Genomic DNA, 576,716 nt, shown 5'->3' with positions numbered 1-576,716 from the left:
ATGCCCCATAATACACTGTGACATCGCAGTGCATTGCTGTCTGATGAGTGGCCAAGCATGCACTATGACCCTCATTGTTTGGCCAATCACAGCACCATTAGCAAAGAGAGCAATAATTGGGCAAAGGCAGGGTGCCTTTGGCCAATTATGGCTCCGGGGGTTAAGTCCATACCTCACACTATATAAGGCCGCCTGCACGTCGGCCCTGTGTAGTGCGTTGCTGGTGTTGACTGAGAGAGAGTGTCAATTCATTTAGATTGAGCAGGCAGGCGATTCAGTTAGCTGTGTATTTAGTATATATATATATATATATATATATATATATATATATATCCAGGCTTGTGTAGGTGTATATATATATACTGTATCCAGTTTAGCTAGAACTGACTGGAGGCCTTTCCTAGTGTACTGTTTATAATTCAGGCAGGCAGGTGATTCAGTTAGTGTATTTAATAGATATATATATACAGTCAGTCACATATAGATATATATATATATATATATATATATATATATATATATATATATATATATATCTATCTACATTGTGTCCAGTTTACCTAGATCTGACTGCAGTCCGTTCCTGGTGTACTGTTTGCAATATACTTCAGGCAGGCAGGTGATTCCGTTAGCTGCAGTGTATTTAATATATATATATATATATATATATATATATATATTTATATATATATACACACAGTCAGTCTTGACACAGTCAGTCTTGTATATATATATATATATATATATATATATATATATATATATATATATATATATACACTATATCCAGTTTAGCTAGATCTGACTGCAGTCTGTTTTTGGTGTACTGTTTCTAATATACTTCAGGCAGGCAGGTGATTCAGTTAGCTGCAGTGTATTTAATATATATATATATATATATACACAGTCAGTCTTGTGTGTGTGTGTGTATATATATATATATATATATATATATATATATATATATATATATATATATATCCACTGTATCCAGTTTAGCTAGATCTGACTGCAGTCCATTCCTAGTGTACTATTTCTAATATACTTCAGGCAGGCAGGTGATTCAGTTAGCTGCAGTATTTAATATGTATTTAAAATGCATGTTTTCAAATATACTTTCAGGCAGGTAGGCAAGCAGGTAATTCAGTGATCTGCAGTGCAAAAAATACATATACAGTCTCCTACATATATATGTATATATATATGTATATATATATATATATATATATATATATATATATATCCACTGCATTCCAGTCTAGCCAAGCCTATATCTGACTGCAGGCCATTCCTGGTGTACGTTTTCAAATACACTTTCAGGCAGGCAGACAGGTGATTCAGTGATCTGCAGTTCATTAAATATATATACAGTCTCCTACATATATATATCCACTGCATTCTAGTCTAGCCAAGCCTATACTGCAGGCCATTCTTGGTCTATGTTTTCAAATAAACTTTCAGGTAGGCAGGCAGGTGATTCAGTGATCTGCAGTGCATAAAATATATATACAGTCTCCTACATATATACCCACTGTATTCTAGTCTAGCCAAGCTTATATCGGACTGCAGGCCATTCCTGGTGTACGTTTTCAAATACACTTTCAGGCAGGCAGACAGGTGATTCAGTGATCTGCAGTGAATAAATATATATACAGTCTCCTACATATATTTATCCACTGCATTCCAGTCTAGCCAAGCCTATATTTGACTGCAGGCCATCCCTGGTGTAAGTTTTCAAATATACATTCAGGCAGGCGATTCAGTGATCTGCAGTGCATTAAATATATATACAGTCTCCTACATATATATATATATACACTGCATTTCAGTCAAACCAAGCCTATATCTGACTGCAGGCCATTCCTGGTGTACGTTTTCAAATACACTTTCGGCAGGCAGGTGATTCAGTGATCTGCAGTGCGTAAAATATATATACAGTCTTCTACATATATATCCACTGCATTCTAGTCTAGCCAAGCCTATATCTGACTGCAGGCCATTCCTGGTGTACGTTTTCAAATACACTTTCAGGCAAGCAGGCAGGTGATTCACTGATCTGCAGTGCGTTAAATATATATACAGTCTCCTACATGTATATATCCACTGCATTCTAGTCTAGCCAAGCCTATATCTGACTGCAGGCCATTCCTGGTGTACTTTTTCTAGTAAACTTCAGGCGGTGTTTTGCTAATAAAAATTTACAGCATGTCTGGAAGGCCACCAAGGAGAGGCAGACACTCACAGGCCACTAAAAGAGGGCAAGCAGGCTCTGTGTCTACAGCCAACAGTGCTGGTCGTGGACACGGTTTATCCTCAGCACATGGCCGTGGGGCACGATTGTCCTTTTTTTCTGGCCATGTTATTGAGCCACAACATGCAGTAGAGTTGGTGGAATGGATTACAAAGCCCTCCTCATCCTCTGTCACCCAGGTTCAGAGTAGTTTGCCTGCCAATGCAACTGCCAAAGTAGCCTATTCCATCAGCTCAATGTCATCAGTCATTCCTTCCCTAGCCCCACCATCATGCACGGAGGAGTCCCCCAAACTATTCGACCACAGTGTCGGGTACATGCTGCAGGAGGATGCGCAGGGTTTTGAAGGCGATAAAAGAGTTTTGTCACACAAAGGCCAATCCCCAGACGATGTCCCTTCATGGCAAAACGCGTAGGGTGGGGCCAGTGACGCGGACGTCATTACGCTTGTGGAAGATTGATGGACAGCAAAACAACAGCGGGAAGCCTGTGAAGACACTACGATCTCCATCTTTGATATTGCAACGCTTAAGTCTGATGCTCCTCTTGTAAGTGCATCTTTTATCGCTTAATAAATTTATTGTTTGAACGATTACACTATGGGGGCAATCTCTGTTTCTGTTTTTCGAGTGGTGCGCTTGTAGTGTCAATCAAAGGAGCTGCCGTTTTAGGTGCTGGGGATACCTGGAAATTTTCCTGTGCTTGGTGAGACCATTGCATTGTGGTCACCTGGAGTCGGTAAGGGGCATTATTATTTACCTGTGGTGTATGACTGCCTTGGATACAGTCACTGCTTTGGATAGAAGATTTGGTTTTCATCCACCTCCGATTGGATTGTTTTTTGCACTTTATGTGGACTCCTGCTTCCTTTCCTTTGTGCACTTTAATATTTTTTCATGGAATTGGACTTTCTTTATAAATTATTTTTTGATACATAATTAACATTATCTATATGGTGTTTTTTGGTGTTTTTGGGTCTCTAATACTTATATTAATTAACATGATTTTTTTCTGGTGTCTGCCTTAGTTTTATATAATGAGTATTTTTTCACCAATGACTTTATATCTGATTATAAATATTTTTTTTATTTATATATTATTCAATATCACTGATTTGTTCACTCACAGGAACTGCGGTGAAATAACTATCTTAGTTTCTCTTTTTGAGAATTTTTTGGTATCATTTATTATCGCTGCACTTTTTGCACTTTAGTAACTTTGAGCTTTTGTATTAGACTCCAGTGCTAGCTGCTTTTATTTATAGTAATCATTATTATATTGTTTTAGCGCAGCATTAACCCTTTTTGGGGTTTTTCTGCTACTTCTTGACCAGACATCTGTCGACCTCCCATGCAGTCCATTGGCAACAGTACTTAAAAGACCCACACCAAAGAACAAGGCGGACCTCTCCTTGCTCCTTATCAGCTGGGATCTCCAACCCCACTATACCTTCAGTCCTCTCAGAAACGTGCATTGAGAGGAATGAAGGTGTAGAATTAGGTGTGCCAAGTACTTGCGGGCAATCTGCTATTGCTACACCAACATCTGATTGTAGCAGGCAAATTTCCCTACCCCAGTTGCTAAACTGTCAAAATAAATTTGGTCCCAGCAATCCACATGCTCAGTGACTGAATGCTAGCTTGGCTAAATTGCTAGCACTCCAACTGCTGCCTTTTCAGCTGGTAGACTCTGTATCACGTACTTGGTAGAAGAGCCTGAATGGACGAGCAAGGCCTCTCTTGCCACTCTGACTCAGGGCCCCTGATAGCGCAAACAGAAGGCGCCAGAGTGCACAGTCCCACGACCACCAAGAAGTCTTTGGTGTCAGGAGGGCGGCTAGTCCCAATAGTGCTGGTGAAGACACAGGAAAGCTTCAACAGAAGACCAACAGGTGGCAGCAGGTGCAGATGACAGCAGTAAGTAGCAAGGTCAGGCAGGCAGGGTCATACACTGCAGGTAGAATCAGGTACTGGATTCAGGCAGGATCGTAGTCAGGAAACAAGCCAGGTCAAGCTTGATCAGTGGTGCAGGTGCCAGGGAGAAGACAGGAGATTGGTCACAGGAAAAGCTGAGGTCGGTGCAGGCAGGGTTCAAGGGGTGGTCAAGACGAGACAGGTAGCAGGAATCAGGACACGGGTTCACAGGAGACAGGATACTCAGGAGCTGACGACAAAGCAGCACCGGGCAAAGTACTGGCTGAACTGCGATGGCTTCTGTTTGCGCTCCCATTCGCGCACGCGCACATCCATGCGCCATAGTCCGGTTTCTGTGCACAACAGGAATGCGCATTCTTCTGCACCTCAGGAGTCTTCTGGGGGGACGAGACTGTCCGCTGGTGGGTGCATCCTGACACTCTGCCCCTTTCGTCAATTTGTGGAATGTGCGGTACCTCAGTGGCAGGTTCCCAAACTCCATCTCTTTTCACGGGGAAGGCAATTTCGGCTCTCTACCAGCATGTGGAAGGCAATGTCTTGGCCTCGTTGGACAGGGCGGTCAGCGGTAAGGTGCATATTACTGCTGAATCATGGTCCAGCAAGCATGGACAGGGACGTTACCTTTCTTTCACGGCACACTGGGTAATTCTGCTGGCAGCTGGGAAGGATGCAGGACAGATTACAGTATTGTTGGAGCTTGTTCCGCGACCGTGCCACCAAAATGCTAGTAGTGGTGATTCTGACACACCTCTCTCCTCCACCCCCTCCTATTCTTCTTCTATGGCTTCTTCCTCTGCAGATTTGTCCTCTGAACCAGTGGTGCTCTGTAGGCGTTCAAGGAGCTACACAAGCACTCAGGCAAAAATATGCCATGCGGTGCTTGAGTTGGTCTGCTTAGGGGACAGGAGCCACACTGGGGCAGAGATTCTGTCAGCTCTGCAGGGGCAGACTCAGAGGTGGTTGATGCCATGCCAGCTTCAGCCAGGAATGGTGGTTTGCGACAATGGCACCAACCTCCTCTCCGCCCTCTGACAGCAGTCTCGTGGCGGTTCCTCTCGGTCCTCACGCCGGCCATCGTGGGGGGGACTGCCCGTCCACCCACTTCTCTCTGGCTCACCCCGGCAACATCGAGGGGGACTGCCTGCCCATCCACCCATTTCTCCTGGTGCTCAATCCGGCATCATTGCCTGCTTCTCCTGGTGCTCACACTTTGTAACCGATCGCATGCTTTGTAACCGACCGCACGCCCGCCCGTCCACCTACTTCTCCCGGGCTCACACTGGCATCATCAGGGGGACGCCCATCCATCCGCATCTTCCGGGCTCACACCAGCATCATCGGGGGGGTGCCCGACCATCCACTCACTTCTCCCGGGATCACACTGGCATCATCAGGGGGGGCGCCCGCCCACCCACTTCTCCAGGGCTCATGACGGCATCATCGGGGGGCGCCCATCCACCCACTTCTCCCGGGCACAAACTGGCATCATCGGGGGGGCGCCCATCCACCCACTTCTCCCGGGCTCACACCGGCATAATTGGGGGGGTGCCTGCTCACCCACCAGGAGGTAGCTGGATTGTATGCATTTCATGGCAGTTTTCAAAAGAGATCCTTGTAAAATACTGCAGACGTGTGATGTTGGCTGGGAATCAAAGGTGGGAAGCAGTGTCTTGCACAGTGTGCTGGCCATGCTACTGACTAGCAATGGGCAAGTCATTGGTCACCTTTGTCCAATCTGCAGAGAACAATCAAATTCATGGAAAGAACATGATTGCTTAAAGGGGTAGTCTTTTAAGAATACTTCAGATATAAAACTCGAGTAACGATCTTTTTATCAAATTGCCCAGTCACAGCATTTTCAGTCACAGCATGTGCCTATCACAGAGTGTTCCAGTCATAGCGTGTTCCAATCTTAGCATGTTCCAATCACAGCGTCTTCAGTCATAGTGTGTTCAGTCACAACATGTTTCAGTCAACAGTGTGTTCAGTCATAGCATGTTCAGTCACAGCATGTTCCAGTCATAGCACGTTCCAGTCATAGCACGTTCCAGTCATAGTGTGTTTCAGTCAGGGCATGTTTCAGTCAGGGCATGTTTCAGTCAGTGCGTGTTTCAGTCGAGCCATGTTCAGTCATAACATGTTCAGTCAGAGCGGTTCGGTCATACCGTATTTTGGTTCTAGCAGGTGCTGTCATAGCAGGTCCGTCATAGCGGGGGGCGTCATATCAGTTCTGTTATGTGGGTGCTGTCATAGTGTGTTCAGTCATAGCAGGTGCTGTCATTGCATATTCAGTCATAACGTGTTCAGTCATAGCATGTTTCAGTCATAGCAGGTTCAGTCAGAGCGGGTTCTGTCATAGCGGTTCTGCCATAGTGTGTTCAGTCAGAGTGGTTTCTGTCATAGCGGGTGCTGTCATAGCGGGTGCTGTCATAGCACGTTTCTGTTCTGTTCTGTCTTAGTGATTTCTGTCTTAGCGGTTTCTGTCATATCGTATTTCTGTCATAGCGTGTTTCTGTCATAGCAGTTATGTCGCAGCATGTTCTGTGGTAGCATGTGGGTGCCATGCAGTTACGGCATACATCAATAGCCATTTCATCTTTGTTTGTTTCCATGTCTCATCATAACTTTTGTTCAGGTTTCTTTGTATACCTGGGTTTAGTTAGCTAGTGCTCACATCTCAGGATCTGTTATGTCTACAGATCCATATGGGCTGAGGTTTCATTTTTAAATGATTATTGACCACAATCTTCTCGCCCATATACTATACGTCACACGATGCATGTTTCATTTCATTATACCTGTACGACTACCCACCATGGTCTGTGGGTACACTAGTCCTGAATGTTCAGTTTTTAATTACCTGTACCTGCAGGTTACTTGGGCTCACTTACTACATACACTAGGATGGGGGGAATGTCATCAGGTTCATTCATGCGTTATGGTCTTGTCATTACTGCTTTCTCATGTTTGGTTGTCTGTTGTCACTTTCTCTAGTTTGTGTTTCCTTGGGTTTAGGCAATGTCGCATGTTTCAGAAGCAACTAATTCCCATTCATCCCTTCAACCCCATGTGGGAGTTCAGAGCATGGTAGCACTCCATCAATTAAGGAGTTGGTCCATACTAAAGCACACAGCAAAGCTTTGTCACAGGGGTTTTCCTTTCCCATCCACAGTTAAAAAGGCGGTACACTGCGGCTTGCTTCCAATTCCATCCCAGCTACTCTCATCTACCAGCATGGAACATGTTCTAGGCATTATTCTTTAATGCAGATTCATGTGGGCTAAATATGCTCTCCATGACCTGTTATGGTTGCAAGACAGGATGGAGGTGATTGAAGCTTGCTCTGTCAGAGGCGGGGTGTCGGCGCACCTCCAGATGCTGCTCTTCCTACAATCCTACAGGCAAGATCAGCATCCCCTTAGTCCACCGGTCTTATCAAGCCTTCTGGTTCAATATGTCTGAGCCACGTAATGTTCCTCGTCAGGGGCTGTGTTGGAATCTCCCATCCCCGGTCTCCAGCCCCTGCTGGAAGAATTTTTCAGGCCTGTGTGCGGGCCTCATCACTATCTCATCTAAGTCTTTCGTATGAAATGTCTTGGCTTCAGCAGACAGTCATGCTTTCATTGTCAATCAAGTTACTGGAGGCAGTAATTTCCAAGGGGTGCTTGGTCTGGTTCTTCACCTTTGTTCTGAAGGTGGTGGGTTGGCCCACCGTGGTGTCCAGAGGCAAGTTTCTGATATAGTTTGTTACATTTTGGCTGCTCTAACCTCTTGATTGCGAGGTTTCCTGGAGAACTGCTCAGGTACTTCAGACCATTCATGTTTTGTCCGATCCCCAGTCTGTTCCAAAAAAGGGGGCTTACAGTCACTTTGGGTATGCTGAATGATGCCATGAGATATTCCCCAGGATGGAGTCTGGCCCTCCATCCCCTGTTTAGGACACAGACTCAGTTGTCAGGTTACAAGCAGAAGCATGACCTGACTTATATCATGTGGGACCAGTTTCTGTGTGTCTGGTATGGTTTCTTCATGTTTAACGATGCATATTGCCACAGCGTATTGGCCTTATCCGCCAACACTATCAAACACATCCATCAGGTATCCAACATTTCAGACCCCTGCAAACTCCTGTCAGTTTGTCCATTTTTGTGGCTCGCCCTCTCAAACTTCCCCATACCAAGTATAGACAGGCCAGGAGTTAGTTGAAATTTCACAGCGCTACTTAACTGGTGTCCGTTTGAAGCATTCGATCTTCTCTGCTATTATTTCACAGGGGCTCCTTGGGTCAGCCCTTACTCCTTTTCCCCCATGTATCCTCTCACTACAAGCAGTTCGTTCTCATGTCTGTGTTTTCTCTGAAATCAGGCTTAATCCTAATAATTTACGGAAGATTTATTTGGGTTCGGGGCAGTTTTGCAGGTTCCAAACAGGGGGTCCCTTCTTATCATCAATTCATGGGACTTTGGTTTTTCATCCCGTTATAGCTAATGCATACCGGATGCGTATACTGAAGTCATCTGGGCGTGCGCTGCTCTACTAGATGGATTGTTACCTACATCAAGCTTTCTTATCACACCTACTTTAGTGTCTTATTGTCCTCTTTAACCACTTGAGGACCGCCGTATTGCCATTGTACGTCAGCACAATGGCACAGGCAGGCACAATCACGTACATCTACGTGATTGCCTTCCAGCGGGTGGGGGGTCCGATCGGACCCCCTCCCGCTGGTTACGGCGGTCCGATTCGGTCCAGGAGCGCTCCGTGATGAGGGGATGGCCGTTGGTTTTCGGCCACCCCCTCTGGATCGCTCCTGGCCAATGAGAAGCTTCCTCCCCTGTGTATTGTTTACACAGGAAGGAGGAAGTGATGTCATTCTCCTCGGGGCGGTCTTTTTGACCGGACTACGAGGAGAACAGTAAAAGTAAGTGTGCACCAACACTACACTGACATGTAGGTACACACAGGCACACAAACCCCCCCCGATCCCCCCCCCCGATCGCCCCCCGATCCCCCCCCCCCGCCCCCCCTCCCCCCCCAGTCACAGTGTCACTGATTGCATTGATCATTTCTTTACTGATCAATGCATTCAGTGTCAGTTGTGACAGTAAAAACTGTCAGGACAGTTAGTGTTAGGTCCAGGGTAGCCCCCTATCACCCCCCAATAAAGATTTAACCCCCTGATTGCCCCTAGAGTTAACCCTTTCACCCCCTTTTGCCAGTGTCACTAAGCGATCATTTTTCTGATCGCTGCATGTGTCGCTAGTGTCGCTAGGTAGCTAGTTATTTTTTTAGGTTCACCGCCAGGTTTTTATATCGCTAGGTACCCCGATATACTACCCAATAATGTTTTTAACCCCCTGATTGCCGCTAGTTAACCCTTTCACCCCCTTTTGCCAGTGTCACTAAGCGATCGTTTTTCTGATCGCTGCATTAGTGTCGCTACAGTCGCTAGGTAGCTAGTTATTTTTTTAGGTTCACCGCCAGGTTTTTATAGCGCTAGGTACCCCGATATACTACCCAATAATGTTTTTAACCCCCTGATTGCCGCTAGTTAACCCTTTCACCCCCTTTTGCCAGTGTCACTAAGCGATCATTTTTCTGATCGCTGCATGTGTCGCTAGGTAGCTAGTTATTTTTTTAGGTTCACCGCCAGGTTTTTATATCGCTAGGTACCCCGATATACTACCCAATAATGTTTTTAACCCCCTGATTGCCGCTAGTTAACCCTTTCACCCCCTTTTGCCAGTGTCACTAAGCGATCGTTTTTCTGATCGCTGCATTAGTGTCGCTACAGTCGCTAGGTAGCTAGTTATTTTTTTAGGTTCACCGCCAGGTTTTTATAGCGCTAGGTACCCCGATATACTACCCAATAATGGTTTTAACCCCCTGATTTCCGCTAGTTAACCCTTTCACCCCCTTTTGCCAGTGTCACTAAGCGATCATTTTTCTGAACGCTGCATCAGTGTCGCTAGTGTCGCTAGGTAGCTAGTTATTTTTTTAGGTTCACCGCCAGGTTTTTATAGCGCTAGGTACCCCGATATACTACCCAATAATGGTTTTAACCCCCTGATTGCTGCTAGTTAACCCTTTCACCCCCTTTCACCAGCGATCACAGTATAAGTGTCACTGGTGACGCTGGTTAGCCAGTTAGTTATTTAGGTTCCCCGTCAGGTTTTTATATAGCGCCAGGGACCCCCATATACTACCTAATAAAAATTTGAACCACCTGATTGCCCCTAGTTAACCCTTTCACCACTGATCACCGTATAAGTGTTACGGTGACTCTGGTTAGTTTGTTTTTTATAGCATTTTATATTCAAATCCGGAAGGCAGTGCTTGGTTTTCGGGGTCCCGTACGTGGCTAGGCTCCCAAAAAGTCCCCCACATGTGGTATCCCCGTACTCGGGAGAAGCAGCAGAATTTATTTTGGGGTGTAATTTGACTTCTGCCCATAGCATGTGTGAGCAATATATCATTTAGTGACAACTTTGTGCAAAAAAAAAAAAGTTTGTAATATTCCCGCAACTTTTGGCAAAATATAAAATATTCCATGGACTCAACATGCCTCTCAGTAAATAGCTTGGGGTGTCTACTTTCCAAAATGGGGTCATTTGGGGGGGTTTTGTGCTATTTTGGCATTTTATGGCCTTCGAAACTGTGATAGGTAGTGAGGAGTTAAATCAAAAATTTGCACCCTTAGAAATCCTGAAGGTGGTGATTGGTTTTCGGGGTGCCGTGCGCGACTAGACTCCCAAAAAGTCCCACACATGTGGTATCCCCGTACTCGGGAGAAGCAGCAGAATGTATTTTGGGGTGCAATTCCACATATAACCATGGCATGTGTGAGCAATATATCATTTAGTGACAACTTTTTGTAAAAAAAATTTTTTTTTTTTTTTTTTGTCATTATTCAATCCCTTAGGACAAAAAAAATAAATATTCAATGGGCTCAACATACCCATCAGCAATTTCCTTGGGGTGTCTACTTTCCAAAATGGGGTCATTTGGGGGGGATTTGTACTGCCCTGCCATTTTAGCACCTCAAGAAATGAGATCGGCAGTCATAAATTAAAAGCTGTGTAAATTCCAGAAAATGTACTCTAGTTTGTAGACGCTATAACTTTTGCGCAAACCAAAAAATATTCGCTTATTGACATTTTTTTTACTAAAGACATGTGGCTGAATAAATTTTGCCCTCAATGTATGACTAAAATTTAGTTTATTCGATTTTTCTTATAACAAAAAGAAGAAAATATCTTTTTTTTTCAAAATTTTCGCTCTTTTTCCATTTATATCGCAAAAAAAAAAAATCGCAGAGGCAATCAAATACCATCAAAAGAAAGCTCTATTTGTGGGAAGAAAAGGACGCAAATTTCGTTTGGGTGCAATATTGCATGACCGCGCAATTACCAGTTAAAGCAGCGCAGTGCGAAATTGCAAAAAGACCTCTGGTCCTTAAGGTATTTATTGGTCCGAGGCTGAAGTGGTTAAGGCTTACTGACCAGCTAGGTCAAAGCACACCTCAGGCCTTGGTAGTTAGGGTATCGCATTTCCAAGTGAAGACTCTGACTACAAAGAAACAATAAAACACTGCAATTTAGTGTAAATGTGCCTAATACACAGATTGCTCCATAAGGATAATGATAGCGTTTTTATTAGATATTATGTGATGAGACTGAAGCTCCTCTTTATGTTGGGAGTACATTATGCTATGTTTCTGTAATCTTGTTTGAGTTTAAAAATAAAGGATTATTATTATTATACATAATTTATATAGCGCCAATAGTTTGCACAGCATTTTACAACATAAAGGCAGACAGTACAGGTACAATATAAGTCAATAAAGGAGGAATCAGAGGACCCTGCTCGTTAGAGCTTACAATCTAAAAGGTTAAAAAAAAAGTGAAGACCCTGGAAATCCTGTCCACCACAAGGTCCCAAGGAGATATAGGAATTTGTCAGATACTGTAGCTTAACTCCAGCAGCTACCCTTGAAATATTTTTTTTTGGTGGGCCAACTCTAGCTATTAAGAGGATCAAGTAGATGCTATTGTGTTGTTAATGTATAAAATTCCATTAACCACAGGTATTTGACACCCACCATCCATTGATCAAAACCATACCACTCCTTATATTTTAGTATTTGCGTGGTTGAATTAATTCCTTTTAACTGGATACTTCCTGGATCATCATGGGCGGACCCTTTTTGTAGCTTGATGAAAGACGACAGCTAAAAAAGACTGTCAAATAGCCGACTCTGTGACAAATGGGTGCGTTACTGCTGACTTGGCAGTTGTGCCTCGTAGGCAGACCGGGACCGGCAGTTATTTAGAAAGCCCTAGAAAAAAAGAAAAAGCTAGCTTTTAGAAGGTAAAAAATAAAATAAAAAATACCCGCTATGCAAATATTTCTCTGTCCAAATGAAGCTCATACCACAGAGCTGGCAGGGAGAGATCTGGAAAATATTAGAGGGTAGGATTTGACAAACCACTCTGGACGTTGGTGGGAAATTAGATACATCAGGAATGAAAGGGTATTTTAGGCCTATTTTTACAAATGAAACAGCTTAGACTAACTGGGCCATTGAGTGCATGCAAAACAGGCTGTAGTATAAATAGGAGCTGGTTCAGCTTTACAGTCAATATATGCTGAATACCAGGAGAGTATATGTCCCATACTAGAGATATTCAGTAGACTCATTTCCAATACAAGGTTATAGAGCCTGATATATTAAAGTGATTGTAAATGATCACCTTGTAAAACAACAAATTCAGTTTGATATACAAATGAAAGGCAAATTTTTTTGTATAGGTATAAAAAAAACATTATAAATACCCTTTTCCCCTTTTTATAAGTTATCACATTCCCTCTGTTCTCAGCTGCATAAGAGCTGGAGGCAGAAGAAGTAACAGTACACTGATCTTTCCAGTGAATGGCTGTGCAGCTGGGGCATGGCAAGTCTGATCATTGGAGGAGAGTATTGATGTGCTCTTCTACTTATTGTGGTCAGTTTTTAACAGAAAAGCAAGAGGACTAACAGGAACACCAGGGATTTCACATAAAGCAAACAATACAAAGAGAATAGGATACTTTCTCATACAAGTACATGGTACAGCAGGCACATTTCAGGAATATGAAGTGTTGGGGTGACAAATGCTTTAAATAAGACCTTAACTTTAAAGAGAGGGTGTCAATATAGAACATTGGAAGATGCCAGGTCCTGATTGTTGCTGAACCACTGTATAATTATAAATTACCCACTCTTGAACTGTACACCTAGACCAAAGCTGCAAGCAAACTAGGGTGACAATTTGTCAGTTAAGTGGGCACTGGCACAGAGTGCACAAACTGTCCCTTTTAGCCTCTTTGGCCTTGCCTTTGGTATGCTTTGGTGCCTTCTAAACTTGATAGTGTGATGCTAGGTTCACACTTGTGCGTGTCATGCAGCTCATGTTTTGGGTACCTGCAGGAAATGTGGGGGAAAAGTGGTCGGGACGGTACCCTATGGTGCCACAGCACCATGCAGTTTCCCGCAAACGAAAACACACAACGGTTCCCAAAGAGTGGGGCTGCCATTAACAATTTTTGGACCAACTAGAGAGCAGCACTAGCAATGCTCGCCTCCACCAGTGTGCTCTGGTCACTCACCTCACAATCTGACCCCTGTTTCACCAGTGGGTCAGAATAATCAGGTATTTTTGAGGGTAATCAAGAGATCGCTCTGGAGTCCTGCTGGCTTTACACTCCTCTATGTGTTTCACCCCTTCCTAAAGGTTCGCTCTGCCTCGAGTCTCCACCAGGGATATCGGGTGTATAGAGGAACAAAATACAAGATCTAGTGCTCTCTGTTTAACATTGTATTTCTTCCACAAAACAAAATCCGAACTACTTACAATCATAGCACTTAAGCAGTGCGGGCTATCAGGACAAAACAATTACATTTTCCATGCAAATTAGATGACTACAGGATGATGTCATCAAAGGCTCCTTCCCCTATATACGTTGTCAATAAGCGTGACTTCTTCAGTAGTGGTGGGGCCAGGACGTTTCTCCACCTCTAATATCGGCTCCCTTGTCAAATACTGAGCAACGCCTCCGTCCCCTCTCTCATCCTGATCAGCTGACTGCCACTACAGGTGTTCAGCTAATCAATATAGATTATCCAGAAGGGATGTGGTAGTCACCGCTCAAAATAAAACGGGGACATCTTACCATAAAGATGCCTAACCACATAATCATAACAACCAATCCCTTCAGTACATATTCCCACTTTACTAAATTGCACATAGATAATAAATACATAATATATTTATAACATGCAATTAATTCATAAAGAACCTAAAAATCAGATCAAATTAATCAAATAAGTGTGGCAAACCTCTTCATGGCATGCTGGGAGGATGAAGAGATTTTAGGTCAATGTCCAGATGAGCTCATTCTGTACAAAAGGTTTATTGATGACCTTTTGCTCAATTGGAAGTGATTGCTCTGGTGTCCTACTGGCTTCACACTCCTCTATGTTCCCCACTCCTTCCATATGTCTGGTACAAAAGGTGGGCAGGAGGAAAGGCTGCCCTGGGTGTGGTGGTATTATGTAAGGTGGTGGGGCGCTCCGACACTACAAGCTGACAGGAGTAGTGACAGCTGTGTCTCACTACTCCAGTAAGCTTGAAGTGACGCTTCAAATCTGAAGTTGTAGATAGAGCCGGGAGGAGGTATGGGCTATTCTTTTCCCTACCCTGCCGTTCTTCACTCCTGGATTGGAAGTATGCAGTGTTTGCTTACACGCCTCCTATTTCCTCTCTCTTGTCTCGGCAACAAAGAATGTTGTTAGGGGGCGGGTTAGCAAACACTACAAAGTTCCGATCTGACAATGCCATACCTGAGCTGTGGCAGCCGGCATGCCTCTCAAAAGTGTTAGAAGTCAAACCCAGTGGAAGCCTGCCCTAGGCTCCTCCTCAACTGACGTGTCAAGATAGGGGAAGTCTGGAGGGAAAGAGATCCCATTGCTATTTGCTTATATTGTAACATGTTTCTGTCAACTTCACTTGCTGCCCCTTTATCTGTAAAGGGAATGGGGTAGAGTGGAATTAATGCTGGAAGAGAGGATTGGGGGGAGGAATTGGTTCTAGAGGGGGGATTTTGGGGGAAAAATTAGTGCTAGAAGGTGGAATTTCATCAGGGATCATTTGTACTTGGGGGGGGGGGGGGGGGGAAGCTTTGTTTGGTGAGAGTTTGTGCTTGCTAAAGGTAGGGGGAGAGATTTGTGCTAGGTGTGGAAACTTTAGGGGCCTAAAGGATTGCTGTTAGCGGTAGTGGCTGGCCGTCCATATGGAGTGCAGGGACACCCCTTACAATCCATGAGCCCAGCCCCTAATCTACATGCAGGGCTTCGGACTCATGGTTTCCAATGAGTTCTTTTTTTAGCACAAGATTGGAGCCTGAGGCCAGGTAGCCTTTGAACTCCCAATCATGTCTCAAGACACACTTGCGAATCGTGTCTCAGGACACAATTCCTGTTCAGCCCAGAGGAGAAATGGAAAGGAGAATGGCCCAGCTCTTCATTCCCCCTGCCTCCTATGTTAAGGTTAGTCTCAGCTGCCGCTTTGTCATCCGTCTAACGCCCAGGGGGTATTGGTGTGCTTGGGGCGATTGCTGCCTTCCCATCCGCCATTTGTCTCCCGTGGGAGGGGGGTTTGCTTGCGGTGATTGCCGCCATCCCCTCTGTCCGGGGGAGTAGATGGCATTTGTTTGCTGCCCCCCCCCCCACCGAAACAATTAGCACCAGTTTGAGGGTGATATGGTGGAGTGTGCTAGGAGGGGTTATTTGGGGAATGGGGGGTTTGTGAGAGTAAGGGTGAATGGGGGGAGAGGATAGTGCCAAGAGGGGGGATTTGTGCTAATGGTGGTAATTGGGGGGGGATTTGTGCTAGGACATGAATTTAGAAGGGAAAGGATTTGTGTGTGTAGTTGTGAATTGGCGGGGGATTTGTGCTAGGAGGTGAGGAGGTGGCATTCGTGCTAGTAGTTGTGATTTGCTGGGGGGATTTGTGCTAGGAGGGGGGATTTGGAGGGGGATATGTGCTCATAGTGGTATAGGATTTGTGCTAGGAGAGATTTTTGGGGGGGGGATTTGGGTGGAGAGACAATTTGAGTTGGGAGATAAAAAATGAGGGGGGGGGAATTTGTGCTCAGAGGGGGGGTTTCGGCAGGGGGAATTCATACTGAGAGCAGGGGGAATGTTAGCTCGGTGAGAATTTTTGCTTGTAAAGGGGAATTTATGCTTATGATTGGTGCACAATTTTCTGGGGGGAGGAGTATTGCTCACACATGATGCTCATGATCATGGTGGTGGGTGCAATTTGATATATTTTCCCTGGGCATTGGATGACCTTTTCCCGCCACTGGTGGTGGCATCTCTGCACATGCTCAGTTTTCAGTGAATTTCTATGCTGAGCATTTCCTCCCTATCACATCTGAACAGCCCATGTGGCTATAGAGTCACACATGTGGGTGTATACACAGTGATAAATGACAGCCCACTCCATTCTTTTTCCTCCATGCCTACTAACCAGCTAAACATAATGGGGGCTGGATATTGCATGTAGTGTGATGGAGGCTTCACCTGCCTCTTATTCAGACTGGAGGGGCATGACTAGGGTTGTCACCTCATCCCTTTAAAACTGAACACATATTAACCACTAGCCGACCAGCTGCTGCAGTTATACTGCAGCAGGTTGGCACAGCTGCACAAATCGCCATAGCTATATGTCGTTCCTTTAAGATGTCATAGCAGGCGTGTCCCCATAGACGATGCTCGTGCCCGGCGGGTGCGATGTCTGCCAGCAGGTGCGATGTCTGCACCAGCGATCACTCTTGACAGAACAAGAATGGGGATGTGTGTGTGTAAACACACAAATCTTGGTTCTCTCAGGGGAGAGGAGACCGATCGTGTGCTCCTACTAAGTAGGAACACTGATCGGTCTCCTCCCCCAGTCAGTCCCATCACCCCTACAGTTAGAACACACTTAGGGAACACAGTTAACCCCTTGAACGCCCCCTAGTGTAAACCCCTTCCCCGACAGTGACATTTATACAGTAATCAGTGGCTATTTTTAGCTCTGATCGCTGTATACATGTCAATGGTCCCAAAACAGTGTGAAAAATATCCGATCTGTCTGCATGTCCACAATGTCACAGTCCTGATAAAAATCACAGATCGCTGCCATTACTAGTAAAAAAATAATAATAATAAAAATGACGTAAATCTATCCCCTATTTTGTATACACTATAACTTTTGAGCAAACTAATCAATATACGCTTATTGCATTTTTTTTTTTTTTTACCAACAATATTTTGAAGAATATATATATTGGTCTAAACTGATGAAGACATTTTTACATTTTCTTTGATATTTATTATAGCAAAATATTACATTTTTTTTTTCTAAACTGTCCCTCTTTTTTTTTTATAGAGCAAAAAATAAAAACCGCAGAGATGATCAAATACCACCAAAAGAAAGCTCTATTTATGGTGGAAAGGGGACATAAATTTTGTTTGGGCACAGAGCTGTACGACCGTGCAATTGTCAGTTAAAACTACGCGGTGTCGTATCGCAAAAAATGGCCTGGTCAGGAAGGGGGCAAATTCTTCCAAGGCTCAAGTGGTTAATTACACAGGTTCTGTGGCTAATTAAGGTGGTATTTAAACTCGCTTAGTGCCTTTTCTGCAATAAATTAGCCTCAGAACCTGTGTAATTAATATGTGTTCGGTTTTAAAGTGATCAGGTGGCAGCAGCCTGTGACTGGTAGAAATCCGCCCACATCATGTTATTATCAAAAAATGATAAAGATTAGATTTCAAATTTATATTTGTGTGCCAGTTTAAAACTTTTTTTGATATTATTTATTTTTACTCTATATTCCAAAGGCTGTTTTTTTTTGGGGGGGGGGTTTGAATGTGTGACCAACAGCAGAGGACTAGCAGCTCCTGTTTCCCTGCAGACAGGCTGGGAAAGAGCTGGGTCATGTAACAACTGCATATCGATTAGGACATTTATTATTTGTCATGTTACAACCAAAAACATAAATATATTTTATTGGGATTTTATGTGATAGACCAACACAAAGTGGCACATAATTGTGAAATGGAAGGAAAATGATAAATTGTTTTTAAAATGTTTTACAAATACATTTGTGAAAAGTGTGGCATGCATTTGTATTCAGCCCCCCGTGTCAATACTTTGTTGAACCACCTTTTGCTGCAATTACATTTGTTTGTGACAAATGGCTAGCAGAACCTTCCACGGCTGTGGATAGTTAATGCCAGCTTGTACTAGATATGATAAATCTCTCCTGTTCAGGGCGTGAACTAGGATACCCCCGAGTCTTTTTGATATTGCAATGGCCAGAGCGGTCGAATGTACACAGGTCCTTTTATTTGTTTATGTTATAAGATGCCACAGTTCCCAAGGCTTCCTTACATTACATATGTTGTATTGTTATCTTTTGCGCCCATGCGTTGGCTCCGTGCCTGTACCTGGAAGCGTTGTTTGAGGTTTATGTATGTTTTATGTTGAAAATGCGATAAAAAAGATAAAAAAAAATACATTTACGTTTTTGCTTGTAACATAACAAAATGTGGAAAATTTTAAGGGGTGTGAATACTTTTTCAAGGCACTGTAGATGTTTATTTTTTAATTAAAGTAATTACAGTGCCATCATCCACATACAGAAGTAGACGGGACAATGTAAATTAAACAGTGTGTGTTTAGTATCACTTTAAGTCTTCTAATGCCGCGTACACACGATCGAATTGTCCGGCGGACCACAGTTCGCAGGACAATTCGATCGTGTGTGGGCTCCAGCGCACTTTTTCATTGTAAAGTCTGGCGGACTTAAAAAGTAGTTTTGACTCAAAATTTGTCCGCCGGACTTGGCTTTCAGCGGACAATCCGTTTGTCAGTGTGCTAGTCCAGCGTTAGAAATCGCCGAACTTTCGGAGCGTCCGTGTGTGGCCAAGTCCGTTCGTTATAAAGTCCGGCGGATTGTTTGCCGGACCAATTCCGCCGGACAATTCGATTGTGTGTACGCTGCATTAGTCTGCAAAAAGAAGATGGGGGTGGAATGGACAAGGGACATATTTTGTACTAAAGGTGTTCCTCTTTCACATCTCTGAAAGTTGTAAGGTATGAATCTTGTCTTACAATATTGGCAATTTGCATTCATTTACCACCATTTACAATATCTGCATGACATTTGTAAATGTTAGCATGTGTTTTCTCCCACTTTCCAATGCATACCTGTTGACTTACAGGCTTCTGACCTTGGAGTGTTTTATATTGTCAGAAATATGAGATTGTAAGCTCCTCCACAGCAGGAACTGGTACTGGTGCAAAAAAGGTTTTATATACTCTGTACAGAATTTTATATAGCAACTACCGTACATAAAAACAGGAAATATATAGCCTTTGTTGTGCTTTTGAAAATATGAATAAAGATTCACATTACAAAACAGCCAAGCTTTCTCCTATTTTACATGCAATGAAAGAAAACTAATTGTAAATTTTCTATGGCTATCCCGTCAGCTCCAGCCTAACAGCGACAGGCTTTTTTTCTCATTTGCTTCATTTTTCAAATTTTTGTCTTATCTTGTGATAAATCTTGGCTGGAGATTTATTTATAATCTCGTCAAATATTATAACTTGTAAGATAATGAGGTGTTTAACGTGTCTGGTCTTCTTCCTGCTTCTCTCTGTGACCGAGGTTGAAAAGCACTTGGCAGCTTACGAGATTCTTTGGAATTAAATTGTAAATGCAAGTCAATGGAGTTTCAGTAAGGATGTAGACAAAATGGTTTTATTATATTGAACAGGACTGGCATCTCTAAAACCTCAAAAACTGAAAGCCACACATAGTAGTTGCTGTTGTGTCCTAGGTTTTCTCATTCAAGGATGGCTTTGGGTAGGTTGGATGTGATTTTTCTCACCCACAAGGCCAATGTCTTGAGTTGCTCTTGTGTTGCTATCCTAGCCCACTGGCTAGGCTTAGTATCAGACATTATGGCAGTGGAAGACTATGACTATGTTGGGATGGTGGCCCTGGTTGGAGATACTTCTCCATTCATGCATCAATTATGGCAGGACCCACCGTATGTAGCACTAAGCATTACTTGGCCATCTGCTCCTTGTTCAGACCTGTGATCACAGCCCATGGCAGAGACCTCTTACTTCTCTTAGTTTTGAAATATCGGTAGTAAACTTCAGCCACTCTAATGCCCTGTACATATGGTCGGACATTCCGACCACAAAATCTGTCTGATTTTTTCCAACGGATTTTGTCCAAAACTTGTGCTGCATACACACAGTCGCACAAAGTTGTCGGAAAATTCCATTGTCCTGAACAAGGTGACGTACAACACGTACGTCTGGACTATAAATCGACTAGTAGCCAATAGCTTTCGTCTCTTCGTTTATTCTGAGCATGCGTGGCACTTTGTCCGTCGGAATTGTCTACACACGATCGGAATTTATGCGATCTGATTTTGTCGTCGGAAAATTTTAGATCCTGCTCTCAAACTTTGTGCATCAGAAAATCCGACAGAAAAAGTCCGATAGAGCCCACACACGGTCGGATTTTCCGACAACATAATCCGATCGTGTGTACAGGGCATAAGTGTCAGTATTATTAAAGGCAGCATGTCATAGCTTTCTAAAACAATTCACATTAATATTTCTCCCCCTAGGATGCTTCTTACTTGTTTTGTGGCTTATTGTCTTTTTCATCTATCCAAAGAAGGTGTTGTGTTATTTATTGACTTCCGCCCCATAAGTGTGTTTTCCTTCGTTCTTTCATTCTTTCCATCATGGCTGTAATCTCACGCATGCGCAAAATGTATCCGTAGCCGAGCCTCATTTTTGTTTTGGGATTACTATGGCAACCATCCCGCATATCTCAGAGGTCCGTGTGCCAATGTTTATACCTCCTGTGACATTGCAAGTCACATGGGGTGTTTCAGGAAGTTGAAAATACACCTGTAGTCTTGCGGTATTGTAAGGCAATGCCGCATAGCAGTGATGACAGGGGCACAGCATCTGCATAAATTAACTGACGGCACATGCATGCTGTAAATGGGGCCAAATCTGCACATGCGTTCATGATGTCATACATTGCTCGATTTCTACTTATCAGGGAGAGGTTAGTGTAACTCTGACCACATACATATTGTCAGATACCTGGTATAAGAGCCAGACATGATGAGGAAGGCCTCTCTTACATCTCCAATTTAGGACCCCTGATAGAGCAGACAGGAAGTGCAGGAGTACAGAGTAGCTTGCTAGCCACATGACTGGCTGGACTCTCTGGATCAAGCATGAGAAGACCATCAGTAGACCAGAACAGAGCTGGAGTGCCAGATAAATGCATGTGAGCAGAAGACAAGAGCAGGCTGGCACTGGCAACAGCAGACAGGTACAAACTGAAAGGAGACAGGCAGTGAGCAGGCACCAGAGGAATATCGGCAGAGGCAGCAGCGATGGGAACAGGGCAGAGTCAGACAAACAAGGTCATACACAGGCAGAAGGATCAGGTGCAGATTTGTAGCAAGAGCACAGTCAGGATACAGGCCAATTAGATAACAGATCTGTGGAGCAGCAGCAAGGTACACAGGTAGAAATGCGGCCATAAGCAGGCCGGGGTCAGTGCAGGTGGGGTTCAGGAGTAGTAAAGAAAAGATGGCCAAACAGTAGCCAGATACAGAGTAACCGGAATGCTGTAGACAAGACAGCATTGAAGCATAGCACAGGCTCAGTTGAAATAACCCACTCGGCGCCAATGCGAGCATGTTCTGCATGCATCGCATACAGGAGCATAGAGACCTATTGTTGATGTCACTGGGTGTAAAACAGAGTTTTTTTTGTTTTGTTTTTTGTATTCCATTAGCATGTTGGGTGGGGGGGAGAGACCAGACAAAATATACGCAGATTAAAATTTTGATTTTAGGCTCCATGCACGCTGAAGCTCATAAATGGCTGTTTTTGGGAATTTGGGCATTTTTTTTAACAGCCCATAAACTCCCCTCTATGTTATCCTATGTGTCCATGAACACATGGAAGTTTTTTGGACGTTTATCAGCAGTGGACTTTATGGGCTGTTTTCTGAATGCCATAAAATCGCGTTCAGGAGTCCATGTGTGCATGGACACATAGGATAACAAGTTTATGGGCTGTTAAAAAAAAACGCCCAAAAATGCCCGTTTATGAGCTGCAGTGTGCATGGAGCCTTAGAATAGGACTTCTTTGGTTCCTGTGGCTTTCACTTATTGTGATCTTAGGAGAATGAGGGTACAGAAAACATAAGAAATTAGATGGGGCTTGTGTTAGTTTTTAGTTTCCAGCAAAAAATTTATTGTAGTCTAAATTGTTGTCTTAGCTCCAGCATTGTCCAATGAAGGACATGCTTGCTTGAGGGAACTTCCCTCCACATTTTTTCCTGTAATAACAATCATTTCATGTCACAGGCCACTTGCTTTTGCCCCTTGGGCGAGAAGATTCCAATATTCCAGTCAGAACTCCACAAACACTCCAAAAATTTAGGGAAAAAATGTCAATTATGAGCAGAAGCAATCATCATATGTTCTTAAAGGATGATATTTTTGACCTAATTGTAGTTCCATTTTATATACATCCCCGGGCTCTCTGTTTTTGCATGTTATTTTTTGGAATTTTTGTGCTGATATTAATACATGTTTTAGAACCATTTGATAGGAGGGCTATACGAAATGGATAATCCATGAAGGCCAGCACTATTCAGTATTTACACTTTTCACCACAAACTATAGCTAAATCAAGCTACAAAAATTTGTGATGATGTTTGGCCCCTCCTGACATAGCAAAATCTTCTTGACCTCTAGGCTTTGCTAGAAAAACACATAGGTAAATCGCCTATTTACAACAGCCATTACTGAGTTTTTATTGCCAGGACACTCTCTAAGGCATGGATGCCCAACCTGTGGCTCAGAAGCTGTTGCGGAACTCCAAGTCCCAGTAGACATTGCAAAGCTAATAGTTACAAGCATGACTTCCAAAGATAGGGCCATGATGGGAATTGTAGTTCAGCAACATCTGGAGGGCAACAGGTTCAGCACCTATGCTCTAAGGTTAGGGTCACAAGGGAATTAAGACTAGAATGCCTATAGTGTTAAGCTGGTCATACATAGAGCAAATTGTGGCCGGTCTCTGATGAACCAGTTGAAACTTGCTCAGTAGGCACTTCTGTGACCCTGTTAAACACCCACCCAACATTGCCTAATAAACATTTTACAGCGAAAAGCAGCTGCATCCAATCAAATGCAGTTCAAGCATTTTGACAGCTATAGAGACTGGCTGCCAAAATACAATAGCTGCAGTAGAAGATTCATCCATCTGTGCTGTGTAGTGTGGATGGAGGAATCTGTTAGATTTTCTTCTATACAGTAAAAAACATATGTGTTTAAGGACAACTTTATTTTTTGAGTCTAGCTGATATTTATTGTATGTCTCACAGCATGTGGAGAGCGAAATTGCGTGGAAGAGGGGGAAGAGGGGGTCCAAGAAAATGTTTGCCCAGGGTCTAGTCAATATTAAAGACGGCCCTGCCTTAGTGTCAGAAAATACGTACAGTACTACAGGGGAAATCTGTGGATTAAAACTCAACATTGCAGCAAAAGCTGGTTTTGTTATTTTATTCTGTAATGGGCTATTCATTTTTATCTTGTTATTTTTGGCTAGATTTTTGTGCTTTAAATGTAAATCCAGCGCTTGCATTTTTCTTGCTTGACAGTTACAAATTCTTTTTCATAGATTGAAGTGAATTATCTCTTACTGGGCACAAATAACTAGCTGTTGTACAGACAATTATTAAAGGCTTTTTCAGCAATATCTTTCCCTCTTGGCAGCAGGTTAAGCATAACCATTTTTAAACCTCTTGGCCTTTTTGATTTTGGTGGTTTTATGCCCCACCGAACAGTAGATGCAAAAACACAGCTGCAATTATCAGTGTCGCTCAAACCGAAAATATCTATGTCTGGATTCATGTCCAAGGAAGACCACAAATTGTGTATTGTCCATTCGTTCTGCATCAGATAATCCTGGTCTTACTCTGGTTGTCAAGACTTGGACAAGGAAGATTAATAGAAGCCCAAGTTAAATGGCTCAGTTGGCATGTGCAATGAAATCAAACCACTAGTTTAAAGGGAGATGGACACATTGGATTGCACAAGAAATTCAGGCTTACTAACCCTACATGGTCCAACGTTTGTGGACACCTGACCGTCACACTTATATATGTTGGACATCCTGTTCTAAAACCATGGCAATTAATATGGAGTTGTACACACCCCCTTGTGGCTTTAACAGTCTCCACTGATCTGGAAAGGCTTTCCACAAGATTTTGGAGTGTGCCTATGAAAATTTCGCCTTTGTTATGTTCAGATTTTTCAGTAAAAGGTATTTGAAAAAAAAAGTCTGTGTATACTGTAGCATTCACAGTATCCTTGCATGGCTATGTGCTTGATTTATGTACCTGTAACAAGAGGTGTAGATTCACACATAATTGTTGGCCTATAGGGGTTGATTTACTAAAGGCAAATAGGCCATTCACTTTGCAAGGGAAGTTGCCCTTGGCAAGAGAATTTTCCCCAGTGCTTAGTGAATGCGGCGAGATTTCACTTTGAATAGCCAAAAACATGCAAGGAAAACAAAAAAAATAATTTTTGCTTGCACGCGATTGGACGATGAAGGTCATCATAGCCTTACCTCATTCACTAAGCTCTGGGGAAAATTCCTTTGCTAAGTGCAACTTCCTTGCAAAGTGAACAGCCTATTTTCCCTTTGTAAATCATACCTATAAACAGCATAATCCAACAAAGACTCATTGTAAGTTTTTTCTTGCTTTGGGTCTAATGTCCCCGGCGAGGAATAGATTATTCAACAGTTGCTTCTCTTTCAACTGCCTGTCTCACAGCTTTTGAGTTTCCATAACATTGTTGGATAGAAGAGTTCTTTAGTGAAGGATGCCATCACTTTATGTGCTTCTCTATGCAGTGCAGGCACATCATGGGACCGGAAGGGTGCTATACATACCTTCCTGAAAACTTCAAAGCACCCTGCGTCAGTACTCCTTTCAGAAGTCCTTAGCTCTGATGCAAGCAGTGGGCTGACTCTTGAGATTGGTTTGCATGCAGACTGCCATGGGTAATACCCACGTGTGATGCTGAGCTTTCAGGATTCAAAATAATTTAAATCCAAATAATGAAAAGGGTGGGCCAGGGACAGTCAGACTGGATGATGGTGGATGTCCTCCAGCCAATAAATGAGATGGGCTCTTCCTGTCTTGTTGTATCTTCCAATGCACGGTATGAGATGCTCAAAAAGTGCAGTGGAGTAAGTAATAACAGTACAGCAAAGAAGCTTGTACAGCTGCAAGACTGACACTAAAGCTGGAATTCAGCTTTAACCTTTATTATAACCTATAAGTAGAAAACATAAACTTTTCATATCATGAAGCCGATTTAGTAAAATATCTAAATTATCTTATATAATAAGAGCCACTTATTCTCCCCTATGTTGTCTTAAGCTGCACAGTTGATTGCATTTTAGAAATATGTACCTTGATTGCATGTAGATAACCACCCTGCGCTCAATATTCCGTAAATAATCAGCACTTCATTAAAATGACAGCATTGCCCTTATCTGATGCTGAGAGGCAGTGCAGTGTGAGGAAGCGGAATTCCTCAACTCGCCCTAACCATGGCTTCCTGCACCATTTGTATTTCACAGGAACTTCACATTGTGGAATTATACTGCAAAACACATACTTTAAAATAGATCTAGCTCCAAACACTAAAATCTCATATAACCCTAACAAATTATATTCATTGCAAAAGTTGCTTCTGTATTTGCAGCTTTCCTGATGATCCTGCTGTGAAGGCCCTTGTTCAGGCACTTCCTGTTATAGAGTGGCAACTGTGTCTTAAAGCCCAACCCTGAAAACAACCTTCTTGATCCCTTACAGTCTGGCTTTCGCTCGCAGCACTCCACAGAAACTGCCCTACTAAAACTCACTAACGTTTGACTAACTGCCAAAACCAATGGCCACTACTCCGTACTCCAACTACTAGACCTGTCTGCGGCCTTTCATATTGTTGACCATCCACTCCTTCTCAATAAACTCCACTCCCTTGTCATCCAAGATTCTGCTCATCCCTGGTTCTCCCCTTACCTATCACAGCGCTCCTTCAGAGTTAAGCGCTGTCAAAAGCCTGTAGACTTCACCTCTGTAACTACTCTAAAATTCGCCCTATTTTAACTAAGGAAATTCCCAAGATACTCATTCATTCGTTTGTTATCTCTTGCCTTGACTAGGGGCTATCCCCCTTCAGTCTATCATGAATGCTGCTGCCAGACTCAGCCACACTACCAACCACTCAGTGTCTGCCACTTCACTCTGCCAATCCCTCCACTGGCTTCCAATTGCCTAGTGAGTTAAATTCAAAATACTAAAAACAACATAAGGGTGAAGCTTAGAGTATGTTTTCACGCCACCACATTGGAGCTCCGAGTAGCGGTGGTTCATGTAAGTGTCAGCAGCTTATTACAGGCATACCCCACTTTTAAGTACACAATGGGGTTTATTTACTAAAGCTGGAAAGTGCAAAATCAGGCTCACTTCTGCATAGAAACCAATCAGCTTCCAGGTTTTATTACCAAAGCTAAATTGAACAAGCTGAGGTTAGAAGCTCATTGGTTTCTATGAAGAAGTGAGCCTGATTTTACACTTTCCAACTTTAGTAAATAAACCCCATTGTGTACTTAAAAGTGGGGTATGCCTTTATTTTTTTTTCGTATGCATTTGGATTTTTCCTTTATTTGTATATTCGTGCTGCAGTTCATAAGTGTAGCACTGTCTAGTTTGTGCTACTAGTAGTGGCAGCGTAGTAAAATTTAGCTTGCTCATGTTAAATCCTGTGAGTCTTAATTGGGTCAGGGTTCACTAGAGTTCAGGGCTGGGTGACTCATCCTGGCAGCTCTCTGGTGCCTCCCCGTTGTGTATGAAAGCTTGGGGAACCTTCTAGAACTAGAGGGCGGGGGTTAGGAGGAGCTGCCATTAATATTCATGGAGCCTCAGCCAATCCCCAGATGTGGGCTGGCAGGGGGCAGAGACAAACCCATAAAAAGACACGGGCCGTTCCAGCAAGGGAATTGGGTGGAAGATGGAGAAGCAGTGCTGAGGAGAGGCTGTCATGGCCTTTGATGGAACCCCTACCTGGGGGGGGTTCTACCTTGGGCCAGGTGCTCAGGAAATCTGGTCTGGAAGGATCCTAACACAGGAGGCAGTAGAAGGATTCATGCTGGGGAGGCAGCGGGAAAGAGCAAGGAGAGAGTGTGAGTAGATCAGCACGGTACAGGGACAGACAAGGGGAGAGACTGCCATCTGCAGCAGGTCTCTCTTGGAGGCTTCATAGTGCCAAGTCTTCATCCAACCTTGCCCTGGGAGGTCTTCATGGTGTGTGCCAGTTGGGCTGGGGCAAACAGTCAGTTAGGAAACCAGGGTGGAAGATCAGCCAGGCATGGCTGGTGGCAGCCAAGTGGGCTAGCATTTTTGAAAGCAAGTGGGACTGGGATCAGTGGCCACAGAAAGGCAGAAGGAAGTGTGTTTGCCGTTCACTCCATTTTTGCTACTGTGTCAAAAAAGAGGGGTTGTAATGGGCCTTTGCTGACCTAGCAAGAGCTGTTCATTTCCTAGGAGTGACCAGGGGAAGCTATGCTGAAGGAAATCAGGCGTGTGTAGGAGAGTGTTCTGAGCTCTGGACATTTCCAAGTTGAGAATCCCCTAATTCCCTATCCTAGCCAAGTTATTAACCCCTAATAAAACATCAAAAACAAGCCTAGGACTGTTTTCTGCGTTGGAGTGTATGAAAGAAATGCTGTGTGACTGACTGTGCAGCAGTGGGGACCAAAGCCCCTTGCGACTCCTACGGTGTAATGCTACATAAATGTAATAAATACATTTATGTAAATACATTTATAAATACCCCCCCCCCCCCCCCCCCCCCGATGGATGTAGGAAGGAAAGCCAGGAATCTGCATCTGTTATTACCGCTAAGCTTTTTGCTGCACACTCACCTGGCAGCATCATTTGGCGGAGTTCCAGTTATAGAAAGGACGTTTTTGATCATGTGACTGGCTGGAGGAGATGGAAGTTTTTTCCCCAGTGGTTGTGATCTTGCGCATGTGTTTATGCTGCACCTGATAGGGCAGCCTGGATCTTCGGTGAGTTGACAATTCATCAAATTAGGACGTAGGAAGATTGCTATCCCTATCATCCAATTTTATGAACCACATGAACTTTGCTATCAATTTTTATATTGATATGTGAACTTTACAACACTATGAATTTTATGTTTTTTATTTAGAGCGCTGCAATTTATATTTATTTGTAAAACAACATAAAAAGTCATCCACAACTCTGCCCCAAGCTACATAACCAATCTTGTCTCTAAATATCACCCAAACCGTCCTCTCCGCTCCTCTCAAGACCTCCTACTCTCTAGTTCCCTTGTCTCCTCCTCCCATCATCATCTCAAGGACTTCCCCAGAGCCTCCCCCATCTTCTGGAACTCTCTATCTTAATCTGTCCAGCTGTCTCCTACTCTGGCTGCCTTTAGGCGATTCCTGAAAACAAATCTCTTCGGAGAAGAACCTTCAACGAACTGAACGTTTATAACGTCCATCAGTGCCCACAGTGTCTTGTGTGAATCCCAGATAGGAGGCAACCCTAAGGTCCAGAGCAATGATGTTCAGAGAATGCTGGAAAAGTGAATGTAGAGAAGAAGTAGCTGAAAAGGCTGAAGGAGATCAGCAGCATAACGATGTAAGTGGATGGAAAAAAGGTGAAAACAAATAGTTTATGGAAAAAATGGTGATTATTTATGATACAGTGCTTCAACAAAGTAAGGGCTCCTGCACACAACTGCATGGCTGGCTGTACAGAATTTACAGGCACACACATATGGACCTATTTTTCAAAACTTAACACTTTAAGTTTGGAAAAATATTCCCATATGCGTGTGCGTGTAAATGCAAGTGATGGCAGTTACAATCGTATAGCCATGCCAATGCATAGCAATGGGCAAACATATGCTACAGCTGTGGCCCCCAGGTTCCATAATAACAAGTGTATTATACTCTGTATGGCGATACGCCTAATGTACAGCTGTGTACAGGATCCCTAAGGCCCTCATTCATATCAGTGCAGTGTGGTTTTCCCATGTAGTCTTAATGCAAGTTTTACATGCGTTTTTAGGTGTGCTGCCATTAAAATGTATTAGAACGTGTGTGGCGCCCTGCTCCTGATGGGCAGACGCTATTGTTTTTTTTTTCAAATGTAATTGTCTGAAGCTGTAGTTTGGCTCAGACTAATTTCTCTAAAAGTTCTGGTTTCTGTGCCAGTCCAGCTGGGTTGCACTGTTTCCCACCTGGCCATGGGTGTCGCTGTCGCCATCAGTGGGTGTGGAACAGCAGCAGGCTGGATGCATTGAATGGCACCTCTTGCTCAGAAATAGTTCAGTGGGTGTGGTTTCCCTGCTGTGCATTCTGGGAGAGGGTATTTAAGGTACTGACACCATTTTTTCTGGGTCTGTCTGTCTGGCTGTTCCTGGGTCCCTGTCTTGGGATCCGCTATCCCGACCCCATGGCCCTCCTGGCCTGGGGTCTCTGTCGCATGGATCTGCGCCTTGGGGCTGGCTTCCCCTGAGGCCTCGCAACTGAGAGTGTAGGCCCAGGAATGTCTTGGGGCCTACTGATCCAGGGGTGGTCTGTGCTGTCTCACCTGCGGGGAGAAGCCAAGAGAACTGGAGAATCCAGAGGAGGACTTCTCAGGTGGAGGACCGAGCGCAAGGCTGGTGTCTCTGAAGGAGCCTGGAAACTCAGTTGAAGGACGCAACCCAGATCAATATCCTTACAGTATCGCCGAGTTGACTGAAAGAATCTGGTAATGTATGGTAGTTCTTCCTAAAACTCTCAAAACCACTAAGTTCAATTGACAAGTCTGTGGCAGAGACTTTGTTTAGCATTTCATTGGGTGCTAGGTCAAGTGAGAGGGGCCTATCCGGTGACTGCTGGATCCAGTCTGTGGAGCTGTTTGTCCTCTGGATCTGACTAATACCTCTAACCCCGCGATTATTAGGTGCCTGAGCTCCCCCTTATCCTTTAACCCTCTATTGAAGGACTGTGTCTTTTGTCTTTCTTTGGTGTTATCCCTAAATAAATCTTCAAAAAAGGACTAAGTATCGGATTTATCATCATTTGGGCTACTTTCCACAGGACCCCCCTAGGATGAAGAGGCGAGCAGGTGAGGTAATGGTAAGCCTGAATAAAACCAGCAGCTCCTTCGGGGGTTAGTGCTACATGTGTTTTATGAAAGCGCAAAAAAAAAATGGGGTAAGCAGGACTTTGAAGCAGAAATTATAACAGAGTTTAAGGGCAGCACACCTAAAAACGTGCAAAAAACACACATTGCAATTAATTGTGGGAAAACTGCAACACACTGATGTAAACAGGGCCTGAAGATCATTAAAGTGGTTGTAAAGGCTGAAGGTTTTTTACCTTCATACATTTGCATGAAAGTAAAAAAACCTTCTTTGTGCTGCTCCTCCTACAGTCTCTCTAATACTCACCTGAACCCCCTCTTGATCCAGCAATGTGCACGGAAGCTTTGGCTGTCCTTGTTCTCTCTAGAGGTGCAAGATTACTCATTAAAGAATCAAAATCGTGATTCTACCCCCCTTCCAGTCTTAAAAGGCAGAGATAACAAAGTCAAATTTCTTTCTTGGATCAAAGGGATGAACTTCGGTCTGTAGATGAGGTCAGTTCAGCCACCTAAAGGCTAAACCTTTTTCTACTGTTGCTTACAAGTTAAAATCAGTATTTTTTGCTAGAAAATTACTTAGAAACATTATGTATATATATTTTTAGCAGAGACCCTAGAGAATAAAATGATGGTTGTTGCAATATTTTATGTCACACTGTATTTGCACAGCGGTCTTTCAAAGGCAATTTATTTTTTTTTTTAAATACACTATAATGAATTATAAAAAAATGAAACAGTAAAGTTAGCCCAAGCTTTTTGTATAATGTGAAAGATGATGTTACGCCGCAAGAATCGTGATCTTTATTCTAAGAGAGACAGAGCAGTGGAAGCTATTGGTTCCCAGTGCTGCAAATCACAGTCAGTGAGCCAATGAGTGGAAAGTGGAGGCGGGGGCAACTCTTACGGCCCGTTTAAACCAGATACTGCACATAACTGCGCGTTTTTGACTGGATGTTTACATGCTTTTAAAGCACGGTTGACGCTCGTTTGCTGAGTGTTTCACGTGCATTTAAATGCGTTTTGCATGCGTTTTGTGCTTCGCTTAGCACTACATTTGCAGTGCATTTTTCTATACGTTTTTGGGCTGGGCTTTCTTGACTTAAAGGGGTGCGGTGCAGTGCATTCGAAGTGCGTTTGTAGCGCGTTACCTGCATTTGCAGTGCAGAAAAATGCAGCATGCTCTATTTTTTTTTAATTGCACTGCAATAATATGAACAATGCCCATAGGATTACCTTTAATTTGGGCTGTCTATACCGTTGGAGTGCAGTTCAAAATGCATCCAACTGCATTCGATGTGAAAGGCCCCATTCATACCAGAAACTGCAAGTAACTGTGTGTTTTTTCCTTGCACCTATGCATGCATTTTATGCTTGTTTTACATGCATTTGGCATGCATTTATATATCTGCATTTGTCTTGTGAGGTCACTTCCTTCCTCCTTCTTTCCTTGGGCTTCTATGTGCACTGCGATGCGTTGCAATGCGTTTGCATTTGTGTGCTAAAAAATGCAGCATTCTGTACTTTTCTGCACTGCGCTGTGGTGCACTGCAATGGTGGGAACTATGTCTATAGGATAACCTGGATTTTGGACTGTCTTTTCAGTTGGAGTGTAGTCCAAAATACATCCAACTAAAGCCAACTGCACCCCACTGTGTTAGGTGTGAATGGGCCTTAAGGGGTTGATTAATAAAGGCTAATAGACTGTTCACTGTGCAAAGTGCAATTGCTCCAGAGCTTAGTAAATCAGGTAAACCTTCACATTACAAAGTAAACCAAATTTTTTTTTTTAAAGTTGCATTTTTTGCTTGCACGTGATTGGATGATGGAAGTCAGCAGAGCTTGTGCTCATTTACTAAGCTCTGGAGCAACTGCACTTGCAGAATGCAACTGCATTTTGCAAAGTACATAGTCTATTTGCTTTTAGTAAATCAACTCCTATGTATCTTATGGACGCATTAGGAGTGAGCATGCACCAGTGCCCCCATGGCAGGCGGCTTGCTATTGGGGGCACTGGCCAAGGGGGAAGAGCCAGGAGCACCAGTGAGGGACCCCGAGAAGAAAAGGATCAGGGCTGCTCCGTGCAAAACCATTACACAGAGAAAGTAAGTATAACTTGTTTGTTATTTAAAAAACCTTTAATATCTCTTTAAGTTAGGCTTAAGATCCACTTCAAGGAACTTCAGTATATTTACTGAAAATTTTCAAAACGTATTTTAAAGCGTAACTCCAGGCAAAGGCAAATTTAAAAGACACAAATTATTGCAGCTCTGTATTCAATAATACATTCTTATGTGTATTTATTTTTAAAATAAGAGCAGTAAATGCCGGAATTCAACTTGATATCAGCCTCTTGCCATTCCATATACAGCAGAGCATAGACTGGGAGAGGGAGAAGCAGCACAAGGAGCCATGAGCTGTACTTCAGTGATCATGTGCTAACAAGTAGGATGCTGATAGGAGGAAAGAGCAGAGTGACAGAACAGCAAGCTCATCAGCCCTGTACCTGTTAACTGCAACAGAGAAAAATCAGCTCACGTGAGAAAATTTGGAGAGGACATTTGATAAGCTAGTAATTATTTCCTATTGGGTCCCCCCCCCCCCCCCAAAACAAATGCCTGAAAACTGCCCATTGACTAAATACCACCCCACACTTCCTAGCACCTGGAACACAGGGAGACTAATTTACCAAGACTATAGCAGCTGTGCATGGCAACCAATTAGCATCTATCTTTCATCTTCAAAGCGTAACTGAACAAACGGAAGCTAGAAGCTGATTGGTTACAATGCTAAGCTGTTCCATTATTTATGATCCAGTTTTTAGTAAATTCCACCTAGGATATTGTCTGTGTTCATATAACTCTCATCTTCACTTTTTTTTCATGAGCCAGTCCAATAAACTTTATTTTGTCAGTGGGTGTACAGACAATGGCTGGGGTGTAACAAAGAATGATCCTGAAAAATACTGTACCTCAAGGCAAATGACTAATTACATAGATGAATGGGAGCGGTTTTACCTGCCAAAGGATTGGAGTTCTCTCCATCCAGTCCTGAGATTTGCTCTGCCACACAACACAACCCTGCTTGGAAGAGAAAGGGACCTGGGCTTTCTCTGCTGCAATTCACTTTCACTTACATGTGACTGGACAGTGCAAAGAAAAGTGGCCCACTAATTAGCTCATCTCTGTCATTCTACTCTCCCCTCCAGTCAGCATGCTTCTTCACTGAAGCATACCTGATTGGTTTCTTGTGCTGCTTTGCTGTCACCCTCTCTGAGCTCTGATGCACACTAGTTTGCATAAGTCTTATACCAAGTCAAACTGAGGTTCTCACACTGCTTGTATTAAAAAAAGAATGTATTGATTACAAAAATTCATTGGTTTGGCCCTTTTATATCTGCCTGAAGTTCAACTTTAACCACTTCCTGACCAGCGCACGACGATGTACGTCGACAGAATGGCACGGGCAGGCATAATGGCGTACAGGTACGTCCAATATTCAATGCCGCCCTGCCATCGGGAGCGCGCCGCCGGCGGCGCGCTCCCGCGCTGGTCGGGTCACCCGTGAGTCCGGTCGCGGGACCAGTGGACTCGATCGCCGCGGGCATCCCCGCGATCGTCTCACGGAGCGGCCGAATGGAGGAAATGCAGAGTAAACAGCATTTCTCCATTCTGCCTAGCAACTAGTGACGCTGATCTCTGCTCCATGTGATTGGAGCAGAGATCAGTGTTCACTAAATGAAAGCCCAACCCCCCCACAGTTAGTAACATACCCCTAGGAACACTTAAACCCTACACTGCCACCCACTGGTTAACCCCTTCACTGCCAGTGTCATTTACACAGGAATCACTGCATTTATATAGCAGTGATTACTGTATAAATGACAATGGTCCCAAAAATGTGTCAAAAATGTCTGATGGGTCCCCCACAATGTCGCAGTCACAATAAAAATCGCTGATCGCCGCCATTACTAGTAAAAAAAAAAATAATAAAAAATTATTACTAAAAATGCTATAAAACTATCCCTATTTTGTAAACGCTATAACTTTTGCGCAAACCAATCAATAATCGCTTATTGCGATTTTTTTTACCAAAAATATGTAGAAGAATACGTATTGGCCTAAACTGAGGGAAAAAAATGTTTTTTTATATATTTTTGGGGGATATTTATTATAACAAAAAGTAAAAAATAATGCGTTTTTTTCAAAATTGTCGCTCTATTTTTGTTTATAGCGCAAAAAATAAAAACCGCAGGGGTGATCAAATACCACCAAAAGAAAGCTCTATTTGTGGGAAAAAAAGGACGTCAATTTTGTTTGAGAGCCACGTCGCGCGACCGCGCAATTATCAGTTAACCACTTTCAGACCGGACCAATTTGCTGGTCAAAAGACCAGACCACTTTTTGCGATTCGGCACTGCGTCGCTTTAACTGACATTTTTTTCCCTCAGTTTAGGCCGATACGTATTCTTCTACATATTTTTGGTAAAAAAAATCGCAATAAGCGATTATTGATTGGTTTGCGCAAAAGTTATAGCGTTTACAAAATAGGGATAGTTTTATAGCATTTTTATTAATAATTTTTTATTATTTTTTTTTTTACTAGTAATGGCGGAGATCTGCGATTTTTATTGTGACTATGACATTGTGGGGGACCCATCGGACATTTTTGACACATTTTTGGGACCATTGTCATTTATACAGTAATCACTGCTATATAAATGCAGTGATTCCTGTGTAAATGACACTGGCAGTGAAAGGGTTAACCAGTGGGTGGCAGTGTAGGGGTTAAGTGTTCCTAGGGGTGTGTTACTAACTGTGGGGGGGTTGGGCTGTCATTTAGTGTACACTGATCTCGGCTCCAATCACATGGAGCAGAGATCAGCGTCACTAGTTGCTAGGCAGAATGGGAAAATGTTGTTTATACAGCATTTCCTCCATTCGGCCGCTCCGTGAGACGATCGCGGGGATGCCCGCGGCGATCGAGTCCGCGGGTCCCGCGACCGGACTCACGGGGGTCCCAACCAGCGCGGGAGCGCGCCGCCGGCAGCGCGCTCCCGATGGCACGGCGGCAACGAATATTGGACGTACATGTATGCCAATATGCCTGCCCGTGCCATTCTGTCGACGTACATCGTCGTGCGCTGGTCGGGAAGTGGTTAAAGCGACGCAGTGCCGAATCGCAAAAAGTGGTCTGGTCTTTGACCAGCAAAATGGTCCGGTCTGCAAGTGGTTAAAGTGTTACTAAACCCAGTCCCGTGCATTCACTTTATATATATGGCCTCCCACAGTACACAGGGCATGGAAATACAATTATTTTAGTAAATATAAACTGCTAAATACCTTTTCTTATCTGCAGTAGAAAGCAAGCTTGTGACTTCTATCTAGGGTTGCCACCTGTCCGGGATTCACCCGGACAGTTCGGGTTTGGAATCATGCGGTTTCAGACTGCTTGAAACCGGGACACATTATTCAGACTGGACTATGGCTTCCCAGCATGCTTGCTGGCTGCAGTTGGCTAAGCTGAGAGTGTCTGTTACACTCCTTTTTACACTGCCCAAAGCTAGAACTAACAAAACGGACAATCCCCCACCCTCCTCACCCCCACACTGACGGGAAAGGAGAGTGGGCTCGATCTGCACCTCTTTCTCCCACCCCTCCCCCTCTGTGTCTGCCCACACTCCAATCCCCGGCGCTGTGCCTCAGAAAAGGAAAATTGAAATCCAGCAGCCCCAGATATATTTGGATGAGAGGTGCTGACTGCCAAGGGGTGAGCTCACCATCCATCCCTGTCTGTGACTGAAGTCCCCCCTTCTCTCACCTGCCTCTGAGTGAGTACACTGAGGTAAATCAGGGTTCTCAGAGCACCCCTTACATCAGAGTTCCTCTTTACACCAGAGGCCACAGTGTTCCCTGTTACAGCAGTCTTCTCCATATATCAGTGTAATCAGTGTGCCCCTTTAAATCAGGGTTTTCATAGCATCCCTTAGAGTCCCCAGAGTTCTCCCTTACATCAGAGTCTGCCGAGCCCCCCCTAAGAGCCGGTTCACACAGCGGGCGATGCGAGGTGACACGACTCGCCTCGCTCTCGCAAGTCGCCACCGTTCTGTACAATGGAACCGTTCTGAGAGGAGCGACTCGAGTCGCTTCGACTCAGAAAAAAGGTTCCTGTACTACTTTTGGGCGACCTCGGGGCGACTTGCATTGACTTCTATACAGAAGTCATTTGCAAGTCGCCGCCGAGGCCGCTGCAGGTCGCGGCGAGGCAAGTCGGAGTCGCCTCTCCTCGCCTGCAGTGTGAACCGGCCCTTACAGTGGAAGGGAACTCTGTGGACTCTGATTTAAAGGGGAACTCTTGTTATTAACATCATATGATTAGAAATGTTATTTAATAGCAAAATATATGTATAGTTTATACTATTAAAAAAAAAATGCTCTGCAAACCGCTAAAGTGTTCGGGTTTGATTTGAAGACAAGGTGGCAACCCTACTTCTATCAGTGCCTGGTTAAAGCTTGTAGGAGGAGTTTTCATACTGCATTTGCTGTCCTATCAGCATGCAGGACCCCTGGCTCTCTCTGGATAGTGCTGATTGGTCCTGTGCTGATCACATGCACTCTCTCTCTCTAGGAATACACACCAAACTGAGCATGTGCAGAGTGACTCCAATACTCTGTCTTATCTGGACATGTTTTGGAGACAATGCAAGAAGGGGAGGATCAGAAAAGACAGAAATAAAACAGCCTTTTTACACAATGCAGAGGTTTAACCGTTTAAGTTCCACAGCGAGTATAACAAGCATGCTTTACTGCGTATACACAATGATTTTATTGTTGTGGGTTTAGTAACACTTTAAAGCTGAACTACAGCCTTATCTTCAGTCTTGCAGAGTTGTACAGGCTCCTCTTCTGGACTGAGATTGCTTGCTCTGGAAGCGGTTAAAGGAGTACTGAGGAAGGGTGCTGTGACGTTTTTAGGAAGGTGTATACAGCTGTCCCCTCCCACCAGCCACGATCTGCCTACATTGCATAGAGAAACACAGAGACCCGGTGATAACATCACTGGGTGTTAAATTAGTTATGTAATGAAAATGGAAAGGTTTTATGTAAAAATTTATTTAGCGTGTTGAGATTAGAGGGAGAAACATCAGCAATAAAACATCAGCGGATTAAACTTCAGCTTTAAATGACAGTTTACGTAGAATCGCTTACAAAGAAGTGGAGTTTTCTTTAAGTCTGATGCTCTAAGATTCCCCATTCCTCTTCCATCTGACTTACATTCACACAGCAATAATGAGCAGGACTTGGCCGGGGTCCAGGCTCAGCATGCACAGACATCAGATGTAGGCTCGGAGTTGGGCTCTACTGACCAAGCGCTACCAGTGGGAGAGGCGGACCGAGGAACGAGGAGAAAATCCTGGGACTCTCCATACCATACTCTTCTCACAGACCTAAACAAATAACCTTTCCCTTAACCATGAACAGGAGGCAGACTACACAAAGAAAACATGTCACAAGCTGATATAGGAATGCAGCTCTTTAACTTTCCCCCTATACAACATGAAGCCATTTTCATATCAATATGCAGCCTCATTTCCTTAAGTATTTTTATTGGGAAGAATATTTGGATGCTCTATCATCTTAAATGCCTTTACATACACTATATTGTCAAAAGTATTGGGACACCTGCATTTACACGTACATAAAATTTAATGTCATCCCAGTTTCAGTCCGTAGGGTTCAATATTGAGTTGGCGCACCCTTTGCAGTTATAACAGCTTCAACTCTTCTGGGAAGGCTGTCCACAAGGTTTAGGAGTGTGTCTATGGGAATGTTTGACCGTTCTTCCAGAATCGCACTTGTGAGGTCAGGCACTGATGTGGATGAGGAGGCCTGGCCCGCAGCCTCCACTCTAATTCATCCCAAAGGTGTTCTGTTGGATTGAGATCAGGACTCTGTACAGACCAGTCAAGTTCCTCCACCCCAAACTCACTCATCCATGTCTTTATGGACCTTGCTTTGTGTACTGGTGCGCAGTCATGTTGGAACAGGAAGGGGCCATCCCCAAACTATTTCCACAAAGTTGTCAGCATGAAATTTCCAAAATGTCTTGGTATGCTGACACCTAAACCAGTTGCCGACCGCCGCACGACGATGTACGTCGACAGAATGGCACGGGCAGGCATATGGGCGTACCTGTACGTCCCTGCCTTCCCACGGGTGGGGGGCCCGATCGGGCCCCCCCCCCCGGTGCCAGCGGCGGTCGGAATCCGTTCAGGAGCGATCCGGGATGAGGGGGCGGCCATTCATTCATGGCCACCCCCTCGCGATCGCTCCTGACGAATGGAAGTGCAGCATGACATCACTTCCTCTCCTGTAATGTAAACACAGGCAGAGGAAGTGATGTAATCTCTCCTCCGTGTCGGTATTTTTCGTTCCGGCACCGAGGAGAGAGGATCGGTGAGTTGCACCAACACTACACTACACAGTAGAACATGCCAGGCACACTCTCACCCCCCCTTTACCCCCTGATCACCCCCCCAATCACCCCTGCACCCCCAGTCACAGTGACACCAATTGCATTTTTTTTTGCATTGGTGTCATTTGTGACTGTAATAACTGTTAGGGCAGTTAGGGTTAGCCCCCTTTAGTTCTAAGGTACCCCCTAACCCCCCCAATAAAGGTTTAACCCCGTGATCACCCCCGTCGCAAGTGTCACTAAGGCTGGGTTCACATTGCAGCGGTTTATGAGAACGGATGTGATTCGCACCGCACTGCAGTGCAAATCACATCCGATCTCTGTGCGATTCGAGTTCAGCCATACAGATAGTATGGCTGAATTCGCGTCGCACCCGCCGCAAACTCGCACGGGACCCTTTTTTTGGTCCGCAGCAGAATCGGATCGCATGGGTGTTCACACCATGCGATCCGATTCCTGTCCGAGTTTGCAGATCGCACTGCGATATGCGAACTGATCTGGGGGTGTCATTAACATTTCACTGACACTCCCAGCAGTTCGCATAGGGCAGTGTGATGCGGGAACCCGCCGCAGATTCGTGGCATTCCCGCATCGCTCCAGTGTGAACCCAGCCTAATAAGCGATCGTTTTTCTGATCGCTGTATTAGTGTCACAGGTGATGCTAGTTAGGCAGGTAGGTATTTAGGTTCGCCGCAGCTTTTTATAGCGCCAGGGACCCCCATATACTACAGCATAAAGCCCCCTGATTGCCCCCTAGTTAACCCTTTCACCGGTGATCACCATATAACTGTTACAGGTGACGCTGGTTGGTTAGTTATTTTTTTATAGTTTCAGGGCACCCGCCATTTATTACCTAATAAAGGTTTAACCCCCTGATCACCCGGCGGGTGATATAAGTTTGAGGATCAGATAAGGTCTGCGTCGCCCCAGGCAGCGTCAGGTTAGTGCCAGTACCGCTAACACCCACGCACAAAGCATACACCTCCCTTAGTAATATAGTATCTGATCAGATCTATATTAGCGTCACCAGCAGTTTAGGTTTCCCAAAACGCATTGTTAGCGGGATCAGCCCAGATACCTGCTAGCACCTGCGTTTAGCCCCTCCGCCAAGCCCAGACCAGCCCACCCAAGTGCAGTATCAATCGATCACTGTCACTTACAAAACACAACACACATAACTGCAGCGTTCGCAGAGTCAGGCCTGATCCCTGCGATCGCTAACAGTTTTTTTTGTAGCGTTTTGATACAGTCGCTGACAGCCTAGGTGCTTTTTTACCTGTGAGTCTCACTAGTGTACCCCTAAATTTAGGGGTGTCTACTTTCCAAAATGGGGTCATTTGGGGGGGGGGGTTTGTGCCATCTTGGCATTTTATGGCCTTCAAAACTGCAATAGGTAGTGAGGAGTAAAATCAAAAATTTACACCCTTAGAAATCCTGAAGGCAGTGCTTGGTTTTCGGGGCCCAGTACGCGGCTAGGCTCCCAAAAAATCCCCACATGTGGTATCCCCGTACTCAGGAGAAGCAGCAAAATTTATTTTGGGGTGTCATTTCACATATGCCCATGGCATGTGTGAGCAATATATCATTTAGTGACAACTTTGTGAAAAAAAAAAAAAAAGTTTGTAATATTCCCGCAACTTGTGGCAAAATATAAAATATTCCATGGACTCAACATGCCTCTCAGCAAATAGCTTGGGGTGTCTACTTTCTAAAATGGGGTCATTTGTGGGGGTTTTGTGCCATCTTGGCATTTTATGGCCTTCAAAACTGTAATAGGTAGTGAGGAGTGAAGTCAAAAATTTACGCCCTTAGAAAGCCTGAAGGCGGTTCTTGGCTTTCGGGGCCCCGTACACGGCTAGGCTCCCAAAAAATCCCACACATGTGGTATCCCCGTACTCAGGAGAAGCAGCAAAATTTATTTTGGTGTGTCATTTCACATATGCCCATAGCATGTGTGAGCAATATATCATTTAGTGACAACTTTGTGAAAAAAAAAAAAAAAAAAAAAAGTTTGTAATTTTCCCGCAACTTGTGGCAAAATATAAAATATTCCATGGACTTAACATGCCTCTCAGCAAATAGCTTGGGGTGTCTACTTTCTAAAATGGGGTAATTTGTGGGGGTTTTGTGCCATCTTGGCATTTTATGGCCTTCAAAACTGTAATAGGTAGTGAGGAGTGAAGTCAAAAATTTACGCCCTTAGAAAGCCTGAAGGCGGTGCTTGGTTTTCGGGGCCCCGTACGCGGCTAGGCTCCCAAAAAGTCCCACATATGTGGTATCCCCGTACTCAGGAGAAGCAGCAGAATTTATTTTGGGGTGTCATTTCACATATGCCCATAGCATGTGTGAGCAATATATCATTTAGTGACAACTTTGTGAAAAAAATAAATAAATAAATAAAAGTTTGTAATTTTCCCGCAACTTGTGGCAAAATATAAAATATTCCATGGACTCAACATGCCTCTCAGCAAATAGCTTGGGGTGTCTACTTTCTAAAATGGGGTCATTTGTGGGTGTTTTGTGCCATCTTGGCATTTTATGGCCTTCAAAACTGTGATAGGTAGTGAGGAGTGAAATTACAAATGTATGCCCTTAGAAATCCTGAAGGCGGTGCTTGGTTTTCGGGGCCCCGTACGAGGCTAGGCTTCCAAAAAGTCGACCACATGTGGTATCCCCGTACTCAGGAGAAGCAGCAGAATGTATTTTGGGGTACAATTCCACATATAACCATGGCATGTGTGAGCAATATATCATTTAGTGACAACTTTGTGTAAAAAAAAAAAAATTTATTCAGTCATTATTCAATCGCTTGAGGCAAAAAAATAAAATATTCAATGGGCTCAACATGCCTCTTATCAATTTCCTTAGGGTGTCTACTTTCCAAAATGGGGTCATTTGGGGGGATTTTGTACTGCCCTGCCATTTTAGCACCTCAAGAAATGAGATAGGCAGTCATAAACTAAAAGCTGCGTAAATTCCAGAAAACGTACCTTAGTTTGTAGATGTGACAACTTTTGCGCAAACCAATAAATATACAGTTATTGACTTTTTTTTTACCAAAGACATGTGGCTGAATACATTTTGGCCTAAATGTATGACTAAAATTGAGTTTATTAGATTTTTCTAATAACAAAAAGTAGAAAATATCATTTTTTTTCAAAATTTGCGGTCTTTTTACGTTTATATCACAAAAAATAAAAATCGCAGAGTCAGTCAAATACCTTTAAAAGAAAGCTCTATTTGTGGGAAAAAAAGGACGCAAATTTTGTTTGGGTACAACATTGCATGACCACGCAATTACCAGTTAAAGCAGCGCAGTGCCAAATTGTAAAAAGACCTCTGGTCATTGACCAGCAAAATGGTCCGGTCTGAAAGTGGTTAAAGCAGAACATCGGATTTAAAAAAACAAAAAAACATTAGTACACTCCCCCCCCCCAAAAAAAACACATTCTTACCAAGAAAAAAAGAAATGTCTGGTTTAATGTTCAGGAAGTCAGCTCTCTGATTCAAAAAATGAATCATCTTTTCTGGCAGGGAACAGTGATTGCATCATATCCTCTTCTCTCTCTCTCTATCTGTAACCAGCCTACATTTCCCATGAATACTTGGGATTGGAGTGAATGTGGGAGGTACACTAGGCTTGTACATGTAAATGCAGCCAGAAAGCCATACATAACACACAGTAAGATAGGTTACAGCCTTTTAAATACAAAGCATTTAATTCAAATGCAAACCAGTGCTCAATGTCAGGGACCAAATGTCAGGGACCACCAGAGCCAAATGTCAGGGACCACCACCAGTGCCGCATATCAGGGACCACCCGTGCCGAATGTAAGGGATCACCAGTGCTGCATGTCAGGGACCACCAGTGCCGAATGTCAGGGACCACCAGTGCCATAAGTCAGGGACCACCAGTGCCTAGGGTTGCCACCTTTTCTTCAAGTCAAACCCGAACACTTTAGCGGCACACTTTTTTTAGCGGTGCACTTTTTTTATAGTATAAACTATACATTTATTTTGCAATTAAATAACATTTCTAATCATATGAATTTAATCACAAGAGTCCCCCTTTACATCAGAGTCCACAGAGTTCCGCTTTTGCATCTGAATCCGCAGAGTTCCCCTTTTACATCTGAACTCACAGAGTTCCCTTACACTGTAAGGTGGGACTCTGTAGACTCTGATGTAAGGGAGAACTATGGGGAGTCTAACATAAGGAATGCTCTGGGAACCCTGATTTAAGGGGAACACTGAGTACTATGATGGACAGTGAGGACTATGATGTAAGGGGGAACACTGTGGCCTCTGATGTAAAGGGGAACTGTGTTATAAAGGGTGCTCTGAGAACCCTGATTTACCTTAGTGTACTCACTCAGAGGCAGAAGATAGAAGGGGGAGACTTCAGTCACAGACAGGGATGGATGGTGAGCTCACTCACCCCTTGGCAGTCAGAACCTCTCATCCAGATGTATCTGAGGCTGCTGGACTTCAAATTTCCAGCCTCACACTTCCCTTTTCTGAGGCACAGCACTGGGGATTGGAGTGTGGGCAGACACAGAGGGGTAGGGGAGGGAGGAAAGGGAGTAGATCAAGCCCTTTCTCCTCTCCCGTCTGTATGTAGGGGGAACTGTTAGTGCTGGCTTTGGGCAGTGTGAAAGAGAGTGTAACAGACACTCTCAGCTTAGACAACTGCAGCCAGCAACCTTGCTGGGAGACCATAGTCCAATCTGAATAATGTGCCGGGTTTCAGGCAGTCTGAAACCTGGACGCATGGTTCCAAACCCGAACTGTCCGGGTGAATCCTGGACAGGTGGCAACCGTACAATTGCCGTATGTCAGGGACCACCAGTGCCGTATGTCAGGGACCACCAGTGCCAAATGTCAGGGACCACCAGTGCCAAATGTCAGGGACCACCAGTGCCAAATGTCGGGGACCAACAGAGTCAAATGTCAGGGACTACCAGAGCCAAATGTCAGGGACCAGTGCTGAATGTCAGGGACCACCACCAGGGCCACATGTCAGGGACCACGAGTGCGGATTATCAGTGCCCCTCAGTGCGGTGTCACCAGTGCAGAATATCATTGCCCATCAGTGCCAATCAGTGCGGTGTCACCAGTGCAGATTATCAGTGCCCATCAGTGCTGTGACAGCAGTGCCTTATCAGTGCCCATCAGTGCGGTATCACCAGTGTTTTATCAGTGCCCATCAGTGCAGTGACACCAGTGCCTTATCAGTGCCCATCAGTGCAGTGACAGCAATGCAGATTATCAGTGCCCATGAGTGCGGTGACACCAGTGCCCATCAGTGCGGTGACAGAAGTGCTTTATCAGTGCCCATCATTGCAGAGCGGGGAGAATTACAGATAATCGGGATGACAGAACGCATCTTGGGCTGATAGGTCTGTATGTGGGAACATCGCTCATCGTACAGTCCCACCTCCCTGCACCGGAATTGTGATAGTGCAGAGCGCATTGTTCCAATGTACAGGCAGGCAGGGCTGTAGCACGATCGGTGTTCTCACATACAGACCTATCAGCCCGAGATGCGCTCTGTCATCCCGATGATCTGTAACTCTCCCCACACTGGAGACAGATGTTGGGTGGGCAGTGGTGGCGGTGAGGACGGGGGCAGTGCTGGCAGGGAGGAGGAGGGAGCAGAGGAGGAGGACACCACCTCTATGGGCGGCACAGACCAGGGGGTGTGAGACCCCCTCTGCCCGCTACAGCGAGCCAGGTGGAAATAGAAATCCCTGCTCACCTTTAAAGGACTAGAAGGGGGCATGTCAGACTGCCGGATGAGGTTACTGGAGGGATAGCAGCCAGTGGTCTTACAAACAGGAAATCACCAGGCAATAAAGGTTTTTCAGCAAATTCCGCAGGCTATTGCAGAGGAACTACAGAGCTCAGAAAAACATGGCTGACATAGTTGCCCAGAGTTCTGCTTTAAGAGTTTCCTTCACTGGAACTAAGGGGCCAAGCCTAACCCCTGAAAAACATCCCCAAACCATAATCCCCCCTCTACCAAATGATTTGGACCACTGCACAAAGCAAGGTCCATAAAGACATGGATGAGCGAGTTTGGGGTGGAGGAACTTGACATGCCTGCAGGATCGTTGCTATGTCTACAAAAGATCTGGGGCTAGAGCCCATAGCAGCGAAGTAAACAAAGTCATACGCATGTATATAATATATGTGTGTGTGTATATATAGGCTGTGGACATGGTGCAGGAGGAGATGGTGAAAGGCTGCGGACATGGTGCAGGAGAAGATAGTCAGAGGCTGTGGGCATGGTACAGGAGGAGATAGTCAGAGGCTGTGGACATGGTGCAGGAGGTGATATCAGAAGCTGCGGACATGGTGGAGGACGAGATAGTCAGAGGCAGCGGACATGGTGCAGGAGGTGATGTCAGAGGCTGCAGACATGGTGCAGAAGGGGATAGTCAGAGGCTGCGGACATGGTGCAGGAGGTGATGTCAGAGGCTGCGGACATGGTTCAGGAGGAGATAGTCAGAGGCTGTGGAAATGGTGCAGGGAGAGATAGTCAGAGGCTGCGGACATGGTGCAGGGGAGATGTCAGAGGCTGCAGACATGGTGCAGGAGGTGATGTCAGAGGCTGCAGACATGGTGCAGGAGGAGATAGTCAGAGGCTGCGGAAGTGGTGCAGGAGGGGATAGTCAGAGGCTGCGGACATGGTGCAGGAGTAGATACAGTGGTGTGAAAAAGTGTTTGCCCCCTTCCTCATTTCCTGTTCCTTTGCATGTTTGTCACACTTAAGTGTTTCGGAACATCAAACCAATTTAAACAATATGAGATGTGAAATAAAAAAGGTATGGCGCTAAACCCTATCAGTGATAAAATAAATTATCAAGCCCTAGTGTTTGTTTTTTATATATAAAAAAGGGAAGAGAAAAGAAAAAACTGTTAGTGCTACCGTGCAAAGATATCCTAAAGCAATTTTGTCCAAAGCAAACTATGTGTAGATAATGTGTAAATAATGTGAAATCAACATTCACATTTCATTATAATAAAACAACAAATGAGTGTTAATTGTCCTGTGCGTATCAGGTTATTAAAAACATTCATTAAATGTGCAAAAAGGTGAAATTGTTATTAGTATTCGATGATATATTAGTTGAAAACAGATTGTGCAAACATGTGCAAAAAATTGTGCAAAAAGACAACTACAGATCAGAGCAACCAAGGATCAGAAATCATTCAACCAAAAAACCGCATAAAGGCGTTAAATGTGCAGATCAACAATGTTTTCAACCAATAATCGCATGAAGACGCTTCTGAGTCCAATATAAGTCCAAAATTAATATTTGGCTTGATAGTGCTGCCTCTTCGGATTATTGTTGTAATGATTACAAAAAATCAATGGGGGGTATTTGATTCACTTGTGCAAATAGTGTGGACTTTCACTTAGAAAACTTCATCCCCGGTATCTGTTTTCAACTAATATATCATCGAATACTAATAACAATTTCACCTTTTTGCACATTTAATGAATGTTTTTAATAACCTGATACGCACAGGACAATTAACACTCATTTGTTGTTTTATTATAATGAAATGTGAATGTTGATTTCACATTATTTACACATTATCTACACATAGTTTGCTTTGGACAAAATTGCTTTAGGATATCTTTGCACGGTAGCACTAACAGTTTTTTCTTTTCTCTTCCCTTTTTTATATATAAAAAACAAACACTAGGGCTTGATAATTTATTTTATCACTGATAGGGTTTAGCGCCATACCTTTTTTATTTCACATTTCATTTCCCTCTCCTCCCCAACAAGGAAGTGAGGGCTTCAGGCACAGGCAGCTCTAACCCAGCATATTTCTTTTCCTTCTTTTAATTTTACCACATATTCCTATCACAGCGGAGATTTGTTTGTCCATAGCGCGACTTTATTTATTCATCAATTTAAACAATAGTCAAGGACAACACAAGTAAACACAAAATGCAATTTGTAAATGAAGGTGTTTATTATTAAAGGTGAAAAAAAATCCAAACCATCATGGCCCTGTGTGAAAAAGTGATTGCCCCCTAAACCTAATAACTGGTTGGGCCACCCTTAGCAGCAACAACTGCAACCAAGCATTTGCGATAACGTGCAATGAGGCTTTTACAGCGTCCTGGAGGAATTTTGGCCCACTCATCTTTGCAGAATTGTCCTAATTCAGTTACATTAGAGGGTTTTCGAGCATGAACGGCCTTTTTAAGGTCATACCACAACATCTCAATAGGATTCAGGTCAGGACTTTGGCTAGGCCACTCCAAAGTCTTCATTTTGTTTTTCTTCAGCCATTCGGTGGTGGACTTGCTGGTGTGTTTAGGATCATTGTCCTGCTGCAGAACCCAAGTTCGTTTCAGCTTGAGTACACGAACAGATGGTCGGACATTCTCCTTCAGGATCTCTTGGTAGACAGCAGAATTCATAGTTCCTTTTATCACGGCAAGTCTTCCAGGTCCTGAAGCAGCAAAACAGCCCCAGACCATCACACTACCACCACCATATTTTACTGTTGGTATAATGTTCTTTTTATGAAATGCAGTGTTCCTTCTACGCCAGATATACTTGGACACGTACCTTCCAAAGAGTTCCACTTTTGTCTCATCGGTCCACAGAATGTTGTCCCAAAAGTCTTGGGGATCATCAAGATGTGTTGTGGAGAAATTGAGACGAGCTTTGATGTTCTTTTTGCTCAGCAGTGGTTTTCTCCTTGGAACTCTGCCATGCAGGCCATTTTTGCCCAGTCTTTTCCTGATGGTGGAGGCATGAACGCTGACCTTAACTGAGGCAAGTGAGGCCTGCAGTTCCTTGGACGTTGTTGTGGGGTCTTTTGTGACCTCTTGGATGAGTCGTCGCTGCGCTCTTGGGGTAATTTTGGTCGGCCGGCCACTCCTGTGAAGGTTCACCACTGTTCCATGTCTTCGCCATTTGTGGATAATGACTCTCACTGTGGTTCGCTGGATTCCCAAAGCTTTGGAAATGGCTTTATAACCCTTTCCAGACTGATAGATCTCAATTACTTTCTTTCTCAATTGTTCCTGAATTTCTTTGGGTCTCGGCATGATGTGTAGCTTTTAAGGATCTTCTGGTGGACCTTACTGTGTCAAGCAGCTCCTATTTAACCACTTCCCACCCGGCCAATGCATATATACGGCCGGGTGGGAGCCGTCTCCTCCTGATAGGACGTTCAGGAACGTCCTCCAGGAGTAGCGGGATCGCCCGCGCAGCAGCGCGATCCCGATGTGCTCGTGATACCCGGACACGGCACATCTCAGATCGGCAGGAGGGCTCTGTGATTGGCCCTCCTGATCACATGACGGCCGTGTCCAATCACGGCCGTCATGTGATGTAAACAAACAGCCGGTTGCTAGGCAATCGGCTCTCCTCTCCTCACACGGAAGTCACCGCTGAGGAGAGGAGAGCAGAACGCTGCAGCCGGCTGATGATCAGTGAGTATGGGCTGCTTTTTACAGCTTTTTACTCACTGATCATCAGTGTAGTGTAAACACACAACACACCACACAGTACAAACACAGTCCCCACATATGTCCCCAAAACACACATGTCCCCAAAACATACATGTCCCCAAATAATAAAAACACATGTCCCTAATAATAAAAACATGTCCCCCACATATGTCCCACTAAAATCACATGTCCCAATGATTATCTGCACACATATGTACGTGATCACCTGCACACATATGTACATGATCATTTGCGTACATATGTCCGTGATCACACAAACCAATTATTATACACTTAACGGAATTTTTTTTACCAAAAACATGTAGCAGAATACATTTTGGCTTAAATTTATGACAAAATTTGATTTTATTGGATTTCTTTTCAAATAGAAAAAAGAAAATATTGTTTTTTTTCCAAATTTCCACTATTTTTGCGCTTATATCGCAAAAAAAAAAAAACGGAGTCGTGAATAAATAACACCAAAATAAAGCTCTATTTGTGCGAACAAAATGATAACAATTTCATTTGGGTACAGTGTAGCACGACCGCGCAATTGTCACTGAAAGCAATAGAGCGCTGAAAGCTGAAAATTGGGCTGGGAAGGAAGGGGGTGAAAGTGCCCTGTATTGTAGTGGTTAAGTGATGCCTTGATTGTGAACAGGTGTGGCAATAATCAGGCCTGGGCGTGGCTAGAGAAATTGAACTCAGGTGTGGACAACCACAGTTATAGTATGTTTTAACAAGGGGGGCAATCACTTTTTCACACAGGGCCATGATGGTTTGGATTTTTTTTCACCTTTAATAATAAACACCTTCATTTACAAATTGCATTTTGTGTTTACTTGTGTTGTCCTTGACTATTGTTTAAATTGGTTTGATGTTCCGAAACACTTAAGTGTGACAAACATGCAAAGGAACAGGAAATGAGGAAGGGGGCAAACACTTTTTCACACCACTGTAGTTGAAGGCTGCGGACATGGTACAGGAGCAGATAGCCAGAGGCTGGGTACATGGTGCAGGAGGAGATGTCAGAGGCTGCAGACATGGTGCAAGGGAGATGTCAGAGGCTGCGGACGTGGTGCAGGAGAGCAATAAGAAGAGGTAGTCAGAGGCTGCAGATGGGTCTAATCTGGCCGTTATGAGAGGCGGCTGCCACCGCTGAGACTTCACAGAGATGACACTGCTGCTTTACATTGGCTGCTGCTTTACCTGGCACCATTACGTCACTGCGCACACGCCCGCCTGCCCGCAAAGGGTCAAGCACGTACGGGCTTTCCCGAGCAGCGGCAGCAAATGCACAGTTGACATGTCAGCCTGGACCTGCAACCAATTTCCCAGTATCCTAGTAGGCTATAGCCCCAAAATCCACAACCTAGCGATGCCAATGCTGGCCTGCACAGAGTCCTGACCTCAACCCAATAGAACACCTTTGGGATGAATGAGAGTGGAGACTGTAAACCAGGCCTTCATGGCCAACATCAGTGCCTGACCTCACAAATGCGCTTCTGGAAGAATGGTCAAACATTCCTATACACACACTCCTAAACTTTGTAGACAGCCTTCCCAGAAGATTTTAAGCTGTTATAGCTGCAAAGGGTGGGCCAACTCAATACTGAACCCTACGGACTAAGACTGGGATGCCATTAAAGTTCATGTACGTGTAAAGGCAGGTGTCCCAATACTTTTGACAATATAGTGTATCTCCTTACCCTCTAGCACATTTATTGTGCTTAAAGAAGAAATCCCCTTAAGTCTTACTCAGTTGTACAGACTCCTCTCCTGTACTGAAATTGCTTACTCTGATTTGGCTGCACACTGTGAGCTTCTCACAGTATGCATTGTAAGCTGCAGCAAGTTTGGTAACTAGCCCTGCCTCATTTCCTGGATGGAGGACATCATTCTTAAGGCCCGTACACACGGTCGGACTTTTTGACAACAAACATGCAAATTAGCTGTTTTGGAGCAACATCCGACTGTGTGTACGCTCCATCGGACAAACTTTTTCTGTTTTCATCGGACTTTTGTTGGCTGTGCGAACGGACAAACTTTCTGGCAACAAAAGTCCGATGGAGCAAAGTCCTACCGTGTGTACGCAAAAGCATCGGACTTTTGTACAAGGTACAAACACGCATGCTCAGAACCATTGCAAACGATCAGACTACAATACAGAAGTTGACCAAAGGTGGCGCTGGAGTCATTGAACGTCCTCTTTTGAAGCGGCGTCAGTACGTTGTGACGTCATTACGTTCGTGTTTGTTGTCAAAAAGTCCGACCGTGTGTATGCAATACAAACTTGTGGACAACACACTTTGTACAAAAGTCCACGGAAAAGTTTGTACAAGTCCGACCGTGTGTATGGGGCTTTAGACTTTGAATTGGATTTTAGTTTTTTAAATAATGGAGGCTTAAGCCCCATACACACGGTCGGACTTGTACAAACTTTTCCGTGGACTTTTGTACAAAGTGTGTTGTCCACAAGTTTGTATTGCATACACACGGTCGGACTTTTTGACAACAAACACGAACGTAATGACGTCACAACGTACTGACGCCGCTTCAAAAGAGGACGTTCAATGACTCCAGCGCCACCTTTGGTCAACTTCTGTATTGTAGTCTGATCGTTTGCAATGGTTCTGAGCATGCGTGTTTGTACCTTGTACAAAAGTCCGATGCTTTTGCGTACACACGGTAGGACTTTGCTCCATCGGACTTTTGTTGCCAGAAAGTTTGTCCGTTCGCACAGCCAACAAAAGTCCGATGAAAACAGAAAAAGTTTGTCCGATGGAGCGTACACACAGTCGGATGTTGCTCCAAAACAGCTAATTTGCATGTTTGTTGTCAAAAAGTCAGACCGTCTGTACGGGCCTTTAGCATTACATGAGGCCATTACCGAAGGTGATCTACATGCAGTACAGCCTGCCTAGGAAAGCCTTATCCACCAAACTGACCTCCACCATTCAAGGCATTTTGATATTTGGACAACTCCTCCCAAGGGCCAGCCACTGTAAAAGGCCTGAGAAGCGGTGCTGTGAAGCCAGGAGACTAAAGCCCCATACACACGATCAGAAATTCTGCCAGCAAAAGTCAGATGTGAGCTTTTGCTCAGAAATTCCAACCGTGTGAAAATCGGACTTGAAGATTGAGAGCAGGTTCTCTATTTTTCGGTTGGAAAAAGTTCAGATCGGAAATTGCGATCGTCTGTACAAATTCCAAAGCGCACAATTCCTACGCATGCTGTGCTGGACTTTTTGTTTGAATAAAAGTGGGCCATCAAGCCTTGAAACACAGTTCTGACTATTATGGACTTACTTTCTATGCTGGGTCAGCACAGAAAGTAAGTACTTTCGGAAAAGGAAAGAGCTATGACGTGAAAAGAAGGAAAGGGAATTGACTCTTCGCGGTTCAGTTTTCTACAGTGAGGGAAAAAAGTATTTGATCCCCTGCTGATTATGTACATTTGCCCATTGACAAAGAAATGATTAGTCTAATGGTAGGTTTATTTTAAAAGTGAGACACAAAATAACAACCAAAAAATCCAGAAAAATGCATTTCAAAAAGTTATAAATTGATTTGCATTTTAATGCATGAAATAATTATTTGACCCCTTCGCAAAACATGACTTAGTAATTGGTGGCAAAACTCTTGTTGGCAATCACATAGGTCAGATGTTTCTTGCAGTTGGCCACAAGGTTTGCACACATCTCATGAGGGATTTTGTCCCACTCCTCTTTGCAGATTCTCTCCAAGTCTTTAAGGTTTTGAGGCTAACGTTTGGTAACTTAAACCTTTAGCTCCTGCCACATATTTTCTATGGGATTAAGGTCTGAAGACTGGCTAGGCCACCCAGAACCTTAATGTGCTTCTTCTTGAGGCTCAGCCACTCCTTTGTTGCCTTGGCCGTGTGTTTTGGGTCACTGTCATGCTGGAATACCTATCTGCAACCCATTTTCAATGTCCTGGCTTAGGGAAGGAGGTTCTCACCCAAAATTCAACGGTATATGGCCCGGTCCATCGTCCCTTTGATGCTGTCAAGTTGTCCTGTCCCCTTAGGAGAAAAACACCCACATGTTTGATGGTGTTCTTGGGGTCAAAGGCAGCATTCCTCTTTCTCCAAACACAGCGAATTGAGTTGATGCCAAAGAGCTAAATTCTGGTCTCATCTGACCACAACACTTTCACCCAGTTCTCTGAATCATTCAGATGTTCATTAGCAAACTTCAGACAGGCCTGTACATGTGCTTTCTTGAGCAGGGGGTTCTTGTGGGTGCTACAGGATTTCAGTCCTTCATGGCATAGTGTGTTACCAATTGTTTTCTTGGTGACTACGGTCCCAGCTTCCTTGAGATCATTGACAAGATTCTCCCGTGTAGTTCTGGGCTGATTCCTCACCCTTCTCATGATCATTGAAACTCCACAAGGTAAGATCTTGCATGGAGCCCCAGACCAAGCGAGATTGACAGTTATTTTGTGTTTCTTCCATTTGCGAATAATCGCACCAACTGTTGTCACCCTCTTACTAAGCTGCTTGGCGATGGTCTTGTAGCCCATTCCAGCCTTGTGTAAGTCTACAATCTTGTTCCTGACATCCTTGGACTGCTCTTTGGTCTTGGCCATGGTGGAGAGACTGGAATCTGATTGATTGCTGCTGTCGACAGGTGTCTTTTATACAGGTAACAAGCTGAAATTAGTTGCACTCCCTTTTAAATAAACATGTGCATCCGTTTTCATCCGAATGCATTTTCGTCCGAATTTTGGGTATTTTCGTTATCGTTTTAACAAATGATAACGAACGTGCAGAACCCAAAAACCGAAAGATCCGACATAAACAAATGTTTTATTCTTATTTTCTTTGCAACAGTTTGATATAGATAGGAGATTCGACATGACGCTGACAATAGCGATCTGTGTCCATCTAACCTGTGGTCGAATGTGCCTAACCTTAGCTCTATTAGTTCAAGATTATTCTACATAGAGAGGAAAGATTTGACATAGAGAGAAAAGATTCAACATTATAGAGGCAATAGCAAAAAAGGTTGAATGTGCCTAACCTAACTAGAAGATTATTCGACATAGAGAGAAAAGATTTGATATGAAGATTCGACGAAGCAGTCGCCGCTAGTGGACATTTATGGTCAAATGCTCCGCCTATAGGCTATAGAAGAATTCTAATGTTGGTTGACTAGTAATAATAATTTATAAATATATTTATTACTTGTGTCATACAAAATTAGAATTCTTCTATAGCTTGTTGGCGGAACATTCGACCGGAAGTTTAGCTGCTCCATCGAATCTTCTTAAGCCTCATACACACGATCGAAGTTTGTACAAACTTTCCTGTGAATTTTTGTACAAAAGGCGTCGGCCGAGAACTTGTATTGCATACACACAGCAGGACTTTTTCAGCCAACTTTCACCAAATCACATGCTTTTTCTGCTCTTTACCGCCACCTTTGGTCAACTTCTGTATTGTTGACTGATCTTTTGCATTGGTTCTGAGCATGTGTGTTTGTACTTTGTACAAAAGTCCTATGGTTTTCTGTACACACGATCGGACTTTGCTCCATCGGACTTTTGTTGCCAGAAAGTTTGTCCGCTCGCACAGCCAACAAAAGTCAGATGAAAACTGAAAAAGTTTGTTGGATGGAATGTACACACGGTCGGATGTTGCTCCAAAACAGCTAATTTGCATGTGTGTTGTCAAAAAGTTTGATCGTGTGTATGGGCCTTTAGAGCATTCAACAGACACCATAAGCCTTCAATGACAGATTCAACCTTAATTATTTCGGATTTTCGGACACATGCATTTTTTAACTAAATAAAATAAATAAAAAGGAATTTCAGGAGTAACTAAATAAATCTATTTTTCGGACGAAAACTAAATTCCAAAACAAAATATTTCAGTCTGCACATGTCTACTTTTAAAAGAGTGCTCCTAAACTCAACTCGTTACCTGTATAGAAGACACCTGGGAGCCAGAAATCTTGCTGACTGATAGGGGATCAAATATTTACTTCACTCATTAAAATGCAAATCAATTTATAACTTTTTTGAAATGCATTTTTCTGTCTTGATATTTTGTCTCTCACTGTTAAAATTAACCTACCATTAAAATTATAGACTCATAATTATTTTTTTGTCAGCAGATGATTAAATACTTTTTTCCCTCACTGTAGCAGGTTTAACCACTTGCCGCCCGCCCTATAGGCAATTGACGGTGGCAAAGTGGTTTCATAATCCTGATCGGACGTCATATGACGTGATCAGGATTTTGAGCCGTTGTGCGCCCCCGGGGGCACGCATCGCGGCAATCGTTGTTGCGGGGTGTCAGTCTGACACCCGGCAACTACGATCTCGGTAAAGAGTCTCCGACGGAGACTCTTTACCACGTGATCAGCCGTGTCCAATCACGGCTGATCACAGTGTAAATAGGAAAAGCCGGTGATCGACTTTTCCGCACTCGCGTCTGTCAGACGTGAGTAGAGGAGAGCCGATCGGCTGCTTCTCTGACAGGGGGGGTCTGTGCTGATCGATTATCAGCGCAGCCCCCCCCCCCCGAGGATGCCCACACTGGACCACCAGGGACGCCACCAGACCACCAGGAATGCCCAGGACAAGGTAATCCTCCCTAGACCACCAGGGATGCCAGTCAGTGCCCACAATGGATGCCAATCAGTGCCCATAATGGATGCCAATCAGTGCCCACAATGGGCATCACTGATTGGCATGCATTATTGTTTGACACTGATTGGCATCCATTAGTACAGTACAACATAATACAATGCCGCCTATGAGTGCCCACCTGTGCCGCCTATCAGTGCCCATCCGTGCCACCTATCAGTGCCCATCCATGCCATCTGTGCTGCCTGTCCATGCCCATCTGTGCTGCCCATCCATGCCCATCTGTGCCGCCCATCCATGCCAATCCGTGCCAGCTATCAGTGCCAATTTGTGCCACCTATCAGTGCCCATCCGTGTCGCCCATCAGTGCCACCGATCAGTGCCGCCTATCAGTGCCCATCAGTGCCGCCTATCAGTGGCACATATCAGTGTCCATCAATGCCACCTCATCAGTGGCACTTCATTGGTGCCGCATCATTGGTGCCTATCAGTGCCGCCTTATCAGTGCCCATCAGTGAAGGAGAAAACTTACTTATTTACAAAGTTTTGAAACTGAAACAAAAAAAACCTTTTTTTTTCAAGATTTTCGGTATTTTTTTATTTGTTTAGCAAAAAATAAAAACCGTAGAGGTGATCAAATACCACCAAAAGAAAGCTCTATTTGTGGGGAAAAAAAGATAAAAATTTCATTTGAGTACAGTGTAGCATGACCGCCCAATTGTCATTCAAAGTGCGACAGCGATGAAAGCTCGAAATTGGTCTGGGCAGGAAGGTGTTTAAGTGCCCGGTATTGAAGTGGTTAAAGGCACATCGCAAGAGGAGAAACAACTATTTCTGAAAAAGAATAAGCATTTAAAACACTTGACTTGTTTGTACTTTGACCTATATTTTTGATGACAGGGTCTTTTTATACTTTTTTTTGCAGGTTACATGGTATTTAACTTTTTAAAGGCTAAGTTTGACTTTTTTCTAAAGTACTGCCTCCCTATGTACCAATATACCACTAGGGTACCTCTGTTGTACAAAAGAAAAAGCTGTCCCTATGTTCTGGAGCAGGAATCACCTCCCCTGCTTTCTTTTATATAAAACTCCTCGATGTCTTCCTGGGATCCATCCTGCAGGAGGCCAAAGCTGTTAGTAGATAAAGGAAGTACTTCAGCAGCTGACCTCTTTAACCACTTGCTTACTGGGCACTTAAACCCCCCTCAGTCCCAGACCAATTTTCAGCTTTCAGCGCTGATGCACTTTGAATGACAATTGCGCGGGCATACAACACTGTACCCAAATGAAATTTTTATCATTTTTTTCCCACAAATAGAGCTTTCTTTTGGTGGTATTTAGTTACAGCTCGGAGTTTTATTTTTTGCTAAACAAACAAAAAAAGATGCAAAAAAAAAAAAAAAAATCATGTTTTAATAGTTTGTTATAAAATTTTGCAAACGGGTCATTTTTCTCCTTCATTGAAGTGCGCTGATAAGGCGGCACTGATAGGCTGCATTGGTGGGCACTGATGGGCTGCATTGGTGGGCACTGATAGGCTGCATTGGTGGGCACTGATAGGCTGCACTGGTGGGCACTGATAGGCATAGTTAAGGCGGCACTAATAGGCACAGATAAGGCGGCACCGATGGGCACAGATAAGGCGGCACTGATGGGCAAAGATGGGCACAGATAAGATGGCACGGATGGGTGGCACGGATAAGTGGCACGGATGGGTGGCACGGATGGGCACTGATAGGTACCACAGATAGATGGGACTGATGGGCACTGATAGGTGGCACTGATAGGTGGCTCTGATAGGTGGCACTGCTGGGCACTGATGGGCGGCACTGCTGGGCACTGATGGGCGGCACTGCTGGGCACTGATGGGCGGCACTGGGGTGCAGCACCTTTGAGGCAGATTGGGTGGCACTGTGGGTGGCACTGTGGGTGGCACTGTGGGTGGCACTGTGGGGTGGCACTGTGGGTGGCACTGTGGGTGGCACTGTGGGTGGCACTGTGGGCACTATGGGCACAGACGGGGGGCACTTACTTTTACTTTTAGTTAAACTTCAGGATGGCACTGCGGGAGGCAGGTGGGCACTGGCAGGTGGCATGTGGTGCCTTGCATTGCTGGCCGTGATCGGGACTGATGTCCCGATCACTGCCGCCGGTGATCGGCTTTTTTTTTTTCTCCTCGCGCTGTCAGCGTGAGGAGGAATAATAGCCGATTACCGGCTCCGTTCTATCACATGATCAGCTGTCATTGGCTGACAGCTGATCACGTGATAAGGGGTCGGGATCGACCCCTTACACGGATCGGTGATCAGGCGAGTCTCACGGACTCGCCGATCACAGAGCGCGCCGCGCGCGCCCCTCAGGGGGCGCGCAGGCCGCTCGTAACCGGGACGACGTCAATAGACGTAGTCCCGGAAATCTAGGTCCGCGCTAATGCCGTCATTCGGCAATAGCGCGGTACCCAAGTGGTTAAAGCACACCCTGCTGCTGCCCTCCTCCTCCAGGAGATTGCTCCTGTCTAACTTTTCACTACCATAGTAGTAGTATTATTGTATTATTTAGGGGTTTTCATTTATTTAGAGGTATAGTGGGTTTTATTATACGTTGATAGGGCTTTTTTTGTTTTTTGGTAAGGCAAATAAAGGGGGGGGAAGGGCGGAAGAGAGCACCACTGTTTAAGTGTAGTATACGTGAAGATGCAGGTAAAAAAATGTTAGAAAGATAGGTATAGCACTCACCTACAAAGATGAGCACAGCATGTCAATATGTATAATGATGTTGGCTGGCAGCGGCTTATAAATGGTAGGCGTATATGGCATCTCAATAGGTCTCCTGTGAAGACCTTGTCAGGTTTAAACTCTTCATTGTGCTACTTCAGTATTCAACCGTATCAATGCACACAATTTCTTGGGTTCTCATATGGATATAAAATGATAAAAACAAAAAAAGGAGGACAACCAACTTTCAGTGTAGTATTAGTGAAAATGGTGGTGTGAACAGGAGAGTATAAATGCACTTACATTTTGGAGCTGAAGCAACAGCATTACTCAAAAAATCCCACAGATGGTGCCCTCTTAGCCCTTGTACACACGGTCGGAGAATCCGTTGGAATGTGTCCTATCAGACCGTGTTGTCGGATAATCCATGTGTGTGGTATGCATCGGACTGATTCCGTCCGAATATCCGTCGGACCCAATTTTCCAACATGTTGGAAATATTTCCCGACCAACTGGGCCGATCGGACATACTCCGATCATGTGTCGCGGATTTTGATCGGACCAAGTGCCACGCATGCTCAGGTCAAATTTCTACATCAAAGCTATTGGCTACTAGCCTAAATCTAGTCCCATCGTAACGAAATTACGTCATCACGTTCTGAAACATCAGATTTTTCGACAACTTAGTCCGACCGTGTGTATGCAACAGTTTCGGACACAATCCGTCGGACTAAATCCGACGGACAAAATCCGACGGATTTGATTGGCAGAATCTCCGACCGTATGTACAGGGGCTTATCCATCCATGATGTTGATAGTAAGCACAGCGAAGTTCCTTGTAAATATCCTCATCAGCCAGTGGGAATACACTGTTTCCCATGTATAAAATAATTGTAGACAGAGAGAGTTTTTCTGGGGTGAAATTTTCAAAATTTCATTTAATTTTATCTATTTTTTTATTTTATGTAGTTAGGTCTTTTTTAAGGTTGGAATGCTTAGAGAACAACATTTATGTGTTACCGATTATCTGTTCTCGAAAACCTCTCATCCTTCATTAAAAATAACCTGCTGCTGGCTATTTTCACCCTTCTGCATCATCTGCAGTTTCTTTTGTAACATGTTACACCCATATTCAAGGTGTAACATGTAACATGTTACGAACGGAACGGATAAAAAAATTGCATTTATCATTTTTTTTGTTAAAAGGTGAAATTATTGTTTAATTCTTAATGAGAGTTTGATAGCAATTGACCAGTGATAGGACAGTTTTGCATCAGTAAGAACAGGGGCAGCCTCCGCAAACTACTAACCAATTTCTTTCTGCTGGTCAAAGTTGATCTATTACCATATGATGAAAACATATATGTTGCTGTTAAAGCATTCCATGATTGAAGGAGTCAGACCTTTTCTTTTATCAACCTGTCCTCCAATCTCACAACACTTCACATTGTGGGGACTGATCCTAGGTTCAGATCTCTGCATGTGGCTGTGGGTGCAGGAATCGCAGTGATTCCTGTACCCGCAACCAACTGCAGTGAAAATGCAGCGCTCTGCAGAAACGCGTAGGTTCATGCATTCTGAATGGCACCCCCAGGAATGTAAAGTTGCAGTGCAGGTGTGGGAACCACAGAGAAATGACATGGTCAACAAAAGACCATTCGATTTCCCTGCGGCTGCCTTTTTGAAAAGATGCATGCACCTTTTTTTTGCAGGTGGATGTTGGAGCAGGTGGAAGTATTGTGAACTGTATTTTAAGCCCTCATTCACATCGGCGCAATTTTGAAAGGTGCTCAGAAAGTGGGACTGCCCAACTACTGACCCCAACCCCTGCCAGAACACACTGATCAGTGCTTGCAGCCATTGGCTGCAAGCTCTGATTGGCTGCTGGTTTTCCCAGAAAGACCAATTGACACAAGCCGGTCATGACAACACCTTCTGTCAGGCAGGCAGCTGTGCACACTGTCTGAATGTTAGCCGGTTTTTGATAAAATGTTGATATTCAGGTCATGTGTACCCAGCATAAAGGCAGAGTCCCTACAATGCCTTTATAGAACTGGCTTTGTAAACAGGGGCACAATAATCCTGGAATAGAAAAGGACCTTCCTAAAACTGTTGCTGCGAGCTTGGAAGTGCATCATTTTTAAAACGTCTTTGTATGTTGTAGCATGAATAGTAGCCTTCAGTGGAAACACCTGAACTCAGTAGTTTGGAGAAGAGCCCACATACTTTTGGTCATATAGTGCATTTTGCAATGGTTTATTAACGTCCCCGGTACGAATCATACAGACTGAACCTTTTAGTCACAGGCTCATCATATTCCAACAAGATGTCACAGCTTTAGGGTAATATTGTTCCTTGTATTATTTAGAGCGCTGAACTGCCTGTGATTTTGGGCCAAGACATCTTGTCATCGCATAATACATCCTGAAAGGTTGTTTCACACTGCTATTCACTGAAGTACATTTATGTCAGCAAATGGTATCTATTTTGTCTGGACCCTGTCCAACTAGTAAACCTTTATTTTCTGTAATATACAACTAGCAGGGCCATGTGGAGCTTGCCCCCAAATGGCTCCTATGAGCCATTGCTTATTACTTAAAATCAACACATTAAATAAGCCCATTATTAGGTGATTAAGTATTATTATTGCTAGATAAAACTGTGCCCATCAAATTCAGCCTCACTGTGCCCATCAATTGCAGCCTCACTGTGCCCATCAATTGCAGCCTCACTGTGCCCATCAACTGCAGCCTCACTGTGCCCATCAACTGCAGCCTCGCTGCAACAATCAACTTTAGCCTCACTGTGCCCATCAATTGCAGCCTCACTGTGCCCATCATATGCAGCCTCACTGTGCCCGTCACAGTAGGCCAATCACATCCACATTTCAAGTAAAATAAAATAAAACCACTTAACATAAGGTGTCCCCATCATCGTCCCCTTTTACATCAGATGTCCCAATCAGAGTCCCCCTATACATTAGGTGTCCCAATTAGACATGTGCATGATGAAAACATTTGTTTTGTTTTGATTCGTTAATCTAATTATTTTGTTTAGTTCAATTCGGTTGATTCATTCAATTCATATTTGGAATTCATATTCAGAATTTTTTAATTTTCTTTGAATTTAACAATTTTTTTCGACTCAAATGCCTTGTACATACGGTCGGAATTTCTGACGGAAAACGTGCGATCGGATCATGTTGTCGGAAAATCCGACCGTGTGTTTGCTCCATTGGACTTTTTCTGTCAGAATTTCCGACGCACAAAGTTTGAGAGCTGGATCTTAAATTTTCCGACAACATGATTCGATCGCGTCAATTCCGATCGTGTGTAGACTAGACCGACGGACAAAGTGCCACGCATGCTCAGAATAAATTCTGAGATGGAAGCACTCGGTCAGGTAAAACTAGCGTTCGTAATGAATATAGCACATTCGTCACGCTGCAATGTTAAAAATTGTTTAATGCAGCGCATTCTCTTTTTCTTTATAATGCTAGAAGAATGAAGAGTTATTTTGCTGCTCATATTCACACAGACTTCTCCAAAACTTATTTCTTTATTCTTTTTCCTGATTTCATGAATAGAATATTTTTATTCGTCAGATATCCCAAATCATTTTGTATTTTTATCTTTTATTTATTTTTTCATTTTGTGGTTGCTTTTTTAATCCAGATCTCCTTTTTTTTACATTTTGCTCATCTTCGGAATTTATTCCATGTATCGGTTTCTGACCTTGCGGGTGCTTTGGGGGGGGGGGGGGGGGTTGCAAGCCAGGACGACCAGCTTCAAGAGCTGACAGGTTAGCATGTTCTGGTAAGTCTGCGTCAGGCCCAACTAAGACCACATAGTTCGGAGAGTACTTTTTTAAAAAATTGTGCAGAATGCAGCAGGAAAGCACTGTATGGTTCAGTTTATATTCCGCCATGTGGATGGGTGTCAAAAATAGGCGGAACCGGCTGGCCATTATCCCAAAAGTGTTCTCCACTACTCTTCTCTGGTCCGGGGTGAGGGTCCTCATTGGGAATGGCCACATAAGATGGTCCCCAGCGCAATCGCCTCATCCGTGACGAAGATGAAGAGGAGTCCTTCCACATTCTCCTCTGGAGGTGGCAAGCCCAAACTGCCACTCTGGAGACGCCAGTAGAACTCTGTCTGCGCAATCACTCCACCATCCGACATCCGGCCATTTTTCCCCACGTCCACATACAGAAAGTCGTATGTCGCTGACACCACCACCAACATCACGATACTATTATTATACCCCTTGCAATTATAATAGTAGGACCCCGAGTTGGGGGGTGGGATGATGCGGATGTGTTTCCCATTAATTGCATCTCCACAATTGGGAAAGTCCCAACGGGTGGCAAAGTGGGAGGCCACAGTCTGCCATTCCTGTGGCGTTGAAGGAAACTTTGGAGTCAAATAAGAAAAGAAAAATTAGTCATTTTGCACATCAATATTGCAACCAGATTAGACACAAACATTTTTGGCCACGATCAATATAACATTTTTGGAACTGAGTATTTAAAGCCAAAAGTATAAGGTCCCCTTATCAGATTCCTCACCTTATCTGATGCCCCATTGCAAAAAATTAGGGGGGGGGATGTTTTGGACAGGTAACCCTCTCCACTTCATTGAGAGCTGAATGCATAAATAATGTGTGATACGTTGGCCAGCACCTCCTTACTTACACTATTGGCAGCCCACTGGACAGGTAAGAAGTGTCATAATACAAAAAAAAAAAACAATGAACAAATGGAAGCACATTTTTACATCCTGCTATTACCTATCAAGATAATAATAGGAGAAAAAAACTTAAAACAGTAGCATTTGAAAGTATTGAGGCAGGCCCTTGCATTACATGCTTGGTGAATTCATTCCTAAATCTGACCACAAAAGAGGTAGGTATTGGGTTTGGCAAAGTCAGCAGATAGAGGATTGGTATCAACTGGCTTAGCAGTTGGGGGAGGGGGGTTCCTAATGAGTTTGGCCCACCAAAAAAAAAAAGCCTCTAGCACTCTGCATGAATTTAAGAACACACATAACATTTGTACACATTTTAGGGGGTGTTTAGGGGAAAGCACTACTATGGAGCTGAGAAAATACATTGCTAAGTGACTAGGCTAGAGGTGTTATGGGCCCAGAAGAGCATGCTGGGGAAAGGCAAATATGCATGAAGGACAAAAATAGGATTTTTTGTACTCACCGTAAAATCCTTTTCTCTGTAGTTCACAGACTGACACGGCTCCTTTCTTAGACCATCGGGTTCTTACACCACCTTCAGGAGAGGACTAGGCAGAACATGTTAATATGTTATAACAAAACTAGAACCAATACAAACACTCACGTGATAACAAAAACTTGCCCCCAACCTCATCTATAGCTGGCTATCGCAGTAAGCGGCATTGGAAGGCTAAAAACAGGTAACAACAATGTCTGGGGAATGCCCAGGAAAAAATTTGGTCCAGCAGTGCACCAATACCTTTGCTGCCTTTGTGCTCTCGCTGGGTGTTTGGTGTGCTCCTGTACCTTTAAGGAGGGGTGGGCTCCCCTTCAGTCCACCTGCTCTCATCTAACCATCAGAATGCATGTGCCTCCACTGCGGAGACACTTATATTTTAGTGTTAAGACCACAGATACCAGGGTGCCTTGACGTGGCTCTGTGGCTCACGCATGCGTTTGCAAATGCGTGCAGACTAAACCCCTGTTTTTAATGCATACTGTTAGACAGGTCAATTTGGTTGTCTGCGAGCTGGTGGTAAGTAGGCTTTGGTTTTTTCCTGGGCATTCCCAAGACATTGTTGTTACCTCTTGATGGTCCAGTAGTCCAAGATTGAAGCCACTCAGACGCGTCGGAAGAGATGCAGATGCGCCCCCCATCCGATCCGCCTAGGAGGGCCCAATCTGAAAATAACAAAGCCTGCTCTCTTCCACTGGATGCCTGGCTTCTAGCAGACTTTTGGAAGGATGTCCAACCTCTGCTCCAATTCATTCTGAAATCTCAGCCGGGTCTGTAAGAGAGTGCTTCCCTTGAATACTCAGTACTGCGTCTTCTGCGCTGAGGCTTCTTTTGAGCAAATAGACGCTTAACCTGGGGCAGGAAACCCGATTTCCCACCCGTGGCTGGGGCTATGGCGCTATCCAATGAGGGCCCTTCAAAGGGGATCCTACACCAGGCCTGCTTAAATGCTGGATCAGCGAGCCAAGGGCACAACCATAGGACCCGCTTAGCCATGAGTTATCAGATTTTTCATCGATAAAATCGACAACATCCGGAAAACAATTCACGAGAGAAAAACAACCAACCTCATTCAACCAAAGCAAAAAGAAGATATCAACATGAACATCCCACAGCCACTGAAGTTTTCTCTGACCCCATTCACCACAGACACAACTAAAAGACAGCACATCACCAATTGACATAATCCCCACAAAACTCCTGAAAGAATGTTCCGACATCTTGGCTCCCACCATAATTCACCTCATAAATCAGTCATTTAAAGAAGGGATTGTTCCGCATGCCCTCAAACAAGGCATTGTCAAACCCCTGCTAAAGAAACCCAACCCGACCCTCAGGACTCTAACCAACGCAGACCGATAATACCATCTCCAAGACTATGGAGAAAGCGGTAGTACAACAGCTACAATGCCACCTGGACACACACAAACTCCTGGACCCTCTGCAATCAGGCTTCCGCCCAGGCCATGGAACAGAAACGGCACTCCTCAAGATATGGGACGATGCACCCAGGGAGAGAAGGAAGAGAAAATACGCAACGAGTGGTGAATACAATTTACCTGGTACAAAAATTGCATAAGTCAACGGTGATAGTATCTGCGGATGCAGAAAAAGCGTTTGATCGGGTGGATTGGATATTCTTAAAAGCAGTATTACAACATATAGGCCTGGGGGAGGGGATGCTGAGATGGATCCTAAACTTATATTCAAAACCAAGTGCTAGGGTGAAAGTGAATGACAGATTATCAGAGCCATGCTCCATTTTAAATGGAACACGCCAGGGATGCCCCCTTTCACCCCTGATATTCATTTTGACAATAGAACCTTTTTTAAGGAAAATACGTGCCAATGTGGATATCAGGGGGGTAAAAATAAAAAATGAAGATCAGAAGTTGGCAGCTTATGCAGATGATTTGATCTTTTTTGTAACGTCCCCAATTACATCTCTCCCATCTTTACTAATGGAGCTACGAGAATATGGGAAAATATCCAACTTTAGAATAAATTATGGAAAATCAGAAGCAATGGGGGTAGAAATAGATTCGTCTCAGCTACAAGCAATATCCACGCAATTTGATTTTAGATGGACGAATTCATATATAAGTTACTTAGGAACAAAAATGTCAAAAAATCTAAATGAGCTGTTCGAACTTAACTATATCCCATTGGTAAGACAGATCAAAAGTGATCTTAAAAAATGGGACAAAGAGATTTTTACATGGTTCGGGAGAACCAATATTATTAAGATGAATGTGATGCCCAGACTGTTATACATAATCCAAACTATACCGATCAAGATCCCTCCAAGTTTGTTTAAGGATCTTAGATCAAGATTTATGAAGTTCATCTGGGCTGGGAAACCAGCAAGAGTACGTCGAGATATTCTAGTACTCCCCAAAGGAAAAGGAGGGATAGGACTTCCAGACCCAATAAAATATCAGGAAGCTTTACATTTAACTAGAGCAGTGGAATGGTGTAGGCTTAAAAACGAAAAACCATGGATACAGACAGAACAAGCAGCGATAGATATCCCATTGGAAGGATTAGTGTGGATTCCAGATACAGAAATACCAATAGGAATGAGAAAACATCCAATACTTGGGGAGACATTACGAATAACTAAAAGAGTATTCAAGAAAACATCTATTTCAAGAATTCCCAGTCCGCTCCTTCCTATCCTTGGTACCCCAGCATTTCTACCGGGAATGACAGATCCAAAATTTAAAACAATACGAGACAGAGGCGTGAGCAGAATTTGTCATTTCTTGGTAGGCAATCGGTTAATGACTAAAAAAGATATTGAAAAAGGAATGACATTAGGGCTAGATCCTTTCAGAATGAGGCAATTAGAAGCCTTTATTAGATCTAAATCAAAGGTATACATAGAAATAAGGGCATTGACTGAGTTTGAAGAGATCTGTTTGAAAGGAGAGGAACTGAGACATCTGATGTCTTATTTTTATAGTATGTTAATAGAACAGGAGACTTCACAAGATTTGCCCTTTCTGCAGGCCTGGGAAAGAGACTTAGGGACTATGTTTTCCCCAGAACAAAAGGATAAGATGTTGTTGTTTAATCAAAAGGCCTCGATGGCAAGCAGATATCAAGAAGGGGGATATAAGATCCTTACTAGGTGGTATAGAACACCAAAAGTGTTACATCAAATGTACCCCCAGATATCAGAGACATGTTGGAGATGTCATGGAGCAGAGGGAACATTATTACATATACCGTATATACTCGAGTATAGGCCGACCCGAATATAAGCCGAGGCCCCCAATTTACCCCCAAAAAACTGGAAAAAATTATTGACTCGTGTATAAGCCGAGGGTGAGACATGCCTGTCCATCCCTGTGTGTCCGTCCATCCCTGTGGGTCCATCCATCCCTGTGTGTGTGTCCATGCATCCGTGTGTGTGTGTGTGTGTGTCCATGCATCCGTGTGTGTGTGTGTGTGTGTGTGTGTGTGTCCATGCATCCGTGTGTGTGTGTGTGTGTGTGTGTGTGTGTGTGTGTCCGTGCAGCCTACCTGTGTCCAGCCTGCCTGTGTCCGTCCAGCCTGTGTCCGTCCAGCCTGCATCCCGTCCAGCCTGCGTCCCGTCCAGCCTGCGTCCCGTCCAGCCTGCGTCCCGTCCAGCCTGCGTCCCGGCCCGGCCCGTCCCGTCCCGGCCCGGCCCGTCCCGTCCCGAGCCGAGCCTCCGTCCTTCAGCTCTTCGTCGGCGGCCATTCTAGGATTCAAAAGCCGTGCCTCCGTCGGTGATAGGCGGAACACTCAATTTCCCACTGACTGCTGTTCCGCCTATCGGATGTCCGTGATAGGCGGAACACTCAATTTCCCAGCAGCCTGTGTTCCGCCTATCACGGGCATCGTCTCATCCTCGTCCGTAGTACGAGGATGAGACGATGTCCGTGATAGGCGGAACACAGGCTGCTGGGAAATTCAGTGTTCCGCCTATCACAGGCGAAGGCGGAGGCGGAGGCGCGGCGTTTGAATGTTAGAATGGCCGCTGTCTGTCTGCTCGATACGCTGATCGAGCAGGCAGACAGCGATGACTCGAGTATAAGCCGAGGGGGGCACTTTCAGCCTCAAAAAAGAGGCTGAAAATCTCGGCTTATACTCGAGTATATACGGTATTTTGGGAATGTCCAAAAATTAGAGTGTTCTGGGAGATGGTAGCCGATACTATTGTAAGGATTACAGGAATTGACCTGGGAGATAAACCGGCAACTTTTCTGTTGCTGGACATCCCAATGGCAATAGAAAGATTCAAAAATTCTTTGCTGAGACATTTATTGATAGCAGCAAGGGCATGTATTCCGGTTCTGTGGAAAAAAAGCAGCCCTCCAGCTAGAGCACAGTGGTTTCAGAGAATTGCAGAAATCCAACAAATGGAAAATTTAACAATGACAATGAGAGATCAAGATGAGAAATATCAGAAGATTTGGGCTCCATATCTAAATTATAGAGAAAGTATGATGTAAAATATTTTGAAATATGATAGAGCAGGCGGGTTGTGGTGGGGGGGGGGGGGGAGTGAGGGGGGGGGGGTTTATTTTTTTTATTTTTTAGTTTGTATATTTATTTATTTATTTTTCTGGGAGGGAAGGGTGAGGGAGGGGGGAGGATGACGTGGAATTGAGGTATGGATTGAAATATTATAAGATTGTTATAGTTGTTAAAGAAGTTGTAGATGTATAACGAAATGTAATGTGAAATCTATGGAAAGAAAAGATGAAAAAATAAAGAATTAAAAAAAAAAAAAGATATGGGACGATGCCCTCGAAGCAGCAGATGACGGAGAATCATGTCTCCTGGTACTGTTGGACCTCAGTGCAGCATTCGATACAGTGGACCACAATACTCTACTCATCCGCCTCACAGAAGTAGCAGGAGTCACAGATTCAGATCTACAATGGTTCGCATTCTTCTTAGGAAATCGTTCTCAGACAGTGAAACTAGCAGCATTCACCTCTGAAACCCAGGCAATCTCTTGCAGAGTCTCTCAAGGATCACCCTTGTCACCAGTGCTCTTCAACATATACATCCGCCCACTCCTCAAAATTATCAGAATATCAGACCTCTGCTTTCACTCATACACTGACGACACGCAACTCTACTTTCGTATCACCGAACAAAAAGACCATCATCAGCAACTAGAAAAATGCCTCACTTTGATAGACGACTGGATGACCACTAGCTCCCTCAAACTCAACGAATCGAAAACAGAGCTTGTTATCCTACACGCAAACCAAGCTTCCCAAACCAAGACCCCTTGGACACCACCCACCATCTTTGGACAGACCATCTCTCCAAGGACCACGGCCAAGAGTCTCGGAGTCATTTTTGACTCAGAAATGTCAGTGGATGCACAAATAGGATCAGTAGTCAGTGGATCCCACCATCTCCTCTGCCTGCTACATAGACTCATCCCCTTCATTCTAAAAGAGGATAAAGCAGCGGTAGTTGGAACAGTCATTAATTCACGACTCAACTACGCAAACTCCCTCTACACAGGACTACCCCAATATCAACTTGCGTGCTTACAACTCATCCAAAACAAGGCGGCAAGACTGATAACAGGAAAAAAAACCTGGGAATCCATCTCCCCTTCCTTGAGGAGCCTACATTGGCTAGCCATAAAGAATCGGATCACATTCAAGACCCTCTGCCTCACACACAAATGCACACATGGAGATGCTCCTCAATACCAAAAATAAAACACTATGCACCCTATCGCAGCTTTCGATCATCTAACCAAAACCTTCTCCACATTCCTAAATCCCGTTACAAATCAAAGGGAGAATGGAGATTCGCAGTCCAAGGATCATGGCTATGGAACGCTCTACCAACTTACATCCGCGTGGAAGAAAACCATCTGGCCTTCAGGAAAAAACTCAAAACCTACCTCTTCTAAGAAGCTTGGCAACACTGAACGAATCCAGTGCCTTGAGGCGATTAAGTTTGCATTGTAGCTCTTTACAAGTTATTCATTCATTCATTCATTCATTTGTGACCAAGGATAGCAAAGTCCGGGCCAATAGGCAGATCTGAATCAATAGAAGCTTCCCCCAGGAAGGCCACAGCTAGCTTCAATTCCTGGACTGCCGAGCCCTTGGCCAGATCTACATTTTCTGTCCAGGCTTCCATAGCCTTGGATGTAGCCGCGAGGGCCATGGCAGGTTTGCAAGCCACACCAGCTAGCCCATGAATTCTCTTGAGGTCTTGTTCTATTCTCCTCTCAAGCCCGTCCTTGAAGGACACAGTGTCCTCTAAAGGAAGACTGACGTGTTTGACCAGTCGCATCAATTCTGCATCTACAAGAGGGGCATTTTCCAGATATTTCACTTCCTCTGCCTTGAAGGGGTATAATCTGGAGGTTTGGCTTGACATAGAAGTCTGCTTGTCTTTCATGCTCCATTCCTCGTCAATGATATCCTTCAATTTGGAAAGGAGCAGGAAGTTGGAACATTCCTTCCTCAGGTGCTTAAAGAACTTTCTTTGCTTAGTCGGAGGAGTGGAAGGATCTTCCCACTTAAGGGCCTCTTTGCCCACCTTAATTAGTAGGGAAACAAGGGTGAAGCCAAAGCCACCGACAAAATCATCTCTCTCCTATTCGTTATCTGAAGAGCCGGGGAGTTATTGTAAGGATGTAATGGGCCCGGATCCTCCTGGGCATCGTCAGCCAGGGAGCCCGATAGAGTGGTGGACTGGCTCCACGTGCAGGTTGTATCCCACTCCTTTAGGGATTGCTGCACCACACGCTTAACAAGAGACTCTGTTGATTTTCCATCTCTTTTTCTCACATGAATCACACAGTGAGTGGGTGCAGTGACTGGAGGAGGAATGGGAACATCTCCTCTGTCCCTCACCCTGCACCATAGCCCTAGGCTGGAGCTTAACTTCACCTGGAAGCCTGGTGCATGGCGGAGCTGTAGCAAGTTGCCCACAGGAATCCCCAATATGACAGGAGCTGACAGGGATTTAAATTCCCCACTGTAATGACATCACCATCATGCCCCATCCGTGCCTGCGCAATGGCGACCTGCCGTAGAGCTCCTGTGATACAACTGGCCCCCCGGCCATACTGTGCATGCGCGAAAACCAAAAGCAAAACAAAACAAAAAAATTTGGGAAAGAGGTGAGGGGGAGACAGACGATCACATACAAAAACTTTCTGCCCTGGAGGAAAGATAAATCTTCAGATCTATTGTATGTGTGTATATATATATATATATATATATATATATAATATTGTTATCTTCACTTATTTGAATATATGTGCTTTAGGTAGGCAGTGTGAGTTTAATTATTCACATATTTAGCGCTACGTGTCACATTTTTTCTTGATTTAAAAGAAAAAAATTTTGCACCTATTTGATATAAATCTTCAGATCTGCCAGCCGATCCACCTCTTCCTTGCCTGGGCATACAAAAGGCTGTCCACACCACTGGACACAGGGGCCTGGAGCCGCGCACCCACCCATGGCTGGGCCCTCGGCTATCTTCACACTGCTAGGACATATGCCCGGCAACAACCATGATCGATTTGGACGTCCGAAAAACATAAGTACATTGTTTGTAGGTCCAAAGAGGAGGACAAAAAAGGAATGCAGTCTCTAGTGGTGAGCTTAAATTTATGGGAGTGGGGTCCTATAGCATTAGAGAGGAGGTGGGGTTAACCCACATGTAGTCTGCCATGGAGTCTCTCAGGAAATACACTTTTTTGAATTAAAAAATAAGACAACAGTAAAGTTAGCCCAATTTATATTGTAAAAGATAATGTTATGCTGAGTAAATTGGTACCTAACATGTCATGCTTCAAAATTGCGCCCGTTCGTGGAATGGCGACAAACTTTGGCAATTAAAAATCTCCATTAGCGACATTTAAAAATGTCTACAGGTTACCAGTTTTGAGTTATGGAGGAGGTCTAGTGCTAGAATTATTGCTCTCACTCTAACGATTGGGCAATACCTCACATCTGTGGTTTGAATGCTGTTTTCATATGCGGGCGTGACTTACGTATGCGTTGGTTTCTGCGCGCGAGCTTGGCGGGATAGGGCACTTACATTTTTTTTTATGTTTTTCTTATTTATTTTACCTTTTTTTTTTTCTTTTACACTGTCCTTTTTAAAAAAATAAATAAATTTGGGTCACTTTTATTCCTATTACAAGGAATGTAAACACCCCTTGTAATAGAAAAAAAAACACGACAGGATCTCTTAAATGTGAGATCTGGGGTCAAAAAGACCCCAGTATGTACTAAAATAAATAAATGTCATTTTTTTTACAAAAAAATTATTTTTCTTTTAAGAGTATTGTGTGGAAGAAACGCTTGACATCGCTTTCGCCCTCCAATTCTATGGAGCGGGGGCCATCTTTCCCTCACTCGGCGTCCAGGCTGTGAGGGGAGCAGACGCGATCGTCTTCACTGCTACCAGTGGCTCCAGTAAGAGACTACCTCTCCCGCGCCCATCCCCCCCCCCCCCATAAAAGTGATCTCATGGTGAATCCACCGCCGAGATCACTTTTATCTGAAAAAGGACCGCCGGCTGTTTTTAAAAATACCCGGGTTATGGCAGCTAGCATAACAGACCCCTGACATCTCCCTTTTGAGACAGGGAAAGGGACCGAGGACAGAGATTCCCCAGTTCCTTTCTCTGCAGCCTCAGCTGCACTAAAGATGAATGGACAGGAAATAGCGGCTCCTCTCCATTCATAAACGGAAGAATTGTAAACACAGTTTACGATGCTCAGTGACAGTTATGAATGGACGCTGACTATGTGCATTCGTAAAAGGAAGGAGCCGGAAAATTACATATTTACGGGCTCCTTCCTCCACTCTCCATCCTGACAGATCACGGACAGAGGGGACAGAGGAGCATGAAGGAGGACTGGAGCACGAAGGGGGACTGGAGGGGGATATGGGGGACAGTCGGGCATGATCGGTGCAGTGCTGGGAAGGAGTTACAATCATCGATCTTCCTATATAGATTTCTATAACGCAGTTGAAAGCCACACGAGGGAGAGGTTGAGAAGCCACTGTCAGCTGCTTTATTGAAATCTATACAGGGAGATCGGTGATTGTAACTCCTCCGCAGCACCGCACCGATCACCCCTGACTGTCCAGGTATCGAAATTAAGCATCAGAGCATTTGCCAGAGTACAAGTAGCGTAGATTAGTGTTTCTCAACCTTTTTTCAGTCAAGCATTTTGGACAGCCTCGAGGCACCCCATTCTAAAATTTAAAAACTATTCTAATAGTTTTACATAATGCAACAACATCTACAAGTCCAAGTAGGACACCCAACGTTATTTTTCCAAAGCAAATACACTTTTGCAAACTGGTACTGTTTCCCCATCACTGAGCTAATATGACCCCATCACTGATAGAAAGAGGCAGTGGTCGTTAAGATGCTGGCAGCTAGAAGGTTGTTCTGGTTCACAATGAAAACCTGTGACTATACAATTTTTGGGCAATTTTTAGGCATTTTGCCAAGGTACCCCAAGGTGCCTGGGCACCCTGGTTGAAAAATACTGGTGTAGATGGAGGAACCTGCTACATTTTTTTTGTTCAGCCCACAGCCTGAATAAAAAAGATCAAATAGGGCATTGTGGGCTTTAATCCAGTTCAGTGACTTAGCAAGTATGGACGCTGAGAGACCATAGCCAGGCAACTAGCATTCATAAGACACACAGGAGGGTGCAAGCACCTCATGCATTACCATAGACACATTTATTGAATCCACAAAGAGAAATGGATACTCACAAGCAGATAAAAACAGCAAGCATATAATTGGTGTACTTCAGCCAAACACTGTGTAACCCATCCTGGAACTAAACGATTGGAAGGCTGATGCGTTTTGAGGGACAGGCCCCCTTCCTGCTTCCTCAGAACTAAATCGACCTATTAGTCAGTAGCCATTTAAATAGTCTTGGGTCAATGGGGCCTTCCTATCAGGAAACAGGCCTATGGGCAAAGCCTAAACCACTACAATTGATAACCCAGCAACCTATCCATCAAATTGAAGGTGGCCTTTCATTAAATACCCATGCCATACGACACTCATACAGAAACAATGGAAATAATAATGATAATAAGATTATACCAATCTTAAAAACATGAAAGTCAGCCAAAACTACTCTTCACATATGGAAAAAGCGCTGTTTGGACTGCAAAACACTTTGACCTCTTCCCTTCTACATAACACAGGGGTGGAATTTTGTAGTTCACAGAGAGATTTGAACATTGATATAAAGATGGTGGAGAGCACAAGAAGCTATCAATTCACAAAGATTTTAGCAAATTGAACTGGTATTTTCTGCTCGTATTGAACATATACTGTATAATAAAACACTTTCATTGGTAAATGAAAGACTAAAGGGAGAAAATAATAGAGGTACACTATAGTGGGTTTCTATACATTGTAAAATGTCTCCAAGTATGTTTGGAAAAAAAAATGCTTCCAAGTAGTAATTAGTATTTAATAGAAATGACTGAATGGGTACATGAAATTTGGAGTTAACAGCTGCAAGTTGTCAACTACACAAGACGGATTCCACTGGTTATCGTTGATCTGATAGGTATAAATATGTATAACAATAAAACTGACATCTAATGGGACCATGGGTTATATCTTTATTTTAATGGATTTATTATATTAGAGGTTAAAGTAATTATTATATAAATTTTTCACTACTATCTGCCCCTGCTTTGACCTCCTTCAGAATATGTGTCAAGATAACTTCCATGGGAAGGTTTATTGCGAATGGGGTTTTTATAGCAATTACATCGAGCCAATGGGGGTTCCAGGCAAGTAGTAGAAGTCCCAGTCAAAGCAATAAGAGGTGCAATTAATTGCGGCCATTTGCATGTAGTCTTTTAAGCAGAGGTTACCCGCGAATAATCACCCCTGGATGTAGCGAGTACATGCAAGCTGCCACAATTAGGTGGGGGAACTGTCAGCCTCCTTTGTTTTTGATGGGGCTTGCGCCTGCAGGTACTTGCCAAGAACCCCTGCTGGTTCTCCTGCATGCAATGTCTAAAGGCTCAAATTAGCAAGTGTGTAGTATGTGGGACTACCTGGCTGAATGTAATTTTAATGGATTGTTTAGGCAGACCCCTGCACATGTAGTTGTTTGTATATCCAAAGGAGGTTGTACAGAGACTGGCAAAATCACGAATAAAGGCACTGTAATGTCGCGTACACACGACCAAACTTTCCAGCAGAATATTATGATCGTGTGTGGGCTTCATCTGACTTTTTTCTTCAAAAATTCAGACGGCCTAGAAATAGAACATGTTTCAAATCGCGGTCCGCCGGACCAAGTTCCTATCGGGAAGCCCGTTCATCTGTATGTTGGTCCAACAGACCAAATATGATGCAAGGGCAGCTACAGCACCTGCCTGCGAGAATGTTTCCAGCGCGATCCTATTGCGCTGGTTCTCGGCTGCAGGATACTGTACATCTCGCGCTCGCTGCAATAGGAAAAACAAATTTTCCTATTGCAGTGAGAGATAGGCGGCAATGTCCCTTGGGCCTGGTATGGATTTTAAGGGGAACCCCCTACGCTGAAAAAACATCACAGTCCCAGGGCATGCTGGGACTGTGACGTCATAAAGGGCGGGGTCACCGGGTGACATCACCCGGTGACCCTGCCCCTTATGCCTATATAAGTCGTCACACACCATGTCCACGGCATTACAGCGGGAGAGAGCGTTGTGACACTTTTTCCCCCAGGTGAATGGTTGGGGGTACGATGTACCCCATACTTATTCACATAGGGTGGTGGGCCGGGATCTGGGGGCCCCCTTATTAAAGGGGGCTCCCGGATTCCGATAAGCCCCCCGCCCGCAGACCCGACAACCAACGGCCAGGGTTGTCAGGAAGAGGCCCTTGTTCTCATCAACATGAGGGCAAGGTGCTTTCAAGTGGGAGGCCGCAGGGCCCCCCCTCCCCAAAGCCCCCACCCCCCTATGTTGAGGGCATGTGGCCTGGTACGGTTCAGGAGGGGGGGCGCTCACTAGTCCCCAACCCCTTTCCTGACTGGCCGAGCTGCGTGCAAGGATAAGGGTCTAGTATGGACTTTGGGGGGACCCCATGCCGTTTTTTCTGCGTAGGGGTTCCCCTTAAAATCCATACCAGGTGACGGGGCTCACAAGGTGTCAATCTCGTCGATGAAAGCTGCGAGATTGACTTCCCTTTCTAGTCCCGTTCAAAATTAACAGACTTTAGTCCGTGAGTGGACAAGTCCGTTCATTTTGAAAGTCTGTCGGTAAGTCCGTCAGACCTAGTCTGTGGGAAATTCTGTTCATGTGTGCGCAAGTCCGCTCATTCTAAAGTCCGTCGGACCTCCGCCAAAAGTCATTCGAGAAGACCGTCAGACCTAGTCCATTGAAAACTCCGGTCGTGTGTATGCGCCATTACCCTAACACCTACTGTACCTTCCTTGCAGCCTTAAAAGTAACAATAAACCCAACACTAAGCTTTCCTATAATGCTAATTCTTGTAACCATTCCTGATGTAAAACTCAGAGACTAGAGGGGTACCACCAGGCCTCCTGTGGAGGCCTGAGCACACAGGGGGACCCGGGCAGCAGGGAGATCAGTGCAGCAGGACAATTGCAGAACAATGCACTGTGTCTGTGTCTCTCTGTCCAACAGCTGAAAGCCAGATTCTCCCCCTATCCCTCCCACTGGCTTTCAGCCACTGAAGGGAGAGACACAGACACAAGCCATTGTTCTGTAATTGTCCTCCCGTCCTGCTGCACTGATCCCTCTCCCTGTGCTGCCCACATCTGATTTCCCCCGTGTGCCCGTGAACTCCGGCCCCCCCAGCATCCCACCCTGCACGGCGGTTGGAAAATGGGGGGAAGGAGAAAAAAAAAGAATTACATTTTCTGAATTGGATACAGTGAGCGATCGGTACGAATCGCTCCAGTGTCCATTGATAACTTCATTCATCTTCAATGCAACTGTCTCCTCAATTCCTTTGTCTCTCTCAAAGATGAGATGTTAGGAGTCTGTTTAGACCCCTGATATTTCAACAGCGTTTCAAAAAATAAAAAATAAATTAAAATTGTAATATTTTTTTTAAAGAAATTGTAAAAAATTATTTAAAAATATTTTCATTTTTATAATTTGGGGAGGGGAGGTCAGTAAGGTAGGCTGTAGGGCTCCATGATTTCTAACGGCAGCCCTGGTAAAACCTGTTGTTTGGATAATTGCCTCTCCTGCATCAGTGTCCTCTAAATAGAAGGGCAATGTTTCCTACTGGCTAGGTAAAGCTAAGTTATGATGTGATGAATATCTTAGAACTATGTTATTTTTCACCTTTCTTGTTACTGTCTGTTCAGCAGTGAGTGTATGTGAATCCCCTCTTCTATTTTATCATCTCCTCTTCTACATTTAAAGGATTGTTTCCACCACCTATAAAAATTCATAGACTCTCTTGAAAAAAAAAAAGTTCTAAGAAGAAAAGCAAAGGAGGAAAGCAGACATGATTTTTAAATTACAGCTGTAAAAAGCCCACAGCTATAGGAATCTGGAAGTCATGAATACCTAGAGTTACACTGGCCAAAGACAAAGTAACATCTCGGAAAGCTTAACTAGCTATAGATTATAAAGGTATGTGGTTAATAGCGTGGCCTGACACATCTTGTTCTGGTTACTATCAGTATGTGTTTTATACATCTCTGCAGCTTACACTTCATAGAGTAGAGTGTTCATTGCTAGGGTGTAAATGGTAAAGGCCAACTCCATCCAAAAGTGAAGTATATATAATGTATATATATATATATATATATATACAGTATCTGACAAAAGTATGTACACCCCTCACATTTTTGTAAATATTTCATTATATCTTTTCATGTGACAACCATGGGCGTCCGCAGAACTTTTTCCAAGGGGGGGCATCATTTTAAGGTTGCCCCTTTTCGACAATCTCATGAAAATCTTTCCACTGGAAATACATATGTGTTATATAACAGATAATTCATCTTCACTTTGTATTGGAAGTTACTCTGGCGGCTGTGTTCCATGCCCATATAGCCTAGAGAATGTACATCTTTTTACATTGCAATACATCTGTTGTGGCCATATTTTGATCTCATACTGTCACTGTATAGGCTGTTTTCATCAAGATAAAAATATGGCAAAAACAGATGTATTGCAATGTAAAAAGATGTACATTCTCTAGGCTATATGGGCATGGTACATAGCCACCTGAGTAACCTTGCGGACGCCCATGCTTTCAAAAACCAGCCCTGGAAAAAATTTCATACCAGCCTCACAGCATTATTATACCAGCCCAACAGCATAACGTCATTATTTTCTTGTTCATGAAAGGGAAAACCATACATTTTAAAGCATATTTGATGAAGAGCGTATTATATATAGATATGAAATCACATAGGGCTTATATTATATATATATATATATATATATATATATATATATATATATATATATATATATATATATTCAAATTCCAGTTAATAGTGGTAAGTGATCAATCATCAAGGGGGACCCCAGGAACTCAGAACGTGGGGGGGGGGACCAACTTCTGCAGAAAGAATGCTCTAAGGTAAGGGGGGTGGGTTACTAACATAAGGAGGAAACCCTTTATATCAGTGCCCCTTACATTATCATATTCACTCCCCCCTTACATCAGCAACCCCCCCCCCCCCCCCCCGACTGGCCTGGCGGTGCTTTCACTGACCTCCTCTCAGGTGCACTGTGCATGGCTCAGTCAGTCGGCTCCAGCTTGGTGGCTCTGGTTTTATCCTATAGTCTCCTGTCTACAGTCCACACAAGTCTGACTTCTCCCATGACCCCCATCCTGGCGGCGCTCCCACTCTTGACTCCTCTCCAGACTCCCTCAGTGACTGCAGACATGCTACAGGAGATGATCAGAGACTGCAGACTTGATGCAAGAGCTCAATGCAGACTCACCAGTCCCATCAAATGCAGCCTCACTGTGCCCACCAATGCAGCCTCACTGTGCCCACCAAATGCAGCCTCACTGTGCCCACCAAATGCAGCCTCACTGTGTCCATCAAATGCAGCTTTACTGTGCCCATCATTGCAGCCCCTCCTGTGCCCCATGTCCCAGTCTGCAGTCCCTGTCTGTGGGAAGGTGTGTTGTTGATGCTTGGTACGGTACCTTGCATGCCAGCAGGTTACGGGCAGCAGCAGGCAGGGTCTGTTCTCGTTTTGGATGGGGACGGTGCTCCTTCCAGAGGATCTGTCTGCTGTGAGATGGAGTGGTCCCTGGCCACCTGCACCTTCAGGCATCCTCATTTTCCAGCCCCAGTCAGCCTGTCCTCTGGTCCTGGGGAAGTGGAGAGCACTGGGTGGGAGTTGGAGAGAAGGGAGAGTGTACTAGAGAGTCGAGAGTACTGGCGGGGTTGGAGAACACATGGGTGGGGGCAAAGAGCGAGGGAGAGTGGAGATCACAGGGGTGGGGAGCGGAGAGCGCTGGGGGGGTCAATAAGAACAGGGGTAGAGAGCATGGTAGGCTGAGAGCACTGGGGGGGGGCTAAGAGTGTGGGGTGGTGAAGAGCACTGGGGGGGCAGAAAAACAGGGGTGGAGAGCACGGGGGCTGGAGAGTACTGGGGGGTACAAAGAGCAGGGGGAGTGGAGAGCATCAGTGGGGGCCAGAAAGAACAAGGGTGGAAAGCACGGGGGACTGGAGAGCACTATGGAGGGTAGAGAGCACTGAGGGGGCTGGAGAGCACCAGGGGGGCAGAAAAGACAGGGGTGGGGAGAATGGGGGGCTGGAGAGCACTGGGGTGGGGGCTGGAGAGTGATGGGGAGAGCTGAAGAGCACTGGGGAGGGAAAGAACAGGGGGGAGAGCACGGGGAGCACTGGGGGGAGTGGAGAGCACTGGGGGGGAGAACAGGGGGGAGAGCACTGGGGGGAGTGGAGAGCACAGGGGGGAGAAAGAACAGGGGGGAGAGCACTGGGGGGAGTGAAGGGCACTGAGGGGGAGAACAGGGGGGAGAGCACTGGAGGGAGTGGAGAGCACTGGGGGGGGGGAGAACAGGGGGGAGAGCACTGGGGGGAGAACAGGGGGAAGAGCACTGGGGGGAGAGCACTGGGGAGGAGAACGGGGGGAGAGCATGGAGGGGAGAGGGCTGGGGGGAGTGGAGAGCACTGTGGGGGGGAGCACTGGGGGTGAACAGGGGGGAGAGCACTGGGATGGTGGCTAGAGAAGAATGGGGAGAGCTGGAGAGCAGGGGGGGAGCAAGAATAGGGGAGGAGAAAACTGTGGGGAGGCAGGAGAGTGTGGTGGTGGAGGAGAGCATGGGGGGCAGGAGAGTGTGGTGCGGTGAAGAGCACTGGGGGAGCAGAAAAACAGGGGTGGAGAGCACGGGGAGCTGGAGAGTACTGGGGGGGTACAAAGAGCAGGGGGGAGTGGAGAGCACCAGTGGGGGCCAGAAAGAACAGGGGTGGAAAGCACTATGGTGGGTGAGCACTGGTAGGGTTGGAAACCACATGGGTGGGGGCAGAATGCAGGGGGAGTGGAGTACAAGGGTGGGGAGTGGAGAGTGCTGGGGGGAGCCAAAAAGAACAGGGGTGGAGAGCACTGGGGGGGGGGGGTTGGAGAGCACCAGAGGGGCAGAAAGAACAGGGGTGGGGAGAATGGGGGGCTGGAGAGCACTGGGGTGGGGGCTGGAGAGTGATGGGGAGAGCTGAAGAGCACGGGGGGGAAGCACTGGAGGGAGTGGAAAGAACGGAGGGGGAGAAAGAACAGGGGGGAGAGCACTGGAGGGAGTGGAGAGCCCTGGGGGGGAAAGAACAGGGGGGAGAGCACGGGGGGAAGAACAGGGGGGAGAGCACTGAGGAGGAGAACGGGGGAGAGGACTGGGGGGAGCGGAGAGTACTGTGGGGGGGAGAACGGGGGGAGCACTGGGGGGGGGGACAGGGGGAGCACTGGGGGGGAGTGGAGAGCACTTGGATGGTGGCTAGAGAAGGATGGGGAGAGCTGGAGAGCAGGGGGGCAGCAAAAACAGGGGAGGAGAAAACTGTGAGGGGGGCAGGAGAGTGTGGTGGTGGAGAAGGGGGGGGGCAGGGAGCACAAGGTGAACTGGGGACAGTAAAATAAGTTGGATAGGAGAATCGGCAGGGGGGGGATCCTCCTATCCAGGCAGTGTGGCACACAGGGCGGGCTGTACCTGCAGCATCTCCTTCTCTTGATCACCGCGCTGGCTGGCTCTGTGTTCGGCGGCTGCTCTGTAACATGGCCCCGCCCCCCAGACCGGCTCGTGTGATAGGGGGAACGTTGATTCTCTTTACTCTCACACGAGCTGGTCTGGGGGGGCGGGACTGTGTTACAGAGAGGCAGCCGAACACAGAGCCAGCCAGCGCTCTGATCCATAGGAGAGGGCGGAGGATGCAGCTGCCAGCGGACAACAAAATTAAAAAAAAAGTGAAAAAAAAATGCAGCATACGGCAGACACTTTGGGGATTTCAGGGGGGGGGGGGCACTAGACCTCCCTTGCCCCCTGCTGCGGACGCCCATGGTGACAACACTCAAGAAATTACACTTTGCTACAAAGTAGTGAGTGTACAGCTTGTATAACAGTGTAAATTTGCTGTCCCCTAAAAATAACTCACACACCCATTAATGTCTAAACCGCTAGTAACAAAAGTGAGTACACCCCTAACTGAAAATGTCCAAATTAGGCCCAATTAGCCATTTTCCCTCCCCTGTGTCATGTGACTCATTAGTGTTACAAGGTCTCAGGTGTGAATGGGGAGCAGGTGTGTTAACATAGCACCTCATGGCAAAGAACTCTCTGAGGATCTGAAAAAAAGAATTGTTGCTCTACATAAAGATGGCCTAGGCTATAAGACGATTGCCAGGACCCTGAAACTGAGCTGCAGCTCGGTGGCAAAGACCATACAGCGGTTTAACAGGACATGTTCACTCAGAACAGGGCTCGCCATGGTCGACCAAAGAAGTTGAGTGCACATGCTCAGAGTCATATCCAGAGGTTGTCTTTGGGAAATAAATGTATGAGTGCTGCCAGCATTGATGTAGAGGTTGAAGGGGTGGGGGGGTTAGCCTGTCAGTGCTCAGACCATACACTGCGCACTGCATTAACCACTTCCCGACCAGCGCACGACGATGTACGTCGACAGAAGGGCACGGGCAGGCATATTGGCGTACAGGTACGTCCAATATTCGATGCCGCCCTGCCATCGGGAGCGCGCCGCCGGCGGCGCGCTCCCGCGCTGTTCGGGACCCCCGTGAGTCCGGTCGCGGGACCCGCGGACTCGATCGTCGCGGGCATCCCCGCGATCGTCTCACAGAGCGGCCGAATGGAGGAAATGCTGTGTAAACAAAATTTTTCCATTCTGCCTAGCAACTAGTGACGCTGATCTCTGCTCCATGTGATTGGAGCAGAGATCAGTGTACACTAAATGAAAGCCCAACCCCCCCACAGTTAGTAACACACCCCTAGGAACACTTAACCCCTACACTGCCACCCACTGGTTAACCCTTTCACTGCCAGTGCCAGTGTCATTTACACAGGAATCTTCCGACTTCGGGGGTCTTGTCCCCCTCTTCGGTTCTTCTGCCGGGCCACCGCGCCTTCTTCTAGCTCTTTTACAGGCGGTGGCCCGGTCTTCTGTCTTCTGTCGTCGCTGTCGCCGCCGTCGCCCCCTTCCACAAGGCACCCCCCATGTTGAGGGCACGCGGCCTGGTACGGCTCAGGAGGGGGGGTGCTCGCTCGTCCCCCCCCCTTTCCTGGCCGGACGGGTAGCGTGCTCGGACAAGGGTCTGATGTGGACCTGGGGGGAACCCCCACGCCGATTTTTTCGGTGTTGGGGTTCCCCTTTAAGTCCATACCAGGCGGCGGGGCCAACAACGTCTCCTTCGTGGGCCCCGCCTACCTGGAGACCCGCTCGAAATTAGCGGACTTTTCTCCGGGCGGGAAAAGTCCTCTCATTTCAAAAGTACGGCGGGAAGATTGGAGTGCAAAACTACTTTATAAGTCCGCCGTACTTTCGGGTCAAAAAAGTATGCCGGAGGCTACACACGGGGGGATTGTCCGGCGGACTTGAGTTTGCCGGACTTTTCCACCCGCTTATTTGATCGTGTGTACGCGGCATTAGGGGTTTTTTTTTGTTTTTTAAATAACAAACATATCATACTTACCTCCACTGTGCAGCTTGTTTTGCACAAGGTGGCCCCGAACCTCATTTTCTGGGGTCCCCGGCGGCTCTTACGGCTCCTCCCCACATCAGATAACCCACTAGGAGAAGCACTCTCCCGATGGGGTTACCTTGCGGGCGCACTCCCGAGTCCAGCATTCGGTGCCCATAGCCGCCGAATGTATGACTCTGCCATGCCCTCCGCGTCATTGGATTTGATTGACAGCAGGAGGAGCCAATGGCTGTGCTGCTATCAATCTATCCAATCAGGAGCCGAGAACCCTGGGCAGAGAGACAGCGTATCCCCGCCAGGTCAAGTTCCAGGCTTAGGTAAGTAAAACGAGGGGGGCGGTCACTGCCAGGTGTTTTTTCACCTTAATGCATGGGATGCATTAACCACTTCAGCCCCGGAAGGATTTACTCCCTTCCTGACCAGAGTACTTTTTGCAATTAGGCACTGCGTCACTTTAACTGACAATTGCGTGGTTGTGCGATGTGGCTCCCAAACAAAATTGACGTCCTTTTTTTTCCCCACAAATAGAGCTTTCTTTTTGCGGTATTTGATCACATCTGCGTTTTTTTTTTTTTGCGCTATGAACAAAAAAAGCGGCAATTTTAAAAAAAAATTTTTTTTACTTTTTTGCTATAATAAATATCCCCCAAGAATATATAAAAAAACTTTTTTTTTTCCTCAGTTTAGGCTTATATGTATTCTTCTACATATTTTTGTTAAAAAAAAAAATCACAATAAGTGTATATTGATTGGTTTGCACAAAAGTTATAGCGTCCACAAAATAGGGGATAGCTTTTTGACATGCTCACAGAGCTTGCGGCAGGCTTGCGCGTGTGCAGGGTGGGAAATTCAAAGTAACGTACGGGTACATTACTTTGCTCAGCCGTGCCATTCTGCTGACGTATATGTGCTGACAACGGTCGGCAAGTGGCTAAGGTGAAAAAACTTGAATGTTTACAGCCCCTTTAAGCTAGAAACACTAGGGACACTAGCTAGGGTGTGGTCCTTATATTAAATAACCAGCCAAATCAAGTAAGTTTACCTATATAACCTTTCACCAAATGGCAAAAGGGTTTTTGTAAATATGGGGGTGTTGGACTCTCACTAGCCAAAACATGCTCTTAGACTTTTGGATAGGTTGAAAACTCCTGTCAGGATTTTACTGCTGTCTGCGTTCCCACTAGGAAGATTCACTCTCTATTTGTCCTGGTGAACAATACCCAGCTTTTGGGCTTTTACCAATACCGAAAGAGGTAGAGTCAGTACAGTAATCACTGCTTACAGGCAGCAAGGTACCATGGGATATGTAGTCCTTAGAAATTGAAAGTAAACAACAGAGGAGAAGCTGGAAAGCATGCTGGGATTCCAGGAAGTTGTGGAAAGAGATGGCCAGCAGACAGGCAACACTAGAAACATGAAAGGAGATTTTTCAAATAATCTCATACTGGATTGTCAAATATAATTATTGGTTGTATTGTTGTTACAATGCTGATGTTATACAACAGAAGTGTAAACTGTGACCTTAGATTTTCTTTAATGCGGATGTAAACAATGTAACCCAATGTAACAATGAACTAATCGGTTTGCCCTTTTTTGGTCCAGGGTTTATAATGCCTTTAAAGAAATGTTGATGATGTTGTGTTCAGAAAAGTGCAAAAAAAATCTTGCTTTGCTGCCAAAAATCTTGTTAGCCAATAACTTCCTGTGCTGAGCTCTGCTCTGCATTGTTCCCAGCTATGTCTGAGGATGACATAACCCTCCCCTCTGCATTATGGATAAGAGGATAGCAAAAAGTATTTTGTAGTCTTGTCCTACAGTGACAACAGGGATCCCCCTTAGATACACTACCATGAGTCCCTGTTTTTACCCTAGGACAGGAAGCATGTTACTGGCAGGATCACCAGGTGAAAATAAAAGGTAAGAATCCTTCATTTAAAAAATAAAAAAAATACAATCACCTCATTTATAGACTGGAAAGCAGCAATAGATGGCATTTTCGTTCCTGGGTTTATTTACACTTTAAATACAATTTTATTGATTTTGGTCATTTTTGAAACCAGTTTTCTTGGTCTTTGTAGATAACTTTGTAGCTTATAATATAATACAAAGACATCCTATACTTTTGAACGTATAAACTGTGTCCCCCCCCCCCCCTTCTCTTTTAATGGTGTGAATAACTTATAGCAGTCTATACCTGACAGGATAATTCAGCTCCAGAGCAATAAAGTGCAAGTGTAAATCTTCTTGATCCTCTCATAAATGTACACAGAGGCTGTGCCTGCTTTTTGTCTCTCAAAATTAAATATGGCAGGTTAGTGAGATAAAATATGGCTCATGTAATGTCTAGATGGTGCAAGTGTGCGGCTCCCCTGCACTTCGCAGAATTGGCTGAGTTCATTTTTTTTAAACGTAACTTGAAGAAATATAAAATGACTAAGATTTCATCTTTCATGAGTAACTGCTGTCTCGGTCAAAGGCCTTGAAATACAGGGAGGTGCCAGGGGCACTTTAATCATGATAAAAATGGGGCAGTTGCTCCAAGCCACCAGCAGAAACCCCAACAGTCCTTGTGTCCTGATGCCCATCACTGTTATCGGCACAGTGGGATGCTTCTACTTAAATCAGTATAGTGACAGAAGAAGGAAAGAAGGGTCCTTTTGCTATGATTACATTGAAAGTCACTTAGCCATATTCCCAAAATTCAGTACTAAATCTGTCATTTAAAAAAAAAATGGGGTTCCATCCATGAGTAATTTCCCCACCCATGAGCAATTTGCACCCATGACACCAAATACTCCTCTCTGTACCTTAAAGAGGAAGTAAACTTCCATCTTTAAGTTTTACCTATAGGTATGCCTATAATAAGGCTTACCTATAGGCATGGGCATCCAGAGGTAGGGGCAAGGGTGATCATGTGCACCCGCAGAATCATTGTTATGGGGGTGCCGGTAGCTAGCAGGGTGACACCATCAAGGTGCTGTCAAGCCCCCCATCAGTGTAGTGTGACTGCGGGCTCTTTTCACTGCTCTGTCCAGCAGAGAACTCGGCGGCGATGTGTCAAGAGAAAGGCTAGCTGTGGGCTGTCAGAGGTTTTACCCAGGTTCCCCGCCCAGCTTCCTGCTGCTCCGTTCCTTCCCCATTGGCCATAACTGAGGGCCAATCAAAGGGGACTAGGAGAGGAGAGCATCATGGGACCTGTAGTCCCGAAGATTAGCGGCCCCATTTTCTACAGGAAGGAGTCTACAGTTCGATCAAGAGAGTGAGATTGAGAGACTGCAGCCCGGAAAAAAGCTGAGAGAGTGCTACAGGACAAAAAAGGAGACGTGTGCTGGGCGGAAGCCAGAGAGCAACGCTGCCCAGCGCCACCAGAGAGAGCCACACTACCCAGTGCCACCAGTGAGAGAGCCACACTACCCAGCACCAGAGAGAGAGCCACGCTTCCCAGCACCAACAGAAAGACTGATCCACTGCCAGGGTACAGACAGGCTACACTACTGACCAAGATCACCCACGGGGTGCCCAGAGTGAGAGATTGTCCAGCCGGAGGGATCACTGCTGTAGTTTTGCTGGGTCTGTTAAGAGGGCCTGTCAGACTTTATCCATTACTTATCCTAGGGACTGTACTATGTCTGCTGTCTCGGACAATGACAATGTGATAATGACATTGTCGAAAATGGGCGGCACATGGGCGGCACATGGGTGACCAAATGATGCCCCCCCCCCACAAAAAAATTCCATAGATAGTGTAAATATCTCCTAAAAATGTACAGTTTAGGAGCTATTTACTGTGCATGCAGCCAGTGACATCACTGGCGCATGCTCTCTGAAGGATCGTCCACTCATGCCCTTTCTTCAGGACCCTGTGCCGTGACCAGCGGCTCCCATGTGCATGCACAGGAGTGACGTCACAGAGACAACACAGAGCCGGAGTCTGCGAACCCAGAAGGAAGACCGGGTGAAGATGGATGCAGTCTCCAGCGTCATTTGGAGGTAAGTTTCACATAATGTGCTAGTATGCGATGCACATTATGCCTTTGCCTTGCAGGTAAGAAGAAAAAAAAAGTGTAGCGGTTTACAACCTCTTTACTTGAAAAACAGTAGCTGGCACGAATGATGAAATTTTCTTCTGAATAACATACACTAATTATTTAATGGCTGCTCTTAGTACTTTTAACAAGCTGAAGATGCTACTGTCCCAAATCCTGCTAGTCTTTAATCACTCTTTATATTGTATTATCCCCTTCACATAGGTCAGACTAAAGGCCCATACACATCATACGAAAATCGGATGGAAAAATTTGTACGACGAGCCGTCTGACAAGTACTGTGCTTTCGACAGCCGATTTTGCTTTTTCATCAGACAAAAGCTGGATGTGCAGACTATGACATTTTCGTTGGATGTGTCACTCAATGTCTGATTTTCATTTCATCAGTACAGTTTTCGTTACGAAAAAAAATCATAAGAGCAAGACTACGCATGCGCAGAAACGAAAGAATACATACAAAACTAGTCAACACATTACGTCACTTTTGACGTTGTATTCTGTAACCTCTTCACTAACATGCCACAAAAAACGGTCCTCCGAAAATCTAAGTGTGTGTACAAGGCTTTAGAATTTGAGCAAGTGCACTGTTGATTAGGCTCAACTGCATTTGCAAAATTCTCCCAATCTAACATGTTTTCAGGTACTGGGGCCTACAAGGGGATCGTTCGTTAAAGTGGTTGTACACCCTATAAACAAGGCATTTCCCTGTTCTGCCTAGTGACATGACAGGGATCTACTGCTCCCTGTTATTGGTGCGTCGTACAACCGCTCAATTGTCAGTTAAAGTGACGGAGTGCCATATCGCAAAAAGTGCTCTGGTCAGAAAGGAGTTAAATCCTTCCGGGGCTGAAGTGGTTAAGGCTTACCTGTAGGTGCTGGAAATATCTCCTAAACCTCCACGGTTTAGGAGATATTTACAATAAAGCCGTGCGCCAATGTCTACTGTGCATGCACACTAGAAAGGGCAGATCATGACGTAACGTCACGCGACTCCGGCCAGTCACAGAGCCAGAGTTTGCGGTTTAGGAGATATTTACAATAAAGCCGTGTGCCAATGTCTACTGTGCATGTACACTAGAAAGGGATCATGACGTTTCTAAAGGGGGCGTGGGAGTGACGTCACGCAACTCCGGCCAGTCACAGAGCCAGAGTTTGCGGGCTCCAGAAGGAAGAGGGGTAAAGATGGATGCTCGCTGCTAGTGGGGACAGCGGTGACATTGCAGGCTTCGGTTTCAGATAAGTGACACATAATGGTATGCTTTACCTTTGCAGGGAAATAAAGAGGACATAAAACCCATCAGGGTTTACTTCCTCTTTAAAGTATATGTATAGCCCAAAATTTTTTATTTTGTTTTGTATACCATAGGGCAGGGTTAAAAACCCTCACCTTTTTATTTTTTGTTACCTGTGTCCTGCTGGGAAGATTTTCCCCTTATTTCCTGTCCTGGAGATGCAACAGGAAATGAGAGGAAATTTCCTCCAAATTAAGGGAATTACCATCTTAGGCAGTTGTCACAGCAACATGTTATTTAAAAATTTCCCCTCACCTCACGCTCTCATGACAACTCTAAAATATAGGATTTTCCTTTCTGTCTCGGTGACAGTGGTCACGAGTGTTAGGTGTGACCTCAACAAGTCACCTATTTGTCAGGTTATGTTACCGTTTCCCAATTGTTAGTTAGAGTTCTTATCTAAGCAAAGAGACACGGAGGTACTCAGTATTTCTGCTCAGAAGTCCGTGCTTAACTCTGACTCTGAGCTTCTTTATTACATCTCTTTTATAGACAGAAAAAGGCAAGCATCAGCAATGTAAAAAAACAACAATTTGCAAAGAAAAGGCAATTCTCCGGGTGTTATCAGCTGATAAGACAATCTTCTGGGCGTAGACTGCTTTTTAGGGCTGATGTGGCCTCTTCTTATGCGTACGTGACTAAAGATGATGAGTCCTTATATTACTGAGAAGGATAAAGATAGACAAGTATTTTAGTAAAACATACTGTCAACCATTTTGTTTCCACATACCTTGATCCTTACATTTCCCCCTTTGACATCACCCCTCCCTCTTGCCCTGGGTCCACCTGAACAAGTTCTAGTCGGCCTATATCCAGAGTACTCTCCCTGACCGCGAGTTGTCAGAGGGGTATACACCCATCCCCCTGGACAGTACCAACATCTAAAATTCAGGAAGAGTGGCTTTTCTGCAAGATGGGTGATGTCAAGAAACTAAATCCACCTATCTTATCCAACTTATCAACTTACAAAAGTTCCATCTTTTCTACAGCATTTACCTTGGCTTTCTTGCAAAAGCACATAAACAACTTAAAGCATGCATAAAAGAAAAATACGAATAAGAGCACCACTATAATCGTCATTGCTGCCTTCTTAACCCAAGAGAATAACCCTGAGAAACTAAAAGTTTCATCAAACGGATCCCAGTCGCGACCAATATTTCGGGCCTTCTCTTGTAAATTCTTTACTTCCGTACGGTGTTGTGCAATGATGTCATAATAGTCAGGTACCTCAATGCTGGTGTTATGTATCCAAGTACAGCACTCATAGTCCTCAGTAGTTTCACAGAGTCCTGTCAGTGCTGCACTCATACTTTCAATTGCTAATTCATGTAATTCTAATTGTTGTCTGATGGCTCTGGTCTCCAGATTTAACTTAGTAATGTCATCAGAGTTTTTCTCCAAAACATCATTAATAATTCCTGTATAGTTATTTAGTCGTTTCATTAAGTCTATACCCCATCCTGTCCAGGACGGGAACCAAGCCCATGCCATGTCCTTCTTCAGGAATATTTCTCTTTTACTACGATACCTGAGGGGATACCTAGGGTGCATGCTAGCTTCTAATAGGTGATCACCTCGTTCATCACCTACTACTCCCATTACTGGTACTAAACTTGCGAGGTAGCACCATCCCTGAGCTCTTCTAGGTATCCAAGTATAACATTTATCCTCACAACAGATATATATATTATTTCCCAGTGCTACTGATCTACTACCGATATTATTTCTATAAAGGGAGGTGTATCCATAAAGAGATAGGTTACTCACTAACCACCTGGTGTTGTTGTCTGAAATATTACCGAGGAACTCAGCTAACGATTGGTGTGTGTGGGTTATACTAGGGTAGAAGACCGTGTTTTTCCCAGGAGTAGCTTCTGGTATGAAAATGGACAAGTTAAATTTGCTGTCTTGGCATTCTCCATTTCCTCCCGTTGTGTTCCCTAGGTTGAAACACCAATCAGGGGAAAAGGCGAGGCCATTTGACTTAAACATTACTGTCTCGCTGGTATTTGTAATGCTACTGTTAGCAAGATCAGTATAGTTTATAGGAACTGCCATCAGTGGTATACTTGCTGTACTGGGGTGTAATTTGCTACAAATCCAACATTTCTCATATCCTGACTTCTGGGCATAAGCATATTTAAACTTCAGTAATAACATTTTTTTTAGAAAATCCTTCATCCTTGTGTATTTTATTCTGTGAGGTAACCAAACTATTAGCCAGGATTACTGAAACAAAAAGAATAAAAAGATACATGTTGTCATTTGCCAACTGGCTCCTTTTTACAATGAGAAGCGTGGATCCAGGTAGGTTTCCCTTCCAATTTCACTGAGGTTGCTGTAATCAATAGCACCTGGAAAGGACCTTCAAACCTTGGTTCCAGTGTCTTCCTGGTATGTTTCTTTACATACACATAGTCTCCTGGTTGTAAGTCGTGAGTACCTGTGACAGAATTAGGGTCTGGAAGAGAAGAATACACACTCTTGTGGATTTTAGTCAGACGCTGTTGCAACTGTATTACATACGTAGTTAAACTATCACATTGCAATTGCATACTTTGAGGAAAATATAAACCTAATCTAGGTGCACTTCCAAACAGTATTTCATATGGGGATAACCCGGTTTTTCCTGTTGGGGTGTACCTAATAGAGAACAAAGCTAAGGGTAGGCACTCTGGCCATGGTTTGTTCAACTCCTGCATGGCCTTTTGTATTTTCAGCTTGATTGTACCATTTACTCTTTCTACTGATCCTGAACTCTGTAGGTGGTAAGGGGTATGAAAACTTTGTTGAACCCCTAACATTGCCATCACATTTTGCATTATTTCTCCCGTGAAATGTGTCCCCCTATCTGATTCTATTGTTTCTGGGAGACCAAACCTAGGTATCAGCTCAGTAATCAGTTTCTTGGCGGTGGCTTTTGCCGTAGCTGATTTTACAGGATAACTTTCGGGCCAGCCTGAAAATAGGCAGATGCACACGAGAACAAATTCAAAGGGGCCGCTCTTAGGCATTTGTATGTAGTCAATCTGCAGTCTCTGAAAGGGATATTGGGCCCGGACCTGATGTTTACGTGGGGTTTTCACTCTCTGTCCTGGGTTATTAATCAGACAGATTTGGCATGCAGCACAGTAGTTCCTTGCAGTACTACTGAATCCAGGGGCTAGCCATCCTTGGCTTACAATCCTATACATAGAATTGGAGCTGACATGAGTGGGTAAGTGGACAGCCGCTGCCATTGCGGGGTATAGAGAAGCGGGTAGACATATTTTGTCTCCTTCTCTCCATACATTGTCAAGGCCTGGTGCAGCTCCCTCCTTAACCCAACGGTCCTTCTCAATAGCCCCTGCTTGTTCCTGTAGTTCGATTAGCTGCTGCCATGTGGTTTCGGGCATACTCACCTGTACCGTGGCTAAGGTCTCAGGGCTTACTTCCCCTAGAGCTGCCTTCTTTGCAGTTAAATCTGCAAATGCGTTTCCTTTTGCCTCAGTTGTTTTTGCGCTCGTGTGTGCCGCTATCTTCATGATGGCTACTCTTTTAACCTTTTGAAGATTGTTCAGGACTCTTTTGATTCCTTCACCATGTTTAACAGGTGTGCCTGCTGCTGTAAGGTAACCTCTAGCTTTCCATATTTGGCCATAATCATGTGCCACACCGTAGGCGTATGCGGAATCAGTGTAAACGTTCCCTTCTTGTCCCTCCAAGTGTTCTAAGGCTTTCTCCAGAGCGGTTAGTTCCGCTTCTTGTGCCGACATGTGTGCTGGTAGTGACTTTGCCTCAATTACCTGTGTGTCCGTTACCACAGCATAACCTGTGTGATATTTACCTTTGTCATTGGCAAATCTACTACCATCTATGTACAGTGTGTGTTCTGCATTTGCAATGGGTATGTCTGTGACATGTGGGAACCCCGTGGTTTCTTGTTCCATAAGTTGGAAACAATCGTGTTCATCAGATGTTATGTCCTGAAACGAAAGTGTGTCAGAATCCTGAGTATCTTGTGCTGTGTCTACACCATTATCATCATTACTCCCCCCTGTCAAATCTGTCTGTAATGGTAAAAGCTGTGCTAAGTTAAAAGAAGTGCATCGCTGAAAGGTAACATTGGGGGGTAGGAGCAAGGTGCATTGTAGACGCAGCTGCCTTGCCATTGATATGTGTTTTGGCTGGACCTGTGACAAGATGGCGTGTATGTCATGTGTGGTATGTACCACTACAGGATTGTCTAAGACAATTTCTGAGGATTTGTCAATGATAATTGACACTGCTGCAACTGCTCGTACACAGGACGGTGATCCTCTAGAGACAGGATCGAGAGCCGCCGAGAAGTATGCTACCGGCCTTTGTTTGATGTGTTGTTGTGTCAACACCCCTGTTGCGTGTCCCGTGATTTCAGCAATGTACAAATGAAATGTTTTGGTATAATCAGGGATCCCGATCGCAGGTGCCGAAATTAGTAACCTTTTTAAGGTGCTAAAAGATTCATGACCTGCTTCTGTGAGTACATAGGGTACTATTTTCAAGCAATCATATAATGGCTGCATCAGAGAACTGGCATGTGGTATCCATTGTCTACAATATGACACCATTCCCAGAAACATACGAAGTTGCTTAAAGTTGCGTGGGACATTCATTTGTCTTATGGCCTGGACTCGTTCTTCAGTGAGGTGTCGAGTACCCTGGGATATACAGTGGCCCAAAAAGACAACCTTTTTCTGACATACCTGTAACTTAGTTCTATTCACCTTGCACCCTTTTTCAGCCAGGAATTGTAACAATGATAGAACAAACACAATTTAGTAAATGCACCTTTTTAGTTCATTAGTACAAGTCTTGGCTCAGGTCATTTGCATGTCAATACAGTTTGCTTTACATTCTCACTGACCTGGTCAGAAAGAAGGGGGGGTCATTTGAATGGGCTGTCAGCAGCTGTGAACAAACTTCACAGGACACATCAGTATTGCATACTCCACACCCCCCACACTCACAAAATTAGGTCAAAGATGACCTCTAGATATGACACCTACTAACATGTTTTCTATCAGAACCTGTACTTCTTGTTAAACCCATAACGTCTGTTTGGTAAGTTTGAAATTCTTTCCGAGATCCATCCCTCCTCTTTAGCCCTGTTGGAAACCTTAATTAAACATTGTATTTGTGATACCCATCTGTTCTGTAGGACCTCTCCCTGTCTGTCTCTCCTTATTTCTTCCCAACCTTCTACACTTAATCCATTTTCTCCATCCATCCCCAATTTCTTGAGAATCCTATTTGTGCCTTGTGCCTTATCCTTCCCATACAACATTATAATTATATCTTTAACAGTATAACATTTCTGAGATTCCCCCTGGGGTATACCATGTGTCTGGCCCATTTTGACAGTCTTGCCTAGGTGGCGTTTGGATCACTTACTAAGTGTCTCGTTGCCTTCTCCTCCTAGGGTGCCAAAATACTAAAAACCTCTCCTAGATGAGATTTCTGAAATCGAATTACTTTATATGCTAGCCAACTGACAAATATTATGACCAGACTGACGGCTACAACATATACAAGCATTCCCTTTTGGTGGCCAAACACATATGACTAGGTCTCGGGGACTTTGTGGAGACCTTATTCCCTTCCCATTACCATGGAATCTCTCAGCATTCGTTTCTTATTCCTGCTTTATCGAGGCAGTCAGAACTTATACTTTCAACCCGTTTTCAGGCTCATGAGTCAAAAGGCATATATCAAACGTAAGTGTCAGACCCCCAAAGTACTCTCACGAGTTAAGGGCGCATTCCGTTACCCATTGGGATGATATATGTTTCAATTCACACCATACAAACAGGGCTTATTTCATTCACAACAGACAGATGACAAGTAGACAGACAAGAAACAACGGTAACATAAGCCAAAATATTAAGTTCAAGACCCGCTTACTACAGAGGTTGGTGTTTACCTGAAGAACAATTCAGACAGATCAGGTGGGCACAAATCTAAGAAGCACAGAGTTTATAAGAAAATAAAGCTTTTCTTACCTGCGCAGGTTTTTTGTCTGTGGTTCTTGATGTGCCCGACCTCTTTGTTCCGTCCTTATGTTCGTTCGCCTCTTGTAGTTTCTTTCTGCGGGTCCCTGTTCGCGGCGCCAGAAATGTTAGGTGTGACCTCAACAAGTCACCTATTTGTCAGGTTATGTTACCGTTTCCCAATTGTTAGTTAGAGTTCTTATCTAAGCAAAGAGACACGGAGGTACTCAGTATTTCTGCTCAGAAGTCCGCGCTTAACTCTGACTCTGAGCTTCTTTATTACATCTCTTTTATAGACAGAAAAAGGCAAGCATCAGCAATGTAAAAAAACAACAATTTGCAAAGAAAAGGCAATTCTCCGGGTGTTATCAGCTGATAAGACAATCTTCTGGGCGTAGACTGCTTTTTAGGGCTGATGTGGCCTCTTCTTATGCGTACGTGACTAAAGATGATGAGTCCTTATATTACTGAGAAGGATAAAGATAGACAAGTATTTTAGTAAAACATACTGTCAACCATTTTGTTTCCACATACCTTGATCCTTACACGAGGACAAATAGAAGAATGATTTTCCCCATCAGGGACACCGACAGCAATAACTTGAGAGAGGATCTAACCCCTTTCTACTTTCAAAACTAGAAGAAAAAAAAAGTTATGCCTTCACATACAGGCAGATTACATGAGGTAGGAGCACAGGTAATGATGTTTTTCCAGTGACACAGGAAGCTGGCAATCTGCATTATAGAACATTGGTGTCACCCTCCCTGCTATGCATTGTGTTAGGCCCAGGGCCGCTGTTATAAATCATGGGGCCCCGTACAGCCTACCTGAAAGGGCCACAGTGCAGCCACACACACAATGCACACAGCTGTGGCATGGCAGTCTGGCATTTAGGTGGGTAAAACAGGCAGTGAGAAGGCAATACAATGCCTAAACTGGAGCTGTTTAGTGTTCAGCTGCAGTGAACTAGCAGTAGGGGTGGTGTGATGCATAGTTTCTTGCATCACATGGTTCTTTTTTTTTGTCACCGAATTGGAGCACAGTGCATTGTGCTGTTGTGTGTTGACATGCGGTACCTTCCTGTGAGCTGCGATAAAATGCAGTATGTGTGCATTTTATTGCAGATCACTGCACTGTACCTCCAGGCCGTATTGCAGTGAGCATAAGGCACATAGAAAACACTTTTGTTTTCTACGTGCCCTAGCACTGACTGACATTCTTCCAGTGCAGAAAAACACCAGTCACTGCGCTAGTGTGAATGGGCCATGTAGAGCGATCCAAACACGGATTGCTCTTCAGAGAGCACCACAAGTGAAAAAGGGGTCCTAAATTAAAAACTCAGCCAAGAAAAGTCAGGAGTGTGTAGTGTGATGCTGGGAATCTCTATACTTGCTAGACACTGCGGAGTAAGAAAAGGCCGCTCAGCTCTCCCTCTCCCTAGAGCCTGCTTCTGTCCCAAAAAGCAGAAATACATGGAGAGGCGGAGTGAGGCTGCGAATCACTCCACCGGGGACTGTCATTGATTGGCTGGAACTACAGAAGCAATGTAGGAACATGCGCTCGCCTGCTTACTCCGCTGCAGCCGCTACTCCAGATCATATTCCAGTTTAAAAACAGTTTCCCTGGCTGCCTGTCTCTATCAGCGGAGGTGGCAGAACGGAGTTCTGGAAACCAAGGAAAACTCTCACAAAAAAAAAAAAAGGAAGAAAGAAGAAAATAAGATTTAAAGATTACATTATCAATTAAAAAAGTTAATGAATTAGTCAAAAATAAATTCAAATATAGATTGAGATTAAATTATTAAAATAATAAATCCATATGTAATCTGTCACAGCATATGCTGAGGTTTTCAGGACAGGGGAACAAAGGAACCAAATTTCAGTGCAGGAAACCAACGTTCCAAATTGTTTATGTACAGTATAAGTCACTTTGAAGTTACTTTGTAATAAATCACTTGGTTAAAATCATGATGAATAAATGACATGATCATGTTGTTCTTATGTGTGTAGAAGGATCCCAGGGTGGATAGCTCGATCGATCTCCAGGACAGGGAGGTAGAGAGCCACTGCACACACCAGAGGATGCCAGGGGCATTTGAATTTTTAGAGTACCTGTCAGCAGTGACAAGCTGCCAGGTCCCATGCCCCCCTTGTGAACTGATGGTGCCTGCCTGGGCCCGGTACAGGAGGGCCGGCTGGACATGTGCGGTTTGTTTCATTCCGAATTGATATTCAGACAATTTTTTCATTATTTTTTCATTATTCAGATATATACGAATACCCGAATTACAATATAAACAAATTTTACCGAATGCTTAGAATAACGTAACGAATATCGTCTGAATTCAGGAAAATCAGACTGAAATTCAAATCAAATTTCAGTCGAATTCTCGCTACACATATTGCTGAAATCAAAGACTGTGTGTATTATTAGAGTACCGTTTCGAAATAATGCTGTTTTTGTTAAGCCAAAGGTGATTTAAAGATTCGTTGTAATCATTTCATGAAAATTTTTCTTTTGTTGGTTCATTTTGCTGCATTTGAAAACAATATAACATTTTTGTTTCGCCCGACCCGAAAGCTTATCGATTCGATTGATTTGAAACAAAAAAAAAAAAATCGGTAAATGAGAAGAAAATTCCAAATACGAATTCCGAATGCGAATTCCAAAAATGAATTGACTAAATCAACTGCATTTAACTAAACTAAATAACTAGAAAATACAAAGGAGGATGAAGGACCCATAGGATCCACTTAAATACATAAATACACTAAAGTAAGGACACACATGGAATAAAATCACGTAATTATGATTGAACACAGTATATACATACGAGGATGGTTAAGGGAAAATATATTCGCCCACAACTTAACCATCAGATTTTTTTTTTTTATAAAATCTTTTTACTGGTTTAAACAAAACACATACAATCAAACAAACATTGGTCTTACATAGTAGCATTGGAAACCCCGAAGGGACTCCATATGGTTATGTCCTACACGAGTAGCAGGCATATAACTAACAGTATGATTGTTGTATAGCACCACTGGGTCTTGGGTCGTCGGGTAGTATCATTAACCTTTATGTACATTGGCATTCCAACATCCTAACATAATGCGCTCAGTTGGTACTCGTGCATGAGCAATTTGAAGCAGGGACACCTAAGGGACCTCCGAAGCAGAGGAGGGATCTGCCAACCATTTAGACCAGATTTTGCCATACTTGTTGGGACAGCCTCTATTGGCGTAAGTGTCTTTGTAGAGAGGCAGGCTATTGTTGATTCGTTGTTTCCACAGAGAGAGAGGAGGAGGGGTCGGTTTGCGCCAGCTGAGGGTTATTGGTTTGCGGGCGTAGAACAGCAGGAGTCCCACAAGCGTGTGACCCACTGCTGTAGGGATTAGTTGCTCAATCAGACCTAATATGCAACTTGCCATGGTCGGTTGTAGTGGTACTGAGGTAACCCGTCTAATAAAGGCTAGTATCTCTTTCCAGTAACAGGAAATTGCTGGGCAGGTCCAGAAGACATGGGTGAAATCCGCAGGAATCCCACCCCATCTCCAGCACCTGGGAGGGGAGTCAGGGTTCATTTTATGTAACCTGTAGGGGGTAAAGTATGCCCAGTGGACGATCTTGAACTGGATCAGGCGATCTCTCAGGGAGACCAGAGATTTAAAGAGGGAGTCCCAAATGTCGTCCCAATCGTGATGGTCAAGCTCAGGAATGCCACGGGACCATTTATTTCTTAGCGCTGCCAGCGCCGAGAGAGGGGCGATGATCAGGTGTGAATACAGTTGAGAGGTGAGTTTTGTTGCACAGTCTGACCTAAGGAGGTCCTCTAGTGTAGACTGGAAGCATCATATTTTTATTTTTATTTTTTAATTGTAGTTCACTAACAATAAAGCATGGAAAATCACAAGGGTATAATAAAAGCACCTAAAGAAGGGATACCGTATATACTCGAGTATAAGCCGAGATTTTCAGCCTCTTTTTTGAGGCTGAAAGTGCCCCCCTCGGCTTATACTCGAGTCATCGCTGTCTGCCCGCTCGATCAGCGTGTCGAGCAGACAGACAGCGGCCATTCTATGATTCAAAAGCCGCGCCTCCGGCTCCGCCTTCGCCTGTGATAGGCGGAACACTGAATTTCCCAGCAGCCTGTGTTCCGCCTATCACGGGCAGAGTCTCATCCTCGTACTACGGACGAGGATGATACGACGTCCGTGATAGGCGGAACACAGGCTGCTGGGAAATTCAGTGTTCCGCCTATCACAGGCGAAGGAGGAGGCGCGGCTTTTGAATTTTACAATGGCCGCCGACGAAGAGGGCACGGGACGGAGGCAAGGCAAGGCACGGCACGGGACAGGACGGGACGGGACGGGACGGGACGGGACGAAGGCAAGGCACGACACGGGACGGAGGCTCGGGACAAAGGCTCGGGACACAGGTAGGCTGGACACACACACACACACACACACACACACACACACACACACACACACACACACACACACACACACGGATGGAGACACACACACACGGATGGATGGATGGATGGAGACACACACACACACAGGGATGGATGGATACACACACACACAGGGATGGATGGATGGATGGAGACACACACACACAGGGATGGATGGATGGATGGATGGAGACACACACACACAGGGATGGATGGATGGATGGATGGAGACACACACACACAGGGATGGATGGATGGATGGACACACACACACACAGGGATGGATGGACGGACACACAGGGATGGACGGACACACAGGGATGGACGGACACACAGGGATGGACGGACACACACACAGGGATGGACAGGCATGTCTCACCCTCGGCTTATACACGAGTCAATAAGTTTGCCAGTTTTTTTGGGGGTAAATTGGGGGCCTCGGCTTATATTCGGGTCGGCCTATACTCGAGTATATACGGTATAACACTTGGGGAAAATTAAGGACAACACAGTGTCTCTCTCCTCCTCTAATAACTTCCTGGCCACCTTCCAGTACCATCATATAGTAGCGATGGATATGTATGTAAATGTGAAGGATTCGCTTATGCTTTGATTTCTTATATTTGTTTGTTATTTGTTTGCCACCTTTTTATAAGGGGAAAAAATAAAATAAAAATTAATTACTGTAATGCAAAAAAATAACTAGATTAACAAATCAAAATTAAACAAACAAAACAATTTTTTCATCATGCACATGTCTAGGGCCAGCTGTACTGCCTTATCAGAGGCCCTGGTTAGAATTGTGTAGCTCACTGGGGTGGATTGACAGAAAAACAAATGAATAGCATTTCGATCTTAGCTGCTTCCAAGCAAACCTTTTAGGAGACACCAATGCCATGCCTGGTTGGTGGGGAAAAAAGTCTATAAGTAAATGAATGCTTTGGGCGAAGATCAAATTGTAAATATTAATCAGGAGTATTTACAGTGTACAGATGTCCTGCCTGCTGTCAGTATTACATTACTCATAACTCGTTCCTTACAAAGATAGTAAATACAAATACTCCAACCCCAGGGGGCTTCAGGAAAGAAGGGGCCACCAGGGATTTCCATGCAAAAACCATTAGTGAAGGTAAACTTTAATTCCACATGTACAACATATGGCTCTGCCAGTTGGAGACCTGTTGTCTGTGAGCAAGGAGAAGCTGGGGTCATTGTTTGGTAATGTAGAATATTGTAACTTTTTATCAAATTCATTTGACATGTTTTTGTAGCACACTGAGCATTTGTCCAATTCTTCTGAACCCCTATGCTCCTGGCAGGAAAAAAAGCAGCCTAAAAAATGTGCATAAAGCCACATTTGTAAATTTAGGACGCTTTCACACCGAATGCAGTTTGAAATACACTCCAACAGGATAGACGGCCCAAAATCAAGGTCATTTTATGGACATTGTTGCAGTGATTTTCAGCGCAGTTAAAAAAGTAGAGCACGCTGCATTTTTCTGCACTGCAAATGCGAACGTGCTACAAATGCACCTCAAATGCACTGTGCCCCTTTAAGCCAAGAAAGCCAAGCCCAAAAATGTATAGAAAAATGCAATGCAGACAAAGTGCTGAGTGCAACGCAAAGCGCATGCAAAACACATTTATTCAAACGCGCTTCAAATGCATGCATACATGCAAGGGGCCTAATTCACACCAGAAACTGTACATACTGTAACCACGCGTTTTTGACTGCATGTATTTTAAGTTGGCTTGAAGTGCGTTTGACAGGCGCATGAATGCGTTTTGTGCTTCGTTTAGCACTGCATTTGCAGTGCATTTTTCTATACATTTACATTATTTTCTATACATTCTGTAAACCTAATGGCGAGATTTTCTTTTACTTCTTGTCCCTGTAATTTCTATACAAGAATGAGAGATGGGGGTTTCTGGGACAGCAATAAACATTTTTGGATATTCTAACCCTTCCTCATTATTTTGCCTGTGTCTCCGCTGTAGAGTTTTCCTATGTCTTCCTGTCCTGAGGCAGAGAGCAACAATAAAGAGGATGGCAGCAGAGATTCCAACTCACGCTACACAAAATGAAATGACACATTTTGGCTGGAGCTGGGCTTTAATACCCATGTCCTGTGATACAGCTCCAGCTCTAACCAGCTGTGATCACTGAACTGCACCCTGGCGAGTAAACAAATACCATAAAACAGTGTATATACCCTATATATATACAAATGGTGCCTATTGGTATCTTTATATGGACTTTTGGTTCACAGCATATCAGTTCATAGTGAAAGATTCAGCTATGAATTCCTAAGACCGCAATGAAATGATTTAGGATCCTAAGTAAATAAGAGCTGTCTGTCTGTGGGATTTATTGTGGAAACAGTCCCATATGTTATCTTGGATACATTTGTTCTCTCGTAATAAAGGAATCCTTGATGTGGTCATCTCATTCTGTCTCTTCGCCCTTACTCATCTCTTGTTCTGCTTCAGCAACGTTTCATGACACGAGAACAAGGTCGATACTACATAAAAATAAAGTTCAAAGTGTGTTCATTAATTACAAATTCAAAATTGTGAAAACAAATACACCTAGCCAGAGCTTTTTTTTTTCTCAGAGAATAAGTGCAGGAACTCCCTCCTTCTGAGTCAACCTTTGTCTCTGTCCCCTAGCAACCTCTGAGCATCGTCCCTTAGTTCCACCTCCCAGTAGCACCCCTTTTTAGAGAATACAGAACCAAGTATCATTTTGGCTCCTGAAGCCTAGTATCCTTGGTTGCTAGAACTCAGACGGCTTTTGGTGCCTAGTGTCCTTGGTTGCTGGAGCGTCAGCGGCTCCTGATGTAGTAAGCTGCTAGGACACAAGCAGCCTCTGCTGCCTAGCATCAGTGGTTGCTATGATGCAGACGGCTTCTGCTGCTTAGTGTCCTAGGTTGATAGGATGTCCCATTTGCCCCATGTCACCTAGTATTTTTGGCTGTTAGGAAGAAAGCAGCCTCTGTCGCCTAGTATTCTTGGTTGCTAGGATGCAGACAGCCTCTACCACCTAGAATCATTGGTTGCTAGGATGCAGGCAGCCAGTACCACCTAGAATCCTTGGTTGCTAGGATGCAAGCGCCTCCTGCTGTCTTGCATCCTATGTTGCTAGGATGCAACTGGCCAGCAGAGGCTGATAGGCTGCATTAACATTGTATACTTGTACACATTACACAAATGTATACTTTTGTATAGTGTAAATAACGCTAAAATAAACAGCCCTTGACACTGAGCTGTGTCCTGATTTATTTTTACACTGCTAAGCACAGCACAACAATACTGCTCCAGATACAGCTGTTTGAATTGACTGTTCCACTTTTATACTGCTGGGTACAAAAGTATATGCTGTATGCATCTGTATGCATCATTTTATTACCCATGTGAATGAGCCCTATGGGAAAACTACACTCTTAGTTAAAGTGTACCTATACTGGACATAAACAGCATGTATATACCTTCTACTTGCACCCCAGATTCTCCAGCCTGTCTTCAGGCTGCCTTGTATTCCTTTGAATGTTTCAAATTGATCAGCAAGTCGAAACCTAGACATGGACTGTGCACACTCCACCTGCTGCCATGGGATGGCAATCAGACAGGGCCCTCTTTAATATTAATTGGACCCTGTGCGACAATTTTCTTTGGGCCCTCCTGCATGCAATTTCACTCTACACCTGCTTTGAGACTTACAGTAAACAGCAGCTAAACTCCTCGTTTAGTGTCGAAGATCAGGCAGCAATTGTGATGTGGTTGGTAGAGGTTACAGCACACCAGTACCACTCACTGATAAGTTGCTAAAGGTTATAGCACATCATTTCTGCATGCTGACTGGTTGCTAGAGGTTACTGCACATCATCACCGCTCACCCATTGGTTACTGGTGCTAGAGGTGGTGTGATCAGTGGATGTGATGGGAGGGGGTGAATGGTATTAGTAGTGCTGGGGGGGAGGGAAGTGTGATTATTGGCAGTAATAGAGGAGAGATAGGATCAGTGGCAGTTCTTGGGGGGGGGGGAGAATCAGTAGCAGTGCTTGGAATGGGGGGTGGGATCAGTAGCAGTACTTTGGGGGGGGGGGGCGAATCATTGACAGCGCGTGGGGTGGATGTGATCAGTGGCATTGCTGGGTGCAGATGGAATCAGTGACAGTCACTTGTCCACTCAGTTCAGTTCCCCCTGCCTACATGTTGGAGAGAGAGAGAGAGGGAGAGAGGGGGGTCCCAGAGAGAGGTGGGTGAGAGAGAAAGAGGGGTCAAAGAGAAGGGGTGAGATAGAGAAGGGTCAGAGGGGGATGAGAGAGAGAGAGGGTGCAGGGGGTGAGAGGGAGAGGGGTCAGAGGAGGTGAGAGAGGGGCCAGAGAGGTGGGGGAGAGAGAGAGAGGGATGTGAGAGAGAGAGAGAGAGAGAGAGGGATGTGAGAGAGAGGGGTCAGAGAGAGGGGGTGTGAGAGGGGCCATAGAGGTGGGTGAGAGAGGGGTGTGAGAGAGAGAGGGGTCAGAGAGGGGGGTGAGAGAGAGAGGGTCAAGGAGAGGTCAGAGAAGGGGGTAAGAGAGAGAGGGGTGGGGGAGGGAGAGAGGGGTCAGGGGGGTGAGAAAGAGGTGTCAGAGGGGGGGTGAGAGAGAGAGGGGTGAGATAGAGAGGGGGTGAGAGCAAGGGGTAGGGGGGTTGAGAGAAAGGGGGGTCAGAGAGGAGGATGAGAGAGAGGGGTCAGAAGGGGGGGGGGTAAGAGAGATGCCAGTACCTTCCATACATCTGGGTGAAGTGATCTGCTCCTTCCAGCAGATTCATAGACCGCTGACTGTCCCGGGCGGATAGCAGTGCCTGACTGCATGAACCTACCACCGGTCCTGGGGGGCTCCTGATCCGCCTATCCTCTGGAGTGTTGTCAGTGCTGGAAGTGGAGAGTGCTGGAAGTGGGTCCTCGGGGGGCCCTGATCAGCCTGTCCTCCAGCCGCTGTCAGAGCTGAGAGTGGAGACAAAGGCTGATAGCAGTCCCTGGCTGCCTGCGCTTCCCACAGGTCCCCAATCTGCCTGTTCTCCAGCCTGCTGTCAGTGCTGGAAGTGGAGAGGAGGGTGGACAGCAGTCCCTGGCCGCCTGCGTCTCCCTCAAGTCCCTGATCAGCCTGTCCTCCAGCCGGCTGTCAGAGCTGGGAGTAAAGAGGAAGGTGGAGGAATCCAGGCTCTGGGTGGCGCCGCTGTGTCAGGTATGCTGTGCCTTCTGTTCTTCACTCCTCAGGTGGTCAGGGAGCTTTTCTCCCTCTTTGTGTCTCTTTACCCTGCTCCTGCCGCCACCATGACAAGGGGCTCAAGGGGCAAATGCTTTGGGGCCCTCAACAATGATTGGGCCCCCCTGGGCAGCTGCCCCTTTTGCTCTGTGTTAAAGATGGCCCTGCAATCAGACTTGGCAATTGGTCACCCACTGTGCCAGGATAAGGTCCTCTGTGAGATGTCAAGGTGCACCTTCCCCGAAGGGAACTTGTACCTTGAAGTATTGGAACTGCATGTCTAAAAGTGCAGGGGCGTGCAGGGTGCTACCGCTGCATACCAGCCCTAGGTTTGCCACCTTTTGGTCTATGGAAAAGCAAACAGAATATGTAGTTTGTGCAACGCAACTAAATTTATGTTATTTATTCATAATAAGCACAGTGAAGCAGATCCAAGTTTTCATTATCGTAACCAAAATTTGTTCTTCCTTCTGGAAACTCAGATAGCTTATAACTCATAAAACATGCACATTTCATTCTGCATTTTGTCCCTTTTTAAAGGCACTAAAATCATGTTTCTGGTATACAGCATTTTGTGGTGCTACAAAAGGTAATACATAAATTTTAGAATTGTTTATATGTAAAAGGTAGCACCCATCAAGGCTTTAGCAGCTGCAAGTGCTTAGGCATCATCAACAGTACATCTTATCTTGATACTGAATTAAAAAGCGTATAGGCCACACTGCCACTTAGATTGGTGCTTCCATAAAAAACTTTGTTCCATGTATTGCACAACACCTGCTTAACTTACCTATTCCTCTAAGCCCTTGTACACACGGTTGGAGATTCCGACAACCAAATTCGTCGGAGTAATTCCGACGGATTAATTCCGGAAGAGGTCCGGATGTGATGTTGCATACACACGGTCGGACTAAGTTGTCGGAAAATCCGATTGTACATAACGTGATGACGTTATTTCGTTACGACGGGACTACGTTCAGGCTAGTAGCCAATAGCTTTGGTCTAGGAATTAGATCTGAGCATGCGTGGCACTTTGTCCGTCGGAGTAGCCTACACATGATCGGAGTATGTCCGATTGGAGCATTTTGTCGGAAAATTTTATCGGCAAATTGGAAGAGTTGGTCCGTCGGATATTCCGACGGAAACAGTCCGATGGAGACCACACACAGTCGGAATATCCGACAAAACGGTCCGATAGGACACATTCCGTCGGAATCTCCGACTGTGTGTACAAGGGCTAACACCTTTTACCATGTGATAGTGTTTAATTATAGAAGCATTTACAATTAAGCCCCAGGGCAAAATAAGCATGTGTTTAGAGCACCAAAGAGAGGGGGCACCACAGAATATTCCCATTATCTTTTTGGGGACTTACAGCAGTGGACTCCAAACTGTTGCCCTTTGCTTGCCTTTATTGGGGCCTTTGATGCACTTTCCTCCCACTACTGAGGCACTACACCTCCCACTGACACCAACTATGAGGCACCATTCCTCCCACTGACACAGACGGGGCATTACTCCTTCTCCTTACACCAACAAAGGTGCATAATTTCTCCCACTGAAATAAACAACATCAATGAAGGACCACTATTCCGCCCACTATTACCAATGATTGTGCACTATTTCTCCCCCTACTAACCACAGGCACAATGTGGGGGTGGTTTGTTTGCCATCCCCGGCTGGAGCACCAGTGCCACTGCCGCCAGCACTCCTGGCCCCTTTATCCTGTCTAGTGCCCCAGAGCAAGCAACTTGCTATGTGGTACCCAAGCAGGCTCGCTTGGGTACACACAGAGCTGCGGCTCCGCCCCACCCCTTCTCTCTCCTCGATGGCTCCCGCTGCTTTCACAGCCATTGAGGAGAGAGTCCCAGAGTGCCCAGGCTCTCGTGCACATCGCTGGATTGAGATAGGGGGTCAGGCAAGTGGGGGCTGCTGCACAGAGAATTTTTACCTTCATGCGTAGGACTTTAGAACCACTTTAACTACAAAGCTTGTGATATTTGGTACTGTTACAAAAGACAGCATAAATCGGTCAGTTGACAGGGTGGCAAATGGCCGATCTCAGAGGTCTATGAGCTCTGACTACCAGCTCTCAGGTCATAATAAGCAGCCAATAAAAAAATATTTCAGAAGTAAATATAGTTTTAAAAATTATAGGAGAATATTCAAATTCTTGCCAAAAATTAGCTATGACTATTTGTCTTTAAGTTGAAGACCATCTGTACCCACAAACTTGGCCTCTTTTTTTAAAACATAGAGAGCCAACATAATTTTGGCTAAAAAAATTGAACTATTTTCTGGTTTTGTCCACTCTTTGCCAAGATTTCCCTAATCATCTCTCACCATGTACTTCCTTCCTACTATTTTTGGACTGTTATTATCCTTTTTTTTCCAAAGACTTTGTTAACACATGTTCATCGTCTTATAGTTACATGCTTTAATTAGAGGAATATTTCCTTTTTTGCACGCTCAGCGGAAAAGCGGCACGACATGAATGTTCATATTTGCTCTGTCTGTAAGCATAGCCTTTCCTGTGGACCCTGACACTTTTCAGAAGGGCCAGAAAGAGTCATTATCTTTTTGGCCCTTCTGAAATGTTTTCCTTTATATGTCAGTCATTTGTTAAACTGAATGCCTTCCAACTTCCTGGATAGGTTTTATTTTTTTTTAAAGCGAAACTATAGTCTTTTAACAGTTTTTTATTACATATACTGTGTGTATGTTTGTATATACTGTATACAGTGCATCCGGAAAGTATTCACAGTGCTTCACTTCTTCCACATTTTGTTATGTTACAGCCTTATTCCAAAATTGATTAAATTAATTATTTTCCTCAAAATTCTACAAATAATACCCCAAAATGACAACGTGAAAAAAGTTTGTTTGAAATCTTTGCAAATTCATTAAAAATAAAAGAACAAAAAAATCCCATGTGCATAAGTATTCACAGCTTGTGCCATGAAACTGAAAATTGAGTTTAGGTGCATCCTGTTTCCACTGATCATCCTTAAAGAGAAGCTGCACCTTTTAAAAAAAATATTAAAAGCCAGCAGCTACAAATATTGCAGCTGCTGACTTTTAATAAATTGACACTTACCTGTCCCAGGGTCCAGCGATGTCGGAGGCAGATGACGAGCAGTCGCTCGTCTCTCTGCTGCCCCCGCCGCCATCCTCTATCAGGGAATCGGGAAGTGAAGCATTGCGGCTTCACTGCCCGGTTCCCTACTGTGCATGCTCGAGTCGCGCTGCGCGTCTCTACTGGTCCCCGCTGTGTCCTGGGAACTGTGTGTTTCCCAGAACACAACGGGGGGCGGGGCATCTGCGGCGGTCTGCGGCGATCTTGTCCCAGAAGTGGGTGCAGATACCTGGATTATCCAGGTATCTGCACCCCCTCCCCCCTGAAAGGTGCCGATTGTGGCACCGGAGGGGGGGGGGGATCAGATGAGCGGAACTTCCACTTCAAGGTGGAGGTCCGCTTTAAGATGGTTCTACAACTTGACTGGAGTCCACCTGTGGTAAACTCCATTGATTGGACATGATTTGGAAAGGCACACACCTGTCTATATAAGGTCCATATAAGTTAACAGTGCATGTCTGAGCACAAACCAAGCCATGAAGTCCAAGGAAGTGTCTGTACACTTCTGAGACAGGATTGTATTGAGGCACAGATCTGGGGAAGGGTATAGAAAATTTTCTGCAGCATTGAAGGTCGGGCCGCCTGGCAATCGGAGGAGAAGGGAGGTGATCACAAAACTGATGTTCACTCTGACAGAGCTCCTGCATTTCTCTGTTGAGACAGGAGAACCTTCCAGAAGATCAACCATCTCTGCAGCACTCCACCAATCAGGCCTGTATGCAGGGGCGTAACTAGAAATCACAGGGCCCCATAGCAAAAGGTTGTATGGGCCCCCCCCCCGCGCAAACAGCCCCTCCCCCCACAAAAAAACGAACTAATGCCATTGAAAAACAGATTACCACATTCATGTAGCACAGTACTCAGGCAACAGCTTAGTGTGTAGAGTGTATGCAGCAAACTAACTTTGGAGGGCTGGAGGATGGATGTTATCTATGTGCACCTGTATGCCTTGGGTTTTTCCAATATTTCCCACAATACAGTATCCAATATTTGTCCATATTATAATAAATACGAATATGATGCCATTATTCTCTACACTGTGAAGTCTGAGTATGATTGCTGCAGCTACAGACTGTGTATAAAACTGTCTGTCTACAGCTTGAGCCAGACAGCAATTATTGAATGACACACTGTGCTACACACATAAGATTATACCAACTACAGGCCACACTGACACTGTTACACATCACACTGTCTGTACCTTCTTCTCAGCTCTAGCCTGAGCCTCCATTCAACACTGCCGATCGTGTGGGACAGGCAGCCAAAGCACTGCGCGGGCTCCTCTGCTCCATTGTGGGTGGGACTGGACGAGGGAACACTGTCACGATAAGGTGGGCGGCGCACCGCGCCTGCACTCAGCACCCATTTTACTGTCACGGCACCTTTCAATGGGCACACAGGAAGCAGCCTAATTATAATCGTGATGGACATTGGCAGGTTCTGGCGGGCGCTGCAGTGTCACCTCAAATTCAATTGGCAGACACAGACAGCGCTGTTCGGACGGACCGTGAAGTTTGCACACTGCACGGTCAGCAGCAATGCAGGGTCATAACACACAGAGGTATAACTATGCCAGCGGAGCCGTGGCCGCCACCGGGCCCCGCAGAATGACATGCCCCACTCACATGATGATCCATCTGGGTCGGCCTGCATCCTTCCAGCTAGGCTAGGCAGCAGTAGGTGGCTGCCTAGCGGGAGATTACCCTGCACTCGCTGGTGAGATGTCTGCATTTCTCATCGTCACTGGGCCCCTCTCAGCTGCGGGCCCCATAGCGCCTGCGTGGGTCGCTATGGTGGTAGTTCCGCCACTGCCTGTATGGTAGAGTGGCAGATGGAAGCCACTCCTCAGTGAAAGGCAGATGACAGCCTGCCTGGCACCTGAAGGACTCTCAGATCATGAGAAACAAAATTCTCTGGTCTGATAAAACAAAGATTGAACTCTTTGGCCTGAAGGGCACGTGTCATGTCTTGAGGAAACCAGGCACCGCTCATCACCTGGCCAATACCATCAGTACAGTGAAGCATGGTGGTGGCAGCATCATGCTCTGGGGGTGTTTTTCAGTGACAGGAACTGGGAGACTAGTCGGGGTTGAGGGAAAGATGAATGCAGTAATGTACAGACACATCCTTGATGTAAACTCCCTCCAGAGCTCTCTGGATTCCCGACTGGGGAGAAGGTTCCTCTTCCAACAGGACAATGACCCTAAGCACACAGCCACGATAACAAAGTAATGGCTATGGCAGAACTCTGCGACTGTACATGAGTGGCCCAGCCAGAGCCCAGACTTGAATCCAACTGAACATTTCTGGAGAGATCTGAAAATGGCTGTGCACTGACACCCCCCATCCAACCTGATGGAGCTTACACATACAAACGCAAGCGTGCATGTCAAGTCTACGTGTCATACATCTACAAAAACAAAGATTGCCTCACACATATCAGGTATCGGCACACATGCTGCATTGAGAACAGCTTTTTTAGGGCCATCTTTCACTGTTAACTTAGTTACTCAGTTCTGAGGATTGACATATTGGATATCTATTCATCTTTTTAGATTTTACTGCAAAATTAAGCATAATATTGTGGTTGTATGCCTAAAACAAATTTAGGTATATTCATAACTAAAAATATAGATTTCAGGAGCAGTAGTTCTTGTGTAACATTACAAAGTGCAACTGCCACTTCATTCTACAGGGTCTCTGCTTTTATAAAAATACATAGAGAGGAATGTACTAAGGCTGTTTTCACACTGCCATGCTGCAGTTTCGCTGCAATGTGGATGCAGCATAGTGTACCCACTGTTTTCATGCAGGTTGCCCGTGGTTTTGCATGCATACCAGTGGCTACCCCCCTTCAGGCTCGATTCACATCTATGCGTGTTGCTTTCAAGCATTTCTGCTGTGCTTCTTGCTGTGGTATCTCCTTTTTTACAAAACGCAAATCATGGCAAAAATCGCTGTAAAAATGCGCTACATGCTTATCTACAGCTTCTCCATTGAAATCTATTGAACCAAAAGAAAAAGCAACATTTTGCATTTAAAAAAGTCCCTGACCCTTTCCAAAAACGCAGAGCCACAAAAATGCATTGATGTGTACCTGTTCCATACTAACCCATGTTAAAAAAATGTCCTGCATTTCTGCAAAAAGTATGAAAAAACGCATTAGTGTGAATGGAGCCTCACACAGCACCCAGGAACAGAGCAAAGGCTGTCAATTATAAGCTGTGTGTTTGAGCTCCCTCCCTTGTCACCTTTTATCTCTCGGTGTCAGGAAAGCCTGTCAGAAGTGACTCATGCAGATAACAAATAAATGAGAGAGCAGGCAGAAATAACACTTATGCCGCATGCACACGATCGAATTGTCTGGCGGAATTGGTCCGGCAAACAATCCGGCAAACAATCCGCCCGAAAGTCCGGACTCTCCGAAAGTTTGGCGATTTCTACCACGATGACGTACAGCACGTACGACGGGACTAGAAAAAGGAAGTTCAATAGCCAGTAGCCAATAGCTTCCTTCTTGTACTTGCTTCAGAGCATGCGTTATTCTTAGTCCGCCAGACTGTCACACTGACTAACCGATTGTCCGCTGAAAGCCAAGTCCGGCTGACAAATTTTGAGTCAAAACTACTTTCTAAGTCCGCCAGAGTTTACGATGAAAAAGTCTGCTGGAGCCCACACACGATCGAACTGTGGTAAGGCGGACCTAGTCCGCCGGACAATTCAATCGTTTGTACGTGGCATTAGTGCTCTAGATTGAAACAATCACACATTAGACATGTGCAATTTGTTTCTGCCTGAATTTGTTTTTTAACAAATGTCAACAGATTTGTCTATTCAGAAATATCCGAATTAACAAAGACCAGTTGAATTCATTTTTCCGAATATTTGTAAATTGAAATAATCGAAAATTTGTAAATTTGAATATTAGAAAATACGTAACTTCGGATAAATTCATATTTGTTACGTTGGCTAACAGCCAAATTTGAAAGGAGATTCCAATGCCTATAATTTAATAGTTATTATTAGTCAGTTATTATTTGAAATTTTCGGCTTTTCGTTCTTTTGAATTTTTTAGCTTTCGAATTTGCGAATTTTCAAATTTATGAATTTCCGCATTTTTGAATTTAAGAAATTATCGAATTTTCAAATTAACAAATTCATGAATTTCGAACATAACGAATGGCCCAAAAGTTTTGGCTTTAGATACACTTTATAAATAGTTTCCAGTAATTGCTAACACAATAAATAAAAAGTCCCTTTATTTTCCATTTTGATATTTTTGTATCAAGCCTTTTCTATACCCAGCTTCTATCGTGAACTAAACCTACTTTATTGTTTATTTCCTCATTAACATTTTTTTTCAATTTTCTATGTAATGGAAAAAAAATCTATCTTGTGAAGCCGATATGCGTGAAACCAAAATCTCTTTTTCTCTTCTTTCTCAGATTGCTTTCCATGTGCGCACTTTGTATATTTAGGAGTGTTTACAGGAGACCGCCAGGCAAAAGACAACATTTAGTCACAAACATGCAAAGTAAAAAGATATTTACCTCTCCCTGACTTGTCTGCATGTGTACTGCCTGGAAGAAATATGGGAAGCTTTGGGCCAGTGGCAGCTGGTGGGATTTTTTGGGGGGGCAGCAAACAATCCCCCCCTCCCACATTGCTAACATAGCCCTCCACCACCCGCTGTACTTACCTTGGATGCAGGCGGTGAGAGCGTGGCGGGCTTCTCCGGGATCAGCTTCCCCGGTGTCTCCTCTCTCCTCCTCCCAGCACTAGGCATTTAATTAGCATATTGTATTTTATATCTTCTTGTTTATAGTAGCTACTATAATTTTGTACATCTTGGAATTTTACCATAAGCATTGGGAGTGGGTCATTCTGGTTACCTTGATACACTTCCACTTCGACATTTTTTTCCGTACAATAGAATCGCCTGATGTTTTGGCGAATTGGGAAACAAGTTTCATACCTGCTTCCCGGTTGGCTGGGAGGAGGATCAGTGTTGAGACAGCAAATTTGAATTTACTGTTGCAAAACACCTGGGTGGGTTCCAGACGCAATGCTCTCTGTCCCAAGTCCACCCTATTTTGAAGCCTATTAGAGGCTATGGATCTAATCAGGTTCTTAAAAAAAAAACCCTGGCCGCTCTAATTCATATGCCCGGTGACCCGAAAGGGGCTGGACACATGAATAGGGGGCGGCTGTGGATAGATTCATGCTATGGACCGGCCGCCCCTAATGGACGGGCCCGCCCCTGCCTTGGGCCTATGGCAGATCCCTAAAGTTTTTCATTTTGGATAGAGTGGCATTACAATGCCCATTAGGTCTATTTTTTGTGGTTTTCCTGTACATCCTGTCCTGTAGAGATACCAGGAAATTAGCAGAAATCTCTATCACGTAAGGCAAATCTTCTCTTAAAGCGTAACTGAAGTTCTGCTGTTATTCACTGTGAGCAGACAGACTCTTTATTGCAGATGAGATGCAAATTCTCTTCTCCAATAGAATACACCTACCAGCTTACAGTGCTGGCCTGATCCCTGTGTGCCAGGATAACTGGCATGGGCAGGATTGATGCCATCCTACCCTGGCCATTGATAACCGTCAAAGACTGGCACACAGAAGAATATGCTGGAAACAGCAACGGATGGAGACCATTGGAAGAAAGGCAAATAAAGCTCCCTTTAGTCCTGGTTCACACTTGTGCGGCCTGTCAACCCACGTTTGCACCGGCATGGTAGCCCATACCTTGGAATGGGCGTCTGTGCCTGTGTTACTTGCATAGAGCTTTTAACCATGTAATTTCCCATCTGTTGCTGTACCCGCAAGCCGGTTGCGGGTTGAGATGCATTAGGAATGAATGGCAGCCCTGCGCATCTCTGCAGCTCAGCGCGATTTGGCTGTGGGTGCGGGAACAGGTGCAATTCCCGCACCCGCAACCACCCACTCACATGCAGGCAAGTGTGAACCTAGCCTTAATTCTGCTTTAACCTGGTTGCAAAGGCTGAAGCTTTATTTTCTATGCATGAAGGTAAAAAACCTTGTGTGTTGCTCCCCCCACAGCCCCCCAATACGCACCTGAGCATCCTCTCAATTCAGCGATGTGCACAAGAGCCACAGCTATCCCAGGACTCCCTATTTTCATAGGCTGAGTCAATCACAGCCAGTGAGCCAAAATTTTCCTTGAATGTACAAATTTTTAACAGTGTTTGTGGTTTCCGTTCTGTAAAGTCCATTCATTCCAAATTCGAAGGTGTAAAACAAAGGAAATGTTGATCAGACAATATTTTAATGTTCTGAGATTTTTTTGTACAAATTTTCCTAAGAATTTTATGCATTTTTATTCAAAATTGTACTAGTGTGTTAGTGTATACACAGCTTTAAACAGTTGTCCCCAGAGTAAATTTCCCTATTTGAAGATTTCTTCTCTATCCCTGTTCTGGTGACAACTCAGTAATTTGTATTTCATATCATCTTCTAGCCTCCCCCTCTCTGCCAATCCTTCCGTTGGCTGCCACTCACCCAACAAATTAAATTTAAAATACTTACAATAACTTACAAAGCCATCTACAACTTGTCCCCCAGCTACATCACTGACCTAGTTCCAAAATATCAACCCTACCGACCTAGTTCCAAGATATCAACCTTACCGCTCTCTTCGTTCCTTCCAAAACCTCCTGCTCTAGAGTTCCCTTGTCATCTCCTCCCATGCTCACCTCTATTGCCGTGTACACACGGTCGGACTTTCCAGCAGAAAAAGTCAGACTGAATAATTTCATCAGATATTCCGATCGTGTGTGGCCTTCAGCTGACTTTTTTTTCCCGAAAATTCAGACGGACCTAGAAATAGAACATGTTTTAAATCTTTCCGACGGAATCAATTCCTATCGGGAAAACCGTTCGTCTGTTTGCTGTTCTAACGGACCAAAAACTACGCAAGGGTAGCTATTGGCTACTGGCTATTTAACATCTTTTTTATAGTCCCATCGTATGTGTTGTACGTCACCGCGTTCTAAACGTTCGGAATTTGGTGTGATCGTGTGTAGGCAAGTCCGTTTCAGCAGAACTCCGTCGGAACTCCGTTGGAAAAACCGTCAGAGTTTATTCTGACGGAAAAAATGATCGTGTGTACGTAGCATAAGACTTCTCCCGAGCCTCTCCCATTCTTCGGAATTTTCTACCCCAATCTGTCTGACTATTCTATCCACTTTTAGGCAATCCCTGAAAACTTCTCTTCACAGAAGTCTATCCTTCCTCCACCCGACAACTGTAAAATGGTGGCCACTAATTTAGGGTCACAGGGGCGCCGCCCCACTAATCCATGCGCCCGGCCCCTAATCAACATGCAGGGTGTCGGACGGATTCTCAACCAAAACACTGCGCTATTCTTATATATATATATAAAAAAAAAAAAATTGAAATCAGCTGCTAACACACCACCAGGGTATAAAGTGTGACGTGATAAATATTATGTAAAAGTGTAGCCCTTCAAGAATATGGCGTATTTTATGCCAACCTTACAAAAATATATATATATTCAGTAAATTTTACCAATGTGAAATAGTGCACACACCATACAAAGTCACATGTAAATGTTACTTGCTATACATAAATATATAGCTATAAATAAATTCCTTAAAGAAAAAGACACAAAAGAGTAAAAAAATGAAAGAATCCAAACATGGAAATGTCAGTCTCTTATATGTAGTATCCGTGTATAATCCACAAACGTGTAGAGAAAATCACACACCCTCCTTCCTAAGAAATCGTGTAGTCACCACGTGATATTCCCTTCACCAAGCGAAATGGACGCTTACCAGATTCAGTGGATCCACTCAAATTTATATTTGGAGGATCACATAGGCTCATATATATATGCAGGCTCCTTCAACAGTGCGTTTTCCAGAGGGATTTCAGATATAATAACTCCACTCATGTATTAAGAGGTGACTTATCTCCAGCCATATAAATCCACAGGGATGATTGAGCACATATAAGGAAAAGCAGGGACCAAAATAGTGTAATTCCGTTTCATATAAAAAAAATTAATAAAAGTATTAAACTCACATGTGTACAGAAGATTTAAGCGCTTTTCGGTAAAAAACAAGGCTGCAGTGAAGTCCCGATGCATTTCGTCATAGAAGACGTCATCTGGGGTACTACTCCACCGCAGCCCATAACCCGGAAGTAGTTTTCTTATCTTCCGGATAGAACGTGGGTGCGTGTGGCATTTTGATGTGATTTATGCCTGATTAGGCAGAACGGTTAAGTTTTTAGAAGTGGTCCAGTAACATAATCTATTAGTGACCAATATATATTATATTATTAGCTGGATTACCCCCCCTTTATTCAAATTAGCTATAATGAGGTGTGGAACGCACGCCGGCGGCCATGTTGTGATACCGGAAGTAAGATGCGGTGACAGGGATGGACTGAGTCTATGTGTAATTGGGGGTCCAGCTATATTAACAAGTGGGCTGCGGTGGAGTAGTACCCCAGATGACGTATTCTATGACGAAACGCGTCAGACTTCACTGCAGTCCCTGCTTTTCCTTATATGTGCTCAATCATCCCTGTGGATTTATATGGCTGGAGATAAGTCACCTCTTAATACATGAGTGGAGTTATTATATCTGAAATCCCTCTGGAAAACGCACTGTTGAAGGAGCCTGCATATATATATGAGCCTATGTGATCCTCCAAATATAAATTTGAGTGGATCCACTGAATCTGGTAAGCGTCCATTTCGCTTGGTGAAGGGAATATCACGTGGTGACTACACAATTTCTTAGGAAGGAGGGTGTATGATTTTCTCTACACGTTTGTGGATTATACACGGATACTACATATAAGAGACTCTGGCATTTCCATGTTTGGATTCTTTAATTTTTTTACTCTTTTGTGTCTTTTTCTTTAAGGAATTTATTTATAGCTATATATTTATGTATAGCAAGTAACATTTACATGTGACTTTGTATGTTGTCGGACGGATTGACTTCAATGTTTTTAGTTTTTTTTTAAGTACAAGATTATAGCCTGAGGCTCTAATTGGCTCCAAAACAGGGTGGGCTCGGGGTGAAAAGCACTGTGCCCTGAGCCCACCCAGTTGTGTGACATCAGCAAATTAACATTCGCTAATGTCTTACTGCTTCTCCTCCCAGCCAATCAGGAAGTGGGTCCTGAGACCCGATTGGCCGGGAGTCTTAGGATTCCTGGCCAATCAGTTTTCAGGACCCACTTCCTGTCTGGCCAGGATGAGAAGCAAAGCGTGTTCAGCCGGGAGGAGAAGCAACAGCCCCAGCTCTTCCCTTGGCAAGCTGGGGCAAGGAGCAGCAGGTGAAGGGGCAGAGGCTCAGCAACAAATTCTTTAAGCTTCCAGGAGCCCTACCCCGGTTCCAGCACCACCTTGTCATCGGTCTCCTAAGGTAAGGCCACTGATCTCCGTCTTCCCGTCCGTCTCCCGCTCGTGGGGGGGGGGGGGTGGATTACAGCAGTGCGAGTGAGGGGGCCAGGTTTGTTTGCCGCCCCCCCAAAATATTGAGCACCAGCCGCCACTGCAACTATACTTTTATTCTGTCCATCAGATCATCCCCCATACTTATTACCTTTTGTATCACTTGACTCTCCCTTTTAGATTGTAATCTCTAACGAACAGGGCCCTTTGATTCCTCCTCTCTTGAATTGTATTGCGACTGCAGTTTGCCCTAACGTTGTGTATCGGCCATAACCCTTTACAGGGCATCCTTAACTTATTGGCAGGGCCGTCTTTAATATTGATTGGACCCTGGGCAAAAATGTTCTTAGGGCCCTCCTCCCCCCCATGCAATTTCGCTCTCCACCTTCTCTGAGACATACAATAAATAGCAGCTAGATTTAAAATCAGTTTACTGTATCAGATCAGGCAGCGATTGCGACTGGTTGCCAGAGGTTACAGCATATCATTACTGCTTACTGACTGGTTGCTAGAGGTTACAGCACTCCTTAAGGCTGACTGATTAATTGCTAGAGGTTATAGCACATTTCTGCTTGTTGATTGGCTGCTAGAGATTGCTGTACAGTAATACTGCTCACTGGTTGCTATAGGTTACAGCACATCTTCTCCTCACTGCAGGGGGGCATGATAAACCTATGAATGCTGCCTTTATTTACATATCAATGCAGTTGGCCTCAGCTATTTACATATGGATGTCACTGCTATTTACATATGAATGCCAGTATTTACATGCTAACACAGGTCTGCAGGTGAGTCATCTGTACACAACAATAGGGCAGAGCTAGGCAGCATTAGTAGCAGCACAGGACTAAAACTTCAAGGGACAAGGGAATGTAAACTGGGATAGTAGGCAAGTATGAGGCAGCTGCTTTGGGCCCCACAACAATGACAGGGCCCAGGGCAGCTGCCCCTTTTGCCCTGCCTTAAAGACGGCCCTGCTTATTGGGCTTACCGGTTACCTCTGCTTGGCTTGTTCTTCCACGCCTAGGGGTTCCCAGGGTTGATACCCAACAACTTGGAAGCTGACACCAATAAAGTCCTTTTGAAAGGTTTTAATTTGCAGAGGTAACATCCAACAACACAGTCTCATATGAGAACATAGGGCAAGGGTGAAAGAACTCAGGCACCTTGAACTGCAAATATCACAAAGTCTCTAGTACCACCCAGAGAGTATCCACTCGCAGCTGGGCTCTTCAAGGCTGAACAAATCTCTAGCCAGAGATTATGGCAGTCAGCACTTTGATTCAGAACTTGTAAAATCTCTGACCTTGAACAAGTTGTAACTGAAAGTGAACAGGAACCCTTTTCCTCAGTACCTAGAACGTTCTCTGTCTCCTTGATAGTACTGGAAAAAACATGAATTGGTCAATGTCCTTCCCAACTCAGTAACCAGGCACTTCTCAGGATGCCAGCTTGTTGGCCCTCCTCAGAAGAGTCCTCCCCCAGTCACTTTCACGAGCTGTGGTGTCCCTCCAAGCCAAGAGCACACCTGGACACCTTGAATCCTCCCTCAGTTACTGTGCCTCGGACCAGCCGGTTCCAAGACTCGGGAACAGACGGATCCCTCCCCCAGACCAAAAGGGTCTATTGGGGGTAATCAACAGAAGCATGTTGCGGGATGTCAAACACCCCGTGACCGGGACCCCTAGCGGGGCTACCCCGGTCCAGGAAACAAGAACAGACCACCCGGGCCTCACAAACTCCTACTGAATACGTGACTTCAACATCTTAAGTACCCCTCCCCAGACTCTTCAGCAGGGCCCGGCACACCCATTGATTGGTTCTGAGGAAGCTGATGCCCAAAAACGTCCAAACAGGCCTAGTTCTGGCTTGTCATGTGCATCTCACTGTACACATGACCAAGCAGAACTTCTAACACAGCCCAGCCAAACTGATGTCAAAATTAACCTACATAATTAACCCTCAGAACCCCACTACTGTTCTGAGTCAAAAACTAAATTTACACATGAATGACACTTTGTCCAAAATGTCATCCGCTACAGTTGTAAAGAGCTGCACAAACTGTTAGCTCATTACCACACACATAGATTTTCCATTGACAAATGAGCAGGCACCAATCGGTCTTTTCTACAGAAAAACAGAACACACTACACAACATTTATTATGCACATTCACCCATTAACAAAGTCAGAAAGAAAAAGACGCGGGGGGCACGAGATGGGCAGATGCCTCATTTTCTGTAATTTTCACCAGCCTAGAATTTACAGGCGTTTGATCCTGATTGTCAGTTCTCCTTTAATTCCAAAATAACAAGCTTTGTTTGTGTGCCCTCCTGCTTCGAATTTGGCGTCAAACGACAGCGCACTCAGATAAGAGCAAGTGAATCATCAGATCATGACAATGGAAGAGGATTGATGGTTCTTTTCAGCGCAGAGAAAGAGTGTCTAGGGTGACAACATAGAGCTTTTGATCCAAGCAGAGCTTTGGCAAGCTCTGAAAGGTCAGAACTTCTGATCTAGACGCAGTGGTCGGCTCTCCGGCACGGTGACACACCCCAGTAAAAGGGCTTTTATTCTTCTGGGGACAAATATCCCGGACAAAGAAAAAGTGTAATGGTATCTACGGACCCTGTGGACTTTTACAGAGCAATCCTTAAATGCATGAATTCTAAAAACAAGTATGTCATTGGCACACCTCCTGTTTCCTTAAAGGGAGTCTATTGTTTTCAAAATGTTTTTGTTTTTTGGTTCTAAAATAACAAAATTTGTACAACTGTTGATGTTTCTTTGGAAGATCTTCCAAATACTAATTGCATTAACACTTCTCGACTTATAATGGAGATTCTTTCCGGAGGGAAAGGCTGGCTTCATACTAATGCGTTGCAGTAACTTGCGATAAAACATGCTTTAAACCACATGTTACCACAACACACAATCATGGGGTAAGTGTGTATTTTATGTGGTATTATTCATTTAAAATGGACACAGCAACACACATATACAGTACATGTTCACGCACCTAGGCTATAGCTTTGGTTGCCACGTCATCCCTTTAAACGTGAACACATATTAATTACACAGGTTCTGTGGCTGATTAAGGTGGTAATTCGTGCCTTTTCTGCATTTCATTAGCCTCAGAACCTGTGTAATTCATATGTGTTCGGGGGGAATAGGAGCAGATCGAGCAGTCTCTCCTCTCCCGTGTGTGTGTGTGTGTGTGTGTGTGTGTGTGTGAGTGCGTGTGGGGGGGGGGGGGGTGTTAATGCTGGCTTTAGGCAGTGTAAAAGAGAGTGTAACAGACACTCTTGGCTTAGAGAACTGCAGCCAACAACCTTGCTGGGAAGCCATAGTCCAGTGTGAATAATGTGTCCGGGTTTCAGGCAATTTGAAACCCGGACGCATGATTCCAAACCCAAACTGTCCGGGTGAATCCTGGACAGGTGGCAAGCCCTAGGTGCACTGCCAAACGTGGTGTTAGTATCGTTTTTCATGAATCCCTTGCCACTGGGCCTTTAAGAATTGTGAACAACAGGAGGCGGGTGTGAAGTTCCTGATCATGTGAACAATGCAATTGGCTGTTGCAACGGTCACATGATCAGAAGCCACTCCCACCAACTCCCAATTCTAAACGGCAACCAGGATGTGTCAGTAGCAGCCGGTCAGTGTGTTGGGGAATGCTTAGCATCAGCAGCAATGTATGTTTTAGGTGGGCGGCAAGAGAATAAAAATGTTTAAAGTAATGGACCGGCTTTAAAGTGTATATACACCCAAAACCCTTTTTTAAGTTTTAGGTAGGAAATCTTTGAACCTCTGTTAAAGTGACAGTAAACACACACTGTTTAATTGACTATAATTATTTTAATTAAAAAAAAATCTAAGTACCTTTTTCCTACTCGATATACAGCTGTCACATGACCCAGCTTCTTCCCAGCCTGCCTGCAGGGAAACATAAGCAGGAGGAGCTTCTAGTCTTCTGCTGCTGGTCACATGTTCAAAATGAAAAAAATAAATAAAAAAACAGCCTTTGGATTACAGAGTAAAAATAAATAAATAATATCATTAAACCGTTTTGAATTATCATACCAATATACAGGGCTTTTTTTCTCAGAAAATAGATGCAAGGACTCCCCGCTTCACCCCTGGTTTCCATCCCCTACCCACCTCTGAGCACAATCTTCTGCAGCCAGGAAAAACAGATCACCCCAGCAACAATAGATTCACTCCAGCAACAACAGATTCCCTAAAGCAACAATAAATCCACTTCCAGCAACAACAGATTCCCTAAAGCAATAATAGATCCACTCCAGCAACAACAGATTCTCTCCAGCAATAACAGCAATGTTGAGCACAGTGAGGCTGCAATGTTGGGCATGGTGAGGCTGCAATGACAGTGAGGCTGCAATGTTGGGCACGGTGAGGCTGCAATGTTGGGCACGGTGAGGCTGCAATGTTGGGCACAGTGAGGCTGCAATGTTGGGCACGGTGAGGCTGCAATGTTGGGCAGGGTGAGGATGCAATGTTGGCACAGTGAGGCTGCAATGTTGGGTACAGTAAGGCTGCAATATTGGGCACACTAAGGCTGCAATGTTGGGCACGGTGAGGCTGGAGTGACAGTGAGGCTACTATGCTGGGCACAGTGAGGCTGCGATGTTGGGCACAGTGAGGCTGCGATGTTGGGCACAGTGAGGCTGCTATGTTGGGCACAGTGAGGCTGCAATGTTGGGCACAGTGAGGCTGCAATGTTGGGCACAGTGAGGCTGCAAGGTTGGGCACAGTGAGGCAGTAAAGTTGGGCACAGGGAGGCTGCAATGTTGGGCACAGGGAGGCTGCAATGTTAGGCACAGTGAGGCTGCAATGTTGGGCATGGTAAGGCTGCAATGACAGTGAGGCTGCAATGTTGGGCACAGTGAGCTGCAATGTTGGGCACAGTGAGCTGCAATGTTGGGCACAGTGAGCTACAGTGTTGGGCACAGTGAGGCTACAATGTTGGGCACAGTCAGGCTGCAATATTGGGCATGGTGAGGCTGCAATGACAGTGAGGCTACAATGTTGGGCACAGTGAGGCTGCAATGTTGGCACAGTGAGGCTGCAATGTTGGGCGCAGTGAGGCTGCAATGTTGGGCGCAGTGAGGAATTGTACTTTAATTCTTGAATAGGTGCGGAAATTGGGGCAGGCTTGTAGGGGCTCCAGTGCATTACTTTGCCCAGGGGCCCATGATGCTCTTAAAGTGGAAGTAAACCCTTCTATCATTTTTAGTCAAGGAAGCTGCCATCTTGGCCTCTAAGAATTCTTCAACTGCCATAATGCCGCACATGTGATCAGTTTTGAAACCAGACATTGGATGGTTTGAAAGTTTGGTTGAGAGCACAACCAATGTGAAAGTTAGCATTTCCGGCATGCCGGGAATGTAAGTGTTTTTTGAAACTGGGTTTACTCCCGCTTTAAGATGGCCCTGAGTATATATTCTTATGGAGCAGCCTTTATCAGGCTATTTACTCCAGGGGAATCCTTGGAAAAAAAATGCAGGTCTTTGGGAACCCCTGCTAAAATTCATTGGAGATCAAAGGGAAAAATGTCCCTTACATTTTTGGCCAGTGAGAAGAACGCCACCCTTCCAGTACTGAAGTGTTGATCAGAATGCCACCCTTACAGTGTTGATCAGAATGCCATCCTTACAGTGTTGAAGTTTTGATCAGAATGCCACCCTCACAGTGTTCAATTGTTCATCAGAATTCCATCTTTACAGTGTTGATCAGAATGCCACCCAGTGTTGAAATGTTTATCAGAATGCCTCCCTTACAGTGTTGAATGGTTGATTAGAATGCCATCCTTACAGTGTTGATCAGAATGCCAGCCAGCATTGAAAAATTGATCAGAATGCCACCCTTACAAAGTTGAAGTGTTGATCGGCATGCCACCATTACAGACAACTAAAAAGATCATTAGTGTCCTGCAGCTGGCTGTGCCAAGTGGTATAGACCCTGGAATTATGCAGGCACCAGAAAATACATAGTAACCTCCGGAGGAACCGTAGGGTTTCTTGGAAACCTGGCTGAGAATGGCTCCTATGGAGAAACCCCTAGGGGTGTAATGATGGTAGCATTAGTTAGTGAAGGATCCCCTAGTGGACTATATGAATAATGCACTCTAGGAAAAGACACTTGATGTTCAGATTACAGCATAGGCCTGGATGGCACAGTAGCACTGGAGGTGGGGCAGTACTAAAGACCCTTTGGGGTATTAAACATTTTCTCACTCCAACCAAACCTGTAATAAAGAAACTGTTTTCAATAGATCTCTGTTTTAATGATGCCACTGTTGCTCATTATAAAACCTTTTTTTTCCTCCTCAGGCCGATTCGCTCTCAGTATGTAACTCATCTTGAGAATTTGGCAGAGATACATTATGGTTGAATCAACGTAGCGGAGCATTCCAATAAAATTGCATGTTCTCTATGTAAAACAACACTGTACAAGCAACAAAAGAAGCCCCATGTCTTATCATGTCACGTTCCTTGGAAACAAGCCACATTCAATGTAAACAAGACCAGAGGAACACGCTTCTCTATCTGTTTATGAGTAATTATATAAAGGAAGAGGAACGTTAAATACAAGTTGCGTGATATCTGAAAGTTTATGATTAGTCAAGACTCTTTTTTTCTTAGTTTTGGATAGCATAGGGAAGGATTAGATCCTCTGTACATTTTCTTGCTAAGTAGCTTCACCCTTTTTATTTATAACCCAAAACCGAGAAATGGTAACAATGGAATGGCAACAAAGTAAAACAAAGTTTATTGTTGTATTTCATAGTGCATCAAAAGAATATGTGGAAAAACCCTCAATAATCACATTGTGATATTTTGGTTAAATTAAAACAACACTGTTGAGATTTTGCATGTGTTCATGAAACAGGCAAAAAAAAGTTGTTGTGGTGCCATTGGCACCCTAAACACGGTTAAAAAAGACTAAAGCTTGACGCTCTAAAAAGGTGCTTGAGCTACTTTTCCAACTTTGTCACGCATTGGGCAGCCCATGGAAATGAACTGGCTGCCCTAATCGTGTAGTGCAGTAGCATACAGAAAAGGTGAATATGTGCAACATTACATATATGTCATAGTGTATATAGGGCCAGAAAGCTCAAAGTACTTTTTGCATGGACAGGCAGTAAAGTTGGTTCAAAATTATAACCTATACTATAAAGCCCCAGACACACGATCAGAAATCCAGCCAGCAAAATTCCAATGAGAGCTTTTGGTTGGAAATTCAGACCGTGTGTATGCTCCATCGGACTTCGGAATCGGAATATCCGCCAGCAAAAAGATTGAGAGCAGGTTCTCTATTTTACAGACAGAAAAAAAAGTTCAGATCGTAAATTTCGATTGTCTGTAGCAATTTAGACCCAAAATTCCTATGCATGCTCGGAAACAATTGGACGCATGCTCGGAGGCATTGAACTTAATTTTCTCAGCTCGTCATAGAGTTGTATGTCACCGTGTTCTTGACGATCGAAAGTTCAGAGAACTTTTGTGTGACCGTGTATATGCAAGCCAAGCTTGAGCAGAATTCTGTCAGAAAAACCATCCAGGATTTTTCCGACGAAAACTCCAATCGTGTGTACGCGGCATAAGGCTAGGTTCACATCTATGCGGTTTATGCAGTTTCTGGCACGTTTTGGTTTTAGAACACCAGAGTTGGACAAGACCCCAGAAGTTGGAAGAAGACCCCCGGGCGGCGACGAAGAAAAAAGCTGGGCTCCTCCGCTAGTAAAAGAGCTAGCAAAAGAGCAGAAGATAGCGGAGTAGTCCGGCGAGAAGACCCCCCAAGACGGAAGAAGACCACCGGAGCTGTGTAATAAATTATTTGTGTTGTGTTTTATTTACATTTTTTTCACCAGGTGAATGGGTAGGGGTACATTGTACCCCATACTCATTCACATAGGGCGGGGGGCCGGTATCTGGGGGCTCCCTTATTAAAGGGGTCTCCCGGATTCCGATGAGCCCCCCCCCTCAGACCCCGACAACCAATGGCCAGGGTTGTCGGGAAGAGGCCCTTGTCCTCATCAACATGGGGACAAAGTGCTTTGGGGTGGGGGGCCGCAGGGCCCCCCCCTTCCCCAAAGACCCCCCATGTTGAGGGCACACGGCCTGGTATGGCTCGGGGGGGCGTTCACTCGTCCCCACCCCCTTTCCTGACCGGCCGGGTTGCGTGCTCGGATAAGGGTCCTATATGGACCTTGGGGGGGACCTCCACGCTGTTTGTTCAGCGTAGGGCTTCCCCTTTAAGTCCATACCAGGTGACGGGGCCAGCGAGGTGTTATTGACTTCCTTTGCTAGTCCCGGCTACCTGGAGCCGCGTTCAAAATGAATGGACTTTCCTCCATGTGGGAAAGTACATTCATTTCAAAAGTCCGGCAGACTAGCACACAGACGGCCGGATTGTTTTTGAATCAAAACTACTTTCCAAGTCCGCCGGACAGTCTGATCTGTGTACACGGCATAAGTCACAGGTTTTCATTGTGCACTATTACAACCTTCTACCTGCTGGTGTCCTAACATCCAATGGCATCATCAGTTGCTAAGGAGGATGTCAGTCGCCTACATAGCATCCTTGTTTGACCCTCCCTGGCCTCTCTCCATCCACTTTGGGGTCACATTAGCTGAGTGATGGAAAAAAACTGAGGGAGAAGAGAAATATTGGAATACTAGTCCGTAAAAGTGCATGCAAAAAATTTGATTTGGAAGAATAAATCACCTATAACAAGTCTACTACTTGTTATAACTACACCTACTTGGACTTGTGGATGTTGCTGCATTACTGTGCATTCAGAAAGTATTCACAGTGCCTCACTTTTTCCAAATTTTGTTATGTTACAGCTTTATTCCAAAATGGATTCAATCCATTATTTTACTCAAAATTCTACAAACAATGCCCCATAATGACAATGTGAAAGAAGTTTATTTGAAATCTTTGCAAATTTATTAAACTTAAAAAAATGAAAAAAATCACATGTACATAAGTATTCAGAGTCTTTACCATGACACTCAAAATTGAGCTCAGGTCCATCCTGTTTCCACTGATCATCCTTGAGATGTTTCTACAACTTGATTGGAGTCCACCTGTAGTAAATTCAGTTGATTGGACATGATTTGGAAAGGCACACACTTGTCTATATAAGGTCCATATAAGTTAACAGTGCATGTCATAGCACAAACCAAGCCATGAAGTCCAAGGAATTGTCTGTAGGCTTCCGAGAAAGGATTGTATCAAGGCATAGATCTGGGGAAGGGTACAGAAAAATTTCTGCAGCATTGAAGGTCACAATGAGCACAGTGGCCTCCGTCATCTGTAGATGGAAGAAGTTTGGAACCAGCAGGACTCTTCAAAGTGTGGGCTGCCTGGTCAAATTGAGCTATCGAGGGAAAAGGACCTTAGTCAGGGAGGTGACCAAGAACCCGATGGTCACTCTGACACAGCTCCAGCATTTCTCTGTAGAGAAAGGAGAATCTTCCAGAAGAACAACCATCTCTGCAGCACTCCCCCAATCAGACCTGTATGGTAGTGTAGCCAGACGGAAGCAACTCCTCAGTAAAAGGCACATGACAGCCTGCCTGGAGATTGCCAAAAGGCATCTGAAGGACTCTCAGGCCATGAGAAACAAAATTCTCTGGTCTGATGAAACAAAGATTGAACTCTTTTGCCCTGTACACACGGTCGGACATTCTGACGACAAATTTCATGGATTTTTTCAGAACGATTTTGGCCCAAACTCATCTTCCAAACGTTCAGAACGAGGTGACGTAAACCACGTACAATGGGACTATAAAGAGGCCAGTATCCAATAGCTTTCGTCTCGTAATTTATTCTGAGCATGCGTGGCACTTTGTGCGTCGGAATTGTATACACAAGATCGGAAATTTAAACGATCGGATTTTGTTGTCGGAAAAGTTTAGATTTAGATCCAGATCTCAAACTTTGTGTGTTGGAAAAAGTCCAATGGAGCCCACACATGATCGGAATTTCCGACAACACGGTCCGATTGTACATTTTCTGACGGAAAGTCCGACCATGTGTACAGGGCATGAGACCTAAATGTCAAGCGTCATGTCTTTAGGAAACCAGGTACCACTCATCACCTGGCCAATATCATCCCTACAGCATGGTGCCACTGTGGTGGCATCATGCTGTAGGGATGTTTTTCAGCGGCAGGAACTGGGAGACCAGTCAGGGTCAAGGAAAAGATAAATGCAGCAGTGTACAGAGAGATCCTTGATTAAAACCTGCTCCAAAGCGTTCAGGACCTCAGACTGGGGCAAAGGTTCATCTTCCAACAGGACAACGACCCTAAGCACACAGCCAAGATAACAAAGAAGTGGCTGCAGGACAACTTTGTCAATGTCCTTCAGTGGCCCAGCCAGAGCCCAGACCTGAACCTGATTGAACATCTCTGGAGATATCTGAAAATGGCTGTGCACCGATGCTCCCCATCCAACCTGATGGAGCTTGAGAGGAACAGACAAAATAATTAAAGGGTTAATATGGCACGCTCTGGATGTGGCTGTATACGTATAACTTAAAGGGGAGTTCCAGGCTTTTTATGTTTATTAAAAGTCAGCAGCTACAAAAAGTGTAGTTGCTGACTTTTAATAAACAGACACTTACCTGTTCCATGGTCCAGCGATGCGGGCGAACGGAGCGTTGCTCCTCTCCCCCTCCGCTCCGCTGTCGCCTCCATTGCCACTCTGGGCACCCACAGCTTTCGGCTTCACGGCTGGGCATGCACGGCGCATGTGTGAGTCGTACTGCACTCCCGGAGTGGACAGGCGATCTCCTGGGACCTGTCTCGTGTCCCAGGAGATCCTAAGGCAAAAGGAGGAGTCGCCTTGGCGGTCCCTGGGCGGAAGGAGGAAGTGAAACAGGAAGTCCCCCCTCCTAACGATGCCCCCACTCCCCCCCCCCAATAAAAATTACATGCAAAATGTGACATGTAAGGGGGCCAGGAGTGCATAAATCAGAAGTCCCATTTTTTGGTGGAACTCCGCTTTAAAGGGCAAGTGAGGGGGGAGGGGAAGGGGAAAAGGGAAGGGGGAGGATGGGAATAAAACAAGGAGGGAGAATAGGAGAACTTGGTGGTATATATTAGTGTTTCACAACTAGTTTAAAACATTAGTCCATGTTTGGATGCTGAGATGCTGAATATTTACAAGGCAGCCAGTCCAAAAAAGCTAGAAGGAGCTTTGCAACATGATAAGAGGAAGAAAGACGGCCCCTCTAAGTGCAGCATGTATTATAATACATTTATTACAGATGGATTAAAAACGCTCACATTTGAGAAGAAAAATTCAGGCATATTTAGCAGTAAATAGGTTCATCTGCATATTTCTGGGTGATGTGGTCTGTGCACTGAGTCCAGTAACTCTCTGGTGGTGCTGTGGGTGCTCAGCGTTTCCAAGTGGCTGAGACGCAGACAGTGGATGCTCCACTTAGTCGTGGTGTATTCACTTCTGGGAGTCAGGCGGGCGGCGCTTCATGTTTAGAGCATGCACGCTCCTATATCAGGCTATGCCGGTGTCCATCTTTGTTAAGGGATATTATACTCTGAGGAGAGGGCAGGACTTGGTATGGTGCGATACATAGGTAACCATGGGGACGGGGATAGCACACTGAGGCAATGTGTTTGTATACCAGGGAAAGTATGGATGGCGTAAGGGGACAGTGTGTCTGCCACATCTCCCTCCAGCCCCTTCCCTTTCTCCATCTGCTACTTGTCCCCTTACACCATCCATACTTTCCCTGGGATACAAACACATTGCCTCACATTGAGACGTCTTTCTTCCTCTTATGGAGCTTGAGAGATCTTGAGAGGTCCTGCAAAGAAGAATGGGAGAAACTACCCAAAAATAGGTGTGCCAAGCTTGTAGCATCATACTCAAAAAGACTTGAGGCTGTAATTGGTGCCAAAGGGGCTTCACCAAAGTATTGAGCAAAGGCTGTGAATACTTAAAGCGGTGTTCCACCCGCAATTTTTTAAATTTTTTTTTTAAAGTCAGCTTTTAATAATAAGTAATAAGGACACTTACCTGTCCAGGGAGCCCACGATGTCATCCGATTGGGTGCAAGCGCCGCCATTCTGAGGGGAACCAACAGTGGAGCCTTGCGGCTTAACTGCCCATTTCCTACTGCGCATGCGTGAATCGCATGGCACTTTGTGAGTGGCCAGCTGTCTTCTGGGACACACACAGCTCCCAGTAGACGGCAGGGGGCTCGCCGCACAAAAAGGAAATTACGTACTGCTCCGTGGACCGGATTGGATCGGAAGTACACTATGGAATTCATAAAAAGGTACGTTACAAGAAGACATTTTTTTTTATATCCAAAAACGAGGGGTGGAGAGGTGGGCTTTCATTTAAGAGCACCTCTCAAAAGTGGGTGGATCTCAACTTGTGATTTTAAAGGTTTTTTTTTTTTTCTTTTTAACAACTTCAGCCCCGACCTATAGACACATGATGCTCACAGATGGGATCTCCCATCCTGGGTGGGCATCATATGACGTCCTCTGATTCCCGGCCGTCTAGGCGGTGCGTGTGCCCAGCGGCCGCAATGCCCGCCGGGCACCCGAGATTGCCTGGGAACACAGCAGGACCATGGATCTGTGTATGTAAATGTTTCAAAAGTGTCCGACGTGTCCGCCATGTCGCAGTCACAAAAAAAAAATCGCAGATCGCCGCCATTACTAGTAAAAAAAAAAGCCATAAATCTATCCCCTATTTTGTAGATGCTATAACTTTTGCACAAACCAATCAATAATCGCTAATTGTGATTTTTTTTTTTTTTTTACCAAAAATACGTAGAAGAATACGTATTGGCCTAAACTGAGGAAAAAAAAACATTTTTTTTTTTTAATAATTGGATATTTATTATAGCAAAAAGTAAAAAATTGTGTTTTTTTTCAAAATAGTCGCTCTTTTTTTGTTTATAGCGCAAAAAAAAAAAACCGCAGAGGTGATCAAATACCACCAAAATAAAGCTCTATTTGTGGGAAAAAAGTATGTAAATTTTGTTTGGGTGCCATATCGCACGACCATGCAATTGTCAGTTAAAACAACGCAGCGCCAAATCGCAAAAAGTGCTCTGGTAAGGAAGGGGGTAAAATCCTCCGGGGCTGAAGTGGTTAAATAACAAACATGTTATACTTACCTCCCCTGTGCAAGGGATTTGCACAGAACGGCCCCGATCCTCCTTTTTAGGAGTCCCCCCTTGGCGCTCCTGGCTCCTCCTCTTCTGGAGTGCCCCCTTGGAGAGCCGCTTTCCAAGGAGGCACTCATGCGGCTGCGTCCATTGACAGAAAGCAGGACTCGGCCCCTCCCCCCAGGCTTCCACATCACTGGATTTAATTGACAACAGTGGGAGCCAATGGCTTCTGCTGCTATAAATCTATCCAATGATAACCCGAGACAGCTACTGGAGCTGCTGTGCTCGTCCCCTTCGCTGAAATGATCAGCTCAGGTAAGAATAAGGGGGGTCTGGGTGGGTGCTGAAGCACAAAAGGTTTTTTAACCTTAATGCATAGAATGCCTTCAGGTGAAAAACCCAGAGGGTTTACAACCCCTTTGTATACATGTGTCTTTTTCCTTTTTTATTTTTAATAAATTTGCAAAGATTTCAAACAAACTTCTTTCACGTTGTCATTATGGGGTATTGTTTGTAGAATTTTGAGGAAAATAACTAATTTAATCCACTTTGGAATAAGGCTGTAACATAACAAAATGTGGAAAAAGTGAAGCACTGTGAATACTTTCCAGATGCACTGTTTGTAGAACTATTAGACTAGTTTTTACATTTTAGAATGGGGTGTCTCGATACTGTTTATAATTTCTAAAGGGTGCCTCAAGATTGTTCGTCATTTTTAAAGGGTGCCTTGACAAAAAAAAGGTTGAGAAACAATCTACTGTACAATACATTGGGGTGCCATGCACAATGAATGGCACCACGGTGCACCATATATAAATTTGGCTATATATATTGTATACTTTGGAGCAATTTTTTGTATGAATGTATTGTTTTTTTTTTAACTGCTTAGTAATTGTGTTTTTTTTTTTTGTTTGTTTTTACTTGCCTTTTCCAGGTGTCTTCAGACCATTCACATGATGGCCATGATTGTCTTTTGTGTCTTGTCTGGCAGAACACAGACAGCCCTCAATGATGCATCATTGTAGGTGACTGCAGGGCACTGATGGGGGAGCCAGTCCGTGATGCCCTGCACTGACAGGAGGTTCTTAAGGCCCATACACACGATCAGACTTTGACAACAAACATGCAAATTAGCTGTTTTAAGGCAACATCTGACCGTGTGTACGCACCATCCGACAAACTTTTTCGGTTTTTATCGGACTTTTGTTGGCTGTGCGAACGGACAAACTTTCTGGCAACAAAAGTCCGATGGAGCAAAGTCTGGTTGTGTGTACAGAAAACCATAGGAGTTTTGTACAAAGTAAAAACACACATGCTCAGAACCAATGCAAAAGATCAGACAACAATACAGAAGTTGACCAAAGGTGGCGGTAAAGAGCAGAAAAACCACGTGATTTGGTGAAAGTTGGCTGAAAAAGTCCTGCCATGTGTATGCAATACAAGTTCTCGGCCGACGCCCTTTGTACAAAAATCCACGGGAAAGTTTGTACAAAGTCAGATCGTGTGTATGAGGCTTTAGTCATAGACATCATACAACCTGGAACACTGAGGACATCTAATGGTGGATAGGAATTATTGCAGGGGACAGCACCGAGAAAAGGTAAGTATTGCAGCCAGACTTGCATTTATTTTTTTGTTTGATTTAAACAGCACCGTCTGTTTTAATAAATATTTGGCATGGAGATTGGGTTTCGTGCCCAGATCACACTGGTGCTACATGCGCTCCGACTTTGAGAGCACATGTCCCATGACATTTCAAAATCAATGTTTCCCTATGAGAGCCGTCTTAACTAATCCGACTTATGTCACTCCGACTTTAGAAAAGGTTCCTACACTACTTTGGTCTGATTTGGGTGCGATTTCAGCCCATAGAAAATAATTGAAGTCGCATCCAAGTCGGATCACCATCTTAATGTATACGACTTGTGACATGCGACATGTGCTCAAAGGTCAAATTTCCCCACAAAGACCCCCTGCTCCTGTAGCCCCTTCTGTTGTGTGTTGTGGTGTGTGCAATGTTAGCAATGCAAATTGTATTTTAAAAAAATGGCGTTGGGTCCCCCCAAAAAGAAAAACCAGAGACCCCGCCCCCTTGTGACATCACCGCATTGGCATAATGGGTCCGGGACGTCACAAGGGAGCTCACTTCACGTCACTTGATGGCCACGCCCCATAGTTATATAAGAACTGTCAGACACCGGAGCTGCCAAAATGGCATGAGCCTTCGTCAGGGGAGGAGTGTTTTTTTTCTTTACAAATCAGTTTGCAGCAGCAGCGGCAGACATCACGATTGATGTTTGTGCTACCACGGGGGACATTTTTTATTTTTAATAAAGAACTTTACTTACACTCCACTGTTTTTTTTTTTTGGGGATAATTGGGTAGGAGTACTATGTACCCCATACTCATTCATGGGGGGGGGCTGGATCTGGAGGCACCTTTCTTAAAGCGGTTGTATACTCATTTTTTTTCCTTTTACCCTCAGGAAAGCCTATAATAAGGCTTACCTGTAGGTACAAAAAATATCTCCTAAACCTGTACGGTTTAGGAGATATTCCCCTCGGCATGCGCCACTGACTGCAGCGGTGCATGCGCACAAGGGGATTCTCGGCTGAAAGTCCGGCAGTGGCCGGACTTGGCCGGGATGAAATCGCACGCATGCGCGGGAGAGACGATATCGCGGCTCCAGCCACTCACAGCGCTGGAGCCCCGATACCCGGAAGAAACGCAGAGGGAGCATGTCAGCTCCCTCGGCGTGGATCGGGCCAGATGTCGGGGGCCTCGTTCTAAGGTAAGTATTTCATAATGAGCTAGTATGCGGTGCATACTAGCTCATTATGCCTTTTCCTTTGCAGGTGGCAAAAAAAAACTACATCTGTGGGTTTACTCCCGCTTTAATGGGGGCTTCCAGATTTTCATAAGCCCCGGCCCACAGACCCTCACAACCACAGCCCCCCTGCCTAAAAGCACGATCCCCATGTTGAGGGCATGTAGCTTGGTATGGTTCAGGAGGGTCGCTCATCCCCCCCCCCCCCTTCCTGCATGCTCCGATAAGGGTCTGGTATGGATTCTGGGGGGACCCCACACCGTTTTTTTTTTTTTTTTTTTTTTGTTATTTAGGCATGGGGTTTCCCCTCAAAATCCATACCAGAACTGGATTTTGGGAGGGGACCTCAAGCTGTTTTTTTTATTTTGGCATGGGGTTTCCCCTTAAAATCCATACCAGACCCAAGTCGCATTCATCTCAAAGTCAGATCCAGTTCATTAAATTCAAATGGAAGTCGGATTGATGTCTGACTGAAGTCGCAAGGCAATGTCGGATCAACAAGCGCATGACTTTCGCGTCGCACCAGCGTGAACCGGCCCTAAGCCCAGGTTCACATTTCTGCGATTTGGCATACGATTTGACATGTTTGACATTTTGACAAATCTGTGGCTATTGCCAGAAATAGCACCGTTCGAACCCCGAAAGTAGTTTCTGTACTATTTTTGACAGCTTTAGGTGTGATTTCCATAGACATCTGTGCAGGAACCCACACAAATGTCTCTGAAATCTCCCCCAAAGTCGGACTGACATGCAGCTGAACTCATTTCATTCTTGCAGCAGGGTGAACCTAGGCTCGAGGTACTGTAAAATCGAGTGAACTCTCTGACTTCGACACAGCTGCAGCATTTGCTCATTATCATTAAGGTTTTACTGATTATTTTATTTTTTATTTTGTTTCTGTTTATTTTTTATGTTTTTATTTTACTGACTATTGCCTACAGCTATTGCCTGCAGTTGCTCTTACTCCACTTGGCGAAAATTGTTGGCGAAATTTGTCTGACATTTGAATTGCTAATAAAAATCAGCAGATGCAATATGAACAATCCTATGACACTGTATAACTATGACGCTCAGTACAGATTTTTTTTTTTATTGCTTTTGAATTGAAACTATCATGTTGTGTTTATATACATTCAGGGATACTCCGCCGCACTACTAAACTTTACAGCGACACAAGTGGAGGGATTTTCCTTCTGCTCTACCTCCCCATAACTCTAATAGCTTTTCCATGTATAATTTCACTACACCAGAACTATTGTTTCACATCTTACACTGACAAGCGCTAATGAGCTCTGAGCAGTATGTATGGACCTTTAATAAATGGCTCAAGATTTAAGTTATATCTGTACTATAAACCATCGGATCTGGATGCACAGTTGGCCGCAGGGGTATAAAGGAATGATGTGAATGTTTCTGCCCACGATGTTTAAATGAGAAACAGACCTCTGGTTATTTTTTGGATTTGTATCAGAATAATGATATTGGAATACTTTCTGTTTTAGGAAGGTGATGATGTACTTTTTTTAGAGCCTTGAAGTTTTTACATAGACTGTAGCATAAAATTAGAACTCGGCTTGTTCTAAAATATCACCAAAACATACAACAATATAAAAAATAATTCACCTCTTTCTATGAAAAGGCAAAAGTATCTACAGGAATGCAAGAATGTTCATAGTTATAGTACACCCATCAATTTATATTCAGGGGAAAGTGGCAGATTCATTAGATAGCCCTTTCCATCTATACTACTTAGGGCCCATTCACATCAATGGATGTGTGTTATGCTCTGTATAATTCATGTCTGCTGATGTACTTTGTATAGGGACAATGTTATGCCTTAGTAGGGAAAAGGGATATGTATTGGAATTGGGGCGTTACATGGTCTCCTCCAGACAAATAACAAATATGTAAATATTGAATTATTTATTGAAAAATAGAAAAACACATAAAGCATAACAAATAGGGTGAATTGTATAAAAACACTGGTATGCATACAGCATGTCAATCAGAGATGTTATATTAAAGTAGCCAACATGTTTTGCGTTTTATATATCTGCTTCTTCAGGGCTTGCTTGCTTGGGAGCTAACTCGTAACCCAGAGACGATGACAATGTTTTTTCATACTCTAGGGATGGGGAGCTATAAGCTTATAATGTATAGAATTGTTGACATGCATGTTTATGATCTGATTTAAACACAGATTACGAGTTAGCTCCCAAGCAAGCAAGCCCTGAAGAAGCGGATATATAAACCACGAAAGATATTGGCTACTTTAATATAACATCTCTGTTTGACATGCTGTATACATACCATTGTTTTTATACGTAGGGGTGTGTATGTTATTCCCATATTTGTTATGCTTTATGTCTTTATGTGTTTTTCCATTTTTCAATAAATAATTCAATGTTAGAGCCCATTCACACAGGGGCAACACGACTTGTAGGCGACTTGAGTCAGGCAACTTGGACACGACTTGAGTTAAGATCACAGCGCGACTTGGGACGACTTCAAAACGACTTGTGATGACTTCAAGCCCGACTTGGGACGACTTACAAGTCGCCCCAGGCCAGGCGACTTTTGCCGAGGCCAAGCAGAGAATGAGCTCAAGGGGGAACTCCACGGCAAATTTCTGAAAAAAATTTGGCGTGGGTTCCCCCTCCGAGAGCATACCAGGCCCTTAGGTCTGGTATGGATTCCAAGGGGAACCCCCTACGCCAAAAAAACGGCGTGGGGGTCCCCCCAGATCCACACCAGACCCTTATCCGAGCACGCTACCCGGCCGGCCAGGAAAGGGGGTGGGGACGAGCGGGCGCCCCCCCCCCCTCCTGAGCCGTACCAGGCCGCGTGCCGTCAACATGGGGGGGTGCCTTGGGGGAGGGGGGCGTGCGGCCCCCCCACCCCAAAGCACCTTGTCCCCATGTCGATGAGGACAAGGGCCTCTTCCCGACAACCCTGGCCGTTGGTTGTCGGGGTCTGCGGGCGGGGGGCTTATCGGAATCTGGGAGCCCCCTTTAATAAGGGGGCCCCCGGATACCGGCCCCCCACCCTATGTGAATGAGTATGGGGTACAATGTACCCCTACCCATTCACCTGTGGAAAAAAAGTACAAAAAAAAAACACAACACAGGGAAAAAATATTTTATTGCACAGCTCCGGGGGTCTTCCGTCTTCGGGGGTCTTCTCGCCGGACTCCTCCGCTATCTTCTTGTAGCTCTTTTACTAGCGGAGGAGTCCGGCTTTCTTCCTCCCCGCCGCCGGCCTCTTCTCCCGACTTCGGGGGTCTTGTCCCCCTCTTCGGTTCTTCTGCCGGGCCACCGCGCCTTCTTATAGCTCTTTTGCAGGCGGTGGCCTGGTCTTCTGTCGCTCTCCGGCCACAATGCCAGGGACGCGCTCCGCTGCCACTTATATAGGGACAATGGGGCGGTGTCACATGGGTTGATGTCACATGGTAAGGGGGCGGGGTCACCATGTGACATCAACCCATGTGACCAACCCATGTGACACCGCCCCATTGTCCCTATATAAGTGGCAGCGGAGCGCGTCCCTGGCATTGTGGCCGGAGAGAAGAAGAAGAAGAAGAAGAAGAAGAAGAAGACGACCGGGCCACCGCCTGCAAAAGAGCTATAAGAAGGCGCGGTGGCCCGGCAGAAGAACCGAAGAGGGGGGACAAGACCCCCGAAGTCGGGAGAAGAGGCCGGCGGCGGGGAGGAAGAAAGCCGGACTCCTCCGCTAGTAAAAGAGCTACAAGAAGATAGCGGAGGAGTCCGGCGAGAAGACCCCCGAAGACGGAAGACCCCCGGAGCTGTGCAATAAAATATTTTTTCCCTGTGTTGTGTTTTTTTTTTTTGTACTTTTTTTTTCCACAGGTGAATGGGTAGGGGTACATTGTACCCCATACTCATTCACATAGGGTGGGGGGCCGGTATCCGGGGGCCCCCTTATTAAAGGGGGCTCCCGGATTCCGATAAGCCCCCCGCCCGCAGACCCCGACAACCAACGGCCAGGGTTGTCGGGAAGAGGCCCTTGTCCTCATCGACATGGGGACAAGGTGCTTTGGGGTGGGGGGGCCGCACGCCCCCCCTCCCCCAAGGCACCCCCCCCATGTTGAGGGCACGCGGCCTGGTACGGCTCAGGAGGGGGGGGCCGCCCGCTCGTCCCCACCCCCTTTCCTGGCCGGCCGGGTAGCGTGCTCTGATAAGGGTCTGGTGTGGATCTGGGGGGACCCCCACGCCGTTTTTTCGGCGTAGGGGGTTCCCCTTGGAATCCATACCAGACCTAAGGGCCTGGTATGCTCTCGGAGGGGGAACCCACGCCAAATTTTTTTCAGAAATTTGCCGTGGAGTTCCCCCTTGAGCTCATTCTCTGCTTGGCCTCGGCAAAAGTCGCCTGGCCTGGGGCGACTTGTAAGTTGTCCCAAGTCGGGCTTGAAGTCATCACAAGTCGTTTTGAAGTCGTCCCAAGTCGCGCTGTGATCTTAACTCGTCGTGTCCAAGTTGCCTGACTCAAGTCGCCTACAAGTCGTGTTGCCCCTGTGTGAATGGGCTCTAAGACGGCTCTCATTCACTTACATTGCTTTTTAAATGTTGTCCGACCTGAGGCGACCTGAGGCGACTAGGGGCGACCTGAAGTCGGATCAGGAGTTGCCCCTGTGTGAATGGGCTCTTAACATGTTTGTTATTTGTCTGGAGGAGACCATTTAAGGCCCAAATCCAATACATAGCCCTTTTCCCTACTATTTTTTATCAAGGGTTGGCACTCCATGACAATAGTATATGTGGGTCTAGTACTATATATTCTCACTACATTTATGGCAATGTTATAAGCCTTGTTACAATGCATGTTTACTTTTTTCAGTGTTACTGAAAGTTCACAAAATGACATTTCTTTCAACGTTGTGCTCTGCAGCATCTTTAAAGTGCATGTCAGCCCAAAAACAACAATGTTATATGTATGTTGTTTTAGCCTTTCTTTCCTTTTTTCACCATGTGATCCTGCCAACAACAAACTTCTTGTCTCTGGGTGACAGTGCACCACATTGTCATCCTAGGAAAGAAAGTTTTATGACAACAGAAAACCTCCCCTCTCCTCATTTCCATAGCATAGGGAGAAGGTGTTTTGTAGTTTACGGAGATCATCTGGGAAGGAATGACAGGACTCCTTAAAGTAGAATTATAGGCAAAAGCTTTTTTTTTTTTTTTTTTTTTATTTGGATTGAGTAAGGGAGGGTTATAATCCCTGTTGTTTTTTTGCCATCTGGGGAGATTTACCTTCACTTCTTGTCACATCGCCAAAACAGGAAGTTAGAGGAAATCCCTGCAAATTAAAGAGCAACTGCAGTCTGCTCACATAATTTGTGAAAAAAACATCTTTGCCAAGAAAAACCTTCGGAGTTTATTCCGACGGGAAAACCAGTTGCGGCATTAGGCTACTTTCACACTGAGGCGCTTTGCATGCGCTAGTGCTAAAAATAGAGCCTGCAAAGCGCCCTGAAAGAGCCGTTCAATTCACTCCAATGTGAAAACCCCGAGGGCTTTCACACTGGGGTGGTGCACTTGCAGGATGGTCAAAAAAGTCCTGCAAGCCGCTCCTAAAGCGCCCCTACCGCCCCTTCCTTCCCCTCCTTCCCATTAAAAACAATGGGGCGGTGCTGTAAAACCGCCCTGCAGCGGTGCTTTGAGGGTGGTTTTAACCCTTTTTTGGCCACTAGCGGGGGTTAAAACCGCCCTGCTAGCGGCCAAATACCGCCACTAAAACGACAGTAAAGCGGCGCTAAATATAGCGCCGCTTTACCGCTGGTGTCCACCCACCCCAGTGTAGAAGTAGCCTTACTGAAGGAAATGCCAGGTCAGAGACAAAGCCCTGTAAATCCTGGTGCCTCTGCATTTCCTGGGTATGATCACAAATGTCTGACTCAGGTCAGCCCCTGCTGCAGCCTCTCACCTTTGTGATTTAGACCCCTTTTACACTGCAGGACTTTTCAGGCGCTTTCACGCTAAAAAAAAAAGCACCTGAAAAGTTTATGAAAACCTATTTCTATTAAAATCAATGAATGCTTTCACACCGGGGCAATGGGCTGGCAGGGCTGTGAAAAAATGCCCCTCTCCATTGAAATTAATGGAAATCTGTTCAAAAGCGCCTGAAAAGCTCTTCAAAAGCTCTCAAATGTTTTACTGGCAGTTTAGAAGCGCCTCAGTGTGAAAGGGGCCTTACATAAAAGTTTCAATGTACAATCTGATCACTGCGGGAGAGGAGGCTGAATAAATGATTCCTCCGGCCTGATGGCATCATCTCACCATCATCTTTTAAAAAATTGATTCTGTATCTATATATCGTGACATGTCAAGGACTTATGCATGCGGACTTGTAAAGTTACTAAAAAAGTTTACTTTTATTTACAAGTAAACAGTATATGGTGTATTCATGGAAATTGCTCAGAGAGATATCTTCCCCATTGTATCATGCAGTTCCTAATCTGTGCAAAGTCTACTTTTTTCGTTGTCAGATTTTATTAGCTATTGGCACTTTATAAATACTAAATAATATGGTGCAAGTTCCAGCAAAGTATACTTTCACTGATTGCAGATGAGATTTCCTTCATATTGCCTAGGGCTAGTGTGGTCAGGATATTTGACCCTTGCCATTCTCAGCTATGGAGTGCAACTCTGAATGACCAACTCAACTCCACTCCACACAGCTGGATACAGCTGATATGTGCCCAAGGGTGACAGGTCAGAAACAGGCACGGCTAATGTCCACTCTGACCCCTGACCCTTTGAAAATTTCCTGAAATTCCTTCTAAACTTTTTTGTTCTACACTCACAGCCATCCAACAGATACAAAAATTGTGGGTTATTCTCAGTGTTGGTCATCTTACTTTAAAAAAGTAATTAGTTAAGTTACAAATGACTTCTCCCAAAAAGCAATTGTGTTAGTAACTCAGTTACTACATTGGAAAAGTAATTAGTTACTCAGCAAAGTAACTGTGACTTTTTTTTAAATATTCTAAGGGGCGGACCTAGTATTACTGTAAGCAAGGGGCGCGTTCCCCCCTGCATGTCTATTTCCCCTCTGTACCCCCCTGCACGTCTATTTCCCCTCTGTACCCCTCTGCACGCCTGCCCCCCCACACATATATTGTCCCCCCTCTGTACCCCACTACACGTCTGTCATCCCCCTCCACACACATATATCTGTCTCCCCTCTGTACATCTGTCCCCCCCCAAACTCACGGATAGGATCGTTCCTTGGATCAGAGTAACGGATCGGATCATTTTTCGGATCAGCAAATAATAATTGAATTTGCAAAAACCTGTGAAAATTCCACCACCGTATAGTCCCCACTGCAATATCCGCAATCTCCCCCACTGTAATATACATCTCCCCCCACTGTAATATCCACGTCATCTCCCCCACTGTAATATCCACATCATCTCCCCCACTGTAATATCTATGTCACCTCCCCCGCTGTAATATCTATGAGTATGGCTGGGTACGGCTGAGCATGGCTGGGTATCGCCAAATATGGCTGGGTATTACCGAGTATTGCAGAGTATGGCAGAGTATGGATGGGTATTACCGAGTATGGCAGAGTATTGTCAGGGTATTACAGAGTATTGTCAGGGTATTGCAGGGTATGGAGGGTTGGCTGTGACTGCAATTGTCACAGAGCAGTGGTGTGGGCACTACAGATCCAGCCCACAGCGTTGCTGCCATCCGATCTCTCCCCTCCACTGTACAGATATGTACACAGAGGGGAGAGAGAAACCGGCGTCATCATGACGCCGGTTTGTTTACAAGTGATCACTCCGTCATTTGACGGAGCAATCACATTGAAAACGGCCGTCGGGTGCACCAAGATGGCCGCCACTCCGGAGCTAGGCCAAAGCCATGGCCTTTTCTAAGGCCGAGGCTGCAGATCGCGACGGGTGACGATCCGTTGCACCCCTAGTGGCGGTAGGTGTAATTGTGGTAACACCGCCCAAGTAATGGGAATGGCGTTACCATGAGGGGAAGAGTAAACAGTTAGATTACTCATTACCCTCTAAAGTAACGGCGTTAAGTAACGCTTACTTTAACTCAGTTAGTTACATCACTGGTTATTCTATACAGCAACAATCAACCATAGATGAAATATCAGTTTTTGGTGGATGGACCCCTTTATAACACCAGCAAGGAATGCATAAAATTTTACACACAAAAGCCACAAAAGCCCGAAAGCTTCTAAAATTATTTGCTGCAGCACTTAAGGACCGAGCATCTTTCTGAGATTTGGTGTTTACAAGTTAAAAACATATTTTTTTGCTAGAAAAGTACTTATAACCCCCAAACATTATATATCTATTTTTCTAACACCCTAGAGAACAAAATGTCACACCGTATTTGTACAGTGGTCTTACAAGCGTACTTTTTTTGGAAAAAATACACTTTTTTTGAATTAAAAAATAAGACAACAGTAAAGTTACCCCATTTTTTTTTTAATTGTGAAAGATAATGTTACGCCGAATAAATTGATACTCAACATGTCACGCTTAAAAATTGCACCCGCTCGTGGAATGGCGACAAACTTTTACCCTTAAAAATCTCCATAGGCGATGTTTAAAAAATTCTACAGGTTGCATGTTTTGAGTTTCAGAGGAGGTCTAGGGCTAGAATTGCTCTCGCTCTAACGATCGCGGTGATACCTCACATGTGTCGTTTAAACACCGTTTTCATATGCGGGCGCTGCTCACGTATGCGTTCGCTTCTGTACGATAGCTCGGCGGGAAGGGGCCGGTTTAAAAAAAATATTTTTTTCTTATTTATATTACCTTTTACTTTTTATTTTTACACTGTTCTTTTAAAAAATATATATGTGTTCACTTGTATTCCTATCAAAAAGACCTCAGATCTCATATTTACACTAAAATGCAATACAAAAAAATAAAAAATTCAATGTCATTAAAAAAATATAAATAAAAATGTCTCTTTAAGAGCTATGGGCGAAAGTGACATTTTGACTTCGCTTCTGCCCTGCAATGGTATGGAGACGGGTGGAGACACCCGTCTCCATACCAAGCCAGGGAGAGGACCCGATCACCTCCACCACTTCGTTAAGCGTCGGAGGGCACCAGAGAGCAGCGGGAGGGGGCGGCCCTCTCCCGCCCTCGATAAAAGTGATCTTGCGGCGAATCTGCCACAGAGACCACTTTTATCTGAAACTGGACCGCTCCCTGAAGAAGAGGATATGGGGGTTATGGTAGCTAGCTGCTTGATGTGAGGACATCTGGAACAGTCCACCGCAGGATTGTGCGGAGCGCTGTTTGAGGGTGGAGCAGAGGATCAGGTGAGCCTTCTCCAATCCCCTAGACAAAAATGAGCAGTTGACTTGTGCAGTGTGGACACAGCCCCACTGCATGGAAAATGTTTTTTTTTTTCACAGAGCTGGGCTATAATTAGGTATTAGTATAGTTTTTGTCTCTGTGTTGTTTGCCTTACTTTGTAATAATGGGCTCAAATATTGCTTCTGCAGTTGGTAGTGTCATGGCTGATTAATTCCCTCATGTTCTTGTATTCTCTTACCGAGCTTGTCCCAATTTGTTAAAGAGACAGGCAACTTTGGATTGCATGGCGTCCAATCCATGCCTCACCATTTCTTCTGTGTTGTATCACAAATGTGGGAGTGCTAATGTGATGAAAGACTGTATGGTGTTCTCTCTGTTAATTTCTCTGCCTGCTTGTGTCTGTGTCAGATCTAATTAATATTTACCTCTCACCGCAGAGCACTCCAGGGATTGTGGGATATGTAGTTTATTCACAGGAAGTGTCAGTTCTTAGACTACAGACAGAGGTCATGCATTAACTTGTGCAGCCTCATGTTTGAAAGCAAGCTGAAACATCTGATGCCAGAATGTGACAATTTATTTGACTAGGCTGTGAGTACAGGGCAACAAATGACACTATAAAACTACATGATCAATGCACATCAACACAAGATGCAGGTTGGAAGGTTTATAATGCCTTTATAAACCCACTCTCACATCATAATGGTGTACAGATTATCTACTAAAACTGAAGAGTGCACAATCTAGTGCAACTCTGCATAGTAACCAATCAGCTTCCAGGTTTTATTGTCAAAGTTCAATTTAACAACCTGCAGTTAGAAGCTGATGGCTACCATGCTCAGCTGCGCCAGATTCAGAGTGCACCAATTTTAGGAAATCTACCCCATAGTAACCAGTAACTGTAAAACATACACAGGTGAACACAATTTTGTTCACTGGCATCTGTAGAAGAATACAAAGTAATTTCAAAAATGATAAATAAATGATAAATAAACCAATGCTCACTTTCAGGACCGTACTGTGCAATAGTGTTTAGCTGAGAAAGCCGCTCCTTCCCTCCTGAAGACTCCTGGGATATATGACTATTTGCCTAGGCCTGAAAACCAGGAAGTTACTGAAGAAATGTAAAAAAAAAAAAGTTTAAAACAAGTAACTATAACATACAATACCTTCCTATTTATTTAAAGCTGACCTTCAGTCATTTTTTCAGCTTTTCATTAAATCTTCTGCCCTTGTTGTTTTAACTTTGGATAGTAAAACATTTTTTTTTCTGCCAGTAAATACCTTATACAGGCCACTTCTTGATTCTTGTCTGGTAAAAAGCCTAGGCTTATGACATCATTCACAGCTCTCTCTCTAACTCTCATGAGAGTTTGCCAGGAAGGGAGGGGGATGAGTCAGAGGGCCAATTGGAGCTGCAGAGCTGGAGGTGTGCCTTTGTGTGTCTGTGTAAATCCAGGAAGTGAACAGGCAGCATCTTCAGCTGCCCACAGTTAAAATGGCTGCAGCCAGACTTAGTAGAGGGAGATTTCTGCAGCATATTTGGCAAGTACAGAATGACAGTATACATAAAATAATATGCAAAGTGGTTGGAGAGAAGATGTTTTATTATTGCAAATTAAGTGAGCAGACTGCAGTTCCTCTTTAATAATGTTAGAAACAAGGATTTCAAATAGTCAATGCTAACTGAGAGAGTGAAGTTCTGCTTTAAATATTTGGATTGCAATGACAAACCTGCTCAGCTTTGGCTGGGGAGAATAGCAAGCTAAACTCTCCTAATTAGCCAAATTAATGTTTTCCAGCTTAGTCCAGGGAGGCCGGTTGGCTGCCAGATACGTAGGATCTCTGTGATTAACAGGCAATCAATCAATTAACTTCCCGGCATATGAGCAAGTGCTTTGGCCCAATCTCCAAAAAATTCTGGCATGTAAGTGGCCCTCAGTTGGACTACTCTTAGCTGGAAAGGAGTGCGCTTACAGCTAATCGTCTCTCGTGCAGGATTTGTTCTGATCCCATCATTGGGTCTAGTCAGGTGAATACTGGCTGAAAAAAGACAAAACATAAAGCATACCTGTCAGTAGGACCTTTATATGTGTGGAAAAAGTATACACTTTCAAAAAAGCCCTGATCCTTTTTAATATATAAACCTCAAGCTCCAATTGACATTAGCCCAAGCTTCCCAGAATGCAATGCAGGTAACATTGCAACCAGTAGAGGGGCATAGTAATGGGTATGCAGTATCAGGATCTGTTAGCTGCTGCACTGCCTCTAAGAATAGATTACAAGGAAAGCTTTAGTCAAGAAATATGAGAACTAAAATTGCTGACTAGCATGTGGAAAAAGTGCCAGGGTTTTCTTCCTAACCCCTACTTTACTGCCTGGAAAGTCAATAGCCTAGAACAAGCCTGTGCATATCTGATACCAGGACACCTGATATCGATGGTGAACAATATTCATATCGCAATTGTTCTTGTGGTAGGCTATGAGGTAAGTGGATGCTGCAGCTGGAAACTGCTGCCATTGAACATTTTGGGGCCACGTAGGACACCTTCGTGAGGCATGCCTGACAAAGAGGTCCTGCGTGGCCCCGAAACAATGGATTCTTCCTCTGTGATGTGATGACTAAAACATTTTAGACATTGTTCGAAGATCCCTGGTGTGCTGGCAATATGTACGTTTTTCCAGACACCTGATGGATCCCATCTTGTTTTGAGTCAGTAGCTCAATAAGCACTCAGACCAGGATGACAGCCTACGAGCTTGCACCTTGAAAATCAAGTCAACATTAGCTTATTTCTATAATTAGAGCTCCAATGCAACCTTTGTGATGAGAAGACAGGAGGGGTGAATAAACCCCAGGATCATTACATATGCCAGAGTCTGAACTCTAAATATGAGTGACCAAAAGCTCATGGACGACACTAGTACCCAGAAAAATAAAGTTACCATTTAAAGCATTCCCAGTCACCATCCGGATGTAGTCGGCAAACATTAGACATCAATTCTCTGGATAAATTATAGTTAAAAAAGGAATCTTTTCCTGAAGGTACACTTGAATTGTAGGTTGAAGCCAATCTTTTTGAAAGTCTTAATTTTGTGTCCAGAGAGTATTTTGGATCTGCCATGTTTAGGTATACATAGACATTAAAGACAGAGCACACATCATGGTTTCATCCTACTTTCATGGCTTCTATCTTATGCCACATGTTATATAGCCCGAAGTCCCATAAGCCTGGGCTGTCTTGCCACTTTGGAATTGTTTCAGTGCCAGTTTGAAATCTACATGCAGTTGGCACGGCAAGGCTCTTTAAAGCACTTATTCATTGCACATACTTTACAAACTTGAAGAAGCAGCATAGATTGTATTGTCAGGCCTTGTTCACACAAGTACCCCCAACTCCCCATAATTGCTACGCTTGGAATGGGGAGCTTAGTGCCATGCAAAATTGAGACTCAGCTCCTTCGCGACACGAGGTGGCATACTGTCCTGCATATACCACTTCAAAGCTAGGTTTGGGCCTTGTTTATACCATTAGACTGTATCGGGAAACTCCTCCCAATGCAGTCCCAAAGGCATTTTGACTTATGCCCTATGGCTTCAGTTCTCGCCGATGTGCTAAAAAAAAGGTTTTGTTGCATATGTTGCACAGCGCAGAGCATTCCGATGGGCAGTAATGCTTTTTTGCATTGATGCTTGCGTAGTGTGACTTGAGATGGAGCCTGTGCACTGCATTCCACCATGGTGTCCAAATCCTGGGGACCATCCTGGACAGCTGTGGGTGACTAGGAAACAGAAGGCAGCCCCCCCCCCCCCCCCAAAAAAAAGTGCCAAATGTGGAAGAGGAGCAAGGGAGAAGTTCCGCTTTAACTACAGATTTCCTGACCTGCCAGACAAGGCTGTGCTGTGTGGCAGAGCTGTGTAAATCTCAGGACAGTCAGGACAGAAATCCAAATCCTTTGGCAGGTAAAGCAGCTCCTTTATATGTATTATATCTATCTATTTAGATGTTTGTCTGGAGTTCAGTTTAAAAGCTAATATCAAAACCAGCACTGTACTCCTCACTGTCAACACAACGCAAAGCAATCTACATTAAAATCTGTTTAAAAATCCAGGCGTATTAGAGCTGCTTATGTGTTTAAACATAAATAGAATTCTACAACATGTTGATGATTGTTTTTCTTTAGACCCAGTAATCCCTGGGAGCATTGAAAGAATGTCTTAAATTGTTTGTTATGGCTCTTAGTAGGCTCTAAAAATGTGTGTGATTTCCTTGACTGCGAAGCTCTTCTGATAAAAAGATACAAACATCAAAACTGGAGAAAAGAAAGGAGCACAGAATTGAAGTGTTTTCTCCAGTGACCAATCAGGATTCACCTTTCATTTGATAAAAAGTAAAACAAAAATCGTGATTGGTCACTATAGTCAAGTGATCAAATATTGTGCTTATTTTCATTATTTTGATGAATCAGCACCATTCTGTGCAATTGTTCCTTGTATAAGAATGCACAACATAACAAGTTTAAATGGTATTACAGGTTTGGCTTTTCTTTTTTTTTTTTAAATAACAAACATGTCTGTTTTGCACAGAGCAGCCCTCCTCTTCTCAGGTCCCCTGCCGGCGCTGCTGGCACCTCCCCCACGATCTGTGCCTCCAATAGCAAGCCGCTTGCTATGGGGTCACTGGTGCGTGCTCGCTCCTGAGCCCTGCTCTATGCATCCATAAGACACACGGAGCAATGGCTGGTTGCACTGTTGTCCCCTTGATCTAAATGGCGATGCTGCCTGTGAAATCTCACATGCCATGATAAAGTGATTGTAAAGCCTAGAATTATTTTTTTATGTAGCACGTCCCCCTAGAGAAGGGGTCTCCAAACTTTCAAAAGAAAGAACCGGTTTATTGTCCTTTAGACTTTAGGGGGGCCAGAGTTTGGCGATCAGGAGTGGAAATCTTCCTGTCATTAGTGGGAGTAAACATCATCACATTTGGTAGGAATAGAATAGAGGGAGGAATAGAGTCCCATCATTGGTATCATAGGGAGGAATAGTGCCCCATTATTGGTGTCAGTGAGAGAAATGATGCCGCATTGTTGGTGTCAGATGGCAGAATAGTGTCTCGTATCAATGGGAAAAATAGTGCCCTATTATTAGTGTCAATGAGAGAAATGATGCCCCATTGTTGGCGTCAGATTACAAATTAGTGTCTCGTATCAGTGGGAGGAATAGTGCCCCATTGTTGGTGTCAGATGGCAGAATACTGTCTTGTACCAGTGGGAGGAATAGTGCGCCAAGGGCAAGGGCAAAGATAAAGGCAAAGAGAGGGCAGCATTTGGCCCCCAAGCCACAGTTTGGAGAATACTGCCCTAGAGGACTGCTTAGAATTACCTGCTCATCTGCACGGCCGTTCAGACAACCTTGTATGCTGTCAAGTAATAAATCAGACCCTTTGTGTATTTAGGTTCTAAGACTGGAACCAATAATGAAGAAGGTTGTTACCAAAGGGAGGGGAAGGTAATAGATCTGCTGAGTTTTGGCAACAGCGCCAACTCAGGAAAGAATTCCTCCAAAAAGGCACAAGACAATATTAATAAAGACAATAATGTATAAACACTTCCTTGAGAAATAGGGTTACCTCCTAAAAGGATGTTACAGCTAACTCACTGTACTGACACTGAAAGAGATGGAATCTGGCCAGCCAATACAGCTATCATAAGGAGGGAGAGCAGTTTTAAGAATGATACTATAAGGGGCCCTTTTATCAGTAATGACAATAAAGTCCACGTTGCAGATCTGATGTTCCTCACCGGTATGTAGGAACTCGTTAACTGTAATATGATTAGGTGTAGTGGTAAACAGTGGATTTCTTGTAGTGTGGAAGGCTAGGGTTGTCTTAAGCACAATATTCAAATTAATTCAGTAAAGTATTCCTGGCGTGAAGGTGTCTGTGCAAGGTGTCCTAGTGTAACCATGACAAAGGATGGATAAAGGTTGTCCTCTCTTCAACGACCAGACCGCTCTGATGTCTTCCAGACAAGAACTTGGGTAGCGAAACTCGTGCAGTGGATCCGCTGTCTCGATCTCCAGATGTGAAGCTTGACACACACCGAAAAGGCAGGCGACCGGAGTGATGCTGGAAGGATGTCCGACAGCAAACGAAAGAGCTCGGCTCCTCAGGTTACGGGTTGGAGGGTGGAACTCCATGTGGTAGGCCATGACTGTTCCCTCCCATGTTTCACGGAGAGGTTCATCTTGCATCAGGGAGGAAGAGAGCGCCTCGCTTCTTTTATAGCTACTCCCAGCAATCTTCCTAACAGCAGGAAAGATCCCTGGGATATGTAGTATGGACACATATTCAGGTATAACAATTATCTGGCAGGAGAACTTCTCATCCCGCAATCCTTTCTGCTGGGCACACAAATATGTTGTCACCTGATACACTGAGAACTATAGGGACAGGTGAGGCATAGAAAGACCCAGGATACCGTGCTTTACAGTTGTAGTCCATTTGCTACATCTATAATTAAAAACAATCATACTTACCTGCTCTGTGCAATGGTTTTGCACAGAACAGACCCAAACTTCTTCTTCTAGGGTCCCCCTGCCAGCGCTTCAGGGGGTCCTCCTCTTCTCGGTGCCCCATAGCAAGCTGCTTGCACATCTGCAGGCTCGCTCTGGGGGTACTGCCCACTGAATGCAGCGGCGGGGATACTTTTTGTTGTTGTGCTGTGATGCAAAGCAAAATGTGTATGCTCCTAGCTGCTGCCTTTGCAGCATGAGGGGGAGTGGGGGGGGGGGGGGTGCTAGGGCAGCAAAACCATGGCTCAACCACATGGTTTTACCACCCTAACAGCAAGTGTAAACAAGGCCTGAGACAGTTGTCACCCCAAGTGCCCCCAGTGGAAAATGTTTATTCCTCTCCTGTATGTGTGAAAACAATAACATTTTTGGAGCAATTGTAATTGCTGAGCTGTATGTATGTATAACTAAATTGTTTTGTGTATAGTATGATTGTTCGGGCCATACTCTGTACTTTGTACACATGATATTTTTCTGTGTCTATAGCAATAGTAATAGCAGCTGCACTGTTCTGATTTGTTTGACAACAGTCACTACGAGAAATAATGGTGACCCTCCCCAGCGGAGACACAGACAGCTAAACTCCAGCCAAGAGCTTTAATATTTCCTCACTCAGTCCAAAAATGTAAAAAGGAAATTTGAGTTTTTACAAATATTTTACAAAGCCGTTCTGAAGCTCTAGTCCAGTGACTTTGCCTAGACTGAAATTACGTCATCAGTCTGCTGCAGACACAAGGAAGCATTTCCTCCATCACCACTCTCCAATTCATTGAACTGTTGCAACACTGTAACTTTCTAGCTAGTAACATAGACAGAGTCTGCAGCAGGGGCTGATCTGCATCAGACTTTTATGAACACAGCCAAGAACTGTACAGACACCAGGATTTACAATTGTGTTATCTCTGGCACCTCAGTGCAGGAAGCAGAGGGGGACCCTGAATCATGCCTGAATAAAGATGGCGTCCTCCTTCCGCAGCGAAAAGCAGTTGAAAGCAAGGACAGGGGTAGTGCTGTAGTCTCTGTCATAAGTAATAAATACCTGGAAGTGTTATACCTACACATTACTGAAAGAATATGTTACCCCAACATTTCATGTTACTGATATGTGTCTGCTGTACCATGTTCTTGTATGAAAAAGTATTCTGTTCTCTTTGTATTATTTCTTTTGTGTGAAATCCCTGGTGTTCCTGTCAGTCCCTCTTCTTTCCTATTAAAAATTAACACTAGAACTCAGCCTGCTCTCCTCCTTGTCCTGATAAGCCTCCTCCTCTTGCACAGTCATTCACTAGGAAGACCAGCGTGCTGCTGCCCCCCCCCCCTTATGCAGCTGAGAACAATTAACAGTGAGTGATCACTTATATTAAAAAAGGGGAAAAAAGTATTTATAATTCTTTTTATATACAACAATGTTTGCCATTCATTTCTATTTTAACCTGAATGGGTTGTTTTACAATGTGAGGATTCACATCTAAAGCAGAGGGCCACCCTAAGAAAAAAAAAAAAAAACTAGCATTAATATTCTTAAAACAATATAAAAAATATATATATTTTTTAACTTACCAGAAACCCTTGTTGCTAGGCAGTCTTCCTAATCAGCCTCTTCCTATTCCGCGGCACTTCCTCTTCTTTGGCGAGCAGCCCTGTTGCCTTCTGGGACATGTGTGTGTCCCAGAACACAACGGGGCGTTCACAAGCGACTCGCGCATGTGCAGTAGGAAACCGGCAGTGAAGCCGCAAGGCTCCACTGACTGTTTCCCTTCGTTAAGATGGTGGCGCCGACAGCCGATCTGATGGATGGATTGGCCTTTAGGGCAACATTGCGGGCTCGCTGGACATGTAAGTGCCCTTATTAAAAGTAAGCAGCTACAGTACATTTACTGTGAGCCGGTGGCAGCTGCAGGCATCACAACGTACTGGTACATTGCGGTGCATATGTGAGCCCCCTGGGGGTGCAGAGACTTGATTCTCTGACCGCTGTGTCAGATCAAGGTGGCCAGGGTATCATGTGATCACAGCAATCACATGGTTGTATGTAAACAAAATAGTCATGAATGGCTTCTATTCATAATTGCTTGCTATAGTGATGCTGTGACTGGCCCACAGCTATCACATGGTACCTGCCACCCTATACCATGTGATTATCTGTAGCCAATCACAGGTCAAACTAATAAGCAAGCTTATCAGTGCCCATAAGTGCAGCCTCATCAGTGCCACCTCAGTACCCATCAGTGCAGATTATCAGTGCAGCCTCATCAGTACCCATCAGTGCAGCTTATCAGTGCCGCTGCAGTGCCCATCAGTGCAGCTTATCTGTGCCCATCAGTGCAGCTTATCTGTGCCCATCAGTGCTGGCTCATCAGTGCCCATCAGTGCAACTTCATCAGTGCCCATTAGCACCACCTTAGTGGAGCCTCATCAGTGCAGCTTCATCAGTATCGCCTCATCAGTGCAACTTATCAGTGCCCATAAGTGCAGCCTTATCAGTGCCCCCTCAGTGCAGCTTATTAGTGCAGCTTATCAGTGCAACCTATCTGTGCCCATAAGTACAGTCTCATCTGTGCCCATCAGTGCAGCCTCATCAGTGACCATCAGTGCAGCTTCATCAGTGACCATCAGTGCCACCGTAGTGCAGCCTCATCAGTGCGCATCAGTGCAGCTTCATCAGTGCCGCCTCATCAGTGCCTAGAAGTGCAGCTTATCTGTGCAGCCTATCTGCGCCCATCAATGCAGCTTATCTGTGCCCATCCATGCACATAAGTGCAGTCTCATCTGTGTCCATCAGTGCAGCCTCATCAGTGCCGCTTTAGTGCCCATCAGTGCAGCTTCATCAGTGCCGCCTCATCAGTGCAGCTTATCAGTGCCCATAAGTGCAGCCTTATCAGTGCCCCCTCAGTGCCCATCATTGCAGCCTATCTGTGCCCATCAGTGCAGCTTATCAGTGCCCACCAGTGCAGCTTATCAGTGCTCATCAGTGTAGCCTATCAGTGCCCATAAGTCCAGTCTCATCTATATGTGCAGCAGGGATCATTAGGGGAGGCGGCCAGATGACAGAGCGGAGATCTCCCGCTGTGACAGATTTTATATGTGAAACAGTGGTTTACCATAAAGTCCCGCCTCCTGGACCAGCTTTGTGATAGACAGCACCCTGGTCCAAAGCTGTTCCTGGAAGAGAGACTTTATGGCGACCGGTGTTTTACATACAAGAGCTGTCACAGCGGGAGATCTCCGCTCTGTCATCCAGCTGGCTGGTATCTTCTAAACGATCCCTGCTGTACTGACAAATGATGGGTGGGCAGGCTGGGGTGGGGGACGGGGGTGTTGAGGGTGGTAAGTGCTGGCAGGGAGCAGAGGAGGAGGACCATCTCCATGGGCGGTACAGATCGGGGTCTGTGAGATCCCTCCGCCCACTACAGCAAGCAGGGCAGAAGTGCAAGTCCCTGCTTTCTGTAGATAGAACTACAAATGGGAAGTGCCAAGACCGGTTGCTGAGGGTACAGGAGGAATGGCAGCCACTGTTCTTACAAACAGGAAATCACAGGGCAGTAATAATGGTTTTACTTCAAATTCAGCATGCTATTCCAGAGGAACTACAGAGCTCAGAAGATGGATGGCATAGTCAGTGAAGGTAGGAGATTAGCAACAAGGACTTGGAAAAAAGTTTTTGCCCAGAGTTCTACTTTAAAGTCTTTCATGTCAGTTACCATTATTCCTTTTAACAATGATCACCACTACTCCGGATCTTAAGTGGTTAAGTAAGGCCCCTTTCACACAGGCTTTCCAATCAGGTCTGCTTGTCAGTTTTTCAGGCGGACTTGATTGGAGCCTCCTTTCATCCCTATGGGGCAGCCGATGTCAGTGGTGACATGTCCGCTGACAACGCTGCGATTAATCTTGTCTGTGAAATCCAGATGGATGGTGACCCTATTTTCCATCCGTCTGGCGGATCGGATGGGCTCAGATGAAAACAGATAGGCGGTCAGTTTTCATCCGATCTCCCATAGAGGAGAGCGGGACTCCGACAGATCCGTCACAGCACAGTGAGTGGAGACAAACCTGTCATCCACCTGCTCAGCGGGGATCAGTGGAGCGATGCCCCGATGAGCAAAGCCGAGTCCGCCAGGCGGACCGCCCGTGTGAAAGGATCCTAAAGAGCAAATGAAAGATCACTAAGACTTTTACATGATCTGAAATCGTTTTTTTATCAACTTCACTGGAAAATATATAATAAAATTTGATACCCTACCTATGATCGCTATATGAATATAAAGAGAGAGATATGAATATGTTTGGTTTGAGTTATAGAAGTTCTATAGTCACAGCATACACTTTCATTTTATAACACAGCATAACAATACAAACATTAGTTATATTTGACAATCCAATATCAGCTTAAAAAAACTCTCATTTCATGTTGTGAGTTCTGCCATTCTGATGGCCTTGTCTTTTCACAACTTCCTGGACTCCCAGCATGCTTTGCAGCTTCTCCTCTGTTGTTTACTTTCAATTTCAAAGGACTACATATCCCATGGTACCTTGCTGCCTGCAAGCAGTGATTCCTGTACTGACTCCGCCTCTTGAAGACAGGTTCTGTGACATGTGTGACACAGCAGTGCCTACTCACAGGACATAGTGATTACGCTTCACAGAATTAAAAAAAGAATAAAAGCAGCAAATGTGTGGGATCTCCACAAAGTACGTTTGGAAACATTGAGATTATTCAGATTAATAGGAGTAGGCTAGAAATAATAGGCTTGGGCACCTGATTTTACTATCCCGTGGCTACCCATGTGAACGAGCCCTAGATTTAGCCCCAGTTAACATTAGAACCCAGTGTGGGAAACCATGCTCCAAGTGCATTTCCCACACCGTGTTAAAAACGCACTACCCTTGTGATCCGCAGCGAGTGTCAGTGCAATGCTAAGGTCACACCAAACGCAGTTTGCAAATTCTGTGCGTTTACCTGCACCGGACTGCACAGTACAAAACAACTGTGCAATCCAGTTGCCGCGTTTTTCTAAAATTGGTGCCTGTACTACTTTGGTGCGATGCTGAGCGATTTGAGCCCATTCAAAATGAATAGGCTAATTCGGCATTGCATTGAATCGAATGTGAATTACACAGGAATGTGATGTGATTCATAGTGTGAGCCAGGGCTTATCTTGCTAAACCACTTAGATTTACTAAAACTGATGCACATAGAATCTGGTGCAGCTGTGCATAGTAACCAATCAGCTTCTAGCTTTAAGCCCTCACAGTCCATGCGACTTCGAGTGAGACTTGAAAGACATCTGTGCGGCTTTATGCACAGATGTCTACTGAAGTCACACCCAAAATCGGCAAAAGTAGTATAGGAACTACGATTTGCGAATCGATGAGGTGCTCCAAAGTCGGCATCTCAGCGATTGAGACGCTGCCATTGCTGGCAATAGGCTGCGACTTTTGGACCTGTCAAATCGCATGACAAATCGCTTCAATGTGAACGAGGGCTTATTGTCAAAGTTTAAAGCGGTTTGGTACCTAAAAATGAAACTTCATATTATTAAAATCACCAGATCGAATACTTACCTAAAAAATATTCTTTACTTACCTTTTATTTCAGATGTTTCTGCTGATTTCCGGGTTGTCCTCCCGTGGGAGTAGGCGTGGTTATCGTCCTCGCAATGGTCCCTGGGAAATTTCTAAGCTATTTCCCAAGAATCCATGGGGGGACAATGAAATTGCGAAATCTCGTGAGATTTCGTTAGGACGCCGGTCACGTGACGAGGGCGTGTCCGAATTTGCCATTTTTAAAGTGGGCAGGCAGCTGTATCTGCCATTACCACTGCTATCACTGAGCATGCGCAAGATGGAGCGGAGCATGCTGGGAGCCGAGTGTCATCGATATACAGGAAGTAAATGCCTGTGGGCTTCAGACGCCCACACTTAAAATGTAAAACGCCAGAGCACTTTTTTAAAAGTCATCCCGAGGAAAAGAATCGTCGCGCCGGGGGTCAAAAAAACGCCGGACGTGGATGCTAAGCGAAGGTAGCAGTTGCCCACCTGTGACACAGGTAAGAAAAAAAAAAAAAAGAGCGGAATCCCGCTTTAATTGAACAAGCTGAAGTTAGAGTAAAAAAATTGGGAAGGCTCCCAGAGAAAAAAGCAGGTACCACGGGTAATACTAATAGTATGAATAATTGCAAAAATAACTTTTTTACTAATGACACAGTTGTCACTTTTTAATACTGTGGTGGGAGGGGTAACAATTTCTATTCATTTTGATACTGATTGATGTCCATTAATAAAGTTATTTTTTGCATTTACTTATATTACTTGTGATACCTGCTTTTTTCTCTGGGAGTCTTTTCGATTGTTTAGTTATGGTGGAATAGTGGACTATATATTATTGGCCCCTCCCCTAAGGGGACATCTTTATGATAGAAGTTAGAAGCTGATTGGTTACCCTGCACAGCTGCACCAGATTCTGAGTGCACTAGTTTTAGTAAATCCCCCTCCTGTGTTTTATAGACAGCTAAGATTTATTGCAAAATAATATATGGTTAAACTTTATTTTCATCATTTGATGCGTCTCAGAGCGTCTGCTCTCCTGCAGCCTCTTTGCATTCACTTCCTGTCCACATGCATTCTAGAGATGGCTGCGTGGAATTTGTCAGGTTTTTATGATGGTGACCACAGCGTACCATACCTATGCAATGTGCTACAGCAAGGTCTCCAATGGGAGAATGCGTGACAGGGTGACAACACAGGAGCACAATTGAGAAACAAGGAGAGAGCGTTGTCATACTATTAGTGCCTGAACAAGTACCTGCAGGGCAGGGTCACCAGGTATTATTTTACTGAAATCTGCAGATTTAAAAAACAAGTTGAAGTGGTTCTAAAGGTAGATGTTTTTTTTACCTTAATGCATTCTATGCTTTAAAGTGTTACTAAACCCAGGCCCCTGCATTCACTATGTCTGGTCTCCTACGGTACATAGAACATGGAAATACAATAATTTTATTAAACATAACTGCTAAAATACCTTTTCTCATCAGCAGTATATAACAGTCTTGTGATGTCTATCAGTGTTTGGTTAAAGCTTGTAGGAGGAGATTATATTCCACTCTGACTGTCCTATGAGGCTTCAGGAACACTAACCCTCTGTCTGTATGGTGCTGGTTGGCCCTGTGCTGATCACATGCACCCTCCCAAGAAAAAAACAAAACTCTGTAGCAATACCCTTCAAACTGAGCATGTGCAGAGAGACTCCAAGGCTCTGTTCTATCAGAAGATGGATTGGGGTCAATGGAGAAAGGGGAGGAGCAGAGAAGACAGGATCAAACAGCCTTTTTACACAATGTAGAGGATTAATCTCTTAGGCTCCACAGTGAGTATAAGAAGCATGCTTTACTGCATATACACACTGATTTTACAGTTGTGGGTTTAGTAATACTTTAAAGCGGAGTTCCACCCAAAAATGGAACTTCCGCTTTAAGGGAGGTGACCCCATGATATGCCACATTTGGCATGTCATTTTTTTGGGGGGGAGAGTCGGTACCCTCTTTTCAGAGGGTCCCAGCTCCCACTTCTTCCCAGCACACCGCGTCACCGGAAGGGAGATCACCTCTCCCCCCTCCCTCTCGGCAATCATCTGGGACACATTATAGGTCCCAGACGATTGCCCGGCCACTCACTGCGCACGGCTGGCACATGCGCAGTGGGTGCCCGGCTGTGAAGCCACAGCCAGGTGCCCACAGTTACAATGCTGGCGCTGCAGAGAGGAGGAGGAGACGAACGGGGCTTTGCTCCCTCGCATCGCTGGACCCTGAGACAGGTAAGTGTCTGATTATTAAAAGTCAGCAGCTGCAGTATTTGTAGCTGGTGACTTTCAATTTGTTTTTTTTGTTTTTTAGCAGAACTCCGCTTTAACCACTTCCCGACCAGCGCACAACGATGTACGTCGACAGAATGGCACGGGCAGGCATATTGGCGTACAGGTACGTCCAATATTCAATGCCGCCCCACAATGTCGCAGTCACAATAAAAATCACTGATCGCCGCCATTACTAGTAAAAAAAAAATAATAAGAAATTATTAATAAAAATGCTATAAAACTATCCCTATTTTGTAAACGCTATAACTTTTGCGCAAACCAATCAATAATTGCTTATTGCGATTTTTTTTACCAAAAATATGTAGAAGAATACATATCGGCTTAAACTAAGGGAAAAAAATGTTTTTTTATATATTTTTGGGGGATATTTATTATAACAAAAAGTAAAAAATAATGCCTTTTTTTCAAAATTGTCGCTCTATTTTTGTTTATAGCGCAAAAAATAAAAACCGCAGGGGTGATCAAATACCACCAAAAGAAAGCTCTATTTGTGGGAAAAAAAGGACGTCAATTTTGTTTGGGAGCCACGTCGCACGACCGCGCAATTGTCAGTTAAAGCGACGCAGTGCCGAATCGCAAAAAGTGGTCTGGTCTTTGACCAGCAAAATGGTCCGGTCTGCAAGTGGTTAAGATAAAAAAACGTTTGGGAGCAGCTCCCCCCCAGCCTCTCCTTATACTTACAGTGCCGTGAAAAAGTATTCATACCCCCGGAAATGTTCCACATTTTATCATGTTACAATAGGGTTGCCGCCTCATTCCTTTAAACCCAAACATAAATTAATTACACAGGTTCTGAGGCTAATTTAATGCAGATGAGTCATCAAGTGAGTTTAATTACCACCTTAATCAGCCACAGAACCTGTGTAATTAATATGTGTTCAGTTTTAAAAGGATGAGGTGGCAACCCTATGTTACAACCAAAAACGTAAATGTATTTTATAGGGATTTTATATGATAGACCAACACAAAGTGGCACATACCGTATTTATCGGTGTATAACATGCACTTTTTCCCCCTTAAAATCGGGGGAAAGTCGTGGGTGCGTGTTATATGCCGATCCCCACTGTCTGTGAGTCTAAAATACTGAGCGCCGCCGAAAAAGACAGAGCGCCGCCGAAAAAGACCGAGCGCCGCTGAAAAAGGCCGAGCCGTCTGCTCGGCTCCGCTCGTAGTCCCGTCTCCCTGCTGTTTCTGGAGCGAGCGCTGCCGAAAAAGACCGAGCCTACTGTACTGTGTACTCGGCTCGGCTCGGCATACTGGGTGGGACTGCGAGCCGAGCCAAGCCGAATACACAGTAGAGTCGGCTCAGTCTTTTTCGGCAGCTCTCGCTCCAGAAACAGCAGGGTAGCGGGACTACGAGCGGAGCCGAGCAGACGGCTCGGTCTTTTTTGGTGGCGCTCGGTCTTTTTCGGCGGCTCTCGCTTGGTCTGTCTCGGCCGGAGGATATTTAAACATGGGCAAGGCTGCAAACGGCGCTGGGCAAACTGGAAATGACACTGGCAAGCTGCAAATGACACTGATCATTCTGCAATGATGGACAAAGCTGCAGATGCACACTGATAAGGCTGCATTGACGGGCATTTAAATGTAAGTTTTTTTTTCCTTAAACTTTCCTCCTAAAACTTTTTTCCTTAAAATGCCCTCCTAAACTTGGGGTGCGTGTTATACGCCGGTGCGTGTTATACCACGATAAATACGGTAATTGTAAAGTGGAAGGTAAATGATAAATGACTTTCAACATTTTTTACAAATAAACATCTGAAAAGTGTGGCATGCATTTGTATTCAGCCTCCTTTAGATCCCATACACACTATTCTATTTTCTGCAGATTTTTATCTTCAGATATACCAAAACCATGTAATGAAATTGCCTGCCTGATTGCATACAAATTGAAACTCTTAAGATTTGACCCCATATTATATGGTTTTGGTAAATCTGGAGACACAAATCTGCAAAAAATCTAATAGTGTGTATGGGGTCTTACTCTGATACCCCTAACTAAAATCTAGTGGAACCAATTGCCTTCAGAAGTCACCTAATTAGTAAATAGATTCCATTTGTGTGTAATTTAATCTCAGTATAAATACAGCTGTTCTGTGAAGCCCTCAGAGAGTTGTTAGAGAACCTTAGTGAACAAACAGCATCATGAAGGCCTAGGAGCACACCAGACAGGTCAGGGATAAAGTTGTGGCAAAGTTTAAAGCAGGTTTAAGTTATAAAAAAAAAATCCCAAGCTTTAAACATCTCACAGAGCACTGCTCAATCCACCATCCACAAATGGAAAGAGTATGGCACAAACTCCTAAGACATGACCGTCCACCTAAAACAACAGGCATGGCAAGGGGAGCATTAATCAGAGAAGCAGCCAAGAGGTCCATGGTAACCCTGGAGAGGCTACAGAGATCCACAGATCAGGTAGGAGAATCTGTCTATAGGACACCTGTTAGTCGTGCATTTCACAAATCTGGTTAGATAGAAAGTGAGCTGCGAACTCAAAGTGACATATTAACCAAATACAGTATGTATACAAAAAAAAAAAAAGAATAAATTAAAAAATAATGGTAATAAGTCCCAAACAATGAATTGTGAAGCATATATAAAGTCCTCCAGTGGACAGTGAAACCTTGAAAATTCCTCCAATTGAAAATGGACAGACAGCAAAAGTTTGGTGAGAATCTTGTGACTTTATAGGACGGACAGAGTGAATCCACCACTGCACAGAGTGCATGCTTACCGAATGCACAAGTTTTGACACTTGTGGCTAATACCCAGCCTTGTCCTCCAGGGACTTCAGATGTCTGGTCAAGCCGGTGCCTAAGGCTGGATTCACACCTATGCATTTTTAGTGCTTTTTGCATTTTGCAGATTTTGCAGATTTGCACTACAGTCCATTTAACATGGTTTCCTATGAAACACGTTCTGTAGTGCAAATCTGCAAAATGAAAAAAGCACTAAAAATGCATAGGTGTGAATCCAGCCTAATACTGATACTGCTGCACTCTGCCTGTCAGTGCCTCTTCTGCTTTCATAGGATAGGAGTGCTGGCTCCAGTGATATTCCTGGCTTTGTCTCTGAATGCCTTTGGAGGTATATGTTTGACCTTTACATCTTTAACAACATCTCCTTTACATTGTGTGTGGATCCACAAGCTGTGCCTTCAACCATCTTTTGGATCAACTGCTTACTGCGTCATATGGCTTGACCAGACATCTGAAGTCCCTGGAGGACAAGGCTGGGTATTAGCTATAAGTGTCAAAACTTGTGCAGTGGTGGATTCACTCTGTCCGTCCTATAAAGTCTCAAGATTCTTACCAAACTTTTGCTGTCTGTCCATTTTCCATTGGAGGAATTTTCAAGGTTTCACTGTCCACTGGAGGACTTTATATATGTTACACGTTTCATTGTTTGAGACTTATTACCATTATTTTTTAATTTATTAATTTTTTTTTGTTTGTATACATATTTGGTTAATATGTAACTTTGAGAGCGCAGCTCACTTTCTATCTATCTTTATTTGTGTGTATTTCACTTTGAGTTTCAGCTAGAATTATTAGGTTTGCATACAGCGCAGTTTTCTTTTTTACACTCCACAAATCTGGACTTTATGGAAGAGTAATTCAAAGAGTTACGAGTATTGCCTCTGGTAAATATGCAAATACCAAGTACCATCATCCACAAATCTTAGATATCAAGAGATTTGGTATGGGGGTATTGGCTACCCCAATACCCCCATACCAAATCTCTTGATATCTTTATGGAAGAGTGATAAGAAGAGAGCCATTGTTGAAAGAAAACCATAAGAAGTCCAAATTTCAGTTTGTGAGAAGCCATGTGGGGGACACAGCAAACATGTGGAAGAAGGTGCTCTGGTCAGATGAGACCAAAATATAACTTTTTCACCTAAAAGTACTCTATGTGTGGCGGAAAACTAACACTGAACATCACCCTGAACACACTGTCCCCACCGTGAAACATGGTGGTGGCAGCATCATGTTGTGGGGATGCTTTTCTTCAGCAGGGACAGGGAAGCTGGTCAGAGTTGATGGGAAGATGGATGAAGCCAAATACAGGGCAATCTTAGAAGAAAACCTGTTATGCCGCGTACACATGACCGGACTTTTCGAGGGACTAGGTTCGACGGTCTTTCCGACGGACTTTCCGAATGAACGGACTTGGACACACACAATCACACCAAAGTCTGATGGATTCGAACGTGATGACGTACGACCGAACTAGAATAAGGAAGTTCATAGCCAGTAGCCAATAGCTGCCCTAGCGTCGGTTTTTGTCCGTCGGACTAGCACACACACGAACGGATTTCTCGGTCCGGTGGAGTTCCGGTGGGAAAATTTAAAACATGTTCTATTTCTAAAGTCTGCCGGAATTCTGGCAAGCAAAGATCCGATGGAGCCCACACACGATCGAATTGTCCGACTGACTCGTTCCGTCAGACCTTTGCTGTCAAAAAGTCTGGTCGTGTGCACGCGGCATTAGAGTCTACAAAAGACTTGAGACTGCAGTGGCGGTTCACCTTCCAGCGGGACAACAACCTTAAAAATACAGCCAGAGGACAGTTTCCACTCAAAACCGACCTCGCAATGGTCGACCAAAGAAATTGAGTGCACGTGCTCAGCGTCATATCCAGAGGTTGTCTTTGGGAAATAGACGTATGAGTGCTGCCAACATTGTGCAGAGATTGAAGGGATGGGGAGTGAGCCTGTCAGTGCTCAGACCATACGCTGCACACTGCATAAAATTGGTCTGCATGGCTTTTGTCCCAGAAGGAAGCCTCTAAAGATGATGCGCAAGAAAGCCTGTAAACAGTTTGCTGAAGACAAGAAGACTAAGAACATGGATTACTGGAATCATGTCCTGTGGTCTGATGAGACCAACATAAATGTATTTGATTCAGATATTTTGATTCAAGCATGTGTGGAGGCAACCGGGTGAGGAGCACAAAGACAAGTGTGTCATACCTATAGTCAAGCATGGTTGTGGGAGTGTCATGGTCTGGGACTGCATGAGTGCTGCTGGCACTGTGGAGCTACAGTTCATTGAGGGAACAATGAATGCCAACATGTACTGTGACATATTGAAGCAGAGAATGATCACCTCCCTTCAGAGACTGGGCCACAGGGCAGTATTCCAACATGATAACAACCCCAAAAACACCTCCACAACCACTGCCTTGCTAAAGAAGCTGAAGGTAAAGGTGATGGACTGGCCAAGCATGTCTCCACACCTAAACCCTATTGAGCATCTGTGGGGCATCCTCAAACAGAAGGTGGAGGAGCGCAAGGTCTCTACCATTCACCAACTCTGTGATGTCATCATAGAGGAGTAGAAGAGGACTCCAGTGGCAATTTGTGAAGCTCTGGTGAACTCCATGCCCAAGAGGGTTAAGGCAGTGCTGGAAAATTATGGTGGCCACACAAAATATTGACATTTTGGGCCCAATTTGGACATTTTCACTTTTGTTGCCAACGGTTTAGATATTAATTGCTGCATGTAGAGCTATTTTGAGGGGACAGCAAATTTACACTGATATACAAGTTGTACACTTACTACTTTACATTGTAGCAAAAAGATGTAATAAAATATTGACAAAAATGTGAGGGGTCTACTCACTTTCGTGAGATACCTTTGTTTCCTACCTTCCTAAGGCCCCTTTCACACATGCGGACATTATGTCCGTATTTCATCCATCCGTTTGCGGATGAAATACGGACATACATACATCCCTATGGGATAGCGGGTGTCTGCGGATAAACATCCGCAGACACCCGCTATCGTCCGCCTCCGCAATTGTCCGATTCTGCAGACGGAGGAAAATCCTATTTTTCTATGCGTCTGCAGAGTGGATCGGATGAACACGGACAGACGGTCCATGCTCATCCGATCCCCATAGAGGAGAGCGGAGATCTGACAGGGTGGTCCCTGCACAGTGTGCGGAGACCGCCCTGTCCACCGCCGGCTCAGCGGGACATAGGAGCGATCCCCGCTGAGCAAGCCGATCATCACGGGGCGGATCATTACTGATCCGCCCCGTGTGAAAGGGGCCTAAGCTGTTGTTTATTGTATATTTTATTGTTTGAACAACGCATGTTTATCTGGATAATTATTGTCCTCATTTTTTATGTACTCTTATGTTGCACTGGTGATAAACTGAGATTCCATTTTTAATGTTGGCAACATCTCTATTTTCTGTACTTGATATTTTCAAAACAAATATTGGAAAATTAAAACTTATATGAGCTTTTTTATTTATTTTTTGATCAGACTTTGTTCATGTTTAACTAAGATGCATATACTCTTTATTTATTGGGTCCCTTAAAAAAATTCTATAACCCTAAAGACTTATTACCCTCTGATAATCTAGCATGTAAGTACAGTATATGTATTCTGTCGGAAAGAGGATTAACTTTTATCCGGGACACCCCGGTCCTTATAAACAAATGTCATATTAGTCCCAAACATCGGATATGAATGATTCCTCCCATTGTACAGTAGTGGGACAGTAGTTACAAGCCTACACAGACACCTATTGGGACAGCAGCCAATCGCATGACATTACAATACTGTTCTTTTCCTGTACTGCTCGAAGGCAGACAAGCCTACGAAAAGTCCTTTTTTTTTTTTTTTTTTAATAGGCCATAGACGCCAGGGGCAACATGTGGCTTTAATTTAAACCAAAGGAACAATTCCGCTCCTACATTTTTTCCTCCTCTCCCTCCTCTGCCTATAGATCTATGTTTATCGATGCCCCTTTGTTTCGGCCGATTGCATTTCTAAACTTTGCCAAAAAGTTGCTTCGGAGTTCCACAAGACATCCAATTTATTTTTTTTCTTTTGTAGGATTAAGATTTCTTATGATCTCCTCTCGACAGTGGATTTACTTACAGAGGCCGTGGAAAGCATAACCAAAAAAGGACATGTTAGAGCTTTTGGCAGGCTGTTCAAATTTGGTTTTGCGATGAGGGCTGACTCTGAGCATGCTTAGGGAATGACAAGCATTTTTCTACACTCAAGCTAAAACCCACCTTTTTTTTCTTTTTTTTTTTTTTCTTGCTACACAAAATCCATTGGCTGCCTGTTGGACTAGGCTGAGGACAATGACTGTTACTGGCTGCCAGTTGTAAACATAGGGGATAAGGATTCATTTTGTGCAAGTCCTATTTTTTTTTTTTTTCTTTCTCTTTTCGGGGAGTGGCTAACAAAAAAAAAAAAAGTCTGAGAATTTAATTCAATAGAGCTGTGTTTTAAGCAACTCCTGTGTCGTTTTTTTTCTCTTCTCTTTCCAAAGCAGCCAGTGACTTCCTTCCAGCTGCAAACGTTTCATCGTAAGAGGTAAGACAATTGAATTTCTTCTACTGTCAAATTCACGTTTGTTTTTTAAAGTGATGCAACAGACAAGTTCTTTACATTGTTCTTTTTTGTTATTTTAGATTTGATTTATTTTATGCATCTTTAATATTCCAGTTTGCAAGGAATGTAACATGTATGAGGTTGCCGGGCAATTCTATTATCTTCAAATTCTTGAAATTCTTCTTCTTTTTTTTTACTTTTTTTGTTTTGTTGTTATTGTTTCTTTTTTGTGTATCCAGTTTAATTTGCAATTTGCAAGTCTTTAAAAGACAGGATGAATTATTCTGCACATTTGTCTTTTTATGCATCCTGGTGCTTATGTTATAGGCAGCTTATAGCAACCATTCAGATGCCATTTTTATCAGCAATCAACAATTATATTTTGATTGCTTGCAGTTTTTATTTTTTTGTATCTTGATGTTGCAGTTTACGGGTCTCTTTGTGCATCCTGGTGCAAATTTAATAGAAAGCTCCAAGCAACCAATCAGATGTAATTCTTTTATCAACCATGAGCCACTAAAACAAAGACTGATGGTTTCTGATTGGTTGCCATGGGTTAGTGCATAACGCATTGCTCGGGAGTACATAACTGTCTATAATTTCATTTATGTAATGCATTTGTTCCAATATTTTTTTAATCGTATGTGTATCTTCTGCATCATGCTTTTACATTTTTGACGTCGCTGCAAACATCTATTTGCCATTGAAAAATATAAGCCATGTCTGGTTCTTGTGGCTCATTTTGTGCAAAACAAGCAGATGGGTAATAAAATTTTATTTTTCACCCCATGCCATAAGAAACTAATAAAGAAGAAGGTGTTGTCCACAGCCACCAATCAGAGTGCACTAATCATTTCTTTGATGCAGCTTTGAGGAAATAAGCTCACACCCGATTGGATGTTATCAGATATAGTCCTGTATTACAATGCACCAGATTTTTATGAATCAGCTTTAAAACTAAATACGAGGAGGGTAGGGAGCAGTGTAGCAATTAATTAGAATTCATCTCTCACTGATCTGATTAAAATGAATGATCTGATTGGTTGTTATGGGTCATTGTGCTCATGACCATATATTTTTCACTGCTCCACTGAATAAGAGAACGTTCTCAGTGTTAAAAAGACATTATCCTAAGTGAATAATTAACAACACTATGGGGGGGATTTACTAAAACGGGAGGCAAAATCTGATGCAGCTCTGCATAGAAACCAATCAGCGTCCAGGTTTTATTGTCAAAGTTTAATTGAACAAGCTGCGGTTAGAAGCTGATTGGCTACCATGCACAGCTGTACCAGATTCCGATGCTCCAGATTTCGGAAATTCCCTCCATGCATGCTGTTTAATATTACTTTTCTGCCTGTGGAGGGTTGCTTAGATAAAGATAAAACCTTGTAACATTTTGAAGTTATCATGTGTGTTCCTTGTATTGTTTGAAGCAGCCCTGGCTCTTGTATAGTCATCCTTAAAGTATCACTCCATCCAAAAAGACATTTAGGTTTTGGGTAGTGTTGAGTTATCTTGTGGTTTCATACACAAGGACTAATGCACTAAGATCTTCCCACCATTATTCCCAACTACATTTTGGGTCTTCTTCTTCTGCAGCAGGGTTGAGCCCTCTCCTTCTGGTATATTCTTCAATCTCAAGTAAGACCTAGCAATTCTTGTGCAAGGATTTCACCACCATAGCCCCTTAGAAATATTAGACACTGGAAAACTCCACCAAAACTTTCAAACTCCTTGTTGCCTTGCAGGGTCTCCCTTAAGCCACCATGACGTGCATACTCCCAGCTGAGACTCTATTTTTACATGCCACTTTAGCACTCCAGGAATCATGAGGCAGACTTGGGCAGCAGGGAGCCTGGAGCTGCAAGGAGACATCCTTAGGACATACATGCACACTATATTTCCAGGATGTGGGGAGACTGGGGCTGTGAGGAGACTTCCTTGGGGCTTGGCAACAGGGAGATTGGGGTTGTGAGGAGACATTTTTAGGGCATGCATGTGCTCTATGTTCTTGACAGTGGAGAGATTGGGGCTGTGAGAAGTGAGTGTGTGGGCCTTAGGGTACACCTTTGGCAGTAGGAGAATGGGGCTGAGAGGTAGATATCCTTAGGGTATGCATGGACATGCATGTTCCCAGTGCCAGAGAGACAAGGGCTGTGAAGAGATGGCCTATGTACTATGTTCTTGGCAGTGGGGGGACTGTTACTGCAAGAAGACAAATACTGCAGCTGCTGACTTTTAAAATAGTGACACTTACCTGTCCAGCGCGCCCGCGATGTCGGCACCCGAAGCCGATCGCTAGGTCGTCTGTCGGGTCCTGCCGCCGCCATCTTGGGTATGGGAATCAGGAAATGGAGCCTTTCGGCTTCATTTCCCGGTTCCCTACTGCGCATGCGCGAGCCGCGCGGCGCAATCCGGACGGTCCCCGCTGCCTCTGGGAACTGTGTGTTTCCCAGCAGGCAGCGGGGCACTTGCGCAAAGGGGCGGGCAGTTGCGGAAAGGGGCGTAATCTACGCCCCTTTCCGCAGACAGCTATCCCGGAAGTGGGTGCAGTTACCTGGATTATCCAGGTAACTGCACCCCCCTCCCCCCTGAAAGGTGCCAATTGTGGCGCTGGAGGGGGGGGGGGGGATTCCGATGAGCGGAGGTCCATTTTAGGGTGGACCTCCGCTTTAAGACACACATGTGTGCTCTATTCTTGGGCTGCGGGGAGGCTGAGGCTGCAAGAAGACATCCTTAGGACACTCATGCGCTGTGGGGAGACTGGTGCTAGGATTGAGGCTGTGAGGAGATGGCTTTAGGTCACACCTGTGCCATAGGGAGATGGGGCTGCAAGGAGATGGCCTTAGGGTATGCACACTCTATTCAGTACTTCAGGAATCATGGGACATGTAGTCCCAAATTTTATATCAAACCCGCTTGAAAATTGTGTGCTCACTATTTGAAAGTTCAGGAAAGTGAAGGGGAAAGGGAAACAGCACAGAGATCCTATGAGAAATACAAGTTCTTTGTACAAAAAGATTTTATTATACAGCTAGTTTTGGGAAGTTAAAGGAACAACTGGATTTTTTACTGAGGGTTTAATAATGCTTGAAAGTGACCCTGCCACTTCTAAATAATCTACAATTCCTAGTAATAGAAGAGGTATTATACTCACTTCTACATTGGCCCGTGTCTCCCACCTTTCCTTTTACTAGCTAGGAGTGCTGGAGGGGGACCCGAGAAGAGAATCTGGGCTGCTCTGTACAAAACTATTGCACATAGCAGGTAAGTATAACATGTTTGTTATTAAAGCGATTATATACCCAGAAGAAAAAAAAACTATAAGCAAAGGCATAGTGAGCTAGTATGCACCCCATACTAGCTCATTATGAAATACTTACCTTAGAACGAAACCCCCGCATCGTCTCTCGGTCACTGCCAAGGGAGCTGCCATTTTGCCTCAGTGATTCTTCCAGGTTCACGGTTTCGGGGCTGTGAGTGGCCAGAGCCTCGATGACGTCACAAGCGCGTGGGAGTCTTCTTTCCGGTGTCCTATCACATTGTGTCCCCCATCGGATAATGTCCGCTGTGTACTGCGCATGCGCAGTACACAGGACACACAGATTCCAAAAATAGCCGAAGATGAACGGCGCCTGCGCCGTGAGTCCAGGTTCTAGCCCCACCATCCAAGTGGACATAGAGTTGGAATAAAAAGAACCGAGCGTAGCGAGGCTGTCCCCGAAGCGTGACTTGCGGCCTTCTAATGTTTCCAGCCCTATGTCCATTTGGATGGTGGGGTTAGCAACTCCACTCACGGCGCTGGCTTTGGAGATTTTCAGAATCTCCTTCTGCTCCGTACTGCGCAAGCGCTGCGCCTGCGCAGTACGGGGCGGACACTATCCGATAGATGGACTCTATATGGCAGAATACCGGCAAGGAGCTCTGATTTTCCAGAAGCATCCTCCCGACCTTCAGAGTGCATGCCCTGCTGACATCAGCGGCTGCATGCAAGGTCAATATCTCCTAAACCGTACAAGTTTAGGAGATGTTAATTTTACATACAGGTAAGCCTTATTATAAGCTTACCTGTAGGTAAAAATGTGCTAAAGGGGTATACAACCACTTTGAAAAAAAAGAAAAAGAAGAAAAAGTTTCATGAGAAACTTCAGATCAAGAGAGCTGGGCTGACCTTTTAATTCTATAAACCATTGCCAAGAACAAGCTGCTGTAACCGTCAGTTACCAATAAAACTTCAGTTTAATATAATCAAGCTGGTGAAAGATGAATTCTGATTGGTTTATAATTACAGTATTTTGCACTAAATAAGCCTGATGTGTTTATTGGCTTTGTAAACTATTAGTTTGTCGGGATGTAGAAATCATTGGGTGGGTCCTTACCGAGGAATAGGACTATCATTGTGTCATGCACTTATTCCAAGAAGACAGGAAACAAGCATGCAGAAGCCCACTGAGACATGCTGGGACAGCTCATGCCAGGAACAGTCTAGATGCTGGAGAGAGATAGGACTGGCAGGATAGAGTTTCTGGTTAGACAGCCTCAAACCTGTGCAAGGAATGACAACAAGAACTGATAACCTTTGACTGAAGTTCTCTTATCTCTCTATATTTTGTTTGATCTCCATAAAACTCCCTCTAGGTTGGCATGCCTGTGTGTATAAACTGTATATCATAAATCTATCACAATTACTTTATGATATTCTTCTGTTTATGTAGCGTGTTGGGCTGTGTATACACTGCCCTATTTAAGGAAGATTCCATTGCACAAAACATTCTAGGTACAAAAATGATTGCTAAATAAGGATTTTAGGAATAGATGTCAGTCAAAATGGTTAACCAACTTGATTACTTTCAAAAAATGTAATCAATACAAGTGATCATTTAAAGTACAGGACAACAGTATTATTATTCAAAAAAGCTCCACCTTTTCTTATTAAAAAGCCATCCTTGAGCTCCAATCCAGGAACTTTGCCTAGGCTGAGATGATGTCATCAGTCTGCTGCAGGCAGGAGGAAGCATTTCCTCAGTCTCTCCTCTCGATTGACCTGAGCCAGGGGTCTCCAAACTACAGCCCTCCAGTTGTTCAGGAACTACAATTCCCATCATGCCTAGTCATGTCTGTGAATGTCAGAGTTTTACAATGCCTCATGGGACGTTTAGTTCCGCAACAGCTGGAGGGCCGTCGTTTGGAGATCCCTGGACTAGACTACAATAGTGTAATCATAAGGTGAGCGTCTTCAGCGGGGGGGGCTAATCTGTTTCAGGCATTTGTGAATATAACAAGAATCTGCATAGTCACCAGGATTAACATCATTGTGTCATCGCTGACCTGGCATCTCAGTCCAGAATGATGCCTGATCAAAGATGGTGCCACATGTCTGGAGGGTAAAGCAGAGGAAGGGGTTGTCAGAGGGAGTACCGGAAATATCAAGTGTTAGAATGCATGCACTGAACATGAAAAAATATATCTGATGATAGGTTCACTTAACTTGCAACACACTTTATAGTCTGTTTGTACAATCTCTTTTATATTTAACAACTACTGTATATAGTGCAAAAGATAGGCTCTTACACTGCAAAGTTGTTGGAAAATCTGAAGGGAATTGAACAAGTACACTGTAAAGTGTCAGGCGAGGTTTTACCATTTCAATACTGGGCACTTTCACCCCCTTCCTGCCCAGGCCAATTTTTAACTTTTAGAACTGTCGCACTTTGAATGACAATTGCGTGGTCATGCAGCACTTTACCCATATAAAATTGTTTTAATTTTTTTGAGAAAGATAGAGCTTTCTTTTGGTGGCATTTAATCACCACTGGATTTTTTTAATCATTTGTTAAACAAACAAAAAAAGTTAAAATTTTGAAAAAAAAAAAAAGCAAAAACGTTTTTCTTAGTTTATGTTATAAAATTTTGCAAATAAATAATTTTTCTTCTTCACTTATGTGCGCTCAATGTATGGGCATTGATGAGGTTGCAGTGATGGGCACTGATGAGGCTGCAGTCATGAGCACTGATGAGGCTGCACTGTTGGACACTGATGAGTTTGCACTAATGGGCATTGATGAGAAGGAACTGATGAGACGGCACTGATAGGCGGCACTGATGGACACTGATTGGCACAGATGGGGCTACACTGATGTCAGGGCACTGATGATCAGTGTAAACAATGTACTGACTTCCTTGCCAATCCTTTCCCCACACAGACACAGGGCGTGAGGCACGGACCACCAATAACTGGCAAGTTGGCACCCAGGAGGCAGGGTTCTGGGAAGATTTCCATGAACGCCCTTCCAGAACTGGAGGAATGTGCTGTAGCTGTCATCAGGCTATAACGCTGTTGGGAAGTAGTTAAAAACGGGTACATGCAAGCCAAATATCAGACGGTATTGGCCGGTTCGGCGTTCGGCCAGTGTGTACAACAGTCTGTCTGACAGAAGCCGATCTAATGACCAACTTCTGTCGAACGGGCATGCTGGAAGGCTGCCAGCGCTGATCAGTGTGATCTGCCAGAGAACATAAATGTGCAAGGGGGGAGATTGCCACACTAACGTTGCTTAGTTAGTATGGCAATCTCTCCGTTTTTTTTCATTCAGCCCGTTGGGTTGAACAAAAAAAACTTCAAGTGTGTACCTATCCTAAAGCAGGTCATACGCTATCAGAATTTCCTCCAGAAAGTTTTCATTTTCTGAATGTTTGTTCGATTTTCTAATGGCTGGTTAGGTCAAATTAACCTTTGTTGAAGAGCTTATTCCATTCATATAAAAAATGAATGTTAAAAACTATTTTTTTTAATGTTTAGGTACTTTTGAACGACTTTCGTCAAGTCTGTGTTGCCATTATCAAAATTACTGAAGAGATTTTCTTATGAATGTTCATTCAAAAATCTAGCCAGCCTTAGCGTCCCATAGACACATAGACATAAAATCATTGTTGCCCAATCAGGCTAATCGTTTTCAGATTGAAAATCTTTGGTATGTTGAAGAACTTTCTGAACAGAGCAGACACCACCAGGACAACCAGCCATGGGGAAAGAACTGCCTGTCTCTTGTTGAGTGTTTATGTTTATGTCAAGTCGTAAAGTGGTCCTGGCTTCCTGCCATCACCTCATGTTTATGGCTGTCTTTGGCTTGTCATTTTAAATTTTCTTGTTTGATGTGGAAACCTTGATTCTGCTTTCGCACTGTATTAAAGGGCCATCAAACTGTATCTTTTAAAGAGCAAACTTTTTTGTTTGCTTCGGAGAAGAGTGGTAAGGAGTTAGAGACCCTCCTAAGTTTTCTCTTGCTGCCTGTGTTCTGTTGGGGAGATTCCCACTTACTTCCTGTTCCAGAGAAAAACAGGAAGTAAGAGAAAATCTCTCTGAAGTTAGGAGAAATCCACTAAGAGATGTCATTCTTTCCGGCTCACTTCTTGGGCTTCCCATCATGTTCTGTTCCAATAACAGTGGTATCCAGGACAAATAGAAAAAGTGAATTTCACAAGCCTACCTTAAACCTGAGATTTTGGTGATTATGACGGTGGTAGGGTAATGGGACATATTATGGATAACAAAAGTTACAATAAACAGGCAATAAGTTTAATACACAATCAGTGAGAATAACTGGTGCCCAGTTTGTCTTCCCTTTACGCAAAGCCTCTAGTCCCAAAGCAGGCTCTAGTTTTATCCCCTCCTTGCCACATACGGTGCCTATCGGGGGAAATCTGGAGGGGGAGAGAACATAGCCCTCAGCCCAACTGTTTTTTGTGGTAAACATAGCCAGGGCCCTAGAACTATGATGCAGCAAAATGTTACCGTCTGCATCCTGTCTCCTGTGATGTCCAAGCCAACCGAAGATCACGTTTCAGCAGCTTGGTGAGGCCAGACTTCCAAAAGCTGACCAGCTAGCCTATTGCAACTCTTAGCAGCTTGAGTTTTAATCTTCCTTGTTCCCCGCAGCACTTACTGCTTCATCTGACCAGCTTCAATGATACTACAGGAAAAAGTCACAAGGAGGCACCTCTGAATGCTGTAGGAGGGGAAAGAAGATTGCCACTCTTGAAAGTGTTCCCATCAGAATTTTTTAAGGGGCATTCCTCATCAGTGCAGCAGGAGAGGAAAATGACTACATTCTTCTTTAGGTAATAGACTTTTGATTCATTCTAGATTGGTGAAGAAGGCTTTCCTATACTTTCCCTATTTTATTTTTAAACCTGCTCTATGAAAATGACAACAGGATCCCGAATAGTGATTATATGAAAAACAGACTTATGTCAGATTTAATGCTTGAGGACCGTTGTCTTTACAAGGTTACATTATATATAGCTGGGCCAAAAGTTTTGAGAATGACACAAAAATTATTTTCCACAAAGTCTGTTGCTTTAGTGTTTTCAGATCCTTTTGTCAGATGTTGCTATAATATACTGACGTATAATGACAAGCATTTCATAAGTGTCAAAGGCTTTTATTGACAATTACATTACGTTTATGCAGAGTCAATATTTGCAGTGTTGACCCTTCTTTTTCAAGACCTCTGCAATTCGCCTTGGCATGCTCTCAATCAACTTCTGGGCCACATCTTGACTGATGACAGCCCATTCTTGCATAATCAATGCTTGGAGTTTGTCAGAGTTTGTGGGGGGATTTTTTGTTCACCCGCCTCTTGAGGATTGATCATAAATTCTCAATGGGATTAAGGTCTGGGGAATTTCCTGGCCATGGACCCAAAATTTCGATTTTTTTTTGTTCCCCAAGCCACTTAGTTATCTCTTTTGCCTTATGGCAAGGTTCTCCATCATGCTGGAAAAGGTATTGTTACTCACAACACTGTTCTTGGATGGTTGGGAGAAGTTGCTTTTGGGGGATGTTTTGGCTGAGAAGCAACCCCACACATAAATTGTCTCAGGATGCTTTACTGTTGGCATGACACCAGGACTGATGGTAGCGCTCACCTTTTCTTCTCCAGACAAGGTTTTTTCCAAATGCCCTAAACAATCAGAAAGGGGATTCTTTAGAGAAAATTACTTCACACCAGGGGTCAGCAGTCTAATTCCTGTACCTTTTGCAGAATATCAGTCTGTCCTGATGTTTTTCCGAGATAGACCAGCTTTGCTGCCCTTTTTGACACCAGGCCATCCTTCTAAAATATTCTTCCCACTGTGCATGCAGATGCACTCACATCTGCTTCCTGCCATTCTTGGACAAGCTCTGCAGTAGTGGTGCCCGATTTGCTGGACTTTCTTGGGCGCCCTGAAGCCTTCTTCACAAATGTAATGGAAATGTTTTTATGGGATTAAGTTTATTTTCATGGCAAAGAGGGACTAATTACAATTAATTGAAATTAATTACATTTAATTACAATTAACTGAAAATAATTGTAGTTCCTTTGATCACTCTTCATAACATTCTGCAGTATATGCAAATTGTCAACTTAAAAAGTAAGGCACCAGACTTTGTGAAAATATTCGTGTCATTATCAAAACTTTTGGCCAAGGCTGTACATGAGTAGGTGGACCCTGCAGAGTAGGACCATTGGTGCAAAGTGGCAACAATGTTGTCCTTACAACTTCCTAAGTCAAAGTGAAACTGGCAAAACTGTCTGTAATCAACATTTTATTACAGCAATTCATTTAATTGCACTGGCACAGAGTGGCATCTGAATTCAGGCACTGAGTCTTTTCTGTATTGTATGGTTGGAGCTGAACAAACCCCATAAAAAAAATAGGCTTAACTTTGAGTATATTAATAATACTATAGTACAAGTACAGTCAGTGTTTATTTGGCAGGAAGGACATGTTTTCTGAATCACCGCTATGTAACACAGTACAACTGTGTCTGTGATAATTCTGCTTTGTTTTGGCCATGTTAACCAATCAGCTATTTGCTTTCATTTTTAAGCCATCTCAGGAGGCCATGACATCTTGAATTGAATTGGTTATTATGGGCAATGCATACTGTTCTTTCAATTTTTTTTATAGTTGGGCTCCAAGTGATTTGGATCGGGCAGACCAGTCGAGGGCTTATACAGCAAAGCACAGATATTTTACATTACGATTATGTTAACTAATAAAGTAACTGAAGATGGTGTTTCTATGTTGTCAGCCAGAAAACATCTACTTTATTCTGCAATTAGTTATTTTGGCAGTAGGGAAGCTATGTGTATCTAAATGTTTCTTAGTACTAAAAGTAGCAAAAGGTTAGACCCTCTTGCAGGCTTTTATTGTTGTCTGTGTCCCTAGTGGTTAGACAGGAACAAATGTCAGAGAAAAGTCAAAATCCCTCATCTACACGCTTGTTCCAGACTTTAAAGCGGGGTTCCACCCTAAAGTGGAACTTCCGCTGATCGGAACCCTCCCCCCCTCCGGTGTCACAATTGGCACCTTTCAGGGGGGAGGGGGGTGGAGATACCTGTCAAAGACAGGTATTTACACCCACTTCCGGGCATAGACTCCCATGGGAGCCTATGCCTCTTCCTGTCCTGCCACACACACGGGTCCCAGAGACAGCGTGGACAATTCCTATTGCGCTGCGCGACTCGCGCATGCGCAGTAGGGAACCGGGAAGTGAAGCCGATTCGCTTCACTTCCTGATTCCCTCACCTAGAATGGTGGCGGCAGCAGCCGAGAGCCGAGCGATCGATCGGCCTCGGCTGCCGGCATCGCTGGACCCCGGGACAGGTGAGTGTCCATTTATTAAAAGTCAGCAGCTGTAGTATTTATAGCTGCTGGCTTTTAATATTTTTTTCCCCAGTACAGTTCCGCTTTAAATATTGAATCGGAAGCATCAGCCAGAAACCTAGTACAATATATTTCTTGAAAAAGGGTATGGTAATGGTGGTCTTGATATTTATATTGTGTAAACTGCAATTGAACCTATAGATTAAATATCAATAAGTAAAACTAGTAGCGCTAGTGTAATAAATTAAAAAAATAAATGTGATAAAGCCTAAACACCCAGTGATAAGTGACAAAATGCAAAAAAATTTATCAAAACAGTCCTAAATTGCTAGTATGATCCAGAAACTATCTTCATAAATTCTTGACCTCCACCACACCGCATGCTTGTGTCAACTCTCCCTCTGAAGAGCAACTTGCAATGCCTCCCACTCTCGTGTACGGCTTCTACACTAATAAACCCACACCTGGGGTAAAAGGCGACCATCCACTTGATCCACGTGTTAACTCAACAAGTTGACTCCATATGTAAAGAAAGTAAATAAGTGCTCCACATAGCGTGATAACGTTACAACCAGTTTATTCAATCACACCAACACTCCAATGATTGCACTCACATTTCACATAGGAGAAAAAAAGCCTTAAGTGTAACACACAGCAAACCAAAGCCAGTGGTGCAGTGGTGTACTGCGGCCTCGGCGGACCAGAAGTGTGCGCTCAAACGTAATCTCTCACCCACTCCTAGGTTGCTGCTTTCGGCGGCAGTGTAGCTTCTCTTGATATTTATATTACCACCCTAGCAAACTGCTTATATATGTAAAATAAGAACATTCTATTCTCCAATACATGCCTTTACAATACATACAGTACCTTGGGTGATGTACCAATTTGCTTCTTTTTTTGACTAAATTCTTGTGTGCATAATAATTTGGTGCATATCAAGCAACATTTACCAATGCTTTGGTACAAATGGATCTCCCAATTCTTCTGTTCCATTCATACATCATTGATTTCCTATAGAGGTTTGCTGCACTCCATTTTCTATATTTGCTGTATTTTTTTTTAACCTAGCCTTAGTCTTCATTTGCAGAATGCCCTATAGAGCCACTTTCGGTAAACCCATATAATTTGTGTAGTGCACTAGGTTTTGGGTTCTGCTGTACAAGATGTTGGGTGCCATTTACAATGAATGGTGCCACAGCACATTGCACACAGAGAAATGTGTGTATTAGTGCATATTGCCAAAACAACAAGTGTGAATGGGCCCTTAAACTGTGCTCATACTAAAGTATTTTTCCTTGTAAGACCTCAATTAGAGATTGTAACTAGGTAAGGGTTAAATAAAAGGAGCCCTGGAAAAGAGTGCTGTTAAAGGTGGCAGATATCCTACCTAAAGAGTGAAAAGAGACTTAAGGGTTGGGGCCAATGGAGCGCCTTCCTGAAACATCTGAGGAATTTTTGCAGCCTCAGGCTATTCAATAGGCTTCAGGGAGATCATCACATGTAGAATGGTTGAAGGTTAAAACTCTTATTAGCCAATAGGAGCATCAGCTTGAGTTCTTGCATTCCTCTTCTTAATTACAGCTCTGCTGTGCTTAATGAGTGTGATTTCATTCCATCTACTGCTTAATAGGGCACTTGACTCAAAAATACACAGACTTTTCTGAGGATTAGCAGAGATTAAAGCTGAACAGTACTGATACCCGTATTAACTGTCTTGGTGAGAGAGATAAATAGTGCAATGGATGGCCTAAAATACTTACCTATGCAGGGGAAAACGCTGCCCTAAGCTCCCTCTAATGCTGCTCATACTCAAATGGACAAAAGCCTAGGTATTGGGTCATATAATCTCTGCTAAAGGGGAGCATCAGCCAGGCTGAATTCTAAGCTCCTCCTTCAACAGGGTTCGCAAGACCAAATACTTTGACAATGTGACCAACACTGGATGGAGCCTGAAGCAGAATTTCCTTCAGGAAAGGTCAATTTTTAGCCTTTTACACTCCATCTCAAACAGGACTGCTAATATGGCTGTAAGTTAACAGTTCAAATTGAGTAAGTCAGCTTGAAGACAAATGTTTATGGCAAATTCAGAGTAAGGTAAAATTGGCAAATAAAAGGACACTTCTGCCTTGCCCATTCAGGGCAAAGTGGCAATGTTCATGTAAAGGGGCCCTCAATGCACTGGCGTAACTCACTCGCCACTTTTCCTCTGTTGCAGCCAGCACCAGAATCATCAGTATCGGCTGGTGTCAGATGCCAGGAGTATGGTGACATTACTCTCTCTGCCATGTAACAGTACTCAGCTCTAGAGAATGTTTGCTTGTCTAGTGACCTGGTCAATGGCCTAATAAGGAAGTATTATATTTCCATATCAGGTGCTATCCCAAAAACAAAGCATAGCACGTCCTTCTTAAACCAATTAAATTATTACCCGCTTATGTCACATATGAGTGGATTTTTCTAAAGGTAAATAGACTGTGCACTTTGCAAAGTGCAGTTGCCCTCTGCAAGTGCAGTTGCTCCAGAGCTTAGTAAATGACCAGAAGCTCTGCTGACTTCCATCATCCAATCATGTGCAATCAAAAATGTTTTTTTAAATTTTCCTTGCATGTGATTGGGTACCCTTTGCAAATCAAAGGTTTACCTAATTTACTAAGCTCTGGAGCAACAGCACTTGCAGAGTGCAACTGCACTTTGCGAAGTGCACATTCTTTTTGCCTTAACCCTATTATCTTTTGGGGAAGCCTTCTTAGTTTTGAATCTTTAAAGGTCGCCTTTCCCCCGACTCAGTCATATGCCTTTCTGTTATTACCAACTCAGACATGCAGTTAATATGCAATTTTGCCACAGAGTTTCCCTGTCTTCTCACACACTAGAGGAGCTCCTGATGACAGAGGATCGAGATAAGCCACTTTCCTCCACCTACTCAGAGCTTAATTCCACTAATGGGCCTAGGCTAGATAGCCTTTATTGGAAATGGCACGTGGATCTTCCTTCTCTCACCGAGGAGGACTGGTCCAAGCACTTGGAGCATTTTTTGACATATGCTATCAGCCAGAGATTGGTTTATTCAGCTCAAGCTGCTAATACATAGAGTCTACAACATTCCACTTGCATATATACCACTTCAAGCACCTATCAGCATTGTACTGTGGAAGAGGGCACTCTTATACACATGCTGTGGACCTGTCCTTGCATTCAAGACTTTTGGACCGAAGTAGTATCTATCATAAATTCTGTAGGTGGTCTTTTGATTGCCTGAGACACCCTTATTTTTCTTCTGGGTATGACAGACAATATGGCACACACCGGCTATGTTAATTTGTTTATTTTTAATTCAGCATTCTATGTTAGAGAGACCATATTGATCAACTTGAAGATCCCACAGTCTCCCACTGTGAGGGAGTAAAAGGCAGCCATAAATGTGGTTCTCCCACTATATAAATGAACATACGCAAGTCACAGTTGCCCAAAACAAAATTTACAAACTCTGGTCAAACTGGACTTCTGTTTGATGCCATTCACTTTTTGAATGTTACTAGTGTATCTGGGGCCTCGACTGAGGCTGGGCCAAGCTTCTATATGACAGTTGATATACAGTTGGCATACCTAGCTGCTGCCTTCACTCCTCTGCTTTGCCCCCCCCCCACCCCTTCCTTCCTTTTCTACCTCCCCGTTCATTTTCCTCCCCTCTCCCCTCTACCCCTCACCTATTCCCCAATACACTGGACTGGTATGCATATACTTTTTGGGAAAGTATGGACCAAAGTTTGTAAATCTATCTCTCTGTGTAACTTGACTGTTACTACCAAAGTGCCTTTTCTTGTCTAGGCAATGTATTCTTTTTTGCTTGACTCTTATACACATGCTGTGGACCTGTCCACCAATTGTACTACATTCAATAAATATTTTTACTGACAAAAAAAGCCAATGAATTAAAGATCCCCATAACCCCCTTCAAGGTTAAAAGAGAGGGCCTCATTGAGTACTCTTGGGTGGTTGGAACTTCTTTGCCTGTGGGCATGTTATGTAATCTACTATGGTGGGATTAAGTAGTAAGTACTCCATGAATACACCATGAGTTAGCCAGCTTGATCTCCCATGAGTTTTGGTTCACTGTAGCCATTATTGTTTGATATATTGATATATTTGCAGGAGACTTATATTTCAAGTTTTCTAAATGCTGGTAAAATCACTGAAACAAGATGGTATACAGCTTCCCAGTTCTAATGCATTGAGCTGCAATGTGTTCATGAAAATTGTCCTAGTCAGAAATTGTATGCTTTCCTGGGCCCATTTCAGAAAGCTGGAAACAGCATTTTTCAAAACCTGGCCAACAGCACTTGAGACTTGCCAGCGCATATTAATTCCAATTATTATTTTGAAGCCTTGGAAAAGGACAAAACTCCAACAAATTCCAGTGTTTATTTTGTAACTGGAAAACTCTTCCATATAAGGGCAAGAGCCCTACTCTCTATTCATGAAATAGTCAGGATATTATTCACAGTGGTGGCCACATTCCGAGCCCAGCCACAAACTAGTCACTGCAGGCATCTGCTTCGACCCTGACTGATTGAGATTTCCTTAAGATAGCTCTGAATCAACATCCATCTCTATTTATCTATCTAGCTCACCTATCTCTGCTGTACTTTTCTGTTTAGTTGAATTAAATTTGACATTTTTAAATTAAATTTTAATTGAAATATAATAATTTTCATGTTCACAAATGCAAGAAAGGAAGGTAATTATCATCGGATGAAGGGGCTCTCAAGAGAACCTGTCACTCTATTTCCTGTTACTGTCAAGTGGCTGGAAACAGAACTCGGAACTCTCAAACGAAGAACTCTACAGGAAAGATAACCGTAACTTCTCCATCCCTGTTCTACTTTCCCCTATTACTGAAATATAAATGTTGGGTGATCTTAATTTGCAATGCATGCAGCTATTATATTGATTTATATATCACAGTGTGTATGTAAACCTCCATTAAACTACATAGCAGGACATGTTTCCTACCTATTGTTCAGAGAAGCACTGTAGTTTTATGGCAGATACATGATGGTTTGTTTACGTTATTAGCTTTTCATAAGAGGGAACTCCCTTGATTAAATCACAGTTCAAGTAATCCTCGTGAGAGCAGGAAACGGGCTCTCCATCCACAGGATTTAGGAGGTGCTGTAACATTTCTGTGTTGAAATTCCCACTCCGGTTTCATGCACTGATTCATTTATCAACATAATAGAAGGCAGGACTGTTAGGATGTTTTAGGCGCACTAGTCTATTATGAATAAACTGTAGACTAATAAAGATTTATTTTTTAAATACTGTATTTACAGTTAGTACAAATTTTGAGTAATGTTTACCCAATTTTTTTCCCCAAAATTTTAATTTTTTTTTATGTCCCGTTTTTTTCCAGTATTGTAACACATTGCTCTTTGAGTGTTTGTTTATTACTGCAGTCAGAAACTGCTGTGATAAATATGCAGCCATGCAGTCTGATTCAGCCAGATGGTAGCTCATATCTATGGGTAAGGAATAACCTGAGGAGCTGCCCCAGTGACATGACATAATGACATGACTAGGGTAGCTCAAAGGTCGCCACCAAACTCCTACTTAACCCCTCTAAATCTCCACCCCTTTTTACCCTAATAAAATGCATAACACAAGGTGGAGGTAAATGGCCATCAGGCATTTTAATAAACAAAATAAGTAATAAATAACAAATAAATAACAATAAGCAAAGATAAATGTCCCCAGCCGCAAAACGTTGACTCGGGGACATTAACACGTTACAGGTCTACCATTACTTGGTCCCTCTTATTAACCACACCCAACCACAGGACACCATACCAACGATGGTTCCCTATTTGTAGCCCATCTTACAGATTTTTAACCCCACCCAAGGGGTTCCAACCGCCATTTCAATACCTACATACCTCAAACCTAATAACTTATCTCAGGAAGGGAGGGTGGGACATTCAACTGATGGCTTCCCAATTCTGACTGTTGCTGTCCCACCCCTTTCCACAGTCTACTCTCCTAATCTCCTCCCCATCATCCCGTCTCCTCGACCAATCATTTAAGTAAACCTCACCCCTCTAACTTTGAGCAGGTAACTATATGCTGCCTGGTTCCCCTTCCACCCTTTCACACTAGCCCTATGCTTCAATCGTTCCTCATAGCTCCGGGCCTTCCTAACTATGCATTAAAACATTATAATAACACTGATAAGTTCCATTATAATAAAGTTTAACTTCAGCAACATTAACCACTTGCTTACTGGGCACTTAAACCCCCCTCAGTCCCAGACCAATTTTCAGCTTTTAGCGCTGATGCACTTTGAATGACAATTGCGCGGGCATACAACACTGTACCCAAATGAAATTTTTATCATTTTTTCCCAACAAATAGAGCTTTCTTTTGGTGGTATTTAGTTACAGCTCGGAGTTTTATTTTTTGCTAAACAAACAAAAAAAGATGCAAAAAAAAATCATGTTTTAATAGTTTGTTATAAAATTTTGCAAACGGGTCATTTTTCTCCTTCATTGAAGTGCGCTGATTAGGCGGCACTGATAGGCTGCATTGGTGGGCACCGATGGGCTGCATTGGTGGGCACTGATAGGCTGCATTGGTGGGCACTGATAGGCTGCACTGGTGGGCACTGATAGGCATAGTTAAGGCGGCACTAATAGGCACAGATAAGGCGGCACCGATGGGCACAGATAAGGCGGCACTGATGGGCAAAGATGGGCACAAATAAGATGGCACGGATGGGTGGCACGGATAAGTGGCACGGATGGGTGGCACGGATGGGCACTGATAGGTACCACAGATAGATGGGACTGATGGGCACTGATAGGTGGCACTGATAGGTGGCTCTGATAGGTGGCACTGCTGGGCACTGATGGGCGGCACTGCTGGGCACTGATGGGCGGCACTGCTGGGCACTGATGGGCGGCACTGGGGTGCAGCACCTTTGAGGCAGATTGTGGGCACTGTGGGTGGCACTGTGGGTGGCACTGTGGGGTGGCAGTGTGGGTGGCACTGTGGGCACTATGGGCACTGACGGGGGCACTGACGGGGGGCACTTACTTTTATTCAGGATGGCACTGCGGGAGGCAGGTGGGCACTGGCAGGTGGCAGGTGGTTGCTTGTATTGCTGGCCGTGATCGGGACTGATGTCCCGTTCACGGCCGCCGGTGACCAGCTTTTTTTTTTCTCCTCGCGCTGTCAGCGCGAGGAGGAATAATAGCCGATTACCGGCTCCGTTCTATCACATGATCAGCTGTCATTGGCTGACAGCTGATCACGTGATAAGGGGTCGGGATCGACCCCTTGCACGGATCGGTGATCAGGCGAGTCTCATGGACTCGCCGATCACAGGGGGCACACAGGCCGCTCGTACACGGGACGACGTCAATAGACGTAGTCCCGGAAATGTAGGTCCGCGCTAATGCCGTCATTTGGCAATAGCGCGGATCCCAAGTGGTTAAAAAGTAACAGAATTGCCTCTGTTCATGAAGGATCTGTTGCTTGATTTTGCCATGGAATAGACAAAAATACAGTAATACACACCTTGCTCCATAGTCCTTTATTCTCCAGTGCTGCAATGTGGGTGGGAACTCCTACAAATGGCCACATCCTATGCTTAAGACATGGTTGCTGGACCTGCTCTGAATATAGTGCAGGCATGATGACGTCAGTAAAAGGGGTGGCACCAAGACTGCATGCGGCGTAGACATCTGTGCCGTTAGTTCTGCAAATATCTCCTAAAGCTGGCCATACACCTATAGATTATCTGCAGATTTTCTATGGTTAGATGGAAAAAGTGCAACATATTTCTCAATGTTCACTAAACTGTGTGGATGGAGGAATCTCCCACTTTTTCCATCTAACCATAGAAAATCTGCAGATAATCTGTAGGTGTATGGCCAGCTTAAACCTTTTAGGTTTGGGAGATATTTCTTGCATCTACAGGTGTAGGTTAAAGTGGTTGTAATGGGTTTACAACCATTTTAAGTGCACAGCAAGCAAGTGGTTAGGGCAATGTATTGTTATTATTATTATTATACAGGATTTATTGAGTGCCAACAGTTTGCATAGTGCTTTAAGCACTTCGCGCCCATACTACAGCTGCAACGCGTGTTTAAAATCTCCGGAGGGCGTACATAAACATCCTCCTATTCTCGTGCCGCTCGCGCACCCCAGGTGGCGCATGCGCGGCACTCTCTGTGATCGCCAAGTCCTTGGGACTCGGCTGATCACAGAGCAGGGTAAGGAGCCAATCACAGCGGGCCCTTTACCACATGATCAGCTGTCAGCCAATGGCAGCTGATCATGGAAGTAAACAGAAGCCAGTTTCCAGCTTTTTTTTTCTTGGCGCTGTCAGTATGAAGAAAAAAAGAAAAGCGTTAACTGGCTTCTGTTAGAGGGACATCGGTCCCCTTAGTGATCACCAGTGCTGCTAATGAGTGCCCTCCAGTGCCGCTAATCAGTGCCACCTATAAGTGCCCATCAGTACTGCTAATCAGGGCCCATCAGTGCCACCTATAAGTGCCCATCAGTGCTGCCAATCAGTGCCCATCAGTGCCTCCTGATCAGTGCCCACCAGTGCTGCTTATCAATGCCCATCAGTGCCACTTATCAGTGCCCCCTCTCAGTGCCACCTATCAGTGCCCCCTCTCAGTGCCCATCAGTTCCACACATCAGTGCAGCCTCACCAGTGCCCACCAGTGCTGCCTTATCAGTGCCCATCAGTGTCACCTATTAGTGCCCATCAGTGCCGCCACATCAGTGCCCATCAGTGCAGCCTAGCAGTACCTATCAGTGCCACCTCATCACGGCTCATCAGTGAAGGAGAAAAATTACCTGTTTACAAAATATGAAAAACTTTTTTTTTTCCCCAAATCTTCCATCTTTTTTTGTTTGCATGGCAAAAAAAACCCAGTGGTGATTAAATACCACCAAAAGAAAGCTCTATATGTGTGAAAAAAATTATAAAAATGTAATTTGGATACAGTCAGGTCTTGGTCACTTGGTCAGGGAGGGGGTATAAGTGCCCTATATTGAAGTGGTTCATTTTCTATATTTGGTCTATATATAATGGGCAAAATAAATATTTGACCCCCTGAAGATTTTGTAAGTTTGCCCACTTACAAAGAAATGAAGGGTCTATAATTTTTATCAGTGCCCAGTAAGCAAGATGTTACATATAAAGGGAGACAGTGTAGTTACAATAAAGTTCAATACAGAAGGAATTTGAGGGCCCAACTCATGGAGCGTACAATCTAAAAGGAGGGTGGCAGTGGTGACAACAGTGGTCGGTGCCTGCATAATGTATGATAAATCAACCACTTGTGATTTCCATTGAAAGTCTATGTTGCAGGGTGCAATACAGACGCAGAGTTGGGAGAAAGAGACAGAGCATTATCACTCACTCTATAACAGGAAGTGTCCAAAAAATCAAATCTATAGATTTAATTAGTTAAAAAAAATATGTAAATCACAATAAGGGGTCATGCATATGATTTTACATAGGATCTCGTTGGCAGCTTTGTGCGTACGTTACATATATACAGTCTACAGCGCAAATGTACCCTATTCACTAGAATGCTCCTGCTACCTAGTATCCTTGGTTGCTAGGATGCAGGTGACTCCTGCCACCCAGCATCCTGAGGTTGCCAGGATGCCAGTGGCTAAGGGCCAAAAGCATACATTTATGATAAACGCTTTACGCATATAAACAGCAAAATTATTTACATGCATGTATCGTTAAATCCGGTTCATATGACTCATCCATGACTTCAGAATTACACAAATGTGTGCATTTGGCAGAAGTGTGACTTTATGGGGGGGGGGAGGAGGTAGAAAATCTCTGGCTGCTATGGGTCACACTTTGATACATAGGTCTTGTGTACTGTAATATGTCTTGTCATGTCCCAAAACTTTGACATATGACCTAAGTGGCCTATCTGCATTAAATTGTTAAAAACCTATTTTTTGGAGTGCTGGTGGCTTTCTTCTTCATGAGTTTGATGGTGCTCAGGACTGTCCTTGCATTCACGCCAAGCGCCCTCCATGTTCAGTCCAGCAGCCCTAAACTAGATTTGTAACCTGTCGATGTGAACTAAAATGCATATCTTTTCCTTCTGTAAAAATGATTCCTGGTTATGTTGACAAATCCAGTCACGTGTCTGTCCATAGGCACATTTTGATACATAGCTTCCATAAACATTAGAGTCAAAAGTATTTATTAGCATTAACATTTAACATGAAAGAAAAGCCATATGTTTTTGGTTTGGCTGCGCAAGGAGATTAGATCTTTTGGAGAACCGTCGGCGGTATTGTCTGCCGTGTGAGGAAAATCTGTATTTGTTTTCCTAATAGGGAAGAGGTCCTTTTACAGTACCCAGAAAAATGAATTATAGCTTGGAAGATGGCAGAAACCTGCTAGCAGGGAAGAAGTAAGGCAGCCAGTTCAATCACTCCATTCCGTCATATCAAATAACACTCCTTGTATGGGTCACAACTGTAACAGATTTGGCTGCAGGAAACTGCAGTTAGCGGGGAAGCCTTTTAACATGGAGCTGAAAGGCTTGTTACTGTTTTCAAGCGGGATTCATACTGTGCCAGAAAGAGAAGACGCAATCCTGGGATATAAAAAGCACCAGCTCATGGTTTGCCTTGCTGTGCCCAGTGGAGCTGCAATATTGACGTGTAAGCACTATGCTTTGAACATGTCTGATATGCAGTAGGTTGTGATCTCACAAGGAGATATTCCAGCATTTTGTTTTTAGATTGTAAGCTCTTATAAGCAAGGTCGTCCTAACCCCTTTGTCTTGAATTGTTTACCTGTACTGTCTCCCTTAAGGCTGCATTCACACCTGAGCAGAGTGGTTTTCAGGCATTGTTAGGTATATTGTTTGTGCGTTTTTGTTTTTGCTTTTGCACGTGGCAGTTGCCTGAGGGGGTCGTGAAGGCACACTGTTGGACTGGCTAATATCTTTTGGGCTCAGCTCTGCTTTGGGACTGTATCCTTCGCTTTTAGGGCGGTCTATGGTTCTAGTCTGGGAAGGGTTAATAGGGGGACTCAGGTGGTTGTTAGGATTATATGATCATAGTTATATGAGCATAGGGCATTTATGCTGTTGATCTTGAGCCCATTGCTCAATAAATTTGTAGTTCACTCATTTTGGTGTGGAGTCTCTTTTTGTTTTTTTATTTTTCATATTCCATAGCTAATATCTTTTGTAACACTGCAAGTATACTCTGTGCTGTTTGGCTTTTGGGCTTCATGGGAGGATATTTGACCTATGACAATTCTCTCTTGTACAATATGTATTGTAACAGTATTTTGCACTGTCCTTCTGCGGTTCCTACTAGCTGTCCTTACTATGTGCCCTTTACATGATTTGAGACTTCCTGGGGCATCCCCTGGACTAGCATCACCAGATCTTGGTTATATGTATGGACTCCTGAGGAAGCCAGCTAAAGGTGAGCCAGCTAAAGGTGAAACGAGTAGAGACCAGCGCTTAATTGTTTTCTGTAGTCTGGCCCAAATATAGTTACGACACTACATTATATCTGCATCGAATATCATTTTATATGTATACTTATGGGCTATGACTTAGCAGAATGAGCGTCTATTTTTTGTGCACTGGTGCGCAGTCATTCTGGGACAGGAAGGGGCCATCCCCAAACTGTTCCCACAACATTGGCAGCATTAAATTGTCCAAAATGCCTTGGTATAGGCGCAACCCCTAAAAAACAACCCCACACCATAATCCCCCTCCACCAAATGATTTGGACCAGTGCACAAAGCAAGGTCCATAAAGACATGGATGAGTAAGTTTGGGGTGGTGGAACTTGACTAGCCTTCACAGAGTCCTAATGTCAACTCAATAGGGCACCTTTGGAATGAATTAGACTGGAGACCGCGAGCCAGGATTCCTTGTCCAACATCAGGGCCTAACCTCACTAATGTACTTCGGGAAAAATGGTTAAACATTCCCATTAATACACTCCTAAATCTTGTGGACAGCCTTCCCAGAAGAGTTGAAGCTGTTGCGGCAGCAAAGGGTGGGCCAACTCAATCTTGAACCCTATGGACTAAGACTGGAATGCCATTAAAGTTCATGGGCGTGTAAAGGTAGGTGTCACAATACTTTTGGTAGTACCTAAGTACTAGCTGCAGAATGGTTTATTTGGGCTTTAGCATCAATCTGTACTTTGTTCATTCAAAGATGAGCTCTATTTATTCATTTTTTAACTTTAGTAGAGTAGAGGAAGGCACCATGGCTTATCACCTGTATCCTTTACATCACTCTTTGAATTTATAAAGCTGAACTTCAGGATAAGCAAGTATTGTCTAAATACAGGAGGCATGCATATTCTGACTTGAATCTTGGTGTGCTTTGTATATTGTTTCCATGTCTGTGGAATAACCCAGTGAGAACCATCTCCTATATTTTGGCTCTGTGCAGGAGCTTCCTGTAATACAGACCAGTCACTGCTGCTCTCTTTCCTTGTGAAGGGTGACTGGTCTTGTACCCGCCCCCTCCTGTAGTTATCTTCAGGCAGCCTGTAGTGGATGGACCTGCTGGGCTACTCCCCCAACTCTCTCTACAGGTTGCGTACAGCCCAGTTATGCTATCACTGCTATTTTTACAAGGTAATACTGGAACTGGGTTTCAAAGGCATTTGGAGCACACTAAGGCCGGCTAATACACGATTTGAATCTCGGCTGGTTCAGCAGGAACCAGCTAAGGTATGAACCGTTAATGGGTAGGCTGAATGTACCAAGTTGATTGATCGCTCAACTTGGGTACAACCAGCCTGCCGCATTCTCTTGTGATTATCGCTAGTGGCCGCTATAGTCTCTAGCGATAATCACTGTCTTCTCCCGATGGGGACGGCTTTCCCCGCTCATAGAAGACAATGGCTCAGCAGGAGGGATTGTGTTGATGAGGGAATCAAGATAATTTCTTTCCTGCAACCCGTGGTTGCAGGAAAGAAATTTGCTCTGTGTTTGGCTGGCCTAAGTGGATTTATATCCTTTGCTAATGAAAGTTTTTGTGCCCAGAGTTTAGCTTTAAATAGATCTATTCATGTTCAATTCCCTGGACATATCAGGAAAATGTGGCTGGACTCCTTTCCATATTGGAATCATGCTCTTTATAAACACATTAATCCAGTCCAAATATGACCACCGTTTTATGCTTGTTGTTCTTCTAAAATGGAAAATCCATTAATTATCCTCCCTGGTGATCCCTTTGTAAAGTATAGCTTTGAAACCTTCAGCACGCTTCCAGGCAAACAATCGTTACTCCAGATATTACAGTATATTGGCTCCTTTGAGGCACAGGAAACAATAAGATTGTTTTACCAGAGTGTAATATTTTTCCATTTGACTCTCTGTGCATTTGGGGAAAGGTCTATTGGTCCTTATCAAAGGTTTCAGCTATTCAAAAATTTTATTTAAAGTGTAACTCCAGCCAAAAATCCATTTTTTTAATTTAGCCTTGAGTAGTATAGAGAAGGGTTAGAACCTCTGTATGTGTTTTTATTTCTGTCCACAAAGTGAGACACATTCCCATTTTGCCCATTGTCAGCAGAGCAGGTGTCGTTACTTGAAGCCTCCCATGTGTTCTTTTTTCTGTGGCAAATAACACTTATGGTATTTTTTTTTTTTTTAATCAAGACGACAAAGGTCTTCAAGACAAATAGAATGAGTGAATATCCTCATGGAGCACACAGACTACAATAAGATCCCATGACAATACAATTCTCTACTAGAACTAGAGCAGAAATATGGCTGGAGTTCTACTTTAATTATTGATTGTATATGTTAGAACAGTGATTCTCAACCAGGGTTCCGTGGAACTTTAGGGTTCCTCCAGAGGTTGCTAGGGGTTCCTTCAGCATTGGGTAATTTCTTCCTCTCAGATATGTTCCCACTGACACCATTGCATTGATCTTTTTAGCTATCTGTAAGGAGGTAATTCTTCCCAATGACCACAAGTGTAAGGACCATTCTTCCCACTGACCATCACACTAATGTATCATGAGTTGTAGATTTCTAATTTTTATCAGGGGTTCCTTGAGACCGGAGAACTATTTCAAGGGTTCCTCTGTGTTGAAAAGGTTGAGAAAGGCTGTGTTAGAAGGTTCTGGTCCAGTAGAGGTGTAAAGCCCCATACACACTATCAGATTTTCTGTTGAGTTTTTCCTGCAGATTTACCAAAACCATGTAATGTGAGGACAAACCTTAGCAGTTTCAATGTGTGTGCAATCAGGCAGGCCCTTGCACTACATGGTTTTGGTAAATCTGAGGGAAAAACTCAACAGAAAATCTGATAGTGTGTATGGGGCTTTACACCATGCGCACGGGAGCCGACACGAGCAGCATATCCCCGTGATTTGCGGCCTGCCCAGTGCGCCTGCGGTGGCTGTCTTTTTGTAAATATCTCCTAAACCGTATAGGTTTAGGAGATATTTCTTGGACCTACAGGTAAGCCTTAATCTAGGCTTACCTGTAGGTCAAAGTGGTTTGTAAGGGTTTACAACCACTTTAAGTGAGCACCCTCATGGCAGAAGCATTCCTTTTCATGGTTCAATCAGGGGAAGTTGTATTTTCTCTCAGCTGCTTGCACTTCCTGATACTGGATGGAATGTGCTGCACTCAAGGATTTAGCCACCCTACTACATTGAAATCCTATTTTTTAGCATTATAGTGGTAGGGTGCATAACCCTGTCCACCCTCACCCTCCAACACCTACTACAGGTAGGGCGAGCATGTTTTAAAGCTAAATTATTTTCATTGGGATAAAAATCCACTTTGTGTGTGTCAAATGTCTTTGAAAACCCAGATACTACCTTGTACCTTGGTGGCAACATTATTGAGCTACACTGTGCAGGCAGTAGACTTGTGGTCTCTAATATATACAGCTAATAAAACAGCTAATGTGAACGTGTTACCTCTAAAACACTTTTGAGAAATCCAGTATTTTTTAGTAATATGAATTAAACTTTGACAGTGTTCAGTGCTGAGGCTATGGCGCCAAAAAAAGCGACCTACATGCCATTGCGCATGAAAACTATCCCGAGGACAATCAATCACACTAATGGCCCAGCTGAAAGATGCCATGCTTAATGCAGAATGGACCTTGGAAAAAGTGTAGACATTATGAAATTGTATTTTGATTATGGTATGCAGTCAGTTTATGTACAGCTGGAGCCTTATCAAAGTATTTAAAAGAAACCTGTTCCTGCTGGCCCTCTTCTCCAAGTACTAGCTGCCTTGCTGTCTTTGTTTGGTTCAAAAACGCTCTAAGTTTCAGTCCTGGAACAAATATGCAGCATCAGAAGTCTTTGATCAGTTTGAAAGTCAGACGAGTGTTGTAAGCCAAAAAGCTAACCACCAAAGGATAACTATTTGGGACTTTGTAGGTACTAGTACCTACAAAGACCTAAATAATCTTTGTTTTTTTTTTGTTTTTTTGGCTTATTGAACATATGGGATGTTAATTGCCTCCGTAGAGGAGAAGTTTTAGAGGACCATTCCCCATATGAGAATGCATTAGTATATTACTAGAAATAGAGGGCGGTAGTGGTTGCCTATAGATTTAAACAAATTTCCTTTCAAATACCAAATACATTAAAGTGGCAAAAACTTTTTGCTTTGGTATCGGATAAAGAAGAGCAGAATCACTACTGCTGACTTTGAGGTTTACCCTTTTTGCCCCCCATTGGCCATTGTTACCAGGAAAAAAAAATTGAGAAATACAAAAATTTAGGAACAGAAATAGAAGGGAATTGTTTCAGTGGGGACAGCAGTTCTGATAGCAACTGTCTGAAAGGGGAATGTCTTCACTTTAGAGAGATTTCCTATTACTTCTTATTTTGTCTACTAGACAGGAAATGAAGGGCAACCTTCCCAATGGGACACTTAACAGAGGGTTTATCCACTTCCTACTCTATCCAAAATGAAAATAAAAAAATTTCTTTGCAAATGCTTGAATGTTTTTCAAGGCATTCCTAAGCTATATCCTTTGAATCACACCTCATACTGGGTCTGCCAGCAAGAAATAAGTCAGATGGTGTAATGGGACAATTATGGCACACACTGGGAAACCTGTGAAGTACAAGTCAATATTCACTATGCCAACGACAAGTAGGATAATGCAAGATAGGATTAAACAACAACACCTTTATGAATTTTTCTAATGATAGGTCTGTTGTGTGCAGCAACGAGTGAACAATGCAGTGACTCTAGACGCATTGTAACTGTGGTGAATTAGACGGGAGACAGCCAAGCTTCATTTACTGTATTACTCCATCCTGTACCCCGTGCAGAAGTATTTATAACTCACATAAAGGGATCTCTCTGGGGAATTCCGGAGGACAGATTTACGAACCAGATGTTGCTTTACATTTATACAGGTGTGATTTGACTGCTGCAAAAGGAACATTTTGTATAGGAAGAACATTACTTGTTTATGCCATTCCAATTACCTTGCTTGACTCTTGTGGTGAGGAGCATGTAGAAATAGAAGGGATATAGTGCCATATAAAATGTAACTGTGCCTAGATAGCAATAAAATCTATTGTAAGCAGAGGCAGAAATAGCTCCTGACCCACCACATTAAGTATGGCTCCCAACTGTCCCTGATTTTGAAGGACCTCCCCATTCGTCCCTCATTTTGGTCTGATCTATATTATATATATAGGTTTATATAAAAAGGAACTCTTTATCTTTCAAAAAGTGTTTCCCAGTTTAAACCTTTCATCCACTTTCTAACTTGCTGCATTTGTAAATTTCACAAGCCAATATAAAGGAATAGTAGTGGTAAAAAAAGCACTTGTGGGTTTTACTAATCGTTTTTGTGTATAAAGGGAGCCGGCGCCTGGTATGGATATTAAGGGGAACCTCCTAGGCCGAAAAAACGGCGTGGGGGTCCCCCAAAGTCCATACCATACCCTTATCCGAGCACGCAGCCCAGCCGGTCAGGAAAGGGGGTGGGGACGAGCAAGCGCCCCCCCTCCTGAACCATTCCAGGCCGCATGCCCTCAACATTGAGGGTGGGTGCTTTGGGGAAGGGGGGTGCCCTGCGGCCCCCCCACCCTAAAGCACCTTGTCCCCATGTTGATGAGGACAAGGGCCTCTTCCCGACAAGCCTGGCCATTGGATGTCTGCGGAAGGGGGTTTATCAGAATCCAGGAGCCCTCTTTAATAAGGGTGCCCCCAGATCCCGGCCACCTGGGGGGGAAAAATGTCAATAAAAAAACACACTAGACAGGTTTTTAAAGTAATTTATTAGGATGTTCTGGGGGTCTCTTCCGTCTTCGGGGGTCTCTTCTGACTCCTCCGCTCTCTCCGGCCTCTTCTCCCAGTCTCTGGTTCTTCTCCCGCTCACCGATTCTTCTCCCGGGCTCCTCCGTTATCTTCTGCTCTTTTGCTAGCGGTGGCCTGGTCTTTTCTTTCGTCTTCTTCCCTGTTCTCTTCTTCCAATGTTGACACGATGCGCTCTCCTGCTTTAATACGGTGCGCAACGACTTATATAGGCATGGAGCGGGGTCACCGGTGATGTCACCTGGTGACCCCGCCCCTTATGACGGCACAGTCCCAGCCTCCCCCGGGGCTGTGTCATCATGAGGGGCAGAGTCCCTTATATATAATAGAATCACGCTGGAAACATTCTCGCGGGCAGGTGCTGTAGCTGCCCTTGCGTCGTATTTGGTCCGTCGGACCAGCATACAGACGAACGGGCTTCCCGATAGGAACTGGGTCTGGCGGAGTTCCAGTGTGAAGATTTAAAACATGTTCTATTTCTAGGTCCGTCAACATTTTTGAAAAAAAAAGTCAGGTGAACAAGACCTATTCCACCGGAAAGTCGCGTGTACGCGACATGACAGGTCCTAGAAGACTTCGGGGTCAGTCACAGAATGCAACGCCGCTTGCGAATGCGCAGTGGGCACCCGGCTGTGAAGCCGCAAGCTGTCACTGGGTGCCCATTGGAGAGATGCCAGCGCCGCCTAGGGAGGATGCAGGGAGAACATGGCTGGACACTGGGACAGGTAAGTGGCTGTTAATTAAAAGTCAGAAGCTACACTTTTTGTAGCTACTGACTTTTAATAAACAAATGACTAGAACTCCGCTTTAAGATAAAATAATACATACATTGTTATTTGGGGAAAAACTAGGCTTTCGTTCAGCAATTTTGTTTGTAAAATATTTTTTTTAATTTTCTGTTAAACCTGTAGACGAAAAGATTTAACAAATAAAAAAATGCCTTTTTACTATTTTGTCCCATGTTGGTTAAAAAAAAAAATACTAGAAATAAAAAGAAGATAATTTCTAATTATCTTCTTTTTAATAATTCTTCTATGGGGAGTAGAAGAGTAAGGAGTTAAATATTGTGATTATGGTTAACAAGGAGTTCAATAAGGATTCCTTTTATTTAAAAAAAAAAACTTTTATATGCAGGTCAAACATCACAGCTTTGATCTACAAATTAATAAAATAGTAAGTACATTGGGGGTTATTTACTAAAGGCAAAACAACTGTGCATTGAAAGTGCACTTGGAAGTAAAGTCGTTGTAGATCCTAGGGGGACATGCAAGGAAAATAAAAAAACAGCATTTTAGCTTGCACATGATTGGATGATAAAATCAGCAGAGCTTCACCTCACTTCAGAGCTTCCCCTCAGATCTACAGCGATCTACACCGAATGCACTTACAAGTGCACTTCCAAGTGTACTTTCAGTGCACTTGTAGTGCAAAGTGGATTTGCCTTTAGTAAATCAACCCCATTGAAACAACATATCAATTCACTGTATTTACTCAATGACACTTGCAGACTATACATGCAAGTGTCATTTTACACTGGATTTTGACAAAAAATTCACTTGACTTTAAACTGTAAAACGTTAAAATCATTTTATAGTTTGTATATATCATCCATGAAAGGTCTCCTTTAACCCCAGTAACCTCTTGAAAGATGACCCAATATATTTGTCCATGTTATTTATAGTTTGTTAATATGGGCCTGCCAGCAGGCATACAGTATAGATGTATACTTGGAACCAAATACCTTTCTTTTATTTACATCATGTCTTGTCTCACTGAAAAGGCCTGGTTAGCATCTGTGTTATTTATAACTGCTGGGTACAAATTCAAAGTTAAAGTCCACAGTGCTACAGCTTTGGAAAGTTGTGGCATCCACTTAGGCTTTACAACAATTATATTTTTTACAGGACAGGATGGGACCAACCCCCCACATGGAGAAGCAGGGTACCCCTTTACATCCAGGCCATTACCTGAGACCTAATAGCTATACTACCTACTGACCATACATACAGTTTTTAGGGTTACTTGACCATGTAAGACCTACTGCTATATCAAAGAAGGGGAGGAGGGGGTGCTATGGTGGGGACATATATATATAGATATATATATATATATATATATATATATATATATATGTATATATATATATATATATATATATATATGTATATATATATATATATATATATATATATATATATATATATATATATATATAATATCTATCTATATATATATCTATATATATATAGATATATATATATATATGTGTGTGTATATAATTTTTTTTTTCGTTTTTTTACACAAATTTATAATTTGTGTGTGACAGATTTATGTCCAATTCTGTATTGTAGATACTAAGACCTCATGTACACTACAGCTGCTAAACTGAAGTTTAGGAGCAGTTGGGTGTTTTTTTTGCAGCCCCTCAGCTATCCTCTATGTTATCTAATGTGTACATGTACACTCAGTCGTTTATAGTTGTTTAGAGGCAGTTGAGGTTACAGGCATTTTTTTGAAAGCAGAAAAATCGCATTCAGGACTGTAGTTTACATACATTTCAAATGCCAAATGCTTGTAACCGCATGTAACCGCATTAATCACTTCAGCCCCGGAAGATTTGGCTGCTCAATAACCAGGCCATTTTTTGCGATACAGCAATGCGTTGATTTAACTGACAATTGCGCGGTCATACGATGTTGTACCCAAACAAAATTGATGTCCTTTTTTTCCCACAAAGAGCTTTATTTTGGTGGTATTTTATCATCTCTGCGGTTTTTATTTTTTGCACTGTAAAAAGAGTGACAATTTAAAAAAAAAAAAACACAATGGAGGTTATTTACTAAAGGAAAATCCACTAGGCAGTGCAATCGCTGTGGATCCGAGGGGAACATGCAAGGAAAACAGAAAACAGCATTTTAGCTTGCACATGATTGGATGATAAAATCAGCAGAGCTTCCTCTCATTTCAGATCTACCCCTTAGATTCAGAGCGACTGCACTTCCAAGTGCACTTGCAGTGCAAAGTGGATTTGCCTTTCGTAAATAACCCCCAATATTTTGTACTTTTTGCTATAATAAATACCCCCAAATTATTTTTAAAAAGCATTTTTTTTTCCTCAGTTTAGGCCAATATGTATTCTTCTACATAATTGGTAATAAAAATCGCAATAAGCATATATTGATTCGTTTGCACAAAAGCGTCTACAAAATAGGGGAAAGATTTATGGAATTTTTTTTTTTTTTTACTAGTAATGGCGATTTTTATCGGGACTGCGACATTATTGTGGACAGATGGGACACTTTTGACACATTTTTGGGACCATTGACAATTATACAGCGATCAGTGCTATAAAAATGCACTGATTACTGCGTAAATGTCACTGGCAGGGAAGGGGTTAACACTAGGGGGTGATCAAGGGGTTAACTGTGTTCCCTCATGTGTGTTCTAACTGTAGGGGAATGGGACTGATTAGAGGAGATGAGAGATCGTTGTTCCTAGCTGGTAGGAACACACAATCTGTCTCTCCCCTCCTCACAGAACAGGGATTTGTGTGTTTACATACACACGTCCCTGCTCTGGCTCTCGTGCTCGCGATCACGCATGGTCATTGCGACCGCCGGCCACGCCCATTGGCACCCCCGGAGAGCAGCGGGTGTGCGGCAGAATAATGATAGCGGCTGTGTTTATGCACGTTTGCGTTTATTAGCATTTTTAAAGGGGGAAAAAATGTGATAATTTTTTAACATATAAAATGTTAAAAAAAACACAAATTTCACCACATGCTGTTGCTTGCCTCACTGGGGCAGCACAGTGGTGTAGTGGTTAGCCATTTTGCCTAGCAGCAACAGTGTTGCTGGTTTGAATCCCAACCACACTAGTACCTGCTTGGAGTTTGCATGTTCTCTCTGTGCCTGTGTGGGTTTCCTCCTGTTTCCTCCCACACTCCAAAGACATGCTGGTAGGCTAATTGGCTCCTGTCTAAATTGGCCCTAGTATGTATGTGAGTTAGGCACCTTAGATTGTAAGCTCCTTGAGAGCAGGGACTGATGTGAATGTACAATGTATATGTAAAGCACTGCGTAAATTGACAGCACTATATAAGTACCTGAAATAAATAAATCAATGGATGAGTCCAGTAGCGACAAGCTCTGGTCCTCTCAATTTTCTACGTCTTTGGAGCCTCGGCAACAGCAACATCAGGAGCATTTCCTCACACATGCTCATGATGGGATCATTAAAGCGGTAGTAAACCCGCAAATTTGTTTTTTTTTTTTAAACCTGCAAAGCAAAAGGCATAATGAGCTAGTATGCACCGCATACTAGCTCATTATGAAATACTTACCTTAGAACGAGGCCCCGACATCTGGCCCGATCCACGCCGAGGGAGCTGACATGCTCCCTCTGCGTTTCTTCCGGGTATCGCGGCTCCGGCGCTGTGAGTGGCCGGAGCCGCAATATCGTCACTCCCGCGCATGCGCGCAGGAGATTTCATTCCGGCCGGCCGGCCACTGCCGGATTTTCAGGCCGAGAATCCCCTTGTGCGCACTGCAGCGGCGCATACCGAGGGGAATATCTCCTAAACCGTACAGGTTTAGGAGATATTTTTTTTACCTACAGGTAAGCCTTATTATAGGCTTTCCTGTAGGTAAAAGTTAAAAATTTGAGTATACAACCACTTTAACCTCCCTAGCGGTGATCACGAGTCTGGCTCGGGTTGGGATTTTAGTTCCCAACCCCGAGCCAGACTCGGGATCGCATCGCTGGATACAGGGAGGACACGGAGAAGTTACTTACCTTGTCCCCTGGATCCAGCGATGTCCTCCACGCTGTGTGATCGAGCTGTCCTCCGCTCGATTCACAGTGCCCGAATGCCGCCGAGCTCCATTCCCTGCAACGTTACGTGCACGGGAGCGGAGATCGGCGCCAAATTCAAAAAAGTAAAAGTACACAAAACACACACAGTACTGTAATCTTACAGATTACAGTACTGTGTAAAAAATTACACACCCCCTTTGTCCCTAGTGGTCTGTGAAGTGCCCTGCATGCACTTTTATATTATAAATACTGTTTTTTCTGCCTGAAATTTGGAGATTGTCCATAGCAACCAGAAAGTGTCCCTTTTTCAGTGTTTTAGGATTTGATTACATTATTGAATAATTTTTATTATTATTTATTATATTATAAACTTTATCATACCCGGGATGTCTGCTAGACTCTGGTTTGAACAGATTTAGGAGAGTTATTCCTAAGAATTACAGGACTACAATATAAAACGGCAAATTTCCATGCAAAATAATTGTACCGCTTTCAGTACCTAAAACCAGAACGAATCATACCGCCCGGGGAGGTTAATGAAAATCCAAAAAAATAAGACACGGATTTTCTCTCACAGAATGGCTGAAATAGTTTATAATGTATGTGTTTTTATGCATTGTGGGCATTTGGGAGTGTCTCCTGAGGTTATTTTTTTATTTAAATGCTTCTAACCGCAAATGCTAATTGCTGCTAAACTCGCATAAACGGGGTATGTAAAAGCTGTAAAATGGACTGGCGGTTTCCAGTTGTCCGGTTTCCAGCATTCAGAAAAGGATTTCAACCGCCCTATGTACTTGAGCCCTAAGACAATCTATTGCCATACATAGTCTGAATTGAGTCCAACATGGGACTCTAATTCTGCTAGCTGTAATGACAAGATTACTCCTAGTGTTGAACCCCTGTAGACATACAGCCAATATATGAATCTCAGTAAAAAGCAATAAGCAGGCCATAGATTCGAACCATGTATGGACAGGCTGAATGTACCTAAGTAGATTGATCCGACCTTTGCATTATGTACCGTACTTGTTGGTAGATCTAAAGGTGATGGTACAGTCAGATTGTAACCCATGTGGTGAACATCAGGATTACCATTTTGGAATGCTTGACATTTTACTTCTAGTTCTCTGCAGTCTTCTAGCCAAGCACTTGAGTAGGGAATGGGATTCCTGGAACTGTCTGCAAGAAAACATTTTATTTCAATTTTACCATGTAAGAAACTTTATAGCAGTCAATCATCAAGGCATTAATAAACTTTGAATAACATTTAGCTCTAAAACCGCTAAAGTAGGGAAAAAATATTTGAATAATGTTAACATGACAGCTTGTATCAGAAATTAAACATTTGAAAGCAGTTGAGCTATTCTTATGGCTCAGGATTGTGTTGTCGGGTATATGTGACAGGTCAATTTCAAAGACCGTGGTTTTCCTTTTTTAGTTAGGTAATATTGAACAGAGGCCCTTAAATGGTAGCATGGAAGCCTTGAGAACATCCAACATTGTTCCATATAGAAACAGTTATTCTGTATCACACCGGACCTCCATAAACTTCAGTCTAATGTAAAACTGGTAGGCATGCTCATGAAATGTTACCTTTCCATTAATTTATATCCCACGACATCCTTTCAACCTTAATAAAGTAAAACATTAAATACTCAGGGCCTCTTCCCAAGATTTCTTGTAAATAACAAATTATTGCTTATTATTAGAACAAAATGTTTCCTTCAGAAAGATTCGATTTTAGACCATAGGTGGGCAATCAGTGTGTTAGAACCACAAAAGTCCACGTGTTCCTATTTCTGGAGACCCTTTTTAAAGCCTAAGTCTATTTTTATTTTTAATTTAGCACAAACGACAGTACTTACAATAAATGAGAATTGACGCTTGTGCTGGTGGCTGCTATCTTAGTTGAAAGTGCCTATGCCGACATGTCACTAGCCTAAGAGAAGACAGGAGACACTAGCACAAGGGACACTTTTCATTAAGTATCATCCCTTGTGCTGATTTTTTTTTTCTACACTAAACTTAGGCTTTAATAACTGATTGTATTAGAATCACATCTGAATTCTTACAACATAAAGGATGCTGACATTTGGAGCAATGAAATAATGGCAGAACATTGAGAGAATGATATTCACGTTCCCAAGACACAGTTAATCATTACTAGTTTGGAACATGACATTTAATAAAGAAAAAATGTCTTCTATATTCATACTCTTTGTATAAACTGGCCACATAAGGGAACCACACATTCTAATAAATATAACCCCTATCTGTGACCAAAGTAAGGCCTTATTTTAACAAATTGCAAATAAAGTGCACAGCACAGTTACCTATAGCAATCTCTCAGATTTTATTTTGCCAATAGGAGAGGATTGCTGATTGGTTGCTAGATAAGTGTACCTTACTTAGCACTCGTCTCCTTGCATTGTATAGTGAATTACTAAATTATGGTTTGTGGAGTTTTCATTTTTCTAATTTTTTCTAATTTATAAAGCCTGGGCAGATTCAGGAGTCAATTCACTCTGCGTCACCACCATCCTCCCCATAGCCTCCTCACAGCCATGCTTGTATTTAAAACCTAGGGTAAGTTTTGCCAAATAATTCTTGAGTAAGATAATGATGGATTAATGTGCAGTAAACATCCACTTATCAGGTGAAGTTTTTTTTTCTTTCTTTCTAGTGAATAGATGTCATAGATCACAAGAGTATGTGCGTTATGTAACAGATTTTGGCTGATAATATGCAAATTTTGACTTTAGTCAAAAGTCATTGGACTAAGTCATCATTAGCTAACCTTCACTTTTGGGGGCGGAGCTAGCACCTGCCATGTGAGTAGCAGGAAGGCAGAGCTCTGACTTCTACAGTGATCCTTAGCTGCAGCAGTGACTCATCCTGGTGGCATTCAGAAGCCTGTGGGGTGTGGAGTTTGCCTGGGGCTCCCAAGATGGCTGCAGAGATGGCCAGGCGGCACGTGGAGAGGGAGAGGAGCTGGAGATACATCAACAGCTAATCTTCATTTCAAACCACTTATCCTAGTTGTTGACATATGCAGAAAGCAGTGGCAAATGGCTGTCATCAGAACGGACAGAGGTGTCTTTGGTTATGTGCGTTGTGATAGACAAGATAGCAATGGCCAACAGGGAAAAAAATGGGTCTCTGAGAACAGACTGGAGCAAAGTTTTTTTCCCCACTGATTAGATTATGCACCAGTGAGTTACTTATGAATTGAATAGTTTGTATTCGTCAGCAGTTGCCTTAACTGCTAACAGTAATATTTGGGTTACGGGTAAGGAGGGTATTAAGATTAAGAGTTTGAATACAGTTAATATTATAGCAGCCCCCCCCCCCCCCCAGCCTCTTCTTTAACTTAAGCTGCTGTCATGTGCTCTATTCAATCCTATTGAAAAATTGTATTCCATATATCTCAGCTATCTTAGTCACGCAGAGTACAAACTCTGCATGGGATTAAATGGGGATTGTGGTGCACAGGCATGGGGGCATCAAGATCCAATAGTGAGGATTGTGAGACGTTGTGCAGCACCAAGCAGGTCGCTCTTAATTCTCCAATATTTGTTGACCTAGTCTGCTGAGAATCCACGTAGGCCGCGTACACACGAGAGGATTGTCCGTCCAACTTAGTCCGCTGAAACGTGTTTCAGCGGACAATCCGCTCGTGTGTGGGCTTCAGCGGACTTTTTCAGCGGACAGTCTGGCGGACTAAGTCTTTCGGAATTTCCGTAATATTGTCCGTCCAAACTTGGTTTCAGCGGACAGTCCGCTCGTGAGTAGGCTAGTTCGACGGACTAAGTATGGCGCATGCTCAGAAAGGATTTACACGGCCGAAGGTTGCATTGCAGTGTATTGGACGTCGAATTTCTAGTCCCGTCGTACGTGCCGTACACGTCATCGCGCAAGCTTTCAGCGGACTGTCTGTTCGTCGTGTGTGGTCAAGTCCGTTCATTCAAAAGTAGGACGGACTGTCTGTCGGATTGTCTGACGGACTTAGTTGGACGGATAGTCCGCCCGTGTGTACGCGGCCTTAGTGATTTGGTTATGGGACAGATTGTCCCCCTAACTAAAAAAGATAACTATATTTATTTTTTGTTTGCCCCGTTTTGTTCAGTTTGTCTTTTAGCAACACAATTTAAGGTCGGCTTGAAAAGAAATTGTTTTTGAGGAACTGCATCGTTGTAAATTAAAAGAATCTCTTTTGATACTTAATAAATACTTAATAAAATTTAACTTTAAAATAATTGATTATTGCCCCTTTTTTTAGACCGGTTCTATCGGTCTAAGTCCTCCCCTTTTTTTTGTCCAAGCGCACAACAAAGAACTTGTAGGAGCATGGTCATGTAAGTATAAAAAGTATAAAAGGGGGCTGTGGAAGGAGAACACACCAAAAGTACAATTAGAGTGTATGATTAGAGTTAGGGTTAAATGTAAAGTTAACAATTTACAGAACTGAATTGAAAGTTATCAATTCCTATGTATGTGTTTCAAATGCATGTTTAGAAGGTTGGATGGATTTGCCCTTTTATGTGGATGATGGATAGGCGTGTTTTCAGGACTTTTGAGGAAAAGTCTTCCAGATCAGAAAAAAGTTCTGGGACGTAGGTATCAGTGTCCCAATCAACCAGAAAATAAGACAGAGAGTTTCTCACATGTATTTATTAAATTAAATGCAACTTTCTTCTTACATAGTCTATCCATTCTTCCAGGTACAACTGCTGTGATTGACATTTCAGTCTTAACACCACATTATAATTATGAATGTATTTGGTGTGAGCTGGCAGTGCTGGCAGGATTTTATTATACTAAAAGCCCAAGAGAACAACATCCTAAGCCTGGCAAGGTGTAGCTGCATTATACAATCCACCTTTGCCCATACAGTATGAACACATTTATTAAGCATTCTAATAAGCATTAGCACAATGAATTCAGTAAGCTGTGCAGGTTATGCATTTGACATAATAAGCTGCTAAAAGTGAAAGGATCATGTAAAATGTTTTTTTGTATATATTGTATGTATTGGGTAAAGCAGGCTATAGAAAGAAGCTGGACAAAAAGGCACAGTCCGACCATCTGTTACCCAACATTCATGTTTATACAGTGGGGTTGATTTACTAAAACTGGAGAGAGCAAAATCTGGTGCAGCTTTTTTTTTTGTCAAAGATTAATTGAACAAGCTGAAGTTAGAAGCTGATTGCCTACCATGTACAGCTGCACCAGAATTTGCACTTTCCAGTTTTAGTAAATCAACCCCATTTTGTCACACACGCCTAAAATGTAAGTGTAGTATTATAGTGTTTCAATAAAACTGTGGCCTACCAAGATGTCCTTTTAGTAGTTGCATTCCAGCAAATTGTCAGTGATGTTCTCATATGTTATTCCATCTCTTCTTACTACTTCCTGAAGGCCTGTCCCTCTTCCTGTCACTGGGTGACAACAGTCTATTAGGAGCAGTGATGCCATCTGGTGGGGGAAGGGGACGGGGGGGGGAGGGGTCATTCACACAGATACTACAGACCTGCACGTTGATGGCCTTGGGGTGCACGGTGGGACGTAGTAAAACACTTACATGTGTCTACTCATTCAAATCCATCTACTGAAGAACGACAGAGCCTCCAGTCTGTGTTGCCACTTCCGAAGACTCCTGGTGCTATTTATGAAGAGGAATGTAGTTCTGTTGCCTATATCTAGGCAATTGATGATAAGCAATTGTTCACCCGCCTCCGAACCACAAGGTGCATATAAATGGAAGTTTCAAAACTAGTGTGCATGGGGTTATGTTTTTAATCAAGAAAACTTCAGATTTCAAAAGTGTTTTTGTAAAATAGACCAGCGATCCAACTATTGGGGGGGCATGAACTGCAAAATTCATTTGAATTTGAGACCTGCTTTAGATAGTGAACATTCATGTATATTTCAAGCAAATACTGCACTTTCTTCCCTTTTCTTTCTTCCTTGTTCCTGATGTCGGTAGTGTTCCTGGCCACTAGGCTTCCAAAAGTGGCTACTACAGAGATCAATCCTGTGCTATAGTTAAGGCTAGGTTCACATCTAACTAGCTCTGCATTACATGTTTGCACTGGCAGAGTAGCCTATTCATTTGAACGGGGTGCTGTACCTGCATTTCCTGCAGTGAAAAGGTCCATGCACCTTTTTTAAAATATGGCCCCATGGAAACAGCAGGAACGCAATGTGATTTACATGCATTTCTGTACCCACACAGATGTGAGCCGAGCCTAAATCACATGGAAAGTCTTCCTAGTAGAGTGGAGGCTGTTATAACTCTTAAGGGGAGCAGGGGGACACCCGTCCTCCTGGTTGATTTTTGCTGCATCTCATGAGAACACCTGAAAGGTTGCATAACAGGGTGTAGTAGTATAATAACAATGAATTTACAGTATATGAGTCTGCCCACATACAGTAAATTCCCACTTCTTGTTTTACATGGGTGGTGATAGCTTATTCTGCTGTGTGAGGTAAATAAAAGGCTCCATATATGGCTAAATGAAAAGGCTCCATATATGGCTAAATGTTTGTGTGCACCTAATTATCACACCTATATGAGCTTGTTGGACATCCTTTTCCAAAGCAATGGACATTATTGTCCCTACCCCCCTGCTCCCCTTAAGAGTTATAACAGCCTCCACTCTACTAGGAAGACTTTCCATGTGATTTTAGAGTGTGCCTTTTGGAATTTGTGTCAATAAAGCTAATAAAAAATGTGTGACATCAGGTACTGATGTTGTATGAGAAATCCTGGCAAGCACTTAGCATTGCAGTTCACTCCAAAGGTGTTCAGTAGGGTTGAGGTCAGGGCACTGTGCAGGCCACTCATTTTCCTCCACACCAAACATATCAAACCATGTCTTTATGGAGCTGACTTTTTTGCAGAGGGGCACAGTCATGCTGAACAGAAAAATGGCTTTCTCCAAATTGTTACCACCAGGTTTGAAGTGTTAAATTGCCTACAATATATTTATATATTGTAACATAAACACATGAATGTAATAATTTGGAGGGGCAGCTACAAAAACTTGGTCCACAGACTTTTAGTTATATAAAATGCAAAGAGGGTGTTACCAGTCTAAGGCCCCTTTCACATGAGCGATCCGATCAACTCTGCTGTCCGTTTTTCAGGCGGACCCTCCATTCTCCGCTATGGAAACTTGTTTACACCCACCTACCTCCAATCTATTCCAGCAAAAAGAGACATAAGGGGACCCGTTCACCTCCATCTGGCTGGATCAGATCGGAGGGCAGTTAGGTATAAGCAGACAGCAGGTCCATTTACATCCGACTACCCATAGAGCAGAGTGGGCTTTGTTCATGTCCACTCTGCATAGGCAGAGCGGACACGGACCTGTTATCCACCTGCTTCTCTCTACTCAGTAGGGGATCAGCGGACACATGCCCTAAAACAGATCTGGTCCATGTGAAAGGGGCCTAACAATTATTGAGCCCCAAGTTAGGAAGGACAGCAACTTGGAGTGCAACATAAGCATGGCAGGGTTTTCTATGGAAGGCACTGAGTGCTGGGTTGGCTGTGGAGATTGGCAGTTCAGATTTTAATAAGTCCAACATTTCTTTTAAATAACGCAATATACATGTGTTTATGTATTGCATTATAATTATTTTAGCATATAAATGCCTTATTGTAATTTTGAAAGCCTTTTACTATATGGTACATTAAATTGGTGCAGCAAGTTTCATTATCTTATATATGTATGGACATTGCACACTACTCTTGCATCCTGGAAGTGATTATTGCCATTTATTCCCATCCAGCATTTAAGTGTACTGTATACCTACATATGTCTACTTTTTCTTTTTTTTACTATGGAAATTACAAGCAACTTGTCCCCTTACAAATTGTTCTGCCAGGTTGACAACTCTGTAGTCGAGATATTGAGATCTTCATCACACATCTGATACTGCCTGAACTAAATTCTGTGTTTAATTAACTGAGCGTCGGTTCAGATGTCTTCAGCGCCTTGCAGTGCAAAAAATAATTTGTCACAAAGACCACATTAACTGAAAGAATGTAATTTAAAAAGAATTTGTGATCTGCAGCAAAAATGGATTGTCCCTGAAATTCAATAATGCGTCTTGATTTTCAGCGTGTTCATAGCCAAAGGTCAAAAAGCAACAAAATGCAGGTTGTAACACTATGCGTGTGGACAAATATAGTATATCAACCAAGAGTTTTCATGAGCATGATTGGCGTTTGGAAACTATAATTGAATCATGCTCATTGATATGTGATGGATCACTAAAATACAATGATAATGACAATTCCAGCAAACCCTGAATTGTAGTGGAAAGGCTGCAATCTCAGTGATGTCACTTGTTTCTAGTCAATGAATAGGCTGCACTCTCAGTGATATCAGTTGTCTTAATAAACACATAGGCATCATTTAAAGTAATGTCAATGCTCTCTAGTTAGTTCATCCCTAGTGATGTCACTGGTTTCTAGTGAATGGATTGGCTGCATTTTTCAATGATGTCACTGATCTCTTGCAAATGGATTCACTGCATTGTCAATGATGTCAACGATCCCTAGTGAGTGGACAGGCTGCATTCTTAGTGATGTCACCAGTCTTTAGTGAATGGATAAGCTGCATTTTTAGTGATGTAATAGTTCTTGGGTGAATGGATAGACTGCTTTCTTAATAAAGTGGCGGACTGACCATTGGGCTGCCAGCCTCAGTAAAACCAGGGAGAGTATGTAAAAATCTGTGTTTTTTTTTACATCTGTCTCTGAAATGTCCCTTACCGACATCCTTTTTGTCTAAAAATCCTGAGATTATAGCTGCCCCACCTCTCCAGTACCTTCTCAGCCAATAGAAACATGTCTGTGTATACTGTGTGTACATGTATGTGTATACTGTGTGGCCCCATAATCTCGAATTGCCTGGGGGCCCCATAATCTCCTATTGCCCAGGGGCCCCATGAGTTGCCAGTCCACCCCTGATTATTAGTGATGTCACTGACCTCTAGGAAATGGATAGACATAGTGATGTCACTGGTCTCCAGTAAATTATTAGGTTGTTCTCTTATTGAAGATCACTAGTCTCTAGTAAATGAATAGCTTTCATTCCCAATGATGCTTGTTTATTTGCACCTTTCTTTGGACAAAGATTTTAAGTGTTTGGTGAATTAAATTTGCTAATACCATCAGACTTGTATGTAGCAGAGCTCTCCTGATATTGGAGGTCATTGTGGTTTGGTGTGTGGGTAATTTTTATGAGGGATGCTATTCCTTGGCATTTTAGGTTTTGTACATGGTTTTGGACATGGCTATTGTACTGCCTATGCTTTGAGTTTTTGATTATTGGTTTGGTATATATAGTATATTGAGACTTATTGTCTGTTCAAGTCTAATAATTGTGTTTTTGAATTTTGGTCTTTAGAAGTAGAGTCACCTCAGACTCCAGGCTAGTTAGGCGTTTAAATATCTTGAGTTGAGGTTTGAGTAAATATATATTTTTCATTCTCAGTGATGTCACAGGTCTCCAGTGAATGCATAGATTGTATTGTTAATGATATCACTGGTCTCCAGTGAATGCATAGTCTTCATTTTTATATTTCAATGTTTTTATTGAAAAGTAACAGAATACAGATTAGCCAAACACAAACGCAAAATGGTAGTAATTTTTCAAATCATTAAATACCAATGCAGAAAAATTAGTCTTCATTTTTAGTGATGTAGTTGGTCTCCAGTAATTGTATAGAATCAATGGTGTCATTGGTCTTTAGTGAATGAAAAAGTTGCATTCTCAGTGATGTCACTGTTCTTCAGTGAATGGATATATTGCTTTCTAAGTGATGTCATTGTTCTCAAGTAAATGGATAGAGTGCATTTTTAGTGATGTCACTGGTGTCTCGTAAATGCATAAGTTGCATTCTCAGTGATGTCACTGGTCTCTGGTAAATGGATAGGCTCGGTAATGTCTACAAACCAAAACAAAACAAAAACAACAAAAAAAAGAAAAAAGAAAACAAAAAAAACAAAAACAATGGACAGACTTGATGGACTACTCTGTCTTTTTCTGCAATCACTTTTCTGTGTTTCAATGTCACTAGTCTCTAGTAAATGGATAGGTTGCATTCATAGTGATGTCACTTGTCTCCAGTGAATAGACAGACTCAGTGATGTCATTGGTCTCTAGTGAATGGATACAGTAGGTAATATTCCTAGTGATGTTACTGCTCTCTAGTGAATGCTTTAGCTGCATTCTATGTGATATTCCTGATATTTCACAAATAAGTGCATTTTACATTTGATAAAATCACAATTTCCTGTTCTTGCCCTAAATGCTGGCATACAGAATAAACGTAATAAAACAAAAGGCCGTCTTTTTTTTCCCCAGAAACTGTTGACCTCCCAAGCATGTGTGGCCTTTCCACAAATCAAGGCCAACATATCACATATCTGAAATACGTACCTGAGCAAGTCCTTAATTGGATGTAATCAGCCAATTTATTTCTACCGGAGCTGATTCACCCCTCGTAAATCTGAGACCTGTGGAAAAGCTTACATTACTGCAGCTGAAAACATTTCTGTGCCCAATCTGTGGCTTTTGGCAAGTCTTCCTCCTTCGGACAGAATGTTATGCCTTTCTAGGCATTCCACATTCTCTGTGTGTTTATTTGAATTGACAAACTTTATTATTTTTGGACAGTTGGCAGAAAAACAAGTTCTATAATATCAGTCTGCTCCAGTTCTGAATTATGGGATCATTACTGCCGCTTAAGAAAATAAACAATTCTCGTGACTTTATTAGGAGCCACAAAGTGGAAGTGAATGTATGCCATGGGCTGGCACTGTACAGAGGTGTTGGGAGGGTAACACACTGACAGCCAGACTGTTTATCCTGCTGAAATATAGCTGTTTAAATGACCGATAAGAAAAATAATTCTTGGGCAAAGGAAATGTAATGCTGACTCCCAGCTCCCTCAAACATAATAAGTGTCACGTAAGTCCTATAGATTGGGCAGGCTTCTTCATTGTTCTTGGATTTAAAATAAACTGAATATTTTAAATCAGTTACTGACAGCTTGTGTTCCTTAAAGCTAAACACCTAAACATCGAAAAATGAAACATTTTGGATTTAGATACACATTAACACGATATAAAAAAATACCAAAGATATGTTTTACTCTAGTATAGTTTAAAACCCCTTGCTTGGAAAGATTTCTTTCTACATCCTTATATGTCTTCAGTACAGAAAGTGAAGGTAAATCCCCACAATGAGCACAGCAAAACATTGTTAGGGTTTTTATATACTTTAGGGGTTATATATGTATATATATAACCACTATATATATACAGTGTGTGTGTCTGTGTGTGTATATATATATATATATATATATATATATACACACATACACACACATGTATGTATGTAAATTCAAAAGTTTACATACCCTGGAAGAATTTATGATTTCTTGGCAATTTTTAAGAGAATATGAATGATAACACAAAAATATTTCTTGCATCCATGGTTAGTGTTTGGCTGAAGCGGTTTATTTACATTCAACTGTGTTTACTCTTTTTAAATCATAATGGCAACAGGAACTACCTAAATGACTCAAAAGTTTACATACCCTGGTGATTTTCACCTGATAACATGCACACAAGTTGACACAAATGGGTTTGAATGGCTATTATTGGTAACCATCCTCATCTGTGATCCGTTTGCTTTTAATTAGTGTGTGTGTATAAAAGGTCAATGATTTTCTGGACTCCTGACAGACCCTTGCATATTTCATCCAGTGCTGCACTGATGTTTCTGGATTCTGAGTAATGGGGAAAGCAAAAGAATTGTCAAAGGATCTGCTCGAAAAGGCAGTTGAACTGTATAAAACAGGAAAGGGATAGAAAAAGATATATAAGTAATTGAGAATGCCAATCAGCAGTGTTCAAACTCTAAACAAAAAGTGGAAAATGAGCAGTTTTGTTGAAACCAAACCACGGTCAGGTAGGCCAACTAACGTTTCAACCACAACTGCCAGGAAAATTGTTCGGGATGCAAAGAAAAACCCACAAATAACTTCAGGTGAAATACAGGACTCTCTGAAAACCTGGGATGCGGCTGTTTTAAGATGTACAAAAAGGAGGCACTTGAAGAAAGATGGGCTGCATGGTCGAGTCGCCAGAAGAAAGTCATTACTACGCAAATGCCACAAAGTATCCCGCTTACAATACGCCAAACAACGCAGAGACAAGCCTCAAACCTTCTGGCACAAAGTCATTTGGAGTGATGAGAACAAAATTTTGCTTTTTGGCCACAACCATAAACGCTACATTTGGAGAGGAGTCAACAAGGCCTATAATGAAAGGTACACCATTCCTACTGTAAAACACAGAGGTGGATCGCTGATGTTTTGGGGATGTGTTAGCTATAAAGGTACAGGAAATTTGGTCAAAATTTATGGCAAGATGAATGCAGTATGTTATCACAAAATACTGGAGGAACATTTGCATTCATCAGCCAGGAAGATGTGCATGGGACGTACTTGGACATTCCAACATGACAATGATCCAAAACACAAGGCCAAGTCGAGCTGTCATTGGCTACAGCAGAATAAATGTTCTGGAGTGGCCATCTCAGTCTCCTGACCTCAATATCGTTGAGTCACTCTGGGGGTATCTCAAATGTGCAGTTCATGCTAGACAGTCCAAGAATTTACAGGAACTGGAGGCTTTTTGCCAAGAGGAATGGGCAGCTTTACCACCTGAGAAGATAAAGAGCCTCATCCACAAATACCACAAAAGACTTCAAGCTGTCATTGATGTTAAAGGGGGAAATACACATTATTGAGAACTGGGGTGTGTAAACTTTTGATCAGAGTAATTTGGCTAGTTTTTGTTGTCATTATGATTTAAAAAGAGTAAACACAGTTGACTGATAATAAATGGCTTCAGCCAAACACTAACCATGAGTGAAAGAAAAGTTTTTGTGTTATCATTCATATTCTCAGAAAATTGGCCAAGAAATTATAAATTCTGCCAGGGTATATGAACTTAAAAGTACAATTGTATACAGTATATATACTTTTACTTTAGATTCTTAACCCTTTTTTAATTGTAGGAACCCTGAAATAACTTTCCAGGCTCATGAAACCCCTACTTACTTTATCTGCAGCTCACAGTAAATTTAGCACGATGGTCACTAGGAAGAATGCTCCTTACATTTGTGGTCATTGGGAATACTCCCCATTTACAGATATCTAAAAAGATCATTGTTGTCAAGGGTTACTTATCTGAGAGGCGGACGTTGCTCATCGCTCAAGGAACCCCAGTAACCTATGACTGAACTCAATGGTTCCACAGAACCCTGGTTGAGAAGGGCAATGGATGGATGGGTGAAAGAAAGGAAGGATAATACAATTTACAGATAGATAGATCTCATTTTGGATTATTCTCTATAGATAACAAACTGCTGAGTCATTTTTGAACAAGAAATAGCACAGTCTTCTCTCTGCACAGTCCTCACAGGAAACATTAATCTTCCCGCTGAAAATCAGATTCCTCTTTGGCACCCACTGCTATCAATGGTTTAGGGATGAATTCATAACTGCTTTCAGCAGAGTTCACATATCTGCACAGTTCGCTGTCTTGTCTCTGCTTTCCCATCATGCCCCCTGATAGCGGGGTGATTTAATCAGAAGCAGACCCATTGCAGGAGTCCAGGAATGCATGAGTAAACCTTAGAGGAATGTTTTCTCTTTTACGCTGGGCTTAGTATGAAGGAACCTTTTAATTGGATTTAGTTTCTCTGCAAAGGAAGTATTACAAGATGGTTTAATTTCTGTACAAAAAAAAAGAAGGCTTAATATACTAGATTTCATAGTAGAGCTGCCACTCTGGGCCTCACGTATCAAAGTATTATCATTAGGAAAAATTATTTTCTCTTAGCCAGGAATTCAGAATTCAAACTGATAGAAAAATGTACTGGGGAGCAAAGGTCCTATTTAGGGTATATATATGCCTAATCACTATAATCTCATATACGTTTTTACATGTTAATGCAAATTTAAAAAGTCATTCCAGTTTTTTAATTCCAAAAGTTTCATTAAAGCAATACATGTTGATTTTTACATAAAGTTTCTTGCTCAGCCTCTTCCTGTTATAGGGTGACAACGCTTTGTCCCTGCCTCCCAATTGTGCCCCAGCATTGTCACACAAACTTCCAATGGAAACTGCAAGTGGCACTTTTAAAACACTTTATGCTGTCATGGTCCACTGTTGCCTTCATCAAAAAGTTTGCCCTGAGGAATGCTATGCAGACTTCACTGGAGTGAATGTGGACAGGAAGAAGCTAAAAAGAGGATGCAGAAAATCAGCAGTGCTGAAGTACAACAAACAATGAAAACATGGTGAAAACCTTGTATTCATTAAGTGGATCAAATAATTTTATAAGTGGATTAAATGGTGATCTTTTTTTATCAGTCTGGAGTCTTTAGAAGGCATCAAGGAACACTTTGTTATTTTTTTATGTAGAATGAGAATTTTACTAGTGTTATTTTGAAGCATTTTGTTATGGCTTTCTAGATTTTATCTTCAATTTACTTAGCAGTATTGCATGTTTTCTTTGAATGCACACTACACTTGAATGGGAGAACATGCCAGAGAGAAGGCTGCATGCAGGATTTATCTTCAACACCCCATGGCACAGCACCTTACAAAGAACAGTACCTCTGTAAAATAATCAACTACTATGATAAAACAATTAACCAGGGCGACAAAAAGCAGAAAAATGCTTGGCAATGCAGAGTGTGAAATCTGAATTTGATAAGATGACAATGAGGAAATAACAGCAGATCCAAGTGTTGAAACATTGAGTATTAGGTAGGATTGTCAATGTAGACATGATTTAGAATGCTGGGGAACAACAAATACTAGAATTCTCTATGATTGGGTAGAATTATTTTCGCTGTCGTTGGATGATAGGTCAGAAGATTGATGAAATGTGGTGCTGGATTTCAAGGTCAATAGATTGTTCCATAAAATGTTCCATAAATTCATTATGTGGCCAAAAGTTTATGGACATCTGACCATCGTGTCCATATGCACTTGTTGGATACCTGATTCCAAAAGCATTAGCATGAATATGACATTGGCCTTCCTACTTTTGCAGCATTAGCAGCCTTTCCACAATATTTTGGAGTGCGTTCGTTGGAATATGTGCCCATTCAGCCAAAAGAACCTTTGTAAGTCAATTACTGATGTTTGGATGAGACGACGTGGCTCACAATTGGGTTTAGGTCAGGGCTCAATGCAGGCCACTTGCTCACGTTCCTCCACACCAAACTAGTCAGAACATGTCTTTATGGAACTGGCATTGTGCACAGGGGCACCGTCTGGAACAGAAAAGGACCTTCCCCAAACTGCTACCTCAATGTTGCAGGCACACAATTGTGTAAAATGTGTTTGTATGCTGTAACCTTAACAGTATACTTAATTGGAAACACAGTTTGAGGGGGTCCACATAATTTTGGCCATATAGTGCATATCCTGTACCCAATGGCCACTTGAGTTTCTGCACACCACACTCATTAAACCATGTCTGAATGGAGCTGCTTTGTACACAGGGGCAGTCATGCTGGAACTGAGAAGGGCCTTCCACAAACTTTTACACAAAGTTAGAAATTATAAAATGTCTTTACTGTAGCATTATTAGACCCCTTCAAGACAAATACAAGAATGCAAGTAATGAATTTAAATGCTACATTTTTGTGTGCATTGCTAGAGAGTTTTGTTGTTTTTTGTTTTTTTGGGAGTGTGCATGTGACCAGCACAGGGCCAATCAGCACTGTCCAGACAGAAAGTCAGGGGCCATGCAGCCTTATAGAATAGTCAGAGGAGAATGAAAACTCCTCCTACAAACTTTAACAAGACACTCATAGACCCATAAGATTGCTGTATACTGCTGATGAGAAAAGGTATTAAGCAGTTTATATTTACTAAAAATAATTGCATATCCATGCTCTGTGTACTATGGGAGACCAGATATAGTGAATGCAGGGCCCTGGTTTTAGTAACACTATAAAGTGGTTGTAAACCCTTTACAACCACTTTTTACTACAGGCAAGCCTATAATTAGGCTTACCTGTAGCTACACTGGATATCTCCTAAACATGCATGGTTTAGGAGATATCCCTGTATTTACCTGTGCCGACGTCATTTGCTTCAGTTAGACTGTGCCATTACTGCATGCGAGGGAGTGACGTCATCACAGCTCCGGCCAATCACAGCGTGGGAGCCGCGATACTCGGAAGTAACCCCCGTGAGAGATGTTGGCCACTGGAGCGGTGAATGAGGACTTCTGTGGGGGCTTGGATCTCAGGTAAGTAATTCATAATGAGCTAGTATGCTATGTATAATAGCTTATTATGCCTTTGTCTTGCAGATTTTTTTTCTTGGAATTTTTTTTTAGGGTGTACAACCACTTTAAGTGTAACTTTATACCTTGCGAGAAGGCATGTTGGAATTCAAAATTTCACAACAACTGGGAATCACGGGCTACTCCACCCTCCATGCTCAAGATCAGTGGTCTCCAGACTGCGGCTCGTGGGCCAGATGCTGTCCTTTCCTTGCTTTTATCTGGCCCTTGGGGCTCTATTCCTCACACTACCTGCCACCAACAATGGGACATTATTCCTAACACTAATACCAATGATGGGGAATTGTTACCCAACCCCCCCCCCACCCCACTGACGACGGGGCATTTTCTACTCCCACTGACCACAATCTGGCCCCTATAAAGTCTGATGGACAGTAAACTCTTTTTTGGAAAGATTGGAGACTCTGACTCTAGACGCATGCACAACATTCCATTATTCCTAGATATGTACATTTCACCACAGATATCAATCATCCTACACCTGCAGAGAAATTAAATTAAGAAGCGTCATGTAAAGATGTGTTGGATTTGCAAGTGGAAGGTTATAAGTTTGACTCTCCTTTTTAAATCTAAAAATATAGGCTGTTTCTGTGAGAAACCAGATGCATCTTTAGAAAATCCCTGGATACCTGGCATAGCTCGGATCATCTGCAAATGAGTAATGTTTTTAATGTCATATAAAAAGGAACTGTACATAGCTGCCAACATCTGAATTCCAGGAATAATATACTGTTAGGATGAGACTGCTCATTGCCTAGCAAGAGTTATGCTGCTTGTTGAAACAAGTATCAATTAAAAATTGAATACTATTTAAGAGCGCATTAAAAACATAATGTATAAAAAAAAGTACTATCTTTTGGTGTACAGTATATACGTAATTAAACACAATAGTTGCTGTTGCCTCTTTCAGAGGCACATCATACTTATATTTCCTATCTAAGGCTGGGTTCACACCTATGTGAATTGGATGCGGATTTCATCACATCCAATTCACACAACAGGTTCACATATCTCCGTTGGCTCTGTTTCAGGGACGAATTCATGCAAAAATTCTACCCTGATGCCTCCTTGAAATGGAGAACAGGGATGCCCCGGACCCCTGCTGCGAGCCACATTGGTATTAGGTGTGAACCCAGCCTAAATAGTATAATGGAGCCATATTGAAGTACTGTAGTGATGTGGAGGTCAGCATTAAAGGCGTTGTAAAGGTTTGTGTTTTTTCATCTTAAATGCATCCTATGCATTAAGGTGAAAAAATACCTGGCTGTCACTGGTCCCCTAGCCCCCGTTTCACTTACCTAAACCCCTTCATCTCTTTGGCGGGGACGTGCTGTCTCTTCCTCCATGGGGTCCCGGCTCTTGATTGGATAGATTGATAGCAGTACAGCCATTGGCTCCTGCTGCTGTCAATCAAATCCAATGATGCGGGCGCCAGGGGGCGGGGACGAGTCCGGCATTCTGTGTCTATAGACGCAAATTCTGGACTTGGGAGCGTGCCTGCAAGATAACCCCCTCTGGGAAGTGCTTCTACGAGGGGGTTATCAGATGTGGGGAGGAGCCGCGAGAGCTGCCGGGGGACCCCAGAAGAGCAGGTTCAGGGCCACTCTGCGCAAAACGAGCTGTACAGTGGAGGTAAGTATTATATGTTTGTTATTTTAAAATGAAAAAAAAAAAAAACTCTTACAATCACTTTAAGAACCAGTGGGAGCTGCTGGTGACCCAGTACACTGACAGTCAAAGAAGGGTCAGCTTCTTAGCAGATTTCTCAGGATCAAAGTGCGGTTCAGTAGCTTAGGCAGCTTGAAAGGTAAGTATTTACACTCTTCTTTTACAGGGTATGCCTTTGGGTAAAATATAAGTCCTTAAAAGGTTGCATTAAAGTCTTATAAAACAGCCAACAATCACCATACCGTAGCGCCGTGTTGTATCATATTTTGTGCAATGTGCATATATAAATGAATAAATGATTTCTTTTTTAAGGCATTCAGAGTCACCATCTACTTCCAGGACTAAGATGACAGCCCAGAGATGACAAAATCATGTAAATCCCGGTACCTTTGCAATTCTGGGTTGTCTTCACAAATATGTGACACAGATTAGTCCCTGTGGCCGCCTCTGATTTTGTGACATGCCACAAAGTTACATTGTTGCAGTCTGAGGAGAAGAGACTAACAAAATGCTTCCTCCTGCCTGCAGCAGAATGATGTCAGCTTCCTCCTGCCTGCAGCAGAATGATGTCAGCTTCCTCCTGCCTGCAGCAGAATGATGTCAGCTTCCGCCTGCCTGCAACAGAATGATTATATCATCTCAGCCTAGTTAAAGTCACTGCACAGGAGCCCAAGGATGCTTTTTTAAAATCAAAAGATATAGCTGTTTTAAGAAAAAAATATATAATATTGTCACATGTCAGGAATTTCTTCAACCTTGTAAAGTTACTGAATGGTCCACTTTAACACACTGAAATATTTTATTAAATACCAGGGATTGTGGTTTATGGTGGCTTTATACTGTGTACCATGAAAATTTTCTAATCCTTTAAGAAATACTATGGCTTGTGCTGCCTTCAAACTTTCGTACATTTTATTCCATGCCATTTGAGACCATTTTCCATTCAGCAAAGTCTTATCTTTCGTATCTGTAAATCTTTCTCGGCTACTGGCTGGAATTTCACCCTGTCCCAATCCTCAGAGTTACTGTAAAGCCCTGGAATCCCAAATATGCATTTCATGGCTGTTTGTAAGTTCCAATATTGCTGAGTCTTATTTAAATTGGAAAAAGGTATCAATTATGAGAGTGAAGCATTGGATAGTAGACCAGATGTCTCTTTGGTGTCTGCTGTCCTACCATTTTTCCCTTGACATAAAATAAACATCCACAGCAGACAAAGAAAATTTGGGGATCGATTTTATGTAGTAGTTGACTACATCAAATCGATCCCCAAATTTTCTCTGTCTGCTGGAGATGTAATCGATCAAGATTGTTTTTTGTAACCGTTTGCTTTGCTCTTTTGCAGTTTGAAAAAATAAAACATAGCAGAAGGGCTAAGGGCTAACCCTTTCCCAAAAAAGTTTTACCTTTACATACTCTTAAAAGGATTCACCTCAATGGAAAAAAAATAATAAATGCACGCTTTTGCCGACATAATGTGCGTGGATTATTCTTTCCAGCAGCAGCCTTGAAAGAATTTCACCCATGTTCAGTAGATCAGTGGATCAGTCGGTCAGTAGATCATGGGTGCAATTTGGGCTCCCGCAGACATGTCCGTTGGTTTTCAGCCCCTACCACTGTACAGGCTTTCTGTTTGCTGGAGGACATGTCAATGGACTAGGAGAGTGCTCATCAACACCTCACAGCCTCAGAGCCCCCATTTAATGTACAAGCCTGTCTGCTGCAGTGGTAGATGGTACTTGTAGTTTATTTATTCACAGGAAACCGTGAATGAATGACGTGGCTGTGTGGATGGAGCCCCACACAGCTACAATCTTTTCCAAAAGTGACAGAAGAGAAGAACCCCCATCTACTATCACGGGGAAAGGTAGACCAGGGAAAGAGGCAGCAGGAGCTAGAACATGTTACATGTTCCACCCTAAACATGTTCCAAAGGTGAACTTATCCTTTAAATAACTTCCTACAGCCTCTCCTGCATCTTTAGTTGAGACTATATTACATAGGGTTTAATTTTAGTAATGAGAAAAGGATTCTGCGAGATTCCCTTACAGTCATTGGTTTATTTCTTAATTGTTTAAGAAATAAACAATAGCATTTCTGTTATGCATTTGTGTTTTACTGTTACCTATTAACATTCTGAATTGTTTCTGACCCCGGACGGATGCTGTCACGCAAATGAGCTCATCTCTTAAACCAGACACTTGGGATTATTGATTGTCTCTGCCCGCCCTGTTATAACAGTTATGGGAGTTAGTGAGAGCTGTGCTATGTTTTTGTTTTTTAATTATTAGAGCTGGTATATAAACCCCTTTTTACCTGATGGATTTTTCCTGCCTGGTTCTTACTTGCTCAACTGTGGCATGTTGAGAAATAAAAGTGTGACACATCAATTTTTGAAAGAGCTTTTGTTCCTCTGAAGTTACATATGATGTCACTTGAGCTACAATTAAGTACCTTTTTTATGGGACATTTGTACTTTTATTGCTTACATACGCCCACACTTCTTTCCCCAGCCATTTATCTGACTGCAGTGGGCCTGTGCGCAAGGGCAAAAGTTGGGCCTCCTTTCTCAACACTCTACATTAAGCCATTCTATGCAATGGGTGCTTACACACTGGGTAGTTACCCATATCCTGGCATGTATGCAGCCAAAGCTGGTGACCCTGGACGCAAACCATTTGTGTCCAGGCTTAGTCAGAGGTGCTGCTCTCAGGTAACTTGTGTGAGCATTTAAATGCAATCAGTGCCAGCCATTGATTTGGGCCCTTAGAACATTAGAGGTTATACTATTACTTGGTTTTACTGTGTTTTATGAATATGTTTTAGTATTTGGCATTGTTTGCGGAGACGGGTGAGGAAAAGCACTATTCTGGATGTGAAGCCAGGCCAGGCAAGCGTATGTACATATTGCATGCAAACTCAAGTTCCTTACAGAGGGTGGGTACAATGCCTGGCACATGTGAATTTTCTTTGAGCTGCAGCTCAATGGACAGCATCGTGGCAAGGAGTACTTCCCAAATCAAATCCCCAAGGTGTGCAGTGAGTGGCCCCCTCTCCCTTTGATCCCATGAGTACTGCACACATAAGGAACATGCTAGTGGTCTGAACCCCCTTGTCATACCATCAACAATTACAGTACCATTTATTACTCTAAAGTACATTAAACCCAATCCTAATGTAATAAAAAAATCATTTTCAGTACTTTTAAATGTGCACATTTTGTATTGCTACTGATCCTTAATGCATCCATCTCCATTTTAAATACCATTATTATATGTATGATATTTAGTACTACTATATATCAAAAAAAGATACCCATACTGGGTTTGTTACATATGCAGGCTGTGTTTTCTGCTAAGTGATGCTGTGCAGTGGTTGTCTTGCTGCTCTCTTGCAAGTCTATCAGTCAGTTCGGACTGGTTAAAAACAATGCACTTACTATGTGTCGAAAGCCTATCTCAGCAGTTGATGATTAAGGAGAGTGATCCCTGTTTCACACTGGTGCAACTCGTCATGCGACTTGACAGTTCAAAGTTTTATGACAAGTCGCACATTATTTTCGGCAATGGAAACGTTCAAATCGCTGCAACTCAGAAAAGGGTTCCTGCGCTATTTCTGTGCAATTTCTGTGTGACTTGCATTGACATCTGTTAAATGAAGTCACACAGATGTCAGTTAGACACACATAAGATCGCACTGATAGTCAGCTTTGAAGTCACGCTGAGGTAGAACTAAATAATTACATTTGCAGTGAAATACTTATAGTTAAAAAGGGACTTACTATATAGTCAAATGAATGTGGACACTCCTACAAATTTCAGAGTTTGAGTGTTGTAAAGGGTACGGGAATTAGATAATTGTGCACCTATAAACACCTTGTGGTAACAGTTTGGGGAAGCTCTTTTCTGATTCGATATGACCCGTGCACAGAGCCAACTCCAAATCGACATGCTTTGATGAGTTTGATGTTGAGGAACTTGAGTCACATGCGGAGATCCCAACCTATTCAGCACCTTTTGAGATGAGTCAGAACACTGATTGCGAGCCAGGTCTTCTCATTCAACATCATTACCTGACCTCAAAAATGTTCTTTCGACTAAATGAACTTATATTTCCACAGACACAAAACTTAGCAGAAAGCCTTTGTAGACGTTGGGGGTTGCTATAACTGCCGGGTGATGGGAACGCTAAAGGGGGGGGGCACAAATCCAAAATAATGGCCTTGGTTTTGGAATGGGATGTCCACCAAACTCATATACCTAGGTGTGATGGTCAGGTGTTTACCTACTTTTAACTCTACAGTGCAGCCATTCTTAACTAGGGTTGAGAACAGCATTTTTCCCACAGCCCATCAACATAGTGGACATTTTTCCCACTGGCCCTGATTGAATAATTTTAGCAGGGGTTCCTCGAGACTTGAAAATTACTTCAAGGGTTTCTTTGGGGTAAAAAGGATGAGAAAGGCTGGTATAGTGTATATGTTGTATGACAGTGAAAATATAATATGGCATACCATACGATCTCACAGCAAGATTACTTTCTGGTTAAACTTTACAATGTAATTTAAAATGTGGACGCATTTAAACAAAATACACTGTTGTAGAAGTGGAATTATTTTCCATTGGAAATGCAATATCCATGACTAGGGAACCATAACAAAGATATTTCACTGTCTGTGTCGGACTGTAAGTGATAGTGTTTGACATGTTCCTCTCGATTTCCTCTGTGGTATGGTACTTTGGTATTAGGAGTATGTGCTACTTGAACATTACACACTAAGGACTCGTAAATTCTGGAAGAGCAATGTATTTCAACACTAAACAGGCTGTCCTGTTGGAGAGGAGAATGATCTGACACTTGCTACTTCTGTACCCACCGCCTGGTAATAAATAAAGATGTTCTGGCTGATTTGCTAAAGATATAACTTTACTCTAGCCTGCATTCAAGCAAACTACTCAATCAGTAAAAACGATTGTTCTCTATATACACTGGAACCTGATGAGATATGAGTGAATGTTCTCCAGGATAAAAATGGCTCAGTTTTTAGCAATGTCCCCCGCAGAATACACTGTTTAGCAGCTGCAGACATGTTTGAAAATCAATCCTGTGTGACAGCAAGCACTCCCTCAATAGATATAGTGGAGGAGTAAGTGTAGCCATTCAGGGATGGGAAGTGTGATATTCGCAGGATTATCAGGTCAAAATAAAAGGGAAAAAGCCTGAAACATAGAAAACTATTACAGCCACCCCATCTAAGAAAGCTGCATTATATTTCCAAAAGAAAAAATCTATAGTGCGTGTGTGGTACTTTTGTGACACCAACACATATGTGAAAAAAAAACACATTTTATTATAACAGTAAAACAAATAAAACTGAAGAAGTCCTTGCCTTTTGAATGTTACGCGTATAGGAGCCTTGGGTGTCACATCATCTCGTGGCCATCTTACCACTGAGCCAAGAGTCGGCATATGTGTTTGATATGTGCATTTGGGCTAGCACTTATGGCAGTGCTTTATTTTGCGCAATATTCTTTTATTTATTAAACCTTCTAAACAGAGAGAATTAGCTCTTGTGTGCTTCCGTTTTCTTCCGATATACACTGGGTGTTCCTGAGTGCCTGAGAACCTGTATACCCTTCCTATGGGAAAAGAGGTGTATGGATCTGCCAAGAGTCTGTCAGAGCCCAGCTATTATCCCTGAGGGGAACACTGTTTAATTTAACGTTCAGGTAATGCAGGGGTCATGGCTTTGAGGTGAGCATCCAGTTTGTATGGTGGTGAAACACAGACCACTTCTATTATTTGGAACACAGTATCCCAGTGGTGATTTCATATAATGATTGGACTTTAAAATGATAATAATATCAGTTTTTTTTTGTTTAAAAACGTGTTATACTTACTTGCTCTGTGCAGTGGTTTTGCACAGAGCAGCCCAAAACCTCCTCTTCTCGGGTCTCTCACTGATGCTTCAGGCTGCTTCCTCCTGCAGAGTGCCTCCAGAGCAAGCAGCTTGCTATGCGGACACTTAAGCAAAGCCGCTGCTCTGTGTGTCCATTCAAACACAGAGCCGTGGCTCAGCCCCACTCCCTCTCTCTTCTTCTCTCTCGGCCCCACTCCCTCTCTCTGGCTCACTGACTTTGTTTAACAGCAGTGGGTCTCAGACAATGGTCATGCGCAACATCGCTGGATCGAGATAGGGCTCAGGTAAGTACTAGTGGGGCTGAGATGGCTGCTGCATCTTAATGCATACAATGCATTCAGATAAAAAAACCTTGTGCCTTTAAACCCACTTTAACCACTTGACCACTGGGCACTTAAACACCCTTAATAACCAGACCAATTTTCCGCTTTCGGTGCTCTCACATTTTGAATGACAATTACTCAGTCATGCAACACTGGACCTATATGAAATTTTTGTCCTTTTTTTCACACAAATAGAGCTTTCTTTTGGTGGTATTTAATCACCGCTCGGTTTTTTATTTTTTGTGCTATAAAAGAAAAAAGACAGAAAATTCTGTAAAAAAATTAATTTTTCTTCGTTTCTGTTATAAAATTTAGCATATTATTAATTTTTCTTCAAAAATTTTGGCCAAAATTTATACTACTACATATCTTTGGTAAAAATAAGTACAAATTGGTGGATATTATTTGGTCTTTGTGAAAGTTATAGAGTCCACAAGCTATGGTGCCAATATCTGAAAATTGATCACACCTGAAGTACTGACGGCCTATTTCAATTCTTGAGACCCTAACATGCCAGAAAAGTACAAATACCCCCCAAATTACCCCTTTTTGGAAAGAAGACATTCCAAGGTATTTAGTAAGAGGCATGATGAGTTTTTTGAAGTTGTAATTTTTTCCCACAATTCTTTGCAAAATCAAGATTTTTTGACTTTTTTTTTTTTTCACAAAATTGTCATATTATCAGTTCATTTCTCACACACAGCATATGCATACCACAAATTACACCCCAAAACACATTCTGCTATTACTCCCGAGTACGGCGATACCACATGTGTGAGACTTTTACACAGTGTGGCCACATACAGAGGCCCAACATGCAGGGAGAGCCATCAGGCATTCTGGAGCACCCAGGACAATTCTGACATTTCTCTCCTACATGTAAAAATCATCATTTATTTGCTAGAAAATTACATAGAATCCCAAAACATTATATATTTTTTTTTAGCAAACACCCTGGAGAATACAATGGTGGTCGTTGCAACTTTTTATCTCGCATGGTATTTGCGCAGCAATTTTTCTAATGCTTTAAAAAAAAAAAAAAAAAAAAAATTTGTGCTTAAAAAAAACACAGTAAAGTTAGCCCAATTCTTGCATAATGTGAAAGATGAAGTTACGCCGAGTAAATAGATACCTAACATGTCACTCTTCAAAATTGCACGCGCTCGTGGAATGGCGCCAAACGTCGCTACTTAAAAATCCCCATAGGCGACGCTTTACATTTTTTTTACTGGTTACATGTTTTGAGTTACAGAGGAGGTCTAGGGCTAGAATTATTGCTCTCGCTCTAACGTTCGCAGCGATACCTCACATGTGTGGTTTGAACACCGTTTTCATATGTGGGCGGGACTTACGTATGCGTTCGCTTCTGCATGCGAGCACATGGGGACAGGGGCGCTTTAAAAAAAAAAAAAAAATTCTTATTGTTCATTTTACTTTATTTATTTTAGTTTCACATTTTTTTCCCCAAAAATAAATTTTTTGATCACTTTTATTACTATTACAAGGAATTTAAACATCCCTTGTAATAGGAATATGGCATGACAGGTCCTCTTTACAGTGAGATATGGGGTCAATAAGACCCCACATCTCACCTCTAAGCTGAAAAGCCTGAAATAAAAAAATAAAATAAAAAAAGATTCTGGCTTTGATCATATTGGCGAGTCGGTAGAAGCACCGGAGGGCCGGCGGGAGGGGGGGGGGGTGTCTATGGCTGGGTATTACAGGGTATCACCGAGTATCTCTGAGTATGAGTATGGCTGGGTATCTCCGAGTATGGCTGGGTATCTCCGAGTATGGCTGGGTATCTCCGAGTATGGCAATTTATGGCAGGGTATTGCAGAGTATTGGCTGGAATTGTACTGCAGAGTATTGGCAGGTACTGCAGAGTATTGGCGGGTACTGCAGAGTATTGGAGGTATTGCAGAGTATTAGCTGGTATTGCAGAGTATTGGTGGGTATTGCAGAGTATTAGCTGGCATTGCAGAGTATTGGCTGGTATTGCAGAGCATTGGCAGGGAATTGAGCATTGGCATGGCAGGGAAATTTCGGTGAGCAGCGATGTGGGCTCTGCAGATGCAGCCCACAGCGCTGCTGACACCGATCTCTTCCCCCTCCGCTGTACCGATCGTACAGAGAGGGGGAGGAAGGAACTGGCGTCATAACATGATGCCGGTTTGTTTACAAGTGATAATTCCATCATTTGACGAAGCAATCACGTTGTAAACGACCGCGATGAGCGGCCGTTTACCATGATCTGTGATGCGCCGGGTCCTGTGGACCCAGCGGTCACGGATGCTCTCAAATGCGCGCCCCAGGGGGCGCGCGAGAGCGGAATTCTGGGAGAACGTCATATGACGGCCTTCCAGAGTTAAACAACCGCCCTGTAGCCATCATTCGGCTATGGGCCGGTTGTTAAGTGGTTAAAGGAGTTGTAAAGTTAGAAGGTTTTTTTTATGTTAATGCATTCTATATATAGTTACATAGTTAGTAAGTTTGAATAAAGACACCAGTCCATCCAGTTCAACCTGAGTGAGTGTCTACAATTGCGCCTCTCCCTGTACATTGCACACTCACATTGGTCCCTACCTTCAAGGAGCCCACAATCCAAGGTCCCCATTCATATACTAGGGCCAATTTTGGACAGAAGCCAATTAGCCTACCAGCATGTCTTTGGAGTGTGGGAGGAAACTGGAGTACCTAGAGGAAACCCACGCAGGCACAGGGAGAACATGCAAACTCCAGGAAGGTAGTGATGTGGTTGGGATTTGAAACAGCAACCCTTTTTACTGCTAGGTGAGAGTGCTAACCACTACACCACTGTGCTACCTTATGCATTAAGATAAAAAGTCTTCTGTGTGTAGCAGCCCCCCTAATACATACCTGAGGTCCCTCTCTGTCCAGCAATGTTCACGAGTGTCTCAGTCATCTGAGATTCTCCCTCTTGATTGGCTGGGACACAGCAGCGGCGCCATTGGGTGTCGCTGCTGTCAATCAAAGTCAGCTAGCCAATTAGAGAGTTGGTGCGGGCCAGGTCGGGGGGCTCCGTGTCTGAATGGACACAGGGAGCTGTGACTCAGCTCGGGTTCCTCCATAGAAAGCTACTTGCTGTGGGGGCACTGAACAGGAGGGAGGGGACAGGATCACAAAAGAGGGACCCGAGAAGAGGAGGATCCAGGTTGCTCTGTGCAAATCCACTGCAACAGCGCTGGTAAGTATACCATGTTTGTTATTTTTATAAGAAAAAAAATAGACTTTACAATCACTTTAATTTACATTATTTGTGAACTACCATATTTGTTGCACATTATAATTGTTATCGATGTGTACAGCACTTTTTAATATTTCGTTGTTGATATTTAGTATAAGAGACTCATTTATGTTGTGCTGCACTTTTCTATTTATTTAGGTGTTTATAACTATGTGTGTGTCCTCTCTTGAAATTTGCCTTCTCTGTTTGTCCTTGTGAGCATTATTATTGGGACACAAAACAGTGGCAAATCCAAACAAAACAGGGGTATTTGGAAATCTTCCAATGAGGACACTTGTTCTAAGAGGGTATACATTTTTTTTTTTTACTTCCTGTTGGGTCTACCCAAAAGGAAGTGAACGGAAAAACCCTCTAATGCAACACAAACAGCTCTTGTAGACTCCATAGACTCCACAGGGTGATAACATAGGTGAACAATTGATAGGACAAAAGTGTTGTCACCCCATAACAGGAAGTGCTTGAATGAGGAACTACATGGCAAAATCACCAGGGATTATTGTAATGAAAGCTACAGACTTAAAAATATTGAAAATTTATTTTTTAATTAAACTAACATAAAATATTAGGAGATTTTAGTAATTGGGTTTTCATATATGTTAACTTCCCAAACAATGAAATATTCATTTCTTCAGGGGGATTTAAAACTATACTGCTTATTGTAAAATTTGAAAAGCTATTGATACTCTTGGTTAGGCTAGCTGGGACTCCAGATCCTATTAGTCACTTAAAAAATGTTAATTTGGGGTTGATTTACTAAAACTGGAGAGTGAAAAATCTGGTGTAGCTATGCATGGTAGCCATTCAGCTTCTAACTCGAGCTTGTTCAATTAAGCTTTGACAACAAAAAACTATGCAGAGCTGCACCAGATTTTGCACTCTTCAGTTTTAGTAAATCGACCCCTTTGTGTCTAGGATTTGAGTCTATAGCACATTATGTGCTGTCTGACTGTCTAGTGAGGCCTTTTATTTAGACCAGGGTGAGGTTGAAGTGGGGGGTATGCGGCTTGTCGGTGCCTGCATTGTGTTAATGTTTAAAAGTACAGTTGTGGTGCACTTAAATATAAACTGGTTGACATTTCAATTTAAACGTATTCTAAACAGATGCCCGTGGCTCAAGGCTCAATGGAAGGTTGTTGGGTTTGGCATAAAAGAGCTTTGCCATATTAGGCTATCAGGAACAGAGCCAAAAAAATTTGCAGACCTGGGCTTTTAAATTGCTGCTCGGTGAAGGTTCCGGGTCTGGTATTCTAATAAAAGTCTGCTTTCTTTGAGGCCTTTAAATGACACATGGCTAAATAAGTGTTGACCTACCCACAAGTGAGTCCTGAGCGTCCGCATCATACATGACGTGTATAATTTTTCCACCATAAAATCGAAAAGAAAAAAAATATGCTCATGTAAATAAGACTCTTAATTATCCTGGGGCATGGGCAGAGAGCCAGAAAATCAGTCTGTCCTGTGGATTTGGCCATGTGGATTATATAAAGAGACTTTTTAACTTTTGTCTGATGCAAGAAATACAAGTTAGATGTGTCTATAGAAATGGATTGTGTATTGCTAGTTGAATCCCCATTAAAAACCCCTTATAGCCTAAACTGAAGCTTTGGGCAGAATAATTACATTAAAGTATGTGCATATCCATAAGGAGCAGTAAACGAGCTTCAAAACAAGTCCTCACTGACCTCTGTAGCTGCAGGCACTCTGGAGCAATTTATATTTAAATTTCACAGCAGAAGCAACAAAGTTGTTCAAATGGTTCTTCCAGCAGCTCAGTTGCCTCAACTAAAGAGCACAGGTTGTGGGTTTATATTAGAAATTGGAAAAACTAGAAGGCTGCCTAGTCACTGCGGCTGGAAGAAGGGATGAGCAGGGCGAGCTGGGCTGCATGGGGTGGGGGTTGGGGTTGGGGGGTGGCAGAATTGGACAACTTTAGTGCGTCTGCTGTTGGAGTTTGAGGATGTGTTAATCCACAGTGATACACTAAAATCACTGTAGTTAATACACAGTGCCTGCAGCTACAATGGTCAGTCGTGGCTTTTTGTAAAGCTCATTATTTTTTAAACATTCTTATTGCATTTTTTAAAAATATGTAAAAGTTAAATGTACATAGACAAGACACAGTTAAAGTGATACTAAAGCTAAAAACATTTTTAACCTAAGGTAAAACATTTTTTATACTTCTCTGTACCTCTTCTTCCCATTTTATAGAGAGAAGTATGGGTTTGGGTTTTTCCCCTGTAATACTTACCTAGATGAATGCAGCATCGGTCCCCCGGCGCCTCTACACTGAGAACCGAGCGATCAAATATCGGCGATGGCTCGGTTCTCACATCTGCCCGAGCAGAGGGCTGCTGACTGTCCATCAGCACCTCTCTGCTCCTCCAGGCTCACTGGAGCGCTGGGCTGTGGAGAGGGCGGGGCGGCCATCTCAGGCTCTCAGCGGCTCGCTGAAAGGCTGAGACGGGTGTCAGTGCTGGCACCTGGCGGATCCAGACTTCCATTGTCGGAAAGACGTGGTGCCTGGACTGATTTCTTAGTTGTCAGCAGAGAGCTCTCTGCTGAAAACAGGTCACAGGAGTGCAAAACGAATTTCACTACTGTGACCCATAGAAGATGCCCAGCCAAACGAGCTTAGGCTAGACTTCTCCTTTAATGGGAAAAGAGGGGAGAAGAGATCCACCATTGTGCACAGCTGCATCTCTTCTCCCCTCTCTTCATCTTCACACAGGACCTTGAACAGCAGCAGGAGCCATTGGCCCCTGCTGCTGTCATCCAAATGCAGTGAGGAGGGGGCAGGGCTCGGAAGTGAGCAGACCAATGTGCCCCCATAATTTGCTATAGGGACACATGAAGAAGAGGAGGAGCCAAGATTGTCAGTTCTTGGCCTTAGAAGACAGATGCAGCATGGGACCAATGCTGCATCCACCTAGGTGAGTATGTTTGTTTGTTTTTTCCCCGAAATTCTCTTATAAAATTAATGTGAAACCTCACCTTTTGAAACAACCCTTTCTGTTTCACATAGAAATGCAATGCAAAACATTTATGTGTATGTATAAACATTATAAATACCTCTTTTTTTTTTCTTAAGTGATGTCATAACATAAACCTCTGTTCTCAGCTGCATAAGGGGCTTGTAGAGGTGGAGGTGGAGACTGCAGGAGATCTTCCCAATGAAGAACTATGCAGGAGGGCGTGGTCATTGGAGGACAGGCAGGCCATGTGCTCCCAAACCTAGCATGGTCAGTTTGAAATATGAAAGCAGGGGGATTGGCAGGATCACCAAGTATTTCACACAAGAGAAGCAATACAAAGAGAACATGATACTTTTTTAACACAAGTACTTGGTACAACATACACATATCAGGAATATGAAATGCTGCTTACACCTAAAATTTAAACTCACCTTAGTGGTGATGAAAACGTTTGATATTTTCACTTAAATATACAATGTTTGCAAGAGGTTAGCTTTAAGGTGAACCTGTGCTTTGTCCATGAATGGCAAAGCAACAAATTTATTTAATTTCTACTTCCACAGTAGCTCACTATGCTCACTTTCCTTTCTCTTTCTGCCCCTCTGCTTCATTCAGCCATCAGGAGGGCTAAGGAAAATCGGTTACTTCTGAGCATGGAAGAGTATGTTGTCCCATACATTTTAGCCATGGTCTTCAGTTGTGCCCTCAGTCTTTTGGACAACAAGGCATCACTTCAATATCCTTGAATATAGGTTATTTTAAATGGCGCATAACCAAATGAAGAAAGACTGTTTTGGGGGCTCATGTGCAATGCATGTCATTGCATTTTAATGAAGGGGGGCAGCCCTCACAACATCTGTCTTGCTTAATTTTACTTGCTTGTTTTAAAGCAAACCATCTTCCAGGGTATATGAGTGCAGGCTTTTTGCATCTTGTCTGCTTGTGGTGCTGCTGCTAGCTTTGCATGTGAAACCTCAGTCTTAAAGGTACATGTGCAAAATGTATTTTTATGTACCCAGGCTTTTATGACCCTAGAAAATCCCCTGCAGTTATTATCATTACCTCCTTACAGAATGAATGATTGACAGGTCTTTAATTTGAGTCTGATAATCAATTTGTAAAATACAGCTGAGTTTCCCTGGGGTGATTATACCAAGTGGTCAGGCTGAAAAATGCCATGATATCTTGTTACGTGTGTATAAGTCCTTGCCTGTGTCGGTTCTCTTGCCATGTGGCCCTGCGCCAGTACTTGGCAAAAAAAGAGACATTTTCATTAGAGATGAAGCTTAGCTGGAAAAAGGCTCCGTGTTCCAATTTCACAGTTGACAATGAGGCTCCCCAGAACTTTGTTCTTTGGAAGGGAAAGTGTTGTGATCTTATAAACTATGAAATTAAATGTAGCTTTTATTGCAGGGGTTTAAGATCTTTTTTAAATTTTCCCTTGGAATATAACCCAAACCTGGAAGATAACTTGCATGCACTGACTTCCATGCACTGACTTCCAGTGATCCTAGATCAGGGTGGGAAGAGACCATAAACAATTCTGGAGGTCTGGTTCACGAGATTAGTTTATTGAAGTTTTAGAATATCACCCAGCTTCAGAAACCAAATTGTTGAAGGCTTATTCTTGGAAATCTAAACAACTCTTTAGAAACGTATGTTATCTCCTGGCAAAATCAAACCTTTCCATCACTTGCAACTCCCAACCTCCATTCAGTAACTTTATATTGTCGAAAAGCACTCCCGAGCAGAGCTTCACTCATTTGAGTCCACTATATTGTGACCCTCACTGATGCCTCTTCTGGGTGTTAAGACTGATGATCTACCCTTGCAGTCCATCTGCATCTGATGCAACCACTGGAGTCTCCAGGCCTCCATAACTGAACAGCCAGTGAGAAGTGTCACTGGGCAGCATTGGGGCACCCAAAAAAGGAACCCTCCCATTCTGTAGAAGATACAAGACTCAGGACTTAGCACGTCAACCTTTGATCTTACACATACCTACCCACATTCCACAGCCTCTTCTTCAACACATGGTCCAATCAAAAGGCTGGAGAGTAGAAGTGTCAATGGAATTCAAAGTTCTGTGGCCAACATTTTCCTATAGCATTCTATCAAATGAGCAAATACCACTACCATATAATGGCAAACATACAGTAAGCATCTGATAACAATCCAAAACATCCACCAAAATCCAGTTATGTGTTCACCAAAGAAAAAGGTACAATATTTGTTGGGATAAAACTAAACCCAAATGACTCCATTCTCCCTCTCTCTTTCTCTCTCTCTGAACAGAGACTAGGATATTTTAAAGTGAATCTGTGCTTTGCCCAAGGCAGTTCACTTTTAAGAGTATTATACATACTTCTAGTACTGTATTTATTGTATTTATTCATACAAATCTGCATATTGGACATAAAATGAAAGCTGTGCATGAAAGATGGGGCCAAAAGAGGATCTCTTAAAAATAAGGATAGAGTAGGGAGGAGTAAAGATCCACGTGCCTTGTTTACTTGGTTTTTCAGACACCCAGCGTAGCACCTGGCAGAGGATGCTGGGTGTTGACAAGATCTTAAATGTTACCTGTTTGTGGTCTATGGCATCAACGTGCATGTCTTACTTGTTCTCTGTTGTTTTGTGTACTTAAAGAAAGAGTCACGCTTCACAGATGACATTCACACTTAAAGATATAAATACTTATAACTAACTAGTGAGGCGTAACAGCAAGATTTTTGAAAACAAAGATGGATTGTGTCATGTCTAAGCCTGCAGCTCTGATCCATAGCCTACTGAGCTACTCAGAACAAGTCTGGCCAATGTTTATTTGTATAGTCATACGCCTGCGCCTACTGCTAAAGAACCCAACTGCCTATATGCAGGGGAGTTAAAAAATACAGGATTGCTTTACCTAGCAACATGAAAGTTAAAACCAAACTACAGGCAGATATTTTTAAATGCAAGCACTGTAAGAACATGATTTTGACTTGATATTAGTCTTCGCATTCCCTTATACAACGGACTTCAGGCTGGGAGAGGGAGAAGCAGCACAAGGAGCCAAGCAACTGTACTACAGTGCTAGCAAAGAACATAATGATAGGAGGAGAAAGCAGAGGGACAGACAGATGAGCTTATCGGTATGCTGCTTCTCCTTTCACTGTCCAGTCACTGTCTGTGGAAGAGACAAGAGCCGTTAGAATTACTTAACAGTTTAAAAAAAAATCAGGGTTCTTGCCATGCCAGACAGGGCTGTGCTGTGTGACAGAAATACAAAGAGAGCTGAAATAGAGAGGACTAAAGATGGACCAACATCTCTGTGTACATGAAACAGAGAACAGGGTTCACCCTTGTGGTATTTTAAAGGCCCTAGTGGTGATATAACACCTACAATGAACAATGTGTATTATATGTCAAAATAGAAATTTATTATACTATAAAGGATTATAAAAAATATACGATATACAAATACTTGCTGCAAAAAGTGTGGCTAATACAATTACATGACAACATGAAATAATGACTAGATGGTGTAAGGGTCCTGAGATGCAGGCTTCACAGCCAACGCGTTTCAGAAATTACTTCCTTCTTCAGGGATGTATCAAAAGATGCAGGCATTCATACTATAAATGCAAATAGATAAAGTTTAAACAAATACAGCATATCAAGGCATATACAAAATAGCATTTGTCTATTTATGGAGATCAAGTCCAAGGACAGACTTACATTTTGATGGTAAAAAATCACATATTAGCCACATACATTTAGAAATTTAAAAACAGCTGGATCCTAACCAGGGGTAACCCATGCACCAGAGAACCATTCACCATCACTGAAGCTCTATCTATGGACACCCAGTGAGGTCAGAAAGCGGAACAGCTCAGCAGGGCTGATGTGCAGTGGACAGAGTCCTCTTAAAACTGAATGGTGTGGCTGCTGAGCAAAAAAGCGTGTGTATATATATATATATATATATATATATATATATATATATATATATATATATATATATATGTGTGTATATATATATATATATATATATATATATATATATATATATATATATATATATATATATATGTGTGTATATATATATATATATATATATATATATATATAAAAGTTTATGTTAAACAACAATTAAGCTGTTAAAAAGAAACCAAAAAATGCTACTTATGAAATATTTTGAGTCAGCAGTAGATGGAAAAAGGGGGGTGGGGGGATTTTTAGCTACTAGTCTGGTGAGGTATGCAACGTTCAAGCCAAAAGGCCTGCATGAAATATATGTATATGACACGATTGCTGTAATCAGCATAACATGGAGGTAAAGCTTTAGAGTTCCGAGAATATATATAAAAGGATTCAATAATCAAGATAAGGCATTAATAAAATTATTTTGTAGCCTACAATCTATGACTCTATGCAAGACCAATATGCTGGCCATTACAAACCAAACAAAAAGAGCAGTGTCCCTGCGTTACTCACCAGAGAAGGATATGGGCTAAAGCATCCCCTGGAAGGAGGTAAAAAAAACCTTGCTACCAAAGAGGGCCTGAAAGTGACAGGACTCCCTAGGCTGCACATCTTAAGTACCCCATATGGGGAATTAGCCATGCCGCCACGCCACCCAGTGGTGCATGGTGCCATGCTGGGCTGGCGTGCGTTCCACCACTGACCCCCGGGAACATGACACGTGGCGCGAACCAAGTCCAGAGGGACGGAGGCACGTCCAACTCCCACCAATGCACTTGTGGGCGGAGCCAGAACAATGTGGCCAAACAACCCAAGGGGCCGAACGGCCACCGTCCAGCAAAACAATCGCCCAGGATGGTAAGACACCACCCGCTGTAACCGCATGGATGGCCTGGGTTCACCGGGTGAGGGGGTCCAAAAGAGCCATGGGATTGGAATGGATGTTGGGCAGGTGACACCCAGATTGAGAAGGCTGAAAAGACATCTTAGAAGGAGTCCTAGAATGCTGCAGCAGACATGCAATCTACATTAAAACAAACACATGACCCAGAAAAACTATACAAAAAATGAATACATTGAATAAGTAAAAAGTGAAAAGAAAAAATGTATATGTATATATATATATATGAATGACACAATAAAATAAATTAAATAAAATTAAAAAAGGGGGAATTGGGGAATGACCATATAATGAAAGGAGATGAACCCAGAAAGGGGAAAGGTCAAAACAAAAAAAGGGAAAAAAGGCACATGTTAAGTATTGAGATGAGGCACTGTATACGTATGAAGTGATCATAATTCCAATAGGGCAGAGTTGGAAGTTACTGCCCTACTGCATATAGGGTTCCTATAGTACTAAAATTGCAGACTCCCATATTGACAGATGATCCCACATGTCTCATTTTCCCAGCCTCCTGAGGCGAAACCCTCTAAAAAGGGTTTGAAATTGGTGGCCTCATTTAGCCCAGGGCGTGATGTGGCACCCAGATGGTATATCCATCTTAGTTCTGATTGCAATTGTTCTATGTTTCAATGGTGTACTCTATCCAATATAAGAAATAAAATCCAGGGGAATTATTCATTGTGGGGGAGACATGTCAATCTGGCTTGCATGCAAACTCCTGTGCTGTGTGATAGAAGTGTGTAAATCTTAGGACTAGATTGAGAGAAATATAAATTCTTTGGAAGGGGAAACAACTCCTTTATGTATATTTATGTAAGGAAGTTGCATACAGATGAGCATAAGATGTAGAGATACAAAATACCAGCTATATGGCAAGCCATGGTGGATGTATAACAGAACAAGTACATTATCAGAAAAACAGCATGTAGTATGTATCCCACCCTAACCAAAGGCTTAACAACAGCTACCAGACAGACCCCATAGTTTCATGTCTGAGCAATCTTTTCATTAAATAGAAGCACAACATGAAATGGAACATGGAACCCCATATCTGGGACCATAAAAAGAACAAATAACAAACTGAGCCAAGAAGAGAAAAGGGAATAAAAAAATAAAAAAAAAAGAGAGAGGGGGGGGGGGAGATGGAAAACAAAAATGGGGGGGTGGTAGGAGGATATGTTAGGAGGGAGGGTAGAGGGAGAGGAACTGTTGTGGAAATGAGACCCTACCCCTTCGCTGCAAGGACCAAGCCATATTCCTCAGAACTTTGTCTACATTTTTCTTTCTTGCCCTGTAGGGCTGCAGTGATACTCTCCATGGAGTTGATCTCTGCCATCTTACCCAGCCACATTGAGAGTGTAGGGGGGGACACTTGCTTCCACAATGCTGGTATACAGACCTTGGCCGCATTCAAGGGATAGATCAACATGGAGTGTTTATATCTCTTTATCGGGAGATCAGAAAAGTATAAAGGGTACTTGGCTGGATCTGAGCCCAGATCAAATCCAGTTAGCCGTCTATTATAGTCTCTCACTTGAGTCCAGAACCTGTTCAGTCCAAAAAATGTGTAACATAGATCCTTCATCCTCTCTTCAATGTCAACAAATTCTCAAAGAGTCTGGATATATTTTCCCCTCATGTATTCTATCTGTGTATTTAGCTGCTGCCTGGAGATCAGCTTTTAGATACTTTTTTTCTCACTTTAATACTGTTGACCCACTATGTACTGGAACAACATGTCAAGAAAAAACTATTTCTTGCGCTTTCTGTATACTCGGTTAGATAGACATCTAGAGGAAAGCCAAAGTTTGATGGTAGTCATTTAAACAGGAGGTCAATTTGTTCTTGTGGGATTTTCCTTACATTTTTGTAGTCTATCCAGGAGAGAAAGTGAGGAGTAATCCCACCAAGAGGAACACAGGCCATAATAAAACCATATAAAGATGCTGGTTGCTCCCTATGACATGCATATCTAAAAAACAAAAATAAAAAAATTGACACCCATTCCATGGCCTTAAAATTGGCAGCAGAGAAAAAGAAATTTGATAGGTATGTGCTTTAAAGTTTAAAAGAAAACTTGTGTTCCTGCATGGACAAAGCACAGATTTGCTTTAAAAAGACCCAGTCACCTTGCACATTCAGAGTGATAGGGTTTGTGTAAAGCCCACCCCAACCACCTTTTAACTCCAAAGGACTCCTTCCTTTGGTGCAGTCATCACCAAAATCCCCACTGTCGTCTAGGGTCTGAGCTGAGACTAAACCATGACATCCCCAGATAGGCCTTAGTACTGAATCATGGGAGGAGGTGACATGTTCCCCCATACCAGAAGCACCAAATATTTTGTAGCAGCAGCTATAGATCAAGCAGTGGCAGGGTAGCACAGTAAAGATGAGTATAAACTGGTCTGGGGTTAGACTTTTTACAGACCTTGTTACTTAACCCTGAATGGGCAAGGTGACGGGTTCTCTTTGTAAAAAGTATTTTATCAGACAGACTGGAAAATCCTGCACATTTTTTAGAATGATGTTCTGTCTGTGGAAGCCTTTCTAGCCTGTTAAACATTGAACATTGTACACTTAGCTTCCTTTTCAGTGTTTAATAAGCTTAAAGGTCTCAAATACGTCCCTAATTTGTTGTTTTTGGCAGCACTAGACAATGCGATAATAGCACACCATGTTTAGTCTTCTGATAAACGTAATTGTTTATGTTCAGTCTTAGTAGCCATTTTGTTGAAGATCACGTATGGCAGGATGCAACATGTCTGTTACACTGTCCATATAATCCTTCTTTATCATGCAGTTTGATCTACAGAAGAATTCCTGCTACCCATTAACATTCAGCAACTTTCAATCTGCCATTTCATCATCTGGGACTTCTTCCTGATTCATGCCACTTAAGATGCAAAAATCTATGTGTTGTGAAATCTGTCAGCTTGTTTTTGGATATTGGCTTATCCTGATATGTTTTTAAACTCGTACACGTTCTAATGAGCTTGCAAAATAGCAATCTGACAAATTAGTGAAAACATCTAACGACTAATTTAAAGGGTCACTACATACAAACATTATCCTTTTTTTGGCAGTTGCTCAGAAGCTAAGCATCTAACAATTTGGGGTGGAGGAACCTTTTTAGGGTCCATTCCCCCTTGGGTTAAAAATGCTGCTTCTACAGGAGTTTTGCATTTATTTCTCCTGCCTGCTGAAGCAGCTCAATGTCATCCTATATGTCTATGCACATTATGACGTTTAGGAGCACGTTTCAAGAGGAGAGTTTAGAGGCAGAAAAAAACATCACGAGTGCATTTTTGAGAGGAGTTATCAGGCAGAAAAAACACAAAATGCGGTGTTTAGGAGCATTTGGTGTTTTCAAGTGTACATTGATTGTAGTGAAAAATGACCAGGGGGGGATGTTTCAGAAAAAAATGCTTATAAAAGCAAATAGCCATAAACAAGGCCGCTGATAGAAATCATGGGGCCCCGTACAGTCTAACTAGTGGGGCCCCCTTCAGCTCCACCCCTGGTCCCGCCCCTGGCCCCTCCTTCAGCTCCACCCATGGCCCCTCCCTTGGCCCCTCCCCAGACCCGCCTTAAAACACAGTGCAGGTTTGTCTACAAGTGATATTTATTTTTCTCACAGCAACCCAGGAATGCCACTTGCCCTCTGGAAGATTTACCCCCCTTCATGACCAGGCAATTTTTTGCGATACAGCACTGCGTTATTTTAACTGACAATTGCTTGGTCATGCGACTCTGTACTTAAATAAAATGTATGTAATTTTTTTCCTCACAAATAGAGATTTCTTTTGGTGGTATTTGGTCACTTTGAAAAAAAATATATATATTTTTTACTTTCTGCAATAAAACTTATCCAATAAAAAAATGTAATTTCTTTAATAGTTTAGGCCAATATGTATTCTGCAACATATTTTTTGTAAAAAAATAATCCCAAAAAGCGTTAATTGATTGGTTTGCGCAAAAGTTATAGCATCTATAATCTATTTGATGTATCATGTATCATGTGTATCAGCAAAAAACAAAAAGTAAAATGTAATGCGCGGGGGGGGGGGGGGTGTTGCGGGATGGAGCGGTGTTGTGTTCTGTATGGCGGTATGGTGATTGTCGGAGGTTGACTCTGATCGCAGATATTTTTTATTTATTTTTTTCACATTAAATTGCTTATCTGTTAAGGTTGCCCAGGCCCCTCTGCTGGCCAGGCCCGGTACAACAGGGCCAGTTGTACTGGCCTATCAGCGGCCCTGGCCATAAACTCTCCTAAACTCTTGTGCAGTACGAGCTACTTTGAGCATTTTTATGACACTTTTTCTGCCAGAAGCTCTGGCATTTTCTTTGGCCCCTAGTGTGCATTGACCCTTAAAGAATTTTCCAGATATAGATTTTTTCATACATATTTAAATTGGTCCAGCTTGGACCAGTGTAATTATGCATGTATCATACCTGGCTGATCCCCCTGAAAGCTGGAAATCACTGAAGTAGACACTGCCACCACTTGCTTCCAGGTTCCGTGCCAAGTGGTTGCTCTGCTGCATTCTTAACACAGGAGGCCGACCACTCTGCAAGGGCGACATTCAGGGAATGTGGGGAATGGTGGGATTACATCATGTTTAGTTAAAATCCAAAGTCTTTTGCCAATCTACCCCATACCTCCCAGACAAATCTTTTGGTGCTGCAGGAGGTAATATGATCCAATGGACCTGTCACAGGCACTCACAAAGAGTGACGGCTATGCCCCCCACCTATTCATGGAAGCTGTACTGTCAATGAAAAGTCCCCTATGAATGGAGAAGGTGGACTTTCCTTTTTCATTGATGGGAACTATAGCACAGCTTCTATGAATGGAAGGGGGGTGAAAATGTGGGCATAGTCTGCACTCTTAACAAGGGGACAATTCGCATTGAATGTAAGTACCATCCCTTGTGCTGATTAAAAAACACAAATATCTTAAAGAGGAAGTAAACCCTGATGGGTTTACTTCCTCTTTCATTCCCTGCAAAGGCAAAGCATAATGGACTACTATGCATTGCATAGTAGCCCATTATGTGTCACTTACCTGACACAGGAGCCAGCGAAGTCGCCGCTGTCCCCTGTAGTCCGCCGCATCCATCTTGCTGGTGGCGTCTCGCAGCTCCACCGCTGTCATTCGGCGAAGCCGCGATGACGTCACTCCCGCGCATGCATGCGCATTTCTTGGAAATGCCGCGCTCAGTGCGCCTGCGCGCCACTGTCTACGGCGCATGCGCCGTAGACAGCGGTGCCCGTTTTCGGGCAAATATCTCCTAAACCATATAGGTTAAGCCTTAATCTAGGCTTACCTGTAGGTCAAAGTGGTTTGTAAGGGTTTACAACCACTTTAACGTAGTCTCAAAATACCAACCTAATCATTCTCTTCTCCTCCTGCTCTCTAGCTCCCTCATCACCTCCTCCTTTGTTTGTCTCCAGGACTTTTCCAGAGCCTCTCCAATCCTATGGGACTGCTTACCCCAACCTGTCCAATTATTTTCGACTCTATTAGCTTTTAGATGATCCCTTAAAACCCTCCTCTTCAGAGAAGCCTATCCTACCCACACCTAACAACTGTATTTTCATCTTCTTCATCAGTTCACCACCCACAGTTATTACCTTTTGTTTCACTTGACCCCTTCTAGATTGTAAGCTCTAAAAAGCAGTAATTGTACTGTCTGCCCTCATGTTGCAAAGCACTGCGCAAACTGTTGGCGTTATGTAAATCCTGTATAATAATAATAATAATTAGCTGCTGGTTGGCTTTTACAAGAGGAGGGAGGGATTTCCCCCCATCCACTGCCCACTATTGCCTGTCCGATGTCCCATTGGAAATCCCAGAATTGAAGCCGGCGCTTCCGCGGGCTTACCATATGAACTCTGTGGTCTGGTATGAAACCAGATTTCCAGATTCAAGTTTCCCTGGATGTAACCAGCACCATTCTTAAATGGGCAAAGCATCTGAACACACCGATATTGGTGTGATCAGTTACTTTTAGGGCAGAGGAGACATCTGGGGTCTAAAAGACCCATATCTTTCCATAAAGAATACCTGTCACTGAGTATTGCTCTGACAAGTGATGTTTACATTCATTGTGACAGCCATAAAAGTTCTAAAACATTTTGAAAAATATAAATAGTGTAAAAAAATAAATACAATTTTTTTTTAAAGTGCCCTGTCCCCTGTGCTTGCATGCAAAGGCGAACGCACATGTTGATCCAGCGCATATACGTAAACAGTGATCACACCACTCATGTGAGTTATCGCCGTGAATGTCAGATTGAGAGCATTAATTCCAGCACCAGACCTCCTTTGGAACTCTAAACTGGTAACCTGAAAATGCTTATAATGCGCAGGATTTGTATATATTGTAGTTTGGCTCCATTCCACAAGCGTTTGTGTTTTTAAACCATGACATGTTTGTATCTATTTACTCACTCACTCATTTACTCACTCATTTACACCATATTTTACCGGAAAAAAATGGGTGTTATATTGTGTTTGTGTGCACTAAAATTCATTAACGTGTATTTTTTCCACAAAGATTGCATTAGAAAAACCTCTGTGACATCAAAAGACTGCAAAACCCACCAATTTATTCTCTAGGGCCTCTGCTAAATTATATATATATATATATATATATATATATATATATATATATATATATATATAATGTTTGAAGAAATTTTCTAGCAAAAAATACAGATTTTTAAATGTAAAAAAAAAGTACCAGGCTTGGTATGAAATAATTTTAGAAAGACAGGAAAGAAGTTTTTGTTGCAGAAAAGGTATACAAAATATATTCTGTTGTAAAATCCTACTCACTAACATTTTTACATTTTCAGATCTAATCCTGCTTTAAGGTTAAGAAGTTGACTTTCTTTATTTGTGGTGATGCTTGGATGACATTACACATTCAATAGGTGAATTGTCTCAAGTTGCACTATAACTTTTGTCTCTCCTATTTTTTTTTTTCAGTGCACAACCATCACGACTCTGTATGTCTGACTGCTAAGCATCTGCTACATTTGACTGATAGGACCTGAGCCTAGATCCTGTTTATCCCATTGCTTTCATGTAAGTACGATTAAAGTTATTCACTTTGAACTACGATCAGCTTTCAATTTTGATGCGCTAATCCTTGAAAATATTAGGATACCTGCTTTGTAAACGGTGAGGGGGTTATTCTATGGAATCACTGAAATATTTGATGTTATCTGGGCAGTATGTTATGCGTGACCTCTCTGCATTTTTCAATGTTTGTGGAGTTTCAGACACGCAACGGAATATTTTTAATGCTTCGCCAAAATATGTAATTAAATTTAGCCCACTTAGCAGATGAGGAGATAAAGATTGTTCTCTATATACACTATAATGTCAAAAGTGTTGGGACACTTGCCTTTACACATGAACTTTAATGGCATCCCAGTCTTAGACCCCATACACACTATACAACTTTTGTTGTCTGATTTCCTTTAGTTTTAACAAAACCATGTAGTATAAGGGCCCGTCTGATTGCATACAAATTGAGAGTGTTTAGGTTCGACCCCATATTATATGGTTTTGGTAAATCTAAGGCTGTTTTCACACTGGGGCTGGCAGGCATTGATGGTAAAATATTGTTAGTTTTAGCGGCGCTTTGCCATCATTTTAGCAGTACTATTCGGCTGCTAGCAGAGCACATTTAACCTTTGCTAGCGGCCGAATAAAGGGTTAAATGCGCCGAGTGCTTTCACACTGGGGCGATGCGCTGGCAGGACATTGAAAAAAGTCCTGCAAGTCCTGCAAGCAGCATCTTTAGGGCGGTGGAGCGGTGCCCATTCATTTCAATGGGCAGGAGCGGTGGAGGAGCGATGTATACACTGCTCCTCCACCGCCCTAAAGATGCTGCTTGCAGGACTTTTTTTAATGTCCTGCCAGTGCATCGCCCCAGTGTTAAAGCACTCGGCTTTCACACTGGGACTGCAGGGGAGGTGTTTTTCAGAAGCATTACAGGCACTGTTTTTAGTCCAAAACACCTGAAAAACGCCCCAGTGTGAAAGGGGTCAAAATCCAAAATCGACAGAAAATTGTATAATGTGTATCCAACTTAAAGCGCTTCTTCATCCTAAAGTGGAAGTTCCGCTCATGTGATCTCTCCCCCCCTCCGGTGCCACAATCGGCACCTTTCAGGGGGGAGGGGGGTGCAGGTATCTGCACCCACTTCCGGGACAGACCGCCGCAGACGACCCCCCGTTGTGTTCTGGGAAACACACAGTTCCCAGGACACAGCGGGGACCAGCAGAGACGCACAGCGCGACTCGCGAATGCGCAGTAGGGAACCGGGCAATGTAGCCGCAACGCTTCACTTCCCGATTCCTTGACAGAGGATGGCGGCGGGGGCAGCAGAGAGACGAGCGATCGCTCGTCATCTGCCTCCGTCATCGCTGGACCCTGAGACAGGTAAGTGTGAATTTATTAAAAGTCAGCAGCTGCAATATTTGTAGCTGCTGGCTTTTAATATTTTTTTTAAAGGTGCAGAACCGCTTTAAGACTGTAGGGTTATATCCATCAGAAGCGCATTTGTGAGGTCAGGCACTGATGTTTGACTAGAAGGCCTGGCTTGCAGTCTCCACTCTAATTCATCCCAAAGGTGTTCTATCGGCTTGAGGTCAGGTGCAGGCGAGTCAAGTTCCTCCAGCCCAAACTCGCTCATCCATATCTTTATGGACCTTGCTTTGTGCACTGGTCCAAATCATTTGGTGGATGGGGGGGGATTATGGTTGTTTTTCAGGGGTTTGTCTTGGCCCCTTAGTTCCAGTGAAGGGAACTCTAAAGCCCCGTACACACGAGAGGACTTATGTCCGACAGACTTCCGAAGGAGTTCCGTCGGAGTTCTGCCGGAGTTCCGACAGAGTTCTGACGGACGTTTCGGCTGAGCGGACTTGGCCACACACAATCACACTAAACTCCGACAGATTCGAACGTGATGACGTACGACTGGATTCGAATAAGGAAGTTCATAGCCAGTAGCCAATAGCTGCCCTAGCGTCGGTTTTAGTCCGTCGGAATAGCATACACACGAGCGAATTTTTCGAAGGGACCGGGTCCGGCGGAGTCCCTTCGGAAAAATTTGAAGCATGTTCCATATTCTAAAGTCCTTCGGACTTTGGCGAGTCAAAAGTCCGTTGCAGCCCACACACGATCGAATAGTCTGACGGAATCAGTCCGTCGGACTTTGGATGTTGAAAAGTCCGCTCGTGTGTACGGGGCTTTAAGGTGTCTGTATACCAAGATATTTTGTACAATTTCATGCTACCAACACTGTGGGAACAGTTTGGGGATGGCCCCTTCTTGTTCCAACATGACTGCGCACCAGAGCACAAAGAAGGTCCATAAAGACACGGATGTGCGAGTTTGGGGTGGAGGAACTTGATTGGCCTGCACAGAGTCCTGACTTCAACCCGCTAGCAATATAGCCACTAGCAATAATCACTGTCTTCTACCTGCCCCCCTCGACGGGAGAACGTAATGGCTCAGTGGGAGTGATTCCCCCATCAATACTATCTGTGTTGATGGGGGATTACTTTCTTTCTTAAAACCCATGGTTACAGGAGAGAAAAACATTCCGTGTATGGCCGGCTTAACTGAATTTGGCTTGGTATCATCCATTATCAGTCCTTGTATAGCAGAGCTCAGACTTGGGAAGAGAGAAGCACCACAAGGAGCCAGCCAGGTCTGTTGCAGTCCAAGAAGCTTTCTGATAAGAGGAAAGATTAGAGTGACAGAGAAATTAGCTCATTGTGCTGCGTCTCCATTCACTTTCCAGTCACAGAACAGGAGAGGAGAGACCTGTAAGTGAAAGTGAAACTTCAACAGGAAAAGAGCAGATCCCCTTCCCAGTTCTAATCGGTTTTCCAGCATGTACGTCTGACAGATCAACATACACAAGGGCCGAATGTCTGCCTTTTTTTCAAACCGGCCATTGTCTCCCGACTTTCAGCCCATGTGTACCTGGCTTTAAAAAGCAGCTCTTTATGTGTTTTCATTGCACCACGTCACTTCATTATAATTTTAGAAAATCTATATGTCATAATGTTCATGAATGTGCTGTCCTAGGTTCTGGTTTTCCACCATTGTACTAAAGAAAGAATTTTAATTCCTGTCTGTATTACTATTATGGGGCTCACTCACTAACTTAAAGGGATTGTAAAGTAATTATTATTTTTTAATTTTTTTAATAACAAACATGTTATACTTACCTCCACTATGCAGCTCGTTTTGCACAGAGTGGCCCTGAACCTGGTCTTCTGGGGTCCCTCGGTGGCTGTCTCGGCTTCCTCCCGCAGGTACTTCTCACGTTCATGCAAGCTCCCTCCCATGGTGAGAAGCACCTGTGGGCACGCTCCCGTTATACAGCCGGTGGCTATAGCCACTCGCTGTATCACACGGCCCCGCCCCCCCCCCCGGCGCTCCGCGTCATTGCATTTGATTGACAGCAGCACGAGCCAATTGCTGCGCTGCTTTCAATCCATCCACTGCAGCCAATCAGCGGCCAGGCTGAGCGGCGAAGAGGACGTCGGGGGCGAGCGTAGGACTTTCGAGGGGTCAGGTAAGTAAAATGGGGGGACTGGGGGTGCCGGCAGTGTGAGATAGAATGCATTAAGGTGAAAAAGCATTTACCTTTACAACCTCTTTAAAGAGGAGCTCCAGGCACCCCTCAAAAAAATGTAAAGCCAGCAGCTACAAATACTGTAGCTGCTTACTTTTAATAGGGATTCCAGGGATCCAGCGATATCTTCACTTCTTCAGTCAGCTTTGAGTGCAGGCACCAGCATCGTAAGTAATGGGAACAGGCAGTGAAGGCTTGCAGCTTCACAGCCGGTTTCCTACTGCACATGTGCATTTGTGGTTGGTCCTGCGGTCTTCTGGGACCTGTAGGCTGCGGGGGTAGGAGGGGGGGAGGCACACTTCCAGCTCAGATTGTCGTGACACATCTAACTGGAAGTGGGAGCGGGTACCTGTCAAAGCCAGGTACTCACTCCCTCTTCCCCCCTAAATGTGGCAGTGGGGGAGGGGGGATGCAAACAAGCGCAACTTCCCCTTTTGTGTGAAGTTCCATTTTAAGTGGCCCATAGTGTAGTCACTTTTTTTTTCGCTCAACCCAATGCCCCCATCCACACATTCCATGTGGACAGGGGAATCTTCCTGGCTGACTCATTGTATTCTGATAGCAAGGATACTCCCCCGTCATCAGAATGCAATGGTCAGTGATGCCGGCAGAGCTGGACTGGGACAAAAATTTGGCCTTGGACTTCATCCAGACCGGCCCACTTTAATTTTGCAAACAAGCACAAAAACAGTATATAAACTATACGCAATTGTGCAAAAAACATAAGTAGCATAACATAAGGAGTCCTCACTAACCTCTTATTATTTAACTTATTCTCCTCTGTATTTGTTCTCATCCTTCTCACATCACTGCGTAAAGTTGAGGGCGAGCCGCGCAGCCATTACTTGGCAGGCTGTCACTGAAACCGGCCCACTGAGCCATCGGCCCACCGGGAAACTCCCTGTAGTCCCGATGGCCAGTACATGCCTGGCTGCCAGCTATAGTCTGTGACGTTGATAGGTACATCCAACCTGCCCATACATGAATCAAAATCCAGCTGGTCCCTGCTGAACCAGACAAAGTTTGATCCATGTATGTCTGGCTTAAGCCTGGATAGCAATACAAGTCTGACAGTGATCCTTACTGCCTCCGCTGTATCCAAAACAAAAACAAAAAAAGTTTTGGCTGAACATTCACTTTAAGGGTTTGTTCACACCAGCAGCAGTGCTGTGCATAATGCATGGTTCTGGTGTGTATTGTATGGGAAAGGTGTGATGCATGCTTACAATGCATCACGCTGTTTTTTTTTAACTTTATTGAAATGTCACAAAATGACATTTAGTTCAACATGCTGTCGTGTGCTGCGTAAAACTGAAGACATGCTGCATTTTACACGGCACACACAACTGCACTTGTATAATCATAGAGCGCAATTGTTTTCTATGTGTCCTTGTGTTAAGCCTGTGTTGGTCAATGCAGATCAACACGGCTCAACAGGCATGGCGTGAAATAAAAGGAACAGCTGTTCCTAACCGTTATATTGTAACTTGCAGCTTGATACTTTTATTTCTTCTTGCCTCTTAAAAATGAAACGGTCCATTATTGCTTCTTCCTATATTTCATAGTAACAAGTGACCGTTAAATATTGTCACACAGGGCAATAATTCCATTCCAAGCATCGTTAATCTTTCCTGTAAATATGTGAAGGGGCTATAACCTGTTAGAAATTAGATTTAAACTTGTGATGGCTTTTGCCAGACACTCCAAACAAATTAACTGTCATTTTCACATTCCTGCTACTTTTTGGAGAAAGGCTAAGAGGCCACATAGTTCGCATAGCTAAATCTGCTGCGGCTGGACAAAAGGGGCAGAGCCACTGCGCAACCCAAAGCCTGCAAATTTCCTTTGTTTCTTTATATTCTGGGATGTCTGCGAGAAAATATTCTACATAGGGTGACCTAAAAGCATTCATTATAGAATGGTAAACCTGTGCTGTGTAATTGTAAGCAAGCATATTAAAGTGGACTTGAACTGATAAAGTGAAGATTTGCTTATCTTGAAACACTAGAAATGTCCATTTTGCCTAAAATGTACCCCTTGTCTTGAATACCTTCTGAAATATAGCAGTACACTTTCTGTTTTGCCTAGGCACTCCTGTTTTGTAGCTCATCGGATTCCCCCCCCCCCCCCCCCCCCGGTTCCACAATTGGCACCTTTCAGGGGGAGGGGGGTGCAGATACCTGTATAATCCAGGTATCTGCACCCACTTCTGGGAATAGCTAGCCGCAGATGCCCCCCTTCCCCGTTGTGTTCTGGGAAACACACAGTTCCCAGAACACAACGGGGACCAGTGAAGATGCGCAGCATGCTCGCGCATGCGCAGTAGGGAACCGGGCAGTGAAGCCACAACGTTTTACTTCCTGATTCCCTGACAGAGGATGGCGGCGGGGGCAGCCGAGAGACGAGCGATTGCTCATTATCTGCTGCCAACATCGTGGGCACCCTGGACAGGTAAGTGTCCATTTATTAAAAGTCAGCAGCTGCAGTATTTGTAGCTGCTGACTTTTTTAATAATTGTTTTTTAAGGTGGCCCTCCTCTTTAAGTTGTGTGTCGGCAGTGTGAGATCATCTAAGGCAGTGTTTCTCATCTCCAGTCCTCAAGGCGCCCCAACAGGTCATGTTTTCAGTATTTCCCTCAGATGAAACAGCTGTGGTAATTACTAAGGCAGTGAAACTGATCAAATTGCCTGTGCAAAATAATGGTGAGCCTGAAAACATGACCTGTTGGAGCTCCTTGAGGACTGGAGTTGAGAAACACTGATCTAAGACAGTGATGGCGAACCTTGGCACCCAAGATGATTTGGAACTACATTTGCCATGATGTTCCCATGCTCCACTACACTGCAGAGTTCATGAGCATCATGGGAAATGTAGTTCCAAAATATCTTGGGTGCCAAGGTTCACCATCACTGATCTAAGGCAATGTTGCCTCTGACTGTTAAACTGGCCATACGTGGATCGAAATTCAGCCGGTTCAGCAGGGACTAGCTGAATTTCAATCCATGTATGGGCAGGCTGATTGTACCCAAGACGATCCATTGAAACAATTTGGGCTCAATAAGCCTGTTGAATTTTTGGCATGCTATTACTGCTTCGTAATCATTGTGTTCTGCCAGCCAGATGGGCCCCCCAGTGCTGTGGGATGGAAATCAAGCAATTTTCTTTCCCTCCCCCGTGGTTCTCTTTGTTTGAATGGATGCTGTATCAGAGAACCTGTAGTGTAAGGATCTTCCTGCTTCTGCTTCATCCATTCTGTGTTTAATCCACCTCTCCTGCTACTTCCCCAATATTATCATATTACACATGTAGAGCATTTTCATTTTCAACCAGCAGGTGGCACCCCAGGGACTTTTTCACATGCTTTTCGGGTAGTTCCTATGTGATTTGTGTAAAAATGCCTGTTCCTTTTAGAAATTAATTGATCAAGCTGACAGTTAAACTAAATAAGATAAATGAGTCACCCACTCTACCTTTTAACTTTTGTTGTGCACCTTCTTTGAATAAAAGACACAAAAAGCCACATTTTTGCAGGTAATTACTCAAAAATGGAAGGCTAAATTTACAAAATAAAATCAGTTTTGACAGGATTCCACTCTACTCTTCAACACTGTGATCTAATTTCACATATGACATTTTTTTTCAATACAAATTTAATTCTAGAATAAATGGTTTTCAAACATTGAGTAAGATTTTACATTTGTAGCTTTGAAAACGATGTCCTTATTGAGCTAAAAAAAAAGTCTCTTTATTCTCCCAGTCCACATATGGTTTTAATCTAAATTTTGTTTACGCAACTTTTTTTTTTTTGACCTGAATCCATGTTGTTACTATTAAAACTTTTAACATATTTTTGTTCATGTTCAGACACAACTGTGGCGGTAGGTAAAAAAACAACATTCCTCAGAAGCCCCCTCCGCTTTCCCATACCACGCCATTTTCTCAGGGGTGTCTACATTACCCACCATCAAAGTATTTCCAGCGGTGGGAAGAAATGGCTTTGGTTTTGCTCAGAGGATGTCTTTTTTTTTTTAAGTTTGGTCTTGTTTCATACTTTTGTTTATAAGTACATCACAATATTCAGCAAAGCGAAGAGAAGGCTGATGTCCTGTCAAACAAGTTTTATTCCTGAAAGCCGTGCAGAGGATAATTTTAGACAAGGGAGTTCTTCCAAAAAAAAAAAAATGTTCGCTGTAAACTTTTTGACAGAAGAGCCCAGATTTTTGTAAAAATTATGGAATGTGTTTTTCGTAATAAGTCGTAATAATTTCTCACTATTTCAGAGTTTGTTTCCTTGGTATGTAAAAACAAATACACAATTTATGTAAGAGACACTGGGGGTGATTTGAAAAAGGCATTCATAACACATTTCTTGTATATGTAGTTAGAAGCCTTCATGATTGATTTTATTGGTAGCACCGATGCATGAGATAAATTCAAGAAGTTCTTATTTGCAACACTTTAATGAAATAACGCCATATTGATGATAGGGAAAGTGGAAGTAAATAAGTCCTCTTCCATGTTGGAATAAATTGTTGATTGTGTCACATCTTTGTGACAATTCTGTGACAAATTGTGTCTACGTTTCCTTGGAAATACCATTTGAAATGTTTCCAACTTTTCCAAATAGTTTCTGTAACTTTCTAGGAAAGTGTTTGCAACAGTTTTGTGTCCTATCCCTCCGTGCTTGCGCGCAGAAGCAAATGCATACGTAAATGGTATTCGGACCACACATGTGGAGTATCACCGTGAACGTTAGAGAGAGAGAGAGCTAGATTTCCTCTGTAACTCTAAAGAGGTAACCTGTTAGCCCTTGTACACACGGTCGGACATTCCGACGACAAAATCCATCAGATTTTTTCAGACGGATTTTGGCCGAAACTGGTGTTGCATACACACGGTCGGACAAAGTTGTTGGAAAATCCAATCGTTCGTGACGTTATGTAGTTACAACGGGACTGAATTCTCTACAAACGATCGGACTCGGAATTGACTGGATCATGTTGTCGGAAAATTTTTATATCCAGCTCTCAAACTTTGTTGGTCGGACATTCTGATGGAAAAAGTCAGATGAAGCCCACACACGGTCGGATTTTCTGACACCACGATCCGATCGGACATTTTCCGTCGGAATGTCTGACCGTGTGTACAAGGGCTAAAGGTGTTTAAAGTGTCGCCTATGGAGATTTTTAAGCACCGTATTTTGTCGCCATTCCACAAGCGTGGAATTTTAAAATGTGACATGTTAGGTATCTCTTTTCTTGGCGTAACATCATCTTTCACATTATACAATATTGTGTTTTGTTTTTTTAATTCATTAAAGTGTATCTTTACCAAAAAAATTGCATTTGCAAAACTGCCTCGCAAATACTGTGTAACATAAAAATTGCAATGATCGTCATTTTATTTCCTGGAGTCTCTGCTAAAAAAAATGTATAATGTTTGGGGGTTATAAGTCATTTTCTAGCAAAAAATACTGATTTAAACTTGCAAATAAAACGTGCCAGAAAAAGCCTGGTCGTATCCCTATAAGAGAAACCAATTTCAGATTGACAAAAAAATGTAATTTCAAGGCTTAGTTCACTCAGAACTTACACACAGTCTTTGGCAGATTTTGGAGATTTAGGGCTAGTTCAAAATGGCGATTAAGCTGCGGCTTTCAGATGTGGGCAGGCACTGCATCTGAACACAGCAGTACTCTGTGTTGTGGGTGCATAAACATAATGATTATTTGCAAAACTACCAGCCCTGGATGCAAACTATCTGCGTCCAGAGTTGGTCAGAGGCCCTAATCTCTTGTGTCTGCTTGTATGGGGTGTTGCATGTGAACAACAGCAGTGTTGGCCATTTGTACAGGGTGCAAATCTGGGAGTGCAGCTGCTGGCTGCAGCTTTTCACACGCAACTTGTGTATGGGACTGAAGTTTCCCTACAGCAGATTCTTGCTGGTAGAAAAGCTAATTCCCATTGGAATGAGCCCTTAAACCACTGGGCAGTTTCTTGATTTCTTCAATCCATAGGGGAGATATCTGCTCTGCGTTTCTGGGTCTACACACCTTCTGTGGCTATTATAAAGGGTTCCAACTCTTCTAGCTGGATTCCTTTCTTTGATATTTTAGATTATGGAGAATGTAACTGGAGGAGCTGGAGCTAAGAAAACTCCCAGGTGGACAGGAACAGAGTCAGGAATTATGGCAGGGAGCCAAGGGCTGATTCAGCCCACCAGTCTGCACCTATAAATAAAATATTACTTTTGGGGGACTGGTCCTTTAATAACGAGCAGTATCAGTAAGAAAACGCATACTGACAAATAGGATTTTCAGGGTGCCAAACAGACCCAAGTATATAGTAATAAAATATTAACTTTTTAATGAATACAGAAATGCTAAAGTGATTGTAAACCTCTGAAATTAAAAATGAAAAAAGCATATTCTTCAATAGTGTGTACTTGTCTCAATCCAAAGCACCATGTGTGATTTCTGTCTCCTCTCTCTTTCCTTTGCTATCTATATGAGTCACTTCTGACAGTCTATACCAGTGATGGCGAACCTTGACATCCCAGATGTTTTGGGACTACATTTCCCATGATGCTCATCTACACCGCAGAGTACATGAGCATCATGGGAAATGTAGTTCCAAAACATCTGGGGTGCCAAGATTCGCCATCACTGGTCTATACCAACACCAGACAATCAGGAGACGGCCCAGCCCCCCCTCCCCCCAGCACACAACAGGTAATTAACAGTGCCAGCTGTTCATGTTTCCCTATGCGCCTGTGTAGATGGGATGTGTTCTTTCCCTGCACTCAGGTCTCAGATTACGCTCAGCTCTCTCCTCTATGCCCCGCTCTGTGTGACATCAGATCACTGTCCCCTTGCCTTCTGAAGCTCATAAATACTGTGTAAAATGTGATGTGTGCTTTTGGAGGCTGTAGAGGAGAGAGGGCTGCAGATAAACAGGAACAACCTATTCAGGAGGATTTGTTTCATCTCTGTGTATCACTTGAATCTAGTCACTTCAGTGGATATATGTGAGTTTTCAACCATCTTTTATATTAAAATATTATTATACAAAGTACAGAAAATCAACTTGGGTGGACCTTGATAAAATTCCCCTCTCTCTGTAAAAACCCTCTACCACCGCTCTATATAATTAATTGTAATTGTACTCAAAGTCCAAAGGTGAGAGATCCCAGCGGTGGGAGGGGAAAAATTAGCAATCTCCTTGACACATTTTACAATTTTGTTTCTTCAAGAGCCAGAGTTTATTTTATCTGTAACATTACATGTTAAAAAGCATAAATTATTACTACTCACACATAATTGGGCATACTGGTCTTAAAGTTCTCTCTGCATTTATCACCTATTAGTTTCCCCTGTTCTTCTTCTCTTAAAGGCTAGGTTCACCTTTAGGAACATGTTACATATTACACCTATATCTAGAGTGTAACATGTAACATCCTCCTAGTGACCCGCCTCCAGTGACAGCTGGCAGGGGATCTTCTCCTTGCACCCACTATCACAATTAGAAAACAGTCATTCATTCACAATTTTCTGTGAAAAAATTAGACTTCAAGTACCATCAGCCATTGTGAATGAAGGCTTGTAGATGTCAATGAACTGTGAGGGCACTGCTGAGCGCTCTCATAGTCCATCAATTCTTCCTGCCATTTAGTAAAGGCCTGCCTGTATTGGGGGTATGGGAAGACAGTGTACTGAGTGTCTGCAGGATCCAGGTATTGCACCTGTGATTTGCTGATTGCAGGGTGCAATGCTTTAACCCACCTGGCAGTATTCCCAAGTCTAGCTCGGGGTGAAAATTCAGTACCATTAGTGGTAACACCGAGCCAGACTCGGGATCACATCGCTGGATCCAGAATGAGTTTATTTACCTTATCCCCTGGATCCAGCAATGTCCCCCCGATGTGCAAGCGGCTCGTCCTCCGCTCAATCTATCACAGAGCCAAGCTCCGTTCCCTGCGAGCGTTGCGACGCATGGGGGCGGAGAATGGCGCCAAATTCAAATAGTAAAACACACACATTACATACAATATAATGTAATCTTACAGATTACATTGCTGTATGTAATTATTTCACCTCCCTTTTGTCCCTAGTGGTCTGCCCAGTGCCCTGCATGCAGTTTTATATTATAAAAACTGTTCTTTATGCCTGGAAACTGGAGATTGTCCATAGCAACCAAAACTGTCCCTATACAGCAAAAGTGGTTTAAGAACAGCTAGAAAACAGCGATAATAAATTAGAATCACTCGCAGAATTGAGTGATAGCGATTTGTGGGGAGATCCGTCATCAAACACTGAAAAGTAATGACAGTGACAATTCTGCACCCGAGCAAATTTCAGTTTTTTTGATTTGATTACATTATTGAATCATTTTTATTATTATTATATTATTATTTGGTATAATTATTTATAGTTATTTATTATATTATAATTTATGATTTCATTTTTCAAACTTTATCATACCCGGGATGTCTACTAGACTCTGGTTTAGACAGATTTAAGTGAGTTATTCCTAAGAATTACAGGACTGCAATATAAAACGCCAAATTTTCATGCAAAATAATTCTACCGCTTTCAGCACCTAAAATCTGAAATAACCATACTGCCAGGGAGGTTAAAGGCTGCAATGTAGAAAAATTATAAATGCACAATTTTTTACCTGCCATAAGATATGCATTTATTATTTTTTTACAAAAGGTGAAGTTATCCTGTTTAGACTATGATCATGATGTCACCATTACTTTGAGCACAAGGTATTTAACGCAGGATTATAGAGCTCAATGTTCTTGACACACGCTTGACGCCACTTGTTAATATTACATGTCTACTCTGTTTGTACCCTGTAATCTGTGATTTGTGTATTATCTTTCTGTACCTGCAGTGACATCAACCGCCACTGACATGTATGATACCCTTTTGTGATCTCTAATAAAGAACAAATTATAACAAAAACATACATTAGATATATTAACATGATTAAATAAACATATTTTCAGCAATATCCTGTTACATGATGTCACCCCAAACAGAAAAGCTATGCTGCATTACTAACACCAATCCAGCACTCCTAATGACAGAACCAGACCACCCAGGATACACACAAGAAGAGCCCATGATCAGAGAACATACCGTACTTTACATTTACAAACAGTAATGAAAACAACCAATCAGCAGTCAGTATTCTTTTTCTTGGGTATTCATTTTTTTATATTCCTAACAATGAGCTGCCACTTTTCTGAAAGTGGGGACCATAAGGAAGAAAACATAAAAATATTAAAGACTAGATGCCTCCGTGAGTAGCGTCTCCGCCAAGTTGGCTACATTAATGAGACGCTGGCTCATCAAGCTCCACTTGGACTACAAGAAAATTGCAACCCGTCCTTACCCAGAACGGGCACGTTACAAACTTATCAATAAATCAAATAAGTGTAAATTGCTTTTGTTCTTGTTCCCCATTCATGGAGAGATCTCCAATGCGTTTCATCAACAGCTAAGCCCCACATGAGTGAAACGTATTAGGGATCTCTTCATGAATGGGAAATACGCCATTTACAATATTTTTTTATTTAACAATGAGCCAGTACTGAGTGCGGATGGGCGCATAAGGGAGAGCCACTAATAGTAACAACTCTCAATTTCCCTCTTACCTAGTTGGAGCAATACAAAGCCATGCTTATTAAACATATATTGGACATGGGATGTGAGAAGCTTTGCATAGTTGCCAACTGTCCCGAATGTCCCAGGAAATTCGGTTTGTCCCGGGAAATTGAATTTCCAGTTTTTTTGCCGCCGGCCACTAGAGGTCGGCGGCCGGCGGAGACAATGTTTCCGCCGGCTGCCATTTTTAAGAAGACCAGAAGTTGGTCTACAATATAGAGTACCTGTGGCGTCGCCCACCCCCGCTGCCAGTGTGTGTATATGTGTAAAGTGCAGTAGGGGCAGCGCCACAGTTAAATCACTCTCCACGTGGCAACGGCGGCATGTCGGGGGCCAGTGTCTGTCACTGTGGATGTCGGGGCGGGGGCCATTCGTCGGATGTCGGGGGCCAGTCTGTAAAATGTGGGGGCCAGTGGTATGTCATGGGCCAGTCTGTGAATGTGAGGGCCAGTGGGATGTCGGGGGCCAGTCTGTGGATGGTGGGGGCCAGTCTGTGGATGTCGGGGGCCAGTCTGTGGATGTCGGGGGCCAGTGGTATGTCGGGGGCCAGTGGTATGTCGGGGGCCAGTGGTATGTCGGGGGCCAGTCTGTGGATGTGGGGGCCAGTCTGTGGATGTGGGGGCCAGTCTGTGGATGGTGGGGGCCAGTCTGTGGATGTCGGGGGCCAGTCTGTGGATGTCGGGGGCCAGTGGTATGTCGGGGGGCCAGTCTGTGGCTGTCGGGGGCCAGTCTGTGGATGTCGGGGGCCAGTCTGTGGATGTGGGGGCTAGTCTGTGGATGTCGGGGGCCAGTCTGTGGATGTCGGGGGCCAGTCTGTGAAAGTGGGGGCTAGTCTGTGGATGTGGGGGCCAGTGGTATGTCGGGAGGGCCAGTGGTATGTCGGGGGCCAGTCTGTGGCTGTCGGGGGGCCAGTCTGTGGCTGTCGGGGGCCAGTCTGTGGATGCCGGGGGCCAGTCTGTGGAGTATGTGGGGGCAGGTCTGTGCAGGATGTGGGGGGGCCAGTCTGTGCAGGATGTGGGGGGGCGGTCTGTGGATGTCAGAGGGGCACCAGATGTAAGGAGGGGCTCCGCTGATGGACACAGATGTGAGGAAGGTACCTCTAATGGGGCACCTGATGTAAGGACAGACTCCGCTTGGGACACCTGATGGCATCTGGTGGCAGGCAACGTGGCTAGTGACGCGCTCATGGCTCCCACTGATTCTGCATTATGGTGAGTTAAATGATTTAATTTCATATTACAATGTAATAATAGAAATAATGCGCTTCAATCATCCTGACACCATAACAATCATGGCGCCAGGATGATTGAAGCGCCAACACCAGGTATTTGGAGTATCTTTTATCTGCTGATTGTCAAACTCTGGAAAACACATATTGCTATTGTGGTGTAGGATCGGGGGGCTGCTGTCCCTCCTTTCCCTCTCTCCATCCCCCTCCTTTCCCTCTCTCCATCCCCCTCCTTTCCCTCTCTCCATCCCGCATTCATCTCAGACTCTAACCACACCCCTTCGAGCCATGCCCCATGTAAGCCCCGCCCCATGTAAGCCCCATCCACTATTTAACGTAAACCACGCCCATATTTTGTCGCAGCGCGCCTTGCGCGCCGCATTTTTTCCTTTTCTTATGCCACACCTATAAACGCATACCCCGCCACCTAATTATATCATGACTCCGCCTACTACCAAAAAAGTTTCCCAAATTATTTTTTTACAATGTTGGCAACTATGGCTTTACTGGAGGTGAAAATGCACACGGATCGTGCTGTACCCAAAAATAATATTACTTATTTATTAGGGCTTTGCTAAGAGATTATCATGTGACCTGACTTTAAAGGCTTACCTTTTCTGATAGGCTCCCTGCAGCTCCCACATTCTTAGAAATCTGGTGTCCCACTTCTGCTGAGTGTTCAGTTGCCCAGTCAGCAGACACTTAGGTTTTTATATGTTCCTAACTAGGTTCAAATATGTGTATCTGATCTTCTGTTTGCTGACCCTTTTCCTGTTTATCTGGCATGTCTCTGAATGCCATCTGTGCCAACCACTCTGCACGTCCCTCTGGTTGCGCTCTTGCTGAGGCTCCTTCCCTGCCATTCTCTGAAGACATCTGTATTCCCCTATTTCACAAAGACTCTTTGGGGGTTATTTACAAAAGGCAAATCCACTGCATGTGCACTTGGAAGTGCAGTCGCTCTAAATCTAAGGGGTAGATTTGAAATGAGTGGAAGCTCTTCTGATTTTATCATCCAGTCATGTGCAAGCTAAAATACTGTTTTTTATTTTCCTTGCATGTCCCCCTCGGATCTACAGCGACTTTTCTTCCAAGTGCACTTTCAGTTCACTTTCAAGTGTACTTGCAGTGCAAAGTGGATTTTCCTTTAGTAAATAACCCCCTTTGTCCTACCTTTGCTCTGCCACCTGTGCTGCCCGGCCAAAAAATATAGCATTGTGTATTAAAGTAAAACTATAGGCAAAAACTTTTTTCTTCATTTTGGATAGAGTAAAGGAGGGTTAAAACCCCTGTTGGTTTATTTTTATTTTTTTGCCAGCTGTGTCCTATTGGGGAGATTTACCTTCACTTCCTGTCCCATATCCGAAACAGAAAGTAAGAGGAAATCCCAGCAAATTTAGGGAACTAGTGTCTCCATAAGAAGATTTCCCCTCTATTACTTTTCTGAGGACACCCCAAATTTTGGGATTTTCTTTTACTTACAAGCATAATGGTAAACAGGACAAATGGAGAGGGTGAAACTTCCAAATGGCGGCACAGACAGCGATAAAAATTGGCAGGTGTTCTAATACCTTTCGACTCTAAATCTAATCTAAAACTAAAGAAAAGATTTTACCTTTAGTTATTCTTTAAGTCCCTGAGGTAACAGAGTACTGGTAGGCCTGCTTGCCTTAAGAGAACAGGGCTTCTGTAGGTGAAACTTAATTCGCCAGCTATATTCTCTGGCCACTCATACTGGGGCAAGCATTACACTGGCAAAATGGAAGCCAGCTCATTGAATCTGGCACCCTCATTGCAAACTAAGGTTAATAGACCTATATGACTCTCCAATTTGCCACAGAAGAGGGCAGTCCTTGGCCAAGGTCATTCAAGGATATGTCTTGTTAACTGGGGTCATGTGACCTGACAAAATGGAAGTGTTCTCATTCCAGATCAGATAACTGCATAATACTGTACCCTGTTTAATACTCACTGCTGGCGTTGCTTATGGATAAGGGATTATAATTGTTGTGGACAGGATACATCAACATCTGATAAGAAATTAATTTGCAAAAGCTTTTAACAGGATTTCAGAACTATACAAATGCAGTTCTTCTGATAAACCCGTAATAATAATATGTAGAAGCTTACAATGATTGTCGGGATTTCCTGTCTGTGTACACCCCCGTAAGGCTGTGTCCTAATGAACAGAGGACGATTCCAACGGGTTTTGTTGTGCAGGTACAGGCAGAGTTCTCTAAGTCATGCCACAATCTTTTATCAACTAAAAATGAACCAGTCTTTCTTTCAACAAATCATTGTTCTCTGTGTTCCTGTCATGGCGGATAATTAGCACCCAAGGGAATCCTTCGATTTTTCTGAAATATTCTGTATGTGATTTAGCAGACACATGGGCAGATAAACTAAAGCTAAAAACTAAACCATGTAAACTGTTAGTTCACTTTTACCAAAAAACTGCCTATGCAGGAAAGAGGTGCCTATAGATAAAAACAAACTGCAGTTTTGGCTGGAGTTGGATAATGAATTTGCTATAGGTGTAGGTCATTTACGTACCTTCCAAAGCTTGACCGAAAAACAAGAGATGTCCTGCCTTGTTGCTAGGACTCCCATCTGATACAGACCCGCTCGCTGTGCTCTCTCTCATTCGTCTCTGTAGCTTTGAGCTCAGCAAGGCTACAAAGGAGGAGATAGTAGACCAAACATATCCAAGGGTTTGAAATCTCACTCCCGTGATTGTGTGGGTGGGAGAGCAGTAACATCCAGCAGTGTCTTAGCAATGTCCTAGCAACAAGGCACAGGACAGGAGGATGCCATCTCTGCCATCTCTGGGAGTTTTTCAGTGAAGATTTGGGGCATATGTAAATGGTGTTACCCAGCTGCAGGAAATCAGCATCACTGAGATCAAAGAAAGAATGAATATGAGGATTTTAATAAAAAAAAAAAAATGAAATTATTTATAATACACAGCTTTTTAGCAAACTAAATGCTATTCAGTTATGGTGTAAATCTACAGTTCTTGTCTTCTTCTGTACGGCAGAATTTCCACTATTGCATGCTTTTACTCAAGCAGCTGAACAGATTGTGCTCCTGCCGCCTTCTGTGGGTGAAATTAGGCCACGCTCTGTCCAAGCTGGGATTGCTGGACGAGTATTCAGTAAATGTTTTAGCTCTGATCTCTATCTGTTGTTGTATGACATGACTATTTAACAGCGACACAAGAACATTCTGTTTCTGCCAAGCCCTTCAGGGCGAAAACAGTTATTTTTTTAAACCTGAAATCTCTATCTTACTACAATAAGATTTTACATCCTAATATACTGCATTTGTTCCTTTATAGTAAAGTAATTGGTCTCAGCACAAGAGTAATCCAGGCATTTCTAAGATGCTTTGATGAAACTTTGATGGAACGGAACCGTTAAGATAATAATGCAAAAAACATTTGCTCCCAAGAAAAACTTTGGCGATCTGGAGCCATGTGTTATGCATAAAGCTGCTTTTCAAACATTTTACCTGATATTAGCCCTGAAGAAGAAAATGGATGGTGGGGCTCAATGACTTGGAGGAGGAATTGCACAGGAAAGGGGTAAAGCAGAACTAAACTCCACAGTCACGGGTGATAGAGACAACGTTCTGCTGGGAATTTATTCTGGAAAGGTTGGCTGGAGAATGAAGCTGTGCCACACACCCACCCTACTTTGATTTTATCAGCATTAAAGTGGAAGTAAACCCATGGATTTAAACAGTTAAAAAAAAAGGCACGTCGGGAATGCTAACTGCACATTGGCTGTGCTCTCAGCCAAACTATCAAACCATCCTAAGGCTGGAGTTGAAAATTAAACAGAGGCAAAGATGGCAGCTTCCTTGGCTGAAAACATTAGTGGAGTTTACTTCCACTTTAAGGAGGAGTTTTTCTTGTCACATAGTTTGGTGAGTTAGGGTTTTTGGAACCCTTGGAATAATTACAAAATAGGACCCTTTAGGTGGTATGGGATTCCTTTTGGTGTGTTGAAACCTTGAGAACGACTGTGACCCGGCACATCTAGCAATAGCATGCCTCCATCCCTAATACATAAATGTGGATAAAAGAAGAAAAATTTTACTTGAGGCATACAATGCTAATGATGATGATATATATATATATAAACAGTATTGAGATACATATGGTCTACTTTAATTAATTTAGGTGTCACAATCACGTGAAAAACACATATGGACACATAACAAGTTGATTCATACTGATAATGACAATAATAATATTGATAAACATACTACTAATAATAATATAAGTAATAATAATAATATAATAATAATTATATAGTTTTAATGTTTATTCAATAATTAATTAACATAACAATTGATAATCACAACATATTTGATACAGGTAATCTGTAAACATAATAGATTAGAATCAAAATTGCAATAATCATGATTGATAGATTAAATGCAGGATAACATACATCCAATACAAATTGATAGATGATACTGGAAATTTTAAATAAAAAAATGCGTTTCATTGCCTGTAGCTAATCATCAGGTTCTACCAGGGGCCTGGGTCCTTAGTTAAAGTCAGCATATACAGGTGCATCTCAAAAAATTTGAATATCATCAAAAAAGTAAATTTTTTTTCAGTAATTCTATTCAAAAAGTGAAACTCATATATTATCAACACACACACACATATATATTTATATTTATAAATAAATACATACTTATAAATGTATAAATATATATATATATATATATATATATATATATATTTATACACATATATATATATATTTCAAGCAATTCTTTCTTTTAAATTTGATGATTACTTACAGCTAGCGAAAACTCAAAATTGATGGTCTCAGGAAATGTGAATGTTACATAAGACCAATAAAAAAATTATTTTTAACCACTTCAATACATGGCACTTTCCACCCCTTCCTGCCCAGGCCATTTTTCAGCTTTCAGCACTGTCGCAATTTGAATGACAATTGCGCGGTCATGCAACACTGTACCCCAATTAATTTTTAATTATTTTCTTAACACAAATAGAGTTTTCTTTTGGTGGTATTTAATTACTGCTGGGTTTTTATTTTTTCCCAAAAAATGGAAAAATACCAAAAAATTTTAAAAAATAAAGTTTTTCTTTGTTTCTGTCAGTACATTTTGTAAATAAGTAATTTTTTTCTTCACTGATGTGCGCTGATGAAGCTGCACTTATGGGCAATGATGAGGTGGCACTTATGGGCATTTATTAGGTGCCACAGATGAGGAGGCACTAATATGGGCACTGGTAGGTGGCACTGATATGCAGCACTGATGAGCACTGATAGACGGCACAGATTGGCACTGATAAGTGGCACTGGTGGGCACTGATATGTGGCACTGATGGGCACTGATGAGCGTCACGGATAGGCAGCACTGATGGGCGGTGCTGATGAGCAATGAAAGGCTGCACTGACTGGCATCATTAAGGGGCACTGATTGGTGTCACTGATGGGCACTTATTGGTAGCACTGATGGGCACTGATTGGTGGCACTGATGGGCACTGCTGGGAATTTCCTGCAATCAGGGCACTGATGACCAGTGCCCTGATTACCTGAACTGGTCTACTCTGTGAGGAGATAGTGCTGATCGTCTCTCCTCGTCACACACTCTGTCAGTGTGGGGTGAGGAGAGCCGATAAACGGCACTTCCGCATTTACATGTGACCGGCTGTGTCCAATCACAGCTGGTGGTTAAAGAGATGTGTCATTGGCTCTTTACATAGATCGGGGTCACGCCTTGTCCTAGAAACGTCATATGACGTCCACCCAGAACAAGAGCCGCACCCTCCCTCCGTCATTTGACGTTTATTACAGAAATGTTGGATTACTGAAAAGTATGTCCATGCACTCGATACTTGGTCAGGGCTTCTTTTGCATTAATTACTGCATCAATGCGGCGTGGAATAGAGGTGATCAGGCTGTGGGACTGCTGAGATTTTATGGAAGCCCAGGTTGTTCTGATATCGGCCTTCAGCTTGTCTGCATTGTTGCATTGTCTATCATCTTCCTCTTGACAAAACCCCACAGATGGGGTTTAGGTCAGGCTAGTTTGCTGGCCAATCAAGCACAGTGATACCATGATTATGTAACCAGGTATTGGTACTTTTGACAGTGTGGGCAGCTGCCAAGTTCTGCTGGAAAATCAAATCATCATCTCTATAAAGCTGGTCAGCAGAGGGAAGCATGAAGTGCTCTAGAATTTCCTGGTAGAGGGCTGTGCTAACTTTGGACTGCCTAAAACACAGTGGACCAACACCAGCAGATGACATGGCTCCCCAAATCATCCCTGACTGTGGAAACGTCACATTGGACTTCATGCAACTTGGATTCTGTGCCTCTCCACTCTTCCTCCAAACTCTGGGACCTTTATTTCCAAATGAAATGCAAAATTTACTTTCATCATAAATGAGGACTTTGAACCACTGATCAACAGTCAAGTCCTTTTTCTCCTTAGTCCATGTAAAATGCTTCTGACGTTGTTCAGGAGTAGCCTGATACAAGGAATGTGAAAGTTGTTGCCCATGTCCTGGATACATCTGTGTGTGGTGGCTCTGGAAACACTGACACCGTCCATAGTCCACTCATGTGAATCTCCCCCAAATTCTTGATTGGCCTTTGCTTCACAATCCTCTCAAGGCTGTGATTATCCCTATTGCTTGTGCACCTATTTCTACCACACTTTTTCCTCCACTGAAATTCCATTATTATACTTGGATATGGCACTCTGTGAACAGACAATTTATTTAGCAATGACCTTTTGTAACTTGCCCTCCTCGTGAAGGGTGTCAATGACTTCTGGAGTCTACAATATTAAACTTTTTTACAATATTCAAATTTTTTGAGATACTGAATTTGGGGTTTTCACTAGTTGTAAGCCATGATCATCAAAATTCATAGAAAGAAATCCTTGAAATATATCACTGTGTGTAATGAAGCTGTATAGTCTATAAGTTTCACCTTTTGGATTGAATGACTGAAATAAATAAAGTTTTTGATGGTATTCAATTTTTTTTAGATGCACCCTTAAACCCAATTCAGAACTATGCTTGAGTCAATGGGGGTTCAGCTGGGGACAGGGGTAGTGCTTAGTTAAGAGATAACATTATTGACGAATCATAAGTCAAGCACAGTGGAGTCTCCAATAAACAAAAGGTATTAACATGTCCCAGTTCCAGCACTAATCCCAAAAAATAAGTAGTTTGCTCCTATTATTAAGAGAGTGGGTGGAGCCTTCCAGATTATTCGATCATCCATCCAGGCCAATTGTGCACATGGAACCACAATTTTTTTCCATAGCCTAATATTAGTAAGCCATTTGTTTCAATTGAGCATTTAGGCATTTCAAGCTTGTTGACAATAATCAGAGCTGTGCATAGAAACAATGGATTCTATTGAGTAAGCAATGGGCTTGGCAAGCAAGCAGAAAGCATAGGCAGACATATTATAGTTTTTATTTACTAGGGTTTGGGGAGCAAAGAGAAAGCATAGTCAGTCGACAGGTTTTGTTATTTACAAATCCTGAAAATTAGGGGTCTATTCCCCATTTAGGATAGTGGGCTGAGGCATTGTAAATTATAGGAAAAAGTGGGGGAAAACACTGCGCTATAACTAAATGTAAAACAAAAAAAGCAGCTGCCAACACTTAAAACAAACAAAGTTCCACAGTCAAAAGGTAAAAAATAGTGTAGCGCTTCTGTAATAGTGAATGTGATCAACACATACACAAAAAAATTCCAAATAAATGGTCACATGAGAAAGTCCATATACATAAAATAAAGTCCAATGGAATGGGTATGAACTTCCGTGATGTAACTGGTACAAGGATGGTTAGGCCATTTCAAGGAAAGAGAGGGATCTTGCTAAACAGATATACCCATGTAAAACAGCTTGTCTGTAGACATCAGGGAAGTAAATAAATACTCTTACCAACTGTGTTGGACTCACACGGTCATATGACAGTTGAGTCTGTAAAGCTTGGGGTCCCAATCTAGGGCCAGGGGGTGGATCGATGAAGGACCGTCAAACTGGTGAGAGAACTCCAACCGACTGTGTGCCAAGCGATGTGTTTCACGGATGGAACATCAGGATGGTTTCTTATCCAACTCGGACGTAGCACGATCAACACCGATACTCCGATCACCCCGAAATAGGGTGAAAGATGTTAGAGGTTTTTTAGGCCAAAAAAGAGAAAGGAAAAAGAGAGCTCCACATGGTGCGGGTCAGACGATATAAAACGGCAAATTTATTTAAAAGTCAAAAAATTATATAAAATATTTTATGACTTAGTGATCACAAAAAGATAGGTAAAAATGAAAGTAAAAGCAATGTAGGGTGCCAACAGCTAGCCCGACGCGTTTCGACACATATGTCTTCTGTCCCTGTCGAAGACATATGTGTCGAAACGCGTCGGGCTAGCTGTTGGCACCCTACATTGCTTTTACTTTCATTTTTACCTATCTTTTTGTGATCACAAAGTCATAAAATATTTTATATAATTTTTTGACTTTTAAATAAATTTGCCGTTTTATATCGTCTGACCCGCACCATGTGGAGCTCTCTTTTTCCTTTCTCTTTTTTGGCCTAAAAAACCTCTAACATCTTTCACCCTATTTCGGGGTGATCGGAGTATCGGTGTTGATCGTGCTACGTCCGAGTTGGATAAGAAACCATCCTGATGTTCCATCCGTGAAACACATCGCTTGGCACACAGTCGGTTGGAGTTCTCTCACCAGTTTGACGGTCCTTCATCGATCCACCCCCTGGCCCTAGATTGGGACCCCAAGCTTTACAGACTCAACTGTCATATGACCGTGTGAGTCCAACACAGTTGGTAAGAGTATTTATTTACTTCCCTGATGTCTACAGACAAGCTGTTTTACATGGGTGTATCTGTTTAGCAAGATCCCTCTCTTTCCTTGAAATGGCCTAACCATCCTTGTACTAGTTACATCACGGAAGTTCATACCCATTCCATTGGACTTTATTTTATGTATATGGACTTTCTCATGTGACCATTTATTTGGAATTTTTTTGTGTATGTGTTGATCACATTCACTATTACAGAAGCGCTTCACTATTTTTTACCTTTTGATTGTAAATTATAGGCCCTTGGGTCAGCTGTACACCCCGAGTCGTTGCATTAAAGCACAGCTACAGCCCACTATCATAGACCTAATTATTCTACGCTGCATACATTTGTTTCTCAGCTCGTTGGCCATCATCAAGTCAGCTGTAGCTGTAATCAATTGTAGCACAACTTTTTCAGTCCAACTGAAGGTTTAAATGAGAAGTATAGCCAATGCCTTTTTAGCTGTACTTCTCCTATGGATTATAGGAGTTCAGTTTGTTCTACACCACTGTGACCTGTTTTCAGCCAAAAATCTGATCGGTGCTGCATCCACCTAGGTGAGGTTTTTTTGTATAGTCCATACTTCTCTTTTAAAGTGGACCTAGCTAGCATCAGATTTTTTATGATGCCTGCACAGTAGGTATTGTGGCTGTAAAGTTGGCCATACATGGATTGAAATTCAATCCATGTATAGATAGACTGATTGTACACTGGAGAACTGATTTTCTGTAGTTTAACCCTCTGGATGAACGAAAATAAAATGACTTATGTATGGTCAGCCTGACACTTCTAAATATGTGTTACCTCCCACAGAAATCACAGTGTTGCCCACAATGACATCATCTGCTTTTCTCTCCATAACGATGGAGCCATGTTTGTTCAGGCACCATCCCTGTCTACTGCTGTCCCTATCTACTGTCGAAATACTCCTACCTTTGCAGTTCTCAGCTTTGTTCACAAATGTTGAAAACAGATCAGCCCCTGCTGCAGTCTCTCACCTTGTGACTTGCTAAAAAGATATATGTTTAGAATGATTACTAGGGGAGATTGAAAATTAGGAAATGCTTCCTCCTACCTTCAAGAGACTAATAGTACCATCTCGGCCTAGGCCAGTGATGGTGAACCTTGGCACCCCTGATGTTTTGGAACTACATTTCCCATGATGCTTAAGCACTCTGCAGTGTAGTTGATCATGGGAAATGTAGTTCCAAAACATCTGGAGTGCCAAGGTTCGCCATTACTGGCCTAGGCTAAAGCTAGGTATACACGCACAGTTTTTTTTTTTTTGGTTAAACCAGCGGGCTGACCAAAAGAAAAAGATAGATCCCCCGCATACACGCAAGTGATGAGGTGGAGGGATCTCGCCTGCCACATTAATTTATTATGCTCCCTGTCAGAATATAGCACTTCAGCCATTGGAATTCCAATGTGGGTTTTCCAGCATGATCATTTCACAGAAGCCAGTGAGCTTCTGTTGAACAGAGGAGTACAAATGTACAGAAAGTCAGCCAGTTCCTGCTGAACTGGCCAACCTTTGGTAGGTGTGTACTCAGTTTTAGTCATTGGGTCAGAGCTCAAACAGAAAAAGTGAATTCTGTATCGATTCAGCATGTTTTATTACAGTATGATCTAGGGTCATCTGTGCCAGAATTACCAAAAAAAATGATTTTAGCACTAACCACTTATGAATTTAGTTTAAATATGCAGTTAAAATTGTAAAAAAAAAAAAGATGCACATATTTAGAAATAGTGCTGACATAAGAGTGTTAACTGCCAACATACGGTAGCTGCCAACTGCATATATTCCAGGTACAATGCTGTATTATTTGCTTGAACAAGGCTTTCTTAAATGAAGTAATTCTCCCCTCGTAATCCATGTTAAACATACAGCTTAGGCCCACACCCCTTAATTGTTATATAAATCTGCAATTATTCAAATTCCATAGATCAAACAGGACCACACACATCAGCCCTCAGTATACTGGCTGTGTGTCTCATGAAACTCGATATCATGATATGAATATGGTAGGGACAGAATAGTTAAAAAAGGTACATTTTGGACAAACTGATATTTAACAAAGAAATGTAAAAAAATGGGAACTCGCATTTAGTGTGTGGATATATATATATATATATATATATTTTCCCCCTCCTTCTTAAGCTATACTCTTAAAGCCCAGTTAAAGGTTCATTATTTATTACTCTAATACAGTCAGACTATATATACAGTAATACATTTTTTCCTTTGAGTCTTTTTCCTTACTTTATACTGTAGCAAGGATTAAAATACCTAGTGCTAGCAGCACCATAGATAGTCTGACCAACAGTAGGTCTTTAAGGGTCCGAAAGACCCCCTGCCCAGTGCTCTAATTGACACCCTTTATAGGACAGCATGAGCCCTGGCCACTGTGCTATGTGTCAGAGCAGCAGTCTAGACCAGGGATATTCAATTAGCGGACCTCCAGCTGTTGCAAAACTACAAGTCCCATCATGCCTCTGCCTCTGCGAGTCATGCTTGTGGCTGTCAGAATCTTGCCATGCCTGATGGGAGTTGTAGTTCTGCAAAAGCTGGAGGTCCGCTAATTGCATATCACTGGTCTAGACCATCAACATACAAGCATATGTTTTGTATGTATTTGAAGCATGACTATATTACATAGCTTCATTTGGTCTTCTTCCCTGACTCTCCTGCCACACTATATACATGCTTTACATTATAAAAAGAGTCCTGATATGTTCCTTCCCTGAAGAAACCACTGCTTCTGTCTTCCTTAAGTGTTGGTCATTTGACCAAATGCTAGCATCTGGTCAAATTAATTTCTCCTACTTGGAGGATCAGTGCAAATGCAGTTGCAGTTTGTCCTCTCTGCTGTAGGTGACCCTGTTCAGCTGACCACTATGCAGAAGGCTCATAGGTGTCATCAAGAGACCATCGCCCCAATTGGATGTTGCTGCCCTGGCTGACCCCCTGGGCCATCTTTAGTGAGGGCAATGCTAATAATTAGTACTATCCCACTGTGGTTGGCGTGCATTTGCGAAGTGGATAGTGTAGGGACAGAATCTTGCTGGCTTGGGACAGTGTACCTAGCACTCGGGAGAGGTTCCAGTCGAGGATGGATATCATGCTTGGCTTTGCTATATGGGAACTATAGAGAGTTGGACAAGAACCTTCATCAGATGCTGCCTCGGTAAGGTAAGCCTATCAAAGTGTCCTCTCAAGTTCAGAGACTGTGTTAAATTAATGCCAATGTTGTTAAGAGCAATTGTACCAAGGTTGCCTGATATGTTAACGCTCCATAGCCCTATTTTCTGGATCTGTGAAGTGGGCACCTTGCTGCTGTCTTCCACATGTTATTTGTTACTTCTACATATCAAAATAATATCTGTGCCACATTCCTTTTTCTCGGTATACCTTTATTCTATCTTAGGTACCAATCAACTGGCCCTGCCCATAAATGTTCAGTCAAAGCCACCAATTGAACACCAGTCCCCCAATCCTCCTCAGTTTAGATCATGTGTCCAAATACTAACTTTTTTTCAGAAGGCTTCAGAAACACTCTAAGGCAATCATTCTCAACCAGGGTTCTATGGAACCCTAGGGTTTCTTCAAAGGGCGATAGGTGTTCCTTGGGTTGTCGCTAATTGAGCTCCTATTTAATGGTGCCTGCAGAGTCCTGGGACCAATGCCACTTGGTAAAGCCAGCAACAACGATCTTTCTGTTTTTAAGGATGGCATTGGGATCACTATTGTAAGATGAGCATTCTTCCTACTACTCACCAAGGTTTGGGGCATTTATCCAAACAAACCTCAGATGAATTGGTTTTAGCAGGGACCTGAAAATATTTTAGGGGTTGTTGTGGGGCTACAAAAATTGAAAAAGGCTGCTCTGAGGACTTAAGTTGCCACATTAAAGAAAATTCTATGCTCCCTCCTTGTTCTGTCCCACCAATTTGTATGTTTTCTGTGTGGTAATAACTGTATCAGGTTACTATCATTTGATGTATGCCGATATCTGGTGGTGGTTTAGGGCCACTACCAGTGGCATCCGCTCATAAGGGGCGCAGGGGCTCTGCCCCCCTTATCCATGCACCCGGCCTCTAATCTTCATGCAGGGCACTGAAAGCAATGGATTTCAATGTTTTTTATTTTTCTTAAAAAGCACATGATTAGAGCTTACGGCTCTAATTGGCTTAAAAAATGGTAGGCTCGGGTTGCAGAGCACTGTGCCCCAAGCCCTCTCACTTGTGTGACATTAGCGAATTAATATTCGCTAACTTCTTCCTGCTTGTCCTCCTGGAGAGGGAGTCCTAAGACCCAATTGACTGGGAGAAGAAGCAACCTCCGGGACTCGGGAGGTGATGCAGGGGGAAGCCGTGACCTGGATGGGGTAGGTGTGGGGCTGACGGGCAAGAGAAGCAGCGATTGTTGGTGCGACGGGGGGTGGGGGCAGTGAGGGGCCAGGTTTTCTGCCCTCCCAAAACAAATTGAGCACCAGCCACCACTACAACTTGTTTACCTTTGTGATTTGGCATCCCCCTCTGCCCTCCACTCCTGTTTAGAAAAAGTTAGGCCTGATTCAAACCTATGCATTTTTAGTGCTTTTTGCATTTTGCAGATTTGCACTACAGTCCATTTACCATGGTTTCCTATAGAACACGTTCTGTAGTGCAAAATGAAAAAATCACTAAAAACGCGTAGGTGTGAATCCAATAAAATAATAGAATAAACAAATATAAAAATAATAATATAAAACAAATATAATAGAATAGAATAGAATTTCCCAACATTCAAATAGAATCAATTTGAATTTGAATAGAATAGAAAAGAATAGATTCGAATAGGAAGATGATTATATTCATTTTGTTGTTTTTTCTATACTATTGTATTATTTCTATATTAAGCAATTTTTTTCTATTCAATTTCAATTCGAATTGATTCTATTTGAATTTTGGAAAATGGCTATGTTATTTCTATTCTATTCAATTTTTTTATTCTATTCTTTTCTACCCTATTCAAATTTCAGAAGGTGGTTATAATCTTTCTATTTAATTGTATTCTTTTTTTTATTCTATTCTATTTCTTTCTTTTCTATTCTATTCCATGCTATTCTGTTCTTTTATTTTCTATCCTTTTTTGTTCTGTTTATCTCTATTATATTATATTCTTTTTTTTTCTTCTGTTATATTCTTTTCTATTCTATTTTTTTCTATTCGAATCCTTTATTTTCTATTCTATTTTATTCTCTTTGGAAATTGGAAAACTATTCGAAAATGTTTAGAATTCAAAAACTTTTCAAATTAAAACTATTTGAATTTGATTTAAAAACTTTTCAAACCGATCCAACTTAAACAAATTTAACTAAATGCCGCCAATGCTATCTACTTTCCAGGTTGTCAGATAATGATAATTTACATTACAGGAGACAGTAGTGAGTGTTTAAATTAGAATTTTGGGGGAATATTACCATTTTGGGAATGTGTATGTTGTCGATGACTACCTTAGCTCTAACTCAGCTATGGGCTATAAGTGAAAAAAAAACAGTATCCATGTAGACTAATTTGCTAATGAGGAAAGACAACATTTTGGGGGTCAGGGATAATGTTACAGTTCATGGTATCTGCCGTAACCTCCAGCTTGGGTATTTCCTGTTTTGTTGTCTATAATTCTACATTGGCCTCGTCTCGGGTTTCACACAATTCACTTTTCCAGATGATCCGAGCTAAAATGATTTTCTTTTCCTTAAAACTCCCATTCTCAAAGCTCAGAAATTGCTGCTTGCTGTAAAGAGCCACTTCGCAGGTTTGATCAGTTTTCATCCTTTACTTTCATTTTACTGCATAAGAAAGACATGAATATGTTATGCTGAAGAATGTTAGATAAATTACATATCTGGAAAGGGAAAATCATAAGAACTCAGTATGATGAAACTATAGTCATTTAGCATACCTTCCAACATTTTGAGATGGGAATGAGGGACACCTACAAGCAAATGTATGTAGGCATAGGACACGCCCCTGCCACGCCCCATTAAAGGAGAATTAACCAAAAAAAAAAAAAGGTTAATTAAATCCACAAGGGACTTTATTTTACCACTACCATTCCTTTATATTGGTTTTTAGAATTTACAAATGCAGCAATTTATCATTTGGATGAAAGACTTGGGAAACACTTGCATTTTATATAGAACAATATAGATAAGACCAAAATGAGGGAGAAATGAGGGGGAAAGAGGGACAATGCTACAAATCAGGGACAGTCCCTCCAAATCAGGGATAGTTGGGAACTGTTATTTAGGCCTCTTGCACACGGTACTGATGTTTGAGCATCTGCTTTTGTTATTGCTTCTCGGTCTTTTGGCCTTTAAGATCAAGTGTAGTATCTGTTCTTATCAGTTTCCAGAGGAGGCGCTGTGCTACTCCCATGGGGGATAGCTGGCAAATCCAATGGTGTAATTGTGCCTGGAAGGCCGGTTTCAGCAGGGATTATGTCAAGCTGCCCGACAGTACTGGGGGCCAACCACTGGTTGAGTCTGAGCTGTCTGGAAGGGTGCTCCTGGTGAGGATGGGTGCTGCATTGGGTCTGGCCAGAGGGTCGGGTCCCTGGCCCTCTGGCGTAGATTGGTGTAGTCCTAGCTCCGGTCAGCTATTCAGGAGAGAACACCAGCTCCTCTATGAAAAGAGGGGGAGTGATTGGTGTCTCCTGGGTGTAATTAGGCGGGAGAGATGGGAGCGACGGTTGAGTCATTTGGACAGGGCTCTCCCTAAGCTCCCAAAACTTCAGACCTTCCTGTATGGAGTAGAGGCTGCGCTGTTCTGGGTTGTTGGTCAGGGTTGTGACAAAAAGCCTGTGGTGAATGTGCCCCTGAAGTGGCTGTTCAGGGGTGCCAGACAATCACTGTTAGTGAGAGTCACATTGATTTTTGGTCACTTCACCATACACTCTTTTTTTTAAACCTGCCTCTAGGGCTGAGCCTTTTGGCTAGGACCGCTTTGTTTAGTGTTCACGTTTGTCACTGTGTGATTAGTAGGATGTGAGTCCTCGGACCTACCCTGAACGTCTTGGGATGGGGGTGGACATAAGCCTTTTGGCTTGGTTCACCCTCTCTCATGGGGTCTCTCTTCGGGGGAGTCCTACTGAGTACTTGGGGGGGGGGGTCTGTTTTGGCAGACCTTCCAGAGAAAGGGGGTCCATCTGGTTTCGGCCAGATGGACCCAAGTGAAGTACCTCAGTCCCCGTCTGAAGCCTAACTCACTGGGGGGATCAGGGTAAGGTCCTTCCTTTGGAGGACCAGTGTAACACCTATTGCATGTTTTGTGTCACTCTTTATATGTGTGCACTTTTTCTGGCACCTGGTAGAGTTTCACACGCCACTGGCTTTTTAAAAAAAATTAAAAAGCGGTGCTGTCATTGGGCAGCTGAAGAAAAGGTAATAGCCAAACCTAAAGTGGAAGAAAAGCCTAGTGCTCCGTACACAAAATCGGACTTTCCAACAACAAAACAGTGGATTTTTATTCGAAGGATGTTGGCTCCAACTTGTCTTGCATACACACGGTCATATGGTTGGCCAACAATTATGAACATAGTGACGTACAAAATGTACGTGATATCTCCATTACGAATGCTAGTTTTACAAGACCGAGCTCGTACTTGATTCTGAGCATGTGTGGACTTTTGTGCAACAGACTTGTGTTCACATGATCGGAAAGTTCAACAACAAAACTTTGTTGGCGGAAAATTTGAGAACCTGCTAGCCAACATTTGTTGGTAGAAAGTTCGACAACAAACGCTCGATGGAGCATACACATGGTCGGACTTTCTGCCAACAAGCTTGCATCCAACATTTGTTGTCGGAAAATCCCATCGTGTGTGCGTGGCATAAAGCTATGTACACACAATAGGATTTTCCGACAACAAAACCGTGGATTTTTCTCCGAAGGATGTTGGCTCAAACTTGTCTTGCATACACAAGGTCACACATATGTTGTCGGAAATTCCGAACCTCAATAGCCAGCGCGGCTCTTCTGCTTGATTCCGAGCATGCATGGACTTTTGTGTGTTGGGAATTGTGTACACACGCTTGTAATTTCCGACAACAAGTCTTGTTGTTGGAAAATTTGAGAACCTGCTCTCAAAAAATTGTTGGTGGAAATTCCGACAACAAATGTTCTATGGAGCATACACACGGTCGGACTTTCCGACAAAAAGCTGACATCCAACATTTGTTGTCGGAAAATCCTATCGTGTGTACGGCCCATAAGTCTAACTATTCTAAAAACCCTCCACACACACACACACACCTATCCTGCCTAACCTGTATTAAAAGGATCAGTGTGCTTATCTATTTTTAATCCACTTCGGTCGATTCACATTATCCTGCAGCTCCAGGTCAGCTGGGAATTTCTGTAGCCATGACCACACCAATAGGTCCCCATAGCTCATCCTTTATTGGTGCTCCTCCCTCTCCCCTGCAGAAGCGTTTACTGACGTAGGGGAGCTAGAGATTGACACTCCTTGAACAGACTTATTATTCCTTATCAATGAAGTGGCATCTAAAAGTGCGGAAGTATTAAAATGTTACTAAACAGTAAATTCAGTCTGTATATGCAGTAAAACATGCTTGTTATACTCACTGTGGAACCTAAGAGGTTAACACTCTGCATTATGTAAAATTCTGTTTGATCCTGTTTTTTCTGATCCTCCCCTTCTCCCACTGTCTCCAATCCATCTGCTGATAGTGCTTGGAGGCACTCTGCTAGTGAGCTGTTTTTTTTTTGTGGTTTCGGACAAAATCCGTCGAACAAAATCCGACGGATTTTGTTGTCGGAATGTCCGACCGTGTGTACAAGGGCTTAGACATTGTCCTGAGTCGTAACTAGGAAATCTAAAATGCATCAGATGGAGTTGTCACCTACTGTATATGCTGAAATTGCGAGTAAAGGTGTATGTTGAACATGCTCCTACCTTTTGTCCTCTAAACAGTATGAGTAACAGCACATCATAGCTTCATGTGTGGTGTTATGGAATCATCCACTGCAACTAATGTAACCTTCAAGGGCAAGTTCAAATGAGCTAATATTTTTTTTTATCTTATGTCTCAAATTCCCTTAAGAATCTTGTCCGGGAAAAAGAAACAGAAAAATGAAATGTGAGCGTACATGGGCCCCGTTTATACACAAAACAAGCAGCATGTTCCAAGTATACTGGAAGGAGGACAGATGTGGCTAAGAAATACATTGTAACAATGACAAATGCTAGTAGGGTGTAGTCCATTTAATGGTGAGAAAAATTTCCTAAACATCCATTAATCTTGCGCTTACAAACACCACACGCATTTTAATAGTCACTTATTTGCCAAAATACACAACGGAGCAGGTACAATAGCTGAATCTCATTCTGTCATTGTTTGGCTGTTGTTTGTTTTACATGTTCCTTATAAATCAAACAAACTAATATTTTTGGCTTGTAAGTGATTTTTTTTCCTTGGGGTTCGAAATTCTTCCATATGAAGCTATTCAAAACAGTACTACTCAAAAATAGTGCATAAAAGAACTACCCAAAAACAGCCTCAATCTCTAGACCAGCCTTTCTCAACCTTTTTACTCCAGAAGAACCCTTTAAATAATTTACAGGTCTCATGGAACACTTGCTAAAATCTATTTATTGGAAAGAATGTCCCATACGCCAGTGGTAAGGATGGTCTCCGATACAGTTGTGTTTAGAATGCCACCCTTACAGAGGAGGAAGGTCAACGGTGGTGTTGTTGGCCCCTGAACTATGTAGGAGGTCTACAGACACAGCTCAAGGAACCCCTAGCAACCTCTGGATGGATCCCTGGTTGAAAATAGATGCTCTAGACCAGTGTTTCTCAACCTTTTTTCAGTCAAGGCACCCTTTAAAATTTTAGACAATCTCAAGGCACCCTTTAAAATTATGGACAGTCTCGAGGCACCCCTTTCTAAAATGTAAAAAGCAATTCTAATATTGTAGCTTAACATAACGCAGCAACATCCACATACAGGACACCTAATGTTAGAGGTGATTTATTCTTCCGAAGCAAATCCACACTGGTACTGACTAGTATTCCAATGTTTCTCTTCTCCCTCGATTTCTCTCCATCAGTTAGCTAATGTCACCCCAGTTCTGAGGGAGAGGGGCACAGGAGGGTCAAACAAGGATGCTGTGGAGGCAACAGACATCATCCATATTAACTGACGACGTCATTGGTTGTTAGGATGCCAGTGTCTAGAATGTTGTAATGGTGCACCCATGGCTTTGTGCAACTAAAAGGCAGGCTTCATCCACCTGTTGGCTTGTATACAACTTGTGATCAATTTTTAGGCATTTTGCCAAGGTACCGCCGAAGAAACCTCAATGCACCACAAGGTGCCTGGGCACCCTGGTTGAAAAAGGCTGCTCTAGACTTTACTGAGACTGGTATAAAAAACCCTAATGAGTGGTTGTTCTATCGGGAAAATACTTAGCTGATCAGAGAGGTCAGGGGAGAATGGCCAGGCCTGTGCAGTGGTTCAGTCCAGCAGTTTGTGATGCTATTGAGCCAGCATGGTCCAGAATCCATAAGTAACCTTTTGCATACCTTGTTGAAGCTGACAATAAAATACACAAATGAATGCAGTTATCATTAATACATCATTAAATGTATATTGTAAATGCAAGTGTAGTGTAAGTACCTGAATTTGACCTGGTATCAGCCTCTTATAGTGCCTGTACAGGAGGAGTGGATTGTGAAAGAAAGAGGCAGCATAAGGAGCCAATCGTTTTTTGTGCTGAAAAGGACAATGCTGATAGGAGGAGAGAGTAGAGTGACAGGAAGCTGAGCTCTTCATCATCAGTCACAGGCTGGGAAGCAGGGGGAGGGGCAAGATGACCTGGGCTCAGAGTAAGTGGAAGTAGTTGACCATCAGACCTAAATATCTAGCTGCAGAAAAAAAGTACAGTGGGGGAAATCTCTGGACTTAAGGTGAATATTATGAAGATTGCATCAAAAGCTGTTTTGGTATTTTATATTTTAATGGGCTATTCATGTTTATCTGTTTTATTCAGTTTGTTTGCTTGCTATTTAATATTTTTGCTATGGCATTAAATATAGAGACCTGTAGACTGGGTACTAGCGGGAGCTCTTAGTGGCTTAAAGTGGGAGTAAACGCCCATGTATGATTTTTTAACTATAGGTGCTTACCTATAGGTAAAAATCATACATGGAGGTTTAATATAATGAGGCTTACCTCTAGGTACTGCAAATATCTCCTAAACGTGTACCATTCAAGGGATATTTACTTCAGATGCAGTCAATGGCGTCACCGGCACATGCACTCTGAAGGAACGGCATACCCATGCCGTTCCTTCAGAACCGTACCATAAACAGAGACTCCCGCATGGGAGTGATGTCATCGTCAGTTTGACCATTCACGTCACTGAAGCCCGCAAACACGGAAAGAAGACCGAGTGAAGATGGAAGCTCCTTCAGCGACGATAGTGCATCGCTGGAGGGCTCAGTTTTCAGGTAAGTCTGTCATACTAGCATATGATTAGGGCCTTCTTAATAGCTTCATGGGCCCCTGGGCAAAGTAATGCAGTGGAGCTCTTACCAGCCTGCCCAAATTTACACACCTACTTTCAAGAAAAGGTATAAATAGTTGATAGAATTAAACATATATTTATTAGTACGTTCAATAAAATTTATTTTAGACAATTAAACATGCCATAAGTGAAAGACTAATCAACACAAAGGGCACAGTTACAGGGGGGAAGGTAGAAAGGCACAATACTGGGATCAAGAGGGCACAGTACAGGTTCCAGGAAGCTTCACAGAACACTGCCATCCCGGGACAGCTTAATAAAGAGCGTGATTGTCCCATCAAATCCGCAAGTATGATGTAATGCAAGATTTTCATGGGGCCCCCATGCACCTTGGGCCCCTGGGCAGTGCCCAGGGGTGCCCATGCATTAATAAAAGAAAATGCCTGAGGGACGATTTTTATTTTTATTTTTTTTATGCGGTTTACTACCGGTTTAATGGAATTGAACTGCCTCTACTTAAAGTTTATCCAAACTGAAAAACAAAAATGTAATATATTACAGTTTACCAATTTTTAGATGTGGTGGCTGCATTAGCGTTCTTTGTTCAACGTTTTTTCCCTTTTATTTTCACAAGGCGAAAGTGCTAGTAACACATTTTCTGTCCAAGGGTGACAATGCTCCCTCGCTGTACTGCCACCCTAGGACAGGAAGTGTTAGTATTACAGAATAACTCTTCCTCTCTTCATCTTCATAACACAATGGGAGGTGTTATGTAGTTCACAAAGCTGAACAGAGAAGGGCTAATAACACTGCTTGCGATAGCATTGCAGAGTGCACAGGACCAACAAGCTTACTGAATTTCTGGCACGATTAACATGTTTTTTTAACTTATCAAACGGATAAAAATATATATTTTCAATAGTATATTTAACAGACAAAGAGGGAGCAAATAATTCATTGTTAGGGTTTACACACAGTACGTCATTCATGTCACAGCATGAAATTCATCTACCCAACGCTTTTCATTGTAGCTATAATTTTTTCAAAACGATTTACATCACATGATTATATATAAAAAAAAATTTTTAAAAACAGCATTGGTATAAGTGTTTCCTGTATGATATGTTGGCCTATTTGAAATGTCAGTATGTTTTACAAAAGGGGACTTTCTCATTGTCCTGTGGCATTTTGGCACTGTAGATATATTGATGACCTTTCATTGAAAGGTTCTCAGGACAGCAAAAAGGATGTGATGGAAGTGGAGGGCAGGAGATGGATGTCTGCGGGCAGGAAAGAGTGCGCTCAGCGTTTGTTAAAGAGGATTTGACAAAGCGGATTTGACAAAGCGGATTTATTGCTTTTAACTTCCGTAACATTTGTAGGGATAAAATTTGTATATGTCCATGTGTACACTGCTATGGGATTTACTACCCTGAATGGCAGTGTTTAACTTTCACTAACAGTGAGAACCAGCGTGTGTATTTTTTCTAGTGATGTAGATTTGGTACGTATAATAATATATATGTACATATAGCTACAGTATATGCCCCCATCAAATCATTCTCTTATTACCTTTTGTACCACCACCCCCTCACTTTAGAATGTAAGCCCTATGAGCAGGGCCCTCCTGTACCTTTTGTATTGTACTGTAATTGTGTTGTCCCCCCTATACATTGTAAAGCGCTGCGTAAACTGTTGGCGCTATATAAATTGTGTATAATAATAATATAATAATAATAATAATCTATATATACAGAATATGAAATATATCTATATCTATATATCTATCTATCTATATATATATATATATATATATATATATATATATATATATATATATATATATATATATATATATAAAATATATAGATAGTTATATATCTATCTATAGATAGATAGATAGATAGATAGATAAAATCAGAATATAATTACAGTAAAACCTTGTTTTGAGAGTAACTTGGTCTGAGAGCGTTTTGCAAAACAAGTAACATTTTAAAATACATTTTGACTTGATATACAAGTAGCGTCATGTCACAACTGAGTATAAAAGAGAAGAGAGGCGCCTCTAAGTGAAGCAATATGGTTACATTTAATGAAGGTACAAGATTTAGCAACATATTGCTACACTTAGAGGCGCCTCTCCTCTCTTTAATTCTCTAGCTCCTGCTGGCTTCTAATCCCCTTGTGGAGGCTTCCATTTGTGGACGGACATTTTATGGTTACACAACTTGGTCAAATTGCTATAATCGTTTTATATGGACTATAAACTGAAGGACTTATGAATAAATGGTTGTGGAACGAATCATTCGAGTTTCCATTATTTCTTATGGGGAAATTTGCTTTAATATACAAGTGCTTTGGATTACAAGTATGTTTCTGGAACAAATTATGCTCGCAATCCAAGGTTTTACTGTATATATTTAAGTGAAATATATCAATATATTATGATAAAAATATAATATAAATATAAGAATAAATGGTGTGTACATTTTCCCAGTAATAAAACTTGGGATTCTGCCCTTTTCAGGTCAGTGTTAAACTATATGTTTATTGTCAATAGCCATTCCCTCTCTGGATATTATCACATCTTCAAGCAAGGTCTTCTTTCCAGCAGCTTTCTCCATGGTCTGAAATTTATGTGTCTACTGTTATCCCTTGGAACGGCACAAGTAGCGTCCAAACGGGTGATTTATTGCATGATCACAACACGATAGTGTCACATGCCTGACGAAGAGGCCCTGCGCGGCTCCGAAACGTTGCACTATCGTGTTGTGATCATGCAATAAATCACCCGTTTGGACGCTACTTGTGCCGTTCCATGGTGTGCTGGCAAATATCTTCACCGTGACTTGAACCAGTATCCAGCTGGTTGTTGCTACAGCACCCAAATCTGAGAGCGCATCAAGGAACGTGTGCGATGGGAATATAAAATACTACTGTTATCCCTTGTCTGGCTCATCTGTTACTGAGAGATATTAAAAAAACAAAGCAGAGGGACTTAGAGCCCAATCAGACCCATCCAACTATGTGCATTGGAGTCCTGTGCACGTAATGTGTGCAAAATCACACATGTTACGGCAATGCTTGTATTAGTGTGTTGTGGTGATATAAAGTTTAAACCGCAAATCCAACACCCTAAGGCATTGCACCTCAGGTAAGTGCAGTGCACCAAAAAAAATAATTGTAATTCACTAACATATTTTGTGGTGCACTACATTGGGTGAAAATGCATGTCCTGCTCTTATTACTACATCTATATTGGAGAGATTCAACTGTCTTCCAGTCTCGGTGACTACCATCACTGGGGCAGGACGTTTGGGAAACTACTAATCCTCACTCTATTCAAAACAAAAGGTAGACAAGAAGAGTATGGCCTGCGATACCATAGGAAAAACACTTAGGGGACGCTTAAACACGGCTGAGACAAATAGTAATTTTGCATAGTGCAGGAGAATTTTGGAAAATAAGTACAATGGTGGTGATAGCAATTCAATTGGGATAGAGTGATTTATGTATGGTAAAGCTCAATTCTTAGGCAGATATAAATTACACAAATTATTGTAACTCTATATTTATTACTATATCATTAAAGGTATTACAAGACTCTGGTCCGGCCACACCTGGAATATGCTGTCCAGTTCTGGGCACCAGTCCTCAGGAAGGATGTACTGGAAATGGAGCGAGTACAGAGAAGGGCAACAAATCTAATAAAGTCTCTGGAGGATATTAGTTATGAGGAAAGGTTGCGAGCACTGAACTTATTCTCTCTGGAGAAGAGACGCTTGAGAGGGTATATGATTTCAATATACAAATACCGTACTGGTGACCCCACAATAGGGATAAAACTTTTTTGCAGAAGGAAGTTTAACAAGACACGTGGCCACTCATTAAAATTAGAAGAAAAGTGGTTTAACCTTAAACTACGTAGAGGGTTCTTTACTGTAAGAGCAACAAGAATGTGGAATTCCCTTCCACAGGCGATGGTCTCAGTGAGGAGCATTGCTAGTTTCATAAAACTATTAGATAAGCACCTGAACGACTGCAAATTCCAAGGATATACAATGTAATACTGATGTATAATCCCACACAGGTTGGTCTTGATGGACTTTTTTCAACCTCACCTACTATGTAACTATGTATTTTTTGATGCAAGAAGTGTAAGCGCCTAAATTTGACCTGGTGTCAGCCTCTTGCGGTCCTTGTAAACAGAGGTTGGAGTGTACAGTACAAGCAGTATAAAGAGCCAATCAGTTCAGGTAGTAAAAAGAAGCTTGCTGATAGAAGGAGAAAGCAGAGTGACAAAGAGGTGAGCCCATCACTGTGCTGCTATTCCTTTTAATGTACATTTACCAGCTGGGGCGGATCCAGGACGATGTGGGCTCAAAGGAAGTGGGTCGAATGATGCTTGCTATCAGACTGTGGATATCTAGCAGCAGTAGTGCTGGGAAATCTCTGGACTGAAGGTGAATATTGCAGCAAAAGTTGGTTTTGTTATTTTATATTTTAATGGGTGATTTCTAATTAAATTTTTATTTTTGGCTGGAGTTTGGTTTTAAAGTGGGAAACTAAAGGGACATAATTAAACATTTCAAGCAGACAGGCTCTTTTTTTTTTTTTTTTAAAGAGATGTGCTTTGTCTCTTCTGCAATAAAACAAACTGCCAGTTTGCAATCTTCATTAGAATGTACACTGAGCTTTGCATGTTCTGCTTAGTGTACATCTTTAGTATACCTTGCTGCCAGCAAGGAATGCCCTCCCAGGCACATTCAGGGGAGATGCATCATCCGCAGATGGCAAATCAAGACAAATGAAGACTCACCAGCGGTGGTGCCAGGATGGAGCTCACAAACATCACATTGCTGGAGCGAAGGTGAATATTTGTGAACTTTGGTCCCGCTTTAACAGAAAAGGAGGATTCTTTTTGTGAAATCTTTCAAAAATCTACCTTTCAAATTCTAGTACCCTGTTTCCCCAAAAATAAGACCTAGCGTGATTGTCAGTGATGGTTGCAATATAAGCCCTACCCCCCAAATAAGCCCTAGTTAATGTCCTTGTAGGTCTTATTTTCAGGGTAGGGCTTATTTCGGGGGGGGGGGGACAGGGTAGGGCTTATATTGCAGCCAACACCGACAATCACGCTAGGTCTTATTTTCGGGGAAACAGGGTAGCTATTGATCATGAAATGTAAATGTGGATGTGGATGAAGGATGGAGGGGGAGAGCATGTGGGGGTACCCAACAGCCCAGCTTATTCAGCACTCATCCATTGCCTGATACCTTCTACATACCTCCCAACTTTTGGAGATGGGAATGAGGGTCACCTATCAGCAAAAGTATGCATGCATAGGACTCATCCCTTTCCACGCCCCCTTAAAGGAGAATTGTACAAAAAAACAAGATTGGTTAAACATACAAGTGCTTTTTTACCACTAATATTCCTTTATATTGGCTTTTGAAATGTACAAATTCAGCAATTTAGAAATCAGAAGAAAAGGTTTAGCGCTGGAAAACACTTTTTCATAGATAAAAAGTGCATTTTATATACATCTATATAGATCAGACAAAAATAAGGGAAAAATGAGGAGGAATGAGGGACAGAGGGACATTGCTCCAAATCAGGGACAGTCCTTCGAAATCAGGGACAGTCCCTCGAAATCAGGGACAGTCCCTCGAAATCAGGGACAGTCCCTCGAAATCAGGGACATTTAGGAGCTATGCCCTCTATAGATCTCCAGCAGCTGCAGCTGGGACTCGTCCAGCCTCTCTGCAAAGCTTCACAGGATGCTCTATTGTAAACTGAATGCAGATCTGGCATTCAACATCCTAGTATAACCAATGACTGGACAGCTTAGACAAACGCAGTCAGGACAGAACTCTTTGCCTTTTCTGGTATCACTTCTACTTCATCCACACAGTGGAAGAGAGAGACGTTCGCTTTGATGTGCTGTGTATTATGTGACTGCGCCTGCACTCCAACCGCTGGATTAAACCACCACATTGCACATCTAGAAGATAGTGAGTACATGCTGAAAACTGCTTTCTTATTGCCCGGCTTGAATCCTTTGTGAATATTCAGTAGTTGAAAAGCCATTTTATATATAGTGGTAAGGGATGGGGGGCGGCACAGTGATTCAATGGTAAGCTCCTATGCATTTCAGCTTGCTGCTTCAAATCTCAGCAAGGGCACAATCTACATGGAGTTTGCATGTACTCCCTGTGTTTATGTGAATTCCCTTTAGGTACTTCAGCTTCCTCTCACACTCCAAAGACATGCTGATAGATTAGCCAGCTTCTGTCTATACTTTCTATAGTATGTGTGCACAGATTGGCTCTTTACTATCACGATCTGAATGCCAGATCTAAGCTAAGCAATGGAGGAGGTTTGAAGAAAGTCCTGAAAATTTAACTTGTAGAACATTTACTAAGAAAATGTAGTGAGAAAGGCTTTCAGGCAGGTCATGAAAAATACCCAGAGAGCTGGATCTTAGAATCGCGATGAGTGCGATGCAACTGAGCAGATGTATACAGTTAGAGATAACAAAAAAATATATATATATTTTTTTAAATTTTTTATTTTTTTATTATTATATTTTCTCTGTTATAAGAACGTCCCTATTTTTCCTAGTGACCACTGGACTGAAAGTTGGCAAAGTCCAAGATTTTGAGTTTTTCCCAGAAAAGAAATAGAAAGAAAGTTGTCAAGTGGTGTCACTTGTTCTGGTGACAACCTCTTAAGAGGGAATTTCCTTGACTTTAGAGAGATTTCACCTCCCTTCCTGTTATGTCTTCAGGATGGGATGCAGATGCCAAAAAAGACAGATGTTTGAACCGTTTCCTACTCTATCCAAAAAAATAAATAATTAAAAAAAAAAAGAGTATGGACTTGATATATTCTTTAAAGTGTGTGTAAATCCTAAGAATGTATTTCTCATATTTGCTAACCTTTGATCTTGCTGAAAGTGTTTTGTTATATCTGAGCAAAAAACAAAACAAAAACTGTTGGTTATGATAAAAATTCAGAGCTACCCTGTGTAAATTTCATCTGTTATGTCAAGGAGAGTAATAGGCCCTTTGAGTTCTTATCTTGGGACTACAGAATGATTAGCTTATATGTTGTAGAGATCAAACAGTTGGAAGGTTTTAGTAGTTTAGCAAAAAAACAAGAAGAGTTGGGCAGGGCTGACTCCACTCAGACCACAAAACAGAACACGGGAGGACGATCAACAATGTTGCCGTACCCGCAGGGTCTTCAAAAGAGAAATATGGAATTTATAAAAAATATTTGAACTCACTTAGGTGGATGTAACATAGATCCGATGCTGTATCTGTCCCCCGCTGGCTCTGCACCGAGAACCGAGTAATCAAAGACTGCTGATCGCTCGGTTCTCAGCATTCTGTGAGCATAGAGCCGGGAACTGTCAGTCTCTGGCTCTCTGTTCCGTCCCCCCAAGTCTCACTGTGCTGGGCTGTGGAGGGGGTGGAGGGGCTGGCCCAGGCTCCTAATAGCCCGCTAAAAGGCTGAGCTGGGTGTCAGTCCAGGTTGTTAGGTGGATCCCAACCATATGCTCGGGATCTTTTCAGAGCCCAGACCAGATCTGTGACGTCAGCTGACAGCAAGCTGAAAACAAACTGCACTCCTGTGATCCATAGGTGAAGTATAGCCAAAATAGCTTTTGATAGATAGATACTTCTTTCAAGCTGCACTCCAGGTATGATATTTATTGCATAATTACACTGGTTCAATCGGGCCTAGTTTGGACAAATATAAGTATGCATATCTCATACCTGAGCGACAGCTGAGGACTGCAGTCATAGCAGCAATTTTCTGGAAGCTGTGCCATTCGGCTTCTCTTCTGCATAATAACCACATAGGGTGTAGGGTGCAAATATCTCTGGTCCATGGGGTTAGGAGAATCCAACCATAAGCCCCCCCCCCCCCCCCCTTTTACCAGTATTGTATCCACATTACATTATCCTAAAAATTAAGCAACAATTACATCTCTTTTCCATTCTGTTAATGTTTGAGTTTATACAATTTTTAATAAAAAGAAGGAAATGTACCTTATGGTCAAATTTACCATTAGACACACCAGACGTATGCCCATAGGCTGCAGCAGCAAAAATGCAGCTTTTTCCTACAGAGTTATTAGCCATAGCTCCCAACTGTCCCTGATTTGGAGCAATGTCCCTCTGTCCCTCTTTCCTCCTCATTTGTCCCTCATTTTGGTCTGATCTATATAGTTGTATATAAAATTCACTTTTTAATCTTTCAAATAGTATCTCCCAGTGCTAAACCTTTCATCCAATTTCTAAATTGCTGTATTTTAAAGAGGAACTGCACCTAAAAAAAAAATATTAAAAGCCAGCAGCTACTAATATTGCAGCTGCTGACTTTTAATAATATCACACTTACCTGTCCCAGGTTCCAGCGATGTCGGCGGCAGATAACGAGCGATCGCTCGTCTCGCTGCAGCCACCGCCGCCATCCTCTGTCAGGGAATCGGGAAGTGAAGCATGAGGGCTTCACTGCCCGGTTCCCTACTGCGCATGCGCGAGTTGCGCTGCGCTTCTCTTATGGTCCCCCGCTGTGTCTCTGGGAACTGTGTGTTTCCCAGAACACAAGGGGGGGGGCGGAGCCATGCGGGGGTGGGCGGAGCCATGCGGCGGTCTGGCCGGAAGTGGGTGCAGATACCTGGATTATCCAGGTAACTGCACCCCCCTCCCCCCCGAAAGGTGCCGATTGTGGCACCGGAGGGGGGGAGGGATAATACTAGCGGAACTTCCCCTTTAGGGTGAAGAACCGCTTTAAGTTTTAAAAGCCAATATAAAGAAATAGTAGTGGTAAAAAAAAAACACTTGTGGATTTAATTAACTTTTTTTAGTTAATTCTCCTTTAAGGGGGTGTGGCAAGAGGCATGTCGTATGCCTACATACATTTTCTAGTGGGTGTCCCTGATTCCCATCTCAAAATGTTTGGAGGTATGTTATTAGCCAAGAGTAGGAATAGTCAACTTATATAAGGTTATTACCCATTATTACTAAATTCTAAGCCAGGAGAAGGAAAACAAATACATGTTTTTTGCAGAAAAGAGGTATGCCGAACAAAAGTATTAAAAGTGGGGTGCCTTTGGGCAGCAGGGATGGAAATCCAGCTCTGAATATACTGATTTTATGAACAATTTTTAACTGAAGAACTGAACTAGACTGTTGTAGGAAATTGTATGACATATGAGCTTCATGTGTTTAGATTTACAAAAGGGCCCTTCGACTTTCACAGTTGCTACACTGTCGAGAAGCCTTAAAGTGATGTTAAACCTTCAGTTATTAAGCACTTTCAGCAGCTGATTTATTCACTTACTGAGAGTATACAGCTTCTTTATGTTTTTGGCTATGTTCCAGTTTAAAGGTTAAGTTCATCTTTTGAGAAAAAATAATAAATGCACATATTTTTTCAGGAAAAAAAAAAGGTGCATGTATAATTTTTTCCCTAAGGAGTCTGCAAATCTTTGCACCCGTGACAGCTGGAGGCAATGTTAGGATCCTGCAGACAAGCCTTGCAGCGCTCAGCCCGTACCTCCAACATGGACTGACTGTTTACAAGTTGCAGGGCTTGTACTATAAATGAACTAGGAGAGCGCTCATCAGCGCCCTTGCAGTCCATTGAGAACCAAGAGCCATCAGCCGCCATGGATGACAGTACTTGTAGTTCTCTCAGTTACAGATTTCTGTGAATGAATGATGCACCCATGGGAGAAGAATCCCCACCCGCTGTCATAAGGAGGGTGGGGATCAGTGGTACAGGAGGCAGGTCTGGAGCATGTTACACGTTACACCAGAATTATGGGTGTAACATGTAACATGCTGTGAAAGGTCAATTTATCTTTTAGGCTAGTGCTATAACAACTGATCCAGCCTAACAGACTGTCTCCAGACTGCACTGTCCATGGTTAAATCTTTACTGTGAAGATCAGAAGTTCAGGAAAGCAGCTGAAAAAAAAAAGTCAAAAGTTTAATACTACTTTAACAGTTTTTGATATGGCATTCAAAAATAAAAGCAAAAACAGTTTGCATTGCTTGCAGAATAAAGTATTTTCACTCTATGTTGCTTGGGCATCAAGTTACGTAGAGCAAGGACAAATGATTATGTACAAAGTGTGGTAACCTTTAGCAACCAATCTGATTCCAGTTTGCCAAAGAAATTATGTATGACTTGTGGGCTACAGCATATTACTTTCTCCCTTTTGCGGTAAGTTTGGTTAGATGGCAGTTAACCCAATATTACACTAGCAATCCTGTTCTTGGTGGCAACTTGCCAGTATCAGGATCTCTAGGAGGACAAATAAAACACTCACCTTATTCTATGGTGTCACTCTCTTGATGGCCGCACCAGCAGATTGTGCAAAGTTCTCACCAGCAAGGGAACAATGCCATGGAAGCAGGTAGGTATTCATTGATCCTGTTGCTGGCGAATTTCCACCAGTGATAGGAGCAGTGGTACACCTTGGGCATTAGGTTTTCATTGGCGGAGTCACTAAGGTTTAGTGAACATGAGTTTATTCTAATGCCTTTTTTATTCTCTCATTTAAGATCCCGATTGACAAGCTTGAACGGCTGCCATGGATGACTTTGAACGTCGCAGAGAGCTCAGGAGACAGAAGCGTGAGGAGATGCGTGCGGAAGTGGAAAGGTAACGTGGTTTGATGTTTGGTTGCCATGGCTCATCATGTCAGAATTATGCTTTGAATGTTTGAATTGGAGGTTTCTCATGTTGGCCAGGCAGACACACTTGGCAGGCACACTTTCCACCCAAGGGACTCACCGGCCATGTTGTAGCATGTTGTACATCCAAAAATGGTCATAAATAATGACAGGCCAGGCCTGCTGGAAGAGGGTCCAAATACGGTACATCAGGAATGTGTTCTGAGCAAAGTCGCTATTTATAAACTCTATTTGTGATGACATCATTGTTCTCTTATGGCTCCTTTTATTTCCTGAATATGCTGCGGGGCGGAAATATTGCCGAAATCAAGTATAAAGGCAAGCAAGAGAATTTCAATTTAAATATTATTTTTGTTCTTTATCATTTAATAAAAAAACTTCCAACAACCACTTTTTGCTATTAACGTTGCATCAACACAATTTCATATCTCCTTGTGAAAAATAAAGGAAACAACTTTTTTTTTTGAGGGACCCCATGCTTCTACCAGTTAGGCACAAGAAGAATTAAAGCTGAACTCCAGTCAAAGTTTTAAAAATTTTAAACAGAATGCATAGGAGTTGAAACAATGGTCTCTCTGCAGAAGTCTCCTGTTGAGACAGACCTATAGCTATGCAATCAGCAAAGCTCATGCACCCTCCTGATTGGGGAGCTCTGGCTCAGTAGAGGAAGTGTCAGCCCTCTGCAGATAGATTACAGCTCACCAATAGAGGACAAGGGTCCCACCTTGGAGCTGCTAGCAGGGCATAGACTTTTCTACTGTTCTATGCAGGCTTTTGCTGCATTAGAAAGAAAACCAACTTTGAGACAATAATCACCTTTTGTTTTGATGCACCTGGAATGTGCATTCATGATTTAAACTGAAGGTTCAATTGGGCTTTAAAAATTCAAAAGGTGGTTTGTGACCCCACCATAACGCAAAATGTTTAAACCTAAGAAAACAAGTACAGAAAGCCAGGGATCTCATCACCAGTGCCCAAGAGATGCAGAAAGTAATTGGGTGGTGTAACTCCCAAGCATCTGCCAAAAACTGACATTATGGGTGTGCCGATCCTAGAGAGTCTGCAAAGCTGGTGAGTTTCAGCTATGAAATACAGTATTAAAATGTTGGACTTTATGTTTTAAGGAAAGCAGAGCTATATAGAATTTTTCCCCCTCACTATTAAACATGATATATCGAGGGATCAATTGAGAGAATTTGCCTGTGAAACTAAACTATTCCTCATGCTCCGTCTCACACACGGCCACCTAGGAGATATTTTAGTCCCCATCCTGTATAGCAAAAATGACCTTCCAGCTTGATCTGTAATCCACAAATCCCACTTAAAAAGCTTCTTGGCATTCAGTATTTGTTGATTTTTCTGCTCAGCGATCCAAACTCTTGTGCAGCTGCAGACAGAATGGGCTTTCTGTAAATTCACTCCTTCTACAGGGACTTATTAAACACTGCAGCTCTTCGACAAGCTATATACAACTTATGCATTGTTTAATGATTTTTAAAAAATACAGATTTGCACTTACAGGAATTTTATGTTCTTAACAAATGCTAATAATCAGCATTTAAAAAAAGGATTTACAGAAAAACTATAAAAAAATGTCCTTTTAACCACCTCAGTACAGTGCAGTTACACCCCCTTCCTGACCAGACCAATTTTCAGCTTTCAGCGCTCTCACACTTTGAATGACAATTACTCAGTCATCCAACACAGTATCCATATGAAACTTGCGTCCTTTTTTCCACACAAATAGAGCTTTCTTTTAGTGGTATTTAATCACTAGTGGGCTTTTTATTTTTTGTGCTATAAATAAAATAAAACATAAATTTTGTGAAAAAAATGCCTTTTTCTTCGTTTCTGTCATAAATTTTTGCTAATTAGTAATTTTTCTTCATAAATTTTGGCCAAAATTTATACTGCTACATATCTTTGGTAAAAATAACCCACATTAGTATATATTATTTGGTCTTTGTGAAAGTTATAGAGTCTACAATCTATGGTGCCAATCACTAAAAATTCATCACTTCTGATCAGGCCTTCAGTACATCAGGTGTACCTCATTTCTTAAGACTCTAACTAGTCAGGAAAGTACAAATACCCCCCAAATGACCCCTTTTTACAAAGTAGACATCCCAAGGTATTAAGTAAGTAGCATGGTGAGTTTTTTTAAGTTGTCATTTTTTCCCACAATTCTTTGCAAAATGAAGATTTTTTATTTTTTTTTATTTTTTTTTACTAAATTGTCATATTATCAGGTTATTTCTCACACACAGCATATGTATACAACAAATTACCCCCCAAAATACATTCTGCTACTCTTCCCGAGTACGGCGATACCACATGTGTGAGACTTTTACACAGCCTGGCCACATACAGAGCACCAACATCGATGTAGTACCTTCAGACGTTCTACGAGCAAAAATGACGCATCTCATTTCTCAACCACCTATTACACTTTTGAAGGCCCTGGAGTACCAGGGCAATGGAATTTCCCATAAAATCACCCCATTTTGGAAAGCTAACACCCCAACGTATAATCTGTGAGGCATAATGAGTCTTTTGAATGGTTAATTTTTTTCCAGAAGTTTTTGGAATATGTGGAAAAAAATTAAAACGCATTTTTTTTTTACACAAAATTGTCAATTTATAAGATATTTCTAACACATAGCATGTATATAGCAAAAATTACACCCCAAAATACATTCTGCTACTCTTCCCGAGTACGGCGATACCACGTGTGTGAGACTTTTACACAGCCTGGCCACATACAGAGCACTAACATTGATGTAGTACCTTCAGACGTTCTATGAGCAAAAATTACGCATCTCATTTCTCAACCACCTATTACACTTTTGAAGGCCCTGGAGTACCAGGACAATGGAATTTCCCATAAAATGACCCCATTTTGGAAAGCAAACACCCCAACGTATAATCTGTGAGTCATAATGAGTCTTTTGAACGGTTCATTTTTTTCCAGAAGTTTTTGGAATATGTGGAAAAAAATTAAAACGCATTTTTTTTTTACACAAAATTGTCAATTTATAAGATATTTATAACACATAACATGTATATAGCAAAAATTACACCCCAAAATACATTCTGCTACTCCTCCCGAGTATGGCGATACCACATGTGTAGGACTTTTACACAGCCTGGCCACATAGATGGGCCAAACATTGAAGTAGTACGTTCAGGCGTTCTAGGAGCATAAATGACACATCTTATTTCATTCCTACCCATCACACTTTTGAAGGTCCTGGACCACCAGGACAGTGAAATTACCCTCAAAATGACCCCATTTTGGAAAGTAAACACCCCAACGTATATTCTATGAGACATGGGCTGCAAATAGGTACTCGGGTACTCTGATGGGCTGGAGATAGGTACTCGGGTACTCAGATGGACTGTGACAGGTACTCGGGTACTCTGATGGCCTGGTGACAGGTACTCGGGTACTCTGATGGCCTGGTGACAGGTACTCGGGTACTCTGATGGCCTGGTGACAGGTACTCGGGTACACTGATGGCCTGGTGACAGGTACTCAGGTACTCTAATGGCCTGGTGACAGGTACTCGGGTACTCTGATGGCCTGGTGACAGGTACACGGGTACTCTGATGGCCTGGTGACAGGTACTCGGGTACTCTGATGGCCTGGTGACAGGTACTCGGGTACTCTGATGGCCTGGTGACAGGTACTCGGGTACTCTGATGGCCTGGTGACAAGTACTCAGGTACTCTGATGGCCTGGTGACAGGTACTCTGATGGTTTGGTGACTGGTATTTGGGTACTCTGAAGGGCGGTGACAGGTACTCAGATGAACTGTGACAGGTACTCGGGTACTCAGATGGGCTGTGACAGGTACTCGGTACTCTAATGGACTGTGACAGGTACTCGGTACTCTAATGGACTGTGACAGGTACTCGGTTCACTAATGGACTCTGACAGGTACTCGGTACTCTAATGGACTGTGACAGGTACTCGGGTACCCTGATGGGCCGTGACAGGTACTCGGGTACCCTGATGGGCCGTGACAGGTACTCGGGTACCCTGATGGGCCGTGACAGGTACTCGGGTACTCTGATGTGCCGTGACAGGTACTCGGGTACTCTGATGTGCCGTGACAGGTACTCGGGTACTCTGATGTGCCGTGACAGGTACTCGGGTACTCTGATGGGCCGGGACAGGTACTCGGGTACTCTGATGGGCCGGGACAGGTACTCGGGTACTCAGATGAACTGTGACTGGTACTCGGGTACTCAGATGGGCTGGGACAGGTACTCGGGTACTCAGATGGGCTGGGACAGGTACTCGGGTACTCAGATGGGCTGGGACAGGTACTCGGGTACTCTGATGGGCTGGGACAGGTACTCGGGTACTCTGATGGGCTGGGACAGGTACTCGGGTACTCTGATGGGCTGGGACAGGTACTCGGGTACTCTGATGGGCTGGGACAGGTACTCGGGTACTCTGATGGGCTGGGACAGGTACTCTGATGGGCTGAGACAGGTACTCGGGTACTCTGATGGGCTGGGACAGGTACTCGGGTACTCTGATGGGCTGGGACAGGTACTCAGGTACTCGGGTACTCTGATGGGCTGGGACAGGTACTCAAATACTCTGATGGACTGTGACAGGTACTCTGATGGACTGTGATTGACAGGTACTATGAGGGGTGGTGACAGGTCCTCTTTATTGGGGGGGGGGGGGTAATCAGTATGTTTGGTGTACACTGTATGCGGTAACGAGATGTTACCGCAATCTCCTCCTCACACACGATCGGTGTGTGAGGAGGAGAACCCGGTAACATCCCGTTACCGCGGTTTGTTTACATTTTAGTGATCGGCTGTGAAAGGATCACAGCCGATCACGTGGGTAAACAGCCAGCCAATGGCTGTTTACCAGTGTCGGTGACGAGCAGTGTTCCCGGGGAACACGCCGTCACCGACGTGCACGCGCAGCGCGCTCGCGATCGCGCGCATGCGCCGTGCACGTAGGGGGTGTGACCATCTGTGATCGGCCGTGACTTCATCACGGCCGATCACGTGGTAAACAGCCATAACGAATGGCTGTTCACCCCCTTCGGTGGCGAGCGGTGTCTCCGTGACACGCCGCCACCGAAGAAACAGGGATGCGCGCGCACGATCGCGCGCATCCCTGTTTAAACGGGAGGCCGTCATATGACGGCCTCCCGCCACAATAGCTGCGCCGCCTGGCCGTCATTTGACGGCCGGCGGTCAGCAACTAGTTAAGCAAGTGTTCTTGAAAGTTATTAATGTAATACTGTCACATTTTTATGCTGTTCTGAGTTTTTACAAGACTATTTCATAGACAGACTTTAGGTGTGCTCTATAGGGGCTGTCCTTGCAACAGAGATGGGCATCAAGTGGTGAAATAAACTAATTAAGGGGTAAGCCACCGAGGAGTTATCCTAGCATGTATACAATAGATACAATGTGGGGAGTTTATCAAAACTGGAGGGGGCAGAATCTGGAGCAGTTGAGCATGGCAACCAATCAACTTATATCTTCAGATGGTAAAGTGGAACTTTGAAAAAAAAGAGACACACTATGCCTCTTTTGTATTAAAGTGTCTTACCTGCCTGTCCGCCTGTGCATATGCGCAGTTCAGTGTACACATTTGGCATTTGCCGAGATGAATAAATTCTTCTGCATGTAACTGTATGATGCCACCTTGGCCTGGCACATCAAAATGCCCAAAGATTAGAACCCAGGTGAAGATCAACCAAAGATGTCAGTGGCCGGTGAGGGAGCTCTGGGACACCACAGTGCTGGAGTGGAGGTGCATATAGTCCCACTTTAGGCTTTATAAGTGAAATAAATAAGCTGATTGGGTGCCACGCACAGCTGCTCCAATTTATGACAGCTCTGATTCTGATATATTCCCTGTGTTTAAACAAAATTTGTAAACCATATAGGAAGAGTCGCAGCACTATGCTAATTTTAACCTGTGCTGGATGCATATCATGTTTGGGCATGACAATTGAATGCTCAGGCCCAAACACTGTATCCTATGATAAAGAAGACATAAAAGCCTAAATTCCTGGAAATACTGGATATATTCTGTAGACGAAAAGTGCAGCGGAGGAGAATAGCAAAGATGGGCATCAGTAGATGGAGGGTATGTTGTCATGAGAATCTGTCACTTCGTACAGCAAAAATATGAGTGAGAATGGGTGGTTATGAACTGTAAACAAATCAGGCTCTGGGTTTTTGTACAACGCTGCCAACCTACATTATTTTCAAGCTGGACAGCTGGAGGGGAAGGATTTTATACATTTACAGAAGGAGGGGAGCTTAGAGAAGACTACCCACATGATGATTTTTATCTATAACCCAATAAATTGGCAGGTTGCACAATTTAAACAGGAAATTGTAGTCACATCCACCTAGTGCAAGGCCAAAATATATGTGGAAGCTCCTCCAAATTATTGATTTCAGGTGTTTCCAGTGAAGAGTACTGTTAATGCTACAGCTTACAAAGTCATTTTTAGCTATTGTGTTCTTCCAACCTTGAGTAAGAGTTTGGCATGACTGTGCCCCTGAGCTCAAAACCAGCTTCATAAAGACATGGTTTAGTATGAAGGTACTTCAGTGGCCTTCACCTGACCTCAACCCTACTGAAATTTTTTTGGTATTAACTAGTCTGATTGTAAGCCAGATATTCGTGTTCAGTATTAGTACCTGGTCTCATAAATGCTCTTCTGGCTAAATGGGCACAAATACCCCCAAACACATGTGGGTGGGGCCTACTCGCCTTGCACGCTGGGGTACCTGGGACCAGGTGGATACTTAGGTCATGTGAGAAGTTTAACATAAAGCAGTTTTCCTAAGTCCCAAGTCACTACACACTGTAAGCTGATGTATGTAGCATTAGGAGGGTCCCGCATATTCTGTTACCTCACTCCCAATAACAGAATGGGGTCCCACCGTGCACATAGCGCAGACCGCATGCGTGAACTTGTTAACTACTTCCTTCCCTACCTTGTGATCAGGCCATAGATCTCTCTAACTCAGTCTCAGTTCCAGTTGCTACTGTAAACCAACTACTAAGGAGGAAGCTAGAACACCGACCCCCCTCACTACCGGAGGACCCATCACCTGACTGTTTGCTTTGCTTCTTAAACTGTGCTTGGTTACCTATAGCAACTACACTTCTCCTCCTGCTTGTCTTGCTGAGTAGACCTTTTTTAGTAACTGAGCTTTATATCCCTTATGTGCTTTATAGACCCTGGTTCTTTTGATACACCAAAACCAACATGCACCCCTTTGAATAACTTCAGACCAGGCTCACAACAGTTGATGCAACTTTACTTAGAAAATTTTAGGAAATACAGTTCAACATAAATAATGCCCATATCCTGACCCTAACTACAACTGAATGGCTGCCCAGGCATACCTCCACAAGGTAATACATTTCATGTGCTTGGATGTTCTCAGGAAACCAAGTGCCTCCTTTACACGCTTCACAGCATGGTTTGCCCCCAAAGTTGATGAAAGGCCAGTAAGCCAATGCCCCGCAAGAAGGCCCCAAACCCAAACTTCTCCCATATTTATATTACTGGTGCGTAGGCTGGATCCAAAAAGCCCAGGAATTGAGACACACATTCATGTTAACTCTTTGCCTGCTCAATCTGAGCCAGCCAATAAGTATATAATATACCTGTAGGCAGCCTGCCTACACACACTCCAAAATCTTGTAGAAAGCCTCCACGGAAGAGTGGAAGTTTTTTTAGCCACATATGGGGGAACAATTCCATATTAATGCCCATAATTTTGGAAGGGTATGGCCAGAAGACTTAAATAGGTATGATGATCAGATGTCCAAAACCTTTTGGTCATATTTAAATCACATACTGTAAATAATCCAACACTGTTAGGCATACACATGCTTAAGCTGGCCAGACACTGCTCGCATTTCAGCCTATTCCTGTGAATCAGCCAAAGTTAAAGCCGTGGGTGGCCCTGCTGACACCACCAGGCTCAACAAACATCAGTTGAGAAATCGGAGGAGCAGGAAAAGAGTCGGCCAAACAGTGTCTGCAGCCAGTCAGCTGTAGTCACTGTGCAGGTATTTTAACAGCCATGGGTATCAGGTAAAAGCCGTCAGCTGTGAATGAGTCTGTCCATGTTGTGCAGCACGGATGGGGGAATCTGGGCTGAATGAGAGAACATTTTGTGTGTATGGCCAGCTTTTGTCTGTGACATACCAGAAGGAGGAAAGAGGAAAGGGTTGTATGTTAATATGGTTTACAGTGCACATAACATTCTGGTGTGTGGCTAGTCTGCAGTTAATCCAAAACAAGCATACAGTATCCCCCTTGACAGGAGACAGCACGGCGGGCAAATTTCAACTACAATAAAGGTAAACATTGAAGGAATTCAGTGTTTTATCTTGATTATGTTAAATCGTTTTTTCATAACCCTCAACACTGGAGCTGTGCTAAAAAAAAAGGTTAGGTGAAAATCTAGTTTTTCTTCTTTAGACAGAGTGTCCTCTTTAAAAAGTAATACATTTATTTGACCAAGTTATGGTTAAAGATGATAATTTATCATTGTTCTAAAGCCAGGGCATTTTTTAACTTAATGCATTCCCTGCTTTAAGGTAAAAAATTTCCCAGTATTTGTATTGCCCCCTTATACTTACCTCACTCAAGCCATTGTGTTCTCCTAGGGACATGCTCCCGCCTACCTGCAGCAGACTGATGACATCCGCTCAGCCTAGGCCAGTGATGGCGAACCTTGCCCAGATGTTTTTGGAACTACATTTCCCATGATGCTCCGCAGAGTTCATGAGCCTCATGGGACATGTAGTTCCAAAACATCTGGGGTGCCAAGGTTCGCCATCACTGGCCTGGGCAAAGTCATTGCATTGGAACTTAAGAACTACTTATTTAAAAAAAAAAAAAAACACTGTTGCTGTACATTGTGACATGCCAGTAATTTATTAATGCAGACATGTAAAATTATTGAAAGGTCCAATTCGAGGTAAATGGCCAGGAATCATTTAAAATGCGCCCTAACTGAATATCCACAATAGTTTCCCTTTAAAGGCTTTTAATCTCCTCCCTCTGCAGGTTTCCAGAACTGGATTGAGTTAAAACAAATATACATTCCCCTCTTAAGCAATCCTGTGGGTATTCTGTGAATTTCAGGGAACTATTTGAATAGAACTTCGATATCTCACTAAGCTGTCACCGCAATATGCAATGAATGGGGCCTTTCAGGCTAATACACTCCCTACAATAACACTGGCCAAACTATTTTTTAATCCCATAGGAAGGCCAAGTCCTTTATTGCTGCTTTTGGGAAAGTGCCATTGAATGTATGAATTATTGCCACAAAAGCGGGCACTTTAATACATTTATACTTCACATTTGTTGAGGTCTAAGCTTGTTTGTAAATGGATTATGCTATTTAAGCACCAGTACTGCATCGCCATGGCTTTAAAGCTGAGTTTCAGGCACAATAACAAGTAGTACTCACTTGTTTTGTGACACTGCTTCAGGACCCCCGCCACAATCACCAAGCTGCAAGTTCTGGCAACACTGTCACTTCCTAGTTGAGTCATAAATATGAAACCGCTCCCTACAAAGGTAAAAACAAACTAGATTAATCCAGCACAAACCTTGACACTCAACCCAGTTACTCACTCTGAATTATTTCACTGACCAGTGAAGCCCAGTCATTAGATTAGGCTCAATTTATGGGACACCCCATCCAACTCCTCTTTTTGCTCCTTTTTACTTTTCTTTCTACCCCGCAGTAGAGCACAGTTGTATGATTGGACTCCACTGGGGAGTGAAGTGCTTCAGAGAGAGGAGCTGGGCGGAGTGTCCCCAATAGAGCCTAGTTGTATGGCTGGACACCACTGAGGAGTCAAGTGCTTCAGAGAGAGGAGCTTGGTGGAGTATCCCCCAATGGACCATGGTTGTATGACTGGATGCCACTGCGGAGCCAAGTGCTTCAGAAACAGGAGCTGGGTAGCGTGTTCCCCCAATGGAGCCTATTGTACTATTGGACTTCACTGGGTATTGAATTGCTTCAGAGAGAGGAGCTGGGTGGAACGTCCCTCCAATGGAGCCCGGTTTTACAATTTGGTTACACTGGATAGTGAAGTGCTTCAGAGTGAGGAGCTGAGTGGAATGTCCCTCCAATGAAGCCCAGTTGTACGATTGGACTCCACTGGGGAGTGAAGTGCTTCATAGAGAAGAGCTGGACGAAATGTCCATCCAGTGTAGCCCAATTGTAGAACTTGACTCCACTGGGGAGTGAAGTGCATCATAGAGGAGAGCTAGACGGAATGTCCATCCAGTGTAGCCCAATTGTAGAACTTGACTCCACTGGGGAGTGGAGTGCTTCAGAGAGAGGAGCTGGGTGCAGTGTTGTAGCTTTTGCTGGAACATTAGTTGTTTATAGCTCATGGGAGTGCGGTGTGTGTTTTAATATGTGGATGTAATAACACAAACCCCCGATTATTTAATTTGGAGAATGCCTGGCAAAAAATGAGCTTTTTTCTAACATAGCACCCATAAAAAGGTGCCCATTCTTACTAGCAGTGCCCCTATATCTGATGGTAGGGACCAGTGACTGTTGCCTGCAGTGACTGGTTTTCTCACCACCTGGCAAGTGCCCCAGTGCCCCAAATTCTAGAATTTACAGACACTGTTTTAGCTGTTGCCATGGCTTTTCTGACCTCTCCCCGTGGAGGAGATAAGCAGCATCACAGAGAGAGAGGCCGATTTCTTTAAAAATTGGCCACACATAAAATAAGTGCATTTATAAAGTAAAGCAATATGCTTCATAAATATGCTTAGCACTCCACCAGCTTTTGGTCTACAAAGCCAAAGGAGCACTATGGAGTCTATGAGAAAATAAAAATAAAGGTTTGGTAGAAAGTCAGGTCATGTAGTGTTAATGTGACCAGCTATCTGTCAATCATGTTAAGCAGGGACAACTCTGCGGGATACTGCAGTCTCCATTCTGTAGCCTACATTTTATGAATAGACCACAAAACGCAGGCCGCAATATTTAGTAATCCTGCAAAGTATAATGGAAGATTGTATAGAGATATGTGTTCTACATTATAATTTACCCCCTTAGTCACCCTTAACATTCCTAAACAAATGCAAATATTATATTGTTCACAAAATACAATAACATCAACAATAAAATACTAGACTGGCTTCAAACATGATTGCCAGGCAGCTACTATTTACAGACTGTGGCAATGGTACCTTGTGTAGCGGTGACGCTCTAAGGAACCACTAAGCGTAATGGGCCATTCTAAAATTTTTATTGGTGATCTGGCCTACAGCTGCCCCAAAACACGCACCGACCCACCAACCATTACCAAAGGACCAACATCCACACAGTCAGTATTTACTTGCATGGTTTTTTTTTTGGGCTCAAAGCAGCGACTAGAATTCTCTCTGCTCAAATATAAATTCAGCCCCTGAAGGTGTGCCTTTAAGCCAAGACTAGTAATCTTCAACTGTGTGCCTTTAAGCTGAAACCAACAATGGACTGAGCAAACTTGAATGTGCTCCCTCTTCATAGCCACTTTCCTGTCTTCCAGGCCCCAGCTTGGGCCCATTCCCAGGCCTTGGGACTTTACTATGGAATTGTTCCCTCTCCAGGCAAACATGGGAGCAAGGAGCCCTCTATATAGGTTCCCCAAATATGTATCTCCTTCCTTAGCCTAGATCACTGGCAATAAACCTCCTAGTGATTTGCCAGGATGAAATACTTTTTCATAACCCATTACACGTCTTCTTCTGTTTGCTGGAGAACACTCCCCAGGAGCAGACAAGGAAACCATGCCCTACACTTAGGGGAAACTTAGCAGAAACTCAACAAATCCAGAAAGGGTGCTTTTACACTGCTCCATTGAAAAACGCAGTAAAAAGCAATGCGTTTTTTTTTGCCACGGATTTGCCATGTTTTTTATGCGTTTTTTGGACTCCTGTTCCCAGTCATGCACCTGTGAAACTTGGACATGTGACTCAGACGTAGGTGCATTTTTGACGTGTTTTTCATTCATTGCGATGGGGAGGTGCGTTTTTGGTGCGATTTTTAAACATGCACTAAAGATGCAGCAAGCAGGACTTTTTGAATCTTTCATGCCTTTTTCTTCCACTTTTTTTACCCCAAAAACAGATCAGTGTGAAAGGGCCCAAACACAAGAACAGTCAGAGCTTAGACTGACTACACCCTAGCTGCGCAATTATTTAGACTGTGTTGTCCAAGCTTGGCAGGGTTGTTATACCTCCAAGAAGGCGATGGGTTATGTTAATGACCTGTGTCCACCCAAATCGGAATTATTCACTTTTGGTAGGAGAAATGTCATAATACCAGAATTTTTTCATCCTATACTTGCCAGCAAAACAAATGCATACAACAGGCATAAGTCTATTGGGCCGTACACACGATAGGATTTTGTAACAACAAATGTTGGATGGAAGCTTGTTGTCGGAAAGTCCGACCGTGTGTATACTCCATAGAACATTTGTTGTCGGAATTTCCGGCAACAAATGTTTGCGAGCAGGTTAACAAATTTTCCGACAACAAGACTTGTTGATGGAAATTACGAGCGTGTGTACACAATTCCGACACACAAAAGTCCATGAATGCTTGGAATCATGCAGAAGAGCCACACTGGCTATTGAACTTCAGTTTTCTTGGCTCGTCATACGCGTTGTACGTCACCGCTTTCTTGACGTTTTGAATTTCTGACAACGTTTGTATGACAGTGTGTATGCAAGACAAGTTTGAGCCAACATCCTTTGGAAAAAAATCCACTATTTTGTTTTCAGAAAATCCTATTGTGTGTACATAGCTTATTTATTTGTTTATACGGAATTAAAACACACTTTCCAATACTTGACACAACATGTGCTCAGTTAATATTTACGTGTTTTTACCTAAATTTCTGGCCTTCTTTTAACATTTTCAGCTGTTTCTCATTGTGCTACATTTTATCTTACTTATGTTTCCCAGCAAACAGTCCATGTGACTTGTATTGTTTTGCATGATAAACGGACGCGCGATTCTCCTGACAGAAAATGGAAAACAGATTAAATTTATTGGATGCGTGCGTTGGGGGAGACATTGATCTCTCCTGCATTTTTTAAGCTTATTTAATTTGTCAGTTAAAAAATCACAGATATATTTTTCCCCTGCCAAACGTGAGACAGACAGAAGACAGAGAACATCAGACAATGGTTCCAGGCCTCTGCGGGTCGTTTGATCCTCAGAAGATGGCAGCAGAAAGCCATAAGCAGGGCTGGAGAGGCGCAGTACTTGTCCCCCCTTAATTGGGAGGTTCTAAAATAACAACTTAAAATGGACCTTTTATTAAAGTTACATGTCTGCATGAATACATTCCTGATATGTCACAATAGGCAGCAACAGTTTACAGTATTTATTTCTACATTTTATTGTCCAAAAGCCCTTATTGAGCCCCAGTCTGATTACTTTGGGGTTGTTTTACTAAAGGTAAATACTTTGCAAAGTGCAATTGCATTCTGCGAGAGCAGTTGCTCCAGAGCTTAGTAAATGAGCAGAATCTCTGCTGACTTCCATCATCCAATCATGTGCAAGCAAAAATGCTGTTTTTTTATTTTCCTAGTTCATGATTGGGTATTCTTTGCATCGCTCCTTCCATCCAACCCTCCATCCATCCCTTTTTCCACCCATCTATCCCTCCTTCCATCCCTCCATCCAACCACCCCTCCCTCTATTCAACCATCCCTCCCTCCAACCATCCGTCTCTCCCTCCATCCACCCTCCCCTCTATCCATCACTCCCTCTCTCTATTTAACCATCTCTCTCTCTATCCAACCTTTCCTCCCTCCATCCATCCATCCATCCATCCCTCCATCCATATCTCTATCTAACTAACCATCCCTCCCTCCATCCAACCATTCTTACATCCCTCCATCCCTCCAACCATCCCTCCCTCATCCATCCCTCCATCCATATCTGTATCTAACCAACCATTCCTCCCTCCATCAATCCAACCATTCTTACATCCCTCCATCCCTTCAACCATCCCTCCCTCATCCATCTATCCAATCAACCATCTCTCCCTCCAACCAGCCCTCCATCCATCCAACCATCTCTTGTTCCATCCATCTAACATCCCTCCCTCCCTCTATCCATCCAAACATCCATCCATCACTCCCTCCAACCATCCCTTGCTCCTATTTACTCTGTACATAGGGCACCCCTGAACTCTGCACTCTGTACATAGGACACCCCTAAACTCTGCACTCTGTACATAGTGCACCCCTGAGCTTTGTACATAGGGCACCCCTGAACTCTGTACATAGCGCACCCCTAAACTCTGTACATAGGGCACCCCTGAACTCTGCACATAGCGCACCCCTGAACTCTGCATATAGAGCACCCCTAAACTCTGTACTCTGTACATCGCACACTCCTGAACTCTGCACTCTGTACATAGGGCACCCCTGAACTCTGCAATCTGTACATAGGGCACCCCTGAACTCTACACTCTGTACATAGGGCACCCCTGAACCCTGTACATAGGGCACCCCTGAACTCTGCACTCTGAACATAGCATACCCCTGAACTCTGCACTCTGTACATAGTGCACCCTTGAACTCTGTACATAGCACACCCCTGAACTCTGTACATAGCACACCCCTGAACTCTGTACACAGGGCATCCCTGAACTCTGCACTTTGTACATAGCGAACCTCTGCGCTTCTTTGGTAAAAATAAAATACAAAATTCTTATCTTCTTAACATTTGGTAGTCCTATCCCAAAAAATTCTAATGCCCCATACATGCGGTCGGAAATTCAGACAGAAAAAGTCAGATTGGATTATGTTGTCAGAAAATCCAATCAAGTGTGGACTCTATCGGACTTTTTCTGTTGGAATTTCCGACGGAAAAATTTTGAGAGCTGGATCTAAAATTTTCCAACAACAAAATCCGATTGGACTTTTTCCGATCGTGTGTAGAGAATTCCAATGCACAAAGTGGCACGCATGCTGAGAAAATTTTTTGGAGATGAAAGCTAATGGCTACTGGCCTCTATGTAGTCCCGTTGTACGTATATAACGTCACCTTGTTCCGAACTATTGGATTTTCCAACAACTTTTTGCAACCGTGTGTATGCAAGACAAGTTTCGGCCAAAATCTGTCGGAAAAAAATCTGAAGGATTTTGTGGTCGGAATGTCCGACCGTGTGTATGGGGCATAAGAATTTTTTTTTTTCTCATGGGCAAAATGTGAGAAATAAAGTATATATCATACAACCATTCCATAAACACATACCACATACACTGCATATATAATTTGAGGAAAATATGCTTATAAGATAGTTTAACATTTGCCAATAAAAAATAAATAAATATGTCCCTGGATATTATTTTACAAATCTGGTCAGCTTACCCCAGGCCCCCAAGTGTGAACGAGCCCTTAAGCTGTATCTGTGCTGTAAATTAGTTCTGGCTGCCTTTATGCTAGCTCTGAATAACTTGAATTTTCATTAATTGCTTGCCAAGCATTTTCTCACAAGCATAATGCAATAATACAGGAGTCTGGTTCAACTTACACAAAAAAAGTGTATTGACTTTCAGGCATCTGTACAAAAGCAATACTGAGAATATTTGGAAAGGTTTGCATTTTACATTATTGATTGGCATCCAGTTTCATGTAAAAATGGCCTTTTGTTCTGAATTCTGTAATATATTTCAGGCGATGTTCTTTTTCTGTTATTCTTTGTTTGCACAGGCAGAGAAGAAAGAAAGGTCAGATTTTTAAATGTTAGCGTTGCAGTGGCGAGAAATGTCAGCCACTAGAGGGCACTAATAAGTAAAAGTTCTACCAGCCTATGCCTCCAAAGGGCTTTGCATCTCTGATCCTAGTCGTTTTACTAGTGTGGTAAACAGGGGTTAAAGGGGAACATCGTCCCCCACCCCCCATATTTATTTCTCCTTTCAGGCCTCTCTGTCACTCTGACACCATTTCTAAATGTTTACCACTCTAACCCAAAACTGAACAAAACAATAGCTATAGACACACTTCATTCCCTCCTGGCCGATCTTTAAGGTGGGCTTCAATGCATGGAGGCGGAGTGGCTTACCATTCATGTGACCACCGCTCTCACAGTTGTCACATGATTGAGATCCTGTCCCGCTGGCTCTCGGACAGAAGACGTGACTGAGAGATGTCGGAGACAGTGAATGCATGCTAAGCACACAACTCCAGACAACTATGGACACATACCGTATGCACCTAGGCTTTGTGTAAAGGCCTACTTTTCCTGTCACTGCATACAAGCATTACGCAGTTTGGAAGAGGGTAAAGTGACACTATCTCCTTGCCCGTGACAGTGTCTGTGTAAAGCCTGCCATACACATTACAATCTAATTGCACAATCTCCTTTAGGGTCTGTTGGTAAATCTTTGGGAATGCAAAACCAGCTTGAGGCAGATCAGAAAGTGGTCAACTGTATGTCAAACATAGATGTCAATAATTTTTAAAATGATCTGAAAAGGAATTTATCCCCATCCTGCCTGCTTTGCCATCCCTTAAAATTGGTTGTAAACCTCAGACTTGATATATGAACAAAGCCTATCCCTCTATTGTGTATACTTGTCTCAATCCAGATCACTAAGTGTAATTTCTGTCTGCGGCTTTGCTCTTCTGCTGTCTGCAAGAGTCCCTTCTGACAAGTTTTCTTGATACCAAGAAAAAAAACCTGTGATTGACAACCTCAGCTCTGTTCCTGTGTGGAGGAGGGTGTGTCCCTTCCCTCTAATCAGCTCTCAGAGCTCTCCTCAATAAGCTCTACAGTGTGTAATTTCAGCTCTGCACCCCTACTTTCTGGCAGCTCAGACAAGATTTATAAATTGTGGACTTTGAAGAACTGTAGAGAAGAGAAGACTACAGATAGACAGGTACAACTTATGTAGGAGGAGTTGTCTCATCTCTGTGTATCACCTGAGGCCAGTCACTTCGCTTGGTATATGTAAGGGTTTACAATCACTTTAAATAATTCAGGACACACAAGGGGTGTGAAGGATCGACAATCATGTGACCACTGTCATATGTAACTATGTAACATTTGATACATGATCGGAAAGCGAAGGGTCTGGTATGTAGTTGGCGGAGGAGGGTATTTTCTTTATTTTTTTAAAATAGCCAGGTGGCGACAATTGCAACCGTGAGTCAAATTAACCACCCTGGCGGTATGATTATGTCAGATTTTTGCCTCTCAAAGTGGTACATTGTTTTGCGTAAAATTTGGCGTTTTATATTATAGGACTGTAATTCTTCGTAATAACACACAACAAGAGTCTAAATAGACATCCCGGTATGATAAAATTTGAAACACAAAATCATAAATTATAATACAATAAATAACTATAATTATAAAAAATGATTCACTTTCGCTCAATTCTGCAAGTGTTTTAATTTACTATCGCTGTTTTCTAGCTGGTCTAAAACCACTTTTGATGTAAAGGGACAGTTTTGGTTGCTATGGACAATCTCCAGTTTCCAGGCAGAAAGAACAGTATATATAATATAAAACTGTATGCAGGGTACTGGACAAAGCATTAGGGACAAAAGAGATGTGAAATGATTTCCTACGTGGAGCGCACACACACCCACTGCACTGTGGGGGTGCCGATCCCCTATTTTTAGACGCTATAACTTTTGCGCAAACCAATCAATATACGCGTATTGCAATTTTTATTACCAAAAATATATATATAGAAGAATACATATCGGCCTAAACTGCGAAAAATTTGCTTTTTTAAAAAAATGGGGATATTTATTATACAAAAAAGTACAAAATATTGTATTTTTTTCAAAATTGTCGCTCTTTTTTTGTTTATAACGCAAAACATAAAAAAACTCAGAGATGATCAAATACCACCAAAAGAAAGCTCTATTTGTGGGAAAAAAATTATGTAAATTTTGTTTGGGGGCAGCACCGCACAACTGTGCAATTGTCAGTTAAAGCGACGCAGTGCTGAATCACAAAAAATGGCCTGGTCATTCAGCAGCCAAATCTTCCGGGGCTGAAGTGGTTAAAAACAATTATTATTTTTTTATTTTGCATTGATACATGTCCCCAAGGCTAGTACCTGGGCCCCCATACCCCTTTTATGGCCAATTTACTTCCTTTAAGCCTTACAAATGGGCACTTTCAATTTCTCATATTCAGCTCCCATAGACTTCAATGGAGTTTGCGGTTTGGGGCAGAACATTTCCCTGTGTTCGGGAGTTCTGCTGCAAACTGAACAGGGGGGTGTTTGGCCCATATCTTGTGCACAAACCTGTCATTCCAGATGCAGGAATCCACAGATTTTTACTGCTGTATATCACAGGGTACGTTAATTGCCCGTGGGAATGGACCTTGGGGCAAAATCGATCAGAAGGGAAGTTATGCCTATTCGAGTGTTTTCTGATTTGAAATTTTTGATCAAACCACACATCGGTGTATATATAACGTATATATAACGTATATATAACCTGTATGACCAGCTTTAAGCATTTTATACTCACTTGTCGAGCGCTCTTCTGCATTTCCTGATTTAGGCCTCATTCACAAGGGCGTACTTATGTGTCCATCCGTGCAAAAGGTCATCTTTGCCTGCACAAGAGGCTCGCACCCACACCTTGATGGCTGCATCCCAATGCACATGAAAGGGCTGCCTGAATATGGAGGCAGGGAACACCTGTGCGTTCTGTGCAGATGAAGATGACCATTTGCCATATACACATTTGTGTATACAGTGCTTTGAAGAAGTATTCATACCCCTTGGAATTTTCCACATTTTGTCATGTTACAACCAAAATTTATTTTATTGGGATTTTGTGTGATAGACCAACACAAAATGGCACATTATTGTGAAGTGGAAGAAAACATTTTAAATATGTTCTACAAATAAATATCTGAAAAGTGTGGCATACATTTGTATTCAGCCCCCCTGAGTCAATACTTTGTAGAACCACCTTTCGCTGCAATTACAGCTGCAAGTCTTTTTAGGTACGTCTCTACCAGCTTTGCACATCTAGAGAGTGATATTTTTGCCCATTCTTCTGTGCAAAATAGCTCATCTTCTGTCAGATTGGAAGGAGAGTGTCTGTGATAAGCAATTTTTAACAGATTCTCAATTGGATTTAGGTCTGGACTTTGACTGGGCCATTCTAACACATGGATATGTTTTGATATAAACCATTCCACAGATTCTCAATTGGATTTAGGTCTGGACTTTGACTGGGCCATTCTAACACATGGATATGTTTTGATATAAACCATTCCATTGTAGCTCTGGCTGTATGTTTAGGGCCGTTGTCCTGCTGGAAGGTGAACCTCTGCCCCAGTCTCAGGTCTTTTGCAGATTCTAACAGGTTTTATTCTAAGATTTCCCTGTATTTGGCTCCATCCATCTTACCACCAACTCTGACCAGCTTCCTTGTCACTGCTGAAGAGAAGCATCCCCACAGCATGATGCTACCACCGCCATGTTTCACAGTGGGGGTGATGTGCAGTGTTAGTTTTCCGCCACGCATTTTTTCAGCGAAAAAGTAACATTTTGGTCTCACCTCCTTCCACATGTTTGCTGTGTCCCCCACATGGCTTCTCGCAAACTGAAAACGGGACTTCTCATGGCTTTTTTTCAACAATGGTTTTTTTCTTTCCACTCTTCCATGAAGTCCAGATTTGTGGAGTGCACGACTAATAGTTGTCCTGTGGACAGATTCTCCCACCTGAGCTGTGGATATCTGCAGCTCCTCCAGAGTTACCATGGGCCTCTTGGCTGCTTCTCTGATTAATGCTCTCCTTGCCAGGCCTGTCAGTTTAGGTGGACAGCCATGTCTTGGTAAATTTGCAGTTGCACCATACTCTTTCCATTTTCGGATGATGGATTGAACAGTGCTCCGTGAGATGTTCCAAGCTTGGTATATTTTTTTAACACCTAACACTGTTTTAAACTTCTCCACAACTTTATCCCTGACCTTTCTGGTGTGTTTCTTGGCCTTCATGATGCTGTTTGTTCACTAAGGTTCTATGACAAGCCATTGAAGGCTTCGTAGAACAGCTGAATTTATACTGAGATTACATTACACATAGGTGGAATCTATTTACTAATTAGGTGATTTCTGAGGGCAATTGGTTCCTCTAGATTTTAGTTAGGGGTATCAGAGTAAAAGGTGCTGAACACAAATGCACAGCACACTTTTCAGATATTTATTTTTAAAAACTTTTGAAAACCATTTATCATTTTCGGGGGTGAGTGTTATACGCCGATCCCCTGCCCTTTCTAACCTTTTCTGCCGCTCTCGGCGGCTTTCAGGTATTTTCGGCTGTTCTCGGGTATATTCGACCGTTCTCGGCTATTTTCGGCCACATTCGGCGATCGAAAATAGGTGAGAAGGGCCAAAAATAGCAGTGAACGCCCGAGTGTGGCCGAAAATACCCGAAAGCTGCCGAGAACGAGCGCCACCGAGATACACAGGACAGCCGCACTGTATCTCGGCGGTGCCATTTTTAAAATGGAAAGGGGACAAGCCTGCAAGGCTGCAATGCAAGACTGCAATGGAAGGCTGCAATGCAATTCAAGGCTGCAAATGACTGACAAGGCTGCAAATGACACTGATAAGGCTGCATTGATGGGCATTTAAATGTATGTTTTTTTCCTTAAACTTCCCTCCTAAAAGTTTTTTCTTTTTAATTCCCTCCTAAACGTGGGGTACGCGTTATACGCCGGCGCGTGTTATACGCCGATAAATATGTATATGTAAGAGAGGCCTTAGTGGTTGCCACTGCAAATACTCAGTGCTTCCGGAAATGGGGAAGCAATTGATTTCCTCCTATGATGCAGTGCTTGGGACTAGTGGTGAATCGACAGGCCCAAACATTGTCAAATGGCGGAAGGGGGTAATGTCACCACTCTGACACTAGCTGATACTGGATATATTGACTAAAGGAGTGGCAGGGGAGTGCTGAAGAGGTAAATATAAAGTGGATGGAGGGTAGGCTTAATATAGACCTGTCAGTTTGCCCAAAATGGGTCACATTTATATATATTCCATCTGTAAAAAAAAAAACATGTAGCTGCCCTATAAAACAAATAGAAGCCTTACTTTATGCTCTACTGAAGCACATCACGGTAGCCTGGAGTTACAGAATGACTCTTTGAAGGAAGGGTTACATATATTGTATTGTGTAGGTTATGCTATATTGAAATTCATCCTTAAAAGCACAGTGGTGCATTAACTCAAGTTACATTAAATAGGCTGAAAAAAAGATCACATCCTTGAAGCATAGGCCTGTCATGGACCTGTCGGTTTTGGTCCACAGGAAGGCAAAACAAACTGTATTCACATGTCTACATTCTTCGATCCGACTTATAACCCCCTATAGAAAAAAAAAAGGAAGCAGCACCCTTTAACAAAAAAATCCCCATTTGCAGCTGTTTAGTGGAGCGTGACTGCTTTGTATCATTCCTATACAAATAATCTCAGTTTTGTGTACTTAAAAGACTTGTTCTTGAATGACGAGTTTGACTACTGCGGTGGAGCTGCCTGGTTTGTTTATTGTGAGAATTTAGATCTTTCCTTAATGATTTCCATCAGTTATAATGAAGGTATCTTTCTCAACACTACTAGAGAGATGGCACTACCATGTGTACATCAAAGGGTCAATCTGAAAACACGTGCGCAGTTAAACACCAATGCACTTCATTAGCAATAGCATTTACAAAAGTATGGCCACGTAAATCCTTTAATTTTAAGGCCCCATTCAGATTTTGGTTGTGGGAACAAATGTTTCCGCTTGCAATTTTAAAACCCTATTGGCACGATTTTCCACGCATTGTGCATAGGGCTCCTGCTCTTTTTTGGGCGACAAGCTTAGAGCAAATTTTAAATGTGCATTTTGCCATAATTGCCGTGTGACAAACACAGCAGGATCACTCTGCTTTTGGGGAGCCATTAAGAATAATGCTACCCAAACTCACGTTGTATATTTTGCAACAATTTGTAATTACGGCAATTCCAAATCACCTAATGTAAACAGGGCTTAACATGTCACTAAACCCATATCATGAAAACTATCAATAAATGCTGTATGACATGCTGTCCATACTCAGTCACTATGATATTCGTTTTCTGTATTCTGCAAACAACTTGGTTGATCCTGTTCTCTCTCCCCTTCATTCCATGTCCCCAATTCAGCTAGGGACTTTGAAAAGCAATGTTGGCAGCTCTGCACATGTTCAGTTTCAGTGAGTTTCTTATGCTGATCTGAGCAGCCCATGTGAATATAAAGTCACGCATGGGAGTGTATACACAGTGGTAAATGACAGCCCACTCCCTCCCTCCTCCTCTATGCCCACTAACCAGCTAAACACAATGGGGGCGGGATATTACATCTTGATTGATGGAGACTTCACCTCCCTCTTATTCTAATGCCGCATACACGCGATCGGAATTCTCGGTTTTCCGGATGGAATTCCGCTCAAGATGTCTTGCCTACACATGGTCACACCAAATTCCGATCGTTTAGAAAGCGGTGACGTACAACACGTACGATGGGACTAGAAAAAGGAAGTTCAATAGCCAGTAGCCAATAGCTTCCGTCTCGTAGTTGAATCTGAGCATGCATGATTTTTGGCGTGTCGGAATTGCATACATACGATCGGAATTTCCTATAGAAAGTTTTTCCGTCGGCAAAATTGAGAACATGCTATCAATTTTTGGCTGGTGGAAATTCGGACAGCTAAATTCCGATGGAGCATACACACGGTCGCATTTTCCGATGAAAAGCTCTCATCGGTCTTTTTCTGGCCGGAACTCCGATCGTTTGTATGCGGCATGAGACACAGGCTGGAGGGGCGTGACACAGCCTGTGACTGGCAGAAATCCACCCACACTATGTTATTGCCAAAAATAATAAAGATTTGATTTCAAATATACATTTTTATGACAATTTATGTTTATGTTTACTTTGTATTTTATTTATTTTATTTCAGTTACTTATATAGCGCCATCAATTTACGCGGCGCTTTACATATACATTGTACATTCACATCAGTCCCTACCCTCAAGGAGCTTGCAATCTAAGGTCCCTAACTCACATTCATACATACTAGGGACAATTTAGACAGGATCCAATTAACTTACCAGCATGTCTTTGGAGTGTATTCCAAAGGCTGTTTTTTTATGTTGAACATGTGACCAGCAGCAGAGGACTAGAAGCTCCTCCTGCTTATGGTTCCCTGCAGACAGGCTGGGAAAGAGCGGGGTCATGTGACAGCTTTATATCGATTAGAAAAAGGGTATTTCGATGTTTTTTTATTATTAAAATAATTACTGTGCCATCATGTTGTATCATCAGTGTTGTGTCATGTGTTTTTTCAGGATTTTTGGTTAATATTCTGCCTCTATCATTTAAAATACATGTATGATAACAATTATGGACCCTTTGTTTCTTTGTAAGTGGGCAAACTTAAAAAATCAGCAGGGGATCAAATTATTATTTTCCCCACTGTATACGTAATCCAGTGCCCAGGTGCCGCCCTGTAGCAGTAGCAATAAAACTGCTATAGGGTGGACCTGAACTGGTTAATTAGGCTTTTTTACCTCTGTTTCCACCTAGTGATCTGGCTAGTAACACACCTCCTCTATTAGTGAGACACTAGTGGATGAAGGATGACATGGATATCTTTGTTAGGGTGTTAGGGTACTAGCACATTTAAATATACTAACAAATTGAAGCCAACCTCCAGGTAATACTTTTTAAGCAGTTAGTGCAACCGTTTCTTTACTTTTAGGATAAAGGCTTTATATAAAACCGAAGGTTTCACCAATGGGAATCAATGGTGGAGAAGGATCTGGGTGTTCTGGTGATCATGGACTTAATATTAGCATGCAATGCCAAGCTTCAATTTCCAAAGCAAGCAAAATCCTTTCTTGTATTAAGAGAGGTATATACTCCAGAGAGGATTTTGCCCTTGTACAAATCATTAGTAAGACCTCATCTGGAATATGCAGTTCAGTTTTGGGCACCGGTTCACAAAAAGGATATTGGGGAACTGGAGAAAGTGCAGAGAAGGGCAACCAAACTGATAAGAGGCATGCAGGAGCTCAGCTATGAGGAAAGATTAGAGGCACTGAATTTAATCTCTCTTGAGAAGAGGAGATTAGGGGGGATATGACCAACATGTATAAATACATAAGTGGTCCATATAGTGAACTTGGTATTGAGTTATTCACTTTAACATCATCACAGAGGACAATAAGGCACTCTTTATGTCTGGAGGAAAAGAGATTTAATCTCAAAATACGGAAAGGTTTCTTCACAGTAAGAGCTGTGGACATGTGGAACAGGCTCCCTCAAGAGCGGGTTCTAGCCAGCTCAGTAGATTTCTTTAAAAACAGATTCTTTCCTAAATGTACATAATATAACTGGATACTAACATTTAGAGGAAAACATTGATCCAGGGTATATCCCATTGCCTCTTGGGGAAAATAGGATTGTGCATTATTAGGGTATTTTTGCCTTCATCTGGACCATGTACAGTATGGATATAGGATTGTATGTGTGTGTTTTTCTCTGTGGGTTGAACTGAATTGTCTTTTTTCAACCAGACTAACTATGTAGCTATAACTAAAAGCTGATCACTGTAAGCACCCCTGGCAGTGGTAAATAGATTATCTCATCCCTCTAACTGGTACTGTACAGGACAGCTTGTACTGTTGAATAAAAAATGACATGCTGGCCAAATCACCAGGAAATTAAAGAAAATAAAGCCTAAGACCTTGTACACACGGTCGGACATTCCGACCACAAAATCCATCAGATTTTTTTCCGATGGATTTTGTCCTAAACTGGTGTTGCATACACACGGTCGGACAAAGTTGTCGGGAAAATCCGATCATGCGGAACGTGATGAAGTTCATTCGTTACGACGGGACTACGTTGAGGCTAGTAGCTGACATTTTTGGCACTTTTTTGGGAACCAGTAACATTATTACAGTGATCAGTGCTAAAAATATGCTTGCTGTGTTGCTGTGAGCCCTTGTACACACGGTCGGACATTCCGACAACAAAATCCGTCGGATTATGTCCGACGGATTTTGTCCGAAACTGGTGTTGCATACACACGGTCGCACAAAGTTGTCAGAAAATCCGATCATTCAGAATGTGATGACGTTATTTCCTTACGACTGGACTACGTTCAGGCTAGGGGCCAATAGCTGTGGTCTCGTAATTTGATCTGAGCATGCGTGTCACTTTGTCCGATCGGAATTCTCTACAAATGATCGGAAAAAGTCCAATCAGAGCCCACACACGATCTAATTTTCCAAAATATAACCCGTTTGGACCTTTTCCGTCGGAATTTCCGACCGTGTGTACGCGGCATAAGAAAGAAAACAAATGCAGCCATCACATCTAAGATTTGGTAAGCTGCAATATAATAAATGTTTTGCTTTTGGGTTTAATACTGCTTTAAGATGCACATTATAATAGGGACTCATTCCAACCATAATGTGCATAAAACACACAGAAAATTTGTCGATGTGATTTGGCATTCATTTTTGTACATGTTGTGCTGTGTTGCATTTTATTGCTCAATGAAATGTGTTTTCTACATGTGTTTTCTCTGTACAGGCCATACCAAAGGGTATTATTAGGATAGTCGCATTGTCCTAGACCAGTGATGGCGAACCATGGCACCCCAGATGTTTTGGAACTACATTTCCCATGATGCTCAACTACACTGCAGAGTGTATGAGCATCATGGGAAATGAAGTTACAAAACCTCTGGGGTGCCAAGGTTCGCCATCACTGTCCTAGACCATATTGTGTTGCATAAAAATGCATACATGCTGCGTTTTTATGCAATGTACTGCAGCACATCTGTATGGTGTGAACAGGGCATTTAGAAAACAACTGATTTCTTTGTGTCCCTGCGTTCAGCCTGCATTGATAAACGCAGATCAGCGCAGCTGAACAGACATGGTGTGAACAAGCCCTAATAAATATAACAAAATACTTGTTCGCCGACCATGCACGATACCGTCTTTTGAGCATAAAATAGCATTACATCATTGAATTGGATTAAAGTAACTTCTTCTTTAAAAAGTTCCTGGTTTCCTAATAGCGAATCCTAAAATTTCTGGAGTAATTTCTCCTTGCTGATGTAAGCTTGGTGTTCACATTCCTGTTTTATCAAGGGGAGGGGGGGGGGGGGGGGTGGAATGTATATGGATTTTGAAGACAAAGAACAAAGAAGCTCTACTAGAGTGATTACGGTAGAGGGGAGCGCAGTGAACACTCTTGGAGTCATGTGATGAAAAGTGGTGGGTCAGCTTGGCAGGCAGCAGAGTCAAGGCTGTCGTCATGGACTGATGGGCATGGCAAAGGCATTCTCTGCTGCCTAGGTGCAAAGAGCATCTGGCAGTCCCAGCTCTGGACAGACAGGACTATGACATTTGTACTGTCTCATTCCATCTTGCTGGCTTTGGATGACTTTCTCCACAGGCAGACATGCTGAGCAGATCCTACAACAGGCACAGCCTCTCCGCCCTGTCCAAGTGAGTTATTAACTTTTTGTTGCAACTGTTCTAGCTGTAACCTGGCCTTTGTTTCTTGCTCCAGGGATGTAGAAGGCTGAGGCGGTGAGCTGTAGAGCACAGCTGGAGCATACTGATTGTGTGTTAGGTGTGCATGCATTATTATTTTTATTATTATAATACAGGATTTACACAGCGCCAACAGTTTGTGCAGCGCTTTTAGGAGGGACAGTATAGGCGATGCATTGTGCATCCAGGATAACTTCTTCCCAGCATCCAGCTGGCCCTCTTGTGCAGAGACAGTCCCTCTTTCTTCTTTAAAGAGTGGCGTGTGAATTGGAAAGGATAAATGTGCTATTTAATGTTCAGAAGTGTTTCTCGTGACCCTTTTGATACAGTAAAAAATGAAGTCATTGGAAGCCGGTTAAAAAAAACACACATCCTTACCAGAAATAGAAATCATAAGTATCCCCCCCCCCCGGGACTATTGGAACTGTAACGTCAATGAAGACACAGATTTGTATAAAACGTCAAATTTTATTAATACAAGTATAAAAGCTGTATACATCACCAATAAAACATATATGGTCAATGTAATGGCTGTTGAAGCATTTGTGGTCTTTCTTCTATGTACCCCTGGGTACATAGAAGTTTTGGTTACCCTTCCCCTGGGTACATAGAAGAAAGACCACAAATGCTACAACAGTCATATGTAAAACATCACCAATAAAACATATATAGTCAAAAAAACATGTGATGGCTGTTGTAGCATTCGTGGTCTTTCTTTTATGTACCCCTGGGTATATAGAAGCTTTGGTTACCCTTCCCGTGGGTACATAGAAGTTTTGGTTACCCTTCCCCTGGGTACATAGAAGAAAGACCACGAATGCTACAACAGTCATCATATGTAAAACATCACCAATAAAACATATATAGTCAAAAAAACATGTGATGGCTGTTGTAGCATTCGTGGTCTTTCTTTTATGTACCCCTGGGTACATAGAAGTTTTGGTTACCCTTCCCCTGGGTACATAGAAGTTTTGGTTACCCTTCCCCTGGGTACATAGAAGTTTTGGTTACCCTTCCCGTGGGTACATAGAAGTTTTGGTTATCCTTCCCCTGAGTACATAGAAGTGTTAGTTACCCTTCCCCTGGGTACAAAGACGTTTTGGTTACCCTTCCCCTGGGTGCATAGAAGTTTTGGTTACCCTTCCTCTGGGTGCATAGAAGTTTTGGTTACCCTTCCCCTGGGTGCATAGAAGTTTTGGTTACCCTTCCCCTGGGTGCATAGAAGTGTTGGTTACCCTACTCCTGGGTACATAGAAGTTTTGGTTACCCTTCCACTGGGTGCATAGAAGTTTTGGTTAGCCTTCCCCTGGGTACATATAAGTTTTGGTTACCCTTCCCCTGGGTACATAAATGTTTTGGTTACCCTACCCCTAGGTACATAGAAGAAAGACCACGAATGCTGCAACTGCCATCACATGTTTTTTGTATATGTGATCACATATATGTTTTATTGGTGATGTATACACCTTTTATACTTGTATTAAATTTTACATTTTATAAAAATCTGTGTCTTCATCAGTTGCCTTTAAAGTCCCAATAGTACCGGAGGGGTACTTATCATTTCTATTTCTATCTATCAGGGATGTTGGCAACAACTTATGGCTTACTCAGGAGGTCTTTTATCTTCTTCATCCTTACCGGAGGACAGCAAGTGAAATCTTAACTGTTATAAAAGAGCCCCCACACTACGCAAATCCCACAACCCCACCTAGTCCCCCCGCTGGGAACTCCTGTTCCTCCTTTTGGTTGCTACATGATTGTTCTGTTCTGTTGTGCAGTAGTGGCCAGTGGAAAGAACCACAGTGCCTATTGGGGGGGACGCTATTTGACACACCTGGCAGTGTCCGATAGCTGCAGTGCCAAGAGCTTGAGAGACCCTGTCACTAACTTAAAATATTTCTGAAAAAAAGCACAGAAAAAAGCAAGTATATCAAGTATTTTAATTGCTTGCCCACAGCTCATATCCCTCTAGCTGGAGACATTTAAAAATGGGTATATGTATCTAGACTTAGAATAACAATAAACTACAGGCGGTCCTTATTATGAACAAGATAGGCTCTGTAGGTTTGTTCTTAAGTTGATGTAAGTTGGAACAGGTTCATTTTTTAAGTGTGCCTCGAGCCAAAAATAATATTTTTATGTTTTTGGATAGCATACGGAAGAGTTAACACCCCTGTAATATTTGTTTTGCTGTCTATGTCCCTGTCAGAAGATTTCACCTCACTTTCTGTCCCTGTGACAACAGGATTTTGAAAATATGGGGTTATCATGGAAACAAGGATTGGTGATAAAGCTCCAGTGGAGACATCTTTTCTTCATAACTCTAATAGGAGTGAATTTTGCTTTCTAGGGGTAGATTTCCTCTCACTTCCTGTTGGTGGAGGGGTACGCTGACAGGACGCAAAAAAGTCCTGCAAGCAGCATCTTTGAGGCACTGTAGGAGCGATGTATACACCGCTCCTGATTTCAATGGTCAGCGCCGTCGAAGCGCCGGCAAAGTGATGCAGCGGCACTTTGCGGGTGCTTTTAATCCTTTTTTGGCCACTAGCGGGGGTTAAAAGCACGCTGCTAGTGGGTGAAAAGCACCACTAAAACAACGGTAAAGCTTTACCGCCATCACCCACAACACCCCAGTATGAAAGTGCCCTTACAGTGGTTGTAAACCCTTACAGACCACTTTTTGCTACAGGTAAGCCTATAATAAGGCTTACCTGTAGCTACCCAGTATATCTCCTAAACCTGCACGGTTTAAGAGATATTACCTGTATTTGCATTTGTCGACGTCATCGGCACATACACACTGACGCAAACTGAAGCAATAGCACATATGTGCCATTGCTTCAGTGAGAGTGCCATTACCGGTGGCTCCCACGCACATGTGCGGGAGTGACGACATCGCGGCTCCGGCCAGTCATGTTGTTGGAGCCGTGATGCCCGGAAGTAACCCCCAGAAGTGATGTCGCCGGCCGATGCTGTGTACGGGCACTGCAGCGAGAGCTTCGATCTCAGGTGAGTATTACATAATGAGCTAGTATGTTAAGCATACTAGCTCATTATGCCATTGTCTTGCATGTGTTTGTTTTTTGTTTTTTCAAAGTGGGTTTACAACCACTTTAAATCTGAGTCAAATAATAGCCTCAAGATGACACATATACAGCTCCTCCAATATCGGAGAGTCACTATATCATGCTGATCGTTATGTGTCACACGAAAATGTCAACTGACTGTAAAAGCTATGGATGTGCCCACCTTCGAGGCCAATCGTATTGGGATATGGATCTTTGACAGAGAGGATAAGTGAATATGTAGAGTTCTTTTTGAATACCCATGTAGAAGCACTTGTGTCTTTCGATAAGGATACTTCCCACCTGACTTCCCTTATTACTGATTCAGAAGTCTCCCCCAATACATTACTGGTGGTTTTAGATAAGGAATCTTTTTTACTCATCAATACAACATGATAAGGGTTTAAAAATGATGAGGAAGTTACGTGTAAATTGGATATTTGGGAATGTGAACATAATGACTTTATGTAATACTTTCAAACTTTGTCCTGAGGCATAACGACTTTACTTTTTGATTGGTCCTACTACCTCCAAGTACAGGTTTCTGTGATAGACACAGTTTGTGCTCCATCCTGTGTGAACCTGTTCCTAGGGGAACAGGAGCAGGATATTAGGTCAAGGGCCAATGTTTCTTTACCACTGCCACCTTTTTTGTTGTGGCATGGATATATAGATGACATATTCATCATTTGGACTGGAACCCAACTAGTTCTAAAAACAGTTTGTATAGTTATGGAATTACAGTGACTACAACCTCAAGTTCAAATTAAGAGTTGACAATGAGCTGCTGTTTGGGATGCCAAGAACTGTATTGTGGGAGGAAATGAAAATTAGATACTCCTGACTCTTGGAAATATTTTAAAAAAATCTTTCTTTATATGCAAAGCAAAAGTCCACTTTAAATTATGTCTAGTGTCTACATTTAACAATGAATATATCAGAGCAGCAGCAAGTCATAAATTGATATGATTTATTGCTGCAGGCCCAAAATGGAACATAATTTTTACTTATAAGCAGTGCATCCAAAATCTATGCACTTTTCATGTATGCAGAATAGTAGTACTATGTATCACTTATGATGTACAAAGAGGTGGTGGAAAATAGCTTCAGTTATCTTTTAGAGCAGAGGTCTCCAAAGTATGGTCCGCAGGCCAAATCTGGCTTGCTACAAGATTTTACCCGGCCCTCCAGCTAGGGTGAGTGGAGTATCCTTAATGTGCAGGGATTGCGGATTAAGTTCAGCAAAGGCTGCCTATGATCTATGCTTCTGATATAACGGAGGCCTCTGATGGATGATGATCCTGATCGGGATTCTTTTTGCCCCAAATATTTGTAAAATATACAATGTGGTCCTCGTACTGAAAAGTTTGGAGACCCCTGTTCTAGAGCAATGTTTCTCAACATTAACAATTTATGCACCCCTTTATAAAAGCCAACATTTATCAAGTACCCATGGTGGGGGAGGCGCCAAATATCAGTTACCTCCAGATGACCTGTTGATCCAAATAATTGTGTGACAAACATAAACTACTGCAATAAACCTTTCAGATTTATTTTATATAGGATTTATAATTTGCTAAATTTGTAAACTGTTGTATCAAAGTCTGGAAAAAAGAAGTACCCCCCTGAAGCTTTTAGAAATACACCTTGTGACACATTTTCCAGGGGTTGGAATGTGGTTCCAGAGCACCCAGCGTATTAGCTAAACCCAACTTCAGGTAGCAATTTTTGAGTGGTTGAGCAGCGTTCAGCCCTACTCAGTTTTGTTCTTGAAACTGGACAGCATACCCCCATACTGCTGCCAGAACATAGCACTGTATACTGCATGTTGCTGATGCTACATACAGCACTAACAATGACTGCATCGACTAGGAAAACAGTTCATTTGGGCCAGCTTGGTGCAAATAAGCTTGGTACAGTCATAGTATACCTGGAGTTAGAGCATTAATTGTAACATTATGGTGTGAAGAACTTATTGTAAAAGTGACTGTGTATGCTTATGCAGAGTGAATGTTTCTGTTTATGCCCGTAATCTGGTAATAATAGGATAAGGAGGCACTGCCTGGTAGAATGACCTCAGATCAGCCTCTCTGAAAAAGCAGTTAACTACCTCACTGCTACAGTGAAGTGACAATGTATCTCTTTAAAGTAGAAATATGAGCAAAATGAAAAATTACATATTTCTTGGCGCACCCGTTGAAAACGTTTTAGGTCTCAAGCACAGTTGAGCTCAAAATTGCCTGTTTTACATGCGTTTGGCAATTTATTTATTTTTCTCCATGTTAGCCTGTGTGTCCTGGCACACATTGGCTTCATAAGACCCCGTTCACACCTGGAGGGAGTTTCTGCTTGAAGCTTGTAACTCTAAAACGCTTATCAAGCTTAATCCTATTCATTTCAAAAAAAGTGAGTACACCCTTCACATTTTTGTAAATATTTTATTGTATCTTTTCATGTGACAACACTGAAGAAATAACACTGTTAGTATACAGCTTGTATAACAGTGTAAATTTACTTTCCCCTCAAAATAACTCAACACAGCCAAGTGAGTACAACCTCTAAGGGAAAATGTCCAAATTTTCCCCAAAGTGTCAATATTTTGTGTGGCCACCATTATTTTCCAGCACTGCCTTTACCCTCTTGGGCATGGCGTTCACCAGAGCTTTGCAGGTTGCCATTGGAGTCCTCTTCCACTCCTCCATAACGACATCACTGAGTGGGTGGATGTTAGAGACCTTGCGCTCCTCCACTTATGTTTGAGGATGACCCACAGATGCTCAATAGGGTTTAGGTCTGGAGACATGCACCTTTACTCTCAGCTTCTTTAGCAAGGCAGTGGTTGTCTTGGGGTCGTTATCATGTTGGAATACTGCCCTGAGGCCCAGTCTCCGAAGGGAGGGGATCATACTCTGCTTCAGTACGTCACAGTACATGTTGGCATTCATAGTTGCCTCAATGAACTATAGCTCCTCAGTCCTGACCTGTGATGCTTGCAGAGAAGGGGCAGTGACTCATGATGCTTGCAATAAACACTTGCACTGATGCTTGCAATAAACTGCTGGGCACCTCTTAGTTTACTTGACTAGACCTGAACACTCCCCTATTTCTATCTCTCGGATCTTGACTACACAGGGCCAGATTAGTGACACTCCTAGGGATATCATGGAGAGATTTCTGGACTTTTACAAGGACCTATACTCCTCCAGAGCAGATTACACTGACTCCCAACTAAATGACTATCTGGCCCAGATATCTCACCCCTCTCTTTCAGTTGAAAGGCGTGGGGAACTAGAGGCGACTCTCTGTTGAAGAAATCGCAATGGCCATTTGGCAGCTGCCAGCGCATAAGACACCAGGCTTAGATGGCTTACCTGCTGAGTGGTATACCCAGTTTCAACATATAATATGCCCATTTTTTTTTGCGTATGTATAACAAGGCCTTATTCTCCCTCCCTCTGTGCGGAAAGCTTTGCTTATCCCATTACTGAAGCCACATAAGTATCCTCTTAAATTTGACTCATACTGCCTGATCTTTCCTATTAATGTGGGTGTTGGCCAACCGTCTGAGTGCTGTGGTTGCGAAATTGGTCAGGAGGCTTCATACCTGGTAGATCTACGAGGATGAACATCCATAGACTGTTCCACAATATTCAATATCCCAATGACTGCACCCCTACCTGGCTATTGTATCTTTAGATACATGCACAGCCTTTGACAGCGTGGAGTGGCCTTATCTTTTTCAGGTATTACAGCGGTATGCCTTCGGCCCCCCGCATTATAGCTGGGATAAGACTCCTCTATACCTCCCCACTGGCCTGTATACAAGTTAATTCCCATATTAAAGATACTTTTCCCATTACTAGGGGCACTAGGCAGGGGTTGTCACCCCTTCTAATTGCCCTGGCTATAGAGCCTCTAGCTGTATTCACAGCTCCCGGCTGATTAAGGGCCTCCCTATTGCCACCATAGAGGAATGAGTTTTGCTATATACGGATGACATCTTGGTCTACCTGGCTGACACCCAGGACTCATTAAAAACGCTATTATCTGAGACAATTTTGGTGACTACTCTGGGTTCCGGGTGAACTAGGACAAATCCAATCTTTTTCCTTTAGACCCTGATGTAACTCTGCAGATTCACCAAGACTCCAGACCACAGGTAGTGCCCTCTTTTAGATACCTGGGGGTTATAGTGCGGTTACCCTTATCCTCCTATATTGAAAAATAACCTGTGTCTCCTATTGACCCAATTACAACTGCAAACTAAGCAGTGGACGGACCTACCTCTCGACCTCATGGGAAGGGCCAATACCCTTAAAATGATCTATTTATCATTAAGATCATACGATCTAAGTTGTTATATATTCTAGCCAACTCCCCATGTAAAATCCCTAAATCAATATTCAGGCAGATAGATACAATCTGCACAACGTTCTTGTGGAATGGTAGGCCCCCCAGAGTGGCGATGGAGACTTTGAGGTTGCTGACACATCTGGCAGCTTGGCATTCCCTAACTTCTATTGACACTGTTTGGCCTCCCAATTGGTCCACATTCATGATTGGCTGCACCCAGTTGTGGTTAACGCCTGTACATCCACTGAAGGAGCTATTGCCTCCTCTCGAGAGACCCTGCACAACATTAAATACAGAGGGTGAGTTGCCCAGGCACATCTATGTTAAGTACTTCACTCTCCTTGTTTAAAATAATTTTCCCAAAATTTCCTACAGAGTCTTGGTCAACCTCCCCAAACAACCCTCTGTGGTTCAACCCAAACTTGAAAGAACTTGAAAGAACTGTGCTCTATACCTGACCCACAGTGTTAGTACTCTAAGGGAGTTAAACACTTGTGTCATCTTTATGACACACGGGGATTTAAATCCTTTCAACAGATGAGCATTGATTTTGACGCTCATATATGTTCTTTTATTACCAACTCACGCTATTCACGCTCAGTTTGGCTCTTTAGAAAATCCTGTCCACATGCCTCAGTTAGAGAGAATACTAATACACCCTGACCCTACTAAACTTATCTCCACATACTATGCTGCCCTTATGACTGACTGTAACCCTAAATTCCGAGTGGCCCAGACGAAATGGGCCTCTATGGACATTATATTTTCAGATGATGACTGGTCACAATTCAGTGACACACACAAGACCTCCGTAATATTTTCCATGGATCGTAATAAACATAAAAATCTTTAACCTATCCCACCTTACTCCTGCTAGGTTACACAAAATGGGATTGGCTCACACAGCAGACAGTTTTCGAGGATGCGATCAAGTGGCAGACTTTTTACACTGTTTTGGGCCTGTCCAGTAGTCTAGGACTTCTGGGTAGAGTTAGGGTCTTTCATATCATTGGCAGCAGGCCTCCCAAACATTCTCCACCCCAAAAACTGCCTCCTAGGCATTTTTAGTGATCTCCACATTTCATTCCCATGCTAAGAGACTTGCTACACTTCTACGTGAAGAAAGCCATTTTATTGTCCTGGAAAGGAATACAGATACCTCTAAAATCCCTCTGGTTAAAATTGATTAATGACTCTTTACCTCTATACAAACTCACATTTTATGTTCGGAAAAGAACCAAAACCTTTCACAAAATATGGGGCAGATGGCTGGCTAGCCCTCTAACCCTTACTCCAGGATAGATGCACTGCTGTATACTGCTCCTGATTGTGCATTGCACCTCACCATGTTAACCCCCTGGCTGCCTCATGAATGGAGAATTGCATGTTGGTCATCTCCCGTAACCTTGCTGTTAATAATCGCTTTCCTTACTGTTCTTCCATTTCACTATCCAATGAATGAGCCTAGGTTTGCTAGTAAAAAAACATTATTAATGGTTAAACTGACACAGCTGTGAAAAATCTGCTTGTTAAATAGAGAATGGGCCCGTTCCAAGCACCAGGAAGTGATCACACCAAACAAATCAGCCCTCCTGTTTATCCCATTTGTAAATGTCCCGAAGCAAACGCTTCAGCTATCTTTGATGCTCATGAAATACAATTTTATCTATTACAATTTCAGCAGCATTTCATCTCAAGCCTTGTTCTAATTTCTTCAGCATGTGCTGTTTTTCACTGAACTCGCTGTCAGGATGGCTGTTGGCACTGGTGTGCTCTAAAAGTTCACTGGATAAGACTGTGGAATTCGGGAGAAGCTTCGCACTGCACCTAATCCATTAGTTAAATAAGGACAGTGTACTTAAGTGTTTTCAAATCTTTTTCAATTTTCAGCAGCACTAAGAAAACCTACTGCTTAAAGGAGCACCAATAGAATGTAATAGCTTTACAAATATAAGAACAGTTACTTCTTGCTGGTTTATGATTGTGCCAACCTTATCCTTGCTTCACTATGCATTGGATTCTGACCTGAAAAAAAAATGCAGGTTGGGAGGCCAGACTTTACTGGGCACGTGCATGTTCCAGGTTTAATACTTGCTACATTATGAAGCAAAGGTGAAGATGATTCTGTTGCTTGATACTTAAAAATTAGCAAGGCTATCAGTCATGGTTGTTTCCTAAGAGATCACATTAGGAGCTTGAACTCCTTGTTGACTATTGCTTCATTTGTTATGGGTTCAGTCAACCATGTTTGTCCTTTTAACCTTTAATTTTACTTAAACCACTTCAGCTCTGGAAGGTTTACCCCCCCTTCATGACCAGACCATTTTTGCTATGCGGCACTGCATTCTTTTAACGGACAATTGCGCGGTCGTGCGATGCTGTGTCTAAATAAAGTACTTTCTTTTTACCACAAATAGAGCTTTCATTTTGTGGTATTTGATCACCTCTGTGGTTTTTATTTTTTGTGCTATAAACATTTGGTAAAAGGTTATAGCGTCTACAAACTATGGAATATTTTAATGGAATTTTTATTTATTTTTACTAATAATGGTGGCGATCAGCGACTTATGGACTGCAACATTGTGGCAGGCAAATTGCTAAGTGATTATTTTTTACACTTTTTTGGGCCAGTGACACTAATACAGCGATCAGTGCTAAAAAAAATATACACTGTCACTGCACTAATCACATTGGCAGGGAAGGGGTTAACATCAGGGGCGACCAAAGGGTTAAATGTGTCCCTAGGGAGTGCTCTCTAAGTGTGTGTGCGAGTGTGTGTGTGTGTGGGGGGGGGGTGCGTTAACTGTGGGAAGACAGAGATCTCTATCTTACCTTGTCACAGAACAGCGATCTGCCTTGTTTACATAGGCAGACCGCCGTTCTGCCTCTCGTGAGAAAGATTGTGGGCCCACTGATTGGCTCCGGCTGTGTCCAAACTATTCCCGCTGTGACACAGACCCGGACGTGCAGAATCACATACCTGTACATGATTCTGTGCACAGGGCCACCACCCCGCAGTAAATGTACATTGGGACAAGGGGCTAAGAAATACATTTGTGCAGATATGACAGACCAGAAGTTTCTTTCAGGTAGATTGTAATTAGAACTAAAATGACCGCATAGCTTCCCTTTAAAAAAAATCTGAAAGTCGTAGTGAGAGTATTAGACAGAACAGTCCACCTCTAAAAGCATTCTTTACAGATCTGATCGTGTGTATTATACATTGTGGAATATAATTCCCATAAAACGTCTGCACGACATCACCAGCCAAACTTGTCAGACTGATTTAGCCGGTGAGAAAGTCTGCAGCGAAACCATTTTATAGGAAAAAAAGATGCTATTATGAAAGTGGCACGGGGAGGGATAACAATGGCGTTTTGTTGTAACTGTTTATTTATTTTGCCTTTGAGCCTCCTGAGGTTTCAGGAATGGTGCATGCTGGGAAGGGTGAAAGCTGTGGATTCTCGACGGGTTTGTAGGTCATTGACTGGGAATTCTGTGTCAGAGTCTGCAAGTCTTGGCATTACAGAAAGTCATCAAAAGTAAATGTGTGGAGAAAACAGAGAGTGCTGGGTACTGCAATAAAATACCAACTTGCTACCAATTTTTTTAGTTTTTGCACAAATATTAAAATGCACATTTTAGGCCTAAAGATTTGTTAAACCCCCATACATTATATATTTTCTGAAGGCAAAGACCCTGGAGAAGAAAATAGCACATTTTCTAAATAAAGAAAAAAATGTGCTAAAGTTTATTTTAGTGTACACAGGGGGGACCTCAAAATTGCTTGTGCTTTTTTTTATTATATGTTACTTTATTTTTTTTAAACCATTTTTTACATTACATTTTTTATTTTGTGTCTATAAAGACACAAAATACAGTCGAAATACTTGTACAGGTCATTAATATTACTTCCCCTGAAGAAGCCAATGTTTGGCAAAACATATAGGGGCTTATTGCCTGTAACCTTAATCATCAACATCTTGGCCAATATTGTATGTACATTTTGCTCTGTGATTGTCAACGCACCTGTGTATGTATTGTATGTCCAACTTTTTGTAATAATAAAAATATATATTTTTTATGTATCATTTTATATGTTCCCAGGCACCATTATAATCCCCTTTCCCTATCCCTCCCTACTTTGTTAAACATAATTTGGGATGAGGTGCCACATATTTTGAGGACTTTCCAGCCATATTCCATTTTCTCTGTGTTCTGCTACATGTTTGTGATTAAAAAATAAAATAAAAAAATCCCAATAAGTGTATAGGTTTTGGTGATTAGACAAAAGATATCTCCCATGGGACTTTGTTGCAACAATAGAAATCACATAATTATGAATTGGTGTAAAAAAAAATGTAAAAAAAAACTTTAATTGAACAACAGGTTTAAAATCATCTGGTCTAGGCAGGGAAAGAGCAAGAGTAGGAAGTGACTCAGATACTTACTAGCTCACCTAGCATGCACACCAAGCTCCCTAGGCCTGCTGATTGGCCAGGTATTGCATAATGTGCAGTAATATCTCTAGCACACCCTGCTGGAGAACACTCACACAGCATGTGACTGAGAATAATCACTGTACACTTAGGGTTCACACTAGGGCGGTGCCGGCATTCGTGGTAAAGCACCGCTAGTTTTAGCGGCGCTTTACTGCTGTTATAACGGTGCTTTTCGGCTCCTAGTGGGGTGCACTTGACCCCCGCAAGAGGACAAAGAAAAGGTTAAAAGCATCCATGTTGCGGCGCTGCCGGAGCACTTTGCAGGCACTTTGGCAGCGGTGCCCATTAATTTCAATGGGCAGGGCATTTTGGGAGCAGTGTATACCCCCAAAGATGCTGCTTGCAGGAATTTTTTCCCCGTCTTGCAAGCGTACTGCCCAGTGTGAAAGCACTCAGGCTTTCACACTGGGGTGGCTTGAGTTCCGCTTTTTTTTAGATGCTTTACAGGCACTATTTTAAGTGCTAAAACGCCTGAAAAGTGCCCCAGTGTGAAAGGGGTCTTATGACGCGTACACATGGTCGGAGAATCCGTCGGAATGCGTCTTATCGGACCGTGTCGTCAGATAATCCGACTGTGTGTGGTATGCATCGGACTGATTCCGTCCGAATCTCCGTCGGACCCAATTTTCCAACATGTTGGAAATATTTCCCGACCAACTGGGCCGGTCGGACGTAATCCGATCATGTGTAGAGAATTTTGATCGGACCAAGTGCCACGCATGCTCAGATCAAATTCCTACATCAAAGCTATTGGCTACTAGCCTGAATCTAGTCCCATCGTAACGAAATTATGTCATCACGTTCTGAAAGATCGGATTTTTCGACAACTTAGTCCGACCGTGTGTATGCAACAGTTTCGGACACAATCCGTCAGACTAAATCTGACGGACAAAATCCGACTGATTTGGTTGTGGAAATCTCCGATGTGTGTAGAGCGCACAGCCAGCACCCAACTAAGCTAACACTTCACTAACAGATCACAATACACAACAAAATGAATTTAGGAAATCAATACATCCCTACATTATATACATTGTTATTGTACTAATAACACTGACTGGGAAGGGGTTAAACATCTATGGTAATTAAGGCGTAAATGTGTGCCTAACGATCTGAAATATATGAAAAGTGTGCTGCTTTTTACTAAAGAGCTCTGTTTCTTATCCCTGCTTTGCACATGCTAAACTCAGAAGTAGGTAGCAACGTACGGGTACATCACTTTGCCACAGCGGTCGCTCGCCCGCAGCACATTGCAGCTGGGCAGTCGCCAGGACGTGTGAAGGGAGCGGATGTAAACAAATGGCATCCATGTACATCTATTCCGTTTATGTCAATTTTTAGGCAATAACATTTTTTTTTTCTACTTTTGTCACCTCTGATTGGTCTCTGCAACAACTTAATGGATGCAAAAATGTACACCGATGTAAACTGAACTGAAGTGCAAACTGATGTAAACTGAGATAAACTGAACTGACCTAAAAACCGGATTTGTGCAAACTGATGTAAACTGAATCTGTTTTAGGCCCCTTCACACAGACGTTTCCGATTTCAGGCGGACCCGATCAGAACATCAATTCTAATCTATGGAATGGCGAGTATAAATCTGTCCATTTACATCCACCTACCTACATCCAAAATCAAAGACAGATGGATGAGGGTGCGTCTGCCATTTGATCGAATCGGATGGCAGTTGGGTGTAAACGGACAGGCAGTCCGTTTACATCCGGTGGCCCATAGAGGAGAGTGGTCTGTGTCCATGTCTGCTCTGCATGAGCGGACCGGACATGGACCTGTCTTGCACCTGCTCAGCAGGAATAAGCAGAGGGATCCCCTGCTGAGCAAGCATATCCCAGCTGCAGTCCGTCCCGTGTGAAAGCGGCCTTTATGAAAAAAAGTAACTGAATGAATAAAGATGATGTTGGTGTGAAGGGGGCCTTTGTTTTGGATAGAATGGGAAAAAGGTTAGAACCTCAGTTTACTGCTATACCTTACTCCATTTTCCTTCACTGTTCTGGGGACAGCCTTTTAGCAGACAGGATATGGGGGAAATCTGTAATAGGGAAACGGACAACAATAAAGCTTCACAGCACTTTTCGTATTCGTTTACTTTAACCACTTCACCCCCGGAAGGTTTTACCCCCTCAATGACCAGGCCGATTTTTTGTGATACGGCACTGCGTTACTTTAGCTGACAATTGCACGGTCTTGCAATGCTGTACCCAAATAAAATTGATGTCCTTTTTTCCCCACAAATAGAGATTTCTTTTGGTGGTATTTGATCACCTCTGCGGTTTTTATTTTTTTGCGCTATAAACAAAAAAGACCATCAATTTTGAAAAAGAAGAAAACTATATTTTTTTATTACCGTAAAACATGTCCTTATAAAATAAAAATAAAAAATCGAATTTCTTCATCAATTTAGACCAATATATATGGTATAGGTTTATGGCATTTTTATTATTTATTTATTTTTTACTAGTAATGGCGCCGATCAGTGATTTTTAGCGGGACTGTGACATTGCGGCGGACAGATCGGACACGTAGCTGACATTTTTGGCACTTTTTTGGGAACCAGTAACATTATTACAGTAATCAGTGCTAAAAATATGCTTGCTGTGTTGCTGTGAGCCCTTGTACACACGGTCGGACATTCCGACAACAAAATCCGTCGGATTATGTCCGACGGATTTTGTCCGAAACTGGTGTTGCATACACACGGTCGCACAAAGTTGTCAGAAAATCCGATCATTCAGAATGTGATGACGTTATTTCCTTACGACTGGACTACGTTCAGGCTAGGGGCCAATAGCTTTGGTCTTGTAATTTGATCTGAGCATGCGTGGAACTTTGTCCGATCGTTAGTAGAGAATTCCGATCGGACAAAGTTCCACGCATGCTCAGATCAGATCAGATCAGACCATGTTGTCGGAAAATGTTATAGCCCAGCTCTAAAACTTTGTCAGTTGGATATTCAGACGAAAACAGTCCGATGGAGCCCACACATGGTCGGATTATCTGACAACACGGTCTGATCGGACATTTTCTGTCGGAATGTCCGACCGTGTGTACAAGGGCTTAGAGAGATTTCCCATAATTTCCTGTCTTGGGTACAGCTTTTTTTACCAGACAGGAAGTGATAGAATTTTCCCAATGTAGCCTCCAATGACAGTGGAACCGAACAGGAGTACTATTCCTCATCCACTCTATCCAAAACAGAAAAAATATTTGGGTATACAGTAGATAAACTTTAGGATTGGAGGAGTTTCAACTGAGCTGTCCTGTGGCTAGCCAGAAGTTGTGCCCCTAGAGCAGGGGTAGGGAACCTATGGCCAGATGTGGCTCTTTTGATGGCTGCATCTGGCTCTCACCTCTCAATCCGCGGATTGCGTGGTGTGCCGATCCGTGGATTGTGCCCGTAGGAAAGGCAGCAGCTTCAGCCTAGCTCTGGAGCTGCTGCCATCTTGATACACCCGGCAGCGACCTAGGTGAGCGGCGCGCTGATGTCATCATCACCCGCCTCAACTGCTTGTGGATCTGCCTGCCTGTGTAGTGGTAAGCAGACAATCATAGGGGAGATGTGGATATTACAGTGGGGGGGAGATGACGTGGATATTACAGTTATAATTGAAATTAGTCGATTAATCGATTAAAAAAAGAAAAAAAATTGTTTTAAACATATTGTATGGCTCTCGTGGAATTACATTTTAAAATATGTGGCGCTCATGGCTCTCTCAGCCAAAAAGGTTCCCTACCCCTGCCATAGAGGTTTCAGTGTTGTAAGAACAATGGTCACTGTTGGCTCATTTATGTACTATAGCCTACCATTTTTCTGTTTTGAATTTGATACCAATCTTCAAGCCTAAGAGGCAAATCAGTTATCTGGCTGACAGGCTTTGTGTTTGGGTAATGAAATGTTCATTGATCTGGCTGTGGTTCAGCCACTTGGAGTGCCAGCAAGTTTTGTAATAGATTCTGTCATACATGTTCAGATGGCACTGATCCAGAGGCTCTGAATCTTAGCCATGGTCTGATAAATGAGAGGAGGTTAGCATTAATTGGATAATGTAGACTTTCATGGCCATTGTCTGAATCCATCTATTGTTCTATAAAGACCCAGAGGAAGAATGAACAGTAATTTTAATATCTTATGAACGTCGAATGTCTGTCACACATTCATTTTGCATCAGGTATGGTGTAGTTGCCATGCGCAGTTACATGACTTATGCCATGGCACTGGTCTTCTAATCTCTATCAGGGGATCTTGGGAGGTTGATGTTAGAAGGCATTAGTCACATGCAGGGCCTTTTTTTTCAGAGAATAGGTGCAGGAACTCCCCCTCACCAACCCCTTTTCTCCACCCCTACCCATCTCTGAGTACTGTTCCTTGGTTCCACCCCCTACCTGCTCTTTTTTTTTTTTGAAAAAAGAACGTTTATTGAGCATACAAAATACATAGGATAACAGTAACACATATGGGGTGCAACATACACCAAATATACGGATAAAAAACAGCTGCTAACAATACCACAGGCTGAAAAACACAAGGAGGGGGGGGGTTCTTTGTTTACAGGTTGCACATTACATAAAAAGCAAGGGGCAATATAGTGTGTTCAGATATGGGGGGAAAAGAGGAACTCAGAGGTTGGGGATCATATGCCGAGCCATAGTACATTCTACTCAAAGTAATTCACAGAGAGGAGCAGGAAACCATTATTATAAGGGCGGGAAGCCCACCTACAACCACGGAGACAGCTAGACACGCCGGGCCGAACCCGGGTAGGTGTAAGGAGGCGTACAGACCACAAACTACACTAGTCGGTACATGTATCTGAATCCCCCATCCATTTATCCCACAGCTTGGCAAACTTGCTCGGGCAGCCTCTATGCATATACAGCAGTTTTTTATAGGGGAGAGTGGCATTGACAGCCGCCTTCCATTGTCGGGCGGTGGGGGGCGCAGAGCGCAACCAGGTGCGGGCTATCTGCAGTCTGGCTAGGTATAGGGTCTCCTGTAGAAAAACAGTCGGGATCCTTGCCTCCTCGGATACGAGGAGAATCCCCAGCAAACATTGGCGGGGGCATAGCGTCAGAGGGGAGCCCATTTGGTCATGAAGGAAGTCAACAATTTGCTTCCAGTAAACCTGCAACTCAGGACAGGACCAAAGGAGATGGTAGAACGTGGCCTGAGGATCACCACATTTAGGACATGCTGGATCATAGCCAGGTCTAAACTTGGACAGCCGCCCAGGGGTCAGGTATGACCTATGTAGCATGTAGAGGTGTGTAAGTCTGTCAGAAAGTTTCGGGGAGACCAGCTTAGGGGTGTCAAGTGCAGTTTCCCAGTCCGCGTCCTCGATAACCCCCACGTCGGCCTCCCATCTAGCCTTAAGTCGGTAGGCGCGGGCAGTCGCCCCAGGCGTGAGCAGGTTGGTGTAAAAAAAAGAAATCAGTTTCTTAGGGTAATCACCTAGCACGGCTGTTGCTATCGGAGGTGTTTCAAGCCTGGGGATATGGGAGCCAAACTGAGAGCTAAGGGCATGGCGGAGTTGAAGATACCTAAAAAACATTCTATTAGGGAGGTTGAAGTCAGTTTTGAGGGCCTGGAAGGGTCTGACAGAGCCATTGGTAATAACCTGGGACAGAAAGATAACGCCCCCGGCTAGCCACACAGAGCGGTCGGGGATCGTAGAGAGTTCGGGAAGTAGGGGATTGTCCCAAAGGGGGGTGTGGGAGTGAAACCTAGGGGCCCCAGTAATGGACGTGGCCTGCTGTCAAATCAAACAGTGGTGGGACAACATGTCTCTCATCGGGACGGAAGGTCCCCCGGAGCCACGCATAAGGAGACGGAGTGGGTGTACGACCAGGGTGTAGTGCGGGGAACATACCAGTGAGGCATAGCGATCTTTGTCAATCTGATTGAAATAGTAGAAATGGGACAGTTGAGCGGCCAGATAATAATAGTATAGGTCTGGTAGGGCGGTGCCGCCCAGGTGGGTAGGACATTTCAGAACACTCCATGAGAGCTTGTGTCGAGACGAACCCCAAACAAACGTGTTTAAGATGGCCTCCAAGGATTTGAAGGTTCTGAGAGGGATGCGCAGGGGAGCATGCCAAAACACATAGAGCAGCTTGGGGAGGAGAATCATTTTGACCAAGTTTACACGGCCCATCACCCCAAGGGGGAGACGGGACCAAGTCTGGGTTTTTTGCTTAAGCAGGGTGAACAAGGGTTCCACATTTAAAAGGGTGTAGTCAGTCAGCAATCGTGAACATTGCACTCCCAAATATTTCACCTGACTTGCCCTGACCAAGGGCATTGCCGCCTGATCAGCGGACGGGGCACCCAAGTCTAAAGGGAGGATCTGGGACTTGGACCAGTTAATACGTAATCCAGAGTATTCCCCAAACTGCTCTATCAGTCGCAGGGCTGCTTGCAAGGAGGGACCCGAGTCTTCGAGGTATAATAACATATCGTCAGCGTATAAACTGAGGGTTTCCGTCAAAAGGCCCGAACGCAGGCCCTTAATTTGCGGGTGAGCACGGATGGCAATGGTCAGCGGCTCAACCGCGAGGGCATACAGGAGGGGGGACAACGGGCAACCCTGGCGAGTACCCCTAGACAGAGGGAAAGGATCCGAGATCCTGCCATTAACCTGGATCCGGGCAGTGGGAGCGCTATATAAAAGCTGAATCCACTTAATGAAGTTAGGGCCAAAGCCAAAGTTAGTCAGGCATTCCCATAGGTAGCTCCATTCAACGGAGTCAAACGCCTTCGCGGCATCTAGACTCACGACTACCCAGGAGCCGATGTTATCGTGAGTGGCCTGCAGATTCATAAAGAGTCTGCGGAGATTGAAGGCAGTATTTTTGTTAGGCATGAACCCCGTTTGATCTGGATGTATAAGGCTGAGGACAACTTTATTGAGTCGCAGGGCCAGAATTTTAGCCAGGATTTTTACATCCAGCTGTAGGAGGGAAATCGGGCGGTACGACTCTGGGTAGTAGGGGTCCTTACCGGGCTTGGGTATGAGAACAACAAGGGCCTCTCCCATGGAGGCGGGAAGGGACATTGTATCAAACATATGGGTGTATAACGTGTGCAGTTCTGGGATTAGTGTGTCTTGAAAGTGAGAATAAAATTCCAGGGGCAGCCCGTCCGAGCCAGGCGCCTTGGAGGATGGGAGGGAGGCAAGTGCCTCGGCAATACAGTCAGGGGAGATGGGGGCTTCCAGGAGGGATCTCTGCTCTGGGCTGATAGAGGGGAAATCTATGGAGTGAAGGAATTGGGTGAGGTCAGCGTGCGTGTGTCTGGTTGTGGAGGTATATAGAGTGGAGTAGAACATTCTGAACTCACGTAGAATCAGGTCAGGGTCGGAGATCAAGTCGTCGGCGGCGCCACGGAGCTGGACCACCACCGGAGGGCTATGGTCAAGCCGGGCCATATAAGCTAGCAGTTTGCCCGCCCGCTCGCCGTGTTCAAACACACGCTGTCTACTAAAGAAAAGGCCCTGCTTCGCTTTCTCATAATGAAGGTGATCAGTCAGTCGGGATTGGAGGCGGAGCTGGGTGGCATGCTCCAGGGAAGGATCCGTCACAAACAGTTGCTCAAGGGATTGTAGGCGCTCCTCAGCCTGTGTCAGTGCCTGTCTAGAATTAGCCTTGTACCTGTTAATACGGGTGATCAGGAGCAGCCTAGCATGAAGCTTAAATGATTCCCATATTGACCCAGGGGACGCAGATCCCGCGTTTGAACGGAGAAAAAAAACTAGTTCCCTCTGTAGGTCCTCCAGATCTGGGATAACCGTGAGCCAGAAGGGGTTCAGTCTCCACACACGGGGGGGGACAGTCGCAGGCAGTCTCAGCGTCAACCAGTATGGGGAGTGGTCCGACAGCACCCTGGCGTCGAAGCCGACCTCCAATAATTCGGGAAGCAGGGAGGGAGAGAGCAGGGCCATGTCTATACGAGACATAGCTCGGCGGGCGGGAGTGAAGCAAGAAAAGGCCTGTGCTGTTGGATGCTTATGTCTCCAGGAGTCTGTCATGGCCAGTTCAGCTGCAAATCTACCGAACCTAGTGGTATGAGGGGGGGAAGACGTGCGGTCAGGTGCGCCAAGTCGGTCGAGGCCGGGGTTGATGGTCATGTTGAAATCACCTATCCAGATTACCGGGACTGTAGGGAATTTGGTCATAAAATTAAGACCTTCATGCAGGGCCTGAAACTGGAAGGGTGGTGGTATGTAAAACGCCATAATAAGCATCGTCAGGCCGCTCACAGTGGCATGTAAAAATAGAAATCTACCGTGAGGGTCTGAGCATAGGTCATGTAACTGGAACTGCACAGTTTTAGCAATTAAAATGGCTACACCTCGGGAATGGGAAGTGTGAGGGGCGCTGTACATCCAGCCGACCCAAGGTTTTCTAAGCGCCCTTTGGGACTGGCCTGTAAGGTGAGTCTCGACGAGGATCGAGATGTCCACTTTCAGGCGTTTGAGGTGAGTAAGGACGGCTAATCTCTTGGGTTTAGCGCCAAGGCCCCTGACATTCCAGGTTACAAATTTAAGCGCAGCCATGGAACATGTCGGCACAGATTAGACTAGTGTAGGCCCCCGGCCCAGAAAGTTCGGGCATGCAGGGCGCCTGGGCAACCTCTGGATCCTCCCTGGCTGGCAGCAACAAATACAAGAACACATTTGCAATAAAGTTACAGCTGTAAATAACACAATATAAAACACATAAAACCAGTAAAACAGTCATAACAATGCCTACTCTGGACCAGCGGGGCAAAACAAAAAAACTGTCACTCGCCGCAGCCGCGGTAGTGACTGCTGGCCAGGGAAACAACACAAACATGGGCGCAATTATAACGAACTGCAGAGCAGACAGTGCAGCGGGTTGCAGTGGGTGTACTTTCCAGAGCAAGAGTCAGCAGGTCGTCTGAGAGACCAAGTAAAAGCAAAAAAGGGGGGGGGGAAATGAAAAAAAAGGGGGGGGGGGGGAACCCAGGCATGTGGAAAAATGGGCCAAATAGGGGAGACAAGGAGTTCAAGCAGTACATGGTTACCTCCGTGTGCATCAGTAGAAATAAGGAGGGAAGGGAGAGAGGGGAGAGTGGAAAAAAATGGAGCGAGACAGGGGCAAGGGTAGCACGTCCCAGAACATGACCCCCCTCACGATCTGCGCCATCACACCGGTGTTCATCATAGAGAAAACAATAAAGGGTGCACGGGAGTCTGGCAAAGGAGGGGAGGCAGAAACTGTGAATCCAGGGCACAGAGAGAGTTCAGCGGCGGTCACCGCAGAGGGCAATCAGCACAGCGTTCTCCCATGCAGGGGGGGATAGCAGCAAAAATGGAGGCAGTCCATAGGGTCAAAGGAGAAAGAAGAGGGGGGGTATGGCAGAGGGAACAGGAGAGGGCAGGGATCACTCACGGTAGCCAAGGTGGATGGGTAGGCACTACTCAGGGGCTGTAGTGGTCAGCTTTCAAGCAGGGCCTTGCACCGCATCCCGTTCCAACCATGACGAGGCCGCAGCAGGATCTTCAAAGAAATAGGTCTTGCCCTCGCGGGTCACCCGGAGTCGAGCTGGAAACAACATTGCATATGGCAAATGGCGAACTCGCAGCTGGCGCTTGACCTCCGTAAATTGTGCTCGTTTTCGTTGGACCTCCGCCGAGAAATCTGGGAACACTGCCACCGTAACATTGTCAACCGGGATATTTCCACGTTCGCGGGTGAGGCGAAGCACCGTATCCCGGTCTCTGTAGTTAAGTAGCTTGGCAATGAAAGTCCGCGGGGGTGCTCCGGCTGGAGGCGGACGGGCCGCCAGACGATGCGCTCGTTCAATCACGAACGTGGAGGAGAAAGATTCCCTACCTGCTCTTTTAGAAAATACAGAAGCAAGTACCTTTTTGTGGTGATAAGTTATTTGCATGGAATATGTTAATGATAGCAAGAAAAGCAGTAAAATAGATCCCCTGCAGCCAGTCATAATAGAGCCCCCTCTAGCAACAATAGACCCCCCCCAGCGACAATAAATCCCCCAGCAACAATAGAACCCCAGCAGCAACAACAGATATCCCCACAGTCAGCATCAGTAGACCCTCCAGCAGCCAGCAACAATAGACCCTCCCTCAACAGTAGATCTCTCACAGCGAACGCCCCCCCCCCCAGCAACATAAGACCCATTCCCAGCAACAATAGGTCCCCCACCAGCAACAACAGACCCCTCCCTGTAAAAATAGATCCCCTCCAGCTAGAATACATCCTCCAGCAGTCAGCATCAATATTCCCTGCAGCACTCCCCAGCACCCCTTGCCATTACCTACAGTCAGTGCAGGAAGTGCTTAGAACTGCATTCCCACTGAAGAAAGCCCTGGACACATAACAGATAATTTCAAGTTTGCAGTCAGGTATACCATTTGCTTTTACTTAGTTATTTTCTGTCTTACTTTTGAAATAATTAGGTTTTCTGAATTTGGAGCAGAAACTTTAGCTAACAGGCACCTACAAAATCTGACAGCTGATACTCTGTCAGCTGCATTCCTTAATGCTAATGCTGTGTCACAATCCCTGAGTGCGCATACCAGTACTATTAGTGACCTTTTAGGTGCCTTTTTAGCCTGCAGTAGCAGTACTATATAACAGGCATTTGAGAACATTTGAGGATATATACTGGTTAAGGTGAACACTGCCCTATTCTATGGCAGCTAACTGCAAAAAAGTTAAACCGAATTTCAGCCAGTAAAAATAGTGGGTAATATAAGAACATTCATTAACCCAACAAAATGTTCTCAAGTGCCCTTTAAGCATACAGCCCTAATAGCGGGTGGGTGTATACGTACCCCTGGAGATAGCTATAAATACCTGGCACTTGTTTAGCATTACTAAGTTGGCTATCTTTGGGGCTCATCTGAAAGGTGGTGCACATGACACTGTTCCTTTAAGTCTGTTCACTATAGATGGCTGATGTGCTGTAAGGGGCAGTATCTATTGACATTAACTGTGGGCAGTAAGGGGTTAAGCACAGTTGTTCCGCTCACCACTCCTGATACACCAATGGGTCAGGTCTGGAACACTTGGCAGTCAGTTGTCTCAGAAGGCTCTGTCTCTCAGCTCTGGTCCCCAAACTGCCCTGTGTGGGCAGGTCCACACTTTCTGTTTCCACACCACTATGGTAATGATGAGGCACATTTATGTTATGTGAAATACATCTACCTTGACCACTACTGGTGATCTCTGGTGTCATTTTGGCTATTTTGATATTCAAATAAACTTTACTTGGAGCACACTTGAGGTGTAGTCATTTCTTGTTTTGACAATTTACCATGGAGGGGAGCCAGGGCTAGCACTTAGGTGTGTGTTCCAGTGGGTGTATCAGTTACACCCGAAGCAGTGCGTTCTTTTCACTTGGACTTCCACACCGCTCTACTATGGCCTCGGGTCTCTACACAGTCTTTGCTCCCTATGGTGTAGGGCTCAGACACCAGTAACAGGTTTGCACTTCCTGGCTTCCTACATTAGACTGCTAGACCTCCAGTAATTTGCCCGGTAAAAAATTCAGTCTTCTCCTCCTCTGTGTGTACGGAATCTTGGATGCTGCTTGGCGTATTGTAAGTGGAATACTTTGTGGCATTTGCGTAGTAATGGCTTTCTTCTGGCAACTTGACCATGCAGCCCATCTTTCTTCAAGTGCCTCATTATTGTGCATCTTGAAACAGCCACACCACATGTTTTCAGAGTCCTGTATTTCACCTGAAGTTGTGTGAGGGTTTTTGTTTGCATCCCAAAACATTTTTCCTGGTAGTTGTGGCTGAAATTTTAGTTGGTCTACCTGACTGTGGTTTGGTTTTAAAAGAACCCCTCATTTTCCACTTCTTGATTAGAGTTTGAACACTGCTGATTGGCATTCTCAATTCCTTGGATATCTTTTTATATCCCTTTCCTGTTTTAAACAGTTCAACTACCAATTCCCGCAGATCCTTTGACAATTCTTTTGCTTCCCCCATGACTCAGAATCCAGAAATGTAAGTGCAGCCCTGGATGAAAGATGCAAGGATCTGTCAGAAGTCCAGAAACTCATTGACCTTTTATACACACACACACACACACTAATTACAAGCAAACAGATCACAGGTGAGGATGGTTACCTTTAATAGCCATTCAAACCCCTTTGTGTCAACTTGTACGCATGTTATCAGGCCAAAATCACCATAATATGTAAACTTTTGATCAGGGTCATTTGGGTTTCTGTTGCCATTATGATTTAAAAAGGGTAAACACAGTTGATTGATAATAAATGGCTTCAGCCAAACACTAACCATGAGTGAAAGAAAAGTTTTTGTGTTATCATTCATATTCTCTGAAAAATGGCCAAGAAATCATAAATTCTGCCAGGGTATGTAAACGTTTGAGCACAACTGTATGTATGTATATATATATATACTGTATGTCAAAATTTACTATATACTACATGATATCACTACAATATTGTATTATACTATATATATATATATATATATATATATATATATATATATATATATATATATATATAGCTCTTCATTCACTCCCTCGTTATCTCTTGCCTTGACTATTGCAACTCCCTTCTTATTGACCTGCCTCTCCATAGGCTATCCCCTCTTCAATCTATCATGAATGCTGCTGCCAGACTTTTCCACCTTACCAACCACTCAGTGTCTGCCAACCCTCTCCTCCAATCCCTAAACTGGCTCCCAATCACCCAGCGAATTAAATTCAAAATACTAACCACGACATACAAAGCCATTCACAACTCTGCCCCGAGCTAGATTACCAATCTTGTCTCCAAATATCATCCAAACCATCCTTTCTGCTCTTCCCAAGAACTCCTACTCTCAAGAGCTTTCTTCTCTTACTCCCATGCTCGTCTCCGGGATTTCTCCAGAGCCTCTCCCATCCTCTGGAACTTGCTACCTTAACCTGTCCAGCTATCATCTACTCTTGCTACATTCAGGCGATCCCTGAGAACGCATCTCTTCAGGGAAGCCTATCACGTCTCCAACTAATCTTTTACCACTTCCATCAGCTCATTCCCCAGTTAAAACCTTTTGTACCACCTGCCCCACCCTATTAGATTGTAAGCTCTTCTGAGTAGGGCCCTCTTAATCCTCTTGTATTTTATTGTATTATAATTGTATTGTTTCCCTTTTATATTGTAAATCCTGTAAAATAATAATAATACTACTACTTGCCAATATTTCTGTAATTGGATGTACTATATAATACAACTATAACAGGGGTCTTCTGGGGCAGTGTCTGATATGAATAGTTCTCTATATAAGGGACTGTAAGATATTTTTTGCGCTATATAAATGTAACAAAATAAACTCTTTAAGCTGTAAAACAAAATCGTGTAAAGTCAGAGCCCACTATTGCATGTCACATTTTGTTCATGACCTTTTGCTCTCTTTTTTAAAATCTTACTCCCCTTTTCTTCCAACATATGGTTATTGTCATAGTGTAAAGGCCTGTGGAGGGATTTTTTTTATTGCACAATCATTGTCCTAATAAGGGAATAATTTTAGATGTTTTGGTGACGGAATGTACAAAAAAAAAAAAAATACAGGCTGTGTCTCCTTTGCTCTTGCTGATTGAAGAGGATGCAGTGGGGCTTGCCAGGTTCACACTCAGTTTGGCTAGCTGTTGTAACAATGTTGACGGGTTTATGGGCCATTTAAAGAAGACATTTTTAGAAAGATGATTTTACAAGCGTCACCTTGTCCCAAGCTTTTCAAATGAAATGTTTCCCCTGGCCCAGGCTGGGACTGCATCCTTGATTTTGGTGGAATTCTGACTCATTTAATAACTAATTATTTTTTTGACTTGTTTATCAATTTCAATATCAACATACTAAAAAGCTATTTTAGTGAGTGTTAGATAAATAAGACACAACGCTGTTTTGATGCACTTTAAAGGGCATTGTTATCTTAAAGTGTATGTCAAGCCAAAAAAAAAAATAATAATAATTTGTGCTACGTCTCTGCAGTACTGCACATTTCCCTAACTTTTATCACTTTAAAGACCCTGCAAATACAAAAAAATACTGATTAACCTGCCAAAAATACAGTCAGATCTTAAGTCCTGTTGTAGGCCGACAACTTACAGTTATTTGTGGTGTCAGCCCTTCCAGGTGTCTTTTTTGCTAAACTACTCAGCAACTCCCACTCTCAGATTTCTACAGCAGAAAGGCTAATCATTCTGATGTCTGGGATAAGAACCAGGAGGGCTAATTACTTACATGTGAGGTGTGCACAATACAGCTCTAAGTTTCTAAAAGATCTACTTTTTTATGCAATTATATCTAATGGCTATAACAAAATGATTTCAATTGTATGTTTAACAGACCAAAAGGAAGCAAATAAAACAATGTTTAGTGATATAGTTTAAATAAACTTTAAAGTACAGTTTTATTGATCCAGGAATAAAAAATGAAAACATCAGTAATCTGATAACAGATGGCTTAGTTGGTAACAGATGCCAGTTTACAGAAATATCAGTTTTAGATTCTGTTTATATCAGCGACCCCGCTGCAAGCTGTTGAGATTTTATGGTCTTGCAGCTCTCTCTTACCAGGTAGGGTATGAACTGGTTAAATGCTCCAAAAACAGATGACAACAAATTCAGTCGTTTTTTTATATTTTTATTATTCTATTTTTTAATTATTTTTTTACAATTTTAAACAGACCCCCTGATATCTCACTGATGAGACAAAGAAAGTGACTGAGGGCAGAGATTCCTCAGTCTCCTCTCTGCAGCCTCAGCTGCACTGGACAATGAAGGAGGGGTGCAGGGGTGGAATTTACTGGAACCGATTGCTTGTTTTTTCCTTCTGCACCCACTGAATGCTGGCAGGAGGGAGAGAAGGGGAAGACAACTTTCAAAGGTTGCAGGAGGAAAATTGAGGGGATCAGTTCCAGTAAATGTCGCTCCTGCCAACCCCCCGTCCAGGTTTCTGGGGTTGGCAAGGAAAGCTTGAGGTCTACCCATGACTTGCCTTAGTTAAATGGTAGATCGTGATCGCCGTGTTGACAACCCTTGGGGTAAAGGGAACAAAGATGGCACAAGAACTAGACACAGGGTCTAACCTTTCCTTACTCTATTGAAAACGAAAATAAAAAATGTTGCCTTTACGTAAACATTAATTTGCAAAAAAAAATAAATTGTGTTAACCCAGGAGTGTTTTCTTTTCACCAGTACTTTTCTAAATACTGACCTTAGAAAAATAACAATTTCAGTCATTTAGAGCAGCCTTTCCCAACCTTTGTAACTTGGATAAACCTCTGAAATAATTTTCAGATCACAGGTAGACCCTGCTAAAAATTATTCTACCTACATTTCCCGGTAAACCAGCATAATCCTTAAACTGTTAAACGTTTTACATAAAAGAATACAGCATTCGGATTACATAGAATATATGGCACCCAGAGCTGATTATTTTACAACAACCCCTTGCTCTATACACATATAATAATCATGAAAATAAATAAAAATGGATAAAAAAAACACAGACTGGTAAATTTGTTAACTTAACTTATCTGTAAGTGGAAAAGTGCACCTTACTTAGTGGTCAGTGGAGAAATATCTTTTTACATTGTTTGCCAGTGGGGTAATGCCTCCTTACATGGGTGGTTGGTGGAGAAATGTCCTTACACTTTGGTGAAAAAAAGCCACCTTGCTCTGGTGAGCAATATAAAAGAGAAACTCTGCAATAAATGGAAATCTGCCCCCTTATATTGGTAGTCATTGTAGGTGGGAGATCAATTTGTCACTGTTCAGTGCTCAAGGAACCCATTAGCAATCTCTAGAGGAATCATAGGGTTCTAGTGAACCCTGGTTGAGAAAGACTGATTTAGTGGTTAAAGCATTAAAAAATGATACTCTAACTACTAGAGCGGGGGATTGTTTACTATCTGTGTCCCACTGAATAGATTCCCCTTTACTTCCTATCCTGTTCACTTACAACAGGATGTGAGGGGTAATCTCTCAATTTCTCAACAGCTCCATTCAACAGAAGTCATTTGATAGATCGACTTCTGTTGAGCAGCAGTGGTCATACATTTCGAATTTCTCTTGCCCCTGCTGAATTTTGATCCATCTATGGCCACCTTTAACCTGCCACAGGAACTAGTGCCATCATTAGAAGATTTCCTCTTCTTGTAACAACTTACAAATTTGGATTTTACCATCATTTTCATTTCTGGTGACACTGGGCACTAGGACAAATGGAGTAGTGCAGCCTTTTTCAACCAGGGTGCCCAGGCAACCTGGGGTGCCTTAACGTTTCTTCAGGCATACCTTGGAAAAATGCTTAAAAAATGCCCCAAATTTGTATACAAGCCAGCAGATGGATGAAGCCTACCTTTTAGTTACACAAAGCCACAGATTTTCATTGTTCACCATTACGACCTTCTAGCTGTTGGCATCCTAACAACCAATGGTCCTTTCCTGTCCCTCTCTGTTAGCCTTGGGGTTACTTTAGCTGAGTAATGAAGAAAAACTGAGGGAGAAGAGAAACACTAGATTATTAGTCAGTACCAGTGTGCAAAAGTGTATTGGATTTGAAGGAATAAATCACCTCTAACGTTGGGTGTCCTACAGAAATAGAAAAAATAATACATTGTAGATACACTTTAGCTCAAAACTTTTGGAATTACAAAGAAACAACCCTTGTAGCCCCCCCACATACACACACTGCAGGGGTTAAATGCTTGTTAATTCTAGGGGATGAGGAATAATATGTAATACTTACCTCACTCTGGCAGGCTACCTCCATCTGTGCATCCGGTCCCTCAAAGCCTTTTCTATAAGGCACTCCAGGTCAAGGTTGCACAATGACACCATTAAGTCCACTGCAAGGCAAGGAGGATGAGGACCCAACCACAAGCCAGAGCAGGGGTCAGCCTATACATCATACGAAAGAGGGGCAACTGATAAAAAAAAAGAGTGACAGAGGGCTTTGTTTCCAAAACAGAAATACATGGAAGCTATTCTGGAGATGATTTGTTCAGGTAAAGAGGTTCCCCTAATTTACAGAACAGAAGCAGGTACTCCTTGCATCAGTTTGTTAAAATCTTTTCGATATGTACAGTATGGTGGGACAAAAAAGGATTTATCTTCTCAAGATACTGTTTATATCCAAGTGCTTTAATGCTGCAAAGACACTTGAGAATATTTTTACAGATTACCTACCTTTACATACATATTTAATAGAGCAGATTAAGTATCTTTGGTGTGTAAAAATTCCTTCCACCAAGGAACTCTATCCTTTTTTGTGAAGGGCAGCCGACATGAGAAACGGGAGAGATGGATTACAGGTTGGTTTTATAGAGTCTGTAGATTATACAGTATATAAAACCACAATTGAATTTTCACAATTTTTTGTAGAATTGCTTACAAGGAAAGTGTGCTTAACGATAATTGGTATGTACGACTCTAATTCGCAGTTGTTAACTCTTGTTAAGTATGCATTTCAGTGTAATGACTCAAACATTTTCAAAAATGATCTTGTCTTTGTTTGCTATAATTTGAATGTGGATATTATGTTTTTTGAATGTGTGTCTTTGCCAGTCTAAATGGTGAGTTTTGAAGTATATGCAAAGACAAAATACCTTTTTGTTTTTGTTAAAGTATGGAAAAATTAAAAACCCCTATCGAGTTATTATTTGGAGTCTGTGTCCCACAGGGGAAATTTCTCTTCACTTCCTGTCCTGAAGGCACAACAGAAAATCTCTCCAAAGTAAACGGAATTCCCATCTTAGAGAAATTTTACAAGAACAGGTATCTTCACCAAAGGATTTTTCATCATTTATTACTCTGGTGATAGGTCAAGAATTTGAATTTCACTTTCTGTCTCCGTGACAATGTCACCAGGTCAGAAAGACATATCAAACTGAGCAAATTATGACCAGTAAATGCACAGACACAGCCAGCGGAAATTATATGCAATTTATGAGATGCAAACTCAGATTTTTAATTAAAAAATCAAGTTATCAAGTCTGCGCTAAAGCACAGCTGTAACCAAAACTTATTTTTTTAGTACTTGTTTGGAATATCACTTCCTGTGTGGTCACTAGAGTAGGCAAGGTGAAATCTCCCCTGACAAAGACACAATTGGCAATAAAAACCTGACAGAGATGCTAACCTTTCCCAACCCAAGCAAATGAAAATGTTGGGTTTTAAATTTCAATTTTTTTACTAACAAATGGCAATTTCACATCCCTCTGATATCTGTTTTTGTATGCAAATTGAAAATTTTCATGCGAACATCATCACAATGTAAAATATCTGTACCTTTCCCACTGCAGAGTTACCTATGAGAGAGTTGATGATGATGAGGAGGAAGCTGCCAGAGAGAGACGCCGGCGAGCTCGCCAAGAACGGCAACGGCTGCACAGAGATGATGGAGATGGGAATGAAGTGAACTCTCAGAACAGGTAAATACAGTTCACTGGTGTTGGGTTTTTGTGTGTGTGCCTGTGCGTGTGTGTGTGTGTGGGGGGGGGGGGGCAGGGGGGCTTAGTAGTTTTGTGCCTGTTCATTGGTCACAACCTTTAAATTGAAAAGCCAGGGTAATACAAAGAAACACCCCTTAAGCCAATTACCATCAAGTATATGATAATAATGCTAGCTTACAGCTAGCCTTCGCACTTTTCTCCCTTGTATTCCTCTGCTCTCTGCTCTGCTCTGCTCGTAAAAGAAGCCTATTCTATTTTTCTGTTTTTACTACATTATTTTTCCCTGAACCTTGCTCTTGATGCCTCTTATATCCACATAAGGAGACAAAAAAAGGAAACAAAAAAAGAAAAGGAGGGCGCACCAACCTAGTGCATTACCACTAGTAGAGCTTTATTCAATAAAACAGAGCAAAGTATATACTCACAAACGAGTATTGATAGAAGGCATCATCAATAAGGCGAAATCCACTATTCTGAACATCGACAAGCCAGGACCTGACATCGAGTGGATCAAATGATACCTCAAACGATACTTCAAATAGCCATTTTGAGGTATCCTTTGATCCACTCAACGTCAGGTCCTGGCTTGTCGATGTTCAGAATAGTTGATTTTGCCTTATTGATTATGCCTTCTATCAATACTCGTTTGTGAGTATATACTTTGCTGTGTTTTATTGAATAAAGCTCTACTAGTGGTAATGCACTAGGTTGGTGCGCCCTCCTTTTCTTTTTTTGTTTCCTTTAGTGTACGAATACCCATTATTCTGAGGAGGGCTACAAGACGCTAAACATTACTATGTGAAGCTGGTTACACCACATATTGAGGAACTTGGCACCAGAGCGCAGGAGAAATATTTTTTTTCTTATATCCACATCACAAATCCCATAAGGCATCGGTGTCCACACAGTGCTGGAGGAAGGAGGGCAGGCATGTACTGGCCATTGGGACTACAGGGAGTTTCCCGGTGGGCCGATGGCTCAGTAGACCGGTTTCAGTGACAAAGTAATGGCTGCGAGGCTTGCCCTCAACTTTACGCAGTGATGTGAGAAAGATGAGAAAAATACAGAGGAGAATAAGTGAAATAATAAAAGAGGTTAGTGAGGACTCCTTATGTTATGCTACTTATGTTTTTTTCCACAATTACATATAGTTTTATATACTGTTTTTGTGCTTGTTTACAAAATGTAAGTGGGCTGGTCTGGATGAAGTCCAGGGCCAAATTTTTGTCCCAGTCCAGCCCTGAAGGAGGGCCAGGCAGCACGTCATCTGGAAGGGAGGGTAGAGGGCTACTAGCGCATTTCTAAGTACACGGAATGGCCAAATAGGAAACAAACATGATTTTTAGCTACCTGACTAGTTTTTCTCACTTTGTCTATTCCACCTGATTCCTGTTCGCTTCACAAAGGAAATCCAAAGAATGGCCCATGCAGTGAAAGCCTGGGAATATTTACTGTAGCTATCCAAACACAAGTCCAAAGCCTGCTGTGTTTAGCCGATACAGCCTTCAGCACATTCTTCACATCTGCAACCCTTCTGAGTGTATAAAATGCATGGTCCCCCACTGCCACCCTACAACCTTAATTTGATTGGAAGGAGGAAACAAAGCTCACAGAAGGCACAGGCATCCCAAACTGTGTTAAAACATTGCTGAAAGCTGTATCACATGAGCCCAGCTAATTTCAGAGAGGGGAGGGGAGCATTCATAGTCTTCTGTGAAGGTTCTATTCTTTATATTATTTTTTTTGGACAGTGGCACTTTAATGCACCCGTTTCACCAACTTGAAGAAATGGCCAGGAAGCCCACCTCCAATTTCCCATCCAAATGTCCAAAATGTTCAGGATCCTGATAACCAAACTCACTTTCCCTGGAACATATATTCTCAAACAAACCACTATAACCTTGGGGGCAGATATATCCAATCATATACCCTGTGCTTCCATTGGTTTCTTCCAGATACTTTGGTTTCCTCCCACAACTCAAAGACATGCTGGTAGGTTAAATTAGCCCAACTGAGCGAGCCAAGATGACTGCCTCACCTCCTAAGTGCTCTTAGTCCCCAGAGATAAAAGCACTACAGAAATACAAATCTCTATGTCGGATCCTCGAAATAGTAGTACAGTTTAAACAGGGGATCTGATCCTTCCCCACTCTATCAAAATCTTTAAAAAAAATTTTTTCGGCTGGACATACACTTTCTGTCCATATATATTCTAGGTCACTGACACAAAGTTTTGAATGCAGTGGGTCAGAATGAGCATCAAGCAACAAGCATTTGCAGAATAAAAAATAGCAAGGGCAGCCTCTTTGTTTCTCTTAGGAAAACTTACATTAGAAGAATGCAGCCCTACAGTGAATGTTTTGACTCTCAAATTCTACAAGTCCAATTTGTTTTAAGGAAAGGAAAACTCATGGGAAAATGATAACACAAATAGTGAACTGTCTATGGAATGCCTAAACTGTCTGCAGAGGACTGAAAAGCCAGAGTATCTCAAGTCGCCTTTAAGAATGTAAATATGGCAGAGAGTTAAAAGGGAGGTTGGAAGTAATTGTCAGCTTGTATGTTAGACACCACTTACATTAAATGATTATATGAGAATGCATTTCATCAATTATTCTTGCTTATTTGGTGTGTTCAAGGACCTAATAACACTATGGCGGTACAATGTTAAACTGTAAGTAAACTAAATATAAATGGTATATAGTTTTTGGCTGTTAATGTATACAGTATTTATAAACAAAACGTTGTATGTTTTTGGTAGCATGGGGAGGGGTTAGACCCTAAGCCAGGTCTTTATTGCTGTCTTTGATTATGAGACATTTTGTGTGGGCATGCGCCCTGGTATTTGTAATGCACTTCTGCTTGTATCAGCTTCTTACTTCTGATCATGGGCATTGTGGATGGGTTGCCTCTTTGAGATAGTACCTGTTTTATAATGTTTTTTGTGATCTTGTTTGACTCAAGGCAATCAACTTATAAATCTGTCACTATGTACTTTGGGCTATTTATTTTGTGACTGATTGCTGTTTTGTATTTATTTATTACATTCGGGGCATTGGGGTGTTCTTGTAGCAATGGTGTTTTGATTGTTGGGTCTGGGCTATTTAAACCCTGGCCCTGAAACATCATGTTGTTTGGTGTTTGTATTCCTATATTTGTGTGTTGGTAAAACCTTGCATTTTGGACTGTTTAATGACATCCACCATTTCACCTTAGCACCCATGATTGTTTAGGTATATGGCTGTAAGGAGTACACTGGATTTTTTAGAAATATGGGCCTGCTGAGTAGATTCCCACTCTTTATTTTCTTAGTGACTATTGTCACCAGGATAGAACATAATGGGAAATCCAACATCTTACAGCTGTTACCAGAACAAGAGATGAGGGAAATCTAATAATGGGGACACCTTTTCTGTTGACCATTTGTCTAAGAGGTCATTTTCTCACACTTTAATTAGATTTCCTCTCACTTCCTGTTGTGTTCTATCCCTTCTCAGGGAAAATAAAATTAAAAGCATAACATGGCATTACATTTTTTGGTCTGTTGCACAAGATTTAAAGTGAAACTCCAGCATATCAATCTGTCTTCCCATTGGGGTGATTAACCTAACTTCCTGTCCTGTAGACATAACCAGAATGTAAGAAGATATCTCCTCAAAGTAATGCTTAAAGTGAGACAGTAAAGCTTTGACAGTTGTTGGAAAAGGTGGGCAAAGTTTGTTCCTAATCAGTCCCAATGACTGATCTAAAATTTAACTTCCTGCCTTCAGCCTTCTCCACCTCTACTCAATTTATGAACATTTCCTTACCAAAGTGACAGCTTGTAATTAATAGTGGGGTCTGAACTGCACCACACCCAGTGGCAAATCTGGAAAGCTCTGGATGTCAGACTTGGTGTTGATTGAGTGGTAAGGCCATGGGCACACCAAAGGAGCAGTGGAAAATTATAGATTTTGGGTTCACTGACAAGGCAGGCATCGGTCAAGCATGAGTTTATCATTTGGGATGACGATATGTGGATGGTTTGGCACCCTCATTCTTCCTCTGCTCTAGGCCATGGCCTGTGCTGAAATCTAGGGAAAATAGTAAGTTGTCTTTAAGTGTGTCTATTTTTGCTCTTTGCATGAATACATTGTATCACTCAAAAATATCCTCTTGTGTTAAATAACTTTTTTCCAGAGCCCTTGGTGTTGAAGCAATTTTTTATATTTTACAGAGTTTTCATAATAAATATACATTAAAAATTATGTATTACAGCATTACAGTGGAAGAGAGCAGGACCAAGTCAATAACAAGCTCAGACCTTTCAGTGGATGATGAGGCTTCATTGTTGGAGAGGCTGGCCAAGCGAGAGGAGAGGCGCCAAAAACGCCAAAAAGAGGCCATGGAACGTCAGAAGGAATATGATCCAACCATATCTATAACAACCAATGAAAGTTTCTCAATTTCTAGAAGCACCAGGAATGGAGAGAATGAAGTCGAGGAAAATGATACTTCTCCAAAAGTGAATGACTCAGACCTTCATCAAGAAAAAAACAAAGTGGAAGAGACTGAAACAGTAGAGGAATTTACTGAGAAGAACGATAGTAGAGAAGTGCAAGAGGAAGAAGTAGAAACAGATCAAGTTGAGGTCAAGCAGGAAGTTCAGGAGGAGACACCTGAGGAACCTTTTGTAGAGGAGAATCAGGTAGAAGTGACTTTCCAAATTAAAAATGTGGACATATCGAAGGGTAAAACATATGGGGAAGTGACAATAGAGGCAGTAGTATCTACAGAAGATAGCGAGCAGGAGAAGAGAGAGGCAGAACATAGTAAAGCTAAGGAAACTGAGCAGATTGAGTCAGAGAAGGAGGCTGCTGAGGAAAGGGAAAGGATAGAAGAGGCTAAACGGGAGGCAGAAGAAAGAGAAAGAGCCGTGGCAGAAAGAAAGGCTGCTGAGGAGAGGGAAAGGATTGAGCAAGAGGCAAGACTTGAGGCTGAGAGGAAGGCAGTTGAAGAACAGGAAAGGATAGAGGCAGAACGAAGGGAAAAAGAGAGAGCCGAGGCAGAAGAGAGGGAGCGTCAGAAGAGGATGGAAGAAGAGAGGAGGGTGGAGGAAGAGAGGATAAAAGCAGAGCAAAAAAAGGCTGAGGAGGAAAGGAAAAGAAAAGAGGCAGAGGAAAAGAGAAAAGCAGAAGAGAAAAAGGCAGCAGAGGAAAAGAAAAAAGCAGAAGAGAAAAAAGCAGCCGAGGAGAAAGCTAGGTTAGAGGCCAAAAAGAAGGAAGATGAGAAAAAAGAGAAGAAACCAGACAGCAAACAGGTAAAAGACAAGAAGGTGGAGGAAAAGATTCAGCCGGCATTCCTAAAGAAGCAGGTACCTTTATTCCCTATAGCACTTTTTGCACCTGTTTTTTGGAGAATGGAATGCTGGCCAGAGTTTTGTGCCTTGCTTGCACACAATTTGCGAGCCTATAAAATGTACCATCACCTCCATGGGAATTTTATTTGCTTGGGATTTTCCTTAACACATTGCTTATTGCTTTCACTTTTTGAATGCATGATCATTCTTCAAGCTTTTCTTTGTTGGAGGATTAAATTAGCATGCCCTAGAGATAATAGATTGGCCTTTTGAGTCACGATTTTGAGTGTCACGTGTGGCACTACGTTTGCAATCAGCATTTGTGTGTTTCACAAGCTTCCACCCCACAAACCTTTGCTGAGCGGCAATCAACAAATTTGCTTTCAAAGAGCATATTGAAATATCTATAGGTGGAAAACGTTGTTAAAGCCACTTAAAATGTCACAGGAAACAAAAATAAAATAAAAAACAAATTCAATGAATGTCCCTAAACAGACTTAAACACATGAAAATATTTTCATAAAGTAGAAGAATGTATTATTCATGTTTCATTTTTGTCTTTGTAGGTTTTCTTTCAGGATAGAGTAAGACAATCTAAAGTATTAAATATCCATATGATGTTTCATTATAGGTGCCAACTCACCTACATGGGTTAACAATAATCCAAAAAAAAAAGTCAGGACTAAAAAATTTGAAAATCAAAAGCAAATTATCCCTAAATGCTGTAACCTCAGCCATTTAACTCTGTACCCAAATTCATTTTATATGAATTTCTTGAGACTGATACATTTTTCTATATAAAGAAAAAAACAAAAAAAAAGTTGGGTTTGCTTACACTTACCTTTAATTTCTTTCTCTTTAAAAATTATCCCACAATCATTGGTGGTCAGTGGCAATTTAGGACCCCTACCATTTAAAAAGTCCCACAGTCATTGATGTTCAGTGGCAATTTAACCCCCCTCCCAATCTTTAAAAAAAAGCAATCCCAACTTTATTTGCTGATCCTGCATCCTGCTGAGTTTACAAACATTTACCTTATTTTCAGTGGAAGAAGGGGAGCTTTCGTTGTTGTGAATGGACTGGATGTTTGTAAACAATTCTAGGATTTACACTGGTGCCTGCTGTGATTGGTTTACAGGGATCAAAAGGAACAGAACCACTTTGAATGGCTCTGTGCATCTTGGCTGCGATCTGAGCTGTCCAATGATAGCCCAAATCACAGTTGTTCACAGTCTCACAGGCTACCCGAGTGTGTTTTCTAAAGCACCATTTATAAATGGCACTCCAGAAATACATATCCAACTCATAGCAATATGGTTGTACAGGGGTGGTTAAACCCTTAGACTGTTAGATTTTACCAGCTATACTAGTAATAGGATACTATATGAAAAGGTAGTTAAAGATGCTAAGTTTGTGCGCACTCACTTACCTGCCAGGTGGAGCAGGGCACTATCTTGTATTTTGCCAAGCACTATGTTGCCTGCACAGACAATCTTGCACGGTGTGATAGCCACTGCACGTATACTGGTGGACTGTTTTCAGGAGTTACATTTCAACTTTAAATATGGAAAGGGAGAAGACAAAGAAAATAAGTTTGAAGCTAAAAGGGACGAGAAAGTTCGAGCAGGCTTCAAAAAAGAAGAGGTAGGATTTTTCTTCCTTTGCTGTTGTAGAGAGAACACATTGTTAAAAAAATAATATTCTATCTAACATTTCAGACAGGTGTCCAAGGAGTAAATATGAACCAGGGTTTTTTTTCTGCCAGGAAGTGGCGTGATGCCATTCTGCCACCTCCGGCAACCCTCTCCTCTTTAGCCTGTCACATAACATAATAGTTGGTGGAGGAAGTTTTCTATACCACTCAATTCCTCCACTGTATGGTAGCGCCGGAATGGTAGCTGGAACAGCGCCGGAACAAATACCCCACATCTGTTTGATGGGTGCCCTGGGGATCAGGTTCAGATGCTGCAACTGTTGCCATTAAATGAGGGATTCCAGAGGCATGGAGCATGGAGCCAAGTAAAGTGCTCTGATACTCTTCCTCGGCTCTGTGCTACAAAGATGTGACAGGCGGAGCTGCATGGATTGGACTGCAATAGGCTCAGGTAAAAAAGAAAGCCTGCTCACCTAATAGAACAGAGTTGGCTGCACTACGCTAATGCAACTGCAGGTGAGAGAGCTGTGGAGGCAAGGGGGGAGAAGGGGGTGGGGGCTGGGAAAACTGAAAACATTGAGGATATTCTGCAGAGGTCAGATCTGGGGGGGGGGGGGGGGTTATAGATTGTGCAATGTGAGAGCTGTGGGCAGGGGGATTTGCACAAAGTTAACAGGAGCTGTGGGGGGGGGGGGAGCTGGAGGTGTAGAGGTGAAAGATGGGGGGGGTGCAGACGTTGAGAGCTGTTGATTGGGGTATAGCTGTACATGAAGGTGCACAAGTGAACTAAGGAGTGGGGAGAGATAAGCTGTGGATGGGGGTGCAGGGGTAATTGTGGACTGGGGGTATAAGCTGTGGTTGGGGGCGCAGAGGTGACATGTTGACAGATGCTAAAAAGGGGAGTTGTGGATGGGGAGGCACATGCTATGGTGAATTGTGGAATGTGGGGGGAGAAGGTGACCTGGGGAGAGGGTGAACTGTGAAGGAGAGGAGAGAAGTTGACCTGTGGATGGAGGGGGGGGGGGTGAGCTGTGGACACGAGGGAGAGGGTGAACTATGGATGAGAGGAGAGACATGACCTGTGGATCGGGGATGAGCTGTAGATGGGGCGAGAAGGTGGGCTATGGACAGGGGAGAGGATGAGCTGTGGACACGAGGGAGACATGAAGGTGCACAAGGTGCACAAGTGAACTAAGGAACGGGGAGAGATATGAAGGTGCACAAGTGAACTAAGGAGCGGGGAGAGATAAGCTGTGGATGGGGGTGCAGGGGTAATTGTGGACTGGGGGTATAAGCTGTGGTTGGGGGCGCAGAGGTGACATGTTGACAGAGGCTAAAAAGGGGAGTTGTGGATGGGGAGGCACATGCTATGGTGAATTGTGGAATGTGGGGGGGAGAAGGTGACCTGGGGAGAGGGTGAACTGTGAAGGAGAGGAGAGAAGTTGACCTGTGGATGGGGGGGGGGGTGAGCTGTGGACACGAGGGAGAGGGTGAACTATGGATGAGAGGAGAGACATGACCTGTGGATCGGGGATGAGCTGTAGATGGGGCGAGAAGGTGGGCTATGGACAGGGGAGAGGATGAGCTGTGGACACGAGGGAGAGGGTGAACTATGGACAAGACGAGAGACGTGACCTGTGGATGGGGGGTGAGCTGTAGATGGGACGAGAAGGTGGGCTATGGAAGAGGGGGGAGGTGAGCTGTGGACAGGGGAGGAGAGGATGAGTTGTGGACACGAGGGAAAGGGTGAACTATGGACAAACGGGGAAACATGACCTGTGGATGGGGGATGAGCAGTAGATGGGGCGAGAAGGTGGGCTATGGACAGGGGGGTGGGGGGTGAGCTGTGGACAGGGAAGAGAAGGTGAGCCTTGACTACACTCAATATTTGGCATCACTTAACTTCTCTTTTCCAAGGAATGGTGTGAATAGGGGTGGGGTTGTGGGCAGAGTTGGGGGTGCGGTTGGGCGGGGAGTTGACTGGGGAGGGTGGGTTCCTGCAACTATTCTCTGAGAAAAAAAAGCCCTGTTCTAGACTATTAAAATGTATCTATAGCCAAAACATTTTTAGTTTTAAAAAAGAGTAAAGAAGTTTGGAACCAGACCAGGCACATAAAAAATATATCCAAAAATAAAAAAGGCTTTACCTATAGATGCACTTTAAACCTCTTTGCAGAACTCATTGCTCCACTTGCTGCTTGTCAACTCCTGAGTGAACTAATGGAAAGCCATTGGTTACAGGAAAGAAGACATGCTATATTGTAGGAATATATGTTTCCATAGGAGTCTCACAGAGCAGATAAGACTAGGGAAAAGTGTTAAGCAATGCTTCACTCCTCACAAGATAGTCAGTTATAGGCGAACATTTTTTTTGATGGAAAACTTCAGGGATGCAAGCCATTACAATAAAGAAAATGCAAGCCATTACCATGACCATGAAATGATTGTTTATTTTAGCCTAAAAAAAAAAAGCCCAGCTGCAACCAAAACCATTTTATCCTGTTTTGGATGTGTGGAGAAGGATTAAATCCTCTGTCAGGACATGAAGTGATGAGAAATCTGTCCAACAAGGACCCAGAGAAAAGCAGAGACCCATTTTGGTAGGGTGAAAATTATAAGAAGTTTTAACAGTACTTTTAATATGTGTTTGTGCCTTCCAGTCCCACTGATAACCAAACTCCCCAATTCCTATACTGGGTCTCAGGAACTGAAGGAAAATCTTCCTAACAGAGTCACAGAAAACAATAAAACATTTTTTTTAAAGAGGAAGTAAACCCATCAGGGTTTACTTCCTCTTTGATTCCCTGCAAAGGTAAAGCATAATGGACTACTATGCATCGCATAGTAGTCCATTATGTGTCACTTACCTGACACAGGAGCCAGCGAAGTCACCGCTGTCCCCTGTAGTCCGGAGCATCCATCTTCTCGGTGGGTCTCGCTGCTCCGCCGCTGTAATTCGGCGAAGCCGCGATGACGTCACTCCCGCGCATGCGCACGGGAGCCGCCACTCACAGCATATCACCGTTGACCACGCCGCGCTCACAGCGGTGCCTGTCTTTCCGCAAATATCTCCTAAACCGTGTAGGTTTAGGATATATTTCTTGGACCTACAGGTAAGCCTTAATCTAGACTTACCTGTAGGTCAAAGTTGGTTGTAAGGGTTTACAACCACTTTAAGGGCCCATTCACACATTGCGCATGCTGCCACAACATATGGCAACGTATGTACAACAGTAGTAGAGTGCAATGTAGATCAGTGAACTACGTACTGTGCTTAGCGGTGCACTGCATTGCTAAACGACGTGTGCCATGTGCATTTTATTTAATCCATTGCAGTACGTTGGCAGCCCATTTATAATTAATAAGCTGCCTTAACACAGCGCATGTTAATGCATACCATAATGTACTTTAACATACCAGAATGGATGACTTTAGTGTGAATGGGCTCTAAATCTTCCTCACTTTATCCAAATACAAAACAAATGTTGGCGTTATGCTTTCCATTCTCCTTACTAAGTGTTGGTTTACGCGACTGCCCCCTTGCGAGATTACATGTGATTTGCACTGCACTGCAGTGCAAATCACATGCGATGTCCATGCGATGCAAATTCAGCCATACAGATAGTATGGCTGATATCATATTTGGACAAAACTCACACAGGACCCTTTTTTGATTCGCACCAGAATCAGATCGCATGGGTTCCAATGCGATCCGATTAATGTCCAAACTGACAGTTCGTAGTGCGATATGCAAGTTGAAATGGGGGTGTCATTAACAATGTATTGACACTCCCGGCAATTTGCATATAGCAGTGTGAACTGCCGTGCGAGTCGGGTGTGCAGCGGATTCACAGGGTCTCCGCATCGCACAAGTGTGAACTGAGCCTCAGAGCTCTTATGTTCTACAGTGTACTGTGACTATACTGTATGTTGACTTACTTGCAGTAGTTATGCTTGATTTTTTCTAACTTCTGTAACACAGTAACAAATGAATCCTTCTAATGCATTAGGTTAGTAGGTTAGGTCTAGTTAGTAGTGGGTTCTGTAATCTGGCCTTCAACCTAATCTACCGTATTACATTTTTATTAGAAGCACAGAAAACGATGCACATGTATTAATAGTAAGTATTAAACCAAAAGTCAGTATCACCAAAAAAATAGACTAAATAAAAACACACAATAATTCTTCTGGGAGATTTGATTTTCAAAACTAAAAAACTTTATTGTTAGATGTAAATTACTACATAATTCTTATTTAAGAAAATATAATACAACCAAGGAGGCAGTCGGCAGGATCGAAAACTTGCACTTAGGCTGACCATACATTATGCAATGTTCCTTTAGATGTACTCAAAACCATATAAAATGAAGCCAAACGTAATCACTTCAGCCCCCGGAAGGATTTACCCACTTCCTGACCAGACCATTTTTTGTTTTAAACAAAAAAAGATGAACTATTTTGGAAAAAAAGCAATATTTTTTACTTTTTGCTATAATAAATATCCCCAAATTTAAAAAACAAACAAATACATTTTTTTCCTCAGTTTAGGCCGATATGTATTCTTCTACTTATTTTTGGATAAAAAAAAAAAATGCAATAAGCGTATATTGATTGGTTTGCACAAAAGTTATAGCGTCTACAAAATAGGGAAAAGATTTATGGCATTTTTATTTTACTAGTAATGGCGGCAATCTGCAATTTTTATCAGGACTGCGAGATTACAGAAGACAGATCGGACACTTTTGACACTATTTTGGGACCATTGACATTCATACAGCGATCAGTGCTATAAATAGCCACAGATTACTGTATAAATGTCATTGGCAGGGAAGGGGTTAACACCAGGGGCGATAAAGGGGTTAATGGTGTTACCTAGGGAGTGATTCTAACTTTGGGGGGGTGGAACTGCCTGGGTGGGGAGAGCGATCGTTGTTCCTAAGCATTAGGAACAATAGGTCGCTCTCCTCACCCTTTACAGAATGGAGATCTGTATGTTTACATTGACAGATCTCCATTCTCTCCTTCTTCGGAGCAATCACGCGTAGCCGGCTGCCATCGGGGGCTTCCGGGCACACGCACAAGTTCCTATGTCAACTCCACGGGCGCGCGTGTGCGCCACCTGCACTATACTCCTTAAAGTGCCTGCTGTACAGCTTCAGCATAGGAGTGCCATTCTGCTGCGGGCGGTCGCCAAGTGGTTAAACACTTTCAATTTGTATGCAGTCAGGCAGGCTCTTGCACTACATAGTTGAAGGTAAATCCAAAAACCACAAAAATGCCAAAAACCACAATAGCCGGACTCCTAGTACCGGGATCAAAGATTAAACAAGCCCTTAAAGCGAAGGTCCGCTGAAAAGAAAAATATTAAAAGTCAGCAGCTACAAATACTGCAGCTGCTGACTTTAAATATATGGACACTTACCTGTCCAGGGAGCCCGCGATGTCGGCAGCCGAAGCCGATCTGTCCGTCGGCTTCACTTCCTGGTTCCCTACTGCGCATGCGCGTCCTCACTGATCCCTGCTGTCTTCTGTCTCCCAGAAGACAGCGGGGGAGGACAGAGTAGGCGCCGGAAGTGGTGTAGGTCACCGCGAATGCCATTATAGACAGGTATCTGCTCCCTCCTACCCCCTGAAATGTGACACCGGAGGAGGGGAGGTTTCTAAAAAGTGGAAGTTCCATTTTTGGGTGAAGCTCCACTTTAACTTACTTCCAACACTTACATCCATCCAGCAAAAGATACTTCATTATTAAATTATTCATAACATTTAGCCCTTGTACACAGGATCGGAGATTCCGACGGAATGGAATATGGAGTATGGAATAGAGTGGGAGTTTTTTCATAACTTTATATAATTATAACTTTATATAATTTTTTTTGTAACGTTTTTTTTATTGCTGTCTGTGTACCAACTGGGAACATGTACCCCTCCAATTATTCCTGGTGGCCATTGTCACTGGGACAAACGGATGGGAAATCCAAACGTTAACAGTTTTCTCCAGAACAGGAATAGAATAGACATGTTCAAATAGGGACACTGGATCAGGTGACAACTGGAGAGCTTTCCCTTGCCTTACCGTTGTCTCCCTGGACAGGAAGTAAACGAAAATCTGCAGACAGCAATAAAAAAAAAAAAAAAACTGACAAGGATTCTAACCCTTCCCAATTTTACACAAAACAATGAAAAATGTTTTGCATATAAATTTAACTTAACCCAACCTTGAAACCCTGAGATGGGAACAGACACTATTTGGATACGTGTGTTAGCAACGCAATGCAACACATGTGTTAAAACGCAACAGTATAGATGGGTCCTGAATCTTTGTTTTTACCTTATGCTGAAAGTATGGACACCAAAAATTCAAAACAATCCCACTTAAGATGTACCAGAATATCTTCTGTGCCGAAAAGATCACAGTCCGCCTTTCACTAGCCCAGCCTTGGATTTGGGGCGAAAAGTACATATACCCTTTAAAGGGATCTGCAGCTAAAACAAATGTACAAATTTTTTTGTTTACTTTCCCCTTTTTAGGTTAAAGATGAGAAAGGGAGAGGTGGGAAGGAAGAGTTAAAAGCCAGCTGGGAGCGAAAGAAAGGATTTCCGGAAAGCAAAGCCCAGAATGGAGAAAGTTTACATGACGTTACACCGCAGAAGCTCAAACATTTGGACAAATTTGGGTAATAAACCTTGTCCGTCAGCTATCAACCCTTTTCCTAAAATGTTAACCTTTTTTTTCCTAAATGTTTTACATTACAGGGTAAAGAGCATGCTTACCTAAAAAATATCTGTTAATAATTAAAAAAGAATTCTAGTGAGGGTAGGGAAATAAATACATTTTAATATTATTATTATAATAATTATTATTATTATTATTAGTAGTAGTAGTAGTAGTAGTAGTGACCTGTGCACTGCTAGCTCTTCCTATTACTTATATGCCACTTTTGGGAGGATGGGTCATTTAATATTTTCAAAATTTCAAAAATTTAAATTTTTAACTTTTTTTATTTTTTTATAATTACATGTTTATTAAAGATTATAGAAAAGAAGTACAAACACGGTGTATAGTAAAACCTTGAATGGTGAGCATAATTTGTTTCCGTAAACGTGCTTGTAATCCAAAGCACTTGTCCAAAGCAAATTTCCCCATAAGAAATATTGGAAACTCAGATGATTCGTTCCACAACCATTTATTCATAGGTCTTTCAGACTATAGTCCATATAAAAAGATTATAGCAATGTAATAGGTTGTGTAACCATAAAATGTCCATCCACAAAATGGCGGCCTCCACAAGGGGATAAGAAGCAAAATTCAACAGGAGCTACAGAGTACAGAGAAGAGAGGCGCCTCTAAGTGTAGCAATATGATTACATTTAATGAAGGTACAACATTTAGAAACTCACATGGTTGATGATTAAGTGAGGCACATCTAAGTATGCAGTCATCCGGGGGAAAACTGTCCACATAGACCATCCCTGGCATCACCGGCTCTCACCAGTGTGAGGACAGCATTACCCCCGATGCCTGTATACCATTTTCAGACCTGACCATTTTGCAGGCCAATGACTAGACCACTTTTTGTGATTTAACTGACAATTGCGCGGACATGCGTCATGGCTCCCTCAACAAAATTGATGTCCTTTTTTTCCCACAAATAGAGCTTTCTTTTGGTGGTGTTTGATAACCCCTGCGGTTTTTATTTTTTGCACTATAAACAAAAAAAGAGTGTCAATTTTGAAAAAAACGCATTATTTTTTACTTTTTGCTATAATAAATATACCCCAAAAATATATATAAAAAATGTTTTTTCCTCAATTTAGGCGGATACGTATTCTTCTACTTATTTTTGGTAACAAAAATCACAATAAGCGATTAGGGGATAGTTTTATGCCATTTTAATACATTTTTTTTTACTAGTAATGGCGGCGATCAGCGATTTTTATTGTGACTGCGGCATTATGGCAGACACATCGGACATTTTTGACACATTTTTGGGACATTTTTGGCTATACAAATGCATTGATTCCTGTGTAAATGACACTGGCAGTGAAGAGGTTAACCAGGTGGTGGCAGTGTAGGAGTTAAGTGTGTCCTAGGGGCGTGTTACTAACTGTGGGGGGCTGGGCTGTGTGCTAGTGAACACTGATCGCTGCTCCAATCACAGGAAGCAGAGATCAGTGTCACTTGTTTCTAGGCAGAACGGGGAGATGCTGTTTACAATGGCATCTCCCCGTGAGACGATTGCGGGTATCCCCGTGGCGATCAAGTCCGCGCAACCCGTGACCCGGACTCACGGGGGTCCCGACCAGCGGACGTACCTGTACGCCAGTTTGCCTGCCCGTGCCATTCTGCCGACGTACATGCTCGTGCTCTGGTCGGGAACTGGTTAATCATCAACCATGTGAGTTGCTAAATGTACCTTCATGATACTAAAGGTTTGTTTTTTATTTTCTAAATATGTTCCTTTAAGGTAGTGTAGTGTTGGTTCACTTACCTTTTTCTTTGTTTTCCTTTGTAAAGGTTTTTTTCTGTGTGTGAATTTTCAACTTCCTGTACCTCTTCTAGAAGCTTGCCCCCATCATCCTAGCCGTTCTGGCTGGGGGTTAGTCAGTGTGCTCGCCCTCTCCTTTGGGACTACATCCCTGCGGGGAGACGCTGTGTGTGTTCACAGGCACGGGAGGCAGGGGAGCCCCGGGCGTGTCTAAGACGCTGTAGCTCCGCCTCACATGCCTTGCTATTGTAATCTGAATGACCATCTCAGCACAGCCCCGCCTTTACTCCGCCCCCTTTTGTGGAAGTGTGGCTCAGGTTCGTCGCCACACAGCAAAAAAGCGGCACTGCGCATGAGCGATGCCGCTAAGCATCAAGGGAATTGTAGTTCCTTTGAAGCCGCGGCATTGCTTCAGGGAGCACGCTCGAAAACACAGAAGTTGAGGAGAACATACAGAGAGGAAAGGAGAAGGGCTGATAAAGCCTGTTTATCTAACAGGTGAATAAAAAAATTTCGGCAGAAATAACAGCTAGATTCATGATTTATATAGCATATAGATCAGCTATTGCCAAAAACATTTTTAGCTTTACAACCCCTTTAAATGTAACCATATTGCTACACTTAGAGGCGCCTCTCTCCTCTTTTATATTCAGTTGTGACATGACGCTACTTGTATATCAAGACATCGCCTGTATATCAAGTCCACATTTATTTAAAAGTTTTGCTTGTCTTGCAAAACGCTCTCAAACCAGGGTTTTACTGTACAGGCAGTCCCCGAGTTACGAACAGGTTAGAGACTGCCTGTTCATCCTGAAGTCGGATTTGTTCGTAATCCTGATGCGCATGTGCAGAACGGCGTTTCCGCTGTTTTCCAATGTTTTTTTCTGCTGTTTTCCGATGTTTTCGAACGTCGTTTTCCGATGTGCCCGCCGGCACCACCACCTGCTGTTCATAAGTAGGAGTCGTTCTCAAGTCAGATGATCGTAACTTGGGACTCCCTGTATATTCAAAATGTATTAAAGTTTTTATATATGAATGTAAAGATATCTCTGCAGGTATACAATACAAAGAAAATAAATATTTCACATTTTTTGTATATGGTTCTGTGTAGGGTTACAGTACAAAGAGGATAATTGATTTATTGCTTTTTTGACATTTTTATTATTGCTTGCCTCTCTAAAGCCTTGCATGTACATTTGATGTCTGACCATCAAAGTTAGTCCCCCCCCCCCCCTCCCCCAGCTATATTTAGATCTTTCTGCAATTATAACCAGATTCCACAGCTGCTGGTTGACACGTCATATTTGTAAATGTGAAGTGATTGGACTAAACTTGTCATCTTTGACCCGAGAGTGGCTTGGGAAAGAAGTTTACTTTGGCTATTTTGCCCTCTGAGTTCACAGAGCAGTTCCAGCAAACTTCAAGAGCCTATTTATTCTCAGGCTAGAAAATTCCTACATTGCATTCCAGTTTACATTATAGTTTCCTACTGTGTTTTCTATCCACTTTGTATCCATCTAAAATTCAATTGTTATTATGAATCACAAACCGTTGTTAAAGCTGATATCTAGGCAGACATAAAATAACAAATTTTTTGTAATCATGCATATATGAATAAATGTACTAGTTTTAATGCAAACAGTGTAAGTGCCTGGATTTGACCTGGTATCAACCTCTTGCAATAACCTATACAGCAGAGCTGAGAGTCAGAGAGGAAGAAACAGCATAAGGAGCCTAATCAGTTCATGTGACAAAAAGCATGCTGATAGAAGGAGAAAGCAGAGTGAGAGAAATATTAAGTCATCACTGTGCTGCTTTGATTTTCACCGTTAGTAGCTTTCCAATACAAGTGCAGCGCTAGCACCTAAACCTAATTACAGCTTATACCATTCAATAAATAAACCCCCAAAAAAGTTGAAATAAATATACAATTTGAAATAAATGTACAAATTCACATACATTAATTAATTAAATGATTAAAGAATAGTAAAATCCATATATGAAAATGATCATTGATATATATATATATATATATATATATATATATATATATATATATATATATATATATATATATATATATATATATATATATATATATATATATATATATATATATATATTATAGAGAAAGATAGAGAGAGTATATAGTATATATACAAATACTTACTGTGTGTGTGTGTATATTCATATGTGCTCATAAGTTTACATACCCTGGCAGAATTTATGATTTATTGGCCATTTTTCAGAGAATATGAATGATAACACAAAAACTTTTCTTTCACTCATGGTTAGTGTTTGGGTGAAACCATTTATTATCAATCAACTGTGTTTACTATTTTTAAATCATAATGACAACACAAACTACCCGAATGACCCTGATCAAAAGTTTACACACCCTGGTGATTTTGGCCTGATAAAATGCACACAAGTAGACACAAAGGGGTTTGAATGGCTATTATATGTAACCATCCTCACCTGTGATCTGTTTGCTTGTAATTAGTGTGTGTGTATAAAAGGTCAATGCGTTTCTGGACTCCTGACAGACCCTTGCATCTTTCATTCAGTGCTGCACTGACGTTTCTGGATTCTGAGTCATGGGGGAAGCAAAAGAATTGTCAAAGGATCTGCGGGAAAAGGTAGTTGAACTGTATAAAACAGGAAAGGGATATACAAAGATATCCAAGGAATTGAGAATGCCAACCAGCAGTTTTCAAACTCTAATTAAGAAGTGGAAAATGAGGGGTTCTGTTGAAACCAAACCACGGTCAAGTAGACCAACTCAAATTTCAGCCACAACTGCCATGAAAATTGTTCGGGATGCAAATAAAAATCCACAAATAACTTCAGGTGAAATACAGGACTCTCTGAAAGCGTTTCAAGATGCACGATAAGGAGGCACTTGAAGAAAGATGGACTGCATGGTCGAGTCGCCAGAAGAAAGCCATTACTATGCAAATGCCACAAAGTATCCCACTTACAATATGCCAAACAGCACAGAGATAGGCCTCAAACCTTCTTGCACAAAGTCATTTGGAGTAATAAGACCAAAATTGAGCATTTTGGCCACAACCATAAACACTACATTTGGAGAGTCAACAAGGCCTATGATGAAAGGTACACCATTCCTACTGTGGAACATGGAGGTGGATCGCTGATGTTTTGGGGATGTGTTAGCTAAAAAGACACAGGAAATGTGGACAAAACTGATGGCAAGATGAATGCAGTATGTTACCAAAAAAATAAATACCGGAGGAACATTTGCATTCATCAGCCAGGAAGCTGCTCATGGGATGTACTTGGACATTCCAACATGACAATGATCCAAAACACAAGGCTAAGTCGACCTGTCATTGGCTACAGTAGAATAAAGTGAAGGTTCTGGAGTGGCCATCTCAGTCTCCTGATCTCAATATCATTGAGCCCCTCTGGAGAGATCTCAAACGTGCAGTTCATACAAGACAGCCCAAGAATTTACAGGAACTGGAGGCTTTTTACCAAGAGGAATGGGCAGCTTTACCATCTGAGAAGATAAAGAGCCTCATCCACAAATACCACAAAAGACTTCACATTGTCATTGATGTTAAATGGAGCAATACATGGTATTAAGAACTGGGGTATGTAAACTTTTGATCAGGGTCATTTGGGTAATTTGTGTTGTGATTATGATTTAACCAGTTGCCGACCGCCGCACGCCGATGTACGTCGGTAGAATGGCACGGGCAGGCATAAGGACTTACATGTACGTCCCTTGCCTCCCGCGGGTCGGGGGCCCGATCGGGCCCCCGCCCGGTGCCTGCGGCGGTCGGTTTTCGTCCGGGAGCGATCCGGGACGAGGGGGCGGCCATTCATTCATGGCCACCCCCTCGCGATCGCTCCCGACGAATAGAAATCCCCGGTGACATCACTTCCTCTCCTGTAATGTAAACACAGGAGAGGAAGTGATGTATTCTCTCCTCCGTGTCGGTATTTTTCGTTCCGACACGGAGGAGAGCGGATCGGTGAGTTGCACCAACACTCTACACACACAGTAGAACATGCCAGGCACACTCACACCCCCCCTTTACCCCCCGATCACCCCCCCAATTACCCCTGCCCCCCAGTCACAGTGACACCAATGTCATTTTTTTTTTTTTTTTTTTTGCATTGGTGTCATTTGTGACTGTAATAACTGTTAGGGCAGTTAGAGTTAGCCCCCTTTAGTTCTAATGTACCCCCCTAACCCCCCCAATAAAGGTTTAACCCCGTGATCACCCCCCGTCGCCAGTGTCACTAAGGCTGGGTTCACATTGCAGCGGTTTATGAGAACGAATGTGATTCGCACCGCACTGCAGTGCAAATCACATCCGATCTCTGTGCGATTCGAGTTCAGCCATTCGCCGCACCCGCCGCACCCGCCACACCCGCCGCACCCGCCGCAACCGCCGCACCCGCCGCAAATTCGCACGGGACCCTTTTTTTGGCCCGCAGCAGAATCGGATCGCATGGGTGTTCACACCATGCGATCCGAGTTTGCAGATCGCACTGCGATATGCGAACTGATCTGGGGGTGTCAGTAACATTTCACTGACACTCCCAGCAGTTCGCATAGGGCAGTGTGAACTGCCGCCGGGAGGCATGCGATGCGGGAACCCGCCGCGGATTCGCGGCGTTTCCGCATCGCTCCAGTGTGAACCCAGCCTAATAAGCGATCATTTTTCTGATCGCCGTATTAGTGTCACAGGTGACGCTAGTTAGGCAGGTAGGTATTTAGGTTCGCCGCAGCTTTTTATAGCGCCAGGGACCCCCATATACTACCGCATAAAGCCCCCTGATTGCCCCCTAGTTAACCCTTTCACCAGTGATCACCATATAACTGTTACAGGTGACGCTGGTTGGTTAGTTATTATTTTATAGTTTCAGGGCACCCGCCATTTATTACCTAATAAAGGTTTAACCCCCTGATCACCCGGCGGGTGTCATTTGTGACTAATAACTGTTAGGGCAGTTAGGGTTAGCCCCCTTTAGTTCTAAGGTACCCCCCTAACCCCCCCAATAAAGGTTTAACCCCGTGATCACCCCCCGTCGCCAGTGTCACTAAGGCTGGGTTCACATTGCAGCGGTTTATGAGAACAGATGTGATTCGCACCGCACTGCAGTGCAAATCACATCCGATCTCTGTGCGATTCGAGTTCAGCCATTCGCCGCACCCGCCGCACCCGCCGCAAATTCGCACGGGACCCTTTTTTTGGCCCGCAGCAGAATCGGATCGCATGGGTGTTCACACCATGCGATCCGAGTTTGCAGATCGCACTGTGATATGCGAACTGATCTGGGGGTGTCAGTAACATTTCACTGACACTCCCAGCAGTTCGCATAGGGCAGTGTGAACTGCCGCCGGGAGGCATGCGATGCGGGAACCCGCCGCGCATTCGTGGCATTCCCGCATCGCTCCAGTGTGAACCCAGCCTAATAAGCGATCGTTTTTCTGATCGCTGTATTAGTGTCACAGGTGACGCTAGTTAGGCAGGTAGGTATTTAGGTTCGCCGCAGCTTTTTATAGCGCCAGGGACCCCCATATACTACCGCATGAAGCCCCCTAATTGCCCCCTAGTTAACCCTTTCACCAGTGATCACCATATAACTGTTACAGGTGACGCTGGTTGGTTAGTTATTTTTTTATAGTTTCAGGGCACCCGCCATTTATTACCTAGTCTCACTAGTGTACCCCTAAATTTAGGGGTGTCTGCTTTCCAAAATGGGGTCATTTGGGGGGGGTTTGTGCCATCTTGGCATTTTATGGCCTTCAAAACTGTAACGCCCTTAGAAAGCCTGAAGGCGGTGCTTGGTTTTCGGGGCCCCGTACGCGGCTAGGCTCCCAAAAAGTCCCACATATGTGGTATCCCCGTACTCAGGAGAAGCAGCAGAATTTATTTTGGGGTGTCATTTCACATATGCCCATGGCATGCGTGAGCAATATATCATTTAGTGACAACTTTGTGAAAAAAAAAAAAAAAGTTTGTAATTTTCCCGCAACTTGTGGCAAAATATAAAATATTCCATGGACTCAACATGCCTCTCAGCAAATAGCTTGGGGTGTCTGCTTTCTAAAATGGGGTCATTTGTGGGGGTTTTGTGCCATCTTGGCATTTTATGGCCTTCAAAACTGTAATAGGTAGTGAGAAGTGAACTCAAAAATTTACGCCCTTAGAAAGCCTGAAGGCGGTGCTTGGTTTTCGGGGCCCCGTACGCGGCTAGGCTCCCAAAAAGTCCCACATATGTGGTATCCCCGTACTCAGGAGAAGCAGCAGAATTTATTTTGGGGTGTCATTTCACATATGCCCATGGCATGCATGAGCAATATATCATTTAGTGACAACTTTGTTAAAAAAAAAAAAAAAAGTTTGTAATTTTCCCGCAACTTGTGGCAAAATATAAAATATTCCATGAACTCAACATGCCTCTCAGCAAATAGCTTGGGGTGTCTACTTTCTAAAATGGGGTCATTTGTGGGGGTTTTGTGCCATCTTGGCATTTTATGGCCTTCAAAACTGTAATAGGTAGTGAGAAGTGAACTCAAAAATTTACGCCCTTAGAAAGCCTGAAGGCGGTGCTTGGTTTTCGGGGCCCCGTACGCGGCTAGGCTCCCAAAAAGTCCCACATATGTGGTATCCCCGTACTCAGGAGAAGCAGCAGAATTTATTTTGGGGTGTCATTTCACATACGCCCATAGCATGTGTGAGCAATATATCATTTAGTGACAACTTTGTGTAAAAAAAAAAAAAAATTTTTTTTTTGTCATTATTCAATGGCTTGAGGCAAAAAAATAAAATATTCAATGGGCTCAACATGCCTCTTATCAATTTCCTTAGGGGGTCTACTTTCCAAAATGGGGTCATTTGGGGGGGTTTTGTACTGCCCTGCCATTTTAGCACCTCAAGAAATGAGATAGGCAGTCGTAAACTAAAAGCTGCGTAAATTCCAGAAAACGTACCTTAGTTTGTAGATGTGACAACTTTTGCGCAAACCAATAAATATACAATTATTGACTTTTTTTTTACCAAAGACATGTGGCTGAATACATTTTGGCCTAAATGTATGACTAAAATTGAGTTTATTGGATTTTTCTAATAACAAAAAGTAGAAAATATCATTTTTTTTCAAAATTTGCGGTCTTTTTACGTTTATATCGCAAAAAATAAAAATCGCAGAGGCAATCAAATACCATCAAAAGAAAGCTCTATTTGTGGGAAGAAAAGGACGCAAATTTTGTTTGGGTACAACATTGCATGACCGCGCAATTACCAGTTAAAGCAGCGCAGTGCCAAAGTGTAAAAAGACCTCTGGTCATTTACCAGCAAAATGGTCCGGTCTGAAAGTGGTTAAAAAGAGTAAACACAGTTGACTGATAATAAATGGCTTCAGCCAAACACTAACCATGAGTGAAAGAAACGTTTTTGTGTTATCAATTATATTCTCTAAAAAATGGGCAAGAAATCATAAATTCTGCCAGAGTGTAAACTTATGAGCACAATTGTAAATATACTGTGGATATGTATGTGTATGTATGTATGTATATATATATATATATATATATATATATATATATATAATGTAAAGCAAAAAAATCATGCAGCAAAAAACAGTGCAGCTATGAACAAACCCACAGTGATAAACTGTGTATAAAATCTTAGAAGTTGAGTGTTCATGTATAAATTCCATCTAATGAAAACATCCGCTTTAAATAAATAAAGTGTATTTAGTGCTCTTCCAAACGGGACGTGTGCAGATGCCTTGTGTATACACACTTATATTGTGTCACCATGCCAACTGTTCCACCTCTGATAATGGATATCTGCTCACCTTGACATTAGGACCCCTCAATTACAGGATGTCCCAAGCGCTTGAGACATCCATTGTTTGACAGCTCCTTCATCACTTTCCTCCACCAAGATACGGAGCTAATACACCAAGGTGTCTTGGAGGAGGAAAGTGGGCCAATGGGACAAATTATAAGATAACATGTATACTTTTTATGTCTTTCTGTGTAGAGATTACATATAACTTAAAGTGGTTGTAAACCCTTACAAACCACTTTGACCTACAGGTAAGCCTAGATTAAAGCTTATCTGTGGGTCCAAGAAATATCTCCTAAACCGTATAGGATATTTACAAAAAGACAGGCACCGCTGTCTACGGCGCATGCACTGAGCACGCTGCAGATCATGGCGATATGCCGCTCGTGTCGGCTCACGTACGCATGCGCGGGAGTGACGTCAACGCGGCTCCGGCGAATCACAGCGCTGGAGCAGTGAGACCCGGAACTCACTCCAGGATACATGGCAGCGGTGAAGATAAAGGAGGAGGACCGCTTCGGGGGCTTCGTTCTCAGGTGAGTTATTTATAATGAGCTAGTATGCTATGCATACTAACTCATTATGCCTTTGCCTTGCAGGTTGCATTTTTTTTTTAAAGTGCCTTTACTTCCTCTTTAAAGAGATTGTAAAGGTAATAAAAAATAAATATAACAAACATCTCCATACTTACCTGCTCTATGCAACGGAATTGCACAGAGTGTCCCAAAACCTCCTCTTCTCGGGTCCCCTTCCGGTGCTCCTGGCACCTACTCTCTGACCAGTGCCCCCACGGGAAGCTGCTTCCCATAGGGGCACTCGTGCATGCTCGCTCTTTCCTGAGCCCCATTGCTGCATCCATTTACACAGACAGCAGGACTCGGCCCTGCCCCCGCTCCCTCGTCACTGCCTCTAATTGACAGCAGCAGTGCCCCAGTAGAGACCCGGAAGTGAGGAGGAGACAAGAGCTGTAGACATGCACAGCAATGAATCAAATGAGGGCTCAGGCAAGTAAAAAGGGAGGGTGCTGATGCCTAAAAAATGTTCCTTAACCACTTTAAGAACACCCACTGCACATATACTGCGGCAGGGTGGCTCTATTGCATGAAGCGACGTACTTGTACATTGTTTTGTGTAATATACTGTGGGTCCATTCGATGTCCGTCAGCCACCTGCGATCACAGTACAGAGAGGCAGAATGGGGATTTGCCTATGTAAAGAAGGTGGATCTCCATTTGACAGTGGACAACATTGAGATCTGCTGTTCCTAGTGATCAAGAACAGCAATCTCTGTGTTGTCCCAGTGATCCCATCCTCCACACAGTTAGAACACACCCAGGGAACACAGATAACCCCTTGATTGCCCCCTAGTGTGAAACCCTTCCCTGCCAGTGTCATTTATACATTGATCAGTGCATTTTTTTTAGCACTGATCACTGTAATAATGCCACTGTTCCTCAAAAAGTGCCAATATCGCCATTACAAGTAAAAACATAAAAGTACATAAATCTATCCCCTATTTTGTAAATACTATAACTTTTGCACAACCCAATCAATATACACTTATTGCAATTTTTTACCAACAATATGTAGCAGAGTACATATTGGCCTAAACTGATGAATACTGTACATGATTTTTTTATATTTTTTTTTATATATATATATTATAGCAGAAAGTAAACAATATTGTTTTCTATTTAAAAATGTACGGTCTTTTTTTAGTTATAGCGCAAACAATAAAAACCGCAGAGATGATCAAATACCACCAAAAGAAAGCTCTATTTGTGGTAAAAAAAAAGGAGACATCAAATTTTGTTTGGGTACAGCAGCGCCGACCGCGCAATTGTCAGTTAAAACGATGCAGCGCCGTATCGTAAAAAATGGCCTGGTCAGGAAGTGGGTAAATTCTTCCGAGGCAAGGAATGCATTAAGGTAAAAAATGTTTAGGCTTTAGAACCACTTTAAAAACCTAGTTCATCCCCAGCAAACAATGTATGCTACTTTTTATCTTAGGTAGTGAAAAAAGAATTGCCACATAAATAGGCTTTAATTATCGATCAGTAAACCATCAGCATGGTTACCAATAATGTGATAACCATGACAACTGTAAGGCCCCTTTCACAGGGGGTGGATCCACTCAGCAGACTTTGCCAGCTCAGCGGGAGATCGCTCCATTGATCACTGCTGAGCCGGCGGATGACAGCTCGGTTTCTGCTCACTGTGTAGGGATGGACCTGTCGGAGCTCCGCTGCCCTCTATGGGAGATCGGACAGAAACTGATCCATCTGTCCGTTTTCATCCACTCCACTGGATGGATGGTGAACTATCGCCATTCGTCTGTTTTGAGCGGATCGGATGGCAAGCGGGTGTCAGCAGACCCATCTCCGCTGATATCTGCCCCACCCATAGAAGTCAATGGGTGGCCCGCTCAGATCCGCCTTAAAAAAACGGACAAGCGGATCCTAGCAGGCCTATCATGTGAAAGGGGCCTAACACGTTAATCACATGAGGTTTGTTCGTAGATAAGCCTCTCTGGCTCTAGCTGGCATAGTGTTTATTTCTTTGTGCACTCACTTTGCACAAAGAAATAAATACAAGTTTTAAAAAAGACAGCACAGTGGTTTAACAAAAAATATAAAATGTAAAAAAAAAAAATTATATATATTACATTATACTCTATGAATACTGTGTGTTTCACTTTTTGAATTTGGCGCCGTTCTCCGTCCCGGTGCACCGCAACGATCGCAGGGAACGGAGATCGGCTCCGTGATAGATCGAGCGGAGTGTGGCTCGCTCGTACAGCGGGGGGGGACATCGCTGGATCCAGGGGACAAGGTAAGTAACCTCAGTCAGCAATGCGGTCCCGAGTCTGGCTCGGGGTTACCGCTTTTGGTATAAAATCTCCACCCCGAGCCAGACTCGGGAATACCATCAGGGGGGTTAAACAATGTACCAAAAAATAAAAAATAAATCCCCATATGCCCCCAAAAATGTAGAAATGATTCAGTTTGAAAAATGAGTAATAGAGTTAAATGCCCAATTAACTGACATTGCTTTTGTCTGAACTCTGGTTATTAAAAGGTTAAAACAAAAGGTACATCTTCCAAATCTGATGAATAGTTTTCAGCTAGAAATGATGACTACATGTATATCTTGTGTGTTATATACTTAGCAAATGCATTTATGTGGTTTCCTTTAAGTGGGGTGAAAGGACAGCCGAGTGGCGATGAGGCGGACTCTGGAACAAAGGTGGAAGCAGGTAAAAAATTTGAGGACCTGCGCCGTCGTAAAGGTGAGACGGACCCCGGAGAGGTTGACAAGCTGAAGCAGAAACAGCAGCAATCTGCAGCAGAACTGGAGGAGCTGAAGAGAAAACGTGAGGAGAGGAAGAGGCTTATGGAAGAGGAGGAGCAGAGGAAAAAACAGGAAGAGGCAGAGAGAAAAGCCAAAGAAGAGGTGGGACTTCATCATTATCAATCTCGATTTTCACAATTTTAGGAACAGTTAACGATAAAATGCCTCTCTAGTTTTGGAAATAATGGTGCCCACGCATTCCGATTCAATTGTTCAATAATCTAATAACAATTTTTTATTTTTTTTTGCAAATCTGGGCACATTTTTCATTTTCAAACAAATTTCTAAAGGTTAACATTAAAAAAAGTTGAAAAAAGTTAGACATTGTTAATAACTTCCTGTTTCAGTTCACTCTTCTGGAGCATTCCAAAAATTAGAATTAAAATGTATTACAAACCATCATAGTTTTGGTTATAATTAGGAACAGACTGGTATAAACAAATGCATGTGTGGCATCATGAAAAAATGTATCCTCAAGTATGACTAAAACTCTTGTTGCATCCAAAAATAAAATACAAAATGAATGAGTGTTGCCACCAAAGAATTACATTAGCAAAGCCCCAAGACATTACTGTATACAGTTTCATTTACTTTCTGTGCTTTATTTGAAAGTACATGTTTTATTCTATCATTTGGCTTATATATGGGCCCTCTCCTTTTTTTACACAACTTTGATTGGCAGGAAAGTGGAATTTCGATTATACCCTTTGACGTACCCTGAGTGTACAAGTAATAATAGACCCTAATAAGTTAGCCACACATGGCTTAGCGGGAGCGGTCAGCTTCTTCACATTCTGCTGCCCTATACTGTGTTCAGGCTTCTTTCCTCACCATTATTAGGCTACTTGGCAGACTGGAGCAGTTTTCAGGTGTTTTAGCGATAAAAATAGTGCATGTAAGGCGCCTGAAAACTGCCTCTCATGCCTCTCCAGTGTGAAAGCCAGAGTGCTTTCACACTGGGGCGGTGCGCTTGTGGGACGGGAAAAAGGGTCCTGCAAGCAGCATCTTTGGGGCGGTGTTGGAGCGTTGTATACAGTGCTCCCACACCGCCCCTGTCCATTGAAGTGAATGAGCAGAGCTTCCGAGGCACCTGAAAAGCGTTTCGGAAGCACGGCACCACGGGCACTATTAATGCCCCGCTAGTGACCAAAAAGCACAGCTAAAGCCTAACACGACGGTAAAGCACTGCTAGTTTTATCGCTAACGTACCTGCCACCCCAGTGTAACAGTACCCCTTTGTGGCAGGAAAAGCAGCTCCACACACAGATAAAGCTTACATTGTCTCCAATACAAAATTAATATTAGAGACAAGGCCATCGGATATTTTGGACCAGAATAGCTCAAATTTTTATTTTGTAGTTTGGCATTGTTATTACTATAGAACCATGTTAGAAAAGAATTGCTCTTACTAGAGTGCTTCTTTAATGAGACCCTGTCACCAGCTTAAGATAATTGCAGGTAAAAGAACAGATATATCAAGTATTTTAAATGCTTATTTTCATAGTTTTTTTCTTTCCAAAAAATGTTGTTAATCGCTTATAATGCGCCTTTGAACTTGCTAAAAAATTTGACTTCTCCAGGAAGAGTTAATTGCCTAGTATTTTATAGCCTCCTCCTCTTCTGGAGGTGTCTATATCTCTGTGCTGGCACAGCTCCTCCACTCCTCCCCTCCCTACATAACCTTTTATGCTGGATGAAGGGCAACTTCAGTGACAGCTCTGAGTCTGCTGGGGCTCCTGACATCCCAAGACAGCAGCAGGCTCAGGGCTTTTAAATTGCTACACAAGGGAGGCTTTTGCAGGTAATACCTTGTTTAAAAAAGGTTAAATGTGGATATACTATAAGCTTATGATAAGTTTTTGTGTTGACATTTTTGGCCCAGTGACAGAGTCTCTTTGAATGTTACAAATTAGTACTTAAATACTGAAATGTAAATCACAAAGCTCTAGGACATTAGAAGGCTTTTTTTAAACTTTTTTCTTAAATTTGAATAATAGGGGCAGATATTTCAATGTTGGTTAATTGATGACACCTTGTAACCACCCACCAGACACTTTTATCTCCCATGAGTTTCGTTCGGCTTTATGTGCACAGCCTTACAGGGGCCTTTGCAGTGTGCAGAGCCTGCATAATGACATGCGGCATACAGCCGTCCATTACAATGCATTAGTCGAGGCAGATGTACAGGTTTGAGCGCAGAGGGTTGTGTAAAGCAATGTTTCTCAACTCCAGTCCTCAGGTACCCCCAGCAGGTCATGTTTTCAGGATTTCCCTCAACTGATGCAAACTAATGGAAAGCCTGAAAACATGGCCTGTTGGGGGTACTTAAGGACTGGAGTTGAGAAACTTGGGCATAAAACACCTGCATATACTCCAGTTAGTGTGTCGCTGAGTCCAACTGTCTCTCATAATGCATCTCAATTGTCAGCTGTACACAGCAGCAGTCCCGGGAACGTCATTACGCAGGCTCTGCACACTGTAAAACCCCTGTATAGATGTGTGCATGAAGCCTACAAGATCTAAACATCTCTAGTTCCCAGCTCCACCCACCAGCTCTTTAGATCTGCCCAAAACTTCACCTAGGGTTCCTGGCTTTACCCACCTATAACACTCATAACTCACTGGGGGGAGATTTAACAAAACTAGAGCATTTCGAATCTGGTGCAGCTGTGCATGGTAGCCAATCAGCTTCTAACTTCAACTTGTTCAATTAAGCTTTGACAATAAGCCCACGTTCACATTGGGCCAATTTGGAATGCAATTTGACATGTTAAATTGCATGCCAAATTGGCAGCTATTATTGCCAATTGCCGATTCCCAAAAGTAGTTCCTGTACCTACACAGATGTTTGTCAAATCTCCTCCAAAGTTGGATTGCATTGCTGGTTTGAAATTGTGCGTGTTCAGCTGAACTCGCGCAATTTATAACCCGCATCAGTGCGAACCTGGGCTTAATCCTGGAAGCTGATTGGTTTCTATGTAGAACTGCACTAGATTTTGTATTCTTCAGTTTTAGTAAATCAACCCCACTGTGTTGAAATAATAATTATGGGGCTTAACTCCAACCAAAATGTTTTCCTTTGTAGTTTTAGATAAAGTAAGGAAGATCTCCAGTTTCTGTCTGGTGTTTATTTTTGTTTGAGACCCCATTGGGGAGATTTTCCCTCACTTCCTGTTCCTGTATAAGAAATATTGAATGTGGTTGTCACTGGGACAGGAAGGTACTGACAGAAATAAAAACACTGTCAAAAGTTCTAACCCTTCCCCGCTTTCTTAAAATGTGTTAGTTTTTTTTTTTTTTAATGCTATCTGTTGAAAAGATTTCACATTACTTCTTCTCCTGACAGGAAGTGAGGGGATAACTCTCCAATTGAGACACAGGCAGCAATAAAAACCCAACATTGGCTGTAATCTACACTTGTTCAATGAAAAATGAAACAAAAAAATTATGTTTGAATCTGGACTTTGAGGCCGGGTTCACACTTAAGAACGCAGCGGCTCACAGCAGGGGTCTAGTCCGTCTCCATTCACTGCTTCAGATCCGATTTCAGCCCGAATTCCATAGAGAGCCAGCCACAATCTCCTGCTATGCAAAATGGATGCAGGGAAATCCACATCCAATGTGCAATAGTGTGAACCCAGCCCAAGGGCTTGTTCATGCCAGTCCTGTTGGGATGCACTGTGAAGTGTTGCCCAACACAGTCCCAATCCATAGATAAGACAATTTGTCTTTTGTTCTTTTGTTTCAGTTTATTTTTGCACTGCGCATTTTGATGCGTATAATTCATCTCAACTCTTTCAGAATTAAATGTCAAGTTAAATAAAGTTAAAAAAAGGGGAAAAAGAAAGCACTGCTATTGATTTTACAAGGCATTGTAGTGTCTATCCTGAATACACGGCAGGGTGTACTCTTTATGTGCACCTTAATACACAAGCGCTGGTGTGAATGAGCCCAAAATGCAACTGTCACGCAGTGCTGTGCGAGAGCCCATTCTAAGGGCAACAAATGCAGAATCTACAGAGGGAGAATTTTCTCACTCAGCATTTCTCACAAGTGCAGTGGGTAATTCAGTCTACGTGCATTCAGCCACAACTAAAATATCAGTTTTGGGATCGAATAAAACAGTTTTCCATCATAAAATCTTTCCTGTATTTGTAGGAGGAAAAAAAGAGACAGAAGGAGGAAAGAGAGAGAAGAAGAGCAGAAGCTGCAGAGAAACGTCAAAAACAGGAAGAGGAGGGAGTATCAGACGAAAAGAAATCATTGAAGGGTTTTACCCCAAAAGGTTCATCTCTTACGGTATGTGCACAAAATTTGGTGTGTGTGTGTTTCTGGTTCTGACACCCCTTTGGGTCTTCCCCTTGTGATGGGAACAGATGACAACTATGACAGCCATTAATGGTTATCACATGCAAACTGGAAGATTTTTTATTTAAAAAACTGCTCTCATCTCCTTAATAATACTAGCTGTCAGATACAATTACAGTTTAAAAAAAAAGTTAATATTTGACATATTCTTAAAAAAAACATGTAAAATTATTTAGATAGGCAAGTTATTTACATGATTTTGGTAAGTCAAAGGGGTGTGTTTGCTAATGCTTTCACCCAAGATTTACCCATTTTTTCCCTAATTGAATTCTATGTAAAAACTGCTTTGGATGAAAGTTGAGTGAATCTATCTAAAGCCATTTTTTTTTTGAGGTATGGTGGGGTAAGGATAACATTTCTGCCAATTTTTTTCCCATCCATGTACCTTTAGGGAGATTTCTCTTAATTTCCTGTACTGTAGATATAACACAGAATTAGAGTATGTAAAGTAGAGTAGAGTAAAGTGAGGCGAAATTCACTTCTGGGGACAGTTGTCCCCAGAATAAATGTCCCCATTGGAAAATGTTCCCTCATCTCCTGTTCTGGTGACAGTTCAAATATAGGGGGAAAATCTAAGCAGGGACACAGGCATCAATACGTGCCAGGGTTGCTAACCCTTTTCTGCCCTACTCTGCTTCTTTTTTTTTTACTACAAAAGTTTTGTTTTTAGATACACTTACACTTTAACCAGTAGTATATGATGATGCTAAAATTGATATATGCTTCAGTAACCTTGGGTGAAAGGTTTTAATCTATCAAAAAACAAATACCAATCCTATAGGATAAACTGCCTAAAATATGAAGTCATTGCGTGATGTTTGAAAAACACATTTACATATGTGTATCTGCCATGCACAAATTACATGTGTTCATAGGGGCAGTAAAACTGCTTTTACGTTCCTCCGGCCGCCCATGTGAGCAATCCATAAGGACATGAAGGAGATCTGCTATGAGGAAAGCATAACTAAACTAAATGTATTCTCTCTTGAAAAGAGGTTATTAAGGCGGGATATGATCACAATGGTCCCGATATTAAATTTGGTGAAAAGCTGCTCACTTCAAATTGGGACGCAGATGTCATATCTAGTTTACAGCAGATAATAAACATCTGCAAGCACAGTACAGACATGGTTAATTATGGTAAACATAACCCTCTCAGCCCTGTCCCCCGACATTACATGGAAGGTGAAAGCCAGATAGGATTTTTAGGAATGTAAAAAGGTAAGCAGCAATTTTCAAATATGTATGCTATATAAATGGAAGGATGTAACAAATATAAAATAGGAGTTTTCCCCATTTGGCTGCAACATTTGAATACATTTTAAAGGATACGTTCACCTTTTAAAAAAAATAATCACCTTTTTCTTACAGGTAAAGAAAAGTGCATTTATTTTTTTTTTTTTTCTAAGGAGCCTACAGAGCATTGCACCCACGATCAGCAAGTCACGGTGCAATCTCAGGCAGACTCTCAGCATAGCTGTCTGCTCGTACCTTGTACAGGCAGGCAGCTACCTGAGAGCAGGAAGATCAATGGGACTACGAGAGTGCTCACCAGCGCCCTTGCGGTTCATTGAGAACTAGAAGCCATCAGCCGCAATGGCTGGTGATACTTAATGTAGGCATTCATTCACAGGAAACTGTGAATGAATGATACGTCCGTGTGGGCCAATGCGTCACAGGGAGCAGGGGGAGAGGCTGCAGATGTTGGCATGTGTATTATGTTCCAAAGGTTGACTTATCATTTAAGATCAGTGCAAATGACCTATAAGAGGTTGGAACACACTTCCACGGGAGCTATTTCTAGCCAGGTCTGTAGATTGTTCAAAAACAGGCTAGGTGTTTCTAAATGTACAAAATAAAATGACTATTAATATAGGTAATTAAAACAACTAGATTATTGATACAGGGAGTAAACAAATGTATCGGGGGATAAGGCAGCAGTTTTTTTCCCGGTTGGAGCAAGTTGAACCACACTTTAACTGTTTTATTTCCTTCCTCTGGACTACCTGTGCATTTAAGGTTCTGATGATGCAGGTTTTCATTTAGTTTTGTCCTATGGTGGAATTTGATAGACTTTTTTTTTCAATTTCAACCTATTAATGTGACTATATTGGACAGTCAAAACCTAATATTGTGCTTCTTTTTCCCTGCAAACAGAGGTTCTTTGTAATATTATATAGCGTACGTCATTAACTGTTTCCATCAAGTTTGAAACATAAAGTGGTGGATTATATAAGGGGATACAGACCTGACTTGGGTATATTTCTAAAGCAGTACATGTGACATGCACTAATAATTCACTGCATGTGTATACTTCTAGTGCTGAGGTTCATCGTCAGTGAATATCACATTCACCTCTTTATTAATATGTCCCATAATGCATACAATATTATAGAAAGATATAAAAGTTATGATCATTTATATATATCTAGAATATCTTATATTCTGATTATAGAAATACTTTTATGTAACCATTATATTAAATGTAAAATTAATAAAAATACATTTCTGAATTCCTTCAAAATATGTAATTTGAAAGAATATTTTTAAATCTTCCGGTCCTTTATAAAATCCATCCAAGCATTTGTTTTCATTTCATATTATGTATTGTTATAGTTTATTTTATTTATTTGTGCGTCTATGCTAGGATAATAGGTCTCCCCAAAATATGTGTTTTAGTTTGTACATCCTGACATGCTGGGAATAGCTGGAAGATAAGAGAGGTTCTAGCAAAGTACTACAACATAGTTACTTTAAAGCATTAATCCACACATTTTTGACAGTTACCCACTTTGTATCGAGAGTTCTTTGTGCTCCGAGTGAATATTGCATAGCACCCGGATGTCACAGACTTCGTATGACTACACAAGAAGAACCAAATTCTCCCCTTGTAATCTGCAGGACTGAGCAATTAGTTTGACAGCTCTGCAATCATTTATCATGAAATCTACAATTGTGACTTTCATTCATAAGTTACTGTTACTTAAAAATAAAAACAATATAAAAAATAAACATTTTTTGGCCCCTTATTACATCTTAGTGAACCCTAGGTAGCTTGTATTAACTTCTTCATTCATTCCCTTTTTCCCTTTGCTGTTTTTAATGACAAATTGCAGAATAATGTTTGTAGTTAGCCCCAATTTTATTTTTAACCATTGATGTTTTTTCTTTTTTTTTTTTTTACTTTTTTTTTTTATAAAAAATGTACATTTTTGTTTTTGTGATGGCAAATTAAAATGCACTGGGTGGAGACGGAAGGGTACTTTGGCATCCTCGCTTTAGGTGCCAGAGGGCCGCCTTCCAGCATTGTCTCTGAAGTTCCTCTTGCTTTTTCTGTAGCCACTGGATACATTTTCTGTTGTGGTCACAAAGGAAGACAATAAATTAAATCTCAATAGGAGCACAGAACACTTTTATAAAGTAGAACTCCAGTTTATAAAAGAAAAAAAAAATAGCCTAGTTAAGAATATGGCTGCCCATGAAACCGTAAATCTGCTTAAAGTAGAGTGGGGATGGGTTAAGATGGACTTTTATTTCTATTGGTAAAAATTCATCGCTCCAAAATACACAAGTGGTTTTAGTGATATTTTGGAAAGCTTGGGAATTATTGTTATCTAAAAATAAGTCACAAGCTGGTTTATGGAAAAGAAGTTTTAATAACTTTCCTGGACAAAAATCAAACATTTGAGGATCTTATCAGAATTGAGAATATTTTAACAGACTCTCAGGCATAAAAAACTAGTAATGTATTAACTTTTAAAACCAATAAAGTTGAGCTTTTATCAGCTAATATTTGCCTTCCCTGGAAATTAAAAAAAATACTTATTGTCTTCATTATATACCCTATTTTTGACTTACTGATGTCAACACTGAGTCTCTGTGCTTCTCTAAGCAACACATGCAAATTATGGCTGGTGGGAGGGGCCAGCCGAGTGAACACCCTGCCTCAGTGCTTCTCTCAAAAAGTCCTAATCCCTACTGCAAGCGGTAGGCTAGCTCTTGGGAGGAGACATGCAAATATCAAAATGTCTTGATGGATGGATGGCAGTCTAGAGCAGGGGTCTCCAAACTTTCTAAACAAACAGCCAGTTTATTATCCTTCAGACTTTAGAGAGGCCGGACTATGGCCAATAGGAGTAGAAAATGTCCTGGTGTTGGTAACAATGCCCTATTGTTGGTGTAAGTGAGAGCAATAGTACCTCATCATTTGTGTCCTTTAGTGCGCCATTATTGGTGTCAGTGGGAGGAATAGTGTCCCATTATTGGTTTTGATAGGAGAAATAGTGCCCCATCACTGGTGTCAGTGGGAGGAATAGTGCCCCATTGTTGGTGTCAGTAAAAGGCATAGTGCCCCATCATTGGTGTCATTGGAAGGAATAGTGGCCCATTATTGGTGTCAGTGGGATGAATAGAGTCTCATCATTGTTGTCAGTGAGAGGAGTAGTTCCCCATCATTGGAGTAAGTGGCAGGGATTATGCTCCATTGTTAATGTCAGGGGGAGGAAATAGTGCCCCAAAGGCTGGCTAAAAGCAAACAAAGGGCCACATCTAGCCCCGGCCCGCAGTTTGAAGGTGTTTTTTTTAATTCTGTTTATTGAAAACAAAGTGACAGCACAGAGAAAAATCCTTATGTACAGAAATGATCGCATTATAATAAAATGCCACAGCAACACAATCAGGGTTTCCTTCATTGTCCTCAACCCAGCAAAGTTTCTCAGCTAAGACTTTTATTGAATTCTACTTCCAATATCGTGGGATCTAGTGCCCAGCAAAACAAGCCCTTCTGGAAAATGTCCAAACTGCCAGATGACTGGTCTGGGCCTGGCAGATGTGTTGGAGAAAACCACGTTGTGAAACTTCTATAAAATATACATGTTCACCTTACATTTGAAAATACCACTTGTGTATTTTGGGCTCTAATGCAGCCTTTCTCAACCCTTGAAAGAACTTTGAGGTGTCAGGGAAACTTTGCTTATAATTACTATTTCTTTATCTCACAAAACATTAGTAAGGACAGCAAATTGTGTCTATGAGAATAAATAAAAGATTAGGGAATGTGGGCATACTTTTAGTGTATTTGACACCCAGGGTTGCTCTGTTAGACAACATTATTTTCAGTAACAACAATGAAATTAAACCAATAATAATATTGATTAGAAAAGAAACTCAAACCATAAAGTGTTCTTCACTTTGGTGGTCAGTGGAAAAATGAACCCTATGATGGTGATCAATAGAAAAGTACTCCATTTATATTGGTGCTTTCATACATTGGTGATCAGTGGAGAAGGTCCCCCTTAGATTGGTGGAGAAGAACCCCATTACACTGGTTGACAGTAGGGATGAGCTTAGGCATGTTTTGAACCTAATCCAAACCCATCTGAGAAACTCCACTAGGAAGCTGTCACTGTACTGGGCCAATCTTAGATGGTCAAGGCATTCCGCATCCTGCAGCCAGATGTACACATGCCCCTTGTATACGTTTGACTGTGGTGAGGGAAATTGTGCATGCAAAGGGGACTGGGCTACAAATGGTTGGGCCAGTACAGTGACAGTTTCCTGGCAGTCTCACTCAGATGAGTTTGGCCTAGGATTCAAACATCCCAGAACTCATCTCTAGTGGTCACTGGGAAGAATGCTCCCTTTACAGATGGCTGAGAAGATCATTGGTGTCAGTGATAAAATATCCTAGGGGCAGAAATTGCTCAATGCTTGAGGGACCTCTATCAACCTTTGGAGGAACCCTAGTTGAGAAAGGCTGCTATAATGCACCTCTATTGCAGAGGATACAGACATTTCAACTAAACTCCACACAGTTTTGTAGGCAGCCCATGTTTCCATTGGTGCCCTTTGCTGTCCATATTTGTGACATTTCTTTAACATTCAATGGGCTTTAAACATAATGTCCAAAAAATGTATTGGTTAGAAATCAATCAGAAGTATGTTTTCAATGGGAACTCCAGGAGACCTAAAAACCCTCTTACCTGATCCTCCACTCCCCTGGGAGACAGTGTTCCTCCACGCTCTGGTGGTGGACCCTTTCTAAGCATTCCCATGTCCATCCAATGCAGGGCTATGGTTCCTTCATTGGTTTTGATGATGTTAGAGGACCTAGGACTGTCACACTATAAGGGAGAAGAGGCTGTACCAGTACCAGTACCAGTCTATCAGCAGGGGATAGAGGATCTTTACCAAGTCCCCTAGCCCTAAATGAGCAGTTAACCCTTGCAATGTGGGTGCAACCCTACTGCAAGGGAGGATTTTTAGATTTCCTGGAGTTAAGCTTTAAGTTGGATTTGATAATTTTTCCATTATATTCAACGATTTACTCCCTGAAAACCAGGATTTAATTGTGGTTAAAAGATAATTAAAAACCCCAGAACTGTTTAGTGTAGGGTCAGCAAAAAGAAGCTCAAACTGGTCACCTATCTAAACTTTTTCAGGTGCATGCTTAGCTGTGTTCAATTGTGAGCATTTACAGGAGTACTCAGGTTCATATTATAATATCTCATGTTGTGTCCTTTTCCAGATTGAAGAGCGGGCGGGGTTCTTGAACAGGTCAAGTCAGAAAAGGTAACTGGTGATAATATTTTTATTTTATGCATTTTAAAAGATCTGTCTATCTTAAAGTTATATTTCAAGAAAGAGCAGACCCTGGTGGAATGAATTGTGCATATTAAACCACACAGCTCAAACAGAATGAATGGAAAATAATTGCCCACTGGCTTCTGTTTTTCAGAGTGATCATGCTATTTTCTTTATTGTGAGCTTTTACAACTGAAAATTGCATTTTCCATTCCTCAAAGGTTTCTTGATTTCTTGAAGATTACTTAAATTAACTTAAGCAAATTCACAAAGATTTTTTGACAGGTTTTTGTATCTTCAAATACTGAGTAGAAAAAGAATCCATTTGAGTTGGAGATAAAGAAACAACTCATTTAGGCTGGGAAAACACTTGTGTGGGTCAGGAATGCTTGTAAAATCGACCTGACCTACAGGCAAAATGCGCTGCTCTTTAGCAGATGCGTTCGGATGCCATTAAGTTTTAATGGCACCCCACACATCAGCAAAACACTCTTGTTTTTGCATCCGCGGAATCATGCAAGTCCATGGGTCCGGGACTTTTTTACCTGCATTTCTGTGGGTAGGGCAACCCATTGAAATGATAAACTGCCCTACACATAGAATGCTGGTCGCAATAATGTCAATGGAGCCCTAAATGTTTCAATAGTTATATTTTGTGTGAAACCAAAATTCTACTTTTGTGTTATAGTTATGCATAAGAATTGAACATTTTGATGGGAAAATTATCATGGGATAAAATAAAGAATATCTTAAGAGAAAATATAGTCAATTTTTCTACATTTACTTACGTCAGGACTTAAATTGGAGCTCCACCCAAAAGGGAAGCTCGACTTGCCTTCCTCCCCCCCCTCCGCTGCCACATTTGGCACTTTTGGGGGGTTCGGCCCCCTCTTCCTTCTCCCGCAGCCAGACCAATATCAAAGTGCTTTGCGCATGGGCAGTAGGAAACCGGCGGCTTCACTCCCGGTTTCCCTTAGTCAAGATGGTGATGGCAGCACCCGATAGCTGATTGAAAAATCGGCTCGGGTGAAGACCCTGCTGGATTCCAGGACAGGTAATTGCCCTAATATTAATAGGATTTGTAGCTGCTGACTTTTAATTTTTTCTGAAGGAGCCTGGAGCTCCCCCTTAGGACCCTTATCGTGAATATTTCAGATTTACATTTCGAGACAAAAGGAGAATCTTTAGGCTCTTGTACTTGTGTTTCCTCTATCTCCTTTGCTCCTTTGTTGTAAAAAGCCCTATACAGAGCTCAATAGCTCAAGCTGAAATTAGATCATTCTGATTACCCACAGGCTGTCACATAGAGAGGGTCTATTTGAAAGGTAAAGCCTAACAGCCTCTGTTGTGCTCATTCTTTAGAAAACAAATTTAGTGCTCTATGAATTCTTTGTCAGGGATGCACTATGTATTAAAAGTTAACTTCTGAGATTCTATATATGTAGTTCCTGATCAGAAGATTGATAGTAATTGTAGACTTCTTGCAGGCTAAATTTACACCTTGCATGCACAATAGTATGCACTGACCCACGTTGCGTTAAGGCAACTCTTTCACTCTAAATGGGCTTTTAAAAAACCTCAATACAGGAAAAACAATCCATTACTATTTTTGTCCAACATATATTGCATTCACACTTCTGTACTGTAGTATGCTGAAGAGCAGGTGTGTTGGGTAATACTGTATATGCGTGTTGGGATGCCATTCAGAACAAATGTCAATGCAGCTCCATTCAAATTTACAGTGATTTGTAATGGATTGATGGTAGAAGTAACTCAAATCACAGAAACAAAGATAATAGTAGCGCAAGATTGAAAAATTTAATGGGATATCACTAGTAATTAGAGTCGAGTAGCAAATTGATCGGTAAGCACATGCACAGGGAATGGTAAAATTGAAGTGTATGGGCAAAAATGTTTTTATGTTTTAGGTGGCATGGGGAAGAATTAGGACCCCTGCCTATTTATTATTTTAATTGCTGTTTGTGGATCCACTGGGATAATTAGCGCTCTTAATTGCCCTGGTGACCATATACACAAAGACAGAAAGTAAGGGAGTATCCAAAATGTTACAGTTGTGACCAGAACACAGGTAAGAAGAAATCTTCCAATGGGGACACCTGTTCCCGTGACAACTGTTCACTTTGTAGAGATTTCTACTTGGGGTCTCCCCAGAGGGGACACAGACAATAGAAAATAAAAGTTTTAAACGTTCCCTCCTAAAACACAAAGATTTTGGCTATACATGCACTTTTAAGAAGAGTTGAACTCTGGAAGCTGTGCCCAAAAAAGACAAGCTGAGAGCAAAGGACAAGTCCTCAGTGTTCCAAGTATTCCTCCTGCAGCTGATCCACCTATTACTGACTTACTATACCTTGTTGTGCACTGAGTCTCCATTTGGAGGTGACCATCTTGGTAGAGGCAAGGCTTTGCTTCCTCATGGTACAGGATTCAGCAAGGAGAACAGAAAGTAGCCGAGCAGCAACATCACAAAGGGGGTTATTTACTTTGCACTGCAAGTGCACTTGAAAGTGAACTGAAAGTGCTCTTGGAAGTAAAGTCACTGTAGATCCGAGGGGGACATGCAAGGAAAATAAAAAACAGCATTTTAGCTTGCACATGATTGGATGATAAAATCAGCAGAGCTTCCATTAATTTCAGATCTACCCCTTAGATTTAGAGTGACTGCACTTCCAAGTGCACTTTAAGTGCACTTGCAGTGCAAAGTGGATTTGCCTTTCGTAAATAACCCCCATAGTCTCACTCCATAGCTCCTGAGATTAGAGGCCAGAGGCAGCAGTTCCCCTTGAACTCACATTGCTGATATACAGTTATGAGGCTGAAGGCATGGGAGTGTCTAGGCACACTGACTTTTCTGAATGAATGCAAAGTGTTCTCTGACTGGAGAAGGAGAGATGTGGCAGTGATATTATACCCTGCAACTCATCCAATAAGATGAGTTGCAGAGTATAGTATGCATTCATTGTGAAAATGTAAAGCATTCTCTGAATGGCACCCATGTCAAGTGGCCGACCTTCTGTATTCACAATGCATCGGGCCAGCTGCTCAGCACAAGACCTGGAAGCAAGTGGAGATCTTTGGAGTAGCTGTGTCTTATTCTGTGATTTTCAGCTCCAGAAGGATTGGCCAGGTATGGTATATACATAGTTGCAGCTATCTATGGTGGACCAATGTAACTATTGTATGTAAAAATATACCGTGCCTGGAATTCTTCTTTAACAATTCTAACTTTTTCCCTATATTATAGCATATCTTCACTTTCTGTGTTCAGTTCCACTTCAGGTGACTTAATATTACTTAGCCTTAAGAGATGACGTTCCCAAACACTTTCACAAAATAAAATGTCCAGCTGCGAAAAGCCTCCAGTTTTTGGAGGCAAGTGACTGCGATCTCTAGATTAATTTTTCTGCAGCTTTCCACCAACTTCCTCCTTTTCAATTCTTTAACAGAGGCAATTCTGTTCTCAGGCAAGGACTCATTAAAAAGTGGCAAGTCCCCTAAAGCCAAAGCTTTGTTTCGTGATTAAAGCAGTGCGTGCACTTCCCAGACGGCCTTCTGTAATTTGTGATGTTATCGGCAATGCTGGTAGTCAGAGGAAGTGGAAGACTAATGTTGCCGTTCATTAGTCGTCATTTTCCTGGAACAGCTCAATCTCTGCCCTTGTCTGTCTTTAGCTGTCATTTTACAATGTCAGCACCAGAGGGCAGTGTTCCCCCCCCTTCCCAGAAAAGCAGGAACACCTGAGCAGTAACACTTTATATAAATATTAGTGTGAGATCATAACAGATGTTATATCCAAGTCACAGATATGTTACAAACTGCAGAAACTTATAAAAAAAAAAGTCCAGTTTGTTGTCTGTAATTTTGTAGGCAGGTGTTCTTACACATCATATGGATTTCGTTTACATAGTTTAGACAACAGATTTACTAGCTATTAAAACCGTATTTAGTATTTATATGTTGATTTTTAGGCAGAGCTATTTCTTCTGCAAGTGTGAACTCACATTTTCCTGCATAGACAGATTGTCTAGGCATTAAAGGGGAATTCCACCCTATGGGCAGCACAGTGGCAAAGTGGTTAACACTTCTGCCTAGCAGCACTACGGTTCGAATCCCAACCACGACACTACCTGCCTGGAGTTTGCATGTTCTCGCTGTGCCTGTGTGGGATTCCTCCGGGTACTCCAGTTTTCTTCCACACTCCAAAGACAAGTATGTTTCAATGTGAGTTAGGGACCTTAGATTGTAAGCTCCTTGATGGCAGGAACTGATGTAAATGTACAATATATACAAAAAGTGACAGCGCTACATTTACCTGAAATAAAAAAATATAAAAATTTTCAAACAATGCAGGCATAGCAAAGCTACCATACTGTAGGTTATAAGTACAATTAAAATAGATTGAAACTCGATCACTAAGCTCTCATTTAAGCTTTAACAGGTTAAATAAATGTAAAACCAAAACATATTTCTTGGTTTAAATAGGCGTGAAAACACATCAGGTTATTTTGTGCCGCCTCTGCCCTGCTAGGGGGATTTCCATTTAGCACTTGTTCTCACTGCTGCCACTTTGAATCTGACATCGCTGCGCGACTTCATTGTGGTTTGCATACAACTTCTTTAACAGAAGTCAATGCAAGTCGTATTGAAGTCGCACAAAAGTAGCACAGTAACCTTTTTCTAAGTCAGAGTGACTTAACTTGTACAATTACAACGCTTTCATTGCCGTTAATGGGGCACGACTTGTCAGGTGACTTTGAACTCTCAAGTCACCTGACAAGTCGCGGCAGTGTGAACCGGGGCTTACTTTGTATTCTGGAGATGCAACAAGAAATCAGAGGAAAGTTTTACAAATTCCCATCTTAGAGTGTTGTCTCAGTAACAGGTAACCCCATTGAAGGATTCTTCCTCATTTACTCTAGTGACAACTCTAACATTTTGCCTTGCTTTATATCTCAATGACCATGGTCAACAGTGTACGAGAGGAGGTGGCTATGCAAATCCCCTGGTGTAATGGTACTTAGACGGTTTGTATCAGCAGGGACCAAACCCGAGCACTCCTAACTTGGAGGCTGGTACTCGTTCAAGCCCAAGAGAGCCAGAAAGGCGCCCCTGGTGAGGATAGGTGCTGCACCGGTCTGGCCAGAGGCCAGGTCATCTTGACCTTTTGACTAAGATTGGTGTGGTCTCTGCTCCTGTCAGTGTCCGGTGGAGGCACTGTCACTCTGACCTTTGGGCAGGTCGGGGAGTTGCCATGCAAATCCACCGGTACCATGTGAGCCGTAAACCGTCGTATGCGGTTTTCCACAAGAAAACCAGAAGGGCTTGCTATCTGGCAGGGATGGAGGCTGCACTGGTCTGGCTGAAGGGTCGGGTCTAAAAGAAGCCCATGGTGTATGAGGTGTATAAAAAAATATAAAAATGAAGGGTCGGGTCTAAAAGAAGCCCATGGTGTATGAGGTGTATAAAAAAGGGGTACCCCTGGAGTAGCAGTCCAGGGGTGCCGTAACTTCACTGTGAGTGAGGGTCACTTTGAGTTATGACACCAAGGTCACTGCACCATCACACTTTTATCACACCTGCCTCTAGGACTGAGCCTTTTGGCTAGGACCAGAGGAATTTTTTATTCCTGGCCAAAGGGCTAACCATTGTACTGTACAATGGTCGCTTTCACTTTCTCTCTCCACTTCCTCTCCCCACTTTATTTATTTATTGCCCTGTTTGTCACTTTTCTTTTGTGTAGACATTTGTTTGACGCTTGACTGGTAGGGTGTAGGTCTTCGGGCCTGCCCTGAACTTCTTGGGAAGGGGTAGACATGACCTTCTGGCTTGATTCGCCCCCTCTCATGGGGTCTACCTTCGGGGGAGCCCCACCTAGTACTTGTGTGGGTTTGTTTTGGCAGACCTTCCAAAGAACATCGTACCTCAGTCCCCATCTGGAGCCTAAAGCCACGGGGGATCAGGGTCAAGGTCCTTCTTCTTTGGAGGACTAGTGTACACCTTGTGCGTGTTTTGTGTATCACTTTTTTATGTGTGCACACTTTTTTTTGCACCGGGTGGACTTTATGGAGTGTGTTCACACACCACAGGCTTGAAAAAAAACAAAAAACATAACAGTGTAAATAAAAGGTTCTCAAGCAGGAAACATACAGCAGTAAAGACCTGGTATAAGCCCTTAACACATACACATACAAGTCTTTACATACACTGTAATGGATGTTCAAGTTGTTTTCAATCTTTTTAAATATGAAGCTTTCATTAAAATGAATTACCATAATATTCCAATTACAAGTACCATTTCAGAAATGCCATGCTGCTTTTTGGCATTGTGATCCTGTCACATGCGCCTTTAGTGGTAACAAGCTGCTGTGCGGACACATATTGCACACACATGGCCCACTGTTGTCACTTTCAGGAGGCCTGTCCATGAACAATGGTGAGCAGCCAATGCTGGAGTGTGGGCAATATAAATAAGAAGTGGCTAAAAAATAATGAAAATGGACAGCAATGCTTAGATGTAAATACAGCTGTTTATGATACACAGTGCTTTTGAAAATGAAGAGTTATCCAATAAGTCTACTTTGGGTCATAAGAAAATATAAGATACATTTGGTCCATTGTTTCCTTATAAATTAATAAAATCTGAATAAATAGGCCAATTACGTCTGGTAAGCAAGGCATACATTAAATGAATGACCAGCAGGGATGAGCTCAGGCATGTTCAGAAATGAGAAATGAGTCTGAACCCAACTGAGCCATCCAGCCAGGAGCACTGCAGACAGGCAATTATAAGCAGGGGGAGGCTCTACCCCCCCCCCCAACACAGTATATGTGCGGTTGCGGGGTAATGAATTGCCTGTACCATCTATGATTGGCTGTCCACAGTGACAGCTGCCTGCTGGTATGGCACAGGTCAGGTGTGTGTTTGGACTAAGAAATGCATGTGCTTGTTTTGTAGAATGACTGCCCTAGGTATGCTGTTCAACATCAGAAATGTCTAATAATTTTATAAGTTCAATTTTTCAATTTCTAAATAACACCTTTGTTCTACAGTCTTAAGTCTTCACAACCAGCTGTGGTGTCCAAGATTGACAGCCGACTTGAGCAATACACCAGTGCAATTGGAGTAAGTATTTTCTGAGCTTTGCCAGTTATGTGATTGCTTGTGACAGTGATCATGTGATTGGGAGCTCATCTTATTGGATGGGCTCAGGCGTGTTCGGATTCTAGTCCCAACCCACCTGAGCAATCCCTTTAGGAAGCCGTCACTGCACACCGCCAATCATAGGCAGTGGAGCATTTCCGATCCCGCAGCTGCACATACACATGATTAGGCTACTCATGATTGGCAGCGTGCAGTGACGGCTTCCTGGCAGGATTGCTCAGGTGGGTTGGGACTAGGATCTGAACACGCCTGAGCCCATCCCTACTATTGTATACATATAGGGATGGGTAGTGGGAGAACCAAAGGCACCACATCCCATAAACTGTAATATTAAATATATAGGAAAGCTTGATCTTTGCAAGGTGACTGGCAAAGTGTGAGTGACGACACAGTCACATTACTGGGGGAGGCGCTGATTGAGTGCACTACAAGTAACACAGCAATGCTGGCAGACGCTATATGTAACAGCACAGCATATAGTTCACCGCCATGCTGCCACATAAATGCTTTGGGCTGAAGTTAGTTAGGAGTTATTAGTTGTCCATTGTTGAGGGAACAGTGACACCTAGATTTTTTGGCAAGTTTTAACATAAACATTGAAAAAAGAAAATGCATGCTATCAAACAGAAACTGTTTTTATTTGCAGCAGTGTTAGGCCGCGTACACACGGGCGGACTGTCCGTCCAACTAAGTCCGTCAGACAATCCGACAGACAGTCCGTCCTACTTTTGAATGAACGGACTTGACCACACACGACGAACAGACAGTCCGCTGAAAGCTTGCGCGATGACGTGTACAGCACGTACGACGGGACTAGAAATACGACGTCCAATACACTGCAATGCAACCTTCGGCCGTGTAAATCCTTTCTGAGCATGCGCCATACTTAGTCCGTCGAACTAGCCTACTCACGAGCGGACCGTCCGCTGAAACCAAGGTTGGACGGACAATATTACGGAAATTCCGAAAGACTTAGTCCGCCAGACTGTCCGCTGAAAAAGTCCGCTGAAGCCCACACACGAGCGGATTGTCCGCTGAAACACGGTTCAGCGGACCAAGTCCGTCAGACAGTCCGCCCGTGTGTACGCGGCCTCACAGTTCCAGGAATTAACATGAAAGTTCCTTGACACATGAAGTTCTTCAAAATCTTGCATGTGACTGCAGATCAGCAAAAAGATATGGGGAAGGAAGGTCAATCAGGCACTGTTATGCTCCTGGTTCAGCCAAAGCTTGAGCTCCAGTATTGTGTAAAAAGAACAAACGCTAATTTTTTTCTGTTAAAAAAAAGTACCATAGTGTATAGTGAACTTTACTTGCAAGGAATGTATTTAGTAAAAGCCATTTCCAGTATGTTCAGTATGCACAGATGGATCCCTACGTGTGTATATATATATATATATATATATATATATATATATACATATATATATGATCCCCTCCAGATTCTGCAAGTTTGCCCACTTACATGAAAATGAAGGGTTTTCACCATAGGTGTATGTTTGACATTTAGATGTTTATTGGCAAATGTCAGAGACCAAAATGTAGCTCTTTGGCATTAAATGTTTGGAGGAAAGGAAGAAAAATGCTGACTGTGACCCTAAGAACACCATCCCTACAATCAAGCATGGAGGTGGAAACATTATGCTTTGGGGCTATTTCTCTGCTAAAGATACAGGCCGCCTTTGCCGCAATGAGGGACCAATGGATGGGGCCATGTATTGTAAAATCTTACATAAGAACCTTCTTCCATCAGCCAGAACACTGAAGATGAGTCTTCCAGTATGACAACGACTCAAAACAAATCGCCAAGGCAACAAGGGGGGGCTCAAGAAGAAGACTAGAGTCATGGAGTGGCCTAGCCAGTCTTCAGACCTTAATCCTACAGAAAATTTATGGAGGGAGCTTAAAATTCGAGTTGCCAAGTGGCAGTCAAGAAACCTTAGAGATTTAGAGAAGATCTGTAAAGAAGAGTGGACCAAAATCCCTCCTGAGATGTGTGCAAACCTGGTAACCAACTGAAAGAAACGTCTTACCTCTGTGCTTGCCAACATGGAGTTTCTCCACCAAATACTAAGTCATGTTTTGCTTGGGGATCAAATACTTATTTAACTCACTGAACTGCAACTCAATTTATAACATATATATCATGTTTTTTTCTGGATTTTTGGTTGATATTCTGTCTCTATCATTTAAAATACACCATGGTAAAAATTCTAGACCCTTAATTTCTTTGTATGTGGGCAAACTTACAAAATGTGCAGGGGATCAAATAATGATTTCCCCCACTTTATATATATTGTATACACACACACACACACGCTAATAAATTGGACCCTTCCTTCAAATACTGCTCATTATTGTAAATCTGATTTTAATGTGATAATGCCACATTAATAGAAAGGGAAAGCATAACCTGTTGGCATTTTTTGAAACAATGATCTTAAAAAATTCTAATATAATATATATATATATATATATATATATATATATATATATATATATATATATATATATAAATATATATATATATATATAATAATAACATAATTATAATAATAATTATATAAAATGTTTCAGATGTCGGAACAAGAAAGTCACCTGATACCATCTCTAATAATGTTTCATGTATTCAATTTCCAGAACAACAAAGGTGCCAAACCTGCCAAGGCTGCTCCATCGGACCTGCCACTGCCCGCAGAAGGTGTTCGTAATATCAAAAGTATGTGGGAGAAAGGCAACGTTTTCTCATCCCCGGGGGGTGTAACGTCACCAAACAAGGTACGTGCAGTGTGTAAAATACTGACAGGGAATCTGTAATGGATCCAGGTCAATTTTATTTTATTCTTTCTCCCTCCTGCTCATATATATACTGTGTATGTATGTATGTATATATATATATATATATATATATATATATATATATATATACTGAATGTGTGTATGTATATGTATATATATATATATATATATATATATATATATATATATATATATATATATAACTCATATACAGAATATAAAATGGTGATTTAATTAAATTACAAATGATTACTATTGAGGCCAAAGCTGATAATACCGTATACTTTTCTGATTGATTTCTTTATGGTTTCAGGAAACAGCGGGATTAAAAGTGGGTGTATCCAGTCGTATTAATGAATGGCTAACTAAAACTCCAGAGACCAACAAGACGCCTTCAGCAAAGCCTGCAGTAAGTTGAAGATAACGTGCCCTTTTTAAAATGTATCATTAAGTCCTCATTCACACTGAAGGCGGGTTTGCAATCGTGCAAATTTAGCTGAACTCGTACGATTTCAAACTCGTATTTCAATGCGAGTTCCTAGGCGATTTGAAAGACATCTGTGTGGGTTCATGCACAGATTTCTATTGCAATCGCCCCCCGAAGTCGCCAAAAGTAGTGCAGGAACTACTTCTGGAAATTGGTGGGGCGCCGTAAAGTCGTGGGGCTTATACCTACTCTTTGTCTACCCATGTGTTTGCTGTAATAGATTAGTGCATTTGGAAAATATAAGACGATGAGAACTTGAAGTGTTACTAAAATCCACATTTTTTTTTCTTTTAATTAAAATTACAAACATGTTCTAATTACCTTCTCTGTGCAGTGGTATTGCTTAGAGTGGCCCGGTCCTCCTCTTCTGGGGCCCCTGGTGGCGATTTTGGCTCCTCCTCTTCTCCTAAGAGACTACCATAGCCAACCACTGGCTATGGGGATAGGTAGTCCCTACGCTCCCGAGCTGGGCGTCTACAGAGCCACGCACCATAGACTGACACAGTGAGACTTAGACCCACCCCCCACTTCTGATTGATAGCAATAAGAGCCAATGGCTCCTGCTGCTGCTCGAATGTAGTGTAAAAAGGAAGTAAGAGGAGAATATATGCAGCTGTGCACAGCGCTGATCTCTTCACCCCCTCTTCTCCTTCACACAGGGAAGGGGGGCACAGGGACACTGAAAACATTTTTTACTTTAATGCAAGCAATGCATTAAGGTAAAAAACGTACTTAGGTTTAGTAACACTTTAAAGTGGAGTTGCCCCCCAAAAAATAAAACTACTTAAAATTCTTAAAAAAAATCAAAAAAAAATAATTGGCAAAAAAAAAATTTTTTACTCACCTCTAAATACCGGTTGCTAGGGGGTCCCTCGTAGTCTGCCTTCTTCATTGCCCGGGCTGGTGACATCACTTCCCCTCGCGCCGCACATTCACCTGGGACCTGTCACGTGTCCCAGGTGACTGTACGGCGTATCACGGCGCCCTGCGCCGCTCGCGCATGCGCAGTGGGTGCCCGGCTGTGAAGCCACAGCCGGGTGCCCACAGTATGCATGACGGCGCCGCGAGCGGAGCGGGGAGCGAGGGGGGGGCTTCGTTCCCCCGCATCGCTGGAACCCGGGACAGGTAAGTGTCTGATTATTAAAAGCCAGCAGCTGCAGTATTTGTAGCTGCTGACTTTTAATTTTTTTTTTTAGGGGGTACCCCACTTTAATGACAGATAGAGGAGACCTGTGTAGTGGGTGATGAATAGATCTCTGTATATTAAACCAAGAAAAATTTATGTCCATAGTCTGCTTTTTACCATATTTTGTACTCATGTAAACATTTTAGTCTGCACTTGCACTGTCACCGTTGCATGAATTTTTCAGGATAAGATGTAGACATCAACAATGTGTAGCCAGAGGTGGAGGCACAGGCACAGAATAACTGTACATAGTTTGCATCTTAAAGTATAACTAAAGGCAAAACTTTTTTTCTCGTTTTGGATGGAGTGGAGAGGGATTAGAACACCTGTCAGGTTTTTATTGCTGTATGTGTCCCCGTTAGGGAGATTCATCCTCTCTATTTGTCTTGTTTACTGTTATCATTGAAGGTGAAAGTTAAAGAAGTCCAGCCTAGCTTGTTTGGCTGGGCTTCTCCTAAGGGTCACAGGAGTGCAATTAGTTTTGCACTCCTGTAAAAATCACTGGAATCAGTCCAGGCACCGCGTCGTCTGGACTCTGGAAGTCTGGATCCGCCAGGTGCCTGGACTGATGACTGTCTCAGCCTCTCAGTGACCCGATGAGGGCCTGAGACAGATGCTTTCGTTCCTCCACAGGGGCAGAGCAGGAGAGCTGCTGACTGACAGGCAGCAGCTCTCCGCTCGGGGAGCTGAGAGAACTGATGGCTCGGTTCACAGTGCAGAGACGCCAGGGGACAGATGCAGCATCAGAGCGATGCTGCATCCACCTAGGTAAGTATAAAAGGGGAAAAAAAAAACTCATACATATTCTCCTTTAACCAATTAAGGACCAGCTGCCTTAAGTAGCTATTTTTTGGGATATTTATTATAGCAAAACTTAAAAAATATTCTTTTTTTTTTTTTTAATTGTCGCTCTGTTTTGTTTATAGCGCAGAAAAAAAAATGCAGAGTTGATCAAACACCACCAAAAGAAAGCTCTATCTGTGGTAAAAAAAGGACATCAATTTTGTTTGGGTACAGCATTGCATGAGCGCGCAATTGTCAGTTAAATTGACGCAGTGCTGTATCGTAAAAAAATGGCCTGATCATTAAGGGGGCAAATCCTTCTGGTCCTTAAGTGGTTAAAGAAAAGTAATAGAAGTGAAATCATCCAATGGGGACACTAGTCCTGGTGACCTGGGAGTCCCCAAGGAATTCCTTTAATTTGCAGGGATTTCTGCTCACTTCCTGTTTTGGTTATGGGACAGGAAGTGAAGGAAAATGTCTGAGAGGAGTTATAACCCTTCCTTACTCTATCCAAGAAAAAAAAATGTTTTACCTGTAGTTCTACTTTAACTCATGAAAGTAAGCATGAGTATTATTGTATGAATTGAGATGCTGTATGGACCAATGTTTGTACAGCCATGGGCATGAGACCTTAGATTGCCTACTGCTATACACTGCTTTCCCCCTTTCCTGTAGTATGTACAATATATATAAGGCCTATTTTGTAATTTTTTTGTCCCAGTTTCTTGTCTGTATTTTAACACCTTTTATCTTTTATCTTTTTCTTGCTCTCGGTCAGCTGATTTTCTTTCCTTACTCGTCTGTCCATCAACCTACTGAAGAGATCTCCTCTCTGATGTCTTCTCTCCTTCCTCCTTCTTTCCTTTTTGGATTATGATCTTTTCATTATGGTGATAAGGTAATATTGTTAGTAAAACAGCAAGCACAAATTCTTATTTTAAAACTGCAGGCAAATAAACAAATCCACTGATTTACGCAACACAGTTTATGCTTGAATGTGCGTTGCGTTTAAGCACCTAACTCATTTTGAATGAACAGCCAATGCCAGCACAGATAAAGTCAGGGTGATGGAAGTTCATGCACCGTGAGAGCTTTATTGCACTACACTAGGCCAGTTTTCAGCACTGGGAGCTAGAGTGGAAGTGTTCAGGCAGCTTACAAGTGGAGGAGACCAGTGGAAGGACCTCATAAGTGTGATTATGCTCATTTCAATCCAGTGATTAGGCAAGTGACACAGGACGTTGTAAAATAATCCCTGTTGATCTGGTCAGAAGTGCAGAATACTAGTAACTTCCTGTGAGCTGAAAGAAAAGCACAACGAACCCTTATCTTTATTGTGTAAATTGTTAGTCCTACTAATTCATTATGTAATGGAGATGAACAAAGGCAGATGTTTGAAGTCTAGCCTGGCAGACAACCATGGCTGCCTTCATAGATATGGTATGAACAGGAAGTGTTTTGCTGGCAGGATCACCAAGTTAAAAAAAAGGGGGGAAAAGAAATGAAAAAATAATACATCCATGAACTGGTAAGCTACAATATATTACATTTTTATTTTGGGGTTTTGATACATTTTGTCAAACTTTTAGAGCAGCTCAACAAGGGTTTGGTGGAACCCTAAGGTTCCTGCAGAGGTTGCTAGGGGTTCCTTGAGATGAGATTGACCTCCCATCTGATGTGTCTGCATAGCTTCAGGTATAACACCATTTGGTAGAGCAAGCAGCATGACACTGATTAACTTTTCATCTTCCCAATTCTGACCACCGTGGTAAGGGGAGCACATTCGTCCCACTAACTACCAATATAAGGGGTATGTTTCTCAAAGACCTACAAATTTATTTTAGTTGGGGTTCCTCGAAACCTGAAAATTTTTTCATGGGTTATTCTGGGGTAAAAAGATTGAGAAAGGCTGATTGAAGTATTTACTATCCTATAATCATTCAGAGAATTGGAACATTCAGAGAACTATTCAGAGAATTAGAACATTTAGAGAACTATTCAGGGAATAAGAATTTGACAATTCTAGACCATATGCTAGATAATGAGAGCATTACACGTTTGATTCACAGAGACCAATGTTTAAAAACAACTGTTGCCCTTTTACTCTACCAAAATGTTTGTGTAGAATCTCTTATGCTATAATTTGAATGCTGTCATAAAACCGTATGACCAGTAGAAATAATTTATGGTGAGCATGGCCATTTGCAAATACTTTTTCTGTAAGTTTTTATTTTTAAATTGTGTTTTTGTTTTCAGGATTTAAGACCTGGAGATGTATCTGGTAAAAGGAACCTCTGGGAGAGACCGCAAGCAGACAAGGCTTCCACACCATCCAAGGTGAGCTCAGGACTTCTTTCCAAGTGTACATACTTCAAAGAAAACCAGATAGAAATAGGGTCTCTGCATGATTCAGAATCTAACGTATGAAATTGCTATAAGAGCAACATAAGTTCTAAGGAGGGCTGTGTGTGGTGTTATTTACTTGCATTTTCTCCCAGTCAGAGCGGAGATGTCAGCTCAGTTCAGGCTGCACGGTTCCCATGGAGGTTGACGTCTCATTCCCTGAGCTCATGACTGATAATTGACTATCTATATGGTCTGCTGCCATAGGATCAAACTGTCAATTAACAAAGCCATTTGTTTTATTTCATTGTAGCACCTTTGTTATATGACAATTTTTGAGTGTCTGTATTTAGCACTGAACTCAGGGGAGAAATATGATGGCCTCACACCTTAAAACCTAGCCATGGTGTGTATTGGGCAGGCAATGGCACAAAGTCAAACAGCTCTAAGGTTAAATTCCAATCCATAAATAAATCTATAATAATAATATAAAAAACATGTGCAGTGCATCTCTGCAATACATTCACATGTTCCAATATTCTATCTATTTAAATACCCTGAAAGTCCAGAAAAATATCTGTTGATCTTCCAAAAATGAAATCAGCTTCTAAGTCTTGTTGTGGGCTGACAACACACAGTATTGTGGACTATATGGTGTCAGCCCTGCCCAGTTTTCTCTTACCAAATGACTCACCTACTCTCCCATCTACACCATATAAAGACTAATTGATCTGTATTACCAAGATAAGGATTGGGAGGGCTTATTGCTCTCTTTGGGACAACATAGGAACATTGGACACAAGACAGCTCTGAATTTCTGACACGATCAATGGGTATTTTTTTTTTGCACTTATTAAACAGATAACCACGTTCAATTACATGTTGAACAGAGCGAGAGGGAGCAAATAAGAGAAGTTCCTTGTTAGGATTTACATACACTTTAAGTAAAATACATCCAATATGTTTCAGGTTATTAGGGAGTAATTAAATTAGAATTGGGATTGGTCACTATGGGCAGCATTGCAGCTTTATTTTCATTTATTTCTCTCTAGTTTGAATGAATCAAACCCACTTTGTAAGCATATATTTGTTTTCTTTTCCTTAACCTTTTTATTGTTTTCCTTTTAGGTGACAGCTGGAGGGAAAAAGTCTGACACCAATGGTGGGTAATACTTTTTTCTTGTTTTGTTTTAACTCCCTCAACACTTGAAAAAAATGTATTAATGATGTAACATGTACAAGAAATATTTTAAGGAGAAAAATAGGCTTAAATAAAAAAAACAATTATACTCACCTCCATGCTGCAGCTGTCCCACTTCGGTTCTAAGATGGAGAACTGATTGATCACATGACTGCTAATCGCTCAGTTCTCAGTTTTCTCCAAGTGGTGACTATCAGTCACTGCTCTGCCCTTCAGGTACTCACTGGGGTGCCAGGCAGGGGCGAGGTCTGGCTGAAAAGAAGAGTCAGGCAGTGGGGTTAATCCCATTAATATTGTTGGGGTCTTTCCAGAGCCTAGCGCTGCACTGTCCGTCAGCTGATTGCAGGTAACTCTTGGTCACCGGTAGGCAAGAGTAATTGGCCATACTTCTCTTTTAAAGCCCAGATGGAGTTTCAAAAATAGGTATTAAGGCAGAGCTAAGTATTGTATTAACAGCCTCCATTTTTAAAGTCTAACCTCAATTTTTCCCGTACAGCATTGATAGGCAACAGAGTTAGAGCAAGTAAACTCAGTACTTTACATGAAACTGGTCAGACATGCCCCTCCTCTTTTCTGTGAGGACGTTTTTGCTTAGGGTGTGTGGGGTGTGGCTGCTACTCAGCTCTGTCAGTAAAGGATGCTCTGATATGAGCGCAAGAAGCAGTGAAGAGAGTGTTTTAAGGCACTTTCAAGCCCAAATCAGTCAGGTGTGAAACTTCAATTGGGTTTGTATTGGTCCAAGTCAGTTCACCTAAAATGTTATTTTAGTTTTGGGTGAACAGTGATTCGTTGAATTATCATGGGGGCTTGTTAAATCTTATGGGCTTTTTCGGCATTGAGATCTTTGCAGTAGAATTCCCAGGTTTAAAGGGGATGTAAACCCCAACAATGAACTTCTTATTTTATTATGTCCTTTTTGGTCTGTTAAATATACCACTAAAAGTATAGTATATCTGTTTGAGAAGTGCAAAAAAAAAATATCTGTTGATCCTACCAGTTTATAACTTTCTGTGCTTGCAGCCTGTGCTGCACTCTTATCAGTTACATTGTCCCATCTGTCTCTAAAGACAGATACAGAATCCATTCCCTCTATATCAGCGGTCTCTAAACTTTATAAGCAAAGAGCCAGTTTACTGTCCTTCGGGAAAATGCCCCGGCATCAGTGCCCCCATCATTGGTTTTATTGGGAAGCATAGTGCCGCATTGTTGGTATCAAATGGAATAATAGAGCCATATTGATGGTGTCAGAAGGGGGAATGGCACCCCATCATTAGAATCAGTTGATGGAATAGTGCCCTAAGGGCCAGATAAAGCCGGGCGAAGGGCCATATGTGGGCCCCCGGGCCGCAGTTTGAAGATCACTGCTCTATGTCATAGAGAAGAGGGGAGGGGGATTTGCCCTCTATATCATAGAGAAGAGCCCTCTACATCATATAGAAGAGGAGATGGGGAATTGTTCTGTAGTCTTGATATAGAGAAAAAATGCTTCATAGGTACAGTACGCAGTGAGCGTTGTCACCTTATGGCAGGTAGTGTTTTAATGGCAGGAGCACCAGATGAAATTAAAGGCAAAAAGCATACAAATAAGAACTATTACTGTTACCACATATAAGGACTGATAAGATGCAATATATTACACTTGGTTCCAGCATTTAGATACTTTAAAAGCTAACTCCACATTTTAGTGAAATTAAAATAGTTGCTTTGGACCAAGCTGGTCTAAACAAACTATTTATTTTGCTAACACATGCAGCGGCTGTCAGCCTCGGCTACATACATTATACAATACTGTGTTCCATTTGAATACAAAGCTTCCATTGCCTGCCTGAGGCGAAGATTGTGATGTCATCACCCCATCTCTCCACCTTAGCAAATCTGGGGAAGATTTGTATTCATTCAGAAAATACAAAGCTACCTGTGAATGGCTGAGCAGTGCTCAGCTCGACTTAATTTCGTTCAGGGAGATGGAGAAGAAGTCCCCAAACACAGCTGTTTATACTGTGTGTAGCTGAGGCTACATACATTCTCCACTGAAAATATGAAAGAATATCAACTAAGTTTAGCTCCTCTTAGCGTTATTTGACTTCCCCTATTCACGTGAGCAAGCCAGGAGTGGTGAAATGCATTAAGGGTGGTTGGTTTTTGGGTGGATTCTTTTTTCTTTAATAGTCAATTCATTGACTATTAAAAAAATATGCTAAGAAGAGCTAAGCAGAGTGCAGCTGATATATTTTAATATTTTCAGTGAAGAGTGGAGACGGACTATATTGGTCAGCACCAAATGTCAATGTATAAGAGAGGCCAGTCTTTATTGGAGCTATGAATTTGTGTATGTTTCTGAGGCTTCATACAGTGCTGACAGCTGCTGCATGTGTTAGTGAAGGAACTAAGCTGGTCCAAATGAACTATTTAACCACTTAAGTTTTACTGATACAGGGCGCACCTAGCACCAGATCACGTACATACTGTATACTGTACCTGATCCGGCTCTTCTGGGTAGCAAATTATACACAGCTGGAGCTTAGCAGTGGGTACCGCAGACTCAATGTCCGCTGGCACCCACCGATTGTTCAGTTCAGAGGCAGAATAGCAGTCTGCCTATGTAAACAAGATCGCCGTTCTGTCAGGAGGGAAGGCATGGATCCTGTGTTCCTGCAAAGCAGGGACGTGGATCCATGTCTTCCCCTAGTAAAAGCCCCTCCCACAGTAAACAAAAAACAGCTAGATGTTAACCCCTTCCCATTAGTACAATTATAATGCATATTTTTTAGCACTGATCGCTGTATTAGTGTCAATGGTCCCCAAAAAGTGTCAAAATTGTCTGTCAATGTCAAAATGCCTGCCGCAATATCACAGTCTGCTAAAAGTCGCCAATTGCCGCCATTACTAGTAAAATAAATAAATTAAAATACTCCATAGTTTGTAGATGCTAGAACTTTTGGACAAACCAATCAATATATACTAATTGGGAATTTTTTTACCAAAAATATGTAGCAGAATATATATTGTCCTAAATTAATGGCGAAATCAGATTTTTTTTGGATATGTTTTATAGCAGAAAGTAAAAAGTGTTTTTTTTTTATATCAAGATTGTTGGTCTTATTTTTTTTATAGTGCAAAAAATAAAAACCACATAGGTGATCAAGTACCACCAAAAGAAAGCTCCATTTGTGGGGAAAAAAAGGACATACATTTTGTTTAGGTACAGTGTCTGCACAATTGTTAGTTAAAGTAACGCAGTGCTGTATGGCAATAAAAATGGCCTGGTCATGAAGGGGGGTAAATCTTACGGAGCTCATGGTTAAAGTTTACCAAAACCTGGAGTTAATGTTTAAATTCCCAAGTATTACATTTAGCACCACCTGCTGGTAAATCTTTGTTTGCCATTTGTTCTTTCATGTACTGTATGCTGCCTATCGTTACAGCAAGTTCCATTTATAGAGAGAACCCTTGGTCCACAGAAAACAAATGATACATAGAATGAAATATGGCCCCTTTTATCATTTACATGGTGGCTTTGATAGGTGGGGACTATTCTTTGTTACTACAGGCAAGCACCTAAATGATTTAGGAGGGATTTACTTTTTTTTTTTATGGAAAACCCCTTTAATCCAATGTAGATAACATTTTAACGATCTCTTTTTCTTCTGCAGGACTAAGATTTGAATAGGAGCCATAGGAAGCTTTCCAAAGCAACCAGACCAACTCAGATAAAGTGCTAAACTGTCCTTTTTTTATATTTATGTTTACTTACCAAAAACGTGTTTCTCATTATGCTGAATACAACCATGTATATTAGCACTGTATTTAAATGCCCACCCTCCTCCAAACTGCTAGACATTCAGGAGACTACAGTACTGCCTTTGCACAAGATCTTAAAGGAATTGTCCAATCAGCTGCAGATTTCCAGAACTTCCACCAAGTTCCCTCTTGAAACAGAAGGTTAAAGTTGTTCCTTGACCACAGTTTCCATGGTACGATTGGCAGATTACCTCTACTACTTCCTCACTGTTTTATGGTTGACTTAGCCAATGGGCAGGTGAAAGGGGCAGTCATAAAGCTGAATTGCACCATTGAAACATGAGACCATACCAGTTCCCAGAATAAAGCTTAGCCAGACGCCATTGCAAATCTGTGACTAACTGGAGAATCCTTTTAAGAGAAGCAGCTGTGAATCAAATATATTTCTACTGATCATTATTGATTGCTTATACCACAAAGTCATGATGAACCTAGAAAGGCAGTACCCATGAGACTATGCACCGATAGAATTATGCTGCACTTTAGAGTAGAACCGTTTAATAGTTTATGTTAACAACCATTGTCTGGTAGGATATTACTGATTAGCTCAAATTATTATTTTTATTATAATTTTTTTTTCCTTTTAAAAACTACTTTGAATATCAACCTTTACACTTTGTTACAGTTAAAGCCAATTTTTTTGGTCCATATTAGTCAACTTTTTGGTACTTTAATGGTTGACCGTATAGTGTATTCCGACAACTGCAGTTTTACACACAAGTAGCTTTAAACCTTATGGCACTATTAAACGCAAAAGGCTTTTTATATGTGCTAGAATATACAGTATTTAGAGATATTTTTTTTTTTTTTTTTTTACATAATAGCCATTATCACTGCTTTTATTAATTCACTTTAGTTTAGAATAATTTTGTCATTCACCAAATAAAAAAAAAAAAAAATATGTAAGCCCTAAATATCAGCATGGAAATGGTATAACATTTTTTTAAAACCCAACTGAATTTTCAGTTCAGTACAGCCATTTCGGGTGCATCAAAACAAAAGGTGTGCACATTCTTACAGCATATTTTGTTTAGCCAAAGCCAGAGTAGAAAAGTCAGTGTTTTGGCAGCCTGCTGCAGAGAGGGTCCCTTGCTCTCTGTGTGGAAGCAGTGGTTCCTCTTCAAAGTTCTGACACCTTGCTAGGTCAGATCCCAGATAGCAAGCAATTGTGCTTAGCAAAATGACTTGCTAAGCTAGTGCTAGACTTTCCAGGCTTCACAAGTTTGTTGCACAGTTGCAGCAACTCCAGATTAACTTTCTATGCATACATTCTACAAGTCTGCTGCAACTTCTGGTTCAGTTATGTTGTGCAATAGTTATTCCACCACAAGGGGTCACTGTGGCTGAATTTTCATGCTGTAGACTCGCAGAGCTCTTTCTGTAGACTCGCCACTGCAACTTTGCTCTTGCTAGAGACTTGCCATGCAAATTGGCTACAAATTTGAAAAAGAGTCAACTAGAAATTGTTCTTCGAGTGCTCTGCAAGTGCATAACTTGCCAGTGAAAATGTGCAGCAAGTTAATAGACTTACAATTCAACACTGCCACAAAGTTGTGGCAAGTTATCTTTGCTATCTGGGGTAGCTTTGCAGTCAGCAATTCTAATGCTCCCCACTAGAGAGCCCTAGCTTTGACTTGGCAGGGAGATCACTACTTCCACACAGAGCAAAAGACATTTTCTGTAGCATGCTTGCAAGGGAAATATTTTTCTTCTCACATTTTTGCCTATCTTTAAAGAAAACAAGTTGTAAGGCTTTGGCTGCCTACCATGCAAACCATTTGTTTTGATGCAAATGTTATATATTTAGCTGTTTTATTCTAAAAAGTTAAGTTGAGCTTTCATGAGGCTTACTAAATTAGCTTGAATTTGCAAATAAAACGACAAAATTAACAATGACAGTAATTAATTTATAAACATTTTTATTTTTTTTAAATGACAAAATTCAACATCCTGCCAATGGAATTACAGTATCCAGTTAAATATATATGTATTTTTTTTATTTTAGTCTTTTTTTTAGTCCATTCCAAAGATGTCGACAGGCAGGTTTCATTGTATATGTATATAGTAAACCTTGGCACCATCACTGCAAAAAAATTGAAATTTTTACTTTACAGACAGTGTAGGTTTATAAGCCAGGTGGTGAATTAATTGGTAATATGCTGTACTACTTATGCCACTTTGTTTCATCATAATGTACAAAAAGAATAAAAAATTGAATCACACTGTTTTGCTATTCAGAAAGTAAATATCACTGCTTTGCTGAAAATTGTACTCCTTATTAATAGTTCAAATTTGTACTTACAAGATGCAAATGCACTCGGTTACATGTGGGATGTCAGCCTGCACAGCTGCCTTGTATTGTCTGCAAAGCTGTCATCTGTGATCATTTCAGCCGCATAGAAAAGTTGTTTTTCAACAATGTATTATGAAACTGCAACCACAATAAATTGATAAATCTCATCTCCTGCCTCTCTTTTTTTTTGCAGGTGGTTGGGGGGAGGATGGGGGATAACTGGGGTAAAGAAAATCATTTTCTTGCGGTAGATTTTAAAAAAGCACCACATTTATGTGTTCATTTAAAAATGTATTGTTACAGTATACACCTGAGTTTAACTTGATTTCAGCCTCTTGTAATCTTGTAAAAAAAATATCCCATATCCAGAAGATAAAATTCACTTGTATTTCTATCAACGCTCCAAAAAGTATCAAGTGCCTATGAAACGCGTTTCAACCTTTATGTGTCTTTTGAACTATACAACTGGGAATGTAGATTTCAGACCTGCTTCCAAATAGATTTTTAAAGAAATAAAAGTAAAAAATTTTTTTTTTTATAAAAGTACATTTTGTATCCAGTGGATTTTGGTATATATATTTTTAACCAGAGTATAGTGTCACGTTAAGGTGTTTTTATTGTTTTTATGAGATCGATAGGTTGTAAACGGCTCCTACAGGTTATGGAAGTGCTGCTCAATTATTCTGCACCTGGTTTTTAGTCCAAAAATGCTATGCCTAACCATGGAATCTTTGATCGTTGAGCAATGTGTAAGAGCACATCATAGCTCCCAACTGTCCCTGAATTTGAGGGACTGTCCCTGATTTGGAGCAATGTCCCTCTCTCCCTCATTGCTCCTCATTTGTCCCTCATTTTGGTCTGATCTGTATAACTGTATATAAAATGCACTTTTTATCTATCAAAAAGTGTTTTCCAGCGCTAAACCTTTTATCTGATTTCTAAATTGCTGCATTTGTAAATTCCAAAAGCCAAAATAACGGAATAGTAGTGGTAAAAAAAAAGGACTTTTGGTTCAACCAATCTTTTTTTTTTGTACAAATCTCCTTTAAGGGGACGTGGCAAGGGGTGTGTCCTATGTCTGCATACTTTTGCTGATAGGTGTCCCTCATTCCCATCTCAAAAAGTTGGGAGGTATGGCACATTGATAATACACTTACAGAGTGGATGCAGGCTGAGCATATAGGGTGAACTGACCTTCGTATGAATTCTTGTGTAACAGACTGGCAGAGGCAGGAGCAGTACTTTGGACCAGGTGTGTGCTGCATGCAATCTTTGCTTTCTTGAACTCCCGGATCTGCTGCTATCTGGCATTTCCTTTGATGTGGTTTACCATGTTCCTTTCTGAGTGCTGTGGTTTCTTCCATCAGCTGCTATGTCACTGCAGAACACAGTAGTGATGTTGTAGGTGGTGGGAAGAATCACAGTGCCTGACTGGGGGCAAGCTTTCTGACACACCTGGAAGTGTCAGACAACAGCGGTGCCTGAAGGTCAAGGATAAAAGATTTTAGGATCAAGCCTCGTACACATATTAAGAATATTAAAGAAATGATTGTCCATTTTTTTGTATTGCTAGTCTATATAGAAAATAGAAAGGTTACACAATTTACAAAAATTCTAGTACGACAGAATACAATTTCGGAAGTGATGTAACGTGTTTTAATGTATTCTTTCATTTCTGAGCATGTGTTGTCTTGCTCTTCCAATTTTTTTCCGAACGAATACTGCACTGATTAAAATGACAATCGTACGATCTGGTATTATACAAGAACATTTTTCGTGTTTGTCCCTTCAGATAATTTTGAATAAACTGCCGTGAACAGCGCTCAAAAGCTGTGTACCAATGATCAGTTTATTAAACAATCACTTTGAAAGCAATATTTTTAATCTGAATTTCTGATTGTGTGTACTAGGCTTTAGAGATAGCATTTTTGGACCAAGATCAGGTCTAGAATAGTTGAAAGGAGCTTCCGTAACCCTAAGGACCTATTGATCTCATAACACTTTAAAGTGCCATTAGCCTCTAGTTTAAAAAAAAAAAAAAATATATATATATATATATATATATATATATATATATATATTTATGGCCGAAGCCCTATGTCCGATACGTATCTGAGCAATACAAGTCTATCATAAGATACCCTATATGAAATGGACCTGAAAGTGTGCCCTGGTCTAATGGACGGTATACCAAAATAAGGGGGCATACCCAGTGATTAGAAATAAATGAGTTTGAAGAGAAATGTTTTGAGAAATGCCCTAAAAAAGGGGATGGGAGGGTGGGTATTGCGCACAGGAAACCGACAAAGACCACAGGCGAGTGGGCTGGTTAAATACCCCCCGGGCTCCTCCCATAAATTCAGGCCACCATACTGGCCTTCTTACTTATGGCCGAAGCCCTATGTCCGATACGTATCTGAGCAATACAAGTCTATCATAAGATACCCTATATGAAATGGACCTGAAAGTGTGCCCTGGTCTAATGGACGGTATACCAAAATAAGGGGGCAAAAACACTTAGGTAGGGGTAAGAGAGTTTTATTGTTTTCAGCTTTATCTTTACTGAGCCAGTTGGGTGAATGCCCGAGACATTTCTACCTGTGGGTTAGGGATGTATCGAGCGAAGCAGGTCGATTCCCACCTGCCCAATCTTTTGATGATGTGGTCTGGGACCCCGTGCCTGGATGCAGATGAAGCTGCTCCGATGCGGAAGAAATGACCGGAGTACTCACCGGGATTGAGGAGCAAATTGCGGAGGAGAACAATTACATGCTTGATGAACTGGTGGTTCGTTAATGGTTTGACCGGGAAGGGCAACAGAGGACAAGAGTCCGGGAGCTCGGGTAGTAGAGAGAGCAACTGTGAAAGTACAGCTACCGGGCACCAGGCGTTGTTGGTTTTGTAGAGGTGGATATCTACGCCGGTGCCTGCTTGCTGAGTCTTGGTAACCGAGAGGTGGAGAATGAAGTGGTCCTGGTGACGGATCAGATGACGTCTGCGAAGGACTGGACTGTGTGTGTTGTTATGGGTGAACTCGCTGGGCCGTAGAAAGCCGTAGTAGGCTAGATAAATGGCCGCCTGTATGACCACACTGGGGAGAACACCGAAGGGGTAGCTGATAAGCATGGTGGACATGTCCCTGAAGATGGAACTGGTGATGGGGAGCCGCTTGACCTTGTGTGGAGGTTGCTGTTTCTGAATGCCGCGCAGGACGGCTCGGATAGCGTGAGATGAGAAGATGGACGGTTTGGTAGGATCCTGTAATTAGAGGTAGTGCTGTATGCCAGCTAAGTATAACCGGATGGTGTTGAAGGACAAGGCCAGTTGACTATGGCAGTACGAGGTGAAGGCTAGTATATGCCTGGCATCAGTTGGGGTGCCTACTGAGGAGGCAACCAGAAATGTATTGAACGCTTTCCAGGCTACCTGGTAGGCTTTCAGAATGTTGTCTGCGAGTGATTGGTTGATGAGCCGAGTGGCTCCATGTAGATGCGGCTCTAGTCCAGGGTCAACTGAGACCAGTGTGGGATAGGAGCTGACACCGTATCTGCTCCGGGAACCTGCCGGAAGAAGGACAGGAAATTAAAACGGGACAGTGCGTCAGCGGCAAGGTTGTGCTTTCCAGGGATAAACGTGCAGTATACATTAAACTGATGTCGCAGAGACAGCTGCACCAGCCTGCGAAGGAAGGACATCACGGAGAGAGACTTAGACCTGCCTTTGTTGATAATTTCGGCCGTGGCCTGGTTATCGGTGGTAAAACCTACGGTTTGTCCTGTCCAGGTATGACCCCAGAGCTGGGCGGCTGCTACAATGGGGTAGAGCTCGAAAAGGGATGAAGACTGACTAAACCCAGGGATCAAGAGTATTTGAGAAGGCCAGGGTCCGGCGAGCCAATGGTGGCCAAAAATAGCCGCAAATTCTGTGGAGGCTGCGGTATCTGTTACTACCTTTGGTGAGAGAGGTGAGATGGATGGGATGAACAGGGAGATACCGTTCCAGGAGGACAGGAACTCGTCCCACATTGATAAGTCTGCTATAGCTGCGACATCCAGGCTAAGGACTTGATCCGGGTCTTGTGCCTGAGAAAGGCAGACCAACAGGCACGAGATAAAGGAGCGACCTTGTGGAATAATTTGCATGGCAAAGTTCAGCATGCCTAGTAGCGCCTTTAGCTGCCTCTTTGTACATCCCCTGGTGCAGGTGAATTCGTGGAGGACTGCCCTGATGCGGGTCAGTTTGTCGAAGGGCAGACTGGCCTGCATGGCGCTGGTGTCGAGATTGACTCCGAGGAAGGTGATAAATTGTGCGGGCCCGTCAACCTTATGTTCGGCGATGGGGACGTTGAGATTCCCAAAGACGGTCCTTAACTTACCAAGGTCCCTTGGAGGTATGCCCGGCTGTTCAATCAATAGAAAGTCATCCAGGTAATGGATAACTTGCTGACAACAGGCCTTGTGCCGAAGGATCCAAGCAAGAGACTGTGCGAAAGTGTCGAACAGCCAGGGGCTGCTCTTGGAGCCAAATGTTAATTTAGTGGCGAAATAATATTGATCTCTCCATTTAATGCCGTGTCAGCACCAGAGGGATGGGTGAATAGGCAACAGCTTGAAGGCATTGGATATGTCGGCTTTGGACAGCCACGCACCTGTGCCTACTTCAAGGATGGCCTGGATCGCCATGTCCACGGAGGTGTATTTTAATGAAAATTCTTCTGAAGGAATCAGGGAATTTAGGCTGGGAATGTGGGAAGAACGAGGCGCAGACAGGTCGTACACCAAACGATTTTTATTTGAAAACTTGCCCTTGACAAGCCCAATAGGGCTAACTCTCCACATATTGAAGGGGGGCTGTGTGAAGGGGCCTATGACGAAGCCTCGTTCCACCTCGGTTTGCAGCAACTGATCAATGGCCTGCTTGTCGGAAGCTGCTGAGCGGAGGTTTCCGCACTCATAGGTTGTGTGGGGCAGGGAGATGAGGCTGGTATGGAAGCCTGTAGTGAAGCCACCGATGAGGAAAGTGGCTAGTGAAGGAGTGGGGTGCATGGTGAGGTAGAAGCCCAGGCATAGGACATCTATGCAGCTCAGTCATGAGCCCTTGCGAGCTTTAACCTCGCACAGATTTCTGGGGTGTGCTCTGTGACATATGACACAGACGTGCAATAGGCGACACTGGCTAAAATTACATGAGCCATAGTTGTAATTATTGCAAATGGCCGCACCCCCCATGGTTCGGACCGAACGCCCAAACTTGTCCACTTGAGTTTTCGGTGTAGGGCCTGATGGGCCTTGGCCTGTGCCGGAGGTGGAGGAGAACTCTACCGGGCGGCTAGCCGTGACGTTGGCGCACCAGGGGGCGGTATGGGTGGAGGACTGGCAGATGGCACACAGAGGTGAACGAAGGCCGGAAAAATGCCGGCAGAACAATTCGGTGTCCATCAGGCTCCAGTCCGTGGGTGATTGGAACTGTGCCAGTTGAGCGGCTACTTTGGCGGAAAAGGAACGATGGTAATCGTAGAAGGCGAAGCCTCCGTATTTGTAACCTAGGTCCACCACTGTGTGGAGGTACAAGTCCAGCTCTTCCCTTCTGGCGGGGGATGCTGAACAAATGACGTCTCTAAGCATCCCAAAGGCTAGGGCAAACTCTGGGATGGAAAGTTTGCGGTTCAGCCTGGGATCCTTGGCTTTGAGGACTACGGAGACGTCTCCCCATGTGTAGGCCTTGTTCTCAGCAAGATCGTGGACTGAGATAAGCAGGGAGGCAAGGTTGATATCCTTGCCGTCCAAGATGTCCTTCCTTATGCCGGCCGGCACCAGATGTGCTGGGTGGACAACAGGACATGTCCCTGCGTTACCTGTCGACAGTGGTAGCGGGACTGTAACTGGAACAGGGGCGGCTGTGGCTGGGTGAGCCTCTAGAAGCGTCACTCTGGTCTGGACGTCCGTGACCGTGTTGTTTAAGGACGACACCATTGAGTGCAGTTGAGAAATAGCCACTGAGATTGACTGGAGAGAAGCCTGAGGTGGGGTACTGGGCCCGGCCATAGCTAGCAGGGTAGAGAGGAGCCTGAAAAGCTCTGCCTTCCTAGCGGTAGCGGGGAAGGGAATGCCCTTGCGTCTCAGCTCTGCTGTCAGCCTGGGGATAGTCGAACCCCTGTAGGACTGTATGCTGTCGCTCACTGAATGCGGGCGAGGAGACAAGGGGGCGGTAAGGTCTTCGCTGCCGACTTGGGACATGGCTCCAGGTGAATCGGGCCCTAGGAGTGATGTCCTATCTCTCTGGGGATGAAGGATGGACGACCGGAACCTATAGAGGGTGACATAAGTCAAGACTGTTTCTCTATTTAACCAAGCGAATCCACCTGTTGCTGAATGCCAAGGCGGGAGCGAACGTGTATACATATATATATATATTGTCACGTGCCTTCACATATATATATACATGTATGCCAGCATGGTTGCTGTCGTATTTTTCTACACCTTCCCCTCTCTCATTTTTATTTATTTTTTTACCTGGGAAGATAACGTCCAAGCTGGTGCAGGGTGGACCTACTGAACTTGACTGACCTGGAGAGAGACGAGCAAGGTGCACCGGTGAGTAGACAGTTTCGTCATAAATTCCTTTCATAACCACCACCATTTATTCATCATCATTTTTTATTTTTATTTTTTTTATTATTTTTTATTTATTTTTTGCTGTCCCAATCCGACGTATCATTGCGTGAAAGATAAAGTGTGGGATGACCTGTGTCCAATGCGGGAGCGCAATAAGTGCTGCAATTTGCGAGCATACAGAAAGGCAACCTGTGGAGAAAGTGAAATGTGGCCGTTCCATCTGGGGCACGCCGAACCGAATCGATGCATCTCGGATGCTACTGGATTCGAGTCGGAGCGCTGTAAGTGACAGTGAAATGAAGTATGATTACCATGACAGAGGCACGAAATGGTCGTGTCGCAAGTGCAACTGACAACAAAGCGGACTCTGGAGCATGTACTGAAATGTGGAAAAATAACCTGGGGCGAACCGGGACGAATCGGTGCATGTGGAGATGCGACTGGAACGGAGCGTGACAGTGAAATTAAATGAACAACTTCTGTCATGACAGAGGCCTGGATCGGCCGGCCGTGAACTGAGACTGGAACCGAACTGGTCTCTGGAGCATGCACTGAAATGAGGCTGAAAAAATACCTGGGGCCGTCCGGACGAATCGATGCACAGGGATGCAACCGGATTCGAACTGAACGCACTATGTGACAAATGAAATGTTTCCCATGATAGAGCTACGAATCGGAGAGGACGCAGCCTGCGACCGTCAACGAGCGGGCTCTAGAGCATGTACTGAAATGAGGCCAACGCAACTGGGACACGTTGATCGAACCTGTGCGTTTAAAAACGCGTCTGGTTTCGAATCGGAACGTAGTAGGTGACAGTGAAATGATTCCCATGACAGAGACCCGGATCGATTTAGCAGCGAGTGGGCTCTGGAGCATGTACCGAAATGAGGCCGAGCAACTAGGGGCACACCGGAACGAATCGGCACATTTAGCGGATGCGACTGGATTCGAATCGGAGCGCAGTGTGTGACAGAAATGAGTGAAATGATGAAATGACCTACTCGAGCCAGCTGTGGCAGAGGTACGAATCGTTTGTGCCGAGTGATGCGACTGGCAACGATTCGTCTGTGGAACACGGTGACGAGGCAGACAACACAACAAGTTTACGAAAATAGTGCAGTTTTGTTCAAGTAACTTCTACTGAAATGAGGCCCGTGAAATGAAGGGCGCTACGAAAAAGGTGCGTTTTTGAGTGATAACAACCCGGATTCGTAACGAATGATTCGAGATTTCAGGGTTTTAATGACACTTCAAAAACAGAAATATTTCTAGTAAAGGAAGGTCAATCGAGACCCTTACCTGCGGCAGTTGAGCCAGAGACGTTGTACAAAACATGAACGATAACGAAAACCACGAGACTTCTAGTAGAGCGAAGTTATCCGAATGGCGACGAAACTCGAGCAGTCGGCCTAGTGACGTAGTATTGCGCACAGGAAACCGACAAAGACCACAGGCGAGTGGGCTGGTTAAATACCCCCCGGGCTCCTCCCATAAATTCAGGCCACCATACTGGCCTTCTTATATATATATATATATATATATATATATATATATATATATATATATATATATATATATATATATACCCTGTTTCCTCGAAAATAAAACCTAGCGTGATTGTCGATGATGGCTGTAATATAAGCCCTACCCCCCAAATAAGCCCTACACTGTTTCCCTGAATATAAGACCTACAAAGACTTTAACTAGGGTTTATTTGGGGGGTAGGGCTTATATTGCAGCCATCGCCAACAATCACACTAGGTCTTATTTTCGGGGAAACAGGGTATATATATATATATATATATATATATATATATATATATATACATATATTCAAGTATGTATTCTTAACTCAAAAAAGTATTTTCTATTGCTGTGATACAGCTTCCTGTTTTCGGTTGGCTATGTTTATTTTCCTTGGTCCCACTGTAAGTAGGAACATAGCCACCCTCTCTTGTGCATTCCTGAGATGGACTATGGGATTTGTAGTGTGCATAAATCAGTGCACATGGAGAGGGAGAAGGTGGAGCCTAGCCGAGAGGTAATGCTGGCTTAGAGCTCCATTCTCAGCAGGACAACAGAGCCATATAACGGCGTAGGTAACTTGACCCTCCGCATATATATCATACCAAACGGTAGATAAATATCCCTACCTTACATTGGTGACATTCGGGGGGGTCAGAGGAGACTCATGAGGCAGAAAATTAACAAGAAAGCGCCGCCTCACACACACAGCAGTATGGCACTGAAACCCTCCCCCTCTGAGGGGAGACACAGTGAGGAGAACAAACAGACAGCCCCTTCTGCTGCTTTACATAAAGATGTTCTCTCATTAAAAGCACATAGTCTCTCTAACCAAATACCTGATAAAAATATGTCAGTTCTGGAGAATTTAGAACTTTCCACACAAAAAGACTTATCCCCTCCTGTAACGCTGAAACAAATAGAAAATCTGCTTCAAAAATCACTAAAAACCACTGCAGATATCATCGCCACAAGCCTTACCAAAGAAATTAGAATACTTGGTCAGCGTACATCAGCACTGGAAATTAGAGCAGACGATCTGGAAAATTATACATCTAACATTGCCTCAGAAATTGATTTTCTTAAAGAGGAAAATGACATATTACAATCCAAATTGGAGGATTTTGAGAATCGTGCAAGACGCTCCAATATACGTATTAGAGGAATACCCGAATCTGTGACTGATTTAAACGGTGCTATTACTGCACTTTTTCAAGAATTACAACAAGCTATCCCACTAGAGCGTCTTGAAATGGACCGGGTTCATAGAGCCCTAGCACCAAAGAAAATAGATGGTCCTCCCCGTGACATTATCGCAAAATTGCATTTCTACCGCACTAAGGAACTACTGCTAAATACAGCTAGAAATAAAGATCCCCTAATTTTCCAGGGTCATAAATATCAATTATTCACAGACCTCTCACAGATTAGTCAACAAAAGAAGAACCCTGAAACACTACTGCAAATATTACAGCGAAATGACATAATCTACCAATGGGGCTTTCCTTTCTCAGTGCGTTTTACTTTTCAAAGTCGCAAATATATGTGCCGAACAGCTAAGGACCTGCAAACTACTTTACAGAAACTAGGGATGATAAACACATCAAGAGATGCTGCGGACACTCGCCAAAAATCATCCTCATATGCTGATAATCCCTCCTCTGCTTCCAGAAGAGAAGAAGACTACGATCCACAGAAAAGAAGTCGCATACAATCCCCACCTCCAGATCTGGCTGACACTATGGACTGATAAACACTTGTACTGAGGCTACTATCTTGCCTTTTCAACAGAATGGCTACTGCCGAGTTTTTTCTCTGACTTCCAATCAATATTTTTATCATAATCTTATTTAACAAATGTTCCTAATAATTTAGGCACCTTATTATAACTTTTTTTTCTCTCTCTTCTCTTCTTTGTCTCTGAGGTTGCCTTATTCTTACATTTTTATTTTTTGCTTGAAAAATGAAATTATATGATTGGCTCTTGGTGTCCTGCAGGGAAGTTCCTTGCACCCTCTCTTGCTACCCTCAGCAGCTCGGTGTACACCGGGCAGTTGACAGTGGCTCATGTACCCTTGGAGGGAGAGATTTTCTCCTCCCAACGGACACATTAAGAACATAGATATGTTAAGATATATTTCAATATTGTATATTAATTGTATTTTCTTTTTCAGTCATTATCTCCTTTCCCTCCACCCCTATACTCTGAAGACAAATAATTTCTTATATGACACACGTTCTAACATAAACACCAACACATATTTACTTTTCCCAACTCCATGGCCCCATTAAACATCATATCATTAAATACTCAGGGACTAAACGTTCCACAAAAACGCACTAAAGCCTTCCGCACATTTTCATCCAAGAAAGCACATATAGTTTGCCTCCAAGAGACTCATTTTGCGTCACAATCCACTCCCAAATTTTTCAGTAAAGACTACCCCCAAGTATACACAGCTTCGGCCTCCTCTAAAAAACGAGGTGTGCTTATAGCTTTCCATCGCAATACACCATTTTCACTAATGAAGGAAATCAAGGATCCAGAAGGTCGTTACTTGATTCTTAAAGGACACCTACTTGATACCGCTATCACCATTACATCATACTACGCTCCTAACAAAAATCCTATTTCTTTTCTTTCTCATTTATTTCAAACTATAGAACACCACAAAATAGGTACTACAATTCTATGTGGAGATTCTAATCAGACCATATTCCCATTTTTGGATAAATCACCAATCCCACAGTCACATACAGCAGACAAACAACTCTTATCAAAACTAATTACAAAACATAACCTAGTAGATACTTGGAGAGAATTGAATCCAACCAAGAGACAATACACACATTACTCGTTCCCTCATCGCTCATTCTCTAGGATAGACCATATATTTATGTCCATAGGGCTAATTCCAGAAATAATATCTACAAAAATTATTCCCATCCCATGGTCCGATCATAGTGCAGGCTACATTACTGTTGCCTCTATAATTCCAAAAAAAAAAGATCCAACATGGATATTAAGAGATTTCCTACTCAAAAATCCAGCTCATAAAAATAATATTGAAATTGCGCTCAAAGATTATATAAAATATAACTCCACACCTGACGTCTCTCCGACTACATTATGGGAAGCACACAAACCTGTTCTGCGTGGCATATGTCTACAGCAAGCAAACATATTCAACAGAGAGCGGAAAATCCTTTGTCAGACTTTAGAAACAAATTTCAATAAATGTCACACAGCATTCCAAAATAACCCTTCTTCTTTATCTAAAATAAATCTTGACAAAGCTAAATTGGAATTTGATCTATTCCTTACTGAAGCAGCGGATAAAACCATCAAGAGATCACAACACAATTTCTATATCAATGCGAATAAATCTCACACACTATTAGCCAGGGCATTAAAATCCTGCCAGAACCCAACGAAACCGATACGTCTGAAAATCTCTAGGGGGGTATACACAAATAATCCTTTAAAAATATTACAAAAATTCAAAACACAATTAAAAAATGTATACTCTTCTAATAATGAGTTGGACCCTTCTAGAGCAAATTATTTTTTCTCTCATATATCTCTACCGACACTATCTAAAACACAAATGGAAATGATGGAGGAACCAGTGTCAATTATAGAGGTATCTGAAGTTATCAAAAATCTGAAACTAAATAAAAGGCCAGGTCCTGATGGTTTTTCTGCGCTGTATTACAAAACGTTTGTAGACACCCTATCTCCAGTCTTGACAAATACTTTTAATTCCCTTTTGGAAGGTCATTCTTTTAGAAGAGAAACCCTAACTGCAATTATCTGTATGCTCCCTAAACCTCACACAGACGATTCAATATGGTCTAATTATCGCCCTATTTCGTTATTAAATTTGGACATAAAAATTTTAGCCAAAATTCTAGCTAACAGATTAAATACTATTATAGGCAATCTAATACATTGTGATCAAGTGGGCTTCATTCCATTACGTCAAGCAGGAGATAATATTAGACGTGCAACACTCCTGTCACATGCCGCTAAAAAAAGACGTATTCCCACTTGTTTTCTTTCTTTAGATATTATGAAAGCTTTTGACACAGTATCTTGGTCATATATGAAATATACCCTTTCCAAATGGGGATTCGGCCCTCATTTTTTACGATGGATCTCTAGTTTGTATCAAGATCCCAAAGCTTATATCAGATATGCAGGGTACAAATCGGACGAGTTTAATATACTGAGGGGGACTCGTCAAGGATGTCCACTTTCGCCATTATTATTTGCTTTACTCATTGAACCTTTAGCACAAAGAATTAGGATGGAACCCACTATAACAGGTATTGAAATTTGAAATGGGTGGCTTTCATCATAAGCTCTGTTTATTCGCAGACGATATTCTCCTTTTTCTATCTTCTCCACATGTTTCGGCCCCAAATTTTATGGTTGTACTACAATAATTCTCATTTATTTCGGGCCTTAAGGTCAATATTCAAAAATCTTCAGCATTAAACATTTCACTTGTCGAAAAAGATAAACAATCTTTACAAAATTCACTACCCTTTAAGTGGGTAGATCATAGCCTCCCATATCTGGGTGTGCAGTTTACTCCTAACCCCTCTGATTTATTTGCAGCTAATTACCCAGCTCTATTAAAAAATATTACAAGGTCGTTATCTAATTGGTCATCAATGCCGATATCATGGTTTGGGAAAATCAATATCATAAAAATGTCTGTTCTTCCGAAATTTTTATATTTATTCAGAACTCTTCCGATTCATATTCCTGCATATTTTCTTGGGCTGATTCAACAAAAAGTAACGAAATTTACTTGGGGGAAATAAAACCCAGACGTCACAAAAAAACACTTGTTCTCCCCAAAGCTTTGGGTGGTTTGGGATTCCCAGACTTTAACATATATTATAAGGCAGCTCAATTATCTTAATTAACAAAATATCACTCTTCTACAGAGATTCCTTTATGGGTCCTCATTGAAGCTGTAGACTGTGATCCTCTTCCTATAAACAATATATTATGGTTACAACCTGCGGATCGTAAGTCTATAAATAACCCCATTTCTAAGCACTCTCTATCTATATGGGATAGGTATAGAAATTCACATGGTCTGCAATCTCCACAAAATCGGCTATTATCTTTCCACAAGAATCTGACTTTTTACCCAGCCTGGAAATATCCCAAAACCTTTAAAGCTTGGTCTAAGGCTGGTATCACTTGTCTATATAATTTAACTTCAACTACATCAATAAAATCTTTTACAGATCTATGTGAATTATATAAGCTTCCACAATCAGAAATATTCAGATATCTCCAAATCAAAGATTTTTATACTCCTCTTCCCAATTTAAATGTAAACTTACATAATATTTCTCAATTTGAAAGATTTTGTCTCAAGGAACCACATGCTAAAGGTCGTATTACATCATTGTATACACAATTGATATCTAATTCTAATACTGTTATACCTAAATATGTGGCCAAGTGGGAAAAAGATTTGGATTGTACGATCGATTCTAGGTCTTGGTCCAACATATGGTCTTTCACAAAATCTTCCTCTATAAATATATTGGCGTCTGAATCATCATATAAAGTTCTCACACGCTGGTATTTGGTTCCTGCGAGAATCGCCAAATTCTCAACAGACAACACTGGCCTCTGCTTTCGTGGCTGTCCAGAAAAAGGTACCTATATACATACCTGGTGGCATTGCTCAATTGTACAATCATTTTGGAAAAAGATCTTTCTGATAATTACAAAATTTTTTGATCGTCCAATTTTTCCAGACCCAATTATAGCTCTCCGTAATTTAAAACCAGCCTTTCTGAATCAGAAACAATTCAAATTAGTTCTTACACTCCTGATAGCCGCAAAGCAGACTATAGCCAATGCGTGGAAAACAGATGTGGTGAATATTGCAGAAACCAAACGTAGAATGAATCAATCTTTCATCCATGCTAAAATGGACGCTATAGATAAAAACCAGATGACAAAGTTTGATATCATATGGAAACCCTGGATTAAATATTATACGTCAGATAATATTGACAACCGAGTTTTATTGTTATGGTGATTAAGATTTTTTATAGAATTACAACATTAGATGATATATAAAACCTCCTCCGGAGAATTATTCCCTCCCCTTCCCCTCCTATATACCTTTTATGTTCTTCCCTTACTATATAATACTTACTATAAACATACTTTAGAAGTTATGGTCAAAACTTTAAAATCATATATTTTCTTTTAGACATATTTATATTTTCTTGGGATTAAAATGTTTAAAACTCAGCTATAAGAATGTTTTCAAATTCTAAAATATATAAGGCCATTTATTGTCATTCCCACGAGAATATCTTGAAATTCTTCTTTGCTTTGTATCATCCGTACTTCAATATGTCTACTTTTTATTTCTGGTATCACATAATTTGTCTTATATTCTGTACATGTAATTTATTTTAACATAAAATAAAAAATTTTGAACGAGAAAAAATAAATAAAAAAATCAGTGCACATGACCACAACTAACATGACTGAGCCTAACAAGCAGAAGTGGTGGAGAAAAGGAGAAGTTTTGGTGGGTAGGGTGATAGGACGTTACAAGGAGGAAGAAACACACACTAAGTAATGATTTATCGAAAAATGCATCACAGGCCCATTAACTAGTGGATGCATATAGATTATCCTTGGAGAATATGCATTTTGTTTTGTGGCACTTTAATTTCATCTACTCTAATGCATTTTTCCAAAATGGTGCAATGGTATTTCATCAAAATTCCAGTAAGGCAAAAACTCAAAATGTTGCTCATCCCTAGTTTTGATCAAATCATGGCTTGTGGCTACATAAGTATAGGTCTTCTGTACTGTGGCAAGATGCTGCATTACACTTTTTTTATTATAATTATAGACGCTTTTAACTTTAACAAAGCAACTCTCTTTCAAGCACTTTCTGTTATTCACTTTCCAGTCCCAGAGCTTGTGGGGAAATTCGCTTCCTTATTGCGTTATTTCTAAAACTATGGTAGGAATTAGTGCCTTATAATAAAGTCTTGTCCTACAGATATACAAATTTGACTTTTTGGAGTTTTTCTATATAATCTGTCTACACTCATTCGATGCTTAAATATGTTTGTTGTTATGTCTGTGAGTGTGTACCTTATTGTGCAGAGTATTGCAATTGAGCGCTAGAAGCTAATTAGATACATCAATTGGCTTTACATTTATCTTTATCATGTCTTCTAGCATTAGAAAATGAACAGGAACAAGGAGGGTACCAGTACATACACTGAGCATAGACAGAACATCTTGTGATCACATTTCCATAGAATAACACACTATAACACTGCAGTGCCACCTGCTAGATAGTTAGGTATAATGCATACAATATTTTCAGTTTATTAAAGTAATTGTAAAGGCTCTTTTTTTTTTATAACAAACATGTTATACTTACCTCCTCTGTGCAGATGGTTTGACATAGGAAATCCCAAATCATCCTCTTCTCTGGTCCCTCTTTGCTGCTCCTGGCTCCTCCCTCCTATCGAGTGCCCCCATAGCCAGCAGCTTCTTATGGGGGAACTGGAGCCGAGTCAGAGCTCCATGTGTCCGTTCAGACATGGGGCCCGACCTGGCCCCACCCCCTCTCTCCCATGATTGGCTGACTGACTTAGATTGTCAGCCACTGGAGCCAATAACACCGTTGCTGTGTTTTAGGCAATCAGGAGGAGTGTCCTGGATGGCTTAGACTTTCGTGGACATCGCTGGAGAGAGATGGGGCTCAGATAAGTCACCACCTAGCAGTTTCTCCGCTGACTGGTCTGGTAGACAACCACACACACACAGACCTCCGTTTGGAGATCTGCTAGTTTCAAATCTGCCAACACACAGTACAGTTTCATACAGATTGGCAGTGAACTTAGCCCGAGCACATTAAAGTGCATCAATCTCTCCGGGGATATGAGACCTAGCTTAGCACACAGAAGTCACTTTTTAATTTAATAATTTAATATCCCGAAAGGGGGCAGTGCCTAAAAATATACAAAGAAATAGAATTACAAAAAGGACATACAGAGTTCACTATTCACTATGAAAATAAAAGGGAATAAACACAGAAATAAACTTTACCAAAGCTTATCTTTTTACAGGAGCATGTCAGAAGCGTCCCAGTTGGACCAGCTTCGTAAGAATCACCCGTTCATATCCCATTCTGCTCAATTTATTGGAATATGGATCTGGGCTGGACTTTAGCCATTGGCCAATCAACCTCGGGGTAATGTCAGGGGTCCCAAAAATGTGTTTATGTCCCAGCCCACAGGATGATTTATGTTCTGAAGTTACCAGCGTTGAGTGGGCCCAAAATAGCTCTGATGGCTGGGTCTGGGATAGGATTTCGGACAACAGTGCGTCAGTCCGATCGTGACAGTACCAATCACTGTTTAGCCATCGCGATCAGGCACCAAATAACAGTTTTGTGTGCTTCTTCTGGAACCTAAAGCATTACAAATACAGATTTGAATGTACATGTAGCCCAAATGTGTATGATCACAACTAATATTTCATAGTTGCCAACATTGCAAAAACAAAATTCCGGGACACTTTGTAGGCTGTAGGCGGAGATGTATTATAATTAGGGGGCAGGGACATGCATTTGTAGGCGTGGCATAGGAAAAAAGAAAACAGCGGCGAGCAAAGTGCGGCGCGTCAAAAAAATGGGCGTGGTTTGCATGAAATTGTGGGTGCGGCTTAAATTGCTGTGGCTCAAGGGGGTGTGGTTAGAGTCTGAGATGAATGAGGGATGGAGAGGGAAAGGGAGAGAGAGGAATGAAGGGACAGCAGCCTCAGATCCTACACAACAATAGAAATGTGTGTATTCTAGAAAGTTTAACAATCAGAAGATAAAGATACCCCAAATACCTGGTGTTAGCACTTCAATCATCCCGGCACCATGATTGTTATGGTGTCAGGATGATTGAAGTGCATTATTTCTATTATTACATTGTAATAGAAAATGAAATCATTCAACTCACCATAATGATGAATCAGTGGGATCCCTGAGCGTGTCACCTGCCACGTCGCCTGCCACCAGCAGAGTCCTTCCTTGCATCAGGTGCCCCCAGCAGAGTCCTTCCTTGCATCAGGTGCCCCCAGCAGAGTCCTTCCTTGCATCAGGTGCCCCCAGCAGAGTCTGTGCTTGCATCAGGTGCCCCTAGCAGAGTCCGTCCTTGCATCAGGTGTCCCCAGCAGATTCCGTCCTTGCATCAAGTGTCCCCAGCAGAGTCCGTCCTTGCATCAGGTGCCACCAGCAGAGCCCATCCTTGCATCAGGTGCCCCTAGCAGAGTCAGTCCTTACACCAGTGTTCCCAGCCTCAGTCCTTACATCAATGTCCCAGGCAGAGACCTATACATCGATCCTGGGACAGCAATCCATGGAAAATACAACCTCCCTGCAGCCACCCTCTCCTCCAGATACTACACCTATCATGACTAGAAAGAACAGAAAGAGTCAGCCAGCAACTGATCACTGTACCCAAGATGACACTGACTCCCTCCCCACCAAGACAGGGAAAGAAAGGCAGAGAGACAGTGGCAAAAGTAGAAAGAAGGTGGCGTGGCTTAGCGGCTGATGTAGGAAGACGTGCATGCCTTGAGCTCTGCCGGCCATCTGTGCTTACATCCTTACAGTCTGCTCTGAAACGCTGTTTTTGGAGCCCTTACCTTCTGCCACGCTAGGAGAAGCATTCCGGACCACCGCGGTATATCTTGGGACCCCCGCTGTGATGTCCAGACGCCATACTGGAGGGAAGGGGCTGACGGACCCCCCAGGCCAAGATGGCGCCGGCGCGCGGCGTGCAGCCAGAGACCAATACAAGGAAGCGGCACAAAAGCTCCTCTATGGTGGTAAATCGTATAAGGATGCCCTGGCTGGCCAGCCCTCTTCTCAAGCTACCCCTGGCGGTTCTCCTGAGGCAGATGACACGGTCCCCTTGGAGGATGAGGATGGATTGTCTGCAGCATGGCACACAGTGAGTACACCTAGAGACAGTGCTAGGCCTGAGGCACAGGCCATCCCTTCTCCAGTGCTGGAGGGAGAGCCTACACTAAGGGACATATTTGCTGCTGTCACCTCCTGTAATCACTCTATTGCAGCCCTCTCTGAGGACATTAAAGGGGTTAAAGCTGAAATCACTTTTGTCCGCCATGACATGCAAAAGCTCAGGGAGAGGACAGCTGCCCTGGAAGGCAGACTGAGTACAGTAGAAGATGATCTGGCCCCCATGCAACGGGATCTGAAATATAATTGCCATCTTACTGAACAGCACGCTATGCGACTTGATGAGATGGAAAATCGCATGAGACGCAATAATATTCGCGCTTTGGGGATCCCAGAACGTGTTGAGGGTAAAAACCCGGTTGACTTTATTGAAAATTGGTTGATTGCCACCTTTGGGAAAGAATCCTTATCACCGCTTTTTGCTGTGGAACGCGCCCATCGGGTGCCGTCTCGCCCCCTACCTCCGGGCAACCACCCCAGGCCCTTCTTGTTTAAACTCCTCAACTATAGAGACAGGGACACCATTCTCTCTAAAGCACGGGGGTTGTCAGACAAAATGGAGATTGAGAACTCCAGGATTTCGCTATTCCCGGACTTTTCAGCAGAGCTTCAGAAAAAGCGTGCAACATTTCTTGAGGTTAAGAGACGCCTTCGGGACCTTAACGTTCAATATGGTATGCTGTATCCGGCCAGGCTCAGGGTTACGGCTCTGGGCTCCACGCACTTTTTTGATCGCCCTGCGGCGGCGGCACAGTGGCTTGACCAGGAGCACAACGCACTCAAAGCCGCCAAGCTCCAAAGATCTATTCCACGATAATGACACTTTCAGACAAGATGACTGGACTTACAATTCTTCAGGTCCGGCGGAAGGCAGAGGTTTTTGGCTCCATTGCGATTCCTTTAGAGCTACAGTATGCCTGCACATGTGAAGCCCTGTTTGTCATCTAGAAGAGTCTTCTATGGGTGTTTCCTTGGCCTTCCCCCTGCCCCAGAGTTCCGGATGGGGGCTATTAGTTTGCTACTTTTCCCGTGTGGGAGCCCCGCGGGCTTCAATACAGAAGATACCATGGTTTTTTGCTGTTTAACTGTTTTTATTTTCTTTTTCCTTTTACTTAATTTTCTCTCTCTCAGGATCACAATGGACAAAGACTATATCCAGGTCTGCCTGCGCCAGTCTGGGCGCTTCTTCCTAGATGCTGCTGCTCGTGCCGGACTTTTTTCCCCCCTATTTTGGGGCATCTCAGGTGATGCGACTTCCCAGTCGCTTGTTGCTGTTCTATATGTGTTAACTGCATTTTTCCTCCCTGGTTGTTTACGAATGTTAACATGGTCACTCCTATCTGCACTTATGTTTTGTATTCCTCATGGCTAAGGTTAGATTTCTTTCTTGGAATGTCAGGGGACTGGGCAGCCCGGTAAAGAGGCTGGCGGTGTTGCGGCACCTTAAAGATATGAAGGCTGGTATTGTGTGTCTGCAGGAGACGCATTTTGCTCCTGCTGGTACACATAGCCTTGGGTCTAGGCTGTATACCCAGCAATTCCACTCTACATACTCTGCTTATGCAAGAGGAGTGAGTATCCTGATTAGACACCATACTCAATTCTCTTGCTCCCAACAGGTTATTGACCCTGGGGGGCGGTACATCTTCTTGCTGTGTAAGATTGCTACTGTACACTGCATTATTGCCAACATTTATATCCCGCCTCCGTACTCAGCGGAGATTCTTAGGCACCTAGCTGGGTTCATGGCACAGTTCCCTGGCATACCCCTGCTGGCAATGGGTGATTTTAAAAGTAGAAAGAAATTTCCAGGAGACCCAGCAGAAGATGGTCCAAATAGATCTGAAGGGGACAAATGACAGTTCCAGGCAGCCCAATGAGATACCACCCACGGCCCAATACCATGTCAGTATCTGAGTGGGAAGACACTGTGCACTAACTGAGACATGAGCAGATTCCTGGCATGAGCGGCCGGCACTGTGTGTTCAGTGGAGAAGGGAGGGGCCGATCCGTGCAGCTAACCCCGGATCAGTATTTTGAGAGGAGAAGCCGATTCATTGGCTGCACGGATCGAGCCCCCTTCCTCTCTCCACTGAACACAAGGGGGAAAGATGTAGCGGCGGCGGTGGCTATTTTGTTGAAGCCAGCTCTCCAAAAATTGCAAAAGCAAATATTCCTGATTTCCCTGGGCGAAACGGGACAGCCTCCGATCGGGACGAGGGTCCCAAATTCCGGATTGTCCCGGGAAAATCGGGACTGTTGGCAACTATGATATTTTAGCTTTTATGAGAGATAAAATATATTCCTCGGATCTGTTCATATAAATGTGCAGACATTTCGGGATCTTCTCATTGTGTCCTGCTGGTTCTTGTAGCCAAAATGACTAGGACTTTTATTATGCAATTCCCACTGGAGCTCATGTTTTAACTATTATGTTATGAAGTTTTTTTCTCTTATCTTAATAAATTATTATATTTATAGAGGTAATTCATCTTATTTCTTTGTGTTTGCTGCCTAAAAACCCTTGGGGGAGTTTTTCTTCCTTTTTTTCTATGCATACCGGGGTGAGCAGCGCTCTTTGAACCCTGGTGGGTATGTGTCCTGTCCTTCGCTAAATGACTAGGACTTTTCTTTGAGGTTCAGGTGACAAATCTATGTCTAGGTGAATGGGATAATTTTATTGGCATCTAGGTGTCAACTTTAGTCTAGAATCTGTGCTCTAAAAATGTTTTTAATTTTTTACTTCTACATCATTTTTTCCTGGGTATCGTATAGTCCCAATTCCCTCCCATACCCCTTTGTGTTTTTTTTACATAGTCTTAAAGCTTGCTCTGTCCCCTCCAAATGCTAATTGAAGAACATATGTCTATGACTGATTACTGATTAAGGGAAATATTTTATCTTTAATCGCTCGTCGACCAGCCGTCGCAGTTGTACTGCGGCAACATGGCTCGGCTGCGCGAATCGCCATCATGTGACGTTGCTTCTTTTTGTGTCCACTAGGGACACGCCCACTGTTCACGTGCAAGTGCTCGGCGGTTGCAATGAGTGCCGGGCTCCCGCGATCGCTCGTGATACATCGAGAACCACGATCTCTGTGTGTAAACACAGAGATCGGGGTTCTCTGAGGGGAGAAGAGACAGATCGTGTGCTCATACAAAGTATAAACACGGATCTATCTCTTCCCCTAGCAAGTCCATTCCCCCTTCAGTTAGAACATGTAGCAGGGAACACAGTTAACCCTTTGATCACCCCCTAGCGTTACCCCTTCACTGCCAGTGAATATTTACAGTAATCAATGCATTTTTATAGCACTGATCACTGTATAAATGCCAATGGTCCCAAAAATGTGTCAAAATTGTCCGATGTGTCAGCCATAATGTCACAGTCATGATAAAAATCACCGATTGCCGCCATTACTAGTAAAAAAAAAAATGCTATAAATTTATACCCTATATTGTAGACACTATAACTTTTGCACAAGCTAATCAATATACGCTTATTGCAATTTTTATAACCAAAAATATGTAGAAGAATACATATCGTCCTAAACTGAGAAAGAATTTGCTTTTTTTTTAAATTGGGATATTTATTATAGCAAAAAGTACAAAATATTGTGTTTTTTTCAAAATTGTCGCTCTTTTTTTGTTCATAGCCAAAAAATTACAAACCACAGAGATGATCAAATAGCACCAAAAGAAAGCTCTATTTGTGGGGAAAAAAATAACATTTTTTGTTTGGGTGCAACTTCGTACGACCGCACAATTGTCAGTTAAAGTGGCAATGCCGAATTGCAAAAAATGGCCTGGTTATTCAGCAGCCAAATCTTTGGGGGGTTAAAGCTGTTAATAGCACCGAATTAACTACATCTACAGTCATACTACTTCTACAGATCATATCAGATCTCAGCTACTGGCAAAATGACACCACTTTTACATTTATGTTACATCCACATTCACATTTATGTTACACTGGGTTGAACATATTGGCTTTTGTGCTTTAGAATATTTATATGCCTTCAATTAATATAAACCTATTTTCACTTGTGTGCGAATTTAGGAAAATATATCTGATCTGCTCAGTCACTGTGGTATGAATGGGTATTTCTAACGTATGAATAGATCACAGGCATAATAAAAGATCCTTGAGCTCACTGTATTTCTTTGTTTCTGCCTATAATAATTTAAAATCACTGGGAGTCTTCGGGAGCCATGCCCTATTTATGCCCACCACCATTAAATGTCTTTTGTCTACAGCTAGGTCAACTCCCTTTGCCCAGCTGCTGATTGGACAGTGAAGAAGCAGAAACAGACTGATGATGAGGTCATCTTTCTGCTCTCAGCTCCTGTCAGCATCTTCTTTGTCAGCACTTTTTCACTTAGCAGAGTCTGCTTGGCTCCCAGTGTTTTCTTTTCCTCTCCCAGACTGCTGTATAGGGGTTATAACAAGTCATGTTTAGGTACTTACACCAGTTACATTTAAAACATGCTATTCATTATCGTTTAATTAATACATACTTGCATTACTGAAATGATTGTCCATTTTTTTGTATTGCTAGTCCATATAGAAAATGGAAAGGTTACACAATTTACAAAAATTCTAGTACGACAGAATACAATTTCGGAAGTGATGTAACGTGTTTTAATGTATTCTTTCGTTTCTGAGCATTTGTTGTCTTGCTCTTCCAATTTTTTTATCGAACAAATACTGTACTGATTAAAATGACAATCGTACGATCTGGTATTGTACAAGAACATTTTTCGTGTTTGTCCCTTCAGATAATTTTGAATAAACTGCCGTGAACAGCTCTCAAAAGCTGTGTACCAATGATCAGATTATTAAACAATCACTTTGAAAGCAATATTTTTAATCTGAATTTCTGATTGTGTGTAGGCTTTAGAGATAGCATTTTTGGAACAAGATCAGGTCTAGAATAGTTGAAAGGAGCTTCCGTAACCCTTAGGACCTATTGATCTCATAACACTTTAAAGTGCCATTAGCCTCTAGTTAAAAAAAAAAAATATATATATATATATATATATATATATATATATATATATATATATATATATATATATATATAATATATATATATACCCTGTTTCCTCGAAAATAAAACCTAGCGTGATTGTCGATGATGGCTGTAATATAGGCCCTACCCCCCAAATAAGCCCCACACTGTTTCCCTGAATAAAAGACCTACAAAGACTTTAACTAGGGCTTATTTGGGGGGGTAGGGCTTATATTGCAGCCATCGCCAACAATCACGCTAGGTCTTATTTTCGGGGAAACAGGGTATATATATATATATATATATATCAAAGCTTTGGATAGTGTAGGAAAGGGTTAAGCCCCCTGCCAAGTAATTCTTTGCTGTTTGTGTCCTGCTGAGGAGATTTGCCTTTACTTTCAGTCTTGGAGACTGAAAAAGGAAGTGAAAAGAAATCTCCCCAAAATTCCCCTTTAAATTGTCACCAGAGCATTTGTCCCAAATTGTCTTGTAAACAAGGGTCACCAGGACAAATAAAGGAATGAATCTCGCCAGCTGGAACATAGGCCACGTTATAAATTTGGCAGAAGTCTGACCCTACCGACACCCAAAAAAGTTTTGCTTTTACATATACTTTTTATTTGTGTTTTTTTTTTTTTTAAATCTGCCTGGAATTTGGCTTTAATTTTGCTGTGCCAGGTCTGTCTCAAGCTGTGCTATGTTACTGATGTATCTAGATAAGGTATGGTAATACCTACTCATTACCTACTATCTACTGTGTATTAAACAGAATAGTAAACTGCTCCCACTTCCTCAATCGCTCCCGTGAAGCAGAAACATAAATATAGATTTGTACAATGCGACCAGTGTTTTCTTGTCCATTACCAAAGAATAGGATTATAGGCAGGACGACATGACCAAGACATAATTCCTGCTCCTGAGACAATAATTAACCACAGAGAGTTTGTTTTCCAAATTCATGTGTAACAAAACACAAAAAAATAAATAAAATTAAAGTAATTACGGGCAAAATAAATAAAAAAAAACACATACAGTATCTCACAAAAGTGAGTATACCAATCACATTTTTGTAAATATTTTATTATATCTTTTTATGTGACAACACTGAAGAAATTAAACTTTGCTACAATGTAAAGTAGTGAGTGTACAGCTTGTATACTATGAGGGTGTACTAACTTTTGTGAGATACTGTATATAATACAGTCTGTCACTAGTGTTAACACATCTGTTTTTGTTTTTCTGAGTCCTCCCAGTAACATCATTTATCGCTTGTTGATCCTGTCAGTAGATCTGTGATTCTTCCACTATTGGCCTGATCTGGATGGATCTGATGACTTTTGTCTCCCTGAGCAGTTTGGATGAACCATTTTTAAATGATCTCTTCTCTGATCTGACTGCAGTAATCTGCAACATTGATTGATTAGTTACTTTGATAATGTGTGCTCTCCACACTCTAGTTTAGGGGAGAAAAGGGGAGGCAATTCATCATACGCACAAAAAGGATCTTAGGGGAGGTGATTCACACATGTGTAAGGAGGCGGGGCAAAACGAGCTTTGGGGAAGTGATTCATCACACATGCAAGGAGGTGGGGAAAAGGGTCTAGGGTAGGTGATATATCACATACACATGTAAGGGGGTGCAACAAAAGGAGCTTAGGGGAGATGATTCGTCACACACACACACACATGTATAAGGAGATGGGGCAGAGTGAGCCAAGGGAGGAGATTCATAATGCACGTGTGTAAGGAGGCGGGGCAAAAGGAGCTTTGGAGAGGTCATTAATCACACACATGTGTAGGGAGGAGGGGAAAATGCGCTTTAAGGCGGAAAATCTGGAGGTGGGTGGGGAAAAGGGGCTAGGGTAGGTGATATATCACATACTGTACATGTGTAAGGAGGTGCAGCAAAAGGAGTTTAGGAGAGGTGATTCATCACACACACTCATAATGCACATGTGTAAGGAGGCAGGAAGTTAAGGAGGAAGGAATTTAAGTACATGAGCATCAGGGTAACAAAAAACATGGGAAGCTTTAAAAACCTTAATCTTCACCCCTTACTCCAGCATTCTTAAAATGAATTTCCTCTCTAAGCATACCTATGTCGTTCAGGATTGTCCTATTTGGGTAAGTGGTCCCTTCTTTAGGGATCTTGATCACTGTGTGGGCTTGTTCCTCTGGGAAAGTTCTACCCCCCATTTGGCAAAGTCCACTCTTGGGTTACCGGCTTTACCCAATCTCCAGGTGTATTACTGGGCTGGTATATAGGTTACAGTTAGATGGTGGTTAATGAAATCTAGAGTGAATGCAGCGGTCTGTTTGAAAACTGTTCCTTTGGGTTCCCTTCCGGAATTAAGTAACGTTACACTACGTTACTACGTTAGGGATCTTGGGGCCTATGCCTGCCTCCCTCATCCTACTAGAGTTACGCCTAGGGTTTAATTAATGGTCCCCTCATCACCCTTTATGGGGCTATCCCTCTTTGACGCATTTTAGACTTCTCCTGGAACCCCAGGTTTGGACTTGTTGTGGTGTTAAGTCACTTTGGGATATCATGCCAAGGGGCATATTATGGTCTTTCCATAAACTCTCCTCTAAATTTGGTCTACCCTGATGTTTCATTACTTCCAATTGCGCCATGCAACTCAATCACAGTTCTCTAGCCCTCCTATTTTAGAGACCAATCCCATCAAGGATATTCTTTCGTAAGACCCCTCTTCAAGCCTCTCTCTGCACTTTATTTAGCCTTACTAAGTGTGGAGTCCCCTAAGATGGATCGATTATGGGGACAGTGGAGGGTGGACATTCCGACCCTGGTTAGGGAGTCCTGGGAGGAGTGCTTTGAGGATAATTCCAAGCTAGTTATTTCCTCTAGGGATAAGTTAATCCAAACCAAGTTTCTACTGTACATAGAGTGTACTACACACCTCAGAAGCTGCACCAAATCTACCCTCAGAGATCTCCTGATTGTGCCCACTGAAATTTTTCTATTGGTACATTTTTTCACGTGTTTTGGTCCTGCCCTAGGTAGTCCAGTTCTGGATTGAGGTCTATGATATTATTAATACCTGCCTACAACTGCTCCTCCCGTTATCCTCTTATTCAGCTCTTTTGGGCATCCAGGCTGATGTGCAGAGACATAGGCATACTAAGTTATTGGTATCTTACTTGATGTATTAAATCCTCTGCAGGCTCTCCTCCCTCGCTGGCTGGGAGTCTGCAGTTAATGTGGTGCAGCCTATGTATAAACTAACATATATTAGCAGGAACTGCCCTAATAATTGGCGCAATAAGCACTCCCTTTTCTTCTCCATCGAAGGCTTTGTGTTTTAGGATCTTTTTGTCTGTTTTTTGGGTAGATCTACCCTCCTAATCATATGGGTTTTAATTTAAAAAATTGTGTTACTTGGCAATTTTCTGTATTAATTTTTTGGAGAAGTAAGTACTTTCGAACCAATGTGTCATCATGCTGTTTTGTATCATTTTAATACCTGCTGTTATTGTACCACACATATGTTAAAAAAAAAAAAAAAAAAAGGTTGTTAAAAAAAGGTAGGACAAAAGGAGTCTTGAGAAGGTGATTCATTACACGCACATGTGTAAGGAGGTGGGGACAAGGATATTAGGAGGCAGGGTAGAGGGAATTAGGGGAGGTGATTTATCATACGCACATGTGTAAGGAGGTGGGGACAAGGAGATTAGGAGGCAGGGCAGAGGGAATTAGGGGAGGTGATTTATCACACGCACATGTGTAAGGAGGTGGGGACAAGGAGATTAGGAGGCTGGGCAGAGGGAATTAGGGGAGGGGGTTCATCACACGCACATGTGTAAGGAGGTGGGGAAAAGGAGATTAGGAGGCTGGGCAGAGGGAACAAAGGGAGGTGATTCATCACACGCACATGTGTAAGGAGGTGGGGACAAGGAGATTAGGAGGCTGGGCAGAGGGAATTAGGGGAGGGGGTTCATCACACGCACATGTGTAAGGAGGTGGGGACAAGGAGATTGGGAGGCTAGGCAGAGGGAATTAGGGCAGGGGATTCATCACACGCACATGTGTAAGGAGGTGGGGACAAGGAGAATAGGAGGCAGGGCAGAGGGAACAAAGGGAAGTGATTCATCACACGCACATGTGTAAGGAGGTGGGGACAAGGAGAATAGGAGGCAGGGCAGAGGGAACAAAGGGAGGTGATTCATCACACGCACATGTGTAAGGAGGTGGGGACAAGGAGATTAGGAGGCTGGGCAGAGGGAATTAGGGGAGGGGATTCATCACACGCACATGTGTAAGGAGGTGGGGAAAAGGAGATTAGGAGGCAGGGCAGAGGGAACTAGGGGAGGTGATTCATCACATGCACATGTGTAAGGAGGTAGGTAGAGGGAACTTGGGGAGGTGATTCATAACACACATATGTGTAAGGAGAAAAGGCAGTGATCACCTTCATAAAAAAATTGTCACACTTCAAATTAAAGCAGCCACACTGCATAAATGACCCTGATAGAGAACTGCCTTCACAGAAAAAGATGTAGGCATGAAAACACTGCTTCTTTTAATTCCGTTTAAAGATTATGTTCTTCATTTTGTCCAGATTTCCACTTTAATAACAGGGAGACGTAATTTATTTTTGTTACATTACACAATACTTCCATTTTCCTTTGGGTGAAGCCATCTGGATACTCCTTCGATCTTTCTGCTTAGGCAAGCTTGCGATGAGTCATGACCGAGTAAAATTAAAACAGTTTCTATGAATATAGGAAGCTCTTTCAGCAATTCAAGGAAAAACAATCCTAAACAAACAACGAAATGAAAAATAGTTGTGCAAGCTGTAGATATTTCAAGTGTAACTATAGAAAAATGCAAAAATGACATGAGTCCCTCTGTAACATCATTTTATTACCTATTGATCCTGCCAATAATTCAATTCCTTATTCATCTCCTGTCATAAGGTGACAGTATTGTTTGTTTTGCAGAGAAGGGACAGCCCCCCTCTCTTCCAGCAATTGAGGGACACACCCCCTCTCTCTTCCAGCAATTGAGGGACACACCCCCTCTCTCTTCCAGCAATTGAGGGACACACCCCTCTCTCTTCCTGCAGAGGAGGGATACACCTCTTCTCTCTTCCAGCAATTGAGGGACACACCCCTCTCTCTTCCTGCAGAGGAGGGATACACCTCTTCTCTCTTCCTGCATAGAAGGACACACCCCCCTCTCTTCCAGCAATTGAGGGACACATCCCCTCTCTCTTCCTGCAGATTAGGGACACACCCCTTTTCTCTTTCTGCAGAGAAGGAACAGCCCCCCTCTCTCCCAGCAATTAAGGGACACAACCCTTCTCTCTTCCTACAGAGGAGGGACACACCCATTTTCCCTTTGTGAAGAGAAAGGGCACCCCCCTCTCTTCCAGAAATTGAGGGGCACACACCCTCTCTCTTCCTGCAAAGGAGGGACACACCTCTTTTTTCTTTGTGCAGAGAAAGGGCACACCCCCCTCTCTTCCAGCAATTGATGGACACACACCTCCTCTCTTCCAGCATTTGAGGGACACACCCCATCTCTGTTCCTTCAGTGGAGGGACACACCCTTTCTCTCTCTTTTAGCTGGGGTGGAACATACCTCTTCTCTCTACCTGCAGAGGAGAGACATACCCCCTCTTTCTTCCTCATAGCGCCATGTTCACTCTCTTCCAGCAGAGAAGGGACACACCCCTTCTCTCTTCCTGCAGGGAAGGGACACACCCCTTCTCTCTTCCTGTAGGAAAGGGACATATCCCCTCTCTCTTCCTGCAGGGAAGGAACACACCCCTTCTCTCTTCCTGTAGGGAAGGGACACACCCCCTCTCTCTTTCTGCCTCAGAAGAACATGCCCACTCTCTTTCAGCAGAGAAGGGACACACCCCTTCTCTCTTCCTGCAGGTAAGGGACACACCCCTTCTCTCTTCCTGCAGGGAAGGGACACACCCCTTCTCTCGTCCTGTAGGGAAGGGACATATCCCCTCTCTCTTCCTGCAGGGGAGGGACACACCCCTTCTCTCTTCCTGTAGGGAAGGGACACATCCCCTCTCTCTTTCTGCCTCAGAAGAACATGCCCACTCTCTTTCAGCAGAGAAGGACACACCCCTTCCCTTTTCCTGCAGGGAAGGGAGACACCCCTTCTCTCTTTTCTCTTTCTGCAGGGAAGGGACACACCCCTTCTCTCTTCCTGTAGGGAAGGGACATATCCCCTCTCTCTTCCTGCAGGGAAGGAACACACCCCTTCTCTCTTCCTGTAGGGAAGGGACACATCCCCTCTCTCTTTCTGCCTCAGAAGAACATGCCCACTCTCTTTCAGCAGAGAAGGGACACACCCCTTCTCTCTTCCTGCAGGTAAGGGACACACCCCTTCTCTCTTCCTGCAGGGAAGGGACACACCCCTTTTCTCTTCCTGTAGGGAAGGGACATATCCCCTCTCTCTTCCTGCAGGGAAGGGACACACCCCTTCTCTCTTCCTGTAGGGAAGGGACACATCCCCTCTCTCATTCTGCCTCAGAAGAACATGCCCGCTCTCTTTCAGCAGAGAAGGGCACACCCCTTCCCTTTTCCTGCAGGGAAGGGACACACCCCTTCTCTCTTCCTGCAGGGAAGGGAGACACCCCTTCCCTCTTCCTGCAGGGAAGGGGCACACCCCTTCTCTCTTACTGTAGGGAAGGGACATATCCCCTCTCTCTTTCTGCCTCAGAAGAACATGCTCACTCTCTTCCAGCAGAGAAGGGACACACCCCTTCTCTCTTCCAGCAGAGAAGGGACACACCCCTTCTCTCTTCCTGCAGGGAAGGGACACACCCCTTCTCTCTTCCTGCAGGGAAGGGACACATCCTCTCTCTCTTTCAGCAACTGCAGGACACACCCCCTCTCTCTTCCTACAGAGGAAGGACACACTCTCTCTCTCTTCCAGCAGAGGAGGGACACCCCCCCTTTTTGCACTGACAGGAATATGGTAAGGTGGACCTGTCAGTAACTTTCCAACTAAACTCTACGGCCTCTTGAACACTGCACCTTGAAAAAGCTCAATACAGTTTTTTTGTTTTACTGTGCTAAAATACAGCCCATTAATTGTAATGTGCCTATGCACACAGGCGTGTAAACAAGCGCAGCAAATTCTTCAGTTAAAAAAATTGCGCAGTAGAGAAAGCTAAGTGATCTTAAGTAGTGTGCTGTAGGAGTGTGGAGCTTTGGAGACTGTCAATGTAGATTCAATCATCTTTGTTCAAAAAAGCAAGATTCATCATTTAGGCATCCCAAATCCCTATTGCCCCATCCAAGTTTATTCCCCTAATAAAAACAAAAAAAACAAGCTGAAGGATTGTTCATTGACTGGCAACGTGTGTCTGAAACGAATGTCTGGCCAAGCAGGGTGATGTTTGGAACTACTAACCAGGTGAAAGGATGCATTTTGGGGTTGCCTGTGGGTGGGACTATATTAAGTCAGTTCTTTACAGGGAGGCATTGGTTACTGACTTTATTGTTGCCATAGGCAACCACTGGACAATTCACCTGCTAACAGTCTCTAGTTACTTTTGCGCAGTCCACGCTGAGCAACATGTCTGGGCAAATCCTGCTAGCATCAGCATGCCTGCTAACTCCAGCTTGTCCAACAAGGGGTAAAGCAGCACGTGCAGAATGGAGCCTGCTTATCAGTTCCTCAGGCACTGGGCAGAAAGAAAGTTGGAGGGTGCCCTGAAGGAAACTAGCATGTTCCCGCTAGCAGCAGACAGCACGAAGCAGCTGAAGATGGCGGAGGGCAATCGGCTGATGCCCACATTGCAGTGGTTACCTGATGTGCAGGTGATGGTGGATACTGGCGTCCGGGTAGAGCTACACAGAGGGCTCGCCTTGGGAGTGATGGATGGAGTGGAGGGACTCTGCTCTATCCTGAATGCCAAATTATGATGGCGGAGGTGACTGCTTGGGCCCGGTGCAGCCATTGTGGGGAGCCATTTACCAGGCTGGGACCCGTCCAGCAGGAGCTGCAGTAATACACTTCAAACCTGCTTACAGGACTTTGTGTACCGCAGCCGGGCCAGGGATCACTCCCTAGATTTGGAGAGGTGTTGCTGCCTTGGTGACCCCTCCATGAAAACTGAGGACATATGCGGTGAAGAGGGGGCTGCCGAAACCTGTGGCCTGGTCAGGGGCCTGGCGACTGCATGTGTTGGTTTGCAGGAGTTGGATGACATCCCTGAAGAGCCTGCCAGCTCTAAATCCCTTGCTGTGCCTATCCGGAGGGAGCCTTTGCTAGAGGGAGGTGTGCTTCCAGGTGAGCTGGATGAGGTAAGTGAGGGCCAGGTCATAGATTGGGGTTATCCCAGCAAACTGGAAAAGTATGGGTCTTTGGAGAGACTAATAGAGTGGTCGTCCCCTGAGGAAAGTTCCGAAGAGGAGGAGTGGGAGACAGGAGATTCCCATCCCCCAGAGACCCAGTCAGAGGCAGAAGATGCTCAGCCTACAGTATGGACCCCTGTCCCATGCAGCAAACTCTTTGTAAACAGGCCCTCCACTACCCAGATGAGAGCGCCCACCTAAAGGCTAAAAATACCTAAAGTGGGTGGTGAGATCCCAGGATGCATGTGTCTCATCTGGGAATGGGAGGCCCAAGGAATTACCCCGGTTCTGTTGCTGCCAGAGGGAGATACAAAGAAGGGTCCCTCTGGAGTGGGGTCTGGGCTACCAATATGCCCCCTCCCAGAAAATGGACATTGTGGAAAACTCCCAAGGAGAGTGAGAGGATGACCTTATCTTGGATTTTCTGCACGTGCCCAAACCCCTGTTGGCGCCAGAAAGTGAAGCCTAGGCCCAATTTGTGGACCTTCGTGAGGAGTGAAAATTGGGGTGTGCAATGTACATGGATCGAGTCCTGGTTGTAAAGGAGGGTCGGCCTACCAGGAGCCATTCGGTCTCTATCAAAGAGGAAGGGGATGGGAGGGGGAGATTACCGGATCCACGCTTCTATGTGTGAGGAGGACTGTTGTGCTGTACAGCCACCATAGAAGTAGCCACATGAACTGTAGGGTAGTGGTAGAGTTGTGTGTGTTTTCATTTCTGACTTTTGCAGGAACAGACTATGCCTAGCACCCAGTGTGCCTGATAGAGGGACTGTCTAGTCATGGACACTTTGGGTGCACTGTTCTTGCTCACTCTTTTGGAGCCTGTTTGTCTGGGGAGGGGCCCCTCCTATTGGGGGCAAAAGAAGGACTGTTCTCAAGTTGTAATGTATATATTTTGTTTTGGTTGTTCTGTTTTTAGGTTAGTAGTTCCCTTCTGACAGAGCAAAACAAGCAGATATGTATATGTTGTATGTTGTGTTGCTGATTTTCTTTGCTGGAAGGATAATAACCCCCGTTCAGTGGAGATTTGTGCAGTGTATAGGTAGACTGTACGTGTAGGATGTGATGGTTTATGTTTTCTCTTAGGATCTTCAGGGATGGGACGGCTGTCTATCCCCACCATTCCAGGGGACAAGAAAGAGTATTTTTCCTGTGGGAGAAATACTCTGGCTCAGAAATGTTTTATGTGTTTTAGCTGCAGGGACCTGTAGCTAGGAGTGTTTAGTTTTTATTATGTACAGTGTAAATACCTGCTGAAATTGTATATATCTATTTTTGTATGTAATGTATTTGTACAGTCCCCCATCCAAGTTGTTTTCCTTCCCTCATCCAACTTAATTCATGGGGTGCCCTTGCTCCTGGGCCCAGGAGCTATTTTTGAATTTTTCACAGCTGGGTACCAGAAGATTTCTGGTGGGGGTTAGTAGGTTGCTAGTGGTAGTTGTTTGTGTTTTGTTACAGCCAGAGCTGGTAAATTTAGGGCTAGGCCTGTTTGTTTTTGATCTGGGGGCTGGGGAGTGGTTTAGTGTAGCAGCACCGACATGTACTTCATCTCTCTGACGCTTCCTCTGATTCCAGAGGGTTCTGGAAAAGAGGCAGGGCAGAGGATGTGAGTGGCATGGAGTGTATCTGGGAGCCCTGACCGAATCCCAACTAGTATTGGCAGGGGGCAGGCCTCCTATTTATACTCATGGTCAGCCTGTTGTGGGAGCAGTTTTCCGGTGGAAGAACTGAGTGATGGAGTGTTAGACTGTCGAGGCCCTTGAGGGAAACCCCTTTCTGGGGAGGTGGTGACCTTGGGTCTGGAGCTCGGGAGCTCTGGAGCCTTTCTTTAAACGGTCATCGAGAGGTGTCCTGGAACAGGAGCAGGAAGAGGATAGTGGGGAGAACTACCGGGCAAAGCCATTCAAGAGGGATTCATTCCAGAGTCGGTGAGTGAGAAGCTCAGTGAGAAGCTCTGGGAGGGACATGCTAGGATTGGATGTGAAGCCAGAGAGAGAGACTGTGGTGTAGTTGAAGTCAAGCTGCTGCAGCAAAAGAGGGTTTGCACCGGACTTTCTAGGATCAGTAGTCCACCAAGTTTCAGTCAGCACAAAGTCCTTTTTCATTGCTATTGGTTGCTACAACATAGGGGATAGCAGACCCCTGCCAGCAAATGGCTATTAGTGAACTGTTGGGACTTATTCAGAGTGAGGCCTAACCATGTTCTGACGGGGACAGGAATCTAGGATTGCGCACTAAAGAAAGCAAAGTGATCTTAAGTAGTGTGCTGGAGGAGTGTGGAGCTTTAGAGACTGTCAATGTAGATTCAACCATCTTTGTTCAAACAAGCTAGATTTATCATTCGGGTATCCCATGTTCCTTTTCCCCATCCAAGTTTAATCCCCTAATAAAAACAACAAAAACAAGTTAAAGGACTTTTCATTGACTGGCAAAGTGTGTCTGAAGTAAATGTCTGGTCAAGCAGAGTCACGTGTGGAACTACTACACGCAGCGACCCCATGGGGGCACCGCTACATAAAGAAAAATATATATATCACGTTCCTATCTGATTTATAATTAAAGAGAAGTCTCATATCCCACAAGTAAGCATCAGGGTTTGGTGCGGTTTCTTGTTTATGACCACAGTTCTCTGGCTGTGTGACAGTCGGTTCAGAAGATATGGGGAATATTTCAATTATATTTTAGTTTCCGGCCTTTGGCATATTTGCACAACGTGGAAAACTGTGAACTGTTTTACTGAAGTTTCTGCTTTCGCCTCCATCTCTGGACATTGAGGAAGATCAGCTGTCTGAAGCCATTATACATTAGGTCGGCAAATTCCTGAATGAAAAAGAAACAGACAGATGAAGTAATTGGGCAGTTATAAGCAGGGTAAGTCAATCTTTAAAAATGCGAAGGCTAATTTGTATGGAGCAGGAGACCTCACTGCCCGAAAATGGTGAATCCAGTCATATGTGAAATTTAAAGAGGAACTGATATCTGGAATCTTTGGTCACAAAAAGACAGGCAGAGGGAAATGGACTAGTAACAAGTATTTCCTGTGGTCTCCCTGCTTCCAACCTTTCCCCATTACTTTGTTTTTGCATTGTGCTTCTATGTTGAGTCAGCCATCTTGGCCAAGGCAGGGCTTTAGTTCCTCATGTTAGAGCCTCCAGCAAGGAGAACAGTGAGCATTACAGCAGTGAAATAACCAAATATTACTATAATCCTCATGAGACTAGCAGTGCCTTAGATCTCACAATGCATACAGTGCCTTGAAAAAGTAATCATACCCCTTGAAATTTTCCACATTTTATCATGTTACATCCAAAAACGTAAATGTATTTTATTGGGATTTTATGTGATAGACCAACACAAAGTGGCACATAATTGTGAAGTGGAAGGAAAATGATAAAAGGTTTTCAATTTTTTTTACAAATAAATATTTTAAAAGTGTGGCATGCATTTGTATTTGTATTTACCCCCCTCTTATACCCCTAAAATTAAGTAGAACCAATTGCCTTCAGAAGTCATCTAATTAGTAAAAAGAGTCCACCTGTGTGTAATTTAATCTCAGTACAAATACAGCTATTCTGTGAAGCCCTCGAGGGTTTGTTAGAGAACCTTAGTGAACATACAGCATCATGAAGGCCAAGGAACATGCCAGACAGGTCAGGGATAAAGTTGTGGAAAAGTTTAAAGCAGGGTTAGACTATAAAAAAAATCCCAAGCTTTGAATATCTCATGAGCAATGTTCAATCCATCATCTGAAAATGGTACAACTACAAACCTACCAAGAGACATGGCCGTCCACCTAAACTGACAGACCAGGCAAGGAGAGCATTAATCAGAGAAGCAGCCAAGAGGCCCATGGTAACTCTGGAGGAGTTAAAGAGATTCACAGCTCAGGTGGGAGAATCTGTCCACAGGACAACTATTAGTTGTGCACTCCACAAATCTGGCCTTTATGGAAGAGTGGCAAGAAGAATGCCATTGTTGAAATAGACTTGCAGCTATAATTGCAGCGACAGGTGGTTCTACAAATTATTAACTCAGGGAGCTGAATACAAATACATGCCACACTTTTCAGATATTTGTTTGTAAACAATTTTGAAAACCAGTTATCATTTTCCTTCCACTTTACAATTATGTGCCACTTTGTGTTGGTCTGTCACATAAAATCCCAATAAAATACATTTACGTTTTTGGTTGTAACATGACAAAATGTGGAAAATTTCAAAGGGTATGAATATTTTTCAAGGCACTGTATTTCTTGTGTAAGTTGAAACACAGTCATTAACTAATACAGAAATGGCTGTGTAGGAGGGCTAAGCCTGGGTGAGGAACAACCAAACTCTGCTACTAAGGTGAGGTTGTGGAAGACAGTTTCATGTCACAGTTCATACACATGGCAATACTGAACGCAGCAACAAGACGCAAAGTAATTATACTGCATTAGCAAAGTCTCTCCCAGAAAAAGATTTCAAAGCAGACAGGAGTTTCAAGATGTGCTGTTCACGCTCTTTTGAAGAAGCACAAAGAAATGTGTAACATTTAGGACCTGAAACATACCTGGATAAGGAGTCTGAAGTGTAGCAGTAGGCCTCTCTTATAGCTCTGGCTCAGGAGCCCTGGTAAGGTAACAGGGAATTGAAAAGTAATACAATTCCTGCGAGCCTCAATCAACCCAAAGATTGACATCACTAACCAGCTGCAAGCGTTACCCACCTCTCATAAGCTTGTGCACATAGGCAAAAATAGTAAATTATACGCTGCGCTTTAGAATATTACACAAGAAATGCGTGCTGAAAATTAAAACAAACACGTGTAGTGTTGATGTGATGTAAGTGACATATGTGACATAAATGTGATATGACAAAAGTAAAACAATAAATATGTCAATTAAAACATTAATAATAAAGTGTTCATGTGCATCCAAGTGCTTTGTAACACATATATAAGTGTCCGGTGGTATATAGGGAACAACACTAGTTCCACTTTAAATAGCAAAAAGTGCTATTGTGCAAAAAACAAGTCTTTTTATAAACAATGCTGTGACAGTCCTGTTGAAAAAAAGTGCATAATCATGGTATCCAGTAAAAGCACTGTTGACATGCTTATAAATCCATGCGTCTAGAAATAATTGACAGGTATTGCAGATCATGCATTTGTGCTCTTATTCCAGTGACCCCCTAGGTATTGAATACCTTGGTACCTTGGAGCGTGTGACTTAGCAATTATGCTCAGTCAATACACACTTGTGAACCACCCCTGGGTTCTATAATGGTGACAGGATCTTGGGCTTCCCATGCAGTATCTCGGGAATAATGGGAAATAAAAAGCCTTGATAGTGTGATATCACTTTGAAATGTTTTATTAAACAAATAAGAACAATCCCCCAATGGGGTACTCACATGTACCAGGTGCGTCAGTGCACCACTCTGCGCATGGCATGAAATATTACAGCGGCTGGTTTTGGAGTGGTGTATGCTTCCTCCTAGGCAGATAGGCTGCCTTTCATACCACCCAAGGTAACATGGAATCGCCAGAGCACAGAGTGGCATGAGTGCCTGTAAAGTCTTCTGCCAGCAGGTGCAGATGTCATTGTGACATGCAGAGGCTGGTGAGAAGTTCACAGATGGAAGGATCAGGATGGAGAGAGGCACAGGTCAGCGGGTGCAGATGCAGGTATGCAGGCCAAGACAAAGTCAGACAGTCCAGGCTGGCAATGTTCGAGCAGAAAAAGACACAGACAGCAGACAGAGGAATAGTCAGGAACCAAGCCCGGGTCAGTAACAGCAAAGGCTAATCCAGGGGATTAGGCAGAAGAATAGTTCAGATGTAAGCCAGGGGTTGATACGGGCAGTGTTCATGCAGAATCAGGTTCAGCAAAGGTCGTCAACAGAGGGTCAGATATAGAAACAGATTCACAGATGCTCAAGAGCGGATAAGATTAAACGGCATTGACACAATGACATAGTGCAGCTCAATCAGTACACCTGGCACCAATGCACACGAGTTCACACATGTACATGCACACACACACCAGTTACACAGCCATGGGCAGGAGTTCTCTGGTTACTGTGCATACGAGAATGCCAACATCTTTTCTGACAGGATCGTAGATGCATTGATTGGCCATGGAAACTTAATGCAGCAGATAAAAGACACATTATGCTTATTTCCCTTTGACATCAGAAGATGTCCAGCAGTGCGATCAGTACAGAACTGGTAGAAACCAGAGGGACCCAGGTACACTAATCTACTGTTCGGAGGTATGGCTTTTTGGCCGCAATTCTTCCATGAAGACATCTTCTGCCAAGACTTCTCTGATGTTGAAACATGGCTAAATGACTCAACTGTGCACAAAAACATAGGGAATGGGGTGCAGAAAAATGGCAGCAGGTGCTCTGGACTGATAAGTCAAAGTTTGAAATATTTGGCTGTAGCAGGTGGCAGTTTGTTTGCCAAAGGGCTGGAGAGCAGTACAATAATGAGTGCCTGCAGGTAACAGTGAAGCACGGTGGAGTTTCCTTGCAAGTTTGGGGCTGCATTTCTGCAAATGGATTTGGAGATTTGGTCAGGATCAATGGTGTCCTCAATGCTGGGAAATACAGGCAGATACGTTTCTATCATGCCAAACAATCGGGGGGGGGGGGCATGAGATTGACCCCAAAGTTATTCTGCAGCAGGACAATGACCCCAATCATACAGCCAATGTCATTAAGAACTATCTTCAGTGTAAAGAAGAACAAGGAAGTGATGGTTTTGCCCCCACAGAGCCCTGATCGCAACATCATCATGTCTGCCTGGGATTACATGAAGAGCCAGAAAGATTTGAGGCAGCCTACATACACAGAAGATCTGTGGTTAGTTCTCCAAGATGTTTATAACAACCTACCTGCCGAATTCCTTCAAAAACTCTGTGCAAGTTTACCTACAAAGCATTGATGCTGTTTTGAAGGCAAAGGGTGATCACACCAAATACTGATTTGATTTGGATTTCTCTTCTGTTCATTTATTTTCCATTTTGTTCTTTGATAAAAAAAAAACTATTGACACTTCTATTTCTGAAAGTATTGTTAATTGACAGAATTTTTTTTACACCTGCATAAAACTTCTGTCTGCTGATTGACTACATTGCAGTCATTTAATCTTTACCTGTAAGGTCTATAAATAAACATACATAGCAGCAGGGGAGGGCTGGCAGCCTTAGGCCTGGGGGGCAAGTCCAGTCAAGTGGCCCATTGAACCCCCGAATCAGCTCACCATCCGTCTACACCACATTACTCGTACAGAGAGGGAGGGAGACTGCTCCACATTGCCCGAGAGAGAGAGACTGCTTGACACTGCCTGCACAGAGAGAGTAACTGCTTCACACTGATGGTCACTCTCTGTGCGGGCAGTGTGAAGCGGTCACTCTCTGTGCGGGCAGTGTGAAGCGGTCACTCTCTCTGTGTGGGCAGTGTGAAGCGGTCACTCTCTGTGCGGGCAGTGTGAAGCGGTCACTCTCTGTGCGGGCAGTGTGAAGCGGTCACTCTCTGTGCGGGCAGTGTGAAGCGGTCACTCTCTCTGTGCGGGCAGTGTGAAGCGGTCACTCTCTCTGTGCGGGCAGTGTGAAGCGGTCACTCTCTGTGCGGGCAGTGTGAAGCGGTCACTCTCTGTGCGGGCAGTGTGAAGCGGTCACTCTCTCTGTGCGGGCAGTGTGAAGCGGTCACTCTCTCTGTGCGGGCAGTGTGAAGCGGTCACTCTCTGTGCGGGCAGTGTGAAGCGGTCACTCTCTGTGCGGGCAGTGTGAAGCGGTCACTCTCTGTGCGGGCAGTGTGAAGCGGTCACTTTCTCTGTGCGGGCAGTGTGAAGCGGTCACTCTCTCTGTGCGGGCAGTGTGAAGCGGTCACTCTCTCTGTGCGGGCAGTGTGAAGCGGTCACTCTCTCTGTGCGGGCAGTGTGAAGCGGTCACTCTCTCTGTGCGGGCAGTGTGAAGCGGTCACTTACTCTGTGCGGGCAGTGTGAAGCGGTCACTCTCTCTCTGTGCGGGCAGTGTGAAGCGGTCACTCTCTCTCTGTACGGGCAGTGTGACGCGGTCACTCTCTCTCTGTATGGGCAGTGTGAAGCGGTCACTCTCTCTCTCTCTGTACGGGCAGTGTGAAGCGGTCACTCTCTCTCTGTACGGGCAGTGTGAAGCGGTCACTCTCTCTCTGTACGGGCAGTGTGAAGCGGTCACTCTCTCTCTGTACGGGCAGTGTGAAGCGGTCACTCTCTCTCTGTACGGGCAGTGTGAAGCGGTCACTCTCTCTGTGCGGGCAGTGTGAAGCGGTCACTCTCGGAGAAAGACTGCATGATTGCCCCCAGGGAGACTGAGAAAAAGAGCTTGCCCCTTCCCCACACCCAGTACAAAGACCAATAAGACTGCAGGAAGATGAAGACTAAAGACTGTGCTGTCACTGCCGCTACACTAAGTGCTACCTGTGGAGTCTGGAGCTTCTCTGGTGAGTGAGCACCACACCACTGGGCAAGCCAAGGAAGCAGAGTAGCCAAGAGTCACAGCGAGTTCAGCAGGCTAAACACGCAAGTCTTGCTTTCTCCCTGGCATGACCACCAGATTCACCAGGGTGCAGGCTTCTCCTGTGTCAATTGCGGGTAGTGAGAAAAGCACATGCAGGTGCACACCGGAGCACCAGCCAGATTAAGGGAATCGTGGGCCTGGTGCTGCAGAGGAGCAGGTTTAGGAGTGGCAGGAATATGAGGCAAGTAATGTCATATCCCAGCTCTCCTCTTACTGGCCACCCTCACATGTTTCCAGGAGCCTGTGCTAGCTTATGCCCAGACTTGGTCGCAGTCACACAGGTGTAATGATAGGGAAACCTGGCACTTGATTTACTAAGCATCCATAAGAGCCGTGTGTGGGTGTGTGCTCTGAGGTGAAAGTTTTCAAGCCATCAGAATACAGTGATCGCTGCCGGCAGCTTAGCAGCCAGCAGTGATTGCAAAAAATAGACACGCTGGTTGTATTGTCAGTTGATAGATCGAATTCTGTGCAGCCAGTCTGCACATAGATTGATTGAAATTTCTGCTGAACAGGCAGAATTTCAATCTGTCTATGGTGGCCTAAGTCCACCAGTCTCTGTTTAATAATATCCTCAAATCTTCTGAAAGGAGCGCTCCACTTAGGTGTAGAAATTCACTTTGAACTCCACATTATTTACAGAACTCTTTTTAGGGTTCTTTCACACTGAAGGCGCTTTACAGGCGTTTTATTGCTAAAAATAGCACCTATAAACTGCCTCTCATGCCACCCCAGTGTGAAAGCCCCCGGGTGCTCTCGCAATGGGGCGGTGCGCTTGAAGGACATTCTGAAAAGTCCTGCAAGCAGCATTATTGGGGCGGTTTGGGAGAGGTGCCCTGCCCACTGAAATGAGCAACACAAGCGGTTTTAACCCTTTCTTGAGCTGCTAGCTGGGGTTAAAAGGGGGCCGCTAAAATGAGCAGCGCTTTACCACTACTGCCCACACTGCCCTAGTGTGAAAGTACCCTTGGATATTAGATGTGCAAACAATAAGGTGAGAGCACATCTAATGTCTACAGAGAGCAATGGAAATGAGGTGGAGTTCAAAGTGAACCGTATCATTACCTGCAGGGATTAGCATTTAGAGGGTTAAAACAGGCAGGGATGAAATGTAATATCAACTCCTCACTTAGGGTTGCCACTTTTTCTTCAAGTCAAACCCGAACACTTTAGCGGCGCACAGCAATTTTTTTTATACTATAAACTATACCTATATTGTGCTATTAAGTAACATTAATAATCATATGAAGTTAATAACAAGAGTTCCCCCTTTACATCAGAGTCCACAGAGTTCCCCTTTACATCTGAACTCGCAGAGTTCTCTTTCACTGTAAGGGGAGACTCTGCAGACTCAGATGTAAGGGAGAACTCTGCGAACTCTGACATAAGGGATGTTCTGGGAACCCTGATTTAAGGGGTACAGAGAGGACTATGATGTAAGGGGGAACACTGTGGCCTCTGGTGCAAAGGGGAACTCTGTTGTAAGGGGTGCTCTGAGAACCCTGATTCACCTTAGTGTACTCACTCAGGGGCAAGAGAGAGAAGGGGGGGGGACTTCAGTCACAGACAGGGATGGATGGTGAGCTCACTCACCCCTTGGCAGTCAGCACCTCTCATTCAGATGTATCTGAGGCTGCTGGACTTCAAATTTCCAGCCCCAACTTTCCTTTTCTGAGGCACAGCGCCAGGGATTGGAGTGTGAGCAGACACAGAGGGGTAGGGGTGGAGGGAAGAGGTGCAGATCGAGCCCTCTCTCCTCTCCCGTCTGTGTGTTTGAGGGGTGGGGGGGAGGATTGTTAGTGTTGGCTTTGGGCAGTGTGAAAGAGAGTGTAACAGACACTCTCAGCTAAACAACTGCAGCCAGCAACCCTGCTGGGAAGCCATAGCCCAGTCTAAATAATGTGTCCGGGTTTCAGGCAGCCTGAAACCCGGACACATGATTCCAAACCCGAACTGTCCGGGTGAATCCTGGACAGGTGGCAACCCTATCCTCACTGCCTGTCAAATGCCTCTGAAAAGTGACCTGAGCATGGATCACTTTTTAGAGGAGTGGCTGCTGCAAGTGAATACAAGCCTTTAGTGTGCTGCACTGCGGGTGTACAGGCAGCTTTCACAGCCCCTAAGACTTTGTTTAGGTTGCACATTTTTGCTGCATTTTCTGGAATTGCACCAAAGATGCAGCATGCAGGACGTTTTGTGCACTTTCAGAACATGCAGTAAAAATGTGCAGCCTCTATGGGACCAGGGGCAACACGCAGGAAGACTGCCAGGACACCAGCACTGCAGCCAAACCGCAGCATACCAGTGTGAGCCCACATCATACCACCATACTGCTCAGGCTGCTAGAAGAAAAAACTCTTTGGCTGCAGAGAGGGGAAGGGAGGAGCTCACTTACTTGGATGGTCTCAGCCACCCAGGAGCCTCACTGGATTCCAGCTGACTGCTGAGATTGAACTTTCCAGCCCCACACATCCTCTTCACAGACGGCACACGGGCTGCCCCGGAGTGTGGGTCGGGGAAAGAGCAGGTCCAGCCTCTGCCAGCCAATGGTGTGGAGGAGGGAGGGGCTGTGCTGTGTAACACAGACTGTCAGCCCTGACATGAAGACATCGCTGGATCACAGTACTGGACTCGGCCAGCTCAAGATCTGCGCATGTGTGCTCTTGAGCTGATGGCACAGCAGCCTTTGCCACAGCATATCAGAGCAGCCCAGGGGGCAATTGCATCCCTGCCCCCCAGCCCAGCCCTCCCCTGCATAGCAGGCACTAAGCAGGTAACACATCTGTCCAGCCCACACAGAGCAAGATGTGTGTCTCCTCAGTGTAGGTCTCCTCCACTCACCGACTCCCCTGGAATCTCTGCTGCTCCTGTAATTTGTTCAATCTCTTCACTGCCGCAGGTAGAGAAGGGACAGTGGTACCTTCCCAACAGTCCAAAACCCATGTTCCAAGACACTGTGAGCACTTACCCTCAGCGCAGGGATTAAATCTGCACCTCGCTTTCCAACACTGCTCACCCTTGCACTCCCTGCACCTCTTTTCCAACACTGCTCGCCTTTGCATCCTTAACCACCCTATTTCAATGCTGCCCAGCTCTGCTTCCCTTACCACCTTGCTCTGACACTGCTAATTTCTGCATTCCTTGCCACCCTCTTCCAACACTGCTCACCTCTGCCCCCCCCCCCCCCCCCCCATCACCTTCTTCCAACACTGCTCACCACTGCTTTCCCTGCCACCCTCTTCCAACGCTGTTCATCTCTGCACCCTCTGCAACCCTCTTCTAACACAGCTCACCTCTGCATTCCCTGCCACGCTCCTCCAGCACAGCTCACCCCTGCTTCCACTCTCTTCCAGCACAGCTAACCTTGATGTCCCCTGCAACCTCTCTTTCAGTATACAGTTTACCCCTGTTACACTGAGACCCAGTGCTGTCTGTGTGTTGCCTCTCAGCAACTGTACCCTATGTGTACAAGGCAGGCTGCTTTCCTCCCTTTACAGCTCCTTAGGAATTTGTAGGGTGTGACTGACTGGGGTTTCTTAGCTCAATGATAGCATCAAAACCGTGAGCTTACTCCAAACCAGATATCATTTCCATGGCTTTCCTGCCTACTTTTATTCAAACGAACATCAAAATTCACAAATTAATGTCTTCCCACCCAGGGGGTTCTCACCATTACTGCAAAACATAACATTTAGCCTCCTGGCTCTCTTGTGGCAGCTTTACTGTTCCAAGTACCTCTTCGGGTTGAACTTCAGTACCTTTGTTTGGTCCACTTGACCATGAAACACATGTCAGTGTTTATGTACAGATGCTGTACCTTAGCTCACCGTTTTCTTTACAGCTTCCTTGATGTTCTTGTCCTTCCTGGACTTCTCATTACAGCTCCCCAGCTGCTTCCCTCTTGTCCCACCTAGAATCTCTCTTGTCCCTCATGGGCTTCCTCTCATGCTCAGGCCTTCCTCTTTCCTGACTTGGACCTAGATACCTAGCAGCATCTCACACAGCTCCCTTCACACACACTGACCTCCCTCAGGAGTTTGGGGCTCTGAGCTCTAACTCTGGCTCTAATATAAATGCAGCACACCCCTGCATCATGAGTAGGCCTGTATCTCACAAAACCTGGCATAAACCACCATTTTAAAAAAGTGGCATGGGGTCACCCTGCTACAAGGTTCAAATAAATATTCATAACAGAGTTTGTCCTTCCCATTCTGTTTACTGGAACCTACTTTTAGTAACAAGCAGAAGCAATAATTCACTGGAATCATTCAGGAAGACCTACAGAAAAGGTAAATACCAGCTCAGGCAGGTTACAGGCTAGCAACGACATACAATAAATTTAGTTTGGGACACAACAGCATAGGATAGAGTGCCTACACTAGAAGTGCTATGCTTGTTCCATATCATCATCCCTATGAATGATTAGAGCTTTGCAACTTATTCTGAATCAATCAGGATGCTTGCTTAGTTGCATTCATAGCTCAGGAGTATTTGGGTTTCATTGTACTGGATAAATGATTGAACATGTGCAAAGGTCTACACAAGGTCCCACAAGGTCTAGATGTTTGATACTGCTGTTAATCAATTAAGCAGCAAGGACACTGTTGGCAATTTGGCTGACAGCCTATGTGTTTTGGGGTTATATAATATCACCACAATTTATCCCACTGTAAAAGACTATTCTCTAAAAAAATATAAAATATGCACATGGAATCCCCTTTGCTAAAGCTATGTATTGAATCTATATTCCATAAAGATGATCTGCACAACCGATTTTGCTCTAAAATCTTGCTTTTATTTAGGAAACCATAGTGTACAGTATGCAAATGCAGTTAGTTGACACGTTTCAGCCTACACAGTTATAATCAAAGCCATGTAGGCTGAAACGTGTCAACTGACTGCATTTAACTACTGTACAATGTGGTTTCCTGAATAAAAGCAAGATTTTAGAGCAAAAGCGGCTGTGCAGATCATCTTTATGGACTATTACTCTCAAATGGGCAACTGTGGATCAAGCACCTGTGAGCTCTGCTGATGGTGGATTATATGGGTAGCAGCACTGAGATCTTTGCATTATTGAGTCTATATGGTTGAAACACAACAGCATTGTCTATGTGGAGGCTGCAAAGGACATGTATGGGACTCTTATGTGAGGCTTCCACATAGCTTTCATCGCATTACATTGCACTTTATCTGTGTTAGATATTACACTAATTTGCAGCTCTTTTATCTATAGAAAAGAGATCTTCGGCACAAGAAACAGGAACTACTGGGCTGGGCTCTATAGAACGGGATATATCAAACTGTTTGCAGGCCTCCTAACTGACCCTGATTTTGAGGGACTGTCCTTGATTTGGAGCAATGTCCCTCTGTCCCTCTTTCCTCCTCATTTGTCCCTCATTTTAGTCTGATCTATATAGTTGTATAAAAAAAAACACTTTTTATCTTTCAAAAAGTGTTTCCCAGTGCTAAACCTTCCATCCAAATTCTAAATTGCTGCATTTGTCAACTTTAAAAGCCAAGATAAAGGAATAGTAGTGGTAAAAAAAAAAGCCCTTGTGGACTTAATTAACCTTTTTTTTTGTTTTGGTTATGTCCCCTTTAAGGGGTGTGGCAGGGGTGTGTCCTATGCCTACATACATTTGCTAGTAGGTGTCCCTCATTCCCATCTCAAAATTTTGGGAGGTATGCTGTTTGTATAGGAGCCGGTCTAAATATACTGTCACATGGACGATACAATTCTGAAATCCTGATTTTTTTTTAGCAAGGAATACATTATTAACTAAAGACAAGGCTTGTTTCATTGTATGACTTCTGATATACCTCTCAAGTGTAGATCACACAAGAGTGGAGTTTTATGGCTATAGGAGCCCTTTCTTACAAAGTTCAAGTCAAATAACTAACAGTAAACAAAGTGGTTATAAAGGCTAAATATTTTTTTACCTTAATGCATTTTTTGCATCAAAGTAAATGTACCTGAGCTTGATGTGTGTGTGAGCATTGCTGCTCTCCTCCTCATTGAACCTGGAGGCAACAGTGGGAGGCAATGGCTCCTGCTGCTGTCAATCAAATCCAGTGAGGAAGGCGTGGGTCAAGCTGTGCTATATGTGTGACACACAGAGCCCAGGTTGGGAGCGAGCCCACTCGAGTGACCCCATAACAAGCACTTGCTATGGAGGCAGACACTGAAGAGGAGAGGGGGACATTGGGAGACCGAAAAGACGAAGTTGGGGGCTGCTCTGTGCAATACCATTGCACAGAGCAGGTAAGTATAATATGTGTGTTATTTTAATTTAAAGAAATAGAGATGGAACTGCCCCATTGCACACGGCACATTTGCGCAATTGTGAGCGTGCTTGCGCGTGCATGTTGGTGGTGGCATGTTACCACGTGATCACAAATGTAAACAAAGACCAATAACTAGCTGTTACTGGCTCTTCCCTCCTCACACACCATTTCCAGTGTGAGGAGAGAAGAGCCAGGAGCAGTGAGTTACTAATCTATGTACTGTCAGTGTCTCCACCAAGCACAACACCTGTCACATAGCCCCTATCCCCCATTACACCTGTCACCCAACAGTCACCACGGTCACCCCATAAGGTGTACCTGTCACATCAAAGACTGCCATCAGTGACTGTCAGTGGTACACCCATCACCCAACAGTGACTGCGGCCTGTAACCCATCAGTGACCATCCCTAGTCACCCATCAGTGACCGTGGGTCATCCATCATGAATCAGTGACCATCACCCATCACCCATTAGTGACCATCACCCATCAGTGACTGTGGCCAGTCACTCATCAGTGAACATAGCCAGTAACCTGTCACCCATCAGTGACTGACCATCGCCAGTCACCCATCAGTGACCATCACCCGTCACTCATTAGTGACCATCACCCATCACCCATCAGTGACTGTGGCCAGTCACTCATCAGTGACCATCACCAGTCACCTGTCACCCATCAGTGACCATGGCCTGTCACCCGCACCCAAGAGTGACGCACGTCAGTCACCCATCACCCATCAGTGACCATCGCCAGTCACCCATCACCCATCAGTGACCATCACCAGTCGCCCGTCAGTGACCTTAATCAGTCACACCATCATCACCTATCAGTGCATGTCACCTGCCACCCATCGCACAGCCCATTAGTGGTCGTCACCTGCCACCCATCGCACAGCCCATCAGTGACTGTAACCTGCCAACCATCTGTCACCCGTCGCACAGCCTACCAGTGATCGTCACCTGCCACCCTTCGGACAGCCATCAGCAGCTTGTCCACAAAAGGATATAGCAGTGAGGAGGCATTCCAGATCCTCTCCATGACTGACGAGAGCAGCGAGGGAGTTCTCATCAGATTCCAAAGCCAACTCTGAATCCAAAGCAAATTCAGCGTTTGAACTGATTGATAGAAGAGTATCGGCAAATCATTCGGAAGAAGAATGGGTCTCTCCTAAAAGGACATGGTGCTCTGGAAACTAGACAGCCGCCAGCAACCAGGAACAAATGCCCAGGCCTAGTACCAGTGCTGCCGCCAGTGATAGGCCCCTAGGAACAAATGCCCAGACCCAGTACCAGTGCTGCCACATCGTGCCCAAGTACCAGCGCAGGAGCTTCAAATCCCCCAAATGACATCACTGGGGTGTCACATCCCCATAGAGCCAAGGCCGCTACATACCTCACACCTGGTCTTACCAACCCAACATGGCTGCCTTCCACTCATATATTTATTCTCCCGGGGGCATGGCCAGGACAGGCATGTGAGAAGACGTGTATCTCACAGCTCCTATACAGCACAGTCTATAGATCCTCTCCCAGCAGTAATCTTATGGCGATAAATGGCTATCCAGCTGGCTACTGAACAGGACAACCCTCCGGACCACCCGCCGGCACTCTGCACTCGTGGAAAAAGCAAAAAAACCAAGGTTTACATGAGTTCCGAAATTCAAGATGGCGCCGCGCGCCCCTGGCACAGTGCACACCGCGAGGAGCATTGAAATTCAGAGGTGATCCCAGCAAAAAGGCACTAAAGACTGCGGGTAAGGAGTACCCAAGGGATATTACATATTATGCACAAAAACTGGGGGGATCCCTGTAACAGATGGCAGAAGGGGGAATCTATACATCCTCATGTGGCACTACAGGGCTCAGCAGCACAGTGCTTAATGAGGCAGTCTGCAGGAGAGGCAGAGGGACAGGGTGAGCAGGACTGTATTGCTGAGCAGCACCATCCCTCTCACATAGACACGGCTGTAGATGATAATGAGAAACCAACTCTGCCAGAGATACTTAGAGCAGTGCATGTCTGCACTGCCTCAGTGAATACTCTTAAAGAGCAGTTTGGGGGATTAAGAGAGGATGTTTCCCTGCTGAGACAATATATGCAAAAAATTTGAGAATGCACAACTGTGATGGAAAGCAGGGTGAGCGAAGTCGAAGACAGACTACCCCTAGTTGCTCGGGAGGCTCATGTTGCACATCAGCTGGCTAAGGAAACTAACAACAGAGCAGATGACACTGAAAATCGTCTAAGATGGAACAATGTACGTATTGTAGGGCTGCCCAAGAAGACTGGGGGGAAGGACCCTACCACATTCGTAGAGGGTTGGCTACAGGAGGTATTTGGCAAAGAAGCGTTCTCTCCGTTCTTTACCGTGGAGAGGGCCCATCACACACCGGGGTGCCCCTCCCAGGCCCATCTTTACCAGACTTCTGCATTACAGGCAGGAAGGTGGTACAAGCCAGGGAGAAGGCTAGTGTACAGGTGAATGGGGTCTGGGTATCCTTCTATCCAGACTTTTCTGCAGAGGTACAGAGGTGCCTGGCTAAGTTCTCAGATGTAAAAAGGAGACTGAGAGCATTGCAGATACCCTACGCTATGTTGTACCCCGCTAAGCTGAGGGTTACCGTTAACCGCCAAACCCACTTTTTCGAATCGGATCAAGATACTGCACTATGGCTGGATCGGAATGAACAGGCTTTATGACACCGAGGAGGAGACGAGGGTGGTGATTGTTTTGTTGGCAGCCGCGGCCAGAAACCACTCTGAAGAATCGACATGCTGGATATATGTTCATCCCCCCCGTTTACAGTGGTGGTGCTCTGGACTCTGCTGACTTATTTGGTGGGGAGGCTGGACCTTCCGTTGTTGATAGTTGATGATTTTCATTGCTGGCAGAGTCCCTCGATGGACAGGCACCCAAGTTTGGGGGGGCCTGCCTCGTTGAGGGATTTGCCATTGCTAAGGTTGTTTCACGAGGTGGGGTAGATGGATATGTGGAGGCACAGAAACTCTTTGGGGAGGCCGTTTTCCTGCTTCTTCAAAAAACATGGAACATTACCTAGGATTGATTTAGCAGTTGGTAACTCTGCCATGTTACGTCCATTTTGGAGGTGACATACAAACCCCGCAGTATATCTGACTTGATTGTGGCTCCGCTGTCAGGGCTGCCCAGGGCACCCTGGAAATGTAATGCCTTCTGGCTGAAGTTATTCCCATAGCCTACTGAGCTGGAGGGGAGCATGCAGGAATTCCTGGATAGGCAGGAATTTACAGATTCCCCCTTAACTAAATGGGATGTTTTTAAGGCTTACGTAAGGGGGTTATTAATTGCAGAAATCACGAAGGTTAAAATACAGTCTTCGGGGCAGAGGGATGATCTGGAGAAGTTGATGCAGGACTTGGACCCCAATGACTCTGCCAGGGAGTCATGGCAGTCGGCTCAAGCTGCCTATGAGTGGCTGCTGTCCTCCACGGCAGAGAAGAAAAGATTCTTCTCAAAGGTAACATTTTTCGAGGAAGGTGAAATTACGGGTCACCTGTTAGCTAAGATAGCAAACTCACAGCAAAGGTCCCCTGTTATAGGGGCAATCAGAACACCGGAGGGAAGAATAGTAAGCTCCCCTAACAAAATTTTGCAGAAACTGGCAGGGTTTTATGAGCAGCTTATATTGCGGAGGAACTCATGCAATACCTACAGACAGGCCCTGGATGCCCCACTTACAGTGGAGGAGTTACAAACAGTGCTAGTGGAGTTTCCTAACTGTAAGGCCCCTGGGTCGGACGGACTCCCCATATAAATTTACAAACAATATGCTGATATTCTTCTTCCTAAGTTGCTGGCGGTATTTGAGGCAAATATTGTTCTTATATTAAAACCTCTAAAGGATTCCCTTGATCCAGGATCATACAGTCCCATCTCTTTGTTGCAGAGTGATGTCAAACTGTCAAACTGCTGCCTAAAATTCTTGCACTTAGACTAAATAAGGTCATTACAGCTATAGTACACCCAGATCAAGCTGGGTTTATGCCGAATAAGTCCACGGTGTTGAACCTCGGGAGACTCTATCTGAATATTCAGTCTCAGGCAGATAATATGAGACAGAGGGCTTTGCTCTCATTGGATGCTATGAAGGCCTTCGATAGCATTGAATGGGAATATTTATGGGGGGTTCTTCAGAGGTTTGGGTTTGGGGAAACTTATATTTCCTGGGTCCATTTGCTCTATTGTCATCCACAGGCAGCTATTAGGGCGGCGGGGAGAGTATACCATACCTTTGCGCGGGGCCGGGGCACGAGACAGGGGTGCCCGCTGTCTCCCCTGCTCTTCGCTCTAGCTATTGAGCCCTTGGCTATCACAATTAGAGACTACCTGGGTATTACCAGCTTCCATTATGGGGACACACATGAGAAATTGATGCTTTACGTGGATGACCCTATGATTCTGCTAGGAGACATTGAGGGTTCCCTTCGGGAGGCCATGTCGACCATAACGGAATTTGTAGTGTATTCCGGGCTCCGGATTAACTGGACTAAATCCTTCCTAATGCTCATTGATGAAAAGGGTAAGCCTCCCAATGATAGTTCCATACCCTTGGCCACATCCTTTAGGTACCTGGGAGTCCAGGAGTCACCCACAGTGAGGGATTATGGGGTATTGAATATCTCCCCACTACTGCAGAAATTTTGAGACCAGATTAAGATGTGGAACTCACTCTGCTTGTCGGTAGCGGGTAGGGTGAATTTGATCAAGATGATCCTTATGCCCCAGCTACTATATGTACTCCACAGCTCTCCAGTGGTGGTCCCTCTGAAAACATTTAGAATTGTGAACTTCCTATTTCACTTACTAATCTAGAAAAATCACCCTCCCAGGATTAAACTTGAACACTTACAACGCCCTAAGGACGAGGGAGGGCTTGCCCTGCCAAACCCATGGTTATATTATCTGGCGGCACAGCTCCAACATCTCATAGGGACTATGGGTGGGGATGCAGGCAGGCCAAGCATTACCCACAACTCTTCAGAGGCTGTGATGATGCACACGGTAAAACGAGACTCAGTGTCAGCGGCACTGGAGGCTCTAGCTTTTGGGAAACCAAATAAGAAATACCCGACCTACAATCTCCTCCAGAAAATCTGGAACAAAAGTAGATACATACAGGGAGTGACAGGTTACACAGAGTTTAGCCCAATATGGTCCAATGGAACATACCCTGAAATAGCACAGATACAGCATGGGGTTTTGTGGAAGAGATATGGAGTGGTATACATTTGGGAGATTTTCCGAAACGGTATCCTACTGCCTTTTGAGGCTCTGCAAGAAAGATATGGCTTGCCGCCCAGTATGCGGTTTTATTATATGCAATTGAAGCACGCGGGGAAAGCACAGAGCAGTGCCTCCGAGTGGGTTCCTTCGCCAACGCCATTATTTAACTTAATACTGAGGGCTGCCACCAATAAATGTTTCATCTCTCAATGCTACAATATGCTCCTGCAGAGCTTCCTGAATAAACATCCCCTGAAAATGAAGAGAAGGTGGGACAGAGATGTAGGGCCGATAGATGAAGAACAGTGGGAAGAGATTTTACAGGCAGTGCCCACAAGCTCTCTGAATGTGTCGAAGAGGTTAACAGAGCTGTATCTTATTCTAAGGGTTTACTATACCCCGCATAGAATGCATAAAATGGGTCTTAGGCCTACCCCGTTGTGCACTAGGTGCAAGAGGGACCATGGAGACCTGATCCACCTACTGTGGAGGTGCCCGAAGCTTCACTTCTATTGGGGTGGAGTGGTGGATACCATAAATAGGGTGTTTCAAGTCTCTCTATGCCCATCGATCCCAAACAATGTTTGTTAAATGTATTGGAAGTTTTTGAATGGGAGGAGGGTGTCAGAATAGCAGTTACCAGAACCCTGCAGTTACCACGGAAGATGATAATGCTTCACTGGATATTGGAGGATCTGCCCACAGTTAAGGAGTGGATTTCCGCAGTTGGGAATATGATTAGAATGGAGAAAATGGTATATCAACACAGGGGATGCTCCCGGAGGTTTGAGAAACTTTGGGGCCCGTGACTGGATGTACCTGGACTGGTCCCGGTGGATCTAGTGATGGGGAGATTACTAGGAGTAAATGCTGGTTAAGTAAACGTATATGGAATATTGGTCACCTAGAAAAAAGGGATGGGAATACGAGGTTGGAGTAGAGTGGGGTGTGTCTCATCTATGAAGGATTTGGAGCAATTCTGTAATGAAAATGTGCTAAACATGCAATGTTACTCTGAAATGTTGAAGCCTGGTTCTGTTTGTTTATGTTGAACTCAATAAACTTTTCTTTGGATAAAAAAAAAAAAATTATTCTCCCAACGATTTGCAGAACTCTATGTCCCTGATCAACATATATGTGTTGATGAGTTCCTGTTATCCTTTTCAGGCTAGGAATAAAACATTATATTCCTAGCAAAAGAGCCAGACACTGAGTCTATAAACTTTTTTTTCCAATGCACAAACATTTTTCTTTGTTCAGTACAATCATTCCACATATAACATATATAGGTAACCCATAAAGTTCCTGATCAATTACAGAGACTGTTGCTATGTAGTAACGCATTTGTTTTTTTTGGAGCATCAACATACTTTTTCGATTATGTATGCTTGAAGAGAGTGGCATATATGACTCGGGACCAGCTGGACGGCACATGACAAAACGAGACGTGTTCTGCAGTGCTATACACATGTGTCAGATGCATTAAGTCAGCGGTCCCAAACTTTGTTATATTTTGCAGGGCACCCTCTATTAATGTAGATTCATCTTCCAGTCAGATAGTCTGGGGCAGTGTTTCTCAATTCCAGTCCTCATGGCCCAGTAACAGGTCATGTTTTCAGGATTTCCCTCAGATGAAACAGCTGGGGTAATTACTAAGGCAGTGAAACTGATCAAATCACCTGTGCAAAATAATGGAAAGCCTGAAAACATGACCTGTTAGTGGTCCATGAGGACTGGAATTGAGAAACACTGGTCTGGGGGAACTTGCCTCATTCAAATTTAGTGATTGTTTTCGGGGCAGAAAATAGGGTCTCATGCATAAAAATGTTGGTATATTTGTCAGTGTCAGCATCTGTAAAAATACCCGGTAATCGCGGTTTGGGGTCTAGAGTCAGTGGGGACCCCATGTTATCATGAGGGAAATCTATCACCTGTTTCCAGAATCATCCCTGCATGTATGGGCAGGATCACAGGAGGTGTAAGAATGTGCCTGTTTCTCGATTCCATAATAGAATAGACATGTGAAAGGTTGTCCCTCATGTAGGTACTGTGTAGAATGTATATTTGGGTTAATCTGTCAGATAGTCTGGGCAAAACAGCTTTGCATGTGTCCAGTGCCTCATTCCAGTCTTTGTCCTGTAGGTTCTCTAGGTCTCCTTCCCATTGTGTTTTTATATTATAGGCTATTTTCATTGACAGGGAAATATGTAGCATGTTATAGAATATTGATATTAATTTCTGGGGTTTTCAATTTTGACTACATCCATTATAGAATTGGGGTTGGGATTAGGTATTGATTATTGAAATTGAGAGTGAATAGCATGTCGGACTCGTAAAAATCAGAAAAACATGCGATTCGGAAGAGTGAATTCTAGTTTTAATGCATCAAAAGCTTTCAATGTACCAGCAGTAAATAAGTGTGAGATGTAGAAAATTCCGCTTTTACACCAAGCCTCCTCTAGCACAATCAGGAGTTCTTGGAGTGCTCTATTATGCCAGATGGGAGAGTAGTTGTTTTGTACGGGTATGTCTAGTTTGACAGAGGCCAGTTTCCATATCTTTCTATAGTGGTTTAGGAGGGAGTTATGTTCTTCTTTTTTTGTAGTATTTTTGATGCCTGCTGCTATGGCGCAAATGGGGTCTGTTGTCAGTTGGGCTCAGGCAGGGCATAGGAGTAAAGTGAATCTCTTCCTGGCAGTCTTATCTATATGGAACAATTGGTATAGTTTAGATGCTAAGTAGTATAGACTGAAGTCCAGTAAGAGCGTACCGGCCAGATCAGTGGGGTTGTTGAATAGTCTATTTTCCCCCAAACAAAGGTTTTGAGAATTGTATCTATGGTTTTGAAATATTTTAGTGGTAGATATACAGGGGTGTGCTACAATATATATAGAATTTTAGGAAGGAGTATCATTTTAATGAGGTTGATGCGACCTAGTACCCCGAGAAGAAGGCATGCCCATATTTGTGTTTTAGATTTAATCAGGGCAAACAGTGGTTCCACATTTAGAGAGACATTACGGATTGTTGACCTAGGTCACGCTCACTCCCAGGTATCTGATACTAATAACTCGCTGTAGGGGTAATTGGGTCTGTAGTTCAGTTTGGGGAGCAAGATCAAGTGGGAGAATTTGTGACTTCTCCCAGTTGATCTTGAGTCCGGAAAATGAGCCAAAATGTTCAATTGTTCATAGGGCTTCAGCCAGAGAGGGGCCTTAATCCTCTAGATATAGTAGTGTGACATCCGCATACATGCTTATTTTTTCTTCTAGATCACCTATGCGTAAGCCCTGTATCTTTGGGTTGTGTCTGATGGATATTGCTAGCAATTCTGTGGCCAAGGCATACAGTAGGGGGGATAGAGGGAGCCCTGTCTGGTGCTTCTGGATAGTTCAAAAGTCTCTGACTGCCATCCATTAGCTGTTACTCTGGCTTCTGGTGCCTGGTACAGCAGGCAGATCCATCTAAGAAATTTAGGGCCAAAGTCATATTGTGCTAGGCATTTCCACAAGTAGTTCCACTCTACCGAGTCGAACGCCTTGGCCGTGTCAAGTGTTACCCCTACCCTCTCTCCAACATTGTCGTGATGGACCTGCATATTTATGAACAGTTTTCTAAGATTGAATGAGGTGTTCCTGCCTGGCATGAACTCGGCCTGGTCTTCATGCACTAGGGTTAGGATAACCTGATTGAGACGCAGTGCCAACATTTTCGCCAATATTTTGATTTCCACCTGGAGCAGGGAGATGGGTCTGTACGACACCGGGAGGCCCAAATCCTTGCCCGGTTTGGGGGTGAGCACTATAATTGCTTCCCTCATGGATGCTGGTAAGGTGAAAGTCTCAAATAGGTGAGTGTAAAAGGTGAGCAGCTGAGGTAGGAGAGTCTCACTGTATCGTGAATAGAATTTGATTGGTAGCCGATCAGACCCATTTGACTTGGATCTAGCGAAGCTGGCAATTGCCGTTGCTATCTCCTTGGTCCTTAGTGGTGCCTCAAGTGCTTCTATCTGGGCTGAGGTCAGTTGTGGGAAGGTGAGTTCTTCTAATAAGTGATCAATGGGTGTTGAGACAGTGGATGTAGTGGTGGTGTATAGGGAGCTAAAAAAACTTGTGGAACATTGCTGTTACTGCTGTAGGTTTGGTTACCATCTCACTTGACGGGTTTTGCAGGGAGATCACTACTGGGGGTCTGATACCTGGATAACTATTACACCAGCCTGCTCCTTTTCAAACACCTATACCTCGCAAAAACCCTGGCGGTGGAACCTCCAGAAAAAACAGGAATGGCTTTCCACAATCTCTAGTCAACAAAAAACTGCAAAGAGCAGCTTTGAGATGCAAAAAAGTGCTGGACTTGAGGTGGAAGGATAACAGAAATGTGCAGAGCACCATCCATGATGACACTACAGTTGAGATTCAAAAAAGACAAGGTCCCATTGAAAAGCCAACAGGTGTCAAGGATTACAATCTCTACATGGGGGGGGGGGGGGGTGGATTTCAATGACCAAATGATTCAGCCTTATTTGTCAAAAAGGAGGTCCCGTTTCTGGTACAAGAAAGTAACAATTTATCTCATCCATTTGGCCATTTATAACGCATATATAATATACACCAAATCCACAGACAAGCGCCACCACCTTTCTAAAATTCATCGAAGAAGTTGTCACGTCCCTCATCTAACAACAAAGTCCCCACCCCCCAGAAGACCTTCGCTCTGAGGCTGTTAGCCGGCTTCATGAGCGCCACTTCCCGGACAACATGCCAGCATCTGAAGCAGGCCGAAGACGCCATTCTAGATGTCGCGTATGCATCAAAAGAGGATTTTGAAATGATACCAGCTATCATTGTCCCCAGTGTCCCTCCCAACCCAGCCTTCGCATTGGTCGATGTTCCTGACTTTATCACACTTCCCTAAAATATTAGCCTATATATTTAATCATTTCCCCATTTTCATCACCTGTGCTGACCATGTTTCCTCAAATAACCATGTCTGTTTTATCATCTACGCTTCTGTCTACCGCTTGGACTGCTTGCATGTGAACTGACCCTGGCCTGTTTTATCGACTGTGCTTTTGCCTAACGCTTGGACTGATCTGTTTCCCTGCTACTGTAGTACACAGGGGTCTCACATATGTGAGGGACTCCAGAATTGTTTTCCGGATGCAGAAACATTATTTTTTTTGTTTTCTCCAGGTTTTGTAATTCCCAGATTAGGATCTGAAGTCTGGAGGCTTCATAGAGATTTGGGTGGGGAGAAGTCTCTAGCCATGTGTACCCTGCGCACAGGCCTTACCTGATTGAGACCCTCAGCCTTCTGCTGACTTACTGCCATCATGCCTCTGCTTGCCCATGAACTGACCACACCTCGGCCTGCTACCTGGACTATGGAAATAATTATCTGTAGCAAGGAGCAGTATGTTTATGAAGGGCTGGAGAGCGGTACAATGAATGTCTGCAGGTAACAGTGTACAAGGACCAATATTATGGCTGTGCTGTCTGTCTCTGCCTGGACAGTTCCTACAGACAAATGCTTTGGCTGTGCTGATAATATTGTTGTGCTGACTATAGACAATATTCCTGCCTGGTGCCTGGATAATTACTATTGTTGTCGCTAAGCACATCTCTGCCTGCTGCTTGGACCAATTCTCTTCTCTGTGGACACTACTAAAACCACAGGTAATACTTTTTTTTTTTTTACCCTTTCCTCAATAGAATTTATTTTGGAGTGTAATTCTTGATATGTACATGCTATGTGTTAGAAATATGAAGGGCCTTGTAAAATGATAGGTTGTCAGCAAATTATATGTGTAAATTATGCTCCTAGAATGCCTGACGGTGCTACTTGGATGTTGGGCCTCTGTATGTGGCCAGGCTGTGTAAAAGTCTCACACAGGTGTGCACAGCCTATTACATTAGGGTGTGTACCCCAAAGCTCAAACACACATGCATGTGTGTAAATATATATAGGGCAGTAGGGCAGTGGAGGTGTCAGTAGTTTATTACTATTTTTTGTTTACAATTTTATAATTTTTATACAATAGTTTTTTATTTTTTTTTTACAATTTTTGGAGCCCCATTGGGGGTCTTTAGTGAAATATCAGGGGTCTAAACAAACTCTGATGTCTTACTTTAGATACAGGGGGAATCTGTGTAGCACAGGGTGATTAGGGTGTTCTGCGCATGCCTATGCTCACACCTGTGGTATCACCATATTCAGGAGTAGGGATGAGCCGAATACCCCCCAGTTTGGTTCGCACCAGAACCTTCGAACGGACCTAAAATTCATACGAACTTTATAACCCTATTAAAGTCTATGGGACTCAAACGTTCGAAATCAAAAGTGCTCATTTTAAAGGCTAATATTCAAGATATGCAACAGACAACAACAGCAATAGCGTGTATCTTCAGGTGTATACTGTGCTGGAGGCACAAAACACCCACTTTAACTCCTGCAGATGCCTGTATTAGAGAACACCAGCAATAAAGGGTAGATACAGGTGTATACTGTGCTGTGCTGGAGGCACACAACACCCACTAACTCCTGCAGATGCCTGTATTAGAGAACACCAGCAATAAAGGGTAGATACAGGTGTATATTGTGCTGGAAGCACACAACACCCACTAACTCCTGCAGATGCTTTTATTATAGAACACCGGCAATAAATGGTAGATACGGGTGTATACTGTGCTGGAGGCACACAACACCCACTAACTCCTGCAGATGCCTTAATTAGAGAAAAACAGCAATAAAGGGTAGATACAGGTGTATACTGTGCCGGAGGCACACAACACCACTTTAACTTTAAGATGCCTGAGAAAAGAACACACTGTCCCTGCCTATCTAGCTCTTTCCCTGCATGCCGAAACACACTACACAAGGCCGCCGTGCTGGCAGCCTTATATAGTGTGGGGCCTGTACTAAACCCCCTGAGCTATAATTGGCCACAGGCATCCTGCCTGTGGCCAATTATGGCTCTCCTCGCTGCCGGCGCTGTGATTGGCCAAGCATGCGGGGTCACAGTGCATGCTTGGCCAATCATGAGCCAGCAATGCACTGCGATGGCGTAGTGCATTGTGGACCGTTCGTGCCACACAAATTTGTTGCGAGCGGTCCACAAAGTTCTGAATTTGCCGAACGGCCGATGTTCGAGTCAAACATGCGTTCGGTTTGAACACCGAGCTCATCCCTATTCAGGAGGAGTAGCAGAATGTATTTTGGGATCTAATTTTTACTATGTACATGCTATGTGTTGGAAATATCTTATAAATGGACAACTTTGTGTAAAAAAATGCATTTTCCTTTTCTATCCACATTTTCCAAAAACTTCTGGAAAAAAATTACATGTTCAAAAAACTCATTGTGCCTCATAGATTATATGTTGGGGTGTTTGCTTTCCAAAATGGGGTCATTGTATGGGAAATTCCATTGTCCTGGTGCTTCAGGGCCTTCAAAGGTGTGATATGTCGTCATGACATTAGATGTGTAATTTATGTCCCTAGAGCACCTGACGGGGCTCCCTGCATGTTGAGCCTCTGTATGTGACTGGGCTGTGAAAAAGTCTCACACATGTGGTATCGCCATACTCAGAAGGAGTAGCAGAATGTATTTTGGGGTGTAATATGTTGTATGCATATGCTCTGTGAGAGAAATAACCTGTTAATATGACAATTTTGTAAAAAAAAAATCTTAATTTTGCAAAGAATTGTGGGAAAAAATCACAACTTCAAAAAACTCACCATGCTACTTACTAAATGCCTTGGAATGTCTACTTTCCACAAAATGGTAATTTGGGGGGTATTTGTACTTTGCTGACTTGTTAGTGTCTCTAGAAATTAGATAGGCCTTCAGTACATCAGGTGAGATCAATTTTCAGTGATTGGCACCATAGCATGTAGGCCCTATAACTTTCACAAAAATCAAATAACGTACACTGATTTGGGTTATTTTTACCAAAGATATTCAGCAGTATAAATTTTGGACAAAATGTATGAATAAAAATTACTAATTTGCAAAATTGTATGAAACAAAGAAAAAGGCATTTTTTCACAAAATTTTCGGTCTTTTTATATTTATAGCACAAAAAATTAAAAACCCACTAGTGATTAAATATCACCAAAAGAAAGCACTATTTGAGTGAAAAATGGACGCACATTTCATATGGGTACAGTGTTGCATGACTGAGGAATTGTCATTCAAAGTGTGAGAGCACTGAAAGATGAAAATTGGCCTTGGCAGCAAGGGGGTGAAAGTGCCCAGTAGGCAAGTGATTAAAGGCACCACAAAGAAACATCCAACCAGAACATTGTATCTGTAGCTAAAAAATCTGTCATTTGTTAGGACCCCAGCCGTACTACATCTCTACGCTGCCTCTGGGACAACAAAATCATACTGTAGACTACTCATCTGTACACGATCCTGTGTCACAAAAACTGGACCACATTAAAGCAGGATGTTATACCATAGATGGGTTCCTACCCACTTTTACACAAGCAAAGACCTTTAAAGACCCTCAAAGCTGCAAACCACCTGCCATTTCAGTGAAAACCAAAAATAACAACAGGATCGAGATTGTAAAGTGGGAGGGTGGGATGCTCTTTGGATACTGGTCCACCTGAGAATGCCCCTGCCCTGCTCCTTCTTGAGATCCCATTCATCAGTCAGGCAAGAGGACCTTTTTTTTTCAATTCCCTTAAACCTTTAGTTTCCAAATACCCTGCAACTTTGTCATAGGGCCCTTTTCTTTTGTTCTTCTTGTTCTCTTCCTTGCTGCACCTTTGATGAAGTGTCCAGCAAAGTTCACTTTATATGAGTTAAATGGCAATGCCTGTTAAATGCACATGTACAAATAACATACTAAACTTGAAGATTTTCTGCAAAGTAACTAATTTTCTTTTATAGGGTAAAATATAAGACTTCCTAGGATTTCATAATTGAAGGGAAAATGTCATGTCTTTTAATGCAGGCAGTGCCTTTCTAATATGGGCAGTACAGCCATACCAAGTCACTTTTATAAAAACATTCACCTCATTGGTAATCAGTGTGAGACATACAGATGAAGGTGACATAGTGCAGGAAGGAATCCGTGGTCTTCTATCCACGCCTGTGTTCCAGGGACCAGAGAGGACCGTGTTCTAATGGACAAGTATGGAGCACCAACAGAGCTCCTTCTCTAACATGTGTTTTTCATTAAACCATATCCTGTCTGCTATGTGCACACTGATGCAATGTACCTAAACCGATCATCTTTCTGTTAACCTTTTTCTTTCACAGAGGGCAAGAAATTATTAACACAAGCATGTTAAACTCATGTAAAATAGTAGGCAGAATTAGATGACACTAAAAAGTATTTTCCAGTTACTTTACAAGTCTGCATGATTAAATAACTGTTGTGTCACAATATATATATATATATATATATATATATATATATATATATATATATATATATATATTTATATATAGTATTTTTAATAATAAAGTGTATGTAAACCCTAAAACTTCCTTTATTTGGTCTCTTTTAGTCTGTTAAATATACCACTGAAAGGATTCATAATATCATCATAAAGGTCACAAAATATACCTGTTGATCCTGCCAGCAATTCATAACTGTCCTGTGTTGTGTGCACTCTGCCTGTGTTATCACGTCTTACCCACTGCATACTAAAACATAACCTTTAAAATTAAATCTGTATTCACAAGACTCATTTTTTATTTTCCATAATCTGCAATCCAAAAACAGTGTTACCGATAATGAGGGCTGAACAGCCTACATGAATTTTATTATCAACTGGTAGTAATACCATTACCCTTCCTACCACTTGCTGACCAGGCCTGTTCTGGAACTTTTTGTTTACAAGTTTACATTAGTATTTTTTGCTAGAAAATTACTTAGAACCCCCAAACGTTTTATATATATATATATATATATATATATATATATATATATATATATAATTATGAACTTACCTGAAGGTTTTGGACACCCTTTTTGCACTGTAAGGCCTATGTTTGGACTAGGACAGCCAGCTCACCACATGCTACCACCTACTGTCCGGATTGACCTGTCAGCGATCACACATCACTGCATGGCCAGAAGCACCCAGAACTTGTGGAACTGGTGAGATGCGGTTTATTATAACAATCCAGGTTAGGTCTGTTGTCCCCAGAATGGAACAACTTATGCATTGCGGGCACTGTCTGAGGCCATTACTCTGTGCCAACTACTATTGGGAGTATGCCATACTTGCCACCTGTAACTTCCATGATAGAAGGACTGTGTTGTATTCACCTGTGTTCCAGCACAAGCTCATGCCAGCTTCCTATGTGAAGCTCCCATTCATCTCACATCCACACTTTATCCAGTACTGGGGCTTGTTTTTGCAGTTTGCTTCAGCCCCAGAAGATTTGGCTGCTGAATGACCGGGCCATTTTTTGAGATTTGGCACTGCTCCGCTTTAACTGACAATTGCGCGATGCTGCACCCAAACAAAATTGATGTCCTTTTTTCCTCACAAATAGAGCTTTCTTTTGGTGGTATTTGATCACCCCTGCGGTTTTTATTTTTTGTGCTATAAACAAAAAAAGAGCGACAATTTTGAAAGAACGCATTATTTTTTAAATTTTACTATAATAAATATCCCCCAAAAATATATAAAAAAACATTTTTTTCCTCAGTTTAGGCCGATATGTATTCTTCTACATATTTTTGGTAAAAAAAAAATGGCAATAAGCGTTTATTGATTGGTTTGCGCAAAAGTTATAGTGTCTACAAAATAGGGGATAGATAGTGCCGAATGGCAAAAAGGGGCTTGGTCCTTTAGCTGGAAAATGGTCTGGGCTAAGTGGTTAAGTAAAGATTTAAAAAAAAAAAATCAAGAGGTTCAATATTCCAAGTGAGTGCACACCCAAAAGGTGCGTTTTTCACGGTGTGGCACACATACAGTTGTGGGAAGATCACACTGTAAATGAAATGAAGATACATGGGACTGATTGATTAGCATTAGTTACATTTTCTTCATTGCTAAAAATACACAAAAATATAAGTGAAGTGTTAATTCATACCATCTTGCATCCTTTTGTGCAAATCTTATCTTCATATATTACAGATGCATGAGATTTCATATATAGATTACAAGATCTAGTAGTATTAGGGAAACATTTTTGGCAGGCCTTGATGTTGACATCATCAGTATCAACTATGAAATGGGGATACGCTGTGAACATTTCTTCAAAACTAGAGGCACATATTTTGCAAAATATACTGAAGTTGTGCTAGAGATAGTAACTTTTATTTTGCATCACAATTACTTCTTGTTCAATGATATGATATTAAAAAATAAATGAGACAGCAATGGTAACTGCCTGTTGCACCCAACTTCAAACATTTATTTTTGGGTTACTGGGAAGACACTATAATAGTTATTGAACAAAGAATATACATTAATGTGCCATCATGGGCCAGATTTATAGATATTGTATTCATCTTATGGAAAGAATCTATGAAGTTTTTAAATAGACATTATTAAAATTTCCTGAAAGGAGATACCAACAGGGCAAGTCATTAAAGCAAAATAAAATTCTCAACAGTTGATGAATTCAATAACGAAAGTCATCATTTGGCAGACAGATTTTTGGAGAGGAAAGCAGGGGGAGAGGTGACTAGCCTCAACTGGACTTTTAACGGTATCAAACATTACGTATGAAAAAAAAAAAAATCGCATAGCAATCAAAAAAAAAGTTTTTTTTAAAAACGAATTTTCATAGAAATTTATTGTACAAAAACATAACAGATTTTGCTAAAACAGCACCATGAATACAGATATACATCCATACAATACATAGAGATCTGGAAGAATCATTTGTGAACTCAGTCAATGTAGTATGATGCTCGACATGTTTCACTCATAAGCGAGTTTATTCAGGAGCTTAAAGTATCATTGACAAGAATAGTACTGCATGGATAAACACATAAACAGATAATAATTAAATAGTGAAAGTTCCATTATTCACAATGAGCTTTAAAGAAAAGCAAAACAAATCGATATGATTGCTACATACAGCATTGCCATAAACAAAATTCAAATAAGTGAGTATTTAGGGAATAAAACATTTGGGTCGTTCAGAATCATGGGGGCTGAAAGATCACATACTTACCAAATATATATTTACATAATAGATCAAAATAATCCCGTATTACAAAAAATGGAGAGCCTCAATGGAAGATAAAGGGATGGGGAAACCATCCGGACCATATATGCTTGCAGGGAGGTGCTTCAAAATAGCAGTTTAAATATATGCTATAAAAAGAGGAAAACAAAAATCCCGCTTTGATTAAAAGGGCATAATATTGCTCTCCTGAATCGCTCAAATTATGCGACTTTTGGAGAGAAATTTGTATTAACTGCATAAATTGATGAATAATTAAAAAATCATTACCTGGTAGGATCAAGGTTAAAGGAACTGAACCCCCACATTGGGGTCAGGAGCTGCCATAGCTAGACCGCAATTTCCAAAGTGGACAGGGGAGATGTCCTCCTAGCCGTTCTCATATAAGGTGAAATTGACTTAGTGTTGTGCTGGGGCTTATCAAGTCTGGTATGCACAGAAGAGAAAGACCAAACAGCAAGCAATAGCCACAAATTAGTTCGGATAAATTTAGTATTAAGAGATCAGGATAGAGATAAAGATTTGAGCTGAAAGTCACACAAGCAAACAGCTACATACCTAGTTGCACAGGTGTAACGAACTTGCACATACACAGTCCTCCACAGTACAGGTGAAAGGCAGACACATGCTGCCTTATGAAGCCCTCCCGCCAGCACAGCGGCGTCTGGGAACGCCTCCGGTGGGCGGGCGGAAGTATCTCAGCTTTCAGTCTCGGAACGAGCCGAGGAGTGTATCGCGCATGCGCGCCGTGACGTAAACCAACGTCACCCACGCACGGCGGCCATTTTTGAAAATCCAAATAGCCACCCACAGTACTGGCAAACCGGAAGATTCCTAAAGTACAACTCCTGCGCCTGCGTGAAACAATGACAACAACACACAGGATATGCCATATTGGCTGAGGGAATCCACAATATACTGTGCGTGGATCAGAATGGAAGAGCTGAGAGGGGAGAACGGGCATTGAGTATATAAAATCACTCGCCGCCAGGACAAACCCAGTGGGAGGGAGCAATGCCGGTGACCACCTACATCTGCTCATTAAAATACCACAGCGAAGGATCTCATTCACCTACATCCAGGAGCATAGATATGCTTCTATATGGAGGGGAGAAGGTCCTAGCATTTAAGGCATAAGTAGCCAACAGAAAGCTGAGAAGAATAGGGACTTACATGAATATGGCCAAGCAATAGTAGATCAATCAATGCGAGACTATAATAAGGCCCAGTGCGCCCGTACAAGCTTTGGTCCAGAGGTGCCCCAATCGTTACCAACTAGGTATGTAGCTGTTTGCTTGTGTGACTTTCTCTTTGGTCTTTCTCTTCTGTGCATACCAGACTTGATAAGCCCCAGCACAACACTAAGTCAATTTCACCTTATATGAGAACGGCTAGGAGGACATCTCCCCTGTCCACTTTGGAAATTGCGGTCTAGCTATGGCAGCTCCTGACCCCTATGTGGGGGTTCAGTTCCTTTAACCTTGATCCTACCAGGTAATGATTTTTTAATTATTCATCAATTTATGCAGTTAATACAAATTTCTCTCCAAAAGTCGCATAATTTGAGCGATTCGGGAGAGCAATATTATGCCCTTTTAATCAAAGCGGGATTTTTGTTTTCCTCTTTTTATAGCATATATTTAAACTGCTATTTTGAAGCACCTCCCTGCAAGCATATATGGTCCGGATGGTTTCCCCATCCCTTTATCTTCCATTGAGGCTCTCCATTTTTTGCAATACGGGATTATTTTGATCTATTATGTAAATATATATTTGGTAAGTATGTGATCTTTCAGCCCCCATGATTCTGAACGACCCAAATGTTTTGTTCCCTAAATACTCACTTATTTGAATTTTGTTTATGGCAATGCTGTATGTAGCAATCATATTGATTTGTTTTGCTTTTCTTTAAAGCTCATTGTGAATAATGGAACTTGCACTATTTAATTATTATCTATTTATGTGTTTATCCATGCAGTACTATTCTTGTCAATGATACTTTAAGCTCCTAAAGAAACTAGCTTATGAGTGAAACATGTCGAGCATCATACTACATTGACTGAGTTCACAAATGATTCTTCCAGATCTCTATGTATTGTATGGATGTATATCTGTATTCATGGTGCTGTTTTAGCAAAATCTGTTGTGTTTTTGTACAATAAATTTCTATGAAAATTCGTTTTTAAAAAAAACTTTTTTTGATTGCTATGCAAATTTTTTTTCATATGTAATGTTTGATAGAGTTAAAAGTCCCGTTGAGGCTAGTCACCTCTCCCCCTGCTTTCCTTGTTTATATTGAATACTTGGGATGTGGTATCATTTTGTTTGGTTGGCTTCACTTCATCCTTCAGATTTTTGGAGAGGTTATCCAAACAAAAGTTTGGGCATTCCCATTTAATCAGTACAGAACAAAACAAGGCAATCTATTTTGAGATTGGAAAAGTCTAAAAGAGATTAAGAAGATAAAACAACAGTGATAGTAGCCACATATTCAAGACAATCAGGAAGGTTTTTGATGTCTTCAGAAAATATTGGTTCATGTTGCTGGAAGAAAAAGATTTAAAATATGTACTTAAAAAAAAGTATTATTTATCAAGGAGCAAGGAATAACAAAGATGTTCTCACTCAGTCATCAAGGAGTGATTTCTTATTACCCTAAAGACTGAATGGGGCTTTTTGTTATGAGCAATGCGTGTTGAGACATACCTACTGTAAAGGAATTTGATAATTTTATTTATTTTTATTTCAGGTACTTATATAGCACCGTCAATTTACACAGCACTTTACATATACATTGTACATTCACATCAGTCCCTACCCTCAAGGAGCTTACACTCTAAGGTCCCTAACTCACATTAATACATACACATACTAGGGACAATTTAGACAGGATCCAATTAACCTACCAGCATGCCTTTGGAGTGTGGGAGGAAACCTACACAGGCACAGGGAGAACATGCAAACTCCAGGCAGTTAGTGTCGTGGTTGGGATTCGAATCAACAGCAACTCTTTTTACAGCTAGGGGAAAGTGCTATCCACTACACTAGTAGTAATCAACCCTGTCCTCAGGGCCCACTAACAGGACAGGTTTTATGAATTACCTTGGGGAGATGCAGACTAGAATACTGCAGTCACTGGGCAGCAAATGATATCACCTGTGATGTATTTCAGTCATCTTGCAAACCTGGCCTGTTAGTGGGCCCTGAGGACAGGGTTCATGACCACTGCACTACAGAAAAAAGGCCCTCAAAATGGTAATCAATACCAAAGAGAACGGAGTCCGATAACAGCTTACAATTATTATGCGCCACTAATGAACCAAGAGGAAGAAGAAAGATATGGAAAAGAATATCCCCCACAATACAGGAGCCAAGAATATAATAGGTCTTTTTTAGACAGAGGCAGGGAAAACCATCCACTGTGGAATCAAGAGGAAACGAGGGACCGAAGAAGAAGCCAAGAAAGAGAGGGCAACGATCAGGCAAGGGAGAGCAAAAGAAAAAGAGAGTAAAAGGAGAGGGGATCCTGAACCTTAGTGGTCAAGTTTTGACACATGAACAAATAGGGGTCTTAGATAAAGGTCTTAAATATGCACCTATAAAAAATCTCAATAAATTTGAAACATACATTGGTATTCAGAAATTCATTAGGAAATTGAACATTAAAAAATACACAATGGGGAATCCGTACAGATATAAACCACTGGAAAACGAAAACGACAACATATTACATAGCACATTGAGGAATAGATCAATTTTTAACCCACAAATAAAAGATAATAAGCACATTGAAGTTTTAAAAAAAGTGGTCACAGAAGAAATAAAGAATTTAAAAATAAAGAAAAAGGAAGAACCGAATTATCTGAAAAGTGGTATCCAGAAACTTACAAAAAGGAAAGATTTGGTCATTCGACCAGCAGATAAAGGAGGCTCAATTGTGATCCTCTCAAAAGAACAATACTGCGAAGGAATGAACAATATGCTAAAAGATGAAGAAACATATAATAAACTATTGGGGAATCCTATGTTCAAATGCAGAAAAGCATTAGAACAAGTGGTGCATCTTGGCTTGAAGAAAAATATATTAAACAAGAAGGAAGCAAGATATTTAGTACCCGATTCATGCCGCACGCCGATTATCTATTCACTTACGAAAGTACACAAAGATAAGACTAATCCGCCCTTCAGGCCAATTGTAAATGGAATAGATTCTCTAACCTCAAGAATGGGCCAATACATGGATTTCTTTTTACAACAGGTTGTCCAAAAGACTGAAGCATACTTGAGAGAAATGAAACAGATGCTTCAGATTATAGAAAACATCCCTGAAGAAGAAGGCCCTTGGATTTTGGCTACCATGGACGTATCCTCATTATATACAATAATACTTCATCATCAAGCGTGTGAAGCCACCAAATGGGGCCTGAGGACATATACTAAATTACCATGCATGCAAAGAAAATTTATTATAAAATGCCTAGATTTCTGCTTAAAAAATAATTATTTTTGGTATGAGAAAAACTACTACCACCAACGAACCAGAGTTGCAATTGGGGCAAAATTTGCCCCGAGCGTTGCAGGCCTATTTATGGCCGAGTGGGAAGAAAAGATTGTGTTCAACAATAGACCCCAGGAACTGGGAATATACAAAAGGTATATTGATGATATTTTTATTTTGTGGAAAGGGGACCTAGACCAGCTTACTCTATTCTTGGAAAGACTGAATATGAATGAAAAAAACATAAAACTATCATGGGAAATAAGTAAGGAAATGGTAACATTCCTAGACTTAGAAATTCTACAAGAGGGATCAAAACTTAAAGCGCAGACGCACAAAAACGTGGACAGGAATAGCTATCTCCCAGTTGAAAGCTGTCACCATAAGGATTGGATTTTTAAAATACCTAAAGGACAATTCATGCGACTCAGACGGAATTGTTCCAAAACAGAAACTTTTTTAAATCAAGCAGAAATGATAGGACAGAGATTTATTACAAAAGGATATGATGAAGGACTGATCAAAAAGAAGATAGAGGAAGTGTTAGAAATGGATCGCGGAATATTGATTCAAGACAAAGAGAAGAGAAAACAGGAATATTAAGGAAGTTTCCATAATTCTGGACTTTAATATACAGCATAAAAGATAGAGAAGATCATCAAATGTCACTGGCACATATTATTGGCAGATAGATAACTACATGAGAGTTTGCCAAAACACCCGAGATTTGTATACAAAAGAGCACCCAGGTTTCGGGATAAAGTAGTCAAGAATATATTAGATCCCCCAAAGAAGCCTTTTACGTTTTTTTCTGGAAAGGGTTTTTACCCTTGTAAAAGGTGTTATGCGTGTAAAAAAACAAAACGCCCCAATGAAAAGAAATTTGAATTCAAATCAACTAGTACAGGAGACACATACAAAATAAAAATGTTTATTTGCTGTAACACAGAAGGAGCAGTCTATGTTTTAGAATGTAGCTGTGGCCTACAATAAGTGGGACGCACTAAACGACCCCTTAGCCCCTGTACACACGGTCTGAGATTTCGACAACCAAATCCGTCGGATTTTGTCCATCGGATCTTGTCCGAAACTGTTGCATACACACGGTCGGACTAAGTTGTCGAAAAATCCGATCTTTCAGAACGTGATGACGTAATTTCGTTACAATGGGACTACATTCAGTCTAGTAGCCAATAGCTTTGATGTAGGAATTTGATCTGAGCATGCGTGGCACTTGGTCCGATCAAAATTCGCTACACATGATCGAAGTATGTCCGACCGGCCCAGTTGGTCGGGAAATATTTCCAACATGTTGGAAAGTTGGGTCCGACGGATATTCCGACGGAATCAGTCTGATGCATACCACACACAGTCGCATTATCCAAATACACGGTCCGATAGGACACATTCCGATGGATTCTCCGACCGTGTGTACAAGGGCTTAGAGTGCACATTAAGGAACATGTTCAGAACATCCTGAAAGGATACGATAAACACAGTGTGTCCAAACATTTTTTATTGCACCATGACAAAGACCCCACGAATTTGAAATTCTGGGGAATAGAGCCATATATTAAATTGGCGAGGAGGACACAAGCTGAGGACTCTGAGCCAACTAGAGTCGAGATGGATTTTTATAATATTGTATATTTTTATATATTTTTCTTGCACACAAAATGGCGATGGTTTCATTAGCAGCATATGGTCAGTTTTATTTAATAAATAGCCAGCCTTGTCTTAGGACTTGTTAAATAACCCAAAAAATGGCGACGACCAGACCAGCGACATATTGTCTGTGTGCTCTATGCATATGCCGCTGGCTTGATCTCTTAGAAAATGGCCGCCATAGGTTTTCTTATGGGAAACAACAGGAAAATGGCTGCCATACGAGGAATATGCCGCTGACTATATATAAACTAAGAGTGTGCTTTCCCAGCATCCCTTGATGAAGTCACATGGGCGTGACGTCACGCGTAGGGACGGGAAAGACACTCGATTCTGATGCACACAGCTGCTCGTTTGGAGATAAGCTGTTTTTATTGAGAATTTATGTGAGTACCCTGTGAGATAATACTTAATAAACTTTACGATTGTTTTGAATTACTACACTATGGTACTCCTCCTCTATTGATTTATCCTTGCTCCCAACGAGAGACAAAGACATTAAAGGAGAAGTAGTATTTATGGATTTGGGGAGAAGAGTTTGAAAAGATCCAGTGGGCTTATATTTACATGCAGTTATCTCCTTACCGCAAGGTAAGGGGCCATTGCCTACCAACGTGTGTGTTCACGGAGTGATAAAACACCTGGATGTTGTCACTTTCTGGAGATTGCACAGTTTGCACAGTGAAGCACTTGCACTTAAAGAAGCTTGTTTTTACGAGCTGGTTAACCCCTTCACTGCCAGTGTCATTTACACAGGAATCACTGCATTTATATAGCAGTGATTACTGTATAAATGACAATGGTCCCAAAAATGTGTCAAAAATGTCCGATGGGTCCCCCACAATGTCGCAGTCACAATAAAAATCGCATTAATAGTAAAAAAATAAATAAAAAATTATTAATAAAAATGCTATAAAACTATCCCTATTTTGTAAACGCTATAACTTTTGCGCAAACCAATCAATAATCGCTTATTGCGATTTTTTTTACCAAAAATATGTAGAAGAATACGTATCGGCCTAAACTGAGGGAAAAAAATGTTTTTTTATATATTTTTGGGGGATATTTATTATAACAAAAAGTAAAAAATAATGCGTTTCTTTCAAAATTGTCGCTCTATTTTTGTTTATAGCGCAAAAAATAAAAACCGCAGAGGTGATCAAATACCACCAAAAGAAAGCTCTATTTGTGGGAAAAAAAGGACGTCAATTTTGTTTGGGAGCCACGTCGCACGACCGCGCAATTGTCAGTTAAAGCGATGCAGTGCCGAATCGCAAAAAGTGGTCTGGTCTTTGACCAGCAAAATGGTCCGGTCTGCAAGTGGTTAAGCATTGGATTTTAATTTTATTTTTATTTTTAATTTTATACATTTTATTTTCTGCACAACATCCTACCTTTTACTCTGTGTATGTTTACATTTATTGGTGCTACAGGTGGGAGATAGAAATACACTTCCCAGACAAATAATTCAGTGATAGAACAGCGTGATACCAATCATTTTTATTCCACTGCACTACACCACTGTGCTGCCCATAATCTGAAATGGTAAAAGGACAAGGAATATATTTTACAATAGTTGCTCCACAGGAGTGATATACAGTGGTGTGAAAAAGTGTTTGCCCCCTTCCTCATTTCCTGTTCCTTTGCATGTTTGTCACACTTAAGTGTTTCGGAACATCAAACCAATTTAAACAATAGTCAAGGACAACACAAGTAAAAAAAAATTCAATTTGTAAATGAAGGTGTTTATTATTAAAGGTGAAAAAAAATCCAATCCATCATGGCCCTGTGTGAAAAAGTGATTGCCCCCTAAACCTAATAACTGGTTGGGCCACCCTTAGCAGCAACAACTGCAACCAAGCGTTTGCGATAACGTGCAATGAGGCTTTTACAGCGTCCTGGAGGAATTTTGGCCCACTCATCTTTGTAGAATTGTCCTAATTCAGTTACATTAGAGGGTTTTCGAGCATGAACGGCCTTTTTAAGGTCATACCACAACATCTCAATAGGATTCAGGTCAGCACTTTGGCTAGGCCACTCCAAAGTCTTCATTTTGTTTTTCTTCCGCCATTCGGTGGTGGACTTGCTGGTGTGTTTAGGATCATTGTCCTGCTGCAGAACCCAAGTTTGTTTCAGCTTGAGTACACGAACAGATGGTCGGATATTCTCCTTCAGGATCTCTTGGTAGACAGCAGAATTCATAGTTCCTTTTATCACGGCAAGTCTTCCAGGTCCTGAAGCAGCAAAACAGCCCCAGACCATCACACTAACACCACCATATTTTACTGTTGGTATAATGTTCTTTTTATGAAATGCAGTGTTCCTTCTACGCCAGATATACTTGGACACACACCTTCCAAAGAGTTCCACTTTTGTCTCATCGGTCCACAGAATGTTGTCCCAAAAGTCTTGGGGATCATCAAGATGTGTTGTGGAGAAATTGAGACGAGCTTTGATGTTCTTTTTGCTCAGCAGTGGTTTTCTCCTTGGAACTCTGCCATGCAGGCCATTTTTGCCCAGTCTTTTCCTGATGGTGGAGGCAAGAACGCTGACCTTAACTGAGGCAAGTGAGGCCTGCAGTTCCTTGGACGTTGTTGTGGGGTCTTTTGTGACCTCTTGGATGAGTCGTCGCTGCGCTCTTGGGGTAATTTTGGGCGGCCGGCCACTCCTGGGAAGGTTCACCACTGTTCCATGTCTTCGCCATTTGTGGATAATAGCTCTCAATGTGGTTCGCTGGATTCCCAAAGCTTTGGAAATGGCTTTATAACCCTTTCCAGACTGATAGATCTCAATTAATTTCTTTCTCAATTGTTCCTGAATTTCTTTGGGTCTCAGCATGATGTGTAGCTTTTAAGGATCTTCTGGTGGACCTTACTGTGTCAAGCAGCTCCTATTTAAGTGATGCCTTGATTGTGAACAGGTGTGGCAATAATCAGGCCTGGGTGTGGCTAGAGAAATTGAACTCAGGTGTGGACAACCACAGTTATAGTATGTTTTAACAAGGGGGGCAATCACTTTTTCACACAGGGCCATGATGGTTTGGATTTTTTTTCACCTTTAATAATAAACACCTTCATTTACAAATTGCATTTTGTGTTTACTTGTGTTGTCCTTGACTATTGTTTAAATTGGTTTGATGTTCCGAAACACTTAAGTGTGACAAACATGCAAAGGAACAGGAAATGAGGAAGGGGGCAAACACTTTTTCACACCACTGTATGCAGCAAAATCTCCCCGTTCTAAATGATAAATAGGAAAAACCATTAGGTAGTTTGGAAGATGGGTTTTAGAGCATGTGAATGATATTTAATTAAAAAGAGAGAAAACCCTAGCTAGACATGCACAGGCAGTGAATAGAGATAAGACTGCCTAAAATTGGATAGAAAGTTGTATCCCAACAAAGGAGACTTAAGTACGATCCTGCTTAAGACTGAAGTACAGTAGATCCTTACATTAAAATAAAAGCACCCAATGGTTTGAATGAAGAATTTACACATTTCCCTTTATTAATAAATGAGATATGATGGACGACTCAGTATATCAAAATAAAAATGGCTCAAGTGACCATAAAGGAGAGCTGGAATTAAGAAAACATGAACATACCTGTTACTGACGTGTGTTGTGTAATGATATCATTATATGTATCATGTGATGATGTCGGTAATGTGCATGCATGATGTGATAAGCCTACAAATAGAAGGGATCTCCCAGGAAGAGAGACATTTTGCTCTAGTCTGAACCTAAACCCTTTTTCAAACAGTAATCTCCTGGCAAAGCCATGGCCATAAATTGGCCATATTTATGCAATTTAAATTTGGGTAGAGCACTTTATAATATTTGTAAAGAGGGCTATGCAATATGGGAAGATCATTTCATAGGAATTAGCAGTGGGGCTGAGAGAGAAGAAAGAGGCTAGTTATACCAAATAAAACTTTGGAGAGGAGGAATTTATTGCTTGAAAGTGTAGACGAGATCTGAGAGCAAGGAGTATTTTAGGCACAGCAGAAAAAAATTTGGGGAGGAAAAATTTTGTGATAAAAAGTGCATGAGTAGATCAGAGCATAAGAAGAAATACAGTGGTACAAAATTCAAGGAGAGATATAAAATGTGGACCAGCAATAGGATTGAATGAGAAGGAAATAGTGAATTGATTGTTATTGACTAGCTAAATTAAGGAGGGTACATGTGTGATCACCAGTTGATACTAAAATGTGACCAAAAAATATAGCGCTGAAATGTCCAAAATGTGACAAAACTAGATATGAATCACACTTGTACCCAATAAATTTAGTGATGAAGAGACCTACTTAACGACAGTACACATAATACATGTTACGCTGCCTAGTAGGAGAAAGAATATTAATGTGCGTAAAATAAACAGTCAATATGTGAACAGGTGAAAAAATGTCCAACTAAAGCAAAACGGTGTGCAAAATAAGTCCAGGTATTCCGTTGACCCAAACCATGGAAAGCCTTCAGTCAATAACCAGAATTTTGCAGAAAAAGGTAGGTACTCTTACTGGAGGTGATGGACACAAAATACTATACAGTAAATGTGTCATACAGGCTTGTATAATCACAAACGATTCGTGTATGCTGGATCATGGGTCACCATCAGAGCAGCCGGTATCCTCTCCGTTAGCCAACTTCTGGATCGATACACCACAGGTCACAATGAATTCCCCGCTGTATCTCAAAGGTTCCAGTCAAAAAGTGTCTCCAAGCGGGTTCACCATAAAACGAAAAGTATGAACACAATGCCTCGCATAGTGAAATTCCACCATTAAAGGTTTATTAGTAAAAAATGCGAATTACATAAAAAATAATAGCATCAAAAAAATCACGTGATCCAATAAATTGCATAAAAAGTTAATAAAAAGCAATATGGGGAGCAGGAAACGCTATACTGACGCGTTTCGACCTCTAAGTCGTCTACTGGGGCATTACCTGTTCCCCCCACATTGCTATAATATATATATGTTAACAAATTGAAGAATGACTTACACCTGTGGAAGGCCACCTCCTCCAACTCCTCCTCCATTAACCCCAATGTGTGTACGCTCATATATTTTAAAGCGGGGCTCCACCCTAAAGTGGTGCTTCCGCTCATTAGAACCCTCCCCCCCTCCGGCCCCACAATTGGCACCTTTCAGGGGGGAGGGGGGTGCAGGTACCTGTACAGTACAGGTATCGGCACCCACTTCCGGCATAGATATCCGCAGAATCTACGGATATTTACGCCCCTTTCCGCAGGTCCCCCGCTGTCTGCTGGGAAACACACGGATCCCAGAGACAGCGGGGACCATCCTTATTGCGCAGCGCGATTCGCGCATGCGCAGTAGGGAACCGGGAAATGAAGCCACAAGGCTCCACTTCCTGATTCCCATACCCAAGATGGCGGCGGCAGCACCCGAGAGACGATCAAGAGATCGGCTTCGGGTGCCGACATCGCGGGCGCGCTGGGCGGGTAAGTGTCCTTATTTTAAAAGTCAGCAGCTGCAGTATTTGTAGCTGCTGGCTTTTAAAAAAAAAAAAACGGCGGAACTCCCGCTTTAATGACGCTGGTCTAGGTTTGATTCATTTCCTGGTACAAAAGAAATTTGATTCATATCTAGTTTTGTCACATTTTGGACATTTCAACGCTACATTTTTTTTAGGTAGCACTGTGTTTTCCCCCTTTGTTTTGTATTCACATAGTTGATACTAAAACTCATGCAGAATTCACGGCCCTCATTATTGGTAACACTGTTTCTGGGTTGCAGATTATGAGAAATATAGAATGAGTCTTGTAAATACGGATATTATTTTAATTGTGAAAATAAAGGTTATGTTTTAAAATATAAAGTATATTAAACAGTGCAGCGTGGTGAATAAAACATAAAAATTACCATGATAAAATGAATCACAATAAAATGCCCAGTGTGCAATGAAGAAAAATGATATCATAAAATGTCCATTATGTTTTCCAAAATCTTCTGTCCTCCAGTTATCTAAGTGCAGTATTGTAACTTTTGACATGACATTTTGACTTTTAATGAAGTGTGGAGGTAGTAACCAGGAAAGGAAAATATAAACAGATTAAACTGTAGCTTTAAACATTTCATTAAAATCAGTAAATGTGTAGTTTGCATAAAATGTTTTTTGAAAGATTGTAAGGACTAAATCAATATTGAATATCCTGCAAGAAAGTCATAAAAGCTAAGGAGACCCTTTTCCTGTTTGTTTCCCAACACATCATGCTGCATACAATATTCATAAAATGAGAATCAATATTCTATGTAAAAATTCAGCTTATAGTGATTTATTTTTCAAAGTTTTAGACAAACAAAATAGGATAAAATAGCCAACAAAGTTGACCCCTTCCTGTTTCTTGAAGCTGATCTAGGTAGAATACAAAGTCATGAGACATGAAAATTTCTGAAACCTTAGCAAAACGGAAACTGCAATTTTAAAGAGTCAAGAAGGTTACTGGTACGCTTATGAAGAATATTTGTACATTAAAACACACAAATAAAGCCATTAACCGATGCTAAAGCACATTTCATGATATAAAATGTAGAAGCTTATGTAAGCTGCATATAAACTGCAAGTTCACCTAATGATATACTGGAAGGTGACCACAGCACACAATATATATATATATACACACTATATTGGGATTGGGGCGCCTGCCTTTACAGGCACTTGAACTTTAATGGCATCCCAGTTTCAGTCCGTAGGGTTCAATCTTGAGTTGGCCCACCCTTTGCAGCTATAACAGCTTCAGCTCTTCTTCAAAGGTTTTTTATCGGGTTGAGGTCAGGACTTTGTGCCGTTGAAAAAAAAAAGAAAACTGGAAACCAGGTTAAAGTGTGGGTATAAAATAAAATAATAATAATTCAATCCCTTGAATCACTTGGAGGTCGACTTCCACGGGGTCTGTGACATCAGCACCATGTATACATTTCTCCTGCTATGTTCCATATAATATGTGCCCAAATTTGTGGGAACTGTTTGTGGATGGCCCCTTCCTGTTCAAACATGACTGCGCACCAGTGCACAAACAAGGTCCATAAAGACATGGATGAGCGAGTTTGGGGTGGAGGAATTTGACTGGCCTGCACAGAGTCCTGACCTCAACCTAATAGAACACCTTTGGGGTGAATTAGAGCGGAGACTGCCAGGCAGGCCTTCTTGTCTACATCAGTGCCTGACCTCACAAATGCGCTTCTGGAAGAATAGTCAAATATTCTCATAGAAACACTTCTAAACCTTGTGGACAGCCTTCCCAGAAGAGGTGAAGCTGTTATAGCTGCAAAGGGTGGGCCAACTCAATATTGTTATTGCCATTAAATTTCATGTGCGTGTAATAGCAGGTGTCTCAATACTTTTGGTAATATAGTGTATATAGGCAACAGTAGTAAACTATTCAAAATAGAAGCACCCAGTAATATTGGTGCCATATCCCAATATGTAACAAACAAGCAAAAAACTAAAGATGGGTTTTGTGAGGCACCAATAGACATCCCTAATATGATAAAATCCAAAAACTTTTATTGTATAACAAGTATAAAACCAATAATTGGATACATGTTCATACAAAGTGCAAATACATGCTCTGAATAGAGATTAAAAACCAAAAGATCTCCATCCATCCAAGGGCGTAAGAGCCCAGGCGAGACCCCCTATGTGTTTCAACTCACTGAGTCTTCTTCAGGGGGTTCTTTCAAACAACAAGATGGATAGAATCTGTGAGATAAATATCAGCCAACAAGTAAAATAAGCAAAGCACAAAGAATGTATCAGTACAATGTATCATCACAAAAATTATGCATATTATGTTAGTTGAAGATCAGATATTTGCAATCACCACCGGAGTGTTTCCAGCTAGCTCTACAGCCAGGGGGCAATTCAGGGGAATGAGTGTCCAATATTATGTATAAAAAAGGGGGAGAAACTATTTATGGAACTTTCCAAGATACAAAGCTGGATATGGGATATAAACGGCACAATGGAACCAACCCCCTACAGTATACAATAGATGAATAACAGTAGCTAACAGTAGAGGGCAACCAATCATTTTTGTGCAATAATTCTTCATGTAATGGGGTATGGCATGGGTGTGTCTTTTGACTAAATATTTCTGCTAACGCGTGTCCCTTCCCCTTTCCCATCTCAAAAACTTTGAGGTATGGTAATACAGGCCTAAAATGTATATCTGCCTGGAGTTCAGCTTTATTAAGTCTCTCCATTGAAGGAGAACACTCGCTAACATTCGTTGTTTGCTAGCCAATGTCCTAAATTTATTGTTGCCTGAAAATTAGAAAGTGTATACTACTCCAGGTATTTCAATTGATCCCCCTATATATACACCCATGAGCCATAACTTTAGGATCACCCATCTAATATTGAGGAAGTGTAGGTCCCCTTGTGCCATGAAAAAAGCCTTGAGCTTTTGAGGCATGGACACCACTAGACCTTTGAAGCAGGGCATAACTACAGGGGTCACATTGCAACCAAGCCCCATGCTCCAGGGAGCCCATGGAGCTCCCCTCTACACCTGGACAGGAGGGGTGGCATATAGGAGAGGTGATACCCCCCATATTTCTCCTGCAGCCACTGAATTCTGGCTTCTCCTCCCCTCCCTCCTGCAGACATTCAGCAACTGCAGAAGGAACATGGAGGGAGTGAGTAAGGAGGGAGTGTAAGGCAGGTTCAAGCAGCGATGTTTGTGTCTAAGAACACATACAACAGGGCTCAGGAGCATGCCCTATAGAAAGTGGCCTCTGTTACAGTTACATAGTTAGTAAGGTTGAATAAAAACATCAGTCCATCCAGTTCAACCTTAGTGTCTACAATTTCCCCATCACTGTACATTGCACACTCACATCGGTCCCTACCCTCAAGGAGCCCACAATCCAAGGTCCCCATTTATATACTAGGGACAATTTTGGACAGAAGCCAATTAACCTACCTGCATGTCTTTGGAGTGTGGGGGGAAACCGGTTGGGATTCAAACCAGCGACCCGTCTTACTGCTAGGTGAGAGTGCTAAGCACTACACCACTGTGCTGCCCGTGCACCCATTGTAGGTTCTTTTGGCTGTGGACACAGGTCAGAATGGGCACCTTGACTGATCTGTGGCTATGCAGCCCCATACACAATAAACTGTGATGGCCATCTTTTCCACTTTCAACCCATCAGTTTCAAGGACAACATTTTTACTTGCTGCCTAACATATCCTACCAATTTCAGATGCCATTGTAACAAGGTAATCAGTGTTAATCACTTTACCTGTCAGGGGTCATAAAGTTAATGCTGATCTGTGTATATTCAGGTACCCTTCTGCAAGCTTCCACAGGTGTGATGTCACGTGGTCCTTTCAGTGAGCTTCTGAGAATTTCAAATCTTGCAAGATAAGGAAGCTGGAGTTTTCTCAAAGAGGACATCATATATTTTCAACTGGCATGATATGCTGATTATTATTGGCCAGCAATATCTCTGGTGAGTTTGTTTTCTGTCTGGTGATTGGTGGAACACATTTTCTGGGTGGATACCTTTTCATCACGATGGAAGATCTCATAAATATATGTGTTTGTTGTGGTTATATCCACGTTTATATTTAGTAAGTATTGTGTATAACTAGCGTATCCACTATTGATTTAAATACTACATTATGGTCCCCTTTTATTGCTGTAGAACTTCAATCACCCATCAAAGTGAAAACTCACCAGAACCATGGTCTGCTTAAATTACAGGAAGCAAACATGCATGTCAGTAATAAGTAGGGTTCTCCTTTAAATCCGCCCTAGCTTCTGTCCAACTCTTCCAAATCTTTGGCTTTGCCACAGTTGTATCAGATTACTGTATAGACAAAGCTCACATACTACAGTGGTGATGGCGAACCTTGGCACTCCAGATGTTTTGGAACTACATTTCCCATGATGCTCAAGCACATTGCAGTGTAGGTGAGCATCATGGGAAATGTAGTTCCAAAACATCTGGAGTGCCAAGGTTCGCCATCACCGCTATAGTATGTGAGCTTTGTCTATACAGTAATCTGATACAACTGTGGCAAAGCCAAAGATTTGGAAGAGTTGGACAGAAGCTAGGGTGGATTTAAAGGAGAACCCTACTTATTACTGACATGCATGTTTGCTTCCTGTAATTTAAGCAGCCCTTGGTTCTGGTGAGTTTTCACTTTGATGGGTGATTGAAGTTTTATGGATCTTCATTTGATGTACATGTTATGGTAAAGAAGGGAATAACAATGAAGTTGAATTTGAGAGACTTTTTACATTATTGTTTGTATAAATATTTATTGTTTTTTGTCCCTATATTTTCTCTTTGAATTTACAAGATGACAATTCTGCACTATGCCGAATTTGCAAAATGTAAGACCTTTCCCAGGATACTGGTGCCTGAAAGATCATAATGTCCCTCTCTTCTGTGCAGAAGCTTGGTATAAGGGAGGTATAATAATTCACTTTTCTCTAGAGGTTTTTCTTTCTAAATATATAATGCAGCATTTTAACATCAGGCAGGTGCCACTATTTAGTAAGCTGACTATGCATTTTGGGGCAAGGTCTTCATACAGTCAGAGTTCTATGACTTCCTGAAGACATTGGCAAAACTAGTTGAGGCTCCACAAATGCTGTCACTTCTGGGACCATTCTGATGTCACAGCTCAAACTTCCAGAGTTTGGAACGCACAACGGTTCCTAGTCTGAGGCACGGCGGTTCAAGTTCCTGGCAAGGTTGTTTATATTGGTACTGAGGTGAGGCTGGGCACTTTTAGAAGTGAGTGGAATACTTTTATGTCTTTTATCTGCTGGAATAAAATATTACACTTAAGCCGCGTACACACGGGCGGACTGTCTGGCCTACTTAGTCCGCCGAAACACATTTCAGTGGACAGTCCGCTCGTGTGTGGGCTTCAGCTGACTTTTTCAGCGTGCAGTCTGGCGGACTAAGTATTTCGGAATTTCCGTAATACTGTCCGTCGGACTCGCATTTCGGCGGACAATCCGCCCGTGTGTGTGCCAGTCCGCCGTACTTTTGAAATGAGCGGACTTTTCCCGCCTGGAGAAAAGTCCGCTCATTTCGAGCGGGTATCCAGGTAGGCGGGGCCCGCGAAGGAGACGTCGCTGGCCCCGCCGCCTGGTATGGACTTAAAGGGGAACCCCAACGCCGAAAAAAATCGGCGTGGGGGTCCCCCCCAAGTCCACAACAGACCCTTGTCCGAGCACGCTACCCGGCCGGCCAGGAAAGGGGGGCGAGCGAGCGCCCCCCCTCCTGAGCCGTACCAGGCCGCGTGCCCTCAACATGGGGGGGTGCCTTGGGGAAGGGGGGCCGTGCGGCCCCCCCACCCCAAAGCACCTTGTCCCCATGTTGATGAGGACAAGGGCCTCTTCCCGACAACCCTGGCCGTTGGTTGTCGGGGTCTGCGGGCGGGGGGCTTATCGGAATCCGGGAGCCCCCTTTAATAAGGGGGCCCCCGGATACCGGCCCCCCACCCTATGTGAATGAGTATGGGGTACAATGTACCCCTACCCATTCACCTGTAAAATAAAAGTACCAAAAAAAACACAACACACGAGATAAAATACTTTATTGCACAGCTCCGGGGGTCTTCCGTCTTCGGGGGTCTTCTCGCCGGACTCCTCCGCTATCTTCTTGTAGCTCTTTTGCTAGCGGAGGAGTCCGGCTTTCTTCCTCGCTGCCGGCCTCTTCTCCCGACTTCGGGGGTCTTGTCCCCCTCTTCGGTTCTTCTGCCGGGCCACCGCACCTTCTTATAGCTCTTTTACAGGCGGTGGCCCGGTCTTCTGTCGCCGCCGTCGCCGCCGCCTTCCGTTCTTCTTCTTCTTCTTCTTCTTCTACTTCTTCTTCTTCTCCAGGAGATGTTGCCTCGACGATCTCTCCGGCCGGAATGCCAGGGACGCACTGCGCGGCCACTTATATAGGGACAATGGGGCGGTGTCACATGGCTTTATGTCACATGGGTTGGTCACATGGGTTGATGTCACATGGGGACTATGACATCGTAAGGGGGCGGGGTCACCATGTGACCAACCCATGTGACATAAAGCCATGTGACACTGCCCCTTTGTCCCTATATAAGTGGCCGCGCAGTGCGTCCCTGGCATTCCGGCCGGAGAGATCGTCGAGGCAACATCTCCTGGAGAAGAAGAAGAAGAAGAAGAACGGAAGGCGGCGGCGGCGACAGAAGAACCGAAGAGGGGGACAAGACCCCCGAAGTCGGGAGAAGAGGCCGGCGGCGAGGAAGAAAGCCGGACTCCTCCGCTAGCAAAAGAGCTACAAGAAGATAGCGGATGAGTCCGGCGAGAAGACCCCGAAGACGGAGCTGTGCAATAAAGTATTTTATCTCGTGTGTTGTGTTTTTTTGGTACTTTTATTTTACAGGTGAATGGGTAGGGGTACATTGTACCCCATACTCATTCACATAGGGTGGGGGGCCGGTATCCGGGGGCCCCCTTATTAAAGGGGGCTCCCAGGTTCCGATAAGCCCCCCGCCCGCAGACCCCGACAACCAACGGCCAGGGTTGTCGGGAAGAGGCCCTTGTCCTCATCAACATGGGGACAAGGTGCTTTGGGGTGGGGGGGCTGCGCGGCCCCCCCTTCCCCAAGGCACCCCCCCGTGTTGAGGGCACGTGGCCTGGTACGGCTCAGGAGGGGGGGGGGGGGGGGGGGCGCTCGCTCGCCCCCCTTTCCTGGCCGGCCGGGTAGCGTGCTCGAACAAGGGTCTGTTGTGGACTTGGGGGGGACCCCCACGCCGATTTTTTTCGGTGTTGGGGTTCCCCTTTAAGTCCATACCAGGCGGCGGGGCCAGCGACGTCTCCTTCGCGGGCCCCGCCTACCTGGAGACGCGCTCGAAATGAGCGGACTTTCCTCCGCGTGTGTGGGCGAGTCCGTTCATTTCAAAAGTAGGGCGGATAGTATGGCGGACTTAGTACGCCGTATTAGTCCGCTCAAAAAGTGGTGTGTGTGGTCAAGTCCGTTCATTCGAAAGTATGACGGACTGTCCGTCGGATTGTCTGACGGACTAAGTTGGCCAGACAGTCCGCCCCGTGTGTACGCGGCTTTAGTTTACATTTCTTTGGTGGTCTGATTTGTGGTGTTTCTGGAGCAAAAGATGATAGGATGATATCTCAGAAGATCTACTGAAGAATGGTGTGATCGATCAGGAGGTGTACATGGCTAACCCCACAACGCTTATTGACTTTTCTTAACCACTTCAGCTCTGGAAGGTTTACCCCTCTCCCCCCCAGTATTTGATCACCTCTTTGATTTTTTTATTTTTTTTATTTTATGCTATAAACAAAAAAAGGGAAAAACAAGGAGACAATGCCTTAAAAGAAGAAAACTAATGCGGCCACCATATCTTATGACTGGAAAGCTGCAATATAATACATTTTTGGTTTTGGGTTTAATACTGCTTTAAGGACTCTGAAATTTCTATTCTTTTATGATTTACTGTCATAGCAATTGCATGATTAAGAGCCATGCTGATTGGTTTCTGCCCATTGAAAGCATGGTCTCAATGCCAGGAATGTATGCACAGGTGTGCACTCCAAGTTCCACAACAAAATATACATTAGCATTCTCTGACATGATGAAAGTTAATGTTGACTCAGTACAATGGTTTTGGAACATAATAGGTCAATATAATCTGATAAGATCAATAGGAGCAGCTCTGTTTCTATTGATATATTTTTAATACATGATGTGTGATTAAGATAATGCATGATGTACTACAATAAAAACAGCAAGTATTGAACAGAAAGAGGACTATACTTTGCCCCAGGTTTCAGACTAATTTACATTTTACATTGTCTGTAATATAACTCTGCCCCATGTGGAATAGGCACACTTGCAAGACAGTGAATCACGCCATTAAAAGTGTCAAAATAGCTTTATAATAAATAATCTTATGGGTCCAAGGGTTAAACATCAGACTAAATTGTATCACATAACAGTGGATCAATGGAAATGGGTTGTTGTGTTTCAAGGGATTGCCCACTTCCTTGGGGCCAGTTGACCCCTGATGATCATAAGTAAAATATACAAAGACACAATTTAAACACATACAAATTTAATTTATCCAAACCACCCCCCCCCCCCCTACCCCAAAGAATAAAAAAAAATAACAACATTACAAAACACTAAAGGCAAGAATTACCACACACAAAAAAAACCTACATCCAAAAAAATTCAAATCTAGTCACCCCTGCCTTCTGAAAAAAAAAACATACTGTGATGTCAGAAGTCCAGAAAGTGCCCGATACCATCAATGTCCCTGTTGGCCCGTGAGTAGGAGAAAGCCCAGGGACCAAACTAGGGGGACATCTTGACGGCAGAATTGTATATTCTGTATATGTATAGAAAAACTTTAATTAAATGATGATAAAAGCCAAAAAAGATTTAACTTATACAGGGTTTTTTTAGGGGTCAAAAATGGAAGTAGGCAATTGTATGTAAGTGCACATATTATTTGAAACGACCTGTCAGAAGACAGGATTGAATATCTTACCCAAAGCTCTTAGAGCATCTTTGCCTGAAGTTATTATAATTAATGAAGGAAATCTAAAGTTATTTTTACTTGTAACCAATCCTTGCAAAACCCGTTCGCCAATTTGCATTGACTCGCAGTTATAAGCTACGATTTTGTCTGATGTATCGACCCTTGGACTTATAAGTTATGTGAACATAAGATTATTATTCATATACAGTACTATGTTGGTTACAGTTTTAAACATTGTGATAAAGCTCTTTTGAAATTTTTAACTGTGGTATACACCATCCTGAGGCACAACTTAACTACTTAAGCCCCGGACCATTTAGCTGCCCAAAGATTTAACTGACAATTGCGCGGTCGTGCGACGTGGCTCACAAACAAAATTGACGTAATGTTTTCCCCACAAATAGAGCCTCCTTTTGGTGGTATTTTATTTTTTATTTTTTGCGCTATAAGCAAAAAAATAGCATAAATTTTGAAAAAAAAAACGCATTATTTTTTACTTTTTGCTATAATAAATATTCCCAAAAAATATATAAAAAAAACATTTTTTTCCTCAGTTTAGGCTTATACGTATTTTTCTACATATTTTTTGGTAAAACAAAAATTATAGCATCTACAAAATAGGGGATAGTTTTATGGCATTTTTATTAATAATTGTTTTTTTTACTAGTAATGGCGGTGATCATCAATCGATTTTTATCGTGACTGCTACATTATGGTGGACAGATCGGACACTTTTGTAGCGATTTTGGGACCATTCACATTTATACAGTGATCAGTGCAATTAAAAATGGATTGATTACTGTGTAAATGTGACTGGCAGTGAAGGGGTTAACCACTAGGTGGTGCTGTAGGGATTAAGTGTGTCCTAGGGATTCTAACTGTGGGGGGAGGGGCTATGTGTGACACGACACTGATCACCACTCCCGATTACAGGGAGCTGTCATCAGTGTTAGCGTCACTAGGCAGAACGGGGTAATGCTTGCTTCCATCAGCATTTCCCCATTCTTCCTCTCCGTGAGACGATCACAGGTATCCCCACAAGTCTGCGGGACCTGCGATCACACTCACGGAGGGTGCACCCGCAAACCGATTCTTAAATGGCAATGTACAGGTACATTAATCTGCTTGTTCATGCCCTTCTGCCAAGTATATTGGCGTGAGCCGGTTGGCAAGCAGTTAAAGTGACATTTTTGTGTGCTTTGACTTGCAATATATAATTAAGGGGTGGTGTCCCTGATGTAAATTTATTATTAATCTCACTCCACCTGAACTATGTAATTATGAGGTTTGGGTATGGCAATTTTTACTTAGTTACATTGTTTCAGCTAGCATCCGTACTCCAGTGATCTCCTTTAGCCTCTGGGTCCTGAGTGGCTCAGTGGCTCCCCAGCTAAATTGTGATCACAAGACACTCACTTAGCACGGGCATTATTAATGGAGCACTTTGCTTTTTCACAATGAATTTAAAGCATTCTCTAATGGGACAACGTGATGTCACAATCTCCATCCTGTCTAATCGGTGGGGAAAAACGTATTTTCTTTGAGAAAATGTGAAGTGTTCCCTGAATGGAGCTGGAAGCTAGTGGAGATCATTGAAGAAGTGGTGCCTACTATGTTGATTTTCAGCTTCCTCAAGCATCAGCCAGGTATGGCACATACACAATGTAACTATTTAGAAATTGCCATACCTAAACTAGGTTTAAGCTTTAATCATGAGCTCAAAAAAACGGAAAATTGTATACTCACCTTTCCGTAATTTTCCTTTCCTGACGCATCCCATGGCAGCACACACAATGGGTTGTGACTCCGCCTCCACAACCTGATAGGACTGGTTAGCTATAAGATTTGAAGAGGAGTCCACCGTTGCATTCTCAGTAACTATCACCTTAGAGGGGTGGGATCCTGTGTGCTGCCATGGGATGCGTCAGGAAAGGAAAATTACGGAAAGGTGAGTATACAATTTTCCGTTTTCCTGACGCATCATGGCAGCACACACAATGGGAAATAACTCGCTAAATGGGAGGGTGCCTTTCAGAAGTTTTTATTTACTCAAGTACAAGGTATGGATGAATTTGATTGAATAATTGATCTCCCGAACTCAACCGTAGTTAGTTGAGTCGGGTCTATTCTGTAGTGCGACATGAATGTGGTTTTTGACGCCCAAGTTGCTGCCTTGCATATAGTCTCTGGTGATACTCTACAGTACGCTGCCCATGAGGCCATCATCGCCCTCGTTGAATGCGCTTTCAGGTTTTCCGGTATTGAAAGATGTTGAACTAGATATGCTTTCTTGATAATTTTAATTAACCATGAAGCTATTGTCCTTGAAGAAGCCGCTTGACCTTTTTTGGCGCCATGCGGAATGACCAGGAGGTTTTCTGACTCTCTAAATGGAGCGGTGACTTCCAGATAGGTAGAGATTGCAGACTTCACGTCCAGAGGATGCGGATTTCCGTCTGTGTTGAGAAAAACAGGAAGATTGATCTCCGGATTGAAGTGGAAGCTAGATGCTACCTTCGGCACGAACCGGTCCGAAGGTTTGAGTACGACCCTGTCTGGGTAAAAAAACTAGGTGTGGTTCTTTGATTAACAGAGCTTGCAGCTCGGAGACCCTCTTGGCCGGTGTGATTGCAACTAGAAATGATAGTTTTAGTGTCAAGTCCCATAGGGATATTGATCCCGCCGGCGTGAAAGGTTCTTTTGTTAAAGCTTCCAGAACGATCGATAGATCCCAGGTCGGAAAAGTTGGTTTTCTGGGAGGCCTTATTTTTAGGCATTCCTTCTGAAACTGAATGATGAGGGGATTTAAAGCCTATTTGATTCCTGTCATTGCAGGTATGGCAGAGACGTGAACTTTTAAGGTGCTTGGCCTTAATCCTTTCTCTAGGCCTAGTTGTAGGAATTCTAACATCTGAGAGACTGATGGAGAAGGAAGGGTTCCAGGACTGCTGTTGGGCTATTGCGGAAAATTCTTCCCAAATCTTATTGTATATGTTGTTTGTCGATTTCTTCCTTGCTTGCTGTAAGGTAGATACTACTCTTAATGAACAACCCTGTTCTAGCAACCTTTCCCTTTCAGTTTCCAAGCCGTCAGGTGTAATCGCTCTGGTGACGGGTGTAGGAATTGCCCTTGCCAGAGCAGGTCTGGAAACAGCGGAAGTGGGAGAGGCTCCTCTGTGTTCAATTGCAGGATGGTCGGAAACCACGGTTTTCTGGACTCGAAGGGCAACACTGCTATTACTGTGGAAGACAAACTCCTCAGTCTGGCCAGAAATCTGGCTAAACCGGGGCACCGGAGGGAATATGTAACCTAGGCGAAATACCCAAGGATGGTGAAGACAGTCGATCCCTGCTTACTTGATTTTTTGCCCCTGAGACCACCAGAGTGGGGCCCCCTGCGTTATAGCTCATTTAGAGACCGTACGGACAGGAGCTTCCAGGTAGGAGAGGCTGAACCTAGCTGGGGTAGTGCGGTAAGGGGCTCCATTGCTAACCGATCGAATAGGTGATGTCCCATTCAGGTGAGGAAAAAAAGGAGAATGCAACGGTGGACTCCTCTTCAAATCTTATAGCTAACCAGTCCTATCAGGTTGTGGAGGCGGAGTCACAACCCATTGTGTGTGCTGCCATGATGCGTCAGGAAAAGAACTTTCCATAAATCTCCCATTGTTGGTCATAAGATTATAAGCCTACCCACCATGGCAAGGTAGTCTCTTCTAGGACAGGACCTACCCTAAACTAGGCTGAGATACCCTCCTCTTTTTCGTAGAGTTGGATGCATGTTTGCAGGAGGCCTTATCTCATACCCCTGTGTGTGATCTACATCTACTCTTCATTAATCTGGTTGTCTGACTATGTGTTTTTTTCTAGTGTTTATGTCTGGACATCCATCTGTGTATTTGGAAGTCAGTGAATGCCAATCAGAGTAGGCAAACCAATGTTTGTCAATGAATGTATACAAGGATCCCTTGTTGACCATTGATGTCAGGCATGGAGGCCCCTTGCTGACCAGCGATGACAGGGGTGGGGGATACTCACCGACCAGTGATATTAGGCAAAGAGGCCCCTTGCTGATCAGTGATGTCTGGGGTGTGGGTACACACTGACCAGTGATATTAGGGAAAGGGATCTCCTGCTGACCATGTCTGGCATGGAAACAATTAATTGACTAGTGATTAGAATGCAGGCTGACCAGTGACTAGACATGTGCGATTAGTTCAATTCATACGAATTTCTGGAAATTCGTACATTCGTACAAATCCGAAATACGAATTTTTATGCTTGCGAATTTCATACGAAATGCAAAATTTCATTAACGAATTTTGGATCCAAATTAACAGAAACATGACTGGTGTTTTGTTCACCAATCAGAGGAAGTCAGCACAGCACAGGGATGGTGGGAACCCCTCACAATGATAAATTCATCATAACAAACTTTCGTTATTTTTACGAAAAGTTAGCAAACCTAATTGTTAAAAATTTTTATTTTAACGACAAGTTCACGAACCTACCAAAAATTCATATTCCGTACCAATCCGAATTAAATTTCGTACATGAATTACGAAATACAATTTTTTTTTCGTACGGAACAAAACGGAACAAAATTAAACAAATTTTTTTGACGGCGCCCATGTCTACCAGTGACATCAGGAGTAGGGCGGATTTGTTGAACAGCAATATCAGCAGTGGGTTCAACTCAACAACCAGCTTTGTGAAGGAGTAGGGAACTCCCTGCTGACCAGAGATTTCAGGGGGGGGGGGGGGTGCAAATCGTAGACCAGTGATTCTCAACCAGGGTTCCTCCAGAGGTTGCTAGGGGTTCCTTCAGCATTAGGCCATTTCTGCCTCACGGATAAGTCCAGACCAACACCATTGAGCTTTTTAGCTATCTGTAAGGAGGTAATTCTTCCCAATGACCACAAGCATAAGGACCATTCTTCCCACTGACCATCACACTAATGTATCACGAGTTGCAGATTTCAAATTTTTAGCAGGGGTTCCCCCAAACTGGAGAACTATTTTCAAGGATTTCTCTGTGTTGAAAAGGTTGAGAAAGGCTGTCGTAGACCATTGGTGTCAGGGCAGGAGCCCCTTACTGACCAGCTATGTCAGATTAGGGGAAGAATAGCTGACCAGCAATGTCAGAGGCAGGAGCCTCTCGCTGATCACAGACGTCAGAGGTGGGGAGACTCACTGACCAGTGAAATAGGTGGTAGGGGCCCCTTACTGATCATCAAATACAGGGGTGGGAGTGAGGACTCAAGGGCACAAGTGGTCCTTTGGGGTGGTGGATGCAGGGAGACTGGAGTTGACTTTAAGAAATCAACCCACTATACTCCATATCTAACTAGGAAAACATTTTTTGGCTGGATCGACCCTTTAAACACGGTCCCTTTTACAACCGCTTTTAGACTGTGATTTACAAGTTTATGTTTAAAAATGCTGTTGTTTACCTAAAATTTCAGAAAGAACCTACAAACCCATTTTTTTTTTCTACTGCAAACAACTCTTAATCCAGCTGTGACTCTTGCGCAAGTTAACTCCAGCACCCCCACCCAATGCTCTGCAACAAGCCAAATCTTAGGTCATTGGGTGCCAGAGGGAATGCAAAAAAGGGGCTGTTTTTTTAACTGCCTGGTATGTTTGCATATTAACAGCTCAGTTTGATGCATGAGGCTGCAGATCTCAGATGGGGAGTTAAGGAAGAATGCTGTGCTGGATGTTTGCTGCATGCCGTACGTACAGGGTGACATATGCTGGATGTGTGTAGGGGGAGTGACCAGCTCCAAGTCTATTGTATCATATAAGTGGTCAGTCCCTGCAGAGGACGCCAACACACGCCAGCAGTCAGGATGATGGACAGATGCTCCAGGGAGCCTCTGACAATCGCCTTCCTTCTGCTTTCTGCAGGTAAGAAGCTAAACTTTCGTAAAGGACTTAACAGAAAGAATTGCCTTTGCATGATAAAATGTAATAGCTGCAGTTGCAAATACAAAGCAGAAATGTTTCGTTTTTGCAATGTTCATTGAACTTTTATGAACAGTCCATTGAATTGTAACTGTTTGTAACTGTATTGTTTGTAATGACTTTTTTTTATATAGCAACGTGATTTAAATAAAAAAAAAAATACTGTTTTCCAAGACTTTAAGCGATCATTTAAAAGGGTGGCTGCAGGGTGGTAAAAGCAGGCAGTTAAGCTGCAATTTTACTGCCCCCATACAGCCCACGTAAACAAAGCAATGCAGGTGCTCAGGGCTGTACCCAGGGGCGAACTGACCATTGGGCCACTCGGGCACTGCCCGTGGGCCCCGAGCCACTAGGGGCGCCCATCAGTGTTGCCAGCCTCAGTAAAACCAGGGACAGTATGTAAAAATCTGTGTTTTTTTTACATCTGTCTCTGAAATGTCCCTTACCGACATCCTTTTGGTCTAAAAATCCCAATATTATAGCTGCCCCACCTCTCCAGTACCTTCTCAGCCAATAGAAACATGTCTGTGTATACTGTGTGTACATGTATGTGTATACTGTGTGAGGCCCCATAATCTCGGATTACCTGGGGGCCCCATAATCTTCTATTGCCCGGGGGCCCCATGAGTTGTCAGTCCACCCCTGGCTGTACCCATGCCCCAGATGCAACGCTTTGCATACATGGCAGAAGGGTGACAACACTCACTGTACTTGGAGGAGCAACGTTGTCACCCAAGGTTGTTTTGCCTACAAACACCCCCTCAACTCCTCATTTTCATTACATAGGGGGAGGTGTTCTGTAGGTCACAGTAGATGATTAGAAAAGCTGATAACATTGTTTGAGATTTCAGTTTGGTACCCAGAAAGTTTCAGGGAGCCAAGGTCTCTGGATGGGTCAACTGGTAGTTTTTTGTACTTGCAAAAAATGTACTTAGCCTGGAAAAAAACAATAATGCAGCCACTACTTCTAGGGTCTGGTAAGCTGCAATGTATTTCATTTTTTTTTCCCTGGGTTTAGATTGCTTTATAATTGTTGTCAATTTACTACTGCAAGACACCTCGGGTCTTTTCATAATTAGACCCTATGTTTTTTTTTTTTTACGAAAGGCAAATCCACTTTGCACTGAAAGTGCACTTGGAAGTGCAGTCGCTCTAAATCTAAGGGGCAGATCTGAAATGAGGGGAAGCTCTGCTGATTTTATCATCCAATCACATGCAAGCTAAAATGCTGTTTTTTATTTTCCTTGCATGTCCCCCTCGGATCTACAGCGACTTTACTTCCAAGGGCACTTTCAGTGCAAAGTGGATTTTCCTTTAGTAAATAAACCCCAGTGTGTTGGGGTGTGTTGGCACACTTGGTTAAAAGCATGAAACGTTAACCTAGTTATGCAAATATAAACACACATAAATCTATTTGAGGCAATTCACAAAGCTTTGAAGCGGTATTAAACCCAAAACCAAAAATGCATTATATTGCAGCCTACCATTCTTAGATGTGGTAGCTGCATTTGTTTTATTTTGGCTTTTTCCCTCTGTTTTCACCTGGTGATCTGGCTAGTAACACACCTCCTGTATTATACAGACACCACTCCGTATGAATGAGCACAGGTGGCAAAGCAGACAGCAGCATTGTCAGTCTGGGGGGAGGGTAGTGGTAAAGGTATTAGCAGATTTAGATACACTAACAAACCAAACTCCAGCTTACACTTTATAATCAGTTACAGCAAACAGGTTTTTTTTTCCTTTTGGGATAAAGTGCTTTACAGAAATAAATAGTGCCGATCATGTAATAACCCCTGCCAGTATTAAGTGATTTGTTTCACCCATGTAAACATGATGCATTCTGTTGGATAGATTGTGCTTTTGAAAAGCAACAGACTTGCTGGCTGGATCATCAGATGGAAATAGAAGAAAGCAATTCTAAAAAGGAATCTAATGCAGCCGTCACATCTAAGTATTGGTAAGCTGCAATAAAACAAAGGTTTGCCTTTGGGATTAATACTAATTTAAAGAGGAAGTAAACCCTGATGAGTTTACTTCCTCTTTCATTCCCTGCAAAGGTAAAGCATAATGGACTACTATGCATCGCATAGTCACTTACCTGACACAGAAGCCAGCGATGTCACCGCTGTCCCCTGTAGTCCGGCGCATCCATCTTCTTGGTGGGTCTCGCTGCTCCGCCGCTGTCATTCGGCGAAGCCGCCATGACGTCACTCCCGGGCATGCGCACGGGAGCCGCCACGCACGGCATATTCGCTGTTGACCATGCCGCGCTCAGTGTGCCTGTCTTTCGGCAAATATCTCCTAAACCGTGTAGGTTTAGGAGATATTTCTTGGACCTACAGGTAAGCCTTAATCTTGGTCAAAGTGTGTTGTAAGTGTTTACAACCACTTTAAGGCTCCATTCACACCTGAGTATTTTGTAGCTTGCAGTGCCAAAATGTTCAACACCCAAAATCCCATAATTTTCAGTGGTACCTGCATAGTGTTGCTTGAAGCTTAAAGTGGTTATTCTTACTTGAGCCCGATCTGATCCAGCGATGTCCATGAGAGCAGCGGCTCTTGCCGCTGTCTCCCTCTTTATTGGGCAGATTGATAGCAGCAGCACCCATTGGCTCCTGCTTCTGTCAATAAACTCCAGTGACGAGGAAGCGGAGCCAAGTCCTGCTGTCTGTGTCAATGGATGCAACAGCAGGCTCAGGAGCGAGCACGCACGAGTGCCCCCATGGGAGGCACTTGACAGAGAGAAGGAGCCAGGAGCACCGGGGGGGGGGGGGAGAGGAGGTTTCGGGGGCCCCTCTGTGCAATTCCATTACACAGAGCAGGTAAGCATAAAGATTTTTTTTTTCATTTACAATCGCTTTAAGGATTGTAGCGCCAAAAGCACACAAGCTTCTTTTGTGTCCCAATAGACTTCAATGGGAGCGCCTGAAAAAGCGCAACAAAACATGTGAAAACTCAATGCAGCTTTCCATTGGCTAAAATAATTGAAAAAACAAATGCTCAAGCCTCAGACACCTAAAAAAAAGTACAAAAAAAAAAAAAGCCTGCAAAATCACCAAAGACACTCAGGCGAAGTGTGAATTCAGCCCAACACAAGGATAAAGACCTCTTATTTATTTATTTAAACAATTAGGTTTATTAAGATCACGTATTAGACAGTACATATAAAGAACTCTAATTTAGCCAGGTGACTTGGATTCCCAAATCGCATTGGACTCATAACAAAAAAAATTAGACTTTTTTGAAAATAAAGATCCTTATGTTAGTGTGGTAGCTTTGTGAACTGAGTCTGCAGTCTCTGAAAATAAATTCATATAATACAAGTTTTTCTGTGAAGTCACTGATATGCAACACTATATGATTACACGGCAAAATCTGTTGAACCAATTAGGAAGATTACTGACATTAGTCCCAGGTATCAAGTGACAAAGCCAACATAGTGACAATTTACAATGGTCCCATCCATGCCTGATCAGAAGAAGTTGAAATTGGGATAGTAAAAATGAGTGATTGTAGACTGTGACAGAGTCACCAAGAGGTCCCTATGCAAGACCAATTTTAGGGCCCACACTTCTGGACAAGTAAATAGACAATGTGCCACTTAGTTCCAGAGGGCCCCTGCCCAGCTACACAGTCTGCACAAATGGTATGTCCACCCTTGCAGGGCTTTTTTTCAGGGGGAACCTGGTGGAACTCAGTTCTACCACCTCTGGCTCAGGCCCTTTGGTGCCTGCTCACCACAATCACTTGTAAATACAGAAGTCTGGTTTCTGTGTTTACAAGTGACAGCTCTGCTCTCTGTATGTAATGCAATCCTGGTATTTAATGCCCCTTTAAGACCCTCCTACTATTTTCATGAAAGTTGACTGAACACACCCATTATTTGATGTGATTTGGAGGGTGTATTACTGAGGGGTCCAGATTTTGTTCACAATCCAAAGCATACAGTACTGATAGATTAATTAGCTTTCACCCAAAACTGACCTGGAGCAAAGGGATGTGATGTCAAAATTTCAACTTTATCTAACCAGATAATGTCTTGTATTCAGTGACAAAATACAAAGCATTGTGTGAATGGTGGTGGGGCTGAGCAAATGACCCCTGTGGTCAGTGTGTAGAGGGGCAGTTACTTGACATAGGACCTGGAAGATTGCAGCTATCACTGTAATTGCGGTGACTACTACAGTGATTTCCAGCTTCCCCCGAGCTCCATCAGATATGAATTATGCATACATATATTGCTCCAAGCTGGACCAATGCAACTATGCAATTAAGATTCATACCTGGGGTTCAGCTTTAAGCATACCTCCCAACATTTTGAGATGGGAATGAGGGACACCTACTAGCAAATGTATGTAGGCACAGCACATGCCCCCTGCCACACCCCCTTAGGCTGGGTTCACATTGCTGCAGCAGCGAGAACCGGATGTGATTCGCACCGCACTGCAGTGCAAATCACATCCGATCTCTGTGCGATGCGAGTTCAGCCATACAGATAGTATGGCTGAATTGGCATCGCACCCGCCGCAAACTCGCACGGGACCCTTTTTTTGGTCCGCAGCAGAATCGGATCGCATGGGTGTTCACACCATGCGATCCGATTCCTGTCCAAGTTTGCAGATATGCGAACTGATCTGGGGGTGTCATTAAGGTTTCACTGACACTCCCAGCAGTCCGCATAGGGCAGTGTGAACTGCCGGCAGGAGGCATGCGATGCGGGAAAACGCCGCGGATTTGCGGCATTCCCGCATCGCTCCAGTGTGAACCCAGCCTTAAAGGAGAATTAACCAAAAAGGTTAATTAAATCCACAAGTGCTTTTTTTTACCACTACTATTTCTTTATATTGACTTTTAAAATTTACAAATGCAACAATTTAGAAATTGGATGAAAAGTTTAGCTCTGGGAAACGCTTTTTGAAAGATAAAAAGTGCATTTTATATACAAGCATAGAGATCAGACCAAAATGAGGGACAAATGAGGAGGAACGAGGGACAGAGGGACATTGCTCCAAATCAGAGACAGTCCCTTAAAATCAGGGACAATTGGGAGCTATGCTTTAAGTGCTGAAAATTGAAATCCCATAAGATAGAGGGGTTGATTTTCTAAAGGCAAATAGACTGTGCACTTTGCAAAGTGCAGTCACAATATGCAAGTGCAGTTGTTCCAGAGCTTAATAAATGAGCAGAAGCTCTGCTGACGTCCATCATCCAATCATGTGCAAGTAAAAGCTATTTTTTTGCATGTAATTGGGTATTCTTTGCAAAGCAAACCTTTTCCTTATTTACTAAGCTTTGGAGCAACTGCACTTGCAGTGTGCACAGTCTATATTTGCCTTTAGTAGATCAACTCCATTGAGTTTTGTTGATTAATGAGTTAATATAATTAAAATCTACACCATGCACTCTTCGCTTAAAGGCATATTTTACCTTTTGTAAAAAAAAAACATTGCAAAAGTGTGCATGTATTATTTGTTTGCACTGACACCTGCAAAGCATTGCAACTGTGATCAGTGGATTCCAGGTCTAATGTTCAGGCTCCTGCAGACTATTTCGCCAGTCCCAGATCCGTGCAGAGGTACAGACCTTCAGTTATGGAGCCGAAGGAATTACCGTAATCAGTATGCTACGTGCATGTCACCATATGCCCTGTCAAGAACTATGAGCCCCTCTGCCACAGTGGCAGATGGCACTTGTAGTCTTTCATTCACAGATCTAGGTGAATGGATCTGTGAATGGATGATGGGGCTGTGCGGCTGGAATAAGGTAGTCAATGGAAGTCTGTGGGGAGAAGCAGCCTGTGATTCATGTAAGGAAGGGGATGGGGTGGCGTAGGCCACTGTTTGAGGTTGGGGGGCTATGAAATGGCACCATGCTTTATGTTACATCCTAATTACGGTCGTACCATGAATTAATGTCAGAAAAGTGGAATTAGCCTTTAATCTATCTCATATAAAAAAAAAACGTCCAACCCATCATCCTGCCAGTAACAGCGTTTCCTGTTGCAAGCTGACCCCACTAAACAGATACCAAGTAGCATCAATGTTGTCAGCCTGTTGTGTGTCCTGTTTTAGTTGGGCTGCCTGTTAGGGCTGCACATGCTTCCAGCAGACTTCATAGACAGCTGAATGGCACAGGCCAGGCTGACAATGTTTCTCCTGAGTTTGAGGCAATGGCTTAGTTTTGCCATACATTATACAATTTTATTTTCCAACTTTCCTTTAGATTTACAAAAACCACAGAATATGGGCTCAAACCTAAACACTTTCAATTTGTATGGAATCAAACAGGCCATTGTACTATATAGTTGAAGGTAAATCTAAAGGAAATTGAATAAGAAAATTGTATAATATGTGGACAGCTTTAGAATTGTCAGCCTGCAACAGGAAGTGCTGTTACTGGCAGGATCTCTGCCAACAGATGAGCAAAAAATGATTTCCTTAATAAAAACTGCATACCATTAGCCCTTGTACACGCGGTCGGACATTCCGACGAAAAAATTTCCGATCGGACCGCGCTGTCGGATAATACGACCGTGTGTGGGCTTCATCTGACTTTTTCCGTCGGAATGTCCGACCAACAAATTTTGAGAGCTGGATATAAAAATTTTCCGACAACATGATCCGATCGGACTTTGTCCGATTGTTTGTAGAGAATTCCGATCGGACAAAGTGCCACGCATGCTCAGATCAAATTCCTAGACCAAAGCTATTGGCTACTAGCCTGAACATAATCCCGTCGTAACGAAATAATGTCATCACGTTCCGAACGATCGGATTTTCCGACAACTTTGTCCGACCGTGTGTATGCAACACCAGTTTCGGACAAAATCCGACGGATTTTGTTGTCGGAATGTCCGACCATGTGTGTAAGGGCTTAGACATCCTGCCAAACATACCAAAAAAATAAAATCTTGGGTTTGCATGCACTTTAAGTTTTTTTAGCACATAGGAAAAAGAGAAGTGTGCTATTTGCTAGCCAAGGACTGAAAAGGACGATGATTGTACTGTACTGTACTGACAAGGAAATAGAATCTGTCACGTGTGACTATATTCACATACTGAAGAACTCATCTGAAACGCATTCCTTTATCTGATTTGTGAACTGCTGCACATGCTAGTGCTCTTTTTTACCAATCTGATTGCATGAAGGCATTCAAATGAAAGCAGTTTTTTGCAGGGGGTCTGCAAAGGAATGTTTTTCTATTTCCTTTGCAGGGAGTAAGGGAGCCTAATACGAAGGGAGGGGGTCTCATTCTCTATGTACAGTGATCCTGTTACAGCTCAACCTCATCACTGTCATAGTAATGGAATGTACTGCAGACTTACTGGGAGCCCAGAGGTTAATGTGTCACGGCTGTAAGCAGACACACATGGTCTATATTCCATGTTACACACATCTTGTTATAATGACTTCCTATCACTCTCCTCCTCTAAGCTCCAGCATATTACTCACCAGTTTGCAGCCAACAATACATGCAAATAAAGTGCTTTTGCGGCAATCTACGTTTTTATTAAAAGGAATGTATTGTGGTCCCGTACATTATTTCTTAAAACCGATCTCTAGGCACACATTAAAGCTGAACTTTGGGGAACTGAAAAATTCCCCTTAGTGTGTGAGGCTTGTTGATTATTGCTCATTTTTTCCTAAAAAGGGATTTGTACTTATCTTAACCCTTCAGGCTCCTCCATCCATGCTATTGGTCCCTCAAAATGTCTTCTCTTTGGTGATCCAACTATTAAGCAATGCTGTGACATCATCAAGTGTGATCCAGGACCAACAGTCCCACATTGTATTTGTTTCTATATGCCCAATGCTCAATTGATACTAATAAACCTCAACTAAATGAATTATATAGTGTGCTGTGCCTAAAAATGTATCCACATTTAAATGTAAAAATTGCCAATAATATTATATACAATACTATAGAGTAAGATACAATAGTGCTCATTATTAACATTGATATGTACAGTACGATTTCTTATGACCTGCGAATTGTAAAAAGACCGTACTGGCATAGTATAAGATCCTCAATAAAACTTTAATATAAGAAAATATATATTGTGCTCACAAAGGTACTTGTAAAACACACTCCTTACATCACTTTTGTAAATAGAAGTCTCTTTTAACCAATGGATACAGTTGTTCATCTGTCAGTGCTTTACCATAGGCAGGAACTTGACCTCAGTCTAGTATCCTGACTTATGCATTTCGAGGGAACACCCTCTTCATCAGAGTTTTATTGAGGAAATTACACTATGCCAGTGTTCTTTCTGTTCATTTCACAGTGCATTTAGAAGATGTCCTTGTCTGGAGAGGTGGTGAATTCTATTCAGTTGCCAAGAGAAAGACACTTTAGAATCAAACTTTTGAACATACTTTATATTATTTATTTTTATTCATTATATCCTTTTCCACTTGAGCATTGGTAATTGTTGTTTTTGACACAGTGGCATTTCATTTAGTGATCCCAAATGATAAATGACCAGAAAAAAGTCCTCTTGTGTTGAGAAACAATAATTCTTTCCTCAGTGCCAGAAAACAATAGATCACCTCTGTGCCACCTCTTATATAAGGCTCCTTCTCCCTGTTGACCCCTTAAAGAATAAGTAAGGTAAAAATGCACCCATTACAATATCCTCCAGGGGTCTCAGCCACCCATCCCCATCACCTCCTCAATCCTCCTTTGTCCCCAATACAGCCACTTTTGTTACACAGTGCCCTTGGAGTAGCCCTACATTGCTTTCATACTCCATTGCATAAAAGGAAAAAAAAAAAAACTGTATAACATAAAATACAATAGGTATTGCTAAAACTATTAAAAAGACTCTGATTGCATGGTGAAATGCTCAGCACCAGTATATTAGTGTATACACAGTATATGTGTAGCAAAAACACTCCCTGGCTGATGGAGCTGCAGTCAACAGGTAGCTGTATGACTTCACAATGCCCAATCTCAACAGGTTTCCTCACAATGACTTCCTCAGGAGAAGCGTTTTTCCTGGGGGGAGATTCTTTTAGTGTGACTTGTGATTTGGAATCAATACATTAAATATATGTATATAGCATTGTTGGTAATGAACACTGTGTATTATGTGATATTGGTATGGCTATAAACAGCTATAAAAAGGAACATATATTGGTTTTCAATGCACGCTTTTTTTGCTGATGTATTGTCCTCCTAGTTAGGCAGCTAGATACATTTTGTTTTTGGCTCCTTCTGTAGCAGTGATTGCTTGGCCTGGTTTGTTCAGGGTTTCACAGACTGTGAGTTTGATTGCTCCCCCCTGCCTCCAGAAGAAGTTTCTGGAGTTTAGGGAGGGAGAATTTAAATGAGCAGGGCCTGGCCAATCCCTGGGGAGGTGTACCCAGGTGGTGGCTGGGATGCTGTTAAATAGTCTGGAACCCCGGAGAGACTGTTTTTTCCCCATGAGGGCTTTGATCTGTGAGCTTCAGGGGGCTGCTGCCCCTGGAGTGCTTATAGACTGCATGCTGGACTACTCTTCAAGGGACAGAACTGGTCCCGTTCAAGGATTTTTTAAGTAAGCCCCTTTTATCTGTGCTGCAGCTTACTTCATGGCCCTCAGCTGTTAATCTATAGACCGTTCCAGTCTACATTCACCTGTGCTTTAAATTGCCTTGTGGTCCCGTACTTTCAGTGCACTTGTAGTGCAAAGTGGATTTGCCTTTAGTAAATCAACCCCATAGTTTACTTTTAAGTAATCCTATTGTAACTTTGTCACATTTTCTTGACCTTTCATATTAAAGATTTTGTTTTAAATATAGAAATGAGTTGATTAGTCCATAGAGTAAACAGTTATTCAGTTTACTTCCCTCATTGCATTATAGGCCAAATCAAACCTTTTTTTTTCTGCCGCTTCATTAGAGAGATTTACTCCCAGTACTGCCGACAGCATTTTACCAAACAGGAAGTGAGAGGAAGTCTCCAGTAGCAACACAGACAAAAATTAGAATGCTGGGGGAAGGCTGGGAAACCCTATCTACATCCTATCTGGTAAAACCATTGCCAACAAAACAGGAAGTAAAATAAGTCTCTACAAAGGAGCCCCAAGTAGCAGTAAAGACTGGCCAGGAGTTGAAATTCTACCCTACTCTATTCACTAGAACTAGAACAAAAAAATTATTTGACCTATACCCTAAAGTTAGCAATAGATGAGCCAATCTTTTTTCATTCAGAGGGATGAATGAAAACAAAACTGACCCAATTCCCCCATCCACATATTCAAGGTTGATGGGGGAATTCTCCTACTGTATCATTGTATTCTGACAGGATGGAGATTTCCCATCCATCAGAATACACTGATAAGTTCTGCAGTCTATAACTTGCAGCGCTGATCGAGAGGACATTTTCCAGCAGGGCGGTTGAACAGAAGTCAATCTGTAGATTGAGTTGTGTTCAACCAAAGTGCCCATACACCAAATTGGCCGGTCCCTGCTGAACTTGACAAATTTCTATCCATTTAAAGGCAGATTATCAGTTGCTGAAATAAATATCAGCCACACAGGAAGAGCTTTGTCTTCAGTGGGACAAATAAATTCCTAGACTTTCATTGTGAGATGCAGCAGTAAAGCATTTCAAAAAGAATTAATTCATTATTTAAAAAAAAAAATCTATATTTCTGCATTTTTCAATATAAAAATCAGGGCATTAAAAGAGTGTACAAAATAATATCCTTATACATTTTCAAAATATATATAAAAAAGTTAGTCTGCAAATTAGTGAAAAAATAATTACTGTAAAGTGTACTCTCACATGCTCGCACTGCTAAATTTGGTCTGGGTGTTCAGGCATCCATGACTTCTGGTCATGAAGGGGATATACAACATAAATAGTAAGAGCCAAAAGATTTTCAAGTGACCTTAATTCAAAAGTATTTACATTTCTCCAGGACAAAAATTTCCCACTTTATTATTTAGGACAACATTTTTCACATTTTACAAAGAAGAATGAAAGAAATAAAACAAAATCCAAAAACATTATACCATGAGTATCAGAAATGACTGCAGAATAAAATTCTACAGATGACAGAAATAATAGTAGTTTAGCATCACTTCTCACTTAATGAAAATAACAATTGGGGTGACCCACTCCAATGCCGTAAGGTGTGTATGACCCTTTGCCTCTATAAAATATAGATTGAGGATCACATTTACAAAAAACTTCATGTGAAAGGTAAAAGAAAATGTAGCGCTAATATCTAAATAATAAAACAAAAAATGTAAATAAACAAGTGATAATATATATATATATATATATATATATATATATATATATATATATATATATATATATATATATATATATATATATATATATATATATATATAAGTCAGTTAGAAGTCCATCCAGAGGGATAACACGACTGCTACCCTGTCTCCAAGTGGCCTCTCGTTTTTTCTTTTTCTGATCTGGTGTCGCTGACACGCACGTCCAACAACTCTGGTAAGAGTATTTAATTATATCTACCTTTGTTGATGCCATTACTCTCTGAAGTCAAGTGTGCTGTTCGTTTCTTCAGCTTTTGGTCGGCTTTAGATCCATGGCTGTCGTGTTATCCCTCTGGTTGGACTTCTAGTGGACTTATATATATATATATATATATTTTATCACTTGTTTATTCACATTTTTTTGGTTTATTATTTAGATATTAGCGCTACATTTTTTTTCCCTTTCACATGAATTTTTGTCACATTTGTATGTAGCTGCTTTATGTAGTAATATTTTTCACTTTTGTATAGCGCAGTATTATTTTTCTTTCTTTTACAAAAAAACTTAATCTAGACTTGGACTTCAAAAAATAAACAAATTAATACACAACATGACAAAGTGTTTCACTATATTGCAGTGCTAGCCCTGGAGGGGCCACTGTATTGAACTTTTTTCCTCTAATAATTTTAATATCTCTTGCTGTGAGATGTGGCACAAGTAATTTTCAAGGAGCCCGTAGGGATCATAAATGTTGAAGAATTTCCTGAGGCCTGACTGCAGTCTCTGGCCATCGCTTGTACCATGGCCATAGTTTGTGACCATCGCTTACCCATGGTCTCTAACCTTCGCTTGTAGAATGGCCATAGGCTCTGACCATCTCTTGTAGAATGCCCAAAGGTTCCAAACATCTCTTGTAGCATTTGTGCAAAGTAATCTCTGTGCTGTGGAGGAGCCAACCTTATGAGAAAGTACTAATACTAATAATAATAATAATAATAATAAAACCTATCTATGCTAGAAAACTTCCTAAATACAGAGCTAATTATCATACATGTGTATAAATATATCTCTCACTGTTGCTGCCATAAAATGATGTGAAATACCAACTGTCAAAGTGTAAAGGTTCTCTCGTGCACTTGAAAGTGCAGTCGCTCTAAATCTAAGGGGTAGATCTGAAATGAGTGGAAGCTCTGCTGATTTTATCATCCAGTCATGTGCAAGCTAAAATGCTGTTTTTTATTTTCCTTGCATATCCCCCTCGGATCTACAGCAACTTTACTTTCAAGTCCACTTGCAGTGCAAAGTGAATTTTCCTTTAGTAAACAACCCCCAAAGTTTCCATAAGACTAATTAGAATCATATACCACCTTGCGTGCACTGGTGATCCCTCTCCCCAGACGTGGGATGTGCACTCACCAAATTTATATGCCTCCCACACTCATGATTGTGTATTATGCGAGAGTGGGAGGCATATAAATTTGCAATGTGGGCATCTGCTGGGGAGAGGGATCATCAGTGCACGCGAGGTGGTGTATGATTCTAGTTAGTCTCAATGGGAGAGAATTTGAACTATTTGGTGGACTCTTTCTTTATAAGCCACTTTATTTTCTATGGACTTTGGTTGTTAGTTGAGAAGATTTATATTATATTTTTAGGTCACAGCGCCACTTTGAAGTGGAACTCTTTGAAGTGGGTATCTCTTGTAGCATGCCTGTAGTACCTGAGCTTCTGCCGCTGCATGTCTACAGTCTTTGAAAGCTTTCTGTAGCATTACATTCTCTGAATATTATGTGACACCCTTTGGTGATGTCAGGGGCTGCACTTGAGGCCCCCTATATCAAGTAAATTAATAGATTCCCGACCGCCTTACGCAGATATACTGCGGCAGAAGGGCACGTACAGGCAGATTAACGTACCTGTACATGGCCCTTTAAGAGGCGGCTTGTGGGTGCGCGTGCCCGCCGGGAGCTCCATTACTGTGACTACGGGTCCCGCGGACTCGATATCTGCGGGGATACCCGCGATCGTCTCACGGTGAGGAAGAATGGGGAGATGCTAATGTGAACAAGCTCCCCGTTCTGCCTAATGACACTGTCACTGATCACAGCTCCTTGTAATCGGGAGCGGTAATCAGTGACGTGTCACACACAGCCCCTCCCCCCAACAGTTAGAATCACTCCCTAGGACACACTTAACCCCTACATCGCCACCTAGTGGTTAACCCCATTCACTGCCAGTCACATTCGCACAGTAATCAATGCATTTTTAATTGCACTGATCGCTGTATAAATGTAAATGGTCCCAAAATCGCACAAAAAATTGTCCGACATGTCCGCCATAATGATGCAGTCACGATAAAAATCGCTGATCGCCGCCATTACTAGTAAAAAAAATATCAATAAAAATGCCATAAAACGACTCTATTTTGTAGACACTATAACTTTTGCGCAAACCAATCAATAAACGCTTATTGCAATTTCTTTTTACCAAAAATATGTAGAATACGTATCGGCCTAAACTGTCAAAAAAAACTTTTTTATATACTTTTTGGGGATATTTATTTGAGCAAAAATTTTAAAATAATGCGTTTTTTCAAAATTGACGCTATTTTTTTGCTTATAGTGCAAAAAATAAAAACGCAGACGTGATCAAATACCACCAAAAGAAAGCTCTGTTTATGGGAAAAAAAGGACGTCAATTTTGTTTGGGAGCCATGTCGCATGACTGCGCAATTGTCAGTTAAATTGACACAGTGCCGAATCGCAAAAAGAGCTCTTATCTTTGGCCACCCAAATGGTCTGGGGCTTAAGTGGTTAAACACCACTGCTGTAGAGAATATCAGGGACAGATAATATTGAAATCTACCCGGTTTTGTTGTACATGACAAACCAAACTTAACAAGGTTTCTAATGGATGGTACTAAGGACCATTACACTTCTGCAAATTTGAACGATCATACCCTCTTACAGAGAAGAGGCATCTTACACAACATGCCCAAGCTGTTTTTATTTCTTGCTCTAGGACAAGTGCCAGGTTGACCCTTGAGGTTGTGTAGCTTGTTTCACTTTTTAATTGTTGAAACTGCTGATAAGATATGAGGAAGTTAATGTGCTGATGAACATGTTTCTATTCTCCATGAACCACTCCAGGAAGGAGCCCTGTGTGGACAACTTGTCTTAAGGTTGTCAAGATTATCCCTTGAAATGGCCATTCAGCACAATATGATGTGAATGGATTCAGGGTTTGATTGGGACAGATTAACACATTTTTATTCCTGATTTAGGCTGTGTAATGGACAGATTTGCAGCTAAAGAAGCAGCATCATAGCAGCAATTGTCACCTCTGTATTAAATCCGGCTTTGTATATTCAATATCTCTTTGTTCGATTTTTTTATTACTAGTACATTAAAAGCTCAAACCACATGCCCTAGTATCTTCCAATGATTTAGATCCTCTGGCTAATCAAAATATAAGAAATACTGTATTTATTGGCGTATAACACTCACCTTTTCACCATGAAAATTGGGTGCAAATAGCGTGTGCGTGTTATACGCCAATATTTAAATTTTAGCTGCCTTATTTAAAATTTTAGGTTTTTTTCCTGAAACTTTCCTCTTCAAATGAATGTGTGTACGTGTTATACAACCTGTGCGTGTTATACACCGATTGACGTTGGTAACAAACTGTAGAGCACAATTGGCCTTTTTGCACATTTTGTGTAGCCCTCTGTGTTCATTAATTTCACATCACATTACTTACATGTCTCTAAGCTGTCTATCCTATGTTTTTTCCCATAATGTATCTTGTTCAGAGATGAAGCAAAAGTAAAAATGATGGGGTCATTAGGGACCACAAATGTGGAAGCATTTCCTGAAGCATGTCTGCAATGTCTGACCATCTCTTGCAGCAGGCCCCAGAACTCTGACTTAGCATGCTGTAATCTCTTACCATCTCCTTTAGTATGCCCATAGTCATTGACCATCTCTTGTAGCATGCCTATTTTCTGTGACCATCTCTTGTAGCATGGCTATAGTCTCTGATCATCTTTTGCAGCATACCTATAGTCTCTGACCATCTCTTGTAGCATGCCCATAGTCTCTGACCATCTCTTGTAGTAGGCTCATAGCCTATGATGCTTGTAAACTTTGACTATCTGATACAACAAATGTAGCAAAGCTTTCTGTAGCATTACATTCACTAAATATGTGTGGCCCATTGGCTTGTCAGGGTTGCCATTGAGACCCCACTTATCAAGTAAGTTGACCATCACTGCTGAAGAGAATGTCAGGTACAGTTTATATTGAAATCTAGGTAATGTGGTACATGACTGACCAGACTTAAGCAATAGAAGGTGCTATGGGTGGTTGCACTTCTGCAAATTAAAACCCTCTTACACAGAGAAAAGTCATCCATACAGGACGTGCCCCAGCTGTTGACACTTTTTGCTCTAGGTCAAGTGCCATGGTGACACTTGAGGTTGTGTGGCTTGTTTCACTTTTTGAAATTGTGAATCTGCTGATAAGATACAAGGAAGTTAAAATGCTGATGTGAAAGTTTCTATTCTCCCCATATTGCTGCAAGGGTGCCAGAATTCTGAATATCTCCTTACATTTCGTCATACTTGTTGGTTTCCTGTTATTTAGAAACTTTCTTTGTTTAGTTATGTGATAAAACTGTCAATTATCAGGACATTTCTATATTTGTTATTGCATGCTTTATCGCTTTCTATTTAAATATTTGTGGGCTGGGCTGAAAACTATAGGCGGAGATAGGTTAAAGAGACCCTGTAGCAAGAACATTCACTTCAACAAAAATCTCCCCATAAGATATGTGCATTTCATGGATTTTATACATGTTATTAACTCTTAAAAAGCCTCCCTTATATGTAGACATTCATGAGACTGCTGCTGGAGACCACCATCTTTGATGTGATTCAAGAAAGAAATTGGGAAGGCTAGCACTGGAAGCCTATGATTATCCTAATGGTATATAGGGAATAGGGATATGTCTGGATTCCTTGGGCTGGTAGCTTCTCTACCCCAAAGGACCTTCACTCTCTCCTTGGTTTGTAACTGAGAAATTGTGAGATTGAAGCACCCCACCAAAATGTAATAATTCAGACACAGATTTATTCCAAAGTATGATGAGATAAACATTATCACAAGGTCACTGACTTTTTTTTAGAATGTAACCTTTCATCAAGGCTTAAATGCTAGAAAAGCAAAGTCCGTCAGCTGCTGGTTGGAGCTGCTCGACCCAGCTGCTGATGGACCTTGCTTTCTAACAATTTGGATTAAATCTGTGATACATTTTAACCATTATCTAGCATCTCTGTGAATTCATTGCCAGTTTTTAAAGCCTAATGAAGGGGAGGGGGCATTTGAGTATCCGAAACTCGCTGGCTTTGTGGCATCGCTAATTGCTGAGCGATTCTGATATATACAGCTGGGAGCTACATTATTAGCGTCCCAATATTTTAGAATGGAGTCTACAATCAACATCTGTTGCGGTGTTGTGATTCTGCCTCCTCCTGGGATGCACCCCTGACAAAGCATAGCAGAAATGTCATCATAGGGTTGTGCTTTGTGAACAACACAGCAAAGGAGGAAGGCAAAGGCACAACACTGGTTTTAATCATAGACCCTGTTCTGATGAAGCAGAGAGCCAGAAATGTAGATCGTTATTGTACATACAGTATCAGAATTGCTCAGCAGAGGTTAGAGAGTGCCTAAAGTAGTAAAAAATTAGAGCATTTATGAGTGAAATACAAAATTGAAATACAAAAACATAAAAATTGATTTGCCTAGAGTCGGGCTTTAACATATAAAAGTTTATATGAGATTTTACCAATTGAATTTGCATATACTTTAAGGGGAGACTATAATAGCTGGGGACTATTTTAGTTTTATCCTTAAAGTGGATGTAAACCCTCTCCTATACCCAGGGGCGGACTGAAAACTCATGGGGCCCCCGGGCAATAGGAGATTACGGGGCCCCCAGGCTTAGAGATGGCCCGCATGAGGCAGCCATCTTTTTTTGACACAACACGAATGTGGGCATACCCACCGAGGGGAGGGGCACCAAGCCATCAGGTCTGTGTACAGTATAATGTATAGAGTACAAGGGTCATGAGTAAGTAACAAACAAAACAACATATAGAATACAGCAGTCAGAATGAGCGCAATGCTCACATCAGAGTCCTCCCTTACTTCAAAGTCCCAACATTCTCGCTGTATATCACAGTCCACAGAGTGCCACACTATGCGAGAGCCCCCAGTGTGCCACCCTACGGCAGAGCCCCCCAGAGCAACACCTTACGGCAGAGCCCCCCATTGTGCCACCCTACAACAGAGCCCCCCCAGTGTGCCACCCTACGGCAGAGCCCCCCATTGTGCCACCATACGGCAGAGCCCCCCAATGTGACACCCTACGACAGAGCCCCCCAGTGTGCCACCCTACGACAGAGCCCCCCAGTGTGTCACCCTGCGGCAGAGCCCCCCAGTGTGTCACCCTGCGGCAGAGCCCCCAGAGTCCCACCCTGCGACAGAGCCCCCAGAGTCCCACCCTGCGGCAGAGCCCCCAGTGTCACCTTCCATAAGTGTCCCCTTACACACACCTTTGCACCTTGGTGCTTGGTGTGGTAGGCAGCTGGCAGAAAAAGGATTTGAAATAAAATCCACTTGTTGCAGGCTCTGAACTATGAGTGAGTCGTAGAGCCATTGAAATAGTGAACTACTGTGATTGGCCTCAGATCTGGCAGTGGGGCATGTGAATAAAAGCCATGCTTAATGTGTGCCATGATATCACCACACAGGCATGTACCCAGACCTGCTCTGCTGCCTGATCCGAGGCCGGGCTTAGCAGAGCACTATTCAGATGGGCCTGAATGGCAACACGTGGATTTTTCATGGGCATGGGATTGTTAGAGTGACTTCTGTTGAGCAGCAGTGGGAACACATTGATCAAACAGTATATACCAGTAGCGGCTGGTGCTCAAATTTTTTTAGGGGAGGCACAAACAAAATGGGAAAAATGCTGAAAAATACCTGGAAAAAAACATCAATTGCAGTTCCACTGTGCCCATCCAATGCAGCCACTGTGCCCCATAAAATGCATTCACTGTGCCTCATTAAATGTAGCCACTGTCCCTCATCAAATGCAGCGACTGTGCCCCATAAAATGCATCCACTGTGCCTCATTAAATGTAGCCACTGTGCCTCATCAAATGCAGCCACTGTGCCCCATCAAATGCAGCCACTATGCCCCTTCAAATGCAGCCACTGTGCCCATCAATTGCCATCACTGTGCCCATCAAACGCAGCCACTGTGCCATCAATTGCCACCTGTGTTCCCATTACATGCAGCCATTGTATCCATCAAATGCAGCCACTGTACCCATCAAATGCAGCCACTGTGTCATCAAACGCAGCCACTGTGACCCCCCCCCCCCCGTGGCATTTAACCAGCACCCACGCCCGTTGTCCGACCAGCACTTACCCCATCTTGGTGGCAGGTTAGACAGAGGTTGACGGCGGTGAGATGTGGGAGGGGAGGCAGCAAGCTATGGGTCGGTGGCGGTGAGCTGTGTCCTCCATGCTTACTCCCTGTGTCTCTTCTTTCCTCCTGCTAGGCATTCAATAAGAGTGCATGTCCTTTCAGCAAATTGCGTGATGGGTATAAGACCCGCACTTACTGATTGGCAGAGAGGTAATTCAGTGTTAGAAAAGCAAATATTAATTTGCTTTTCTAACACATCTGGATGGGCTCCGAGCACTCTGTGCTCTGAGCCCACCCTATTTTGAAGCCTATTAGAGCCTTTGCCTCTAATCAGGTGCTTAAAAAAAAAAAAAAAAAAAAACCCCCGCTGCTGTAATTCAGGCACCCAGTGTCCTGAAAGGAGTCGAATGCCCGAATAAGGGGTGGCCGCAGTGGCCATTGATAGATTTATTCTATGCATGAATCTATCCATTCTACATATAGGGGGTGGCATGATAGAGGGGGCAGCACCCTTAATGGATGGGTCCCCTTGGTATACACACAAATGCACAGTATACATATATACATACACCAGCACTTTTCACCCAAATTTCATCCTGATAGAACACACTGTTGCTGCCCCCTTCTCCTGCCATGCTGGGACTTGTAGTGCCCCAGAAGCTCACAGACATTGGATGTGGTAATACAGGTGAAGAGACTGCACCTGTGTACTGGTGGGCAGGTGATGATGAGTAGGGAGCTGTAGCAGAGATTATAGAAGTTCAGAACATCCTTCCTCCAGAAGCATGGCACTTCTCACATACAGAACATCGATCTAACAGCAGCCTAAGAGACAGGAGGAGCCCCGCTAGAGGTAACACAGCCTTCCCCCTCCTCACCAGGGTAAGATGATAAGAATACATTTAGTTCAGCTCAGCCAGCTTACCATCTATAAGGCAGCAGTCCGTACCCACACTGCAGGCTGTCCCCTCCTCCCTCTCCTCTCCTGCTCCTGTGTCAAAAAAGCCGCGCTGGAGAAGGGGGTGTGTACACTGTGCTCCCATTGGCTGAGGAGGCAGTGGAGAGGTGGGGCAGCTACAATCTCGAGATTTGTATAGCAAAATGATGTCGGTAGTGGCCATTTCAGGGACAGATGTAAAAATATACAGATTTTTACAAACTGTCCCTGCTTTTACCAAGGCTGGCAGCCCCTATGGGGCCCCCTAGTGGCCATCGGGCCATTGGTCAGTGCCCGAGTGCCCGAATGGTCAGTCCGCCCCTGCCTATACCCAGTGAAATGAACAGCCTCAGATGATACACAAAGATACAAATATCCCTACATACGTTTTACATGTATATATGCTTTTTCCCCCCTTTCTATACTCTTTAGAAAGTGCAGATCGTGTTAAAATTGATGTTTCCTCTTCCAGCAGTGGGTGTGGAGTCATACACTGTGTGAGAGCCGATTGGAGGAAAGGCACACAGCCCCGCTCCACATAGGCAGAGAAACTATGGAAAATGCAGAGCTCTACTCTGAATAGATAAACTCTCTGCTAATCTATATCTAAGCTCCCTCCTGACACAAATTTCCAAATTCTGTTATCTCCTGTATTGGGGAAATTGTCAGAAGTGACTCTGCTGATAACGGCACTTAGAGCACTGGAGATAGATAAATAAACACTATGGAGTACAGATATATGTGCCCAGGTCAGAATGGGGTTTACAACCACTTTAAACAATAATTGAACTATCATACAAACTGCAGTAATTCCTTAACAGATCCCACCCTCCGACTCCACTGATGTATACTTACCAAGATTGAGCAGCAATGACCTCCAGGCATTGTTTACATCCAGCACAACTTCTCTCTCTCCTGGTTGCAGATGAGAAGTAGAGCCCCATAGATATTTAAAGGGCTTGTCTACCTCCATCGTCCAACTGGAAGACACAGGGAGATGAGCTCCATAGACTTTTATGGAGCTCTACTGATCAGGTGCAGCCAGAAAAGATAGCAGACTTACAGAGCTGGATGGCAAGAAACATAACAAGCACAGGGGGTCATGGCTGCCAGATCTTAGTAAGTATGCATCTGTGAAGTTGGAAGATGTAGTCTGTTAGGTCAAGGAGGGCAAAAAGAATAAGTGCACTGTGTATGAAATACACTTGTTCTTTAAAGTTTATCTTACAGCTAAACCAAGTTGCCCAATGAGACCTGGAGGTTGATGTGGGGTGGGGGCATCACAAAGACTTGTGTGCTGGAGAAAGTTCTTTGGTTCAAGTCAAACTAGCATTCCTGTCACTGGTGCCAACAGAATCGCTAAATGGAACACTCATCTGCTCCTTTGGCTTTGGCCAAGAGGTTGCACTGAAGAAGTGACACCTAACTGGGGCAGCCAGAGAGAGAACAATGTTGTAAAAAAACATGGTTCCTCTGTCTTGGAGATCTTGTTCCTGGTAAGTTGCCACCCACGACAGGAACATTAGTCTGACTTGAACCAATTCGTTTACTCTGTAGCAGGAAAGGAAGCCCAGGAGCTGACTGTTTGTATTTCTGGACTGAGCACTGGATTGTGGTTGTTGCCGACAACGGTCTAATTTATACATTTCTAATAAATCTTTTGTGATCTCTCTTTTTCAGCATTTCCTCTGATATGTGGCCAGACTGTGAGAGGAATAGAAGGGCGGTCTATCACTCTGCCTTGTTTCTATAACGTCAAAAGAGCCAGCGACATCACCTCCATGTGCTGGGGACGTGGAAGCTGCCCAAGCTCCAAGTGTAATGAAGTTCTTATTTGGACTGATGGATACAAAGTCACACATCAGTCATCTGACCGCTACCAGCTCAATGACAACATTGCAAGGGGCCAGATCTCTCTAACTATTAGTCAAGCAAGCTTGAGTGATGCCGGGACATACTGTTGCCGTATAGAACATCACGGGTGGTTCAATGATGAGAAGAAAAACATCCGACTGGACATGGAAAAAGGTGACAGGGGAAAGATTGTAGCCATAGCGGATGAGCTTGATCTTAATATTCTTTTTCTATAAGGCAGTTCAAAGTGAAGTGACTATATGCAAAGAGCAGTAACCACAAAAGTTTGGAGGACACTTTTCGTGCAATAGGATAAAATGTCAGCAAACTTCACATGCCGTCTTTCTCTGCAACTTGTTTACTACCCATTGTTTGGAGGGACATGCTGCAAGAAATTATTGTGACAACTTTTAAAACGAGGGGCTGTAATTTTGTAATGTTTGGGAATCCTTTATTTAAACCAGGGATCTTCAAACAATGGCCCTCCAGCTGTTGCAGAACTACACATCCCATGAGGCATTGTAAAACTCTGACATTCACAGACATGACTAGGCATGATGGGAATTGTAGTTCCTGAACGACTGGAGGGCCGTAGTTTGAGGACCCCTGATTTAAACCCTACCAGTTGATACCCAACAGTCTATAATTACGTTTTTCCAATATACCCAGTAGTATCAAACTATATTTATAATTAATGACCCTCCAATTGATTCTGTATCCTCCACTTATTTGGAAATCTCTTATAATCTAGTAATTAAGGTCTCCCCCCTATTCTATCTCCACCTATTAATTTTTAATGACCACTTTCATCCTGATGCTTTGTGTGATTCGTTTCTAGACTCTGTTGTACTAGTTTACTTTTAAAGCATGTTTAAGAATTATATATTATCATTTTCAATTCTTTCTTTGGACAAATGTTGCGGCCACTGACATTGATAAATGCATTCTCGCCTAAAATATAAATTAAAAAAAGGAAGGACTGTCCCGAAAAAAGAGGATCACTTGTCAGGTATGCAGGAGCCCATAGAAATCATCCTGTAAATAAAAAAATATTTTGTTGACATGGGTTACTGCACTTTGCATATTGCCACAGGTTACTGCACTTTGCACATGGCCCCAGGTTACTGCAATTTGCACATGCTCACTGTTTTATCAAACAAACTTGTTCATAACATTAAGATTCTGAAGATTCTGCCCCATACTCCAGATCAGAACCCCTAACAGACCATTTTAAATAGATGTATAGTCAGAACATCTAAAACTAAAAAGAAATGTTGGCTTGACATAGACTAGTTAGTAGCAGTCGACTTTTGTCTAAATGTATTTGGAAAGTTGGAAACTACATTTCAGCCATTAAGCTGCATAGACAAAACTTCTACTCTTTTATTATATATATATATATATATTTAGATTTGCAGGATTTTCTGTTTTATTTTATTGTTTTTTAGTGTTTGTTTTTGTTATTTTTTTTGTATGTGTGATCGTTTTTTGTGAACTATTTAACTTTTTTGCTGTCTATTTTTTTAATTTCTGTGGAAACAAAAGTAAAATAATGATGTTAATGCGAAGCATATTTTTGACAAAAGAATAGGTCCAAGATTGTTGAAAGGAGCCTCCATCACAGCAGAAGCTATTGAAAGCATGTTGCGTATAAAAAAAATCCACCAAAAAACATAATAATTTCACATATCCCCATGACTCCAATGTATTCAGCCAATGTGGTTAAATTTCCCTAAAGTCTTCTAATTTTTGCCCAAATTCCATGAATTGAGAACCCTAAATTATGCTCAATCCTTTTTATTATTGCGGTGTCAGGGAGAGTCAGGGGTCATTTTAAATCAAATACAAAGTAGTTTCTTTGAAAATAGTATCAAACGCCTGAGCACATACCCAGGTCATAGACAATAACCTTACCTTTGATTTAAGTGTCTGATGTGAGGTTTGGAATGGATGGAAAGTCACTCTATAGTGGAAGTAGGAGGGGGTACCTGTGCTTTCACATGACACACTTCTAATGAAACCTGTAAGTAGAGAAACGTTGGTATGCCAATATTGACCTCCTTCTGAAAATGCTAGATTTCTGTCTGTCTTGCTGATCTCTTCTGCCTTCTGTACCTTCATAACAGTTGTACAAAAGTGTCTGATATGCACACTTATTCTGGGGGATTCATGCCTACATACCCCTATATCACTAACACTTTGGTGTTATTGGTCTATATGCTGCCATTCTGAGATCACACATTCAGTACATGCAAAATTCCACCTTAGGTACGCCACATGTCCATAATAACAAGCCAATGTGTTTCAGGGGCCAAACTCAACCCATTTGTCAGATCTAAAATGCTGTAGAAAGGATTTAATTTGAATTAAATTTTCAGGAAAAAAATAATATCACAGGTGATGAATTAACATTTAAATTCCTATATTATTATTATTGCATTTTATTTCAGAAACCCAATTCATGTTGATTACTTGCCTTCTCCCTTATACAGCATGTTAAAATGAACCTGTACACAGACTATGCACAATAAAGTATTTACATGTTCCTAACAAACAATAAAAACACTATATACAATTGCACATTCACCTCTGTAGCTGTAGGCATTGTGGAGAAATTAATCTTCAAAATTCACTGAAAGCTTAGCCGTTTTCCTATTACTTTTCACTGCAGCAGAACCTTGGCAACCTGGCAGTATTCTATGGCAACATAAATCAAGTGTTTCTAAACTGTTACTCTGCTCACCAATTGGCTGTCAAATTGGGACTAGTGGCTGTATCCATGCAGCCGCTGCAACCCCATATGCTTGTGTGAGCTATCTGCATGCAGCACCTAGTGGCTCCATTTCTATAAACACATCCCATTTACAATCAACAGACCTCAGCAACAGTGTGAAAGAGGCCTAATGCCCTGTACACACCAGCGGAATGTCCGACAGAAAAAGTCAGACTTTTACGTTGAAAATTCTGATGGACCTAGAAAGAGAACATGTTCTAAATATTTCCAACAGAACCAATTCCTATTGGGAAAACCGCTCGTCTGTATGTTGTTCCAACGTACCAAACTCTGAAGCAAGTATGAGACGGAAGCGCTCGGTGTGGTAAAACTAGCGTTTGTAATGGATCTAGCACATTCCTCACGCAGCAAATTCTATGATCTTTTATAATTTTATTTTTGTGTTTCAAGTTACCACAATAACATTATTATCTTGTATTTTTTATTACCCTCAAGGAGGTTGGTGTCCCTTGTTAATTTGACATTGTCTTTTAGAAATGTACCTGCCTACTCACAAACAAACTGTCCTATTTGAATAAAAACACAATAGGCAAGTATTTTCAGAAAATAAAATAGCCATTTATTCTGGCCTTTTGGCCCCCCATGGCACACATCAAGTCTGTGGAAAAGAAAATTGGTAGCTTGAGGAGCCCATATAATTTGGAGTACAATCTGGTCCAGGAATCCCAGAGACCAGGACCAGCAGCAGATGACATATATGTCCCCAGGCTGTGGTACTACACCAGCCTGTGTCTTCTGTCAGACCAGACTGAACCCAGGTCATCACTTTCTTCTCTTCGCTGCAGCCTTCCCTCCACGCTTCCCTGCACCCTTCCCTGCAGCCGCCCTGGAGGCTGTGGCTCTGAAGGTGGACTTGTGGCAGGAGGACGAGGAGGAGGAGAAGGAGGAGGAAGATGGGAAAGCTCACATACGTGGCTGTTTTCATTCAGCTGGCCCTTCCACCCCTTTCTGAAGGGCCTGAGCTCACTTCCTGACTGACACTGGGCCCGCCCTCCTGCTGGCTGACACTGGGCACGGCCTCCTCCTGGCTGCCACATTCCAAACCCTCCTCCTGGCTGAGCTCATCCTTGTGTATAAAAAAGGGACATAGTTTTAGTTTTTGCTTCGTCAATCACAATTTTCAGCTCTTGACTTGAAAATAGATTTTTACTAAATAGAAAAGACTATCATTCTGACCCCAGCATTTTTCATTCTTGTCCCAAACATTTTTGGACACTACTGTCAATTGATATGTATACATCACTTTTTTTAAAATCATTAATTTGTTATCAATTATAACATCTAGTTAACATCATTAATATTAGGACAATAAATATGTCAAAAAATATTATACCTGACTCCAGCTGGGCACATCCACTTCTTCCAGGATGGAAGGCCCAGGTTGTTTCTCGTCAGCCTCTGCTGGGGTTGAGCGAAGGGTGGAGGGAAGGCTGCAGGGAAGGGTAGAAAGTGATTCCCTGGCTTTAGTCTAGTCATCCAGAAACCGCAGTTTGTCTAAGTACCAAAGCCTGGGTACATACACTTGCGCTGATGATGCTCCTGATCGGAGTGATTTCTGGATCTTATTATGCTCCTTCTTATACATGTTCCTCAAGATCCCAATTTTCTTTTCCAAGAGCACGATGGTTGCATCGGGGACCCGAGTCTTCACAAATTCAAGAAGTTTCCCCAGCGTTGACCTCCTAGCTTGTTTATTATAATATAAGCTGTGTTTCACCTCCCACAAATTCCGCATCTCCCTGTACTTGTCAATGAAACTGGCCATAAATTCTGGGTCCTTAAAGCGACTCATATTTTCTGTAAAAGACAATGCACAAGACAAAAACTTGAAGCAGTATAGGCCACTGATGTACCAAAGTTAAGATTTTACCTTCGTAGAACGTTCATCCTCCTTCCTCAGCACACTGAATGTACGTATGACACACGCGTTACTTTATATACACTGCGCATGCGTCGCCCGCCCCTGACATTCTTTCTAGTCTATTTCCTGTCCCTTCTCTTCAGCATGCAGTAGGATCAACATGGCGAAGACACAACAGGTGTCTGTTATTACTAATTCCAGTAACCAGGAGGAAAGCCCGGAAGCAGAAACGTCCCGATCCTGGAGGCAAATTTTTAAGGCCTCAAATATGTCCTTTGGTGAGATGGTGGTGATGGTGGACATCTTGAGGACGACCGACTATGATGGGAAGAATGTACCGTACCTAAACCCAAATGTGAGAAAGGCCAAGATCGTGACTAAAGTTGTGAAGAGTCTGCACAGAAATGTTGGGGTACGACGATCAAAGGAGCAAATAAGGAAACTCTGGTCAGACCTGAAACTGAGGGAGTTGGATCAGTACAGAAGGATCAAGAAAGTGCTTAGAAAAAGTAAGTAGTTGCCATGTGTAGGGATGAGCTCTGGCGTGTTCGCACACTCCACATGCAGAGCCTCATCGGTGCAGCTCTGCGCTAATCACAGGCAGTGAGACAATTCCCGATCTCTGCAGCTGCACATCGGGAAATTTCTCACTGCCTGTGATTAGCGCAGCGCCGTGCCAACTTCCTGGCGGGCTCTGCACGTGGAGTGTGCGAACACGCCGGAGCTCATCCTTAGTCGTGTGTTATTATTATTATTATTACTTGCATGCTGAGCCATGTGCTTTTATTTACTGTAGGACATTTTAAAATGGCAAGTTTCAGGTTAGTGGGCACAGTAAATCAGTCGTAGTAAACATCGTTCGCTCATTAAATACGATGTTTTGAGCAGATACAGGTTAAATACATTTGGTCATGCCTAAATATCTGTGTGCTAAAGTATACCTTTTGTTTCATTCTCATAGGGGGCCAAAGACTCGGAGGACACCACTCAATAGAGGACACCAGGAACCCCCCACCTGAGAAAGAAGGGGAACTCTGAAAAACACCACACCCTGAGGATCTGGAGGAAGGATAGGTGGAAAAAGTGGCCGAACTTGTCACCACAACAGGTTAGTGTCTGACACCCCAGCTTCAGGTGATATATGTATGCCTGCATATTTATAATACATGTTTTTCCAAAAAAATTTAGGTGATTTTCTGGTTGTGGAAGAGCAAGCTCAACATTTCACAAGTCCAAGTTCCTAATCCAGGACATCATGACATGGAATCATAAAATCGACATCATAAGAAATAAACTAAATTTTCTTGAACAAAAAATGAAGAACATGATTGATGTGTTGGGGAAAATTTAAAAGATCTTCAAAAAGCAACCATTTTAATAATTGTTTTTGTTCTAAAAACACTATTTTTTTGTAATTAGGAAAAGCAAAATTTTGAAGATGCACACAGTGTGTCAACATGTGCTATCTGCCATCACGGGAGATCAATGGACACGTTTTGTGGGTGCAACCCCTTCCTCCCAAATGAAGTAGGTGAGAGGAAGGGGTTGCACCCCCAAAACACGCCCATTGATCCCCCATGATGGCAGATAGCACAAGTTGACATTAGGCATGGGATCAGGAGGGAAATTCCCATTTTGACTCCCAAGTTGTGCTACAAAATTTGGCTTTTGTGGGGGTGACATCACAGATGAAGGCACTATCAAGACATATTGGACATACTATAATGTCTGACATTGCCTTCTGTTTTTCAGCGTTGAACTTTGTAAGTTCCAGAGTTTTTTTATGTTATGTTATTAAACATGCCTATTTAGAACAAAAAAATAAAAAAATTGTAAAACAAATGATTTTACCCAAAAATTTTAGAACGCACATGTGTGAATGTGCACAGAGTAAAAACTTTGCTAATAACAATGTGTGGCTTCTTCTTTCAAGGGTCAATACCAGTTTTTGAAGTAATTTTGTGTTTACAGTGACAATGGGGCTTATTTACTAAAGTAAAATCCACTTGGCACTACAAGTGCACTAGGAGAACCTAGGAGACAGCCACAAAGAAACACAAGCAATAAAGAAAATTCTAGATTTTATCAGATATTTTTATTTTTATTTTTTTATTAAAACATTTTTTAAACATTGTCTGGGATAGCAATGGACCCCCTACCCTTAAAATAATTTACATATTTCTGCTGAACTTCACGGGCGCTTTGAAGGGCCAAGCCAATACGGCCAGTATCCAGGTCCATCAGGGGATTAGAAGGAAGTCCAGCCTCAGGCCCAACTGAGGCAATATCATTTTGTGCATTTTTTCTTAAAAATTGTGCAATTTGCAGCAGGATAGGATGATATGATTGATTTTGTAGTCCGCCATATGGATTGCTGTTAGAAACAAGCGGAACCGGCTGGCCATTATCCCAAAGGTATTCTCAACAACTCTTCTCACTCTGGCCAACCAGTAGTTAAAAACCCTCCTCTCCGGGGTGAGGGTCCTTTGGGGGAATGGCCTCATCAGGTGCTGGCCCAGACCGAATGTTTCATCAGCAAGAAGTCCTTCCACGTTGTTCGCATCAGGTGGCAATGCCAGGCCACCAGTCTGGAGATGCTGGTAAAACTCAGTCTGGGCAAAGACTCCTCCATCCGACATCTGGCCATTCTTCCCCACGTGAGGAACTCATATTGTGCCGACACCACCGCCGTTAACACTACACTATTAAACCCTTTATAGTTATAATAATAAGACCTTGAATGGGGTGGTGGCACGATGTGGACGTGCTTCCCATCTATAGCTCCAACGGTCAGCAAAATGGGATGCCGCAGGTTGCCATTCCTGTGGAAAGGAAACTGTGGAGTCAAAATAGAAACTTTTGCACATAACATTACAAGCAGAGTAAACAAAAACATTCTTGGCCGACATCAGTATAACATTTTTTAAGGAATATTTCAAGACAAAAATATAAATTTTAGGGGGGGGGGGGTTTGACGGGACTTTGGGAGCCCAAAAAAAAAAAGCCTCTGGCACTCTGCCTAAATTTAAGGACACACATAACATTTGTACAAATTTTAGGGGGGGGGGGGGAGAGTTATAATTGAATTTAAGGACACACATGACATTTGTACAAATTTTAGGGGGGAGGGAGAGTTATAAATGAATTTAAGGACACATAACATTTTTAAAAAATTCGGGGGGGGGGGGGGGGGTTATATATTAATTTAAGGACACGCTTAACATTTGTACACATTTTAGGGGGTGTTCTGGGTAAAGCACTACAATGGAGCTGACAAAATACATTGTTAAGTGACTAAGCTATAGGTGTATATGGGCCCATGATAGCATGCTGGAGAGATTAGTGAAGGCAAATATGCATGTAGGCCAAAAAAGGAGCATTAAAAGAGCATATAACAATTGTGGTAATTAGGGAATGATGAAATAAATACAATGCAGTAGCAAACATTAAAAACATAGAATGTGATGTTAAAGGAGAAAACCCGAATATATTCCTTCTGCAAGACCTGAATGATGGCAGAATGAGTCTCTGGGATAAATGATCCCCAGAGCCTGGAGGGGGGGGGGGGGGTGCCTGTAGAGAACTTGAGGTCCTGCAGACTTCTTCCAGTTGTCAAGTAAAGCAATGTGGCAACTAGCCTCTGCTCCGGAGTGATCGCTTGCCGCATGCAGGTGTCCTGCTTTGTAATATAAGGGGTGAGCAAAGCCGTCATCCTGAGAAAGTTCCTGAAATCATCAAGATTATTCTCCTGGATCTCACGCAGCAAAGGCATATGAGAGAATTGGTCACACTGGAAAACCAATTCTTTGTCCATGAACTCCTCCTTGCCCTGTTCATGGACTAGACTTGGGTCAAAGTATAAACCCCAACCCCAAGCCCCCACACAGCATTAACTCTATGATGAGTATGTACCCGCAACATGGTTTCAAAATGGTCGGCTGGTCAAAATGAACTTAACAGAATGCACTCAAGAACAGCAAGGCCTGTGAAGAGTGAGCTGAAAATCAGCAACGAGCAGACAAGAACGCACTGAAAAACAGATATGAACTGACTGCACACACTGAAAACCAGATACAAACCCACAAGCACAAACTGAACAGCAGTTTCGATCTAAAAAAACAGGAGTCTGAAAAGCGCGAATTGTCTCTAACCAAACTTCTACTAACACGAGATTAGCAGAAGGAGCCCAAAGGGTGGCGCACTGGGTATTGAACTTCCTTTTTCTAGTCCCGTCGTACCTCTTGTATGTCACCATGTTCTTGACGGTCGGACTTTGCTGTGATCATGTGTACGCAAGACAGTTTCAGTGGAATTCCATTGGAACTCCATCGGGAAAACATTCAGAGTTTATTCCAATGGGAAAACTGGTCGTGTGTACAAGGTATTAGAGCTTTTGTTGCGATCTTTGAGAATTAACTACTTCAGAGTACTGTACAAACAGATAGAGAAGTGAAGGAAGCTTCTTTTAAAATTCCTATTGTTGCTTGCTAAGAATGCATGCATACTTTATCGCACATGTTCACTTTTGGTCCTGATAAAGGGGGTACAGTCTGAACCCTGAAAGTGTTGGCTTGCTATCATGAACATGGATAATAAAATAAATACTTTTGATCTTTGGTACTGTGCTCTCTCATCTACTCTTCCTGGTTTTCTTCTAATGCCGCGTATACATGACCGTTTTTTCCGGCAGAATAAACTCTGATGGTTTTTCCAACGGAATTCCCACGGTGTTCCGATGGAGTTTCACTGAAACGGACTTGCCTAAACATGATCACACCAAAGTCCGATCGTTTATAATGTGGTGACGTACAACACGAACGACAGGACTAGAAAAAGGAAGTTTAATAGCCAGTAGCCAATAACTGCCCTTGCGTTGTTTTTGGTCCGTTGGAACAGCATACAGACAAACAGTTTTCTTGATAGAAATTCATTCCGTCGGAAAGATTTAAAACATGTTTGTTTTTCTAGGTCCGTCAGAATTTTCAAAAAAATAAAAAAAATAAAAAGTCCGCTGAAGCCCACACATGATCGGAATATCCAATGAAATTATTCTGTCTGACTTTTTTCTGCCGGAAAGTCCAACCACGTGTACACGGCATAAGATGCATAAGTAGACTGTCCCATTCCTAGGAGCAGCCTTACCATAGCATTTTCAAAACTTCAGTTAAAGACTTTACTGTGTAAACTTTATTTTGGAGTAATACTGAATCCTGCACCTCCCTTTTAATCCTTTCCAAAACAATTCCTGGACTCCACTTCACCCTTATATTAAAAATTACAGCTTGAACATCTTTAGCCAGGGGCGATGATAAGCCAGTACAACTGGCCCTGTTGTACTGGGTCCGGTGTCCTCAGTTCAGAAAAGGGGGCCTGTGCAGCCTCATTGATGACCAGTGTGGTGGTAGGGGCAGTTGCAAACACCAATCTCCCTGTATAGCTTTCTATGAACCAGCTGACATCTGCTTATCCTCCTCTCTCTCCCGCAGCTGTCAGCTGCTTCCTTGAAAGCTATACAAGGAGAATGGTGCTTGTAACTGCCCCCACCACTGCACCGACCATCCCTGACTGGTCACCGCATCCTCCTCCGGCTCCCTGCGTCCTCCTCCAGCTCCCTGTGTCCTCCTCCGGCTCCCCGCGTCCTCCTCCGGCTCCCCGCGTCCTCCTCCGGCTCCCCGCGTCCTCCTCCGGCTCCCCGCGTCCTCCACCGGCTCCCCGCATCCTCCACCGGCTCCCTGCGATTCTACAGATCCCTGCAGAAGTATAGACAGTGATGTGGAATACCTAAATCCTCCCCAGCCCCTTGTATACTCAAGTTCTGTTTTTTTTAACCTTCTTATCCCTGAAATGCAGAAGTCCCTTACTTTGCCCCTGTGCGGCAACCAACCCTCCACCCTAGCTCGCACAACCGTCATCACCAATCTCCACCCCCCGAGAGATGGGGGGAGAAGAAGTAGGAAGACAATGTCACGTGACTTTGTGGGCTCAGGGCACAATACTCTGCGCCCCGAGCACACCCTTTAAGCCAATTAGAGCCTCAGGCTCTAATCATGTGCTTCAAAAAAAATCCCCATTGAAATCCATGCGTCAGGCACCCTGCATGTAGATTAGGGGCCTGGTGCATGAACTGGGAGGTGGTCCCTAATGGAGCGGCCGCCACTGTCCAAGAGGGCACCCTTACATTAAATTCTACTGATGTAAACAACGCTAGTTCCTCATCACAGGAAATGTGGAAAGCGCTGTGCTGTCAATCAGAGAGAGCACTCTGCTCTCTCCTTCTATCAGCGAGCTCCTTGATCTGTAGCACAGCCAATTGATGTCTTTGGCTGCTTCTCTCTCTCACAGTCTGAGCTCTGCCATGCAGGCACTGCACAAAGCTAAATACCAATCTAAATCCAGGTACTTACACTGCTTATATTGAACAAAAAATGTTTTTATTAATAAATAGCTAGATATAAAGAGCTAAATTAATGTGGGTCTTTTATATCTGCCTAGACTTCAGCTTTAATTACAAAGTTATATAGCAATAAAAAACATTTATACCTAATTATTTGCCTATAATTCTCCTTTAACTAGGAAGAGTTCCCATCCACTTATGTCAATTGAAAGGTCACTTCGGAAATTGTATGCGGTAGTATAAAAATGTGTCTACTGTAATGTCATCAGCTCGCAATATCTTCTATAAAAAGGTGTAAACATTAGAGTTATATACTTAAAATCTGTATAGCTCCATTTGTTAAAATAAAATGTTTTACCTATCTAGCTCCGCCAACGACTCCACCGACAACCACAAGGAGGACAACGCCCCAAAGGACTCGCCCACCTGTCAGGAAAACTACTCAGCCACCTAAAACTACAAAGGCCATCACGCCAGCAGTTACATCTGTAAAAGCTACAACTCTGCTACCTATAACAGAAATCGTTTCCACACCCCCACCTACACCTGCCAGAACCACCATAGCAGTACCTACAGGTGGGGAAACTATGGAAATTACCACAGGTGAGGAAACTATGGAAATTACCACAGGTGAGGAAACTATGGAAATTACCACAGGTGAGGAAACTACAACTCCACAGCCTACAGCAACAGGATTTACTTCAGCACCAGCTGTTCTAACTACAGTATCATCATTGCCATTATCAAGCCCACTCTACACTACCACCGAAGCACAGCCTCCGAGCACAGGTACAACTCTTTGTCTTCAATTTATATTTCATATATATATATATATGTGTGTGTGTGTGTGTATATATATATATATATATATATATATCCTGTATATCCCTACAGCTGGTAAAATAAGTATCGAACACATCACCATTTTTCTAGGTAAATATTGCAACCCATGCAATTCATACATACAAAGAAACCAAAACAAATGAGTTCAGAAATGAAGTTATGTTTGATAAAATAGAATGACACAGGGAAAAAGTATTAAACGCCCTAACTAAAATGTTTTTAATACTTATATACAGTATAAAACAGAAAAAAAGCTAATGCTGTGTACACACGACCGGTTTTCCTGTCGGAATAAACTCCGAAGGTTTTTCCGATGGAGTTTCGCTGAAACTGTCGCGTGTACACACAATCACACCAAAGTCCGATCGTTAACAACGTGGTGACGTACAGCAGGACTAGAAAAAGGAAGTTCAATAGCCAGTAGCCAATAGCTTCTGTTTTGCACTTGCTTCAAAGCATGTGTCCTTTTTGGTCCATCGGAACAGCATGCAGACGAGCGTTTTTCTCGATATGAATTGGTAGTGTCGGAAATATTTAAAACATGTTCTATTTCTAGGTCCATCAGAATTTTCGGAAAAAAAAGTCCAATGAGGCATACACATGATTGGACATGTTCTGTCGGACATTCCGCTTGTGTGTACGTGGCATAACTGATTGATATAGAAGACTGGAGACCTATTGCCACATCCCATATGTAAAAGCAAAAAAACTTAAAATTCCTCGTGGTCTTTAAAGGCAAGGGTCACACCAAGCATAGGAGTAGAAAAGGAAGTATGATAAAAATATAAATTTTATGACAAATATAAAAATTGAAAAGGGTAGACATGCATATCAGAATTTCAAAAATGAGATATACCATATTTATCGGCGTATAACGCGCACTTTTTTCCCCCATAAAATCAGGGGAAAACCGTGGGTGCGTATTATATGCAGATCCCCGCCGTTTCTAATCTTCCCTGCCGTTCTCGGCGGCTTTTGGCTATTTTCGGCCGCACTTGGTCATTCTCGGCTATTTTCGGCCGCACTTGGTCATTCTCGAGTGCAGCTGAAAATAGCCGAGTCCGGCCGAAAATAGCCAAAAGCCGCTGAGCTCGGCTGAGAGCTACCGAGCGCCGCCGAGATACACAGGACATCCGCTCTGTATCTCGCCAGCGCCATTTTTAAACGGCAAAGACACTGACAAGGCTGCAAATAACATACAAGGCTGCAAATGATTGACAAGGCTGAAATGGAAGGCTGCAAATGACTGACAAGGCTGCAATGGAAGGCTGCAAATGACTGACAAGGCTGCAATGGAAGGCTGCAAATGACTGACAAGGCTGCAAATGACTGACAAGGGTGCAAATGACACTGATAAGGCTGCATTGATGGGCATTTAAATGTAATTTTTTTTCCTTAAACTTCTCTTCTAAAAGTTTTTTTCTTTTAAATTCCCTCCTAAACTTGGGATGCGTGTTATAAGCCGGCTTGTGTTATACGGCGATAAATACGGTACATAGATCACCATGCAATACAGGACTGATATTCAAGGTACGCGATTGTCTGCGGTTCAGTGTTCCACTTGTCAACCAATCAGCTGGAAGATCCCAACATTTTTCGGAATATATATCAAATTCCTTCTTCAAGGGATAATCATAACCGATTGTATTTTCTGGTAATATAATAATAGTATATCAGTGTAGGTTCACATAAACAGATAATATGAGTAATGCTATGTTTATATATATATATATATATATATATATATATATATACACTATTAATATTACTCATATTATTTATTTATGTGAACCTACGCTGATATATTGTTATTATATTAAAAGAAAATACAATCTGTTTTCTTTAAATCTTGAAGGTTCCGTGGGCCTTTTCTATGAACTCCGATCTTTAGTTCTTTCCATAGATTTTTTATTGGATTTAAGTCAGGTGATTGAATGGGCCATTCTAGCAGCTTTATTTTCTTTCTTTGAAAACAATTGAGAGTTTCCTTGGCTTTGTGTTTTGGATCATTGTCTTGCCGAAATGGCCACCCTCGTTTCATCTTCATTATCCTGGCAGATGGCGGCAGATTTTTATCAAAAATGTCTTGGTACATTTTTCCATTCATCCTTCCTTCAACGATATGAAGTTTACCAGTATCATATGTTAAAAAAAAAGCCCCACACCATGATGTGCCCACCTTCAAACTTCACTGTTGGTATGGTTATTTTGGGGTGATTTGACCTCCAAATATGGTGTGTATTATGACATCCAAAGAGTTCAATTTTGGTCTCATCTGAGCAGATTATTTCTCCCAGTATTTCACAGGTTTGTCTACATAGGCGTGTGCACGGGGTGTGCCTGGGCATACCCTAATCATCCCATGCGTGTTAGTATAGCGGTTAGTATTTATTACAGGGAACCACAGAGCACAGATAGTAATACACCAGCCTGGGATCTTTATGCGGACACTGGACTCCTTAACTTCTGCGATAATGGTTTGCGACTACAAGGAGCTGAGGTTTCATTGACGCTCAAAGAGGAGGCTCTGCATGCACAGCTGTAGAAGATTTTTCACTCTCCAGTTTGAGTAAAGCAACCCCTTTGTGTCTGTGGCATCCATTTCTAGAGGCCATGGAGTGGGGATGACAAAGGACCAGGTCAGAGCCTCCTCTTCGAGCCTCCTCTCCTCTTATCGCAGAAGGAGTCCAGTGTCCGTATAAAGATCCCAGGCTGTGGCATTACTATCCGTGCTCTGTGGTTCCCTGTAATAAGGGACCATAGTGGTTTGAAGCTGAGGAGTCCAGTGTTTACACAGGGATCCCGGGCTGGGGTATCAGCCATCTTCGCTCTGTGGCCCCCTGTAATAAGGGACCATAGCGATCTGGTAAGCGGCAGTGCTTGCTGTAGTGGAAGCATTTCTCATCACTTCACGTTTCCTGTGGTGCTGTGTTTGGTGTCCCTTTCAATGAGTTATTTAGCTATATGGACTATATATCCATTTGATTTTTGGATTATTGATCACAATATATGTTTTTTTAATTCGATTGGTCATTTTTGTCACCTATGGACTCATTCTTAATAATTTTTTACTATGTTTATGGTGCAGCATTTTTTAGTATCACCAGTCAGTTGGTTTACTGACACTATGGAGTTATTATAGCTGCAAAGGGTGGGCCAACTCAATATTGAACCCTATGGAGTAAGACTGGGATGCCATTAAAGTTTATGTGCATGTAAAGGCAGGCGTTCCACTACTTTTGACAATATAGTGTATATATGTATATATATATATATATATATACATACACATATATACATACACACACCAGCATGTGCAATAGGCTGCTCATGCCTATGCTTTGCTAAATGTTGTGCGGCAAACTTTAACCACTTTCAGACAGGACCAATTTGCTGGTCAAAGACCAGACCACTTTTTGCGATTCGGCACTGCGTCGTTTGACAATTGCGCGGTCGTGCGACATGGCTCCCAAACAAGATTGACGTCCTTTTTTTCCCACAAATAGAGCTTTCTTTTGGTGGTATTTGATCACCCCTGCGGTTTTTATTTTTTGCGCTATAAACAAAAATAGAGCGACAATTTTGAACAAAACGCATTATTTTTTACTTTTTGTTATAATAAATATCCCCCAAAAATATATAAAAAAACATTTTTTCCCTCAGTTTAGGCCGATACATATTCTTCTACATATTTTTGGTAAAAAAAAAATCGCAATAAGCGATTATTGATTGGTTTGCGCAAAAGTTATAGCGTTTACAAAATAGGGATAGTTTTATAGCATTTTTATTAATAATTTTTTATTCTTTTTTTTTTTACTAGTAATGGCGGCGATCAGCGATTTTTATTGTGACTGCGACATTGTAGGGGACCCATCGGACATTTTTGACACATTTTTGGGACCATTGTCATTTATACAGTAATCACTGCTATATAAATGCAGTGATTCCTGTGTAAATGACACTGGCAGTGAAGGGGTTAACCAGTGGGTGGCAGTGTAGGGGTTAAGTGTTCCTAGGGGTGTGTTACTAACTGTGGGGGGGTTGGGCTTTCATTTAGTGAACACTGATCTCTGCTCCAATCACATGGAGCAGAGATCAGCGTCACTAGTTGCTAGGCAGAATAAAGAAATGCTGTTTAATCGGCATTTCCTCCATTCGGCCGCTCCGTGAGACGATCGCGGAGATGCCGCGGCGATCGAGTCCGCGGGTCCCGACCAGCGCTGGAGCGCGCCGCCGCCGGCGCGCTCTCGATGGCAGGGCGGCATTGAATATTGGACGTACCTGTACGCCAATATGCCTGCCCGTGCCATTCTGTCGACGTACATCGTCGTGCGCTGGTCGGGAAGTGGTTAAACAAGCTTCAACATGCTTTTTCCTTAGCAATGGAGTCTTGCATGGTGAGTGTGCACACAGGAAATTGTGGCTGAGTGCATTACTTATTGTTTTCTTTGAAACAATTGTACCTGCTAATTCCACATCTTTCTGAAGCTCTCCAGTCTCCACAAGTGGTCCATGGCTCTTGGAGAACTCTTCTGATAATTTTTTTTCATCCTTTGCCAGAAATCTTGCAAGGAGCACCTGTGGCTGGTTTATTCTGAAATAATGTTCTTTCCACTTCCAGACATGTGGTGAAAATTTCATGTCAATAGCACCTTTAGAAATATATTTACCTAGAAAAATGGTGATGTATTCAAGACTTATTTTACCTGCTGTAAATCAAAGTGCAATAGTGAAAAAAAGTGCAATCTTCTTGTGTTATAATTCTTGCAATAAAACGTGACTTGTGCTTTCACTCCACCCAACTCCACCCTCCATGGACTGAACTCACTGAAAGTTGTTGATCCCTTGCATATGCCTAGGAAGGTCAATACAGCTGTAAATTATAGACTTATAGACTATATATAAGTATTCCGTCCACCTAGGATTGTTATTCGGCTGCTCCATACATCAACCAAAAGGAAGCCAGAGAATAGCACGCATAGCGTAAAACTTTTTATTTGAAATGTATTCAAAAATTTTATTTAAAATTCCTCCAATAAAATATAACAGTTGCCACTCATAAATATAGTGCCTCACCTGGCACCAGGATCTGCCAAAAGGTTTATGAGACGCTGCCGCTTCAATCCTAATGGGAGCCGTTGTGCGTTCCAAAGAGCGCAATTAATGCAATCGGAAATCTCTAAAAATAGAGAGCAACTGAGCATGTGCAGAGCAAGGTGAGAGAGTATAGTACTGGATATTAAACAGTATAGGCACTTATTTGTAATGTTTTATATAGCTATACCTGCAAAAGAGGCGATCTAGCAGGACTTAATTTTCTCAATAAAGTTCCACTTTAAGAACACACAGAAGGATTCAAGTTCTAACGATGGAACAATTGAGTAAACGGTAAAACCTGGGTGGTGTTGGTGTGAATGTGGGTGGAGTTTGGGAGTGTAAGACATCAGTTTTCCCTTTGAGTGCTGAGCTCCACCAAATGATACAATCCATTTCCTGCAAAATAGACATTAAAATATTCATTAGAGTATTCATAGCTGGACTTTAGCCAGATACATGACACACTAATGCAACCCTCTAACTATTATTACATTTAATTTTAAGCAGTAGAATTTTCCAAATTTGACTAGATGTCAGCCTCTTGTACCGCCTTTACAGCAGAACTTGATAAGGTGTTAGTGCAAGAAGAAAATTGGTGTGCTGCAATGCAAAGAACATGCTCATAGGAGGAGAGAGTAGAGTGACACAGAGATGAGCTAATTTTTCAGGGTCCAGTCACAGGGTAGGGAAGAGACTTGTAAGTGAAATTGAATTTGCAGCAGGAAAATATCAGATCCTCTTCCCAGCCAACCAGAGCTGTGTTGTGTGGCATCAGGCGTAATTTGACTTACGAACAAATTCGACTTAAGAACAAACCTACAGTCCTAGCTCATAACTCGGGGACTGCCTGTACCATGTAGGCAATTCATCTGTTTATTAAACTGGTTCCCTGAACTTCAGCTTGAAAGTAAATGTAAATGCTAATGGGGTGACATTAGATTGCTAAAGCACTGTGTATATCAAACAAGTGCCATCTTGTTTTAACCACTTGCTGACCAGCCCATAGTAAAAATACCCATGACATTAAATACCAGCGTTATGGCGGCAGTTAGCTGCCATAACCCTGGTATTGTTTTTTACTATGGTTGGTTCTCTTTCACATAAAATTGGTCCTGCGGGATCACTTTTACAAGGGTGACCCTCCCGCTGCTTCCGGTTTTACCTGACCCATCAGTTAAGGCTTAAGCGATCTAATGCGGCAGTTAGCTATGAAAAAAGTGAGACCAAGATGGCTGCCATTTATCTCCATGCCCTTGGAGGCCCAGAGAGAAGTCTGACGTCACTTCCGGTTCCCGGGTCATAATAAATTTTTTCTTTTTTTTAAATGTTTTTTTCTTTTGCTTTTAAAGGTAAATGAGACATTCGTGGTCTTTTGACCCCAGATTTCTCAATAAAGAGGACCTAGCCTCCTCTCCCAAAACAGACTTGCAGCTGTAATTGCAGCGAAAGGTGGTCCTACAAAGTATTGATTTAGGGCAGCTGAATACAAATGCATGCCACACTTTTCAGATATTTATTTGTACAAAAAATTGAAATCCATTTATAATTTTTCTTCCACATCACAGTTATTTGTCGCTTTGTGTTGGTCTATCACCTATAATCCCAATAAAATGCAATTCCGTTTTTTTGGTTGTAACATGACAGCATGTGGAAAATTTCAAGGGGTATGAATACTTTTTCAAGTCACTGTAAACTCCAGAGTAAAAAATTTCATTTTGCCAGCATCAAACTGGTGGTATAAGCCCACATTCCATATAGTATACCACGCTGACTGACTCTCAATTAGCAAAAAAAATATGGTTATACGTTCTACCGTTAGGTAGCATAATCTATTCAGCTCTCCATATACAGTATCTTACAAAAGTGAGTACACCCCTCACATTTTTGTAAATATTTTATTATATCTTTTCATGTGACAACACTGAAGAAATTACACTTTGCCACAATGTAAATAGTGAGTGTACAGCTTGTATAACAGTGTACATTTGCTGTCCCTTCAAAATAACTCAACACACAGCCATTAATGTCTAAACCGTTAGAAACAAAGTAAGTACACCTCTAAGTGAAAATGTCCAAATTGGGCCTAATTAGCCATTTTCCCTCCGGGTGTCAGGTGACTTGTTAGTGTTACAATGTCTCAGGTGTGAATGGGGAGCAGATGTGTTAAATTTGGTGTTATTGCTCTCTCTCATACTGGCCACTGGAAGTTCAACATGGCACCTAATGGCAAAGAATTCTCTGAGGATCTGAAAAAAAGAATTGTTGCTCTACATAAATAGTTAGCAAGGTTGAATAAAGACACCAGTCCGTCCAGTTCAACAAGAATGAGTGTGGTTGCGTGTCTACAATTCTCCTTATCTTTGTACATTTTTGTCTAATTAAGATGCTCATCTATTATATTATTATTTATTTAAGGTACTCATATATCACTGTCAATTTATGTAGCACTCCACACATACGTTGCACGCTCACATTGGTCCCTACCGTCAAGGAGCCTGCAATCCAAGGTCCCCAACTCACATTCATATGCTAGGGCCAATTTTGGACAGAAGCCGATTAATCTATCAGCATGACTTTGGCGTGTGGGAGGAAGCCAGAGTACCCAGGGGAAACCCATGCAGGCACAGGGAGAACATGCAAACACATGCAAACCCCAGGTAGGTAGTGTCGTGGTTGGAATACGAACCAGTGACCCTTTTTACTGCTAAGTGAGAGTGCTAGCCACTACACCACTGTGCCGCCCTAAAGATGGCCTAGCCTATAAGAAGATTGCCAAGACCCTGAAACTGAGCTGCAGCATGGTGGCCAAGACTATACAGCGCTTTAACAGGACAGGTTCCACTCAGAATAGGCCTCCCCATGGTCGACCAAAGAAGTTGAGTGCATGTGCTTAGCATCATATCCAGAGGTTGTCTTTGGGAAATAGACGTATGTTTGCTGCTAGCATTGCTGCAGAGGTTGAAGGGGTGGGGGGTCAGCCTGTCAGTGCTCAGACCATACGCCACACACTGCATCAAATTGGTCTGCATAGCTGTTGTCTCAGAAGGAAGCCTCTCCTAAAGATGATGCACAAGAAAGCCTGCAAACAGTTTGCTCAAGACATGCAAACCAATAACATGGATTACTGGAACCATGCCCTGTGGTCTGATGAGACCAAGATAAACTTATTTGGTTCAGATGGTGTCAATTGTGCGTGTGTGACAGCAACAGGTGAAGAGTACAAAGACAAGTGTGTCTTGCCTACAGTCAAGCATGGTGGTGGAGTGTCTTGGTCTGGGGCTGCAACGGTGCTGGGGAGCTACAGCTTGTTGAGGGAACCCTTAATGCCAACATGTACTGTGACATACTAAAGCAGAGCATAATCCCCTCCCTTCGGAGACTGGGTCGCAGGGCAGTATTCCAACATGATAACGACCTAAAACACACCTCCAAGATGACCATCCTTGCTAAAGAAGCTGAGGGTAAAGGTGATGGACTGTCCAAGCATGTCTCCAGACACCCTATTGAGCATCTCTGGGGCATCCTCAAACGGAAGGTGAAGGAGCGCAAGGTCTCTAATATCCACCAGCTCCGTGATGTCCTCATGGAGGAGTGGGAGAGGACTTCAGTGGCAACCTGTGAAGCTCTGGTGAACTCCATGGACAAGAGGGCTAAGGTAGTGATGGAAAAAAATGGTGGCCACACAAAATATTGACACTTTGGGCCCAATTTGGACATTTTCACTTAGGGGTGTACTCACTTTTGTTGCCAGAACATTGTTTAGACATTAATGGATATGTTTTTAGTTATTTTGAGGGAACAGCAAATTTACACTGTTATACAAGCTGTACACTCACTACTTTACATTGTAGCAAATTATAATGATATAATACAATATTTACAAAAATGTGAGGGGTGTACTCACTTTTATGAGATACTGTATATTGGCAAAAATTACATTTGCAGCATGGTGCTGGGCTAGTGAGTCTGCTGGGTCTTTTAACACACGGAGTGAAATAATGGTTGTGGACTAACTGATCTTTGAAAGATTCAGGATAACTTTTTACAAATTTAGACACTGTATCATCTGCCTCTAAAGAGCTACCAGAATTTTTCATGATTTGATGGACTTGATTATGCTGCCCAGGGTACCGCGTAATAAGTCTTATGCTTTGACTATTGATTATAGGAGGACCCTAGAAGAAAGGATACAAGTACCCCCCGGTACAATGGGTCTTTTAAGGCGAACAAAAGAAAACCTATATTATAAAAGTATTATTTATTTAGAAAAATGTTTAAAAAGCATGTACAAAAATATGATAGTAATCTACACAGTACATTTTGTGCAAAACAAAGGATTTACACATAAATACATTCTTTACAAATATTCAAAGATGAGTATGATTTACTCCATTAGCCTGACATGTTTCAGGAAAATATCCCTTCTTCAGAGGCGTTTTTTTTTGGGAAGGATTTATGAATATATTCTTAAAAAAAGTGAAAACAATTTTTAACAAAGATGTTTTTTAGGCAGAGTCAACATTATAATATCTGAGCATGTCTTCAAAAAATGTGATATGATCAAGAAATGTGATAGAGGTATCACTAAAAGTCATTGTGAAATAAAGATTAGGGACATTTTTGTTCTTAGCTTGTATGAAAGCTTGCAAACTGCTGTCCCATACCATCAGTATGTCCTCTATATACCTAAACCATGCCACCACATGGGTGATATAAGACGACACACTGTTAGCAATGCTATATTCAATTTATAATATTTCTCTTTGTGGTTCACCACTGTATATTTATGCTTTGACTATTGGGTCGACATTTTTTATTATGTATCAATGATTCTCTGCATTTGCCATTTGCTCTCTGATATGCCTTTTTAGGAACGACCTCCTATATCCCCTATTTAATAAACGCTCCTATAAGGCCTTTTCTTCTATTTCAAAAGCCTTTTGTTTAGAGCAGTTTCTATATATAGTGGAACCTAAGGTATTGTCTCCATTAATAAATTTGAATGTCCAGGAAATTGATAACGCTCTGTTGATATGACATTGTGAATTTTATATTATAGCTATTGTCTTTTAGAACCTCCAAAAAGGCTTGTAGCCCCATCAAAGATATCAATTGTCGCCATATCAATATTTTACTTAAACCATCCTATAAGTCATCTTTTGAAAAAAAGGTCCCGCTCCCACCCCCTCAGGTACATCTTTGCATACGATGGGGCACAGCGAGTCCCCATCGCAACCCCCTGCACCTAGAGGTAGTGGGAGTGCCTGAACATGAAAACATTGTTTGTTAAGATGAACCACTAAAGATCCAAAACAAACTGATTGTATGGACCTGCCGTAATGCCATGTTCTGATAGGAAGCCCCCCACAACTCGCATCCCCCAATAATGGGGAATGGAGTTGTAGAGGGCCTCCACATCAATAGCCTCTAGCCAGGCTCCCTCTGATACATCCACACCATCTAGGACTGGAATGAGATCCCTCATGTCCTGGATGTATGAAGCCAAGGCCATAACATGGGGCCGCAAATAGTCATCCACCAATTCGCTGGCAAATTCTGTCAGGCACCCATTACCTGACATCGCATCAGCCTGCCCAGTGGTTTGATCAAACTTTTGTGTATTTTAGGTAAGGCCTATATAGTAGGAGTTTTGAGTTCTTTAACATTCAAATGTGCTTGGGTTATTAAACTTCTATATTTATTTGTCATCCACTCAAGAATTATTTATGATTTCTTCCTATATTATTCATCATTGTTTAGAATATCTAGAACCATTTGTTCATATTGGGTGGAATCCATCACTACAATGTTCCCACCCTTGTCTGATGGCTTTATGATAATCTGTGAATTATCTTTCAGACTTGCAACTGCAAGTTTTTTGGGCTGGACTAAGGTTTGATGCTACGAAATCCTTCCATTTTTGATTTCTTTAATTACTGGTTGTGTAAATGCCCGAATGTTGGGATTGGCCTGGAGAAGAGGAAATTACAGAGATTTGGGTTTATAGAGCTGGGAAGGAGGAAAACAAATCTCCCTGGAGGAGCCACCCAGTGGGGAAAACAAATCATCATTCTCAACCTCAGTAAAGGTGGCTCACCCGGGGGGATTGCGCTCCTCCCACAGCTCCATTAAATCATTGACTTTATGCCCTCCAATGTAAAATCCTGCCACAAATCATTAGAAGAGCGTAGCTTAAGTGGATCATAATTTTTGTCATATATAACCTTGTATATATAAAAACAACCGCACTTACGTTACTTCCGGGTACGATAGTGGCTGTGGGTGTTTGTAGAGCGCAGCTGAAACGCACAATGTTAGCGTTACTCCACAACCCTAGAAGCCATCTATGCTTGTCCCGTAGATGTAGATTGGGTTTTTGAGGACTTTTTATCTTTATTTGTGGAAAACCTGCTTTTTACAATTTTTTTCATGGATTTTTTACGATTTTTGTTAGCGCTTTTTATATAACATATACTTTTTATAATAAATATTTTTCCAAAAACCTTTTACTACACTATGGGAGGCCTTATTTTTTCTCGTATGCATATCCTTGGCTGCATGGGAGAGTGGTGACAGCAAGAAGTTGCATACTACTACAGCTGGGAGATCTGCCCCCTGAGCACATCAGGTGTATCTGGATCCAGGAGGTGTAACGGATCCAGGAGCGAGATACCCTTGGATGATCTATAACAGCTGAATATCAGATGCTTAGGATTATAACATCATCTGGGCACCAACCCTCCTTAAATGCATAATACCCCTGTAGGGGTCACTGCAGCTGGTAAGTGAGGAACCACAAGCGGGAGAAGGACATCAGCTGGATATTTTCCTCACTGCAATAGGAAGTCACTGAGTACTTTATAATCACCAAAGACTTTGGTTTTGCTAGCACTGCATGGTTTTGGACGTTATAATCTGGACTTGGTTCATTTATTTATCTTAAAACAAAAAGGAGAAACACCCCAAAAGGGATGGGACTTTAAGGGCAACAATGTATAATAATAAAAAATGTGTTTTATTTAAAAAAAAACATATATAAATACAAAAATAATTACAACAATACTCTAGAAGGATAAAAACAAAGAAGGTGATATTGGTAGGTTCTCATGTAAATCTGGACAGCCCGACGCGATTCGGGGCCAATTATATCCCTTCGTATGGGGCTTGTCAGGAAAAGAGGCATACTGTATAACAAAAATTCAAAAGAACATTCATAAGTAATACAAACAAATTCACATAGTCTTTTGCTAACAGTTGAAAATTAAAACACAGTGTGGCAAGTAACAAAATATACAACATAGCATGTAAACAACATATCCATAGCACACAAAATAGGTGTTGACTGTCAGACCAATGGCCAAAAAGCGACCGTGACCAGCACCCAGTTGCCAGTGCGGTACCCCCACTTATCCACACAATTCTTCCAATAGCGCAATGTAACAACAAAACTGTATTCTTTAGATAGATAATAATGGTGTGTCAACGGACTTATAAGGGCTCTATGAACACCAGTCTATAAAAGGAGTATTAATATTTTTTAAGCCGACAAGGCTAGTACAAATGAAACATTACATGTGACATGAACACAATTATTTAGAGCAAAAAAATATGTATGTATATATTGCCCAACTCTGCCTAAGCTTCCGCCCAAGAGAAAGAGAAAAGGGGGGAGCAGGTTATGGAACAACAGACCTCAGCCAGAAAGGAGGACACACAGAGGGCACTAATCTACAAAAAGATCTGGCATAAAGGAATAGCAAAAGAACGTTTTCTGAGTATAAGTATGTGAAATAAATCCACAAGGGGAACAGGCTGCCGGACATAATCACCGAGCAACATGTACCCACAGAACAACAAGTAAAGAAAAAGTTTGAAAAGTAAAGCTGTACCTTATGCAGATGAATAGTCTCATACATGTATCAGCATGATGCACGTCTGTCTCTGCCGTCTGAGCAGTGACAGGACGAGTGCATAACATGCTTGCATGCTCCAAAAACATCAATGGCATGTAATATCATTGCACACAGGGCCGCGCAACTGACACGCAGACATCACCCCTGTAAGGGGATGCCGCCGCGCGCATATGCAAAACCATCACGCGCGGCAAATATGTCGGACATTATCTACGTAGCGGCGCACAGCCATGCGCACGCCCCGAGCCACGCCGCCAAGAGAAAATGCCTAACAGTTGCGCACAACAATGAGCAACAAACACGTCAGGCGCCATCTCCACAGCAGTGTACAACCGTAGACATGTTCCTTTGTCATATGTTGAAAAACAATGAAAAAGGAAAAAAGGAGGTAAAGTATATAAAAGCAGAAGAGTATTAATGCAAGTAAATTACCAAAAGCAAGAAATGAGCATTAATGACACAGCAGTGGTGGACAATAAGAATAGGAGTAAGTAATAGAAAAGAGTAAGAGTGAATGAATGAATGAATGAAATACTTGTATAGCGCACAATGCGAACTAAATCGCCTCTAGGCGCTGTGGCGAGCTTTGATCATCTGCTAAAAGAGGAAGGTCTTGAGTTTTTTCCTAAAAGCCAGGTGATTTTCTTCCAGGCGGATGTTGATTGGTAGAGCATTCCATAGCCGAGGCCCTTGGACAGCGAATCTCCGATCCCCCTTGGATTTATACCGGGCTTTGGGCATGAGGAGGAGGTTTTTGTTGGCTGATCGAAGACTGCAGTTTGGTGTGTAATGATTTTTTTTTTCCATTAGGTATTGCGGAGCTTCTCTATGCACGCATTTGTGGGTGAGGCAAAGGGTCTTGAACTTGATACGATTTTTTACGGTTAGCCAATGTAAACTCCTCAGCAAAGGAGAGATGGATTCCCAGGGTTTTTTTTCCTGTTATCAGCCTTGCCGCCGTGTTTTGGATCAGTTGTAATCGCGCAAGTTGATATTGTGGTAATCCTATGTAAAGCGAGTTTGCGTAGTTCAGTCGTGAATTAATGATTGTTCCAACTACCACTGCTTTGTCATTCTTTGGGATAAAAGGGATGAGTCTGTGAAGCATACGCAGCAGATGGTGAGATCCACTGACTACTGCTCCTATTTGCGCATCCATTGACATTTGTGCATCTAAAATAACCCCAAGACTCTTGGCTTTGGTCTTTGGGGAGATAGTCTGATCAAAGACGGTTGGTGGAGACCAGGAGGTTTTGGTTACGGGATTATGATTTGCGTGTAAGATAAGAAACTCTGTCTTTAATTCGTTCAGCTGCAGGGAGTTAGTGGTCATCCAGTCCTCTATTGATTTGAGGTAGTTTTCAAGTTGTTGTTGGTGATCTTTTTTTCCTTTGATCCGGAAATAAAGTTGCATGTCGTCAGCGTAAGAGTGGAAGCAGAGATCTGAGCATCTGATGATTTGAATGAGTGGGCGAATGTAAATGTTGAAGAGAATGGGTGACAAAGGAGAGCCTTGAGGGACTACACAGGTGACTGCCCAAGTTTCGGAGAGGAATTTTCCTAGTTTCAATGTCTGTGAACGATTTCCTAGGAAGGACGCGGACCATTGGAGATCTATGTCTTGGACTCCGGCTACTTCTGTGAGGCGGACGAGTACAGTATTGTGATCTACTGTATCAAACGCTGCACTTAGGTCTAGCAGTACGAGGAGACAGGGCTCTCCGTCATCTGCTGCTTCGAGGGCGTTGTCCCAAATCTTAAGGAGTGCTGTTTCTGCTCCATGACCGGGGCGGAAGCCTGATTGCAGCGGGTCCAGGAGTTTGTGAGTATCCAGGTGGAGTTGTAGCTGATGTACTACAGCTTTCTCCATGATCTTAGAAATGGTGTTGAGGCTTGTAATTGGCCTACGGTTGTTTGGATCCTGAGGGTCCAGGTTTGGTTTCTTGAGTAGAGGTTTGACGATGCCTTGTTTGAGGATGCTGGGAACAATCCCTTCGTGGAATGATCGGTTTATGAGGTGGGTTATGGTTGGAGCCACGATGTTGGAGCATTCTTTCAGTAGTTTTGTGGGGATGATGTCAATAGGTGAGGTACTGTCACGCAGTTTATTAATGATGTTTTTTTGCGGTGTCTACGGTAATTGGGGATAGTGAAAATTTTGACGGTTGCGGTATGTTGGTGCATCCTCTTTATGTATTTGCTGGCTGAGGTCGGAAGTTTTCTTCTGACAAATTGTTTCCCTGATGGTTTTGACAGTTTGTCGCAGTAATCCTGGGATTCACTTTCTGGGGGTTCTAGGCACACCTGATTGATTGATTGATTGATTGACTAGTTTAAACAGTTCCCGTGATTGGTTTGTGGCCGTTGAGATTGTATATGAGAAGTGGTCCTTTTTGGCTTTGAAGATTGCTTTCCGATAATTCTCTGTGAGACCTTTGTAGTTAAAGTGGTTTTCCTCAGTGGGATTTCTTCTCCATGTTCTTTCCGCTCTTCTGCGTTCTTGCTTTAGTATGGCGAGGGAGCTCTTAAACCATCCAGAGTTTTTTTCCCTGATGAGAACCCTGCGTTTTGATGCTACCGAGTCTGCTGATTGCAGCAATGCCCTGTTCAGGGAGTTGAGTGTTTCCTCCGTAGAGTGGTTTAAGGTTATTGTAGTTATCTTGTTGGACAGAGTGGATTTGAAGGATTCGGAGTACAGTTTTTTATGCAATGATGCTGGTAGCGATTTTGAATTTGATGGCGTGGTGATCCATCCATGGCAGTGTTATGTTGTCGAGTATGTTGACGTCAATGTTCTGTTTGAAAATGAGGTCCAGGGTGTGTCCTGACCCATGCGTGGGAGTCTTTATCAGTTGCTGGAGACCCAGTTCTTCTAGTTGATTGATGCAGGCAGTCGCGATGGGGTCTTTGGGCTCGTTTGCCCAAAGGTTGAAATCTCCGAGTGCCAGGAAATTTTTGAATTTTAGGGTGTGCATTGTGAAGGATTCCGTGAGGGGTGAAAGCAGCTTGGACTATGGTCCAAGAGTAAGAATAAGGTAAGAGTAAGAATAAGATTTTCTATTTATTTGTAATGCCCTGGTATTCAAAAGGACATAGAGCTGTGATCATAGTTCTTTTTCACATCCAACAGAAGAAAAGCCCTCCAGGAAGGGCCTGAAACTGAGTTGCTCATTGAGTCCGGGGGGTGAGGTGGCCCCAAGGTCCGCAATCCAACGTGTCTCCCACTGGAAGAGGACCTTGTTCCAATCCCCACCCCTCAGACTCGGATGAACCATATCGAGAATCAAAAATCTGATCCCCGGAAACCTGCCTTGATGCTTATCAATGACATGTCTCCCCAGAGGAAGCTCAGGATTAGCCATCCTCATAGAGGTGACATGTCTAGATGCTCTTTGATGGAATTTTAGTTTTGTTTTGCCAACACAGAACTGTTGACAATGGCATATCAGAAGGTACACCACCCCCTTCGTCTTACAATTTGAAAAAGTGATGTGGCTTGTATGGTCGTCCACTGGGGAGAAGCATATTTTGTCTGGTTTCCATATATTGACAGATGGGACATCCACCACATCTGAATGTCCCAAACCTCTTGCAAGGTTCCCTTCGAAATTCACCCACATATTCACTTTGGACCAATTGGTCCATGAGTGAGGAGGACCGGCGATATGTGATCACTGGCTTCAACTATATATATGGGGGCACAACGTGGGATCTGAATGTAGAAGATACCAAAATTTCTCAATGATAGTGGCAACTGCCTTATGTTGGTTGCTGTACCTAGTGATGACTCTAACAGGCTGTGTATCACGTTGTTTCTCCTTTTTGTTAAAGAGCAATTGATGTCTTGTGTGTCTATTAGCCCGTTTCAAAGCCCTCTTGAGGGAGGTATGGGAATAACCTCTCTTCAAAAGTCTATCTCACAAGGCACCTGCTGCTTGTAAGAAAGAATCTTGATCAGAACAATTCTGCTTAAGCCTGACATACTGGCTGTACGGGATGGAATGTAGAAGTGGCTGTGGATGAGAACTGGAGGCCTGCAAGATTGTGTTACCCACCGTGGGCTTACAGTAGAGCCCACTGGACAGGCTACCATCCTAGTTTTTAGATATGGTGACATCCAAAAATGTTATACTTGATTTACTGTGTGTGACAGTGAATTTTAAATTAAAGTCATTTTGGTTCATCACCAACTCCTCCAACTCACATACAGAGCCCTCCCAAAATAGTAAGATGCCATGTATGTAGGGGAACCAGGCTGCTTCATGACGAGTGAGGTGCCTGAAGGATTGATCGGCTAAAAATGACTGCTCCCACTCCCCCAGGTACAGGTTAGCGTATAATGGGGCACAAGAAGTCCCCATCGCCACCCCCTGCACCTGGAGGTAGTGGCAGCCATCAAAGGAGAACACATTGTGGGAAAGTATGAATTCCAGGGCCATGATAATCAATTCCTGCAATTTCACATTGCCTCTACAACTTTGGGTAATTCCATGCCTTATAGCTGCTAGTCCTAAATGATGAGGAATAGAGCTATAAAGAGCTTCGATGTCTATGGCTACCAACAAGGCATGTTGTGATACATGAAGACCCTCCAAGTTCTGAAGGAGGTGTATCGTGTCACGTACAAAGGACGGTAACTTTGTAACAAGGGGACTTAGAAATGTATGCAAGTATAAACTCAAATTTTCACTGATCGATCCATTACCCGATATTATGGGCCTGCCCGGGGGAGATCCCAAGTCCTTATTTATCTCACATTTGCATATATTTTATAATTTATCTATTCATTTTTCATGCAATATTTTTTATGTGATTTATTGGTGTTACTTCTGGCACTGTATGAATATCACGGCTTATTATCATGTTGTTTATATTTGGTATGTCACATGGTACACTTATGACACATGTACATTGTAGCAACTAAGGAGTTTAGCACTCTGTAAGGTGACTTAGTATTTTCTTTGTCGCTTTTCAGACTTTTTGTCTATCACATTTATTTGGTTTAGCCACATCACTATTTATTATATTTAATTGATAAGACTGTCGTTTCTCACTATATAGGGAGCGCCGTATTACTCTTTTATATATTTTTATATAACCTTGTACATAAGTTTGCGGGCAAACAAATGAACATCCTTTATCAATTCAAATTGGTCAATTTTCTGTGTTGGACAGAAGGTCAGAGCAAGGGACAAAACCTCCACCTAATCATCGGTCAAAGGGTGCGAAGAAAGATTAATTACCTTAAGTTTGCTTGATTTGGAGGTGTTTTTGATTTCAAAGTTTCTACATCGGGGACCTTCTTGGGGTCCAGTGCTGGTGGTTAAAAAATGGGGGCTGTGCGCAAATCACCCACTATTGTGTTGGTGTTAGATGGGCTTACCTTCGAAAGAGGTGCTTGGAAAGAAGTAGAAGGTGCTGTAGCCATATCACCAGAATTGTTAGAAAAGGTTTGAGAAGGTGCCGTGCTAGAAGTGGAGGAACGAGAGGCATTCCGTCCTCGTGCTGAGTTTGAAGTGCGTTTAGGTACTGACATTTAAAGGCCTTCACCCTCATTTTTCAGTTTTCGTGATCCTTTCATACCAAATGAGCGATAATGTATAGTAACCTGGGAAGATGATATAGAAGACAAAGAGGATCTATCATTAGGGTCATTAGCTGAATTTGCTTGGTACCAGAATTTTATGTTACATATCAATGTTTTCTTCCCCCTTCCTGGGTCCATTTATAAGCTTAATTTAAATCATAGTTCTAGTTGTCCCAAGTGAATTTTTTCTCCTTATTTTTTAGAAGGTCACTGACATAGGATTCCAAGTGTGATTTCAATGTCACCTCACGTTGGCTAAAGGCGGAGTTTGAAGTCAAATTTGCATTATCAGTGTACAGTTTTTCAATTTCCTAGTCACCTTCTCCAACTCATTGGAGTAGTGTTGACATAGTAAATCATCCTGCATGAGAATGCTTGCAAATTATTTTCCCATTCAATTTTGAGATCAGACTCCATCTTTTTAACATTCGGAGACCTCATGGGGAGATTTTTCCATCTATGTATTTTTGTCAGGGCAGTTTTCTGGATGGTGACAATAGTGGACCATGCTTGTGCAATGTGTCCTAAGCCAACCAATTGTAGTCTTCATCAGAAGCTTTTGTGACCAGGTGACAACACCTCATTACATTTGGGAGACATAGACAGCATGTTGTCACCATAAATGGGAAAGACCCAATCAAGGATCTTTATGGATGAATCCACAGGTATTAGTTGTAATTAAAGTTGCAGATTTAAAAATACTGAAAATTACTTTTGAAATTACATTAAAATATTAAAACTTTTAGGAGATGTTAACGATTAAGCTAACATCTACTTTAACTGGTTTTAAAAGCATGTATAGTTTATCCATTACAGTGAGCAAAGGTCTGCTTGAGGTGATTTAGAGGGTCATAGCTTAGATCTAGGAGAAACACTTTCTGTAAAGCGTCATTTATTGCTGTGTTACTTCTGTATAGTTGGATAATTTTGGTGATTTCATTTCAGAACCATTCGTGACTTGTGAATTATCTGAAGAAATGATTCACCAACATGAAGCATTTGACCATCATAATGCCAATTCCATCGAAAACGGTAATTTGTGTATTGATTGCGTGGACACAGATTCTAGGGAAAATCTTCAAAGCATCCACTAGATGGCAACACATGATTAAATTAAATTGTATAGGTACAGAGACTCTGATTCTGCATTTCATCTGTAGAGAGAGCGTTCATGTTTTTGTTATTGTCTGTGTCTCTGCTATACAGATTCACTATCTATATTGTCTTAGGGACCATTTTTACTAGGACAAAAAGTGATGGGAAATTTAAAATTTTTACAGTTGTTATTAGAATAATGCCACGTACACACGACCGGTCTTTTTGACAGCAAAGGTCCAACGGAACGAGTCCGTCAGACAATTAGATCGTGTGTGGGCTCCATCGGACCTTTGCTTGCCAAAAATCCGGCGGACTTTAGAAATAGAACATGTTTTACATTTTCCCACCAGAACTCCGCCAGACCGAGAAATCCGCTCGTCTGTATGCTGGTCCGACGGACAAAAACCGATGCTAGGACAGCTATTGGCTACTGGCTATGAACTTCTTTATTCTAGTCCGGTCGTACGTCATCACATTCAAATCCGTCTGACTTTGGTGTGATTGTGTGTGGCCAAGTCCGTTCATTCGGAAAGTCCATCGGAACTCCGTCAAAAGTCCGTCAGACAGACCGTCGGACCTAGTCCCTCAAAAAGTCCGGTCGTGTGTACGTGGCATAAGAGGTATCTAGAATAGAGTAATAGAGTATCTTCTATTAGGGACACCTGTTCCAGTGACAACTATCTAAGGGAGCAATTACCCTCACTTTGTAGAGATTTCCTCTAACTTCCTGTTGCATCTTTGAATGACAGGAAGTAAAGAAAAACTTCCCAACATCACACAGAAAAAAAAAAAAAAAGCTGATAGGAGTTTGAACCATTTCCTTATGCATTCAAAGCTAAACAGATGTCAATTCTACGGAAAAAAAAACATGACACAGTGCACGTTGAAAACACACAAAAGCACATACATTTTTACAAGGCAAACCCTGAATCTGGCCTTATAGATGAATCCCCATCAGTGCTTATAAGTATGATCTGTCAATAAAAAAGAAATTGTCTACTGTTGTAGACTTTGTTCCAGTTTAACATGCTTAATATACAGACAGTTCTAATGTGTGTGTGTATGTATATATATATATATATATATATATATATATATATATATATATATATATATCTTTTTTTTTTTTTTCAGGTAACTCAGACCTCTTCTCAGGGAATATGGAAACAATGGAGAAAAAGGTAATCATAAAGTGAATCTATCACTTTTTCATGTTTATAGTGAAGTGACTGGCCTCAGGTGATGTATAGAGATGAAACAAATCCTCCTACAAAAGTTGAATTTTTTTGGATGTCCTGTCAGCTTCTTAAACTATATTAAAGTTTTAACATAGGCTCAGAAACCGATAGGAAATTCAAAATTTTGGAGAGTTCTTGAAGAGCGTAGTTCTGCTGAACACTTGTCTCACTTTTGTGTTGGCTGCTTGTCTCAAAAAACAAGATGTTTAATGGTGGTGGTATGTTACTCCTCTTGCATGTTGGTCCTGGGTTGCTCAACTCCTGGAGGAACCGGTTAGGGTTCTGATACATTAACAAAATGGTATCAGTGTGTTTGGAGTGAGGTGAACCTTTTATAAAGAATCATGGAAATCGGCTTGACTCCAGTCTTTAGTGGTATTAGAAAAATTATGCCACCAACATGTTTTGGTGGAGTAAAGCTCCCCCTTCTTAACGCCTGAGCTGTATGGTGCCTGCCTGGAGATGATATCCATGTTTTGCGTCTTTACGGTGTCCCAGCTATGATGTTAGCAGTAAAAGTGCCAAACAAAGGATTCTTTACATAAGGCACACCTCACGTCACACACACTGAAAATATCACATATGTCAAAGGAAGATGGAGATATACCTTGCCATATGCAGAGGACATTTTTTGTTTCACTATCATCTTAATTCTAGGACAATTCAACAAAGACATCAATTATTGTATTATTCATTATTATTATTTATTTTTTACATTTGCACGAAATAACATGTATGGAAATATGCATTCAACATCTGCTGAAATAATTGTCCAGCAGATTGATGAATTTCCCTTTAGCAGATGGCTTAATGAAATATGTCATTGATGTCCGCAAGCCAGTACTAAGGGTGTATACAAGAATAATTACAATAGAAATAATAAGTGTTTACAAAAATGTGAGGGGTGTACTCATTTTTGTGACATACGTTATATATATATATATATATATATATATATATATATATATATATATATATATATATATATATATACATATACATATACACACACACAAACTCACAGTATACACTTACACAGTAAAACCTTTTGTTGTCTGGAAGAGGCCCTTGTCCTCATCGACATGGGGACAGGGTGCTTTGAGGTGGGGGGGCCGCAGGGCCCCTCCTTCCCCAAAGCACCCCCCATGTTGAGGGCACGCGGCCTGGTACGGTTCGGGGTGGCGCTCGTTCGTCCCCGCCCCCCTTTCCTGACCGGCCGGGCTGCATGCTCGGATAAGGGTCTGGTATGGACTTTGGGGGGACCCCCATGCCCATGCAGGGTTAGGGTTACCCTTAAAACCCATACCAGGCGATGGGGCTCGCAAGGTGTCAATCTCGCCGATGGAAGCGGCGACATTGACTTCCTTCCCTAGTCCCGTCGTACCTCAAGTCACGTTCAAAATGAACAGCCTTTAGTTCTTGTGTGGGCTAGTCCGTTCATTTGGAAAGTCTGGCGGACTAGCACACAGACGAGCAGATTGTCGACCGGAAAGCCGACCTTTGGGAAGAAAAAGTTAGCCAGAGCCCACACACGGTCGAATTGTCCGTCGGACTCTGTCTGCAGGAGTTTGCTTCTAATCCTCTTGCTGCCATTTGTGGATGGACATTTTATGGTTACACAACCTATCACATTGCCATAATCTTTTTATATGGACTTTAAACGAAAGGACTTATAAATAAATGGTTGTGGGACGAATCATTTGAGTTTCCATTATTTCTTATGGGGAAATTCGCTTTGATATACAAGTGCTTTGGATTACAATCATGTTTCTGGAAAGAATTATGCTCGTAATCCAAGGTTTTACTATATATATATATACTGTATATATATATATATATATATATATATATATATATATATATATATATATAAATATTGGCCTTCCAAAAAGCTTTATATTTTTGTTTAGTCTCTTTCATTAACCAGTTGCGGACCGCCCACTGTAGGGTGGTCACTCTGCGCCAGATAACGTACTTAGCATGTGATCTGTCACTTCCAGGTCTGGGGTGCAACCGCTGGCGACCTGCTCCCGCTTTGAGCCAGCGGGAGCCAATTAGTGGGTCCGGTGAACGTGTTGTCCGCCGGAACCTGCCGACCGCTCATGAGAAAGGCCTATGTAAACAAGTCAGATAGCCATTCTGCAAGAGGGGAATGTGCTGATCCCGTGTTTGTTCTAAGCAGTAACACAGATCTTTACATTCCCCCAGTCAAAGCACTCCCCATAATTAGTAATCACTCCTAGGGAACACAGTTAACCCTTTGATTGCCCCGAGGTTAACCCCTTCCCGACCAGTGTCATTAGAACAGTAACAGTGCATATTTTTTTAAGCACTGATCACTGTATTAGTGTCACTGGTCCCCAAAAAGTGCCAAAAGTGTCAGTTAGGTGTCCAATTTGTCCACCACAATAGTGCAGTCCAGGTAAAAAAAATATATATACCATTGTTTGTAGCCTCTATAACTTTTGCGTAAACCAATCAATATGGATGTTTTCGGATTTTTTTTTTTTACCAAAAACATGTAGCAGAATACATATTGGCCTAAATTGATGAAGAAATTTGATGTTTTTAAATGTTTTTATTGGGAATGTTTTATAGCAGAAAGTAAAATATATATATATATATATATATATATATATATATATATATATATATATATATATTTCAAAATTGTCAGCCTTTTTTTGTATATAGCGCAAAACATAAAACTGCAGAGGTGATCAAATACCACCAAAAGAAAGCTCTATTAGTGGGCAAAAATTGTAAGTTAAAGTGATTGCTGTATTGCGGAAAAAGGCCTGGTCGTGAAGGGGGGTAAAACTTCTGGAGCTGAAGTGGTTAAACTGTTGTAGATTCAGATATAGAGTAGAGCATTTTTTTTAGTTGAATGTTCCATGCTTTTTACCCAGATGCTCCTTCATGTGGGGATAATGGGACCTTGAGTCATTATTAGACATTATGCCCTTAAAAATATTCAGGGGCCTAGGCTATGCATTTTGACAACAAGGGGACAGCACCATAGAAGAAGGCAAGTTACATTTTAATTTGTAGCTGGTAAGCTAGAGTTGCTAGGGTGTCATAGGCCTATGTATTCTTGTAGCAACTCAAAGTCTTTATGTTCTTAAAACCGTTCTAATTTTGGCTGTACTGTTCTGACATATCTTTGTCTCACAGGAAAGTAGTTTGTCTCTTCATATGATCATCACTGCAGTTTGTATATCATTAATCGTACTAGTTGTGGTTTCCCTGCTCATTCTAAAGTTCAGAGGTAAGTGCTACAATAGCTCTTAAAGAGTACCCATACCTTATACATTGTGCAGGCCATCGGTTCTTGAGTGCTATAAACATATAAGTAGTTAATTCAATTAACTGAGCGAAGGCTTATTTAATGAGAACCTGTCTACCAGTAGGTTTTGTTGCACTTTCTGCCCATGTAAGTCAACTGTTTTGTGTCACCACACCCTTTCCCCCAAAAACCCCAGTCAGCTAGGGAATTTTATTATCACATTTATAAAATCAGGCCAGTGGTATACAAAGTCAACAAATGGCCCCTGTACAAGAAGAATTTTGAGTCTCTGACTGGCCAGCTACAAACTCTTATTCCCTGTGCATAGGATAGATAGCAACCGTACAAAAGACCACTCTGATCAAAAGGGTAAAGCCCCCAGATTGAGTGAAAAAAGCGGTTAAGCAATGGCAAACAAGGCTTGTTCAGATAGTTAGCATGGCAATACCAAGGACTATTTCATGGCTCTAGTAGGCATATAGGTTACTGCCAGTGTCACTTCCAATCCAAATATCATCAAGAAGAAATGGTTAAAGCAGTCTTTATGAATCAGGTCTGGTTAGGTAGGGGGTGATGGTGATGCATGCTGCCCAACACGACTTCACAGTTAGAACATCATAAAGAACCATGAATAATGCACCCCTATTTCCTGTCCTAGGAATGTGCAGTGACTAGGTCCATATGAAGGTCTCAAACTCACTTCTAGGATAACAGGGCCTTTAAACTCCAGAGGGCCCTTGAGCAACCACACAGTCTGTACAAATAGGTTGTCTGCCCCTGGATCAGATATCCTAACTAGGGATGAGCTGAATGTACCTGAGTTCAGTTTGTGGCAGGTTCAGTTTGTGGCAGGTCCAGTAAACACTATTAAATTTGTGTGTTGCTTCCAAAGTCAATGGAAGCTGAATGTTAAAAAACGTAGTGGCCATTTTTTAGGCTAAAAGGCAATGGATTGTCAAACAAATAATATGCGGATAGAGCACTGCCATGAGAAACATGTACCACAGCAAAAAAAAAAAAAAAGTAAGTTTGGCGGGGAACATCATTTATTTTAATAGTCGACATTAAAATTGCACAATTCTGTAAATAACAAGCCAGAGAATGCTCTTAACCTGCCCACAAATTGCCACATCTGTACGCTGTATACATCCTACCACAGAAAACCTGACATTTACAGTACAAGAAAGAAAGCCGTTTAAATTACTGGTAAATGACAGTTCCCAGCCTCTTACTTATGTTTGTAAACAAAGATGAATTTTCTTCATCTATTTCAGACCCTTAGCCTAGATAAAGGTATAATATAGATTTATATGGGGGACCCCACACAAATAAAGAAATAAAACAGCATGGGGTTCCCCCTAAAAATACATAGCAGACCCCAGGACCTTATCCATGATGAGTCCAAACTGGATAGTAGGGCGGAAAAAAATGGCACAGGAGCTAAACATCATAAATAGTGTTTATTTCTATCATTACGTTGATGACGTTCAGCTGGTACTGAAAAAGCTGAAAGTCTGGTGTTTGTTCAGCCAAACGCCTGAAAAAGGCAATGGTTTAGAAACAGTTATTCACATTATGTGTGGTTGGTTGCCTCCAAAATAAGTATGTTGCCTCCAAATAAACTGCTGCCCTGGGCGAATGCCTATGTTGGCTATGCAGAACTCTGGCCTGATCAAAATTGACATATACATACTGTAGTACCTCCTCCTTGGTTTCTAAACCACCACGGCTATCAACCACATCTTCGTCTCACTACTTACTGAGTTACTGGGCTGGAAGATGTATGTGGTCAGTGGTTTCGGACCTGCGAATTTTAAATTGACAAGAGTTATTCTAGCAGAGCTGCACATACATTTGAAATATCAAGCTATAACATGTGCTGAGCCTCCTTTAACTATGATGTCACAGCTGTTTTATAGAAACCTATGGCTTCATGATAGGAATAAAAGTACATACATTTTTCTCAGTGGCTTTAAAATGCTAGAAAAATTCTACATCTAAATGTTCACCTATTGCTGTTTCCTAATCCAGGTAAAGAAAGAGGACGTTATCTTTTTGGCTTTGATCCTAAGTAAGTATAAAGTTATTAGTTATCATTTTCAATAAAACTACATTACATAAAACATACAGTAGGTGTAGTGCTATACCTTAAATACTAAGCATAAACCATGTGTAAAACTAAATAAAACTTTTTAGAAATTGATTTGTTTGTGCTATTTCATTCTTAAAATATAATAAAATGAACCTTCAATCCTTGTGGTTTCTTTAATTTCTGTGCTAAACCATAGCGCTGTGCAAAACCACAGATTATTGCTCCATGCTATCTGCTGAGTATTGCCCTTCGATCCTTAATTTGTCCTTAATTTCTGTGCAAAACCATACAAGTGTGCACAAAGAATTTTGGGTCCATGCCCCTGAATACGTCTTGACGACGAAATGCATTGGTCGGGGCTTCATGTCTGATGTCACTTCTATTATGTGAACCACATTGCCATGGTAGAAACTAGAAAGTATTTGTTTAATATTAAGAAAGGCAACGCTATGGAGATTTTATGTGAGTAAATATAGTGAAGTAAAGTGAAGATAGTAAATAAAAAAGATTTTACGCAATTTGCTGATATTTCTTACATTTTATGGTGCTTGATATGGTGGACTAGAGCTGAAAGGTTGGAGAAGTCCATCATAGGTGCCAAAGGAGGAGGTGCTGCTCTGGAAGAGAACAAATATCAGTGTCAGGCCTTCTTTTTAATATAAGGGGTCTTATTATCTGGTGAATGCCCCACGGTGGGGCATGTGGAGAATTAGAGGCACTTTTTTGGCATGTTTGCTCTTTGCATGATTGCACAACAATGGTATGAATGAGCATTTGAGACACAAGAGTAATATTATGCAGATCTCACTTAGGAATACTGCAGTTTGCACAAATAGTTTTTGCCAATTAATTGAGGACACATTGAGGTTGATTTGCTAGAGGCAAATATACTGCAAGTGCATTTTCTCTAGATCTGAAGGGAAGCTTTGTTGGTTTCTATCATCCAATCATTTACAAACATAAAATGCTGTTTTTTTTTTCCTTGCATGTGATTGGGTATTCTTTGTAAAGTGAAGCTTTATCTCATTTATTAAGCTCTGGAGCAACTGCACTTACAGTGCACAGTATATTTGCCCTTAGTAAATCAACCCCATAGTATTGTTTGAATGCACTTTAAGGCTCCTTTCACACTGGGGCCGTGCAGCCATCGGTGGTAAAGCGCCGCTATTTTTAGCGGCACTTTAGCGTTGTTTTAGCGGCAGTCTGCGGCCGCTAGCAGGGTGGTTTTAACCCCCGCTAGCGGCCGAAAAAGGGTTAAAATCGCCCGCAAAGCTGTGCTTTGCCAGCGGTATAGCCGCGCTGTCCCATTGATTTCAATGGGTAGGAGCGGTTTAAGAGCGGTGAATATACCGCTCCTTTCACCGCTCCAAAGATGCGGCTAGCAGAACTTTTTTCACCATCCTGCTAGCACACCACTCCAGTGCAAAAGCCCGAGAAAGGGGCCGTTTTTTTTTATTATAAGTTTAAAAATAATACTCTGCAGATAATATGGAGCAATCATCTGCGGTTTCGTATAGAAGTTGAAGACACTTTTAATTTGAATATTTTGTTTATTTGCACAGACAACAGAGTATTGTTTATATACATATTAATATCAGTTTAAGGGCTGGTTCACACTGCTGCGATGCCAGACATCGCATGTAATTCGCATCACATTGCTGTGCAGACTTCATGCGAAGTCTGTGCAATGCAAATTTCAGCCATAGAAACTGTATGGCTGAATTCGCATCACATTCCGACCAAACTCGTGCAGGACCCTTTTTTGGTCTGCACCAGAATCGAAACGCATGGGTGTTCACATCTATGTTATCCAATTCTACAAATCGTGCTGCGTTTTGCAAACTGATTGTGGGGTGTCGTTAACATGCACTCCGTAATCAGTTCGCATGAACAGGTTCGCAATTTAGATGCGGTGCGAATTTGCAGTGAATTCGCTGTGAATTTGCGCAGCATCTAGAGTGAACCGAGCCTAAAGCCTTGTACACATGGTACAAAAATCAGAAGGGGATTGTCGTTTGACAGGCTGTTGTTCAAAATTCATACCGTTAGTACGCTCTTTTCGACAATTGTTTTCCAATTTTTGGACAACAAATGTTGGATGACAGGCTAGTAAATTTTTGACGTATGGCGGCTCCACGTTTGATTTTCAGATGGTCAGTACACAAATCCGTCACACAAAAGTCGAAAGTACAAACACGCATGATCGGAACCAAGGAACCAGAAGCGGTTGGTCTTGTAAACTAGCGTTCGTAATTGAGAAATAACATTCGTGACACGCCAAATTATGAAATGACAAAATTCTCATCTTCTTTAACCACTTCAGCCCCAGAAGAATTTACCCCCTTCCTGTCCAGAGCACTTTTTACGATACGGCACTGCGTCCCTTTAACTGACAATTGCGCGGTCATGCGATGTTGCACCCAAACAAAGTTTATGTCCTTTTTTTCTCACAAATAGAGCTTTCTTTTGGTGGTATTTGATCACCTCTGCGGTTTTTATTTTTTGCGGTGTAAATAAAAAAAGACCGTCAATTTTGAAAAAAAGCTTTTTTTTTTTTACTTTTTGCTATAATAAATATCCCGAAAAAATATATAGAAAAATGTTTTTTCCTCAGATTAGGCCGATATGTATTCTACATATTTTTGGTAAAAAAAAAAAATATCGCAATAAGTGTACATTGATTGGTTTGCGCAAAAGTTATAGCGTCTACAAAATAGGAGATAGATTTATGGTCTTTTTATTATTATTTTATTAGTAATGGCGGCAATCTGCGATTTTTATTGTGACGGCAAATATTATGGTGGACACATCGGACACTTTTGATACTATTTTGGGACCATTGTCATTTATACAGTGATCAGTGCTATAAAAATGCACAGATTACTGTATAAATGACACTGGCAGGGAAGGGCTTAAACACTAGGGGGCGATCAAGGGGTTAAGTGTGTCCTAGGGAGTGATTCTAACTGTGGGGGGATGGGCTACCTAGGACATGACAGCAATCGTGATGGCAGGGAGCAGTAGATCTGTCATGTCACTAGGCAGAATGGGGAAATGCCTTGTTTGCATCTCCCTGTTCTGCCGCTCTGTGACACGATCGCGGGACACCGGCGGACATCGAGTCCACGGATCGCACAGTCACGGAGCACGCGGCAGGCACGCGAGCACCACAATGCCACTTCTTAAAGGGGACGTACCTGTATGCCCATTTACGTAGCCACACTGACGTATCTCACGGTGCACTGGTCAGCAAGGGGTTAATGGGATAATAATGAAGCTACTTTGCATGTAGTTATACCAAATGTATTTTAAAAGGCATTTGTTTTGTACGATCTGAAAATCGCGATTTAACTCTCACAAATATCTACCAACATGAAATTGGCAGAAGGGGCTCAAAGGGTGGCACTTGAGAAATTAACTTCCTCTTTATACTCTCATAGTACGTCACTATGTTCATGTGGATAGTTAGTATGCTAGATAAAATCCTGCACACACTCTTGACAAAAAATCAGATGCTCGGTCGTCCAACAATCAGACCGTGTGTACGAGGCTTGAACGAGGCTTTGCAGATAGCATGGTTTGGCATGGTTTAGCATAGAAAATTAAGACACAGTAAAGATTGAATTTTTATTTTACTTTATTTAAGAATTAAATAACACAAACAAATCATAGTTTTTTCGGTTTTACACATGGTTTATGTTTTGTTTTAAGGGTATAGCGCAGCACCTTCATTGCATTGCATTGCACCTGTCTAATCCACAATATTGTGTGCAACTGTTGACCATATGATTGATTTTCCCTCTACAAGATTCTTATGGTCAGTAAGAATAAGAACAGGCACAGTAGTACCTTCAAGGAGATGTCTCCATTCTTTCAGGGCTAAAATGATCGCCAGCAGCTCTCTGTCACCAATCTCATAATTGCACTCAGCAGGTGACAATTTCTTGGAAAAGTAGCCACAGGGATGCATAGCGCTCTCAGAGTTAGGACGTTGAGACAGAAGGGCGCCAACTCCAGTCTCAGAAGCATCAACTTCTAGGATAAAAGGCAACATGGGATCAGGATGTGCCAACACAGGAGCAGAAACAAAGGCCTTAATGGACTCCGGAGACCAACTCTGTGGGTTACCGTCCTTTCTGGTCATATCAATCAGAGGCTTGACCAGAGACGAGAAGTTACGAATAAACTTCCGATAGTAGTTGGCAAAGCCCAGGAAACGCTGCAGAGGACGTAAACCCACGGGTTGAGGCTACTGTAGGACTGCCGACAGATTCTCTGGGTCCATCGAAAAACCAGCAGTGGAAATGACATAGCCCAGGAATTTAACCTGTTCACAATGGAACTCGCACTTCTCCAGTTTACAGTAGAGATTGTTCTCTCTTAGTTTCTGAAGAACATGACAGACATCTGTGTGGTGGTTTTCCAGGGACTTGGAAAATATGAGGATATCATCGAGATAAATCACCACACACAATTGCAACAAATCTTAGTGGACATCGTTAATAAATTCCTGGAAAACTGCCGGGGCGTTACAAAGACCAAAAGGCATTACCAGGTATTCATAATGGCCTGTTCTGGTATTAAACGCAGTTTTCCACTCGTCGCCCTCCTTAATGCGCACGAGATTGTATGCCCCTCTCAGGTCAAGCTTTGTGAAAACCTTTGCTCCCTTGAGGTGGTCAAATAACTCTGTAATCAATGGAATTGGGTAGGCATTCTTAATCATGACACGATTGAGACCCCTATAATCTATACAAGGTCTCAGTTAACCGCTCTTCTTTTTCACAAAGAAGAAACCAGCACCAGCAGGAGATGAGGACTTGCGGATGAAACCTCGACAAAGTGCGTCAGCAACATCCTCCTCCATGGCCTTATCCTCCAAGACCGACAAAGGGTCACGAGGAGCTATAGCACTAGGTTGAAGGTCAATTGCGCAATCATAAGGCCGGTGTGGAGGCAAACTACCGGCTTGAAGCAGTGTGAAGCAGTGCAAAGGACATTGGATACCTTCAGGAAGCATGTCTCACTGAATTGTGGTGACCAGGAGAGAACCTCAGCACAGAGCCAATCAAAAGAAGGGCTGTGCCTCTGTAACCAAGGATAACCAATAACCAGCAGAAATCTGGGTGAGGAAATAACTTGGAATTGGATTATCTCATGGTGAAGAGCCCCTATGGCCATGGACAACGGAACCGTCTCATGAGTTACATGGGTAGGCTGTAAAGGTCTTCTGTCAAGAGCCTCAATGGCAAGTGGAGTGTCACGCAGCTGCAGCGGAATCGAGTGCTGGGAAGCAAATGCAGCATCAATGAACAGGCCTGCAGCCCCAGAGTCAATTAGAGCCTGTATCTCGATGGACGACTCAGCCCAAGAAAGGGTGACCAAAACCAGGGGCTTATCCTTCTGGATAACTGGGGACGAAACAACGCCACCTAAGGTCTGTCCATGACAGGACCTCAATGTTCGGGCGTTCCCTGGACGGGTATGACAAGACTTCAAACAGTGACCTGCCTGACCACAATAAAGGCACAATCTCTCCCTCCTCCTAAAGGCTCTCTCATCTGCAGACAGACCCATGAAGCCCAGGTGCATGGGCTCATCTTCACTGACCAACTCGGTACCAGGAGGCATGGGAGGTGAGGGAGGCATGGGTGGGACTACAAAGCTCGGAGGCAAACGTACAGGAGACTTCCGCAAGCACTCCTTAAGAGAAAGTCTTTCTCTGAGTCTGGAGTCAATGAGGATGGCAAACGAGATCAAGCTCTCCAGCTCACTGGGTATATCTCGGGCTGCTATCTCATCCTTGATGGAATCCGAGAGACCATGAGAAAAAGCAGGCACGAGGGCCTCATTGTTCCAAGCAAACTTTTCTGCTGCCAGAGTACGTAATTCAATGGCGTAGTCGGCAACAGTTCTCATACTCTGTTTAATTGACATGAGGCACTTGGCAGCAGAACCGGAGTGTGCGGGAACGTCAAAAACCCTTTTAAAGGAGGCCACAAACTGAGGGTAACTCAAGACAACAGGTTTTTGCGTCTCCCATAGAGGGTTAGCCCAGGCCAAGGCTCTCTCAGAAAGCAAAGATATCATGAAACCTACTTTGCTTCTGTCCGTGGGAAACGCCTGGGGCAGCATTTCGAAGTAAATTTCAACCTGATTGAGAAACCCTCTGCATTGAACTGGATCACCCCCAAATCACTGGGGAAGCGGAGCAGAACCAGACATACCTCTTATAGAGGTAATACTCGAGGTGGGTGCCTGCACAGAGACTGGCGCAGCAGCAGGGATGGCCTGTGACTCAGGTTGTATCGGAGCAGCCACCGTGGAGGATTCCAGGTGAGCCGTGCGATTCAGGAGTGTTTGTAACGCCAAGGCAAACTCATCCATGCGGTGATCTTGCTCATCCAATCTGGAAAAAATATTACCAACAAGCGGATTGACTGTATCTTCTGAATTCATGGCTTTCGCGTACTGTCAGAAACCATGAAACAGACTGAGACAGAAGTACAATCAAATCACACTTGTTTATTAATAAAAAATAAAAAGGTAAATAGAAAAAAGCATAGTCAAGCATAGCCAGAGTCCAGTAGCCAGATCGGGTAGTCAGCCAGTCCAAAGTTCATTAACCAGATCAGGTAATCAGCCAGGCCAGAAGTCAGGGATCCAAGGAGAGCAACTGCAAGCAGGAAAGAAGCCAGGAGGGATGTCAGCAAGCCAGTCTTGAAACAAACAGCAGGAGATGGTTCCTTGTGATGTGACCAACGCGAAGGCAAAGGAAAGGGTGAGCTGGAAGGCTTTAAATTAGAGGTCGACCGATATGGGTTTTTCTCTGGCCGATGCTGATATTTAGAAATCATGGCGGCCGATAGCCGATATATGATGGCGATTTTTTTGGGCCGATATGTTAGGCCGATTTTATTTTATTTATTTATTTTTTTCCTTTTTTATTTATTTTTATTTTTTTTATCCCCCTTGATCTAACACACCTTTCCCACTGGGGCGTTTTTCAGGCGCTTTTGGGCTAAAAATAGCGCCTGTAAAGTGCCTGCAAAATGGCTCCCCTGCAGTCTGTGTGAAAGACAGAGTGCTTTCACACTGAGGCGATGCGCTGGCAGGATTTTAAAAAAAGTCCTGCAAGCAGCACGTTTGGAGTGGTGTATACCGCTCCTCCACCACTCCTGCCCATTGATATGAATGGGCACTACTGCCGAAGAGCATGCAATGCGATTTGGCAGCGGTGCTTCACGGGCGCATTTAACCTCTTCCTCGGCCGCTAGCTGGGTTATATGTGCCTCACTAGCAGCCAAATAGCACCGCTAAAATGATGGTAAAGAGCCGCTAAAACTTGCGTTTTACCATCAACGCCTGCCCGCTCCAGTGTGAAAGCAGTCTTCATAAGTGATACAGAAAATTTCTTCCATTTAAACATTTATTAAACAAAACAAACCTCTAATCAGTTTACTTGTATGTATAATTTAGATTAAAAAAAAAAACTATATATTAAATAAAAACAGGTAGTCAAAACTTTTGGACGAAAAAAAAAAAATGGGCTAACTTTACTGTTTTTATTTTATTTTTATTTTTTAAATAGTGTATTTTTTTCCCAAAAAAATGCATTTGAAACCTCTGTGCAAATGCCGTGTGACATAAAATATTGCAACAACCGCTATTTAATTCCCTAGGATCTCTGCTAAAAAAATATATATAATTTTTGGGGGGTCTAAGTGATTTTCTGGCAGAAAATACAGGATTTTTACTTGTAAGCAACAAGTGTCAGAAAAGATTTAGTCTTTAAATGGTTAAACTGAGAACTTACTACACACAGAGATGACTTCATTCATTCAAGTGTAAACATTGTATCTTTCTGTTCTTTTCTTGGCAGCCTGCCCAGAGAGGAGGAAAGACGTTTCTATGACAACTCAGGCAACTTACACTGACTTCTATTACAGAAGTCATTTCAAAGTCCCGCTGTAGTTCTAAATCGGCTTTTTATCAGCACAATCGGCCGATGCCGATTATTTAAAAAACGGCAAATATCGGCCGATATATCGGTCGACCTCTACTTTAAATAGGCAGGTCAGATGAGCATCATCTGGCACAGCTGGTAACTGTGGAAAGAGAAGAGAACTGGCAATTAGCAGACAGCTGAGTGGCCAGCCCAGAGGAGGAAGGGCTAAGCCAGCCCTGACACCTTGGCACCCCAGATGTTTTGGAACTACATTTCCCATGATACTCATGCACTCTGCAGTGTAGTGGAGCATCATGGGAAAAGTAGTTTCAAAACATCTGGGGTGCCAAGGTTCACCATCACTGTCCTAGGGAATTGACTCATCCTGGACTAGTCATATCTGATAGCAAGTTCAGAGACACATTACTAATGAACAAATATAAATTATGCAAAGGAAAACATTGCAAGTAATAATTTAAATACTTAATTTTGCATTTGCCTGCAATCAGATTTAATTTTGTCTTTTTAATTCTCTTTATATCCTTCTCAGTTTGGAACTGGTCGTTAATGCCGAAGCTCCATTGTCAGAAACAGACGCTGGAATTTCACAAACAGTCACATCTGAAGTGGATAAAGTTGAGGCTGACAAATTTACATTATAAAAGCGAAGGACTACTAACAAAACTAAAGATTAATTTTTGCATTTCAAGCTTTTCAGCCAAGGAGAACTATTTGTTTAGTTACTTGTACAAATTACACTCAAGTGTGAAAATTGAAGACTGTTTCTAAATGATAGTGTTACCCATCACAACCAGATTCCAGCTGCCAGTCCTCTAGTGCTGAAAATAAATGAAGCATGAGTTGGTCCCAACTGAATAGAAGCTGTTTCACAGCCACTCAAAGGAGTGGTCTTCAAAAATATCTTAATTTTGCCTGTCTATTACAATTATTCATCTTTAGGCTCTGCTCTTGTGCTCTTGGTAAAATATCCTTTGTACTCCTCCATGCTAGTCTATTGGGTTTATCCTTAAAGCTGAAAGCTAGGTATGATCTTTATTTCATAATTGCATTGGCCCAAGCTGGACCAATGTAAGTGTGCATATCCCATACCTAATGATCTGCAGGAACAGCTGACAATCACTGTAGAAGTTGCTGCTAGTACAGTGATCACTGCAATCCTCTGGGTCCTGTGCAAGCAGCTTCCCTTCTGCATAGTGATCACAGGGAGTTGTTGACTGGGCACTACCACCATTCACAAAATGTCTTGTCATGGATCTAGTTCTTAAAGGAAGTGGCACTCCTGCATTGACAGTGTAATATTGTAGAGACTGTCCCCCATTGATTCTGACTGTCAATGAAATTGTTTGTGAAGAATCATCACTTAAAGACTATACCTTTGTTTTAAAGGTTATTGTCTTTACATGATGATTCTTCACATACAATTTCATTGACATTGACAGTCAGAAGTAACATCGCTATTGTTCAAATTAAAGTTATCTCTAAATGTCTAACTTTGAGTCTCCACCTCCCCTTCACTTCTCCTCCGCAATCCTTTCCCACCAAAAATCCCCACATGTACACTATCTTAGGCTTAATTTTTATATGTACCCTTTCCAGGTGCCTTCAGATCAGTCACATGACACACTTGGTCATCTCTCCCTCTTTTCATCAATGGGGGCCAGTCTCTACAATATTACACTGTCAATGCAGGAGTGCCACTTCCTTTTATGCCATGTACAAACAACCAGTTTTCCCGGCGGAATAAACTCTGAAGGTTTTTCCGTCGGAATTCCGACGGAATTCCACTGAAACTGTCTTGCGTACACACGATCACACCAAAGTCTGATCGTCAAAAATGCAGTGACGCACAACACGTACGAAGGGACTAGAAAAAGGAAGTTTAATAACCGGTAGTCAATAGCTTCCATCTCGTACTTGCTTCAGGGCATGCGTCGATTTTGGTCCGTCGGAACACCATACAGACGAGAGGTTTTCCCAATAGGAATGGGTTCCATTGGAAATATTTAGAACATGTTCTATTTCTAGGTCCGTCAGAATTTTCGAAAAAAAAAAAGTCAGATGAGGCATACACACGATCGGAATATACGATGAAAAGCACAGACAGACATTCTGCTCGTGTGTATGCGGCATAAGAACTAGATCCATGACAACCCGCACTCACAGTGCATCCTCCGTCTTCCAGGTTGAATGGAACTGGCTGTCATTCAACCCAGAAGACTTGGTAGCAGAAAAATTACTGTGCTGGAACGAGTCTTGCAGGTCTTTTTTTTTTTTTTTTTTTAAGCATGCTGAACACCATTTAAAAAAAAAACTGATGAGAGTTGGGCTTTAATAATGAGAATGTATTGCTCTCTAAATATTAGTCACAACTCACCTTATAGAGTATACCATTGATAATGTACTCCCTAAATTAGATTATAAAATATATCCAACTGTTGGTCAGCAAGTCTCACGTACCTATGCTTGATGTCCCACCACTGCGCTCATGCAAAAACACTCTACTAGAGCTGCCACTTGAAATAGTGATAAAGTGTAAATGTATTTAAATGAAAAAATAGTGGCGCTAATGTCACAATATTACTGTGAAACAAATACTAAAACAATGTAAGTGACACCATGTGATAGTGACAACAACATAAACTGTGAAAAAATGATGAATAATCAAATAAAAAAATAATTTAAAAAAACTGAAAAAGTGAAAAAAAGTGAAAAGAAATCCAATTAAAGTCCATAAAAGTGACAATCTTCAAGTGATTAGCTTGGTGATGACTCCTCTACAATTTATACTCAAAGGGAACTTCCTTCCACCACACCGTTTTTGACAGTGACTCCGCTCCCTTAAGAAACTCACCAAATTTAAATGCCTTGCACTCTCATGCTCAGCATCAACACTTTTAAACCCACCAGGGTTAACAGTACTTCCGATATCCGACCGCGCACAACAGAAGAGGATTGCTCCACCTGGTATAGGTGACGGGTCCTCCAATAGCAAGGGGCACAGTTATCTAGTTTCCTCCCCAGCGGTCGGTCTCCTGTAGCAATCAGGACTGAACCCACGTGTTATGGACCGGTGTGACCAGAATTGTGTGGTCTCTGGTTGTTTATCAGCCTTAGGACCCTAAGTACTATTATCCCTGGTGGATTTTAAAGTGTTGATGCTGAGCATGAGAGTGCAAGGCATTTCAATTTGGTTAGTTTCTTAAGGGAGCCAAATTACTGTCACAAACGGTGTGGTGGAGGGAAGTTAATTTTGAGTATAAATCATAGAGTCATCACCAAGCTAATCACTTGATGATTGTCACTTTTATGGACTTTAATTGGATTTTTTTTCACTTTTTCTGTTTTTTATTTTTTATTTTATTATTCATCATTTTTTCACAGTTTATGTTGTCAATATCACATGGTGTCACTTAAATTGTTTTATTTGTTTCCCAGTAATATTTTGACATTAGCGCCACTATTATTTCATTTAAATACGTTTACAGATTATAAAATATATTGAAAGTCAGCAAGGAAACGTCATAATCCTCTCTATTACCCTGAGTCCCAATGGTCTGTCAAAACCTATTTTTGCCATGCCACGGTGTTGCTTATTGAATTGAGGATAGATATTCTCTCTATATGTATATATACTACATTAATTCTTTGCCAAGTTTCATCTACATTGTAAGCAAACATTGGAATTTGAATTTGATTTGAGACAGATTTTCATATGTCTGGAGAAGTGCGGGAGGGAGTATTTCAAGCTTTATCTCAAGTTTGTAGCTCTATTCCGTAGTTTTTTCATTCTACACTTTCATTCTTACCCCTGAGTTTCTGCACAGAATAGGGGAGTGAGACACCCCATTCTGCACTAAACGTGGTTCATATCAGGGTGAGTGATCTAACACACTTACAGTATTAAGATATCCCAATATGGTGATGTATTTGGGTGAGGTTGTCATCATCATAAATCAAGTCTTTGGTACACGTCTCTCTAATATTACCTTTGCTTGTGCCTTGGCTACCTGGATGCAGCTGATATTGCTACTTACACTACCCTTGCAGTTGCCAAATCTTTATTTGCAGTGTGCAGGATGATTCTCCTGAGATGGCATTCAGATACACCATCCTCTGTCAGGGACTGGACTGCTGCACCCAGCTTATCTCCTATGAACAATTACCTATAAGTATAGAGGGGCCTATGAAAAAAAATTATTTAAACTTTGGTATAGATGGATGGAGGCAGGGGCGGACTGACTGTTCGGGCACTCGGGCACTGCCGAAGGGCCCCATGCCACTACGGGGCCCCATCAGGGTTGCCAGCCTCAATAAAACCAGGGACAGTATGTAAAAATCTGTGTTTTTAAAAAAAATCCCAAGCTTATAGCTGCCCTGCCTCTCCAGTACCTTTTCAGTGTGTGTATGTGTATTTTGTGTGTCTGTGTGTATATACTGTATGTGTGTGTGTGTATACTGTGTGGCCCCATAATCTATTGCCTGGGGGTCCCATAATCTTTTCCTATTGCCCAGGGGCCCCATAAGTTGCCAGTCCGCCCCTGGATGGAGGAGTCAGAGATAGTGGTTATTCTTGCTCCAACCTTGATGGAGATCAAGATATGTGAATTGGAGACCTTCATACCTGCAGCATTGTACATTGCTTGACTCATGTAGGTATACTAATGTCTTAGGGGACTGTTGGTGGTTCATTATTCTGTATTATATAAGATGTCACCTGTTATGTCTCTTCACCATCTGTCAGCTTAATATTTCTGGTTCTCTAATAGGCGAATAGATATTGAGCTGGCTTATGTTTGTTACATTTCTGAAGTACAAAGTAATTTGCTGTTTCTTTCATTCAGTTTACAACAGCCTGTGCATTTTAAAGACATATTATACATGATTTTGCATTATAGTCAATAAGTAATATGGGAGTTTTCTCACCTGATAGCGCTGGGCACTGCCAGACCAATATTTCACCCCCTTAGCCTGGCTCTATGGTACTTAATCTTACCCACATTCCAGTTTAAGGGTTGCACCAGCAATGTCGAATGATGTACATATTGTTGCTTTCTTTTTTAATTTGATTTTGTATTCGTGATTATGAACTAACACCTACAATAAGATTAAACTTGTTTTTAAATTATCTTCTGTCATATATTCTCATTTGATATTTTTTTTTATTGTGAAAAAACTATATTGCATGGCTCATCATCTAGTCTGAATTTGTGAAATGATTACATAGGCCACAACATTATACAGCTAAATTTCAGCAGACATCTCCTTGTGACACTTTTTTTTTAATTCAACATTTAATCGGCTCATATTTTACCTTTCTTGGATTCTCCCCTCACCCCTTACCCATCAACACACTACACAATTTTTAAATAAAACCATCACATTTTTATTTAATCTCTTACTTTAGACCCGGCAATGTTATCCACGTGTCTTCACTTACACAGAAGGTTATTGGTAACCACACACATTTTTAAATACACAAAATTGTTGGTATTGCATGTTATGAATGTTTTAATGTTATAGACAAAACTGAGTTTTTTTTTGGGAGGATTAATGATGTTAGGTACCACCCAATTCTGTAAGGATGGGGCTCCCCTATAAACCACTTTTTTTTAAATGCAACATTTCATCGGCTCATATTTTACCTTCCCTGGATCCTCCCCTCACCCCTTTATCGAAGAGCCCTGGTGCCATCAAAAAATAAATAAATACAGAATTATGTTTTTGAAATAAAAAAAATTCTGAATTCTGAGTTTGAAAGTCAGAATTCTGAGATTCAAAGTCAGAATTCTGAGATTCAAAGTCAGAATTGTAAGTTTAAAAAAAATTATTTTTTTACAGAATTCTTTGTTTCAAAGTCAGAATTCTGAGATTAAAAGTCAGAATTCAGAGTTTGAAAGTCAGAATTCTGAGATTCAAAGTCAGAATTCTGAGTTTATAAATATAGTAGCCTCTATTAAGAAGATTTTAGGACCAATGAGCAATAATGTAGTAACACCCACAGACCATCATTCTGCAGACATACATGTCTTCTGCACATGGTATAGGGAAGCAGGCAGTACTGGGTTCTCTGGTTCCTCTATTGTATTAATAGTTTCCTCTTTTTGCTGTCTTATCCTTCATTTGTCATCTGCTCCAACAAGAAGAGCCATGCTGAAAACGTGTGTATTATGTGTGAGTGGGGAGTCACAGCTTCCATAGATAACAAAACACAATGGCCAGCACAGCTCTGCACCCCAACTTGTAGGAAACATTGCACTATTGTCCCTACATTAAGGGAATTGTGAATGGCTAGAAGGCAGCAGGACAATGTGTTTTATTGTCATAACGGATTGATAATGGCAATTACTTATCTGAACTAACAGTTACTTCACCAACAGTTACTTCACCAACAATTAACCTCATATTTAACATAAAAGCAAACTCAAACAGCTAAGAGTTAATAGTGGTTAGAGCAGCAAGGTTATATAGGTGGAGATAAGGGTTCTAATCCAGGTGGCAGTGTATGTATTTATATTTTTTTAAATATGAGATAGCGAGGGCTTAAATTGTATTTTATCAATATATCAAAATTGATTTCAAGGTATATTAACAAAGACACGCTGATATATTGAGCACACAAAGTTGTAGTATATGCTGGCTACTATAAATTAGAGAGTAGAGATTTATAAGAAAAAACGGTGTATATATTAGGGTGATCAGATGGGAGTATCAGGGTGTCATCTTCAGTTTACTCCGGGGGCAGGTCACAATTTCAGAACAGATCGATCATAGCAATTACTTGTCTGGACTAGTACAGTGGTTTCACTGAGAATTAATCTCATATGAAACATAAAAAGCACCATTTAAGAATCTTTAAGTAATAGCATAGTGGTTACAGTGACAGACTCATATTATTTAAGCTGTGGGTTCTAGTCCAGTTCAGAACACATTTTATAGTTATATATATATATATATATATTTCCAATATACGTATTTTAAAGTATGAGTTAGTGAGGGCTTAAATTGCATTTTATTGATATATCCAAATTGATTTCAAGGTATACATATAAGACATATTGATAAAATTGTTGTATATGCTGACTACTATAAGACCCCTTTCACACTGGGGCGCTTTGCAGGTGCTACAGCGCTAAAAATAGTGCCTGCAAAGCGCCCTGAAAGAGCCGCTGGAGTGGTGCGCTGGCAGTCCACTACAAAAAGTACTGCTAGCAGCATCTTTGGAGCGGTGAAGGAGCGGTGTATACACTGCTCCTTCAACTCTCCTGCCCATTGAAATCAATAGGGCAGCACAGCTATACCGCCGGCAAAGCGCTGCTGCAGCAGTGCTTTGCGGTGGTTTTAACCCTTTCTCAGCTGCTAGGGGGGTAAAAGCTCCACGCTAGTGGCCAAATAGCGCCACAAAATTGGCAGTAAATCGCGGCTAAAAATAGCAGTGTTTTACCACCGACACACCCACCGCCCCAGTGTGAAAGGGGCTTAAATTAGAGAGTAGGGTTTTTGTTTACAAATTGTGTATATATTAGGATGATTTTTATTGACATGGGGTCAGTTCTCAATTTCAGAAGACTGTCCCTGGAAGCTGTATGATAACCAACATGTCTCACGACTCAGCCCTGGGCTCTGCACTATGAGGTAATCTGTGTGTGTGTACTACAATGCACATGCATGCGCCGATATCTCCCCTTCACTGATTGGCTGTAGTTTATCCCCACTGACACTGAGGCAGCGCCATTTTCCTCTTAGCTACACTGTTGACACAGGGAAATTTTTTCCAGCTAATGACACCACTGATACAGGGTAATTTTTTCCATCCAGTGACACCCCCGATGCAGGGTCGTTTTTTCCATCCAGTGACACCACCGATGCAGGGTCATTTTTTCCATCCAGTGACACCACTAATGCTGCTCACCTTCCATTGGGTGCCTTGGCTTCCTAACTTTCTCTGAGCTGGACTGGCAGAGGGCGGACGCTCAGTGATTGGAGGAGCTGGGGGGTTACGAGAGGAGGGCAGAGTAACAGTCTGGGACACATGGGAAGTCACTGTGCTGCACCTGCTTTTGTACAATCGATCCCCATAGCGATGCCGCTGCCACCCCTGGCCCGGAGGAGGGGGTGGCTCGGGCTGCTGCGGTTGACAGCCAGGAGATCATGCCACACTCGTGGGTGTCCGTCAGCCTGCCATCAAATGCGGGAGACTTGGGATGTCTGTATTGCCATCATATAATGCTGATTGAACAGAAATGCTATAACACACTTCTCACTACCCTGTCACTACATTGTGTTGAATGACTGCCCTGACACTGCCAGTACATACAGCTCATGGCCTGATCTGCACTGCCACTACCAGGGCTGTCTCTACTATTCATTGGACCCTGGGCAAACATTTTCTTGGGGCTTCCCACCTAAGAAATACAATGGATAGCAGCTAGACTCAAGAATCAGTTTACTGCAGCAGATCAGGTAGCTATTGTGATTGGTTGCCAGAGGTTGCAGAACATCATTGCCACTGATTAAATGGTTGCTAGAGGTTACTGCACTTCAGCTCTGCTTGCTGAGTGGTTGCTAGAGGTTACTGCACATCCTTAACGTTCACTGATTGGTTGCTAGAGGTTAGTGCACATCAGTATTGCTCACTGATGGGTTGCTAGAGATTACAGCAGATCATTACTAAATGGGTTGCCAGAGGTTGCAGAACATCATTGCCACTGATTAAATGGTTGCTAGAGGTTACTGCACTTCAGTTCTGCTTGCTGAGTGGTTGCTAGAGGTTACTGCACATCCTTAACGCTCACTGATTGGTTGCTAGAGGTTAGTGCACATCAGTATTGCTCACTGATGGGTTGCTAGAGATTACAGCAGATCATTACTAAATTAACACAAATCTATAAAAACAGATTCAAGCAGCGCTAATTACAAATAACTGCCACAATAAAGCAATTATTTTAACAGGTCTCTTTTTTGTAATCCGTGCTCTGTGTAGCTAAACATATAGTCCATATATCAGATCATGGGAATCACTATCAGACGCTGTATAAAAAAGTCTATTGCAGATAGTGATGTAAGTAACGGAATTAAAGTAAACGGCGTTACTTAACGCCATTACTTTAGAGGGTAACGAGTAATCTAACTGATTACTCTTCCCCTCATGGTAACGCCATTCCCATTACTTGAGTGGCATTACCGCAATTACATCTACCGCCACTAGGGGCGCAACGGATCGTCACACGTGGCCATCCAGAGCGATCCACGGCCTCGGCCTTAGCTCCGAAGCGGCGGCCATCTTGGTACATCTGTCGGCCGTTTACAATGTGATTGCTCCGTCAAATGTCGGAGCGATCACTTGTAAACAAACTGGAGTCATGATGATGCCGGTTCCTCTCTCCCCTCCATGTACAGATCTGTACAGTGGAGGGGAGAAATCGGATGGCAGCAGCGCTGTGGGCTGGATCTGTAGTGCCCACAGGGCTGCTCTGTGACAATTGCAGTCACACAGCCATCCCTCCATACCCTGCCAATACTCTGCCAATACCCTGCCAATACCCTGCCAATACCCTACCAATACTCTGCAATACCCTGCCAATACTCTGCAATACCCAGCCAATACTCTGCAATACCCAGCCAATACTCTGCAATACCCAGCCAATACTCTGCAATACCCAGACAATACTCTGCAATGCCCAGCCAATACTCTGCAATGCCAAGCCAATACTCTGCAAAGCCCAGCCATGCTCTGCCCTACTTTGCAATACTCGGTAATACCCAGCCATACTCTGCAATACTCGGTAATACCCAACCATACTCGGCGATACCCAGCCGTACCCAGCCATGCTCAGCCATACTCAGCCAATATTACAGTGGGGATTATATGGTGGTGGAATTTTCACAGGTATTAATTCAATTAATATCTGCTGATCCGAAAAATGATCCGATCCGTGACTCTGATCCGAGGAATGATCTGATCCGTTTGGGGGGGACAGATGTACAGAGGGGAACAGATATATGTTTGTGGGGGGGGTGACAGACGTGTAGTGGAGTACAGAGGGGGAACAGATATATGTGTGGGGGGGAGGGCAGATGTGCAGGGGGTACAGAGGGGAAATAGACATGCAGGGGGGAATGTGCCCCTTGCTTACAGTAATATTAGACCCGTCCCTTAGAATATTAAAAAAGTCACAGTTACTTTGCTGAGTAACTAATTACTTTTCCAATGTAGTAACTGAGTTACTTGTAACTTAACTAATTACTTTTTTAAAGTAAGATGACCAACACTGATTGCAGATTCATAAAGCGGAATGAATGCAGAATGCTGACACCGACAGACACCACCTTCACACGTGCACAGGTAGAAACGGGGGCGTGTGGAAGAGACCCCTTTTGATACAACCCTTACCAGAAAAAAGGTTCAACCTGGTGTATAAATATACAATCAAAAAGTGGCAGCAATCTTCATTTTCTTATTCACCTCTGCGCTCATCCCCCTCAAAATTCAGTGATAATGTCATAGCGTTGTTCACAATTAGGGATGAGCTTCGTGTTCGAGTCGAACGTACGTTCGACTCGAACATTGGCTGTTCGTGCGTTCGGCGAATTCCGAACGTTTTGGCCGTTCGCGTCAAAATTCGAGTGACGCGCGCGCGGACCACAATGCACTGCGTTGGCGCAGTGCATTGCTGCCCGATGATTGGCCAAGCATGCACTGTGACCCCGCATGCTTGGCCAATCGCAGCGCCGGCAGCGAGGAGAGCCATGATTGGCCACAGGCATCCTGCCTGTGGCCAATCATAGCTCAGGCTGTGTAGTGCACGCCCCACACTATATAAGGCCGCCTTTAAGGCGGCCTCCTGTAGTGTGTTACTTTGCATCTGAAGCAGTGGGTGTTCTGTGTACCTTCAACACAGTACACACCAATCGTTTTTGGCTGATTTCCTATCTTGCTGCTGTGTAGTGGTTGTTGTCTGTGCCCTGACTGCAGTATACACCACTATATTCACCTCACCTATATAGCTAGTGATCTAGCTTTAACCACTTAACAACTGCCCATTGCCGATTAACGGCTTCAGGGCGGTTGTTTAACTCAGAGAGGCCGTTAATTAACGGCCTCCCAGAATTCTGCTCTCGCGTGCCCCGAGGTGTGCGCACTCGAGAGCATCCGTGACCGCCGGGTCCATAGGACCCGGCGCATCACGGTAAACGGCCGCTCATAGCGTCCGTTTACCACGTGATTGCTCCGTCAAATGACGGAGTGATCACTTGGAAACAAACCGGCGTCATGTTATGACGCCTGTTCCTCCCTCCCCTTTCTGTACCGATCGGTACAGCGGAGGGGAAAGAGATCGGTGTCAGCAGCGATGTGGGCTGCATCTGCAGTGCCCACATCGCTGCTCACCGAATTTAACCCCTCAATTCCCTGCCAATACTCTGCAATACCAGTGCATACTCTGCAGTACCCTGCCATTACTCTGCAGTACCCCGCCATTACTCTGCAGTACCCCGCCATTACTCTGCAGTACCCCGCCATTACTCTGCAGTACCCCGCCATTACTCTGCAGTGCAGTACCCCGCCATTACTCTGCAGTGCAGTACCCTGCCATTACTCTGCAGTACCCCGCCATTACTCTGCAGTACCCCGCCATTACTCTGCAGTACCCGCCATTACTCTGCAGTACCCCCAATACTCTGCAGTACCCTGCTATTACTCTGTAGTACCCCGCCAATACCCCGCCAATACTCTGTAATACCCTGCCATAAATTGCCATACCCAGCCATACTCAGTGATACCCTGAAATACCCAGCCATAGACGCCCCCCACCCCTCACCGCCCTCCGGTGCTTCTACCAACTCGCCAGTACGATCAAAGCCAGAATCTTTTTTTTATTTTTTATTTCAGGCTTCCCAGCCTAGAGGTGAGATGTGGGGTCATATTGACCCCCCAGATTTCACTGTAAAGAGGACCTGTCACCCCATATTCCTATTACAAGGGATGTTTACATTTCTTGTAATAGGAATAAAAGTGATCAAAAATATATTTTTGGGAAACAAAATGTCAAACTAAAATAAATAAAGTAAAATGAACAATAAAAAAATAAAATAAAAATTAAAGCGCCCATGTCCCCATGTGCTCGCATGTGCCACACATGTGAGGTATCGCCGAGAATGTTAGAGCGAGAGCAATAATTCTAGTCCTAGACCTCCTCTGCAACTCAAAACATGTAACCAGTAAAAAAATATTTAAAGCGTCGCCTATGGGGATTTTTTAAGTAGCGACGTTTGGCGCCATTCCACGGGCATGTGCAATTTTGAAGAGTGACATGTTTGATATCTATTTACTCAGCATAACTTCATCTTTCACTTTATGCAAACATTGGGCTAACAAGTGGTTAATAATAGAGCTTGCAGTCAGTAGTGTTAGGAGATAGTGCGTGCTGTCTGCGTGCTCTGTACCCAGTACATACCGCTATAATATAGGGCAGGCCCCTACTTTCAAACATCCAACTTACAAACATCTCCTACTTGCAAACGCAAGGAGACAGCAGCAAGTGAGATGAAAAAAGATGGACGACAAAACAAAATTATACAGGGGTGATAACCCTTCCCTATGTTTTCCAAAAAGCTTAAAGATATTTTTTTTGACTGGAGCTACACTTTAAAAATGTACCGGTTGAAAATGACAAACAGATTCAACTTAACACAACAAACCTACACAGTCACTGTCTTGTTTGCACCGCCTGTATACTGCTGTTCTGAGTATATAGGGCCTGGGGGCCACACGCATTTCCTTTTTTTAATATGGGTACGGGGTTCCCCTTAATATGTGTACAAGACCCAAATAGGCTGGTAATGGGCAGGGAGGGCTACCCATGCCATTTTTCTGAATGATTTTCAACCATATTGCAGGAACCAGATATAACATTAAAACCGCAAGCAGTTTTAAATGGTGTTATTTCCGTTTAATGTCATTTTGTGCAGGGACTGTTCTAAACACGGGAAACACGTGGCACTTCACAGGCATACTATAGACACCCCCCAGGCACCATATTTAAAGGAATATTTCACTTTTTTTTTTCACTTTAATCGTCATTAAAATCACTGCTCCCGCCAAAATGGTAGTTTTTAAAACTTTTTTTTGCAGTGACCCATGTCCCCTGAGGCAGGAGGCAGGTCGCCAAACCCTTTTTAGCACACTATCTTGCATATTAGCCGTTAAAATTAGCACTTTCCAATTCGAACGTTCGAGTCCCATAGACTTCAATGGGGTTCTAACGTTCGTACCGAACGCGGGGGTCGTTCGCAAGTTCTGGTGCGAACCGAACCGGGGGGTGTTCGGCTCATCCCTATTCACAATACGTCAGAAGAACCAGATAGATACCGCGTCTCCTACCGCTTACTGCTACTATAGCCGATGGGGGACCCGACTGCCTTCCTAAGACTCCTGGCGTGCTTACACTTGTCGTATGGCTGTTCACGGATTTGTTGCTAGAGGTTACTGCACATCATTATCTCTGCATCAACTTGTGGGTGTGGCTAAACTGCACTAAACAGTGAGGCATTGTTACATACCAGGATTATGGAGTGCACTATATACAGACTGCAGGGTTGAGGAGTGCGCTACGTACAGAGTGCAGAGTTGAGGAGTGCACTATATGCACAGTTGAGGGGTGCACTATATGCAAAGTGCAGGGTTGAGGATTCCTCTAAGTACAGAGTGCAGGTTTAAGGGGTGCGCTATGTGAAGAGTGCAGGGTTGAGGGGTTCTATATGTGCAGGGTTGAAGGGCAGAGGCGTAACTAGAAACGTTAGGGCCCTGGCGCAAGAAACCATGAAGGGCCTCCCTGACCCCTCCTTTGCACCAAAGCCCCGGGCTTCCAGTTCTGGGTGGGTGTTCATGGACACCCTCCCAGAGCCCTGCCTCCTGTGTGCCTCCTGGGGCACGCATCCAGCGCACTCTGTAACTGCTATGTTCTTCAGACACAGCTGATCACAGATCACAGTAAAGGGCCAATCACAGCGGCCCTTTACCATGTGATCAGCTGATCACATATAAACAGACTTGCTGGTTATTGGCAGTGCTTTCCTTCCACGCCGTGTCTGTGTGAGGAAAGGAGAGCCGTTAAGTGGCAAGATGGTCAGTACCTTATTTACAGTTTACTTTTGATTATCAGTGCATCCCTATTAGTGCCCATCAGTGCTGCCTATGAGTGCTCCTCAATTCCACCTATCAGTGCCCATCAATGCCACACGTCAGTGTCCATCAGTGCAGCCTATCAGTGCCACCTTTCACTGCTCATCAATGCCACCTATCAGTGCTTATCAATGCTGCCTATCAGTGCTCATCAATGCTGCCTATCAGTGCTCATCAATGCTGCCTATCAGTGCCCATCAGTGTCACTTATCAGTGCTCATCAATGCCACCTATCAGTGTTCCTCAATGCCACCTATTAGTGCCACCTGTCAGTGCTTATCAATGCCCCCTATCAGTGCAGCCTATCAGTGCTCATCAATTCTGCCTATTAGTGCCCATCTGTGCCGCCTTTCAGTGCTCATCAATGCCATCTATCAGTGCCACCTATCGGTGCTTCTCAATGCTGCCTAACTACATACACTAGTTACTGTGCATGGCCCTGTACATCTTTACTACTAAAACTCACTGCATGTCACTAACTGCCTCCCCAGTTGCATAATCTCTGCATACTATTCTGCATAGAGACTACATATCGTGGCTGCATAGCACACACATTAGCACCAACAGTAACACTGAGCGGAAAAGGGGGGTTGTTAGGTACATGACAGGGGACCCTATGATTTTGAAAGACAGCTCTGTCTCTAGAAATGACCAATATAGTTCTCAGTGACTCTAGCAGTGATTATTGTAATGGCACGGAGTCCCAAAAATGTATCCGTGAGGATGACTATAGCCTACTGTGCTTGCTCCCCCCTCTGGGGATTTTTTGGGAAAATAGTGGCATGCAAAGCAAAATACTCTACCTGTATATGCATATACTGTATATTTGCAATATGTAAGAGTTTAAAACTGGTGTACACATAAGGGACTAACAGTAGTAAAGAAGAAAAATAACCCTGCATTGGTGGTGTCACTGGATGGAAAAAAAATTACCCTGCATCGGTGGTGTTACCGGATGAAAAAAATGACCCTGCATCGGTGGTGTCACTGGATGAAAAAAATGACCCTGTATCGGTGGTGTCATTAGCTGGAAAAAATTTCCCTGTGTCAACGGTGTAGCTAAGAGGAAAATGCCACTGCATCAGTGTCAGTGGGGATAAACTACAGCCAATCAGTGAAGGGGAGATGTCGGTGCATGCATGTACATTGTAGTAAACACACAGATTACCTTATATTGCAGAGCCCAGGGCTGTCATGAGACATGGTGGTTATCAAGCAGCTTCCAGGGACAGTCTTCTGAAATTGAGAACTGGCCCCATGTCAATAAAAATCATCCTAATATATACACAGATTTGTAAAAAAAATCACTACTCTTTAATTTAAGCCCCTTTGACACTGGGGCAGTGGGTGTGTTGGCGGTAAAACACTGCTATTTTTAGCTGCGCTTTACTGCCAATTTTGCGGCGCTATTTGGCAACTAGAGTGGAGCTTTTACCCCCCAGTAGCAGCTGAGAAAGAGTTAAAACCACTGCAAAGCGATGCTGCAGCAGCGCTTTGCCGGTGGTATAGCAGTGCTGCCCTATTGATTTCAATGGGCAGGAGAGTTGAAGGAGCAGTGTATACACCGCTCCAAAGATGCTGCTAGCAGGACTTTTTGTAGTGGAATGCCAGCGCACCACTCCAGTGGGAGAGCCCTCGGGCTTTCACATTGGAGACACAGCAGCCGCTCTTTCAGGGCGCTTTGCAGGCGCTATTTTTAGCGCTGTAGCACCTGCAAAGTGCCTCAGTGTGAAAGGGGTCTTATAGTAGTCAGCATATACAACAATTTTATCAATATGTCTTTGTATTTTATTGATATATCCAAATTGATTTCAAGGTATATTAACAATTTAAGCCCTCACTAACTCATACTTTAAAATAAGTTTAATATAAAATCAATATATTGAAAATATATATATAACTATAAAATGTGTTCTGAACTGGACTAGAACCCACAGCTTGAACAAGATGAGTCTGTCACTCTAATCACTATGCTATCACTTAAAAGGATTGTACAGTAAAATGAATTTTTTCTTAAAATAAGAAACATGTAATACTTACCTCCACTGTGCAGCTCGTTTAGCCGCTCGCTGTATCACACGGCTCCGCACCAGCGTGCCACATCATTGGATGTGATTGACAGCAGCACGCGCCAATGGCTGCGCTGCCTTCAATCCATCCACTTCAGCCAATCAGCGGCCAGGCTGAGCAGTGAAGAGGATGGCGGGGGCGAGCGCGGGACTTTCGAGGGGTGAGGTAAGTAAAACGGGGGGGGGGGCTGGGGGCGCCGGAACTGTGAGATGTTTTTTCACCTTAATGCATAGAATGCATTAAGGTGAAAAAACATTTACCTTTACAACCTCTTTAAAGTGGTTGTAGACCTGCTAATGTGTTTTTTTTTTTTGCCACCTGCAAAGGAAAAGACATAATGAGCTAGTATGCACCGCATACTAGCTCATTATGAAATACTTACCTTAGAACGAGGCATCGACATCTGGCCCGATCCACGCCGAGGGAGCTGACATGTTCCCTCTGCGTTTCTTCCGGGTATCGCGGCTCTGGCGCTGTGAGTGGCCGGAGCCGCGATATCGTCATCGGCATCTGCCGGGCTTTCAGCCGAGAATCCCCTGTGCGCATGCGCCGCTGCAGTCAGCGGTGCATTGCGAGGGGAATATCTCCTAAACCGTTATTATAGGCTTTCCTGTAGGTAAAAGTCAAAAAATTGACTATACAACCACTTTAAAGATTCTTAATCAGTGCTTTTTATGTTTCATATGAGATTAATTCTCAGTGAAACCACTGTACTAGTCCAGACAAGTAATTGCTATGATCAATCTGTTCTGAAATTGTGACCTGCCCCCGGAGGAAACTGAAGATGACACCCTGATACTCCCATCTGATCACCCTAATATATACACCGTTTTTTCTTCTAAATCTCTACTCTCTAATTTATAGTAGCCAGCATTTACTACAACTTTGTGTGCTCCATATATCAGTGTGTCTTTGTTAACCACTTGCTTACTGGGCACTTAAACCCCCCTCAGTCCCAGACCAATTTTCAGCTTTCAGCGCTGATGCACTTTGAGTGACAATTGCGCGGTCATACAACACTGTACCCAAATGAAATTTTTATCATTTTTTTCCCACAAATAGAGCTTTCTTTTGGTGGTATTTAGTCACAGCTCGGAGTTTTATTTTTTGCTAAACAAACAAAAAAAGATGCAAAAAAAAAAAAAATCATGTTTTAATAGTTTGTTATAAAATTTTGCAAACGGGTCATTTTTCTCCTTCATTGAAGTGCGCTGATTAGGCGGCACTGATAGGCTGCATTGGTGGGCACTGATGGGCTGCATTGGTGGGCACTGATGGGCTGCATTGGTGGGCACTGATAGGCTGCACTGGTGGGCACTGATAGGCATAGTTAAGGCGGCACTAATAGGCACAGATAAGGCGGCACCGATGGGCACAGATAAGGCGGCACTGATGGGCAAAGATGGGCACAGATAAGATGGCACGGATGGGTGGCACGGATAAGTGGCACGGATGGGTGGCACGGATGGGCACTGATAG

At 42.8% G+C, this 576,716-nt stretch overlaps 2 protein-coding genes and 1 pseudogene across 7 annotated transcripts; all 3 read left to right on the top strand.

Moving 5' to 3' along the window:
- The first annotated feature begins 162,927 nt into the window (after positions 1–162,927).
- Positions 162,928–400,994, top strand: CALD1 (caldesmon 1). Of its 5 annotated transcripts, none has more exons than XM_077468528.1 (16): positions 162,928–163,084; positions 238,360–238,458; positions 283,940–284,039; positions 340,985–341,113; positions 345,392–346,487; positions 348,045–348,116; positions 354,658–354,803; positions 367,648–367,903; positions 371,960–372,100; positions 378,696–378,739; positions 385,823–385,895; positions 388,575–388,712; positions 389,047–389,142; positions 393,446–393,526; positions 394,661–394,694; positions 398,387–400,994. In XM_077468528.1, exons 3-16 carry the CDS (start codon positions 283,969–283,971, stop codon positions 398,401–398,403), a joined length of 2,394 nt encoding a protein of 797 aa, XP_077324654.1. In that variant the 5' UTR covers positions 162,928–163,084; positions 238,360–238,458; positions 283,940–283,968; the 3' UTR covers positions 398,404–400,994. The 5 variants fall into 5 exon arrangements, with proteins under 5 accessions (XP_077324654.1, XP_077324658.1, XP_077324655.1 ...); XM_077468529.1 differs by lacking the exon at positions 162,928–163,084 and adding an exon at positions 171,064–171,223; XM_077468532.1 differs by lacking the exon at positions 348,045–348,116 and having other exon boundaries at positions 162,929–163,084; positions 345,392–345,821.
- Positions 268,153–268,260, top strand: LOC143964681 (U2 spliceosomal RNA; annotated as a pseudogene).
- Positions 400,995–490,998: 90,004 nt separating the features above from the next.
- LOC143960202 (uncharacterized) lies at positions 490,999–559,970 on the top strand. 2 transcript variants are annotated; one of them, XM_077468527.1, is made up of 8 exons: positions 490,999–491,241; positions 512,643–512,990; positions 524,232–524,468; positions 544,251–544,337; positions 545,538–545,584; positions 548,816–548,909; positions 550,959–550,998; positions 559,518–559,970. In XM_077468527.1, exons 1-8 carry the CDS (start codon positions 491,184–491,186, stop codon positions 559,627–559,629), a joined length of 1,023 nt encoding a protein of 340 aa, XP_077324653.1. In that variant the 5' UTR covers positions 490,999–491,183; the 3' UTR covers positions 559,630–559,970. The 2 variants fall into 2 exon arrangements, with proteins under 2 accessions (XP_077324653.1, XP_077324652.1); XM_077468526.1 differs by having other exon boundaries at positions 491,001–491,241; positions 524,232–524,654.
- The last annotated feature ends 16,746 nt before the right edge of the window (positions 559,971–576,716 follow it).

The sequence above is a fragment of the Lithobates pipiens genome, unplaced genomic scaffold (assembly GCF_037356315.1).
Source record: "Lithobates pipiens isolate NorthernLeopardFrog02 unplaced genomic scaffold, aLitPip1_a1.2 Scaffold_8, whole genome shotgun sequence".
NCBI classification, from domain to species: Eukaryota; Metazoa; Chordata; class Amphibia; order Anura; family Ranidae; genus Lithobates; species Lithobates pipiens.
The sequence above is the reverse complement of the archived record's forward strand: the minus strand, read 5'-3'. Positions and strand labels throughout refer to the sequence as shown.

Excerpts from the sequence above, each read along its gene's own strand:
- CALD1 (XM_077468528.1), top strand. The coding sequence starts at position 283,969 with ATGGATGACTTTGAACGTCGCAGAGAGCTCAGGAGACAGAAGCGTGAG. Across the intron at positions 346,488-348,044 it reads CGGCATTCCTAAAGAAGCAG|GGAGAAGACAAAGAAAATAA; the intron begins GTACCTTTATTC and ends AAATATGGAAAG. Across the intron at positions 348,117-354,657 it reads CAGGCTTCAAAAAAGAAGAG|GTTAAAGATGAGAAAGGGAG; the intron begins GTAGGATTTTTC and ends TCCCCTTTTTAG.
- LOC143960202 (XM_077468526.1), top strand. The coding sequence starts at position 491,184 with ATGATGGACAGATGCTCCAGGGAGCCTCTGACAATCGCCTTCCTTCTG. Across the intron at positions 544,338-545,537 it reads TGCCAATTCCATCGAAAACG|GTAACTCAGACCTCTTCTCA; the intron begins GTAATTTGTGTA and ends TTTTTTTTTCAG. Across the intron at positions 550,999-559,517 it reads CTTTTTGGCTTTGATCCTAA|TTTGGAACTGGTCGTTAATG; the intron begins GTAAGTATAAAG and ends TATCCTTCTCAG.